Raw genomic sequence first — 550,762 nt, forward strand, 5'->3', positions numbered from 1 at the left:
AAATCAAGAATTAGTAGTATATGGATTTATTTAGATATATGCATCTAATCTGGATGAATACGTAATAGAGTTGAGACTATCGCCCCTAAAGAGTAGGCCAGGGAACAACTTTTTTCATTACAAGCCTTCTAGTATATGTATGTATTTTAAAGCTCTGTACCTGCATTATTTTAGTTCAATAAACCATGTTAAAACATAAGCATATAATTTGGGAGTAGTTTCAAATGGAAATCCATTTTGAAGGGCTGTCTGGGCCTTGATAACAAGGGCTAGTTATTTGTTCATTTTTGCATTCCCCATCCCTCCCTTTACCAAGAGCACGTAGCAGAAAGTAAATCAATACATGTAAAGAGAACTCAACTACATTTGTTCAATTCTCCTTGGGGAAAAAGACAAAACAAGACGCACAGGCATAAGACACAGACGCAGCACAAAAATGAGTTCATTTTCCACATGCTGCTGCTGCTGCTGCTGCTGCTGCTGCGTCGCTCAGTCGTGTCCGACTCTGTGCGACCCCAGAGACGGCAGCCCACCAGGCTCCGCCGTCCCTGGGATTCTCCAGGCAAGAACACTGGAGTGGGTTGCCATTTCCTTCTCCAGTGCATGAAAGTGAAAAGTGAAAGGGAAGTCACTCAGTCGTGTCCGACTCCTAGCGACCCCATGGACTGCAGCCCACCAGACTTCTCCATCCATGGGATTTTCCAGACAAGAGTACTGGAGTGGGGTGCCATTATGTCTCTGGCAGAGGTACTGGAATGAAAGGGTTTCAAAGGCAGAGAAAAACCATGTTCGGAGCACCTAGAGGCAACTCTAGGCACAGAAATGGAGGCATGACAGGAATCTAGGTGGGCTTATTCACTTCGGTGACGTCTCATTCCTTTCCTTCCTTGACCTTGTTAACAATCTGTAGTTAGATAAATAGAGAATTTGTCCGTTTCCTTCACCAGACTATAAGCTCCTCGAGGGCGGGACCTCATGTGTTTCACTGTATTCCCCGCAGAGCAAGAGCCCACTACACATTTGGTGAAATCAATGAGCGACAGTGCCGCTGGACAGCCATTGGTGTGGCACGAGGAAGGGTCACTGACAGGCTGAGAGCAAAGAAGCTGGCTGGGAGATGACACGTGCGAGCTTCTTGCAAGGTCTCTGAAATTACAAGACCGGAAGAGTGTAAGTTAACCTTTGGGGAGTACGGGACCGGACCGCCAGGTGGACCTCGGGGAACTACAGCAGGCCGGGAGACGGTAGGGATACTAGTGAAGAGGAGCTGGGACTACCGGTATCGCGCGTGCGCAAGCGCGGCACCACCACCCACTACATCTCCACCCCGCCCCCTGCCCGGCGCGATTGCGTGCGCGTGCACGAGGGGTCGAAGCGGAAATGGCGCCGCGGGGCCGCGCGTCCGGGCGGCGAGCGGAAGTGGGTGTGAGAGCGGAAGTGGCCGGCTAGAGCCGGGGGCTGGGCGGGGACCAGGCTTGTCGGTGAGGCGGCAGCGGCGGCGGCGGCGGCGGCGGCGGCTCGGCAGGCGGGTTCAGGCTTCAGGGGCCAGGTCGGTCGGGTGAGGGGTGTCTCCACAGTCAGTGCGTGCGCGGGCAGCGCGCAGGTTTTCCCCTTCTCCCACCCCGGTCCCTTTCCCCTTCTTCCCTAACCTCCTACCCCACCCAGCCCCCCTCCTCAAGGGGCAGCAGGGCCGCTCCCTCTGTCCTTTCCTCCCTTACCCACCCTCACCCGCCCTTGTTTCTCCTTCCCCTGTCCGGGGCAGCCGCCGCCATGATCCTGCTGGAGGTGAACAACCGCATCATCGAGGAGACGCTCGCGCTCAAGTTCGAGAACGCGGCCGCCGGGTGAGCGCGCGCCTGGGGCCGGTGGGTGGCGGGGGAGGCCGAGTTGACCCCTAATGGTCGTTCAGTCCTCCAGACCCAGAGGAGGGAGGTGGGAGACCTGGGCGGGTGTGGGGACTGCCCCGGCGGGGTTAGACGCGGGAGGTGATTGGGCGCGGTGGGGTGAAGGGCAGAGATGCGTGGGGAGAGGCTCAGAGGAGGGATGCGGAAGCAGTGAGTGGACAGGAGTGCGTGTGCCAAAGGTCAGGAGACCTGTGGGACGTGAGGGGAGCCGGAACTCTCCGCTGGAGGATCCCATTGCCCTCTGGAGCGAGCTGGGGACCACTTCCCTCTGTATTCCCCGTCATTGTTCAGAACCCAAAGAAAGCCTATTTGGGATTCGGTTGGAAGGAGTTTTCAGGAATTCCCAGCACTGGAGGAAGAAAGAAGGTGCCAGGCCCAGATTCACCACCCGTCTTCTCGCTCCCCACCCCCATCTTCTCGTCTAAAGGAGCAGAAGACTGAAGGCAGGTTCTGCCTTGCTGCCGGAAAACCCGTTGATCTCTCTAGTTTTACTTCCCTGAACCCTACTGATCATTTTGTTACATTTCTCGAGCAAAGTTAATAGGTCCCCCATATCCACACTCCTTTCTTACCGCTCTTCTGAGGTCCTGATTCTTTTTTCCCCACTCACTGTCCTCTGGTTATCTTTTAAATCTTTGTACCGTACCCTGGGTCTGTGATTTCTTCTGTAGTCATTCCGGCCCAGATACGCACTTAAAAGCCTCCAGAGTCTATAATAAAGTTCTCAGATAAGACCTGTTTGTTAACCATTGGCCTTTTTAAAAGTGGGCTTTAGGACATGTTTCTAAGGCAGCCTTTGGAGTCAGACACAAGAATCAATAGAAGACGACCTCCTCCCCCAAAGCTGCTTTGCTTTTCTAATATAAAATTTAATACATGAACCAAAGAATCGGTTTTAACTTCTAATTTTTGATGGCTTGTGGCTAGTCCCTTTGCCTCATTTCCCCATGTGTGAGGATGGGAACTTCACATCTTGGTTACACAGTTGAGGAAATAGTGCAAACCGTTTCTGGTGAACTGGGAACTAATAATAAAGTAAGTGCTTGGAAGGCCACCGATGGGAGAAGATTGGTAGAGGGAATTTCTAAGTGGACATAATGAACTTGTGGCTTGGAGGCATTAAAAAAAAATACTTACTACCTGCCTCTTAAACTGAATATATTGTCTCCTATCTCTTTTATAAGGCCACGGGTTTTATCTGTAGTACAAAGCACAGCTTTCCTTGAAGTAACACAGTGAGCAGTAGTGACTGTTTCCTGCCAGGGGCTGCAGTTGCTTGTATTTTAGGCTGACTTGCTTCTTGTCTTCCGCCTCACTTACCAGTTCCTTTGCATTTTAAATGTTCAAGCGAATCAGCTTAGTGGCTTATTTTGGGTGATTGCTGTGTACTTTTTTGAGCAGTGTAGCACATAGGAGGAAGTTAAATGAACTTCTGCATTTTCACAGCTTATCTCAAGTGAATTCTCAAGTTTAGACTAGCGAAAAATGAGACCTGGGTGGTTATAAGCTGATCTACAAGATAAATCCTGTGCATTTCAAGTGGAAGCCTGCCTTGTAGTGTAGGAGTACATTCACATCTGCTTGTTTATTAATAACTTGTGACTCTGAAATGTAGCCCATTATTCATAGCTTCAGCTCTTTTCCTTTTAGAACATTACTCTTAAAAAGAGCTCCTAACTATTTCAGCTGGGAGTAAGTAGTCACACAAGTCTGGAAGGCATAATTTAGAACTTCTCCACTTTTTTTTTTTTTTTTTACAAAGTATATGTTGTAACAATGTTGAATCTTAGGGCATGGCAGCAAATTTTGTTTTTTTTTTTCTGGCCTGTCTTCCAGTTGAGATGTGACTTTAAGTTAGTTGACTCAGAACATACTCTGCTGAAAATCACCTTGAAAAGAGACCATGATATTTAACCTAACAGGTAGGGTTTTCCTGGGATTGCAAATGAAACACCTAGAAGAAGCCTAGAAGTTTCTAGGCATACTAGTAAGGTGAGGCAGCAGTAAAGCATTTAAGTATTTATCAAGTAGTTAACTACTTATCAAGGTGCATGCCTAGCCAGAACTTTTAGAGAATAATAACTAGTGTGATAATCATGAACATTTACAGGGTTCTCTCAGTGCTCAGCCCCAAACAGGAACAGGAAAGGGGGACCTTTCTAAGAGTATGGCAGCATTACAGAGGACCTAAGGGGGGACACATTTTGGGGTGGAGATCAGAGAAAGATTAAAGAAAGGCAGTAGCTCTAAGGAGAAACCTTTGAGATTGGAAAGGCTTGGCCATTGTGGGAACCTGCTGGGAGAGGTCAGCTCCGCCCTGCTTTTCCCAGTTGGGGAAATGAGGTTCTGTGCAGCCTTCCCCAGAGTGAAACCTCCAGCTCCACAATGCCTGGTAATAGGCAGTTAACTACGTGTGGCTAGTCAGGTTGAAATAAAAAAGTGAATTAAAATAATAAAGCTCCCCAGTCACACTAGCCACAGTTCTGGGACTCAGTTGCCACACGTGGTTAGAAGCAGCCAAATGTGGGCAGCCAGATGTAGGACATTTCCATTATTGCAGAAAGTCCCCTTGGACAGCCCTGTTGCAGCTACTGGAAACGTGAACATGAAGTAGTCTTAAAAATAGTTTTGCGGTATATGTTTCAGAACACAGTAATTTTCCTTTTGAAGTTGATCTTATTTTAAGTGATGCCTCTTGGAGCATGGTAATGAATTTATGGCAGGTCCTCCTCTGTGGGCCTCTCATAGTGTACCCATGCCAGAGTAAATTGCAGCCTCGAACCATTGCCCAGCCTCCTTACTTGTGGGCTGTGAGCACTGAAGGGGGTTGTACAATGTGAAACAAGAAAGAAAAAAAAATGATGCCTCTCAGATTATCTTGCTGTGTCTTCTTGCCTGTGACATCCTTCGAAAAGTCTATATTTCCTTCAAGTAAAGCAGTTCTGTCATAAATTGCTTAAGAATATATTTGGTCATGAAAACCTTTTAACTTGGAGGCAGTTTTGACAAAGCCTGAGAGCCATTCCAGGCAAATTACTTCTTTTTTTTCCCACCACACTCATGGGAAGGTGGCTTATTGAAATGATTCCTGTATCCCCACAAAATGATAATTATTGGTAACTTGTTTTCTCAACAGCCTCCAAACTGAGAGACTGTCACTGATTAAGAAGCTGTGCACAACACTGCAGATAACCTCATGTGCAGGTCTTGTCAACACTTTTTTGGGTTTTTTTTTCCCAAGCATTTAGGAATTCTTACTTAGGCTCCCAATTAAAAAAGTACTCTGGCAATTTAATTTAATTCTTTTGTTACTGTATACACACCAAGAACCTTTATAGCCTCCAAAGCTAGGCTTGTCAACTTCACTCTAGTCTGGAGTGCAAAATTGAGGAAATGCTGTCAGATGCGAATTGCTGTTGATTTTAAGTGCGTACTGGCTCCTTGCCACAGCTGTGCATATTGTGGGGAGCTGTGCTTCTGTGAGGGGGAGTGAAGCTCAGTAGGCAAGCCGTGCCAGTTGGGGTGGGCGAGGACTGTGGGAGGAGAAATTTGAGCGAGGAATAAATTAAATCTTGCTGATACCTTCTCATTCCCAAATATGCTGCATATGTCCTCAGGGAGACAGACTGCTGAGAAGTGATTTGGAATTAGGACATTGTTTAAGCATTTAGAAGAAACTGGATGTAGTGGCTGACTTGCTGAGATGATCTGGTTGGTCTTTTTACCGGTCACTGTAGTCACACACTGCTACCCACTCTGGCTGCCTTGGAACTACTCTGGGCATGAGGCCCAGCACTGTGTTCCTTTTGTGTGTACCAAACCTGCGACTCTTGGTGGCAGGGTCTATGGTTCTATCATCTTTGTTTCCCCAGAATTCTTACTGTGTAGTATAGTCAGCTTAGTACACTTTTGATGAAGCCAAATAGAATGGTTCTTAGTTTTTTTAGGAGTTTATCCTTCTTCTGACATTGTGTGAATCAGCTTTTAGACCCTGTTGTTTTGAGACATGCCTTAAGAGAGTAGGACCACCTCTTACCTAATATCCATTTTTGTAGGCTTTGCTCAAAAAGGATGATGGGAGCCTTAGAGAGGACTTAAAGGAGATTAATCAAAACTTTATGATGAGATAATGAGCAGAATTCAATAATTCCTCTTAATTCAGCTCATAGAAACAGTAACTAGAAGAGGGACATAAATGCACAACAAGGAACTGGATGTGTTCAGGAGTAAAAACTCCAAAATCCTTAATGAGAAAAGAGGATTGGATAATAACAGTTGCCAGGAGTTCTTTAGTGACATTTTACAAACTTCTTTAGAAAAAGGAGAGGAAGAAATTTTTTCTGAAGGAATTTAAGAATGGCTCTTGAAACCCATCTGAATGAATTGAGTATATTTTAGTGTCTTGTGCTGTCCTGTCAGTAACCCTGAGGACTTAGCCACCTGGCTTACTGTAGGATTCCAGATATTGCAGCAGTCTGACACTAATATGGTTCTGTTTCTCCTTGTTTTGCTGACCAATTCCCGATTGTTTGACATGGTTTCCTTCCATTTCAGAATGTGCCTGGGTTACAGATAGCAGCTGTGATTTACAATTGACAAAACTGGGGCTCTTGGGAGTTACTGAGGGAGTAGATGGATTCAGCATTGTGTAGGCACCCTTCCCTGGTGATTCCTGACCTTGTTATGGTATGTCACATCTGGGTGAGTGGTCTAGCCTGGAGATCTGCCACTGGGCTGCCCTAAGGGCTGTGGGATCGTTATCTCAGCTGAGTCATAAGACCTTTGTTGGGAAACTGCCATGTATATAGCTTCTCAGTCCTCACAGCAGCTTTGTGTGGTAGAGGCTTTTAATCTCCATTTTCTAGAAAAGGAACCTTTGACTTGCCGATGAGTATCATTGCTGTGGCTACAGTAAGCGGCAGAACCTGAGGTAGAGAGTCAGCTCTGAAAGACATGCTTTTTCTGTGATTAATTTACTCTCACTGCCTGAGACAACTATTTGCCCTTTTGGCCTAGGGGCTTCTGTGGTAGCTCAGATAGTAAAGAATCTGCCTCCAATCCAGGAGACCCAGGTTCGATGCCTGGGTTGGGAAGATCCCCTGGAGAAGGGCATGGCAACCCACTCCAGTATTCTTGCCTGGAGAATTCAACAGACAGAGGAGTCTAATGGGCTACATTCCATGGGGTCCCAAAGAGTCAGACACGACTGAGTGACTAACATTCTTTTGGCCAGTTAAGAGTACACTTGCTCCCAGACCAATCTTATTCCTGTCTGTGGTTGCTTGTGGTTTAGTCGCTAAGTCATGTCTGACTCTTGCGACTCCACGGACTGTAACGTACAGGCTCTTCTGTCCATGGGATTTTCCAGGCAAGAATACTGGAGTGAGTTGCCATTTCCTACTTGAGGGGATCTTCCAGACACAGGAATCAAACACCAGTCTCCTGTGCTACATGTGGTCTCCTGCATTGCAGGCAGATGCTTTACTAGCTGAGCCACCAGGGAAGCCCTTTATTCCCCAATAGCTCCGTGATTTTTAAACCACAAAACACTTGGTCTTGGACTTGAGCCATGGCCCTGTCATGGTATATTTCCCACTCAGCGCAGTCCCCTTGTTGGGGACAGAGTTAGACAGAAGCCTAACCCCTAAGTGACTTCTCAGGAGGACTCCTTCAGCCCAGTGCTCTCCTCAACAGCCTGCCTGTCTTCTCTGCAACCTCTGTGCAGCCATAAATAGCAAACTAAAATATTAATGACAATGATTTGACAAATATTCCCAAGTCAGGCAGCAAACCACTTGGTATAGATCTTAGCAACTTCTCCCAGAGGGGATCAGTGCTCAGGGAACTTTATGACCTAGAGAAATGCAAAATTTCAGAGTCAAAATGTTGGAACCCTAAGGTTTTTTATCTACAGTTGATCTTTTTTTGGTCAGTTGATGAAGTGAGAAAGTGAGGAACTCAGTCCTTCTGTGGCCGACTTAAAGCCTAAAGGTTAAAAAAAAAACCAGCCTCCTCCTAAGTGATACAACATGGGCTTTTATAAGCCTCCACCCTGCCTCTTTGGCACAGCCAGCCTTCCTCAGGAAAGTGTGTTTCAGTGCTTCCTCCCGTTGTGCAGCCTCTTAATGTTTCGTTCAAATGAGCCATAGATTAATGTTTCTACTTCTTCCTTTGCTGTTGTTTTTTCTAGAAGTGAGAAATGGTGGTTGGTCATTCCTCGCCTTAGTCACCAAACTACAGTTACAAATGAAAAATCAGAAACAACTTTTAATTTTTATCCAGTTCTTTCCATCGTATCCTGAACTCACTGCTTGTCCATTAAATTTTTATCTAGTTCTTTTCATCATATCCTGAACTCACTGCTTGTCCATAAACGCACTTGATGCTTCGATTCTCAGACACCCAAAGTACTTTTCCTAAGTCACGTATGGATGGCTTTGAAGAAGCAGGGTGGAACTCAGTATGTGATTTGTATAGGTTGATTTTACAATGGGGCTAACATATGTTTAATAGAAGCCAGTTTCCTTGAGAGGTATGGTTTAGCTTTGCAGCAGTGTTTTAACAGTCATAAACCATGTTATTTATTCCGTTATTTCCCAGCAACTCTGGAGGGCAGCTCAGTCTTGGTTCCTTCTGCAGATGAGGGAGCGGAGATAGTAAAAGAGATACACATTTGATGGTGAGGTCTTGAGCAAGTTAGGCAAGAATAAATGTGAAAGTGTGTATATCGTGTCTGCTGGCCCATAAAACAAAGTGGAATCATTTGAGTTACAGGGTGTTAGCTAATAAAACTATGGAGTCTTCATTGGTTTCCTACCATTGGGTTTTGAGGAGAAGTGAGGAAAGCATTTGAAGTAGCTTTTCACTGGAGGTTAATTGACCATTAGTGTTTTTAACTGGATATATGTCATGCTTTCTGGGTTAATAACTCAGCAGCATTTATCAAACAGAAGTCCATGTACCAGGCTCAGCTGGGAATCACATTGAAAGTCGTAGACCGTCAGTGCCTCCCAGGAAAAGTTCTTCCGTGTCTGTTCTCTTGTTTTATCTTTAGCAGTTGTGTAAAGTAGGTAGGATCATTTGTGTTCTCGCATTTTAAAGATGAGTAGGTGAGAAAATGAAGGGATGCAGGCATTAATTTGTCTGAAAACATGATCTTGAAAAGGCTAAAGTTGGAAAACAGGTGTCTTGACTGTTCTCAGTGATTTTGCTCTGTTACTTTGTGCTATACTTTGTATGAAAGTGCAACACTGAAATTTAAAAACAACCACCTCCCCCCACCTCCCCCTCAAAAAAAAACAAAACTAGAGGAGAACCAAAGAGGGCTTCACAAAGGAGAATGGTGTGAGTACTTAGGTGATGAAAGGGAGAGGGAAACACAGTGTAGAAAGACTTACAGATTGTCTTTGAAATGGAATAGGACTGCATCATTCTGTGGCCTGAACTCATCCTTTCACTTTACGTAAATTTAAACCGTTCTGCTCTCTGTTTAGCAGTTTTCCTGCTGAGAGTGCAAGCAAAAGAGGGCATTTTGTGGGTCTATATACAAATGTGTCTATCATGGTCTTAAGGAGTTAAGAATTGAAGATGAGCACCAACCATAGCAGAGATTCGAGCTGCAAAACAAGCTTTTATCTGTCCTTCCTCAGTCTTCCACCATTAGTAAGCAGAGATTCAGGTGCATAAAAAAATGAATTGTGTACCTGGATCAAGGTTGTCTGATCTTAACTAAAGCTCAGGAGCCTTTTGCAAGTCTCCCTGAAGGCAGGCAGCAATGTCGTTACCCTTTTCTTGGCTGTGTTGCACAGCACTCAGGATCTTAGTTCCCTGACCAAGGTTTGAACCTGTGCCCCCTGCATTGGAAGCATGGAGTCTTAACCACTGGACCACCAGGGAAGTCCCAGTAATATAGTTAGCTAACTAAAGGACTTTTATTTCATTTTGCAGAAACAAACCAGAAGCTGTAGAAGTAACATTTGCAGGTAAGTATCCTTTATCTCACCTATTAAGAGAAGGCACAACATAAAAAATAGAAAAGAAAATTGTTCCTAAAATAAGCTTTTTTGACGTTTGGGCTCCTATCTTGATTGTCAGATTTTTTTTTTTTCCTGGCTTTTATTTTAGATCATTATTCATGGATTTAGTGAGCTATATAAAGTTGCCTGCTGATATCTTAGACGTTTGGGTTTAATTTTGTGGTACAAACTAAGGTTTTTTAAATTTGAAAATATTGTGTTATTATCTTTAGTCATCGTCTTAGTTTGCCTAGCATTTAGAGGAGTAGGGAATTAGAAATATAATCGAGACTTGTTCAACAAGTCAGAGAGAAAGGTTACTGCTTTCTTTTCCCTAGAAAGAATTGGGTATTGACACTACTCACTTGCTCTGTGAACTTTGAGGCCGTTGGTCACGCTGTTTATTAATAAAATGGGAATGCTTGACCAGGTGATCTTGGAAAACTTTTTGCAGCTCTGAAGAGCTCTGACTTGGAGGCCAGGCACCATCCCCTTCCCCTCCTGCTAACTAGCAGTGCCAGAGCTCCCTAAAGTAATGACACTCAGCCCCAGGTTTCAAGAACTTAAGAGCTAGCCAAAAACACTGTGTGAGCCTTGTGTGAATCCTAATTCAAATAAGACAACAATAATTTTTTTTTAATTCTTGAGATAATATTTCAGTGCTTGACTGGACATTTAATTTTTTTTTTAATTTAGGCATGACAGTGGAATTGGGGTTATGTTTTTTTTTAGACATGTATTCTGAAATATTTGTAGGTGAAGTGACGTGATGTGTAGGATTTGCTTCAGAATAAATCATTGGGAAGGGCTGTGTCTAAGTGAAAACAAGGTTGGCTATATGTTGATTAATTGTTGAAGCCATGATGAGAATAGGGGTTCGTTGTATATTATATTTTTATACATGTTTCAAATACATTGCAATAAAGGTTTGTTAAATTCTTTCAGCATAAAGTGATGATTAAAGTAAAAATAGCTTGGTAGTTTTAGAGAAAAGAGATGAGTACTCAATAATTCTGATCTCAGTGTTTCTACTGATTTTCCACATGGATTTTAAATGAACGTCATTTTACTTACATGCCTACTTGTAAGGGAGACTTCCTTGTGCCCTGCAACAGGTAGGCAGGCACTTTGAGATGTTACTCCCTATTCCCAAGTTAAGCAAGATTATTTGCCTCTCCTGGCAGATTTTGATGGAGTCCTCTATCATATTTCAAATCCTAATGGAGATAAAACAAAAGTGATGGTCAGTATTTCTTTGAAATTCTACAAGGAACTTCAGGCACATGGTGCTGATGAGGTAAGTTCCACATCACTTTTCCTTGGGAGTCTTGTTTCCTCCTCACCTTTTCCTGGCAATTTGCCACTTGTGGAAGATCCACGGCACTGAGTCATCCACGCTGGCACTGGCCACTCTGGATGGCTTGCTCACCTAACCAGGGGCTCTTGACTTCATTTCCATTAGTCGTAAAGAAGGGTGTTTCTCAGAACGGATTTTGGTTCTCTGCTTGACTGCTTTTTACACTGAAGAAATAAAGATGTTCTCTAACCAGTGAAAACAAAAACAGATTTAGTTCTCAAAAAATGTAGCAAGGAATACTTTTCCTTGACCAATACAAAAATAGCTATGGCAAGACTGAGATGGATTCAGTTCTATTTCTGTTACATTGTGAAGCAGGTATATAACCTCTAGTCTGTTTCAAGTTTACAGGCTTAATTTCTCATTCTAGAAATTTAGGAACAAATCTGCCCTTTACACTTTTTAATTTAATGCTCTTTAGAACTGGCCTCTGTATCTCTTGTTCCTTACGACTACCTTAGGGGAAATAAGAAAGGGTGTCCATGTGTTCAGAAACTCTTGGTGGCCATGCTTTATTCACTGGCTTCTTTCAATAGATTTGGTTCCTGTTGAACTGTATTTGCTCTGGGGAGAGCCATTTATGGAAGAAAGAAAATGTTATTACACCAGTGTGTGCACGTTGTGGTTGGGTCTCAAAGCAGGAAGTATGACTCAGTTCCTGAATCAGTTTTCAAGTATCTTCTAGTTTGAACAGAGTAGGTTCTCCTTAATGTGGTAAATGAAGATACAGCCATTTCTATTTTCTTTCTGATTGAGAGTAATAGTAGTTTGTTATTTTTTTTAAGTTTATGTATTTTTAATTGAATGATAATTACAGTATTGTGTTGGTTTCTGCCATACCTGAGCATGAATCAGCCGTAGGTATACATATGTCCCCTCTTGAACCTCCCTCCCACCCCCTACCCCTTCCCACCCTTCTGCGTTGTTGCAGAGCCCCATTTTGTGTTCCCTGAGTCATACAGCAAATTCCCATTGGCTGTCTATTTTATATATAGTAGTGTATATGTTTCAATGCTACTGAGAGTAGTAGCTTTTAACTTATTTAAAATTCATGTGATGAAAGAGCTGTTTAACAAAAGCATATGATCAAAATCTTGATACTAAAAACTAAAATTAATGTTAACCAAGCCAGATACCAAGAGCCATACACGGTCACTTCCCTTACTTCTTCATATGCAATTGGTTTGCCCTGGAAGTTCAAAGGAACAGCTAAAACCTCTGATTTTGCCTCAAGTTCAAGAGAAGAATGGTTTAGAGAATTTGCATTCAGGGTTATTTTACCTGAAAAGAAAGAGCCTCAGGAGAAAGACTTAAGTCTTTGAACGCATTTGAAAGATTACTAATGTAAGTGAGACCGGCTGACTCTTTACCAGATGAAGATCAAGAGGAAATAAATGGCAGTTAAGGTGGCCCTGCTTTAATGAAGTAGAAGACAACTACCTAGAAAGAATATTTCTTTGAAATGTTGAACATTTGAACAGATAACTGAAAACCTGTGCGATTATTCCCCCTAGACCTTCCCCTCTCTAAAGACGGTGCAGTAAGAACACTCCTTGGGAGGGAGAGAAAGTGTTAAGCTAGATTTCTTAAATCTCTGTTCCAGTCTGCTTTCCTTACAGTGAAACTCCAGAATACATTGCTATTCTTGTAGCTATCACAAGGGTCAGAGAACCAGCCCACTCAAGTGGGTGGAATAGGTAACATTGGCTGTGTTGCAGCAGAGTGCAGGGTAAATGGCTCCCTACGTTGGTTAAACAGTAACCAGCGTGTGATAACCACAGGAAGCTTGTTACTTTGTCACAGGCCTTTTTTCAAAGCAGAAAGCTCAGCTGCCAGGTGGGAAGGTCTGATTTCCTGGTGTCAGGTTGGAAGAGGGGGCACAAAGTGAATCAGTTAAAAGTGCAAGTGACGTGAACTAGGAAGCGTTGGCTGGTTTTGCCAAGAGGAGGGAGCAGAGGAGTTGAACCTGGTATAATTTTGGTTCTAAGAACCGCTTAGATCTCAGAATATTAACTTAGTATCTTGGGCTTAAACTGAATAACTTGGAACCTAAACTAGGAGCTATGGTTTCTCCCACATCTGATTTTCCCTTCCTCCAAGTACACATAGTACAGAATTGCAGATAGTTAAAATTACTAATGGGACATGGGTGCTACTTTTTTTGCCCTGAAATGATTTAGGAGAAGTGGTATATGGGACACCTGAAGTCAAATCTCTGTGCCACCAGTAGATTCTATGACCTTGAACCTCTCCCTTCAGCTCCTCTTCTGTAAGAGGTACCTCACAGTGGGTGTGTGTCACCACATAGGAACTACATGTGGCATTCCTTACTCTTTGCCTTTACATAAACAAGTGTGATCACTGATTCATGCTGTGAAGTCCACCCTGCTGTCCAGGTTTTACATGTTGAGACTTTCTTCCAGCTGTAGGATAATGGTTAAATAAATATGTGGAGTACTAAAAAATATTTAAGAATGAGGAGAAAGAATGTACTATATGATAATTCTTTAAAATGGGACATGAAATAAATGGTTTGCTCCTGGTTTGTATATCGTATGTGTTTAAAAACCTGGAGAGAACACTGAAAATAAGATTAGAAGAAAAGCATTGACGTTTGCTCAATCTGTTATCTGAGTCCCCAGATGCTGGAGCTGGGCTCTGAGATGACAGGAGCGGACCAGACGTGGCCCTGCTTAAATGGGCCTCCACTCTAGTACTGCCTGTGTTCTTAGTGCTTTTCTCTGGCTAGTGAGATTCTTCAAAACACACACACCACTCTTAAAATTAAAGCAAGTTTGTGCTCTTGTTCACTTTTAACTTGGTAACTTATCTTAGATTTGAGTACCTCTTTTTTTGGTATTCCAGAAAATACAAGAGGGTCGTTATTAGTATATTTGTGGTGACACCGTTAAAAATTGGATGCATAGAGACAAAATCCCACAGCCTGTTATACGACTGGGGGTTAGTATTGATATATTGGCCTCAATTCTGCCTTCCTGTGGAATAATGCTGACTCCTTCTCTCCCTAAGTTCAAGATTTTAATGAGACAAATAATAAGACCTGTCTGTGTCTTGCCTCTAAAACATAATAAAGACTATTAAATACCAAGAGGTTATTGAATTCTAGTGACTTTAATTTTTCTCTCTCTCCAAATAACTGCCTTTCTCCTGCTTAATGTGTCAATAACATTTAAGTCAGAACTGTTCCTTCCCAAATAAAAAGACTGATTCTTAAACCATGTCAGCCTCAGAGCAGTTCCTACCAGGAAGAGCAATCACGCCGGCAGAGAAAAAATAAGAAGGTGTAAAAGGGACTCTTGTTTTATCATTTACTCCAAAAAAGCTGGAAAATAGCCAGCTGTAAGGATTGGTTTTGAGAAAAAAACATTTAGAGAGTACACCCTTCTGTGGACCCCCACAGTATAAATAACTGGCTAAGATTGAATTATCCATTGCTTTTTAAAGCATTCAAGATAAGCGGGCTAACCAGAATCAGTTCCTGACAGTTCTGGTTTTACTGTTTCATTCACCTGAGTTAGTGGTTTGGCCTATATTTGGTTGATAACTAACATGATCAATTCTCACTTTAGTTCGGCATTCTTTTACTCCCTTGGAGGAAAAAAAGGGTAATTATGTGCAATATAAGATCTGGAGGAGAACAGACCATATAAAGGGGGTGACCAAGTGCTAACCTTTTGGAGTTAATCGAAGTTCTGTGAGTAATTTGTTTGATAACTCAGATAAATCTTCTTGGCTCCCTGTATCCTATTTCCCATTCGCCTTTTGAAAGTTAGGAAGAATGCTGGCTTAGGAAAAACTTGGCATGCACAGTCCTTTGAAAATAATGAAATTCTCATGGTCTTTGAATTAACATACTTGTTGATATGTATTTGTATAACATACTTGTTTTTCTATTTTCTAGTTATTAAAGAGGGTGTACGGAAGTTACTTGGTAAATCCAGAATCAGGTATGTAGTAATGTGAATGGCTGTGGAATGACTTGGAAAGAGATTCGTCCTGTTTGTGCCATGCCTTTTTTAGCCAACGGATTTTGTTTAAATGTTACTTATTTATGAGTATTTCTGCATGAGTTCAGGTCCCACTTCAGCTGTCTCCATAAACATAGCTTTTAAGGGGCTTTGCGTTGTCCAGTAATGGATACACGTTATTGGTGTAGTCACACAGAGAGTTGATGGATGCTGTTTGTAACATTTATTGGGTAAGATCTAATGACTCTTTGTTAATGTTTCAGCCAGAGGGCCACCTTTGTTTGCCCGTAGTGATTAACATGGCTTTTGAGAAGATTAAGCCAATATTGATTCTCCCTCCCAGCCCCCAGTAACAACTTTGTACACTGCACATTTGGAGAAGGAAGAGGAATATTCACAGCTATTTTCACATTTTCAAATAGAAATTTCAGCCCCTGTAATCCATTCTTCTAATCAGTGATCTGTGCCTCCTTGGTTAGAAGAGCTATGTTACACAGCTTTAAAGGAAGCTTAAAGAGGAAAAAAACTGAACAGTATTTTTATCCCTATGATTAAGTAGTAGTTTCGAATTCTGAGGCATCTATAGCCAGACCCCATAGTGAGGACCAAGTTGTAAGACTGCTTGAATGTAATATTTATTACTCAGATCCTATGACTGGTACCTTGACTTAAATCTTTCTAAAAAGGAAAGTGTATCTGTCTCTTTTTAACAGTGGTTACTTTAAAAAAAAGGCACCTCATCTGCTCATTAGAATACCTTCCCTTGACTCTTATCTGCTGTTTTGGAAACAAAGTATCTAATAAAGAAAAGTGCCTTCCAATGTAACTTGTTACTTGGAGTGTTTGTCTATGAGAACTTTGTACTCCATAAAGAATACTGAAATTTATTATTCCCCAAATTGATGGTACAAACATATCTCAGAAATAAAAGCCAAAAGATAAATAACAGTGTAGGCTCTAAGAAGAATCGGGGAATTTCAGAAAGAAAAATAACTAGAGCAGAAAAAGCATAAAGGAACCCTTGGCTGTGCTTGTCACCACTCAGATCCTAAAATCTATCAGAACAAGCAGAGTGTGACCTGGATTTTTCCTATGGGTTTATCTAGACAAGTTTGGAAAACTCGGCTGGCCATACTAGATTTTACTTTTCTTCACATCGTGTTTTCTTCATCATATTGGAAGCCATACTGAAGTCTGGCTTCAGTTATAGTTTTATTTAGTTTGTTTTATTTGGCTTCTTAAAACTAACAAACCCCAGCTTTAAATATTTTCTTCTTCTTTTTTTTTAATCTAATCTTGTGGTCCATTTGTTTATCTGGTTTTCAGGTACCCAAAATGGAAGGCTGATTGATATTATTTAATACTGGAGTGCCAAGAATGTGCTAAACCCTGTCTAGAACAGAGATTTAGATAGCCAGTTGATGCTCTCAGTGAGGATAGATCCAACAAAACAGACCTCAGGAATGCTCTTGGAAAAATACTAAATGGTAACAAAGTATAAAGGTCTAAGAAACTCAGAAATGTGTAGTCTATACAGTTCCTGGTACAATTATTCCCATCATCTGTTTAGAATATGAAATGATCCTCAGTGATGGGCAGATATTTTTGCAAAATCATTTACAGGTTTTTGGGCAGGTATAAGTCATTCAATTACATAATAAAGCATCCTAGGCACTTGGCTTCTTTGAACCTTTTTTTCCCTCTAAAGTGAGAAAAACTATATCTGGCCTATTGCATACAACTTATATGGCGATTAAATGAAGTAAAATGTTTTAAAACACTTGGAAAATTTTACAGTGTACACAAATAAATCTTTTGAGGTGTATTCAGATTTTTTTTCCGTTTTGGGTTTTTGCCATATTTCCATTCCCAGGGCTTATAGTGGCATGCAGGCAGGTATATTTTTTTATCAAAAAGCAACCAAGCTGCTCACCATGTTGGCACTTGGCATGATAAACCGTCAGAGAAAAATATGAAACTCATTAATAGGTTGTTAGCATATTCAGCCTGCTTTCACGATTGTGTCTGGAACATTAAATTTCTAAAAGTTCCAGGATTATGACTTCCTCCCATTCCTTATTTGTAATCAGTCATCTTTGATACTGATTTAGATTTTTGCATGGTATCTGTTAATTAGCTATATGTATTTACAGTAATTTTATAAGAATTAAGGTTTTTATTTCACTTCATTTGCCCTTTGAGGAAGATGGGAGTGGATTGCATTCTCCTTAGGTTAAAAGTATGGACACTGAGACAAAATAAAATGCCATTTGAACCCAAAAAGCTTTTTTTTTTTAAATATACCTACTGGGTGTTTTTTCCCCTCCTCCAGGATACAATGTCTCTTTGCTATACGACCTTGAAAATCTGCCTGCATCCAAGGATTCCATCGTGCATCAGGCTGGCATGTTGAAACGAAACTGTTTTGCCTCTGTCTTTGAGAAATACTTCCAGTTCCAAGAAGAGGGCAAGGAAGGAGAGAACAGGGCAGTTATCCATTATAGGGATGATGAGACCATGTGAGTATAGAGAGAATTTGGTCCTAAAACTTGGTTGTGGCTGTCACATGTGCTTACCAAAAGATATTCAGCTAAGTCAGACCTTAGACTATATTGTGTGAAGCCCCCCAAAGTGTCTTTCTCATAAAATTCTTTAACCCAGGATGTAGATGGTGTGGCGAAGGAGAAGGCCACTTCTCCTTATCTACAGAAAGTTGGAAAAAGATAAAAAGAGAATCTAGCACTTCTTTAAGGCACTAACATTTTGAGTCCCCTTCTGTAATTTAGCTAAGTAATCAGGAGGCAGAGGGTAACTATAGGTTCTAAGAAATATTTTTTAAAGTGGGCTTCTGAGAATCAACTAACTCTGGGCTCCATACCATATAGACAAGTTGATAACGTCCACTTTGGGTGCTTTTCATCTCTTGCCTCATGTAAAGTTTGCGTTTATTCTACTGATTTCGTGGCCATAATTATTCAGTCTCACTAGCACACCTTGTATTATGAATTAAAAGGTTTATGATGGCTTTACCCTCCTGCTTCACTTGTAGATCAAGTTCTTGGCAAAACCCTGTTCTGATTCTGTACTTACTCGTGAGTTTTGTTCCCCTCAGGTATGTTGAGTCAAAAAAAGACAGAGTCACAGTAGTCTTCAGCACAGTGTTTAAGGATGACGACGATGTGGTCATTGGAAAGGTGTTCATGCAGGTATGGAGCAGACATCTTGGGGCAGAGAGTAGGGGGACCATGGCCTAGTGACTTACACCTTGGCATCAAAGAGACTTCCCTTGTGGTGCAGTGGCTAAGATTACTCACTCTCAATGCAAGGGGGCCCAGGTTCGATCCCTGGTTAGGGAGCTAGATCCCACATGCCACAACTAAGACCCAGCACAGCTAAATAATAAATAAGTCAATATTTTTTTAAAAAGATAAGAACTGGCAGCCCTATTGATGTTGAAACTTGATTTAGTTAAACAGTCCCCCATCAAACTCACTGGTTTTTTTTTTTTCCTTAGTGGTTTTAGCCCTTTTGCAGGACTGAACTAGAGTTGGTTCAGACAGTAACGAATCTGCCTGCAGTGTGGGAGACCTGGGTTCAATCCCTGAGTTGGGAAGATCCCCTGAAAGAGGATCCCCTGGAGTGGCAGCCCACTCTAGTATTCTTGACTGGAGAATCCCCATGGACAGAGGAGCCTGGTGGGCTACAGAACAGGAGTCACAAAGAATCAGACATGACTAAGCAACTAAGCATAGCACATAGTAACAAAATGACTGAATATGAAGCATGCTTCCTGCCATGGGGTCTTTGATTTAAAGCTTGGTCCTATTTCCTGCCCGCTTAAGTTTTCTTAAAGCTTCTAGCAAGGTCTGTTGGCTTGGCTTATTAGTCCTAAAGTCTTTTCAGAATGGAGTCGAGAGAAAATTCTTAGGTGGTAGGTAATGCATTAATAGTGTAGAGTTGTCAAACTGGCAGTGAAGAGAATGGGCCTGAGTTTGGCTGAGGTCCCCACGGAGCACCCTCAGAAGCAGCTCATCCGCTAGAAGAGTAGTGGGGGTTAGCAGAACATTTTGTAATTGGATTTCTGGTGTGGTTGGACTCGGGTCTGACACAGTACAACCACTGTGGCTTTGTCATGCTGTCTGCTAACCAGTTGCTGGCTTTAGGACATGAGCTCTCACTGGTGAAGTATCCTGGCTGGTTTCTTATGAGACAGCTCAGCATTCAAAGTCTAGTACAGAAGTTAAATTTAAAAAAAAAAAACAAAACACAACTTTGTTCATTCTGTTCTTTGGCAGGGTAATGAAATTTAAGAATTCCAGGACAGAACCTCTTTTGCCAGGTTGAGTTGAAAAATAATTGTGCTTAATATAGTGAGAATACTTTATGTGTAGGCATTCTGAGTGGCTAGGGAAATCTTCAAAACGGATATTCTCCATTTGACCATCTGTAGTGGCTTTTTGTGTTAAGCTAATTTAATCAGAAACTAATTTTTTTAGTCCCCATGCAGAAAAATTGGAATATTGACACAGCATTTGAGAGTACTAAGCTTTCAAAAGTGTATGGTTGTGCACATACCTAAGACATATGTATGTCTTAGGTCCTAAATGTAAACCTCAGACAGGCATTTCATGTGTTTTTATGCAGAATTGACAGGGGAATTAAATGCAGTAGCTCAGAAATTGGGCTAAATCCAGACTGACAACCTAATTTTAAAACCTATGAAGTATATATTTAGATTTGGCTGGTTTTTTTACCAGTCTTCTTCCATTTTATTCCAGACAACATCTTAACTTATTTTTATACTTTAAACAGATCTTGTCTTGGAGAGTGTACTGGAGATTTGTTCCTTAGAAGAATTTTGAGTATTCTTTTTTGCATGTGAACTTGAACACTCTCCCTCAGAGTCCATGTGGTGGGACACTTGTCTAAAAGGGAAAAGAACATCTGCATTTTTGTACCGGCAGTGTCTCCAGTGAGTGACAGGCCTGGCCTCATGTGGAAAGGCAATGCCCAGGAAGCCGTCTGCCCTTCCTCCCGCTCTAGACTCAGAGGCAGTGGTAATTTAACTTGAAATGACCTTAGTAATGTGGACTTATTTTGCTGGTTTTCCCCTCCAAAATAAATCAAGCACTGTCCTAGGCCTAGTTATTTTAAATTTCTGGGAAAAAGGAGGATGGTGGATGCCTAGCCTAGAATGCTGTGACCGGGGAGGCTGGTCGTGGTCACTTGTCTGCCTGCTGTGGGTCCTCGTTTCCCATGCCGACATGCACCTCCAGCCTAGTCAGGATGCCATCCCTCCCTTATCATTTGGCAGGCTGACTTGGAGGGATGCTTATTGCTGTCATTTGGAAAAAGACAGGGAGGGGCCATTCCCCACTCTTATGGATATGCTAGTGCTCGGCTTTGAAGGCATATGAGCTGTGAGCATCAGAGAAAACCTGGTAGATGTTATCGTTTCACTCATTACGTGAAAAGCAATAGTTACCCTTTCGGAGATTGGTGAACTAAAATTGTTTATATTACTAGATCTTTAAGTTAGTTCAGTAGGTAAGAGAAATTAAGTGGAAGCCACTGGTTACTATATGTTCAGGGGCAAGACAAACGCAATTTTCCTCGTAGGCAGTAGTGAAGATGTCATTTTGAGGATCCTTGCTGCCTGTATACATGTGGGATTATACCTGTGGGATATTTTCCTGAACTGAGGACCCTGAGGCAAAGTGAATAATTTTAGTAGCATTGCCAACCCCTTCTCCACAGAGGTTATGCCATTTCCCTCCCACCTCCAGTGCATGAGTGTCCATTTTCCCAAAGTGGTGTTGAACTTTTGGATTTCTACCAGTCTGACAGGTTAAAAATGGTGTCTGCTTTCTCTTATGAACAAGGTCAAACTTTTTGTTTTTAATGCTGAAGGCTAATTTTTTTTTGTCTTTTCTTGTGAGATGTCTCTTGATGGCCCCTACCCATTTTTCTATTGGGTTATTGATCTTCTCAGTTTCTTCATGTACTTGGGAGACTGGCCCTTTTTCTGTGATAAGAGTTGCAGATTTTTTTTTTCCAGTTAGTCATTAGACTTCTTTTTTTCCAGTTAGTCATTAGACTTCTTGGGTTGTTTTTGTTGTTTGGTTTTCCCTCATGTAGAACTTTATTTTCATGTAGTGAAATTGATCAACCTCTATGGCTTCTAGATTTTGAGTCATAGTTAGAAACACCTTCCCTACTGAAAGGTTGTAAAGAAATCTACCTGCATTATTTTCCTTGTGTTTTTATACTTTCATATTTTATGTGTAAATCTTACTACTTATGTGTAGTTTCTCTTGGTGCATGATATGAAAAGTGGAGCCATCTTTTTTTCTAAGTGACTACTGCCTGTCCCAGTGGCAGCTACACTACTGGTTTAAGATGCTGCCTTTATCATATACTTAATTTCTGTATATATTTGGGTTTATTCTGAGCTTCTGTGGTCAGTTATGCTGTGATGGAAGAAAGAAATGATATTGTGATGCCCCAAAGAGAGAAAAAGGAAGAAAAAAGAGGCAGTATTGCTGATACATAAGTAACAAAGACTCTAAGGCAAAAAGCTGCTGGGTTGGTGGGTTTACTGGCTTTTAAGTGTTGTGTAAGAGAGAAAAACCAAGGAGAAACAAAGGCAGGAGATTGCCTGAATTACAGCCCCGAGTCAGGACATTGTTAACCAACTCCGAAATGTATCACTCTTCATGTACAAAACTGAGAAATGCTGCCAAGTCACCACGGGTTTACAGATACTCTGTCTGGTTGTGAACGCCACATGTACCAGTGAACTGGAGCGTTTAAGAAACTTAAGAAACAAGAAAGTGCTGGCAGGCAGTTTTTATCTGTTCTCCCCGCCGGGGGCTAAAAGAGAGAAACTGATAGAAGTTAGAGAAGGTCCCAACCCAGTTGCAGAATGAAAGATTTTCTAGAGGAGGGCAATTTCAGCAGCTTTGCTTTAAGGATTTTCGTTTTGAATTATCTTGAATCCTTCCCTCCCTCTTCAGATATTTTCCTTTGGGGATCAAAGTTCAGAGGGGAGCCCACCTAACCCAGTGATGTTATTTCCCACCAACCTTTGGAAGCTACACAAGGAGTTCAGGAGGCAGGGGGTGAAACAGACGAGCTCCCCGACTGGGCATTAGACCTCCTCAGGTAGTATCCTTCCTTCACACATCTGCTGCTGAGGGCTTGCCCGTCAGTGTGTATCCTCCTGCTGTGGGTGAAGTGCAGTCCCTGCTCCTTCTCATACAGTGTGCTGACACTGTCAGCTAGAGAAGTGGTACTTTCTTTCTCATTCTTGTGCTAGACAGTCTCTTTTAAGGGCAGAGGACTAGATACAGAGATGAATAAAAGAATCCTTGACTTGAGGAGCTTAAAACCTGGTAGGGAAGCCAGATGCATTCATGAATAGTGAAATATCACAGTAGAGGTTTGCAGAAAAGCCATGGGAACCCCCACAGGAGAGCAACTAGCTGTGCCCAGGCTGTTGGAGAGAGCGTTATATCTGGGCAGCAGTAGAAAGAACGTTGTAGACTAAAGGGCTGTATAACTTGCTCTCAGTACTCTCAGAAAACTCAGGGACCTTGGAAAACTTTTGATTCCATCCTTCTGTCCTTCAGAGAGTTTAAACCCTAGGTTTTACTGGCATTGCTGAAAAGTCCAGTCCTGTTATTACGGATCTGAGTTGAAACGGGGATGCCTCGTATCACTTACCTGTTTATACAGGAATGTATGGATTGGGAAAGCTTGAGACATGGGGGTTAGGACAGGGAAGAATGGCTTGGTTTTGACATCCTTAGGCATTTTTCTGTAGTTTGCTGAGGGTGGATACATTTTGTCAAGGGTGAGCTCTTACTTGAGCTCCACTTGATATCTTAATCAAATTTCCTGAAAAATACAACCTCCTTTCATATTAAATCAAAAGAAACTAATAAACTGTCATCCTTATCCTGAACGTAATCTGGTTCTCTCAGTGCTTTGCAATTTGTTGTCTATTTAGCCTCAGAAGTAATTTTATCATGCATATTTTTCCAAAACAAAAGAAGAGGATTAACAGTGCTTTTCTCTGCTCTTTGAAGATCGGACTTGTTAAGTACTTTGTGATCTCTCCTCTTTGAATCTGAAGTGCGCTGATGGCAGCCAACACTGGTAATATTTCACGTTGTGCTGTGCTGAGTCGCTCAGTCATGTCTGACCCTCTGCGACCCCATGGACTGTAGCCCACCGGGCTCCTCTGTCCATGGGGATTCTCCAGGCAAGAATACTGGAGTGGGTTGCCATGCCCTCCTCCAGGGGAATCTTCCCAACCCAGGGACTGAACCCAGGTCTCCTGCATTGCAGGTGGATTCTTTACCATCTGAGCCACCAGGGAAGCCCAAGAGTACTGGAGTGGGTAGCCTATCCCTTCTCCAGGGGATCTTCCCGAGCCTGGAATCGAATCCACCTGCATTGCAGGTGGATTCTTTACCAGCTGAGCTACCAGGGAAGACCAGTATTTCACATTAGGTGTCATTTATTTTTAGCCTCTGCCAGTCAGAGGGCTCAGAGGTCACATCCACAGGGCAAACCCCAGAGCATAGGTTGCTGTTCTTGCTGTTCGTCTCACACCAGATTCTCTTCTGGTTGCTTTTTGCTTCTTCCTGGCAGGAGTTCAAAGAAGGACGCAGAGCCAGCCACACAGCCCCACAGGTCCTCTTCAGCCACAGGGAACCTCCCTTAGAGCTGAAAGATACCGATGCCGCCGTGGGTGACAACATTGGCTACATTACCTTCGGTGAGCTGGGCAGGGTTGCTGCATTTGCATACCTTGGTGGGTTCATACTGCAGTTGAAATGGGGCTGAGTGGCAAAAGCAGGTGTGCCAGAGTGTTCCTGTTGCCGGTGCCATGACTATAGGAGGCATGTCATGGGGCACTAATATAAGTCATGTGCTATTTTTATTTTTATACAGTAGTCATTTTCCTTTTTTCCCTGTTTTATCTAAATCCTCAGGAAAAAAAAAAAAGGGTAGCCTGGTGTGAAGTAGGAGGGGTTAGGGCCACTTAAGCACTGCGTAGCAGCTGGTTGGGGTTCTCTGTCCTTTGGCGCCTGTTGGGTTTTTTTGCTCATTAGACCAGAGCTCTAGCCGAGATTCAGTTACCCACTTTCCCTCTGGAAAGATTCATATCCACCCCTCTCACAGTTTGCTTCAGCCTAGTGATCTGGTTCATTGATAACAGCTGACAGTTTAGAATCGCAGCTCATACACACACTGACCCTGACAACACTAAAATGTCCCCTTTTCTGAAGTTCTTTAAGTCACCAGAGTGCTGAAGATGCATCAGTTTATTGGAAATAAGCGGGTTGATTAACCAGGTTTCCTTAAGTCTAGTCTACATGTTTTTTTGGGGGGAGGGCACGTTACTCTCTCTGAGGTTGGGACAGCCTGTTACAGTTTAATTAGCAATGTCTCTCTTTGTGGTACATAAACTGATGGTGAACTTACAGTCATTAGCATCTCAGGACCTCTGCAGTATAGTTATCTCCTGGCCTGGCGCTCTTTTCTCTTGAGAGCAAGTTGACACACAGTGGTCCCACCCTTTCTTAGGAGGCATTTCATTTCGTTTCAACAAAACCTGATACTCAAGGACTTTGCTGATGCTGAGATCACTGAGTAGGGTAGATGCAGAAGATAGAGGGGATTCCCAGGAGCCAGAGGGAGAGGCGTGCAGGTCTGCCCAGGTGTGAAGCTGAGTGACTGACTGCTCAGGACTTCATGGGGCCAGGCAGTGGCAGGGGCTTTTCTCAGCCCCCAGCCAAAGCAACTCATCTTGCCATTCCTCCTCAGGAGTGCTCAGGTTCTTTCCCTTCCTGTTTGGTATTCACCACAGACTACATGATCCTCTCTGGATCTAGTTTCTCTGAACGCTTACTCTGCTTCAGCACCAAGGGCCTACAACAGGCAGGCTTTGTTCTCTAATCCCCATTGCTCCAGAGTCTACCCAGGTAGCCAGTTGTGTCATTTTCTAGAGGGACTTCTGAGAAGCAGGAGCTAGTAGACTTTGCAGTGCACAGCCGAAGAATCCAGACCCGGAATGAATGCCAGGACCAAGCCCTTTGCCGAGGGAGCCCTGGTTTTCGGCCATGGTCTCCTCCATTTGCACTCCCTGGCAGAAAACCCTAATGAAACAAGTGACGGTCCCAAAGCAGGGCCAGATGGGAGCTGCCGGTAGGCTGCTGGTCTTTCCACCCTTTGGCATTGGTGTAATTAGACCTTGACACCCTGTCTGTGCCCCCACCCAGTGCTGTTCCCTCGCCACACCAACGCCAGTGCTCGAGACAACACCATCAACCTGATCCACACGTTCCGGGACTACCTGCACTACCACATCAAGTGCTCGAAGGTGAGTGAGAGCAGCCACAGCACCGGTGCTCCGGGCCGTCCTCTCCGCCAGAGCTCATGGCATAAAGTCCTCTCTGGTCCAGGCTGTTGCTAGGAACTCTACAGAGATGGTTCTAGACGCTTTGAATCATGGCCTTTTTCCATCTCTCTCACTCCATAGTAGAGAGGTGAATATATGCTTCCTTGCACAGCCCTATGTCAACCCCAGGGTGGATGTTCCCAGACCTTTCTGATAATTTCCGCTACTTAGAGCAAAGCTGTCTTTCTGGAACGTGACTCTGCTTCAGTATCCATTGTGTTTGCCTCCAGGCCTATATTCACACACGTATGCGGGCAAAAACATCCGACTTCCTCAAGGTGCTGAACCGTGCACGCCCAGATGCCGAGAAAAAGGAAATGAAAACAATCACGTGAGTAGAACCATCCTGCAACAGGACTGCCTTCCTCTCCTAAGCTTACCAAGGAGGTCATGGGTGTTGGTGACCCAGGTGTCTGGGCAGTGGCTGCAGATGAGATGGGCAGTGGGGCGCCTATAGCTGCCTGGCAGACTAAAGATGGGACAAACAGGTTTTCACATCTGAATGGGCCTCCTTGTTTCCACATCTCTGTGATCGAGGAGAGTGGCTGCTAGAAAGAAACACAGACCTTTTTACCAAGATGAACTGTTTTCTTTGGGTCTGAGTTGAGAAGCCTATCTTAACTGTCTTGATGATGTCTTGTAGAAATGGAATAATCTGCTTGAGGACATTTAGTTGCATAAATAGGCCTGGAACTATTCCAAAGCATTCTTTTTCCTGGTCCGAGTCTTGGCAGGAATTTTGCCTAAAGAGGAGGTCAACTTTATCTGAGATAGAGATGATGAGGAGATCCCTAAAGGGTGCAAGACACTGTCCGCAGTAGAGCAGCATGGTCGAGGGCCTGGGGGTTTGGGTCTGTGTCAGATGCCAAACCTTGGGATCCCCTCTGGTAAGGTTTAGGCCATCCTGTTCTCCAAGTAGAGTAATGGGTGCTGGTCTCCTATCACTTGTTCCCATTGAATTAAACATCTTGAGGTGAACTAAGCCTCCCCACAACCCACACAGCCATTTCCAGCACCCCACACTCTTGGGATAACCTTCTATAGGTATGTTGTGCCTAGGCCTTCCAGCTCCTTCCCTTGGCCCCTTCTACCAAGCTAGTTTTTGCTGCCATTTAACAAGATGAGAGAGGGTCTGACTCTCGGGTGCCTGGGCAGAATGCTTTTAATCTCAGAAGCATCAGACATTTATACAGAGCAGTGTAAGTCATCCCTGCCTTCTATACTTGAGAGGCTGCCTGTCTCACTAGGAAATTGATACCAAAGACCTTTCTCTAGAATAGCTCTTCCCACTGCCCAGAGCCAGCAGAGTGTTCAGTCCACAGCTGGATCCTCTGCTTAGAGAGAAGTGCCCACGTGCCATGGCAACACAGTGGCAGCATCGTTCCTTCTACTATTCAGCTTTGTGGCACAGCCTAAAATGGGCAGAACTCGAAAGGTGGGGAGGCAGGGAAGGTGTGTCCTGGGGGGCACGTGCTCTTGCTGCCCTGCAGACTCGTACCTCCATCATGGAGTTGACAAGTTTCCCTTTCCTTTCCCTGCTTGCTTCTCTCACTCACACCATTTTGGTGACCCTGAATGTGAGGCAGCCAATTTTGTGCCACTTTCAGGGCCCCGTTCAGTAGAGGCTAGGAGGTGAGCCAGCAGCCAATACAGCAGAAGGCAGCCTGACCCGCCAGCCTGTCGCCCACCAAACGGGGGGGCTGGGCGTCATAAATAGTCAGGAACTTCTGTCGCCTTCAGCCCTGTAACTGCCTGTCCGTTGAGGAGAAGCGCCCACCAGGCAGCCACTACTCAGTGTCTCCCCACAGGGCTTCTCCCCTGGTTCCGTCACACAGCTCGGCAGCCTTGGAGTGTGGAGTTACTGCAAAGCAGGTGCAGTGGAAGGCAGGAACAACTCCCTGTCCTGATGGGGGACTAAGAAAAGATGAGTCCTTGAAACGAGCCAGTCGTCCATAAACTTCCTTCCTGGAACTTAGGGAGAGCAGCTTTTCCTTTTTCCATCCTGTGACCCCTCTTTGGCAGAGGTGAGTCCCAGAAAGGAGAAGCAGGAGGTAAAGAACCCTGAAAACCAGATTGAGTTCCCAAAGCTAAGCAGGAGAAGCCAGGACCCCTCTTCTGCTCTGGGTTCTTAGAACCTGGACCAGCATGAAGGAGGGTGGCAACCCTTCTGTGATCAGAAGCCAGCCATCAGCACCCCACAGAGCTCTGCCAGAATTGAGCTTTCTATTTGGGGAATGGATAACAAATATTTTAGCTTCATCTGTGGTAGGGTAAGACATTCCAGAGAGGAAAATCTTAGTTCCCGTAGTCCTCTGCTCTAGCTTCCAACCAGGCTTCCGTGCCAGATAGGTACCCTCCATCTTTGGGAACCATTCCCAAAGTTGGCCTTTTTAGAATGCTGGGTAGGACAGGACACACCAGCTCAGGAGCCTTAAGCGAGGCAAGTGTTTTGTGACTGAGTGTAGTCACCGTATGACAACACAAAACACGCTTAAACTTGGAAAGTTTGGAGGGTTGCTTCTGACACACTGGCCCCATGAGGAAAGATTTAAGGAACTGCTGTCTGCTAGGCTGAAAAAGTATAAGCTGTGTTAGGAGGACCCCAAATTCTTTTACTCAGAAGAGGGTTGAGACCAGTCTAAAAGGCAGGTAGATCTAGGCCATCCAGAAATTGTGGGCAAGTGATTCTCCTGTCTAACTTGGTATATTTACTGTCCTCATGGGCTTATTACTTGGTACCCTGAAGTATTCAATAGGAAGAAAGAGCTGATGGGTTGTTTCTGTGAAAGCTGGGCCTTAACCCTTGCCTGGAGTTCCCGAATACCTCTGCTTGAGAAACATTGACCCCATCTCTAGTGCAGAGCCATGGGGTGGATGGGAAGGTGAGCAGAAACTAACCTTCACACTTAATCTCTGCTTTTGAAGGGGGAAGACGTTTTCATCCCGCTAACTCTTGGGAACAGGAAGAGGAAGCGGCTGGCAACTGAAGGCTGGAACACTTGCTACTGGATAATCGTAGCTTTTAATGTTGCACCTCTTCAGGTTCTTAAGGGATTCTCCGTTTTGGTTCCATTTTGTACACGTTTGGAAAATAATCTGCAAAAACGAGCTGTGCTTGCAAGGACTTCATGGTTCCCAAGAATTAAAAGAAAAAAAAGAATTCCACTTGATCAACTTAATTCCTTTTCTTTATCTTCCCTCCCTCACTCCCCTTTCCTGCCCCTTCTTTTCCAAGCTGTTTTGCTTTGCAATATGTTACTGGTAATGAGTTGCAGGATAATGCAATCTTAACTTGTTTTCTCTAAGTATTTGAGTTCAAAACTCCTGTATCTAAAGAAATACGGTTGGGGTCATTAATAAAGAAAATCTTTCTATCTTACATGAGAATTCACTTGGTTTCTGGACTGGGAGTCCAAAAAAAAAAAGGAGGGATGAAGGATACATCAATACTGCCCTTGAACCTGCAAACATGCACTGGAGAAACTCAGGTTCAGGAACCCCACCCCCACCCCCACCCTCCCTGTAGAGGGGGGAGAGGCTCACTGGTAAGCTCTTAGTTGGCATTTCTAAGTAAACTTTATGCACTGCAAAGCTTTTTAATTTGTCTCCATCAAGTTCATTGTTTCAGACTGGTTTGAAACTGTCAATGAATTGTGAAATCTGATATTTCCTCAACAATTATGAGGTATTTGTAGATTAACTGCAGTTGTAAGAAACAGTGCTGAAATCCTGTAATACAATATAATTGCCAGGAGGAAGCTGATGTTAACACGATCACAACCTTACTCATATTTCCCCAGTTGTACATGCAGCTCATCTGTGTGTGTGTGTGTGTGGTTTCCTGTGTGTTTTTTTTTTTCACATATGTGACTTCATCTTCAGTGTTTTAAAATGGAATAGTAGATGCTGTTGTGTCATATATGCTGAGTACATCACTCCTATTATAGGTAAGTACTGATTCTGAAATATGTCTTAGTTGTGGACATACTGACTAGGTCATAGAAATGTCTTTACTGTGGGTCATGGTCAGATTTGAAGGGACAGGTCGTTTAGTCATCAAAACTTCACTTTACTCTTTGTAAATGAGATCCTGGAAAGCTCAGGATCAGTTAAGTTCCCATGCCCTCAACAAACAAGTGCCCTGGAGAGTGCTGTCCCCTTGGGGAGGCCAACCATGACCTGCAGTGGAGAGAGTTCACTGCCAAGGCTTCCCCGTGTTCTCCTGGGATGCGGCCCCTCATCACCTACTGCTGGTGGATGGAAAACTGGGCTAAGTTAGATCTGTTAGGAGACAGTGACATAGCTGTGCTCTGTACCCCTGTGTAAGGGGTTTGTGAAGGTAATTTTGCTAGAAGGTGTGTTTACCATCCCGCTGAGTTTCGAACAAATCTCCTTAGTAAGTTGGAACTCAACTGTATTTTGCCAATAATGGAGATTGGATTCCTGAAAAGTGCTGTAAATGGCAAAACCAAAATTGCTTAGAAGATACAGAGTTAGGAGGAGAAGAGGCATTAAGTACTTTTTACAGCAGTAAACCGTAAGGAATTGTCTTAATTCCAAGACTTGATCAGCATAAAAACTCATACTGATGAAAACCCCCTCCAAACTGGCTCCTTTGTGTACATCTGTTTCCAGGGCACACTTAACTCGTTCTCAAGGGCCCGCCTTCACCGTTATGGACAAAGGCCCACTGTAACTTCAGCCAGAGCCCATTGGAGGAGGACTTCAGCACACTGAGGATGTGGGCTGGGGAAAATGGGATCTAATCTCAGTGCTGATTTGCTCCTTTGCCCAAAGGTCCATGCCTGGGAGGTGTAGATGAGCTGGGGTGTAAACTGGAGAGTTTCAAAAATGTTTTTTCTCCAATGCGGGGAAACCCAGGTTCGATCCCTGGGCTGGGAAGATCCCCTGGAGAAGGAAATGGCAACCCACTCCAGTATTCTTGCCTGAAGAATCCCATGGACGGAGGAGCTTGGTAGGCTACAGTCCACGGGGTCGAAAAGAGTCGGACACGACTGAGTGACTTCACTTTCCACTTAATAGCTATGTGACTGAGTAGATTTCTTAATCTGAGCACCAGTGGCCTCATCTTTGGTTGGACATGACTCCACCTATCTCACCGGGCTCTTAAAAGGAATAAACAACAGATAAGTACCTATCACATCAGATCAGATCAGTCGCTCAGTCGTGTCCGACTTTGCAACCCCATAAATCGCAGCACGCCAGGCCTCCCTGTCCATCACCAACTCCCGGAGTTCACACAGACTCACGTCCATCGAGTCAGTGATGCCATCCAGCCATCTCATCCTCTGTTGTCCCCTTCTCCTCTTGCCCCCAATCCCTCCCAGCATCAGAGTCTTTTCCAGTGAATCAAGTAGGCATTTATAATGAGTGAAAAAGTTGGCTTAAAACTCAACATTCAGAAAACTAAAAGATCATGGCATCTGGTCCCATCACTTCATGGCAAAACAGTGACAGACTTTATTTTGGGGGGGCTCCAAAATGGTGACTGCAGCCATGAAATTAAGATGCTTGCTCCTTGGAAGAAAAGTTATGACCAACTTAGCATATTAAAAAGCAGAGACATTACTTTGCCAACAAAGGTCCATCTAGTCAAAGCTGTGGTTTTTCTAGTAGTCATGTATGGATGTGAGAGTTGGACTGAAAAGAAGGTAAGTGCTGAAGAATTGATGCTTTTGAACTGTGGTTTTGGAGAAGACTCTTGAGAGTCCCTCGGACACCAAGGAGATCCAACCAGTCCATGCTAAAGGAAATCAGTCCTGATTATTCATTGGAAAGACTGAGGCTGAAGCTGAAACTCCAATACTTTGGCCACCTAATGCGAAGAACTGACTCATTTGAAAAGACCCTGATGCTGGGAAAGATTGAAGGTGGGAAGAGAAGGGGACAACAGAGGATGAGATGGTTGGATGGTATCACCAACTCAATGGAGATAAGTTTGAGTAAACTCTAGGAGTTGGTGATGGACAGGGAGGCCTGGCATGCTGCAGTCCATGGGGTCGCAAAGAGTCGAACACTGCTGAGCAACTGAACTGAACTGACTGATAATGTCTATAATTAGAGTTGATAATGCTTTCTAATAAATCTTAGTTCCATTCTTACACTCCCAAGGGGATCAGAAGGGGCAGCATAAATCAAGGTTATTCTGCTTTGGGGTTATTCAGGTCCTCCCCCAAGATGGTGATATTTTTTGCTGGTGGCCCTCATACTGCAGTTTGAGGTGAGGAAGGTGTTGGTGGGTATCTCCCAAGTCTGGAGAAAGTAGGACCTGGGGAAGCTAAAATCCAGGAGCTTGGTGGGAAGACGACGACGTTAACAGAAAGTGGATAAGTGGACGTGTGGAACCAGAGGGCGGGAAATTGAAGCCAGGAAGAGGAAGTAACACCAGCTACTGTGTCAGCCCACATACCCAGAGCTGCTTCTCCTCTGTTACCATTTCAGTTCCTTCAGCCTCGTTCAAAGTAGGCCAGATGGACCCTCAGCCTAAGCCCAGCAGCCACACAGGCCCTAGACCCAAAGCCTGGGTCCATTCTGGGGACTCAAGAATTCTCAGTTCAAGCAATGCTGCCCCCTTCTGGGGATTGCTAAAAGCACTGTTAAATTTCTGTGAGAGATCTGTCATTTATCCGTAAGGGGAAGGACCAGTGTCCTCTGCTCATACAGCTGACTTAGGGCTTCCTCAGTCTTGGTCATAGTATTGCGCCCACAACCCTCCAGAGACCCCCAGGGGCTCGTCTGCTGTTGCATCTGGGGAGGGTTGAACAGTTCCATAGCCACTCATCACCCCTTTGCCTCTGTTCATCCAGTCAGTGAGTACTCACCACCAAGTCCCAGACACCCAGGGTCAACAGAAAAGTTAAATACCCAGGAGAACAGAGTGACAAAGGAGACCCAGGTGCATTTCCTGCCCCTGTCCATATCGGGCATCGTGATAACAGGCTGGACCTAAGGAGAGAAGGGGGACGGGTGGGGACTCTAGGGCCCGAAGAGTCAGCCGATGGGAGCATCTGAAGACTGCCTGCATCAGAGCCCTCCCGTGAGCAAAGGAGAGAAGGCTGTGGATGAGTCAGTCCCAGGGATTGATGGAACAGAGGAACCAGATGATCAAGGCAGGAGGAAACAGCTGAGTGGAAGACAGAACCCAGGCTGCCCGGCTCCTGCTCCCAGAGTTGTTCTTTACACGTCATCCCACACACTGTTTAGACAGAGCAGCGGAGAAGAAACACAGACATCCTGGAGGCTGCCGGGAGGAGGCCAGGGTTGGGAACAGAAGGTCTGTTTATTCTTGGCAGTCCAGTATCCAAGGGGCCCCACTCCCACTTCTGTCCAGACCCCAATCTGAACTCTCCCAGAGCCTCTTGACTTCTACCCAACCAGAGAGCGTGGGGCTGGGAGCCATCCCCTGGAACGCTGCGTCCTCCTAGCCCCCAGCTCCCTAGAGGACAGGTCTGAGACTGGATGCTTCTCCCACTTTTTGTCCAGAGACCCTTCTCTCCAGGACCCCTGACTGCCGTGCAGAGTTGGCAGAGCCAGACCTCTCAGGCCTCCCGCCCTTTGGGCCCAGGTCGTCCTGGGAGAGGGCAGAGGACCCCTTGCTCCATCTTCATGTGCTCTTGAACAAGAAAGCTTTTCCTAATGTCTAACCTCCAGTTTTCTTGCTGAAGTTTTAGCCTGTTTCCTCCCATTTCAGGTCTCAAGAAAATGTAACTGCTTCTCTCCCTCTCCCCAAAGTTACACTTGACACAAGGTGGAAATCAGGGCTTCCTGGCCTTGAACTTGCCCTTCCTCTCACTCAGTTTCCTGTGTTTCCTTGTGGAGTGAAAGTGTCATTACCCTCTTGCTATTCACAAGCTCTTCATCCGCTTATTTCAATGGAATTCTCAGAGGGGACGTGCAGAAAAGGCCAGAAGTTCCTCTCATTGACTGCTTCTGTGCCAACCACTGACCCAAGTCCTTATTACACTTTTTTTTTGCCCACACCACGTGGCATGTGGGATATACCCCAACTAGGGATTGAACCTGTGCCCCTGTAGTTGAAGGGTGGAATGTTAACCCCTGGACCTCCAGGGAAGTCTCCCCACATTTTCTCATTTAGTCTCACAATAGATGAAAATGGTACGAGCCCCCATTCTACAGATGAGGAAACTGAGGTAAGAAAATCTAAAAATTTGTTCAAATTTACACAGCCAGTAAAATAGGATCCAAGTAGGATTCTGAGATTTAAACCCAGGCCTTCTGATTCAAGCACTGGCTGTTTCTTAGTCTTCATGGAGGAGAAAAGAAGGATGTCATTTGTTGAGACCCCTCCCCCTGTTAGGTGTCCGGCAGTGGGGTGTATGCAGTTACGTATATTATCCCATAAGACTCCTGGCAACACTGACTGATGGTTTGCCTTGTTCCCATTTTACAGGTGAGAAAATAGAGGTCCAGAGATAGCTTGCCCAAGAGCCATTCATGCCTCAGCCCAAAACGTGACTCACAAAGTAATTGAGAAAAGTGCGGAATGAACCCAGATTCTAGGAGGCAAGGCTGGCTTTATAAGCTGAAAGTTCCCATCAGGTAATAGGAAGGGGAGATAGCAAGGATTCTCGCGTTCCAAAGGCCCCCACCACCGCCACCATCAGACTGTACTCAGCAGAGTGGCAGAATTACAGAGCTGGATGCGCTATCAGCTGGCTGGCCACTGATATATTTATAAAATGTAAATATATCAGCCGAGAGATGGGGAGGATAGACTAAATCATTGTTCACTAACTGGAATGCATTTCTCAGATTAGCTAACCAGCAGCAGGCCAGAGAGCTCCAAGCTGCCTCCTTGGAGCCAAGCTATGTCCAGTGGCTGGAGACAGGGCCACTGGTATGGGAGGAAGACGTGGAGGGCGCCCAGGGGAAAGGGGAGGAAGCCTTCCCAGCACAGCAGCTCAGGGTGTGTCGGGCCCCACCCCCAGAGGCGGGGCCAGGCTGGGTCCCACCAGCCTCAGCTCCATCCCAGGCGAGGGCAGAGCCAGGGCAGCAGAGAGCTGGGGGCCCTGCTGTCTCCACACAGTGGAGGTACCATGACCTCAACGGTCAGGACACCAGACGTCGCCAGAAGCCCTGCAGCACTGGCTGGGACAACTCCCTGACACTCGGAGGGGAGCCCAGGCTGGGCAAGCCACATCTGTCACCTACAGTCATGTGAGTAGCTACCTAACCCTAACCCTAGCCCCCACCCGGCCCCCGGGCCACACCTGGAGACCTCAGCCGCAGGGCCTGAAGAGACCTTGCACCCAGCCCAAGCCACCCGAGCCTCCATGTTGTGACTGCCAAGAAGTCCCCCCACCCCCAGGGCTGACCCTGCCTTTCTTGCTGCTCTGGTGGAGGTGGGGTGGGAGACTCACTCCCAGCGAAGAGCTGGGAGTGCCAGCCCGCGACTCCAGAGTCCAGGTTTGAAGTCTCAGGTCCCTGAGATCTCCTGGGGTTTGAACAAGTTAACAGTGTGGGGATGAAGGGGAACAGAAACCAGAGGGCCGCTGGAAGGGAAAGATGTTCCCAGCAGAGGGCACTGGGGGACACTGAGAAAGAGGAACCAGGCTGAGGGTAAAGGGGTGCAACGGCCTGGGGGAACTGGGGGAGCTGGGAATAGAAGCGGTAGCATCTCCTGTGCTCAGGGTGGCCTTGAGGCCCTTCGACCCTCTGACCCCGGGGAGGGGGCAGGTAGAAATCCTTCCCTTATTGACTTTGATCCTAGCAACAGCAGCTGCTCCCCTGTTGACAGAAGCAGGAGTTTCCCACAGGGCCCAGGCAGGATACCCCCTCCCTCATCCCCATGATGTGGCGGCAGGGCCAGGGCATGGGAGGACTGGGACAGGTCAGAGCCACGGAAAGGCCAGGCGCTGCCCAGCAGCTCCCCCTCCATCTCTGGGCTCACTTCAGCCCCCCTTGCCCTCCACACTCACTGCCAACCTTCCCCCTCACTCAGCAGCTCTTCCCCTCCTCCAGTTCCCAGGAAAGGCCGGTTGCTAGCTGCTAGCCTGGTGCGGACGTCAAGTTTATGGGCTGGAAGTCCTACCCGGAGGCTGCTCACTGAAGTGTAACCAGCCACAAGGCGGATGGAAGGGAGGTGCTGGGGACAGGGCAACCCCTTGGTGCTGCTAACTCAGTGAGCCCTGCCTCAGACTGACTTCTGCCCCACCCCACCCCCACCCCCACCCCCACCCCCAATCCTTAGTAACCTACCACTTTTTAAGACACTGATGCCAACCAGCCTGCAAGCATCTGAAGACAGGGATCACTCTCCACTCTCCCACCCCTCCCCACCCAACCCCAGCCCTAGCCCCTAGTCCAGGGCCCGCCCATGGCCCAAAGAAGGCTGTCAGCTGTTGGCTGGCCAGAGGATCACTACACACCAGCCAGACTCCATCCTATCCCTTTAGCTGATTTAGACGCCTCACCTGGTGGAGGCAGGGATGGTCCAAATGCTGTGGGGACGGGTGTGTCTAACCAGAGGCATAGACACAGCTGCCCAGAGAGGGTCAGGCAGGTAACAGAAATGGGGAAAGGGCTGGGTGGGGACTGTAGGGAGCTTTCTGAAGGCAGTGACAGCGCAACTCTAGCTGGTTGCTACTACATAGGCCCTGATTGTTTTTTTTAACCAAAAATATGAATTTTTGTGTAAATTTTAATTGGCAATTCATTGGAGGAAAAATGTGTATCAGCAAACAGGATATGGTCCACAGTGCATTGGTCTCCAACCTCTAGATAGCTTCCCTGGTGGTTTAGAGGTAAAGAAATCCGCCTGCCAATGCAGGAGACGCGGGTTCAGTCCCTGACTGGGGAATAGCTCAATAGTTCAATCGAGAAGGGACTAGCTACCCACTCCAGTATTCTGGCCTGGGAAATCCCACTGACAGAGAAGCCTGGTGACCTACAGTCCCTGGGGTCACAAAGAGTCCGACATGACTTAGCGACTAAACAACAACTTGCCGAGAGAGGACAGTGATCCGCAGCCCCATCCTAACTCCAGCCACCCCATCTTCCGTCCAGGCATGCCTGCTGCTGCTCCAGGTCTCCCCCGTCCCCAGGCCCAAGATGACATCCAACAGCACCAGGGAGGTGCCCAGCCCCGTTCCTGCAGGGGCCCTGGGGCTCTCCCTGGCCCTGGCAAGCCTCATCGTCGCTGCCAACCTGCTCCTGGCCGTGGGTATCGCCGGGGACCGCCGCCTGCGCAGCCCGCCCGCTGGCTGCTTCTTCCTGAGTCTTCTGCTGGCAGGGCTGCTCACGGGGCTGGCGCTGCCCGCGCTGCCCGTCCTATGGAGCCAGAGCCGCCGGGGCTACTGGTCCTGCCTCTTCCTCTACTTGGCTCCCAACTTCTGCTTCCTCTCCCTGCTCGCCAACCTCCTACTGGTGCACGGGGAGCGCTACATGGCCGTGCTGCGGCCCCTGCGGCCCCGTGGGAGCATGCGGCTGGCCCTGCTCCTCACCTGGGCTGCCCCCTTGCTCTTTGCCAGCCTGCCTGCCCTGGGCTGGAACCACTGGGCCCCTGGTGGCAACTGCAGCTCCCAGGCCGTCTTCCCAGCCCCCTACCTCTACCTCGAAATCTATGGGCTCCTGCTGCCGGCTGTGGGCGCGGCCGCCCTCCTCTCGGTCCGCGTGCTGGTCACTGCGCACCGCCAGCTGCAGGACATCCGCCGGCTGGAGCGGGCCGTGTGCCGCGGGGCGCCCTCGGCCCTGGCCCGAGCCCTCACCTGGCGGCAGGCCAGGGCACAGGCCGGGGCCACGTTGCTCTTCGGGCTGTGCTGGGGGCCCTACGTGGCCACCCTGCTGCTCTCTGTCCTGGCCTTTGAGCAGCGCCCGCCACTAGGGCCCGGAACTCTGCTGTCCCTCATCTCACTGGGCAGCGCCAGTGCGGCGGCCGTGCCCGTGGCCATGGGGCTGGGTGATCAGCGCTATACAGGCCCCTGGAGGGTGGCCGCCCAGAAGTGGCTCCGGATGCTGCGGGGCAGACCGCAGAGCAGTCCTGGTCCCAGCACCGCCTACCATACCAGCAGCCAAAGCAGCGTGGACCTTGACTTGAACTAGAGGGAGGGCCTCTGCTCATTCCAATTAGAAGCATCCATCCATCTTGGCTCCCAAGCCCGTCTCCACATGTCCCCACAGATCTGGATCATGGATCAGAGAGTGTCCCTGTATGACCCCACTCTGACTGAATAAAGCTCCCTTGGCCCAGGTGATGGTTATCTCATTCTGTGTCTTAGCCAAGGAGGGACAGGTGAACAGCTGGGGAAAGAACCTAGAGGATCCAGGGAGATTCCATGTCTTAGCCAGGGAGGGACAGGTGAACAGCTGGGGAAAGAACCTAGAGGATCCAGGGAGATTCCATGTCTCAGCCAGGGAGGGACAGGTGAACAGCTGGGGAAAGAACCTAGAGGATATATATCCAGGGAGATTCCTGGTAGGCAGGCAGTTGTAGGTGAGGGCGGTGAGTTGAGGAACCCTGAAATCCAGCAGAGGGGGAGGGTAGCAACACCCTGACATGCCCCTCACTGGTTCCTCCTCACGTCCAGCCACAAAATCCACACAGACACGTCTCTGGGAAGTATATTTTATTTACATTTTTAAAATCTGTTAACTAACATCTCTTCCTCCTTTCCACCCCCAGAGACTTGGGAAGGGAAAGAACGGGAACTTCAAAGACCTACTCCCCACATACAAACACACACCCCCATGGCTCACACCAGCAAAGGAAGTGAAAGAGAAAGAGGTCTGAACCTCCCTCTGAAGTATCCGCCAGGTCTGGGTGAGAGGGAGGGAGGGGGGGAAGGAGGAGCCCGAGGGGTGGGTTTCTTAAGAAAAGGAAGAGACAGAGGGAGCAAGTCAGTTTGAAGGGGTTGGAAAGTAGTCCGAGGCCCCTCCCCTCCTCTTCCCTCCTACCCGACCGCCTCTGCTGTGGGGGGTCTCCCTGCGCCCCCTCCACACCAGACACAAAGCAGACGCTGCAGCTGTTAGCGGTCAGGTCTCTGGACACAAAATACTTTTGCTTTGTGGTCTCCTGACGTGGTCACCACCAAGGAGGCATCTCTGTGGACAGAAAGCACGGTTGGAAAGGACTGGAGAACCTAAGGCCCACCCCAAGCCCACCACCCAGGGGCCCTTTGGGGGGCTCTTCCAGTGTATCCTCAACTCTAGACCGCTAGTGCCTGGCGCTGGGCTCACCAGCCCACATCCGGTGAACACTCCTGAAGCCAGCCATCAGCCTGAGGATCAGGGGAGAGCTGCCCGCATGGGGGAGGCAGTCCCAGCCCCTGAGCCCGAGAGTGAGATGAGAGGCCACACCATCAACAGAGGACGACTCCCACAGGCCCCCAGCACGGCTGCCTAGGCAGGCCCAGGCCTTGGGTCCCAGCTTCCTTTAGCAGCCCTCCCACACTTTAAGAGCCCCACATGCTGCTCTCACCTTTCAAATACGCAGAGACCCTAGCCCATGCCAAATCCACTTACTTGCTGAGGGCAAAGTCCAGGATCTCGGCCGTGTGGCCCCGGTAGTCAGTAAGCAGGCGGCCAGTCCGAGCATCCCAGAGGCGCACGATGCCATCCAGGCTGCAAGTGTAAACCACGGCGGTGCCTGCCTCCCACAGCAGCTGCACAATGCCCGACTGCAGAAGGGTACACAGGAGCGAGGTGCGTCATGGGCATCTGCTCCCAACTCTCAAGGAGGGAGGAGGGGATGATGGACCATAGGAAGGACTAGGCAGGAGCCATGTCTGCGGCAGATGCTCCCAGAGAACCTGGGCTTCCCCACAGCCTGTACCTGGTGCTGACACTGGTGCCTGAGGGTCTGTGTGGACAGGTCATAGATGGCCAAGGTCCCATCCAGGTAGCCAACAGCTGCCAGAGGCATCCTGGCAGAAGAGAGCATCATGAAGGCTCATGGGGGGACCTGCACTTGGCGCCCTCTGTCCTCCCTGGTCCCCAGCCCCCTCCCCCAAGCCCCCTGCTCATGTGTCCAGGCTGAGGCCGCGCTCACACTCACACACTGCAGAAGCCCAAGGACTCCACGGAGTTGGACTCACTCTCCTCCCCTTCTCCCAGGCTCGGCTGGGAGGCCACAGTCTCCGGTCTGAAAACGCCCACCACCTATGAGCCAGAGGAGAGGATCAGAAGAGGGCCTGGAAACATGATTCCCCAGTAAGAGAAGAAAGGTACTGGGGCAAGGAGGCTGACTGAAGAAAAAGAAGAAACGGAGATGCGGAAAGCAGAGGGCCCCACAGCCAGACTTCCAGGTCCCACTCACCTTGCCGGTGGTGGCACTGACCAGCTTGGCCTGGCAGTCCACAGAGCCAGTGAGGATCAGGCTGCCATCCTGGTTGGTGGCGACACAGGTCAGAGGGCCCTGGTGACCCTCGGTCCCTAGGATGAAGCAGGGAGGAAGTCAGGCTTCATCCTGACCCAGGTCTCGGCCCTTTCCCCACAAAAGCCTAGGTTAACACCTTCGCCACCTCCAATACCTTTTAGTACGTGGATAGAGTTTCCCTGCTTCAGGTCCCAAATCCTGATGGTGCCATCTTCATAGCCAACTACAGCTCGCTTCCCTGAAGGATCAGAGATGCAGGTGAAGAGACGACAACCAGCACAGACACACCAGCACTTCAGGCAAGAGAAGAGACAGGCAGGCAAGGAAGCGAGGGAACAGACAGTGCCCCAGGGAAGACCCAGTTCCAGGTGAGAAAGGGGAAGCTGTTTGCTCTGGTCCTGGGAGGTCACTGCTCTCAACAGCAGACCTCGGAGTTTGCTGACCATGGCCCAGGAGGGTGCCAGGCATGTGTGGAACCCAGACCCCACCTGTCTACACTCAGGAATGCCGCTCTCACCATCAGGGAGGACTCGGCCACAGGTGGCCGGGCAGTTGGGGCCCTGGAAGGTCTTGCAGTCACCAGTCGGAACCTTCCACATCCAGGTGTTGCCATCAGCCGTGCCCGCCAGGAGGACAGGTGCCCGAGGGTGCCACTCCATCCACTGGGCAGGGACAAAGGCTCAACAAGGGTTCCCCTCAGCCCATCTCACCTAGGAGTCTGCCCCCAGAACCCCACCAAGCTCTCCCTGCTTCCGAGTCAGTGGGGACATCCCAGGGGACAGGCCCAGACACTTTTGCTGTCCCCTGGGACAGCACTGGCTCAGAGCTGGCTTGATCCGTTCAAGGTGGTATGGGCCCCCGAGTTCTCCCTACTCCACCCGGCCCTCAGAGTTGAATCCCACTGTGACAATCTCACCTCTAGATCTCCTGCTTCAAAAGACCAGACCTCCTCCTTTGTGTCCACCTGCCACACTTTTAAAAGACCACTCATGTCTCCTGTGGCCACTAGGGTAGAGTCATGGCTGAAACCAGCACAAGTCACAGAGTCTTTATGGCCTGCAGAGAGTGGGCAGAAAGAGAAGAGAATGTCAGGGAACCTGGTGCTGGGGATACAGGACCCAGGTATCCGGCCCCCAGAAAGTACCAGCTGGGAAAAAAAGGATGAGTCCCCACAAAACAGGCAACCAAACTCAGAGCTGCTGCAGAAGCCCACTGCAGCAACCCCCAGCTCTCCCCAGGCAAAACACTACTGGGCCCCCACTTGACCATGTGTAGCCCAGACCTATGTCTTTCCCATTCTGTCCGCACCTCTGCCTGAAATATCCACAGCCTCCTTCCCACCCCCATTCTCCGCCACTAGTGTCGCCTCCTCCAGGTCTTTCCCTGACTCCCTCGGCCAGTCAGTGTCTCCCTCCCCCACACCCACAAAAGACTAGGATATTCTTTGGGGCTCTTGGGCCAAGCATAGAGCTGGCAAAACAGGGGTCAATAAATGGCTGCTGGATGCATAACCACTGCAGGCCACCCCCTAAGACCTCCAAAGAGGCAGGACTTCACCGAGCTCCCTCACCTGCACACTCAAAGAGCAGTTCCCCATCGCTGAGCCTCCACACAAAGGCTTTGTCGTCTTCACCTCCTGTCACTGCCAAGGTGTTGGTCTTGGGGTCCAGGCTCACACAGAACACTGATGCTGTCCCAAGAGATATTCCAAGAGTAAGGAAGTGGGGATCCCACCTAGAGTCCTGTCCTTCAGGACCTTTGGGGAGCCCACCCCCCTTCCACCTAAAGCAACATGTCTTTCTTCCTGGAAAAGAAGGGTGCATTCAAGCTCTTCTAAGTTTCAAGCATTCGGTTGTTGGAGAAGTCCCTCCCCAGGACACATCGCTCTCCTGTACTCTTTCTTCCATTCACCCCACATTTCTGTGGTGGACAAGAGGAGGGAACGAGTGTAGGGCTTACAGTTCTCAGAGTGGGATGCCACCAGGTTGGGGGCTGAGTGAGGAAAGCCTGCGTTACTGGTTCCTTATCAAGAGTTAATATTTAAGAGGATTATCCAAAAGATGATCTAAAAGGTACTATTACCCCTAATTCAGAGTAAAGGAACTTTTATCAATGACAACTTTTTAAAAGGAAACTAAAACCCAGAGACGTCAATAAAGATCATAAACAACCAAGTAGCAGAGACAGGATTTGAATCCAAGTGTGTCTCAACTGACTCCAGGAGCCAACAGCTCCTCCATCACAAAGGCAACATTTTCCCACCACTACATGGCAGATGATGTGCAAATGTCCACCTGGACTGAACTTAGGACAGCTCTCCCCAGGGACCTACCAGAATGCAATGCAAAAGTGACCTCGCTGTCGTCGGGGCCCTCCATGCTGCCGACCACCCCTTCCTGGGGTTCCAGGACCCAGCCCTCCTCGTTGCCCTCTTCTTCTTCCTCTTCCTCGAAGTCCACATCTTCCATCTCCTGGACCAGATCGTCTGCTTTGGGGAGAGGGTTAACAGACGGTGTGCAGCAGGCGGGAAGAGGGATGGCAAGTGTGGGGAGGCCCGAGGCTGGGGTGGTCATGTGGCGAGAGGGCAAGGTGAGGTCAGACAGGAGGGGTGAAGCGGGGGGTGAGAGGCGGCAGGGAGGAGGGGGCGTGCAGAACGGAGGACCGGAGAGCTCTGAGGACCTGGGGTTGGCCAGAGACCGTGTGGGAAGGGAGGGCCGAGGGAATGATGGGAAGGGGGTGTGTGAGGGGAAGGGCCAGGGGAGGCGTCAGGGGAACCCCCACCCCGGGCCAGGCCTGAAAACTAAGTGTGGGGTTGGGGGAGAGGGGAAGGGCGAAGGAGGTAGGTAGGAATGACAGGTGAGGTGGGGTGGGGTGGGGTGGGGTAAGGAGCAGAGGGGGGAAAACCCGGGGTCAAAGGCCAGGGGTAAGAGCCTCTTGTCCCATGGCCTGAGGATCCGCAGCTCTTACCCGGGTCCGGCGGACCAGGATCCAGTTCTACCACCTCGATAATCTCTTCATCACCATGGAAGCTTAGAGTCTCCAACGGGGGGGTGTCAGCAGCGGCCCCGCTCTCCGATTCGGACTCCATGCGGCGCAAGCGGCGGGCCCACTTCTCTGGGCCCAAACGCCTCCCAGAGTCAGCTCTGCGCGACGACGCGGAACTCGAGCCCCTCCTCCCGGGAGGAAGTAGGCGTAGGCGACTCCCCGGCAGGGAGAGCGACGGCCTCTTGACCAATAGCGAAAGGGGTGGACCGGCTGAGTCACCAATCACAAGGCAAAAGTGGGAGACGAGGCCGAGGCGTGGCGAGGAGAACCCAAACTCCGCCCAACCTGACTCCGCCCCCAACAGGAGGGAAACAAGCGAGCGTGCGCGCTTCCGGGGCTCTCCTGGGAAGAGTAGTTCTCCTGGGTCCGCTGCTTGGGCTTCTGGGAGTTGTAGTTTCTGATCTGTAGGCCGGACGGATACAGCGGGAGAGGCCCCTTACGCAAACTACAATTCCCAGCGGGGACTGCGGTGAAGGGGGGGTGGGATTGGGATCTGAACATGGCGGCGGTGGTAGCTGCTACGGCGCTGAAGGGCCGGGGGGCGAGAAATGCCCGCGTCCTCCGGGGTAAGGAGAGGGACCCCGGGGAGGGCAGGACTGGAGGGGATACCCTTTTTTTCACATCCCGCTAAGCTGTAGCAGGAGTTCAGGGCTGTCGATTGCTGTCCGCATCCCTCTGCAGGATTTTAAAGAGTCTGGGGGCTAAAAGGTGCTCTTTAAAAGTCAACCAGTCCATCCCTCAGCCTACGACACCTCTGGGGTCTTGCACGGAAAGGGAGCCTCAAGGAAGCCTTTTAGACTCCCGCGCTCCAGGTGTTTAACACTCACCGCAGTGCAGAGGAAAAGAGCCCTGGGCTTCTGGAGGCTTGGGTTCTAGCCCCGGATAATTAGCAGTTTGACCTTGGGCGAAGCAGTTCGTCTCTTGGGGCTTCAGTTTCCTCTTCTATAAAGTGAGGGGATGGAGTAGAATACCTTTAAGCTCCCCCTCCAGTGCTAACATTCTGCAGTTTGCAAGCCATGTCTCGGATTTTCTTTCATACGTCTCACGCGAGCCCCACTGCAGTCCCTTCACATCCTGAGGTCTGAGGAGATGAAGAACAGCGAAGCTCGCTCTCCCGGCACCAGGGTGATGAGCCCGCAGTGACGTGGAAGCGGCTTTCAAAGGTGCCACCTCGATGGCGATTTTCCCATTTCCCTCTGGACTCTCCCAGGCACCTGTTACTCCAAACTGCAGTCACTCCCCTTCCTCAGATCTCAACCACTCTTCCCTAGGCTTTCTTCTCTTCTCTTAGCTGACCTTCTTTGCCTCCATTCACAGGGATTCTCTCAGGAGCCACTGCTAACAAGGCTTCCCAGAACAGGAGTCGGGCACTGCAAAGCCACAGCTCCCCAGAGTGCAAGGAGGAGCCTGAGCCCCTCTCCCCTGAGCTGGAATACATCCCCAGAAAGAGGGGCAAGAACCCCATGAAAGCTGTGGGACTAGCCTGGTAAGTTTTAACTAACTCTTTGCCCACCAATGGGGAGTGGCACCAGGGGCGGGTGGGACCCAGAAACTTCTCCAAGTGTCAGGTGATGAACTGAATCCAGGGTTGCCGGGACAGAATGGCTGGGTGTGAGGACTGGAACCTCAGAGGACTGGAGCAGGGGAGGGAGGTGGCAAAGTCTGAACTGGAGAGAGAGTGGGTTTTCTGTGCGCTGAGCTGAGCTAATCTGATTCAGATTTCGGTCTATGGCCTCATCCTCTCTTTTGGGAGCTTGGGGCAGGACCCAATTGAGGTTTTAATTGAGATCATGCAAGATTATGTTAGTTATACAGTAGCAGCACCTGTAAGATGTTCAGTGCATTGTTATTTGGATTTGATTCTGATCTTAATACATTGTTGTTCAGTCGCTCAGTCGTGTCCGAGTCTTTGCAACCCCATGGACTGGAGCTTGCCAGGCTTGAGCAGTATTAAAAGCAGGGAGAAATTAATTTTTTTTTCCGGCACCCGAGGTGTGCCAGTCCTTTACTGTGTATTGTTTTAGTCTTTCTGAGATAAATAGGACATCCCTATTTTACAGAGGAGGGAACTGAGGCTCAGAGCTGGGTTTTCACCAGGTCTTATAACTCCACGCCCTTTCCCCACGCCAAGTGCCTCCCACATAGCAGTTGCTCATGTTAAGGAGAATCAGGGATGGGGTGTGGGGCAGTTTAGGCAGAGGGAACTTTTGCCAAGACTTGGAGAGGGAAAGAGGATGGGCTGTCCCGAGAACCCTGCACAGTTGTTAGGGCAGGCTGGCAGGGCTCATGCTAAGGAGTGTCAGACTAAAGGGAAAAAGAATGACAAGGTGGGCAGAGACCCAACCACAAGGCCTTTTGTGCTGTGCCTAGAGTTTGGTGGACTTGGCCGGGAAGTGATGGAGAGCTGTTGCGGGGTTTTGAGCAGGGCAGTGGCAGGATCCGATTCGCGCGGAGCCTTCCAGCAGCCAGCACTGAGGCTGAATAAATGCGAGTAGCATTACAGTGTTGGTGCAGTTGATGAAGCTGGAATGAGGTTCTGCCCAGCTCCTCTGGCTGAGGCTTGGCCCCTCCCCAAATCCCACGCACATCTCCCCACCCCTAGGGCCATCGGCTTCCCCTGTGGTATCCTCCTCTTCATCCTCACCAAGCGGGAAGTGGACAAGGACCGTTTGAAGCAGATGAAGGCTCGGCAGAACATGCGGGCATCCAACACGGGCGAGTATGAGAGCCAGAGGTTCAGGGCCTCCTCCCGTCATGCCCCATCTCCTGAAGCTGGGTCGGGGGTGCAGTCCTGAGGAGCACTGCAGCCCTCCCCTAAACTCTATTGACTGTGGCCTGCAGACTGTCCAGTCCTTTCTGGTCCTTGCCTCTGAGGCCCACCAGAGGGCGCACGAAGCCCAGGCTCCTGCCAGCCCCATTCCTCCTGAAAACCCAGCCAAAGGCAAATAAAGTTACCGAGTGTCTGAGTGGAAAGGAACCCTGACTGGGTTTGTGAGTCCCCTGGGATGGGAGGGGCACAGGGTGGGGTTGGTTACTCCTGTGTACTCCCTCTCACAGAAGCCTCAGTGTTCTAGGCTGAATAGTTGGGGAAACCACAGAGACTTAAGTACAAGCCTAGGCTCAGGCCCTGGGGAGTGAGCCCTCAGAGCTGCTGGCCAGGAGGGTGGGGTTCCACTCAGACTCAAAGAGGGTGTTCAGGGTGTGGAGTTTTTCAAAGACACTTAATCTCAGCTGAGTCCAAATGACTCAACCTCTCTGGGCCTCAGTTTCCTCGTTTGTAAGAGGGATTGAACTAGTGATTTCTAAGGCAGGAGTTCTAAACCTGAACACTGTGGTCCATTCCCACCCCCACCCCCACAGGCAAAACTGTGTGTACACATAGAGCTTTGAGGGGAAGACCGTTTATAGCTCTCGTGTGCTTTTGTGAAGGGTCTGTGATTCACAAAAGGTCATGTGCTATGAATCTGAGCAGTGCCTGCCAGACCTGGGGTTGAGCCATCCATCACCAGGAAGTGCTGGGACAAAGTATATTTGGTTATCGTAGAAGGTACCAAGCCAGAATGCAAGGATAGGATATGGATGTTTTGGGCAGAGCCAGACTAGTTCTCTGAGAACTGACCCCTTAAAGTGAAGAAAAACCAGAGCCAAACAGGGTTTTACCTTCTAAACATAAAACTTTATTTCTAGTTACGTCCCTTTGTGGGATATATTTAGGACCAAATACTTAATAAAGAAGTCCTAATTATATCCTTGGGCTGTTTTGGTTTCCACCCCTACCCCGTAGAGTGACCCTTGTCCCTCTTCCCCATTGCAGCTTGAGGCACTTGGTGTCATGAAGAAAGCGGTAGTTGGCTGGAGAGATGGGGCATCTTAAATCCCCTCAGCATGAGTTCACAGACTAAGAGGGGCTTCTTCCTCTCAGGGCCCTCCCCAGTTAGCAGAAGGGAAGCCCGTTGGGTACCACATAGGCTTCCATATCTCTCTGACAGGGTGGGGGACCCTGCCCACACCCTAGGCTCTCTTCACCCTAGTTACTTCCTGGCCATAGTGATCCTACACACCACCCATCTCCTGACTTCTGCCCTCACTTTCTACTCTGAGCAGCCTGAGCACAGGAAGCAAGTGGTCCCACAGACTATAGAGATCTCAAAAGTACCAGAGAGGCCCCAGGCAGTTTCAGAGAACCAGGTGACTGCCGGGGGGCCTGCTGTCTACCACACAAGCCCTGAGGAAGCCTTGAACAGATGCTGCTCTCAACTGGCCTCAGTGCTTGACTTGGCTCACTCTCCACTTCCTCCCCACCTCTGACCCAGAAGACCATCATATATATGCTATCAAAAGAAGGGGTTGAAGCAGGGGAGAGAAACCCCCTCTACCTTCCTGTGTTGAAAGGTGCCACGGGTTGCCAAAAAGTACAAGATATGAGTCCAGGAGGCAGGGGACAGCTCTCTGGGTTTGTTGGGATTGAGAGAGGAAAAATGTTGCAGCTGTCAAGCCCAGAAGCCCCTGGCGGGAGTGGGAGGGGAAACCTTATCACCAGGAAGTCCCTTCTCCTTCTCATGTTCCCTTTTAGCTACAGAACAGGCTCTTTTCACCCCACCTGACTCCAACCCCAGTTGTTAAGGCTTTGGTGCCCTGTAGTGGGGTGGAGGGAAAACACACATCTTTGGCCCAGCTCTGTCCACTAAGGGCAAGAGTTAGTCCCTAGTTCCTCCAGCCCCACCAGGTACCTATACATCCACAGCGAGAGAAGCTGCCCATCCCGGGACAGAAAGAAAAATGGGCGTATTACTTGAGAAGGAAATGGGTGTAGGCCCAGACCAGGATCATAGGGCCCAGCCCTCTAGGGAAGGGAAAGCCCTGGAGGTGCTCCTTAATCGCGACTCCCCACGAGCTGCAACACAAAGGTGAAGATGTAGACGATATCTGTGTAGATCTGCAGGGCACCGGTGATGTAGTCCTCCGGGCTGATGGTGTGCTTCCGGTTCCCCAGGACCATCTGTGTGTCATAGGCCAGGAACTGCAGGGACAAGAACCCACGCATGAGGATCCAGGGGCTCAGTGGCCCACAGACCTGTCCTGGGAGCCTCAGGGCCATGAGGTGTGCTTAGGGAACACTTTAACAAACAGCAGAAGGCATGGTCTCTGTCTTTAAGCAGTTCACAGTCCAGAAAGGGAGAGCGACACTGGAAAAGTGTCGCCTCTGGAATACGGCTTACTGAGTATTCTCAAAGCAAGCAATGTGAATTAAAGACAGGAATGCCCAGGAAATCAGTGGAACCTCTAGACAGTAGGGAAAGGCAGCCATGGCCCCACTCCCTGCTTCTCAAGCAGCCTACATTCAGCACCCACCCGGTCCCATACCTCCCACTCCCCTTCCTAGAGTGGGCAGGATCTTACCAAAGTGAAACAAATGGCCCCCAAAGCGGCATAGACCATGTGCAGCCAGTAAACCTGGGGAGAGAGGACAGGGATGGCATTAGGAAACTTGGCAAAGCCCAGACTGAGGCAGGCGCTCAGGACCATCTCCCCCCCTGGGATTCTGGCCACGTGGGAAGATCCATGAGAGAACTACCTCTCCCTTCCAGATCCTGGGAGAAATTAAGAATGCTAACATGTTTGGCAGAGAAAACAGAGGCCATCGTCCAATGGCTATATGAAATCAATCACAGCATCTTTTAGCCAAACCAATTTCCAGTTAGTCAAGGTACAGAGGTGTCCACTCTGCTTCTGGAAGAAAGTGGTTGAGCTATGGCTCTGGGAGGGCAGGCCCAGCCGTGCACTCCTTGAAGAGCCCCATCACCTTTACCCTTGGTCACGTCAGCAGTCACTAGACCATGTTCCTGCAGCCCAGCCTAAGAGGGACACTCCCTAACCACCAGGTGAACAGCAGAGTCAGGGAGCACCCCCAGGGCAGCCTTGTCAGCAGCCCTCCAGGGACCTGTCCAGGGCAGGGCCAGCCTCGGTCACATGGGCAGGCTCCTGTCACGTTCACTCTCCCTCACGTGCTTCCCCTTCCCACCGCAAAGCTCCCGTCAGCCGAGGGCCTCACATGCTGCCCCCTGCTGCCTGGAGACAAAGAGGAGATACAGCGGTCCCTAAGGGCCCTTCCAGCTGAGCCCATCTCTGCCCTCTGGATTCCTCTGCCAACCTGCCTCCGATTGGCAGCAGATCACACTGCTGCTTCTCATAGGAATCCCATGATGCTGTCTGGGGCCTCAGGTGCTATGGCTCCCAGGACCTGGGTCTCCACTGATACCCCAGTCCAAAGGATGGCGCTTCAGCACAGGTGCTTTGGCTAGCCAGTTGAGAGGTTCTGGAACCCAGAGCCGTCCAGAGGCCCATGGGGCCTGCCGCACAGAGATATACAGAAAGTCTGCCCTGAGCACTGGGTTCACCGACCCCAGCTCTGCCGGGACACTCACGTATTTGAAGACCAGCACAATGACAGTGATAATCCCAGTCACTGTCATCACTATTCCCAGGACACAGAAGAGGCCTGTGCACGAGGTGAAGTCCACCTGCCAGGAAGAGAGAGGGAGGCATGTGTCAGACGGGCCACAACTAGCAGCCCGGCCAGCCAGGCCCTGCCTCCTCCAGGAGGCTCAGTGCTGCCTCCTGGGGCACTCGGGAGTGACCATGGCATTCTAAGGACAGACAGGAAGCAGAGTTGTGGATGTAAATGTGAAGGGAAGGGGCTTCGGGTCTCTGAGGGAGACCCCTAGTATAAGGATCTGGGCCCTCCCAGGCCTGCTCAAGTGCCAGGCCCAGAAGATCAGGTCTGTATAAGAAAGGGGGATGGGGTGGCCAGGGAGGGGCCGGCCCTCCAGTGCCCTCACCTTGGTCTGGAAGCAGAAGATGGTGACTGAAATGGACACCACAGCAGTGATGATCATTGCAATGATGACAGCTTTGGTTTTATACACACTGCAGGGAAGGAATTAAGAGAAGCCAGAGGCATAAGCCATGCACAAATGACTTCAAAATACAGCTTTCTGGAGGTACCGTGCCCAGCATGCAGCCATACGGACGGCTGCCAGCCCAGGGGTGCCCCAATCCCCTATAAAACACACTACCGTGTACCGACTGCCCCTGAACGCACCTGGAGATGGTGCCAGTCATGTAGGCCATGGCAAGAGTCTGAGGGAAGAACAGAGACGAGTGAGACACTTCATGGAGCCTGTGGGACGTCCCCGGTGGCTCAGTGGTTAAGACTCCAAGCTTCCAAGGCAGGGGGCGCCGGTTTGTCCCCTAGTCAGGGAACTAAGATCCCACATGCCCCGTGGTGTGGCCAAAAATATATATTTTTTTAAAAAAAGAGGGACTTCCCAAGTGGTCTAGCGGTTGGGACTCTTTACTCCCAATGCAGGGGCCCAGATTTGATCCCTGGTCAGGGAACTAGATCCCACATGCCGCAACTGAGACTCAGTGCAGCCAAATAAATAAATCAACAACAAAATTAAAATCAATTTTAAAAAGAGGGGGCAGACAGAACCCTGGAGGCATGGTGGGGACACTACCACAGCTGGTGGTACGTGTCACCTCGCATGAAAGTGGCAGCCACAAGGAAACCGAGGGCAGAGGCAGGTCGGGGAGAGAGCCAGGGCCATCTTCCCCCACAGGGTCCCATTCCTTCCCTGGGCCCAGCCCTCCCTCACCAGCTCCACCCCCTCCCCCGACCCTCTGACTCACAAAGATGATCAGCAAGATGATGTTCCATGGGAAACGGCGTCTGAAGGGAAAGAAACCATGACTTAGTGGCGTGTGGCTGGCCAGGTCTCAGAAGGAAGTTCCTGGCTTGTGCACCTCGAGAATGAGGCCTGGACTCGAGGGAGAGGAGGCTGGCATGGCCCTGGGGACCTGCTCGTGTTCTATGCAGAGACAGCAGGGGGAACAAGACAGACCTGGGCTGTGGGGCCACAGAGACCTGGATTTGTCCGCAGCTCTTTGACTGCTTGTGTGACTGTGAGAAAGTTCCTTGGCCTCTCTGAGCCTTGGGTTCTTCCTATTTATTAAAGGGTTAAAATGCCACGTATCTTGTAGGGTAGCTATAAGAATAACAGCTAAATAGCTAAATAGATCCTGCACACACAAGGCACTTGGCACCCAGCTGAGAATAGCCAGTAGCTGCCACCACCATCTTCTTCACCTTCATCATCATCATCATCACTGTTGGTTAAGTCTCTACTCAGATGCTATAAGGGGGCTTCCCAGGTGGCGCCAGTGGTAAAGAACCCGCCTGCCAAGGCAGGTAGACATAAGAGACTCAGGTTCGATCCCTGGGTGGGGAAGATCCCTTAGAGGGGGCATGGCAACCCACTCCAGTATTCTTGCCTAGAGAATCCCATGGACAGAGGAGCCTGACAGGCTACAGTCCACAGGGTCACAAAGAGTTGGACTCGACTGAAGCGATATGGCACACGTGCATGTCCTTGCTCCCCCCGCCATCCCTTCCCATGGGCTAAGTCTCTGGGACTCACCTGGGTCCCTGGCAACAGGCGAGGGTCAGGTATGTGACCAGGAAGACAGCACTGGGAAGAAAGAGACAGGGAAGTAGTCTCAGGCCCACTGTGCCCCTCAGCCCCCTCCTGGCCCAGCCTGGTGGCACTCACCAGCCTGGCAGACTGGAGGCCCAGAGAGGCGTCTAGAAGTCTAAGGGAAAGCTGCCCAGCAGGACAGGATCACCCTGGCCACAGGCACTGAGGCCATCAGTAACAGGAGGCCAGGCCTGGGAAGCGGAGGAGGAGCCGCCAGAGAGAGAGGTGGCCGCCGCAGGAGCCACAGAGGGAGGTGGCCAGAGCAGGGGCCTGGCCTGGGAGGAGGCCGCAGGAGCCACAGAGAGAGGTGGCCAGAGCAGGGGCCTGGCCTGGGAGGAGGCCGCAGGAGCCACAGAGAGAGGTGGCCGGAGCGGGGGCCTGGCCTGGGAGGAGGCCTCAGGAGCCACAGAGAGAGGTGGCTGGAGCGGGGGCCTGGCCTGGGAGGAGGCCACAGGGAGAGGCGGCCAGAACAGAGGCCTGTCCTACAGGATGCATGCAGCCATGGGTCCCCCACCCCCGCTCTCAGGAGTCCCCTGACACTCACACTCAGTAGCACACACCACAAGGCCCAGCACAGCTGGCAACTGGGACACCCCTCCCTCCGAAAGGATTCTATCCCTACTAGTCAGTTGTTACCCCTCGTCTCCCAGCCCCCAAGCAGAGAAGAGCGCACACTCACTAGGATGCGTAGTACACGGCCATGTTTGCCCTCACAAAGTCACCGACTGGCTTCCTGTGGAGCAGAGAAGACACAAAAAGAGTCATGCCAAGGCTGTCCGCCCCCTGCCGAGGCCCTACCCCATCTTCTCTCAGCACCCGCAGCCAAGCCCCTCTTCCTGTCCATGGGTCAAGGGCCCCACCCTAGCCATGCTCCCAGCAGGGGACCCAGAGCCCAGGACGCCAGAGCCGCCTTCAGCTGTGCAGAGAGGCCCAGAGACTCACACGAAGGTGAAGACAGCGATGATGCCCACCGTGACGAGCAGCTGGATGGAGATGATGGTGTAAACCTGGAATAGAGACACCGGACAGCACCGTCACCACCCTCCGCTCCCAGCCTTCCCCCAGGAAGCAGCCAGCCCCGAGACCAAGGAGCCCAAAAGACCTTACCACTCTAGGTCTGCTCCCATCTTCCAGAGGTAGGGAGGAGGTTCCTTCTTCATTTTGAAGGATCTACTCTTCTTTTCCACCTGAGAGCCCACCCCAGCTGCACTGCAGCCTGCCAGAGAGGCCAGCCCAGTGATGAGTCTGGCTCAGATGCTGAGTGGCTCAGATGCTGTGCACACCCGCAGGGCTGGTCCCACCCCGCTGCTCCTGACATCTCCCCTTCCTGGCCCAACACCTGGCCTTCACTGACATTCACTGCCCTGCCTCTGCCCTGCCCCACCACACTCCCGGGTATGGCCTCTGCGCCTGCAGCAATTCAGCCTGAATGTTGATCAGGTATCTCTCTACCCTGAGCAGGTGCTGGGGCGAGGTGAGATGGCGGGCAGGGGCCTGTGAGTGCATGTGATCAATTCTGGCTTCAAATTGCTGCAGTGTAACAGGAGAAAGAAGTTTGCAGAGGGCAGAACACTTCAGCAGGACTGTTCAGATTGAACCTGCCCCCCAAAACAAGGGCAAGGAAGAGACAAGCAAAAGCGGGTGAACACAGCTTAGAGGAGCTAGGGTTCCCTCAGAGGAGAGCGCAAGGCTAAAGTGGACCAGAGGACCGCCATTCCTATTGAGGCAGTCCCAGCGCAGGATGGAAAAGAATTTCCAGACACAGAGTATTGCAGAAAGGAGTTCAGAACGAAGAGCACAGATAAAGTGGGCACTGCAAGCTCAGCAGCCGACAACTCCTGAAAAGCCAGGGAGAATCGACAGTTTTCATGGGTTAATAGCCAATTTTTATAGCCTCAAGACAAAGAAAATTCCTGGAAGGTTGGCGTCAGGTGACTGGTTGAAGCACTATAGAGTGTTTACTGCAGTCGGCATCTTTGCCTAATTGGGAGTCAGGAAGCTTGTTAGTAATGATTAGGGGGGCTTTTGGCATCGGGGCTCAATTAGTTTTGGAGGTAACCTTGGTTCTGGGCTCCACTTCTGTGGCCTTGGTGCAAAGCCTCCCATCTGTGGCTTAGGGCAGGACTCCACATTCACCCCTCTTCTTATCAATGGGCCAAATCACAGCCCCAGTGGCCCAGATTCACCTGCCCACCAGCCCATATCTCACCTTTCGGATGAAGGCGTGTCGGACTTTCCGGTCATCCCAGTCTCCAGATCCAAAAGTGTCACTCACTGCTCTCTCCCCGCCATCATAGCCATGGCCTGCGCCTGGGGACAGATCACACATGACCAACTGGGGAACTGGGACCTGTGGCCTCAATCCCCAAGCCTCTGGAACACTATCTCAACAGTCTCAAGGATCTCCAGCCAAAACTCAGGAATTCCTCTCCCCAGCTGGCCCTCCAGGTGCCCCCGGAGTGACCTGAGTGGATACTATAGGGAGCGATAGGTCCCTGGCCGAGAGGGCCCTGAGGTGTAAGCACTCCATCAGCATGATTCCACTGAGGGGTGTGAACACCCGCCGCCCCTGCCGGCAAGGGAACACGAAATCTTAAGGAATCCAGGCAGGTGTGGGTCAGAGGAGCTGGTAGGGTCAGAGCAGGGATTCAGGGATTGAAGGAGGGAAAGGGAGACAAAAATAGCACATGCGTGCGGAGGATAGAGGACAGAGTGTGCAGACTGTGGTCTCCATCAGGCAAGCGTTAGGATTCTGGGAAAACAGAAACGTCAGGGCTATCTGTGCACAGGACAAAGCATCGTTGTAAACGTGACTGGTGTGCCGGTATTCACACCAGAACACGAACGGCCTGATGAGAGCTGGCTGCACTCCAGGGTTCCAAAGATGCTGCAGGGGCTCAAAGCATTCCTCAAGTGCCTCCCTGGGATCTGCTTTCAAAATCCGCAGGCGAGCCACACAGGAAAATCTCACCACATTCTAATATCATTTCTCACCAGATCTACCAGCCATGACGTTTATCAAACATCCAAACGAGTTCTGGATGTTTGCAAGTCAGATGTTACCTTAAAAGATGAGGATCCGTCAGCACTGAGAATATTAAAAAAAAGAAAAAAGTGCTTCAGGTTCCAGTGAAAAGTCTTAGTTGCTCAGTCGTGTCTGACACTTTGCAACCCCATGGACTGTAGCCTGCCAGACTCCTCTATCCATGGAATTCTCCAGGCAAGAATACTGGAGTGGGTTGCCATTTCCTTCTTAGTGGCAGTTCCTAAAGAAGAGAGGGCTGTGGATGAGTGGCAACTGCCTAGCAAGGAAACAGAAATGGCCTCCTGAAGTAATTCCTTCAATAGCCACTTTCTCATCTGATGTGTAAGTTCTGGTGTGTGTCTTACAGACTCAGTCTCCTGCTGAATAAAGGGGCTGGCAGGTGGCCCGGGGGTGGGGAGGCTAGGAGCTGAAGGAAAAGGCAGAGAGGTAACAGAGATGGGGAGACAGAAGGAGAGAGCTAGAGAGAAGATGAAAAAGGAGATGAAGGAAGTTACAAAGTAAAGAAAGGAAGTGGCCTCATCAGTATTGCCTCTTCCCACCCACCCTCAGCTGCCCTGCAGGGACTTACCATAGTTCATGGGCATCGGGTGGACTGGGGGCATAGGCTGTGGGTAGCCAGCAGGGTGACCATAGCCAGGCTGTGGGTAGGCGGGATACCCCCCGGGCACGACAGACGGCTGCCCGTAGCCCCCTGGGGGCGGAGAGCCAGGGTACAGGGGGCTGCGGTCCTCATATGGAGGAGGGGCACTGGGATGGGACATGATGGCTCAAAGGCTGAGGAGAGACCCCAGCTGCTGAGACCTGAAACAGAAATGAGAAAAGCAGTCATGAGTGCATAGGCTCAGCTCACTGAGCCCCAGTCCACCCTGCCTCTGCAGAGAGGACACCTTCAGTCTCTCTCCAGCACCAAGTGTCACTTTCCTGCAGGCCACTGTCCCCACGCCCGCAGTCCCGCCCACCCCACCAGCTCAGCCCCTGCCTCTCTGCCCTCACACCAGCCCCTCCTCACTGTGCAGTTTCCTGCCATAGGAAAGCAGCAGGTGGGGATTTAGCGCAGGAGCCGGGGCAGTCACATGGGTGGTATGAGAGCAGGGGGTTCTCTTAAGTGATCACTTCCAGTGACCAGGGAAGGAGCCCGATGACCCCAGCAAAGCCACTGATGAGTCACAGAGCCAGCCAGGACCCACTGAAGGGGGCAGCCCAGCCCCCACAACAGCTGGCAGGAGCTGCAGGCCTGAAAGGCGGAGCTGGGGAGAAGCCAAGGCCTCAAATGGAAGACAACAAGCTGGTCCCAGGGCCGGAGCTGCCAGGCCCAGAGGAGGAGGGCATGAGGCTGTGGAAGGTGTCAGGCTGAGTCAGGGGCCGCCAGAGAGGCCTGAGCATGTGGGTACATGGGCTGACCCCTGGGGGCTGGGAGGCTGCACAGAAAAGCAGGCTGGAGACAGGACTTTCTGGTTCCTTCAAATTACAGCCGAGGAGGAGCTTCAGGCATGTGACAGCCTGTGGCTGCCACCAGTCGCTTCAGGGCCATGCCAGGGAGTTGAATGCCAGGGAGTTCAGGGCCCTCAAACCCCTGGGGAAGGGTCAAGACGCCAGGCCCTGGTGGCCCTGGGATTCCTGCCTGTTTGCCCCCAGGCTTGGCGGCTGAGAAAGGCTAGACCACTGAGGAGTGATGCCAGAGCCAGCCAGTGCCCTCTCTGAGGCAGGAGAGCCCCATGGCCGGGGAAGGGCAGAGGAAGGAGGGGAAGGGAACCCCAGAAACATCCCAAAGGGACCCCCAGACTGTACGGCCCCAAGTGCTCAGTTCCACAGGGGGACTCAGGCCCAGAGCAGTAAAGTGACTCCCAAGATCACAAAACTAGCTCATTTAATAGTCAAAGAGCCGAGGTCTTCCTGATCCTGGGTAAAAGTGAAAGTGTTAGCTGCTTAGTCATGTCCGACTATTTGCGACCCTACGGACTGTAACTCGCCAGGCTCCTCTGTCCGTCGGATTCTCCAGGCAAGAATACTGGAGCGGGTAGCCATTTCCTTCTCCAGGGGATCTTCCTGATCCAGGAATTGCACCAGGGTCTCCCACTTTGCAGGCAGATTCTTCACCATCTGCACCTCCAGGGAAGTCTAGGTGTCCGCTCTAGTATGCGATGTTCTCTGTGTCTCTTATGCCAGATAACTGTCCTCTGGACCTGGTATCCCCCTCTGAGGTGGCAGAGATGGGGGCTTGGGAAAAGTTGAGGAGGAGGTCCCTGGAAGGGCCGAGCCCTGACAGAGTCTGGGCCCCTTCAGAGAGCCACAGCCACCCCTAAAGCGTCTCCCAAGGGCACATCTTCCTTCAGGACGCCACAGGGAAGATACATGCCCAGGTCAAGGTCAGCAGACATGCACAGAGGATCTGCCGGAAGGGCAGAACAGACCCTTCTTTTTAGGGCCCCCTGCACAGTTCAGGGAGCAGATAAAAAACTGTCCTAACTAACTCTTCTCTCTCGACTGGGATAACATAGAGGGGAGGGGAAGGTGGCAGGGAGGGGTGGGGAGGAGGGCTCACGTAACAGGCCAAGTCTCTTAAAAGAGTTATTTTGAGGAAAGCCGTTCTCCATTTTCCAAGAATGAACAGACCAGACAGCAAGAGTGTATCAGGTCAGAAATAAGAAGGAACTTCCTGACAGGGTATGGCAGCAAACCATGGGCCATGGTGGAGGCCCCACATGCTGGGGTAGAGCGCTCTGAGGAAATGGAGCAGAGGGAAACAGGGAGACCCAACACTGAGTGGTGTGAGTTCAAGAAACAGAGCGAGCAACTGTTTTTGAAACCATTTGTGGTTTATGTCAGGGTAGCATAGACAGTTACAATATGTATATCTCCTTAACAGACCTTCTTAAAAAAGGAAGGAAGAGAAACCCGACCCTCCTCCCCTGAAGCAAGAGTCTCCTCTCCCCACCCGCCCCCTCTCCCCAAACACCCCTTTAACTCCACCAGGAAGACAGCTCCCCATTTGCAGGAAGCGGGAAGGGCAGGCCATCCGTGGAGTAGGGTTATCTGTCATTACTGCCCTGGGCCCAGCTGACAACAGGGTCAACACACCCACGAGACACTGGCAGGGAGGACCCTGTGGTCAGAGGCCCCAGCTGGCTGCCTGACCATGATGTCACCATGACCTGGTCCTGTCAGCAATTCAGGGTGCCCCTCTGTGAAATGGGGTGAGGGGCCCAGATGATCCTTGAGCTCACGTCCAGCTCTAACAGACTCCAGGCCTGGGACTTATCTGAGGAGCCCAGTTATGTGGGGCCTGCCCTTTGCCCGACCGGCCAGCTGCCCCACCCCCTCAAGCCAAGCCAGACAAACAGGTCCCTCCCCAAGGGAAGCGCAAGGCCGGCCTTGGATAGGCCCCCAGGACGCCACGGTTTAGGCCTGGCACAGAGGGCCGTTGACTCGCGGAGATGCCCTCTGCCCTCCCGCACCCCTCCCTGTGATGTTCCTGGTTTCAGAGGAGCCAGACTTTCTGCAGGGGGTGCAGCAGCTCACAGTCCAGTTCTCTGGGGGCTCGGCCACCAGCCCATGCTCACCAGAGACCAGCATTAACCAGTTTACCTCACTGTGTCTCAGTTTTTCCACCTGGAAAGTGGATTTACCACTACAATAGTACCCTCCACAGAGCTGTTACAACATTTAAAAGAAAAAATATGTGTAGAGTACTTAAAATGGTACCTGAACACTACCTGTAGTTATTTCATTAAATTCTTATGATATCCCAATAGGGTGGATACATTATTACCTCTGTTTACAAACAAAAAAATAGAAGCTTAGAAGAATTAAGTCACTTGCCCAAGATGACTTAGCTAGGGTGTGATAAAGGCAAGACTCAGCTCCCAAAGATTCCAGAGCTCTGAACCCCTCTGCTTTCCCTCCCAAAGATTCCAGAGCTCTGAACCCCTCTGCTTTCCTCCTCATCCCCCTTTCTGTCCACTCATCACTTCTCAGCTTCCCATCTCAGCCTCTCTACTGACAAAAGAGGGCTCACACAGCAAGTGCACACTGAACCATTCAGCCCCTTCCATCATCCCCATGGTTCCCAATCTCTGTGCAGCCACCAGGAGAAGAGGGTGATCAGAGATAGAGATTCTTAAAACGTCAGCACTGAAAGGAAACTCGCTATCTAAGGTAAGCTGACCCCTCCCTTTAGCAGCCAGTCCACCACGGTTGGGAGTGGGAGGGGTGTAGAGGGACCTGTCCCAGGCCATAAAGCAGGGGCTAGGGCCCAGAACTACATCCCAGCTCTCTGGTGTAGAGGCCTGTGCGCAGGAGATGGGGAGAGTGTTCAGACCAGTCAGGGGAGTGCTAGGCATAGTCACACCCCCTCTGAGCAGGACCAGATGGGCAGGAACCTCGGGCCCCAGGGCTGCCAGCATGGGCAGCTTCTGAGCCTGCTCCCTGGCCAGGGCCTGACCTACCTGTGGCCCTGACCCCTTCCTCATCATCAAGGCCTCAGCTAGGGACAAGTTTGGGGCTGGTAGGTGACCAGGAGTAGGGAAAGGCAGAAGTGGTCTGAGTCTACTTTCATGACTAAAGGTGGAAGCTGCAGGAGAAAGTGGAGTCCAAAGGAAAGGGGAAGAAGTGGGAGAAGATACAGAGACAGAGTGCAGATACTTGATGCCCAGAGACCAGAAACCAGGAATTGGTCATTTGAATTCCACCGGTAGCTAATGGAAGGGCTCGGTCTCCAGGGGCTAAAACGGACCTTCAAGGTGCCCCATCAGAAGCCTGAATTATCCTAAAACACAGTAGGCATTCAGTTTCTACTGAACACATTCCCACAACAGGAAGCGAGACTGTTTTGTGGCAAGGAGCTTGAATCATTACAACATGCTTCCTCACGATGCCTTTTATCAAGGCATTCAGGCTCCACCGCACCCTTGTCAATTTAGATCTAACCTTGCTCCCCATTTTGTGACCCCCATTTTCATGACCCATCAGGAAGGAGCCAGAACCTCTCCTTTCTCCTACACGATCCACAGACCCAGCCATCAGAAGTGGGAGGGCCCAAACACAGGACTTGTTGGCTGTCCAGGTTTTCAGAGGCAGCCTCGGGGAAGCCAGCTCCTTCCCCTGGTGCTGTCTCAGTGTGGCCAGTGTGCTCCCCGCCAGCTGGGGCCCAGGTTCAGGCTCCCTGGGAGGAGGGCATCTGAAGGGTTAAGCCTCTGGAATCTGCTGAGAGGAGGCTGGATCTACTGGGGTTACAGCAAAAGGGTGTGTGTGTATGTCTGTTTGTGTGTGCTGGAGGGAGGGGTGGAAAGGAGCAGCTGACTGGTTCCGGCAACCCGTGCTCCTCTCTGCCAGGAACGGGTGCCCAGGGCCAGAGTGGAAAGAATAGCTCAGGGTGAGTATCTCAGGAAACTCCACCCAGCAGGAAAGCCCCTGGCCCACTGTGACCAAGTCTCTCGTGACAGCCTCCTCTCCCTTTCCCTACCCCAAACCACCCCCCACCCCAGCTCTCCTCTCCCCTCCAAGAAAACACTTGGCCCTCCTAACCCAGCACAGAGCCAGGAGGGCAGAGGAGTAAAAAAGATCCACCCAGGAGTGGCTGGGCTCGCCACCATGTCTGACACACAGACCAAGGGCCCAGAATCAATTTAGCCTTCTGACTGTCTGGCCTCGGAGGTCAACAGGATGAAGCCAAGAGGATCTGAAAACTGAAAACGTCAGAGCTGGAACAAACTTTAGAAATCATCTGGTCATTTGACAGACTAGGAAATCCCAGAGCCAAGGAAGTTCCTGCCCAGCCAGTGAAAGGCCCTCTTGGTCATGGGTTTGGAACTTTCATTCCCAGCCCTGCCCACTGTCGGAGAACACAGAGTAACAGACGTCAGCGCACACACCCCTGAGGCGGAGCCACAACCAGCTCCCCTCCCCCAGTTCTCCTGGCCCTCCTGCTCAGAAACAGATAAGGCTGCCAACTCAAGACCTCCCTCCCAGCCCTGGTCTCCAGGAAACTGAGGTGGCTCTAGTCTCCTGGGAAAGGGAAGCCATGGGAAGACCCAGGCACCCAGTACTCCCATAACCCTTCAGCATCATTAGTGCGGGTGATTTCCGAGACCCCAGTCAAGCCAGAACAGCTCGGAAGTCCAGATAAGGAAAGCAGGCGGCATTAACCGGGGCTGGATGCAGCTTCAGAAACACAGCCCCATCCACCTCCTTCTTTGTGTTTCATCTTCTGCCTTTTCAGTTCAGTTCAGTTTCAACTCCCAGATAAGGCGGGGAAAAGCAGACAGATAATTAACAACCCCTAGTGGAGAAGGGAGATATACCCACCTCCTGCAGTGGGCAGGGAAGGAAGAGAACCACTTAGAGCAGCAAGTACTGTCTACTATCAGGTACCAAGGACATCTGCTCCTCACAAGGGCGCTATGAAGTGCAGTCCTTATCCCCACCCTACAGATGAGAAAACTGAAATTCAGAGAGAAGTTGATCCAAGGTCCCAGAGCAGGCAAACAGCAGAGATAGGTTTGAACCCAGATCTGAAGTCTGACTTAAGGTGCCGTTTGCTTTTACATCTGCCTGGAGGCAAAGTCCCTGAGGCCCCCATCAGTTGCCTGTGTGAACAAGCCAACAACACATGGACGGACTGAGGAAGTAAAGACCTTTCTCTCGTTGATACCAATTCCTTTCCGCTTGTCAATCCCAAAGTCAATCCTTGTCAGAGCCCTGGCTTACAACGCAGGGAGCTGAGTTCTTGTCCTGGTTCTGGTCCTAACTCCACTGTGAGAGTCAGGATGGGTCTTTTCACATCTCTGGACTCAGTTTCCTCATCCATAAAACAAGTGTCATGTCCAACTCTTTGCGACCCCATGGACTGTAGCCTGCCAGGCTCCTCTGTCCATGGGATTTTCCAGGCAAGAACACTGGGAGTGGGTTGCCATTCCCTTCTCCAGGGGATCTTCCTGACCCAGGGATCAAACCAGGGTCTCCTGCATTGCAGGAGGATTCTTTACCATCACCAAATGATCAAAGTCCATTCAGACTCTGAGAATGTCTGCTTTTGAAAGAACAGCTAACAGACCAGAGCAGAAACCTTCAGGGCAAAATGTCTTGCTTCCTAAAGAGTTTCTGCCAGATGCAGCCTCATCCTTATCCGGTCTGGAGGAGGCTGAGGCACAGGGTATGCACTGGGTGTGGGAGTGGCCACAACTCCCTCTCCTACCTCTCTGGACTCTAGAAAGCTAGAATCATCCAGCCAGGTGTTTCCCAGGCTGCTCTAAAGAACACGAGGAGATGTTCTCCTCCCCAGGAGATCTCCTGCCGCAGGACATGTTCGTGGATGAGCTCAGAAACAGAGAATCCATATCCCCTTTTGGAAATTCACAAGACACCATGGCATAGGAAGCTTCCAAGTTCTGCAGTGAGCAAAGCTATTCAACTTTGTTTCCTTCAAACTTTCTTAAGCCTGAAACACTTTTATACAGTCACACCTAGTTGCCATCCTGTGGGCTGCTGACCAGGCCACCTCTGTTTTACAGATAGCCCTGGGAATGATTCATGTCCTAACTCATCACCCTGTTAAACGCCTGTCCTTAGCCAGCCCCTCGCAACAGCCACACTCAGTACCAGCTGTGCCCCCTCACTTGTAGGGCCAACTCAATGCCCTGATCCTCCGCGAGGGTTCTTCCTCTCTGCCATCCCCACACAGCTGCTCTAAACTCCCAAGTGGAACTCTGCAAAGGGCTGGGGGCATCTCCAAGCAGCAAAGAGCCAGGAGGCTGCCATTCCTAACATCACCTTCACGCAATAGGAAAAGTACCAATCATTGTATATACAAACAAATGGGCTTCCCTGGTGGCTCAGCTGGTAAAGAATCCACCTGCAGTGCAGGAGATCTGGGTTTGATCCCTGGAGAAGGGAATGGCTGCCCTCTCCAGTATTCTGGCCTGGAGAATTCCATGGACAGAGGAGCCTGGTGGGCTAAAGTCAATGGGGTCACAAAGAGTCAGACACAACTGAGCGACCATGACCGTCACTTTCACATATATAAGAACAAGGACTTACTCTCATTCTCCTCCCTGACCAATGTACTGACTGTCCTCCAGGTACCCAGCACTGTGGCCTGTGGACTTCTAGATATCATTTCTACTTTAAAACAAGACCCAGGTTTGGGCCCAGATCCCCAGAATCTTAGGGGTGGAAGAGTCCATCAGGGCCATCCCTTCCTCTGCATTCCCATCAGAATACTCCAGAAAGCCCACATGAGGATTAGCCATATGGTTAGCAGAGACCTTCTCCCTCAGTTGCTGTATGAGCTTCCACTCTCTGGCCCTTCGGGTGCAGCTCTCTAAAGACACACAGTATGTGTCCCTTCCCTGGGGCTTCTGCTCTTTCTGAAGGGTCCAGGGTGACAAGTTTGGGGGATGTAAATGCTCTTCCAGCTGAGCCATTCCCATGGGAGGAGGCTGAGCTGAGGTGGCTATTACCCCAGCTCATGACGTGAGGTTCTCCCCACACAGGAGGTGTACCCCGTCATTACCTCTCTGACGTGCCCACTTTTACAGGTGAGGCGCTGAGGTCAGGGCACAAGAGGAGAGGAAGTCAGGGCCCCTGACCCCTTGTGTGGTCCCACCACTTTTAAATTATAAACCAGGTCTCTGGAGCCTCGTGGCTGGAGAGAGAGAGTGCGCAGGTGAGGAGGAAGTATGGCTGCCCCCTTGCCTTTGCCCCAGACAAAGCAGCCCCAAAGGCTCCTGGCTCCTCCTGCCACCACTGGCCAAACCAAAGGCGCCAGCTTTGAAACCAAAGCTCACCAGTGAGATGAATATTTCAGAGCCCCAGAGAACTGGACACCCGAGGGACCTTCCGTGACATCTGGCTCTGACCCTAGTTCCCAGGCCTACCCCCACCTCCCCCGATCCCATGACCAGGCTCCTCGGGGCAATCCCAACCCCAGAGGCCACTGTGGGATCAGAGGGGATGGAGACCCCGGGGAAGACAACAGCTAGAGCAAAATCCACAAGATCAGGGCCAAGCCTCCAAACGGCCTGCCTCCACTTCCCTCCTGGTGTCTCCACGGTTCTCCCCGCTCACATTTTCCTGCTTGGTTTTTACTCCCACCCAAAGAGGCCACAAGGAAGAGAGTACTGGCTAGTCCTTTTCAGAACCCAGCCTGAGGGCAGTGGCCAGACCACTGTGGGGTAGAGGGGACTGAGGCAAAGGCCTGGTGACAGAGGTGACAGGTTCCCCACACCAAGGATGTGAGCTGCCGGGGCTTCCCAGCGGCTCTCTCCCTCACTCAAATACCCGGTCACCTGTCTACACCCAAGCTGGCACCAGGGCGTCAGAGGCGGCCAGGCCAGGCCCGGGCCACCTCCCCTCCCCCTCCCACCAGCTGAAGGCCCGACACCCTTTATCCCAAGCACAGCTGGCCACCCTAGGGCTGGCCCTGTGGACACGCCCGGCGACAGATCCGCGATAGGAAGCAGGGGCCCGGGACACCCTCAGAGCCCCCAGCCTGATTACCCGCGCCCACAACTCCGCGGCTGGACTCCCAAAGCTAAACAGGCGCCACTCGCCCGCCGGGGCGCACAGAGAAGAACTCAAAACTGAGGGCGACAGAGCCCCATTCCGGCCCACCGCGCACTCCGAGAAAGTTTGGGGCGCCGCCCAGTCCCCGCCAGTCTGCGGTCCCCCGCGCCCGTCGGCCCCGGGGCCCCTGGCTTGCCTGGCGCTCCGGACGGTGCGTCGCCGGCTTCCTGGTGTCGCGAGTCCAGCACAGCCCGCGCTGGCCTGGGCAGGGCTGGGCCTCCGCGCCCCGCCCCGTCGCGCCGGCCCCTGCGACGCGCTGGGGTCCGCCCCGGTCCCGCCCGCATCCGCCCATTCCCGCTCCGCCCAAGTCCGCCAGGACTTACCAGGATTTTCGGATTTTAAAGCAATACGTGGTCATTGTTGAAAACACAAAACTACAGGAAGAGATCACGTCTTTCCACTCCTCCCGACTCCCAGCGGCCAGCGCTTGCTGGTGATGCTTCTTTGCCTAAATATCTACATACTTTCCTTCTTTTTTTGCGCTGTGTTTTGCATCCATTGACCATGATGGCTACTCCCATTTCTTCTGAGGGATTCCTGCCCGCAGTAGTAGATATAATGGTCATCTGAGTTAAATTCACCCATTCCAGTCCATTTGAGTTCGCTGATTCCTAGAATGTCGACATTCACTCTTGCCATCTCTTGTTTGACCACTTCCAATTTGCCTTGATTCACGGACCTGACATTCCAGGTTCCTATGCAATATTGCTCTTTACAGCATCGGACCTTGCTTCTATCACCAGTCACGCCCACAACTGGGTATTGTTTTTGCTTTGGCTCCATCCCTTCATTCTTTCTGGAGATATTTCTCCACTGATCTCCAGTAGCATATTGGGCACCTACCGACCTGGGGAGTTCCTCTTTCAGTATCCTATTATTTTGCCTTTTCATACTGTTTGTTCATGGGGTTCTCAAGGCAAGAATACTGAAGTGGTTTGCCATTCCCTTCTCCAGTGGACCACATTCTGTCAGACCTCTCCACCATGACCTGCCTGTCTTGAGTGGCCCCACGGGCATGGCTTAGTTTCATTGAGTTAGACAAGTCTGTGGTCCTAGTGTGATTAGATTGACTAGTTTTCTGTGATTATGGTTTCAGTCTGTCTGCCCTCTGACGCCCTCTTGCAACACCTGCCTTCTTACTTGGGTTTCTCTTACCTTGCACGTGGGGTATCTCTTCATGGCTGCTCCAGCAAAGTGCAGCTGCTGTTCCTTACCTTGGACAAGGGGTATCTCCCCACTGCTGCCCCTTCTGACCTTGAACGTGGAATACTTCCTCTAGGCCCGGCTCCTTGGAGGTGGGGTTGCTCCTCCTGGCCGCTGCCCCTGACCTGAGACATGGGGTAGCTCCTCTAGGCAGTTCCTGCGCCGTAGTAGCCTGGCACTCTCGGCCGCTGCCCCTGACCTCGGACGTGGGGTAACTCCTCTTGGCCGCCTCCTCTCGGGCATGGGGTCCTCCCGGCTTCTGCCCCTGACCTCAGATGTGGGGTAGCTCCTCTCGGCCACAGTAAGTGGGCAGGTCGCAGCCGCCAGCGCGGTGAATGATCAGAATGATCTCTGTTCGTTTCCAAGGCAAACCATTCAATATCACAGTAATCCAAGTCTATGCCCCGACCAGTAACGCTGAAGAAGCTGAAGTTGAACGGTTCTGTGAAGACCTACAAGACCTTTTAGAAAGTGAAAGTGAAAATGAAGTTGCTCAGTAGTGTCCGACCCTTTGCGGCCCCATGGACTGTAGCCCGCCAGGCTCCTCCGTCCATGGGATTCTCCAGGCAAGAATACTGGAGTGGGTTGCCATTTCTTTCTCCAGGGGATCTTCCCAACCCAGGGATCGAACCCAGGTCTCCCGCATTGCAGGCAGACGCTTTAACCTCTGAGCCACCAGGGAAGGCACAAGACCTTTTTAGAACTAACGCCCCCAAAAGATGTCCTTTTCATTATAGGGGACTGGAATGCAGAAGTAGGAAGTCAAGAAACACCTGGAGTAACAGGCAAATTTGGCCTTGGAGTACGGAATGAAGCAGGGCAAAGACTAATAGAGTTTTGCCAAGAAAATGCACTGGTCATAGAAAACACCCTCTTCCAACAACACAAGAGAAGATGCTACACATGGACATCAGCAGATGGTCAACAGCAAAATCAGATTGATTATATTCTTTGCAGCCAGAGATGGAGAAGCTCTATACAGTCAGCAAAAACAAGACCAGGAGCTGACTGTGGCTCCGATCATGAACTCATTGCCAAATTCAGACTGAAATTGAAGAACGTAGGGAAAACCACTAGACCATTCAGGTATGACCTAAATCAAATCCCTTATGATTATACAGTGGAAATGAGAAATAGATTTAAGGGACTAGATCTGATAGATAGAGTGCCTGATTAACTATGGACGGAGGTTCGTGACATTGTACAGGAGACAGGGATCAAGACCATCCCCATGGAAATGAAAAGCAAAAAAGCAAAATGGCTGTCTGGGGAGGCCTTACAAATAGCTGTGAAAAGAAGGGAAGCGAAAAGCAAAGGAGAAAAGGAAAGATATAAGCATCTGAATGCAGAGTTCCAAAGAAGAGCAAGAAAAAAAAAAAAAAAAGAACAAGAAGAGATAAGAAAGCCTTCCTCAGCGATCAATGCAAAGAAATAGAGGAAAACAACAGAATGGGAAAGACTAGAGATCTCTTCAAGAAAATCAGAGATACCAAGGGAACATTTCATGCAAAGATGGGCTCAATAAAGGGCAGAAATGGTATGGACCTAACAGGAGCAGAAGATATTAAGAAGAGGTGGCAAGAATACACAGAAGAACTGTACAAAAAAGAGCTTCACGACCCAGATAATCACGATGGTGTGATCACCGACCTCGAGCCAGACCTCCTGGAATGTGAAGTCAAGTGGGCCTTAGAAAGCATCACTACAAACAAAGCTAGTGGAGGTGATAGAATTCCAGTTGAGCTCTTTCAAATCCTGAAAGATGATGCTGTGAAAGTGCTGCACTCAATATGCCAGCAAATTTGGAAAACTCAGCAGTGGCCACAGGACTGGAAAAGGTCAGTTTTCATTCCAAGAAAGGCAATGCCAAAGAATGCTCAAACTACCGCACAATTGCACTCATCTCACATGCTAGTAAAGTAATGCTCAAAATTCTCCAAGCCAGGCTTCAGCAATATGTGAACCGTGAACTTCCTGATGTTCAAGCTGGTTTTAGAAAAGGCAGAGGAACCAGAGACCAAATTGCCAACATCCACTGGATCATCGAAAAAGCAAGAGAGTTCCAGAAAAACATCATTTCTGCTTTATTGACTATGCCAAAGCCTTTGACTGTGTGGACCACAATAAACTGTAGAAAATTCTGAAAGAGATGGGAATACCAGACCACCTGACCTGCCTCTTGAGAAATTTGTATGCAGGTCAGGAAGCAACAGTTAGAACAGGCCATGGAACAACAGACTGGTTCCAAATAGGAAAAGGAGTATGTCAAGGCTGTATATTGTCACCCTGCTTATTTAACTTCTATGCAGAGTACATCATGAGAAACGCTGGACTGGAAAAAGCACAAGCTGTAATCAAGATTGCCGGGAGAAATATCAATAACCTCAGATATGCAGATGACACCACCCTTATGGCAGAAAGTGAAGAACTAAAAAGCCTCTTGATGAACGTGAAAGAGGAGAGTGACAAAGTTGGCTTAAAACTCAACATTCAAAAACGAAGATCATGGCATCTGTCCCATCACTTCATGGGAAATAGATGGGGAAACAGTGGAAACAGTGTCAGACTTCATTTTTGGGGGCTCCAAAATCACTGCAGATGGTGACTGCAGCCATGAAATTAAAAGACGCTTACTCCTTGGAAGAAAAGTTATGACCAACCTGGATAGCATATTGAAAAGCAGAGATATTACTTTGCCAACAAAAGTCCATCTAGTCAAGGTTATGGTTTTTCCAGTGGTCATGTATGGATGTGAGAGTTGGACTGTGAAGAAAGCTGAGCACCAAAGAAGTGATGCTTTTGAACTGTGGTGTTGGAGAAGACTCTTGAGAGTCCCTTGGACTGCAAGGAGATCCAACCAGTCCATTCTGAAGGAGATCAGTCCTGGGTGTTCTTTGGAAGGAATGATGCTAAAGCTGAAACTCCAGTACTTTGGCCACCTCATGCGAAGAGTTGACTCATTGGAAAAGACTCTGATGCTGGGAGGGAGTGGGGGCAGGAGGAGAAAGGGACAACAGAGGATGAGATGGCTGGATGGCATCACTGACTCGATGGACATGAGTCTGAGTGAACTCCAGAAGTTGGTGATGGACAGGGAGGCCTGGTGTGCAGCGATTTATGGGGTCACAAAGAGTCGGACATGACTGAGCGACTGAACTGAACTTGCATCAGTTTCCTACTTTAAAGGACATTTTAAAAATGCTGTTTCCCATTTTTCTCATTATTAGAGAAAAATCAATGATGAACATCTTTGACAATTATATGTGTTTTTGCCAGATGTACTTTTCCAGTTTAAAACTTAAAATTTGCAAATGTAGAAAGAGTTAGTCGCTCGGTCGTGTCTCTTTTTGTGTCTTCATCTTTGACAATTATATGCTTTTAAGCCAGATGTACTTTTCCAGTTTAAAATTTGCCAGTGTAGAAAGAAAGTGAAAGTGTTAGTAGCTCAGTCGTGTCCGACTCTTTTCCACCCCATAGACTGTAACCACCAGGCTTCTCTGTCCATGGAATTCTCCAGGCAAGAATACTGGAGTGGGTAGCCATTCCCTTCTTCAGGGGTCTTCCTGAACCAGGGATGGAACCTAGGTCTCCCATATTGCAGGCAGATTCTTTACAAAGAATATAGCGATAGAAGGAACTTAGAATTTCCTGAGAATAAGACATTTCGTGCCTGAAGTTACTTCAACCAGCAAAGTAGGTGTTTTAGAGTCAGAGATCCTATAGATAACTAAGTCAACGCACAACATTGGGTTTGAGGCTTTCCACCAGTAGTCTGAACCCTTGCAGCCACTAATGGTAGAATGTGCTAGTCTTCCATTTTAGAGACAAGGAAAGAGACAAGGAAATAGATTCTGGGAAGTTTTGTAGCATTACCAGAGATTTCATAGTTCCAAAGTCCATGTTTTTGTCCCTTTTTTTTTTTCTTTAGGCCAAGACTGCTGGTAGAATGACTGTATTTAAGGTGCTTATCTCAAGCTAGTAGCTTCAGGTTGACACTGCCACTGAATGACATTCACAGCCTGTTGACACAGTTCCTTTCTGAATGGGGGTGAGATGACTTGACAAAACACAGAAATGAATGCAGTTAGACAGCCAGGACAACCTGAGCACCTACTGATTCCAAACCCAACAGGATGCACTTTGTGATCTTCAGGGCCAGTCTCCCTCTTTCACAGAGCTAGGCTTAGGAAACAAGAGCCCAAGGACTTATCTGGAAGCTCGTCTGCATACTAAGCATTAGTGAAAGCAGTGTTTTTACTACTAGAAGGGATAATAAACAAAGTTAGCACTTGGTAAACAAAAAAAGATGTTTTTTGGTTTTTTTCAAAGATGTTTTTAAAGTCACCCCCTGCACACACACACAGTATGTGTGTTTATTTGTATATAACTTAGATAGAAGGTTACTTAGGACTGGTAGACATTATGGAGGGCTAACTCCCCAGCCACCTTCAGTGTAAGTTCCATGTGAGGTCAAAGAACTCACTTGAGGAAAGTGAAAGTGTTAGTCGCTCAGTCTTGTCCAACTCTTTGCCACCCCATGGACTGCTCTGTTCATGGGATTCACCAGGTAAGAATATTGGAGTGGGTAGCCATTCCCTTCTCCAGGGAATCTTCCTGACCCAGGGATCAAACCCAGGTCTCCCACATTATGGGCAGATCCTTTACCATCTGAGCCACAGGGGAAGCCCTAAACATAAGGATAGGGCTTCCCTGATGGCTCAGTGGTAAAGAATCCATCCACCTGCCACTGCAGGAGACACTGGTTCAATCCCTGGTCCAGGAAGCTTCCACATGCCTCAGAGCAATTAACTCCATGCATCGTGACCACTGAGCCTGTGCTCTAGAGCCCGGGAACTGCAACTACTGAAGTCATGAGGAAGTCCTCTCCCAAAGCATGAGCATGGGAACAAGAATGCAATGGGGAAAGGACAGTTTTGGTCAGTATCAGTTTTCCCCTGGATCACAGAGTCCTCATGAGCTACAAAACCCTGCAGCATTTGGCTTGGTCTCCTGACATTGTTTCATGCTCTCTGCACTTGGCCCCTTTTGCCAGAAAGCACCCGTCACTTTCTGAAACAAAGGGGTTCATTTTACATCTAGCAATCACATTTGCCCCCCGAAAAAGTGGACAGTGGGGCTGCACACAGACAAGCCCCACACAAGCCTTACTGAAGGTTCTTTCTCCTGTTGACTAAAACAGATGCACAAGGTGAGAGTGGTCAGTTAAGTTTTATTTGGGGCAAAATGAGGACTGCTGCCTGGAAGAGAGCACCTCAGATAGCTCAGATAGACTGCTCCAAAGAGGCAGTGCTGTGCTTAGTCACTCAGTCATGTCCACCTCTTTGCAACATGGACTGTAGCTCACCAGGCTCCTCTGTCCATGGGATTCTTCAGGCAAGGATACTGGAGTGGATTGCCATGCCGTCCTCCAGGGCTCTTCCCAACCTAGGGATCAAACCCAGGTCTCTTGCATTGCAGGCAGATTTTTTACCTTCTGAGCCACCAGGGAAGCTCAAAGAGGCAGTGGGGGAAGGTCAATACATAAGGCTGGTGAAGGGGGAGTGCCATGCAGTCAAGCGCTTACTTTACAAAAGGTTTTCTGCTAGTCCTGAGGAGCTGATGTCACTATGAAGGGATTTAGTGATTTTCTAGATATGAGGAGATGTGAGGATTAGGATCATTAAATCAGTTCCTGAAAATGTTTAACTATTTAAAGGCCTATTTCATCAGATTCCCTGGAGCACACAGTGCTTCACTCTCCACCCTGAACTCCCTCAGCGAGTGTTGAAGCTACCGCTGCAGCGTCACAGTGTTCAGTCTCTGCAAAGGCAGGTGGCAAATGCCCTTGTTGTTCAGTCGCTGGCAAATTCTCTTTGTTGTTTAGTTGTTAAACAACTCTTTCGTTGTTAGTTGTTTTTGAGACCCATGGACTGTAGCCCACCAGGGTCCTCTGTCCATGGGATTGTCCAGGCAAGAATACTGGAGTGGGTCACAATGCCCTTCTCCAGGGGACCTTCCAAACCCAGGGATCGAACCTGTGTCTCCAGCTTGACAGGCAGATTCTTTACCACTGAACCACCTGGGAAGCTCAGCAAATTCTCTTGGCAAGTGCCAATTTGTAGTTGACACTCCTAAGCCCATTTATTTATCTTTGGCTGTGCTGGGTCTCTGTTGCTACAAGGGCCTTCTCTATTGCAGTAGCTTCTTTTGTGAAGCACAGGCTGTAGGGCGTACAGCTCAATAGATACTGTGCACAGGCTTAGTTGCCTGGAAGCATATGGAGGGATCTTTCTGTAACAGGAATGGAACCCATGTACCCTGCTTTGGCAGGTGGATTCCTAACCACTGGACCACCAGGCTTCCCAAGTGGTACAGTAGTGACGAGTCTGCTTGCCAGTGCAGGAGACTCCAGAGACTCTGGTTTGATCCCTGGGTCAGGAAGAGCCCCTGGAGTAGGAAATGGTAACCCACTCCAGTATTTTTTATTTATTTTATTATTATTTTTTTGGCTGCACTGGGTCTGTGTTGCTGTGCCTGTGCTTTCTCTAGTTGCAGCGAGTGTGAGTGGGGACTACTTTTTGTTGCAGTGCATAGACTTCTCACTGTGGTGGCTTCTCTTGTTGCAGAGCACAGGCTCTCTGCACAGGAACTAAAGGAACTTAGTTCCTCTGGGGCATGTGGAATCTTCCCAATCCAATGATCAAACCCATGTTCCCTACACTGGCAGGCAGATTCTTACCCACTCTGCCACCAGGGAAGTCCCACTCCAGTATTCTTGCCTGGAAAATCCCATGGACAGAGGAACTTAACAGGCTACAGTCTATGGGATCACAAAGAGTCGAACACAGCTGAGCGACTGAGCATGCAGGCACGCACAGACCATCAGGGAAGTCCCTCCTGAGCCTATTTTCTGATCCTGAAATTGTTAGGAGAAGCACGCTGATTGAAACCGCCCACCTTGGCCAGGTAACCATTTGCATGAGTTGTTTTATGACAGGAGGTCTTGGTAAGGAACAGGGAACTAATAAGCCTCCACCAACCAGAAGAGTTCGGGAAAGGTCAAAAGGAGACACCACCTGTCCGACCACCTCCCAGAATCCTCTCTGGTATCCATCTTGGCTGAGCAATGCGTGCGCCACCAGTAAAGACTATGAATTAGAATGATTGGCCAAACACCACCCGGAAACTAAGCCCATCACCATAAAACCCGAGACTGCAAGCCACGCGGCAGAGCAGTTCTCCTGGGTTCCCTTACCCTACTGCTCTCCACCCGGGTTCTCTTTCCCAGTAAAATCTCTTGCTTTGTCAGCACATGTGTCTCCTCTGACAATTCATTTCCTAGTGTTAGACAAGAGCCCAGTTTCAGGCCCTGGAAGAGGTCCACCTTCCTGCAACAAAATCAAGATTATGTGAACTGAAAGAAAAAACACACCTTAAAGTTGTGAGTTAAGTTTTATTTAGGGTACCTTACTGAGGACCTTAGCCTCTCAGATAGCTCTGAGGAACTGCTTCCAGAGAGATAAGGGAGGAGCCAGAATATTCAGAATCTTTGTGTGTGTGTGGGGGGGGGGGGGGCTGGAGGAAAAAAAACCCTGTGTTTAAGCAGAAAAAGATAACTGTTAATTACAAAGAACAGATATGTCAAGTTAATGACTTTAGTGCTTAAAGGGACAATGCAAGAATCTGGGGTCATTAAAATTCTTCCTTAGATAGGTATCTTAACTATCTAGGAACTCTTGTATCCAAAGCAGAGAATGCATCATTGTGGTTATTTTTTTCCCTTCATCCCCGCCTCAGGTACTGTTGGTGGGCGACTGCAGAGACCAGTGCCTCGATCCTGTAGTACCAGAATGGCAGGCATCATTTTTTTCTTTACAACTGTAGTTCTAAAAGAACATCTGCAGAACCAGGCCCAGGGTGACCATTCACACTAGGTACTCAATAAGTGATGTCTTCTCCTCTGGACCCTATCTTATGCCTGGATAAAAGAGATAAAAGGCCTTTATCTCTAAGACCCTTAGCAGATTATTAATTAAGCCTCTACTGTCTGAGAGTAACCATCTTGTCGAAGTCTGGATGCCAGTTTCTTTTGTAGAATCAGAGAGAAAGAAGCAATGAGGAACTAAAATCCAAAGGCAGAAAAGAGAGGGAGAGGCAGCAGGGAAATAAAGTGAAAGGGTCTTCAGTTTGTGTGCAACTCATTCGTGTCCAACTCTTTGCAACTCCATAGACTGCAGCACGCCAGGCTTCCCTGTCCATCACCAACTAACTAGTCTGGCGTCTTCTCTGTCAGTGGGTTTTCCAAATAAAGTCGTATTCCCTGCCTCAACACTTCATCTCTCGGATTCATTGGCCTGTTGTGCAGCGAGCAGAGGGAGCTTGGACTCTGTAACACTATCTCTCTTAGACTGTGAAAGGGTCTTCAGTCTTGCAAAACATCTACTAGGGGAATGGCCAGTCTTTGGAAGGGGGGTGTTAATCTCTTCTTTTGTTGCAGCTATTCACAGGTGGGCAGGGTCAGATTATCTCTCTAAGAGTTGAACAAAGGCCCTTTAGTTTACAATCAGGCAGAAGGGCAGGGTCTTCTGAGGCAGGCCATTATGTATGATTGTAATAACAAAAGCAACAAAAAAGCAAGTCAAAGAAATAGTTTCAACATGGAGTCAGAGTTGGCTTCTTCACCTCAACACTAGTAAAAGACCAAATAATTGCAGTCTTGCCAATTTTACCAGTGCTGGGATAGAGGAGTGCTCACTTGCATCCATGGAATCCCAGAGAAAGGAGCATGGGGAGGGAGTGAGGGGATATTTCAGGAAAGACTCCTGAGGGGGAATTCCCCGGTGGCCCAGTGGTTAAGACTGCACTGGGGTGGGAGGATCGCCAGGTTCCATATGTTTTTTGTTGTTCACTCATTAAGTTGTGTCTGACAAAATATGCCTATTCACCATTTCCATGGAGGTAAAATATATTTCTCCCACACCACTGATTTTGGACTTGGTCTTGTGACTCACTTTTACCAATGGAATGTTAGCAGACATGATACAAAAGAGGTCTTAAATGTGCTATAATGGTTAACTTGGACTCTAGCCACAACTTTCACTATGCAAACATTCCGGGTAGTCAGTTGCTAGGCTAAGGAGAGTCAAAGACACATAGAGGCGACCTGGACCCACTCACAGCTGGAAGTCAGCCCAGCCCAGTAGTTGTTCAGTCGCTCAGTCCTGTCCAACTCTTTGCGACCCCATGGACTGCAGCACTCCAGGCTTCCCTGTCCTTCACCATCTTCCTGAGTTTGCTCAAACTCAAGTCCATTGAGTTGGTGATGCCATCCAACCATCTCATCCTCTGTCACCCCCTTCTCCACCTGCCCTCAATCTTTCCCAGCATCAGGGTCTTTTCCAATGAGTCAGCTCTTCGTATCAGGTGGTCAAAGTGTTGTAGCCACGCATTCCGGGAAACAAACTCACTCAGAAGGGCAATGCAGATGGTGGAGTGCAGTTTATTACACCAGTGGGTACAAGGCAGTCTCCTCTTAGCCAAGGACCCCAACTAGTTTTTGTGAAAACCTTATATACCCTAAGTGTGTAAGGTTCCCTGAAACTAGTCTGAACAAAGGAAAAAGAAAGATACAATCAAAGTTAACACGTGATCAAGATACAATCAAAGTTAACCCGTGATCATATTCCTTAAGCCTGGGTAGTTAACAGTGGACAATTATCAATACGCCTGTGGTCATACCCCAGTAAGCATAATAGAATGTATGATTCTATTCAGTTACACAGATAGTAGGGTATTCTTTTAGACTGTGGAGAGCCCTGGGGCTCTTCCTTCCGGAGGCCTGGTTTTCCAGTTGGTATGTCGTTACCACAGATACATAGATACCATAGATACTGGGCATACAGCTCAAAGTCCACAGTCCGGCCCAAGATGGAGTCCTGCTTTCAAGATAGAGCCTGTTCTGTTTCCTCCTTCAAAAGTATTGGAGCTTCAGCTTTAGCATCAGTCCTGCTGAAATCGTTTACTTCAGACTGGGACTTGAACCTACATGGCTGGGCTCTAACCCGGCCAAAACCCACAGTACCTGCTTTCAGAACCTAATGAAGGTCAGGTTCTTAATGTCTCATCACAGAAAGAATTCAGTGAGAGACAAAGTGATAGGTAAGAAGTGGATTTATTCAGACTCAGAGAGAAGGACACTCCAGAGTGTGAGCCATTGCAGAGGGCGAGTGTGGGGGCCCCGAAATGTGGCCTGGTTAGTTTATATGGGCTGGGTAATTTCATAGGCCAATAAATGGGAAGATTATTCCAACTGTTTTTGGGAAGGTGTGGAGATTTCCAAGAATTGGGCCCCTACCCACTTTCTGGTCTTTCGATGGTGCCTTGGAGCTGTCATGGTGCCTCATTTAGCTTGCTAAGGATCAAGATCTAGTGTAAGTTGACTTGTCTGCCATCTTGGACCCATTTTATTCTTTTATTTTTTTAATATTTATTTATTTGGCCGTGCTGAGCTTTAGTTGCAGCACGTGGGATTCTTCATCTTTGCTGTGGCATGTGAACTCTCAGTTGTGGCATGTGGGATCTAGTTCCCAGAGCAGGGATCGAACCCAGGCCCCCTTCACTGGGAGCTAGGAGCACAGACGCATAGCCACTGGACCATCAGGAAACTCCTGACGGATTTGATTCTAATTGGTTTATGCTGTATCCTTGGGCTATGTCATTCTTTTAAAAGTTGTGCCCTGCCCCCTCCTTCCTGTTTCACTTCCAATGAATATTCAGGGTTGATTCCCTTTAGGATTCACTGGTTTGATCTCCCTGCTGTCCCAGGGACTCTCAAAAGTCTTCTCCAACACCACAGTTCAAAAGCATCCATTTCTTCTTCATGGTGTAACTCTCACATTCGAACATGACTACCAGAAAAACCATAGCTTTGACTATATGGATGTTTATTGGCAAAGTGATGTCTCTGCTTTTTGATATGTCTTGGTTTGTCATAGCTTTTCTTCCAAGGAGCAAGCTTCTTTTAATTTCATGGCTGCAGTCATCGTCTGAAGTGATTTTGGAAACTAAGAAAATAAAGTCACTATTTCCACTTTTTGCCCATCTATTTGCCCTGAAGTGATGGGACCAGATGCCATGATCTTAGTTTTTTGAATGTTGAGTTTTAAGCCAATTTTTTCACTCTCCTCTTTAACCTTCACCAAGAGGTTCTTTAGTTCCTCTTCACTTTATGCCATTAAAGTGGTATCATCTGCATATCTGAGGTTGTTGATATTTCTCCCAGCAATCTTGATTCCAGCTTATGAGTCATTAAGCCTAGCACTTTATATGATGTACTCTGCATATAAGTTAAATAAGCAGGGTGATAATATACAGCCTTGACATACTCCTTCCCTAGTTTTGAACCAGTCTGTTGTTCCATGTCCAGTTCTAACTATTGCTTCTTGACCTGCATACAGGTTTCCTAGCAGGCAGGTAATGTGGTCTGGTATTCCTATCTCTTTAAGAATATTCCACATTTATTGTGATCCACACAGTCAAAGTCTTTAGCATAGTCAGTGAAGCAGAAGTAGATGAGATGTTTTTTTGGAATTCCGTTGCCTTTTCTATGATCCAGCATATGTTGGCAATTTGATCTCTGATTCCTCTGTCTTTTCTAAATCCAGCTTGTACATTTGGAAGTTTTCAGTTCACATACTGCTGAAGCCTAGCTTGATGGATTTTAAGCATCATCTTGCTAGCATGTGAAATGAGCGAAATTGTACTATAATTTGAACATTCTTTGGCATTGCCTTTCTTTGGGATTGGAATGAAAACTGACCTTTTTCATTCCTGTGGCCACTTCTGAGTTTTCCAAATTTGATGGCACATTGAGTACAGCACTTTCACAGTACTTAGCACCTTCATAAAGAAATAGGAATAGATAGCTAGTTGGAAGCTGCTGTGTAGCACAGGAGCTCAGCTGGGTGGTCTGTGATGACCTAGAGGGGTGGGTGGAGGGAGGGAGGCTCAAGAAGGAGGGGATGTGTGTATACATGTATACATACAGTTGATTCACTTTGTGGTGCAGCAGAAACACAACACTGTAAAGTGATTATACTCCAATTAAAGAAGAAGAAATAGGGAGTAGAAAGAATGGCAGATTCAACATCCCAGGAGCAAGGGTGTATCCCAGCTTTGCCACTGAGGGGCTGTGAGACCTGGGCCCAGCTCTTTTCCTATAATGGGTTTAATGGGTCTAATCCTACTGCTCTTTCCTACCTCCTATGACTTACACATTGTGATGTTGTTAGTAACTCTACTAGATGAGTCTCCAAGAGTCAGACATGACTGAGCCACTGAACAATTCTTAGATGAAAGAGAACTGGAATCAGGTGTGAGAAACATGCTCACCAGCCCAAACTCAAAGATGGACTTGGAAACACAAGTTGCAGCGGGAAGCTAGGCTTTAATGACAGTCTTGCAGATGTCTGGTGGGCCGGCACACCCAGAGCTGTTACATGTGTCCTTAACACGCAGGTCCCTCCCCTCGTTCCTCACTGACTGACTACTGTGGGGTGAACAAGGTTTGTTCCCACCCTCTTTATGGGCTGGCCCTTCCCTGACATCATCTTTCCTCCTTTCCTGCGGACCTATTCCTGTTCTGATGTTTTGAATTTACCAATAGCATGAACCCGTGTGAAAATCCTAAGCATCCACCCTCCATTTGTTTGTCTGGACTTTCCAGTTTTATAACCCTTATGAAAGTGAAGCTGTTAGTCACTCAGCTGTGTCCCATTCTTTGTGACACCATGGAATGTAGCCCACCAGGCTCCTCTGTCCATGGAAGTCTCCAGGCAAGAATACTGGAGTGGGTTGCCATGCCCTTCTACAGGGGATCTTCCTGACCCAAGGACTGAACCTGAGTCTCGAGCATTGCAGGCAGATTCTTTATCGACTGAGCCACCAAGGACGCATTTGTAATCCTTACAGCTATCCGCTATTACATCATCAAAGCTGGCTGTTCTTGAAAATGGACCACTGTAACTTTTAAGCCTTCCTCAGCAGGCAACCCACTCCAGTACTCTTGCCTGGAAAATCCCATGGACGGAGGAGCGTAGTAGGGTACAGTCCATGGGGTCGCAAAGAGTCGGACATGACTGAGCGACTTCACTTCAGTGATCAATGCAAAGAAATAGAGGAAAACAACAGAATGGGAAAGACTAGAGATCTCTTCAAGAAAATTAGAGATACCAAGGGAACATTTCATGCAAAGATGGGCTCAATAAAGGGCAGAAATGGTATGGACCTAACAGGAGCAGAAGATATTAAGAAGAGGTGGCAAGAATACACAGAAGAACTGTACAAAAAAGAGCTTCATGACCCAGATAATCATGATGGTGTGCTCACTCACCTAGAGCCAGACATCCTGGAATGTGAAGTCAAGTGGGCCTTAGAAAGCATCACTACAAACAAAGCTAGTGGAGGTGATAGAATTCCACTTGAGCTCTTTCAAATCCTGGAAGATGATGCTGTGAAAGTGCTGCACTCAATATGCCAGCAAATTTGGAACACTCAGCCATGGCCACAGGACTGGAAAAGGTCAGTTTTCATTCCAATCCCAAAGAAAGGCAATGCCAAAGAATGCTCAAACTACCGCACAATTGCACTCATCTCACATGCTAGTAAAGTAATGCTCAAAATTCTCCAAGCCAGGCTTCAGCAATATGTGAACCGTGAACTTCCTGATGTTCAAGCTGGTTTTAGAAAAGGCAGAGGAACCAGAGATCAAATTGCCAACATCTGCTGGATCATCGAAAAAGCAAGAGAGTTCCAGAAAAACATCATTTCTGCTTTATTGACTAGGCCAAAGCCTTTGACTGTGTGGACCACAATAAACTGTAGAAAATTCTGAAAGAGATGGGAATACCAGACCACCTGACCTGCCTCTTGAGAAACCTATATGCAGATCAGGAGGCAACAGTTAGAACAGGCCATGGAACAACAGACTGGTTCCAAATAGGAAAAGGACTACATCAAGGCTGTATATGGTCACCCTGCTTATTTAACTTCTATGCAGAATACATCATGAGAAACACTGGACTGGAAGAAGCACAAACTGGAATCAAGATTGCCGGGAGAAATATCGATAACCTCAGATATGCAGATAACACCACCCTATGGCAAAAAGTGAAGAGGAACTAAAAAGCCTCTTGATGAAAGTGAAAGAAGAGAGTGAAAAAGTTGGCTTAAATCTCAACATTCAGAAAACTAAGATCATGGCATCTTGTCCCATCACTTCATGGGAAATAGATGGGGAAACAGTGGAAACATTGTCAGACTATTTTGGGGGGCTCCAAAATTACTGCAGATGGTGATTGCAGCCATCAAATTAAAAGACGCTTACTCCTTGGAAGAAAAGTTATGACCAACCTGGATAGCATATTGAAAAGCAGAGATATTACTTTGCCAACAAAGGTCTGTCTAGTCAAGGCTATGGTTTTTCTAGTGGTCATGTATGGATGTGAGAGTTGGACTGTGAAGAAAGCTGAGCGCCGGAGAATTGATGCTTTTGAACTGTGGTGTTGGAGAAGACTCTTGAGAGTCCCTTGGACTGCAAGGAGAGTCGGACACGACTGAGCGACTGAACCGAACTGAACTTTTATTTCTTACATCAGGTTAGATTAGAGCTTCTTCTTCCTACAAGGAAATGTTGCTATGTGAGGAAGAGCCACAGAATCAGCCTGACATCCACCTGGGGCACCACAGTGGTTAGCCAGGGCAAAATGTTTTTCAGTCTCTCCTGACTATCAGAATCCCCTGAGGAGCTTATGAATATAATATATAGATTCCCTTGGCTCTGAATCAGAATCTTTAGGGAATATAGTAATGAATGCCTGAAGGCAAATCCAATTATCAGCCAGCGTTGGTGCCAGATAGAGCTGTTGTTCTGTCACTAAGTTGTGTCTGACTTTTTATGACCCCATGGACTGCAGCACGCCAGGCTTCCCTGTCCTTCATTATTTCCTGGAGTTTGCTCGAACTCATGTCCATTGAGTCGGTGATGCCATCCAACTATCTCATCCTCTGTCTCGTCTGCTTCTTCTCTTGCCTCCAATCTTTCTCAGCATCAGAATCTTTTTCCAGTGAGTCAGCTCTTTGCATCAGGTGGCCAAAGTATTGAAGCTTCAGCATCAGTCCTTCCAATGAAGGAATATTCAGGGTTGATTCCTAGGGGCTTATGTAACATGAAGGCTCTCTGTCAGGAGTCAGTGATGAGGAACAAAGGAGTTAGGACCTTAATTTCTTCCTCTTGCATTGTTTCAAAGACCGTAGTAATTGAATTCTTTAGCCTTCTTTCTGATTTGTAACTACAAGGAGAAGGATGTTGAAGGGGTAAACACCAGATGCAGGATGTATTTAGCATAGAGTCAAAGGAAAATAGGTGTGAAATGTAGCTCCTGCAGAGTTAGGGGCAGAAAAGCAAAGATAGATACAGACATGCAGAGTTAGGAGCAGTTAAAGTAAAAAAGACTAGGAATGTTCAGGCCTGCTCACTGTTCTCTTTATATTCTTTGTTATCAGGAAAGGGAAAGAAAAGAGCCTCATTCCTCTTCTTTTTTCCTTTTCACTGCAACGCTTCCTTTGTCATTGAGCAAAAAAAAAAAAAAAAAAAAAACAGAGAGAGAAAGAGAACTGCCCTCTGTATCTCCACTTGGCTATCGAATAGGTGACTGCTTCTCAAATTTTTGGTGCAAACAAAACATGTGTTGTGTGCGTGCTAAGTCGCTTCAGTTGTGTCTGACTTCATGACCCCATGGACTGTAGCCTGCCAGGCTCCTCTGTCCGTGGGAATTCTCCAGGCAAGAATACTGGAGTGGTTTGCCATTCCCGTCTCCAGGGTATCTTCCCGACCCAGGAACTGAACCCATATCTCTTATGTCTCCTGCATTAGCAGGGGGATTCTTTACCCCTAGCACTACCTGTTGTTGCTGTTGTTCAATCACTTAGTCATGTCCGACTCTGGGACTCCATGGACTGTAGCACACCAGGCTTCCTTATTCTTCATCATCTCCAGGAACTTGCTCAAGCTAATGTCCATTGAGTCAGCGATGCCATCCAACCATATCATCATCTGCCGTCCCCTTCTCCTGCCTTCAATCTTTCCCAGCATCAGGGTCTTTTTCAATGAGTTGGCTCTTTGCATCTAGTGGCCAAAGTATTGGAGCTTCAGCATCAATCATTCCAATGAGGGTTAATTTCCTTTAGGGTTGACTGGTTTGATCTCCTTGCAGTCCAAGGGACTCTTAAGAGTCTTCCCCAACACCATAGTTCAAAAGTATCAATTCTTCGATGCTCAGCTTTCTTTATGGTTCAACTCTCACGTCCATACATGACTACCGGTAAAACCATAGCTTTGACCTCAGAAGCCCATAAATCATGTGGAGATCTTGTTAAAATGCAGATTCTGCTTTAGTAGGGGGTTGGGGCCTGAGAGTCCACATTTCTAATGTGTTCCATGTTGTGCTGGGCTGTGGGTGGGAGGCCCACACTCTTAGTGGTGAGGTCATGGGCCTCTCAACCTTAATAGGTCCACCATTTAATTCCTAATTCCTCCACCTATCCAAAGCCCAGTCTGAATGAGGATTCTTGCAACTTCCTCCATCCTTTCTCCATTAGGGATGCAAAATGCACAGGAGGGGCTGGAGGAAGGGACATGAGAAGGAGCTTAGCTTTGTGAGTGCTGTCCAACAGAAATACAGTGTGAGCCACATGAGTAATTCAAAATTTTTCATTACGCACATTTAAAAAGTGAAAGGAGGGATTTCCCAGGCAGTCCAGTGATTAAGAGTCCAAGCTTCCAGTATAGGGATACATGGGGCTCAGGTTCAATCCCTGGTTAGGGACCTGAGATCCCATATACTGTGCAGTGTGGCCAAAAAATAAAAAGTAAAAAGAAACAGATTCATTTAATTTTAGTAATATATTTGTTTAACCCAGCATATCTAAAAATATTATTTCAACACTTAATCAGTATAAAAATTATTAATGGGAATTTTTTCCATGCTAAGTCTTTGATTTTTGTGTGTGTGGGGGGGGTGGTCTGTGCAAAGCACGAAGTATCTTACTTCCTATGTCACTTCCCCTGTAGTGGAAACACAGGGTCCCAACCACTGGATCACCACGGAATTCCCTCATGCTAAGTCTCTGATGTCCAGTATGCCGTGTACACTTACAGCATATCTGGATTTGAAATTTTCATCAAAAATATGGAATCTTTAGTTTTTATAAAATGTACAGTTGAAAAAGTGAATTCACATATCAAGTTTGTTCCAAACATATTTGAGTGTTTTCCAATAACTGAAAACATTTAAAATACAATTAAATTAATAGTAAATTTGTTAGTTGCACTGCTGCTGCTGCTGCTGCTGCTGAGTCCCTTCAGTCGTGTCCGACTCTGTGCGACCCAATGGACTGCAGCCCACCGGCTCCTCTGTCCATGGGATTTTCCAGGCAAGAGTACTGGAGTGGAGTGCCATTGCTAGCCGTATTGAAATATTTAGTAGCCAAATGTAGCTGGTGGCCACATTGGACAGCACAGACCTAGAGCAATTACGACGTGGTCATCAGTTGGGAGAATATTCTTTGGGTCGAGGTCTATGCTGTGATTCTTCTCAGACCCCAAGGCTTCAGATGCATGGCCGGCACTCAGTACTTATTACTGGAAAATAATGTATTCCCCACCTTGTATTCCTCTAAGACACGAACAGTTTCCAAACGCGACCACTAGGGGGCAGGATCTGACTATCATTGGCAAGGAAAGCCGGCCCGCCCCAACAACGTTTTTCTAGGTGCAAGATGGTTATAATGCAGCGTTTTTCATACTTCGGGTAGTGACCCATTAGTAACATCAATTAAATGGATAATGCCAACATTAAAAAAAAAGGACTAGAAAAAAATGAGAATATAGGCATTGTTATTGTTTTGTGGAACTTTGATTCAGTCTTATTTCTGTATGTATTGTGTATGGGTCTTCATGTAAAATGTCTTTCTTACTGTGAGTCAAGGTCAAACAAGCCTTAAAATCACTCTAATTTCCCTTATCTACAGATAACATCCTTATAGACATGGGTGTGTTGTGAGTGTGTGTCTGTGTATGCAGTGGCAGGCATGCTGTTACTATTCTCTAAGTGACAAGCTATGTAAAGGTGGTGGAGGCTACTCAGAACTGAAAGGGCTTGGGGTATTCCAGAAACTTCCAGGAGAGCTGTGTGCCTGAAGAGCGGGGAGCACTGGGCATGGCCTAAGAGGAGGCTGACTGAGGTCATGAGCAAGGCCTGGTCTGCAGAACCTCCGGGGCCTTGTTAAGGATTTGGAGTTTCACTGTATAGGGAAGCCACTGACCGGTTTTGAGTAGGGGAAGGACATGATCTGTGCTATATTTTAAGAAAATCCCCTGGTTCTGAGCAGAGGATGGGATGAGTGGTCAGTTCAGAGCTGTCTCAGTCAGTAGATGAAAGGTAGGCCTTCACCTCTAAAGGGTCAGTACACCCCACCTACAGTCACCTGCCCGAAATCCATGTGTCTTCTCTGGCCTCGTTTGGCTAGCTCCCTTCCATCTGCCCCCCACACCCATCCACCCTCCTCCCCACTGGGCTCAGGGCTGGCCTGGGTGGACATGGCAGGGAGCCCTTTGACCTCCAACCTCAGCTAGGTTTGGCCAGTGGAGAGCCCCACAGGAGAGGGGTGGCCAGGAGCCAGTGGAGCTGGGATATTTGTTCTTCCTCCCAAAGAGTCACCAAGGACTGGCTTATTCACACCAGCAGTCAGGTGGCCCTGTCCCAGCAATTCTCTCCCTCCAAGTCCCATAACTGCTCCCTACCTCGCCTGTCAGGCCTACAGGCGGTGACAGCCCCACTGCCCCTAGCCCTGGAGAGCCGCGTGTCCCCTGCCCGTCGCCTGTAAAGTAGTCCTTCCATAAAGCTCTCCTCTGGTTACCAGTTTGAGGAAGTCATCTGTTTCCTGGCTGAATCTGACCTAACCACCCCCTACCTTACTCCCTACCCCAACTGGCAACATGGCATCAGTGGATAGAGCTTGGACTCTCTCTCTCTCTAAGTCACTTCAGTTGTGTCCGGCTCTGTGTGACCCCATAGACGGCAGCCCACCAGGCTCCCCCGTCCCTGGGACTCTCCAGGCAAGAACACTGGAGTGGGTTGCCATTTCCTTCTCCAATGCATGAAAGTGAAAAGTGAAAGTGAAGTCGCTCAGTTGTGTCCGACTTTTAGTGACCCCATGGACTGCAGCCCACCAGGCTCCTCCGTCCATGGGATTCTCCAGGCAAGAGTACTGGAGTAGGGTGCCATTGCCTTCTCCAAGTGCTTGGACTCTGGGGTCAATAAAACCAGGACCGGATCTGACTCTGTCACTTATGAGCTCTGTGATGAGGTACTCCACAGACTCTCTGAGCCAGGGCGTTCACCTTAATTGAGGATACGGCTAGGGTGATTAAATAATACATGTGAAGACTTGTATGTACATGTCTAGGGCTTAAAGGACAATCAAACTTGCTGGTTCTAGTCTTCCTTGCCCTGTACCCAAGGAAACACTTAGGCCTCTGTGATACTAGGTGCTAGGTGCTGGATGAGGGGCAGACCAGGAAGCACAGGGCATCATTTCTGCCCACAAGGAAGCCACGGTGGCACCCCGCACCACCACCCCTGAGCTGGACTCCCCATAGTTCAAAGTGGAAAGCAATAAGGCTTACATTTCAAACTATTCATTTCTTTTTGACTACCAGGTGGCAGGCAGTTTTCCAGAGTCTGGAGGAAGAGTAGTGACCAGGCACTGCAAAGAGTTATGGTGATCACAGGGGCTTCAAAGAGGATGTCGGACTTTCAAGGAACTGTTAGTCAAAGGTGGGGGCATCTCAGTCTCTCTGGGCTTGAACTCTCCTTCAGGAAGGGCCTCCTCCCTTCCTCCTCCTGGGAGAACCTGCAAAACTTCCCAGACCAAGAGAACCTGGCCCTTAATTGGTTGCAGTTATCCTGGAAAGCTTTAGATCATATCCAGTGTGCTGGGGCAGAAGGTGAGCCTTAAAGGATTTCTCCAGGTGGTGGGCAGGGGGAAGGGGGCAAAAGTATCAGAAAATGACTGCTGCAGGCTGCCTGAAAGCCAGGGACATGGAAGGGAGCGGCGTGAGCGCAGAACACTGGGAAACTGGGTTGAGACTGTATTGCTAAACCAAGTCAAGTGAATGTAATGCTGTAGATACTGGCTTTGAGCAGGAGGCAGATCTGATTCAGACCTGGGCTTTCAAAGCCTATGTCTGATAACCTATGTAAAGTCGACAGGGGCGGGAGGTAACCACAACGGACCATGTGTTGGGACTCAGGGCCCAAATTCGGGTGATGACGGAGCACTCACAGGGACCAGACCTTGATGTTGCAAGAATGATACAAGGTGCAATAACTTCAACCAACGTTTAGTGAGTACCCACAACAAGCTTGGCACTACATCCTTTACTTGGGTGATTATGCTGCTGCTGCTGCTAAGTCACTTCAGTCGTGTCCAACTCTGTGCGACCCCATAGACGGCAGCCCACCAGGCACCCCCGTCCCTGGGATTCTCCAGGCAAGAACACTGGACTGGGTTGCCATTTCCTTCTCCAACGCATGAAAGTGAAAAGTGAAAGGGAAGTCGCTCAGTCGTGTCCGACTCTAGCGACCCCATGGACTGCAGCCTACCAGGCTCCTCCGTCCATGGGATTTTCTAGGCAAAAGTACTGGAGTGGGGTGCCATTGCCTTCTCCGAGGGTAATTGTAGTTAATCATTAATAAATACTTGGTGCAAACTATCTGTTCTTTTTACAGAGGAGACTGAGCCCTTCCCATCCCCTTGCCCTGCCCCACCACACCTGGAGATGACCAGAAAGAGGATGGGCCTTTAGGTTTGGAACTAGAGGGGGAAGCTGGAGTGGAGACTTCTCTTTGGGAATGATGAGTGATAGCAAGTGATTGAAGTCAGGGGAAGCAGTAAATGTGAGGGATGACAGCAGAAGGGGAAGCTGTAGGGGGTGTGAGAAGGGAACCAGAGGACAAACACAACGTTGATAAAGGAACTGTACTCCAATTTAAAAAAAGAACAAGGCACAGTCATGACCACTGGAAATTTATTTCATTGCTTAAATACGGTTCCACACATCATGGGACACATGTTTTCGATCGGAAAGCAGAGCCTTGTTAGAATTCTTTTTTATTCATCATATTATTTATTTGGCTGCGCCTGGTCTTAGTTGTGGCGTGTGGAATCTATAGTTGTGACGTTCAAACTCTTAGTTGCAGGATGTGGGATCTAGTTCCCTGATCGGGCATCTCTGAACCTGGGCCCCTGCACTGGGAGTTCAGAGTCTTAGCCACTGGATCACTAGGGAAATCTTAGAATCCTTTTTTTTTTGATAAATAAAATATGTTTTATTTCTTCACACACACACACAAAAAGACCCAGAGGACACCGTGACATGGAAGCTGAAGGCTCTGCTCAGAGGTTAAGTGACAAGGACAGAACAGTGACAAATTTGTTGGAGGTTCCTGTGGTCAGAGTCAAATTAGGATTGAATGATGAGGGCAGAGGCTCAGGAGAGGGACCTAGGAATTGATGGGAAGTGAAAATGAGGCAGCAAGGAGGACTACTTTCTTTGTTTTAATAAAATAATACTTTTTAATTAAAGTAGTAATTCCTTCTTATCATAGAAGTTTAGAAAATATTTTTAAAGTATAAAAAAGAAAACAAGTGATACCCCATTAGTCAGTCAATTAAAGATCATCATTATAGCATTTTGAATATTTTTCCATGCATTTTTGTTTATAGCCATCATATCAATTACACAAAATTTCTACAGTTTTGTATCTTGTTTCCCCTCCCCTCCATTTTAGATTAAAATGTAAAATTTATCCATAGTGCTAGTTTGGGTGTTTTGGCTGCAAGTATCAAAAAAAAAAAAAAAAAAAATTAGAAGTGGCTTAGACAGTAACAACAATATTTATCTCACATAACAAGAAATTCAGGGGCTAATCCAGACAGGTTAATTCAGGGGCTCGGTACTGTCTTCAAGGATGCTAGTTCCATCCACACTTTTGCTCTGCCATCTTTAGCTGTTGGAATTGCCTCTTGGGCCGCTCCCTCATAGACCTAAAACGGCTGCCATAGTTCCAGGCATCATAGGCAGGCAATAGCATCCCAGAAAAAGAAAAGAGCAGAGCCCTATTATATTCTGTTTTGACAACTATGAAAGGCCTATTTGGCTCAGATGATAAAGAACCTACCTGCAATGTGGGAGACCTGGGTTCGATCCCTGGGTCGGGAAGATCCCCTGGAAAAGGAATGGCAATCCACTCCAGTGTTCTTGCCTGGAAAATCCCAGGGACAGAGAAGCCTAGGGGACTACAGTCCATGGGATCGCAAAGAGTCAGACATGACTGAGCAACTAACACCTTCACTTTCCAGCCTATTTCCCTCCCCATCTCAGCCTGGAGCAAATCACCGTGTCACCTGGAGGGACTGACTTGGTATTTCGGTGCCCATGTTTTATCTATGCTAATGGGAATTATATCCATGTTTGATTCATAGGGTTGTCACGAGAACTGACAGTTAAACTCTGTAAAGCACTTACAATAGTGCCTGGCACATGATTTGTGCTATATAAATATTTGCTATTATTATCTAATGGCAAGAACTGTCTCATATTCCTGAGTCTAACCAATCACTTGGCACGGCCACGAGAGCACCAGTTGGCTTGGACCAGTCGGGAGGAGGGGCTCACATGGGAGCCTTAGCTGTTCACAGGCTCAACAGGGGTTAACAAGGAAAGCAGGGAGGGTTGGAGAATGGGTATCAATCAAGCAGCAGGATCAACGACACCGGTACTGTTTTTTAAAAACGATGTTTATTGACATATGAACTCTGTTCTGTTTGTGTGTATTCTGTTCTTTTAAAAAAACTTTTTATTTTGAAATTATTTCAGGCTTAGAAAACATTTGCAAAAAATACAAGGTGGTCCCATACACCTGCCACCTAGCTTCCCTAAATGTCCACTTCTTACTTTTAACTACACTGTTAGAATCAAAACCAGGAAATTAACATTGATACAAATCTAAAAACCTCTCTACAGTCATTATTCAAATTTTGGCAGTTGTCCCCCAGTGTTCTTTTTCTGGCCCAGGATCCAATCCAGGATCAATCATACCTCGGGTTCTAACTATAAGCACCATTTTAGGGACTTCTTTGGTGGTCCAGTGGCTAAGAATCCACCCTCCCAGTGCAGGGGACCGGGCTTCTATCCCTAGTCAGGGAACTAGATTCCACATGCCACAACTTAAAAAAAAAAAGACCCTGCATGCCACAACTAAGACCTGGAATAGCCACATAAATAAATAAATAATAATAATAAAAGAAAAGTGATGACACGCACATCATCTTTAAACGAAACAGAATAAAAAATAAACATTTTAAAGCTGCACAGAGGTTCATAGAACCTCAACTCTTCCCTTACTGCCTGACTTCTTGGCTATTTACAGCCTCACCATTGTGTACATTGGGGGCAGATCTTTTGCAGGTTGCTAAAAAGGAATTATTGAGTCAAAGGATGTATATTTTTTAAAACCTTGATGCATATTGGAATTGTTGTCTGGAAAATTGTACAAGTTGATACCCAATCTGTATGAATCATACAATTCATACCAATGTATGAATACTCAATGTATGAAGCTTTTGATAGAGTGGATCACAACAAACTGTGGAAAATTCTGAAAGAGGTAGGAATGCCAGACCACCTTACCTGCCTCCTGAGAAACCTGAATACAGGTCAAGAAGCAACAGTTAGACCCGGACATGGAACAACAGACTCGTTCCAAATGGGAAAGGAGTATGTTAAGGCTGTATATTGTCACCCTGCTTATTTAACTTCTGTGCAGAGTACATCATGCGAAATGCCACGCTGGATGAATCCCAAGCTGGAATCAAGATTGCCAGGAGAAATATCAACAACCTCAGATATGCAGATAACACCACTTTAATGGCATAAATTGAAGAGGAACTAGAGAGCCTCTTGATGAGGGAGAAAGAGGAGACTGAAAAAGCTGGCTTAAAACTCACCATTCAAAAAACTAAGATCATGACATCCAGTTGCATCACTTCATGTCAAGTAAATGGGGGAAAAGTGGAAACAGTGACAGGTTTTATTTTCTTGGGTTCCAAAATCACTGCTGATAGTGACTGCAGCCATGAAAGACGCTTACCCCTTGGAAAGAAAGCTATGACAAACCTAGACAGCATGATAAAAAGTATCACTTTGCCGGCAAAAGTTTATCTACTCAAAGCTATGGTTTTTCCAGTAGTCATGTACAGATGGGAGACTTAGACCATAAAGATGGCTGAGTGCCAAGGAATTGATGCTTTTGAATTGTGGTGCTGGAGAAAACTCTTCATTTCTTGGACAGCAAGGAGATCAAACCAGTCCATCCTAAAGGAAATCAACCCTGAATATTCACTGGAAGGACTGATGCTGAAACTGATGCTCCAATACTTTGGCCACCTGATACGAAGAGCTGACTCATTGCAAAAGACCCCGATGCTGGGAAAGATTGAGGGCAGGAGGAGCAGGGCGTGACAGAGGATTAGATGGTTGGATGGCATCACCGACTCAATGGACTTGAGTTTGAGCAAACCCTGGGTGATTGTGAAGAACAGGGAAGCCTGGAGTGCTGCAGTCCATGGGTCCCAAAGAGTTGGACAGGACTGAGCGACTGAACAACTACTGGGCTGGGCTGACTTCCAGCTGTGAGTGGGTCCAGGTCATCTCTATGTGTCTTTGACTCTCCTTAGTCCAGCATCGGACTACCCGGAATGTTCTCACGGTGAAAGTTGTGGCTAGAGTCTAAGTTAACCGTTACAGCATATTTAAGACCTCTTTTGTATCATGTCTGCTAATATTCCATTGGCAAAAGCAAGTCACAAGACCAAGTCCAAAATCAGTGGTGTGGGAGAAGTATATTTCACCTCCATGGGAATGCTGTGTAGTCACACGGTGAAATGTATATTTTCAGGGAGAGATGAAGAATTGAGAACCAAAATGCAATCTATTAATACCACACACAAGGAGAGAGCCTTTCAGGAAACTAGGTTGTGTTAAGATAAAGGCAGAACATAAATTAGATATGGACCCAAGGTCAAGGCCAGATTTTGTTTTTTTTTTGGTTCCACTACATGGCTTGTAGGATCTTAACCAGGGATTGAACCCTGCTCTGTGCAGTAGAAGTTCAGAGTCCCAAACACTGGAAAGTGAAAGTTGCTCAGTCATGTCCAACTGTTTGCGACCCCAAGGACTATACTGTCCATGGAATTCTCTAGGCCTGAATACAGGAGTGGGTAGCCTTTCCCTTCTCCAGGGTATCTTCCCAACCCAGGGATCGAACTCAGGTCTCCCGCATTGCAGGCGGCTTCTTTACCAACTGAGCCACCAGGGAAGCCAACCACTAGACTGCTAGGGAATTCCCAAGGGAAGTTTTTAAAGCAAGGAGATACTTGAGTTTGCTTATAGAGTGAGAAAAAGTGGAGGCCAGGAGAAATACTGCTTGACGATATGAATAAGAAGAGCTAATAGCATTTCCTCTAAAAATTTCGTATGTAAGTCGCAAAATTTGTAGAAGGCTGGCTGGGCAGGGAAATTACTTCCTCTAAGAAGCATATTGGCTGAAAGCAAAGGAACTGGAGCTGGGCCTGAGGTTTTCAATAATAACTGTGGATAATGAGAGGAGATCTCAGCAAAATAAAAGCTCTGCCAAGCGCAGGCTGATCTTCATCTTAGCAGTGCCCCCCAAGCCAAATGTCTGCAAGCAGTGAGGTATTACCGGGTATAAAGTGCAGGACAGGGTGAATAATGAAGCATCGATCTGGCTAGGGCAAAAGATTCTCATGGGAGAGGTGTGTATGTGCTCAGTGGTGAGGTTGTGTCCAGCTGTTTGCAGCCCCATGGATTGTAGCTTGTCAGGCTCCTCTGTCCATGAAATACCGGAGTGGGTTCCCATTTTCTACTTCAAGGGATCTTGCTAACCCAGAGATTGAACCCATGTCTCTTTAGTCTCCTGCATTAGCAGGTGGATTCTTTACCACTAATGCCACCTGAGGTGAAACCAAAGCGGATTTGGAGTGAATATTGAACGTCTTCCAGAATAGTTCAAGAGGGGAAGGTAGTTTCCTGGCCCTGTGTGAATTCTCCAAAACACCCACTCTCACTGCTTATCCCCAGCTTTGTCCAGCTCCCTGCATTTCATAAAATGTGTGTTGGATGATTAGCTACAATCTTGTAAATGTGTGTGTAGCATGAGATAGATTTAGCCTTCAATCATTTCTGTATCTGCAATCTCATGCTTGAGCCTGCATTTCCTGTTTCAGATGTCAGGGACTGTGTTTTGATTTCTCAATATCATGCCTGGCACAGCCATACCTGCAGAAAGGTGTGTTCACAGTGACTTTTGACCAGGCTCCATAATTCTTCACTTTGCATGTATAGACACGGACTTAGAGACACACAAGTTCCCTTGGCCCAGAAGGGCCTTCTACAAACTAGCTTGTTAGTGTTCTCAGCCCTGCCTCTTTTGCAGCGTACACAGGGGTTTAATTCATTTCGATCTGATTCTTGTTTATTGGGAGCCCTTTATGTGCCAGGCACTGAGAAGAAGCTGAATTATGGGTATGGAGACAGGAAGGGAGAAGGCTATAGTTCTGACCTTTAAGATAAGAGAAACTTAACTGTCTGGAGTTACAGAATGAAACCCAGGATTGGGTGTTGGGATTATAATTCAGTTTGGGGATAATTTAACATGTATCTTGGCTTTTTCTTCAGAGGTGGGTGAGGAGTGAGGCCTCCAATTCATTGTGCTAATGAGCCTATACCTGGATGCTCTCCACACTTGGAACTCAATCTTTAGATCCAGTGATCTACTCAGAGTACATCAGAGGGAAAGAGAAAATGTGTGGTTTGGGGGTCAGGTTATTCAGCCTCTCTCAAGCCAGAGCACAGGCAGAGGCAAAGAAACAGAAGAAAACAAGAGCCCTGCCTCCCCCACTCCCTCCCCAACCATCTTCCTGCAGGAGAGATCACTGCCTTCACTGTTTGCAGATTTCCTTCCCTCCCTCTGCAGGGCTAAGGCTAGGGTTGCAGCTGGAAGAAGTCCAGCCCCAGTTCCAGTTTGCCCAAATTTATAAAGATCACCATGCCAGTCTTTACATTTTCTTCCAGCCCACTGATCATAACCTCTGGAACTCATCTGGAAGGCAGTATGGTGGGGGTGGAGGGGTCAGTGATGTGGAAATCCCACCGGTTTGGGCTATTTTGGGTCCTATTCCTGTTTCTGCCATCATTTTTGTATAATCTTGGTGGAATCACTCCCTCTCAGCCTCTGGGATGTATTATCATTCAGGGCATGGCTTACATTTCACTTGCTCAGGGAAGCCCTTCCACATCTAAATTGGCCCTCTCTGATCTCCATAAACCACAGTGTTATAATCACACAGCAGGTAGGTATGTATGTGTATATATACATACATGTGTATATGTATATGTGTGTATATATACACACGTGTATATGTAAGTATAGTAAGTGCATAGATAATTGTTTGCTTATTTGGTTTGTTTCTCCCAGAGATTCTAGGCTCCAGGAATGCCTAGAATGTGTGTCTTTGACCCTTGCATCCTCAGATCCTGGCACGGAGCCTGGCACAAAGGAGGACACAGAAAATTCGTTTAGTTAATGAATAAATGAATGAACGGCAGCTGACCTACGTTATCCCCCAGGTTCCTTCCAGCTGAAAAAGTTTATGAGGCTAAGGTTTCCTGCCAAGAAGACGTCCCCAGGACCTCTCCCAGAGCTCCCTAATGGGGCAAGGTGGGGTGTAGGGCCGAGCCCCGGGCTCTGGCAGTTGTACACCGGGATTAGCGCAGGTCGGATGCTGGCTCCCGCGCGGCCCCGCCTTCCGGCCGGCCAACCCGGGGCGGGGCCAGGCCGCCTCCAGCCGGGTGGCATTCGGGGAGTCGACAGTACCCAGGGTGGCGAGTGGGCGGGTTCGAACTGGAGTCAATGGCGGGGCGGGGCCAGAACGCCCCCAGTCTCCCCGCCGGCTGGTGCAGGGGGCGGGGCCCCAAGCCCTCAGGTTCCCCACGTGGGGGCCTGGGCCGAGCCGTCGCCTAGCAACGCCCCGCCCCGCCCCCTGGGCCGCGGGCGCCTGCCCCCAGCATGGCCTGGCGAGGCTGGCCTGCGTCGTGGTTGTGGGTCGCCAGCTGCGGGCTGCTGCTCCTAGTCTTCGTCCTGCTCTTGAGCCCCCGCAGTTGCCGAGCGCGGCGGACCCTCCGCGGCCTGTTCATGGCGCGTAGCAAGAGGCTGCTCTTCCGAATCGGGTTCGTGCGGGGCTCCGGCGGGCTGCGGGGATCGGGAAAGCTGGCGTGCTGGAAAAGGGACTAGAGGAGGGGTGCTGGGGGAGGGCTTAGGGGTTCTGACAGGGCTAGGGCTGGGGGATCCAGGGCCGGAGCTAAGAACGATCAAAGAGGCAGGCTAGAGAAGCTACTGATTTTGGCGAGGGGGCGGCGAGGGCTGACGAAGTGAAGAAACTGGGGGTGAGTGGAAAATTGGGTTGGGCTGGGGAAAGCAGTTTGCTGGGGGAAGCAAGCCGGGGTAGCCAGAGAAGGGGGCTTTGAGAGGACCTCTAGAGAAAAGAGCCAGATGAGGGGTTGGAGAAAAGGGAGCTGGAAAAAGAGAACAGGTGCAGGATCCCGGGCTCCCCCCACTCCCCAAGTTCCCTCCGGTGGGCAGGTGCTGGAGAGAAGGAATGTCAGATGACTGAGTCTCACCTGAAACCGCTAACTCTTTCCGTGTGTCCGCGGTCCTGTCCCCATCACTCAGCTTCCCACCGCCCAATGCAAGCACTTCTGTCCCAAGCGGGATTCCCCACTCCCACTCTGTAGGTCAGTCTGTCCCTTTCCTTGACATCCCTGTCTCCCCCACCGCCCTTGTCATAAGCCCCAGCCTGTGAAATCCGACCCTAATCACTCAGCCTGACTTGTTGAAGGTTCACTGACCTCCAGTGACTTGTTCCTTTCAGACCTCCACCCCTTACCCCAGTCTTCACTCTTCTCTTACCCCTGCTTCTCCTGACAGGACGGAGTAAGATGGTAACCAGCCCTGTTCTGCCTTATAGGCAGTAAGAATCAGGGTAAGAGTCACAAGAGGAAGGCTTCCTAGGGTCTCCATCCCCTTCCCAGGACCAGCAGGGCCAGGGGGCAGGCCCTCAGACCACACTTGAAGGCCAGTGATGTTGGCCTAGGAACTGTGGGAGCCCTGGCCCAAGGCCAGGTTCAGGCGAGAGCTGAAGCTGGGGAATTTCCTGAGTTTCAGAGAAGAGGTTGTACAATTCACCCCTCCTCTCGTGATCACCCCAGATAGCCCAGAAACTTTATCCCTAGGATTATCCTCACTCAGTCTAAGACACAGAGATGTAAGGGCCCAGTGGGGGAAAAACTGAAAAAACAAGGGGTGAGGAGGAATCCTGTGTGTGTGCCTTATGGGGGCATTCACATCTCTAATAACCCACACAATGATCACATTCTCAATAATGCTCCAGCTAAGTCACCATTGCTCTGCAAACAGCATTAAAATAATAAGATTCACAAATATTTAAATATTTACATATGTGAGATTAAAAAAATATATTGCTCCTCACAAAATTTCTGAAAATTTTATAGCTCTATTTGGGGAAAGATTTTTAAATCTATTTCTAGCTTTCAGCATCAGTAACATTGAAGTCATACAAAAAGCCAGAGAAAGTGAAAAAGTCTCCACAAGTGACTGGAATCAGAAGTCCTGAGGTCAAAAATTTCCAAGATTGCCAACTCAGAATCCGGAAGGTTTGGGTATTCCTAGAACATGGGATCTGGGTGTTTCCAAATCCTCAAACCTGGAATTGTCCGAGAGCTTCTCAGGAATTCAGTAATCCATGAGCTTTCCTGTGGCTGGATTTCAAGGTTGCCTTGGAATCAGCTCCCCAAATTTGCAGAGCAGGAGGGCGTGCCTGGAATCAGAGTCCCAGATCCTGCCTGTCCAGGATCTGGGAAACAATCAGTCCAGTCCCTCGGGTGGGAGGCTGCTGGCTGCTGGGAGGGACTGGGGGTGTCAGCAGGAAACTGGTCTGAGGGAAATGGGCAGGTGTTGATGCTGTGAGGGCGTCTCCAGGAAGGATGGAGAGGGAGGGGCCGGGATGGTGCATGACGTGAGGGGAGGGGCAGAGCTCATGGACACACTCCACCCTGAACTTGTGGCTGAGGACCACAAGGAGAGGGCTGTACTGGGGGGCTGGAAAGTGGACAGTGGAGATGGGAAGCTGTACTGGGAGAGGAGTCCTTGTTGATGTTATCAGTAGTAACAGTCCTCACTGGTATTTGATGTTATGAAGTGTTATATAGGGCTTTCTTCAAACATAACCACCATTGTCTTGGGATGGCAATAACTGGGCACAGCAGAGGGTCGATCTGAGCTAACCTGAGGTGGACACACGCATTCAAGACTCTGCAGGGCCTGGGAGGCAATGTACAGTAGTTAAGCACATAGCATTGGGGTCAGATAAATCTGCTTTTGAATCCCAGCTTTATTGCTCAGTAGCTGTGTGACCTTGGACAAATAACTCCGCCTCTCTGTGCCTCAGTTGTTGGCATCTGTAAAGTGGGCCTGGTGATAGTGCCTACCTCAGAGGGCTCCTATGGGGATCAAATGAAATTGTACACAGGATCTGGCTTATAGTAAGTGCTCAGGAAATGTTAGCAGTTATTCTTTCTATAGTATGGGGGATGTGGGGAGGGAAGATACATGGCATTAGGCCAGCCGTGGCTCCTTCTGGAGCTTCCTTTTTTTTTTTTTTGGCCACACCATGTGGCATATGGGATCTTAGTTCTCTGAGCAGGGCTCAAACCCATGCCCCCTGCAGTGGAGGCACAGTCTTAATCACTGGGCCACCAGGGAAGTCCCTCAACTTTTTTTTTTTTAAGCTTCCTTACGTGCTTCTTCCCAGGTGGCTCAGTAATAAAGAATCCACCTGCCAACGCAGGAGCTGCAGGTTCAATCCCTGGGTCGGGAAGATCCCCTAGAGGAGGAAATGGCAACCCACTCCAGGATTCTTCCCCAGAAAATCCCATGGAGAGAAGAGCGTGGTAGGCTACAGTCCATGGGGGTCCCAAAGAGTCAGATGCAACTGAGTGACTGAGCACACACACATTCTTCTATTGTCTTCCAAGTGTATCCTGCTCACTTACTCTCAGGAAATCCCACATCCCTTCGTTCATTCAGTGACCCCCACCCCTCCTTACTGCCCTGGGTCAGGATTGCGGGATCACTGATAGGAGCTGTTCTCAAGGAGTCAGATAGAGGAACAGGGACCCTAACTGGCCAGAGGCACAGGGCATGATAGATTCCCCAAGAGTGACAGGGTGTGCCTGGGCAGGCTAGGATTGGGAGTGTGTGCTCCCCTCTGTGTGCCCCCTGCCTCATGCCTCAATTTCCCTTTTGCCCCTTTGTCTTCTCAGTGGTAGTTGAGGAGGTTTGGTTAGAGAACAGGACCCTGAGCAGGGCCTGTCTGCAGAGGGAGCAGTGAATGGGAAATTAGGCTGAGTTCCTGCATGCAGGGATGGGAACCATCGTTCAGAGCTGAGAAAGTGGAAGGCAGCCAGCCTCTGAAATGGACAGTCCGGCAGACAAAACCCTCCCACCCTCCCTGACCAAGTCCCCTCTTCATTCCTAGGCATAGAGGATCTTTCTTGAATCTCCTGACCCAAGTGAAAAGCTGTCCCAGGACAAACATTGCTTGCTCCACTTCTGCAAGAGAAAAGCCCTTCTCTGGGGCCAGTGAGGACCAATGGTTTGATTTCAAAGAGAGGGCAGGAGTCCTGAGCTGAGGACCCGAGAGTGAATGGCCCACCTGCTTGTGGCCAAGGCCACACAGAGGCAGTGGGCTGGGCCATCCACAACACAGCCTTCAGGAGGGAAGCAGGGAGGGTCCTCTTCTGCAGGCCTTGGAGCCCAGGAGAGCCGCAGCACCAGCACCCATAGCGGCTCCTCTGCCGGATGTCCCCGTAGGTGTGCCCTTCCCCAGGCCGTGCTGCCTGCAGAATGGAGTCCACACCCCTCGCCCAGGCCTTTGGGGCCCTCCCACACCCGCTCCAGAGCTGCCCAATCCCACCTTCCCCAGGCCCTGTGCTCTTGCTGTAGTTCTCTCTGGGGTCTGCCAGACCTTCCTCCCTACATCAAATATTATTTCCTCAAAGCTCATCCTCAAACTATGCCCAAAATCTGAACACTCACCCCACTTCCACTGCTACAACCCTGAGCCAACCCCAGGTCGCCTCGCACCTGATCTCCTAAATTGATAGCTCCCTTCAGCCTTTGTACTCACAAGAGCACTCTCAGCAAGGCAACCAGAATCAAACCTTTAAGATTTAAGTCAGAAATGTGCCACTCCTCTGCTTAGAACCCTCCAGAATGGCTCCCTCTGGACCTGCCCATCCTCCACCTCACTGTTTTTGGTGGTTTTTTGTATGCCCTTCACCTTGCTCGTTGGATTTCAGCCACAGGCCACTTTGCTGTTCCTCAAGCACTCTGAGATAGTCTCACCTCCAGGCTCTTTTGTCGCTGTTCTCTCTCACTAGACCCTTCTTCCCCCAGATGGCCACGTGGCTGTGCCTGGCTTCCTTCAGGTCTCTGCTCAGATTTCACTGTGTTAAAAAGGCCTACCCTGACCACCCTGTATAAAAATCGCAGGGTCCCAATGCCTGCAGTCTTACTCCACAGCGTGCTCACGTGCGTGCTCAGTTGCTCAGTCACGTCCGACTCTGCAGCCCCATGGACTGCAGCCTGCCAGGCTCCTCTGTCCATGGAATTCTCCAGGCAAGAACACTGGAGTGGGTTGCCATTCCTCCTCCAGGATCTTCCCGACCCAGGGATTGAACCTGGGTCTCCTGCATTTCCTGCATTGGCAGGCAGGTTCTTTACCTCTGAACCACCTGGGAAGCCCCTTCTCCACAGTACATATCACCATGTGACATCCTATATATCGACTTGCCTGTTGTTTACTGGCTTTCTCCCTCAATCAGAATATGAGCCAGATGAGGGAAGAAACTTCTTTCACTACTGTATCCCAGCTTCCAGAGCAGTGGCTGACACAGAGTTGCCCTCATTAAAGGGCTTTGGAGTTAATAAAAGCTTGGCCCAAATGCTATCTCCTCCACAAAGCTTGTCCAGCCTCTCCAGTCAAAGTTCCTCACTGCCTCCAGACTGACCCCTGGCATTGTCTGTCCTCTTAGAGCTTTCATTGTGTATTCTTGCTTGTTCCTGCATCAGGTGTTCATAGGTGTGATTTCCTCACTGGACTCCCACAGGCCAAGCCCAGGGAACAGGGCTGAATCAGGAGGGCCTGGGGTTGGGGTGAGGAGGGGACGGATGGAGGCGGGAGGGAGGGCCAAGAAACAGACCCACACCAAACAAAACCCTAGGGCCTTGGCTGGGCAGGTGGCCTGGGATTTCAGGCAAGGAGACACAAATAGTCCAGGCCTCCTGCCCAGGACTGAGATCTGACTGTGCCTCTGGTCCTCCCCGGGAGCCCTCAGGAGCCACTCCTCCTCCCCTTGGGAAAGATGCTAAAGGCTGGAGAGGGCTGCAAAGTCAGCAGAGGACCGAACCGGATGAGGGGATGGGTATGAAGATGGGGCCTGTGGTCTCCCAGTCGGGCCTGTGTCTTGACCTGTTGCAGGCACTGCCCCTCTCCTGGTCATGGGGAAGTTGTCCCCCGACCCCTCAAGGCCTTGCTGGCAGCTTCAGGAAACTCTTCACCCTCTAGGGCCTTTTTCGCTGTCTCGTTATCTTCTTCAGTTTCCTCAATTTGGGGAAAGTGCAAAACATCTCGTGGCTCAGTTTGTTCCTGAGGGGCCTCCGAGCAGGCTGTGCTCCAGCAGGACTCTGTGTCCTGGGGGAGTCCAGGTCCCTAGGCCTGCAGACAGGCATTTCCTGTTTGCTTTCATAAAGATTGCCTGTCGCTGGTCAGATGAAAAGCCTGGGAAAAGCTGGGTCCCGGGTGGAGACCGGTAGGGGAGGCAGGCAGGAGAGGAGAAGCCAAAAGCACCCCCTGACCAGAGTCCTCTCAGCCTGGGCTTGTTGTCCAGCTGGTGGAGTCTGGGGCCAGGGCCCAGCTGGGACAGGCAGCCCCCAGGCTGTCTCAGGGCTGCCCGGGATGGCGAGACTGCTCACGGGAGGAGGCGGGGAGAAGAAGAGCTTCATTGTGTGCTCTCCACTGTGTGCCAAGAGAAGGGGGTGGGGGGAGGGCTGTGTGTCACTCTCCCCAGCTGTCCCATGGGGCCTCCCATGGGGCCAGAGGCTCAAACTCAGATACCAGAGAAGCCACGCTGTGGTTCAGTGAGGCGAGGAGTGAAAGGTATGCCTGTGGCCCCCAGTGGGGATGGCAGGTGCTTCATCCTGCAGCCCTGACCCCAGGCGGAGGGCCCCCTCAGGCCCCTGCAAGGCTGCCCCAGACCGGCTACCCCCACCCCAGCCCCACCCGGTAGAGTGTTTTTTCTGTCTTCCACCTGGGTCCCAGAGGACCAATTAGGAAACTTGCTTTTCTTTTTGGTGAGGTGATGGTGGGTAGTTCCGGGCCCCAGAACTGCTTTATCAGAGTCCACGAGTGGGTGGTAAACCGAAGAGGAAAAGGTCAGCATCTTCGGGTTCCACCAGCACCCCCAGATCATACTGATGCATTCTGGCACATTCTCGCGCTGCAGGGAGTTTGAATCCCACATCAGGCCCTGCAGAGGTCTATGTCATTGTGTAAGTCACCTGAACTTTCCAGGCTCAGCTGCTCATTCAGAGGGGAAGAGCACTTGGTTTTACAGAGCAGGAAACTGAGGCTTGGGGAGTGAGTTTCTGCTTCTTACCTCAGGCAACAGAAGAAAGGGAGCTGTGAGCCCCATTACAGGGGACGGCGACATCCCAGCAAGATGGGGGGCTAGGAGATGGGAGGCAGGTTCTTCCCAGGGACTCATTCACTTTTGCATTTTCCCGTCTTTTTTTCCTAAATTCTCTTGTCCATCTGGCTTGCGCTGCTCCCTTTGGAACCATCCACCCAGTCATGGTTCAGGGCAGAGAGTGGCAGAGCCTAGACTGAAAGAGGTCTCCAGGATTCTCCACTCAAGGCACCTTCTCCTGAGAGCTGCTGGGGTCTCAGACCCTCTGCGGTCCTCAGGAAAACTGCACATGTGAGGAGGTGGTCTGGGGAGAGAGTTCACAGGGTTCAAAGGCTTGTGTCTCATAGAGACTGAAACTAGTGCTCCAGGAGTTTCCAGAGGCCAGATGCCTGGCTGTGTCTGAATACTGTAATTACCCCGACAAATATGTTTTCCCAGCAAAGGCCCTCAAAGGAATTGAGTCTGACCCCAAATAGTTCAGGCCCACTCATCTCATCCTACCTGCTTATTAGGGGTTTGCAATGGTTAAAAGTGTGAATGAACTCCAGGAACTTTACTGGCCATCCAGTGATTAAAACTCTGTGCTTCCACTGCAGAGGGCGTGGGTTTGATCCCTGGTCAGGGAACCACATGCCATTAAAAAAAAAAAAAGAAGAGTGTGGGCTCCGGGATCAGGCTGCCCAACCACTCACTGCTCTGTGATCTTGAGCAAATCCCTTTCCACCTCTCTGGGCTCCGTTGGCCTTATCTGTGAAATGGAGGAAATAATGATACCTGACTCGGGGTTGCTTGGAGGATGACAGGAGATAACCAACGAGAGGCACTGAGCCCACTGGTGGGGTCTGGGAAAGCTGAGGGAAAGGTCATTCTTATTAAAGATGAGGCCAGTGGGCTCCGGAGAGATGTTCTAACCTGTGGGGCAAAGCCAGGACTGCGGACCCGTCTTCAGACCCCCTTGCCTCTGGTCCCCCATCTCCTCCACTTTAGAGGCCCTGGGTGCAGACCCTAGGCCGGGGAAGTTGAAATTTTGTGCCCCATTGACACAGCCTCACCCAGGCCCTTGGGTCTAGATGACCTGCTTATCAGAGTACCCTGCTCTACCTTGTGGGTCCCACCAGAAGAGGGGAGGGACTTGGAAGCAGGTGGGTGAGGTGGGAAGGGAAGAGCCAGGGCAGGGGTGGCTGTAATTCGGGCCTCCGATACTCTCACTGGGCATCACAGCCTGGCCTGGGGCAAGTTAGGTGGAGCCGCAGTCAGTGCTGACAGTCCGCTTTCTATGCCCGTCACGTTTATACTTACATGCCTGGCCCTGTGCTGCCTTTCCTGCTCACTTAGCCAGGGTTTTGTGAGTCCTGGTTCTGTGCTGGGCCAGTGCTAGGGGGTTGCAGAGGAGCCACGAGAAACAGGCTGGTGACCGCCCGCCCCTTGCGGGCGCTGCATGGCACTGCATGGCTCTGATTAGGGCACCAGGTAGAAGTTGATAAGGCGCAGCCACTGCCCCGGGGCTCAGCTGCTCCTGAGCGCCCCAGATGGAGCAGGGGAAGGCAGCTTTCTACCAGGATAATCAGGCCCTGGGTGCCGAGGTCCAGCCCCGGCTGATTCAGGGTATTCGAAGGAGAGACGGCCTAGGCGACTATTTATATGCTAATTAGAGATACAAAGAGTAATAGAATGAGGATAGCTCAGTAGGAAAATTCAGTGGAGAAAAGAGGCTGAGTAGCTTGGTTTACGCGGAAAATCAATATAACCCGTGACACCAGGTTAGCTCTGACCACGGAGGCCGCAGGCGCCCTCTCGAATAACGGAAGGTGCCCCACCTTAGACACCTTCTCGAGTGGGTCTTAGAAGCCCAGGCAAATAGATGGTTGCAAAGGATATCCACGCTCCAGATGGAGACTTCAGCCAGAAGTTAAAGGGAAGAATGACATGGGGAGACCAAGCGTTGGTGAGCAAGGCCCGTAGCTTTATTTTCAACAAGGGCTTTTATACCCTAAGTTACATATAGAGGCTAATAGGGGATGCAAAGTCAGCAGTTTTTGATCCTTATCAAAAACCAGGGTTTCTTTCCTGCAAATTTATCGTATACAAATGGTTTAGGTGATTTACATCATCTTCTGGCCAGAAGGCCTATTAACATTTTATGACTCTTGACAAGGACTTATCAACAAAGACTTATTTTCTTTAAGAGTAATTATTTTAAGGTTTGGCGCCATCTTCCGAAGATAAAATTGCATTCCTATAGGGCGGATGTGTAATGGGTTTACAACAAAGGAAAGAATTTATTACCTTAAGGGTCTAAAGTTACTAACACCAAGGCCACTACTTATTTTTTCTACATATCATCTATTAATTAATACACATTCAAGGATACAATTCAGGGGATGTGAAAACTTGGCAACAAACATTGGCTCATGAATGAAATCCTCTACTAGTCTTATTCTGACAGTTTCTAACTCTCTGAGAGGCTCTAAGCTATTTGAATATCTTAAGCTTCCCCTGCCTCTCCAGGCTGGGAGACTGTAAAGAATCATATGCATAGCTGTAGGAGTCCGGGTAAATTTGTCAGGCGAGTTAGAGAGCCATCTGAGGGGTTTGGATTTAAACACTCCTAATTGCCCAGGAACTTTATTAATTGGAGCTGTAAGTTAACTCTTTGACAGAGAGAGAGAGATGGTGGTAGGGGACAGCCCCCAGTAAAGTCAGAGTTGAGACCACAAAGCAATAAAGTAGGCAGACTCTGGTTTTTTGGGGGGGGTAGATGCTCGAGAATATCCGGGGGGACTCCTGAGGCTCGATCCCGCCTTTGCGTATGCCGAGCCTCCTTTCTCATGACCTTTGTCACGAGTGGAATGCCTCACCGGCTCCCGGCACCTGGGGTTGAGCCCAGCCCTAAAAAATGCTTGTATGTGTGTGTGTTAGTCGCTCAGTCGTGTCCAACTCTTGGTGACTGCGTGGACTGTATTCCCCCAGGATCCTCTGTTCATGGAATTTCCCAGGCAAGAATATTGGAGTGGGGTGTCATTCCCTTCTCCAGGGCATTTTCCCAACTCAGGGATCGAACCTGGGTCTCCTGCTTGGCAGGCAGATTCTTTACCGTATGAGCCACCAGGGAAGCCGTGAAGGATGCTTTGGGTTCCTGCATGGCGCTGATTAGTAGGGACTGGGTAGTGTTCCAGTAAGTTAGAAAGGCCTGGAGGCTATTCCAGCCTGAGACCTGTGGGAGCCAGGCAGGACTGTAGTTCTGAAATTTTAATGAGCTATTTCAGGCATTCAGAAGACAGATAAAATAATACTCTCAGCTTAAGAAAGACAATGTTACAGACCCTGTGAAGCTCGGTGCCCACCTCCCCAGCCCACCTTCCCCCTCTCCCAGAGGAAACCCTACTAACCATGCTGACCATGCCTTCCCCTCGGCTGCCTTTATTCTTTTACTATTTATGTCTGCATACCAATGATGGTTTTGCTTGCTTTGGCCTTTGTTTTTTTCTCCTAGCCACACCACGCGACATGTGGGATCTTGGTTCCCTGACCAGGGATTGACCTGCACCCACTGGACCACCAGGGAAGTCCTTCTTTGGCATTTTAGGGAAATATTGTCAGGTTATCTGTTTGCTGTGGCCCATCTGTTAGCTCAGTGTTACGTTTGAGCTCTGTGCAGGCTGAGAGCTGGTAGCCTAAATCATTCACTCCCCTGACGTGTAGTTTTCGATGGTCGGAATATGTCATTATTTATTTGTCCATTGTGCTATCGATGGACATTTGGGATGTCAACTTGTTCACTCTTGGGACACGGGGTTTCCATGGGGCCATATTGGGGAGGGGACAGAGGCTTGCCTCCTCCCGGTCCACAGAGGGCCTGCCTGGGGGTTGGACACTCTCCCACCAGCCCTGGGGAGCCGCTGAAGGCTGTTGAGCAAGAACAGGATGCAGTCGAAAGTGGTGCTTTGGGAGTATGAGCATCTGCCAGTGGTTTGCAGTTTGGTTCAGTGAGTCAGAGAGCTGACTAGAGGAGGCTTTCCTTAGGGCCTCGCCAACAGTTTCTCTTTGCAGGGGTGAGCCCATGAAGGGAAATGAGAAATGGAGAGGAATTCTGTCTGAGTCACCGGGGAAAGGGTTAAATGGATGCTTGAGTTGTGAAACTAGGAGGGTGACAGCGCCTTTCCCAGAAAGAGAGGCAGCAAGGGGAAGAGCTGACAGGCATGGTTATAGACCCTGGTGATGCAGCCAGCCCGCCAGTGGAGGTGGAACGGAGCTCAGGGACTGGAGAGAAGCACGAGGAATCCTTTGTCTGCAAAGAACCAGGCCCCATGCAACCGGGTCCTCAGGCCCCTCCCCCCTGCTCTGTGCTGCGATCCAGACCTCAGGGCCACAGGGGCCACCCTGGCCAGCACAGATCTTGGGTCTGACAGCCATCCCACCACCACCTTTCTCCATCTGCAACACCTCCTCTAGTCCAGGCCCTCGTCGTGTCCCTCACTGCGTGACTCCCCAGCCCCCTTCCCCTCCGCTCCAGTTCATTCTACCCTCCACACAGCAGCTGAGCAAGCTCTTAAAAAGGAAGTTAGAACATACGCTTCCCCTCTTTCAAACCCACCAGCAGTTTTCCACCCCCTCTCCATGGCCTGACCCCTGCGCACTTTGCTGACCCTTCCTCTGCCTACAGACTTCGAGGTCTCTTGGCAGCTCCTCGAATGTGCCCCACTAGTGCCTGTATAGGGATGTTGGTGCTGCGCCCCCCACAGTCAGTCAGCACCACTGGCTGCCCCATCTGTCTGTTCCCTGCTCAAGGATCGCCCTCAGAGAAGGAGCCTTTCCCAAGCACCCAGTCTACCGGGAAACCATCTTCCTTTCCCACCACAGTTAACCGCTTGCTTGTTGATTGTTTTGTTTTCCGGTTCAGTGTCTGTTGGCTGCTCCTCTCATTATGTTGGCAGGGAGCCATCTGCCTTGTTCTCTGCCTTCTGTACCTGGTCCAGCACGTGCAGTAAATATTTGCTGGTTAAAGCCAATGGAAGAGCAGAGCCTGGTTTACTGCAGCTTCTTACTGCATAGTCCCTGCCCTTGTACATCTTGATCTTTGTTGGAGGACAAAGTACGTGTACTAAGTATCCAACAAGGGAAGACAGGGAATGTTTACCAGTCCCTCCCAGATTGTGCACAGCCTTGTTCTAGCAGCTGTGAAGGGTGTCCGGCTGAATTTGGGAAGGAAACAGCAGTTGCTAAACACCTTCCACCCTTCAGCCCCTGGAGAAGGCTAACATTTGTCATCTTGTTTTACGTCACTTAATCCTTACACAGTCCTGCAGGGGTAAGTCATGGTATCCCTATTTTATAGATGAGAAGTCTGATCTGTGAGACCATTGACTAGCTCAAGGTCTCAGACCAAGGACGGCCCAAGCCGTGATGAGAACCCAGAGCTTCCTGTTGCCAGGGGTCCTGCGCTTCCCGTAAGCCTAAATAGGAAGAAATGAAGTCAGGAACAGGGTCTAGATGCCAGGTGGTGGCTGGGTACAGAGGCAAGGGTGATTTTCTTTTCTTCTTTATTATTTTTAAAATTTTCATTTTGAAATCATCTCAGATTTGCAAACTTTGTGCAAAGAATTCCCATATACCCCCTCACCCAGTTCTCTGAAATGTTAACATCTTCCATAACCATGGTACAGTCATCAAAACCAAGAAATTAACATCCATCCAAACCGTTACCACTCTCCAGACTCCAGTGAAATTCCGTGCATTGTCTCCCCAACGTTCCTTTTCTGGTCTACAGTCCAGTCCAGGATATGTAGGTTGATCCAGCCAGTCCCATCCGTGCTGTGCCGAGTGTTTGTTGTCCCCGTGGCACAGCAGGCGGGAAGGCAAGAACCAGCAGCTCCCGCCAGCGCTCACCTGGTCTTGGTGCGCCTTCCCCAGGTTCTCACACGTCCTGTCCCCTTTCCTTCTTGGAAATGTCACCTCCTCAAAGAGGCCTTCCGTGACTGACCATCAGATCTAGAATAGCAGCTCTTGTCCTCCTTCTCTGTCCTTTCGCCTTGTTTATTTTGTCATCTTCTCTGGACAGTGAAAGTGAAAATGAAAGTCTCTCAGTCAAGTCCAACTCTTTGCAACCCCATGGACTACACAGTCCATGGAATTCTCCAGGCCAGAATACTGGAATGGGTAGCCTTTCCCTTTTCCAGGGGATCTTCCCAACCCAGAGATCGAAACCAGGTCTGCTGCATTGCAGGCAGATTCTTTACCAGCTGAGCCACAAGGGAAGCCCAAGAGTACTGGAGCGGGTAGCCTATCCCTTCTCCAGCAGATCTTCCCGATCCAGGAATCGAACCAGGGTCTCCTGCATTGCAGGCGGATTCTTTACCAACTGAGCTATCAGGGAACAGTATGTTTGTTTATTTATTTATTTGGCTGCCTCGGGTCCTAGTTGTGTTGCACGAGGTCTTCATTGCATCTTGTGGGATCTTTCACTGTGGTGCAAGGACTCAGTTGTTGTGGTGTGAGGGCTCAGTAGTTGTGGCCTGTGGACCTAGTTGCTCCATAGCATGTGGGATCTTAGTTCCCCAACCAGGGATCAAACCAGAGTCCCCTGCTTTGCAAGGCGGATTCTTAATCACTGGTCCACAAGGAAGTCCCTTGACAGTATGTTTACTGTCCTGTCTGTCCTACTAGAGTAGAAGCTGCAAGAAAGCCAGGACTGTGCCTTACCCGCTGTGTGCCCAGAGCAGGCTAATAGCAAGGCCTCACTAAATATTGTGGAATGAGTGAAAGTGGGAAGTGGTCGAAATTAATTTTAAAATAAAACAAAAACAGGACCTATAAAAAACAGTCATGAAGACTCCTAAAGGATGGTAGAACCCCTCCACAGCGCATTCAATTTCCCAACTGAAACAAGTGCTCAGGCACACAGAGCTGGGACAGCAGTGATTCACCTTCAGCAAACTTACGGAAACATGCTTGCTGCTGCTGCTAAGTCGCTTCAGTCGTGTCCGACTCTGTGCGACCCCATAGACGGCAGCCCACCAGGCTCCCCCGTCCCTGGGATTCTCCAGGCAAGAACACTGGAGTGGGTTGCCATTTCCTGCTCCAGTGCATGAAAGTGAAAAGTGAAAGTGAAGTCGCTCAGCTGTGTCTGACTCTTAGCGACTCCATGGACCGAAGCCTACCAGGCTCCTCCGTCCATGGGATTTTCCAGGCAAGAGTACTGGAGTGGGTGCCATTGCCTTCTCCGTGGAAACTGCTTGGTTTTGATCAAATTGCTTGCAGACAGATCAGCTTGCCCTTCCCAAAGGGCCCTCCCCTTGCCCCTGCCCCCCACAGACACAATAAACCTCTGTAGGGATTTGGGGTCCTTCATCCAGCATCCCAACTTCTACTTTTCTGTCTCAGGCTTGATCAGCCAGAATCCCACCCCCATTACCGCCTTGCTGTGTAAACCTAAACACTGACCAAACCCACCCACAGCCTAGCCTGTCACTCTCCTGTGAGCCCAGGGCCCAAGATGGCTCATTCTTCACAGGGCCCAGTATAAAATGGCATTTGGACCCTCTTGCTCAAAAAGCAAGAAAGAGGTGCCACATCCGATACGAAATTATGAAGACTTTCCTTTGTTTTACAATCTCTTTCTCTTGACTTGCCATGATGTTTTTAATTTGCTACTTAATGTCATTTGAGTAGGGGAACATTTAAAATGTTAATTATTAGCATGAATTGTGCCATTCATTATATATCATGCAATGTCAATTTTAAATGCAAATATAAGAACACTTGGGGCTTCCCAGGTGGCTCAGTGGTAAATGAATCCACCTGCCAAGCAGGAGATGAGAGTTCAATCCCTGGATCAGGAAGATCCCCTGAAGGAAATGGCTACCCACTCCAGTATTCTTGCCTGGGAAATCCCATGGACAGAGGAACCTGGTGAGCTACAGTCCATGGGATTGCAAAAGAGCTGGACCCGGCTTAGCGACTAAACAGCACCAACAGCAACAATAAGAACATTTAAGTTATGCGTGGGATCACTGAAACTACGTAGCTCACACTTCTTAGCCTGCACACAGATATGTGTTATGTTCTTACCAGAACAGTGGAAGTGTGGGGCAGACCTAACTCAGCTGTTTTTGTTTCACTTCTTGATGCATAGCACATTCTCAGCTCTCTCTACTTTCAGCTTTCCGATGAATGAGGAAGAGCTGGAAGGAAAAGGACAGATCCGTCGCCTCTTTCCTTTCCTTTCTATAACAGCATCATTTGCAGCACTAATGGTAGGATTATACATAAGATAGGATGTGGTAGGGTTCCTGTGTCTCTTAGAACACCATTGCCTCTTGATGCATTTTAAGCAAATTCCTTTTTTTATATAAGATTTTTTTTTAATGTGGACCATTTTAAAAGTCTTTATTGAGTTTGTTACAATATTGCTTGTATTTTGCGATTTGGTATTTTGGCCACGAGGTGCATGGGATCTTTGCCTCCCAACCAGGAATCGAACTCACAACACCTGCATTATAAAGCAAAATTTTAACCACTGGACCACCAGGGACATCCCACAAGCAAATTCTAGTTTGAACCCAAAGTGTGGCTCACAGGTCAGCTATGCTAAGTCCCTTCAGTCGTGTCCGACTCTGTGCGACCCCATAGACGGCAGCCCACCAGGCTCCCCCGTCCCTGGGATTCTCCAGGCAAGAACACTGGAGTGGGTTGCCATTTCCTTCTCCAATCCATGAAAATGAAAAGTGAAAGTGAAGTCGCTCAGTCATGTCCGACTCTTAGCGACCCCATGGATTGCAGCCTAACAGGCTCCTCCATCCATGGGATTTTCCAAGCAAGAGTACTGGAGTGGGGTCAGCTAGTGCCCTCCAGCCCTTTACTCATAGAGGTACACTCACTTGTCTTCACCTTGGGTCTTGAATTCCCACACATAGAGGGTCCACCAGAATTCTGCGCTCATGGCCGTGGTGAACACGGTGTGTGAAGCAAGGTCAGGGCAGCAGGGACCGAGCAGACACGTGTGATGTGACGTGATGATATGTGCATCACCCCTGCCCATGTGCACGTTCCGTTGTCCCATCAGACTTCACGTTCAAGACACAAGTTCAAAGAGAAAATCATTAAGGATTTCAGGATGGTGACAGCAGAGCGTCATGCCCAGTGTGGGGCCCTCTGTGACTGCCGGGTCGCGCATCTGTAAAGCTGCCCTGTGTGCCAGAATCCTGTATTGGGGGACTCTGTCACTCACGAGTCCCCTCTGTTCCACGTGCCCCCTTTTCACTGTGTAGCCTAGAACGTGGCAGGTGGAGGGAGGGAGTGTGGTCAAACCATCCAGCCTCACTTCTGCTGGCTTCCTCCACCAAAGAGCCAAGCAGAGCTTTCTATAATTTCCCTAAGTGAACCCTGCTGTCTGCTGTCTCTGGGCCTGGGCCTATTGTTTCCTCTACCCTAGGGGTTCTCAGCCTTGTGGTCTCTGGGCCAATAGCATCAACATCACCCAGAGCTTGTTAGAAATACAGAATCCTGGGCCCCACTCAAGCTGTCTAAGACTCAAAACGCTGGGATGGGGCTGAGGAATCTGGCCTTCAGTAGGTCCCACGCGTGACTGCGACGCACCGCTGCTGTGCCTGAAATAGGGTTCCCACCTCCTTGCGGCTTCCTAACTCCTGTACTGCTTTCACTGAATAAAGCCCTCATCCTCAGATCTCTTCTGTGAATTCCTCAGTTCACATCTGGCCTGATGAGCTTTGAGCTTGGGGTCTGTCTGTTTCATTTTGCATCTTTGTCCTGAGTCCTGAGCAAGGCAGACAGTCGGCACACGACAAGTGGCGGTGGAGTTGCACTGGCGCAGGGGGTGACCGAGGCAGTGGAGACATGGGGCCTGGGCTGAGCAGACGTCCCGCCCCGCAGGTACAGCCTCTACACGCGCACCCGGCTCGGGTACCTCTTCTACCGCCAGCAGCTGCGCAGGGCTCGGAATCGCTACCCCAAAGGCCACTCCAGAACCCAGCCCCGCCTCTTCAATGGTGAGCTCTGGCCGCCCCAGGCCAGCAACCGCCCCAGGCTGTGCCCACCCACCCCATCTCTTTCCCCCAGTGGATGGGCTACCTGCCCTGCCCCCCAACCCACATCTCTGTTTCCCAGGAGTGAAGGTGCTCCCCATCCCCGTCCTCTCGGACAACTACAGCTACCTCATCATCGACACCCAGGCCCGGCTGGCTGTGGCTGTGGACCCGTCAGACCCTCAGGCTGTCCAGGTGAGGGGAGGATGAGGGCAGTGGGACCTGGGCTCACCTGGGGGGCTGGCAGCTTCTTGCTAGAGAGAGGCTGACCTTGCTCTCTGCCAGTGGGAGGTGCCCCCTCCATGTGCACTCACACAGCACACCCTGACCGCCACAAACACACGTGACCCACTGGGGAAGGGTCAGTGTGCAGGGTGTGGCCGGGGGAGGAGGAGAGGACAGCAGTGGGAGAATCAGAGCTGGAGGGAGAGTGGTGCTGACCCGGGGCTGTGGGTCTAGCCAGCTTCCTTCTGCCTCTTCCTCTCTGTGGCCCCCTCTCTGAACCTTGCTTTTCTTGCCTCTGTCTATTGTGTTTGGGTCCCTTCATCATTCTCTCCATTTCTTACGTCTCTGTGTACATGTACCTGTGTGTCCACCTGCTCTGCCAGTCTCCCTCCACCCTGTGCCCGTGCTGGGGCTCAGGTGCCCCCCTTTATCCAACCCCCTCTTCCCTACCCCCTTCCCATTCTCTGGCTCCATCGCCTTCCCCACATCTCTCCCTGCTGTCCTCTCCACCCAGCATCCCGATCCCCAGCCTGACTACCTCCTCTCTCCCCCAGGCTTCCATTGAAAAGGAAGGTGTTAACTTGGTTGCCATTCTCTGCACCCACAAACACTGGTAAGGGGCTGAGGTGGGAGGTCTGAGTGCAGATCATCTCCCCTTGGCCGGCCCTGGCTCCGCTGGGCTTTCCAGGACTGGGACCCATGAGAACAGACTGGGCTATGGGTCAGGGGTCAGGCTGGGGGGCACCATCCTCATGAAGTCACTGGGGCACCAGGGGAGGGGGGGAAGAGGGAGGGACGGGTCTCCCCCTCTTCTACTTCCCAGGCTCCTGAAGCACCAGAGAAGGGCAGGGCAGGCATTTCTCTTTCATTCCATGGGCATGTCTGCTGGGCATGGGCAAACCTTGTCATCTCTTTCATCCAGGGAGGTTTTAGTCCAACAGGGGAGACAGCCCTGTGGGAAAGTATACAAACAATAACAACTGTGCAGCCAACACAGGGTTTGGGGGGCAGGGGCACTGGGTGGGTATGATGAGATCCACGTGGAGGAATTAGAGGGCAGGACGACAGCTTGAACAAAGGTCTGAAGTGGAGCGGATGGCTTGGTTCAGTCCAGGAACCAGGAGTCGCAGGGCTCAAAGCCCTGGAGATGCTTTGTGAAGAAGGAGGCTAGGAGGCCCAGTGCAGTTGCCCTTAAAGCCCCTGTCTGTCTGTGCCATCCTACAGGGACCACAGCGGAGGGAACCGCGACCTCAGTCGGCGGCACCAGGACTGTCGGGTGTATGGGAGCCCTCAGGACAGCATTCCCTACCTCACCCAGTAAGTCCCTGACCCAGGGGTGGGATGGCCCTGTCCTTCACCCTCATCCTTCAGTTATGTGTTTCAGGGCTGTCAGCAGTTGGATCTTTGCTGATGCCCTTCTTGGCCCTTCAAGGGCAGATCACAGCCCATCTGAAGCATAACACTGTCCACCCCACAACTGATCCAGCCATAGTCCCCCAAAGAGGAAGCAGGAGGGCTTGAATCTGAAGCCCTGGGCACTGAGGGGGCCCATCTTTCCCTGGTGGGGAAGCCCTGCTCCTGCACATCACCTATCCCCTTGGGCCTGGGCGGCGCGGGGGAGGGAAGAGGAGCATGGCCCAAGTTTTAGTGCCTTCTCTCCACTGTTGCCTCCCTCCTCAGTCCCCTGTGTCATCAAGATGTGGTTAGTGTGGGACGGCTTCAGATCCGGGCTCTGGCCACCCCGGGCCACACACAAGGCCATCTGGTCTACCTGCTGGACGGGGAGCCCTATGAGGGTCCCTCCTGCCTCTTCTCAGGGGATCTTCTCTTCCTCTCTGGCTGTGGTGAGTCCCCCAAAAGGGAAGGGGAAGTGCAGGGATGAGAGGGAGGAAGAGAGGCCAGGGCAGGGGCCTGAGGACAGCCGCAGCCCCACGCAATGCACGGAAACGTTGGTTTCCGCACACGTGTTGCCTTAGCAGTTATTCCCACCTTTGTTACCTCGATTTTTCTTTCATATCCTCATGACATCCCAAAGGGGATGGATGGAATGAGGTGAAGCCTATAACTGAGTACTGACCTCAAAGAGCATTTGTTTCCATTGGGTGGAGCCGGGTTATCTGATAGAGTGACTGGCAAGACCAGTTACAAAAACCTGAGAACCCCTGAGTGACAGGGTGATCCTGTGGGTGGGGGATCACCAGTCCCAGGCAGTGCAGGCAAAGAAGGAGGTGCTGTGTGGAAAAGCACAACCTTGCCTGGAGTGGGCCTGGGGCCACAGAACTCAGCCTGGAGGCTCCACACCCCCTCTCCCCCCACGTGTCAGTCTGTGCCCTCAGACAGGCCCAGCTAGGGCTGAATGTTTGGGTCCAGCTCCCAGGGGGAGGGAGGGATCGATGCCAGACAAATGGGCATGGCAGGGGCATGGGTGAGGGCTGGTGGTCAGCCCCAGCTATACAGGGGGGTCCCCACCCCTCTCCATGGACCTTACCCTGCTGTGTGATCCTTGTTCCTCACACATACCCGCTGACCCTACCAGGACGGACCTTTGAGGGTACTGCAGAGACCATGCTGAGCTCACTGGACACCGTGCTCGGGCTGGGAGACGACACTCTTCTGTGGCCTGGTGAGGTTCCCCTCCATCTCTTCCCAGCCCCTCACACACCCAGAGTCCCAGCCGACCCAGTTCCTGACCCAGAGGTGACACAGCTCTGCCTCCAGTGGCTCCTGGGAGCCATCTCCAGCAGTGGGGGCAGACTCCCTTCTTTCTGGAGCACTGGCTGTGTAAGGCCTCTTATGTCAGCTGCCCCTGGCAGCCAGCCCACAGCCTCTGGGGAGCCCTGTAAGCCCCAGAGTGTCCCCATGGGATGGCTGATTTCTCATAGCCAGAGCCTAGAACAGAAAATAGCCTTTGCTTAATGAGGCGCCTTAAATCCACTCTGAATGGATCATTACCTGTGTCCATCACACCCACACGGCACACCCATCATCCATATGCATGTATATAGAATATCCATCCATACATACATACATGCATGGGTACATTGCGTATCTGTAGTTTCTAAAACACATCCACTAATATCTCAGTCAATCCTCAGAACATATGTTCATCCATTCATTCCATTCAACAAATACTTTGTTGAGCACCTAACGAGCACCAGGTCGTGATCCCAGCCCCACGGACACATAACATTCTAGTGGCATTATTATTTTCCCCACTTGCCAAAGGAGAAAACGTTGGCTCAGAGAGGGGCCATGACCTGACTGAGGTTGCACAGCTGGGCAGAACCAGCAGCACTAGAATGCAGGTCTTCTGGCTCCAGGTCTGTGGTTCCCCCCCCCAATTGCTTCTGCAGCGTCACTCGTGGCTGACTTGCGTTTACAGAAGCGGCTCCTTGTGGTTGGGCTTTTTCTAGAAGCACTATCCCTCCTCCTCAGTTGTTAGGTACCCATTGGCCTGGGAATGGGAGGACTTTTCCTGACCATAACCTGTCTCACTCTGCTCTGTGTCTCGACCCCCATGGCCATCCTTAGGCCACGAGTATGCAGAGGAGAACCTGGGCTTTGCAGGCGTGGTGGAGCCCGAGAACCTGGCCCGGGAGAGGAAGATGCAGTGGGTGCAGAGGCAGCGGATGGAACGCAAGAGCACGGTGCGGGGCTTGGGTCCAGGAGGGGCCGGGGGCATTCCCCAGAGGGATCCCATCTCTGCTGAGCCAGGCCCTGCAGGCCCCTCCCCAGAGCTCTGGCCTGTTTGGCACAAGGGCCTTCCAGTGAGAACTCCTGAACCCCAGGATGGGGCAGGAGGTGGGGAGGTTTCCCTGGTTGGATCTGTTTTCCAGATCCTCCCCACCAAAGCCCGTGTCTCTCCTCCCACAGTGCCCGTCCACCCTGGGGGAGGAGCGCTCCTATAACCCGTTCCTAAGGACACACTGCCTGGTGCTGCAGGAGGCTCTGGGGCCAAGCCCCGGCCCCACAGGTGATGATGGCTGCTCCCGGGCCCAGCTCCTGGAGAGGCTCCGCCAGCTGAAGGACCTGCACAAGAGCAAGTGACCCCACCCCGGCCCGGCCCAGCCCACACACCGCGGTGGGGAGACCGCCCATCATCGCCCACACCACACCATCCCTCTCTCTGCTACCACCCCACCTCCATCAGCTCGTCAGCGGGCACCACCCGGACACTGGTCAAGGGCAGAGGAGGGACAGGCGAGGAGACCCTGAGACCGAGAGGAGGCCGGCTGACGGAAGGCTTGGGGACTCCACAGGGTGAGGCTGAGTCACCAAGGGCAGAGCTGACACTGGGAGTTAGTTCCCCCTGTTCCTGCCACGGCAGTGAGGACGCAGAGCCCTTGCTCTCGCTGCAGCCTCTGAACTCAGGGCAGCAGGAGTCCCGAACAGGGTGAGTCCATCTTCCCCTTCCTCCCATCCACGGCTGGGAAAGAAACTCGCTCCCCCAGATTGGCCTGAGGTGAGGTGCTTTGGAAAAGCAGTCACTCAGAGGGGCACCTGGGCTCTGGTTTTCTGAGCCTCTGCCCCTCCTCCCCCAGGCATTTTTGCACAAGAGCAAGGCACCCACAAGAGCAAGGCCACCCCCGCCCCCACAAGGGCATTTTTTTTAAACAGAGCCATTTCTGAGAAAGAGGAAAGGGCTGGAAGCCTGGCTGTGGACAATCTGCCTCTGTGACTCCCCTGCTGCCTGGAAGGGGGAGAGTCCCGGTTGCCAAGGAGACACCAGGAGGCTGGGACTGGAGGCCCACGGTCATGTAGGTCACACATGCTCCCTGCACAGCTGGCCTGGTCCTGCCCACTGGCCTCTGCCCCTGCCCTGGGCCAGCAGGGCCCCTCCTTCCTTGGGGACCAGAGAGCCATTGTCCACCAGGTCCACTGTGGTTTTCTCATTGTGGCCCTTATTCTTAGAAACTCCTGTTTCATCCTCAACCCTTGCCCCTTTCAGTTAGTGAAGCCATTCATCTGGCCCTTTGCAATTGGCCAACAACATCGCCTTGTCATTTCTCATTTGCCCTTGGCCCCATCCTGGCAGGAGCAGGGGGTCTACACAGCAGAGAGCAGAAATCAGAAGTCCAGGAGTGGACAGCTCTCGAGTGAGTGGCAGCTTCTAGGACCCCGGGTCCGGGCCTTTCCCCTCTGCTCAGCCCTCCCTCAGCTCAGCTCCTCCTCTGGCCTTGGGTCCAGGTCCCTTTGGGGCCACAGTGAGGACAACGATGGTCCTCAAGCAGGCGTACCTGGGGTCAGCCAGGAGCCTTCTCTTCCTGGGTGGAAGCCTTCCCTCAGGCTCTGCTCCCCACTGGGGAGCCCCCGAGATGCCCCTGCCCTCAGTTTCCCTCATCATCCTGCCTCTGCCTCCCTCTCCGGCCACAGCCTCTGGTACCAACTCTAGCAATACGGCCAGAATAGTCAGAGCTCCCCGCCCCTCCAGACCTGCAGTTCCTGCCTCTGTGCCTTCGCTCCTGCTGTTCCTCAGAATGGAATGCCTTTCCCTTGCTCCTCCTGCCTTGTCTGCCTGGCAAACACCTAGTCATCTCACCAATCCCCCTCAAGGTCCCCCTCCTCCAGGAAGTCCCCCCTCGTCCTCCCATGCCCCTCCCCCTCCAGGCTACCTCTGCTCTTTGTCAATGCTTCTCTTGCGGCACTTATCACACTGTATTTTACTTGTTTACACATTTGTCTCCCCCTTCTCGACTGTGAACCCTTCAGGGCATGGACTGTATCTTATGCATCTCTGTATTTTGCGCCTAGCACGGTGCCTGGCACACAGTAGGCGCTCAATAAATGTTGAATGAATGAATGATTTAACCAAGGCTTGGTCCCTCAGTGGGCTTGTCTTTATTGCTAGCTCTGTTTCCCTCTCTGGGTTACAGTTCTTGCTTGCTCAGAAGGACTGCACTTCTAGAACTCTGGGCAAAAACAAAGCTATAAATATATCCTTCCATGGCTCATGAGGATTTGTTCAGGGTTTATGATTTGCTTACCTTGGTGTTTTCCAAAGCTTGAGAGGCACAGATGCACCGCTAGCTGCAGGGGAAGTGGTTTTACATGGTCACCACCCAGGCGTGAATATGCTTCAAGGACAAGGCCTTGGCGCTGACCCCTCTTTAAGGCCCTTTAAGGCCTCTGCAATTAACAGCCGGACTCATCTGTTAATTGTTAAACAGGTCGGCTGTCAAGCCTGGCAGCTATCTTGAGTTAAACTTTAACAACATCATTTTGTGTTCCTTGTATTTATCCTCAGGGTCAATATTTTTGACAAGTGACACCAGTTTTCAATTCATGTAGGTGATTAAAGGTACAGGCATATCTCATTTTACTGTGCTCCACTTTAGGGTGCTTTTCTGGTAATTGCATTTTTTTTTACAAATTGAAGGTTTGTGACAACCCTGCATTGTCAGATGATGGTTAGTATTTTGATCAATAAAATATTTTAAATTATACTTTTAATTAAGGTATGTACCATTTTTTAGACATGATGCTGTTGCACACTTAACAGACTACAGTATAGTGTAACATGTGTTTCCCTGGTGGCTCCGATGGTAAAGAATCCACTTGCAATGAGGGAGACCTTTGTTCAGTCCCTAGGTTGGGAAAATTCCCCTGAAGGAGGGCATGGCAAGCCACTCCAGTATTCTTTCCTGGAGAATCCCCGTGGTCAGAGGAGCCTTGTGGGCCACAGTTCATGGAGTCACAAAGAGTTGGACACGACTGAGCGACTAAGCACAGCACAGAGTGTAATAAAACTGTTGTGTGCACTGGGAAAAACATTTTTTATGTGACTCTTTGTTGCGACATTCATTTTATTTTGGTGGTCTAGAGCTGAATCTGCAGTATCTCAGAGGTGTGCTTGCGTTATTGAAACAGGAAAATATGAAATACAGGTGACACTTGGCTATAGCAGAATTCTTGAAGGTGACCTTGTTGTGGCTGAAGACTGGGAAACACTGGCTTAGCTCCACATTTCTTTGGGCCCAAGTCAGAGTTTTCCCACCCCTGGTAGTACCTCGGCCTCCCATCTTGGTGTCCCTCACCCTGAGCCAAGGACCTTGGCACTGGCTCCCGACCCCATCCTGGCTCAGGGTTGCACCGGGGTGGGATTGAGGGAAGAAGAGGTAGTCCTTACCTTCCTGAAGAAGGGCGAGTCTCTGCTCTGTAACTGTCTCTTGACGGGCCAAGCCCCAGGGCCAGGTCACTCTGGGTGTGCCCAGTTTTGAAGGACAGATGGTGACGGTTCTCTAGGGCTTAGTGAAGCATTTTCCTGCAGCCTTGGCCAATCCTCCCACTGGGGCACCCGTCCTGAATGACGGCACGTGCTTCAACTGGAACCAGCACTGACCAGCAACAACTAGGACACCTGCTCTTTGTCTGCAGAACAGCAACAGTGACAACTCGTGTTAAGAGATCTGAGTTCTAGTCCTGGCTCTACGACTCAACATCCAAGGACCTTCCTCTCAGTTTCTGCATCTTCCGATGGAGACAACTTTGAATGAGACAGAACCTTTACTGTGTATGTACTTTCAAGTGCAAGTGACACATGCTCGATAGAAAGGGGCTCAAACCAAAGGGGAAATTTATCAGCTCATGAAGTTGAGAAGTGTGGGATCACATCATGGTAACTTCAGGCATGGCTGGATCCAGGGATTCAAAAGCAGTTTCGTCATTCAGCTCTGCTTTCTTCTACATTGATACCATTCTCTGTCAGTCTTTTTCCCTGTAATGGAAAGATTTTCTCTAGAAGTTCCAGGTTTACAGGCTACTAGTTCATCAACTAGGTTTACAAGTTAATAGCAGAACCTCTAATAGTCCCAGGGACTGAGTTTCATTGGTTCAGTTTGGATCATGTGCCCAACCCTAATCTATCATAGGAGTTAGGGGAATGGGCTTCTCTGACTGGCCAGGTTCAATGACATGACCACACCTAGAAAGCCAATGTCAGACTCAGTTGAAAAACAGTGTACTGGGAGTGGGGAAAGAGTTCCTCAGAGGAATAGGGGGTCTGATATCAGAAGTGATGCAAAGCAAAATCATAAACAATCACCAACAAGTCCACTTATTTGGAGGCTATTAGAAGAGTTAGATGAGAAAGGCATATAAAGTCACTTTGGAAAATGCTACGTCTGATTTCTAGTGCTGTGATTCATTATATGAGAAGAAATAGAGGTAGACTCGTGGCCTCACAGGTATTTGAATACTGCGTAATTTAAAAAATAACCTGTAAGCACCTCCATCTTTTTCCCCCTAAATCACAGTCTCTTTCTTTCTAAATCACAGAAAAAGAAAAAGGGAGGGGTATGTTAAGTGGGCAGCCTTAGAAGTTCCAGGGAAGGACAGAGAACAGGATAAGTTGTAGATGTGAACTTGAAAAGCCCTGTGTGTACACTTGTGTGTATTGGGGGAGGGGGTCATCCTAGTCCTCCAAGGCCCTGGCCACAAATGGAGTCTTTGGAAGCAGGTGGAAAGCTAACCCTGATGGTCAGTAAACCCTAGGCTTGGGCCAAAGCAGGGACAATGTGGGAGAGAGAGGACTCGGACTGGTCTGGATTTGAATACAGACTCTGACCAACCATGGGTAGCACCAGACAGGGGACTTCTGTCTCTTAGCCTTCTTCTGGAGTGGCTGGGGAGCCAAATGAGATGCACATAGGTGTTCCATGAATGGTAGTCTCTTCTTCCTCTTACTGTTCTTAAAAAACATGCTGCTGCTGCTGCTAAGTCGCTTCAGTCATGTCCGACTCTGTGCGACCCCATAGACGGCAGCCCACCAGGCTCCCCCGTCCCTGGGATTCTCCAGGCAAGAATACTGGAGTGGGTTGCCATTTCCTTCTCCAATGCATGAAAGAGAAAGGTGAAAGTGAAGTTGCTCAGTCGTGTCTGACTCCTAGTGACCCCATGGACTGCAGCCTACTAGGCTCCTCCGTCCATGGGATTTTCCAGGCAAGAGTACTGGAGTGGGGTGCACTTAGCGCTAGTCTATCAGGAACAAGAGGACTTCCCAGGTGACGCTAGTGGTAAAGAACCCGCCTGCCAATACAGGAGACCTCAGAGACATGACATGGGTTCGATCCCTCGGTCGCCCCTGGAGGAGGGCATGGTAAGCCACTCCAGTATTCTTGCTTGGAGAATCTCATGGAAGAGTAGCCTGGCGGGGGATCACAGAGTCGGACACTACTGAAGCAACTTAGCACACACCCACAGTCTATCAGAGACAATAGGGCAAAGTGATTAAGAACATGGACTCAAGCCAGCCCATCTGGGGCGGAGTCCACACCTTCCATTTATTAACTGGGTGACCTTGGGCAAGTTACTTAACCTTTCTGTGCCTCCGCTTTTCATCTGTCCAATGGGGTTGATGCTCACACCACCTGAGAAGCTGATTGGAAGGATTAAATGAGTTACACCCTGTAGAGCTGGGCACATAGGGCACCCTCTCTGCAGCAGTGGCTGTTGTTCAGTAGATGCCCACCCCAGCCACTGGGAGGGCACTGGCCATCCATGCTACAGGCTCAGAGAGGCCAACCTGTCCAACACAGCTGCACAGCTAGTACATCAACTTCTCCAGAGCATCCTTCCACTGGTCTATCAGGCCCTAAGCAGCAGTGGTAACAAGGGTCCTTAACAGATGACTAAGAAAATAGACAAGAAACTGGATGTTGATCCTTCTGTGAGTCTACGGCCATACCACCCTGAAGGCGCCCGACCTCGCTGATCCTTCTGTGATCCACCTTGCCAACTTGCTCTTTCCCCTAAACGACTAGGAGGAAACAGCCAGAACCAAGGGGAAGAGAATTGGGGGAAGTGAGAGAGCTCCCCGCAGGAGGCGGGAGCCTGTCAGGATAGGTAACTGGGGGGGTTCTGTGCAACTGGAGAGCCTGAGCAAGGGGAGGTGAAGGAGAGCAGGAGTGACAGGAGAAAAACTCTAAGGAGTAGAGGGCTCAGGGAGCAAATTTTCCCTCAGGCCAGGAGTCCAGAACAGCAGGGATACGGGGATGCGATAAGGAGGGGGACTGTGTTCAGTTCAGTTCAGTGAGCATCCCTTAAGGAACAAAAAATAGCAGTTTGCCCTTTTTTTGACCTTGCAGCATGGCATGTGGAACCTCAGTTCCTGGACCAGAAAGTGAACCCATGCCCCTTGCAGTGGAGTCTTAACCACTGGACTGTTGTGGAAGTCCCTGCTGCTTCTTCTTCTTTTTTTTAAACTTTGCCTAATAGAAAAGATTTTGTCAAACTTTATGTAATTCACACATGAAAGCAATAGGTTTGTTTTAAATAATCTTTTTATTATTTTTATTGAGATACAATTTATATGATACAAATGACACCCTTTTAAAGTATACATATGTGCAGTTTTGCAGCTACTGCCAACAATCTAATTTTAGAACATTTTCAACACTCCCAGAAGAAACCCTGGGACCTTCTGGTGTCAGGTGTCTGCCTGCCTCCACGCCCCACCCTTCCCCCACACCAAGCAACCACTGGTTTATTTTCTGTCTCTATAGATTTGCCTGTTCTGGGCATTTAATCATATAAATGGAATCATACAATATGTGGTCTTTTGTGACTGGCTTCTTTCACTCAATACATTTTCAAGGTTCAAGCATATTATGGCATGTGTCAGTACTTCACTCTTTTTTACGGCTGGACAATATTCCATTATATCTATCTATCTATCTCACATTTTGTTTATGCATTCACCAGTTGATGAACAATTGGGTTGTTTCCACTTTTTGTGTATTCTGCATAATGATGCTATGAATATCTGTGTGTACGTTTTTATGTGGACAGATGTTTTCAGCTCTCTTGGGTATACACCTCAGAGTGGAATTGTCATATAGTAACTTCACATTTAATATTTTGAGGAACTAACAAACCACTTCCCAAAGCAGCTGTGAATTTTCTTAATGCCACTGGTGGTGGCTCACGTGCACAGTGGGCTTTTATTTATTTATTTATTTTTTCAGAGTGGGCTTTTAAAAATTAGTGCTCGATGTTTTAAAATGCAAATTTTAAAACATAAATATTTTTAAAACGTCTAAGTTCAATTTTGTCACGTCATTCTAATTATAAACCTAGCTAATGCTTTTTAAATGTATTTATCTATTTATTTTTGGCTGTGCTGGGCCTTTGTCGGTGCTCAGGCTTTCTCTAGTTGCAGTGAGCGCTGGCTATTTGTTATGTGCATGGTCTTCTCATTGCAGTGGCTTCTTCCGTCGCAGAGCACAGGCTCTAGGTGCTCAGGCGTCAGCAGTTGCAACCCGTGGGCTCTAAAGCTTGGGCTCAGTACTTCTGGTGTACGGGCTTACTTGCTCCTCAGCGTGTGGAATCTTCCTGGACCAGGGATCAAACCCATGTTCCATGCGTTGGATTCCTAGTCACTGTACCACCAAGGACGTCCTAGCTAATATTAACTTTTAAGGGGACTTCAATTAACAATATGTCCTCTTTACAAAATTAAAACTGCTTTAGGCAGTTTGTGCCTTATTTATTCATTCCATATATTCTACTACTTTTTTAAAAGCAACTGATTGTTATATGCCAATTATAAAAAGCAGAGACATCACTTTGCTAACAAAGGTCTGTATAGTCAAAGCTATGGTTTTTCCAGTAGTCATGTGTGGATGTGAGAGCTGGACCATAAGGAAGGCTGAGCATCAAAGAATTGATGCTTTCAAACCACAGTGCTGGAGAAGACTCTAGAGAATCCCTTGAACTGCAAGGAGACCAAACCAGTCAATACTTAAAGGAAAGCAACCCTGAATATTCATTGGAAGGACTGCTGCTGAAGCTGAAGCTCCAATACTTCGGCCACCTGATGCAAAGAGCTGACTCATTGGAAAAGACCCTGATGCTGGGAAAGATGGAGGGCAGGAGGAGAAGGGAGCAACAGAGGATGAGATGGTTGAGTGGCATCATCAACTCAAAGGACAGTGAAGGACAGGGAAGTCTGGCATGCTTCAGTCTGTAGGGTTGCAAAGAGTCAGGCACAACTAAGCAACTGAACAACATATCCTGGTAACACTGGAAAAAATAAAGGAAAAATAATTCTCTAATTTTTTTTTAACAAATTGATAAACCAGCTTCCCAAGTACTTTTAATGCAATCTAATAAAAGTATACATATAAATATAGTAAAATTTAAAGTTTTTTTTTAAGTATTGGTTCTATTTACAATGCCAGTAAGAACTGAACTCCAAAGTGCAGTTGTGTGTTACAGCTTCCAAGGTCATTGTAAATGCTCATGTCATCTCCTCTGCCGCCTAAGAATGTCAGATACTCCCTCTGCTGGACAGTACCTCAAATTTGGGCTTAGCCCAGAAGTCACAGTTCCAACCAGCTACTCAAAGTTCTGGGTGTTTAGTGAAATGGGTTGATGGCCCTTTAAGAGGCGGTAGGGAGCTCCCAGTTGCCATGGAGACATCTGGATACAAAGCAGGTAGCAGCAGGCAGCATGTCCTCTAAAGTTCAATCCAAAGGTGAGAAGGGGGCTGAGGAGTTTGGGGGGTGGGGGCCTGGAAAGTGAGGGGGGCATCTCTCCCTCATCATCCACCTTGGGGTGGCCTTGAAAGATTCTACTCTTGGGACTCTGGCCCCATCACTGTCCTTCTCAGGGCCCGCCATCTGCCATCTCAGCCTCTCCTCTCTCCATAGGCTCCAAAGCCAAGATCCACCAACCCTCAACCCAGGGGAATCTGCCACCCCCAGAGGCCAATGCTGAGGCCATCCACTTCCTCAACTCCCTCCGTGAGCCTGGGCGGTGAGGGTGGAGGGGGTGGGCAAAACTGTGGACCGGAGGGAAGACAGAAAGCCCAGACACGGCCACCCCTCTCTCAGCCTTGAATCTCCTGGGACTCAGAAAGGGCCTGAAGCATATTGGTTGATCGTCTTCAACTAATGGAAGACCCCAGGGACACAGTAGGGGTGGGGATCGCTGTGCATGTGTGTGTGTGAGGAGGGGTGGGGGTGTCTTCACCTCTGACCGCTGCAGAGGCCAATGGAGGGGAGGCAAGGGCTGCCTGGGAGACGTGAGATGAGGAGAGGGTGGGTGGAGACCATGGTGGCACTGCTGGCCAGGGGGTCAGAGAGTTGAGGGCTAGGAGCTGGGGCTTTAACTGTTCCCACGGGACCCTCACTCCGCAGGGCAGGAGGAGCTGCTGCTGCTGTTCTTCTCGGAGACTCTGGTCATGGTCTCGGACACAGGGGAGCCTCAGGGAGAGCTGACCATTGAGGTGCAGAGAGGGAAATACAAAGACCAATCTGGTGTCATAACGTACTTCCCCTTCGTGCATGCCTCCAGCCGAGGCTTCATGGACAAAACACTCTGCGGAAGCTCCCTTCTGGGTAGAGTTCCTGACCACCGCCCCCCCCAACCCCTACCGTCCTACCCTGCCCCCCACTCCCAGCCCCTAACTCCTAAGACGTTCACTTAATACCAACCCTTTGATTTCACCTTGGGACTAGAATGAGGCAAAGAGAAAGCATGGGTTGTGGGGTGACAGCAAGATAATCACAGTCTTAGTTTTGACCTGTGGCCACCCTACCCCTGAGTTGTCCAGCCCAGGCCACCACCCACCCTTCCCACAGTCTCCAGCCCTGTCTCCACCTCCCTCCCCCCAGCCTATCTCTCATGGAAACTGGAGGTTGTGGAACAACAGAGTCAGGAGTTCATCAAGGTACCTCCTGGGCCCCCAGCCTTGACCACAGATGGAAGGTTTTCTATCCACATCTCTCCTCGGTTTTCTCATTTATGGAGGACGGACAAGGTGGCCTCCGGGGGATCTCACTCATATACAGTCGGTGAGTCCCTGATTCTCCCTTCCTGCTCTGGCCCCTAGTTCCACATTCTCCCCATGGAACAGAAGATGAGTTTGCTGAAGCAGGATGATCAGCTGGCCATGACCAGAATGGTCAAGGAGGGTGAGGTAAGGTGAGAGCCAGGTGGGAGCCATAACTCAACATCCTCTTTGGAACCACAAACGGGACAGATGGTGTCAGGCCAGGAGCCTGCCCTGGGAACCATAGGGACTGGACCGTATGCTCAACATCTGGCTTGCCCAACCTCCCCCTACTTCCCAGCTCAAGGTCCCTGACCCAGATTTGTCCTGAACAGGAAGTGAAGACCGAAGTGACTTTCTTCCCCAGGCCCTCCATTGAGGGCTTCGTCTCCCAGGCCGCTAACCTGGTGTTGCTGAGGGTGATGGCCTGGCGGCATACGGTGCCCAGCAACGCCCGTTTCCTGGCCTTGGACACTGAAGGCAAACTCTGCTGTTCTACTTACGTGAGCCATCTCCCTGGGTGGGGACTTGGTCTGCGGGCAAACTAGAAGGGGCAGAGCTGATTTGGGAGAAAAGGCAGCTGTGGAGTGGAAGAGCAGGTGGGGTTGGGATAAACCCTGGTGTGTGGGGGTGAAACTTCCAAGGGCAGGAGAAAACAAGATTGCGTTTGTTAGAGAGAAGACCAAGGAAGTGGCGTGAGGAAGACAGGGACTAAAAAGGTGGGAGCCATGGAAGAAAGTGATGCTTTTTGCAAAAAAGTCAATTCAGGAAAAAAAACATAGTGTGGGGCAACTTTTAGAGACTTTTTTTAAACATCAGGAAATTTAAATCTCCAACTTCACTTGAATTTTATTTTATTATGTCTCAGCCCTGAAGGGTGCTTCTTTATTTTGGCTAAACTTTCATCACCAACCTACCTAGGACTTCCTGCAGTATGTGATTTTGAAGCTGTGTCTGTGGACATACACTTTGGGGGCTGATTTGACCAGCTTTGTAAATGACATGGGCGTCTCTTCTGTCACAAACATGACAAACAGCAAAGAGTTTGACACAAACAGGCACATACCATGTCCCCTCAATTTTCTCTGAAATGTTTTTATGTTAGCACTTTTCTCCTCGCAGCCATAGCTGTAATAGGGATTTAAGTTTTAATTACAACAGGTAGCTTGCATGGGCCTGAGACAGCCCCAAATCTCAGTCTCAATTCTTTCTCCTTGGAAGAAAAGCTATGACAAACCTAGACCACATATTAAAAAGCAGAGATAGCACTTTGCCAACACATCTCCGTATAGTTAAAACTGTGGTTTTTCCAGTAGTCATGTACAGATGTGAGACTTGGACCATAAAAAAGGCTGAGCACGGAAGAACTGATGCTTTTGAACTATGGTGCTAGAGAAGACTCTTCAGAGTCCCTTGGACAGCAAGGAGATCAAACCAGTCAATCCTAAAAGAAATCAATCTTGAATATTCATTGGAAGGACTGTTGCTGAAGCTGAAGCTCCAATACTTTGGCCACCTGATGTGAAGAGCTTCCAATACATTGGAAAAGACCCTGATGCTGGGAAAGATTGAAGGCAGGAGGAGAAGGGGGCAACAGAGGATGAGATGGTTGGATGGCATCACTGGTTCAATGGACATGAATTGGAGCAAACTCTGGGAGATACTGAAGGACAGGGAAGCCTGGCATGCTGCAGTCCATAAAGCTGCAAAGTGTCAGACACGACTTAGAAACTGAACAATAAAAAAGTCCCTCTCCAGAGCCTCACTACCCTCTCTCCCCCCAGTAACCCAACCCCTGTCCTCTCCCACACTCACACCTAGTTGGTTATCTATGTTACAGAATCTGCCAGCTAGAAGCAGTTGGTCATGGAGCTGGCATGGACAGGGGTTGAGGCAGGAGCAGGGTGGAGCTGGCTCTCTATGAGAGGACCTCAACTTAACCCGGGGCTGCAACCCAAATCTTGTGGAGCCTAAGGGTCTGGACAGCCAAGGGTTGCTTATCACCAGTGAACAACCAATGAAGCTACAAGATGGAGAGAAGGGCAGGGTGAGATGCAGGGGGAGGTCCTGGTGGGCATCCGCCTCACCTCCCTCCTTTCATTTCGGTTGCTGCCAGCAAGCCCTGGGCTCCCAGACGATCCAGGTGGGCCATCAGCAGGTGGAAGTGTTCATTGTGGAGCAGACGGTACACTCAGAACAAGGCATCCCCATGTCCTGCCAGTTCTACCTGCTCTCTGATGGGTGAGCTACTGTCGGTGAGGCCAAGGGGGCAGTACTGAGCACAAACATGGGAGCTCAGTCACCTGGGCGGAGATGGGCCAAGTCTTCCTTCACTACCAGGGAGACCTGTTGTTGAGATCGGAGTGCCCCCAGCGTTACCCACTCATTCACCTTTTTCCATATATTCGCTCGTGTTCCTGATCTTCACAATGCCTCCCAAATCTCACCAAAGAGCGCTGAACAGTTGAGGGAGTCAAGGTCAACTTCACAGGGGATAGCTAAAGTAGCTGCCACAGGTGTGGGTGTAATGTTGAAAAACACAAAAGTTTGAACAACTTAGCACTCGATAAGATCTTCAGGTTGGAAGAAGAGTCTTAATACACCGCCAAGCTGTCACCAGCAAAGCACAGGCACCGAAATCCTGAGAAAATTCGGAAGGGAGAAGGGCTTTGTTTCTTGAAATTTCCACAGAGGTACTGACAGAATCACCAACTGGGAAAAGCAAACAAACAAACACATTAGAACTTTGTTGGCTTTCCTTATTTTATAATTTGGCTTGTCATTTCTTTCTTTCTTTCTTTTTTTTTTTTGGCTGCACTTCATGGCTTGTGGGATCTTAGTTCCCCAACCAGGGATTGAACCCAGGCCCTTGGCAGTGAAAGCGTGGAGTCCCACTGGCGTGCCAGGGAGCTCTTTCATGGTTCTATTAGCACGCACACTATAAAGGTCTTGCACATGTGCACATATCTTCAAAGTAGACACTGTCCCCATTATCTGGGGATCTAAACATGAACAGCACCCTGGAACTCAAAGACAAGTGGGGGAGGGGGAGAGGACGGCAGTAAAGGGAGGCCCGCAGGACACCCTTCAAAGGAGCCGGCTGGTCTAGGAAGACTCACACCTTTTCCATGTTGCACTCCAGGCACCTGGCCAAGAGGATCCAGGTGGGCTCCCCGGGGTGCTGCATGATCACCAAGGTGCCTGTATTGAGGGAAGAGGGTGAGTGAAGCCACTGAGACTCCCAAGGTGCAGGGGCTGCCTTGAGTGCGCCATCTCTGGGGTGGGAGGCCAAATGAGACACAGAGGCTTTGCTTTCCAGTAAGTGCGTAGTCCCTCAGTCATGTCTGACTCTTTGCAACCCTATGGACTGTAGCCTGCCAGGCTCCTCTGTCCATGGGGATTCTCCAGGCAAGAATACTGGAGTGGGTTGCCATTTCCTTCTCCAGGGGATCTTCTCGACCCAGGGATGGAGCTCAGGTCTCCTGCATTACAGGCGGATTCTTTACCATCTGAGCCACTAGGGAAGCCCTTGATTTCCAGTCCCTTTCCCTAATTAGGAGAGGATCACTTTGCTGGGAACTCCGCCCATATGGGCAGCCAGAACCCTGAGGTTTTCCCTGAGCCTGCCTAGAACAGGTGTCCTCCAGTCATCCCTCTATATCTGAGGAAGGTTCTGGGGTCAGAATAGGCATGCAGCCTTCCTCCCACCCAGGGGCTTCCCTGGTGGTTCAGTCAGTAAAGAATCTTCCTGCAACGCAGGAGACCCAGGTTCTATCCCTGGGTCGGGATGATCCCCTGGAGAAGGGAATGGCAACCCACTCCATTATTCTTGCCTGGAGAATCCCATGGACAGAGGAGCCTGGCGGGCTACACAGTCCATGGGAGTCGGAAAGAGTCAGACAGGACTTAGCAACTAAACCACCACCACCTTCCTCCCACGGGACTCCTTCAGATGATATTGAGCCTCGCCCAGTATTTAAGAAGAAGCCCCTGGTGTGGGAGAAGGACCTGGAGCTCTACTCGCGGTTCCTGGACCGAAAGGTGAGGAGGGGCTGCAGGCAGCCTGAGGTCCCCATCCCTCCCAACCCCCTTAACCCCCTACCCCCGCCCTGGGCATATATTCCACCCTTTGTCATCACTTTTCCTGCCCGGTTGAAATACTGCACCCCGAGGGGTTGGGGACCCCAGCGTTCCTAATCCCTCCATGGGTCAAAGGAGGAGGGTGCGCCCCTGGGGAGCGGGAGTCCGGGTCCGGCTCAGGCTCGCCACGGCACCACCAGGAGGAGCTCCGTCTCAGCCACAACAGCTATCTACGGCAGCACCCCGAGGCCCAGGCGCTCATCTCCGACTTCCTGCTCTTCCTGCTGCTGCGCCAGCCGGTCGACGTGGTCACCTTCGCCGCCGAGTACTTCGGCCCCTTCGCCAAGAGACGCTCGCCCACCCCAGCCTTGCGCTCCTCCAACCGGCCCAGCCCTTTCCGCGAGCTGGAGCCGGAGCGCAGCGAGGCCTAGGCGGGCAGCACGGCGGGCCCGGGGCCTCCCTGGCGGGGACTGGACGGGAAGCGGGGGCGTCAGGGCTGGGCTGGGACGGGACGCGGGCGGGACGCACCCCGGAGGCACCATTTCCTGCCTGCGGTTTCTAATGGGAATAAACGGGGCGCTCCCCAGCCTCTGCTGTGATCCGGATCCTTCTCTGGCCAGCGTCTGGGGCTGAACATAGGAAACGTGAACAGGGTTTATCGAGCGATTTTCAGCCCTTCTTCCTAGATTTTTATTATGATCAATATCCCTATTTTGGGCTTCCCTGGGGGCTCAGTCACTAAAGAATCTGCCTGCAATGCAGGAGACCCAGGTTCAGTCCCTGGGTCGGGAAGATCCCTTGGAGAAGGAAATGTCAACCCACTTCAGTTTTCTTGCCTGGAGAATTCCATGGACAGGCGAGCCTGGAGCTACAGTCCATGGGGTTGCAAAAGTCCGACACGACTGAGCGACTACACCACCACCATCCCTATTTTACAAATAAGAAAATAGAGGCACGAAAATGTTAACAGAGTTAACACGTGGGAAATAGGATTCAAACCTGGACGTTGGATCCCCAAAACGGACATTTTAGGAATTTCTCTGGTGGCCCATTGGCTAAGATTCCAAGCTCCCATTGCAGGAGGTCTGGTTGGATCCCTGCTGAGGGAACTAGATCCCACTGTGTGTGTCTGTGTTCAATATAGCTCAGTCATGTGGGACTCTTTTCAACTGGAAATCTTGGCCATCTCATGGAGTACCAGGCTCCTCTGTCCATGGAATTTTCCAGGCAAGAATATTGGAGCGGGTTGCCATTCCCTTCACCAGGGGATCTTCCCAATCCAGGGATATAACCAGCATCTGGGGCTCCTGCATCGGTAGAGGGATATTCTTTACTGCTTAGCCTCCAGGAAAGCCCTTAAGATTCCCCTAACCCTAACCCAATTAACAATTTGCATGCTGCAAATAAAGATCCCACAGGCTGCAACTAAGACCTGATGCAATGAAATAAATAAACAAAATAAGAAAACCCCACATTTTGAGTCCCTAGGTTAGTCAGGATAGAGGGGCGGGGCTTTTGGCAAACAGAATAATTAATAGAGCCCACTCAGCATAATTGCAGGCTACCGTCAAAGAAACAAAGAAGTCAGTGTGTTCACCAGCAGCCTTGCTCAACAACACTCCGGAAGCTTTCCAACCCTCCCTCCCTCCCCATGCCACCAGCTTACCTTCTTCCTCCCAGTCTCCACTACACACAGGAACCCCTAAACTGCATGGAGGGTCCCCAGTTACAAAGAATAGGCAGGCGATCATCACCTCCTTTTGGCTCCTTGGTTAATGGCAGTTCTGGCCAGTGACTTGTTTCTGCCCAATACAACTCAGTAACAAATAGGGGGCCACCCCCAATGTGGCAGCTAGTAATCTGTACATAGACTCCATCCTTCCATCTGTTCATTCCTCCCACCAGCTAAGAGACAAGGGTCCCAGAGCTTTGCACTCCAGTGGACAAGAGGGATCAATATCTACAAGACTGTAATGATGGAAATGTTCTCTACCTGCCAATGTCCAGTAGGGTAGCCACAAGTCACATGTGGCCACTGAGTACTAGAAATGTGATTAATATGACTGAGGAACTGAAGTTCTACTTTAATTTTAATTAATTTCCATTTAAATAGCCACACATGGCTAGCAGCTATCAGCCTGGATAGCAACAGCTATAGAGGATGAGGTCTTTTCATTCAGTCAGGCAATCAGCTCAACAAATATCGGGTTCCTTCCATGCGCCAGGATTGTTCTGAACACTCGGAGATTAGCAGGGACAAGACCAAGCTTCTGTCCTCACGGCACTTGCAGATAGCATGAGGAGACAGACAGCAAACACAAAAGATCATTTATTATGTGAAATTTCAGATATTTTTATGAAAACAATTATGGCTGAGTCATGGACAGAAAGGGATTCATGGGTGGAGGCTTAAGGGAGGGTTTCTCTGATGTCTCAGCTGAGTTGGGATCTGAATGATCAGGAGTCAGACCCGTGAAGAGCTGTGGGAATAGCAAGCCAGAGGAATGGCAAGTGCAAAGGCTCTGAGCATGGCAAGTTGGTGTCAGAAGGCCAGCAAGGCTGATCCACAATGGGGGTGGGGCAGGAGGGAGAAGCTGGTGTGAAAGTGCTCAGTCATGGTGAGGTAGGGACAGCTGGGTCTTGAAGAGCCTCCTAAGCACTGCGAGTTCCCATCCATGGAGAACTGAAACCAAGGTTGACCCAGCCCAGTGCACCCAGAATGTTCCTGCAGAGACTTTGAGGGCTCCCTCAAGTGCCTGATGCTTTGCTGTGGTCGGGGGGAAGGGAGGGCAGTAACGTCCAGCCCACAGACATCCTTCCTCTGTAGAGCATCAGGTGACTTGGGAAGGGGTCTGCCACTTCCCTGCCTTCTCTCCCATTCCAACACCAGTTTGTTTTTAGATTGTATCATTTGTCCCCAGAACTTCTATGATTCCCATTTCTTACTCCATACTCCTAAACTATATATATCTCTGAACATATGGAAAACTATAATACAATATGGAACGTCCCTGGTGGTCCAGTGGTTAAGAATCTACCTGTCAATGCAGGGGACACGGGTTCAATCCCTGATCCGGGAAGACCTCACATGCAGCAACTAAGCCCACATGCCACAATTACTGAGCCTGAGCTCTAGAGAACCGTGCTCCGCAACAAGAGAAGCCCAAGCACCACAAGGAAGGGTAGCCACCAGTCACTGCACCTAGAGAAAGCCTGCATGCAGCAACAAAAACCCAGCGCAACCAAAAATAACTAATTAAAGAACTAAAGGACAATATCACAACCAGGATTTTTTCCACATTTTTTTTTTTTTGGTGGTAATATATACGTAAAGGGGCTTCCCTGTGATTCGGCTGGTAAAGAATTCGCCAGCATTGTGGGAGACCTGGGTTCAATTCCTGGGTTGGGAAGATCCCCTGGAGAAGGGAAAGGTACCCATTCCAGTATTCTGGCCTGGAGAATTCAATAAAGTGAAAGTGATAGTCACTCAGTCGTATCTGACTCTTTGTGACCCCCATGGACTGTAGCTTGCCAGGCTCCTCTGTCCATGGAGTTCTTCAGGCCAGAATACTGGAGAGGGTTGCTATTCCCTTCTCCAGGGGATCTTCCTGACCCAGGCATCGAACCTGGGTCTCCTGCACTGCAGATAAATTCTTTACTGTGTGAGCCACCAGGGAAGCCCAAAATATGCTGTACCCTTTTAACCATTTTTAGGTGTACAATTCACTGGCATTAAGTACATTCACATTGTTGTACAACCATCACCACCATCTGTTTCTGGAACATTTTTGTCATCCCAGACGAAATCTTTGTACCCATTAAATAATAACTCCCTTTTTTTCCCATCCCACAGCCTGTAGTAATCATTGTCCTATTTTCTGCCTCTGTAAATTTGCCTTGTGTAAGTGGAATCATACAATATTTGTCCTTTTGTGACTGGCTTATTTCACTTAGCATACTGTTTTCAAGGTTCATCCACATGGTAGCATATATCAGAATTTCATTTCTCTTTAAGGCTGAATAATATTCCATTGGATAGATATAGCACTTTATTCCTCTTGATAGGTATTTGAATGATTTCCTCCTTTTGGCTACTGTGAAAAACGTTGCTCTGAACACAACTGTACAAGTATCTGTTTGAATCTCTGCTTTGAATCAACCAGGATATTGACCTTGACACAACCCACAGCTCTTTTTCAGATGTCCCTATTTTTACTCTTACTTATGTACAGATGTTACATAATGAAAGAGTAAAACATGAAAACTTTACAAATTGATTTTTTTCATTTAGCATGATTTCTTGGAGATTCTTCCAAGTTACTGTGTATCAGTAGTTCGTTCCTTTCACAGCTAAATAGGAATCAATGGTTTGTACTGCACTTAGTTTAACCATTCTCCTGTTGAATGACAGCTAGGCTAATTTTAGTTTGGGGCTATTAGAGATAAAGCTGTTATCAACATTCATATACAGGTTTTAGTATGAACATAAGTTTTAACCTCTCTGGGATACATGTATACCATAGTATATTATGAATATCACAGTACAGTCTATGGTATGGATGTACTGTACTTTGGTTAACCATTTACCTGTTGAAGAATGGTATGGATTGTTTCTAGTTTGAGCTCTTATAATTAAAGCTGCTATAAAAATTTGTGTACAGATTTCTGTGTGAACATAAATGATCATTTCTCCAGTTTAAAAAAAAAAATGCCCAGGAGTGCAGTTGCTAAATCATATAGTAGTTGCATTTTTAATTTTTTGGGGGGAGTTATAATTTTATTTATTTTTGGCTGTGCTGGGTCTTCATTGTTGTGCCTGGGCCCTCTCCAGCTGTGGCAAGTGGGGGCTTCTCATTGCAGTGGCTTCTCTGTCCCTGAGCACGGGCTTCAGAAGGTGCAGTATGCAGGCTGCCAGGCTCCAGAGCACAGGCTCAACTGTTGTGGAGCTCCGGCTTAGCTGCTCCACCACACGGGGATCCTCTAAGATTAGGGATCGAACTCATGTCTCCTATATTGGCAGGCGGATTCTTTACCACTGAGTCACCAGGGAAGACCACATCTTTAATTTTTAAAGAAATTTCCAAAGTATCTCCAGAGTGGTTATACCATTTTATATTCCCACAAGCAATACATGAGTGATTGACCTAGTTTCTCCACATCCTCATCAATATTTGATATTGTGACTACTTTTTATTTTATCCACTCTGATTGGGATATAGTCATATCTCATTATGATTTCATTTGTATTTTCCTAATGGCTACTTTGGCCACCTCATGCAAAGAGTTGACTCATTGGAAAAGACTCTGATGCTGGGAGGGATTGGGGGCAGGAGGAGAAAGGGACGACAGAGGATGAGATGGTTGGATGGCGTCACTGACTCAATGGACGTGATTTTGAGACAACTCTGGGAGTTGGTGATGGACAGGGAGGCCTGGTGTGCTGCGATTCATGGGGTCGCAAAGAGTCGGACACAACTGAGCGACTGAACTGAAGTGAACTGAACTGAATGGCTAACAACACCAAACATCTTTTCATATATTTGTTTGCCATCTGTATGTCCTGTTTGGTGAGGTGTGTGTTCATGACTTCTGCCCATTTCTTTTTCATTTTTTTTTTTCGGCCACACCACGAGACTTGTGGGATCTCAGTTCCCCAACCAGGAATTGAATCCCTGGTCACAACAGTGAAAGCACTGAAGTCCAACCACTGGACCACCAGGGAACTCCCTGCCCATTTCTAATTGGGCTGTTGGTGTTTTCACTCTCGAGTTTTAAGAGAGTTCCCTATTTCTAGATACTGGTGTTTTGTCAGATATGTGGTTTGTAAATATTTTCTGTGAATTTTTAGCTTTTCTTTTAACATGGTTCTTCACAGAGGAAAAGTTTCCATTTTGATAAGGTCCAGTTCATCCTTTTCCCCTTTATCAGTCACGCTTTTGGTGTCAAGTCTAACAAGTCTTCATCTAGTCCTAGATCCTGAAGGTTTTCTCCTACTTTTTTTTCTTTTTTGTTTTGGGCCATGCTCTGCGGCTTACAGATCTTAAGTCCCTCCACCAGGGATGGAACCCGAGTCACAGCAGTGAAAATGCAGAATCCTATCCACTGGACTGCCAGGGAATTCCCTTCCTTACTTTTTTTCTAAAAATTTTATAGTTTTAAATTTACATTTAAGTCTGTGATCCATTTTGATCGAATTGGGCTTCATGCAATTTCACTCTACGCATATAGGGTTTAGTATTCAGCAACAACTCCAGATCTGAGGGGACCACTATGCAGATTTCCAGAGCTCTGGCTCATGGAGACACTGGCCAGAAAGCCCTGCTCTTAACCATTACACATACTGCCTCTTGTGTAAGGCAGAGTTTGTGCTGGATTTAATCAGTGATTTAATCAGTCATTAAGTTACACTCACCAAGTTCCTAACTATAGGGCAGGCCTCAAAAAATGCAAAGAGGACGACCTCTGTCTTAGGGTCTCCAGAGAAACAAAACCAACAGAAAATATAAATAGATAGGCAGATAGATAGATAATAAGGAACTGGCCCATGAGAGTATAGAGGCTAAGAAGTCCCAAGATCTGCAAGCTGAAAACCCTGGAGTCAAGGGCATATACAATTCCAATCTGAGTCTGAAGGTCTGAGAAACAGGAGGGCTGATGATATATAAGTTCTAGTCCAAACTAAGTCTGAAGACTGAAGAAGACTAGTGTTCAGTTCAAAGGCACTCATCGAGAGAGAGAATTCTCCCTTACTCAGCCTTTTGTTCTTGTCAAATTCATTGGATGATACCCACATTAGGGAGAGAAATCTGATTTACTTAGTCTACTGCTGCTGCTAAGTCGCTTCAGTCGTGTCCAACTCTGTGCAACCCCACAGACGGCAGCCCACCAGGCTTCTCCATCCCTGGGATTCTCCAGGCAAGATCACCTGAGTGGGTTGCCATTTCCTTCTCCAATGCATGAAAATGAAAAGTGAAAGTGAAGTTGCTCAGTCATGTCCGACTCTTAGTGACCCCATGGACTATAGCCTACTAGGCTCGAAATTCAAATATTAATGTCCTCCAAAAACACCCTTACAGACACACCTAGAATGTCTGACCAAATTACTGGGCTCCCCATGGCTCAAACTGACACACAAAAATTAAACCATCACAGCCTCCTACCCCAGCCCTATCCCCCAGCCACCCCACGTGAGTCCAAAGTAGTGATTGCAAACCTGTGTAAACCCTAGAGGTCAAGGCTGGTGACTTGAGCAACGGGATTGCACATCGACAAACCACAGTGCTGCTCTGTCATTCGTGACTCAACCATTCACCCCTCTACCCCTGCCTCTCCCGTCCCTCCAGCCTCTCTTTTCAACGAGGAGCCAGGAAATTGGCTGCCTCCCCCCATCCTGGGGTTCCAAGCTTTGGCTCAAGTTTTTGACTCAACCTGAGGAAACATCACATCCCAGATCAAGCCTGGGCTTGGGAACAAGCCCTGATTTTCTCTGTGTCTGGAGGTCCAGACTTTGGAGTTGGAAACACCATGACAATTCGAGTTTTAAATCTTCTTGGCAGAAAAGAAAGGATACAGGATAGAGGACATGAGTGGGCATGGCAGGGAGAAGACTCTGAGGGAGGTAAGTGGGGGGATAAAGGAGTTGGCAGCTGGCAAGGAGAAGAGATTGGGAGCTGGAAGGGTCTAGAGCTAACAGATTGATCATCCTAAAGTGGAATCTGGCCCATAGAAACGCTTGCTTAGGTCACCCAATATTTGCAAAACATTTGAGCCCAGTATTCAAACAGCATATGTTGCATAAATTTTCCAGCATCCTTGACAAAACAGACGACTTAGTGACAGTGGACCCACATCCTCACATGACAACTGGCTGGAACTCTGTGAGCACTGCCCTCTTCAGACAGAGTTTATGACCTTTGTCTCCATCATTCCCTCCCTCCCTCCCTCATAGCTCCATCGGTAAAGAATCTGCCTGCAATGCAGGAGACCTGGGTTCGATTTCTGGGTTGGGAAGATCCCCTGGAGAAGGAAATGGCAACCCACTCCAGTATTCTTGCCTGGAAAATCCCATGGACAGAGGAGCCTGGCGGGCTACGTCCATGAGGTCGCAAGTGTTGGACACGACTTAGTGACTAAACCACCACCACTCCCTATTACTTCCCCCTGATACTGAGGCTGAGCATCGTTTGTCATTGAGCACTGAGCCAGCACTATTCTTCTCATTCCCAACCTGTCTCATAGTTTATCTTACCTGCCTGGCCTCCTTGGGCACCTTTTGACCTTTTAGCTAGACTGAACCCTTCTTAACAGAAGGAACAAGGTCAGAGACAAGACGTGATCTGGTGACAATGTCAAGTGGATCGGTGGCAGAACCAAGACCAGAATTCCAGTGCCTCTTTCTTCTGGGGATCTCTTTGGCCTGAATCTTCAGTGTATGTCCCCGTGGCAGTAGCCGGAAGATCTTTCCCTCTAAGGCACTCAGTGGGACACTGAGACCTAGACAGCCATCAGAACTCCCTTCCTCCCCGTGGCCATGGGACCCAAGATTAAAAAGGAGAAGGACCTGACTGCTTGTACAGGGTGAGGGTGGGCTAGCGGGCAGTCACGTGATCTAGACATGCATGCCCAAGTGGCAGGAAGTTGTCCAAAATCAGAGCTAACTTGGGAGAGGTGCAGAACTCAGAGTGCCTGGAAGGGAGCCAGAGGTGTTGTGGGGCTCAGGCCAGGAGGGGAACAAATGTCCTTGCTGTGGCCACCCAGACCCTTCCTCCAGAACTGGCCACTTCTGCCTTTGGAAAGTGTTTCACAACGTGCCTGCGTGTGAGGACAGCTGAGGATGGCTAAGAGGGCGTGGACCCGCACAATCGCCACTGCCTAGAGAGGAAGCACGGGCTTGCCATGCCCGTGAGGGGCTGCCCGGCACGCCAGCCACTCGCACAGAGAGTGCCCGAGCCTGCGGTCCTCATGTCAGGTGAGCAGCCCCCTCCAGGGACAGAGCCTGAGTGGGGGTGTGATGGGGAGAGTCAGGGCGGGCAAGGGAAGTCCCTGCTGCAGTGTGGGGGTCTGGATCTCAACCACAATCCAGACACCAGCCTGGGGCTGGGCTCTTCACACCTCCAAGGGCAGAGCCTTGTCTCTGTGAACCTGGAGCCCTTGCAGCTTCCTTGGCTCCTGCAGGCGGCAGGGATACGGCACGTGGTGGTGTCAGTATCGCCTGCTCGGAACCCACGTCCCTCTCCACATCCTGCGTGGAGAGAGAAGTAGATCTGGGAATCTCTGCCCTCCCATGGAAGGAGGGAACCCTGAAGGCTCCACTTCTCACACGTCTACTGGAGTGTCTGGTCCATGGGTGGAGGTGATGGACCCAAGATGGGAATGAAAGGCTCTTATTTGGTGGGGCCTTCATTTCTCCTGTCTGCCAGGAGCAGGTGGGGAAGAGGACAGATAGCTTTAACCCTGGGCCAGCAGAAAGAGGCAGGTCACTCACCAAGGCTTGTGGGGCCCTTCACAGGTGACACGGGCCCCCCAAAGCAGGGAGGGACCAGATATGGCTCCATCTCCAGCCCACCCAGTCCAGAGCCACAGCAAGCGCCTCCCGGAGGGACCTACCTAAGTGAGAAGATCCCCATTCCGGATACAGAATCGGTGAGAACGCTGGAGACTTCCTGAGGTCTTTCAGGATGCACCGGATCATGCGGGATCTCACCAGCCTGGGGAGGGAGGGAGGTCTCCTGAAGATCAGGGCCAGTCCCTCCGGGCTCTGAACAGCTGTGACAGACGATGGGAACTGGCGCCCTCCTGCTTCTGTCCTCAAGTGCTTAGCTGGGGCGCTTAAAATTTGTCTAAAAATTACCAAGTGGCTTTTTAAATGAATCTCAGCTCTCCTAGGAAGGGGAAAGGACCTGGGATGAGTTTGCGTTGCAGCCTCAGGGATTTGTTGTAATATTTAAGGAAAGGAACCAGACAAGGGCATGGGGAGAGGTGAAGCCGGCGGGCTGGCTTCTGGGACAGTGTGTGTGTTAGTTGCTCAGTTGTGTCGGACTCTCAGTGACCCCATGGACTGTAGCCCACCGGGCTCCTCTGTCCATGGGATTCTTCGGGCAAGAATACTGGAATGGATAGCCATTCCCTTCTCCAGGGGATCTTCCTGACCCAGGCATCAAACCCAGGTCTCCTGCACTGCAGACAAATTCTTTCCAGTCTGAGCAACCAGGGAAGCCTAGGACACATCATCCTGCATTTCCAGAGTCTTCAGAGAGACTCAGGCTCCCCGGAATGGGGTGGGGAGACCCTCGGCTTGGTGGACTCCAGAGAGGAGGCCCTGTGGTCTGAGAAGGTGCTGCAGAGGGAGGAGTTGGACCAGGGAGGTCTGACCCAGGAAAGCTCCCCTTTGGGCTCTGAGGATCTGCTGAGTCAGGGCCTGCATGAGGCGGGCCAATCAGGTGCAGACTGCAGAAATGACCCATCCAGACAGCCGATCTGCCGTGACTCAGCAAACCCTAAATCCTTCCCACCCCATGTGCTCCACTAACCCTCCAGGTGATAGCTCCAGGAATGGGGAATCGAAGGCAGGGCTGGCCAGCCTGGGCCCCTGAGCCTGGGAAGGTGTCAACTGGGGGCTGGCCAAGGCCAGCTGGGCCCACCCAAGACCCCTCATTCCACTCCCCTCCACAGGGTGCATTCAGCCTGCGGAAGCTGTGGGCCTTCACGGGGCCTGGATTCCTCATGAGCATCGCATTCCTGGACCCAGGAAACATTGAGTCGGATCTTCAGGCTGGGGCTGTGGCTGGATTCAAAGTGATGGAGTCGGGGCACCATGGGGAGGGTGGTGACCAGGCTAAGTGGGTGGAGACCCCCAGCTTTGCCACAACTCCCCAGAGTGGCCTGCCTGGCCAGTGTTGCTGGGAACAGGTGTTAAGTTCAAATGGGCCAGAAAAGGGTCTCCAGGGCAGTCGGGCCAGAATGTGGGGTGTAGGGGGCATTGTCTTCCAGCTTTGTCTCCCCCGTCCTCTCCCCAGTGAGTGTCCTAGGTTAGAAGGTCCCAGCAATTCAGGGGTTATCAGAAACTAGCCCCTCTGGCTGACGGCCTCTCCCTAAATTCTCGCAGCTGCTCTGGGTGCTGCTGTGGGCCACAGTGTTGGGCTTGCTTTGCCAGCGACTGGCTGCCCGGCTGGGCGTGGTGACAGGCAAGGACTTGGGCGAGGTCTGCCATCTCTACTACCCTAAGGTGAGCTTGGTGCCCCTGGACAGGAAGCATCTGTAGCTTCGAAATCCCAAACAGCCATTGAAAGCTTCGATGATCAAATAAAAATATCATCTCAAGTGGAGCATTGCAAGTCCACGTGATAGATAAGGCTGAGGCTCAAACGAATAGAATGCAGAATGAGAGGGACGCTAGAGGTATCTTGCTCTTTTTACCGAAGAGGACATTGAAACCTGGGGAAGTGACTTGCCTAAGCGCAAAAACGGTGTGGGTGGGGGGGTGGCAAAATTGGTGTGGAATAACCATTGGCTGGGGTGGACACTGGGGACTTGGCTGTTGACAGCGTCCAGGCAAGCAAACAGAAATTATACCACTGGATCAGTCAAAGGCATCTAATACAGGATGTAGTCCCAAAGGTGTTGACAGAGCTGAAGGAGCAAGAGAAGGAGGTGTTACCCAGAGATCAGGAAGCTGCTGGACAGAAACCCGAGGACCATCATTTGCTGTCGAGCTTCTAGAAACACTGCCACCACTGCTGATTGGAGCCCAGACTACACGGTGCCCTTGCTGGGGCCAGCTCCAGAAGCAGAGGGAAAAGATCTCTACCTGTTTTTTAATTTTCCTTAAATATTTCTTACTGTTGACCTAAATCAGATATTTTAGGTTAGATACGTGTCCAGCAAAGATGGGTTTATTCAGTATCAGCAGAGAATGATAATTCAGGGTCTGTAGCCATGGGGAGCCACCTGCAAGGTCTCTACACAGCAAGGGAAGGAGAACGCTTTTATGGAGGGAAAAGGGAAGGTGGGAGGGAGGCTGATAGCAAACAAAGAGTCCATGACTTTTCAGTGCCTAAGTCCTTTCCAGGAAAGAAGAGTCTTCTGTCTCTTGGGTTCTGCTATCTTTGAAGGGTGTGGAAGCTTCCCCTTCTTATCTCCCGACTCTATTTAATTGAAGCTTCTGTAACTAATTTTACACGTGAAACCACCATGGCACCATGAAGCCAACTGGCAAAGCCAACTTGCAAATGTAGTTTGCAGGCTTCCAGGCATATAGTGCCAGCTGCAGACAGGTGAGTGCAGGACTGAGACAAGAGACAGCCTTGCTGACGGGACTACGTCCTCCCCCTAGGTGCCCCGCATTCTCCTCTGGCTGACCATCGAGCTAGCCATCGTGGGCTCAGACATGCAGGAAGTCATTGGCACAGCTATTGCATTCAGTCTGCTCTCCGCCGGACGGTACTCCAGAGGGGCCCTAGTTCTTCAGCCCAGGGCTGGGAACAACTGCTGCTTCCTCCCCAGGCCTTCTATTTCCCCCTGGCCACTTCATCCTGCAGTCATCTCTGACTCAGTTATTGACCAATCTGCCAGATGGGGAAACACAGACCCAGATATGTAAAGCGACTTGCTGCAAATCAGACAGATGTTGGTCATCTTGCAGGCTTCAATACTGCAGCCCCAAGCTCCCTACCACGCTGGTCCCCTGCCCAGCATGGAGGTGCCATTTTAGGTCTCCAGCACCCTGGCTCCCCTCTCCCTCAGCTGTCTGGGGCCCCTTGAGTGCCTGCTCCCTGGAGGCCCCATTCCACGGCTCCAGCCCTGAGGATGGGAGATCCAGACTCCTGAACTGGGCTAGGCTGACCCAGGCCACTCTGGTTTCAGAATCCCACTCTGGGGTGGTGTCCTCATCACCGTCGTGGACACTTTCTTCTTCCTCTTCCTCGATAACTACGGTGGGTGTGTGCCTCTCATCCCCAGCGGGACTCGGGCGAGGAGGGGGCTGGCAATGAATGTAATGGTACTCTGGTGAACTGGGAGAAGGGCTCTGAGCAACCTTGCTCTGCACGGCCTTGAGCAACTTAGACTAGTGTTTCTTCATCTACAACACGCAGAGACTAGCACAGAGGTCACAGGGCTGTGGGGAGGATTCATTGCGGTAACACTGGTCAAGTCCGGGGCACAGTGCCTGGAACAAAGTGCTCAGGATATCAGCCATTAATAATTGCTTAAGTTACAATTTTGGTTTTGGGTGGTTTTTGTTGTTGTTGTTCAGCCCCTTTGCTCTCACCCTAGGGTTGCGGAAGCTGGAAGCCTTTTTTGGATTTCTTATTACCATAATGGCCTTGACCTTCGGCTATGAGGTGGGAAGCCAGAGCCATAACAGGGGCCTGCACCAAAGCCACCCTACTCTGCCCCATGCAGAGCCCAACGGGACAGGGGAGAGGACCTTAGCTATGCCCTACCCCCACCCCACCTCACCCCCCCATTCCCCTACCCCACCACCCCCATTCCCGCACCCCCCCATTCCTGCACCCCACCCCACCAGTCCCTCTCCCCCACTCCAGCCTCTGGAAGTGGACTGGAGGGTAAGAACGGAGACTCAGGGGTGGAGTGGGGCCTAAGGAGGCTCCTCCCCACAGCACAGGAAGATCCTCTGGAGAAGGGAAAGGCTACCCACTCCAGTATTCTGGCCTGGAGAATTCCATGGACTACAGTCCACGGGGTCACAAAGAATGGGACATGACTGAGGGACTTTCACTCACCCCACAGTACGTGGTGGCTCAGCCTGCTCAGGGAGCATTGCTTCAGGGCCTGTTCCTGCCCTCGTGCCCAGGCTGTGGCCAGCCCGAGCTGCTGCAAGCCGTGGGCATCATTGGCGCCATCATCATGCCCCACAACATCTACCTGCATTCCTCCCTGGTCAAGGTGAGCAGACTGGAGGGGAGGGAGACATGCTCTCTCCCTTAGAGCCATGCTGGCCCCGCCCCCAAGGCTGAAGCCACGCCCCCTCGACTCCTGCCTCTGAATTGAGGAGGGAAGTGAATCACTCTTTATTCAATATATAATAATAGAGAGGGTATGCTGTGTGCTGGGAGCTGAGGATCAGTGAGGGAAAAGATAAGTCTTCTGACTTCTTAGAGCATGCATTTCTAGTAGGGGAGGCAGACGATAAGCAAGTCAACAGTAAAGGAAAGAAGTGGATTGTGAAAGATACTCTGAAGGAAACGAAACAGAGCAGCATGATGGAGGATGACTGAGGAGGGGGCTCCCCTAGAAAAGGTAGCCAGCAAAGGCCTTTCTAAGGCAGTGGCTTTTGAAACATGAAGGATGGGAAGGAAGATTAGGGGAGAAGATATTCTAAGCAGAAGGACCGGCAAGTGCAAAGGTCCTGAGACAGAAACAAAGGACTATCCCAGACTATCATGCAAGGGGGCTTTAGAAAGAGCGGGGTTTGGGGGAACGTAAGCAGACTGCGAGGGTAGAGAGTTCTGGGACAACTCTAAGGGACTTCGATGCTTCCGTCCTTTTACCTTCGTAGTCTCGAGAGGTAGACCGGTCCCGGCGGGCGGACATCCGAGAGGCCAACATGTACTTCCTGATTGAAGCCACCATCGCCCTGTCTGTCTCCTTCCTCATCAACCTGTTTGTCATGGCTGTCTTTGGGCAAGCCTTCTACAAGCAAACCAACCAGGCTGCGGTGAGGCACACCCCATATATTCATGCTCCTCAAGTTCTGCAGGGGACTCCAAAGAGTGCAGCTAAGCCCTTTGAGTCTCTGTCTTGCACTACAGGCACTGGTAGGGGAGGGAGTCTTGACACTGGCCTCTGTCTGGGAGCCCCTTTCCCACCCCACTGGGGAGACACAGCTGCCCCCTGTAGGCTTGTAGAGGGTCAACCACCACACCAGGGGCTCCAAGGCACACACATCCAGGGGAGGTGATGGCGGGGGGCGAGGAGCTGAGTCTTCGAGGACTCAGCATTCCAGCTGCACCTGAAGAGTGGGCAGGATTTGCCCAGCCAGCTGTGGGGAGAAACTTCTGGGAGGGGGTGCCTGCCTAAGGATGAGCATGGGGTTGGGAATATGCAAGCAGTTTCTTCTCCTGAATTTCTAGTGATAGTTCTTCATTACTAGCAGATAAACCATCATTCATTCAGCAAATATTTATTGAGCATTTGTTATGTATCAGCCAGTGTCTTAGACCATGGGAATACAACAGCCAATGATACAAAGACCTTGCCCTCTTGTAGATTAACTTCGAAGGCAGTGAGCAAACTGGAAAAAAATCAACCAATCAGTTGACTGATTTCAAAGGAAAATATGAACAATGTTGTAAAGAAAATAAAGGGGGTGATGAAACATAATTGGGGGTGTGGTGGGGGAGGGGCTTCTACATTAGCCCAGGTGGCCAGGAGAGGCCTCTAGGACGAGATGGCATTTGAGTGGACTCTGAAAGAGAAGGAACCAACCAGCTCCTCCCTGGCTTTCTGAGATTTGGGACCTGGGTCTGTCTCAGTTTTGGGGTGGATCTCTATCCAGAGGCACTAAAGGGGGGTGATGGGGTCAGAACAGACTAGTCAAGACTCCGAGCACATAGGCACTGTTGGGTGCCTTGCTGTGTGACCTTGTGAGGTCATACCTCTCCGTGAGTCTCTGCTCCTTAGCACAAGGAGAGAGATCTAAACAGGATGGCAAACTATAGTCACACATCGTCTTTGAGACCAACCGAGTCACAGAGCTGTGGGAAGTGGGTCCCAGGGCCTGTGGGTCTGCTTGAGTCACTGCCAGCCAATTGTGTCTCTGTAGTAATGCCAGCTCTCACCATCAAAGAGAAGCTAGAAACCAGGCTTGTTAATGCGTCTCAATTGTAAATGTTGTTAACAAATTCACATTAAAGAAAAACATGTGTTGGCCAAGCGAAATATGTCGGGCTGGATTCAGACTGTGGGCCACCAGTTTTCAACCCTTGGTCAAGGCTTGGAGGTCTGATTTTCCAGTATTGAGTGTGTGCTTCACATCTCCTTCCTACTGCCCGGTGCCCGCAGTTCAACATCTGTGCCAACAGCAGCCTCCACGACTACGCGCCGATCTTTCCCAGGAACAACCTGACCGTGGCAGTGGACATTTACCAAGGAGTAAGCAAGCCAACGGCAGGGCTGGGGCTGGGCGAGGAAGGGCTCCATCCAGCGGGACTCCCCCTCGCCACGCCCACTTCAGGGGCGGAGCCTGCGTGAGAAGGGGGTGGGTCCATGGCCTGACCACACCCCTCCTTCCAGGGCGTGATCCTGGGCTGCCTCTTTGGTCCTGCAGCCCTGTACATCTGGGCCGTGGGTCTCCTGGCTGCTGGGCAGAGCTCCACCATGACCGGCACCTACGCGGGACAGTTTGTGATGGAGGTGTGGCTGGGCCGGGCCGGTGTCTGAGCACAAGGCAGACCACTCAGGACTCGGATGTGGGCCTCCTTGATCCTTAAGGCAGCCCAACGGGTACCCTTATAAGCCCTACTATACAGATGAGAAAATTGAGATTTAGGGAGGTGAGGCCTGAGACTCACCCAGGACTAATAGGGGCCTTTTCTCCAAAACCGTTTAGGCTTCAGCAATCAGCTGTAGGGGGGAAAACCTCGCCCCCAATTTCCCTCCATCTATCCCCTCACCACCAACTATAGACAGAGCTGCCCCCATTTCAATGATGGAAAAATAGAGGGTTCCTGCAGGTATCAGATGGGCTGAGGGAGGATGGAGGATTCGTCCCCTGGAACCCCAGTCCTGCATCCCACCACCGAGTTCCCCCTGCATGGCCCAGGGCTTCCTGAAGCTGCGGTGGTCACGCTTCGCCCGAGTCCTGCTCACTCGCTCCTGCGCCATCCTGCCCACTGTGCTCCTGGCTGTCTTCAGGGACTTGCGGGACCTGTCAGGCCTCAACGACCTGCTCAATGTGCTGCAGAGCCTGCTGGTGAGCCTGCGGGCCCTATCACCTCCTCCGCCCTGTGGGGCCAAACAGGAACCACAGCAATCCCCTACCTCCCCAGACTCCCCCACCTCCCAGGCACTATTCTAAACACACTTTACCTACAAGGTTCTGGTACTACCCATAGCTGCCCCAGGGTGTAGGAACCACCATTACTCCCATTTTGCAGATGGAAAAACTGATGCACGCAATTAAGTGACCAGTAGCAGAGCTGGGGGCTTCCCTGGTGGCTCAGATAGTAAAGAATCTGCCTGCAATGTGGGAGACATGGGTTTGATCTCTGGGTTGGAAAGATCCCTTGGAGGAGGGCATGGCAACCCACTCCAGTATTCTTGCCTGGACAATCCCCATGGACAGAGGAGCCTGGTGGACTACAGTTTATGGGGTCACAAAGAGTCAGACACAACTGAGCGACTAAGCACAGCACAGCAGAGCTAGGATGCACACTCAGATAGTCTGGGGCCAAAGCCCCCAAACACTTCCTTCTGCTTTGGAGCCCCCACAACCTTGGGGCTTCTTTGGTGGCTCAGATGGTAAGGAATCTGTCTGCAGTGGGAGATCTGGCTTCGATCCCTGGGCTGGGAAGATCCCCTGGAGAAGGAAATGGCAATCCACTCCAGTATTCCTCCAAAATCACTGCAGGTGGTGACCGCAGCCATGAAATTAAAAGATGCTTGCTCCTTGGAAGAAAAGCTATGACCAACCTAGACAGCATACTAAAAAGCAGAGACGTTACTTTGCCAACAAAGGTCCGTCTAGTCAAAGCTATGGTTTTTCCAGTAGTCATATATGGATGTGAGAGCTGGACTATAAAGAAAGCTCAGCGCTAAAGAATTGATGCTTTTGAACTGCGTGGTGTTGGAGAAGACTCTTGAGAGTCCCTTGGGCTGCAAGGAGATCCAACCAGTCCATCCTAAAGGAAATCAGTCCTGAATATTCATTGGAAGGATTATTGCTGAAGCTGAAGCTCCAATACTTTGGCCACCTGATGCGAAGAATCCACTGGAAAAGACTCTGATGCTGGGAAAGGTTGAAGGCAGGAGAATGGGATGACAGGATGAGATGATTAGGATGGCATCACTGAGTCGATGGACATGAGTTTGAGTAAGCTCCGGGAGTTGGTGATAGACAGGGAAACCTGGCGTGCTGCAGTCCATGGGGTCACAAAGAGTCAGACACGACTGAGTGACTGAACTGAATTGATTTTTGCCTGGGAAATCCCATGGACAGAGAAGCCTGGTGGGCCATTGTTTGTGGGGTTCCAAAGAGTCAAACACAACTGAGCGGCTAGCACACACAGTGGAAGCAATGGATGTGGAGAAACAGGTTCAGAGTGGTTAGGGGACTTTCCCAAGGTTGCACAGTGAAGCAGAGGGTGACTGGAGCCCTGGCCTGCTCCTCCCCTCCTCACTGTTTTCTAACGGCAGGGTCCTTCAGCCCCTTCCTTCCGACTCTCCCCAGCTTCCCTTCGCTGTGCTGCCCATCCTCACCTTCACCAGCATGCCCGCCCTGATGCAGGAGTTTGCCAATGGCCTGTGAGTACTCCCCAACCTCAGCACTGGGCTTATCGCACTTGATCCTCACAACCACCAAGAGGTAGGAATTCTCACTATTCCAGATAAGGAATATCTGATAAGATCAGAGAGGTTAAGAAACCTGCCGAGGGTCACACAGCTAGCAAGGGGAGGAGCCAGGACTGGAATCCTGAGCCAGGGGCTATTTCTAGAGCTTGAGCTCCTCCCCCTCACTTCAGCCTGTACTCTTGCCAAATCCTGCCGGTGTGGTGCCTGGCCAGCCCAGGAGGCAGAAAATGGCCAGGGGTCTACACCAGACCCCACAGCCCAGGGAAGCCCTAGTTACCTCCAGGCTGACTGTGGGCCCTGAGGGAGATGCAGCCGATCCTGAATCTCCCTCTCATTCCCAAGGGTGAGCAAAGTTATCACTTCCTCCATCATGGTGCTGGTCTGCGCCGTCAACCTTTACTTCGTGATCAGCTACTTGCCCAGCCTCCCCCACCCTGCCTACTTCAGCCTTGTAGCACTGCTGGCCGCAGCCTACCTGGGCCTCACCACTTACCTGGTACTGATGGGTCGGCGGGTGCCTGGGGGATGGGGGAGGCAAGGAGAGGAGACCACAGATGGAGGGCGTAGTGGGGATGCACCCGGGGCTTCCTCGTAGGTCTTCTCCCCTCCTCATAGCCACCCCTTCCTCAGGTCTGGACCTGTCTCATCACCCAGGGAGCCACTCTTCTGGCCCACAGTTCCCACCAACGCTTCCTGTATGGGCTTCCTGAAGAGGATCAGGAGAAGGGGAGGACCTCGGGATGAGCTCCCACCAGGGCCTGGCCACGGGTGGAATGAGTGGGCACAGTGGCCTGTCAGACAAGGGTGTGTGTGTGTGTGTGTGTGTGTATGTGTGTGAAGGCAGCAAGACAGACAGGGAGTTCTGGAAGCTGGCCAACGTGAGTTCCAGAGGGACCTGTGTGTGTGTGACACACTGGCCTGCCAGACAAGGGTGTGTGTGTGTGTGTGTGTGTGTGTGCATGCACAGCAAGACGGAGAGGGAGTTCTGGAAGGCAGCCAACGTGAGTTCCATAGGGACCTGCTATTTCCTAGCTCAGATCTCAGTGTTCTTGACTATAAAATGGGGACACCTACCTTGGAGTGGTTGTAAATAAGACACTTGAACGCAGAGCCTAGCACTTCAGATTTAAAAACAAAAGAATCATAATTCCAAAAGTTACTGAGCACTATCACAGGAGTGACCTGACAGACCCACCCAGTCTAGGGTGGGACCCAGGCTCCAAACTGATTTAAAATAAGAGTCTGAAAATGCTAAATAAATGCTGTTGTGCTTAGTCCCTTCAGTCATGTCAGATTCTTTGCTTCCCCACGAACCACAGCCCACCAGGCTCCTCTGCCCATGAGATTCTCTAGACAATACTGGAGTGGGTTGTCATGCCGTCCTTCAGGGGATCTTCTCCACTCAGGGAACCGCCATATCCTGCATCTCCTGCAATGCAGGAGGATTCTTTACCGCTGAACCACTGGAGAAGCCCAAATAAATGCTAATGGTACCCCACTCCAGTACTCTTGCCTGGAAAATCCCATGGACGGAGGAGCCTAGTGCGCTGTAGTCCATGGGGTCGCTAGGAGTCGGACACGACTGAGCGACTTCACTTTCACTTTTCGCTTTCATGCATTGGAGACTGAAATGGCAACCCACTCCGGTGTTCTTGCCTGGAGAATCCCAGGAACGGGAGAGCCTGGTGGGCTGCCGTCTATGGGGTCGCACAGAGTCGTACACGACTGAAGGGACTTAGCAGCAGCAGCAGCAGCAACAACAACAACCGCTTAAACCAAAAGAGAAGGGAAATGGAGACAGGCAAGCACAAAATCACTGAACTATCAAGTGTCCCCCGTCCTCGAATGTCTGCCTCTCGCTCCTGCTCTCACTGGAGTGGCCTCAGCCTTTCGGTTCCACCCGAAACCCATTTTCCAGGCAGTAAAACGGAGGCGTGATTCTCCTCCCTTGGGGCACCAGGTCTCAAAGAACCCAAGAGTCCATGCCTCCGAGGCCCAATTCATTTGCCATCTCCCCAGGGGACCAGGCGGCCGAGACTCCCACGCCGCGCAGTAGACGCCCCCAGGGCGCTGTCTCCCAGCTCCCCCTAGGGGTAAGGGACGGTCCCGAGCGCCGGTACTCTCCGCCTCCAAAGAGGAGGCGGTCGCTCCGGCCTCGCGCCCGGGGGCCTCGGAATCCGCCCAAGCTGGAGGGTAGCGGTGAGCTTAGTGGGCGGGGAACCCCCTTGGCCGTAGGGAGCGGCCCAGCGCCCCTTCGCCCCTTCCAGGGACTGCACTTTACAGACGTTCCCTGAGCTGTTTCTAGGCTCCCCCAAGTCCCTCCTCCAGCCTCTTCAAGTCCTTGGGACCCCCCCCCCCCGCCCGCGCCTCCACCCTGCTCCCAGCCCCGGTGGCGAGCAGCGGCGTGGAGGGGCCACCAGTCTTTCCCCCTAGATTGAGCTTGGAGTGGGCGGTGTGCCTGGAAGCACCCCTGATTTCCCGGGGATGCGGCGGGGCAGGCAGTCGGGCTCCGCACTCAGGTTGAGGCGCTTGTTTATGAGAAGAATTTCCTCTTTCTTAAAAGGGCAACAAAACAAGTGGGGCCCTCTGAGAGCACCGGGATGGGACAGGTCTGGCTCACCCCACACAACCATGGAGAGGTACCCAGACTAGAAAGCTGCCCAATCCTCTTCTCCTGGCTTGGCCCTGGAGAAGCTGGGGCCCACGGGAACTGGAAGAGGGGATGAATGGGGGCCAGGTAGCCGAGAAAGGGGAGACCCTTTTTCCTACTTCCTGGAGGTGCCCCCAGCTGTACCCCCTGTCCACCTCTTTAAACGATTCTCTAGGCATTAGTTGGGCACCAGGCCTATGCTGGACATGGGGGAGGGAGGCGCAGTCTCTAAATAAAGACTACCTGGCGGAGTTGGAGCGGGGTGGGGGGAGTGGGGGGGGGGGTGGAGGATAAGTAAACCACTACACACCGGTGTGTCAGCACACCTTCAAAAAACGAGGCAAGGTCCAGAGATCAAGTACTAGACAGTATTTTGAAAACTGAATAGATGGAGGGGGAACCCTCAAGGGGAAGGTGAGCATGCCAGGAGTTGGGGTTGTGTATTGGTGTGTGCAAAAGCTAGAGACATGCAACCTTGTTGGGAGTTCCCCAGAGAAACAGGCCGTCTGGTCACATGAGTAGTCAAGCTTGGAACTTAGAACTTGGGGGGAAAAGAAGGGGGAGGGGACCAAAGGGCCAGCTAAGGGGTAGCCCTGGGCCTGGGTAAGGGGTTAGCCATGAGGTCAGGCCAAGGCCAGTCATTCCCCTGCCTGGACCCTTCCCTACCCAAAAGGCTGCCCCTTCCCCAGTAGCTCTGGTCCTCCTAGCTTTTCCCCACCCGCCCTTGCCATGTTCAGATCTAACTAGAGAATCCTCCAGCCCCTCCAGCTGGGAATGGCCTGACACCTTAACTCTCCCCCAAAACGTCCACCCACAACTCTTATTACTACACACCCCCAGACCTCCCAACTCACTCGGCATCCACCCTGCCCTGTGGGAAGGTGCACCAGGTGTGCCTCGGGGCAGGGCGTCCAGTCTTTCTCTCCACATGCTGCCTACCCACTTGCCCGGGTTGGACCCCAGCTGTCAGATGGGGGAAGCTGAATGCTGGATGATGTCCCGAGTTGCCAGACCGAGCCTGGCTGAGTCCCAGTGTTTCTTGACTCACAGTCCCCATGACTTGATTTCTCCTGGAGTGCAAACCAACGAAACATATAACTAAACTGCACGGCGAACCCCACCTGCTGTAGCAGAGAGGGTAAGGGAGACAGCAGCTGGGTGTGGGTTTTCTTTCCCGGGGAAAACCCTAAGAACCCCACCCTCCAGAACGCTTCCACCGGCAACTCACTCCCCACAGACCCCTAGAGCCCGCACTGCCCGGGTGTCAGGACTCGGTCTGCATCCACCCCGCCCGCGCGGAGGGGGCACCTCGGCGAGCCCCGATGCCGGGGGATGGAGAGGGGGTGGTGGGAGTGGTGGGCGGGGTAAGCGGGGTAGGGCAGGTTTCCTGGGAGGAGTCAACAATTTCGAAGTCTGGGAGGGGACGATGGGGGTGTGTCTTAGGGGCCAGAGGTGAAGAGAATAGCGACTGGGCGGGCAGGGGGGCGCGGTCCTGCCCGCCCTATCCCCGCTCCTCTGACCGTCGAAGGGACAGCCGGCCAGGTTCCAGCCTCCAGAGAGGGGGAGGGGAGGGGAAGGAAGGCGAGCCGGTCAGACTAGAGACGAGGCCAGGGTTTCGCTCAGCCCTCCGCCGCCCATTTCCTTTTGGGGTCAGCACCGGCTGGGCATCCGGAGATAAAGCCGAGGCGCCGCCCCGGGGCCGCACCGTAGGGGAGGGGACTCCGCCCGGCGGCCGGAATCCCACCTCTGTTCCTGCCGCAGGGCGGGCTGAATCGCTCACTAGTGGGGACTCAGTTTCTTTATCTGTAAAACGGGGTTTTAAAGGAGTCGTTAAATGAGATGAGGGGCGCAGCCACAGCCGGACCCAGAAGTAACTGCTCGCAGCACGTTGGCGATTATTGTGACTAAAAGCAGAAAGCGAGTCGTGCTGTCCAGAGGATCCACAGACCCCGACCACCTCCCCACCCCGCCCTGGACCCCAGGCCCGAAGCGAATGCGCCCTGGGGCCAGCTCTGCTCACGACCCGTCGCCCGCGCGGGGTCTCTCCCTCCCGGGCGCCCCCTCCGCCTGGCCGGGAGAAAGCGCGCCGCGCTCACACCGGGCTGCCGGATGGGACACGACGCGCCCGCCCCGCCCCGCCCGGCGGGGGAAGGAAGTGCTGGGGCGTGTTTATCAAGCCTTGGCGTTATTAATATTTAAAAAATGTGAACACAAAACAGTAACGATAAATATAAGGAACTTCAGAGACAGGAAAACAAACAAACCCCGCCCGCAAACCTCACCGCGTAGCACACGGGAGTTTTGCTCGCGAAGAATCCGCGTGGAAACGCGAGCCCCGCGCCCGGGGCGAGTCTGCACGGACCTGAGTAGAGCGGGTGTGCCAGTGGATGTCCGTGGTCCCCACGGTCATGCATCGAATCCCACTGTGTGGGGCCCCGGCCTGATTTCCCCTCCCCACAGAGGGGCCGGCGGGTGGGAAGCAGAGGAGGGGGCCTGGGAAAAAGGAGGGTTTCATTTCTTCGAGGTCTGTAGGATTTGTCTATGCGAAGCGGTAGGAAGTGCATTCAGGCAGGACGAACAGCACGTATAAAGGCCCTGAGACGTGGAGGCCCTTGGCTTCAGGCAAGAAAACCAGGTGGCTGCAGTGGGTATGGGGAGTGGAGGTGGCCGGGCGCCCGGTGAGGAGAGGTCGGCAGGGGGCACCCCGGGGCAGACAGCTGGAATTTCTACAGGTCCGGGTTTAGAGAAAAGGGGCCGAGACTGAGAGTAGGTCACGGTCTGGTTAGGGACCTCATTATGTGGATCTGCATAGTCGTTGGGAGGTGCAGCAGAGGCTTTGCACACTCACGACTTCCCCTGCGACCACCGGAGAGAAGACCCACTTTTCAGACCAGATGGTGTTATCCCCATTTCCCAGATGAGAAGACCGAGAAGCTGCCAGTCCCCGACCTTTGGAATGTTCAGAGGTGGAGTCGCGCTGCCCCGGGGCACTCCCGGCGCGGGCGCCCCGGGCGGGCCCTGGTCCCGGGCCGCTTAGCGCGGAGAACCGTGGGCCGGGGTGCCGGCCCTGCCACGCAGCCGCAGAGGCTTGGCCTGGCTGGCGGGAGGGCGGGCCCGGCGGGAAAGGAGGCGGCGCCCCCGGGAGCGCGGCAGGAACCTGGCCGGGCCCGCCTCCTTGCCCGCCGAGCAGCGCCGGCCCCTCAAGTGATGAAAGCCCCGGCCGAGTCCAGGTCACGCTGAAGCCGTTGCCCTTTTAAGGGGGAGCCTTGAAACGGCGCCCGGGTTCCATGTTTGCATCCGCCTCGCGGGGAGGAAACTCCATGTTGTAACAAAGTTTCCTCCGCGCCCCCTCCCTCCCCCTCCCCCTTAGAACCTGGCTCCCCTCCCCTCCGAAGCTCGCGGGGATCCCTCCCTCCCACCCCTCCCCTCCCCCCCGCGCCCCGATTCCGGCCCGAGCCGGGGGGGAGGCCGGGCTCCCGGGCCAGAGTCCGGCCGGAGGGGAGCGCGCCCGGCCCCATGGACAGCTCGGCCGTCATTACTCAGATCAGCAAGGAGGAAGCGCGGAGCCCGCTACGGAGCAAAGGTACTGGGGAGCGCGGAGGGGCGCTTAGACCCGGCGCCGCAAAGAGGAGGGAGCCGAGACTCTCTCGAGGGCGACAGTTGCCGCCGCCGCCCGGGGCGCCCGCCTTGGCGGGACCCGAAGCTTCCAACTGGAGGGGAAGCTGGGTGAGAGTTTGAACTTGCAGAGACTCGGAGACCCGGGGCGGGGCCTGGCGCGTTTGGGGGCGCTTCGGTCTGCTCGAGGTGGGGAAACTGAGGCAGGGGTGGAGCACGGGGCGCCCTCCAGGTTTCGCAGACTGGGTGTGCGCGAGGCCGAAGAGTCGTCTCCCCCCCCCCCCCACTCCCCCATTGGCGCCAAGGGGGCTGGGAGATGGGGGGGCTGAAGAGGGCGCCTTCAGGCCACCAGCTGAGACTCCGCCCCCTCCGGGCCGCGGTCTGGCTGGGTCGCGGGAGGGGGCGCAGAGGTGACAGCGGGCTGGGGAGGGTTGGAAAGATCTCCCACTAACACAGGGCCACGTTCCCCACAAACTTCCGCGTCCCGCGTGGAGGCGCGGAGAGAGACAACCACTTCTAAGGATCGCCCGCGCGCCCGCAGAAGACGCGGGATCGGACCGCGCACTTGGCTCCCGGAGCCGGTGGGCGCCGTGTCTGTGCATACACGCAGCGACCCGAGATGCCGCCAGCTTGGGCCGGGCACCCCGGGACTGATGGTTCTGGTCTAGGGGGTCTGCTCCTCCCTGTCCTCGTGTGGACTTAAGAGGCTAGGAAGTCCTTCCAGGTCTGTCCACTTCTGGCCGGGACCTAGGTCCTCCCGGGGTCGAGGGTGGGGGGTTGGATAGGGGGTCGGGTGGAGGGTAGGCCAGTCTATGAGCGGGATCTAGGTTGGAGGTCCTGGCGGGGGCGGAGGAGGAGGAGGAGGGGCCAGTAGGTGGCCGCAGGACGCTAGCTTCAAGCCCCCACCCCCTGTGTCTGGGCCCAGCTTCAGGGAGGACTTTGGACCTCTGGAGGTGGAGGATGGAAGGAGGGCGGGAGTGGGCCCCAGGGCCCCAAGCCCCAGCCCTCTTTGGTAGGGGCCCCACTGACCAGGGGCTGCTCGGGTCCGGCGGGTGTCAGGAGGTGCCCCTATGCACTGCTCCCCATGCAGAGATGGAAACTGTTGGGAAGAGAAAACACCTCCTGTCCCAGCCTCCAACCAGCCCACTCCCTAGTGTGGGTGACGTTGTAGCCACATTAGAAGAACTTGTGGGGAGCGGAGGGGTGGCCTGGAGCCAAGACTGTCAGGCTGCCACCTTAGTGTGTCTCCCTCAATGAAGGAACCATGGCCAGATCCTCTCAGCCCAGGGGTTGGCAGCTGGGCATATAGGCACAGCCCTGCAGGCCAGGCAGTGTGCATGCCCCACCTTGGGCCTCCCTGCTTCAGGTGACCAGAAGTCAGCAGCCTCTCAGAAGCCCCGGAGCCGGGGGATCCTCCACTCGCTTTTCTGCTGTGTCTGCCGGGATGACGGGGAGGCCCTGCCCGCCCATAGCGGGGCACCCCTGCTCGTGGAGGAGAATGGTGCCGTCCCCAAGGTGTGTGCTGGCCAAGTGGGGGCTATGGGGGCACCTGGACTCAGCCCTTCGGGGGGTGTAGGGGAAGGGGGCTCTTCATGAAGTGCTGCTAGGCCCTGTGGAGGAGGGTGAAGCCCCCCTACCCCTCACCAAGCCCTCCACCCTCCCAGGCCTTCCCAACCCTGACTGCCTCCTAAGGGCCCCCAGCCCCGAGGATTCTGAATTTCCCCTTCAGAAGTGGAGGCTTTCCTCTGCGTTGGTTTCCCAGGTCAGGAAGTGAAGCCCTGAGAGCCAGGCAGCCTACCCCCAGGCTCCAGGGTTGGCAGGGGCAAAGCTGGGAAGGGGCTGGTGTTCCCACTCTGTCCTTGGGGCTCTCCAGGAAGAGGGCTGGGGTAGGAAAAATAACTGGGGCTTGAGAGAGGTGGCAATAACCAGCTCCCCCCTTGTCCCCACAGCAGACCCCAGTCCAGTACCTGCTCCCTGAGGCCAAAGCCCAGGACTCGGACAAGATCTGCGTGGTCATCGACCTGGACGAGACCCTGGTGCACAGTTCCTTCAAGGTGGGCCCCCGCCCAGCAGCCCTCAGGCCCCGGTCTCTGAGCCCTAGATGGGATTTTGATAAATGTGGAATTGTCAGAAGTCCAGAGAGGATGTGAGACTTGGCTGAGGTCACACAGACCCTGACCTGGCCTGGGAGGGTGGTCCTGGCGGGCCTTGCCCCAGCTCCAGCAGCTCTCTTCCCTCTGCAGCCAGTGAACAATGCTGACTTCATCATTCCTGTGGAGATTGATGGGGTGGTCCACCAGGTGAGGGGCTGGGGGTGGGGGGGAGGTGGTAGGGTTGGCATCTGTCTTCCAGACCCCAGGTTCCTCCCACCAGTCCTGAGAGCCCTAGATGGGATTTTGATAAATGTGGAATGTCCGGGGCCCAGAGAGGGTGTGAGACTTGCCTGAGGTCACACAGACCCTCAGGGACTTGGCCCAGCTCCAAGGCCTGCAGGGAGTGGGGTGGGGGGTCTTCCTCGGTGCCCCCTCGCCCCCACCCTGCCCGGGACCCAGTTCAAGTAATTCAGGATAGGTTGTGTGCTGTCCAGCCTGTTCTCCATTACTTGGCTCGGGGGCCGGTGCCCTGCAGCCTTGGGGTGAGGGGGTTGCCCCAGGCCCCCACATCCGGCCGAGGCCCTGGCGGAGGAAGGGGTGGGAATTAGTGATTCCCTCTGAGGTAGGGCCCAAAGACAGGAGTCGGAGGTTATTTGATCCTCTTCGGGGACAGTGGGTGGTTTACCTGGCGGTGGTGGGGGTGGCTGGCCAAGTGGAGCCCACGGGCCCTGGGACCAGCTGCCCTCCTGTGCTCCTCTACCTCCTGCACCTAACTCCTGCACAGCCCCCTGGCTACCCCACCCTGCCCCACCCTGCCCAGGCCCATGGGCCAGCAGTCCCCTCACTGGCCCACCCCCCAGGTCTACGTGCTGAAGCGGCCCCACGTCGATGAGTTCCTGCAGCGGATGGGGGAGCTCTTCGAATGCGTGCTGTTCACCGCCAGCCTGGCCAAGGTGAGCCCTCCACCCTCCGCAGGGCTCCCTGGGCACCTCTGCTTCCTGTCTGCCTCTGACACACAACCACTGGGCAGAGGTCTCTGGGTCCGTCTTGGCGCCCTCCCTGCCCCCGATGACCCACCTCCCACCCCCCAGTACGCAGACCCGGTAGCTGACCTGTTGGACAAGTGGGGGGCCTTCCGGGCGCGGCTGTTTCGGGAGTCGTGTGTCTTCCACCGGGGGAACTATGTGAAGGACCTGAGCCGACTGGGCCGAGACCTGCGTCGGGTGCTCATCCTGGACAACTCGCCCGCCTCCTACGTCTTCCATCCAGATAACGCCGTGAGTGCCCGGCAGGATGGGGGTTGGGGCCCTTTGGGGGTCTGGTCCCTCCCGTTCCTCCCTCTTTTCTCTCCTCGGTGGCCCCTGGCTGCTGCCTGCTTACCTTGTCCATCCACAGCTGCCCCAGGTCTCTTATCAGTCACTCAGCCCGTTCTGCCTGCATGGACAGGGGGCCTGCCATGGGTTTGGGTCCCTTGCTGGGCACTGGAGCAGTTTCCACTTCATCCTAACAGTTGTGAACTGTTAGTGGATCCCAGAATTAACTTTTTTAAAAAATGAACCGAAAAAAAAAAAAAAAAAAAATGAACCGAAACTGTCCAAGTGCTTAGCACACAATAGGGTAAGGGCTTCCCAGGTGGCGCTAGTGGTAAAGAACCCGCCTGCCAAAGTGGGAGACGTAAGAGACGTGGGTTGGATCCTTGGGTCAGGAAGATCCTCTGGGAATGGCAACCCACTCCAGTATTCTTGCCTGGAGAATCCCATGGACAGAGGAGCCTGGCGGGCTACAGTCCATGGGCTCCCTAAAAGTTGGACACGACTGAAGAGACTGAACTCAAACATGCAGGGTTGAGTATGGTTCCCTAAAACTTCTGCTCTGACTTGTGTGGTCAGTGCAACTTACTGGGGAACGGTGAGTGAGGGTGCTCGGGGCTGATCTGGACGCTCTGTGCCCAGGGCCCCCTGCCCCCCTCATTGCCCCGCACCCATCTTCCAGGTACCAGTGGCCTCATGGTTCGACAACATGAGTGACACAGAGCTCCACGACCTTCTGCCCTTCTTTGAGCAGCTCAGCCGTGTGGACGACGTGTACTCAGTGCTCAGGCAGCCTCGGCCGGGCAGCTAGTTAGGCGCCACGGGGCTCGGACCTGCCCCTGACCACACCCGCACCCCTCTCACTTGGACTCTGCCTTAAGAAAACTCAGCGCCATGGGGAAGCGGGGTCTCTCCCCACCAGCCCCGCCACCAGCCTGGCCAGGCTCTGGAGGGGGCAGCAGGCTGCACGGAGGGCGATGAGCCCCTGGGTCCCTGAGTCAGTGCCTTAGAACCTCCTCCTTGGGGGACCCTTGGGGCTCTGCGTGCCACTCCCCCTTCTTTCCTCTGTCTCTCTGCACCGCCATGTTTCTCTGCTGCCAAATTGGGCCCCTCAGGCCCTTCCGGTTCTGCTTGGGGGCGGGGCAGGGTTTGAGCTGCCCTCTGCCTTGGACCCCCCTCCCCCCCCCAGCCTGGGAACAGTGGACACCAAGTGCCTTGCATAGAGCCCTCTTCCCAGCCGATTTTCCCAGGGCCACAATCCGGGTCAGCTCTGCCTGGAACAGCCTTCAGGTTGCTGCAATCTAGGCTGGTGGGGCAGGACTCCGTCTCCCCACCTCTTTCCTGGGGACTGCTGCAGGCCCCCCTCACCCCACCTCTGCCTAGGGCGGGGAGGGTTGATCTGTTTTCACTTGTGAAGGGAGCAGGGGTCTGTTGTTCAGGACCCCAGAATCCAGCTGCTCTGGGTTCACCAGCTGCTGAGGGCTACTTCCCACACTGCCCCAAGTTCCAACCTCTCACCTCTGCCTTGGCCGCCCTGGAGGCCCTGGGGCTTGGCGCCCCCAGCTCCGTGTGGGGGCCCAGGCAGTATCCTGCGGTGCCATATAAATATGTATATGTGTATATAGACTTTTAGAGGAGGGGGAGAGGGAAGGGTCCAGGTAGAGACACCCTTCCCTCTCCCTTTCCTGGGCCCATAAACAAGGGGGGGAGGAGGGAAAGGATTTTTACATTTTTTAAACTACTATTTTCTGAATGAAGCAGGCTGGCCCAAGGGGCCCCAGGCCCTGTCCTTTGTCCCTCACACCCTCTCTGCTCCATTCATTCATTCATTCAAGAAACATGTATTGAGCACCTTTTCTGTGCCCAGTGCTGTGCCAGGCCCACCAGCAGAGTTTGTGTGTGGGTCTCTCTAGACCACCTAACTGGTGCCTCCCCACCCCACCCCGTATTTCACCGGTGCCTTTAGGGGATCTGTAGGAAGTGGGACCCTTCTTGTGGGGTTTGGGGGTCTCCAGGAAACCTGGCCAAGCTGTCCCCCAGCCCCTGTGCCAACCCCACCCCTGCAGCCCCTCTGCTTTGCCCCCTGCTGGCTGGGGGCAGCTCCCAGGACGTCCTGCCTTCTAGCTCTCAGTCCTTTATCTGGAATCCCTCCCCCAAATGCTGAGTCTGGAGGCCAGAGCCTTGGGCTCTCCCAAAGGCCTAACGGTTAAGGGGACCCACATACCAGTGCCAAGGGGGATGTCAGGTGGACGTGTCATTACCCTCCACCCCAGACAGCTGAGGGTGGGAGGGAGAACAAAGTTGGTCTGACTCAGGTGACCCTCCCATCTAAGTGCCTTCTCTGTAATGGAGAACCCCACAGTTTGATAAGAACTAAAGCTAAAGCCAGACTCCCCCCCCCCCCCCCCCAATCCTGGCTGTGTGGTTATTGGTGGGAAGGGGGCTGTTGAAGTTGGGGGAATGTCCAGTGAAGCCACACCTGCTTCAGCAAACCCTGTGGAGGGAAGGGCTGCCCTCACCCTTCCAGGGGCATCAAGCCTGAAAATGCAAACTTTGAATGGGTCCGAGTGCATCTGTGCCGTTTGCTGTTTAGTCACTAACTCGTGTCCAACTCTTCTGAAGCCCTGTGGACTACAGCCCACCAGGCTCCTCTTTCCATGGGGTTTCCCAGGCAAGAATACTGGAGTGGGTTGCCATTTCCTTCTCCAGGGATCTTCCCTCCCACCCGGGGGTCGAACCGGTGTCTCTTGCATCGTGTGCGTTCGCAGGCGGACTCTTGACCGCTGAGGCACCAGGGAAGCCCGAGTTCATCTGACTGTTATTTAATTCTACCCGTTTTGGCCTCAGTTATCTGATCAGCAAAATGGAGCTAGGCCCTCTTTGCAGAAGTGATTAAATAATGCCTGCATCGGGAGGACTCCATAGAGTATTAGCTCTGAGGCGAACTGAAATGCGTCCCTAGGAGAGGCCCCTGGAAGGTATTTGGAGACTGGAGGGGTGTGGTCTCCGCCCCGGAGTGGAGGGGAGGGACCCGTGAGGCCCCAGAGGGTGGAGGGGAATGGGGCGAGCTAGAGGAAAGCCAAGTTCAGCTCCAAACGGAACTTGGAACGCAGCTGACCCAGGCCGCGCGCGGACGGCCGAGGCGTCGCTGGCAGCGCTGCGCCGCCGGACCCGGCTGCGGGCAGGCGGAGGCGTCTGGGGCCCCGCGGGGGTGGGTGGGGTCGCGGCCTCGGTCTGGTTCACCTCCGTGGCCCTCCCCCGCTCCCGGCCGCGGCCTCTCACTACCCGCCGGCCGCACCCTAGCGCGAGCCTCCGGCCCACTTCCTGCCTCCGCCCCTGCGGCCCTGGCAGAACTTCCTTTGCGAAACTGGGCCGCCCCGGGCCTTGGCAGGAAGTGCCCTCCCGGCTCGCCCTCGCCTCCTGGCCGCTAGAGGCCTCTCTGTCCTCGCGGAAGCCCGGGCTCCCCGGCGCCGGGCCTCTCCCGCCGGCCCCCTGCCTGGGCGCAGACCCTCTCCCCGGGGCTGGAAGGATGAGGGCCGGCCTAGAACGAGGCCCTTTCCCGGGGGTGGGTAGCTTTTCCTCCAACCCCCTATGCACTGGGGAGAAGGAAGATTTGCCCCTCTCAAATCTGATTCCGGGGCCCCGCTCCCCCCATCTCCACCCTCTGCCTCTCCCAGTCCTCATCCCCTCACCTTGTGACTTCAGCCTCCTGGCGCTCCAGACGCTGCCGTGTCCCCCCAGGTCTCTGCAGCGTGTGTGTGATGCTGCCCCCTCCCCCCGCCCTCTCCCCTCTACTTTTCCTGGTAGAAAAGCGTCACGAAGCCATCACCCGGGAGGAGAGCCCGCAGAACCCTGAGCTCCAGTCCCAGTCTGAGCCGAAGCCCGAGAGCCCTTGGCCGGGTCAACACCGAGCCCTCCCTGCCTCCTGCCCGGCCCTCCTCGGGGTCCTGCTCTATTTCCTGCTCTCCATGCAAACACTCGCCCCTCGCCATATTTGCATCCTGAAGGGCCTGTCACTGCAGAGAGTCACCACCGCTCCCAACTTTGAGACCTCAGCCAGCCTCCCCCCCCCCCCCCCCCATACACACACACTTCATCCACAGAATTCAACGCGACAACGTGGACTGTGGTGCCAGGCACTGGGCCAGGACCCGGGGATATGCCATGACTAGGATGCGCTTCTGCTCTCAAGGAACTCACATCCTAGTGTGGAGAACAGACATCTGAATATGCTGTCCAAACCTGAAATGCTGCAAATGCGGGGGGGGGGGGGGGGTGCAGGCAAGAGATGACATGGGGGAGGAGCACAGGGGACACCGTAACCTCCCCTGGGGGTACATGGGGAGCCTGGAAATCCTTGCCAAGGATTTGGGAAGGAGGCAAGGTTCAGGGGAAGGTGGTCTGTGCAGGGAGGTCCAACGGGAAAGGAAGCCAAAGCCTCAAGGGACACACTAGGGAGCGTGGGAAGTGACAGTTTCGAAATTGCACACAAGGGGGGAAGGAGGGGAAATGACACTGCAGAAAAGCAGGAGCGAGATAATGCAGATCTGTAGCCCGACCAAGGGGGTGGCCTTTTCCTTGCAGGGAGGGGGCGCCACAGAGGGACGCTGAGCGGGAGAGAGGCACGTGCAAGCCTGGCAGCCACCCGTTGGAAGCTGCATTGGGTGTGTGTGTGTGTGTGCTGTTCTGTCCAATTCTTTGCGACCCAATGGACTGTAGTCCGCCAGGCTCCTCTGTCCATGGAATTTTCCAGGCAAGAATACTGGAGCGGGTTGCCATTTCCTGCTCCAGGGGAATCTTCCCAACCCAGGGATCAAACCCGCATCTTTGTCTCCTATGTTGGCAAACAGATTCTTTACCACTGAGCTACCTGGTTAGGGACCTAAGACTCTCCCTAAGGGGAGACCACAGACATGGTTTCAAAGACAGAGGATGAAGACCTGAACTGCAGCCAAGACAGTGAAGAGGGAAGGACGAAGTGATGGATGTGACACAGGAGATGAACTTGGCAGGAAGCTGCGGCTGGTTGGCTCTTGGGACAGCGGTGGAGGGGAAGGAGGAAGGCAACCTGACTTCTGGCTTTGGAGACTGTGAACATGTCTCTACCTGAGGGGCTTAGTTACTTACTGTTTGCTTGTTACTCACAGAATCATGGATACACCACTGCTGACAGGAATATACATTTGCTGCAGCCTCTTTGGAGAATAATTTGACCGTTGAAAATATTTTTAAAATGCAGACACTTTTTCATCTGGCAGTTGGATTTTTAGGAGTTTATGTGGTAGATAAAATGTATATTCATGTAACTGTATGCATATGGGTATTAATTTTGTTGGTAATACCTGATGCGAAGAGCTGACTCATTTGAAAAGACCCTGATGCTGGGAAAGATTGAAGGCAGGAGGAGAAGGGGACGACAGAGGATGAGATGGTTGGATGGCATCACTGACTCAATGGACATGAGTTTCAGTAAACTCTGAGAGTTGGTGACGGACAGGGAGGTCTGGTGTGCTCCATGGGGTCCACGGGGTTGCAAAGAGTCAGACACGACTGAGCGACTGAACTGAACTGAGCAGCAAAGCACTTGAAATAACTTCAGTGTCCAAGAATAAGGAACTAGTTAAATAAATGTTGCTGTATCTATACCAGAGAATACTATATGATGATGAAAAACAACGAGGTGGAACTATCTATCTACAGATAGACATAGACCGTTCCATGTCTGTCTACAGATACAGAATGATCTCCAAGATAAACCAGTCAACAAAGCAAGCTTCCTAACAATGGTGATGGTGGTTCTCCACTAAAGAGAAATATAAAAGTAGGTACAAATACATGTATATAATTTTGTATACTCCTGTAAGGTACACAAGAAATGGAAATTGTGGCTAACTGTGGGTAGCAGAGATGGCAGACTAGATGGGAGTCATTTAAGATGGGAGCAGTTGTCTCAGCGTGAGTGATGCAAAGTTTGATCCCATATAATATAACACATTATATTATATATCTGTTTATATTGGGAATTATTTTATCAGGTCCACTTATTAATTTTTAAAAATAAAAATTGGCTTAAGTTAAAAACAGCTTTCTAAATATATTATCAAAGATAGAGATCACAAATTTCATTTCTTTTTTCAGTCATTGCATGCCTGCTCCATACCAGGCACCACAGTACAGCAGTGAGCAAAACAGACACTTCGGGGGGGAAAAAAACAGGTATTAACAAGTAATTACATAATAATATTACAAAAGGAGAAGTGCGTGTGTGCTCAGTCATGCCCAACTCTTTGTGATCCCATGGACCAACTGTAGCCCACCAGGCTCCTCTGTCCTTGGAAGTTTCTAGGCAAGAATACTGGAGTGGGTTGTCATTTCCTTCACAAAAGGAGAAGTAGAGAGTGGTAAATAATTGGAAACTTTTGTGCTGCAAGTGCCCTGAGATGACTTCAAATTGCCCCAAGATTACTCCAGTTCAGTTCAGTCACTCAGTTGTGTCTGACTCTCTGCGACCCCATGGACTGCAGCACGCCAGGCTTCCCTGTCCATTACCGACTCCCGGAGCTTGCTCAAACTCATGTCCATTGAGTCGATGATGTCATCCAACCATCTCATCCTCTGTCGTCCCCTTCTCCTCTGCCTTCAATCTTTCCCATCATCAGATTCTTTTCCAATGAGTCAGTTCTTCGCATCAGGTGGCCAAAGTATTGGCCAAAGATTACTCCAAGATGACTTCTAATTGTAAAGGGGAAGGGTGCCTTTAGGGTGGCAATATCTGGCAATAACCACCATAATCAAGGGATCAAACTTCACATCACTCATGCTGAGATGTCTTGATGCTGGGCAGAGTGAAGTGCACAGCAACACCTTTGACCATGTTGCTCACAGTGTGGTCCAAGGACTGGAACATCAGCACCACCTGGGAGCTTGTTAGTAACGCAGTTTCAGACCCCACCCCAGACCTATGGAATCAGAATCTGCACTTCAAATAGATTCCCCATTGACTCTTAAGATATTATAGCTGGAGAAACATGGCTCCTTTTTACATATTCTTGAAAAGAAATTGTTAAACCAGAACCTAACCAAACCTTCAGAGGTGCTTTCAGTTTGTGGGAAATACAGGAGGAAGAGGAACAAATTAAATAGTACACAAAGAAAGACTTAGAGAAATCCCAATGTGAACGTTCTACTACACACTGCCCTCGATGCGGGTAAGTCAGCGTCAGGAAAAAGTCGGGGCTATTCTAGATTTAAAAGATACTGAAGAGACGTAACAGTCAAAGAAAGTGCATGATTTGATCAAGAATCAATGAAACCAGATATTACAGTCCTCCTGGGAGGAACTGACTGGATTGAGTAGAAGATGATATTAGAAATAATTATTAATGTTCTCAGTTGTGAAAATCTTATTACAGTTATGAAGAAGACTGTCCTCACTCTTAGGAGATGAATGACAAATATTTTGAGCTAAAGTACAATAATATCAGCAGCTTATTTCCAAATATGTATATGTTGCAGATCTTAATTCTTGAGTCCATGGCTGTTTATTATACTATCATACTATTATTTATACTTTTCAATATGTTTGACATTTATCAAAATTAAGAAATTGGGAATAATTTTTAAAAACATATGTTCTCTGGACTTCCCTGGTGATCCAATTGTTAAGACTCCGTGTTTCCACTGCACAGGGCAGAGCTTTGATCCCTCCTTGGAGAACGAAGATCTCATACACACACACAAAACCACAAAACACATACGTTTTCACCCAAAATTCTGAGGCTAAATTAAAAGTTTAGCAACTAAATTAGAGAAATGACAGGCGGGTTACAAACCTTAATATATTAAATATATACACAACTCCAACAAATCAATTAAAAATTCACAAAAGACATAGCCTACATATATATATATATACATACACACACACATAATATAATATATATATTTATGCCATGCCCTTCCCACCTAACCACTGGACTGCCAGGGAATCCCCAATAAATATATTTTAATGGTCTATCTCGCTGGTAATCAAAGAAATATAAATTGACACAATGACAATTAACACTGACAGAAATTTTCTTAAAAGCTGGAGTTCAATGCTGCGGAAACCAGGCAGGTGCCACTAATACAGATGTGGCTATAAATTAATGTGACTTTTCTGCGGGACAACTTGACTAGTCATATCTTTGACCCGGCAATGCCACTTTTAGGGAGCTTATGCTAAATAAATGATAATAGATGCAATCTATTGGCAAAAGTTTAGTAATAATACTTACCAAGGCATTCTTAGTAATTTCAAATAATTGGATATAATTTGAGATATTGGTTACATAAACTATGCCATCTATCTAATGGATTACCACGAGACAGTTAAAAGATAGATGACAGATACTATATACATATAGTATACCTATAGTATATACATATAGTACACATATATAAATATGGTATACATATATACATAGAGTATACACCCCCAGCATATGTACTGGGCAGTACCTTGAAAGAAATACTCCAAAATACAAAAATACATTACTCAGATTTATCTCTGTAGTGGAATTAGGAGTTTTTTCTTTCCTTTTTCCTGTCTGTATAATTAAGGACTATAGGCCACCAGTCTCCTCTGTCCGTGGAATTCTCCAGGCAAGAATACTGGGAGTGGGTAGCCATTGCCTTCTCCAGGGCATCTTCCTAAGCCAGGGATCCAACTCATGTCTCCTGTGTTGCAGGCAGATTCTTCATCATCTGAGCCACCAGGGAAGCCCATATAATTAAGCGAATATATATGTTCCCTGGAGGACGAAATGGCAACCCACTTCAGTATTCTTGCCTGGAGAATCCCATGGACAGAGAGCCTGGTGGGTTACAATCCAGAGGGTCTCAAAGTCAGACGTGACTGAAGCAACTTAGCACGCACACACACATTGGTTGCACTGCTGGGCATGTGGGATCTTAGTTCCCCAGTTCAGTTCAGTTCAGTCGCTCAGTCGTGTCCAACTCTTTGCAACCCCATGGACTGCAGCGTGCCAGGCTTCCCTGTCCATCACCAACTCCTGGAGTCTACTCAAACTCATGTCCATTGTGTCGGTGATGCCATACAACCATCTCATCCTCTGTCATCCCCTTCTCCTCCCACCTTCAATCTTTCCCAGCATCAGGGTCTTTTCAAATGAATTGATTCTTTGCATCAGGTAGCCAAAGTATTGGAATTTCAGCTTTAGTATCAGTCCTTCCAATGAATGTTCAGGACTGATTTCCTTTAGCATGAACTGGTTGGATCTCCTTGCTGTCCAAGGGAATCTCAAGAGTCTTCTCCAACACCACAGGTCAAAAGCATCAATTCTTCGGCACTTGGCTTTCTTCACAGTCCAACTTTCACATCCGTACATGACCACTGGAAAAACCATAGCTTTGACTAGACAGACCTTTGTTGGCAAAGTAATGTCTCTGCTTTATAATATGCTGTCTAGGCTGGTCATAGCTTTTCTTCCAAGGAGCAAGCATCTTTTAATTTCATGGCTGCAGTCACCATCTGCAGTGATTTTGGAGCCCCTAAAAATAAAGTCTCTCACTGTTTCCATTGTTTCCCCATCTATTTGCCATGAAGTGATGGGACTGGATGCCATGATCTTAGTTTTCCGAATGTTGAGTTTTAAGCCAACTTTTTTCACCCTCCTCTTTCACTTTCATCAAGAGGCTCTTTAGTTCTTCGCTTTCTGCCATAAGGGTGAGGCAGATTTGATCCAACCAGGGATCAAACCCCCTGTAGAAGTGTGGAGTCTTAACCACTGGGCCATCAGGGAAGTCCTGAACATATACTTTTTATTCACACAAAAAAGGTGCTTTTAAAGAAACCAGATAGCACCTGAATTGCATTTACTCCTCTTACCAGACTGCATGAGCTCACACACGCACACCTGCACACACATGCACAGATGTGCACACACGTGTACATCTGGTCTTGAGAACTCTTGGGAAGGTATGGCCAGAAGTAGCAGCTGGCCTCACCCCGCCCACTTCAGCTCACCTCCCTAAGGACCACCGTGCAGAGGTGACAGGAGAATCTCTGCAGGGGTGGAGCTGGAGGGACAGCTGCCCAGGGGGCTGAGTTTGGGGGTGATGCTAACTTCTGAGTGAGACTGGTTCCTTTCCCATCTTGAGCGAGAAGCCCCCTAGGATCAGGGTTCAGAAATGCAAGACGTGGCTTCAGGGGAGAACGGCAGAGCAGAGTCCAAAGGAACCGGTTTATTGCAGCTCATAAAAGCTGGAGGAGGAGCCAGCGCCTCTGAAGGGGCAGACAAGAAAAGCTCTGTGCCCCTTGGAGCGAGCGAGCGACCTCTAGGGGTGCTAGGGTCCCGTCAGTCCTGAAGGGCCTTAAATCCTTGTTCCCTCACCCCTGGGTCACTCCCCCAAAGGAGAAAGGAGGACGGAGGAGACTGCTCCTCTGGTTTGGTAGGATGAAGGGTCCAGGCGCCCCTACCTTTCCTGGCAGGTGCTGTCCACCTGCAGCGAGCATCTGGGCCCCGGGCAGAAACGTATCCCATCCCTGGGTGCTCGCTGGGGACCCAGGGGTGGGGCCCCTCGGCTGTGGGTGTCTGGCAGTCACTGGGCTCCTGGCTCCCAGGGACACGGCGGCCACCTGCCTCCCCACCCCCTCGCCCATTCCCTCTCTCCCTGGGGCCCTATCTTCCCTTATATGGTGAAGGCAGTTCCTAGAAGGGGGGGGCGGTGGGGACAAAGGTCGCTCTCCTCCAGCCAGCTTGCCACAACTCCCTGAGATCTCCCAGGTGGCAGCTGCCTCCCCCAGACAGGTAAGGCCACCCTGCGGGGACCCAGCACTGTAGGTGGTGGGAGAGGGCAGGACCGGGTCGGCTGCTTCCGGCCGCGGGCAGCCTGGGGCCTCCTGCAGCTTCTTGGGGTGGGGGTGAGGGAGAGGCTTGGCTCTCTGGAGAGTCTGGAAAGGGCAGGGAGCACAGGGTGGCCTCCCAGGCCTCCAAAAGAAGGACAGTGGAGCTTTCACCCCAGACAACGGCCCTTTCCTACCCCACTGCCTGCCATCGGTCCCCACCCTGTGTTGGGTGCCACCTGGCCCGGATCGCCCTGGACAGAGAATAATCTGAGGACTTGTAGATGTAAAACCCGCCAGTCCTGGGCCATCGGGGAGCAGCTGGTCACCCTGACCTCCCTCTCCCCCTCCCCTGGCTCCCACCATCTTTTTGCTCATTTCTTCCTCATCTGAGATGGTTTTTTCCTCTGCATCTCCATTTCCTTGTCACTCCTGGGACCTCAGCACTCTTGTCTCCTGGATACCAAAGTGTGAGCAACAGGCATCAGGGATGGAATGGGCAAAGACAGAAGCAGGGGCAGGGGGCTGGTGGTGGCAGGGCCGGGCCCCGTCTACCCTCGGCCGCCCTTGCAGGCATGCTATCCCATCTCTCCTCCCCTGGACCCATCCCCTCAGCCTCACCAGACCCTGTAGCCCCATTCAGCTGAAAGGAGGTGGGGCAGGGGAGTGGGGGCAAGTCCAGGTTAGGATCTTGGGACATACTGACCACCCGCTTCCCAGGAAGCCTGTTCAGGTGCTCTTGGGTGGGGGTGAGGCTGAGTCTGCAGGCTGGAGGGCTGGCATATGTCACTCGCTCTGCTCTCACTGGCCTAACAAAGCAAGAGTTTGTCCTTCATTTCGAATACTGCCACATCCCTGTCCTGCTCAGAACTGCATAACTAGGGACAGAGAGCAGTGGGAGCACTCTGGAGCTCTTTGGAGCCCGAACTCCCAGGACCATGGGGCAGCACTTATAAAGGGAAGATGGGACCCAGGGGACAGCAGGAACCCTAATTCTTCCATGGCCCTAAGAAGGGCCACTCCTTTCATTCTACAGTTCAGTATTTCTGCTTCAAGAATATTTATTGAGCACCTAGTATGTGCTGGGGGGCTTCCCAAGTGGTGCTAGGGTAAAGAACCTGCCAGGCAATGCAGGAGACTTAAGAGACATGGGTTTGATCCCTGGGTTGAGAAGATCCCCTGGAGGAGGGCATGGCAACCCACTCCAGTATTCTTGCCTGGAAAATTCCATGGACAGAGAAGCCTGGTGGGCTACAGTCCATACGGTCTGCCACGACCTGAACATGACTGAAATGACTTAGCATGCACGTGTACTAGGAGCTGGGGGTTACATAGACAAACGCGTCTGGGTCCTTGACCTTGAGAACCTCATACTTACAAACAGAGCCTAGCACCATCCTGTGGTGAGAGGACCAAAAGAGGCATTTTTTGGCCAGGAGGGCTTGGGGTCCCTGAGGACGGGTCTCTCGTCTAACCTGAGGATTCTAGGAAGGCATCTTGGAATAAATGAGACCTAAGTTGAGACCAGAAGAGCTTGGGAGTGTTGGCCAAGTGAAGAATGGTGGGGAGTGCATTGGAAAGGAAAATGAAAGGAAAAAGAAGGGACATGAGGGGAGAGTGAGAAGCAGCATGGGGCGGGTGGGTGTGGCCAGGGCCAGTGAATGGTGTGCTGTTACCAGAAGCAGAGAGGGATGGGGGTGTGTTGGAGGGCAGGAGAAGGAAGGTTTCGGGGTGTGCACCAATGGCTGACTTCGGGGTCCGGGAGTGATTGTGCCCTTTGGTGAGGTGGGGACAGAGGAGCGCGGGGACCAGGAGTGAGGGGGGAGCCAGTGAATTCAAGTTGAGGGAGAAGACATCACATATTCAAACCCAGGGCAGGGCTGTGCTATGGGCAACGGGGAGTCAGCATGGGCCCCCTACTCCTCCCAGCAGTTCAGGAGATGCAAGGCTGGAGAGGGTCCATTGGAGTGGGGGCACTGTGGGACAGAGGCATCTGCTCTAACCAGCACCTACGAGGCAGGAGCAGCTGGCGAGTATCCATGGGGTACTCTTGCAGTATGAGTCCACCTCTTGGGGCGGCTCTCCCAGAATCCCCTTGCCCACCTCTTCCCTCTTCAGGCTGCTGGAGGTCCCCAGTCCTGATTTCTCTCTAGGGAGGCAGAGCGCCAACTTTTTCAAACCCCTGCTCCCCTGAGTCTCCACTGTTTTGATGGATAAGAAGGGCCTCATCTTGTCTGCCCTCTTTTGCTTTTGCTGGTCCCTCCTAGATTCAGAACATATTCCTGATGCGACTTTTTTTTTTTGTAATTTTTCATTTATTTATTTTGTGCCACACTGCATGGCATGTGGGATCTTAGTTCCCCAACCAAGGATTGAACCTGTGCCCCCTGCAGTGGAAGTTCATTCTCAACCCCTGGACCACCAGGGAATTCCCCCAGTGGGACTTTAGGGATCACCTGGTCGTCGACTGCCAACCTCATGGGTGAAGATACACACCATGTTCGCACAGCTAGTGAGGGTCGGTCTGTTTTGGCAAAAAGAGGGATATGGGCAAAAGTGGTGATTGAAATAAGAGGAAACGTTTTCTTCATTTGTACCCAAATTGGTTCAACTGAACAAGGAGTCCTGGGAACCCTGAGGTCTCCATGGATTGAGAAATATCTCATGGAGGAGGCCCTGACCCACAGGGATATCAGACAGGACCCAGGCATTAGGGGCTCCTACAGGTGCAGTGCTGGCCATCAGCAGGTGGCCCTAATTTGCTGGAGGGGGCGCTAATCAGAGACTGGGCAGGAAGATGTTGTCCCCAAATTCCACTATGCCAGGGAGAGGGTGGTCACCCTTCAGGAGTCGGAAGAGGGAGTTTATCAGCAGTAAAAGACCAGGTCATTGTTCCAAGGGGTGACTCAGAGTCCAGGTGCAAGGAGAGATTAGGTAGGTTCCAGCTGTCAGAGCACGGTGGTGGGGGCCACATGATCTTTCATTCATTATTCATCAGTTCAAGGAGCATTCATGGAGGGCAACTCCAAGCCAGGCTGGGTGGTAACTCCGTGGGGAATGCGATGGCCTCCAGACTGGGAGGGAGGGGCAGGAAACCTGGGACAAAAATTACTGGGGACAAGTGACTCTCCTCCCTAGCTCATCGGAATCACTGGGGAGTTTTGAAAGCACCTCTGGCTTGCCTCCCCAAAGGCAGAAAATAAAGTGCCAAGCCTGGGCCCCACCCTGGCCTAATTAAATCAGAATCCTTGGGGGTTTGAGATAGCTTGAGCATCAATGCACCAGTGTTGTTTAAAGCTCCCTAGGCAATTCTGATGAGCACTTGGAGTAGAGAATATAGCTAGAGGTCAAAGGAAAAGAGCCATAAAATAGAACATGAAAGAAGATAGGGGAGAGATTTCTTCAAGCTCAGTGGGTGGAGGGCGGTTCCCAGTGGGAAAGGTTCATTCATTCATTCATTCACTCATTTATTCCCTCATCCATCCACTTAATTACTTTTACCCACAAACTCAGCCAACCACCCAACCACCTGACCATCTACCCACACACCCACTCAACAAAGTTCCAGCAGAGCTGGAAGCTGGGGATTCAGCACTGAACAAACAGGGCCCTACCCCGGGGTCCACATCTTGTGGGCCACCAGAACAGTAATTGAGGGGTGTTTGAGGGTTTGGGACTTCCCTTGTGGCTCAGCTGGTAAAGAATCCACCTGCAATGCAAGAGACCTGGGTTGGGAAGATCCCCTGGAGAAGGAAAAGGCTACCCATTCCAGTATTCTGGCCTAGAGAATTCCATGGAATTTAATGTCCATGGGGTTGCAAAGAGTCGGACATGACTGAGCGACTTTCACTTTCACTTGAGAGTTGGGGGTAGCAAGAAATAGGAAACTGCTGCACACACTTTTCTATTGTGATAAAATACACAGAACATAAGACTTACCATTTTAACCACTTTAAAGCATACAATTAGGGGGCATTCAAGACATTCAAAATTCTGTGCAGCCATCACCGCTGTCTAGTTTGAGAATATTTTCATCATCCCAAATGGAAACGCCACACCCACAAGGGGTTACTTCTCATTCCTCCCTTCCCCGCAGCCCCTGGCAACCACATGCTGTCTCTATTGATTTGCCTGTTCTGGACACTTCATGTAAATGCAGTCACACAAAATGGGGCCATTGTGTCTGGCTTCTTTCACTTGGCATCTTGGTCAAGGTTCAACCACGATGCAGGGTGTATGGTGCTTAATTTCTTCTGATGGCTGAGTACTATTCCATTGTGTGGACAGACCACCGTTTGTTGATTTAGTCATCTGTTGATGAACATTTGGGTTCTTTCCACCTTTTGGCTCTTGTGAATAGAGCTGCTATGAAACTTCATGTGCAAGTTTTGTTTGAACACCTGTTTTTCTTCAATTCTTTTGAGCATGTATACTTTTCAACCCTTGTTTATTCTTTGCTTAAAAAAAAAAAAAAAAACAACTCAGTATAATATGTATTTTTTAGCCAGGCATGACTTTGATCAAAAATTTTCAGGCAGAAAAATCATTTGGGTCTGCATCAAGAAGGACCTTGTGTGCCAGGCTTAGGAGTGGGACCTTTTTTCAGTGGGTGATAGGGAGTCAGGAAAGGTGTTTGAACAAGAGTGACAAGATCAGAGCCAGGTGGGACCCCCCTGGCCAGTCAGGGCCCAGGGTGGGGACCTTCTCTCAGAGCCCTGAGCCCTGGAGAGAGAGGAGCTCTCCAGGGCTGGGCTGGAAGAGTGGCCCCTGAAAGCCAGGGTTCCCAGGTCTTCTTCTTGCCCCCACACCACTTCTCCCCTAGGCTCATCCGCCATGACCAAACTGAGCGCCCAAGTCAAAGGCTCCCTCAACATCACCACGCCTGGGGTGCAGATATGGAGGATCGAGGTGAGGATACTGCCTGGTCACAGGGCAGGCTCTGCAGGCCGGGGATGGACTGAGGCGAGGAAGGCTTGACTGTCCTCCACCCTGCCCTGCTGGCCTGCGAGCCCCTGGTGCCATCCCCGCCCTGTCCTCAGGCATCGACCCCTCCTCCTGCTCCTTCCTTTCCCGGCCCGCCCTCCTCACATCCACCCTCCTGGTCGGGTTTTCTCGTGCTCTCTTCCTGGCTCTTCCTTTCCCAACTCTCCGTTTGGTTAAAGGGAGGCAGGGAAGCTGGGGGTCCTGGGTGGTCAAACCCTCTGACTTCCCTTCTCTCCTTAGGCCATGCAGATGGTGCCTGTTCCTTCCAACTCCTTTGGCAGCTTCTTCGATGGTGACTGCTATGTAATCCTGGCTGTGAGTGGGGAATGGGCAGGGGAGGGGGCGCAGCAGAGAGCAAAGCTTAGGGCAGCAGCAGGAGGAACCAGGAAGCTGGGGGCAATGGGGACTGCTGCCCAGCTTCATCCCAAGATAGTGTTCAGTGGGCGTTCCCAGCCTAGCCGTAGCACCAGAGGGTCAGAGATCTAAGAGCCAATTGCTGCCCTTGAACCACTGAGCTCCCAGCTGGGGTGACCCTCTGTGGATTTATAGTCTTGGACGAGCTTCTGAACTGGTGGGATGTCACCCTACTTTGAGTCCATGTTCCCAAAATCCACAGTCAACTTCATTTGACTGTCTTGGTTTCTTCTGCATCCTGTATCATTAATGCATTTGTACTTTTACTGATTCACTTTTAAAATTTAAATCTATTTATTTAAAAACTTAACTCATGGAGAAGGAAATGGCAACCCACTCTAGTAATCTTGCCCGGAAAACACCATGGACAGAGGAGCCTGGCAGGCTACAGTCCGTGGGATCACAAGAGTCAGACACGACTTAGCGACTAAACCATCCACCACTACAAAGTGAATATATGCCTAAAGATAATATGTGAAAAGGATATTTGCCATATACTAGCTAGTTTTTTGGTGGGAGGGTGGGAGTCAAGGAAGACTTGGGATTATTTTTTCATCAACTTCCATTTTATACTTATTTATAATGGCCATTATTTTTACTAATACCGTAAAACTATGAAAATGAATAAAATACTAAAAGTTTCATATAAAAAAAACTTAACTCAGTGTCATTATCACAAATGGAAAGCAGTATCCCGTTTCACAAACAGAAAGTAGCTATAAAATATTTCCATAATCAGGGATTTCCTGGAAGACCGCTGGTTAAGACTCCACACTTCCACTGCAGCGGACATGGGTTCTATCCCTGGTTAGGGAACTAAGATCCCCTATGCTGAGAGGGGTGGACAAAAAAAATTTTCAAAGTCATCTCACTGTATACTACCAAGTCACCTCCTAGACCTCTGATGGTCTGTGCACATAACTTCGGAAAATGCTGCCGTAGTCCAACCAAGTTATTTCCAAGGCCCAGGGGAAGACACCTGCCCCATGTCTCAGAGGGTCTGAGGAACTACAACAACACAGGGCTCCTGACCTCTCATCCCATGAACTTCTCCATGCCAAGCTCCCCTGTGGTGCTGGCCCCACACGTTCAGGAGACCATGTAAAGCAGGGAGGCAGGGAGAGGACTGTGGGAGCCCAGGGCCTTGGGCCCACTGGACGTGTTCTCTCCCTAGATCCACAAGACAGGCAGCAACCTGTCCTATGACATTCATTACTGGATCGGCCAGGCCTCGTCCCAGGACGAGCAAGGGGCGGCTGCCATCTACACCACGCAGATGGATGACTTTCTGAAGGGCCGGGCCGTCCAGCACCGTGAGGTCCAGGGCAACGAGAGTGACACCTTCCGAGGCTACTTCAAGAAGGGCATTGTGTACGGAGGTGCACGCTACAGGCTCGGGAATGGAGCCAGGGCTGGGAGGGATACCTGAGGCTGGGGGGCAGACCTGGGGCTGGAAAGGGAGCCTGAGGCTCTGCAGGGAGCCCATGAAGGTAATTTTTGTTCACCTTTCCATTCCCCACCCCCATCTCTCCTGCTGCCCTGTCCTTGGTCTTCAGCCTTGAGTTTGGGAGGAGACACAATTCTGTCTTCAGCATTTTCCCTCTTCCCTTCGCTTCAGTCCCCCTGTCCTGTCCTTCCACATGGCCCCATTACCATGCACCCACCTTTTGCAGGCCTCTGAGCAGGGCTAGAACTAGGGTGAGGCAAGCGAGGCACCTAGGGTACAAAGTCCAAGGAGGCACTCACGGCCAGGGTCATGCAAACGGAGGCGATAGAGTGACCTTGCACTTGCATGGCCCTGAGAGTGAGTGCCTTTTTGGGGTTTGTGACCCCAAGGCCTCAGGCAGCTCTTTACTCCCAGCCCCAGCCCTCAAATGGGCCCCGTGGCAACCACATCCCCAGGATCTGGGAGGACGGGGGGTCTGTCACACCTCCCAGCCCACTCCCTTGGGTCAGTTCACATCTCTTCACAGGATCCGGAAAGGGGGCGTGGCTTCTGGCATGAAGCAAGTCGAGACAAACTCCTATGACATCCAGCGGCTGCTCCACGTAAAGGGCAAGAGGAATGTGGTGGCCGGAGAGGTGGGCATCAACCAGGGCTCAGGGGGCACAGCCTCCTCTCCTCCTATCCACTGCCCTGTCTGGGCGGAGGGCAGAGGCTGAGGAGGGGTGAGGGGCAGGGAAGGGGTGGGGGAGAGATTGATGGATGATGGACAGGGTCTGAGTGGGGTCTGTGCCTGCCCCATGGCTCCCCAGGTGGAGATGTCCTGGAAGAGTTTCAACCGTGGGGATGTTTTCCTCCTGGACCTTGGGAAGCTCATCATACAGTGGAATGGGCCGGAGAGTAACCACATGGAGAGACTCAGGGTAACCCTGCCCTGTGCCCACCCCCCAAATCGCACGCTGCTCCTCCCTGCTCCTGCCTCCAGCACCTGGCCTCCCTCCCAAACTTGCCAGACTGCTGCCACGCCTCCACCAGCCCCCATTTCCTCAGCGCTCTCTTCCCTGACTGTCCGGGGTGCTATGTTTGAAGGTGAATCTGAGTCTCCATGTGTATGCAGTGAGGTATGCGTGTAGGAGTCTGCATGCATGCACTGTGGTAGATCCACTAACGTCTGATGAGTCCCTGCTTGTGGCAGATGCTGTGCCCAGCACTGGGAGCCGGTGGTCAATGAAATGGGCAGAGCCCTGCCCTAGCTCTGGCGTCCAGTGGGCCATCCAGGAGGGGAGACAGATGTGAAGGGAATACTGGAGAAGTGAGGGGTGGGGAGTGTGGCTCTCAGGGTTCGGAGGGGTCTAAGAAGGCTTCTGGGAGGAGGGCGGGTGGGGAGGAGCGGGCCGTAAGGCAGGAGAGAGGTGTATGGCAGACAACCTTCCAGCTCAGACGAAGCCCGAGACGGGGACTTTGGGGAGTTTGGAAAGGAGGGTGGGGGTGTCTCAAAGGATGTGCTGTGTGGTCAGGAAGCCATGTGAGAGGGTTGAAGTTTGTTCTCAGTGCCTGGGATGCCGTTGAAGGGCACCCTGACTTCTGAGGGGCGAGGGGAGAGGAGGAGCTGAGGGCACATTCCTAGGTGAGGAGGGGGCTGGGAAGGTGGAATCACAGGACGTATGTCAGGTTGGGGGTGACAAGAGAGGAGAGAGACAGAAGTCAAAGGTTGTGCTTTTTGTGGGGATGGGTAGGGTCCCATTTTCTCAAATGGAAAGATCAGGGAGCAACAGAGTTGGGGAGAAAATCAAGGTTGGGTTTGGGGCATCTTAAAATGGGGCTGTCTTGGGAGCTGGATAAATAGGGCTAGGCTTGAAACAGAAATGTGGGCCTGGCGAGGGGGGCAGTGGGGTGAAGGGAGCCGTGGAGAGGGGAGGGGGCCGGAGTGGAACGGCCGGGAACTGGGTAGGAGACACTAGGCTGAAAGAGTGAGCCAGGCTGTGTGTGTGTGTGTGTGTGTGTGTGTGTGTGTGTGTGCGTGTGCACATGTGTGTGAGCCCATGTGAGGCTTTGTGTGTGTGTGAGTGTGTGAGGGTGTGTGTACACGGCTTTGGGACAAAGAGACAGGACTGTGATCTTCAGGGCTCACCTCTCATGCAAAACTTTGAAGCAAAATCACACATTTCAAACAATGTCAAAACCAAAGGCCTGGCAAGTCCCGCCCCCTCACCAGACCCCCTCTTGCTCATGAAGAAGACTGCTCTTCCTGAGGTTTTAGTTTGGCTTCCTGACACACATCTTCAAAGCCTGGTCCCCTCCTTGAAAGGGAAGCGCTGGGCAGGTGCCTCCCCTTTTGGGGCTGCTGGGCTCTCCAGGTGTGGTCTGGGGTGGCGGATGCTGCCCTGTCCACCGCCCCCGCCGCCCCGCCAGCCTTCATGCGTCCCGGGGCCTCCCTGCAGGGCATGAACCTGGCCAAGGAGATCCGCGACCAGGAGCGGGGTGGGCGAACCTACGTGGGCGTGGTGGACGGGGAGGACGAGAAGGCCTCACCACAGCTGATGGAGATCATGAACCACGTGCTGGGCCAACGGAAGGAGCTGAAGGCCGCTGTGGCCGACACGGTGGTGGAGCCGGCCCTCAAGGCTGCCCTCAAGTTGTACCAGTGAGTGCCCGGCTGCGTGGGGCTCCTCCTGGCACAGGGGGTACCTCCTGGGGGAGGAGACCCCGGGGCGAGTGTCCAGCATCCTCCTTGTCTATGCCGCATCTTTGTCCTGCAGTGTGTCTGACTCAGAGGGAAAGGTGGTGGTCAGAGAAATCGCCACGCAGCCACTCACACAAGACCTGCTCAGTCACGAGGTGAGAGGGTCCGGGGTGCCCCCAGCCCCAGCTCCCCATCACCCACCCGCCCCCTGTCCACTCTCCACCAGGGACCTGGGGTGGTTGGGGTGGGGTCGCAAGAGGCAAACTTCTGTGTCTGCAGCTCCCCCAGCCTGCGCCCTCAGGCTCTTGCCCTGTGCTTTCTCTCCCGCTCCAGGACTGTTACATCCTGGACCAGGGAGGCCTAAAGATCTATGTGTGGAAGGGGAAGAATGCCAACGCCCAGGAGAAGAAGGAAGCCATGAACCAGGCACTGGTGGGTCTGGGTGTCGAGGAGGAGAACTTGGAGGAGGGGCAGAGAAGGCCACCCAGCAGGGAGAGGGCAGTGGGGGCTAAAGGCCAGGGGTGGCTCTGGGGCTGACTTAGTTCTGGGGGGTCATCTTGAGGGTTCTCTGCACCCCAGGAAGCCAACCACCCGGCGACCTCAAGAATCGTCACAAAAAGGGAGCCTCCTCAGGGCTTGCACCTTGAGTTTGGCTCTGAAAAGGGAGAGAGAAACGGAGGCCAGCCTCCTTACAAGAAGCGGGGTGGGTCAGCATGGGGCTGAGGCCAAGTCAGAGTTTGGGGTCATTGTAGGAGCTGGAGTCAGTAACCCTGAACTGGCTGGGGGTCAACGTTGGATTGGGGGTTGGGCTCAAGTTTGGAGATGGAGACTGGGGTCAGGTTTGGGTCAGATTTGGCCTTGGAGTGAGGGGTCTGAAGTGGGTTTGGGGGTTAGAGTTAGATTCAGGGTTGAGGTCAGAGTTAGGTTTGAGGTGGAGTCTGGTGTGACCTGGGGTGGGAGTCAGCTGGGTTAGATTTGAGGCCAGCACTGGGACAGTGAATAGAGTCTGGTTTGGGCTTGGGGCCAGGGCAGGTTAGTGGTGGGTCTGATTGGGGTTACAGCCAGGCTTTAGCTCCTGTTGGGGGGTGGAGCCTGGGGGAGGGACACACCCCAGACTCTTCCTTCTCGTCCCAGAACTTTATCAAAGCGAAGCAGTACCCGCCGAGCACACAGGTGGAGCTGCAGAACGACGGGGCCGAGTCAGCTGTCTTTCAGCAGCTCTTCCAGAAGTGGACAGTACCCAACCGGACCACCGGCCTAGGCAAAACCCACACCGTGGGCTCCGTGGGTGAGGGCTGGCCTGAGGTGGGGTGGGGCCGGAAGTGGGCAGTGGGGCCAGGAGAGCGCTGGACCTGCCTCCTGCCCTCCTTGAGCACTCCTCTCGTGAACACTGCACCCTGACTCTGGGCTCCCCAGGTGGAGGGGCGTGGACACAAAGGGACTTGGATAAACTTAAGAGTTGTCACAAAAAGGGAGCTGAGAACAGCTCACCTTTCATTTGGAGTAGTGTTAGGTCTCCTCAGAACCCAAACCCAAACATCTCCAGTCTTCCAGACAATATTTGCTAAGGACAAGCTCCATGCCACGCACCCGGGGGAGGAGAAAATGTCCCTCCTGTGGCTGCTCTGGGAGGCCCGGACAAAACATGAGTCTTACAGGAAGGAGATAGGGTTCTGTGTTATAGCTCTGCCACTGGCTAGCTGTGTGACCTGGGACAAGCTACCGAATCTCTCTAGCCTCAGTTTCCTCATCTGTAAAATGGGTCTAAGAATTGCAGCTCCCATTCAGGGCTGTTGTGAGAACCTGGGGGAACTCAGCTGGTGACATTGGGTGTCATGATTTCCCCCCTCACTCCAGCCAAGGTGGAACAGGTGAAGTTTGATGCCATGTCCATGCATGTCCAGCCTCAGGTGGCTGCCCAGCAGAAGATGGTGGACGATGGGAGTGGGGAGGTGCAGGTATGACGGGGAGAGAGGCCCGGGCCAGGGGGCAGGGTTGGTGGAGTCTGTCCTGGACCTCACACTAGCCTGGTACCGGCCCCAGATGTGGCGCATCGAGAACCTAGAGCTGGTGCCTGTGAATACCAAGTGGCTTGGCCACTTCTTTGGGGGCGACTGCTACCTGCTGCTCTACACCTACTTCATCAACGAGAAGCCGCACTACTTGCTCTACATCTGGCAGGTCAGGCCCCACTCCACCCTGTTTAGAGCGCAGCTGCTCAACCCCACTTCACTATACCCCTGCCAAGCGGCCATCGCCCTTGAGTTGAATACCTCTGGTGTGGATATCTTACCCGCTTTCCATTTTGGAGCTGCTTTGGCTGGGAGATCCCCCTGGCTCTGGGTAGCCCCACTCACAACCCTTCCCCTTTGGCTCTCTGAGTCTCCTTTCCAACTTCCATGGCTTCCTGTGCCTTCTCTTCACCCGCTGTGACTGGGTTTCTATGTCCAGATGCAAGGGAGCGGGAGATGTCTGGGGGTGCTGGGGGGTGAGTGGAGGGTAGTCGTGGTGTTTCCTCAAGAAAGGTGCAGTAAGCGGGAGAGGAGGTTGGGGGTCAAGGTGGGTTGGGGTGGACTGAGGCTGGAGAAAGATTAGGTGTGGGGCTGGGATCACAGATGAGGTCTGGGTTGGGAGGGTGGATTTTGGTTTTGTTCAGGGTGGGGATTGGTGGGGAAGACAGTTGGGTTTAGGGCCAGTCAGAATTGGATATGAAGTTAGAACTGGGAGCTGGCCTCACCTCACCCCTCCCACCCTGCACATCCCCAGGGCAGCCAGGCCAGTCAGGATGAAATCACAGCCTCTGCCTATCAAGCCGTCATCTTGGACCAGGAGTACAACAATGAACCGGTCCAGATCCGGGTCCCGATGGGCAAGGAGCCACCTCACCTCATGTCCATCTTCAAGGGATGCATGGTGGTCTACCAGGTGCGGCAGTGAGGTGGGGTGGGCTCCAGGAAACAGGGGAGAGAATGCGGGGTGGGGGACAGGGCTAGGGGGCAGCCCCCTCTTCCTGGGAGGGGACTGTTTGAGGCTCCATAACTTATGTGCAATGGAAATAGAAACAACTACTCAATATTTTAAAAAATCCATTTAATAAACACTTAGCATGTATAAGACTATTACTCTCTACACCCCAACTCCTCTTTAGATGAAAAAAAGAAGTTATTTTGGATAGATGTGCGGAATGATGAACCTAAGGTGCACTGGCACCTTTTTTTTTTTAACTTTTTATTTTGTATCGGTGTGTAGCCAATTAACAATGTTGTGATAGTTTCAGGTGAACAGCAAAAGGACTCAGCCATACATATACATGTATCCATTCTTCCCCAAACTCCCCTCCCATCCAGGCTGTCAAATAACCTGGAGCAGACTTCCCTGTTGAAATAGCCATCTCTTGCGTTCCTTTAGCAATAACCTATTTATTGAACACTTACTAAGTACACAGCCCTCTGCAAAGACCGAGGGGGAGAAGAATGCCATGCTAATGCTGCTTACCATCTTGCTGAACGAGCAGTGAATCAACAGTCCAAGGCAGGGTGTGCCTCAGTTCAGTTCAGTTGCTCAGTCATGTCCGACGCTTTGCCACCCCATGGACTGCAGCATGCCAGGCCTCCCTGTCCATCACCAGATCCTGGCGTTTACTCAAACTCATGTCCATTGAGTGGGTGATGCCATACAACCATCTCATCCTCTGTCGTCCCCTTCTCCTCCTTCCTTCAATCTTTCCCAGCATCAGGGTCTTCTCAAATGAGTCAGTTCTTTGTATCAAGTAGCCGAAATATTGGAGCTTCAACTTCAGCATCAGTCCTTCCAATGAAGATTCAGGACTGATTTCCTTTAGGATTGATTGGTTTGATCTCCGTGCTGTCCAAGGGACTCTCAAGAGTCTTCTCCAACACCCCAGTTCAAAAGCATCAATTCTTCAGTGCACAGATTTCTTTATAGTCCAACTCTCACATCTATACATGACCACTGGAAAAACCATAGCTTTGACTAGACGGACCTTTGTTGGCAAAGTAATGTCTCTGCTTTATAATATGCTGTCTAGGTTGGTCATAGCTTTTCTTCCAAGGAGCAAGCATCTTTTAATTTAATGGCTGCAGTCACCATCTGCAGTGATTTTGGAGCCCCCCCCAGAAATAAAGTCTGTCATTTTTTCCACTGTTTCCCCATCTATTTGCCATGAAGTGATGGAACTGGATGCCATGATCTTAGTTTTCTGAATGTTGAGTTTTAAGCCAACTTTTTCACTCTCCTCTTTCAATTCATTAAGAGGCTCTTTAATTCTTCTTCGCTTTCTGCCATAAGGGTGGTGTCATCTGCATATCTGAGGTTATTGATATTTCTCCTGGTAATTTTCATTCCAGCTTGTGCTTCATCTAGTCCAGAATTTCTCATGATGTACTCTGCATATAAGTTAAATAAGCAGGGTGACAATATACAGACTTGACGTACTCCTTTCCCGATTTGAAACCAGTCTGTTGTTCCACGTGTGCTTAAATGCCAGAAATACGTTTCATTCATAGGGACTCGTGAATACAGTGATCAGTGAACAGGCCGAGTCCATGGTGGAAAGAGGGTTGGGAGGAGATTTTGACACTGGGGGGGGTGGGGGCGGGTCACAGCTCCGCAGGGGTCAAATGAGGGCGATGCAGAGGCATAGCCAGCACGAAGGCCCAGGGGAAAGGCCCTGTGGGGAATCATGAGAAGCTTGGCTGAGCTAAATGGAGGGTTTGGAGAGCTGAGAGTGACCCTGGAAAGGCAGGTTGCCTCCTCATGTGAGGCCTCAAATGACCCCCTGAAAGCTGGGTTCTGGTCTGTAGACCTAGAATGGTTCTAGTCTGAACCAAGCTGTCAGGCAGGGGAGTGCCCATGACCAAAGCAATGTTTTGGGAAGACTAGTTCGGTGATGGTGTATCAGAGGACCACCTTTGGTAAGTTACTCCTGCCCATCTCTCCCTGCAGGGAGGCACATCCCGGGCCAACAGCGTGGAGCCTGTGCCCTCCACCCGGCTATTCCAGGTCCGAGGAACCAGCGCCAACAACACCAAGGCCTTTGAGGTCTCACCCCGGGCCGCCTCCCTCAACTCCAACGACGTCTTCATCCTCAAGACTCAGTCCTGCTGCTACTTGTGGTGTGGGAAGGTGTGTGCAGAGTTGAGTGGCCTCCCCCTCCAACTCCCCCCGCCCCCCATAGGCCCCGCCTCCTGGTTTCCCAGCTGCCTCTGGCCCCGCCTCCCACCTCCTCAACACTGGATCTGGATCCCTACTCTCTGCCTCTGTGTCTGAGTAGGTCTTTCTCATTCTGTTTGTCTCTGGTGACTCCTGTCTGTCCCTGTGTTGGTCCGTCTTCATGTTTTTTTTTTTTAACCCTTGCCTGAGATCAACACGTGCACAATGCTGTATTTATTTATGGCTGCGCTGGATCTTCATTGCTGCATGCGGGCTGCTGTCTGGTCGTGGTGCGCAGGGTTCCCATTGCAGTGGCTTCTCTTGCACAGGCTCTAGGCGCACAGGCTTCAGCAGTTGCAACACTGGGGCTCAGCAGTTGTGATCTGCTGGCTCTAGGGCTTGAGGGCTTCAGTAGTTGTGGCACAGAGGATCATTAGTTGTGGCTCTTGGGCTCTAGAGCTCAAGCTCAGTAGTTGTGGTGCACGAGTCAATTTGCTTTGTGGCATGTGGGATCTTCCTGGACCAGGATTCGAATCCATGGTCCCTGCATTGACAGGCAGATTCTTATCCACGATGTCACCAAGGAAGTCCCTTTAAAAAAATATTTATTTACTTATTTGACTATGCTGGATCTTAGTTGCAACAGGTGGGCTCTAGGTCCCTGATCAGGGATCAAATCCAGGCCCCCTGCATTTTGAGCACAGAGTCTTAGCCACTGGACTACCAGGGAAGTCCCCTGTCTCTATGTCTTGGGCTCTCTGACTCTCCCTGTGTGTGCCTGTTGCTGCCTCCCCCTTTATCTCTATCATGAGGACTCAGTCTCTTGGAGGCCTCCGCCTATCCACTGGGAGGGTCTATCCACTTGTCTCCTCTGCCATCCTTTGGAGCATCAAGGACGCTGGGCTGTGTGCACAGGGCCTTGATCCAGGAGAGTCTCTCAGGCCCAGGAGCTCTAGGCCAGTGAATGTGGTGGAAGGAGGGGGAGGCGGGGCACCGGAGGTGGACTCCCCCAGTACAGCCACCCCCCCTTTTTCCAGGGTTGCAGTGGAGATGAGCGGGAGATGGCCAAGATGGTTGCTGACACTGTCTCCCGGACTGAGAAGCAAGTGGTGGTGGAGGGGCAGGAGCCGGCCAACTTCTGGCTGGCCCTGGGCGGGAAGGCCCCCTATGCCAGCACCAAGAGGTAACTCCCAGGTCCCTCGACCTCCAGCTTACCTTCTGAGGCTGGAGAGCCTCCCAGCACCTCTACCCACATCACCTAGACCCTGCAGCAGGCGTGGATTGAGGACTCTGTGTGTCGGGCTCACAGGGCTACCAGATGAGGAAGGGGCAGCCGAGGCTCTGGGAGCCTCTTGGCACAGGGGCTGTGTCTGTGCTACTTATTGTGGGATTCCCAGGGCCTGGGGTGGATATTTCCTGCAAAGGGAGTGCACACCCAGAGGAGGCAGCTCAAAGAGAGGGGTAGGACTCTAGGTGTGCCCTTTGGGAGGAAGATGCCAGGGTCCCATCAGCCACTGTCTTTCCATGCTGCCACAGGACCAGATGCTGAGGAACACAAGTTGTAAGCCTAGTTTTCTGAAGAAGGTCCATGATCCACCATTTCCTCAAAAGCAAAAAGACATGTACTATATTAGCAGCAGGAGCGATAGAGGAAAGATATTAGGAAGAACTTCCTAACAGGACTATAGAAGAGCCCACTGAAATGCTTGTCCTGGGAGAGTAGTGGGAATTTCTCCTTTGGAGGGCTCCTGGACTCTTGGTAGGATGGGGGACTTTTGGTGTGATCAGAAGAAAGAACATTTTTCTAGGAGATGAGCTTTCCAACACAATTTCCTTTCCGCCTTGCAGGCTGCAGGAGGAAAACTTGGTCATCACTCCCCGGCTCTTTGAATGTTCCAACCAGACTGGGCGCTTCCTGGCCACAGAGATCCCTGACTTCAATCAGGATGACTTGGAAGAGGATGATGTTTTCCTGCTAGATGTCTGGGACCAGGTAATTTTGAGGCCTGGGGACCGCCCTTCCGACCACCCTAATCCCAGGGCCAATAAATAGTGGCTTTAAGGATAGGTAAGGTTTGATGTTTTCTTGGCTTCCATATACATTTTCTCTGAGATTGGTGTTACGAACAGCAGGAGCATAAGAAAGAAGAAGGCAGGTCAGAGAGGAGGATGCCCAGTGGGGCTGCAGGGCACGACGTGTACTCCCAAAGTCCAGTTGATTTTATGAGGCAGAGGAGTGTTTCTGAGGGTCTTTGGCTCTGAAGAGGCTGGGAGTCACACATCTACAGAATATCGAAGTAGAGGGCATCTGTCCAACCCCAATTTCCAGAGGCAAAGTTAAGGCCGGATGGGGCCTGCCTAAGGTCAGGGTCCACAGCAGGATGTCTGAGCCTGGGTGAGCCGAGGGTGGGCAGGGGAGGCTGACTCTGGGATGCTCCACAGGTCTTTTTCTGGATTGGGAAGAATGCCAATGAGGACGAGAAGAAAGCCGCAGCCACCACAGTGCAGGAATATCTCAAGACCCACCCCGGCGGTCGGGACCTTGAGACCCCCATAATTGTGGTGAAGCAAGGGCACGAGCCCCCTACCTTCACAGGCTGGTTCCTGGCTTGGGATCCCTTCAAGTGGAATGTGAGTGGCCCCAGCCCGCCTGGTCCTCCCACCCCAGCACATGCTTCATAGCACATGCGAGGAAGCCAGGGTAGACTCCTGGGTTTTTCTGTTCACTGGGATAGATGACCTGTGATGTATTTGTAAAGGGGCTTCAAGAGACTGAGAGTGGACAGTAAGGCTGAAGGAAGACTATGAGGCCCCCTGGTAAGGGAGAGGGAAGGAAGTCCATCAAAAATTTAGGCTAATGACAGTGTCTTGCTTGTACACTAGATTTAGCTCAAAGCTCCTGGGACATTATTGGGAAGAGCTGTACTGATTATTTAAATGCAAATGAATTGAAATTAAGCAAAATCAAAGAATTGATTTCTCACATTTCTCACTAGTCATGTGTGGCTGGCTGGTGGTTGCCATACTGGACAGCACAGAAAAAGAACGTCCATCATCATTGTGGAAACTTCTATGAGATGGCATTGATGGGTCCTCCAAACACATCAGTTCTACAAGTCTAAATATGTGTCTTCTAGCACTAAATTCTAAGCAAAATGGGTCCTACGTGGTCCTGACCTGAGGAACAATGAAGTAGACTTCCACAGAATTTTCCTAAACAGGCCCCAGAGAGAAGCAGAGGGCAGGTCCTCAAAATGGAAAAGGAAATGGCAACCCATTCCAGTATCATTACCTGGAAAATCCCATGGACAGAGGAGCCTGGCAGGCTACAGTCCATAGGGTCGCAAAGAGTAGGATACGACTTAGTGACTAAACCACAAATCACAGTGAAGGTTTTCTGCAGGAGGAAGGAAAGCTAAGGTAGAATGAGTGTTGCCCTGGTGGCTTTGGGTACACAAAATTGGCACAACAGATGAGATTAGGGAAACTGAGAGCTTAATTTCCTCAAATGCCTTAAAAAAAATCAGTGTTTGATGAGCTAAGTGTTTGATGAGGGAGCCCAACAAATCTCAAGTCTGCACACCTAGATGTGTCCAGAACTTCTCAAACCCAGGTCAGTGTCCCACATCAACAACTCTGGCAGGTCTTCCCCCACCCAGATCTGTGCCGGCTTCTTTCTCAGACTCATTCATGTACTCACTAGTTCATGCTGTCAGCATAGCTGGAACTCATAATGTGCCATGCTTGCTGCCAAGTCCTGGGATGTGGAGATGGGGCTCCCCATGGAGCCAAGGTCCTCTCTATTCCTTTTACTCCTCTGTGACAGTGTCCCCTCCAGGCTCTGAGGGGAGCTCCCCAGTTCTCCAGGACCCCTGAGTCCCGCACAGTGTGGGTAGGGTTTCCAAGGCTGCATGCAGCTTCTTAAACTCAGAGGGTGGGGAAAGATCATACTCTCCATCTCCGTGGTGGGCTGAGCGAGGCAAATAGTCCCTTGCCCCAGCCAGTTACCTGTCAGCCCTTCATGCTCATCCTTACCATCCAACCTGATTTTTCAGGGACAGCCTCCAGCCTCCCCCTGATTCCCCCTTCCCCTTCTCATCGCCCCTCGGGCCTAGAGCAGCCTTCTTTCAACGCCTGAAGGAAAATGGTCCTGTCTCCTCTGCTGAAACCCAGGTCTAATTTGTCACTTACTTTATATGCAGAACTCCAAATCCTATGAGGACCTGAAGGCGGAGCTCGGAAACTCTGGGGACTGGAGCCAGATCACTGCTGTGAGTACCGGGCAGGTGGCAGGGGCCCCCACAGTGTCCACTGACAGTGGTTAGACCCATGAAAGCTGAGAAAGCTCCAGAGAAGGTGCCAGGGTCTTCTGCTTTCTTTCCACCATTTTCTCCTTCTTCTCCTGGAAGTTCTTCTTGTTATTTAACTTCAGTGTCTTGCGTGGGTTTGTCTCCTCCATTCCCTAGTGAAATGGTCCCCAAATTTTATCATGTGTAAGAGTCTGGGTGATGGGGAACTTGGGGGTGGGGGAAGCTTATTGAAATGAAGATTCTGGGACTTCCCTGGTGGTACAGTGGTTAGGACTCCGTGCTTCCACTGCAGGAGGCACAGGTTCGATCCCTGGTCAGGGAACTAAGATCCCACAAGCCGTGCCCCCCCATCCACAAAGAAGGAAATCCCAAAGTCCCATTTCCTGAAATTCTGGTTTGTAGAATTGGGTTGAGACCTGTTAATATGTGTTTTTCACAAAGGGCCCAGGTAATTTGATCCAGTTAGTCCTCAGACCATACTTGGAGAAGTAATGATTTCTCTACTATCATCACCCTTCTCCAGGTAGAAAAACCTTCTCCTTTGATCTTTCAGTTAGTTCATAGAGATATGTTCAGCCTGCAGGCTTAGAATGTGGAAATATGAAGTCAAAGATGTTCATAGGCTTGCAGGGGGGATAAGACCAAGTAGACTCTGCAGAATTGTGGCCAGTACATGAGAACAATTTCCCAAGCACACCGGGGTTATCAGCAGATAACATGTGAATTCCTCGGACCCACCCACAGCCTGGGAACCCCATGGCACTATTAACCCTTCTTGGTTGACTGATGGTGCAGGCAGGAAAGCGTAGGTAGTTAGGTCAAGGCTAAGAGAATTTATGGTTGACAGTTTCATATCAGATAAGAGAAAGGTCATAAATGTCCAAGGTAGACCTCGAACATTCGCGGTAGCCATAGAGAAGTTTATGTCATAGAACAAAACAGTTTTGTTTACGTGTTTTTCAAAGCTGGTCATAGAGCCAACCAGCTTTGGTTGAATATAGACCTCCAAGCTTTAGCTTGTGGATCCTGTCCAGTATGCCATATTCTTATGAAGAGTGTGTGTATACGTATGTGGACAGTGGGAGGCAGGGGTCATGGAAGGCTTATATTTTTTTGGTCACACTGCACAGCTTGAGGGATCATAGTTCCCTGACCAGGATTGAATGTGGGCCCTCAGCAGCGAACGTGCTGGGTCCTCACCCCTTGACTGCCAAGGAACTCCACGGAGGGCTTCTTGAAGGTTCCCTAGGGTCATTGATGACTTCAGAGAAAAATGCAGCCTGGGAGGCAGCCACAAACCGGCTGAAGTAACGTTTTCTGTTTCTTCCCCAGGAGCTCACAAGCTCTAAACCGGAGGCGTTCAATGCTAACAGCAACCTCAGTTCTGGACCTCTACCCATCTTTCCCCTGGAGCAGCTGGTGAACAAGCCCACAGAGGAGCTTCCTGAGGGCGTGGATCCCAGCCGAAGGGAGGTGGGTCAGGGCCTGATTTAGCCAGAGATTTTTTCTTGAAAGATGAATGGGAATTATTCAGGCAGAGTGGGATATTCTTGGAGAAGGGAACAGTATACATGGAAGCCCAGAAGTAGGATGTAAACACAGCTTGGGTGAAAGGGCAAGATGGCCAGAGCAAGGGGTGGGTGGAGCTGGGAAGGGGCAGCTGCTGGGTGGAGGGGGGCACTGGGCAGCACCTTTTTTGTCAGGCTGGGGAGGGTGGTGTCCACCCTAAAAGTCAAGGGGAACTATTATGGGTGAAGCAAGGGAATGGCCGTCAGGTTTACATTTTTCAAAGCCCACTCTAGTTGCTCAGTGAAGAATGGACTTGCTAAGTCTCCTTTAGTCGTGTCCGACTCTTTGTGACCCTATGGACTGTAGCCCGCCAGGCTCCTCTGTTCATGGGATTTTCCAGGCAAGAATACTGGAGTGGGTTGCCATGCCCTCCTCCAGGGGATCTTCCCGACCCAGGGATTGAACCTATGTCTCTTATACCTCCTGCACTGGCAGGCAGGTTTTTTTCCACTAGCCCCATCTGGGAAGCCCAAGAATGGGTGGGGATGGGTGGAGATGGTTTCGAGAAGTATTTAGGTTAAATCAGCAACACTTGGTAATGACTGGATAAATGTCATGAGAAGGGGGGTAATTGTGTCATTTTCTGAGATTGAAAAAAACCCTGGGTCAGACCCAGCTTAAGACAGGGCCAATCATGAGTTTAGTGGCACCGGGGAGACATCCAGGTTGGAATATCACTATGTGTATGGTAGGCTGGCAATTCAGAGGCGTGCCGGGGAGGAGACGAGTCAGCACAGGGTCCCTCAGGGAGAGCAGCTGCTGTCTGTGTGGTTTTGGGGGAGAGAGTTTGGCAAGAAGGGCATGTTTTAAAAAACACATTTCTAATATTCATTCTCTGTTCATGAAGATCCAAAATAGACTGCAAATCTAGCTTGAGAGGGTATTGAGAGAAAATTTCCCCAGTGTTACAATAAACCATAAAGAAGCCTCAGAAATGAATTAAGGAACCTATAGATGGGAGTTGGCTATTTCCTCCAGGAACATCTGTTATGGGTTTGGGCCCAATATACACATAAGTGTATTGTTTCTAGAACATTTGCATCCTCCTTGTCACCTTTAGACCCCTTTATGCATTACCTGTGTCTTCACTGTAATATTGGGATGATCCTAATAGCATATATTATTCTTAAAAATATTACAAATACTATTTCCCCAGCCTTGGTCCACAGGAAGTGTTCTGTATGTGTAAGCTGTGATTGTCATTGCTTGTTTTACACCTCAGAAAACTCAGATCCAGAGCAGGGAAGTGACTTTCCCAGTTAGTAGCCGAGTCAGAGCAAGAATCAGGTCTTCTGAGTCCCACTCTTCCTGTCATACCACATAACACACAGAAAGTATTTCTAAAGGGAAGGGTAGCCAGTATTATTGGGCCAGGTGATTTAAAGGAGGCTAAATAATGACCATGTACTTTGTTGGTGAGGCTGTGGAACAACATATATTATTTTGCTGTGAGGGCAGAATGTTACTACCCCTGTAGAGGGGAATTTTGCAATATCTAATAAAATATACATTAGCCTTTTTAAAAAAAAGGTAAATAGATCACCAATTTTGAATATAAGAAACAGAGTCAAGACAACTCCACCATGGTAGAAGAGGTCTGAAAGGCTTCAGTTCAGTTGCTCAGTCTTGTCCAACTCTTTGTAACCCCATGGATCACAGCACGGCAGCACGCCAGGCCTCCCTGTCCATCACCAACTCCCGGAGTTTACCCAAACTCATGTCCATCGAGTCAATGATGCCATGCAACCATCTCATCCTCTGTGGTCCCCTTCTCCTTTTGCCCCCAATCCCTCCCAGCATCAGGGTCTTTTCCAATGAGTCAACTCTTTGCATGAGGTGGCCAAAGTATTGGAGTTTCAGCTTCAGCATCAGTCCTTCCAATGAACATCCAGGACTGATCTCCTTTAGGATGGACTGAAAGGCTTAGATTCTTTTAAAAATTTTGTTGTCACCGATGATTAAATTGTGGGAGTAGTGTGCATTCTTATAGAAAAATTGAGGGTTCCAGGCTAAGTTGGGAGAGTGCACACACTCTCTGGCTGCTCCAAACTCAGAAGGGAGGGCCAGTAACAGTGAACAGTGGGCTGGTGGGTCTCGCTGCAGGCAGTAGCAAGAAGGGCAATCCGAGTACCCATGAGTAAACCACAGAGAGGCGGATGTGGGCATGGGTGAGGCTAGTAATCAGCTGGCAGGACCGCAGGGTTCAACAACAGGACCAGTGGAAAGATACAAGTCCACTGGGATGGGCAGTCCCTGCTATCTTGCCTGGGGGGTCAGAGTCCAGAAGTCTCAACCAAGCTGCAAAGCCAGCTTGGGTGGGACAGAGGGCACCTAAAGCATTTGCAGACCATGGACACAACCATAGCTGTCAGGGACCTTCTTCCAAAACAAAGTGCTCCACCACCCTGCCTGGGGGATTGGGGAGCTCAAGGCTCCAGGAGCCTTGAGCAGAAAATGCCGAGGTGGGAGGCAAAGGATAACAGGTTAGAAAACTGGAGCTTCAGATCCACCTGAGTTTGAACTTCATCTAAAGGTGTTTACTAAGAAGCTGTTCCGTGCAACCTGGGCTTGAACTCCACCTACAGGTGTTAACCGTAAAGCAGCTGTTCAATTCAGGGCTCTCTGCAGGAGTCAAAGAAACTTTCTCCAGGGCAATCCTACAGAGCAGAACAGCCCCAGATTGAAAAGAAATGCCACCTCCCCCCTCCCTGTCCCTTTCCTGACCCTCACCACATTGCCTCTTTTTGCTCGTCATCTGATTTCTATGCTACACTTCTGTGACTCATCAGAGCTAACTCTAAGCAAGGAGCTGACCCTCTGGTCCCTCTCCTCTTCCAGGAGCACCTGTCCATTGAGGATTTCACCCGGGCCTTGGGGATGACTCCTTCTGCCTTCTGGGCTCTGCCTCGATGGAAGCAACAAAACCTCAAGAAAGAAAAAGGACTGTTTTGAGAAGCAAAAGTAGCTTGTAGTTTAAAGTAGTACCCTACCCTGCTTGCAGAGCTTCATTATTAATGGTATCAGTAAATTGAAGTGAATCAACTGAAGTGAAAACCCAGTCTGGTGATGCCGCTTGTTTAGTAATCTACCTGTTCTTCCAGAAAGATGATTCCTCTATAAGGAGACTGTGGTCCCAATTTCAGCTCTCAGGAAGCTGGCTGCATTGTTTTTGTCCAGGGGTGTTGCATCACGTTCAACGCCTTCTGCTCTAGTGCTTTCCCTTCTGAGACGAGCAACCCAGCACTCCATGGAACCTCAGTTACGGAGAGCCTCCCCTAGGGCTTTATCATGGCTCATCTTTAATTATGGCAGGTGGGCCGAAGCATTTTTCAGTTTTACATCTTTCCCAGAGTAATGGCTTTTCTTTTTCACATGTATTTACGTAAATAAATTTACATGTATTTAACATAGAAGGAAGTTACTGCCTTCCTCAGGTGATAAGTTAAAGGGACTTGTTCTTTGGAAGAGCTGAATGATCCAGGTGATGGCCCTATTTAAGAGGTTCCACAACACTCACTAACCAGTACCCAGTGAGAAACACATACCCACTGGGCCTGGGCTAGGGGCCTAACAGCAAGTACGAAATGCCAACACTATTTCACCTTCTCCCTGATACTCTTAATAGTAAGGCAAAGGAAGAACACAGTTTAGGCCAATGTTGGATTTACAAACTGTTGTGCAGAACCTCTGCAGAGCTTCACAGGCTCCTCAGAGAAGGCTGGTGCTGACTCAGCCATACTAGGTGTGCGGCCCCACTCCCTTTAAGGTACAACAGTGTTGCTTCAAAGTCCAAGTCAGAAGACCAACAGAATGTGATTTTCACAACTTCAACTGGTGAGGTGTCTGCAAGAATGTGTCCTCAGAAATAAACAGCCAAACAACACAAGGTTAATAAAGGCTTTAATTTCACACACAAAAAAACTCTATGCATAATTTAAAAGGTAAACAAAAAACAAGAAAAAACCGTAAAGGGTACAGAGGAACAGTTCTGCTAAAACACAGATAAAGTGCCGCTCCATACAAAATAACGAATCAGAATCAAAAGTCACTCTGAACACAAAGAAAACCACCTCACAAATAATGTGGCCAAAGCTGCCAGGTTTGCCTGGTAGTGGCTCAACTAGGTAAAGATGAAGAAGCTTACTTCTGTTCTCTCTGTAGCATAAACAAACAACACTGAGATAGGCCAGAGAAGTTGGAGATGGAAGGAAAAGAGTGGGGGTAAACCTAAAGACAAGGTGTGTCTCTCTTCCACCCCTCTGTTCTTGAGACAGACCAGTCCAGATGACTGCTCGTTTTGGCATTGGACCCAATCAACTCCAGTCCTGATCCAGACCCTCATCTACTCTATTCAGACAGCAGTGGACATGTACTTCAAACCTCTGCACTTTTTAAGTCCAAATGACTGAAATCAACGGCTTATATCCATACTGGCACATTTTTTAAACTTGAAAACCTCAGATACATAGCACACACGGAAAGGAAAATTTTCTGTGTATAAATATATGTGATACAACAAAAGAGTCTGTCTGAAGTTTAGTAATCAAAGCATGCCATAAAGGAGTCAGTGGTCGTGGTGAGACACAGCAAAAGAAATCTGTCACAAAATTCTCAAGGCCTAACAAACTATTGTCTTCCAATAAAATATATATATATATTTTTTTCAGATGTTAATAAGAAACAGAGACAAAATTAGAATTCTGAAGTAACACATCAGAAAGATGTTAAGAGGGAAGAAATCTGTTTTTGTACACAACTTAAAGAGCATTATTTGGTGTAAAGCAAGATGGGGAGAAAGAAAAAGATGTATCTGTTTTGGGGGGGATACTTTTGTGTGACTTGCATCTAGTATTGGGTTGCTGGTGACTTTTCTGAAAATCTCCATGTATATACAGGATCCACTTGGGAGATCCAGCTCTGCTTCCCTGACTTAAAATAAAAGACCACTTCAGGGGAATCACTTAAACAGGGCAAAAAGTACTAAGAACATACACTGTAGTCACTCCAGAGGACAGAGAAGAAAGAGGAAGAAGGGTAATTTTTACTTAGTATAATCTCTTTCCAGTAGATCACAAATGAGTTTACAAAGTACCTTTTCTTTCCCTGTCTCCAACCCCCATGCTCTCTCTACACTCGTCATGCTCAATTACATATGAGAAACTGCCAAGAATCTCTTTAATTTAGGTGTTTCCAAATAGTTTTCATTATACAACTACATATTCAGCTGTACATGTGTAGAAGTGTATTTATAGAGATACATAATGGTAACTGCAGTATGGAAGAATAAGTAAATTCATGAATTCACTTGCTGAGGTCTTACAAGTTTTTCTTTTAGAAGAATTTTACACTTGACCAAGGAGAGAAATAAATATCTAGTACTTGCCTCCCAGAGTTAATGAACTGATCTTTAAGTATCACTGTATACTTCTTAAAACGTAAACATATTTACATTTGTTATTGAGCCATTAAGTTAGGTCTGAAATTAACAGACCACGGCAAGTAAACAAGTAGCTCTTGGAATCAAAATACAAATAGAAGAATAATTCATGGATTTGCTTCTTTTTCTATTCTGCTGAGACAAAACTTCAGAGTTTGTACACACATACATATTCCCAACACAACAGAATCTATCTTCCTGTAAGCCTAAATTATAGTTTGGACTTCTAAAATGATAGTAACATCTGGCCACCTGCAACTTTCCAATCCTTTGTAGTAATACTAGGTGGTAAGAATTAATGTTTGAATTTTAGTTTCATTTTCCCGTTCAAAATATTCCAATTAAGATGAACTGTGTGTAAAATTAAGTACTGTCAAGTTTCAATTCAAAGTCATTTAAAGTAATGTAACCGTATTTGGTATTTTCAATAGGAATATTAGTTATTGTGCAAGCTGCCTGGAACTGAAGCACTCTGTCCTTACCTATTTTGTCCCTTTCTGGCACTAACATGTCAAGTGCCCCATCTTCTGATTCTGAGCAAACTGCACAAAAAATATAATCTACCGGTAATTTTAAAATAAATACTGTCAGCTCAAAAAAAAAACAGAAAACAAACCCCATCAATATGGTCTGGCTGCTTTCCATCTGTAGTCATTAACCCTTCACGGAACCAAAATGAGAAATTAACTTAGTAGTGAAAGGGGTAATAGCTGAAGGAGTGAAGGGAGAAAGGAAGGCTGACCAGGCCAAAACAACAGACGTATCTACGGAACTTCAAGTCCCAAACGTGCAAGTATACGAGCAGTGAGATAACTCATCTCCTAGTTTGATCTAGTAAGTCCTGCCCGAGACATGAAGAGCAAATTAAATTAGGTTTAAGCCAAGTGTACTTCAAAACCATACACACAAGCTACGAAAAGCAAGTCAAACAAGGATACTCATGGGCAACCTGGGCTTACGGCATCACTTCTACTTGTTTAAATGCCCTAAATGCACCCACTCACGTCAAATCATTCCCATTTTTAAAAGCACCTCTCTCAAACTCTCAAGTATAGACACAGAGAAGTAATAAATAGCTAAAGAATTTGATTACCACTTCACTCATATATGAGAAAATAGTTTTTTTTCCCAAGGGGAAAAAAAAAAGCCTCCCTAGTGGAAACAAAATTTTAAAAGCTAGCTTTTTAAACAAGTATTTTCCCCTGCTCTATACTGCTCCTGCATGTCCTACCACCACACCATTCAGCAACATTCACGACATTGACAGGTAGGAGACAAAGCTTTCATCAGTAGTTAAGCAAAAGTGCTGGGGCCACTTACAATTGAAAGATTCAATATTTTAGAACAGGTTACTATGTCAGAACATATCCAAGTTTCTTTTCTTTTTTTTTTTTCATATCCAAGTTTCAAGAGTAGGGCTGGAGCTCTCTTAAGGCAATCTTCTAGAAAAGATGTTACATCTTCTGTGATGATGGACTTAAAAATGAAAGAAAATGTTGAAGGTTTCATTTTGCTATACTTAACTCTGTGTGATCCTAATGATTCCTGGCCTCACAAATTTATTTTAGGAACAGAGAATTCTACTCTCAAACTCATTCTTTATATGGTTTCACAAGCTGCTTAACCAAGCAGGTTATGTCAGCTGAGTGATATAACTCACTTAAATGTTGCACCCCCATTTGACCTCAACTCAAAGCACCTAAAAAGTAATAAATCTATTATGCACCTTTGTTATTTGTTAGCTTCTGGAATTACCTAAACCTATCACATTTTAATTCTCACCCTGTTTGAACAGCAAGGCAAATGATTAATGGTTAAGCTTTTCCCGCAGCTCGCGTGCTCAATTTCACCTTTGCAGCAGGGCTTTCAGCTTTAGTGGTCCAGAGTTTCAGCTTGAACACAAGAATACTCCTCCTGACCTCTCTATGTCTGGGAGACAGAGATGCTAGTATTCTTCATTTTCCTTAGGTATTCTTGTTGGGGAGTCCCAACTGGGACATCACTTTCCTACCTCTTACAGTTTTTGCTTCAGTCTGTTAGGGTAATGCTTGCTCCATGGAAGAATGACACAGAAGAAAAAAAAAAGATTCTATCTTCATCACAATAATACAGATGATACACAATGAACATACTGTGTGAAGATTCTTTTCAAAGAAAACAAAGTGTACAATGAATATCAAATGTGGCAACACAGCACATTCCAAAGCACCAAAAATCCATTTCTTGGGACTGCATGTAAACAGCAAAAGCATTACAAATCCATGAAATATATATATATTTTTTATAAAAGCTCCTCAAGTCAGATGGCAGAAATGCCCCTCCTTTGCCGGGAGGACAAACTGTCATTAGTGTAACATGGAGAGCTGGCTTTCCAGTGAACTTTACTAATAAGAAACACACATGAAAGATCAAACTTGAGTGAAATTACTCAAGGAACATAAAAGCTAAATGCCAAATGATATGTATATCCTCATACATTTCTCAAGTGAATGGACTCTTTGACAACTTTTCTTTTCCAAACTGCTGTGCTATTAATTTTGAGCAGGCATACTCTGGTGGCCTATTCTAACTGTTTAAGGCTCCATTCATTCCACAAATATGTGTGTATGTACATATATATATATATTTACAACATGTATTCCTAAGACAAAAGGAAGTGCCACTCCTGTAGGAGAAAAAAAAGGATAATCAGCTACAGATGTGAGACCAGTTTCCATAAAACAATTAATATGGAGCGTTCCGCATAATTGCAGTTCTCGTCTTTTGGTTTGGCCCTGAGCTGTTTGTTGCTCCCGCATCAAGTAGAGTTCCAAATTCTTCTCAGGCAGAGGAAAGAGAAGTGGGTGGCAGTAAGAGAGAATATGCAGTGCACACTGCCAACCCAGGGGTTTGTTCCTCATGAAACCTGACGAGTGGTCTTCCCCACTTCCAGGTTAAGTGCCTGAGAGTTCTTTTCTGTTTCCAGCAGCTCATCAAATATCTCCCTTAAAATAAAACAAAAAAAATTAAACAGGAAATTCAGTGAGCAAATACAAGGACAGACAGAAAAATAGACATAGATAAAGCCTGCATTATCCCATTTGATGCCTAAATTATATTAAATAAGCAGCTCATTCATTTTATTATCATCTTAACCCCATGTGCTGATTCTTGAAAATACTTAGGGGGGAATGGCAACAACTAGCTTTGATAGAAAGGCTATGTATTTCCTATCTATGGAACTCAGATCTTCTAGCTGATATAATGAAAGACAATAACAGGACAGCTTCCATCATAATAAGCTCTTAAGCTCTATATCTACATTTTACTGTGAGAAGAATAATTAATGCTGAGTTAAGAGAAACATCATTTTGGAAATATCAAGATATGAGCCCTAATAAAAATAATAAATTGTCAACCAATTTAACTGATGGGTACATTTTATCCTTAAAGGAAAAAGAAAAGAGTTTAGGAGATTTTTAGCCAAAAACTTCAGACTGGGCAACGCTTCTTACTTGTGCATATAAAAGAAGATGTAGCCACTCCGATCTCGATCACTCTGCACAGAAGCCTCTTGGATTTTAGATACCTCTAGGTCATTATATGTAAACCATGCCTGCTTCTTAATGTCGTACACATCACTAATGTAGTGACCTTAAAGAAATAAAAATTAAATTTTTAAAAATAAAATATTGAATTATTCTCAGGTGTAGGAAGTGGCAGAAACAGTCAACCCATTTCACCTTACTTCCAACAATATTTCCAAAACCCATTAAAAAATTACAGAAATTTAAGGGGGGAATACTGGAGAAGGAAATGGCAACCCACTCCAGTATTCTTGCCTGGAGAATCCTATGGACAGAGGAGTCTGACGGGCTATAGTCCATGGGGTTGCAAAGAGTCGGACACGACTGAGCGACTAAACAGAAAGGGGCAAATATGCTATGCCAGGACAACTTTTGTGATATATGTATTTTGCTTAGGAAAATCTGGGTCATTTGTGAATAGAGAAATCAGAACAGCTGCACCTATTAACACATACAATGTGATAAAAGAAAATATTTCAAAGTTTTTCTTTTTTCTCAAAAGATTGATTTATTGAGCACCTCCTGCAAGTGACACACCTTTGCTCTGGTGCCTCATGGCACCCCAGGATGACCCTGGGCTGGGGTCACTTATGTGGACTTGGGCCCAATCTCAAAGCTGGCGTTCTTTCCTCCTCAGCAGTCTGCCTCTTGGCTAAGGCTCTGAGAAGGGGCCCCCAGGGTTCAAAGTTTTCTGTGATGCATTCAACTCACACCTCACAAAGCTAGGCTCAGAGAAACTCAATAAGGAGTAAATGCTGACTGGTCCATTTATAAAATGCTGAAATCCTAATGTCCGTTTACCTGAAGACGAAGTGCTACCAATGTGACTGACAACACTGATGAGCCGATAGGAATGAGGAAGATTTCCTGTCTGGAAAACAGAAGTGGGCATGACTTTTAACTCTTAATTTGTATAAAAGCAAAACACTGAATTTATTATCAGAGCTGACATGGGGAAGTTTCAATGTGTGAGGGGTTAGACTCAATAAAAAACTCAGTGGTTGGTACTGTTCATATCCTTTGAACCAAGAATTATACTCCCAACTAAGAATTTATTCTAAGAAAATAATTAAAAAGAAGAAAATGTATATATATATAAAACTATTCACTGTAGCATTATCTATAATAATGAATAACTGGAACTAAAAATACGCCCAGTAATAAAGGTTACAGGTATTTCAACAGAGTTCAATATTATTCAGTTATTTTAAGAAAAAAAAAAAAAAAACCATGGTTTAGCAAAATGTTAACTTGTTTTTAAAACCTACATGAGCATACACATTATAACTACAGATCTCTATGAATAGATAATGTTAATGGTTAAGTACTAAAAAACAGAATGAAAATAATGAAAACAGGTGCTATATTGTTGAAGGGATTATAGATAAACTTTTATATTTTAAATATTTTAAGGAAAAGAAAATAAAACTGAAAAGTGATATTCATGCACTTTAGGCATTACTATACAACATAATTTTGGGAAGAAACTGGAAAGAAATATAGCTATAGGTAGTCAAGTATGGATGTGAGAATTGGACTGTGAAGAAAGCTGAACGCTGAAGAACTGATGCTTTTGAACTGTGGTATTGGAGAAGACTCTTGAGAGTCCCTTGGACTGCAAGGAGATCCAACCAGTCCATTCTGAAGGAGATCAGTCCTGGGTGTTCTTTGGAAGGAATGATGCTAAAGCTGAAACTCCAGTACTTTGGCCACCTCATGCGAAGAGATGACTCATTGGAAAAGACTCTGATGCTGGGAGGGACTGGGGGCAGGAGGAGAAGGGGATGACAGAGGATGAGATGGCTGGATGGCATCACCGACTCGATGCACGTGAGTTTGCGTGAACTCTGGGAGTTGGTGATGGATAGGGAGGACTGGCATGCTGCAATTCATGGGGTCGCAAAGAGTTGGACACAACTGAGCAACTGAACTGAACTGAAGACAGAAACAATTAAAATGTTCAAATACTTTGATGCAGTAATTTATTTCTGAGGATTTCCTTAAAGAAGAAAATCCTAAATATAGAAAACATTATAATCATACACAGTTCCTTGATATTATAATGAAAAAAGAAAATTTAAATGCTCAGTGTTAGCTAAAAATTAAAATAAACAGAAGTTAGAACAGTGGGATCTGGGTAATTAAAATTATAAAAAAAAATTAGAAAATGGGAAAAAAGCAATTATTTAGGGGAAAAAAGGGTTAAAAAAAGATTCCAAGTGCTCTAGTTAAAAGTTATTAATTCAACAGTTTTCACTGAGTAACAATCAACTAGTTTTAGTATTTAACCTTAAAGATAAAATAATTTTGGTAAAACTGAAGGTGATTTAACATATATGTAACTTTGAGAGCTATTACTAAGTTATTACCTAAATGGCTGGATGGCAACACCGACTCAATGGACATGAGTTTGAGTGAACTCCAGGAGTTGGTGATGGACAGGGAGGCCTGGTGTGCTGCAATTCATGGGGTAGCAAAGAGTCGGACATGACTGAGCAACTGAACTGAACGGAACATGTACATGAGGCTGTCAAGAATGTATTTCTTTTTTTTTGTTTGTTTGTTTTTCTCTTTCTGTTTTGAATATTCTGTGTAAGTAATGAGAAGTAAAGCTCAAGAGAAAAGTGAGGACCATTTGATGGCTGCCAAAGGGGCAGAAATGAACCTGCAATGGACAATGACCGAGTCCTTTGAAGATAAGGAGCAGGAGGAGGAGTAGTGATAACGTGACCAGTTGTTTTACACAAGGAATATGTCACCCACCTCAGCATTTCTTTTCAGTTCCTCAGCTTCAGCTTCTGTGTACTCCATATCTAAAACATCTTCATTTCCAGAATCCTCATCAGAACCCAATGAATCCACAAAAGAGTTGTTAAACTCTAAAGAACACAAAGACAAAGTCTTGTAAAAGCTCTCAGAATAGACACAAAGAGATATAGTTGGGAAAAGGAAATACATCTGGAAGTACATATTTTATCATCCTAAGAAACAAAAGACATATTATTATTAGGGTTCCAACTCACCCAGCCTACTCTAGGGAATAACAATTCAGACACCAGTTATCTGTAAAAGAAATGTTTCCCTTTGTTTTAAACATATGTATATCAAAGAGGACAATACTCTTAAGAAAGGAATGAAACTGAAAAAGAGAATATAATTTGTTCAGTCCAGTTCAGTCACTCAGTCATGTCTCTTTGCGACCCCATGAATCGCAGCATGCCAGGCCTCCCTGTCCATCACCAACTCCCAGAGTTCACCCAAACTCACGTGCATCGAGTCGGTGATGCCATCCAGCCATCTCATCCTCTGTCATCCCCTTCTCCTCCTGCCCCCAGTCCCTCCCAGCATCAGAGTCTTTTCCAATGAGTCATCTCTTCGCATGAGGTGGCCAAAGTACTGGAGTTTCAGCTTTAGCATCATTCCTTCCAAAGAACACCCAGGGCTGATCTCCTTTAGGATGGACTGGTTGGATCTCCTTGCAGTCCAAGGGACTCTAGAGTCTCCTCCAACACCAGAGTTCAAAAGCATCAATTCTTCGGCGCTCAGCTTTCTTCACAGTCCAACTCTCACATCCATACATAACCACAGGAAAAACCATAGCCTTGACTAGACAGACCTTTGTTGGCAAAGTAACGTCTCTGCTTTTCAATATGCTATCTAGGTTGGTCATAACTTTCCTTCCAAGAAGTAAGCATCTTTTAATTTCATGGCTGCAGTCACCATCTGCAGTGATTTTGGAGCCCCCCAAAATAATGTCTGACACTGTTTCCACTGTTTCCCCATCTATTTCCCATGAAATGATGGGACCAGATGCCATGATCTTCATTTTCTGAATGCTGAGCTTTAAGCCCACTTTTTCACTCTCCTCTTTCACTTTCATCAAGAGGCTTTTTAGTTCCTCTTCACTTTCTGCCATAAGGGTGGTGTCATCTGCATATCTCAGGTTATTGATATTTCTCCTGGCAATCTTGATTCCAGCTTGTGCTTCTTCCAGCCCAGTGTTTCTCATGATGTACTCTTCATAGAAGTTAATTAAGCAGGGTAACAATATACAGCCTTGATGTACTCCTTTTCCTATTTGGAAGCAGTCTGTTGTTCCATGTCCAGATCTAACTGTTGCTTACTGACCTGCATATAGGTTTCTTAAGAGGCAGGTCAGGTGGTCTGGTATTCCCATCTCTTTCAGAATTTTCCACAGTTTATTGTGATCCACACAGTCAAAGGCTTTGGCATAGTCAATAAAGCAGAAATAGATGTTTTTCTGGAACTCTCTTGCTTTTTCCATGATCCAGCGGATGTTGGCAATTTGATCTCTGGTTCCTCTGTCTTTTCTTTTTTTTTTTTCTTTTTTTTGAGGGTTCTGAGCACCACATCAGGATCCCCAGCCTGGGGGTCCTGCGCTTGGAGGATGAGCCACCAGAGCATTTGGATTTAAAGGCTACTGCTACTGCTAAGTCACTTCAGTCGTGTCCGACTCTGTGCGACCCCATAGACGGCAGCCCACCAATCTCCACCGTCCCTGGGATTCTCCAGGCAAGAATACTGGAGTGGGTTGCCATTTCCTTCTCCAATGCATGAAAGTGAAAAGTAAAAGCGAACTTGCTCAGTCGTGTCTGACTCTTAGCGACCCCATGGACTGCAGCCCACCAGGCTCCTCCGTCCATGGGATTTTCCAGGCAAGAGTACTGGAGTGGGGTGCCATTGCCTTCTCCTCCTCTGTCTTTTCTAAAACCAGCTTGAACATCTGGAAGTTCACGGTTCACGTATTGCTGAAGCCTGGCTTGGAGAATTTTGAGCATTACTTTACTAGCGTGTGAGATGAGTGCAATTGTGCGGTAGTTTGAGCATTCTTTGGCATTGCCTTTCTTTGGGATTGGAATGAAAACTGACCTTTTCCAGTCCTGTGGCCACTGCTGAGTTTTCCAAATGTGCTGGCATATTGAGTGCAACACTTTCACAGCATCATCTTCCAGGATTTGAAAGAGCTCAACTGGAATTCCATCACCTCCACTAGCTTTGTTCATAGTGATGCTTTCTAAGGCCCACTTGACTTCACATTCCAGGATGTCTGGCTCGAGGTCAGTGATCACACCATCATGATTATCTTGGTCATGAAGATCTTTTTTGTGGAGTTCTTCTGTGTATTATTGCCACCTTTTCTTAATATCTTCTGCTTCTGTTAGGTCCATACCATTTCTGTCCTTTATCGAGCCCATCTTTGCATGAAATGTTCCCTTGGTATCTCTAATTTTCTTGAAGAGATCTCTAGTCTTTCCCATTCTGTTGTTTTCCTCTATTTCTTTACATTGATCGCTGAGGAAAGCTTTCTTATCTCTCCTTGCTATTCTTTGGAACTCTGCATTCAGATGCTTGTATCTTTCCTTTTCTCCTTTGCTTTTCAATTCTCTTCTTTTCACAGCTATTTGTACGGCCTCCTCAAACAGCCATTTTACTTTTTTGCATTTCTTTTCCATGGGGATGGTCTTGATCCCTGTCTCCTGTACAATGTCACAAATCTCCATCCATAGTTCATCAGGCACTCTATCTATCAGATCTAGTCCCTTAAATATATTTCTCACTTCCACTGTATAATCATAAGGAATTTGATTTAGGTCATGCCTGAATGGTCTAGTGGTTTTCCCTACTTTCTTCAATTTAAGTCTGAATTTGGCAATAAGGAGTTCATGATCTGAGCCACAGTCAGCTCCTGGTCTTGTTTTTGCTGACTGTATAGAGCTTCTCCATCTTTGGCTGCAAAGAATATAATCAATCTGATTTCAGTATTGACCATCTGGTGATGTCCATGTGTAGAGTCAGACATATATAAATTATTTGTCTAGAATATAATTTGTTGCATATGTTCCAATATGTTGCTGGTGCATATTATAGGTGCCACCAGCAAACATAAAATATCTCATAGAAAAGAGACCATAAAAAGATCAACATCCTTTCATTTTCTTCAATATTAAATCATACTTTGAACAAAAATAATGGAAATTCAACATTGAACTAAGTTTTACCTAAAATACACTAAATAGATAAAAAAATCCAAGATCCATTTTTTTTTCCTCCTTAATGATGTGCTTGCACTGGAAGAATCCATCTCTACTAATGGCTTCAAATAAAAAATCCCAGGAGCATTTGTACAGAAACAAAGACTTGTTTTACGCTTGTTTAAAAGTCATGAATAAAAAAAATAAAATAAAAATAAAAGTCATGAATACTTAAGAATGGGAAGAACAGGAAGAGATTATAGCATCAAAATTCTGGAAGCTGGAATATCCAGGGGTGACAGACTTAGCAGACCTAAGATAGTCAAAGCCAAAACCTAAGTCAGTAATGCAAAAGTTGAGAACCAATCCAATTTATATCACAGGGTCTTCAAAAGATACAACCTGGAAATACCAGGTACCTCTGAAATTGGAGGCTAAGAAGAGGATAAAAATAAGGATTAGGGAAAAGCTGTTTGAGTTACAGACTCCTAGAGCCACCCCTCCGCCCTACTTTATGCTGCTAGCCAATGACCGAAGTCTAGAGCTTTGCTCTCTGGAGAGTTTGTAAAACAGTCTCTGGATTGGGGGATTCCAGACACAAGGGACTACCATACCGAAAATGGGAGGAGACCACAGTGTGCATATTCAAAGATGTAACTCCCACCCTGACCCGAAGTAGGCCCTATTCCTATACGTTGCTTCCAGAACTCTGGCAGCAACATCTTTTACCTTTAGGCAAAGGCATAAAACTAGAACACTTTCTTTAGGAATCTTACCAGCCCAAGAGGAGGCCTAAAATATTAATACCATCCCCTAAATAGCAAAATCCTATAAAACTCAAAGTTGACAAGCTCTAGCTATTCATATACTCAGAGCTTCCAATAATCTTTTTAGTCCCTTACTCTTTTTTTAATAAAAAAGATTTATTTATTTATTTTTTGGCTGTGCTGAGTCTTCACTGCTGTGCGTGGGCTTTCTCTAGCTGCGGTGAGCTGGGGCTATTCTTTGTTGTGGTGCATGGGCTTCTCACTGCAGTGGCTTCTCTTGTTCACAGCTCTCAGGCTATAGTGTGGGCTCAGTAGGTGTGGCGCACAGGCTTAGTTCCTCCATAGCAAGTGGGATCTCCCTGGACCAGGGATTGAACCTGTGTCCCGTGTATTGGCAGGCAGAATCTTAACCAATGGACCACCAGGAAGTCTTTAGTTCCCTACTCTTAATCATGAATTGACAGCCAAGGATCACTAGAGACTAAGGATTACTAGATAACTGAGGAAAGGCTCTAACATGGAATATAAAGACCAAAATAAACACACAGGACAGAGCAAAATGGAGAAAAGAGATCTACTCAGGGAGATGAAAACATCAAATACACACAAAAAATGAACTATGTTTAATATCCTCAGAGTTGAGATGGTATTGCTTTCATGAACCACCCTACCCCAAAATCTTATAAAAAGTAGCAATCACAAACCAGTTCTTAAAAATCAGAAATATAATAGACATAAAATACTAAAAAAAAGTTTGAAGTTGGTGATAATGTTGGAGAAACTTTCCAGACAGTAGAGAAAAATAATAAAAAGATGGAAAACTAAAGAGATGAGAAAATTATGTTTGAGTGTTTGGTTTCCTCCGGGAGGGAGGGAAGGGGTATACAAGTAACTTCTAAGGTTCTATTTCTTTACCTGGGAGGTGTTCAAATTTGTTATTGTTATTAAAAATGACAAAAACATTTGATATACTCCTGTGTGTGATACATTTCATCATACAAAAAAAAAATGTAATTAAAGTAATCTCCATACCTTGAAGACTTAACTCTGTAGCTCTTTTGAGGTCATCATCTTCTTTCTGTTCCCAAGCCTCCTAAAGGAACAAGGACAAAACTAAGGTATTTAAAGAAGTATTGATTAAACTTACTTAATAAGGATAAAGTCAGCTGCTCTGAAAGTATTTGCTAATAATGCTTTCTATAAAATTATGAATGTTTAGAATATGACCTCTTGAGAGAGATGGAGAAGTTCTTTACTTTTTCCAAAACTGTCTTCCTACTACGGCCAGTTTTAAGCTACCAATGTAACTCTGACTGCAGATTTGGGAAGAGCTATGTATAGTGGGCTCTCCTAGGCTGACAGGGAGCTGGCTCTACCACATCACTGAGCCTACATCTATGACAACAAGGTAAAACAAAATTTCCACAAAATACTATTAATAGATTTCTATGCTTTTCTAATATATCTGAGGTTTTCTTTAAAGAAAAAAAAAAGTACCTCTGAAAATGTCTCAACTAGATACTAATTATAAAAAGGAATAGGAAAATGTTGACTACAAATTTTCCCTTTCATCTTGAGAGAAAAGATCATTTACAAAGGATGCATGTTTTATACTTTTGTCAATTCTAGACTTGTTTTTAAAGTTAAATATATAAGAAGCTTAGAATGAGCTATTCTGCATTATAGTCCTAGGAGCAATAATACTGTGTTCAAGAAAGTCACAGAGGTGTTCTCTAAGAGGAAATATGATTACTTAAATTTATCCAAGTATATAAAGTCTACATTGAGACAAGATGGTAAAGGACTCTCTTTTAGTAATTAATAGAATTATGCAGGGCTTCCCTGGTGGCTCAGCAGTAAAGAATCTGCCTGCCAACACAGGAGACATAGGTTCAACCCCTGGGTTGGGAAGATCCCCTGGAGAAGGAAATGGCAACTCATTCCAGTGTTTTAGCCTGGGATATCCCATGGACAGAGGAGTCCAGGGAGCTACAGTCCAGGGGTTGTAGAAAGTTGTGTGCACAACTTAGCGACTAAACAAGAAGGTGTGCCAACTAAAGAAACCTTCATCTCATAATCCTCACATCTGAGAAAAAGAAGACAATTTTAACCAGGTCAGTTGACAAGAAAAGTATGTGAAAAGGAAGGTTGCTAAAATATTTTCTTTTTCCTTCTTTTCTCTTTTTCTGCAAAGGGCAACCCACCCCAGTATTCTTGCCTGGGGAATCCTATGGACATAGGAGCCTAGGGGGCTACTGTCCACAGGGTTGCAGAGCTGGACATGCCGGAGCACGCACGCATGCCCTATGAGGAACTACTGCTAAGAAATAAAATTTCTTTTCCACTGAAAGGAAGTTTTCTGAAACAGATGATTACTATAAACAATCTGTAAAACAGTTTGACATATATATATTTTTGATGACAAGGCAATTAGGGAGGTACTTTTTATAAATAAAAGGATACAGAACAGCTGGTTCTGAAACAGTTTTAAAGCAGCAGTTCTCCACACTGCCTGCACATTAGAATCATTGCTGGAAGTTTAGGAAAATAAAAAAGAAGAAAGAAATCTAGTCTCCCAGACCACATCTGAGATCAATTATATCAGAATTTCTGAGGGAAAGAACAACCCTGGCATCAGTATTCTTTTTAAAGCTCCCCAGATAAAATGCAGTTAAAATTAAGACCCGATATTCTTTGCCTTAAAATATTAATGATAAAATCATGATCGCATATTGGCTGTTTTAACTGCTTACAAAATAAAACTGGACTAGGAATGATCTCCAGTAATCCATCTTGCTTTAGCACGCAACAAGTCATGGTAATAGAAGGTAACCAACAAGACATTTTGTTGCACTTGGAGTAAAAGAAAAAAAAAAATCAGTAATTGTTTCAAACCTAAGGAAAAGGCCCAAAGCAAGTTTAGTTTGTTTAGGTGGCTCAGTGATTTACTGCATGTAAATCACCTGGAACAATGCCTGACATAAAGTGCTTAACAAACGTTTTTTACTATTATTATTGCTCTATCTCTTGGAAAAGACAGATATGGAGTTATTTCTTACTTGCTCCTGGAGGCTCTGAGCCAATGCCTGCTGAAGCTCCTGTTCCTCCCTCTCACGCTCCATATCATACTGCTGGAGCCAATCAACCTCTCCTTGAGATCCTTCTGGAGTTTTATTCTCTTTATTTTCATCACAGTCTTTAGTTATCTCAGTAAAACTGGCAGGATCTGAGGAAGCAGAACAGAACATCACCGGGAAATTCTCTTATAAACTGAAATCTCTGCACTAGAGTGATATGTATTATTCAAAGAGTAATGCATCCTAACCCCAGACATAACTTGCTTGGGACATACAATCTCCCCTTGCTACATCTAGATCAGGGCTTCCTTATCTCAGTACTACTGGCACTTTGGGTGGGATTTTTGTTTGGATGGGGAGAGGGCTCCCCTGTACACTGTATAATATTTAGCAATATCCTTGACCTCTACCTACTAGATGCCAGTAGCAACCCAACCCTCCCTAGTTGTGACAACCAAAAGTAACACTGTTAAATGTCCCCTGGGGAACAAAACTGCCCTCAGTTGAGAACCAGCGACCTACAGTAATGGTTCTGAAACTTAACCAATCATTAGAAGCACCGTGGTTAAGGATAGAGACAAAAAAATAGCCATATTCATAGGTTATGTCACATGACCAATTACTAGGAATAAAGTATTGTTTAGGATAAATAAAGTAAGAATTAGGATAGAATGATTAGGCTAATTATTGAGATTTTCCCTTACTACACTGTATATCATGAGTATTTTTACATTAACAATCGTATGAGCCTTGTGCATATTCTAAATAAAAGAGCTACATAAAATATGTAATACACATTTCATGTACCATAAAAATATATGACAACATATTATGTTTAAAACATTTACCCATGGAGATAAGAAAAAGATTAATCTTTCATTTTTTTCTGTTCATTCTCAATTTCTAGATTAGAGCCTCCTAGTGCTAATGCCCAGAGAAGGCAATGGCACCCCACTCCAGTACTATTGCCTGGAAAATCCCATGGATGGAGGAGCCTGGTGGGCTGCAGTCCATGGGGTCGTGAAGAGTTGGACACTACTGAGCGACTTCATTTTCACTTTTCACTTTCATGCACTGGAGAAAGAAATGGCAACCCACTCCAGTGTTCTTGCCTGGACAATCCCAGGGACAGGGGAGCCTGGTGGGCTGCCATCTATGGGGTCACACAGAGTCGGACAGGACTGAAGTGACTCAGCAGCAGCAGCAGCGCTAATGCCACTGCCTCATATGTCCAAACAACGAAGTATGATGTTCCGACCATTCTGTCAGTGCATGTTCTGAGTTCTAGTAGCAGAACTCCTTACACTTACATGGATTGGAGGATAGCCAGTAGAGCACCCATTCATCACCACTGGACAATTAGCATCTATTATATACTTTCTCCTTATTCTAGTGTTAGCCAGAATAAACAGTATAGGTAAAATTTTATTCTGGTTACCTGAAATTTCATTGTAATTTTTAATACAGGTAAGAGTGGGGAGAAAAGCAAGGAACCTCCTTCCCTCTTTCCCTTCTCAAACATTTTACCAAAGCAAAAACTTTCACCTCAACAAGTTAAGGAAGTTCTCATAAAAAAAAGTTTAGCCAGTCGGTAAGAATTTTGACTTTACAGGCTCATTTCATATAGACTGTTTTAAAATTAGTGTGTGCTCTTTACCTGCCCCAATACTGAATTGGAACCATTGGAAATGGTAAATACTTTTCCATAATACAGACAACTCTGAAGCTTACAGCATTTTGGTTTTAGACTAAATCAGCAACTAGTCATTTTTTAGTTGAACTGACTTACTGACTGAATTAGACAAAGAAATAGCAACCCAATCCAGCATTCTTGTCTAGAGAATCCTCTGGACAGAGGAGCCTGGTGGGCTGCTGTCTATGGGGTCGCACAGAGTCGGACACAACTGAAGTGACTTAAGCAACAGCAGCAACTGACTGAATATTTACCATTAAAACTTATTCTGAATATTCATTAAAAGAAACTCAGGATATATTAAGTGCAAAAAGCAGTATGATTCCAATTAAAAAAAATTTTTTTAACTCCTCCATTTTTGGAGAAACAATCATTTCCAAAGCCTAGAAGGGGTGGCTCTGAAGCATATAAAATCCTGCCTGTCCCTTTGGCCTTAGTTTACTGGACCAGGAATGAATATCTGAAAGAGTTAACCAGTTGGACCACTTCTGGAAATTTGGAACCGAGACATTCAAAGTTAGTTGATGTTAAGCACTTCAAGTGGAAAAAAGATTTGGGAGTTGAGGCTGCTATTTTAGGAAATAAGATGAACATTATTACTTTTATTCAAAACATACTCATAAAAATAGGCGACAGAGGCACAATTCTTAACCAATAATTTTCAGCACTCAATGTACCAATATATCTCATACAATCCTAGAATTACACTAGCAATTAATGCATGTGATAGCAAACAGGTATAAGAAACTTTGAGATGCTAAAAAGCTCAATATACATCTGTCTTCAGAACAAGATTATCAGATGGATACAAAAAACAGTTCAGATCTAGAAATAAATAAGACTATGAGATGAAAAACACACTTTAAAGGAACTGGCACAGTGGATCAGAGGGGGTGCATGTGATAAAAACTCAACATTCTTATACTAATTAGATTATCTGCTGCTTCTCCCATCCCAAATGAAAGCTGCTGCTTCTTTTCTACATTCTGTATTTCAGTCAAGGGGTAAGTGTCCACCCAGTTTTTTTTTTAAGACAGAAATCTGGGAGTCATTCTGACTTCTCATTTACCCACTCATATTAGATAAAGTGTTATTTCCCACCTCTCTCTTGAATCCATCAACTGTTTTTTTTTTTCCAATGCCAAATGTTGGCTTAGGGTACATTAACTTTTGGTTTGGGCTACTGTAGTAACTTTCTAACAGTTCTCACAGGATACTTTGGTTCTTCTTTAAATTATGCACTACACTGCAGTGAATTATCTTTTTCAAATACAAATCTTTATCAAATACCTTTTGCTTAAAATTATTCAATAACTTCCTAATGCTTTTGAAATAAAAGTCCAAACTTCTAAACATGACTTTAGGCCAGGTAAAAACTGGAGTCTGTGTAACTCTCTAGGCTCATCTTTTGCTTTTTCCCCCTCAACATTAATGTTCTAGCCATGCAGATCATTCTGAACTTTTAAGGTTCATTAACTTACCATGGCCTTTCTCACATCTGGACCTTTGCACACACACTCTTCCCCCCGTCTTTGGTTAACAGTGAAATCTTACTTAACCAGTCTTTCTTTCCCTCTTCAGTTGATTCAAGAGATGAGCAATGTGACGCACTCCAAATATTTACTGAGAATCAAGCTAGGTGCCAGGTACTGCTAAAGAAGTTGAGGATATAGTGATAATTAAGGCAAGATGACCCTTTCCCTGAAGGAGCTAAAGTGCAAAGGCTTGGAGATGAAAATGAGCTTAGCATGAGGGACACACAGAGAGAGTATCAGTATGGCTAAAACAGCAGAGTGAAAGAGGGGCAAGGTGAAGACAGGCCATAGTGAGAAGCCTGGATTAAGTGTAATGGGAAATCACAGTAAGTTCAAGGCAGAAGGGTAATGTATGATTTATGCTTCAGAAAGATTACGCTGGCAGCTTTGCTCATGAAAGAAGGTCTGTAGTGGGGTGAGAGTGAAGGAAGAGACATTAGGAATCAACTGTAGTGGCCCAAGTGAGAGTTGGAAGACTAGAGTTATAGTTATGAAGATGTTGATAAGTGATTGGATTCAGGATATATTTTGGAGGTATAATAGACTAGACCTATTGATGGACTGAATATGAGGTATAAACAAATAAACAAAAAAAACCAAGGGAGATATATTTTTGGCTTGAACCAAAAAACGGTGGATGGTGATACCACTTGCTGATATGGTACAAGGTTACTGGGGTGGGGGTGGCAGCTAAAAATCAGTCAACCAAATGGACATTTCAAGTAGGCATTTAAATATGTAAGTTTAAAGCTCAGGGGAGAGATCTAGGCAAGGATATGAATTTGATATTCCATCAGTATGTGAGGTTATGGGAACATGTAAGATCACTTAGAGAGAGAGCTTTAGAAAAAAAGACAGCTAAGGATAGTGTTCTGGGAATATTCCAACAGTTACAGTTCTGATGAGGAAAGCAAAATCAAAACCAAAAAAACCCTAGGATGAATGGTTGGTTTAGTAGGAAGAAAAAACCAGGCAAGAGTAGTTTATAGAAAAAAGTTTATAAAGCTTTACATGTTAAGGAGGGAGTGGTGGAGTTTATGAAATATTGCTACTATAAACTTGATACATTTTAGTGGAGTGGTGGAGGTAAAAGCCCATTTTGAGAGTGTAGACAAGAGAATGGGAGATGATAAGAAAAAAGAGAGAATGAGTAAAACGACTCTTTCAAAGGATTTTTCCGGGAGGGGAGCAAACAAAAGGGGCAACAGCTATAGGGAAACACAAGATCATAATACGGTTCTTTAAAAAGGGTAATATTAAGAAACAACAGAGTGATTTAGAAAAGATGCATAAGAGAAACAGTATAACATAACAGTATAATTTCAAGACAGTCTTTAGAAGGCACAAGTAGATGAGATCCTGGATATCAATGAATGAAGGGATTGACCTTAAATAAGAATAAGGACATTTCCTCCATAACAAAGATGAAGGCACAGCTTTCATCTGATTGCATCTATTTTCTTTGAAAGACCTACAGCTAAGTTGTGAGCCCAGATCATATGTGGAAGGAGAACTATAGATTTAAGACATTATGGAGACCAAGAAAAGAAATTTACTAAGGAACTATAACAGAACTGACAAGCAGAATTCAGTGCCCATGTTACACTGTGGCTGTGAATTTGAGGAAAGTATAGTCATCACAGTTTTGTGATTTTTCTCCAGCAATCTTTAGCTGCTTGGGTGAAGGTATGGAGTAAAAAGATGGTTGAGCTGCAAAATAGGATTTCATTAGGCAACAGAGGAACAAACAGAGGAAAGAGAGAAGAGAATCAGAATATGGCATATAGGCTGGGGAGGGAAGTGATAACAAAGGGGAGGTGATGAAGAGCCAAAAAGTAGAAGACAACAGACTGGAAGTCTTAATGAGATCAGGTAATTGTTGAAGTAAGTTTTTGTTGTTCAGTCACTCAGTCATGTCCTTTGTGACATGACTTGGACCTCTTTGTGACCTCATGGACTGCAGCACGCCAGGCTTCCTTGTCCTTCACCATCTCCCAGAGTCTGCTCAAACTCATGTCCATTGAGTCAGTGATGCCATCCAACCATCTGATATTCTGTTATCCCCTTCTCCTCCTGCCTTCAATCTTTCCCAGCATCAGGGTCTTTTCAAATAAGTCAGCTCTTCGCATCAGGTGGCCAAAGTATTGGAGTTGCAGCTTCAACATCAGTCCTTTCAGTAAATATTCAGGACTGATTTCCTTTCGGATGGACTGGGACTCTCAAGAGTCTTCTCCAACATTACAGTTCAAAAGCATCAAATCTTTGGCGTTTAGCCTTCCTTATGGTCCAACTCTCACATCCATACATGACTAGTAGAAAAACCATACCTTTGACTATACAGACCTTTTTGGCAAAGTAATATCTCTGCTTTTTAACATGCTATCTAGGTTTGTCATAGCTTTTCTTCCAAGGAGCAAGCATTTTTTAAACTTCATGGCTGCAGTCACCATCTGCAGTGATTCTGGAACCCAAGAAAATAAAGTCTGTCACTGTTTCCACTGTTTCCCCATCTATTTGCCATGAAGAGATGTGACTAGATGCCATGATCTTAGTTTTCTGAATGTTGAGTTTTCAGCCAACTTTTTCACTCTCCTCTTTCACTTTCAAGGGTCTTTAGCTCCTCTTTGCTTTCTGCCATAAGGGTGTTATCACCTGCATATCTGAGGTTATTGATATTTCTCTTGGCAATCTTGATTCTAGTTTGTGCTGCATCCAGTCTGGCATTTTGCATGATGTACTCTGCACAGAAGTTAAATAAGCAGGGTGACAATATACAATAAAGCCTTGATATACTCTCCTCAGTTTGGAACCAGTCTGTTGTTCCATGTCTGGTTCTAACTGTTGCTTCTTGATCTGCATACAGGTTCCCCAGGAGGCAGGTAAGGTAATCTGGTATTCTCATATCTTTAAGAATTTTCCACAGTTTGTTGTCATCCACAGTCAAAGGCTTTAGCGTAGTCAATGAAGCAGATGTTTTTTCTGGAATTCTCTTGCTTTTTCTATGATTCAACAGATGTTGGCAATTTGATCTCTGGTTCCTCTACCATTTCTAAATCCAGTTTGAACATTTGGAAGTTCTCAGTTCACGTACTGTTGAAGCCTAGCTTGGAGAATTTTGAGCATTACTTTGCTAACATGTGAAATGAGTGCAACTGTGTGGTAATTTGAACATTCTTTGGCAAGAAATAAAGAGAATAGAAGAATGACATTACTTGAGCTAGGAGGAGAAATGGGTTAGAGAAAGATACTTGAAATGAGTATTTCAAAGGTGATACAGTTACTGATGATGACAAAATCTAGGGAGATAGTTCTCAAACTTTAACATCAGAATCAACTGGAATCAAAAGACAGAATGCTGAGCCCCAACATCCAGAGTTTCTCATTCATTAGGTGAGGGGTGGGGGTCAAGAATGGCATTTCCAGCAAGTTCCTACATGATATTGATAGCCTGGAGATATACTGTGAGAACTACTGGTTTGAGTTTCGTCAGTTGTCAAGATGGGGAAAAAGAAAAGTTCTTTGGAATTCACATTAGGAACTGAGAAACCAGGTGGTTGATAGGGACATTTAGGAGGATGCTGAAAGCCCTAAGAATGCTGATGGGAGTGGAATGATTGGAAGGTAAAAGATAGCTATAGAAAGAGATAATATGGCAAAGTCAGAAGTTACATGCTTCAAACGAGCAGGAATTTTTTTTAGGATGAAAGGAGACAAGCAGTTGGAACTGGCAATGGGCAACAAGGAGAAAAATGATCCCATCTCCATGCTCTGAAGTTTCAGGGTATGAAGTGGGGGGGTGGAGGGGGGGTGCGGAGGAATCCAAAACAGCTGTTAAAGAATAGTAGGACAATTTATAATGGGAGCTTTTCAAAGAAAAATTGGCCTTGACTAGAGACTAAAGGGACCTAACAACAAAATGCAGTGGGTAAGCTTTGGATTTGAGTTTTTTTTTAAAAGTGTAAAAAATACGTTACAGATCAATGGGAAAATGTATATGTGGGATCTCTATATATGGAATTATATATGGAATCACTCTTAACATTCTTAGGTATGCTAACTGTTACATAAGAAAATTTCCATGTACTTAGGAGAGTCAGGTTGAAGTGTTTCAGGGTAAAGTGTTATGATACTTGCAATTTCAAATAGTTCTATTAAAAAGAAGAGTGTGTGCATGCTCATTCTCCAAAGATGGCATCCAATGAACCATGCATATAGGTATTCTAACTCTGTGTAGTCCAACTCACAGTGAACACTTGCAGATCCTGTGAGTGCTTTAAGAAAATGTGACAGAACTGATTCTGTCCTAATTTTGAGCCTATACATTAAGGGCTTCCCTGGTGGCTAAGAGGGTAAAGCATCTGCCTGCAATGCGGGAGACTGGGGTTCAATCCCTGGGTCAGGAAGACCCCCTGGAGAAGGAAATGGCAACTCATTCCAGTACTCTTGCCTAGAAAATCCCATGGACGGAGGAGCCTGGTAGACTATAGTCCATGGGGTAGCAAAGAGTCAGACACAACTGAGAGACTTCACTTCACTTCATACATTAAGGACCTGGCAGATGCCCCTTTTGTGTTCTGGGGAGCCCTGAGCTATCATGTAAGACATTTGGCTACCATACTGAAGAGACCACATGGAAAGGGAGAGTCCCTGAGATTATATGAAGAGATGGAAAAGATGAAGAGAAGAGGAGGAGACAGATGGCCAGGGAAAGGGGACCAGAAGAACAGAGAGGCTATCTAGGCATCCCAGCTGATCCTTCTCACCAATACCACCAAGGTGCCAAGGTGAGCCATCTTGAATGTTACTGCCCAGTCAACAATACAGGGAGCAGAAGAACTACCATCAAAGACCAGTCAATCTATAGAATTATGACATATTAAAATAGCTGTTTTAAAGCACTAATTTTGGGGTAACTATCGCACAACTACACATATACATGGGGGCGGTGTGGAAGGGAGAAGAAAAAGAAAGTTACAAAATGTTAATGAATCTAGATGAAGGGTATAAAAGTGTGTATTTTATTTTTCAACGTCTCTCTGGATTTGAAATTTTCAAAATAAAAACCTTACGGAGGGTTTGATCATATTTGATCATTCCTTAGAATTATTATTAATTTTTAACATATGATAATGATATGGAGGATATGTTATTTTGATAAGAGTTCTTATCTTTTAGTGATACTGAAATCCTGATTCACTTCCAAAGGCAGTGATTGTTAGTTTAGTAAGAGAAGGGGACTTCATAAGGATATTTACCATCAAGAGATAAAAAAATTCTATCATATACTAGTATTGTCTTCACTTCCAAAATCCTAGGCTTGACATACTGACACACATTAGCTAGCTATATAGATATAGATACTAAATCCTTAGTATTTAGTACCAGCAGAAAAAAGTCAGACATGGCTACAAGGAGAGGCAGTGAAAATTCTTTACTTAAAAATCTTAAGACACCCGTAGCGCAAGGCAAGGAGGTTCAGTTCTGTTGTTTGCAGTGATAGCTTGAGAAACAACAAAATTTGAGTAATAATTACCACAAAAATATTTGTATCTGTATAGCACTTCACATAATACGTATGTATTATTTAACATTTTACCCCAACCATCTGAAGTATGTCTCATAGCTATCAAGGGGTTAAATCACTTATTTAAAAATTTATAACTAGTAGGTGGTATAGCTAAGACTAGACACCCAAGACCTGCTCTCTTGGTTCAGTGGTCTTTCCACCATTTTAAAGGGATGAACCCAAAGAAGAACGGAGAACTTGATTTATACATTAGAACTTGATATAAGTTCAGATATGAAAAAATGAAGAATTATACATATTTATGAGAGAAGTGGTAAGAAAAAAGTGACCAAAAATTGACACAAACAATTTTTAAATGCAGGAATACCAACTTTTCTTTTGATGTACACCTACATCCGCTGGATCATGGAAAAAGCAAGAGAGTTCCAGAAAAACATCTATTTCTGCCTTATTGATTATGCCAAAGCCTTTGACTGTGTGGATCACAATCAACTGTGGAAAATTCTGAAAGAGATGGGAATACCAGGCCACCTGACCTGCCTCTTGAGAAACTTGTACGCAGGTCAGGAAGCAATAGTTAGAACTGTACATGGAACAACAGACTGGTTCCAAACAAGAAAAGGAGTACATCAAGGCTGTATATTGTCACCCTGCTTATTTAACTTATATGCAGAGTACATCATGAGAAACGCTGGGCTGAAAGAAGCACAAGCTGGAATCAAAATTGCCAGGAGAAATATCAGTAATCTCAGATAAGCAGATGACACCACCCTTATGGCAGAAAGTGAAGAACTAAAGAGCCTTTTGATGAAAGTGAAAGAGGAGAGTGAAAAAGTGGGCTTAAAGCTCAACAATCAGAAAACGAAGATCATGGCATCTGGTCCCATCACTTCATGGCAAATAGACGGGGAAACAGTGGCTGACTTTATTTTCGGGGGCTCTAAAATCACTGCAGATGGTGATCGCAGCCATGAAATTAAAAGACGTTTACTCCTTGGAAGGAAAGTTATGACCAACCTAGACAGCATATTAAAAAGCAGAGACATTACTTTGTCAACACAGGTCCATCTAGTCAAGGCTATGGTTTTTCCAGTGGTCATGTATGGATGTGAGAGTTGGACTATAAAGAAAGCTGAGCACCGAAGCATTGATGCTTTTAAACTGTGGTGTTGGAGAAGACTCTTGAAAGTCCCCTGGACTGCAAGGAGATCCAACCAGTTCATCCTAAAGGAGATCAGTCCTGGGTGTTCATTGGTAGGACTGATTTTGAAGCTGCAACTCCAATACTTTGGCCACCTGATGCGAAGAGCTGACTCATTTGAAAAGACCCTGATGCTGGGAAAGACTGAAGGCAGGAGGAGAAGGGGACGACAGAGGATGAGATAGTTGGATGGCATCACTGACTCAATGGACATGGGTTTGGGTGAACTCCGGGAGTTGGTGATGGACAGGGAGGCCTGGCGTGCTGCGGTTCATGGGGTCGCAAAGAGTCGGACACGACTGAGCGACTGAACTGAACTGACACCTAAAGGGACAAGGAATACTCTACCACTAGCCTCTGACACAAACTCACAATATTCACTTATTTCTGTTAGAAAAAGAAGACAAAGAGCACAAAAATATTATAGCTCTATTATACAGATCCATCTCATCTCCCATTATGTAGAAGTCATTTGCTATTACAAAGCTTTTAAAACAGTTATGTCTTATTTACCAGATGTTTATCTTTAAACCTACCAGGCTCTGTGATTGTCTTCGGCTTCTCAGTTTCCACAGAGTCTGGATTTTCAGGCATTTCTTGAATATCATCTTCTGCAAATCCAGTATCAGGGCTGCTAGTTGGTTTATCATCATCTTCATGACTGAGAGATGGTGAAGCTTCTCTTTTACTTATCTCTAAAACAGCTGCTAGAAGCTCCTCTTCACTCATTCCGTCAAATCCAGAGTTTTCCAATTCAGATTTATCAGGTTCTATTCTGCATGATTTTGAATCCTAAAGAATAGAACTGCTTTTAGAAGAAAACAGAATGCCTACAAATACAGCAATCTTCGAGTTTAAAGTGATATGTTCATTTCTAAGAAGTTTCCTTTCCTTTTTCTTTTTCTGGCTGTGCCACGTGGCATGTGGGATCTTAGTTCCATGCCCTCTGCAGTGGAAGCATGGAAACCTAACCACTCATCTGCCAGGGAATTGCCTAAGTTTCCTTTCTTTGATGTTTTGGGTTATTTAACAACTAATAACGAATAAATAAAGTCACTGGGAAGCCTAATTTTCTTTTAATTTTTTATGTATTAACTACATATAAAGATACATGTTTACTTGCTTGATTATAATAAATGTTAAGTATACTCTTTGTATACATTTGGAAAATACATAAAAATAATAAAATAAACTCATTCAAAAATCCACCACTCAGAGATATTTAAGTGTTTTTGGTATATTTTTTCCAGATATACATGGATCACACTGTAAATATTCTGTCACTATACCTAACATTCTTTTTAAAATGTGGGTAGCTCTCATTCCTTTTTTTTGAATAGATGAAAAAAATAAAAACTATCAAGATTTTATAAATATTTAGAAGTCATTTTCTGAATAAATTTCTCTGATTTCTGGGAGAATTTTTCACTTTGTCATTTCTCACTCAAGGTCAGCAACCACAAACTACCTCTAACTTTAAAGACAGGAAACAGTCTGAACAAAAAGTAACTACTGAAATAATTGTTATTTTACTGAAATGAGGTTTAAAATCAGTTTCATGAGATGATGCAAACTCCTAAAAAACCTTGTATCTTCAAAAATGTTAACTATCATTATTATGTGTCAAGACTGAAGATGCTGAAAGTTGTGCCTTCACACCCATCAAACGTTTAGACTACCTAGTTGGCCTGTTAATGTAAAATATTTACTATGGTTCCCTCGTATTAATAATTAGTATCAAAATAATGCAAGTAATTATCTGAGGACCTGGTGGCTCAGATGGTAAAGAATCTGCCTGTAATGTAGGAGACCTGGGTTCAATCCCTGGGTCTAAGATCCCCTGGAGAAGGGCATGGCAACCCATTCTAGTATTCTTGCCTGGAGATTCCCCATGGACAGAGGAGCCAGGCAGGCTACAAAAGGGGTCGCAAAGAGTTGCACATGACTGAGTGAATAAGCACACACAGCACATGTAAGAGTAGCTCTGAAGATTAATATTAATAGGAGGAAGCTATTTATTTACAACAACTTTCACTTCTTAACGTATCAATCTTGGAAGCAACCTAAGTTTCTACTGATGGATGAATGCATAAACAAGATGTGAAATGAGTGCGTGTTTAAGTGTGCGCACACACACATGATGGAACATTATTCAACCATGAAAAAACTATGAAAAACAATGAAATTTTGCCATTTGTGACATCACTAAAGGACCCTGAGGGAAATAAGTTACATAGAGAGAAAGATAAATACTGTATGATTTCACTTACACGTATAATCTAAAAAAACAAAAAAACTAAGCCCACAGATACAGAGAACAGACGGTGGCTGCCAGAGGTGAGGACTAGGGAGTCAATGAAATCGGTGAGGGGGCAAAAAAGTACAAATTTCCAGTTATAAAATAAGTCATGGGGATGTAATTTACAGTTAATAATATTGCATTGCATATTTGAAAGTTGCTAAGTACATCTGAAAAGTTCTCACTCACAAGAAAAAATTTTTTTGGTAACCAGGTATAGTGATAATGTTAAATAGATTTCTTGTGGTGATCATTTTGCAATAAATATACACAAATATATCATGTTATACAGTTGAAATTAATCTCATGTTTTATGTCAATTATACCTCAATTTTTAAAAAAAGCCTCAATCCACGTTTAAACACACAAGTTTTGTAGCTACAAACAGCAGACTCTTAAAATTGTTCGAACAGGTGCATTAAGTTTACGATCTATTGTATGTATTTATTAAGTTTGCCGATGTTGCTTATGAAAGGCATTGGTTTCTACAGTCAGATATTTTGGTAAGAAACCACTTACCTTTTCCAGGTCCTCCTGCTGCTGTTCACTGCCTGACATTTCACAAAGCCTATGGCTAAGGGCCACAGAGCGTTTAAGCTCATCTTCACTGTCTGAATCAAGGGATAAAGCCAAGGAGGTCTTGGATTTGAAGGTGAAATTCCTATTATTTAAGAGAAACAAACAAACAGACAACTCTATGTAAGTGATAAGTAAATATCTGTCCTTGTTATTTCTTTGAAGTATAAATATCAAAATAAAAGTTTTTCCATTATGGAGAATGATTTAACAGAGAAAAAAAAATATATCAAAAGAGGTATATTTAAGCATTACCTTTGCCCTACTCCAAAAGAGCCATGCTTTGAAAATCAGACAACTCTTATGCTATTTTATATCATCAGTAAACCAATCACTTTGTGCCTTTTTTCTTTTAATGATCAACTCCAAAGAAGTTTGTTACTGTCTTTATAAAGCAAGTACTCTACTGAATGCATGCAGACATAGCAATGAATATGTTTTTGACAACAGAGTGTATGAGGACTAATTTTTGCTCTTTAAAATTATGATCCATGTACTTTGAAATTAACAGTAACATTCCACTTATCCATTTATATGCACGTCCAACTTCTGGCAACCTCTACCTTCTAGAACACAGAGACTCAAAAGGTTAAAAAAAAAAGGCTTCTGAGGAAGGCAGTAGTTTCAAAGCTCATGAACTTTACTGTTTAGACATGGACCCTTCTTCCCCAGGAAATGGTGAGCAAAATAATGTAGCAAGTTCATCAAGAAATGAGAGCTAAGAAATGAGAGAGAATAACCACCAAAAGGACAATAAAGAGCTATGAAGTAATTTAATGTAAAGGCAAACTGTCTCATAAGAATTAAGAGCCTCTGAGGGCATTACCATATTAAAACACAGTGTAATAATGGATACTTACAATGCTGGTTCTAAGTCATTACAATATATTTAAATTATCTTCAGTGTGTTTCATTTAATAACATAAGGAATTCTGCAAGGTTACAGAGATATAACCATCTAAAATGGTTAAAACATTTTAAAGATTAAAATTAAAAAGGCAATGTTTTAAAAGGCAAGCTTCAATCATATAAAAATTCATTTATTTAGAATATGAAATATTACTTTTCAATGATACTAGATAAGTAAGGTGTTACTGTGTTGTCTTCTAAGTGAGCCAAAAATAAACTAAAGGAAAAAGTGGTAAAGGTAAAAAAGCACAAACTTTCTTTGATGAAGGTTAACATAAACTCATATGCTATACTAAAAAAAAAAGTCAAATGGAAGTTAGAAAATGCAATAATCTAAATGTGAAAACTATAAATAAACATATAGAATGATGTCATCAAGAAATAAGAGGCCACAGTGGAAACCAGGAGAATGTATAGCAATGTAGATCAAAGAAAAGAGGCAAGTCGTCAGCAATAAGCCCAACCATGGTCTTTGGCTGAGAGCAGTCAGGGTATCACTGCACTTCAGCCTGAACACTTGAATAGCCTCCCAATATGTATTTAAAAAGAGTTTTTAATATAACTTCGAAAAAGCCAATTAGCCATCTTAATTCTTCATTTCTGATTCCATGCTCACCAAGCAAAACTGAACATACCATTTATTTATTAATCTATGTAAATACTTTGCTGAAGGAGGGTGACACCTGGCTACTAATATACCAGGGTCAAATGTGACAAAGAATATTACAGAAGAACCAATGGTATTTTGGTTCATAATTCAGCCTCTTTTAAGTTTGATCGGCATGACAGGTCTTCTAGGGCCTAGTCATCTTTATTGACCAACTCTCAAATTCTCATACCAGTAAGACCCTGGAGAACAGATTGACCATGCCAAGTATAATGATGCCCAATGAAACCATCTCTTTCTTGAAACTATAGTGATTTGGTACATAAAGAGTGCATTCCATTAATAGTTACTATATTCACAGAAGGCAGCTTGCCTGTAGTAAGGAAAAATATTCATCCTGTAAAGGCATCACTTGCTCACTTTCTAAGCAGCCAAGTGGTATTGCTCATTTGTATCTTGAGAACGGGCAAGAGTATTCATATCGGTACCATTTCAGATTTCTAGTCAGTTAGTCATCTGGTTCTAATTGCACTGAAAAATAATTAACAGGAGGAAAAGAAAACAGCAGTTCCCAAATGTCATTTTATGGTTATATAAGCACCCCAAAAGCCCTTAAACAACAGAAGTGTCTCTTTTCTAAAAGTACTTTGGGACATCAAATCTTTAGAAAAATTAGTTTTAAAGTCAAATGACAACCAAGTCATTTAGAAATGTCTAATCAGGAACTGTAGTTCTAGTCAAATCACTGAGAAGGTATATTAAAAAAAATAGTATTTGTCTCCTTCTTGGACAAACTTCTGGTCTGAAGCAAAAATATATAAAATATTTGTAGAATAGCTACATTCTAGTATGTATTTGTTTTCCTGTCCCCTTTCAGAATGGCTCCAGTTCAGTGTCTAAGATAAAAAGTCCCACACTAGTTAGCTACAGGTGAAAAGATATTTTGAGATCTCCATGCGTGTATTTGAAGAATGGTGCTTTTTATACCAGTAAGGGTTACTTTAACTCTTCAATCCTAAAAATTCCTTGTCATCAGTCAATTTCTAGAGTTGTAGGATGAAAATATTACATACAAAAGATGATCTAAGAAGTTTTAAAGCAAAATTTTGAGAGGATCATCAGAACTTGCTTCAGTGTTAAAACTCGATATACCCTAATTACAGTTCAAAGCAGATTTAGGAAAATTCCAAAATACAGTAATGCAGAGCAGTTATCATGCAAAAAGAGAAACAATATGAAAAGGGAAGGGGATAATCTTGGAAATTAGGGTAAGCCAAATCCTTAAAAATACAAATTTTGGGTACACAAGAAATATAACTCACTTTGAAGGTGTAGAAGGGCTGGTGATGCAGGAATTCACCATTTGAGAGGCTTTCAATGGTCTAGAACTATCAGAAAATTAGAAAATATATAATGTATATAATTACATTACTAAAAAAAATACACTTAACTTATAAAATGAATTATCCTGTATTACAGTCCCTTATATCCTCTTGAAAAGCAAACAATTATACTTTTCAACTAATAATAGAGGCCAAAAGAGAAAACAAAATACTTTCTCTAGGCTTTGCCTTATCTCATGATCTAAATAAATAATACTGGAAATGAAGTCAAATACTGATACAACAGGAAAAGGACAACTTGGGAAATTCTCTTTGTCTCAGTTCTTTTAAGCAATAAAATAGTAACAGCTCTCATTTATTGAGGACTTACTAGATGTCAGGCACTATAATAAGAACTCATACATATTATCTCATTTAAAGTTCACAACTACTCTGTTATTTTCTCTACAGACAGGTCAAGGAATTTGTCCAAAGTCTCCAAGGTATTAAATTGTATAGTCAGAGAGCCCAGTTTCAGGCCTGTGATCGTAAAGAGCCTTGGCTACTCGTATGAAATGGTAATATTTCCACAAAGAGTACTAGCTCTACCAGTAGAGGGCAGTTTGCATCAAGCAAAAACATCCATTCTAAAGAAAGGCCATAAGAGAACATCCAGAAACACTGACTCTCTGGGAACATGTTATTGGCTCAGTGAGGCGTTCAGTGTAAACCTATATGATATTTCAAATATTAATCCAAAAGGGAAATAATTTTTACAAAACTTCATCAATTCATTTTAGCAAATGTTTATCACTTAGTGTGTAAGTATAAAATGGAACTACAACATATGGCTCAAAGTAATGCAAGTATGCAGAAACATCTGAAGAAATCTTAAGGTTTTCCCAGGATTCATGATGATAAAATAAAAAGTTACTTCTTTTCTCATGGAAAAATTGTGAGGCACCATTGAAGTTCTTTGCTCAAACTGGTAATGCTTTTATGAAGACACAATCTATTTTAAATGTCCCAGCATAATAGTTAATATACTGTTTCTCAAGTTTGCATACTTCAAAGAGTCAGCAAAGACATTCATTAAAAATACCGATTCCCCAGTCCTATATCAGATTTGCTGAAACAGAACTTCTAGGGAACAAACACAAGAATTGGTATTTTTAGTGTTCAGGGGACTCTTAAGACCATGTAAATTTGGTTTGTATTCCTCAAATGTATAAAACTGTCTTCCAGTGATCTAAAAGAGTAAGGAGTACTCCCTAAAAAGGTAATTTATTATGAAAGGCAATTAATGCACATTGAAAATTATTAAAGCATTTTTTCAATTACTTAAATCACATAGTAATTTAGCACAGAATCCTCAAATAAAGCAAAATTAAAATCTTCTTGGTATGATTTTACCTGCAGTCATGTTATCTAATTCAGTCATTCTTCTGATCAGATAGTAGAAGTCTTTCTACTTCAAAAGGGAAAGAAATTCTCAAGGACTTACACTGCCATCTGTGCACTCCAACCAAGGTTAAAGGGTGGTTTCGTATTTTCAGTGCAATGAGATGAGAGGGTCAGGTATCTTGGAATGATGACTTGCTGCCCAATCTTGTTGTTAAGTGAGAGAGCAACATTGAAGCTGTATCGTTTCAAATGAAGTATGAGGATTCTGAAAAACAAGATGATGACACTACTGGTTCGAATATAACAGAGGTAGCTCTTTTACAGCTAAGAAGAGATCACTTAACTAACCATGTTAGACAGCTTTTGATTTAAAGACTACAATAGGCCAAACTAAAGATCTGTCAAGGAACATTTACTGAATACCTGCCATGCACTAGGCATTGTGCTAGATACTAAGAACACAAATAAAAATAAAACACAGGCACTGGGTAGATATTATTAATTGAGAGGTTTGGGTAAAATAATGTTACTAGAAAAAAAACATCAGTTCAGTTCAGTCCCTCAGTTGTGTCCGACTCTTTAAGACCCCATGGACTGCAGCATGCCAGGCTTCCCTGTCTACCACCAACTCCTGGAGTTCACTCAAACTCATGTCCATTGAGTCAGTGATGCCATCCAGCCATCTCATCCTCTGTCGTCCCCTTCTCCTTCTGCGTTCAATCTTTCCCAGCATAATGGTCTTTTCAAATGAGTCAGTTCTACACATCAGGTGGCCAAAGTATTGGAGTTGCAGCTTCAGCACCAGTCCTTCTAATGAATATTCAGGACTGATTTCCTTTAGGATGTACTGCTTGGATCTGCTTGGAGTTCAAGGGGCTCTCAAGAGTCTTCTCCAACATCTCAGTTCAAAAGCATCAATTCTTTAGCGCTGAGCTTTCTTTATAGTCCAACTCTCACATCCATATATGACTACTGGAAAAACCATAGCTTTGACTAGACAGACCTTTGTTGGCAAAGTAATGTCTCTGCTTTTGAATATGCTGTCTAGGTTGGTCATAACTTTTCTTCCAAGGAGCAAGCATCTTTTAAACCAAAAGATATCAGACAAGAAAACTGAATTTTAAAATACTGTATTGATACTGGGTCAAATCCTTATTTATTTCAGTGTTATATAGTTTATAAAAAAATGGGTGTTATATAACCATAAGGGTCTACCCTGTAGCTCAAATGGTAAAGAATCTGCCTGCAACACCGGAGACCCAGGTTTGATCCCTGGGTCAAGAAGATCCCCTGGAGAAGGGAATGGCAGTCCACTTCAGTATTCTTGCCTGGAGAATCCCATGGACATAGGAGTCTGGCAGGCTACAGTCCATGGGATCGCAAACAGTCAGACACGACTGAGTGACTAATACTACTACTATATAACCATAGATGGTAATTTAAGTGTTAAACAGCCCTTATATTTGATAGTGAAAAATTTTTAAGATGACTTTTGATGAGAACTATTCTTATCTCTTCTCTAGAGAAAAGAGAGAAAACAAAAAGTTTTCTCCACATTCAAAAAAAGTTCTATAAAACGTACATGCCCAATCTGGTTTGTGGATCTGAAAAGGCTTTTAGCTCTGTAGTTTTTTAAAATTACTACTGTAGTAACCATTTTACCTCTAATAAAGAATATAATCTCTGTTTAATAGACTAAACATATTTCATAGCCCACAAGAACACTTTCAAAATTGAATTTCAGAACACCTATGGGAATAATGTTTATGGAAAACTGTTTCCTTTCTTACTGTATATACCTTCACCAAAAAACCACAAAGTCAAAAATCTGTAGAAGTTACTGACTGTATTTCTGTTAAAAAGTATGCAAGAATTCATAGCCTTCAAAATCACAACTTGAGAGAGTACAAGAATCCAACTGATGTGAAGAGACTAAGATGAATGTCAAATGTCAAATATTTTGACTAAACTTTCAAATGATCCCACCAAAATAAAGGGTAATATTAAACAGTCAAATTATCACTCATCTGTAAAGGTGAGGTGGACTACAAATGAACAGTTTTGATAAAGATATCAGGGCCTTCAAGAATAAAACAAACAGATTTAATACTGAAATGAACAAAATAGAGCAAGTCCAGTAACTAGGATTTATGACACAAAGGCTTGACTGATTTCCTTAGTTAGTGACAGCTGGTAACAATCAATCGTTTTCCTTAAGATTTATTCCCCCAACTCTCTTGCCTTCCCTGGTGGCTTGGGCTTCCCTGGTGACTCAGACAGTAAAGTTGCCTGCAATGCGGGAAACGCAGGTTCAATCCCTGGGTTGGGAAGATTCCCTGAAGAAGGGAATGGCTACCCCCTCCAGCATTCTTGCCTGGAGAATTCCATGGACAGAGGAGCCTGGCAGGCTACAGTCTACGGGGTTGCAGAGATTCAGACATGACTGAGTGACTAATGTTCTCTTGCCTTAAAACACTCACAAATAGGAAAGAATAAGTCTCTTAAGGAAAAAAAGACAGACTATGGTCAACATAATACTGCTATGATTTAGAAAGCCATTTCTTTCAAAGAAATTCATTTTCTAGAAAGGCACAGATACAGAATGTAAAAGAATTAGTCCCTAGGGGCTGGTTCCAGAAACTCCATATTCACTCATAGAAAACTGAAGCTTCTAAAAGAAAGTAAGGCAATATGAAGGCAAAGTGCCACATAAATACTTAATGTTAATAATAATCTTGTTTGTGGTTGAGATCTATTCTTGGAAAGAACTGAAAGCTGTTCTACAATCATATGATATTTTTTAAAACTAGTTTGGCTTTATGTTTGTTTATACAGATTAATACAATATAAATTAATTTCCTTCCTAATTCAGAATTCTTAGGACTACCATTCTTATGGAAGAATTCTTATGAAACTTACCAACTTACCCTCTGAAAAAAAAGAAAGCACAAATTGCAAAAAAAAATAACTTATTTTCACATGCACATGTGTATGTGTCTGTAGCATATTTTTATTGAAGCTTTGGGGTAAGAGAGGGAAATTACAGCATGACAGATTTTAACTAAGTGGTACACATTATTGAATTAAAATTTTATTTTACTATCTAGTTTCTATCATTATTCCAAAATCTCATCAGCCTCCTCCTCTTGTTGCCAACTTCTTGGGGCTCTCAGGTTCCCTCTCTTTTTCAACATTCCAAATTCTCTTCCTTTCTTATACAAGGGAATTCTAGCTTTCCATTCTCTATCCTCTTCATATCTTAGCTTCGCTAATCTTCTTTACCAATATCCATCTGATAAGCCTCATTTATTCACTAATATTTTTCAGTACTTTAAAGAAGAAAAAATGAGACAATTAATCTTACCTGGGTAGCCTGTTAAATTTGTGTCTGACAAGAGCACATTTCCCACCACATTTCTCACAGGAATACTCAAGTTCTTCTGCCTGTTAAAAAGACAAGAGGGAAAAATAAAGAAGTATGAAGATGAATTAGCACTGCCACAACTCCACCCAGTTTAAATTTTGTGTCCAGAAGCACAAGCCTTACTAAATTAAGACCTAATCCTCAAAATATAGTGTAACATATGCCTGTTTCACAATTTCTAATTTCCTTTTTTTAACCATGGAAACAGCTCAATTTATGGTAGTAACCACAGTAGCAGATTCCCCATGGATACCTTTTCCCCATGGATACACAAGAACCACTGCTAAGAGTATATCCAGATTTTAACATTTGGCCATAGCAGAGATAAGATCACCTTCAGGTTAGGCGGAGTTCCTGGTCTGTTAGGTGTAACTCTACCCCTTTCTTATAATGGAACTCAATCTTCTGGTGACAGCCCACTAAGAACAACTGCTCTAAAAGGACCAAAGTTTGGGGCAGATATCATTACCTAGAGAAAACTGAAACAAGAAATCCTTAAAAAATGGGGGTAAAGATACACAGGAAAAGCTACGAATTCTATGATAACAACAGGAATAGTAAGGAATGATTTAAAAAAAGAAAAGCAGAGTATTTATCTCTGAGTGGAGCTGAATTTTCATCATTTCAAGAACAGAGGTTTTTTTGTTTTTGAATCTTAGAGTGATAACCCTGCCTATCTACTACAACAAAACAAGAACCACTATTATATAGACTAAAGGTGATCCTGGCACATTTCCATCAATTATAAGGACTACTACACAACAGTTCAATTATCTCCCCGAAAATTTCAGAATATCTATAGCACTGAACCACATACGCAAATATTTATCTATAGCTCTACACCTCTAAAACAAACACGACTCCTCCTTTCTAACAAGGCACATATAACCTAAAGAAAAGCAGAGTATTTTTTCATTACTCAGATCTTAGTATACTAACTCTGTGCCTCCAATTCTGATTCGCATTACCCAATTTTAGCATGTGTCACTCTGTATTATTAGTTTCTAAGGTTGCCTAAAACACTTGCTGTTGAGTTAGATATATAATCCACTTGAGCAATGAATTTTCTTCTACACTCAGTTAACAACCATATCTATTAAACTTTTAAAAATAAATACTATTTATAAATATTTCTCATTTGTTTCCCCTGCAAGTATTTTGTCAAACTCAAGAAAGCAACTTCAAATACAATTATCTATGATATATAAAATTTAGTTATGTGAAAATACCAAAAAACAGTATTTACTCTAAAGAAAAGATCAAGGGAATCTTGAATTGAACGAGGAGGGAGTGGCTTTTTCCTTCGAGGAAGGTCAATAGAGAGGTCATTAAACTGTTCTCTTTTGGGAATAATCTCTCCACATCTGCAAGAATAAAAGAAGATAAATGTAAGAATTCAGAAGCCTAAGTGTGCAATACTAAATAAAAATATACTTCAGAAACACTGTTCCCCCAAAGAATTTCTCATGACTAGGCATAAGAAGGGGCTTAAAGTGTGGCGCCAGTGGTAAAGAACCTACTTGCCAATGCAGAAGACATAAGAGACTGGGTTGGGAAGATCCCCTGGAGGGCATGGCAACCCACTCCAGTATTCTTGCCTGGAGAATCCCACTGACAAAGGAGCCTGGTGGCTACAGTCCACAGCGTCACAAAGAGTTGAACATGATTAAAGTGACTGAGCAAGTGTATGGAGGCATGAGAGATAAATGCTAAATTTTAGATTTTTTTATTTCCCCAAACCCCACATGCCCCTAAGCCAGTGTGCCCCAACTATTGAGCCTGTGCTCTAGAGCCCGGGAGCCACAATGACTTGAGTTCTTATGCCCCAGCTACTGAAGCCCACGCACTCTACAGCTCATGCTCCACAACAAGAGAAGTCACTGCAATGAGAAGCCCATGCATCGCAACTGGAGAATAATCCCTACTCCCTACAATTACAAAAAAGTCTGTGTAGCAATGAAGACGAGCACAGTCAAAAATAAATAAATAAAATTATTTTTAAAATAATTAATATAAACAGAAAGAGAGAATTTGCTCTCTCTGCCTAACTACTTGAGCTGGCCATCAGTAGTCTCCTATCCTGGGATTGGTACTTACTCTGTTGGCTCTCTGGTTCAGGTCTTGGAACTGTGCATGCGTGTTCAGTTGCTTCAGTCGTGTCCGACTCTTTGTGACCCTATGGACTGTAGCCCACCAGGCTCCTCTGTCCATGGGATTTTCTAGGCAAGAATACTACAGTGGGTTGCCATGCCCTCCTCCATAGGATCTGGAGGGATTGAACCCACGTCTCTTGCATTGTAGGCGGATTCTTTACTGACTGAGCCACCAGGGAAACCCCCATATATAAAAAAGATTAAAAAGCATTGCAAAAATTAAAAATAATTTATATTTTAAAGTATTTTATAAAAAACACATTTTTAATAAAAACAATTTGGTTCAACAAAATAAACAACTAACAGGAGGGGGTCTTTTCAGGGCATGGGCACACACAAAAAGTAGAGAAAAATTAACCATTCAGTCAGCACTAAAGCATTTAACAAACTATTTAAGTTCGCTTTAGTTCTCACCCCATCACGCATTTTCATAGAAGACAGAGATAATGAACAAAGATATTTATACTCATGTTTCCCCATGACACAGGAATGAAGATAAGAATTATACCCTTTTAGAAGAGTTTGGACAGAGAAGTCTAGCGGGCTACAGTCCCAGTCCATGGGGTCGCAAAGAGTAGGACATGACTGAGCAACTAATACTCTCAGAGAAGAGTTTTAGTCACTTGCCATAAAGAATTAAAAGGAAAAAACGTGTTTTGTTTTTTTTTTAGAGATTACTTACACTTTACAGATGATGGAGTGCTGAACTTCAAACTCCAAATTAGTAATAACAGGGCAAGTGTATACTCTAGTAGCTGAAATATCTGGTGAATTTTCTTCTCCAGGAACAGGTTCAATCTTCCAAGTTTTATTTAATTTTTCCATATCTTCTTTCAGCTGGTCTAAGCACTGACTTAAAAATTCATGAGCATCCTAAGAAGGTATAATATCCTTAATCAGATCAAACCATTTCTTGCTACAATAATAGGTTAGTAACATTGTGATCTATAAAACTAAAGCACTTGGAAGTTAATAACATATGTGGAAAATGTCAGATTTACTGGAGTGCTTTAGGGTACATATTTTGTGAAAAACGACAACAAATGACAGATTTTACGCTCCTAATTATAAGTTAGAGTAGCATGACTAATAAGTGAATTGTTCCTTCATTTGTTTTTCAAAAAAGAGTGATTTTTCTAAAATAGGCTTTGTAACTAAAATAGTCTAAGGTCCTAAAATGGGGCAAATCACATCTATATTATTAAAATGATAAAATACACAGAATCATATTGAGCCTTACTGGAAGTCCTCCAACCTGTAATGAACACATGTATACAAATCTCATTTTAAAATAAAATTGCGATTTCCTTGGTGGTCCCGGGGTTAAGAATCTGCCTGCCAATGCAGGGGAGATTGGTTCAATCCCTGGCCTGGGGAACTAAGATCCCATATGCCGTGGGGCAACTTAAGTCCGTGCATCACATCTATCGAGCCCGTGACAGAGAGCCTGTGCTAGAGAGCCAGTGCTCCGCAATAAGAGAAGCCATCACAATGGGAAGCCTGCGCACTTCAACTACAGAGTAGCCCCTGTTTACCGTAACTAGAGAAAGCCCATTCTCAGCAACAAAGAACCTATGCACCATAAAAGACACCCAACATAGCCAAAAGTAGATAAATAATAAAATAATAAGATAAACTAAATTGGGTGACTAAAATCATCTCAATTTTCCTGATCTCTAAGGTGTTTAAAAACAATTAGTACTCACATTCTGCATATAACCAGAGAATCTCTCTGCTGTAGCTGAAATGGCATTTTTAACCTTCTTGAGTAAGTCTTTTTTGGTCTCTGAATTACAGATATCTTTTTTAACAAGCAAGTGTGCAAAGCGTCTGATAAAACAAAAGAGACAAGTTTAGTAGGTTTTATAGAACACTGGAAGGTATATTTTAAGGACTGCTAACAATGGCACATAAAATTTTAAGTATCTAAAACGCCATTTATTCTATAATTGATAGTTAAGAGGTAACTCAGTAAGTATATAACAATTACCTGATAAGTGCATTGAGTGGAATTTTCTTCCATGGGATACCTTGCTTGAGCAAGTCATTTGCAAATGATTGGAGTGAAAATAGAGATTGCAAAATAGCATTCATATAGCAGGTATTTCCCAAATTGGAGAAGCTGAAAATGAAAGAAATGGTACTTTTGAAGACAACAGTACTTCCTAAAGTATGTTCACTTGAGCAGGGGTCCTCCACTATAGTATGCATCAGAATCACCTGGAAGGCTTGTTAAACTACATTCTGCTGGGCCCCAACTCCAGAATTTCTGATTCTGTAGGTCTGGACAGGAAACGTGCTAAAATGTGCATGTCTAAAAGGGTCTCAGCTGATGCTGACGCTGCCGGTATGGAGACCACACTTAGAGAACCACCACAGTATAACATGATTACACTTTAGTTTCAACTCAAGGAAAATTCTGTTTTCAAATGAATGCTAAAAAGGATTGGGGACTTAGTCAGAACATATGTATGCTAAATGGGTACTGTCAAATATTATTCCAAAGTACACTGTTTTTTCCCCAAAGTTTGAAAAAAATGTTTATTTGTAAACATTCTCTAACTTTCAGAAAAGTTGCACAGAAAAATATTTTTTACCCAGACTCACTAATTTGTTAACCCTTTTGTTACTATATGCTTTATCATTTAAACACCTCTCCCTATATATTTTTCCTGACCGATTTGAGAATAAGTTGCATAGATCATAGCCATTTAGCTCTAAATACTTCAGGATATATCTCACAAGAATAAGAATATTCGCTTATATAGCTAGAGTACAGTTACAAACATTGTAAAATTTAATGCTAACATAATACCTTTATCTAATACACTAAAAAGCCTCTTGATGAAAGCGAAGAGGAGAGTGAAGAAGTTGGCTTAAAGCTCAACATTCAGAAAACTAAGATCATGGCATCCGGTCCCATCACTTCATAGGAAATAGATGCGGAAACAGTGGAAACAGTGTCAGATCTTATTTTTTGGGGCTCCAAAATCACTGCAGATGGTGACTGCAGCCATGAAATTAAAAGATGCTTACTCTTTGCAAGGAAAGTTATGACCAACCTAGAAAGCATATTAAAAAGCAGAGACATAAAAACAAAACAAAACAAAAAAAAGCAGAGACATTACTTTGCCAACAAAGGTCCATCTAGTCAAGGCTATGGTTTTTCCACTAGTCATGTATGGATGTGAAAGTTGGACTGTGAAGAAAGCCAAGTGCCGAAGAATTGATGCTTTTGAACTGTGGTGTTGGAGAAGACTCTTGAAAGTCCCTTGGACTGCAAGGAGATCCAACCAGTCCATTCTAAAGGAGATCAGTCCTGGGTTCTTTGGAAGGAATGATGCTAAAGCTGAAACTCCAGTACTTTGGCCACCTCATGTGAAGAGTTGACTCATTGGAAAAGACTCTGATGCTGGGAGGGGTTGGGGGCAGGAGGAGAAGGGGATGACAGAGGATGAGATGGCTGGATGGCATCACTGACTCGATGGATGTGAGTTTGAGTGAACTCCGGGAGTTGGTGATAGATAGGGAAGCCTGGCATGTTGCGATTCATGGGGTCGCAGAGTTGGACACGACTGAGCGACTGAACTGAACTGAATATACTTTCTTTGATCCAATTTTCTCAACTGACCCAATGTTTCTTTATGTACTGTTTCTCCCTAAGCACAAAATTCAGTCCAGGATAACATAATGCAAAATTTAGTTTTCATGTCTCTTTAGTTTTCTTTAATCTGGAATGATTCTTCAGCTTTCACTTTCAAGACACTGACAATTTGTGCAGAATGCAGCACACCCCTCTGCTCCCCACACTGTGTGCCCCATCCATCCTGGTTAATGGAATGTTCCTCATATTGGGTTTGATATTTCCTTATGATAAGGTCAGCTCAGACTGAAGTCCACATAGTGATACATAATGCTACTGTGTCCTTCAAAGGGCATCACATTCAGAGGCACATAATATTTCTGTGTTGCTCATCAGTGATGTCAACTTTAAATACCCTTAAAAACTTCCACTTAAGACTGAGAAAGTATTAGGATCTGGAATATGACACAAAGAAAAACTGGACAACAGGCAGCACAGGACTGCAATCCTTAAGAGAAAGCAAGCAAATACTATCAGCCCTACCATTTACGTAGGGTTTCAGCCTGGAGGCAATTTGTAAACTAGAGTACAGGGGAGTTCAGGGAGTGGTACCCAAACAGAGCCCAGGAATCTTGCTGAGTTGAGTTGAAAGAAACTGGAGTTTGAGATGCTGAAGTTGTTAAGGTTTCTGGGACAGAGAATCTTGGAGAAAGGAACTGTACAAAGGAGGAGCTACAGAAATCTGCACAGGGGTCTGCTGGAGCATTACACTTTCAAGCCAACTTGTGCATGCATAAGGTGAAACCCCAAGATAGCATGCAAGAAGAACTTCAAGGAAAAGAATGATTACTGGAAAGCTATTAGCCAAACACTTTCCAGAGCTCATGCAGAATCTAAGTTTTTAGGTTCCCAACAGTCAGAGTAGAGAGATGTAGATGAATTCATGGAGCATTAGTAGAGACCATAGAGGGCCCATGCTTCAAGAAAGGAATTAAATCAGCCTTAGAATAAAGACCATTTAAGATTCGACCCCAAAGAGCTTAAACACAAGTCTCAAAACAAACCCAACAGCAGACAGGGATATTAAAACAGCTATTATAAATATGCTTCAAGGATGTGAAGTATGTGATCAGGATGTATGTGATCAAGTACATCATCAAGGATGTGAAGTAAAACAAAAACACTAAGGAAAGAAATGAAGATATTAAAAACTGAATTTCAAGAAATGAAAAAAATATTTGAAATGAAATTTTATCAAATGAAACTAATAGCAAATTAAACACTGAAGAAGGAAATAGTGAATCTGAAGATACAGCAACATGAAATATCAATAAAGAAGTATCTACTTATCTTATATTTAATATACAATATATTACTTTTATAATTTAAAATAATTTCTATACTTAAAATACTGAATATATTGTATAACTATATTTTATATAGTATTTTAAATCTATATATATACATACATAAGCAAAGATACATGTCTTTTCTTATTTCCCCTTCTTTCTTACACAAAGGTAGATACTACTATATACTATTCAGCAATGTGGTTTTTTTTTAACTTACCAAAACACCCTTTGTTATTCAGGGTTTTTTTTGTTTCTTTCTAAATTACAGCCATACTAGCAGGTATAAAGTGGTACCTCACTTTGCTTTTAATTTCATACACCTACTTCTTACTTTCTTTACATTTTTTTTTCTTACAACCTCACAATTTTCCATTCCTTACAGGAATTTGACCCTTTCACCTAGTTATCAAATTTGTTGGATATTCTCTTATAATCCTTTTTATCTTAGTAATGTTGGTGCAATGTACTTTCATTTTTTATTTTAGTGATTTGAGTCTTCATTCTTTTTTCTTTGCCTGTTTATCTAAAGATCTGTCAATTTTGTGGATCTTTTCAAGGAGGTAACTTTCAGTTTCTCTATTATTTTTCTACTCTCCAGGCTGTTGATCTCTGCTCTAATTTTTATTATTCTCTTTCTTCAGCTAAATTTGGGCTTCATTTGTTATTCTTTTTCTAGTTCCTCAAAGTGTAAAGTTAGGTTATTAATTTGAGGTCATTAAAAAAAATCATAGTAAAATACATAAAACACAAAACTTACCAAAAAACCATTAAGTATACAGCTTACAAGGCATTAAGTACATTCACCACCATTCATCTCTGAATTTTTTCATCCTCCCAAACTGAAATTCTGTACCTATTAAACAATAATTCTTCATTACCCTTTCTCTGGCAACCACCATTCTACTTTCTGACCCTACAAATCTGTCTACTCTAGGTAATCCATTTAAGTGGAATCATATAGTATTTGTCCTGCGGTGACTGGTTTCATCTAGCATAATGAGTAGGTTCACGGTTCATTCACACTGTAGCAAGTGTCAGAATTTCTTTCCTTTTTAAGGATGAACAGTATTCCATTGTATGTATATATTAATAACACATTTTGTTTACCTACTCATTCATTGGTAGACACTTAGGCTGCTTCCACCTTTTGACTATTGTTTATAATGCTGTTATTAATATGGATGTACAAACATCTGTTCACATCACGGCTCTTAATTATTTCAGATATATGTGCTGGATCGCATGGTAAATCTACTCTTAATTCTTTGAAGAACTGTCATACTATTTTCAATGGAGAAGGTGATGGCACCCCACTCCAGTACTCTTGCCTGGAAAATCCCATGGATGGAGGAGCCCGGTAGGCTGCAGACCATGGGGTCACAAAGAGTCAGACACGACTGAGCGACTTGACTTTCACTTTTCACTTCCATGCATTGGAGAAGGAAATGGCAACCCACTCCAGTGTTCTTGCCTGGAGAATCCCAGGGACAAGGGAGCCTGATGGGTTGCCATCTATGGGGTCGCACAGAGTCGGACACAACTGAAGCTACTTAGCAGCAGCAATAGCAGCAAGGGTCACTTAATAGGGTTTTTAGAATTTCTAGTTGGAAGTTACATTTTTAATATTTAGTTTCATGTTTATTATCCAGTTTCATTTCACTGTGGTCAAAAGATGGTGGCTGTCCCATTTCTACATTATGGGGTCTCCTGATTTTTCCTTTGTGCCCTATGATTACTTTTTGTGAGTGCTCCATATGTGCTTGAAAAGGTCTATACTCTATGATCAGAGTATGGCATTTACTATTTTCTGCAGATCTATCTGATGATGTTTTTTATCTTTTATGTCCTTAAATATTCTATTTTATCAGCTATTAGGACTGCAACCTCTGCTTTCTTAACTGTTTCCATCAGACGGCCAAATTGCTTTCCCTCCCTTTATCTTACAACTTTAAAAATCACTGTTCTAGGTATATCTCTAGTATACAGCATAGAGTTGGTTTTGCTTTCTGAGCTAATTTGAAAATATTTTTCTATTAGATGTGTCAGCCCATTTACATTTCTTGATGTGACAAATACATTTGGACTCAACTGTGTCACATTGGTATATTTTACTTCTTTATCTGGTGTTTTAGAGATATCTTGATTTTAAAAAAGGTTTTTTTAAAAAGTGGTTATATCTGTATTTGTACTTTTTTATAGTGCTCATTAATTCTTTTTTTTTTTTTTTTTTTTTACTATCTAATCTGTCCATTTTAAATAGTACTTTTTGACTTGCACTTACTACTGATGACAGTCAATTTAGTTATTCTACTTTTCTTTCTCTCTGCTTCCATTTTTAGTTACAATCATACTCCTTTGTCATAAGAGATAATATCTATATGTCATCCTTATATACTGGTGTTTCCACTATTGTTTTAGTCTTATCTCTATAACTGAATATATGAAATATTCACCATCTATCTTTTGCCAGTATCTCCTTCATTACCTCTTGGCTGGATGAAGCTCATACCCTATAGAGACCTCAGGAAGAGCTTATGTGCACATTATTCCAAGTTCTTCCACTTTAAAACTTATTTTTTCCTAGCCCACATACCTGACACCTTAGATTGGCATATCTGTTTATCCTTTCTTTCATCAAGTTTCTTGAAAATGATGTTCTTTTTTTCATCTGCTTTTAATGCTGACTGAGAAGTCTATTCCTCTTCCCCTCACAAATTATTTCATCTTTTGACTCAAGGCACTGAGGGTTTTTCCTCATCTTTAAAGTCTTATACTTGTACTAAGATGTGTCTTATTCATTCAATATTCCAGGTACTTGGAGGGCTCTTTGAATATATAAATTCAGTAATTTTATTTCTGAAAATTTTATTTCAAAGTTTTCTTGGGTTATGGTTGTAAATACTAATTCTGTTTCACTGTCAGGATTTTTTTTTCTTCAGAGATTCTAATTATATGTGCCATGGGACCTTCCTTGTCTGTTTTCTAATTCAACCACTTCCTCACTGACCGCTTATACTTCTTTATCTTATTTTCCTCCTTGTTTTTTCCTTCAAAGTCCCTTATTAAATTTTCATTTGAACTTATTTTCCCTTGGGGAACTTTCATTTAGACTTAATTTTTGATATGATGTTGTCTTTCTTCCTCTCTCTCTTTTGTGTTCAAGCAACTGTCATTTCTTCCTGCTTGCCCATTCTGATTGTGGGTTAGAATTATTGATTTATGGTGCTTTTTTTCATATCTTCAAATGCTTATTTGAGGATATTTAATTCAGTTTTGAGTGCTATATAACAATTTTCTTGCAGTTTATATTGGTTTTTGGAGCAGAATTTTTACTGGACTAAATATTTTGATTTGTATTTCTGTTTTTCACTTCTAGTCTGTACAGAGGTGGCCTGTTTTTTAACATTTGTATTCATTTTGTGGATCTGGTGACTAATTCAAGCACATCCTCTTCTGTTAGTTTAACAAAGTGTACTTTCCTTAATGGGTCGTGGTGGTGGTAGAAGAATTACCAGATGATCCAGCAGTCTTACTCCTGGGGATATATCTAGACAAAACTATAATTAAAAAAGACACATGCAGCCCTATGTTCACAGTAGCACTATTCACAGTAGCCAAGACACGGAAACAAACCCAATGTCCACTGACAGATGAATGGATAAAGAAAATGTGCTGTGTGTGTGTATATATATATGACTACTACTCAGCCATAAAAAAGAATGAAATAATGCCATATGCAGCAACACAGATACAACTAGAGATTATCACACTAAGTGAAGTAAATCAGAAAGGGAAAGACAAATGCCATATGATATTACTCATATGTGGAATCGAAAATATGTCACAAATTAACCATGAAACAGAGTCATGGTCATAAACAACATCTGGTGGTTGCCAAGGGGAGGGATAGAGTTGGAAGTTGGGGTCAGCAGATCTAAGCTATTATATACAGAAAGGATGAACAGCAAGGTCCTACTTGCTGTTATTGAATATAGCACAGGAAGCTATATTCAATATCCTATGATAAACCATATGGAAAAGAAAATCTTAAATATGTATAACTGAATCATTATGCTGTATAGCAGAAATTAACACAACACTGTAAATCAACTATACTTCAATTAAAAATTTTCTTTTTCTTTTATATTTATGTAAGATGACTGATAGTCACTAAACTTACTGTGGTAATCATTTCATGATATACATGAGTCAAATTATTATGCTGTACAATTTAACCTTATACAGTGCTGTATGTCAATTATACTGCAATAAAGCTGGAAGGAAAAAAATGCAAGAGGGCTCCAACTGCCTAGATTCACTATTAGTGTATTACAACACCTCAAGTAAGTTAATTAATTCCTCTAAGCCTTAGTTGTGCTGTGCCGTGTGTAGGCGCTCGGTCACATCTGACTCTTTGCAACCCCATGGACTGTAGCCCGCCAGGCTCCTCTGTCCATGGGATTCTCCAGGTAAGAATACTGGAGAGGGTTGTCATGCCCTCCTCCAGGGGATCTTCCAACCAAGGGATAGAACTCAGGTCTTGAACCCAGGTCTCCTGCCCTGTAGGCAGATTCTTTACCATCTGAGTCACCAGGGAAGACCAAGAATACTGGAATGGGTCTCCTATCCCTTCTCCAGGGAATTTCCCCGACCCAGGAATTGAGCCAGGGTCTCCTGCATTGCAGGTGGATTCTTTGCCAGCTTAGCTACCAGGGAAGCACAAGCCTTACTCCATTAATCTACAAAAACAGATTTTTAAATACATCTAGCTCAGAGAGCTACTGTGAGGATTTAAAGACAAAATTCATTGAAACACAGTTTCTGGCACATAACAAACACTTTAGCTATGATTGATATTATTATTATAGCTATTATACCATGATCTCATTTTTTATGGTTAATAAAAATATAAGCATGAAGGGGCTGGGAAAGAGAAAAATAAAATTAATACTGAAGTATCTAAGGAGATGGATGAAGTATATGAGATTTAAGAATATGCATTTTCTGCTTTATGATGTTTCATATATATATACACATTTGGAGGAGCCTGGTGGGCTACAGTCCATGGGGTCGCTAAGAGTCGGACACAACTGAGCGACTTCATTTTCACTTTTCACTTTCATGCACTGGAGAAGGAAATGGCAACCCACTCCAGTGTTCTTGCCTGGAGAATCCCAAGGACAGGGAAGCCTGGTGGGCTGCCGTCTATGGGGTCGCACAGTCGGACACAACTGAAGCGACTTGGCAGCAGGAGCAGCATACATTTACACAGAAACACACACACACGTGTATTTTGTTTTCAAGTCCAAAAATCAGAGACCAGATAATGAACGGAACTTCATGGATGTGATAAATCTTTAATAAGTGAAAAAATATTTGAGAACTATAATTTATGACTCTTTTAATCATTTTTTACACCAAGTAAAAGGGCTTCCCAGGTGGTGCTAGTGGTAAAGAACTGGTCTGCCAATACAGCAGATGTAAGAGACCAATATAGCAGATGTAAGACATATGGGTTTGATCTCTGGGTCAGGAAGATCCCCTGGAGGAGGGCATGGCAACCCACTCCAGTATTCTTGCCTGGAGAATCCCCATGGACAAAGGAGCCTGGTGGGCTACAGTCCACGGGGACACAAAGAGTCGGACACAACTAGAGAGATTTAGCATGCACACATACCAAGTAAAACATACTTCCGTTGAATCACTTTATAAAAAGAAAGCAAAATAAAATAATTTACCTACCCCTGCAGTTGCTGCTGTTGGTGAGAGGAAAGGGGCACTCTTGGCTTGTTCCAGCCAGTGTAATCCTGGTTACACCTCAGTTTTTTAACAGAAAGAGGAGCTGGCTGAGGAAGAAATCCCAAACTTCTTTTGGCAGATGGAGTTTGGCTTGAAATATTAGTCCTATGAAAAAGAAAAAATAATGAAGAAACAAAACAAATTTGAATACTGCTTTCTTCCCCTACTAGATTCAGAGAAGTCAATGTCTAGGGGAAAGTAAATGTCCTAAATTTGAGGAAATATCAGTAATAATGATCACTTGGGAAAAAAATTTCACAAATGTAAATTAGCAAATCTGGTGACAGGGAGCTGAAGAGGCAAATAATATGGTAATGTACAATCAAAATAAGCCAAGTTAATGGCTTGAGAAAAAATAGTTTTACTTTTTATTCACTTGTATCCACTTGATGGCTATCATACATCAGTTTACCTAGTCTTGAAAACCTTTAGGCAGTGAACTCTTTCCACTATTATGCAACATATATTCTTACCCAATCTCCTTGAGAACTTATTCTGATTTATATGCTTAGCAGTGAAAATGTTAGGAATATTTCTAATTTTCATTTAAAATTTTCCTAGCTAATGACTGTTTCCCAAAAATGCTGTACCAATTTATATTTCCACCAATAAAGAATTTCCCCCAATGGAGAATTTCCCCTTTTCACATAGTCTCCGTTACAGTATTATCCCTCTAATGAATGGAACATGATTTCATTGTTATTTTATAATTTCCTCATTATTACCTAAGTTGAACATATCAGTCTTTCTTTATGGTTTCAATTTCTGTCTTAAGAATCATTCTATAAAGTAAGGTCAGAGAAATGGTTTCCTATATGCTTTTAACAATTTAAAATCTTGTTTTCCCTCCTATTCAGGTCTTTAATCTGCCTGGACATTTACTTTTTGCATCCTATAAAGCAGGAATATGATACACTTTTTTATAAGGAAAAACCAACTGTACTCGAACAACTTACTATGTGCCAAGGACATCTGTTAGCCACTGTTTAGTTTTTTACTTAAAAAAACAAAACAAAACTGTGAAATAGAATAGAAAAGTCCAATGTGTAGCACAGTTGTTTAAAGTGTGGAGCTTAACATATTTTTATAAAGCAAACACATAAGTAACAACTATTAATGTCAAAAACCTCCAAGTGCCCCTTCCCAATCACAACCCTGAAGTTATCATTAGCTTTCTATCAGCTTTATTCGTTACTATGTACTCCTATACACTATAGTTTGGACAAGACAAATGTATATTTTTTCATCCTTCTGTTTTCAACCTTTCTCCATCTTTATACTGCAGTTGTCTTTTAAATAGCATATAGATTATTATTCTTCCTTTAAAATCCAGTCTTTTACTGAAACATTTAGTGTATTTATACTTAGTGTCATTACTGATGTAGGTTAATAACCTAACACCCTTGGTTTACTAATTATATCATGTGTCATTTCTGAGTCAGTATTTATTAATTTTTGTCTTCCTTATGAGTTGTTTTTTCCTGTTTCTTTGTACACTTCATAATATTTTCTTGGATCCCAGACACTGTGAATTTTATCTTGTGGGGTATTGGATACTTTTTATTTCTATAAACATTCTCAAATTTTGTTCTGGGATGTGGTTAGGTTACCCAGAAACAGTACAATGTTGGATTTAAGGTCTGTTATCTGGAAGCAGAGCAGCAATTCGTCTAGGGAAAGTTTTTCCTCATTAATGAGGCAAGTCTTTTTGTAGGCATTCAAACTGCCATTAGGGAACAGGAACTATGCCTGGCTTTATGTATATTCTAAGTATCATCCACTTAGATCCTTTAGGGTGGTTCTTTCCCTGGCCTTGACCAGTCTCCTCACCTGCATATGCTGCTCAGCACTAAAAATGAATACTCAAGGGGGACTCTGCAAAAATTCCTTCTTTGTGTAGCTTTCCCTTCTGGTACTCCGCTCTGTGAATTCTAGCCACCTTGCATTCCCTAGTTTCCTAGCTCCGCTTCCTCAACTCAGGAAGAGCCCAGGACTGGCTCTGCCTGGTTCCCCCTCCCTGTGTGGCAACCTAGAAACTTTCACTAGCAAGCAAGCTAACATAGTCATAAGGCTAATTTGTTTCCCATCTCTCAGGGATCACTGTCCTTCACTGATTCATGTCCAATGTCTTGAGATGCAATGTTTCACATAGTTTGTCCAGTTCTTGGTTGTTTAAGGAAGGAGGATAATGTGGTCCTTGACAGTCCATCTTGGACAGAAGTGGAAGTCATCTTTAACTTTTTAATATGTCTAAGTTAATGCCAAAAATGTCCTTTTCATCATAGGGGACTGGAAAGCAAAAGTAAGAAGTCAAAAGATACCTAGAGTAACGTTTGGCCTTGGAGTACAAAATGAAGCAGGGCAAAGTCTAACAGAGTTTTGCCAAGAGAATGCACTGGTCATAGAAAACATCTTCTTCCAACAACACAAGAGACGACTATACACATGGACACCACCAGATGGTCAATACTGAAATCAGATTGATTATATTCTTTGCAGCAGAAGATGAAGGAGCTCTATACAGTCAGCAAAACAAGAATGGGAGGTGAGTGGTTCAGATCATGAACTTCTTATTGTCAAATTCAGACTTAAATTGATGAAAGTAGGGAAAATCACTAGATCATTCAGGTATGACCGAAATCAAATCCCTTACGATTATACAGTGGAAATCACAAATAGATTCCAGGGATTAGATTGACAAATAGATTGCAGGGATTAGATCTAATGGACAGAGTACCTGAAGAACTACAGAAGACAGAGGTTCGTGACATTGTACAAGAGGTGGTGATCAAAACCATCCCCAAGAAAAGAAATGCAAAAAGGCAAAATGGTTGTCTTAGGAGGCCTTACACATAGCTGAGAAAAAAAGAGAAGTGAAAGGCAAAGGAGAAAAGGAAAGATATAAGCATCTGAATAGAGTTCCAAAGAATAGCAAGGAGAGATAAGAAAGCCCTCCCAAGTGAACAGTGCAAAGAAATAGAGGAAAACAACAGAAAGGGAAAGACTAGAGATCTCTTCAAGAGAGTCAGAGATACCAAGGGAACATTTCATGCAAAGATGGGCATAGTAAGGGACAGAAAAGGTATGGACCTAACAGAAGCAGAATATACTAAGAAGTGGCAAGAATACACAGAAGAACTATACAAAAAAGATCTTCATGACCCAGATAACCATGATGGTGTGATCTCTCACCTAGAGCCAGACATCTTGGAATGTGAAATCAAGTGGCCTTTAGGAAGCATCACTACAAACAAAGCAAGTGGAGGTGATGGAATTCCAGTTGAGCTAATTCAAATCCTAAAAGATGATGCTGTGAAAGTGCTGCACTCAATATGTCAGCAAATTTGGAAAATTCAGCAGTAGCCACAGGACTGGAAAAGGTCAGTTTTCATTAAAATCCCAAAGAAGAGCAATGCCAAAGAATGTTCAAACTACTGCACAATTGGACTTATTTCACATGCTAGCAAAGTAATGCTCAAAATTCTCCAAGCCAGGCTTCAAGAGTACGTGAACCGAGAACTTCCAGATATTCAAGTTGGATGTAGAAAAGGTAGAAGAAACAGAGATCAAATTGCCAACATCTGTTGGATCATCAAAAAAGCAAGAGAGTTCCAGAAAAACATCTCCTTCTGTTTTACTGATGTTGCCAAAGCCTTTGACTATGTAGATCACAACAAACTGTGGAAAATTCTTCATGAGATGGGAATAACAGACCACCTTACCTACCTCCTGAGAAATCTATACGCAGGTCAAGAAGCAACAGTTAGAACTGGACATGGAACAACAGACTGGTTCAAAACTGGGAAAGGAGTACGTCAAGGCTGTATACTGTTACCCTGCTTATTTAACTTATATGCAGAGTACATCATGCGAAATGCTGGGCTGGATGAACCATAAGGTGAAATCAAGATTGCCAGGAGAAATAGCAATACACAAATGACACCACCCTTATGGCAGAAAGCAAAGAACTAAAGAGCCTCTTGATAAAGGTGAAAGAGGAGCATGAAAAAGCTGGCTTAAAACTCAGCATTCAAAGAACTAAGATAATGGTATTCAGTCCCATCACCTCACAGCAAACAGATGGGGAAACAATGGAAACTGTGACAGACTTTATTTTCTTGGACTTCAAAATCACTGCAGATGGTGAACGCAGCCATGAAATTTAAAAAGATGCTTGATCCTTGGAAGAAAAGGTACGACCAACCGAGAGAATATATTAAAAAGCAGAGCCATTACTTTGCTGTAAAGGTCTGTGTCATCAAAGCTGTGACTTTTGCAGGAAAATCAATTCTGAATATTCATCGGAAGGACTAATGCTTAAACTCCAATATTTTGGCCACCTGAGACAAAGAGCCAACTCATTAGAAAAGACCCTGATGCTGGGAAAGATTGAAGGCAGGAGAAGGGGACGATAGAGGACAAGATGGTTGGATGGCATCACGGACTCAAGGCATATGAGTTTGCACAAGCTCCAGGAAATGTTGAGGGAGGCCTGGTGTGCTGCAGTCCACAGGGGCTGCAACGAGTTGGACACAAATGAGAGACTGAACAACAACAAAGTTAACTGTGGCCTCCTCTCAAACAAAATAAGGAACTTAAAATGTTTTAATTTCCCATACTCTTCTCCACTCATTTATTGTAACCTCTTATTAGTATACTATTCTGTTAATCTTTTGTTTTCAATCCTAATCATTTTTATAAAAACTATTAAAAATATATTTAGATGCATAATAAGTCTGTAAAGATATTAGTAATAGCAGTTGCCTCCTTAAAGAAAATGAACAAGTAGGAGTTAGGAGAGATATACTTTTCACTGCATGCACTCTGTAGCTTCTGAAGTTTCTACCTTATTATGCCCTTATTACTTCTACAAAAGAATAAATTTTAAAGGTACTTAATTTTTAAATATGCTTAAAATTTTTTTTGCTCACTGATTTTTCCTACTTCTACTCCTCCCTTTGTTCACTTTTCTTCTTGCTAAATAAATTCTGTCCTTGCATTTTTGGATTAAAATTTAACTGGATGTGTAATTCTTTGATATCATCTGTCCCTACTATTGCTGATGTCAGTCTGTTTTCGTTTTATAGATGATATTTTTGTTTCTGGCAGCTTTTAAAAATTTCTTAACCCATCATCTTCCACAATGTAGATTTAAAAAATATGTATCCGCTGTTTGGCATTTGTTGAGGCTTTTCAGTGTGGACTTTCATCATTTTCATCCAGTACTTCTTTGACAAATTTCCTTCCTTTATTCTCCTTAGTCTATTTTTTTTTTGTCCAAAATGCTATTAAGACATAGTTAAGTTCAGTCGCTCAGTCATGTCTGACTCTTTGCGACCCCATGAACCACAGCATGCCAGGCCTCCCTGGCCATCACCAACTCCCCGGAGTTCACCCAAACCCACGTCCATTGAGTTGGTGATGCCATCCAACCATCTCATCCTCTGTCGTTCCCTTCTCCTCCTGCCCTCAATCTTTCCCAGCATAGACGGTTAAAAAAGAAAAAAATGGAGGGTAGACCAAGAAGCCCTACATAAATCTTTTTTATAAATTCATAGATTTTTAATGAATTTGAAATAAATTTTCCATAAATCTTTTTAAATAAAATTCATTGCATTTACAATCTCCTCTTTATCTATGCTACATCCTATGATCATGCATTTTTGCTTGTTTAGTAGCTGTCTCAGTCTGGACCTCTAATCTGCACAGGACTTTATATCAGGGGTTCAGAATTTTTGCCCCTACATAGGAAACATTAAAGCAGATACCAATTAGTGCAAACCCCATTTTTGGATATTTGCTTTCTATCAGGCTTCCCCAGTGGCTCAGTGGTAAAGAAACTGCCTGCAATGTGGGAGACATGGGTTTGATCCCTGGGTCGGGAAGAGCTCCTGAAGGAGGGAATGGCAACCCACTCCAGCATTTTTGCTGGGAAAATCCTATGGACAAACGAGCCTGGTGCACTACAGTCCATAGGGTTTGCAAAGAGTTGGACACAACTGAAGTGACTGAGCACAAGTAGAGGGAGCGTCAGGTAAGCAGCATATTTAAGGTTCCATACGTAGGCAGTTACATAGAAGTGTTTGGGCTTGGTTTACTAGCACAATGGAGAGGGAATTGGCACCCACTCCAGTATCCTTGCCTGGAGAATCTCATGGATGGGGCAGCCTGTTGGGCTGCAGTCCATGGGGTCGCAAAGAGTCGGGCATGACTGGGAGACTAACACTTACTTACCAGCACAGAGGGCAGTTTGAGATATCCAGCTTCATGTATCTTCAGATAAGAAATCAGGTTCTGATTGGGGGTCATGTTCAGTTTCCAACCTCATGTTGGTTTTGAAGACCCAGCCCTAAATACTTGACTCCAGCCTGGGTTTTATACGTGCTTTATGGCTTCAGCCTTTACTCAGCATTATTTTTCTTACCAGTCTGAAAATTTTCATCTTATCTTTGAGGGTAGTTTTGTATTAAAAGAAATTTTTATTTGTTCAATAATTCCTGTGTGCAATGAATATGCTCACTCTATTACTTTGAAAAGAAATCTGTATTGTATTTAAACAGCTGAAAACCAAATTTAGTTTTTTTTCAACTTGGATTCCTTTAAGATTCTTCTAATAAGCAGAAATATATTAAGCTTCCTCTTTTAAATTCAAAGAGTAAACCATTGCATTCATAAAGTGCTCGAAAGATTCCACCCAAGGCTGAGTATATCTAATATCAAATTCTTTAACTCACCTTAATCATTTAACACAAATAATCTAGGTGTTTTTACCACTTTGAATTAAATTCTAGCAAAAAATAAAATATGACTTAACTGGTCATTATCTATGAGTGGTCATTATGCTATATAATAGCGTATTTATACTCTCACTTTTTACAACTGCCCTTCTGTGTGGCAATCTATGAACACATCTCTTTGACAAGTGCTTAGCAGTTGTCTCATATATTCATACTCAATAAACCTCAAAAATTTAACCTACATCTCTGTGTGTCAGTAGCTCAGCTGTGTCCGACTCTGCGACTCCACGGACTGTAGCCCACTAGGCTCCTCTGTCCATGGAATTCTACAGGCAAGAACACTGGAATGGGTTGCCATTTCCTTTTCCAGGGGACCTTCCTGACCCAGGATCAAACCTGGGTCTCCTGCATTGCAGGCAGATTCTTTACCATCTGAGCTGTATTTCTAGAATCACCAAATTAAATTTCTGACTAGCCTTTTCCAGTAAAAGATACTAAGGTGAAACTTTTTGCTCTTTTAGGAAAACACCTTAAATTCTGGTAGGTAGCTTAACAAACATGCAAGCAATAAAGGCAATTTTAAAATGTCTCAGTGGGGAATTACTTTACTTGGGATAATGGAAAATACACTGGTCTAGAATCTGATCACATTGCCAGTCAAAACCTGTGGCCTCAGGACAAGTCTTCCTAGACATCAGGTTTATACACGTGTTGAAAAACATAAAAAGTAATAGTTTGAACTAAAACACTTCTAGAGTACCCTGTAACTAAAATGTCATGAATCTGTAATTTTCATCTATGTTGTTAAAAACACTGGTATTCATTTAGAGCACAACACATAGATCCTCCCATCATTTAATATTCTGAAGAAAGCTCTTTAAGTTCTCACAAGGCATATAGTCAGTGCATACCTGTCTAAGTTAGTGCTGCCAGGAGAATAGTCCTTGGCTGCAGTTCTGCTACCATAAAAAGATGACGACTGCAAAGGTAGAAGCCCTAAAAAAATGAACAGACACAGGAAAAATTTAACTCCTAAATCAACCATTCAAGTTCATTTAATAATAAAATTACGCATTGGGCTTGTTTATATTTAACTCTATTTTCCCCTTTCTTTTCATCAAAGTAATACATACATATTATGCATGTCTGAAGAGCAAACGCTGTGAAAAAGTTTATAAGAGGTTACAAAAGAATACTCTCTAGTCCTAAAGCTCCACAAATTTTTCTCCCAATTTCTAACCAGTTTTTGAAATTCAGTTTCTCTGATTTCCTCCATAACATTAGGTACAATTTGTATAACATTTGTATAATTTCTCAATTTATTAATTTTAAACAGCATCAGCTGGCTCCCTCAAGAAAAATTAGAATTTCTCATTTTTATCACCTCTACTCTTCTTCTCTTCTCTCCAACCAATTATCAGTTGTGTTATTTTATTATTTTATTTATTTTTTGTCTGTGGCTTGTGAGATCTTAGTTCCTCGACCAGGGATTGAACTCCAGCCAATGACAGTGAAATCACCAGGTCCTGACCACTGGATTACTTAGGAACTCCCCATCAGTTGTGTTACTTGAGTTCTACTGATGAACTTTGCAATGTTAACCTAACACACTTAAAACTCTCTACATTTTGTTCCATGAAACTTTTTACCACCTGACCCCTTATACTTTCCTCTCTCTCTCCTCTTCCACATCAACACTTGTAAGATGTACCATTACTTCAACAGTATTAAGTATTAATGCATCTGTTAACTATTAATACATCTTTAAGTATTCTGTTTTCTAACTATAGTGAAAGTGAAAGTGAAGTTGCTCAGTCGTGTCCGACTCTTTGCGACCCCATGGACTGTAGCCTACCACGCTCCTCTGTCCAGGGGATTTCCAGGCAAGAGTACTGGAGTGGGTTGCCATTTCCTTCTCCAGAGGATCTTCCCGACCCAGGGATTGAACCTGGGTCTCCTGCATTGTAGGCAGACGCTTTACTGTCTGAGCTACCAGGGAAGTCCTTTCTAACCATAGGTTGATTGTAAAAGCTGAAAACCAAAAAACAGAATTTATATAATGAATTATTACTTCAGAAGTGATAATTATATTAGAGCTTTCTCTTTCTGTCAGAGTCTAATTTATATATGTCTGAACCCCTAAAAGGAGACTGTTTCTAGAGTCCAGATGAAATGAATTCTCTCCAACTCCCAATTTATCAAAATCATGCCATATTTTAGCTTTCTTCAATTTCAAGTTAAATACAATATTCAAATCAATACTAGATACATGAGTCTCTAAGAAGTTCAGAGGACCAGAATGATGCTAAGTATAGGAAGCAGCAATAAAAATTCAGAGACAATCTTTTAGTTTTTGTTAAAAACAAGGTGAGCTTATACAACTGCTTTATGCGATAATTACAAGATCTTCTGGAACTTCTAATAACCAGCAACACTGATAAGTTTTAATTTCAATAACTTTAACTCCTTGGGTTCATTCCATGGTCCAGGTACTTTGACAATGAAAGAACTTAATTCTAGGTAGTTGAATAGGGAGATATAAAGCTTAAATTCCTTGTAAGCAAAATAAAAATTCCCTTATAGTTCTAATATTTTAAAAAATATTTTAGCTAAGTACTAGGATACAAATTAGGACTTCCCAGGGGGCTCAGTGGTAAAATATCCACCTGCCAAGCAGGGGACATGGATTTGATCCCTGGGTTGGGAAGATCCCCTGGAGAAGGAAACGGTAACCAACTCCAGGATTTCTGCCTGGGAAATCCCATGGACAGAGAAGCCTGGTGGGCCACAGTCCATGGGGTCACAAAGAGTTGAACACAACCGAGTGACTAAACAGCAACAACAGGATATAAATTGACACCCAATAACTAATACAAAATTTACGCAGTGTTCCTAAATATGTGAGAAATATGCCTCAGTTTACATTTCTATTTCTAGTCTAATACTATATATCATATCATAAACGAGTAAATTATGCAAAGACCAAATACTTACCTGATGTCCTATTCTCTTCTGACTGTTTCAAACTCAGTTGCTTCTCTCTACTGCTGGTTAAATACTTTCTTGAGGGATCTGTCATAGCCTTGTTGTTCCTATAGTTAAAACATATATGTATAAAGATATAATTCTTAATTTTAAATAGTTGTCATTAGAATTTACATTTCAATTGCTGAATTAATTGATGTGCTTAGAAGTTATGCTACAAGGTGTTAAAACCTTATGCAAATGAGAATCATAAAAACAAGCTTTTCATTACCTAGTCAAAAGTCAATCCAATCCAAAACCCTGGTTATTAGGCAAAAATGAAGGAGCAGTTCCTTTATAAAAAAGTCAAATCAGAGACAGCAAGAATATATAGGTTTTCTTTGCCAAAAGCAAGCCTAGCCGAAATGATTCAGCTACTAAGACCAAAAGAATCAATTAAGAACTAAAGTGAAAAAATTAAAAGTAAAAACATTGAAAATAAGTAAATAAAAAGAAGCAAACCATTCAAGCTTGATAATGAATAGCTCTAAAAAGTAAAATAAACAAAATCCAAAATGTTCTTATAGTCTATGTAATTTGAAATGTTATTTACTAAATGTCAACATTTCAGTTCATAGTGACTAAACTACTTTAAGTTCATGAACATAAAGTTAAAATTTCTTAAGCCCCTTTCCCCTGATCTATTATTCCCAAATACCTGAACCTATATTAAGTAAAGAGGGTCCATTGAGAAACATGCTCATGCTTTGATTAAAAGTGCTTATTTTAGGAGATCCATCATGAATAAAGCCTACAAGCAGACAATGTAGATGCTCCACCCAGATTCCCTCTGATCTTATTTTTGCATCTTCTCTTTCACACCAATTAAAGTTTTTTTCCTCCCTATTTTTTTTTTTTAATATTAGAGTATAGGTGATTAACAATGCTTTGTTACTTTCAGGTGTACTGCAAAGTGATTTAGTTATGCATATACATGTATTTATTCTTTTTAAAGTTCTTCTATTTGGGTTGTTTTTTAAATTTTTTTGATAGTCAGTACCTAGGGTTCCTCTTCACAAGATTGTCCTCAAGCTACTAGAGCCTTTGCCTGCACTCTCAGAGTCAAAAGCAAGGTCAGGTGCTAAAGGATAGAAGTCAAGCTCCCCTGCCTTGGATTAGAATAGTTTTAAGGTGAAATGCATGTAACAGATTTTCTCTCTGGGATTAGGATGAAGCCTGAACTCTGCATTTTTCTGGTCAGAGATCAGATTTCTGTCTGAGATCACACTCACTCATTTTCTCCTGCACTGCAGTATCTTGCTTCCCCCAGTCCCTTCCTGGTATCCCCTGGGAATAATTTCTAACTAAATCACTTGGACACTACTCTCCATTTCAGGGTTTGTTTCTGAGAAACTTGAACAACAGTTAGTGCTAGAAAAGGGTCTAGGAAGCACACTCTAAGGACAAGATTCTGGAACTGGATCAATTGTTCGGCAATGGTAGCAGAAATACCATTGGCTGGTGGTAAAATCTTTGGTATCCTAAAGTGTAATACCACCAAGATTTTTCATCTGTAGTGAACTGGGCTGGGACAAAGTAGAAGAGGATATAGTTCATGCAATCTTTCCAGCGTCTGAAAAACGTGGTAGACAGCGTCTGAAAAATGTGGTAGAACATAGAAATGTTCTAAAACTGGATTATGGTGATGGTTGCACAACTCAAAAAATTTACCAAAAATACAGAATTATACATTTAAAACAGGTGAATTTTATGGTGTATAAACTGTACCTCAATAAAGCTGTTGAAAAAAAAAATCCCAAATTATTTCCTTCCTTGTATCCAAGCCCTCTATTATGAAATGCCATCTGTTTCCCTATCCCTTAATGAGGCTGGCCTAGTGATTTCCTTTACCCAAAAGAATCTAACAGACACAACAGTACCTGAGTCCTGATTCTAAGGCTACAGGCACCTTGCAAATTTTCACTCATTCTTTTGGAACCCTACCACTGCCATGTGCTTAACTCCAGGGTAACCCTATCAGGTGAAAAAAAAAAACATGGCTAGTCTCCTGCATCGCCCCAACCACTAGACAGCCAACAGCCAGTCATACAAGGAATGCCACTGTGGACCAGCTGATCCCGAGCCAACTTACCAAATGACCATGCATGTATGAGAAAATGAGAGAATCCAGTCACAACTGGCCAAGATAGGCCTAGATAAACAGAACCACTTAAGTGACCACTGACTTATAAGCAATAGTAAACAGTTACTATTTTAAGTATATCGTTATTGCTATTGCTAAGTCATTCAGTCGTGTCCGACTGTGTGGGACCCCATGGACGACAGCCCACCAGGCTCCTCCGTCCATGGGATTTTCCAGGCAGGAGTACTGGAGTGGGGAGCCATTGCCTTCTCCAAGTATATTATTATACAGCACTAGATAACTGATATAGTGATATGGGTTAAATAATAATCATAAAGACTATGGGTCATCAAGGAACTATGCAACCAGAGCAAGCCATCATGAGCTGGGTGCTATCATACCCATGAAGTTGTAAGATCAGGAAGTTACAGCAGCAATCCATCATAAAATGCGAGTGGTATATCCAAGTAAACAAGAATAGATAATGAAAACAGATCTATGAGCATTCTGGTGACCAGACAGAAGAAAAAAACTTGTGCCTGATTCATGGATGGATCATCTCGGTACATTGATACAAGCTGAAAATGAACTGTTGCTGCATTGTAGCTCCACTAAGGGACTACCCTGGAACACAGGACTAAGACGAAATCCTCCACTGTACAGAGTTTGAGAAATGCACCTCACTGTCCATTTTGTATGGAGAGAAACGTGGGCCAGAGGAACCCTGGATGGTGGTAAATGGTCTAGATGGATGATCAGGGGCCTAGGAGTAAGCCTGGAAAATCAGGGAAAAATGATTTATGAAAGAGGTTTATGCACAGTATGTACAAACGGTGAAGATCTGTTTCACATGTTAATGCTCACCAGAGAACTTCACTGAAGAGACATTAAACAATCACCCATGGTAACTTGTCTAGTGGATGCCAGTCAATCTCTGTACTCAGCCATCCAAATACTTCCACAAAGGGCCCATGAGTAATAGGCATGGTGGTAGAGGTAAAAGCTCCAAGTGCACCCTAAAATAGGGGATCCCTTTTAATAAGTCTGGTTTAGCAACTTATGCTGCTCAATGTCCAATTGTTCAGCTACTCTAGAGGCTGATCCCTGGCCCTTGAATGAATACTATCCCCTAAGGAAACCAACCAGACATTTGGTGATAAGTTGATTACATTAGATTCCTTCCACCCCAGAAAGGGTAGCAATTAATTCTGGCTGGGACTGGCATATTATTTAAGGTTTGCTTTTGCCTTTCCTACCCACAGTGCCTTGGCTACACTGCTATCTGAGGGCTTTATAAGAGTATATGATTTATTAACATGAAATCTCACATAACATCATTGTGGAATGAGGAATCCACTTTACACAAAAGAAAAGGAGGAAAATACAGTAAAGGCATATGGACCAAAGGATCCACTGGCCCTATCACAGATCACATTTACCTCAAAGCTGACGGCCACAGTCTTTAAAGGTGTAGATTAGAGATGATCTCGTTAGGCACTGGGTGCCCTTCAAGATACAATATATAACATAAACCAACAGGCCATTACATTTATAGAGAATACATGGGTCTGGAAACCAAGAAGTAGGAACGCCTCCACTATCAGTCTTAATAACACACTTAGAGAATTTGTGCTTCTTGTTCCTTCAATTTAGATTTTGTGGATCTAGCGGTTCTGGTTTCCAGAGGAGGAAATTTTTCACAAGACAGGACAAGAAGAATCCCATTTAATCTAAAGCGATGGCTGCTACTCATTTTGGGCTTCTCATGCTGGCAGAGCAACAGGCAAGGAAAAGAGTTACCATACTGTAACTGACTTAAATTATTATAAGACAGCAGGGTAGCTGCTACATGATAAGGGCAAGAAGAATGTGTCTGGTATAAAGGAAATTCACCAGGGAATCTCTTGGTGCTTTCAAGCTCAGTTTTAACTCTGAATGGGTAATTGCAGCAACCACAGCCTGACAAGTGCACAGTGACCATGGGCTCGGATCCCTCAGGGAAGAAGATATCAGTCATACCACCAGGAAGAATTGTTAATGAAAAAAGCAGCAAATCCAGAATGGATCCTAGAAGTAGATAATATCAGTTATAGCCTCAAGGCTATTTGTAGCAGTAAGGACAAAAAGAGCTACAGCTCATCCCACTAATCCTCCTTTTTAAATATTCTCACCCAGAAATTGAAAAGCATCAATGTGAAGAACCTGTAATAAGATGGTGGGGCTTTCCTGGTGGTCTTGTAAAGAATCAGCCTGCCAATGCAGGTAACATGGGTTCGAACCCTGTTCTGGGAAGAACTAGCTCAGTAGTAAGACAGAGGGTAAAAACACAGATATTACTGACTGGAAAGCTGGTGAGCACTGTTATATCTCAGCAAAATAGTCACAGAACTGTTACCTGTAATGTCTTAGGAGGCAGAACTCAAAGGAAAAGACTGAGACAATTAAGAACACTGGTCTGTGTTAGTGCTTTTTACTGCTCTCAGCAAGGTTCTATTCAAGACAAATAAATCTGGGTTAGAACTAGCAGGTTTGCAATCAAGGTTGAAAATGAATACATCTCTCTGTGCCAATGTCCTAGAATTAAAATTGTGTGGTAAGTGGAGGTCATATGGGACTAAAAAAATCCAATTGCTTCTGATTCTCAAACTAAGGCAATGCTAAGAGGTAACTAGAGAAGTAGTTTGTGAAAAACTGATGTTAATATTCGGGAAAACTGGATGAGGGGTATACAGGCACATCTCAATATTATCTTTGCAACTTTTCTGTAAATCTAAAATTATTTCAAAATTTAAAAGAATCAAAATAATAATTAATTAAAAGAATCAAAATAATAACAAAAATACTGGCCCTAATTATTTCTCAAGCCTATAAAACCCTGAATGTTCTACCTTTAAAAAAACTTCTAAAACTTTTACATTTCTAGACTTTTCTAAACTTCCAGGACTACATCGGCATCAACTAGGCTACAAAGCTGCATGGCTCCAAAGAACAGAGTCTTCAAAACCCCCTTCAGCTATGGCCTTGAAAGATAACAGACAACGGGAATCTGTTAAAGGGCAAAGCCACGAGTCATATGAAGTACAAAGAGCAAGGGTTCCTCCCAGAGGATCGGACAGACTGTTATAGGGGTTAATTAAGAACTTATTCCACTGCTTTCACTGTCTTCACAATTTCTGCCTAACAAGATTTTATCTCTACTATAGACCAGTGACTCCTCAGTTCCCAATCCTTGTCTTTTCTAAATGGAAATTTTTGCTGTGGTTATCCTTTGCTTACTCCAGCAATGTATAATAAATGCTATGTGTGTGGAGACAGGAGTGAGGAATGCAGATTAACTTGCTTTTTAGTTTTTAGGTACAACACCACTTTGCCAACAAAGGTTCCTATAGTCAAAGCTATGGTTTTTCCAGTAGTCATGTATGGATGTAAGGGTTGGACCATAAAGAAAGCTGAGCACAGAGGAATTAATGCTTTTGAACTGTGGTGCTGGAGAAGACTCTTGAGAGACCCTTGGATGGCAAGAAGATCAAACCAGTCAATCCTAAAAGAAATCAATCCTGAATATTCATTGGAAGGACTAATGCTGAACCTGAAGTTCCAATACTTTGGCCACCTGATATGAAAGAACTAACTCATTGGAAAAGACCCTGATGATGGGAAAGATTGAAGGCAGGAGAAAGAGACAACAGAGGATGACATGGTTGGATGGCATCATCGACTTGATGGGCATGAGTCTGAGCAAGCTCCAGGAGTTGCTGATGGACAGGCAAGCCTGGTGTGCTGCAAGCAAGGGGGTTGCAAGGACTCAGATACAAATGAGCAACTGAACCAAAGTGAACAAGACCATGAGGTGTATAATCCAAGGCACAGCTGGACCTTATGGAGAGAACTACACATAACCCAGAGATCCTGGACTCTGAGCTGGATATAATGACTAAATGAGATTTAGAGGCTGTCTCCATCAGGGTGAAGGTAGGGGTACTCTGCATATGGGAAGAATGATTAACAAAGGTAAATCTTTAGCTAGAAGGGTAAACTATGGCAGACTGTTGTCCCCAAATAACCACTGTACTCCTTTGTCATAACAGTAGAATTTGGGCGAGGCATACTTCCCAGATCTCCTCGTAACTTGATATAACCACATGACCAAGTTTTGGCCAATGTAATATGCATAAAAGTTATGTATACAAATTTTCAGCCTACACAAAAGCTGTATGCCCTCCCTTTGCTCCTTTCCTCCTTCCCAGTAGGAATACAGATATGAGAATGGAGGCTGAAGCTAACTTGGTTCATCAAAGGAAAGATACTTATTAAGAATGGCAGACAGAAGACAAAGGAACCTGAGACTATGGTGATTGTAGTTTAAGAGAACACGCCAGTCTTATCAGCTACCTAGATTTTTGTATCTGTTACAGCAATAGAATCAAGAACTCAAACTATAAAAAGTTTCTTTAACTTTTTTCCCAACTTCTTTCTGGTGACCCTTTGGCCTTCAACACCAGTTAACTGACTACCAACTGACTTCTGTTAAGGTATTAACTGGCAACTGTGTAATAAGTTTTCTCTCTCAGAAGACAGAGACAAAAAAACAAAATCCACAAGTCTCCCATTATGAGGAAGAGGATTGTGAGCTAGTGACTGTCCTACTGCAGGCATGCTCTTTGTCCTATTGCAGGTGTGCTCTTTTGTTCAACCCCAAAAGTAGCTCTAAAAGACTGATGCTCCTTGCCTAGAACCTATGCTGGTTTTAATACCCTTTTACCCCTAAGTTAACTTTTCACATGAATAAGGTAAAAATTGTACTTTTTTTTTTTTTTTTTTACAGGTAAAGGGAAGAAGGAAGGAAGGGGGTTCATACTAAAAGAGCAGCAAACAAAAAACACTTATATAGAGTTCTTCAGCTCTATCCTTATTTTAAGTGTTGCAAACAAATAAAGCTAAGATGGGAGAAGTGCACTAAAATGACCAAAGCAATACTAATGGCCAAATCCTTTCTCTATTGAGCCTACAGTGTACTGTTACCAAAATACTCTAAATCCTGTTCTGTCTTTGCGATTCCCATAAACTGAAGACCATCCCAATTTTCTCTAGTGGTTGTAATTATTAATGGAAGAAATACCGATCAAATGTTATAAAAGTTCTTAAAGCAACTTACGATGATGAATCATTTTCCTTAGGGTAATCTTCATTCAACTCTGAGCCAGATGACAGCATTCTTTTTCTCTTTTCAGTCCTACAGAGAATAGAGAAAAACGGTTATTTCACATTATTAAAAAGTATAAACCAACATACTCAAGAACAAGAACTGTGACTACTGCTATCTAACTCTATACACCACATTTAAATATACTGTGTGTCTGCAAGCTCTATACATGTCACTAACATAAATCACAAAAGACAAATATTATCTCCAAAAAATGCGCTTTACAAGTTGTTCTTTTAACTAGAAGTCTCCTTCTTTTCCCCAAGTTATTGGACTTTCTAAAAGGTCTAAAAGACATTTCTAAATAGGCAGAGTTAATGACTAAGAAAGAAAAAAAAAAAATATTTCATACCTATTTTCTAATAACCCTGATCTAAGAGGTGTGGATGTAGATGTCAAAGAGGGAATTGTCCGGGCAGGAGTTACTCCATTTCCTGCTGCAGCCTTAATCGATCCTCTACTTGGATTACCAAGAACTTTTCGAAATGGAGTATCATCTTTAGTTTCCAAACTTCCTCTTTTTGAAGAGACCTATAAGAATAGAGTTTAACATAGCTAATTTTTCACATTAATTGGCATATGTTTAGACCAGTGATCCTCATATACGGAATTTTTAAAAAAAATATCCACAACTGGAGACCCATCTCCAGAGATTCTAGCCTATCCGGTCTGGGGGTAAGCTCCATTCATCAGTACTTCTTTTTTTAAAGAACATTAGGTGATTCTAATCAGTGTCAGATATTGAGCTTGACATGTATTTTCCTATAGTACTCTTGTAAGCTTAGAAATTCCACAGCATACCTAGAAGCAGAAAAGAATTTGCTCTGAATTACTGATTAAAAAAAAAGAAAATAACTTCACAGACATAAGAGCCACATGAAAGTAGATCTGTAAGAAAGAAAATCCAATTATGAGTAATTTAAAGTGAGCTTCCCTGGTGGCTCAGCTGGTAAAGAATCTGCCTGCAATATGGGAGACCTGGGTTCAATCCCTGGGTTAGGAAGACCCCTTGCAGAAGTACATGGCAACCCACTCCAGTATTCTTGCCTGGAGACTCCCCATACACAGAGGAGCCTGGAGGGCTACAGTCCATGGGGTCACAAAGAGCTGGACACGATTGAGCGACTAAGCACAGCACATTACATCAAAGTGACATAAATGTGAGAAAAAGGAGCAACAATGACATTTGGTTGCCACAATTTAAAAGCCAAGTCACATGTACAGCATATGATTTTTGAGGGGGTTCTAGTATGGAGAAATGAAACAAATACATATGATGGGGAGATTGAAGGTGAGACAGAACCTACTGGCAGAAGATGAATCAAAGAGTCTACCCCAAAACACAGCAAAAATATTCAGAGAGAATACACACTTTAACTCTATGGAAAATTTCTAATTACTTTCCACAGAATTATAATCTTAGAATAAAAAAAAAGAATCTGAGGTCATCTGGATGAATGATTTAAAAAGCTGATTTTCAAATGGATAATTGATTCTCAAGATTAAAAAAAAAATCAAAACACTATTATAAAAGCCATATACTGAGAAGTCTCTTTTATCACCCCAATGTCATTCACTCAGTTCTTCTACTTCCCATCCTCCTACACCTTGTAAGTATTCTACATTTTTAAGGAAATGAAAATCAGTATTTTATTTTTCTAGTTACACAAGTGGTAGCATGCTATATGCATACTGTTTTGCATATTTTTCAACCTTTTTTGACCATGACCCCACAGTGAGAAATATTCTACATCACAACCCATTATACATACATACAAATAAAACAGAAAATTTCGAAAACCAGTACTTATCCTTACTGTGTAGAATATGTTCTCTATTATTTTCTATTCTATTTAATGGTAGTCACAACCCACAAAATTGATTTTATAATCCCACTATTAATAGAAATCATTATTTGTGAAAGTATAAATATTTGCTTCTGCTAGATGCATTAACACTTACAGTTTAAATATTCTAACACTTTAAATTTCTACCTGTAAATGGATGAACCTCAAAGTAATTATGAGTGAAAAACCCAAACAAAAAATTATACACTGATTCCACTTATATAAAACTCTAGAAAAATGCAAAGTAATCTAGAGTGACAGAGAGCAATTCACTCATGGCTTAGGGATAGGGGCCGGACAGGGAGCTGGAGAGAAGGATTACAAAGGGGGATGAAGAAGCTTTCAAGGGCTATGGCTATGTTCACTACGTTGATTATGGTTATGATTTTGCAGGTACATACATAAATCAAAACATATCAAACCACACACTTTAAATATGTGCAATTTACTGGATATCAATCATACCTCAATTAAAATGTTAAAAAAAAACAAAAAACACTCAACTTGTAAAAAGAAACTAACAAAAAGAAACCTTATTCACTGATTGCTTAATCCAGTAAATGGTTTAAGTAATCAACCCATCTCTACACAGTTAAACAGAATTCATTACTTACAGGAGAGTTTCAAAGTTTCTCTATACACCTGGTTTACCTTTGTAAGACAAATTAAGAGAGACATAGGACTGCTAAGGTGCAATAGTGCAATGTAAGTCTCAGGACTGGCTGAATATTTATCAAAGAAAAATTATTAAAAAGCAAATAGAAGACCCAACAAATCAGTCTAATATCATATAGTATAGGTAAAGTTCATAATGTAGAACAGACTCAAAAAAGCATCAAAGAAATAGCAACGGCAAATATTTACAGGGTTTAGTGGTATTGGGGGCTAAGCATTTTTATAATACGCATTATTTCACAGCAACGCTTAAAGTATTTTTGCTGTCTCAATTTTACAGATGGGTACTAAGGCTTGAGATACTTAAGGAGGAGCTTCTCCAATGGCCTATAACTAGTAAGAGGCAGCACCAAATCTCAAACCCACATCTAACTTCAAAGCTATGTTTTCAAAAACTACACTGTGATAAATTTCAGGTATGTGGAAAGTATCCTTGTGATAATGCCAGAATTATTAGACATTACAATCTAAATTCTACTTCCTACAACTACCTTATAGAATGTCTAAGATTATCATCTTAAAAAAAAGCTAGAAAGATTCAAATGAACATACCTGATTGTCTGAATAAGAAAGCTGCCTGTTGGTTTCCTTCTGTGAGGTCCTGCTGCCCAGAATAGCTCCAAAACTACCAGAACCCTGAGAAGGTTTCATGGCTGGTAGGGGGAAAAAAAAAATCCAATCAATTACTTGAACTAAGAGATTTGTCATTATTATTATTTAATACTAAGGAAACAGAAACAGGAAAAATAAAACAAATCTAAGTGCTTATCTAACAGAAAATAATTCTGACATGTACAGTAACAATTTAGAGCTGGGATCAATCAAAAAATTAAGTAACAATGCAAAAACTTGGAAGTATGTAATGGAAGGATAAATTTTTGAACGCCAGAGATTCTCCTGTATAAACATTTGGTAATTAACACTATAGCAAAGTCAGTCAGTGAACTAACTTTGGACACTGGATGCTAAGCACATGTCAGAACCAGTGACCAACATACTTTTAATAATGCATACCCCAAAACTTTCGAAGTTCAGCAAACAGAATAAGTGGCTTTTTTTCTAAAGAAATCAATGCTAGTTTAAAGGACATGCAAGGTAATGTATAAATATGGATTTTTATATACTTAAAAAAGTATTTCAAGGGAATTTCCTGGCAATTCAGTGGTTAGGACTCCGTGCTTCCATTGCCAGTGGCCCTGGCTGGGGAACTCAAGATCTCATAAGCTGCAGGTGGCCAAAAAAAACCCCCAGTAGTCTATATTTTAATTTTGTTAATTCCCCACTGAAGATCATTTAGAATGTTTTAATTTAGAAACATTGCAAATAATGCCAAACATCTTTTTACATATCTTCTTGCACTACTGCAACAATTTTCATAGGATAAAATTCCTTAGAATAAGAATTGTTGGGAAAAAAAAAAAGAATTGTTGGGATAAAGGATGTACAATTTTAAACTAAATTGATACTACCACTATTCCTCAAAAAAAAAAAGTCTCCAAGCTCCTACCAAGTATATTAGAATATCTTGCCTCCCCTCACACTACTGCCAAGGTGATAAGAATTTGATTTGTTTAATTATTGGTGAAGCCGAGAATTTTTTCACATTTATGAAACACTTGTTTTTCTTCCTGAGTTTTCCTATATGTCTATTTCTCTACTGAACTGTCTTTTTCTTACTGATTTCGAAAGTCAGTATTATAGAGTTCGTTAATGTAAGTCACACCGATATTTGATAGGTACACAGTAAAATTTAGCAATATTAACTATCACTGTGACTAATACTTTCATCTTTTCTTCTTTCCTTGTCACAGAGATCATTTAAATTTTTTACACAGTCCAAGTTATTAATCTTTTCCTTTATTGATTCTGGTTTTATGTCATACTCAGAAAGGTCATTCCCACTCACATAATATGTTAAAATCCATTCTACTCTTCTAATAATACTTTTATCACTTTTTTTTAACACTGAAATCTTTGATCAGTGTAAAATCTATTTAGATGAAGGAGTAAGATAAGGACTCAGTTTTACTATCTTCTTAAATGGTTAGCTAGTTGTCCTATTTATAGACAACACTGTTCATCAACCATTAGTCTTTTTCCCATTGATTTCAAACACCACATATTATACTTTAAATGTTTCAAAGTGTTCTTATATTCATTAACTTACACTTTTGGGGCAGTTACGGCAACTTAAACCTAAAAGATTAGAACAACTTGCCTAAGAGTACAGAATAAGTTAAGTCTACAGCTAGTCACTCTAAAAGCCATAATGACTTACTGTGTACCTATCAAATATCGGTTGTGACTTACATTAATGAACTCTAATTTTTTATTAAGCACTGAAATTAAGGTAAGAAAACACTCATTTTAGAGATGAGGAAACTGAAACTCATTTATTAAAGGAACTGCCCAAAATTGCATAGGATATAATAAGCAGGGCTAGGATTCAAACCCAAATCTGTTTAGGTCCAAAGTGTTTTTCCATTACACCATGTTGTTCAGACTCAAATCTGGGCCCCAGTCTGCTGTGCTTTCCACTCTAATGCATTCAGAGACATACTTTCTTAAATATGTCAATTTTTAAAACAGTGGTTCAATTAATATGACGGAATAAAACAAAAATGTAAACAAAATAAAACAGAAAATAATAAACAGAAAATAAAAATAAAACAGAAATGTAGACATAATCCCTAACATATTCTAAAACTTTTAAATGGCACTCAACTCAATTCTAAAATTCAGTATTTAGAAAACTGACATGGTTCATTCAGATTTGGTAACATGAACACATGATGAATATAAACCAAATGGCAAACAACCATAAAAAAAAATTTTTAAACAATAGTTTATCAAACAGTGATTAAATTCAAGCAAAGAGGCACTGCTACATCTTTATTTTCTAAATGTTTTTAATGTGTTATATTTGTTAAAAAAAACTCAGCAGTTTTTTAACTATAAAATACCAGTAATAGCAAAGTTACTGATGATGACAGAGCTGGACAGTAATAAAAATAAGAGTGAAAAACTCATTTTGAGCAACAGATTACTCCTAAAATGATGCTTATAAATATGTGTTCTTTAAAATCAAAACATTTTACATGAAAGGGGTTGGAGGAAGTAGGGGAATCTGATCACACTACTTGAATTTCTATGGTACTTTCTGTTTTTATAGAAAAATAAAACCTCAGAAAAAGTTTCATATAAAAAAGCAACTATATAACATTTATGTAACAAGGTAAGTTTTCCCAAATGTAATTTAAATCCTACTCGTTCCTTAGACACACACTCTTTTGTGGAATCCTTAAGGTGTTCTACATAAACAATCATGTCATCTGAGAACAAAAACAAATTTACTTCTTCCTTTTCAATTTGGATTCTTTTCATTTCTTTTTCTTGCCTAAGTGCTCTGCCTAGGACTTCCAGTATTATGTTGAATAGAAGGGGTAAAAGAGGTCATCCTTCCCTTGATTCTGATTTTGGAAAACCTTTCAGTTTTCTATCACTGAGCTATTGGCTTTTCATATAAGGCACTTATTATGTTGAGGTAAGATGGATTCCTTAAATTCCAACTTTGTTGAGTGCTTCCACCATGAAACAAAGTTAAATTTTATCAAATGCTTTTAATGCATCAAGATGATCATGTGGTTTTTGTCCATCATTCTGTTAAATTTGATGTATCACACTGCCAGATTTTCCCATATCTTAAACTATTCTTGCATTCCAGAAATAAATCCCACTTGGTCATGGTGTATACTTCCTTCAGTGTGATGTTGAATTAGGTCTCCTAGTATTGTATTGTTGGGAGAAGGCAATGGCACCCCACTCCAGTACTCTTGCCTGGAAAATCCCATGGACAGAGGAGCCTGGTAGGCTGCAGTCCATGGGGTCGCTGAGGGTCGGACACGACTGAGCGACTTCACTTTCACTTTTCATTTTCATGCATTGGAGAAGGAAATGGCAACCCACTCCAGTGTTCTTGCCTGGAGAGTCCCAGGGACGTGGGAACCTGGTGGGCTGCCGACTATGGGGTCACACAGAGTCAGACACGACTGAAGTGACTTAGCAGCAGTATTGTGTTGAAATTTTTGCATCAATATTCAAGAGGGATACTGGCCTACAATCTAGTAATATTTTTTATAACTGCTAATGTTAGACCCTCGGATGATTAGTGCTTACCTGCATTAAGCCTGTTTTGATGGACTGCATCTAGAAACAACCTCATTTCCTCTGCATCCTTACTTGGTACTTTATCAATTGACAAGAAGCTGTTATCTTGTAGAGTTAACATTAAGCGGCTTTGCTTTGCTCCACTGGGTCGAAGCACCACATTTTTAATGTTATGACTTAGCTGATCAACACAAAAGGAAGAGTACCATTAAAAATGAATTATAATGAAGCATAATAAGTTGTATAATGAACACTAAAGTTTATACGTTCTAAGATACATTTCTTACTCTTTCCCATATTAGTTTTTTTTTTCTTAACCCAATCAAAAAGAGTTTCCATTTCTTGATACATTTAAATCAAAGACTTCACTTCTAGGAGAGGCAAACACTATTAAAATTTTACAGAGTAATCCTAACACTCTTGACTTTTTTGGTAGAAACTGCATATTTTCAGGTATAGTTACAAAAACAAAGAAGTTAATTTTCTAAGCCTTGATGGTAATACCATCACCAGTTTAGAAAGTCATATTGGATTAGAGGCTTTTTTTCTTTTTAAACAAAAGCTTATAAAATATCTAGGAAGTGGTTTATGTAGTTGCAATGAAAAAGGATATTCTGATCCAAACTATAATCCTGAAAAGAATTCTATTTCTCAAAAACACATCAACATAAACCTTTACCTACATTAGAACATCTTTTTTTTTTTTTTTTTTTTAAACTATCTAAGCAGGCTCACTTAACTTTCAATCACAAAGCTCATAAGTTCCCTGGAACTCTCTTAGCTTGCTTCTCCCACTCCCCAGAACTGGTTCAGTACTTCTCTTATACTCTTCCAGACTCTGGATATATGCTATTAGGTGATAACTTTTATTTTTTCTTGAATGAAATTTTTCCAAAACTAAATCAATAAATCTTGAACTTTATCTTAATAATTCTCACAACCAGTCATCCTTATTTTCTAACATTCTCCCTCAGCAGGCATATACAGAGGTTTCTAAAGTTGCCTTTTGCTGAAGACATACCCTCTGAACAGCATAAAGAAAGAAGTAAAAGCATCTCACAATTTTTAAAATTAGGGATAATTGACCTTGTGACATTACTTTGTCAACAAAGGTCCGTCTAGTCAAGGCTATAGTTTTTCTAGTGGTCATATATGGATGTGAGAGTTGGACTATAAAGAAAGCTGAGGGCAGAAGAATTGATGCTTCTGAACTGTGGTGTTGGAGAACACTCTTGAGAGTCCCTTGGACTCCAAGGAGATCCAACCAGTCCATCCTAAAGGAGATCAGTCCTGGGTGTTCACTGGAAGGACTGATGTTGAAGCTGAAACTCCAATACTTTGGCCACCTGATGCGAAGAACTGACTCATTTGAACAGACCCTGATGCTGGGAAAGATTGAAGGCAGGAGGAGAAGGGGACCACAGAGGATGAGATGGCTGGATGGCATCACCAATACAATGGACATGAATCTGGGTAAACTCCAGGAGTTGGTGATGGACAGGGAGGCCTGGCGTGCTGCGGTTCATGGGGTCACAAAGAGTCGGACACAACTGAGCGACTGAACTAAACTGAACGGATCTTACAACAATTTTTAGATAAAGATGAAAAAACAATTTACCAGACTTAATTTATATTTCAAATTTAAATGACAGGTTTTAGACTCAAGCAGGTCTTTCCCTCACCTCCCAAATCTAATGAGTTAAATCTTGAAATCTCTTGAAATCTGTATTTTCTTCCTTTTGCTTCTTTCACTGTCTTATCCTTTGCTCTATGTAGCTCTTAGCCTCTACTACTGCCATTCACTCTCCACTGTGCATTTACTTTAAAATAATTTTCTGGTTTCCTGAATGTTGATTCACACTAGCATGTGTCTGTACATTATAGAAATCATCTTCACCTTAACTTCACTGTGTCTAGCAAATTCTTATCTATCCTTTAAATCCTCAGAGCACAAAACACTTCCTTCTTTATGTTACATCAGTATCTCTGAGGTATCTTTACAGATGAGAATGCATTTGGTTACTCTTAAGTTTGAGAGGAAAAGTGCCTCACTCAGCTCTGTATTCTTAGCCCAGTACCCATCACAGTAAGCTACAGGTGGTTAACAAATGAATGGTGAATGCAAAACTGATCTAGAACTGAGATGAAAAGTTTAATCACAGGTAGACTCATCATGCTTCTCAAGATCTATGTTTGCTTAAGTATTTAAATATTTACTGAGTGCTAATTTGAGTTGAGGACTGAAAGACTGAATCTCTGTTTTAAAAAAAATCTTTCATTGAGATGGTCATATGTATATGAATGTGGTAGAAACTATTGTTTCTATTACCCATGTCACCACCTACAATCTATTTAAAAATACTTTTGATACATAAAATCATAACCAATTTATTTTCAATAGTTTAAAAGCAAAAATTAATAGAAACTTTACTTCAGCTCAAGTTCTCAAGCATAAAGTTTTATAAATTAGTCTTCAAAAGAGTACTTTAGAATATTACACTTTTACATAATCTAATTAACAAATATAGCATTTTTAAGTGTAGAAAATGTAAGGCGTTAAATTCAACTCATATCAACAGAAGTAATTCTTGGCTGTACAAGACAGAATTGAAAACAAAATTATTTTTTACAGTGATAAAATAACGAGGTCCTTCAAAAGTTAACAGAAGAGGGACTTCCCTGGTAGTCCAAAGGTTAAGAATCTGCCTTATAATGCAGGGGACTTGGGTTTGATCCCTGGTCAGGGAACTATGATCCCACATGCCGCAAAGCAAACTAAGTCTGCACACCAAAACTAAAGAATCTCTGCACTGCAACAAAAGACCCTGCATGATGCAATGAAGATCTTGTGCTGCAATTAAGACCCAATGCTGCCAAATAAACAAATAATTTTTTAAAAAAAGTTAACAGAAGCAAACGGCTATAAGAATGACCCTGAATATCATCCTTGAATGGTCCATACCACAACCTTTGGCAGGATTAATTAGGAAGACGAAATTAAAAAGACACTAATGAATCCTATTAAAAGCTAATACTAAATAGTGATGAATTTATCACATATGTTGGTTGCCGGGGGGTGGGGACATAACTACATAACTGAAGTTATCCTAATGTGGTTTTAAAAATAGCTTAGACAGTATCCAGACTCAGTTTCTCCCAGCTTCCTGTTCCCACCAGTTTCTTTTCAACAATGGTGACTACTTCCTACTCTTTATTATACACCATCAACCGTTCTGCTGAATAATTTTTAACAGTATTAGTGACCTGAAAATTAAACAAATAGTAATCTAGTAGGGGTACTATGATACTTAGTGTGGCAGAGAATAGCTGTTCACTAAAGGATGTGATTTGAAGGTCTATTCCAAATCAAAATTTGGTAATACCTGAAATATCCTTGGAATCCCTCCAGTATTGTAGTGAACTACTAGGCTGACTTTATTCTCTTTTTCCACAACTTCAAAGGATCCTTCTTTCCATTTTGTAATCCCAGTCTGCATACTTCGAATTCTGATAGGGCCATGTATCTTCAGAGGAGACATATTTTCTTTAAAAATAAATTGCTTCTAGCCAAATTAAAAAGAAAAAATACACCTTCACCTGACAGAGTCTAAGGAAGAAAAATAAAATAAAATAATAAGTTACAACTTACTAGTGATTAAAACAAGAGTTTGAAAGAGAACATTTAATGAATCATCATATGTCTTTTCCTCCATTTTCAATAAACTACCTTTTATTAAATATCCTCAAAGGCTCTGATTAGCTGGATAGCACTGGTAAGAAGAACAAATGAAGGAGTCACTCATGTTCAGTGACTGAATTTACCCACCTTATATTTTTTCTGTACATGCTCTCTCCTTAGCCATGTACCTGAGTCCATTTAGTGTCTAAATTTTGCATTTTGCAGCATTACCAACCATGACAATCAGGAATACTAAAGATCCCATTCTCAATTTGAGTGCCCATGGCAATATGGCCAACTTTTACCTTCCTTCATGATTTCAAATATAAGTAAAAAAAAAAATTCAGTCAGCTGATTCCATTCTTTAGAATTGAGTTCCTATTGAAACATCAAATTGTATCACCTAAGCATATCCACATGTATAAAACATATTATATGAATAAATAATTGTGAGAATAATCAAATTAATTTAACCTCAACAACTACATTATTTGAGAAAACCATTTATTCTCTAGGGAAAACTAACCAAAAAACCCCTCTCCCTAAGATCCACCTACCATTTATGTTTAACTCTACCATTCCTGGAAAGAATTTTTACCAATTTTATCTTCCACAAATATTCAAATTTCCCAAGTGAACTTCTGATACTTATAGATATGACAGAATGTCTATGACTCTTAAAACTAGCTTAACAGATGTCAGCAAGTAAATACAATTAAACAGCAGAAAATGATTATCAAATAGTGTGTGATACACATATACACGATCAAATAAAATTGAAGCAAAATTTACACTACAGCCTTCAATCTCTAGAAACATGGCCTCTAATACAGATTCTTGTTTATAATTTAATAAGTTAAAAACCATTAAACTTTGCCTCTGCCTAAACAACTCAACTAGAAAAGCTAAAAACAGTAATATATGTACAAAGGAAAAACATACTAGATCTAGGTATCAGGAGCCAGCTCCGTCACTTACTAACTTTTAACTTACCTTTCCTCACCACTAGTTTTCTCAGTTGTAAAATAGCAATGCTACAGTGTTGCAGAATTAAATGAAATATTGCTAAAACTCATTAGGCACTCAATAGACAGCAGCTTCAATATGAATGAAATTAGTGTCCACTTTCTGAATTTATTCCTTGTCTGCAACACGTCTTTCTCCAAAGATCGCAGACAAGTAACTTGTTAACAACGGTCACCAACTCACTGTCTATAGAGGCTAAACAGGTGACACAAACGATTTAGACAGGCAAAATATGAACACTTCTATTCAAATCTAGCCAGTTTTGCCATGAACCCAGCATTACCAGATCATCTAATTCTTCAAGAAAATGAAATCAAATTTTTATGTCAAACTGCCCATTTTAAATTCTGGACAATGAATTCAAAATTTCAAATCAAACAAAACCCACTCTAGAGGTTAAGACATAGACTGGAGAACCCTAGTTCAAGGCCCCTAGGTGCTATATATCAAACAACTAGGAATAAATTTAAAGAGAGATAATGAAAACACTTTGAATTGTTTAAGGTGTTTTACATTATAAGTCCTCTAGTATTATTCAGTGATTGAACTTTTTGAGTGCCTAATTGTGGCCAGATTTATATACTCTAATTAGCTGGGTGTATGACTCCATCAGAGTAATAGAGGCCACTATTGTTCACAGACCTGTTTTTAATGTGACATTTTGTTCCAACTAGTAACTACAAAATCAGCAATGTGTTTGTAATGCCCTTTTTTTTTTTTTACAATTAATAATTTAATGCTTTACTGCTTGGATATAGCCTTGAGATTTTTTCCACTCTGTCTCATAGCACTGCCAAGAATATGTGATCCCTCTCCTACTCCAGTTGTCCATGCCAGAAACATGAGTTATCTTTAACACCTCTCTTTATGATTATTAGTATTGGACTGAAAATGCAAGGTAAAGTTGTCAATTTAACCTCTATATACCTTCCAGACATCTTCATAATGAACTTCAGATCAACTCACATCACTATCCACAAAATCATTCAACAGCTCCCCATGAGGGATGCAGTCCATCGGGTCACAAAGAGTTGGACATGACTGAGCAACTGAGCACAACACAGTACATGCCCTCACAATAAAATCTGACATAAACACCCTTCATGATTCAAGCCCTGCTTACCTCTCTAACCCCAATAAACTCCAAATTCAGCCACCTAAACTATTTATAATTTTCCTTAAAAAGGCATATATTCTCATGCCACTATACCTTTGCACACACTGTGGTCTACATCTGGAGGATTTTTTACCTACTCTCCCCATCCTCCCCTTTTAAATTCTCCTGGCTATAAAATCAAAACTCAATTTAGATATTATCTTCTCTAAGAAGCCCTTTCTAGCTATCTTTCAATTATTCTCTCATCCCATATACACACGGAGAGCATTTAATGCTTTGCTCTTCTGCTGTACCGTGCATTTACCTCTAGTAGAGCATTCATCACATTGTATTATAAACTATCTATTTACCTCTTTGTCTCTCTCTTCTATGTGGGATAAAAGACAGGCCCAACTGTCCTAGACTTATCAGTTGGGGTATGATGGATGTTGAGAAGCTCACCCCAGTGCTCCCTACAGAGAGCCGCCAAATGAAAATGGAAAACTCTGTTATTTGAAGACAGGGAATATGTTCTTTATCTTTGCATCCCTACTAGGACAGTGTCTGGCACATAAGAAACCACGTCATTATTCAAGAATAATAAATCAGCACAATCAATTTTATCATTTTACAGTTAAAATATACAGCAGCAGATACTAGAACCATAAATCCCTTTTATATGGCCAGTATAGGATTAAATTTATTAAGCTCTTTATGGGAGCATCCTTCTGTACTGTATATCTCATTCTTTGAAAACTACTTCCAGGCTTTTTCTATGTGCATCTGAATTTCTCCTAAATGCAAAGCTGTCCACATATCAATGAGAAAAACAAGAATATGCAGTTAGAGAATGATTAAAACAAAAAACATTAGCAAACTTGTCTAAACTGGGATTCACATAATCTACTGCTCAATGAAGAAACTATACTTTAAGACACTTATCAAATTATCTCATCTTTTCTTATACATTTAGGATGTCAAATTATAAGGGAATAGTTAAAACCCCATTGTCTCAGTGTTTTCCTTACAGACCAAAAAGTAAATAAAGGACACTGACCTTGAATTCCTCCAACAAAAACATGTTTTTAAAAATTAGATTATTTAACAAGATTTGGAGATAAAGATTTCAAAGTTCAATAAAGCATGTAAGAAAAAACTTTATTGGTTACTTTTGTTTCCCTCTATAATTCTCTCTACATGTAATACATGATTTCTCTAAATGTAATTCTCAAATATTCTGATGATGAGTTTTGGTTAAGTGTATAAAATTTTACTTCAGATATTGAACATTTTCTTTTTTTTTTTTTCAGATATTGAACATTTTCTTAACCATTTCTACTAGTAATCTCTTTCTTCTAAGAGAAAAACCTAAAAGGTACAAGACATAAAATTGGCAGAATCAATACAATTTTTTCTTAACGTCTCTCTGAATCCAGTCCATTGTCTGCTCTTGCACTAAATGAGTTAACTGCATTTACTTTTGTACACTGATCATATTATCAGTTTGCCCTATTTGGTTAAGAGAAAAAAACACTAAGTTTCCCTTCAAGTATCTAGCATGATCCAGTAACAGTTCAACTTTCTATGAACCTAACAAAGACAAGGTTTCATTAAACTCTGTAATGCTAATTCACTGTCAAAGTGATATTAGGAAGACAAAGTACAAGAAAAACCAATTATTCTTTAGGTATATCCAAAGAGATTTGCTTTTCCCTAAATTTCTTCATCATTTTTGAAATCACTCTTCAATTCTGAGCCATCTGTGAAAGCTCAATAACATTGGCAAAAATGTTTTTATACCCTTTACAGTTATTTAAATGCTCTTATTTCAGGTACTGCTTTGAAAATATTCTTATGCAGAGGGTATTCTGTGGTTTAAGAAAGCATGCAAAAACACAAAAATTACTGCTACAAAATAGAAGAAAATGGTCAGTTCTTGCTAGTTAGCATACTCTTGGAAACATATATATCCAAAATAAAAACATTACTTACTTTTCAGAGACTTTTACTGAAAAACCCTATGTAATAACAGTTCACCTTTATTCTGATCCTTGTGCCAAAGGCAATGCACTCTTCTTGGGGAACTACTCATATTCTGCAGCTATGCCAGTTCTCCAGGTGCCATCAACTCAGCTAAAGGAAATATAAGTGTGCCTTTTTAAAAAAAAATCTCATTTACAAAATTACAATTTTCAAAAAGTGCTCATTTACACAACGAAGATTAACCTTCTATTTAAAACTCACAAACTACTAAAAACATTTAAAGTATAATGCTCAAGATACACTTGTACACATACCCCTCACCCCGCCCACACACACAAACTCAACAACTTTAGGAATATATCTGCTGTGCAAAATGAGGGACTCCCAGAGCCTGCACCTATTTGGTTTATGTTATTCCTGTTACATTTTGAAACTAAAAAGGCAGTATTTCTTTTGTTAACTTTACAAACATTGTTACGTATCATGGTTTTAAATCTTAAAACACCACTTCCAAAAGATGTTGATACAAATTTCAAAAGGTGGGTAAACTTGGTTTTTACTTTTCTTTTAAAACTAAATTTATGGGCTTGTTTCTCAAATTTAGGCCTCTTAAAAGCCTCAACTTTCCCTGAAGTTCTTTACCCAAACTTTTCTCACTATCTTATTAACTGTTACAACATCAACTCTAAACTCCTTTGTTCACTTGGTAAAAAAATCATTTATTGAGTTACTCCAATTTGATGGCACTATGGTAGGGACACAAATGTGAACATGACACAGTCCAAGTCCTCTTTAAGAGATTTCCCAGACTTTCCTGCATTTGTCTTTCCACTGTCATTTAGGCAAAAAAAAAAAAAAAAAATCTCTGCATCAGATTTAGCCTTGTTCTTATTTATTTCAAACAGTCATTCATCACTACCACCCTAATTCAGAAACACATCACTTTGCTAATCCTTCCCACCTAATATTTATTACGCAACATTTACTAAGCACAGTATGAAGCACCACACATGCAATATTTCATAATCCTTACAATAATCCTGAAGAACAGGGATTATTAATATCACTAATTTACAAATGAGGAAACTGAGGCTTAGATTAGGTAATTTATCCATGGTTACTTAAGAGTCAGTAAGAGACATACCAGAACTCATGTTTTTAACTGCTACCATACTACATCCTCAAAGGTTTGTAACAACCACTTTCCAGTCTTCATTCTCTCAAGATTTTTCTATCCAACAAATCCTTTATCCTATAATAACCTTTTCTAAGGACTTTTAAAAAATCTCTTACCAACTCAGGTGGTGCTAGTGGTAAAAAACCCACCTGCCAATGCAGGGGACGTGGGTTTGATCCCTGTGTTGGGAAGATCCCCTGGAGGAGGAAATGGCAACCCACTCTGGCATCCTTGCCTGGAAAATCCTATGGACAGAGGAGCCTGGCAGGCTACAGTCCATGGGGTGGCAAAGAGTCAGACACGACTGAATTGACTTAGCACACCAACTAAATCGTGCACAAGTTCTCTCAACTTTCTCTCTCAAGGGGAAGGGGGAGATGGAGGGGACCTGTCTTATTTTCTTTTTTACTCCAACAAAACAACAGGTACTTAGTAAATCCTAAAATACTTGCTACTGAGGCTAATTCCCCTCCCAAACATTAAAAAAATTTTTTAATCTTATTGTGGTAAGAATATTTAACATGAGATCTACCCTCTTAACATTTAAGTGTACAATACAGCATTGTTAACTATAGGTACAATGTTGTACAGCTTATCTTTAGAACTTATTCGTCTTGCTTAATTGAAACATTCTCCCAAACATTTTAACAGCTCATCACTACCTATCAAATCCAAATGCTTCTGTGTTTGGCACTCCTATTTTTAATTTTCTATTTTTCTACACAAATTTTGTTCTACACACTGCTGCTGCTGCTGCTGCTGCTAAGTCGCTTCAGTCGTGTCCAACTCTGTGCAACCGCATAGACGGCAGCCCACCAGGCTCCCCCGTCCCTGGGATTCTCCAGGCAAGAATACTGGAGTGGGTTGCCATTTCCTTCTCCAGTGCATGAAGGTGAAAAGTGAAAGCGAAGTTGCTCAGTCGTGTCCGACTCTTAGCGACCCCATTGACTGCAGCCCACCAGCTTCTCCGTCCATGGGATTTTCCAGGCAAGAGTACTGGAGTGGGGTGCCATTGCCTTCTCCGATTCTACACACACAACTTATTAAATTTTGGTATTCTCTTCCATAACCACCACCAGCCACTTACTTAAACATGAAATTTTCCTTTATGTATTTTTGGAAACTTCTTTACTGGTCTCGCAGTTTAACCTGTTGTTAAAATATGTAAATCACTGCTTTGATTTCTAAGGGCTTTCTTTCCTAAAATGAGCCATAAAACTAATGCACAAAGAGAGAAAATTGTGTGGTAGCTGAAAATAAAGAGAGAAGCTGACCTTAATGAAATTTTTCTTCAATTCAAAGAATCTAAAACCTGAATGATTCTATGATCTAGGAACAGGTAATATTGCCCAAAGAGGTAAACTTTGTCTTTTTGCATCTTTTGTCTGTGGAGTGAAAAAAGGTGCTTGTCATCAGATGACAAAAATATCAGTAAGCTGGTGTTTCCCAAAGACATGATGGTTCTTCTAGCAAGCTCCAATTTACTTATTCATTTCAACAAATTCTTGAGAAATAGAAATGAAATAATTTCTAAACCATATTCTAGAAGATAGACTTTAAATAATCACACAAGTAAATATATAATTAAAAGTACTGAATATGGTATAAAGTTCAGGGCATCGTGAGAAATTATCACAGGGTACCTAATTTAGGATTGGGTAGGGGGATACACAGAGAAGGCAATGGCACCCCACTCCAGTACTCTTGCCTGGAAAATCCCATGGATGGAGGAGCCTGGTAGGCTGCAGTCCATGGGGTCTCGAAGAGTCCGACACGACTGAGCAACTTCACTTTCACTTTTCACTTTCATGCACTGGAGAAGGAAATGGCAACCCACTCCAGTGTTCTTGCCTGGAGAATCCCAGGGACGGGAGAGCCTGGTGGGCTGCCGTCTATGGGGTCGCACAGAGTTGGACATGACTGAATCGACTTAGCAGCAGCAGGGGGATACAGGTTGGAAGTACCACTTCAGATGAAAATTGAGAGATAGTCATTCTGGAACAGTCCATAACCACACATGCAAAGGTTCTGTGGTGGGAAATAACTTGGTGTAACTAAGCAAATGAAAAGCATTGTGGTTGGAGTTTAGTGAGCGAGATGAAGTGGGAAAGAATCAGGTTATGCGGAATCTTACACACCGTAGTAAACATTTTGAATTTTACCCTAATGTAATAAATATTTAGTCATGGGAAATCCACTGAAGGTTTTTAAGCAGACAAATGACATGTTACTGCTAAATGGAAAAGTGATGTGTTTTGTTTGGGTTTGGGAAGGACAGTGACAGAAGCAAGAATGAAAGAAATTAGAACCAGACAGGACAGTATTGAAGTGATTCAGCTTATAACAACAATTACAATAATAGTTAATACTCACTGGCTATTTATTTTATGTAATGTGCTTACCATGGTTATTTCATTTAATCCTTTTAGCAGTCCAACAAGGTGATCATTCCCATTTTACAAATGAGAATATAAGGAACATTAAGTCCAGGTGAAAAAGTGTTGTGGCTTGAATTACAAAAGTGATAATGAAAATGTACAGAAATAGATCCAAGACACATAATGGAAATACAATAAATAGAATCTGAAGAGGGTACAGATACATGGGATGACGAGAAGTCAAGAATGGTTTTCAAGGTTCTAGACTACGTAAATGGAAATACCACTTAATAAAATGGGATACTGGAAGATAACACATTTAGGTATGGAGAGGAGACTGGTTTCAGGTTTGTTCTTTTGAAACTCCTAAGGAAAAAAAAATCAAATTAAGATGTCCAGCAGTTAGCTATTTAGACTTTGAGCTGAAAACAGAGGAAACACACTGGAAATAAAACTTCTCAAGTCATCTATTGTTGTTAAGTCACTAAGTCTGTGTCCAGCTCTTTGCGATTCCATGGACTGCAGCACACCGGGCTTCCCTGTCCTTCACCATCAACATACAGGTAGAATCTAAAGCTTAGGGTGGAAGGGAACAGTAAAAGGAGAACAAGACTGCACCCAGATATCCATTTTATTCCATCAAACATCTCTCACTATGATCATCGATTACTTTGATGTCAACAGGCTTTTCAGTCCTCATTTATCTTTCAACAGAATTCAATATTATTGACAACTTCTTTCACCTTTTCTGCAAAACTTGTACTCCTCTATCAGGTACTAAACACCAAGAATCTCTCAGCGCTCCGTCCTAGGTCCCTTTCCTTTTTAGCAATGCACTCTCCTCAAGCAATTTCATCCACATCCATGGCTTCAATTACTATCAACATGGCAGATGATGTCTATATATATATATGTATATATATATATATATACACACACACACACACATATTTATCTATGCACCCAGCTTACAACTAAGCTCCAACCCCAGTATAATCCAATTGCCTACTTGACATCCTCTGTTCAGACAGCTCTTCCAGTTAGAGGCATGTCAGACACTGCCACCCCCAAGAGGCATTTACACAGAGCCTAAATTTTGAAAGGATTACAAAACCACCCACAGACCAACTTTCTAGACAGAGGATTTTGTCATCAATTATTATTTCCTCTCACAGATCATGACCTAAAATAGGTAAACGTGACAACCTGATTTGATGGCTAGAGATGGGGAACAACCAAAGGCACGAAAAAACTATATAATCCATGCCTTAGAGTGAAAGATGACTAGGAGAGAGGTGAAGAATAGCCAAGAAAGTGAAACAGTATCATATCCCAAGGCCCGATAGACAAGCGGCAACGGAAGTCACCTGAAGAGATAGCAGGCCTCGCTAAGGTGCGAATGACGGACAACGACAGCCCCCAGCAAAGAGGGGCCAGGTTCGGGTCACGGGGGGAGCGAGTGACAGTAAAGACCCGGTCAAAGGAGAGGAAAAGCCTGGGGGAACACCCAAGTGGAGTACCTGTGCGGCGACAGACGGCGTCGAGGGAATGGGGGCGGGCTGAACCGCAGCCGGTGAACTCCAGAAGAGTGAACGCCGAGTGGGCGGACCGCACGGGGCGAGAAGTGAGGGGGGGGTGGGCAGGGTAAAACGGCTCCGTTGAGACGCTCGCCGGGCCCGCCTTACCTGTACCTGCGAGTCGGAGCTTTGGACAGGCCTGCCGGAAGCACGGAGTCCGCGTGGAGGGGGAGGAGCTGGGGGTCACGAAGGAACGGATACCGGGTACGGAGAGGGGCCGCTCACTCCCCCAGTTAGGGAGAGCGGCTGATGGCGGGAACTGTGACCACACGCAAACACGCACGCACGCACGCACACCCGACGCGACCAGGAGAAGCGCGTGCGCGCAAGCCTGGAAACTCCGCCCCCTCTACGCCCTCTCCCCGCCCCAGTACCGGGCGAAATCACGCCGAGGTAGCCCCGCCCCTGCCCTGATCATAGTACGCACGCGCACTTTCTACTTCACGCACTTTTTCGCTTTCCTACCATTTCCCTCCTACAGAGTCGAGTTGGGCATGCGCACTAGTTGTCCTCCCGGACTGCCTGGTTTTTCCCGCCCTTCACTGGCCTCCGGAGGAAGGTCAGAGTTCACGCCCCTCTCTGGAGATACCTGCTCCAAGCCGGGGATGGGGGAGACTAGCAGGAGGCGGGTGTCCTTCTGGTCCTGAAACTTATGGGACAAAACAGACCCGAGGATTGTTAACTCCAGAAGCTGGGGGGGGCGGGAAGAGGTTGTGTGGGCGGGGTCAGAGGTGAAAGGTCAGAGGGCTGCGGAGGGGGCGGAGCGAGCCGGAGGCGGATGGCGGCTGCGGCGTGTCATCATCTTCGGCGGCTGAGGTGCTGAAGCTGGGACGCGGCTTGGCGCGTCCGGCAGTGGGAGGAGAGCGGCGTCCGCTCCCAACATGCACAGTCTGGCGACGGCTGCGGTAAGTGACTGGGCCCCCGGCCTGGGCCCCAAACCTCTTCTCAGCCCCGCGTTTCGGCCTTCTGTCCTAACTCCCTGTGGCAGGCTGAGAGTCCTTCAGCCCTCAACCTGCGAGCACCCGGCCCCGCTCCTCGCTGAGCTTGGCTGTGACAGAGCCGGCCCCCACTCTCCCCGCCGGCCGGCTCTCGCGGCCTCTGGCTCCGTGTAGCGCGTACTTTTCCGGCCCCGGGGCCTGGTCGCGCCGCTGGACCGCCTCCCTTGCGGCCCAGAGGGGCCATTCATTGATTCATTGCTCTACCAACAGTTTTAGGCCGCCGTTTGCGTGCTTGGCGTTGGCGGGGGCGAGGGGACTTCCGAGGTGCATCTGACCCTCCCTGCCTAGCCACATCGCGGCGGGGAGGAAATGGCTTCTAGCTCAAACCACTTGCTTTACAAAGATACAAAATCCGAAACCTAAACAACTGACTAGTTAGGATGTCTGACTTACGGTTCTCTGCGTTTAAAACCTTTTTTCATACGTCTCGTTTTACCAGCGTGATTTTTGACCAAGAAAAACAGTGTAAACTCCTAATAACCATCCACTGTGGCTCAGAGGGTAGAGTCTGCCTGCAATGCGGGAGACCTGGGTTCGATCCCTGGGTCGGGAAGATCCCCTGGAGAAGGAGATGACAACCCACTCCAGTATTCTTGCCTGGAAAATCCCATGGACGGAGGAGCCTGGGCAGGCTACAGTCCGTGGGGTCGCACAGTGGCGGACACGACTGAGCGACAAACACGCACACAACCTAGCTAAAGTAATCCTGCGGTTTCCCGTTTTGTTGAGGTAAAACCCAAACACTTTGCATTGCCTACAAGGCCCTCCCTGAGCATTAATGTTCCTTACCCCTGTTTTCAGTCTCGTCTTGTATCACATTGCTTTGCAGGCTCCAGCTACAACTGGCCGCCGTTCCATCTTTTCTGCTTAAGCTTTTCCCAAGTTTTGATTCATTTACTTGTTTCTTATTTGTCCCCCTTTTGAGGTCAGGGACAGGGATCATGTAGATAGATCGTGTTTACATGATTACTTCAGTGCCAGGACAGTTCCTGGCACCAAGTAAGAGCTCAAATATTTTTGCTGAATGCCAGGGTATTGATGAAGGCGGTGACCACTGAGAGCAAATAGCCGTGATGGGCAGACAGTATCATGTGATTTGAGCATACTCTTCTGAATGCTCATCCAACTTTTTTCAGTTGCATCAAGGCGAAGTGGCTTAGAGAGAATAATATACTGAAGTTGCATTACCAGGTAAAATGACATAAATCCTCAATAGAGGACAAAAGTTAAATTTAAAGTTTAAAAGTGAGTTGGGTGTGGCTAGGTTACAGACAGCTTTGTCATTTCCAGGGTTAGTGGCATCTCTGCCTCCTGGCACCTTCTTTCTAAAATGTTTGAAACTTCACGGGGTGAGGTACTTTTTATATAATCTCTTTAACTAGGTGACTGCAGTTTCTCCAGCTTTTTTGTTTCTTCCACATTCTACATGTAATATGACAGTAAAGAATCTGCCTGCAGTGCAGGAGACCTGGGTTTGATCCCTGGGTCAGACCCCTTGTAGAAGGAAATGGTTACCCGTTCCAGTATTCTTGCCTGGATAATTCCATGAACAGAGGGATTACAAAGAGTTGGACAGGACCTAGTGACTAACATGAGAAGAAGCCAGTCAGAAAATGAGGTTGCTGCTGGTTGGAGGGGACAGTTTAAACAAAGAATTCTAAGGTTGGCTTGTCTATGTCTCAGAATGTCTCTACCTATTCAACTTTTCTTTGCAGTTGCTCCCTAATACATCTTTGAAACAGCCATTAGAGCTCTGGTTCATTACTTAAAATATTCAATGCATGTTTCTTCAATTAGATTTACAGTGAATTACCTTTATTAGGAAATTGAACTTTTGGTGTTTTTTTCACCCATTTTTCTGTTTGGACTACACAAAAGCTCTAAGTTCATTTGTACCATTTATTCGCTGGAATATTTGGTTAATGAAGAGACTGAAGCAAAAAAAGGTTGAGCCACCCCTTTCCCAATCCTTAGTGCCTTCCTTTAGGCTAAACTGACTGTATTGTTCTCATCTGGGTAAAGGGACACTGATGGTGTATCAGTTCAGTTCAGTCGCTCAGTCATGTCTGACTCTGCGACCCCATGGACTGCCGCACACCAGGTCTCACTGTCCATCATCAACTCCTGAGCTTACTCAAACTCATGTCCATTGAGTCGGTGATGCCATCCAGCCATCTCATCCTCTGATGGTGTATATTCCTCACTAAAAATTGTGTCAATAAGACATGCATCAGTGCCTGCAATAATCTAAACTGCTTGAGAAGATGCTTACTTTTTGTCTAATGATGATAATTTGTATTTGTGTATACCTTTATTTCTTTTTTAAATTGCAAATAAATAATGACTTCATCTAGGGAGACAGTAGTATCAAAGGAGAATGTGATCATATATGAATGCAGGTATGTTATTCACTGGAGGAATTGAGATCATTTGGGATATCTTAAATTTTGACTCTTTTTAGTATTATTATGCCAATAATTTCAAGTAGATCGGACTCTTTTCATTCTGTACAGAATACTTCGTCCTAACGTCTTCATTATTGCCATCACAGAATATAGTTACATTCTCAAATCTAACAAAAACAGAAGTACCACACAGGATTGTATTAAATAAGAATAAGAAAGTGCTAAGTGGTGGACTGGGTTCATTCACTGATTAAATGACTTACTCCCAGAATTCAGCCTTCGGACTCTAATTCTTGCATCAGCAAAGTAGCAAATTACTTACTATGGACCTTGAAGTTTTCTTCAGCTTAATAGAACCACAAATTTTCACATATACCATGGATTTTCTGTAACGAATGTTATGCTAGTGATCTAAAACAGCCAAAGGTAAGCCTTTAGGAGATGCACTGTATATGCTTTTTTAAAATTTTCCAGTGGCAGTTCTAACATCCTTAAACCCTTGTTTTTCCCTCACTATGTAACTAGCAGCTGCATCAGTTATTTCATATCTCTGTTGAAGCAGTGCTGGACTCCCAGATACCCTCCTCTTTGGCAAGTAAAAAGAACATTATGCACTCTGAAGTATCTAATTTAGACACTATCTCCTTCTTTGTCTCCGGTTGAAGTTTTAAGCAAGTTGACCAAATTTTCTTTGTTTATTCACTTCCATTTTTATTTTATTTATTTTTTTTAATAAGTATTTTTTTTTTTAATTTATTTATTTATTTGGCTGCTCTGGGTCTTAGTTGTAGCATGTGGGATCTAGCTCCCTGACCAGGGATCGAACCTGGGCCCCCTGCACTGGGAGCTCAGAGTCTTAGCCACTGGACCACCAGGGAAGTCCCATCACTTCCATTTTTAAAAAGTTATTTTGAAGAACGTTCTGGCCCTTCTTTTATGAAGATAAAAATATTAAGCTAATTTGATATTTCCCTTCGGCGCTGTTAAGAAAGTGAGTTTTCTTATTGTATCATCATTATATAAGACACTGAAAGCCATGTGTTGAGCCTTCTCCAGACTTTGGAAAATAATCTCTATTTCAGTCAGAATACAGTCTAGAATACAAAATTCTATTTTGTATTCACAATGGCACCCCACTCCAGTACTCTTGCCTGGAAAATCCCATGGATGGAGGAGCCTGGTAGGCTGCAGTCCATGGGGTCACGAAGAGTCAGACATGACTGAGCGACTTCACTTTCACTTTTCACTTTCATGCATTGGAGAAGGAAATGGCAACCCACTCCAGTGTTCTTGCCTGGAGAATCCCAGGGACGGGGGAGCCTGGTGGGCTGCCGTCTATGGGGTCGCACAGAGTCGGACACGACTGAAGCGACTTAGCAGCAGCAGCAACAGGGACTGGCACTTAGTATGTTCAGTAAATATTGCCTCCTATTAAAAGTTCCTAGAAAAGTCAAACCTAGTCTATGGAGGGTTGAATGTGGGGTTAACTGAAAGAAGTATAGAGAATTTGGGGGGATAATGGAGTGCCCAGTAATGTATCTTGATTGTAGTGGTGGTCACTCCGGTATATAGATATCTCAAAATTCATTGACATGTATACTTAAATGAGTACATGTAAAAGTTTTATTGTATGCAAATTATGGCTCAATAAAATTGTTTGGTAGCCATTTAGTCTCTCACTTTTAACTAAAGAAAGAAAGTTCTGAGATTTTAGAAGCAACTAAAACTTAATTATTTAATATAGTTCTCTCATCTAACCAGTGAATATTGAGGCTCAGAAAAGTAAATGATTTATTCTAGGTTGCACAATTGTAGAAATGGCAAAACCGTTTTGAAACCACTTCTAGCTCCCAATCTAGTGTGCATTCCAGTTAGGTACTTGTGTTGTTACTTGCTAATTGAGGTCTTTCTGATTTTTTTTTTTTTTTTTAATTTTTTTGGCCACACACAAGGCTCAATCCAACCAACAATTGAACCTGGGCCCCCTGTAGTGGAAGTGCGGAGTCCTCTAACTACTGGACCACCAGGGAAGTCCCAGGGTCTTTCCTATTCTTAAACCTGATAAACAGTTTCTTAATCTTAGGTCTATTAATGGATTACAGGTAGACTCTATGAATTCCCTGGAATTATTTGTAAATTTTAGGGTAAATGTAAATTACATGCAAGACAGTTTACAGTTGTTTATTTTTCTGAGGAAATGATCTAGAAATTTCATTTGATTCAGAAATTGCTAACCTCTGCTCATGTGGTAGTGTTCTGCTGTTAGTGTGTTTAAGTTAGGTAGTTTCCAAAAGATGAAAGTCGCTCAGTGATGTCCAACTCTTTGTGTTCCCATGGACTGTAGCCTGCCAGGCTCCCATATCCATGGAATTCTCCAGGCAAGAATACTGGAGTGGGTAACCATTCCCTTCTCCAGGGAATCTTCCCAACCCAGGGATCGAACCTGGGTCTCCTGCATTGCAGGCAGATTCTTTACCATCTGAGCCACCAGGGAAGCCTCAGTTTCCAAAAGGTAAATTAGATGAATTTGCTTCTTTGTCACTGGATGGTATGTGCAAGTAGATTGAGTTTGTATCAGCCACAGCCTCAGAGGTATATTAGTAAATTATAAATTAGAATTGTAGCAACTGAACTAAGAATCTTTAGAGGTGATCTTTAAATAGAGAACTGGAAGAGGGCAGAAATCTGCCCACTGTTTACTCATAGTTCCATCAGCTGTAAAATGAGGGTGATACCATGATGGTGATCATTCAGTGAAACCATGTTTTAAAAAGTACAATTCAGGGCTTTCCTCATGGTTCACTGGTAAAGAATCCGCCTGCCAATGCAGGAGACCCAGGTTTGATAACTGATCCAGGAGTATCTCACATGCCAAGGAGCAGCTAGGCCCACAGCTAGTGTGCCACAACTGTTGAGCCTGTGCCCTAGAGCCCAGGTACCACAAGTCCTGAGCCCACACGCTGAAACTACTGAAACCCAAGTGCCCTAGACATTGTGTTCTGAAACAGAAGCCACAGCAATGAGAAGCCCCCGCCCTATAAATAGAGAAAGCTCACGAGCAGCCAACATAGACCCGGCACAGGCTAAGTACATAAATTAATTAAAAAAATAAATAAAAGTACAATACAGTTACCCTCTCTTTCCTCATCTACCCTACCTTCTCTTTTACATCCCATTCCCTTTTAGGAAGTCATCAATTTTCAGATTCTAGTATTTTTGTGAAAGGTGTACCTAAATAGTCTTTGGACTTCAGAAGAAGAGGCAGATGCATCGGGCTTTTAGTTAATATGGCCATCAAGATCAAGTGAGGACTTCCCTGGTGGCACAGTGGATGGGAATCTGCCTGCCAGTGCAAGGGAAACTGGTTTGATCCCTGGTCCTGAAGGATTCCACATGCTGTGAAGGGACTGAGCCTGTGAGCCACAGCTACCAAGCCCGCATACTACAGCTACTGAAGCCCACACACCTAGAGCTCCATAGCAAGAGAAGCCACTGCAAAGAGAAGCCTGCCCACTGCAACAAAGAGTAGCCCCTACTCACTATAACTAGGGGAAGCCCTTCAAAGCAACAAAGACCCAGTGCAGCCAAAAATAAATAAAATTAAAGATCTAGTGAGATGCTAGAGTTGTGCCTTGGGGTTTTATTCAGGGATGATGTACAAAGTATTTTATCAATTGTCCAGTAATATAAATTAATATGGAAATCAGTGCATAGTTCAAAATGTAAAAAGTAGGGAATGCCCTGGCAGTCCAGTGATTGGAAACCAGCAGTTTCACTTCCAGGTCCTAGATTCAATCCCTGGTCAGAGAACTAAAGATCCTGCAAGCCTCAGGGTCAAAAAAAAAAAGGGTTGTAATATTTTTATTCTCCAAAAACCTAAATTTCCTTGTTTGTTACAAAATTATTTGTTGATATATTGGTAGAAGTAGGGAAGTGTGTGGGTGGGTGTTGGTGGCTAGCACTAGCTAAATTATGCCCATCTGAGCCTTGATTTGATATAGGGAATTATGTCAAACTATTTAATTGACCCTTCCCATTACAATGATGGTTATTAAGTACCTCAGATCTCATTAAGAAGAAAATTTCTCAATTTTGATATTGGGATCAATGATATTGGGTGCTGGTTGTTTATCAGATTCTGCTGAACTAACAACAGTAGTATTTTCATTTTTGTTTGCGGTTTTTATGTATTCCCTGTTTCTATTGTCACAGGGTCACAGGAAATAGTGTTTTTGGAGAGTTGTCTTTAGATTAGACCTGATCTTTAAGGAAGTAAGAAGCAGCATTCGCAAAGCAGTTAAGAGTATGGACTTTGCTGCCCGACCACCTGAATTCAAATCCTGAGCTTTGCCACTTAACCTTTAAGTAACTTCTCAGTTTCTTCATCTAAAAAAATGACTGTGATAATAAACATTTATTTAAGAAAGTGCCTAATAGAGTAAGCGCTATGTATGTGAACTCCTACTTTTAAAAAATAACTGTATTCATCCCATAACAAATAGGTATTCAGTGGGTTTAAACTAACTTCTGCTATTAAATCTGGGGCAGAATTCACCAGGGGTGATGAAAAGGAAAGTCCCTACCTCAGCTACTTTCTGGTACCAAACTGCCCTCACTGCCTCCTTCTCCTTGTTAGAGTGGGTGCAGAACTCCTCTCTAAGCTTGTACCTGAGGGCCACATTACTACCCACCTGACCTCCCAAGTCCTTCTAGAACTAACCCCCAAAAAAGATGTCCTTTTCGTCATAGGGCACTGGAATGCAAAAGTAGGAAAGCAAGAGACACCTGGAGTAACGGGCAGATTTGACCTTGGAGTACAGAATGAAGCAGGGCCAAGGCTAACAGTTTGACCAAGAGAACGCACTGGTCATAGCAAACACCCTCTTCCAACAACACAAGAGAAGACTCTACACATGGTCAATAACGAAATCAGATTGCAGCCAAAGACGAAGAAGCTCTATACAGTCAGCAAAAACAAGACCTGGAGCTGACTGTGGCATAGATCATGAATTCCTTATTGCAAAATTCAGGCTTAAATTGAAGAAAGTAGGGAAAACCACTAGACCATTCAGGTATGACCTAAATCAAATCCCTTATGATTATACAGTGGAAGTGAGAAATAGATTCAAGGGATTAGATCTGATAGAGTGCCTGAAGAACTATGGACAGAGGTTCGTAACACTGTACAGGAGGCAGTGATCAAGACCACCCTCAAGAAAAAGAAATGGAAAAAGGCAAAATGGTTGTCTGAGGAGACCTTATAAATAGCTGAGGCAAGAAGAGAAGTACAAGGAAAAGGAGAAAAGGAAAGATATAAGCATCTGAATGCAGAGTTCCAAAGAATAGCAAGGAGAGATAAGAAAGCCTTCCTTGGTGATCAGTGCAAAGAAATAAAGGAAAACAATAGAATGAGAAAGACTAGAGATTTCTTCAAGAAAAGTAGAGATACCAAGGGAACATTTCATGGAAAGTTGGGCACAATAAAGGACAGAAATGGTATGGACCTAACAGAAGCAGGGATATTAAGAGGTGGTAAGAATACACAGAAGAACTATTAAAAAAAGATCTTCATGATCCAGATAACCACAGTGGTGTGATCACTCACCTAGAGCCAGACATCCTGGAATGCAAAGTCAGGTGGGCCTTGGAAAGCATCACTACGAACAAAGCTAGTGGACGTGACAGAATTCCAGTTGAGCTATTTCAAATCCTAAATGATGATGCTGTCAAAGTGCTGCACTCAATATGCCAGCAAATTTGGAAAACTCAGCAGTGGCCACAGGACTGGAAAAGGTCAGTTTTCATATTCCAGTCCCGAAAAAGGGCAATTACAAAGAATGTTCAAACTACCCCACAATTGTACTCATCTCACATTCTAGCAAAGTAATACTCAAAATTCTCCAAGCCAGGCTTCAACAGTATGTGAACCGTGTGTGAGCTTCCAGATGTTCAAGCTGGATTTAGAAAAGACAGAGGAACCAGAGATCAAATTGCCAACATCTGCTGGATCATAGATAAAGCAGTAGAGTTCCAGAAAAACATCTACTGCTTTATTGATTACGCCAAAGCCTTTGACTGTGTGGATTACAACAAACTGGAAAATTCTTCAAGAGATGGGACTACCAGACCACCTGACCTGCCTCCTGAGAAATCTATATGCAGGCCAAGAAGCAACAGTTAGAACCAGACATGGAACAACAGACTGATTCCAAATTGGGAAAGGAGTACGTCAAGACTGCATATTGTCACCCTGCTTATCTAACTTATGTGCAGAGTACATCATGCAAAACGCCGGGCTGGATGAAGCACAAGCTGGAATGAAGATTGCTGGGAGAAATATCAATAATCTCAGATATGCATATGACCCCACCCTTATGGTAGAAAGTGAAGAGGAACTTAAAGAGCCTCTTGATGATAGTGACAAAAGAGAGTGAAAAAGCTGGCTTAAAACTCAACATTCAGAAAACGAAGTTCATGGCATCCAGTCCCATCACTTCATGGCAAATAGATGGGGAAACAATGGAAACAGTGACAGACTTTATTTCGGGGGGAGCTCCAAAATCACTGCAGATGGTGACTGCAGCCATGAAATTAAGACACTTGCTCCTCGGAAGAAAAGCTATGACCAACCTAGAGAGCATATTATAAAGCAGAGACATAACTTTGCCAACAAAGGTCCATCTAGTCAAATCTATGGTTTTTCCAGTAGTTATGTATGGATGTGAGAGCTGGCCTGTGAAGAAAGCTGAGCACTGAAGAATTGATGCTTTTGAACTGTGGTGTTGGAGGGGACTCTTGAGAGTCCCTTGGACTGCAAGGAGATCCAACCCGTCCATCCTAAAGGAAATCAATCCTGAATATTCATTGGAAGGACTGTTGCTGAAGCTGAAACTCTAATACTTTGGCCACCTGATGCGAAGAACTGACTCATTGGAAAGACTCTGATGCTGGGAGAAATTGAATGCAGGAGGAGAAGGGGATGACAGAGGATGAGATGGTTGGATGACATCACCGACTCAGTGGACATGAGTTTGAGCAAGCCCTGGGAATTGGTGATGTCCAGGGAAGCCTGGTGTGCTGCAGTCCATGGGGTCACAAAGAGTTGGACATGACTGAGCAACTGAACTGACTGACCTCCCTAGCTCTCTTAGAACCAGAGTCTCATAGAGGCTAAAATTTCCACGAGTAGTTTCAAAAGGTGGAGTATTACTGGCAGCCAGTGGTCATGGCCGTAGGGAGCACCAGACATTGGCCCTTTAGAGTGCCAATATCACTCCAGGGGCACAGTCTTCTCTGTTGGAGTCAAACCAGCTCTAGAAATGGGAATATGTGGAGACCAGGCCTACAGTCCCAAATCCATTATATGCTAGCTGGTACCTACCATTGCAGCCTGGTGGTGTTCACCTAGAGTTCCCCGGGATGGGATAGGGTATAGGAGTGCTGGATACAAGTCATAGGTTGACTCTGGAGAAGATGGTGGAGCTTACTGATGGTAGTATCTGGATGGCAGGCCTCTAAGAGTGAGTAATGACTAATCAGGATAGATGCTATATTGCTAGAACGTTGTCGTGGGGCCCTCTTTAGGATTGTAGGTCGTCCAAGGGATTCTGGGCAGGAAACCCAAAGCTACAATTTTAGCCCTTGTTTTCACTGAGCTTTTAAGGTGATGTAATACTCTAAATAAATATACCCTATCTTCTGGTGGAATTACATTTCCAAAAATAATTTTTAAAGTTGAAGGCCTGTCTGTGGCAGCATAGAAAAGGCAGATGCATGGAACATACTGTTATTGCTATTGGGAATGGGGATCAGAAAACTACCCTATTCTATATCATTTAGGAACCTCATGTTTTCTTGAGCATCACTGATGGGAATTACAAAACAGCTTTTAGCAGATTACTCTGAGACACTTAAGGAGGACTTAAGTTGCACGGTATATAGGCCATTTAGCAGAACACTTTGTGGTTCACTCTAGCACACAAGAGAAATGATAAACATTAAGCTGAAAGCTTCTAATCGAGCTTCTAATTGTAGAAGGTGATTGTTCAGCTTGAGTAGAGTAAATGTGAGTACTCCTCAAAGTCCACCTTAGACTTCATTCTGTTTTTCAGCGAAGACAGTTGTGCTTTTTGTTCCTCATCTTTATATCATGTGGGATGGGTCTATCATTATTCTATCACACTAAGGTGTTATGGGAACAAATAAATACTGTAAGAAGCTGTGTAATATGGTTCAAGAAAGATGAGAATATGCAACTTTGTACTTGGGTGAACTGAGCAAGTTGATTCCTCTGAGCATTCGTAGTCTAATCTACAAGTGTAGATCTCTTTTCTATCTACCTACTCTGTTAATCCTCATGGTTGCGGGGTGCGGGGAATGAAGTGAAACAATATTGGGCTAGGGATAGAAATAGCTATGAATTTGTTAGGACTTCAGAGCCTAAAGTAGCAATGGTAATCATTTTTCTAGTCTTTCATCTTACTTTCCAGGTAAGAATAATTAAGGAACTTAACCAAGCCTGTTTGAAAATGTGAAGAATTATAGAAGTGCTCAAATTTTTATTGGAATATTGAGATTCTTTATAGCACAGTAATGAAAGATTCTTTATATAGTTTATACATGAGTAAGAAGTGAGTAAATCTCCAAGGGATGGAGGTAGAGTCTGTATAAGAATCATTAGAGGAGGGAGCTTTTCCAAATTATGTAAGTTTTCTCCTTAATGGAGGGGGATGCTGGAGTTACTGGGGAATGAAGAGCAGTAGGGGGGTGACTTTTTTTTTCAAACACCATGATAGTCACATGGTTAAAAAAATTTAAACTGTATGTAAAAGATTTTATTGTGTACAATAAGAAAAATAAGATTTTATTGTGTACAATAAAAATAAGTCTCCCATATAGATTCTAACCTTAAAGGTAACTACTGTTAGCAGTTTTTTATGTGTCCTTCTAGAAATGTTGTATGTAAATATATAAGAATACATGTGTGTGTTAATGGAAGCATGTAAGCTATTTTACACTCTGTTTTTTTTGCTTCTTATTTAGTATCAGCACAGTATAGAGATAACTTTTTTAAAGGGCTATGTAGTATTCCAAATAAAGATGTACCCATACATATTTAACCAGTTCTTTTTTGATAGATGTTTATAGATTTCAAGTTTTCTGCTTTTAAAATAGTACAACAGTAAACATTCTGATACGTCTTCAGTACAACCCAAGTATACCTGTAGGGTAAATGTCTAAATATGGTATTATTAAGGAGTGTGTGTTTTATTGAATTAGTTTACATCAAATATATGTTTCTAGAAAAGATGCCCTGTTATTTACAAAAAATATATTCCCTCTAAAGGATACAGCAGAGTTAGACTTGGTTTGATGCTAATGAAACTCACATGTTTACTTTTACTTTTCTTATTTTCACTTGAAGCCTGTGCCTACTGCACTGGCTCAGGTGGATAGAGAAAAGATCTATCAGTGGATCAACGAGCTATCCAGTCCTGAGACGAGGGAAAATGCTTTGCTGGAATTAAGTAAGAAGCGAGAATCTGTTCCTGACCTTGCACCCATGCTGTGGCATTCATTTGGTACTATTGCAGCACTTTTACAGGTGGGTGTATATATCCATGAGTTGCATTTCATTCCTAATTATCGCAAATGTATCTCTCTGCCTTTGTACAAATGATTTTGAAAACTTTGGTAAGTTTTTTTTTTTAAAGCGTTAACATTTGTAAGAATCTTGTTTTAGAAAAATCTAAGATACTCATTAAAATGAAATTCTTGGATTCTACCCAGGAGATTTGATTTATTTAGTCTAAAATGAAAAATCTGTATTTTTAACAAGCAGCTCCTGCTCCCAGATGATTTTTATGTAGGTGATGTAAGAACTGCACTTTGAGAAACACAGCTTTAGGAGTACTGTAAAATAATACTGTATGACCAGGTGGACTGAGGATGGTGGTGGGGAGAGAGGTATAAGAACTGAAAGGTATATTCTGGGTAAAGAAAATGCTAGAGTAAAGATATAACAGCCATAGGAGTAAAGGTGGGTATTCTTGTACATTAAAGAATAAATAACTAATATTTGATTCTGACTAGAACAGTCATTTCCGGGGAATAAATTGATATGATGTAGTCCTAAGAACCAAGATGTGATCATCTTCTAAAATATTGTCCACATTCCTAATAATTAGATTAATTTTTAAAATCTGTTGAGTAAATTCATATTCTATGTATACTGCATATACCCAGGAAACTAGTCTTTCTTATGTGTAAAAATTTTACAGTTAAGATAAATGGAATTGTGTTCAGCAAATCATCACCTTTTGACAGAGAATACGTATGTTCTCTGCTGTTTGTACATATCCCCACACATATACGCACTTTCTTATCTCCCCCTTTTTGCACTTGCTGCATGACCAAACAGAAACTTTATGAGTTAAAGTGGTTGATTTACTGACATTTTCTGGCCAACTGTCTCATCACTACAACCTAAATAGGGTGTTGACAAAGATGGGGGAAGGGGAGTCCCTCAAGTGAAAGCCTCCACAGATGATACAGAATATAGGGAAAAGTATGGGTAACCACAGTTGCCTCCTTAGAAGTCTTCCTAGGGATAATATGTTTCAAATAGTCTCAGTCAGGTATATTTGTGATGAAAGGAATATTGTTTATTTCTGCCCCCTCTTTGATGGTTCTGTTCTTATTGGGTATACAGAATTAAAATTGTTGGCTTTCATACCATGGGAATTAAAGTTATTCCGTGCTCATATGGTGTTGATTTCCATTTTTTAGGAAATTGTAAATATTTATCCATCTATCAACCCACCCACCTTGACAGCACACCAGTCTAACAGAGTTTGCAATGCTCTAGCATTACTGCAGTGTGTGGCGTCACACCCAGAAACCAGGTAAATACTTTGGATGGATGTGTGGGTAGAGGTTTGTATTGAATGTGGTCCTAAAACTTCTGAATGATGAGAGGAGGGGCTTGCAGGAGGGTGCACCTGTTTTGGTATGGTTCTTTAGGATTCCTACTTTTTTTTTTCCTGAAGAATTTCTGGTTTCTAATTTCACCAAATTTTGGTGTAGTGGCAATATGGTATTGTTTAACATGTTATGTGTTTTTTTTTTTTTTACTTGAAGGATAACTGCTTTACAGTATTGTGTTGGTTTCTGCCTAACATCAACATGAATCAACCATAGTAACATGTTCTTTTACAATTGATTTTTTAAATTGTGGTAAAATATAAATAACATAAAATATATCATTTGAACCATTTTATTTTTATTTATTCATCTATTTTTGGCTGTGTTGGGTTTAGTTGCAACATGCAAGATTTTCATTGTGGCTTGCAGGCTTCTCTCTAGTTGTGGCATATAAGCTCAATGGTTGTGGTACATGAGCCCAATTGTCCTGCAGCATGTGGTATCTTACTTCCCCAACCAGGAATCAAACCCACATCCCCTGCATTGCAAGGCAGATTCTTAACCACTGGACCACTAGGGAAGTCCCGATTTTAAGTGTTCAGTTCAGTAGTTTTAAATACGTTAATAATGTGCCACTGTCCCAGCATCCATTTCTGTAGTTCTCTTCATCCTGTAAAACTGAAACTCTATACCCATTAAACAATAACTTCCCATCCCCCTGTCCCCTAGCTCCTGGCAACCACTGTCCTCCTTTCTATGATTTTGACTATTCTGAATACCTCATTATAAATGGAGTCATATAGTATTTGCCTTTTTGTGACTGGTTTATTTCACTTAACATAATGTCCTCAAGGTTCATCAGTACTGTTGAATATGTCAGAATTTCCTTCCTTTTTAAGGCTGAATAATATTCCATTGTCTCATTTACTTTTTGCCTGTTGTTAGTAAGTAACTTTAAAGGAGTGGTGATCACCTCTCAGGAAGTCAAGTACACAGCTACTACTTGCTCCTGAATCCATGGTAGGCATCACTATGCCATGCATGAGGCACAGTGCGTGGTACTTAGTAGGAATTCAGTGTCTGTACTCAGCACTTTTTCTCACATAGTAAGCCAGATTTGGCTTCAGAACCTTTTTGAACACAGGATTCTAGTCAACCTCTGTCATAAATGAGAATTGATACACAAGTTGAGAAATTTTTGCCTTGCTGCTATATATGACAAATTAAGAAAGGGGAGATTCTGTTTAGAAATCTGCTCTGTGGCTTTTATGGTCTTAAGGTGCTTAATAGTCATCTTATTAAAGCTTTTCCTTTCTTTGTCAGGTTTTCCTTATAAAATCTGAGTGCTGGATTAGCACTGACCTTTTGGAACATTAGAAACTTTGCTAAGAAAATTACTTTTAAGTACTTAAGAAAAATACAAGAGTATTTGGTTAAAATTTTGGAGTATTGACTCTCCTGTAAGCTGTAACAGTTATAAATTATATAAAGTAATAGACTGATTCCATATTAGTTGCTGAACATACTCAGTTCAGTTCAGTCGCTCAGTCGTGTCCGACTCTTCGCAACCCTGTGAATCGCAGCACGCCAGGCCTCCCTGTCCATCACCAACTCCCGGAGTTCACTCAGACTCATGTCCATCGAGTCAGTGATGCCATCCAGCCATCTCATCCTCTGTCGTCCCCTTCTCCTCCTGCCCCCAATCCCTCCCAGCATCAGAGTCTTTTCCAGTGAATCAACTCTTCGCATGAGGTGGCCAAAGTACTGGAGTTTCAGCTTCAGCATCATTCCCTCCAAAGAAATCCCAGGGCTGATCTCCTTCAGAATGGACTGGTTGGATCTCCTTGCAGTCCAGCTGCAGATATAAGTGTTTCTAGGATACTTGGTTTATCTGAGAGCTCTAACAAAGAAGTGTATTTAAGTGTAACAGATAAAACCTTGATAGTGGCTGCTTTATTTTGTTGTCTTGGTTTCTAAGGTTTTGTCAGCTTGTACCTGTGAATATTATTGTTATTCACTCAAATGAGGTGAGAGGAGACATATAGGAGAATCTCTTGTGCACTTAAGTACATTTTATGACCTATTTTTAAAATTTGCAATTGGGTATGTTATCAGTTTTTAAGTACTTGGTACTGGTTTCAGGGGAAATTTGGTGTTCTTTTAACCATTGGCCTAGGCTAGGGTTTTTCAGCCTTGACACTGTTGACATTTTGGGCTGGATTGTCTTTGTGGTAGGAGGAGGGGGAAAACGGGACTGTCCTGTGCACTGTAAAATTTTTTAGCAGCATCCCAGCCTCTGCCCAGTGGATGTCAGTCACTTCAGCTGTGACGACTAAAAATATCTCCAGATACTGCCACATGACCCAGGGGGTCAAAATTACCCCAGCTGAGAACCACTGGGCTAAACTAAAGACCAGTAATGGTCTTCCCTAGAGATTTCTCGGTCAAGCAATGTTAAAGGCCTTACAAAATTAACTACCTGGAAATTTGAATGTTCAGAATCCTTAGAAATTAGCTCTAAGCTCAGAATGCAATTCTTCTCTTCTTTCAGGTCGGCATTTCTTGCAGCACACATCCCACTTTTTTTGTACCCCTTTTTGCACACTGTCAGCAAAACACGACCCTTTGAGTATCTTCGGCTAACCAGTCTTGGAGTTATTGGTAAGTTATTAGGATCATTCTGCAAGCCTGGAATCATCATCATTCATAATAGTGGTCCTGGCTTAGGTGTTTTGTCTGGTCTTTTATAGCTTTTGTTTACCTATTGTTTATTTTTGTCTTTGGGGTTGAGTCTAATAAAACAGTTTTTACTAATGAATATCAGGAACATGGTTGTTCTTACCAAGTACCATTCTGAGTGTAAGGCTATGAGGCCCAACATTTGGGATTAAATTCAGTGTATATGTAGAAATGTTTATTAATTGTAGGAAAAGTAACATAAAAGAGCATTAATCAACAAAGAAAATTGTTACAGGAATAAGAGTTTTAGTTTGTTATTTTCATTTGATTTTTCATCTTTCTCACTTCTAGACTGTTCTCCCCTAATTCCAGGGATTTACCTTCTATTTTACCTTGTTGAATTTTTGCATGTTCAAGTTAATGTTTTCATATGCATTTATTATTAGACATGTATCTAAAATAGTTTTTACTCAAGCAAATTATATATTAGCTATTTCACATCTCAGACTCCTAGATAGTAAAATCGGTAAATTTGTGAAATGTAAATACAGTCAAGAAAATTTCTTTCTTAAATTGCCCTTCCTTTTTTCAGTGTCTTTTTCTCATAGTTTTTGCTTGACATAATAACCAAGTAATAAGAACATCAATTATAGAAGCTTTGTTTTGTTAAATTATTATTTTTATATTGAACCTGTCTTTCATCCTTATGATTGTAAACCATGAGTCAGGAGGTATAATTTGAAAGTTTGGTATTTCTCAAAAACATTTTATTCTACTTTTAAGGAGTATCTGTTATGAATGTTACGGTTTTTTACATCTTCTCCTAAGAAGTCCTCTAATTAGAAACTTTTTTCCCAGTATATTCTTTTCTGCTTTTAAGATATAAAAACTTCTCATGTAGGCTTTGAAACATCAGCATGATTCTAGCCAAAGGAAACATTTATGTTCATTATTCTAATTCAGATCATCCTACTGCTATGGTTGGATGCTGCATTTATGTTAGGATAAAGGCTGATAGTGGGGAGGTGTGGAAAAAAATAGTTGGATGGTATTAAGGTAGTTGTCTATCCTTGCATATATTTTTAGAAACTCAGTTTCTCCCAAGTCATTTGAAAGAACAAGCAGAAGGTGAATGTTTGTGCCTAGACTCTTTCCTACAGTTCAAGGCTTATCAGATGAGTTTGAATATAAATGAAGTGATAAATAGCATAAATTAGAGAATACCTGAAACTGAGTAAAAATAAAAATATAACATATCAAAATTTGTAGGATCCAGATTTAAGCAGAGCTTAGAGGAAAATTTGTATCATTAAATGCTTATACTAGAAAGAAAGAGGTCTTCAATCAGTGAGCTAAGCTTTTCTTTAAGAAATTAGAAAAAGGAGCAAATTTAACCAGAGCAAACAAAAGGAAGGAAATAATAAAGACTAGCTATCAATAAAAATGGGAACAGAAAATCAATAGATGACATCAGTGAAACCAATAGCAGGTGTTTTTTTATTGAGACATGACAAAAACACTGTATTAGTTTTTGGTATACAATATGATGATTTGGTATATGTATATATTGCAAAGTGACCACTACAGTAAGTTTGGTTAACATCCGTCATTACATAGTTACACTTTTTTTCCCCTTGTGATAAGAACTTGGAATACGGAATGAAGCAGGGCAAAGACTAACAGAGTTTTGCCAAGAAAATGCACTGGTCATAGCAAACACCCTTTTCCAACAACACAAGACTCTGTACAAGGACATCACCAGATGGTCAACACCGAAATCAGATTGATTATATTCTTTGCAGCCAAAGATGGAGAAGCTCTATACAGTCAACAAAAACAAGACCAGGAGCTGACTGTGGCTCAGATCATGAACTCCTTATTGCCAAATTCAGACTTAAATTGAAGAAAGTAGGGAAAACCACTAGACCATTCAGGTATGACCTAAATCAAATCCCTTATGATTATACAGTGGAAGTGAAAAATAGATTTAAGGGCCTAGATCCGATAGATAGAGTGCCTGATGAACTATGGAATGAGGTTTGTGACATTGTACAGGAGACAGGGATCAAGACCATCTCCATGGAAAAGAAATGCAAAAAAGCAAAATGGCTGTCTGGGGAGGCCTTACAAATAGCTGTGAAAAGAAGAGAATTGAAAAGCAAAGGAGAAAAGGAAAGATATAAGCATCTGAATGCAGAGTTCCAAAGAATAGCAAGAAGAGATAAGAAAGCCTTCTCAATGATCAATGCAAAGAAGTAGAGGAAAACAACAGAATGGGAAAGACTAGGGATCTCTTCAAAAACATTAGAGATACCAAGGGGACATTTCATGCAAAGATGGGCTCGATAAAGGACAGAAATGGTATGGACCTAACAGAAGCAGAAGATATTAAGAAGAGGTGGCAAGAATACACAGAAGAACTGTACAAAAAAGATCTTCACGACCCAGATAATCACGATGATGTGATCACTGACCTAGAGCCAGACATCCTGAAATGTGAAGTCAAGTGGGCCTTAGAAAGCATCACTACAAACAAAGCTAGTGGAGGTGATGGAATTCCAGTTGAGCTATTCCAAATCCTGAAAGATGATGCTGTGAAAGTGCTGCACTCAATGTTGCAGCAAATTTGGAAAACTCAGCAGTGGCCACAGGACTGGAAAAGGTCAGTTTTCATTTCAATCCCAAAGAAAGGCAATGCCAAAGAATGCTCAAACTACTACACAATTGCATTCATCTCACATGCTAGTATAATAATGCTCGAAATTCTCTAAGCCAGGCTTCAGCAATACGTAAACCGTGAACTTCCTGATGTTCAAGCTGGTTTTAGAAAAGGCAGAGGAACCAGAGATCAAATTGCCAACATCCGCTGGATCATGGAAAAAGCAAGAGAGTTCCAGAAAAGCATCTATTTCTGCTTTATTGACTATGCCAAAGCCTTTGACAGTGTGGATCACAATAAGCTGTGGAAAATTCTTCAAGAGATGGGAATACCAGACCACCTGACCTGCCTCTTGAGAAACCTCTATGCAGGTCAGGAAACAACAGTTAGAACTGGACATGGAACAACAGACTGGTTCCAGATAGGAAAAGGAGTCTGTCAAGGCTGTATATTGTCACCCTGTTTATTTAACTTATATGCAGAGTACATCATGAGAAACGCTGGACTGGAAGAAACACAAGCTGGAATCAAGATTGCCGGGAGAAATCTCAATAACCTCAGATATGCAGATGACACCACCCTTATGGCAGAAAGTGAAGAGGAACTCAAAAGCCTCTTGATGAAAGTGAAAGAGGAGAGTGAAAAAGTTGGCTTAAAGCTCAACATTCAGAAAGCGAAGTCATGGCATCCGGTCCCATCACTTCATGGGAAATAGATGGGGAAACAGTGGAAACAGTGGCAGACTTTATTCTTCTGGGCTCCAAAATCACTGCAGATGGTGACTGCAGCCATGAAATTAAAAGACGCTTACTCCTTGGAAGGAAAGTTATGACCAACCTAGATAGCATATTCAAAAACAGAGACGTTACTTTGCCAACAAAGGTCCATCTAGTCAAGGCTATGGTTTTTCCTGTGGTCATGTATGGATATGAGAGTTGGACTGTGAAGAAGGCTGAGCGCCGAAGAATTGATGCTTTTGAACTGTGGTGTTGGAGAAGACTCTTGAGAGTCCCTTGGACTGCAAGGAGATCCAACCAGTCCATTCTGAAGGAGATCAGCCCTGGGATTTCTTTGGAAGGAATGATGCTAAAGCTGAAACTCCAGTACTTTGGCCACCTCATGCGAAGAGATGACTCATTGGAAAAGACTCTGATGCTGGGAGGGATTGGGGGCAGGAGGAGAAGGGGACGATAGAGGATGAGATGGCTGGATGGCATCACTGACTTGATGGACGTGGGTCTGGGTGAACTCCAGGAGTTGGTGATGGACAGGGAGGCCTGGCGTGCTGCGATTCATGGGGTCGCAAAGAGTCAGACGCGACTGAGCGACTGAACTGAACTGAACTGAACTGAAGATTTCTCTTAGCCTTCAGACATACACTACAGTGTTGTTACTGTAGTCACCATGCTATACATTATATCTCTGGATCTTACTTACCCTGCAACCGAAAGTTTGTACCTTCTGACCACCTTCACCCATTTCATCCATCCCCAATTTTTTGTTGAAAAAAACGATGAAATTAATAAACCTCTAACCAGACAGACGAGGAAAAAAAAGGACACCAATTGGCAAATGTGATAAATGGAAGGGGAAATTGTGTAAGACTCCTCAGACAAAAGGAAAGTAAGATAATACTGCTAATAACTCTGTCCATAAATTTCACCACCTAGGTGAAATGACAGATTCTTTGAAAAATACAGTCTGCTAAAGTGCACTTAAAAAGAAAAAATGTTTAAGACTTTTCCAGAACGTGCAGAGGGGGCTTCTCAACTCTTGATGAAGCCAGCAATACTTTCATAATGAAAACTTCAGTTAAAATTTTTTTAAAAGAAGCAAGAATAAGATTGTCTATTCATAGACAACCTGTGTTGAAGAATCTACAGAAAAAAGCTACTAGTACTGGTGAACTTAATAAGGTTGTAGGATAGAGTTAGTACATAAAAGTCATATTTTGGTATGCTTGAGCTAAATAGAAATTGAAATTTTACCAAAATATTTGAAAAACTTGGGTGTAAATTTTACAAAATATGTGCAAAGTCTGTAGTTACAAACTATAAAGCAATGATAAAATAAATCAAAGAAAACCTAAATAAATGTAGAGATAAACCATGTTTATCAGTTGGTATATCAGTGATTCAATATTACTATGTCATTCTGCCCCCAAATGATGTATAGTTTTAGAGCAATTCTAACAAAATTCTAGTAGAAGTTTTTAATAGAAATTGGTGATCCTAGTGAAAGTCTCTCAGTCGTGTCCGACTCTATGTGAGCCATGGAATTTTCCAGGCTGAATACTGGAGTGGGTTGCCTTTCCCTTCTCCAGGGGATTTTTCCAACCCAGGGATCAAACCCAGGTCTCCCGCATTACAGGCAGATTCTTTTCAGCTGAGCCAGAAGAGAAGCCCTTGGTGATCCTAAGATTGTATCTGAAAAGGCAAATGAACTAGAATATCCATTTTTTAAAAAGAAGGATATAAACTTGGAAGATATAGTCTACCTAATTTCCAGATCTACTGGGAAACTACAAAAGTCAAGATATTGTGGTGTTGGAGAAAATAAGGACTTACAGAGCAGAGTGGAGTGTACAGAAATAAACCCACACAAATAAGGTCAATTGGATTTTTGACAAAGGCACAAAGAGAATTTAGTGAAGAAAGGATAGTCTTTTCAATAAATGGTGGTAGAACAATTGGATATTCATATGTAAAGCAATGAACCATGACCCATATCTTGTACTCTATAAAAATTAATTCAAGATGGATTTTAGACCCCCATGTAAAAAGTCTAAATGAGATAGTAATTTGACATCTGTTGTAGGCCATGTTAGTTAGTTATGGTTTGTGCTGTTTAAAGATGTAGTATTTGTAGATTGCCAGTTCTGGTTAAAGCAAATGATACCACTCTCTTCTGAAGTAACTGACTATGGTTATTACAGGTCGAGTTAACTAAGGCCTTTGATATAAAAGCTAGCGAAGCATTGGACCACTCAGGGAACAGTCATTTGTTTAATGGGACTTTGACTCCCTGTATACAGAATGAAGAGGATATCATTGAACTGTGTCTGTCATCTGGTCAATGGTGTCAGTTTCGAAACCAGCAGAGTAGTAGAATTGGGATAATTTTGGAAATTATTTGTCTAACTCTTATTTCAGAGAAAGCAATGGCACCCCACTCCAGTACTCTTGCCTGGAAAATCCATGGACAGAGAAGCCTGGTAGGCTGCAGTCCATGGGGTCACTAAGAGTCGGGAACGACTGAGCGACTTCACTTTCACTTTTCACTTTCATGCATTGGAGAAGGAAATGGCAACCCACTCCAGTGTTCTTGCCTGGAGAATCCCAGGGACGGGGAAGCCTGGTGGGCTGCCGTCTATGGGGTCGCACAGAGTTGGACACGACTGAAGCGACTTAGCAACAGCAGCAGCAGCTCTTATTTATTAAAATAGCAGAGGCTTGCAAAGTGAAGGTAACTTTATCAAACTTCGGTGGAACCAGAATTAGAATCTAGGTATGTGTTTCTTGTTTAGGTATGCCCTACAGTGTTTTGCTTTTGGGGGAAATAGGGGCAATTAAATAACCAGGAAGTCATTTATACCTATTGTGAGTAGGATTCAGAGGGCATTGTTTCTTTGTACCTGAGAGTATGCTTTAATACTGATACACAACTTCTCTCACCAGGGCTTCCCTGGTGGCTGAGACCGTAAAGAATCTGCCTGCAATGCAGGAGACCTGGGTTCTATCCCTGGGGTGGAAAGATCCCCTAGAGAAAGGAATAACAACCCACTCCAGTTTTCTTGCCTGAAGAACTCCGTGGACAGAGGAGCCTGGCAGGCTATACAGTCCACGGGGTCACAAAGGGTTGGACATGACTGAGCGACTAATACTTCACTAATTTGCCCTGGTGGCTCAGGGGCACAGAATCCACCTGCCAATGCAGGAGATGCAGATATGATCCCTGGATCAGGAAGATCCCCTGGAGAAGGAAGTGGCAACCCACTTCAGTATTCTTGCCTGGGAAATCACATGGACAGAGGAGCCTGGTGGGCTGTGGTCCACGGGGTCGCAGAGTCCAACATGATTAGGAAACTAGAACAACAATGACGACAAGAATTCTCTCTTACCTAAAGTACATGGAGAAGAGATGGTGATATTATTGTGTGATTGTCTACCAAAGTGATAGAATAATTACTTAAGTAGCTAAACTGATGCTAACTATGTGATGGACCGGACTTTGTACCTGATCTTTTAGTGTCAACAGTCAACCTGTGCTTTTCTTGCTCCTTTTTTTTTTTTTTTTTAAAGCCAGGGTTTGAATCTGATTCTCTGACATAAAAACTACAGTTTGTGTTGTATGTTACTAAGTTCCACAACTAGACGGATGAACAATTTTAGTTGGAAACCCTGACTCTGAAGTAATTTCGTTTGTCCATATTTTCTTTAGGGGCTCTGGTGAAAACAGATGAGCAGGAAGTAATCAACTTTCTATTGACAACAGAAATTATCCCTTTGTGTTTGCGAATTATGGAATCTGGAAGTGAACTTTCTAAAACGGTGTGTGTTTTTATCTTAGATTCTATGTTGTGTTGACTGTTGGACTACTTCTTCATGGTTGAGTTATCTTTTTCTGCCTCCCTTCAAAAATGAAAGTTTTTGAAACTTTCGTGAATGTTTTTTTCTCTTTTGAATAAAAATTGTTATATAATGATGATTTAAGAACCTAGAACCATCAGAAGAATATATTAAGTTAAATAATAAAATATATTAAGTTAAATAATAAATTTCTCCCTTTTATCTGAACCCCCTTCTGACTCCCACAGGTATATTTTTCCAGACATTCTTTATACATAATCAAGTATGTGTGTATATATATATATATATATATATATATATATATACACTTGAGCTTCTACCTGCTTTGTGTTTTAACCATGGATGATAATGTAACTGGTTATAGAATTCTCACCTCTGTCTTCCCTCTCAGAACTCCATTATCATAGCCATGTTGTCTTCTGGTACTGAATGTTGTAGTGAAATCTTGAGTCAGCCTGATATTTTCCTTGTCAGATTTTTTTCTGAAAGAGCCTACTCATTGTGTCTTTTTTGTTGTTAATTTTTATAGTTTCCTCTTTGTTTTGGCCTCTTGCTTAAGCAACATCAGTTATGCTGTATTGTCTATTTTTCATGTGTCTCTTCTTACCCTCTAATTACTTTCTATCTTTAATTTCATATAATGTGATTTTTCTCAAGGCTACTTTTCCATGTTGCTATTTTTAGCAATATCTAACCTCTGCTTCTAAAGTATATCTGGTCACATTGACTATTCACTTTAATTTTTAATTAGGTAAGTATTGCTGAGTTGGATATAAGCAGATGTAATGATTTAAAGTTTGTTTGTTGTGAATATGCAATACAAATAAAGTAAAAATTCATATGCTACTACAAATAGGTATACAAGCAAATAAATGTAAGTCTTCTACCTTACCTCTCAGTTCTTCTCAGTAGTAGCCAGTATTATTACTTTTTTGTAGAATCTTTCCATAAATATGTATACATGTAGCAGTTTAATTTTGTATTAATTTTTATTAATTAATTTGTATTAATTTTCTGTTAATTTTTGTATTAATACAAATTGTATTGTATTAATTTATTAATTTTTTCCTCTAGTCTGTGCTTCTCACTTCTCCTGTTGTTTCAGCTCTTCTTTGAATTTTGTATTTTCTTTTAACTTTTTAAAAATGTTTTTTTAAAGTTCATATTCGCTTCAGTTTCCTTGAAAATGCAGATAAGTATTACTTGCTACCGTTTCTTGGGTTATATCTCTATAAAAGTTTCCCTGTGGGAGTCTTTCTATCCAGGATTGCTGTTTGTTTAAAAATAATGGATGGAAAGAGAGATGTTATGAGCTGAAGTTGGCAGTTTTTAAGTCAAGTGTTTTGCCTCTGAATACTTTTCCACCCAGCCTGCCAGTCTAGGGTGTGTGTTTTAGGGAGGATTTATACCTCTGCCTTCAACTTTCTACTAAACACACAAAGGATAAGTGACATGTGATCTGTGTTCATGCTTTTCTTTTCTCATTTCTTCCTTAATTTTATTTATTTTGTTAATTTCAGTGGATTTCTGGGACAGGATTGGAATGGGTACAACTGTATTCTGTTGTTTTTAAATTCATAGTTGCCTGTGAATAGGTGTTTTTCAAGTTGGCTTCTTATGGCTGGGACAGACAAAGATTCATTTTCTTCTTTTGTGACATTTCTTCCACGAGCCCCTATCCTAACGATCCCTCCATTTTCATTTCTTGCCCATTACTAAAATTAATTCAGAGGGAGGAGGGAGGAGGGTTCGGGATGGGGAACACATGTATACCTGTGGCGGATTCATTTTGATATTTGGCAAAACTAATACAATTATGTAAAGTTTAAAAATAAAATAAAATTGGAAGAATAAAAAAAAATAAATAAATAAAAAATAAAATAAAATAAAAAAAATAAAATAAAATAAAAAAATAAAAACACACACACACAAAAAAAGTAAAATTAATTCATCCTTGATGTTTAGAAGTTCCCATCAACCTTTACACTTCAACTAGAATGCTTCTCCTGTCCTGCCTTATAACATTATTTGTAGTCAGTTCCTGGCATGTCTATCTTCTTTTGGTCCATGCAAGTAAAGACCTTGTCATGTTAACTTTTCATGTACAAATCCTTAGTCTCAGGCCTTGTCATAGTAGGCATCAGGTGAAACAGAGGTTCTCAATCAAGGCTGTGTGACATGATCACCTGTCAAGTGTTTTAAAAGCATCAGTGTCCAGGTTCCATCTCTGACTTACTGAACCGTTGTCCAGAGTGATAAAGTATGGACATTGGTGTGTTTTTTTGTTTTTTTTTAAATCCCTCTGGATAAGTGTATAGTATGTTATTTTGGAAAGCTGTTTGGTGGTACCCACTATAAACATAAGTCTACCCTGTGACTCAGCAGTCCCACTCCTGCATATATACCCAAGAAAAATGAGCTCTACAGAGTTCCCTGGCGTTTAGGACTCCATGCCTTCACTGCCAAGGGCCCAGATTCGATCCCTGGTCGAGAAACTAAAGTCCCACAAGGCACATGGCACACACACATACCCAAAAAATGAGCTCTTATGGGCATCAGAACATGTATAGGAGTGTTTATGGCACTTTTGCTCATGAAAGATAGAACTGTAGTATATTACAAAATCAATTACACAGTAGTTAAGAAGAATGAACTGCTGATATATGCAGCATAGGTGATATTACGTCAGATGAAAGAACCCAGGCACGTATGAGTTCATACTGTATGACCATGTATGTGAAAGTCGAGAGTGGTCAAAACCAGTCAGTGAGGATAAATCAGAATAGTAACTCCCTCTCAGGGAAGGATATGACTGGGGAAAGGCACACGGGAATCTTCTGGAGTGCTGAAAATGTTCTATATTTAAAATTTTTATTTTATTTTTATTATAGTTTATAGTTGACTTATACAATATTGTGTTAGTTTCAGGTGTACAGCGAAGTGATTCATAAATATATATTCTTTATATATATATAGAGAGAGAGAAAGAATATATAGATATATATTCTCTTCCACTGTAGATTATTACAAGATACTGAGTATAGTTCCCTGTGCTATACAATTGGTCCTTGTTGGTTTTCTGTTTATATTATTGTTGTTCAGTCACTCAGTTGTGTCTAACTCTTTGCAACTCCATGGACTGCAGCACACTAGGCTTCCCTGACCTTCACCATCTCCCACAGCTTGCTCAAACTCATGTCCGTTGAGTCGGTGACACCATCCAACCATCTCATCCTCTGTAGTCCCCTTTTCCTCCTGCCTTCAATCTTTCCCAGCATCAGGGTCTTTTCTAATGAGTCAGCTTATAGTATTGTGTATATGTAAATCCCAACTTCCTAATGTTCTGTATTTTAATCTGGTTGTGGTTCACAGATGTGGAATAAGTAAAAATCAAAATACACTTAAGATTAGTACACTTAACACATTTTACTGTGTATATGTTTGTTTGATTTTCTTATTCGTGCTATAAAAGATTGTCACAAGCTCAGTGGCTTAAAACACTACCAGTTTATGGAAGCCAGAAACCATAAATTCAGTTTAACCAGCTTAAGTCAGGGTGCCCGTAAGGATGGCATTGCCTCTGGAGACTCTAGGAGTGAATCTCTTCCCTTTCTTCTTTTCAGCTTTCTTTCTTTCTTTATATATATATATATATATATATATATATATATATATATATATATAAAATATATGATTTTATTTGTTTATTTTTTGCTGTGCTGGGTCTTTGTTGCTACACATGGGCTTTCTCTAATTGCGGCGAGTGGGGACTCCTTTTTAGTGTGCAGGCTTCTCATTGCAGTGGTTTCTCTCGTTGCAGAGCATGGACTCTAGGGCTTAGGCTTCCATAGTTGAGGCTCCTGGGCTTCAGAGCACAGGCTCAGTAGTTGTACATGGGCCCAGTTGCTCTGAGAAATGTGGGATCTTCCCAGATCAAGGATAAAGCCCGTGTCTCCTGCATTGGCAGGTGAATTGCCTTTTTCGGCTTTTAGAATTGCACATCTTGGCTATTCCTCCCTCTTCCATCTTGACAGCCAGCAGTGTAGCATGTTCAAATCTCTGCCTCTGTCATATCACTTTCTCTATGGTCACATCTCCCTCCACTTCCCTTTTATAAGAACCCTTGTGATAATGACCTAAGGCCCACCTGGATCATCCAAGATGGTTAATCCCCCCAAGATTCTTAACAATCACATCTGCAAAGTACCTTTTGCCTTATGAAGTAGCATCCCCAGGGTTTAGTGATTATGACCTGGATATGCTCGGGGGCCATTATTTAGCTGACCACAATGTTATACACCAGTAAAATAGTAAAATAAAGCAAATAATTCCCACAGTTGATTCTGATGATCAGCTAAGGAAGAGAATCATTATAATAATCATTTGACTTGAATTAAAACTTTTTTAACCCCATCTGTGTAAGAGTTAATGAGCTTAAATCAAGCTTAAATTGAGTGTATTCTTTATTACTGTTGGAAGTTTTTGAAGGGAGGCTTAAAAATCTTATTTTCTTAACGGTCTTTTAAGAATAGGAAAAATCTTACCTAACTCATTTGGAAGAGATGAGGCATGGCTGCGTTTCTGAAATCATCTTGGCCCATGGAAAACTGGGAAGCTCTGTGTTTAACTAGGTTTGGATCTCAACTCTGATTTAGTCACTTTGTTGCTTGGGATCTTAATCTGGCAAGTTATTGATTGATTAACAGTTATACCTGGCACATAGGTGTTCAATAACTAAGAAAACCTCTCTGTTTTTAGACTCTGATGATTACCTGCTCTTTTTAAGTAAAATAACAATGGTACCTACCTCATAGGTTTGTTGTGAAAATAAGATAAGGCATGTTACAGCTTTAGGAAAAATTCTGGCACTTAATGTTGAATATGGTAATATGTATTAATTTTTTTGTACTGTGCATAAGTTGTCATAATTAAGTTATCTAGAATGCAGGGGTATTTTCTTAGTTTTCTGCTTCATGGTTATTCCTAGGAGAGGAGTAGACAGTTGGAAGACAAGTCTGAACAATGTTTTAGACTCCTTAATTTTGTTTTACTCCAGGTTGCCACATTTATCCTCCAGAAGATCCTCTTAGATGACACTGGTTTGGCTTATATATGTCAGACATATGAGCGTTTCTCCCATGTCGCCATGATCTTGGTGAGTTCTTTCCTTTACCTTTTTTATTTATTTGGCCGTGTTGGGTCTTAGTTGTGGCATGGGGGATCCTCTGTTGCTGCGTGTAGGCTTCTTTCTAGTTGTGACACCCGGGCTTTAGAGCTCACAGGCTCAGTAGTTGTGTAGGCTTAGTTGCCCCAGGACATGTGGGATTTTAGTTCCCTAACCAGGGATTGAACCTGAGTCCCCCTGCATTGCAAGGAGGATTCTTAACCACTGGACCACCAGGGCTTCTGATCACACAACTTAGTTTCTTTGCAGTCGACATTGAGCTACTTCAGTCTCCCAACAGGAAACAACAACCATGAAACCTTGTATAACAGGTCTTGCAATATCTGGTCTCTGATACCAACTAGGATTATGTTGTGTTTTGTATGTTCTCTCCTACCCCACCTTGTTTTGGGGAAAACAGGGTAAGATGGTCCTGCAGCTATCCAAAGAACCTTCCGCCCGTTTGCTGAAGCATGTAGTAAGATGTTACCTTCGACTCTCAGATAACCCCAGGTAAACATTTATAGAATTTAGAGGACTTTGGGGAAATACTCTGATGAGCGTCTGCCCCATCTCATGTCATGGCTTCTGTATCTTTAGGACAGGGAAGGGATAAAACTATATTCAGGTCGTCTGAGACAGACCTTGATTAATTTCTTTTAAAATCTGAAATGCTAAATTTAAAAATCCATCAGAGTGTTGTCTCCCCACCAAAACTCTGTACCCTACTCTAAAATTCCCGAGAGTTCAGATAGTGAATCTCATGATCCATTACTCCTGTGGTTTGAGCTTTCTGTTCTACAAGAAAGAAAAGTATATTTTTAAAGATCTCTTAAGAAAGGAACAAGCCCAGAGGGCTCTTGAATTGTATCTCTAGTTCTCCTCTTGATTCCTGTAAAGTCCTTGAGCTAATTATTTTACCTCCCTATTTCTTTCTGCCGGAAATCATACATTGTAGATACAGTGCATTTTAGAAAAATTTGACCTTTTGCTTTGTAAATCCATAATTCATGCTGAAAGCCACTTGCTCATATTCTGCTAAACCACATAATGGGATGATTTCTGTGTTCCTAGGAATGGGGATAACTTGATTAATGTGAACTCCTGCCACTGAGGTTATTTAAGCCCTAAGTATTTCTTTGACCATTTTCTCCTGTTCTTTAGTGGTTCCTGATTTCACCAAGTTTGAAAATACATTTATTTAAAATTTTCCTTGTAAAAGAAACTAGGCTAAGTACAAAAGCCATAACTTAAAAAAAAAAAAAAAACAGCCTTATAAATAGTTAATTTACCTTAATGAGTTTTCAGATTTGACTTTTACTGGTAATATTTTAAAGAAAATGAAATATTTGAAAGTTCATCTGATAATAACTTTATGATAGCTTTACTGCTTATCTCTTAAGAGTTTTAACATAAAACTGAAGCTGTTTTTGGAAAGACACAAATTTTTATCAGTTTAGAGTTAAAAGTTCATTAACTTATCCTACTATGAATCAGGTCATATCCCCTGTTATTTTTCTGATTTTGGAATGTTTCATTTACTATCACCCATATATTTTTAACATGAGTATTTCGACAACTGTAATAAATCAGAAAGTAGTTTGAATTGAGGTAAATTGTTGCATCATTTTATTCTATTTGCTTTGTCACAAAGTTCAATGTAGGGGAAACATTCTGAAAATGTTTACAGACAACAGATCCTGGAGGTCTCTAAGCCTATGTCTAATATAAGCTTTAGATAATTTTAATGGCTTATTAAAGTACTTGACAGAGCCATAGATTCCCAGGATTCTATATATTTATATCTAAGAAAAGGGCTCTTCCCTGTCCCCCAATGTGGGTTTATTTGTTTGGTCTCCCTGGTTGGTTGGTTTGTTTTTGATGTAGGGCACGTGAAGCACTCAGGCAGTGCCTCCCTGACCAGCTGAAGGATACGACCTTCGCCCAGGTGCTAAAAGATGACACCACCACCAAACGCTGGCTTGCACAACTGGTGAAGAACCTGCAAGAGGGTCAGGTCACTGATCCCCGGGGGATTCCCCTGCCCCCTCAGTGATCCTCCCCCATCCCCTCCCACTACTCCCCCCAAGTTGGGGGAGGGAGGGGACACCTGCAAGGAAAACAGCTCAGGTTTTATCGCCGACTGGGAATAGACGACCTCAATGCTGAACTGCACTGGAGAAAAGGGGCACGGTACCCCCGCTGAGGTGTATGAGCTGCCATCTCAGGCTGCCTTGAGGACCTGGGCTCCCTCTGCTACTCCCAGGAAACGGGTTCCTGACACAGCAGTTTGCCACCATAGCCAAGGAGGGTGTCAACACCAGCAAATGCTGTATTTGCAGCAGGCCCACGATGACCCTTCTCCCTCACCTCTACCCAGCCACTGGCGGGAGGGAAGATTGGTGGCGGCAGCAGCGCTCTAGGCACGGTGAACGCCTGGGACCAACCATGTGGCGTTTTCTTATTTTGCCTTCCTGGAAGACTCAAGATGTGTCACTTCATCCTCTCTCTCAGTATTTGTTTACTTTGGTTTTTTGTTTTTAATCTTAGAGAGAGGTGTAGTGGACACAAGCTGTAATATTCAGCAAACCTTTGTCAGTTGGCACTGTTTACAAGTCTGTTAGCTGGATAAGCTCAATAAAAAGTTGGTCTGGGCATTACATCCCATTACATCTAGGAGGCCAATAGCTGCGTGAGCTGTTGGGGGGAATGGGAGGCAGGGGAAGGATATGAAGCCAAAGGACAGCAGGAACCCACCACCTATTTCCCTTCCCTTCTCCATTCTTCTACCCCCAGTTCTGGATGCCACAAGGACCTTAACCTTGCTTATGGCTTTCGCTGCTAGCTTTTCCAAATCTCAGTGCTCTTCCCTTGTTCACTTTCCTAAACTTAAAACAGGCGTCTTAATTCACCAGACTGTCCTGGAAGGATATTGTATTGAGAGGAGATGATGAATGTCACCTTCAGTTCAAGTCCTCAGAGACATTTCCTGGATGACTTTTAAAAGGAAGGTTATCTGGGCTTACGATGATAGGCTCCTTGATCCTATTCTTTGCTTTGGTGTGAATCTACAATTCCAAGTGTCTTCATGATTGTACTTGAAGCAGTATTAACTGAATGAGTTAATTTTATTCAGATTTAAGATAGAGCACTGGACTCTGCTTGCTCAGTCTTGTTGGGTTTTTTGTTTTTTTGTTTTTTTTCTTTTGTTTTGGACACATTCCCTTATGGTCTGTGGGAATTATGAGATTGTCTCTGTAATATTTTTCACTTTTTTGTACTGTGTCAGAGACTCTCCATTTCTTCTGTGGATCTTTAAATGACTCTGTTCATAATCTAGAGGTTTGAATCTGCAGTCCAATGTAAATTAAATTGCTTTGCTTTCCCCCAGTCCTTCCACCTGCCATTACCTACTGTCTCTCTAATCCCCATCTTCAATCAAAGATGGAATTTATAACCCAACTAGAGAGACCAAATGTTTTCAGTCCACATCTTACACAGTTGAAGGTGAGTCTGAACACATTTGAGGAGAGTTACAGGGGGCAGGCTCAGAAAAACCTTTGCAGGGGCAGTTTTGCCAACCCAAGGGCTCTTTCAAGCCGACTTTCACAAAGGGAGCCGGCCTTATTAGTTGGCTTCTGTCTCTCTAGAGCCAAGAAAGTAGTAATGAAGTAGCCTAGATGTAGGAAGGGTAGAATAAGCACTTACTCCGCAGCTTTCAAAAATGAAGAGGAGGACCAGACCAGCTCTCACTAAGCTCAAGCCTGAGGAGAAGAAGCCTTGGAGAAAGCAGAGAGCAGCATGGACTAGATAAACGTCTTGACTCCCTTCAGCCCACAGTTTCTGTCCTGCAGACTCCAGCTAGGTTAACCCTGGTTTTTGCCAACCGCCTTCCTGCTGAGCCAAAGTTTTCTCATTCCCTCTCCTTTGGGGAAGCAGTTGAGGCCCCAGGCCCCAGGCCATGCTCCCTGAGAAATTCTCTTCTCCATCTTTCGGTGCATTGGCCATTGTACTGTGCCAATAGTGTCTTAATTCTTGTACCATCTAATCTCAGCGGGCCTTGGACCCCACGTAGGAGTTGAGGGGAGGGGTGGAAATGGGTATTGTTCCTTGTAGTTGGTCCTGATGTCGTGTGTGAATAAAGAGACCCCCTCCCCTCACTTTGTGTGTTCTGTCCCTCTCACTCCCTCAACAGGACTGAAATAAAAATGCTTCTGTTTTTGTAACAATAGTTTTTCCTTTAAACTGTGGAGATTGGATTTTGTCAATGTGGAGGTATCTAGGCACTTTGGTCAGATGATCCTCGTCAACCTTGCCTCTCTACCTCTGTGCACCTACACACACATGCACTGTCCTACCAAGAGGGCAGTGATGGTTCCTTTGTGGATAAGTCCTTTGGAAGAGTCTTACTGATGTGTAAAAGCTGTTTGGGAGGCTGGGGTGGCATCTTTTTTCTGATAAAAGTGTCTTGCTTAAGAGAACTTCACTCCTGGCTGTAGTGGCCAGAACCTAGTACTGGTGTGGGAGAGGCTTCCATATATGAAGAGATAAAACTTGAAACATTTTACCACCAACTTTAATAGCCATTTCCTTCTGGAGTTCAAGACTTCCATCTCCAGACTTGTTTCCATCCCTGTTTCTGGCTCTCAGTGAGACAGAGCCAACCTCTGTTTCCAGCTTCTTTTTTGTGAGGCTTGAGGGACTTTGTTTCAGTGGTGGAACAGGACAAGGAGAGGTACTGGTAGCCTTCAGAGCATGCCTTCCTTACTAACAGTATGTATGATTCTCTTGCTAACTATTCCTGCTGCTCAAAGCCTGGGGAAGTGTGAGGGGGAAGAGTAGGAATATGCAAAGTTACTCTATCAAAAGTCCAAGGAAAACATTTGAAATAGAAAACAATAGAATGAAATGACATTTTTCTCCCTGAATATTGCAGAATTTCATTTTTAAAAAATACATGTGTTTCAAAAGCAGATATAATAGGTTAAGTTGAACAACACAAACCTAGCTTAACTGACATACATAAAATACTGTAACTCAACCAACAATGCACATATTTGTAATTGCACCAAAAGCTTTCACCAAAATTGATCATAGCTCAACGATCAAGCTGTAAGGAAGGAAATTTCCCCCCCAAATTAAAGTAATACAGTGTTCTCTGAACACAGAGGGATTAAGCTAGAGGGGAAAAAACTGAAAAGTCCCTAACTTATAAAACAGTATAATTCTAAACCCACTCATCACAGGAAAAAAAAAGTACAAAGGAAATTAGAAAAAAAAAAATAATGAAGACACCTCATGTCAAGAAACTGGGAAAGAGGGAAATCCCTGATAGTCTAGTGTCTAGGACTTGGCAGGGGGCCCAGGTTCCATCCCTGGTCGGGGAACTGAATCACGTGCTGCAACTAAAATACCACAACTAAAAAAAAACCTGTATGCTGCGGCTGGGGATCCCAAGTGCCAGAGCAAGGACCTGGTCCAGCCAAATAAGGAACTGAAAAAGAATAGCAAATTCAAGAAGTAGAAGAAGTGCAAAAAAAAAAAGTGAAATAAAAAACATGTAACCAAAAGTCATTCCCTTAAAAACAGTAAAACTGATAAAGCTATAGACTGATCTGGAAAAAAAGTCAATGTTAGAAATGAAATAGAGACGTCACTCATATCTTAGTCACCAATCGCATGAACTTCCAGAAACTAGAGAAAAAAACAGGTCTTAATTAAAATTTGAAGCAGTATAACTCAGCCACCAAAAACTATCAAGGATATTAAAGGAAGGAAAACTAGGTGCTAACCTTTCCTATGAATGTAAATGTAAAATTTCCAGTCAAGTCAAATCTAGCAACATATAGAAAAGATAATGTGTCAAATCTGATTTGGATTTACTGCAAAAATAGATTGACTTGATGCTTGAATTCAGTTAACAAAAAACAGGAGAAGAATCACAATCATTAAATATACGCAGGAAAGAGCACTATAAAATTCAATACTGGGACTTCCCTGTTGGTCCAGTGGCTAAAACTCCATGCTCTCACTGCAGGGGGCTAGGGTTTGATCCCTGGTAAGGAAAGTAAGATCCCATGTACCACAACTAAAGATCCTGCATGCTGCAGTGAAGATCGAGCATCCCCCATGCTGCAACTAAGACCTGATACAGCTAAATAAGTATTACAGAAAAAAAATTCAATACCTATTCATGAGTTTTAAAAACTTTGAAAAGCAGGAATAGAAGGGGGTATCCTTAATCTAATAAAAATCGTTAAATGTGTGTGTATGTAGATATACCTATGTGTATATCTGTGTATAATTACTTTGACCTAAAAATTCAAATTCATTTATAATTTTAAGATTTAAAAGAAAAAGTTTCATATTCATGAAAACACAAAATCTTAATAAAAAAACGCTATGGTTGGGACTTCCCTGGTGGTCCGGTGGTTAAGAGTCCACCTTGGAATGCAAAGGATACAAGTTCGATCCCTGATCAGAGAACTAATCCCACGTGGCTCAGAGCAATGGGGCTCACTCATCACACCTGGAGAGTTTGCACCCCAAGGAAAGGTCCTGAGTGCCGCCAACTAAGACCCAATGCAGCCAAATAGATAAAATTCTATTTTTAAAAAACCTGTAGTAAACTTCTCAATTATAAAATACTGAAATCATCCTCCACAAGATGCAGAATAAGATAAGGATGTCCACTATCACAACTCCATAAACTGGTCCCAGCCAGTGTGATGTCAAGAAAATAAAAAGATAAAGGGAAAAAACAAACATGCTGACAACATGATTGTGTATGTAAGTAATCCAAAAGAATCTACAGATTCTTAGAATTAAGTGAATTTAGCAAGGTCACAGAATACAGTCAATATGCATCTCAAAAAAGTCAATTATGTGTTTCTAAATACAATAAAAAATGAAATTCAAAAATATATTGTTTATTATAGCATAATAAATCAGATAGCTCAAAATAGGTATGCCAAAAGATATGCAGACTCTACATTGCAAACAACATCCTGGAAAGAAAGATTGACAGGCATGTCGTCAAGTCACATATGTCAATTTACCTAATATTTTTCTTCGTTGGTATAGGTTAGCTTATATCTGTTAGAAAAAAAGTGGGAACTTGCCTATGTTCTCAACTATTTAGAAATCTCACTATGTAAGTTTCACAATAACTTAATTTTATTTCTTTAAATTGTATATAAGATACCATTAGAGAAACGTTTTTAACCCTAATGAAATTTCAGGAATGACTTTACAGTCTGACAACATGAGTACATTTTGAAAATAAAAAAATTGAAACATCTTAATTGTAAAAAAAAAAAAAAAAAAAAAGACATAGATGAAGAGACATATAATCTCCATGGACTGCAAAATAATATCGGAAGGATACCTGTTCTCTCAAATTAATCTGCCAGTGAAATTCGATTCTAAGTAAAATCCCAGCAGGTTTATTTTTGTGAAGATTGACAAGCTGATTCTAAAATTTGCATGGAACTAGAGAAAAGCCCGAGCAAAGTAATGAAGACCCAGCTCAGCCAAAAATAAGTGAATAAATAAAATTAATTTTTTTTTATTTCATGGAAATGGATAGTGCCAAAACAGCCAAGACAGTCTTGAAGAAAAATGAGATTGGAGTCCTTCCACACCCAGACACCCTCCTTTAACCTTTTAGACCCACCTTCCTGAGACATGACTTATAAATAGCATACAGTTGTATTTTACTTTGTGAACTTTTCTGAAACTTTTATCTCTCACAGTGGTATATTATACCCTTTGCATTGTAGATTTTATTTTTGGCTGTGCTGGGTCTTTACTGCTGCATAGGCTTTTCTCTAGTTGTGAGTGGGGCCTACTCTCTAGTTGCAACATGCTAACTACAGGCTTAGCTGCTCTGAGGCTTGTGGGATCTCCCTGGACCAGCGATCAAACACATGTCTCTTGCATTGGTAGGCAGATTCTTTACCACTGAGCCACCACCAAAGCCCTGGCCTTTGCATTTTAAATTCTAATCTCTATCATCTGATCTCTTGTTTCTCTTATACCTCCTTGTCCCCCCTCCCACCTTAATTTTTTGGGGAAGGGGGGTTATTTTGGAGGTTTTTGTGAGTGTTTTCTCTGGAATGGAAGTGTCTATATATTCTGTTATCTTTCCAAGTTATATATCCTGGCTTTTAAGTTAACAGGTGTGCTTAGTCACTTCAATCGTGTCCGACTCTTCATGACCCCATGGACTATAGCCTGCCAGGCTCCTCTGTCCATAGGATTCTCCAGCTAAGAATACCGGAGTGGGTTGCCATGCTCTCCTCCAGGGGATCTTCCCAGCCCAGGGATTGAACCCAAGTCTCTTGTGTCTCCTGCATTGGCAGGTGAGTTCTTTACCACTAGTGCCACCTGGGAAGCCCAAATCAACAAGTTATTTTTTAGGTGAAACTTAATACTTTAAGTATTCCTTTTTGACCAATGAGAAAGGGGAGCTTTATTTCAGAAGTGTGAGAAGTTAGATTGGATGGTCTGGGAAGTGAGTCTCTGAAACCCCAGCCCTGAAGCAGAGAAGTTTAAGGCGTCTCCTCTGGGAGTCAGGAGGAGAGCCTAGGCTTGCCTGTGCAGCAGTGTCAGGGTACACTGTTGAGGTCTTCCTCTTTGCCAGCTACCCCTTCATTTCAATTTAGGGCTTCTAGGCCTTTCCTGGGCATGGTTCCCAGAAAATCCCTCTGCTGCTGCTGCTGCCCTGATCAGGTTTCTGGATCTGTTAATAATAGACAAGAGTGTGGGGATGGGACAGGATCATTATGGAAAGAGGAGCAACTAAACCAGATGGACAGCTCCTGTGCTCAGGGCCCTGTCTGTCTGCTCCTGTCCTGGATCTGAAGGAGATCCTGCAGTGGACCTGTCTTCTAAGCCATTCCTGGGAGCCACAGTAACCTTGTGAAGGTTTTCTAATGGCTTTCCCCAAAATCAGAATACATAATCTGGGGTGCTTATAAGAACACTGAAACAGAATGTTTGAGATTTGAACTCCCATCAGAAAATCCAGGAGGAGTGATAACACCTCTCACAGAACACCCAGAAGAGTATGAGGTGGTGCTGCAACTAGGTGAGGCAAATAGTGACTCAGAGAGGCAAACCATATGTATACCCCTGGAGTGTATGCACTTCCCTGGTGGTTCAGTGGATAAAAAGCCACCTGTCGATGCAGGGGACATGGGTTCAATCTCTGGTCTGGGAAGATCCCACCTGCAGCGGGGCAACTAAGCCCCTGCACCACAACTACTCAACCCACGTGCTCTAGAGCCTGTGAACTGAAACCACTGAAGCCCACCCGCCTGGAGCCTGTGCTCCACGAGAGAAGCCACCACCATGAGAAGCCCACACACCACAACCAAGAGTAGGCTCTGCTCTTTGCAACTAGAGAAAGCCCATGCACATCCACGAAGACCCAGCAGAACCAAAGATAAATAATTTTTTAAAAAAAGAAAAAGAATTTGCCTTGCAATGCAGGGTACTTGGGTTCGATCCTTAGTCAGGGAACTAAGATCCCACATGCTATGGAGCAACTAAGCCCATGTGCCACAACCAGAGAGTCCATGAGCTGATCATGAGATTATGATCATGAGAATCCATGAGATATCCCACATGATGCAGCAAAGATCCCCCAGGCTGCAACTAAGACCCAAAGAAGCCAAATTAAAAAAAAAAAAAAATCCTGGAGTGTGGAAGGGCTAGTATGGAAAAATAAGGACAGGACAACGTTGGAGGAGTGGAAACAGAAGAATAAGACAAGCATGGGAAACAGCCTCTATGAAGTAAGATATGAAATCAGCACAGTTTAAACCTTAGTGCCTCCTAATCTTCCTGTTCCCCGGGAATGGCCTTCCCTCTTCTGCCTCTACTCCCTGCATATTCCTTTTCCTTTATTAAAACCTGCTGTCAGTGCAGTAAACTCAACTTAGGTATAAATTTTGAGACTCGTAAGGCTTCAGAAATTACCAGTTACTAAAACATGAAACCCTTTTGTTGTAAAATATAACAAAGCTACAGAAAACTACATAAAACGTATAGCTTCATAAGTTATTATGAAGACCCTTATCAACAACCCAGGACCAGAAACAGAACTTCGCCAGCTATTTCAGAAGCCAGCTACGTGCCCCATCCCACTGCAATGCCTCTCTTTTCCTCAAAGTAACCACTATCCGGACATTTATGGGAATTACTCAGAAGGATTTTATTTTAATGGGACTAAAGGTTTAGCTATAAATAAGCACTAATGGTAGAATATTAGGCAGTTGAGCGATGTTTGGAGGAGCCACAAGAGGCAGCCAGGTCCCAGCACACTCAGAAATGACACCACTTTGTACAGTGAGTTCACTCTGTGCCTGTGATTAAGACATTACTCACTGGAAGATGACCCCACAGAAGTCCAAGTACAGAGCTGTGCCCCTACCCTCAGCTCCATTCTGTCATACACTGATCCAAAAAGAGCCATACCCCACAGTCTTCCCAAGGCAGAGCAAAAGTAGGTCCCAGCTCACAGTACTGGGGAGATTGTAAGGGACTGGCGGTCTCTGCTCTGACCTGTGAGTCCGGGCCATTGCTGAAACTTCCCTGGGCCTCCGTTTCTCACTGTGAAGTATGGAGCTGTAATAAAGCCCTTGACAATCCCCTATTCCTCTCCTACTTTCCTCAATCTTGGTGTTTGTTTCCGCTGCCTATTCGTACACGCTTTAAGAAGTTCATTACCTTGCTTTCCCAGCTGGATGTCTTTCCAGCCTTGTGTTCCTCTTTTTGCTTTTGATCCTTATACACTATGAGTCTGCTTCATTTCTACATGTACCTTTATAAACACACAGATATGTCCTTGCCTGTTAGAGATGCTGAACAAACGGTTGTAGGATGAATGAATCTATGAAACAAATTGTCTCCTACATTCATATATACATTCCTTCAATATTCAGCAGATATCTAATATATATAGAGACACCAACCTTTCCCTCTACACTCTAAAATCATTCTTCCTCCTTTTGTCACCTTCCCCCTTTCCCACCGTATCTTTTCTACTTTCCCTGAGCCATAAAGTTAGACTGAGTGCTCAGCAAGACAGGATGCAGAGACACAGAACCAGGCCAATGGAAACAGACACCATGGAAGGGAGCCAGATGAAATAAGGGCAAAGACAGCTGTACAACATGCAGAGAGAAACCAACCAGAATGAAAAACAGTGATTCATGGAGCACTGCTACTCGGATACTCCTTGGGTTTCGCTCTGAGAGCTGCTGCGAGATTGAGGTCAGTGAGGGCTGGCATGGAGAGGAAGGGCAGACAGGCTCCTCCTCCCTGGAGATGCACTGCTCGTCAATCCCTCCCCTTAATCCTGTGCTACCCACCCCACCCCCATGACTCCCTCATGCTGACCAGTGTCCTGGGCCTTTAAGGGATGGGCTGGACTGAGGAGAGAACTCACACCTCTCCCCACCCTACTCCTTCCATCTGGCTGTAAGTCAGCCAGCGACAGCAGCAAACTGCAGCAGAAGAGGGGAGGAAGCCAGCGAGTGCAAGAAGAGCAAAGGAGCCCCACTGGATTTCCTTGCTCCACGGCGGAGAGCATCCCAGAGCTCAGACATAGGACGGCTATCCTGCCCACGGTAAGGGCTGGAGGCTCTGACCAGCCACTGCTCCTAGCTCCTACATGCCCAAGTCCTTGCCCTTGGCCTCCACATGCTTATTCCCCCTGACTAAATCATCCCCTGGACTCCTTTGCCTAAACAGGTTTACGGGCCCCCGACCTGCTGGTTTTCTGTAGCTTATCCACTTGGACTTATAGTTTTCCTACTAGCTATATCAGTCACCTTTTTATATGAGGACCTCTTAGCTACCCAGGGCTGTCACTGTGTAGATAAGTGGTGATCTCACCCCAGGAAGGGAAGAGAGAGAACTGAAGCAATCATGCTTCAGCATGAATTCATTAACAGATTGTTGAGGATTACCACATGAGGGTTGACCAAGACCCACAGAGGGGAAGGGTTGGGGGGAGTCTTCTATTATCAGAAACCCCTGATAATAGGCAGAGAGTTGTGAGACTTCCTTGGAAAGAGCCAGGGTTTGAGTTCTATGCCTCATTCTTAGCCTGCTCAATGATCCAGGGCACTTTGTCGGTGCCCATGAAAGAGAGGCGTAATGGGAAGGATTATAGAACCAAAAAACTGATTTTCAGACAAGTTGGTGTTGAGACCAAAACAACAATTCACACTTCAGGGACTCTGTCTGACCTACTCCCAGCTGCCTCCTAGGTCTGACCAAGTGCTGTCAAATAGGAGGCACTTGAGAATTTATGGGATGAGTGGAGGCATGAACGAATCTGGTTGATTCACAGGTGTCCATGAGAACATTAAATTGATGTGCACAAGAGTACAACAGAATCTTTCTAGGCACAGGAAATATTCTTTCATTTTTACTGTGACTTCTCTTTAAATAAAGCTGCCTTTTCGGGGAAGCATTGTAAAAAAATATTGGAAGAGTACCCGCTCCTGGTCCTGTCTCTGATGTTAACTAGCTCTTTGACTTTGAACCATGGCTTCCTGATCTACTGTGGGAGGGAGTAGAGGGTTCCCTAGATTTGCTTGTGTCTCAGGAGCCCTTGTTAAAAATGAATATTCCTGGACCCCATCCTTAGAAACTCTGATCTGGTAGATTTGAGGTGGGGCTAAGGAATCTCTGTTTTAAGACACTCTACAGGAGACATTGATATAACAGGAACCACTAGATTGATGTGTTGTATGAGTCTTCAAGCTCTAACATTCTGAAGGCTATGACCTGTGACGGGAGCCATGAACCAGGTTTGTCATAATTCTCCTCCAAAGAAAGAGAGTAGACAGGATGAATCTCTTCCATCCTGCCCTCAGAGAGACTGTGCTGCTGCTAAGTCGCTTCAATCATGTCTGACTCTGTGTGACCCCATAGACAGCAGCCCACCAGGCTCCCCCGTCCCTGGGATTCTCCAGGCAAGAACACTGGAGTGGGTTGCCATTTCCTTCTCCAATGCATGAAAGTGAAAAGTGAAAGTGAAGTCGCTCAGCCATGTCCGACTCTTCTCTACCCCATGGACTACAGCCCACCAGGCCCTCCATCCATGGGATTTTCCAGGCAAGAGTACTGGAGTGGGGTGCCATTGCCTTCTCCGCAGAGAGACTGTAGACACCTCAAATTCCACTATAAGCCACAGGCAACTCTACCAAAGTCCATCTCCAGGTGATATGAAGCCACCTGTCAGCTGAGGACCAAATTTTGCTTGGCAACCCTTGGCCACTTCCTGCCCTATTTGTGTATCTATTATCTCATCTGTATTGTAGAGGTAATTATCTGTATCCTCAGGGAGCTCCACATATGTGCCTAGACGTAAAGAGTTAAGACCCAACCTCTCTCTCAGTCATTATCCTCTGATTCTTGCCTCTTTCTCTTGCTCCCACTCCCAAATCCTTTTTCCCTCCTCTCCAAACTGTACCTGCCTCAGCTGTGACCATCCTCCCCATTCCACCTTCAGGTGCCAGAGGAAACACCAAGACCTAGAACACCTAGGTTCTAAGTTGCATTCTCTGAGTAGTTTGTTTAGTCAGTCTCCTAGGATACAGGGGAAAATGAAGCTGAGCAGAAGGATCTGTTACTCAGGATCCCCACCCAAGAGTCCCCCTTCCTGAACCAAAGTCTCAAGCACCTTTCAGGGGACGAGAATCCAAGCCATTGCAAATTAGAAGAGAAACAAAAGAGCAAGGAGTAATGAGGAGAAGGGATGAGAAGGATGAGAAGTCAAGAGCAAAGAGAGGCTGACTTAGGTAAGCAAATAGGAAGGCAAAGGGAGGGTCAGGAGAGAGCAAAGTGAGCTAGGAAGAAAGGAAAAGGAAGGGGTCAGGTAGAAGAGAGGGAAGGGGAAGAAAATAGGAAGAAGGAAAAGAAAGGCTGTTGAGTGGGATATGGTAGGAACAGAAAATGATGGGGTGGCGGGGAGGGAGAACAATGTCCCTCACTGGGTCCCAGCTCTGCTTTCATCGGCTTGCTAGAGAAAGCCTTTTCTAAGGGTAGTCTCGGTGAGGTCTCTGAGTTGGTCAAATGGAGACCTCAGTTCTAGCCCCAGTTCTGCCACTTAATTCCTTAGGTGACTGGCAGTTCAGCTAGCCTTCTGTCCCTTTATTTTTTCTAACAAAAGGATTCCCATACTTATTACTGAGCTCCATAGACCGCTGGTGGGGAAACAGAAAGCACGGGGAGCTAAGCATTTCGTCTCCCCTGTGAGTTGTTCAAAGAGCGGTGATGTTCTGTGATCTGGTTGGTTAACGTACAACCTTAACACAGGATAAATGTGTGCCACTTCATACGTGAAGCTTCTGACACAGCCAGCTTGGTTCTTCTCCAGTGTCTTCTCTTGGAGTTGTATCTGATTACCTGTTTTCATTGGAATCTATTGAGGAATGGGATGATTCTGCTTTTTTTCGTGGTCAGGAGTTGCCTGATCCTGAAAGTCTTGTGAGAAGACATGGTGAGATGCAAACTCAATCACACATAGGATGGCAGAGAAAAGAGCTCCTCTGTCCCTTTTCTACAAAATGAAGTCCAGCTCTGACATCCTGTGGCTCCCTGAGTTGAACCTAGCCCTCTATCGGCCATGTGTCACCTAGATACAGTTTTAAAACAGTGACTCAAGAATGGGAGCAGGGCACGCCAAGCTCTGAGGTTGAAAGAGTTTGACAAAAGAATATAAAATCATTTTCTAAGGCTGGTTTGAGATGAGGTAGGGCTGTTCCTGTGCTTGGGACTGTTCTCAGATCTCCCATGTCTCGACATTGTGGTGAGGCTCCCAGACACAGGCATATGGAAGGTAATTCTGTCTTCTCCCAGGGCCAAAGCCCACCCACCCCAGAAGTTCAGAGGAGAGAGGAGGCAAAATGTTGGCAAAGGGGATTAGACTTCAGCCCCAGGTTGACCCCAACCCCTCTTAGAGTCTGAAACTCTAAGACATTTAATGAAGATCTATTACTTTTTAGTCTTCATAGAACTTTTGCAAACCTTGGATTCCAAGCTGTGCAGCACCACCCAGCAAAGCAGAGATGCTTTCCTGTCTTCTTTCCTTCCTTCTTCCATCCAGAGGTCTCCTCTGGTCTCACTCAGGATTCTACATGCAGCCTCAGCCAGTAAAACCTTTCCCTCTTGGGACTGAAGCTGTGTTCTTGCTCTCCTGAGAGTTGCCTTATGTCTTCTGCTTAGACTCAGATTGGTTTCCTGCACATTCCTACTCCTTTGGAAAATCTTCTCTAGGTCCTTCAGTCAGGAGAGCTATAATTTCAGTGACTTCTACATCATTCCTGAAGATCATCACCCTGGGTGGCTTTACAGGCTCTTCCTACTTAAGGGAGATGGGGCACTAATATGCTGTGTGACCTCAGACAAGTCACATCATGTTTCTGGATTTCTGCTCTAACGTAGGGAGTTGAACTACATGATGTTTAAATGGAGTACTAACTGAATAATTAGTTTAAGGATTCTTGCCCTTTTTTTTTTTTCAGATGTTCACCACTGACAAATTGTTAAACTTATTCAGGGATGTTCCTGGCAGTCCAGGGGTTAAGACTTCACACTTTCACTGTAGGAGGCACAGGTTTGATCCCTGATTGGGGAATTAAGATCCCATATGCTGCAAAGGGCAGCCAGAAAGACTTTTTTAAAGTTTAAACTTACTAATTAAAACCCACAATATTTCTCTTCAACCATGGATCCTTTGCTTATACAAAAGCATAAAGCTTTATGTTCCGTGGACTTTGCCAGTTTCAGCATGATTTGTTTTAAGCACTGAGTATATTTGTTCTAGGCACAAAGCTAGGATCAAAGTGGCCACAAATCAAATCATCCAGTTCTTTTCAAGGCAAGTTTGTTGTTAGCTCTTAGAATAACTTCAGTTCAGTTCAGTCACTCAGTCGTGTCCAACTCTTTGCAACCCCATGAATCGCAGCACGCCAGGCTTCCCTGTCCATCACCAACTCCCGGGGTTTACCCAAACTCATGTCCACCGAGTCGGTGATGCCATCCAGCCATCTCATCCTCTGTCGTCCCCTTCTCCTCTTGCCCCCAATCCCTCCCAGCATCAGAGTCTTTTCCAATGAGTCAACTCTTCGCATGAGGTGGCCAAAGTATTGGAGTTTCAGCTTCAGCATCAGTGCTTCCAATGAACACCCAGGACTGATCTCCTTTAGGATGGACTGGTTGGATCTCCTTGCAGTCCAAGGGACTCTCAAGAGTCTTCTCCAACACCACAGTTCAAAAGCATCAATTCTTCGGCATTCAGTTTTCTTTACAGTCCAACTCTCACATCCATACATGACCACCGGAATAACCAGTCCTAAATGAACAATGGCACCCCACTCCAGTACTCTTGCCTGGAAAATCCCATGGATGGAGGAGCCTGGTGGGCTGCAGTCCATGGGGTCACTAAGAGTCGGACACGACTGAGCGACTTCCCTTTCACTTTTCACTTTCATGCATTGGAGAAGGAAACGGCAACCCACTCCAGTATTCTTGCCTGAGAATCCCAGGGACGGGGGAGCCTGGTGGGCTGCCATCTGTGGAGTCGCACAGAGTCGGACATGACTGAAGTGACTCAGCAGCAGCAGATGAGCATATATTTAAAGGTAGGAACTCTCTTTCAGTAGGTAGAGAAAACTTGAACATGCTGTTCTGAGACTATGTAACTTATCTGGTTCATTAAAACTGTGAGAATTACTATTATGAATAAGAGTATGAGCTATACTTTATCATGTAAAGGTAGAAGTGGCTTATTTAGCAAGGCGCAGCACTAAGTGTGGTAGAAGAGACAAAAGAAATACTCTGGCCTAGCTTGTCCAGAGCTGGAGGATCCACACAGGAGCATGGAGAGGGCTCCTGGAAGGGAAGTTGAGATGATTCTGCTTGGAGAAGGAAAGGCTAGGATGCAGAGAGATTCCAAGTTCTGAAAGGGGGCAGCCAGCAAGTCAGTGATTCCTAATAATGGGGAACTGATAGAGGTGTGGTCAACGTGACCTCATGGATTGTAGGGTGTTGGAAAAGAAGAGGGTATTTGGCAGAAACCCCTGGGTTGGCCCTGTCGGAGATGGCTGTGGGAAACGGCAGAAACTCTGAAATCAGATATATTTGGGTTTAAATTCCAAGTCCCTGTGTGATTGAGACAAGTTTCTTAGCCTCTCTAAGCTTCAATCACTAAACTCAAATTAGAAGTGAAAAGAGCTACAAATTATGTAGATGAAGTAGCTGACACAATGCAGGCAGTCAAGGAACACTAATTTCCTTTTCTTCCTCCCTCGACCTATTACTCTAAGACCTCAAGATTAACCTGAAGCCTCTTGCTGCTCCTCGCTCCTTTAGGTGACTCTGGCATCAGCTGGTGAAGCAGTGGGTGATGGCATATCTGCTGCAAGGCCGTGAGTACCCCTGCAGAAGAGGGCTTGGGGAGACAGCCCAGAGACAGGGAGGAGGCTGGACTCCTGTTCCAAAGCTCCTCCTGGGCCCTCCACCTTCCCTACCGGCTACTCAGTCCCTGCTTCTCCTGGCTCAGGGCTGCCCATCAATCAAGATCTGCTGCTGATGCAGAAAGGCACAATGATGCGCAAGGTGAGGTCCAAAAGCTGGAAGAAGCTAAGATTCTTCAGACTTCAGGACGATGGCATGACAGTCTGGCATGCCCGGCAGGCTGGAGGCAGGGCCAAGCCCAGCTGTGAGTGATGTGGGTAGCCCGGGGTGGGCATGTGGGTGGACAGGACCTTACAGGCCCAGCAGCTTGAGGGCAGAGGAGTGACCAGTGTCTTATGATGTGCCCTGTTCTGGTCTCTTTAGTGTCTTTATCTGAGCCTGTAAAATGGAAATTATAACTGTACTAGCCTCTTCAGGGTGTTACAAGGATCAAATTGGTTATGGTGTGCAAAGATCTTCCAAGAGTCTTTGCCACATAATAAGGCTAAATAAATCATAGGTTTTATCTTATTACTATCATCATCATCATTATTATTATAGCATAATCTCGGGTAGCCAACTGTCTAGATAAAAGCCCTGGCTCTGCCAATTTCTAGCTGAGTGACTTTGGACAAGTTATTTAACTTAAGCTAATATAAGTTTCCTCATCTACAAAATGAGGATTAAACAGCCTAGTACATTACAGGAGCTCAAGAACTTAATGTATATAAACCACCTAGCATGAGGCCTGAAACCCGGATCAATTTAGTGAGTTAACCATTATAGTGAATATTTCTAAATATCGTAAATGCGTCATAACAGTGTTCCTCCTATTGGCCAAACACTTTATGATCCCTCTAAAAATGTGACCACAGGACTCACGTAAGAGAATCTACTTTAGAGACATAACCAGAGCTTACGATCCACACCAGCCCCAGCTGAAGAAGCAGGGGGAAGGATTTCTCTGGCTCCCTCCCAGACATCTGGAAAGAGGAAGCCCTCAAACCTGGAATGAGAGAACTGAATTTGGGCACGTCATGCTTTGGTGTAACTGCTTCTATCCTGCAAGTGTGCTTCCACTTGTCAGCCCCACCAGTCTTCCTGTAATTGATCACCATTGGATTGGCCATGGAAGGGACCATCCCTTATTTAAGATTAGGACGCTGAGGGGCTACATCATTTTCGTCCCTGTCACACTGCCAGTTGGTGGTTGGAAGCCAGGTCTTGCCATTTCCAGCACAGGCCCCTTGTCATGCTGCTATGAAAACAACGACTCATGTGGCAATCTGAATTCCAAGAATCTGCATCTCCCTGTACTAAGGCTTTGGGGGTTTTAGTCTATGGAGGCTGGGGTCCCTCCTCCTGTGGTCTCAGAGAGAAGAAGGGGGAGTACTGGTCCTTGGCTCTCAGCTGCTGTGATTTGTCGGACCCTTTGCTTAGGGCCCCCCACTCACTTCTTCCCTGGCAGTCTCAATCTCCGACGTGGACACAGTACGTGAGGGCCACGAGTCTGAGTTGCTGCGCAACCTGGCAGAGGAGTTCCCCCTGGAGCAAGGCTTCACCATCGTCTTCCATGGCCGCCGCTCCAACCTGGACCTGGTGGCCAACAGTGTCCAGGAAGCCCAGACCTGGATGCAGGGGCTCCAGCTGTTGGTGGGCTTTGTCACCAACATGGACCAACAGGAGAGGCTGGATCAGTATCAGCAGGATGGAGTCAGATTGGGATCCAGGGGTCACTGAAGGAGCCAGATGCTGAAGGGCTAGGGACAAGTAGGAGGGGGCACAGGGCTAGAGGGGCCTGAGAGTCCAGATGGGGTGGCCAGGGACAGCTTGGGCTGATGTGAGGCTGAGATACTGAGGGAAGAATGGAGGCCTGTGATGGCACAGACAGAGTCACACAGAGTTTGGAGAGGAATCAGGGCCCCCAGGATTGGGTAAAGGGACCGTGAGAGGCAAACTAGGAGCTGATCCTGAGAGCTGAACAGAAGATCCCAGTGGCATTAACTCCCATAGGGATGGGGAGCAACTCCTTAGGGGGCTTAGTGGAATCAACTCACTTCAAGTTTCCTAGAATGTATTCATCTTCTATGCTGGTCCATTCATTTATTCACCATCTATTAAGCAGAATGTAAGAGGCACTATGCCAGGCTTTAGGGATACAAAGATTAATGAGGCTCAGATATTATTTTAGTCAGCAGAGAAAATAGAATTGTGTGAATAATTTAATTTACCAGCATTACAGTACTTAGCTGATATGTGGGTGTTCAAAGGAAGGAGAAATACTTATTTCTAGCTGAGATGGTCATGAGAAAGCTTCAGGAGAAAGTAGCGTTTGAGCTGAGCCTTGAAAATGAGTAGAATTTGAACTGAAGGGAAGAGGAGGGGAAGGCACTCGTGTCTGAGGAAACATCATGAATAAAGACCCAGAGGTAGGAAGCTGAAGAGCTGGGACATCACCAAGCAGGGGCTTGCTGAATCTGTCTGAGGTACAAGGTAGTCATTTCTGTGTTGAGAAGGCTGGTTTGGGGCCAGATCACTGGGGTGAAGGAGATCTTAATTTCTATGTTAGGGAAGTTGGGCTTCTTTTTGCAGGCAACAGGGATGTCCCCAAAGGCACCTGAGCCATGCAGGGGCAAGATAGATTGGTGCTCTGGGGAGATTATTCCAGAAGCTAATGTGGAAAATGAATTGGCTCTGGGGAGGGGACTGGCAACAAAGACAGGGGAGCAGTCAATGGATGAATGTGCACACACATCTGCACACACAAACACACACTCAGTGCTTTTGCCTTGACTCAGACCTGGATGGCTGAGTGATTGGTTCCAGCGTGGAGACAAAAACCAGGATGGTCGGATGAGTTTCGGAGAGGTCCAACGGTTATTGCACCTGATGAATGTGGAAATGGACCAGGAATATGCCTTTCAGCTTTTCCAGGTGAGTCTTCTGGGGAAAGGTTAGCAGAAGCCAATCAAGGCCACATTCTCCCTTAGCCAGAAGTCCTCCAACCCTCTCCAGCAACACACAGCTGTTGAATCTCTCCTACTACGCCAGGTTCATTGGGAAGTGTGGGTAGGACATGGTTCTTACCCTTCAGTCTTGTTGGAAAGATGACTCATAATCTTATGAAAGGTAAATAACAACATGTTATTACATCAGACCTCAGGGACCTCTCTGTCCTTGGCCAGGATTTCACAAGTGCCTAGTACAGTGGAAAACTCCAACTGGCATGTGAGTAAATAGAAAAAGGGATCTTCTGATCTTTTAGGGACATGTTGGGGGCATTTAATTCTTTCTAGTTGAAATTTTTCTCCAGTAGCAAATGGTATGGCCGAAATTTTGCTTTTTACTTCCTGTCGTGGCTTTTCCTATGAACACTAAATGTCAGGAGTTCTGTGGAAGCCAGCCTGGCTCCATCAATAATAACGCCCTTACAAGGAAAGTCAAAACTGCAACATCTGCCGTTAAAGGGTTTTTTACTCTCCTCTAAACCCTCTTCTGCAGACAGCAGACACATCCCAGTCTGGGACTCTGGAGGGAGAAGAATTTGTAGAGTTCTATAAGTCATTGACTCAGCGTCCAGAAGTGCAGGAACTGTTTGAAAAGTTTTCATCTGATGGGCAGAAACTGACCCTGTTGGAATTTGTGGATTTCCTCCAAGAGGAACAGAAGGAAGGAGAACGGGCTTCTGACCTTGCTCTGGAACTCATCGACCGCTATGAGCCTTCAGAAAGTGGTAAGAGGACTAGGGTGGTGAGGCAACACACATGGGGGCCAGATGGGGGACCAAGAGACAACTAGCCTTCTGCCTAACTAAGGGAAAATTCAGTCCCCCAGACCCCGTTCCCAATCATCTTCATCTCATTCAATCACTCCTCCAGAAGGAGAAAGCCATTTCCTGCCCACATAAGACAGGAGTCTCCTCTGTAGTGCTGTATCTCTTAGGAGGAAGAACATTCCGTAAGTCCCCTTTCCTCTACCACGCTCATATTTCTCATTCTTCACTTTCACACTGTTCTTCCTGATATCAACCTTTGTCCTCAGTGGAAACATAAAATCCTTCTCCTCTTACTTTTGGCTTCTTCTCTAGGGCATGTGATTCCTTTCCCTTTAGTTCCCTTCATGGTTCCTGTTTGCTGTCTCTTTAAGTGCTGGCTCTCTGCCCTTTCCTGGACTTTCTCCAAGTTCCCCAGGTGGTTTTTGAGTCCTAAGTCCCTGAGCTGGGCACCTAGTCAGCCCCTGGCTGAGGTGGATGATGAGGTAGACAATCATTTGGCTCTTAACAAGCAGTTAAAATATGCCCTCTCTGCCCTCAAACCTTCTCCTTGCCCCTTTAGTAGACACCTTCCTGCCCTTCATTCCTTGCAGAGCATGAAAAACTTACATTATTAACAAAAAGAGGGCTTCCCTGATAGCTCAGTTGGTAAAGAATCCACCTGCAATGCAGGAGACCCCAGTTTGATTCCTGGGTTGGGAAGATCCGCCGGAGAAAGGATAGGCTATCCAGTCCAATGTTCTTGGGCTTCCCTTGTGGCTCAGCTGGTAAAGAATCCTCCTGCAATGCGGGAGACTTAGGTTCAATCCCTGGGTTGGGAAGATCCCCTGGAGAAGGCAAAGGCTACCCACTCCAGTATTCTGGCCTGGAGAATTATATGGACTATATATATAGTCCATGGGGTCGCAAAGAGTCTGACACAACTGAGTGACTTCCACTTTACTTCACTTTATAGCTCTTACATTATTTAGTCCTTTGTGTGTGTGTGTGTGTGTGTGAGTGTGTGAGTGTGTTAGACGCTCAGTAGTGTCCAACTCTTTGCGAACCCATGGACTATAGCCCACCAGGCTCCTCTGTCCATGGGATTTCCCAGGCAAGAATACAGGAGTGGGTAGGCATTCCCTTCTCCAGGGGATCTTCCCAACTCAGGGATAAAACCCCAGGTCTCCTGCACTGCAGGCAGATTCTTTACCATCTGAGCCACCAGGGAAGCCCTTAGTACTCACTGCTGCTACTGCTGCTGCTAAGTCGCTTCAGTCGTGTCCGACTCTGTGAGACCCCGTAGACGGCAGCCCACCAGGCTCCGCCATCCCTGGGATTCTCCAGGCAAGAACACCGGAGTGGGTTTAGTACTCACTACATCCTTGTAAATCAAAAGCAATAATCTTTATTGGGCCTTTGCTAAGCATCCCATAATGTGCTGATATCTCTACATGCCTTTTCTCTTCTAATCCTTCCAACAACCCATGGAAGTAGATTTCTATTATCAACTCAGTTATACAGAAGAGGAAAACTGAGATTCAGAAAAATTAAATGACTTGCTCAAAGTCAACAGCTAATGAAAGGAGGAATTGTAATTCAAAGCCAGATCATTGACTCTTACCTGGTGCCTCTCTTGAGAATGAGAATAAGACATGAGAGGAATGTGAGCTGGACAGGTGACCCAGGTTTCTTAGGTCTCAATTCCCATTCCCTTTCATTCATTCATTCATTCATTCACTCGCTACTTCAGCAAATGCTCACTGAGTACCTGTAATGTGCCAGGGCCAATGATAGGCAACAGAGATACAGTAGTAGGTCAGACAAGGACACTACCCTCATGGACCGTGGAGCCAAACAAAGTGTTGCAATCACTGATTCCAGATTTATGTGGGTGCTTAGAGAAGAAAGGGGCTGTGACGCAATCTTTTCAGAAAACTAAACAGAAGAGGAAGTTGAAGGGTTAAGACAGGATCCTCTGTTTCCAGTGAAGAATCCAGCATACATCATTACATTTATTCTGCCTGTGTGCATGCTCAGTCACTCAGTCGTGTCCAATTCTTTGTAGCCCATGGACTGTAAGCCCACCAGGCTCCTTTGTCCATGGAATTTTCCAGGCAAGAATACTGGAGTAGGTTGTCATTTCTTACTCCAGGGGACCTTCCCAACCCAGGGACTGGATCCTTGTCTCTTGGGTTTCCTGCACTGGCAGGCAGATTCTTTACCATTGAGCCACCTGGGAAGCCCCACATTTTTTCTATCCACCCTTTTTGGAGTTCTTTCCCTTTTCACTTGATTATCAGATACAACAACACTGTGGCTGCAAAGTGTGGTATCAGTCAGGAGACAGAGGCTCAAGTCCCCACTCTGCTTCTTATAGAGTACTGAGTTGCTTAACCTATCGGAGGCTCAGTTTTCTCATTTGTAAAATAACTGGTGATCAAATGAAATAAAGCACATGAAAAGTACCTGGTAGCTATGGACTTTATCAATTTGCAATTTGAGTCATTACAGTCAAGAATGAAACTTTGTGGGATTTCTCTGGCAGTCCAGTGGTTAAGACTTTGAACTTCCACTGAAGGGGGCATGGATTTGATCTCTGATCGGGAAACTAGCACCCTGCACGCCTCAAGTCTGGAGAAGGCAATGGCACCCCACTCCAGTACTCTTGCTTGGAAAATCCCATGGACGGAGGAGCCTGGTAGGCTGCAGCCCATGGGGTCGCTAAGAGTCAGACACGACTGAGCGACTTCACTTTCACTTTTCACTTTCATGCATTGGAGAAGGAAATGGCAACCCACTCCAGTGTTCTTGCCTGGAGAATCCCAGGGACGGGGGAGCCTGGTGGGCTGCCGTCTATGGGGTCGCACAGAGTCGGACACGACTGAAGCGACTTAGCAGCAGCAGCAGCATGCCTCATGTCATGGCCAAAATATAGAAAGAATGAAACTTTGAGCCCAACTTCTTGCCATTTTCCACCATCGCCAGGCCTTGTCACACCTGGAATGAGGAAGCTAGGCTTGAGAGTAAAGCTGTTCTGCCTCCCCTGTAGCAAAGTCATCCTCAGTGAGACTTCACAGTCCAGCAGTGTAGGGCAGATTCTGACATCTGACTCCCTGGGTTCAAATCCCAGCTCCTTCACTTATTAGTTATGTGACATAATATTATACAGGAGGCGGTGACCAGAACCATCCCAAAGAAAAAGAAGTGCAAGAAGGCAAAGTTGTTGTCTGAGGAGGCTTTACAAATAGCTGAGAAAAGAAGAGAAGCAAAAGGCAAGGGAGAAAGGGAAAGATACCCAACTGAATGCAGAGTTTCAGAGAATAGCAAGAAGAGATATGAAAACCTTAAGAGAACAGTGCAAAGAAGTAGAGGAAAACAACAGAAAAAGAAAGACTAGAGACCTCTTTAAGAAAAGTGGAGATATCAAGGGAACATTTCATGCAAGAATGGGCACAATAAAGGACAGAAACAGTGAAGACCTAACAGAAGCAGAGGAGATTAAGAAGAGGTGGCAAGAATACACAAAAGAACTGTACAAAAGGTCTTAGTGATCTCGATTTCCACGATGGTGTGGTCGCTCACCTAGAACAAGACATCCTGGAGAGTGAAGTCAGGTGGACCTTAGGAAGCATTACTATGAATAAAGATAGTGGAGGTGATGGAATTCCAGCTGAGCTATTTAAAATCCCAAAAGATGATGCTGTTAAAGTGCTGCACTCAATATATCAGCAAATTTGGAAAACTCAGCAGTGGCCATAGGACTGGAAAAGGTCGGTTTTCATTCCAATCCCAAAGAAGGGCAAAGCCAAAGAATGTTCAAACTACCACACAATTGCACTCATTTCACATGTTAGCAAGTTTTTAATGCTCAAAATCCTTCAAACTAGGCTTCAGTAGTACACAAACTGAGAACTTCCAGATATACAAGCTGGGTTTAAAAAAGGCAGAGGAACCAGAGATCAAATTGTTAACATTCTTTGGATCATAGAAAAAGCAGTAAAGGAATTCCAGAAAAACATCTACTTCTGCTTCATTGATTATGCCAAAGTCTTTGACTGTGTGGATCACAATAAACTGTGGAAAATTCTTCAAGAGATGGGAATACCAGACCACCTTACCTGTCTCCTAAGAAACCTGTATGCAGGACAAGGAGCAACAGTTAGAACTGTACATGGAACAAGGACTGCTTCAGAATTGGGAAAGGAGTATGTCAAGGCTGTATGTTGTCATCCTGCTTATTTACCTTATATGCAGAGTATCTTATGTGAAATGCGAGGCTGGATGAATCACAAGCTGGAATCAAGATTGCCAGGAGAAATATTAGCAACCTCAAATATACAAATGATACCACTCTAATGGCAGAAAGTGATGAGGAACAAAACAGCCTCTTGGTGAGGGTGAAAGAGGAGAGTGAAAAAGCTGGCTTAAAACTCAACATTCAAAAAACGAAGATCATGGCATCCAGTCCCATCACTTTGTGCAAATAGAGGGGGAAAAGTGGAAACAACGACAAATTTTATTTCCTTGGGCTCCAAAATCACTGCAGACAGTGACTGTGTGCGTGCTAAATCACTTCGGTCGTGTACGATTCTGTGCAACCCTAGGGACTGTAGCCTGCCAGGCTCCTCTGTGCATGGAACTCTCCAGGCAAGAATACTGGAGAGGGTTGCCATTTCCTTCTCCAGGGGATCATCTTGACCCAGGGATCAAACCAGGGTCTCTTATGTCTCCTACAGTGGCAGGCAGGATCTTTACCACTAGCGCCACCTGACAGTGACTGCAGCCATGAAATTAAAAGACCCTTGCTCCTTGGAAGGAAAGCTGTGACAAACCTAGACAGCATATTAAAGAACAGAGACATCACTTTGCTGACAAAGGTCCGTATAGTCAAACCTATGGTTTGTCCAGTAGTCCTGTATGGCTGTGAGAGTTGGACCATAAAGAAGGCCGAATGCCTAGAAATTGATGCTTTCGAGTTGTGCTGGAGAAGCCTCTTGAGAGTCCCTTGGACAGCAAGAAGATCTAACCAGTCAATCCTAAAGGAAATCAACCCTGAATATTTACTGAAAGGACTAATGCTGAAGTTTCAATACTTTGACCACCTGACATGAAAAGCCGACTCATTAGAAAAGACCCTGATGCTGGGAAAGATTAAAGGCAGGAGGAGAAGGGGATGACAGAGGTTGAGATGGTTGGATGGCATCACTGACTCAATGGACATGAGTTAGAGCAAACTCTGGCGGACAGTGAAGGACAGGGAAGCCTGGCATGCCCTAGGGCTGCAAAGAGTCAGACATGACTGAGCGACTGAACAACAACCACAAATGTGACCCAGGGTATGTTACCTAACCTCTCAGGGCAGATTATGTTATATCCACCTGATTGTGTTGGTGAGAGGATTAAGGGAGATGCTGCATGTTATGTCCTTGGCAATGCTCAAGAAACCCTCAGGCCATAGTAAGCAGTAGCTACACAGCCCAGGGCATAACACACAGGTACCTTGGTCTTGGGGCTTCCCAGGTGGTGTTAGAGCTGAAGAACGCCTGTGCCAACATAGGAAATGTAAGACATGTAGGTTCGATCCCTGGGTTGGGAAGATCTCCTGGAGGAGGCGTGGCAACCCTCTCCAGTATTCTTGCCTGAAGAATCTCGAGGACAGAGGAGCCTGGCAGGCTACAGCCCATAGGGTAACAAAGAGTCTTCAGACGTAAAGCAACTTGGCATTCATGCACGCACCTTGGTCTTGTCACTAACAAGTCTTTGACTTTGATCCTCTCTGAGCCTCGGGTGCCCCATCTATGAAATTAGTCCTTTGGACTAAATACTGTGCTGTCCTTCATGGTAACCCTGAGCCCCATGTGACTATTTAAATTTAAATTACAGTCGGCTCTCTGTATCTACAGGTGCCACATCGCGGATACAGAGGGTCGACTGTACCATGAGATTCTGTGTAAGGCACTTGAGCGTCCATGGATTTTGGTATCTGCTATGGGGAAGGGGCCGGAGAAGGCAATGGCACCCCACTCCAGTACTCTTGCCTGGAGAATCCCAGGGACAGGGGAGCCTGGTAGGCTGCAGTCCATGGGGTTGCTAAGAGTCAGACATGACTGAATGACTTCACTTTAACTTTTTACTTTCATGCATTGGAGAAGGAAATGGCAACCCACTCCCGTGTTCTTGCCTGGAGAATCCCAGGGACGGGGGAGCCTGGTTGGCTGCCGTCCATGGGGTCGCACAGAGTCGGACATGACTGCAGTGACTTAGCAGCAGCAGCAGCATGGGGAAGGGGGAAGTCCTGGAGCCAATCTCCTGTGAATACAAAACAGTAATTCAGTTCCACAGTCACACAGCAACATTTCAAATGCTCAGTAGCTTTATTTATTTAGAGGTTATCATACTGGGCTGTGCAGACCAGAGAACACTTCCATCACTGTAGAAAGTTCTGTTGGGCAGCACTGGACTAGCATGATCTTAATAATTCCCTTTGTATTTTTATGGTTCTCTGAGGATGGGGATGCTTGAAATGACAGGCTGGATAGGGCAGTGGGGTCTGGAGGCTGGGAGTGGACACCATTTGAAAGGCTGGGCCCTGGAGAGGGGTGGGGTGCTCTGAGCAGAGAGCTTCTCACTCTAGCCACTCCACACCCCAGGAAAACTGCGGCATGTGCTGAGCATGGATGGCTTCCTCGGCTACCTCTGCTCGAAGGACGGAGACATCTTCAATCCAACCTGCCACCCTCTCTACCAGGACATGACTCAACCCCTGAACCACTACTACATCAACTCCTCCCACAACACCTACCTGGTGGGGGACCAGCTTTGTGGCCAGAGCAGCGTGGAGGGATACATACGGTGCTGTGGGGCTGGGGGGTGAAGGGGTCCAGCTCATGAGATGGGAAGGTCTGTGGGAAGTTGGAGGGGAATTGTTAGTTGACTGCAGGAATTGAAATGCTGTTGTGGGGGGATTTGAGCTGAGGATTCCTTGGTCCCTGAGAGACTTGGAGGAGATATTGAAGACTGGCAGGAGAGTGCTGTGGAAACCCTGCGGGTAAACACAGCTTCTCTTTCATAGGACATGAAATTACCTTGGCACCAGGGGTCCTGACAAATTTATTTTGAACAAATAAATAAACTCAATGTTAAATGGGAGGCAGTAGGGAAGAGGATTTAAAAACATAGGTTCTGGAGTCAGACCATTTAAGATCAACCACTAGCTCCCTCACTTGGTACTCTGAGGTCAAATACTTAACCTCTCTCTGCCTCAGCTTCCCTATCTGAGACACAGAGAGGATTACTATTCTGTCTATTCTGTCTAGCTTGTTGTGAGGATTCAATAAGGTAATTTATGTGTCAATAGGTAATAAATGGTACCTGACTTTATTGTGATTAACCATGCAATAGGTCAAATAGTCAAGGCATCTTTGTAATGTCAGCAGCTGAACTAGTCGCTTCATGTGCAACTTCCCTAGGAAGCCTAGCAAGGAAGTAAAATGTAAATTTACCGAGAGTTTGAGTAACTCAGGTGTCATATAAAGATATACAAGCAGAACACCAGAAGGCAGTATGTGATGGCTCCCTAAGGGAGGATTGTTGAGTAGGGCCTGGTGGAGATCAGTGTGAGCTGCAGGTGTGTCCCGGCAGACAGACAGGGGTCCACGGAGATGTAAATTGACAGTCTTGATGTGTGAGTGCCAGTGAGCACTGTTCTCTCCAGAGAGGGAAGAGGGTCCCTATGTGAAAGATCACACCTTGACCCCTCCCGTCCCTGGGGGGTGGGGTTCTTGCAGGGCCCTGAAGCGGGGGTGCCGCTGTGTGGAGGTGGATATATGGGATGGACCAAGCGGGGAACCTATTGTTTACCACGGACACACCCTGACCTCCCGCATCCCATTCAAAGATGTTGTGGCCGCTATAGGACAGTATGCCTTCCAGGTGGGAGCCTCAGGATGGAAATACTGGTGATTAGCAAGAGGATCTGAAGGAAGAGACTCTGGGTCTGGGGTTGGGGAGGGATGCAGGGGAAAGTAAAAGTATTAGTCACTCAGTTGTATCCAACTCTTTGTGACCCCATGGACTATAGCCCAACAGGCTCCTTTATCCATAGAATTCTCCAGGCAAGAACACTGGAGTGGGTATCCATTCCCTTCGCCAGGGGATCTTCCCGACCTAGGTGATGTCAAATGACATATACGTAAAAGAGATTTTAATTGTGAAGCATCAGGCAAACATTAAGGGATTATTATGAATAAGTGTTGGATGTGTTACTAGTTAAGTAGTCATAGAAGTAATTGCTAACTGTAATGATTACTTCTAAAAACTTCTGTCACCCACCTGGGAGAGGGCGGAGGAAGAAACAAACTGGTGGGTAGAGCTGGGAGGCAATAGCTATCTGGGGATGAAAGTCTGAAAGTATAACGTGAACATGTCTGGGGCACTGGCCTGGCTTTCCCACTCTAAGCCTGAAAACTCAAAGGTCCCATAAGGACCTGGGTCAGACCTGGCACAGATCTGAGATTTGGGGTCCCAAGAATGACTTTTAGATGTGGGGTGCCTAGACCCAGGCAGATCTCCTGGAGGCCTGGCATGGGGTCAGAGGACTTTTGGCAATCAGGGTACTCAGTTGAATAATTGGCAGGGGGTGGGTGGTGGGGTGGTGGGTGGGGGTGGAGCTGGAGAATCAAGAAGGTTATAGGCCTCAGAACTCTGGCTCCAGCATGCCTTCCCCTCCTGACCAGACGTCAGACTATCCAGTCATCTTGTCGCTGGAGAACCACTGCAGCTGGGAGCAGCAGGAGATCATCGTGCGCCATCTGACGGAGATCCTGGGGGACCAGCTACTGACGACAGCCTTGGATGGGCAGCCTCCCACTCAGCTGCCCTCCCCCGAGGTAGGGACCCTGCCTTCTAGCCCAGGCTTCCCTACCGGGCTTGGCTCTTCCTCCCAGGCCCATCTGTTCCCTTCTTCTCACCCTCAGATGGACCGTCTTGCTCTTTAATATTCTCAGAGACAACTTTAATTTTTAAAAAATCGAATTCAGGGTGTTCCAGTGTGGCCTAGTGGTTATGATTCCAAGCTTTCACTGCCAATCCCTGCTCCAGGAACTGAGATCCTGCAAGCCGAGTGGCATGGCCAAAAGAAGTAAAAAAAAATCTAATTCAACATAAAACTCCAGATATAGCTTTCTAAATTTAAAACCATTTGTTTACTTTATATTTCTTTTTTCAATGGAAGATCTTCATTTTTTTTCCTGATAGTTCATTATTATAGGCTCTACAAATATAAAGGGAGATTACCCCACCATAATCTCAACCTCTCCAATAACAGCTGCCAACATTATAGATTTTTTACACACTTATATAGACATATATATGTATATATGGTTACATTTTTAAAAAATGTGAATGGGATAATCCTTTCTATCCCTTTTATATATATCACAAATATTTTTTCATATGTATTTTCTTTTTTAACAGTTCTATAGTATTAAACTTTATGTTACTGACCATAATTTACTCAACCAGTAGGTGGTAAAAATAACCAGTAAATTGTAAACATTTAGGTTGTTTATAATTTTTCATTTGTACATAGAGCTTTGCTCATTTACTCTTTCTTTGAAATGGATTCCTAGGAAAAAAATTGCTGGGTTGAAAACTGCATGTTGACATTTTTGGTTATTATTGTCAAGTTGCCCTCGTGGCGGGGGGGGGTGGGGGGGGTGGGCAGGGTGCAGAAAAAAACCAAATTTCACTCCAACTGAACAGTGTAAGGGGATGACTACAAACAACTCCAGTAGTGAGATGATTCGTAATGGCAAACATGAAAAAAAAGTTTTTAAAAAACAAAGGTCTGTTTTATTCTTTCAAATTAACTGATATTATTTACAAACTTTTTTATATTAGTTTATAATTTTTCTTGATATATAACTTTAAAAAATGTTAAAGATATTAATGCTTTAAAAATACTTTTTTGCAGTCTATTTGGGCAGGGGTGGCCACGCTGTACGACTTGCATGACCCAGTTCAAAACCAGGGACTGAACCCAGGACACAGCCGTGTGGAGTCCTAACCACTGGACCGCCAGGAAACTCCCCTTGCAGTCTATTTTTTCTTTTTGTCTTCATAGCCTCTTCTGTTTTACAGGTTTTTAACCTTTATGTAGTCACCTCTGCCAATCATTCTTTATGTCTTCTGAGTTTTCAAAGGCTTTCCTACCTTGAGGCTTTTCAGAAAGAGTCTCTATCTTCCTCTAATACTCTAATGTTCTTTACATGTAAATCTTGAATCTATGAGGAATCTTTACGTCTCAAATGTGAGGTAGGGGTTCGCATGTATTTTTTACCTTAGAGATGTTACAGGTCAGCTTAACCATAAGAAATCCCTGCTCTATGTATCAAGTAGCCTTCCTGTGGGAACTTCCGACCACTTACTTGCTTCCTTTGCCTTTGAGATGGTCCTGTGAGAGCTGCATAGGAGCTGCACGACCCACAGGAGGGGCCCAGAGCAGACAGGTAGACAGGCCCCTCTGTTTTTGTCCCCTAGGACCTTCGGGGGAAGATCCTTGTGAAGGGGAAGAAGCTAATGCTTGAGGAAGAGGAGGAAGAACCAGAGGCTGAATTGGAAGCAGAGCAGGAGGCTAGGCTGGACTTGGAGGCCCAGCTGGAGTCTGAGCCCCAGGACCTGAGCCCTCGCAGTGAGGACAAAAAGAAGGTAGGCCAGAAGGGTGGTCTTTCTGCTCTGGCGTTTGATTAGTCAGTACTACAAGCTGAGACCCCATTTGTGAAGAGACTGGAGCCAGGCAGGGTGGAGAACCAAGGAGCAAAATGCTCCTTGCCTCCAATGACAAGAGGCATGAGAATCCATACACAGCATCATCATATAGATTGCCATATACAGACATATGGCAGTGGCTTTCCAACTTCTTTGTTCTGTGAGATCTTTTTTTTTTTTTTTTAATGAAATTCTATATGGAAGCTCAGGTCACAAAATAGATATATGCAGAGTCATTCTGGTTGAAGTACTTCTTTGGCTTTCTCCTGGGTCTCCCAGGTGACTTCTGAGACATCTTTGTACTACTTCCCAGTCTCTTTAAATGATACTTCAAAAACCACTGATGTGTGCATGTGTGTTGTTATATTAGGTAAGTAGGGCTTACTAGAGTGACTGCTATGACCTCAACTAAAGTGGGTTTATTGCTAGAAAGTTTCTTGGAAAAGGTGAGTCTGAAAAGGGACCAGAAATAGCCAAAGAGGAGGAGCATGAAAGGTTGGGGAAGGGCTGCCAACAGTGGGATCACCAAGATCTTGCTTTGAAGTCTGCATTTCTCTCTCTTATGCACTTGCTTGGCTCAGCTGAATGACTTCTAGCTAATTATCCTGTTCTCTCTGGAGCTGTGTTGTCTCACCTGCTGCCATGCCCAGGGATGGAAATGGGAATTCAGAAAAATCTATAGATGTTACTCTGGGACTCTGACATCCTTCCAGGTGTGAGTTCCATGACCATTTGCATAACTTGATGTATCTGGATTCATATACATTTTGATAAAAAATTAATTTGTTTTAAAAGATGAGAGGTAGTGAGGATGACATCTCTGTTTAGCAGTGATAAGTTAAAGACCTGTTACTTGCACAGTAACCCTTCAAGCCCAGAGGCTGAAACTGATCCCTTTAGTATACGTAGACTGCTTTTATTCCCATTCCCATCCTCAGGTTGTGATGTGCCCGCTGTTGTGTCGGCCTTTGTGTTGTCAGATTATGGCCCAGGCTCCTATTTCCAAGCCTGGGCTTCTTCTCTTTCCCAAGCAGGTGAGGCAGGAGGGAGGCAGCGGGCAGAGCCTTAGGTTGGGTGGGGAAGTTCAGATCTTGGCCACTGGCTTCTTCCCTCTCGGATTGCTAATGGCTCAACTCTGTCATCCTCTCTCTCCTTTTCCAGAAACCCAAGGCCATCTTGTGTCCAGCCCTCTCTGCCCTGGTTGTCTACTTGAAGGCTGTCACATTCTATAGCTTCACTCACTCGAGGGAGCACTACCACTTCTATGAAACATCATCTTTCTCTGAAACCAAGGCCAAGAGCCTCATCAAGGAGGCTGGTCAGGACCAAGAGGGAGGGATGGAAATGGGATGGGTAAAGTCAGGTCTGACGGGTAGGAGGATGAGTTCCAAGAAAGAGGATGAGGGAGCAGAGGGACGCGGAAGTTAAGGAACTCCCCGGACCAGGTATGGGGATAGGAGGTGAACAGTGGACTCAAGGCTCTAGTGGAAAGACAGCTGGGGGAGGTGGTCTGCATGGAGCAGAGACAGTCACAGCCTTAGGAGATGCTGGAGAGAAGAGTGAAGTAGGTGGGCGGGGGCTCTTGGGACCAAGGAAGTAGGAGGGTCCACTCCACCCACTACCATCTCAGGACCCACACCCTCTTTACAGGTGATGAGTTTGTGCAGCACAATGCCTGGCAGTTAAGCAGAGTGTATCCCAGTGGCCTGAGGACGGATTCATCCAACTACAACCCCCAGGAATTCTGGAATGCAGGCTGCCAGATGGGTGAGGGAGTGGTAGGGACAGGGAAGACGGAGTGCAAGGGCAATGGATGGGAAGTTGGTCCCTGGGTGGCAGCGGGGCCAGAGAGTGCTTCAAGGGGAGTGCCGGGCTGAGAAAGACATTCTCCAGTGTTGCCAGCAGCCCTTTTACACCCAAAAAGTTCTCAGTCTGGTTTCCCTGGAAGATGGCTGCCTAGTCCCCAAGGTGACTCTTTCCTTTTTTTCTCCTGGGGTCCTCAGTGGCTATGAACATGCAGACAGCCGGGCTGGAGATGGACCTGTGTGATGGGCTCTTCCGCCAGAACGCTGGCTGTGGCTATGTGCTGAAGCCAGACTTCCTGCGCGATGCCCAGAGTTCCTTCCACCCTGAGAGGCCCATCAGCCCTTTCAAAGCCCAGACCCTCATCATCCAGGTATAATGGAAAGAAAAACCACTGGGAAGAAACTGGGATAGCTGAAATAGAGCCTGGGGCAGGGGGGAGGGGGGCAGGGGCGGCTAGGTCTGACAGGAGTGTAATAGAGGGAAAGTTCCTCATGGGGCAGCATGGACTTTGGAGTCAATCGCCTAGGTCCAAACCCATTTACTAGTCATGTAATGTTTGGCAAACTTAACCTTATTCTCCTCACCTGCAAAATTGGGGTAATACTGCCTACTGTACAGAACTGTTGAGATTAATCTGTGTGTGTGTATGTGTGTGTGTGCTCAGTCCTGTCTGACTCTTTGTGACCCCATGGACTGTGGCCCACCAGGCTCCTCTGTCCATGTAATTTCCCAGGCAAGAATACTGGAGTGGTTGCCATTTCCTACTCCAGGGGATCTTCCCAGGGATTGAACCCGAGTCTCCTGCACTGGCAGGCAGATTCTTGACCACTGAGCCACCTGGGGAGCCCCTCATTAATCTGAAGTGCTGACAACAGTGCCTAGGGCACAGAAGTGCTATAGAAGGGTTGCTGTCATAACTTTCCCACTTTCAGGCCTTATTAAATTTCTACTTGGATGAATTTTAAATTGCAGGTGAGGTACTAGAAGAAAATATATTACCCATGAGAATTAGTTTTGTAAACCATAAGCATATAGTGCAAGGTCCTATGTCTCCCCCTCCCCTCAGCCTTCCTCCTCCCCCCAGGGTGTGAGAGCTGGAGGGGGGCTGGGCTGAGCAGGAACTAGTGAGGTTCCAGAGCCCTGGTTGCAGGTAATCAGTGGTCAGCAACTCCCCAAAGTGGACAACACCAAAGAACAGTCCATTGTGGACCCCTTGGTGAGAGTGGAGATCTTTGGCGTCCGCCCAGACACAACCCGGCAAGAGACCAGCTACGTGGAGAACAATGGTGAGACGCTCGGCAGTGCTGGGGAAGTGGGAGGAGCATGGCTGTGGTTTCCCCACTGTCCAGGTCTCCGTTAAGCACAGTCCGTCACCCTTCCTGCCCCTCTAGGGGAAGCAGTGCAGACAGGACAAAGGAGGAGGACTTGGTCTGAAGCCAGGTCTCTCACTTACGGTGACCTAAGCAGACTGCTTATCCACTCGGTTTCCTCACCTGTAAAGTGCTGACTGCTCTGAAAATGAAGCAAGAGAACACAGGGCAAGCAACTCACCAGCGCCGTCAATAATGTCTGTTCCTTCATCCTTTCCCTCACTCACCCTCCCTGGCTCAGGTTTTAATCCATACTGGGGGCAGACACTGTGCTTCCGGATCCTGGTACCTGAACTGGCCCTGCTGCGTTTTGTGGTCAAAGACTATGACTGGAAATCCCGAAACGACTTCATTGGTCAGTACACCCTGCCGTGGAGCTGCATGCAGCAAGGTGAGATGGTCCTCCCTCTCCCGGCCCACACCCCAGCTCTGGCCGTCTTCCTGATGCTGTCCTCTCCACCCCTCCAACCACCCCCAGGTTACCGCCACATACACCTGCTCTCCAAGGATGGCCTCAGCCTTCACCCAGCTTCCATCTTTGTGCACATCTGCACACAGGAAGTGTCAGAGGAGGCTGAATCTTAAGGCAGCCACTTCACAGGCGGAGTGGATTCACTGGCTGTAGATGGTGAGAAAAATGAAAAAAACCTGGAAGGATGCTCCAGAAAGCAAACAGTGGTAAAAACCCGAGCTTTGGACTGTGCCTTCTCAGGCACAAAATGACTTGGTCCTTCCTGACAAGCAAATGTAGGACCCGATTTTTCACCTTCTTTCTCTTCCCTTTCTTCGTTTTCACAAGCTTCTGGCATCATTCCTGTCCTTTCCCTCTGCAGACTCTACACTGGAATTCCTTCCTTCCTCTGGCTATAGGCTCAACACCATACCCAGATCTAGGACAGTGCTTTCCCACCAACTCTGGCTCAAAGGCACATTGCAGCTAGAAATCCAGAGAGGGGCTTGGGGGCAGAGAAACCCAAAACCTAAACCTCCACCCCTAACTTCCTCAAAGTCCAGAGCCAAGGGAAAGACAAATCAAGCCTCAAGTCTCCCCAGGCAAAGGCTGGGGAAGGAGATCTGATCCCCTGTATTATGACTCTCAAGAGAACACTGCATGGCTCTGAGAGTCCCCACTGGACTCCTGCTCACTTGTGCCACCAGTATAAATAGAGCTTCTCTCTCAAATTGGCATGAGTGTGGTCTCTTATTGTTGGGCAAGGAGATATGAGGGTTGGGGGACATTTGGGTAAGACAGGTGGGGTAGAAAAAAGTGGGAAAACAGGGTTCCCCAGGCCCCTCAGGATTCACTACACAGAAAGAGTTAAGAAGTATGACTTCTACATGGCAGGGTAAAAGGAGAAGACAGAGAGTTACGTGATCCCAGGCTTCCTAAAGAGTTGGCCTGGAATAGTCTTGCTTTATGTCTGGTGTCTCAGCATAATTATTAATAGTACCCTCTTCGATTTTCCTAGTGTCCCAGTTTAGATGATTTATGATACAGTCACTGTGAAGCACCGACAGAATTCTGGGTGAGAGATTTACCTCCCCAAGTGTCTGTCTTCCACTATCCTGTGCTTCAACTCCAGTCCAGCAGCTGAGCTGGTCTGAGGATGCTGCTGAATTAAAGCTGCTTCTATGAGAAGGCTGAATGGGTAGCAATCCTCCATCTACTGGAAGACAAAGGGACTTGGAAATAAGGAGAAGGCAAGGGCTAACTCAGGCTCTAGGACAGACAGAAGGCAGACCTGGTCCTGTTTCAGAACCAATCACTCAGTGAAGATGAAGGAGACAAAGGAGTGAAGGAGGCCTGAGAGGGGACAGGGCGCACTGAGAGACAGCCTGGCAGTATTAAAGTCGGGGACATGGAAGAGTCTATATAAGCTACGAATCATTTAACCATGCTTTATGGAGCAGGGGGCACAATGGCACATGCGGTTAGATACAACTGTTTTGAGGATGCTGAGGAAATAGGAACTTGACACAGTTAAGAAGGAAAGAGATGAAGTGGGTAATCCACGATCTTATAGCCAGGGACTTTGGTGGGGCGATGGTGAACAAATTAAGAACACACAGGTCAAAAACACAGTGTGCCTCAACAGAAATCAATTTGTGGTCCAGGTCTCTCTTTTATATCAACTTCCAAGTACTACGGGCCAGATTCCCAGGAGGGTTCCAGCCTCATTTATGCCCTGAAGCCAGGCCCTCCCACAGCCCTGAGCTCCTCGGGCTAGCTCTGGGTCCAGTCGGGTCCACACCCTCCTCGTGTCTGGGAGGTGTCGGGGCTCAGCGTTTGGGTCCAGTCTGCACATGGGTCCACACCCTCCTCGTGTCTGGGAGGTGGGGGTGCTCAGCCCTCAGGTCCAGTGGGCGGAGCAGCAGGAGCGGGCGGGCCAGGGTCTTCCAGTTGCACGTCGTGCAGATGCACCGTGGGAGTGGTGGGGTCTTTGCCCACGCCTTGGTTGGGGTCAGCCTGGTCAGGGTGGTGCCTGCGCACATGCTTGACCACCTGGAACTTCTGCTTGGCCTTGTAGCTGCAGAGGCGGCAGAAGAAGGGGTGGCGGTCGGTGTGGGTGAGGGCGTGATGGCGCAGGCCGGCGGCCCAGCGGAAAGCCCGGTGGCACACGTTGCACACGTAGGGCTTGGCCTCGCTGTGCTTGCGCAGGTGGGTGCGCAGCAGGAAACGCGTCTTGAAGGCTTTGCCACACTGCTCGCACATGAAGGCCCGAGCTTCCCGGTGCCGTGTCTCCTGGTGCACGCGCAGTGCGTCGGCCCGGTTGGTGCAGTACTCACACTCGGGACACTGGTACGGCTTCAGTCCTGTGGGACAGGGGAAGGACAGGGAACGGGTTGCCACTGAAAGAGGTGGAACAAGGATCCATGGACCAGAAGTGCCACTGTGATCCTGGCACATAAGGAACGCAGCCAGCCAGCTGACAAAGGACCATGTCTCTGACATGTTCCGATCCTGTCTGATGTGCTCCCGTTCTTCCACACAATCCCTTGTAGACAGTGGGTGCTCAATGGATGCTGGTAACTAACTGGACCCCTAAGTAGCCAGCTGACAGCAATAAAGACTCAAATATACTAAGTTTTCTACATGGGGAATTCCAACCCCCTTTTGGTCCTGGGTCTTCCTCCCAGACCCCCCCATCAAGGCCACCACGAGAAAACCACCAGAGAAATCCCAGCTGAGGGACCTTCCACAGAATCCCTGAGCAATCCTTAGAATTGTCAAGGTCATCAAAGTACAGGAAGTCTGAGAAACTGTGCGTCCCAGAGGAGCCCAAGGAGACATGACAACTCAAGGTCGGGTGGGGTCCTGGGTCAGACGAGGATGTCGTGGGGAAAAGCAAGACAAGTGAAATCAACTCTGGGCTTCCCTGGTGGCTCAGATGGTAGAGACTCTGCCTAGAGTGCGGAAGACCTGGGTTCGATCCCTGAGTCATGAAGATCCCCTGGAGGAGGAAATGGCAACCCACTCCAGTGTTCTTGCCTGGAGAATCCCATGGACAGAGGAGCCTGCTGGGCTACGGTCCATGGGGTCACGGAGAGTCGGACACAACTGAGCGACTTTCACTTTGGTCCTGGAGTACTCATGGAACTGGGAATCTATTTAAATACAATTCCTTGTTCAACTCAGGAAGTAAAAGAAAATACTTAAGAGGGGAGAGGTAGAGGTAAAAAGTAGTGGCATCCATAGAGGCAGAGGGTCTTTTTTTTTTTTTTTTTTTTTTACTGCGGACCCGGCCTCACTGAGGCGTTGAGAGGCGCGGGGACCGGACCGGACCGGGTCTGGCTACATCAGGCCAGGCGGGAAACTGATCGGCAGAGGGTCTTGAAATGCACCTGGTTAATTCCCTTACAGGGTGGGCCATATGCAGCAATCAAGACATACCATCATTAACCCATCTCTGAGAACATGTGGTCCGTGAACTCTACTCAGGAGGGAAAAAAAGGACAAGTTAAGACAGGCAAGCCCTCTACTTTCTCCTCCTCACTCACAATAGTTCCATCCTGTTTCGACAGGAACCAGGTAGATCTGGTTCCTCATGCTCAAGTTGGGGGTTCTCAACAGGAAGGGGGTGACCGTGTGCCACAATCCCCTGGGAAGGTTTTGCAAAGCACACATGCCCAGACCCCCAGGTTCACCTCTCCTGATTCTGATAGGCTTTCAGTGGGTTGGGAAGTTATTCTGGCTTTTTAATTGACCCACTACCCTGATGTGAAAACTGATATGCACCCCAAATCTGCATAAGGACATACACCACCTCTGGGAGGCTGGGTGTGCCAGGGCACAGGGGAGCCCCTCGGGCCCGTGGAAACCACGCAGACTCACCTGTGTGCTTAGTCATGTGGTACTTAAGCTGGTTGACCCACTTGCACTTGTAGCCACAGTCAGGGCACAGATACTTCCGTTCCTCCTTGTGGATCCGCATATGGTACTGGAGGAGAGAAGAGCAGAGAGCACCCAGAGAACATGTGCCTAATGGGTACTCACTGGATGTGGAAATAGGGCTAACAGGCAGAGAAACTCCTGGCAGATAATCCTGTTCCCTGCACCAAGCCGACCCATCCCCCCCACTGCCAATCGGGTCCCCTAGGCCAGTCACTCGGACACCACCTTGATCCATTTGGCCAGTCTCAGGTATACCCAATCTCAGCTCTGCCACTCATTTAGCTGTGTCTTTGGGCAACCTAACCCCTAATTCTCAGTTTATTAATCTGTAAAATGGGAAACAGTGAAAGCAACTATATTTCATATTTACATAAGGATTAAAATTAATGCCCAACATACAGTATAAGTGATCAAAAAATGTTAGCTATTATTATCTAGATTATCTACAACCTATTACATGCCTTTATCATATGCCAAGCATATATTACGGAATTCTTTTTTTTTTGGTTACGTGGCATGGGGGATCTTAGTTCCCTGACCAGGGATTGAGCCTACGCCCCCTGCACTGGGAGCACAGAGTCTTAACCACTGGACCACCAGGAAGTCCTGGAATTCTACCTTTGTAACAACGCTATGCAATATTATCCCCTTTTCTCACAGATGAGGAACCTGAGGCTTGGAGAAGTTAAGGGACTTGACCCAAGGCACAGAGCTAGTACTTGGAAGAATCAGGATTAGAGAGCCTAGGTGGTTTTAACTCTGCAGCCTGCCTTCCTTCCGCTTCTGGACCCCATGGCCCCTGACCTTACCTTGAGGCGAGAGGGGTCCGCACAGGCATAGGGACAGAGGTGACAGCGGTAGGGCTTTTCCCCGGTGTGGATACGGCTGTGCCAGGTGATCTTCTGCCGGTTCTTGGTGCTGTAAGCACAGTCCGTGCACTTGTAGAGCCGGGTGCCCCCATGCCCTTTCACGTGGTGATCGAGCACCAGCTGGTGGCGGCAGGCAAAGTCACAGAAGGGGCAGCGCAGAAGGGCCTGGCCAGAGTCCCCCTCCCCGGCTGAGGCTGCCGCTGCCTCGGAAGTCTCCTCGTGCTGCTCCAAGTAGTGCTTCACCAGGCCCACCCGCTCCCGGGCAGCAAAGTCACAGAGCTGGCAGCGGTGGCTGAAATGCTGCTGCCTCCGGTGCTCGTCCAGTGCCGGCCGGCTGGGGAAGGCCTCCTGGCAGGCCCCACACTCGAGCCGGGGGTGCTGCTTCCGGGTGTGCCCCCGTAGGCTGGCGGGGCTGGCGCACAGCAGCCCGCAGCGGGTGCAGTGCAGGGGGCCCTCGGTGGCCTCTGCCGGAGAGCCGGGGGTGGGCAGCGTGGGCTCTGGATGCCGGCGCAGTGCGTGCTGCTTGAGTGCGGTCTCGGAGCTGAACTGGGCCTCGCACTGAGGGCAGGCAAAGGCTGGGGTGCCCTGGTGGCAGCTGTTGACGTGGCGGGTGATGTCATGGCGGAGGTAGCCGCTGTAGTCACAGAGGGGACAGAAGTGGGTAGGCGTTTTGTCGTGCACCCTCAGCCGGTGCAGGCGCAGTTTGGAGTTGGTTCCGAACGTCTGAGGACAGGAGTTGCAGCGGATGCGGCCAACCCCTGTGTGTCGGGACTGGTGGGCCTCGAGCCGGTACCGTCGGGTGGTGGAGAAGTCACAGAAGGGGCACTGATGCGGCTTCACCCCCTCGTGCTTCAGCCGTCGGTGCTGCTGCAGGCACCGGCTCTGCTTACAGGTGAAGCCGCAGTCCCCGCACTGCAGAGGGGGCCGGGGGCCTCGGGCCGGGGTGGCGGCGGGGTGCCGGCGTTTCTGGTGGAGCTTCAGGGCAGCAGGAGCGGGAGCAGTGAAGGGGCAGAGGCCACAGCGCAGCTCTCCAGAGGGCTCCAGGGGGCAGCCCCGGGTCTGGTGAGTCCGCAGAGCCCGCTCCTGCTGACAGCTAAAGGGACACGTGGGGCAGGAGAAGCGGGCTGCTTTCTGCTTTGGCAGCAGAGCCAGCTCCCCATCCCCTGGGCTGCGCTCTGTACTCCCACCACTCAGGGGTGCAGAATCCCCGCTGCTCAGTGGAGACAGGGCAGGCTGGGTCTGGACAGCCCCTCGCTTTCCTCCCCAGCCACGTCCACCCCGGCAGCCCTCAGCCACGTGAGAGGTGATGGAGGAGAGGCGAGAGCAGAGGAACGCGCATGAGTTGCAATGAAACTTGCCCTGCTCGAAGTGGAACTTCTCAGGGGCCTCTGAGGGCAAGGAGTCTCCCACAGGAGGGACTGTAGAGCCAGAGAGCAAGGCAAGAGGCTCCCCTATCTTCTCTGGCTCTCTAGAAGGCTCAGGAGCATCTCTTGGGAGCACGATCTCTTCTCCTAATGGTGCAGCTGGGGGCTTCCCACCTTCTGCATCCTCTGAGGCCGCGGTGCTTGGGGGCAAAGGCTGCAGAGTGATGGGTGAATCTGGTCTGGGCAAGCCCTTGTTCTTTCTGAGCAGAACTGGGCACTTCTTCAGCAGGTGTGTGCTGAGGCCACGCTGCTGCTTAAAGCTAGCGCCGCACTCGGGGCAGAGCAGGGGCTCTCGGCGGCCCTGGCACCCAGTCCTGGAGTGCAGACTCAGGGCTTTCTCCCGGCGGGTGATGAATGGGCAGTGTGGGCAGCGGAAAGCTCTCCCCTCTGCCTGAATCACGACCATCTGGACTCGCCCTTCCAGTACCAGTGCCTCTGCCTGCTCTTTGTCCTGCCTCCTTAGGGCCTTGAGTAATGACTCGGATTCAGGGAGCTGGGGCAGGGGTGCTGTCTCGGTGGCTGTAGTTGCCTTGAAGGTTCCCACCCAGCCATCTAGGGGCTCCTCTGAGGAAGGAGGATTGGTTGGGGGCTGAGAGCCTGATTTTTCCAGAATGGGTTCTTCAGCACCCAAGTCAGAAGTTCCAGCACCCTCAAAGGTAGACAGGTCTGTCAAAGTTCCCTCTGGCCCTTCCAGGCTCAGGGGCCCTGGGGGGTCCAGGGGCCTGAACTCCACAGGAGCTGTTTCGGTGACTTCCTCAAGGGGCGGGTCAGCCACAGGTCCCAGCTCAACTCCCAGGGCCTCGAGGTGTAGTGTGCAGCTGCCCTCGTCTACCTCCGCTGGACTGGGGCTGCCAACGAGGTCATCCCCCTGGGGAACCTCGCTGCTGTCCTGTTTCCCAGCACTGCCCTCCTCGCTGGTCTCTGGCAGGGCCTGGATCAGGGTGGGGTCTATCACTGCCCCGGGATCATGGTCCGGCCCCTCAGGCTGGGCAGACGGTTGACTTGCAGGCTCTGAGTCTGGTGAGGATGTTGGGCACTGCCTGGCCCCTTCTGGCTCCTGGCTGGCACCACGGAGCTGCCAGACCTGGTCGCCGGGCACGTAGCCATGGGCCTTGCGCTTGTGGAAGAAGAGCGTGGTGTTGCTGAAGGTGCGGTAGTCACAGAGGGCACAGCGGAACTCGCGGAGGCGGGTATGCTTGCAGTTCTCGTGGCTCAGCAGCGCCTGCTTGTGGCGGCTCTGGTAGCTGCAGTAGCGGCAGGGGTAAAGCGGCACTGGAGTCCCGGGGTGGTGCTGGGAAGCCATGTGCTTCTGCAGCTCGTACTTCCGCTTACAGGCGAAGGCACACACCTCACACATCAGGGACTTGCCCTGGTGCCGCAGTTTGTGGCTGCTCAGCTGATCAGCCCGGTGGCAGCGATAGGAGCACTGGTTGCACTGGTATCTGCCAAAGAGGGAAAGATCACAATTATTAAGTTAATCATACCCACTACCAGTCACTCATAAATTCATACCACGGGCCAGGTTCCACATTTACTTGTACATGTGTCATCTGATTTAAAACATTTTCTTAAAAGTCTTTATTAAATTTGTTACAATATTGCTTCTGTTTTGTTTTGTTTTTTTGGCCGCGAGGCATGTGGGATCTTGGTTCCCCAACAAGGGATCAAACCCTTACCTGGTGCATTGGAAGACAAAGTCTTGACCACTGCACTGCCAGGGAAGTCCCTTGTCATCTAACTGAATCATCTTTTCTGCTACCCTATGAACTAGGTATCTCCATTTTATCAGTAAGGAGACTAAGGCATATAAGTTAATAACTTGCCTCAAGTTACAAAGGAAGTGAAGGGCAGTGACAGTCTAGCTTCAGGGCTTGTATTCTAACTCTTAATCTATGTTTCTTCCTAAAGGGAAGATATGAATCAGCAAACTTCTGCAGACTTCCAGGGTGCTGACATGGCTACAGCCCCTCGGGCAGGTTTCTGCACCGAGTTCCCACTCTCCACAGAGGTGTGAAAGCTAAGGAGAGACTCCCTAGCCAGCTGAACCCACTGGTCAGAGGGGAACTTGCCGGGATGTGGAAGTGCCAAGGTCGGGGTCACAAGCATAGCCCATCTATGTCACCAGGACTGGGCTCAGAGCTCAAATGACACCTCAGTCTCGGGGCCTCTCCTCTGGGTCTGCACTCCCTTCCCTGAGCCCAGAGAGGTCTCACTGGGCTCAGATCTCAGCCTGGCCCACAGGCAGAGGTCAGTTGGAGGCAGTGGAACAGAGATGACAGGAGCAGAGGGGTGTGAGGAGTCTCTTGGAGCCGGAAGAGAGACGGGGCTGGGAGCCGACTTCAGCCAGCTTAACCCCCGGTCACTGGGGGAGGGAGGGAGGGAGGGAGGCACACGTGCGCGCATGCCTGAGGTCGCCTGCGTGCTTGCGCATGTGCACGCTGAGGTAGTGCTTCCACTTGGTGACGTAGCCGCACTCGGTGCACATGTAATCCTTGGTGCTGGAGTGGGTCAGCATGTGCTTGGACAGGTAGCTCACGTCTCGGCAAGTGAAGTCGCACAGTTCACACTTGTGGGGCTTCTCACCTGTGGGGGTGGGGTGAATGGGGAGAGGACACAGGTCAGACACGGACTGACTGAGGTGCCCTGATGCCTGGCAGGAGTGGAAGCTGAGGTGCTGATGGCAGAGTCAACGCTGCCTCATGGCCCTCTCGGATGATCACGCCTCCACCCCGAAACCAGGGAAGAGGGGCGGAAACAAAGACCCAGCTTTTTTCAAAGTTGGTTCTAGATTTGTTATACAGCTTACTGGCACTGGTGGCCAACTGCTCCACTTAGCCCAATCCACTTAGTTTTGTGGAAGAGGAGGAGGAAAAAATTAGGTAATATGACATAGTGGTTAACTCTGGAGTCCAACACAGTCATAAAGATATTAATAGCTGACATTTACACAGTGCTCACTACGTGCCAGGCGCCTTTCTGAGCACTTTATAAAAATGCCTCCCCTTACTGAATCCTCACAACAGCCCCACGAGGCAGGTGTTCTGATTCCCCCATGTTACAGAGGAAGAAGCTGAGGCACAGAGAAACCATAGAGCTATTCGGCAGTGGCTGAAATTCCAGTTTACTACTGTGTGGCCTTGGGCAGGTCATTTATCCCCTCTAAGTCTCAGTTTCCTGGTTTTCAAAAAGGTGGGGGGAGGGAAGGGACACAAAAATACTGACCTCACACAGTAGACATAAAGTTTAAATAAGATGCCCCAGAGGACTCCAGGACGAGCTGTCCGTGTAAGCTGGTCAAGACCTGGCACTGACTGGTGAGGCTGGGGCCATATTCCTTTCAACACCTTTCCCTGAGGCCCCTGCTACCCACTCAGCTTCTCCCCTGATGGTGAAAGAAAAGCAACCAGCTGGCTCTGGTTCTAATACCAGCTGTGGGATCCTGAAACAGGCCATTTAAATGTTCAGGGTCTCTCATCTTCACCTGCCTCTGTCACAAGATTGTTATGAATAATAAATATGGAAGAACTCTGTAAACTGTAAAGGGAAAGTGAAGTCGCTCAGTCGTGTCCGACTCTTAGCGACCCCATGGACTACAGCCTACCAGGCTCCTCCATCCATGGGATTTTCCAGGCAAGAGTACTGGAGTGGGGTGCCATTGCCTTCACAAACATCTCAGAGACATTATGGGCTCAGTTCCAGACCATTGCAGTAAAGCATATACTGCAACAAGGCAAATCACACAAATTTTATGGCTTCCCAGTACACATAAAAATGTTTTGTTCATATACTGCACTGAAGTCTATCAACTGTGTAACAGCATTCTAACAAAACAATGTGCATGCCTTGATTAAAAAATACTGCTAAAAAATGCTAACCATCACCTGGCAATGCAAGGTTGCCACAAACCTTCAATTTATAAAAAACATAGTATCTGCTAAGAATAATAAAGTGAAGTACAATAAAAGAAAACACGCCTGTATTGATGTGAGGTTTTAGGAAAGGCCCCCCAAAATGAGATTTTGTGACTAAAGCCTATATAGTAATGAACTGTTTAATGGGAACAACAATGGCTTTGCCACAAGCTGCCTAAAAACCGTCCTCCCAAACTAAAGAATCTTTGATGAGATTTTTTTTAAATGTCTGGTCAATCCACCGATACTTACATAGAGATCACAAATGGGCAGATGCTATATAGCCAGGGAGCCTGATTTGGTTTTTACTCAAAGTACCAGTAATGCTGATAACCAATTAAAAAGTCTGAGTTGAAAAACCTGCAACTTTCAGGTCATGAGACGTGATCATCTTTCAGTGTCATGGCTGCCACGACTATAACATATAAGGATGGCTCAGTCCCCTCAGCCCCATCTCTCACAGCACATCACAGAACTTGAGGTACAAAGGCAGGCATCTGTCCTGGTTTGGGCTTCTTTGCTTTAACAGGCTAGGTAAACATGCCTGACTAGGGGTGGGCAGAACCCACCAGGGCATTAAAGGTGAGGCACAAGAGCACAGGGTCTGAGGAAAGTGAAAGTGAAGTTGCTCAGACGTGTCCGACTCTTTGTGACCCCATGGATTGTAGCCTACCAGGCTCCTCTGGCCATGGAATTTTCCATGCAAGAGTACTGGAGTGGGTTGCCATTTCCTTCCCCAGGGGATCTTCCTGACCCAGGGATTGAACCCAGGTCTCCCGCATTGCAGGTAGATGCTTTACCGTCTGAGCCACCGGGGAAGCCCCTGGGTCAGAGGGCCTGGATTCAAACCCCAGCCTGACCACTTTCTGAGTTGATGGACTTTCAGCTTAAGGCTCATTTGTGAACTTCAGATGCTAGATTTACCTCATGAGTCCTATGCAATGTATGCAAAGCCCCACCATGTGCCTGGCACACACGGAAAGCTCCCATTTGCCGCCATCATCACCGTCATCGCCCCCACTACACGGAGTGAGGGAAGCCACCTCACCGGTGTGCAGCAGCATGTGGCGGATGAGCACCCTCTTGTGGGCGGTGGCAAAGCTGCACTCGGGGCACTGGTGGATCTTCTCGTGAGCGTGCATCTTGCCCACATGGTCCTGGTAGGCCACCGGGTTGAAGGTGGCAAAAGGACAGAAGGTGCAGCGCAGCTCTTCACTGCCGGGGTGGCCCTGCTTCTTGTGTTTGCGGAACAGGTGCTTGTTGGAGCAGGCGAAGTCACAGTGGGGGCAGTGGAAGGCATAGTGGCTCTTATGGTGGGCTTCCATGGCTTCCACCGTGGCGAAGAGCATGGGGCACGAGTGGTGGCGGCACTCCACAGCCCGCACCCCGTGGGTCTCCTTCAGGTGCTTCACGAAGGCCTTGCGGTCGGGTGCCGTGTGGCCGCAGCCCTCCTGGAAGCAGCGGAGGGGCTGTGGCTCGGCCGCGGCGGCCACGGTGTGGCTCTTAAGGTGCTCCTTCAGGGCCTGGCTGAGGCGGAACTCCTCCCGGCAGACAGGACAGGCGTAGGTGTCTGAGTAGAAGTTGGAGATGTCCTCGTGCATGCTGGCCATGTGACGGTTGAGGGCATTCCTCTCCACGGCGCTGTAGTGGCACAGCGGGCAGCGGTGGGCCTTCTGGCCCAGCTCCCGCAGCAGGTGGGTCTTAAGCTTGCTCTTACTGGTGAAGAACTTCTGGCAGTTGGGGCACTGGAGACTGGGGTCTGGGAAGTGGAGGTGTAGGTGCTCCACCAGATGAGTTCGCTTCTTGAAGCAGCGCTTGCATTCTGGACACATGTGGGTCTTGAAGAGGGACTCGGTGCCAGAAGCTACAGTGCCTGGGAGAGGGAAAAAGGAGGGGAGGGTTGACAGTGAGATTCTTCAATAGGCCAGGGACTGACCATATAATGGGAGAACCACAGTCTGCCCAGACAAAACATGCACGCCTGCATGGCCTTGCTCCTTTCTCTCCGGGAAACCAAACAGTAGCATCTCAAACTCCGCAGGCTCGAAGAAGAGACAAGACATTCAAGTATTTAGAGAAAGAAAATCACAACGACTTCTCCGACCATGCTGTGGCCTGTAAGAAGTGCTTCACCCAGCCACCCTCTATTCCTAAGACTCTATCCAGAAAAGCTCAAAAGAACAATCTTGATGGAACATTCTTGTTCCTCCTGCCCTCCATGGGGGCAGTTGGAAGAATCAGGAGGGCTGGTTGGAAGGAGAAGGACCTCACAGGGAGTGAGCAGAGGGAAGACAAGGCAAAGTACTCTTACTTCTGAATACTCTGGTCAGAGAGCTGGTAATAAATATAATCAGATCCTTCCTGGTCATCTGTTGGTAAATATGCTCCCTGTGGGAATGGGCTTCAAATGCTGTTCTACTCAGATGGGAGTAGATGGGAATTCAAGGGTTCAGAAATGCAGTCTTAGGGGGCTCAATGTCAGACAAGACAGGCTGCCAGTTGCTAACCTCTGGCATCTTCGTACTATGAATATCATCCTCTCTCTCCTCACAGAAGAGCCTTCTGCCTGAGGAAAACCAACTCCGAGAGCAAACACTATTTACCTTTCCCTGCATCACCAGGGGCTTCCCAGGTGGTACCAGTGATCAAAAACCCGCCTGTCAATGCAGGTAGATGTAAGAAGCACAGGTTCAATCCCTGGGTTGGGAAGATCCCCTGGAGGAGTGCACAGCAACCCACTCCAGTATTCATGTCTGGAAAATCCCATGGACAGAGAAGCCTAGCAGGCTAGGAGGTCGCACAGAGTCAGACTGAAGCGACTTAACCCGCATGCACTGTGTCACCAGGGACTGTGCCCATCTATCACTTCCCCAGTAGCTGTGTCGAAGAAGAATGTTAGGAACGCAAGGATGTGAACCAAAACTCAGAAAACCAAACCCCAGAGCCTCGATGCCAGGCCCTCCAAGTCTGTTCCTCCCCACCAAGAGGTTCAAGCCCATCAGGCATTACCTTCCAGCTCCAGGGCTTTCTGGGAGCTCTTCTGGCTACCACGCTCCTCTTCCTCCTCTTCCACTGACTCCTGCCCAGGTGAGGGTGCTCCTGTCTCCTCTGAAGGCTCTCCCGTTCCTGGAGGCACTTTGGGAGCTGCAAGTGCAAAGAACTTGATGACTAGAGAAGCCAGCGCAGCACTGAGTGCTTGAATTTCCCTCTTACTGGCTGGGAAGAATCACCTCTCACTGTGAAGCATAAGAAAATCCTGGGTTCTAAGCACATACGTTTATTCCCACGGGGACAGAAAGATCAGGAGCTAAGCTGTTAGTAATGCTCCAATCTAAAGTAAATCAAGGGCTTCACTAGCGGCTCAGACAGTAAAGAATCCGTCTGCAATGCGGGAGACCTGGTTTCGATCCCTGGGGTGGGAAGATCCGCTGGAGAAGGGAACAGCTACCCACTCTAGTATACTGGCCTGGAGAATCCCATGGACAGAGTAGCCTGCCAGGCTATAGTTCATGGGGTCACAAAGAGTTGGACATGACTGAGAGACTTTCACTTTCACAAAGTAAATCAAACCTCAGATAACACCAAACTCAGACCCCTTGAAGGTAAGAGCTTTGAGGTCACTGGAGTGGGGAGAGGGACACAGAGTAGAGGAGGACAGACTAGACTGTACTTCCTTGACTCAGGTCCCCAGGGCTAACAGCTGGTGGCTCAGTGCGGGCAAATATCCCTGACGTCTAAACGTCTACTGAAAAATCCAACTCAGCAATTCAGGGACATAGCCTGCGCTCCAAACCCATTCCTTCTATCCCTCAATAGAGGCAGCTGCCACTGTAAGGCAAAGATGTATGACTTTTTCATTCCAGGAAAGAAGAATCTTCTGTTTGCACCAGAGCACAAATCAGTGGTAGCAAGCCAAATTCTCTCATCAGAACCCTGGCCCCGCTGGTCTGATTTCTCTATTTCCTCCTGCTCCTCTACTCACCTCACGCTCTCTTTTTGAGACCAAGAGGAATAAGAATCATTGAAGCACCACCTCCATTGAAGGTTTCTTTTTAAAATAACCCCAGCTTCTCCTGCCCAATTCCACTTGCTCTAACAGGAGTCCACAGGCATTCCACCAGTGGCTATAGCCACTGACGGGCAGGGCAATTTAGCTTCTGCCCTCAGAAAGTTCTAAGATGGATCAGAAGAGATGTTGGTTAAATCACTTCAGTGCAGCCTAAGCCAATCTTCAGTCATTGCCTGCCTGGTCCAGGATGTCTAGATGCCCTCCCACATCAGTCAGTAATCCTGACCTCCTGAGCTACTACTCTGGATTCTCTTAAATTCATGCATACATTCATGGCATCTGTAACAACTGCCTCTTCTACAGACCAACTGCAGCTGTGTTCCAGGCAGGAGACTGCTGGGCCCTTGACCTCATACCTGGCAGCAACTCCTGGGAAGGAAGACCCATTACAGCAGACAGTTCTTGCTGCGTCCCAGCCCCATGACTCCGCTGATGCTGCCGGAAGAGTTTGACGTTGGAGCCCACAAAGCTGCAGCGGTTGCAGTGGAAAGGGTAATGGGTCTGCCGATGCAGCTCCATGCCCTGCTGGCTCCCAAAGAGCAGGGGGCAGCCCCGGAAGGAACAGGGCACCGGAAGCGCTCTGTGGGTCAGCCTCAGGTGCTGGTGGAGCTCCTTGCGATCTTCAGTGGAGAACACACAGCCAGACTCTGGGCAGGAGAAGGTGTCGGGGGTGCCCCAGTGCATCTTGAAGTGGCTCTTCAGGGCCTGGGGTTGGGCAAACTCTTGTCTACACACAGGGCATGGCAGGGGGCTATCTGGTGGGCTCTGGCCCTGCAGAGGGCTGGGGAGAGTGAGGTTGCTGGGGGGCAGCTCTACAGAGCAGGGTGGGGTAGGGAGGCCCTGCACGGGCTGCATAAGGGTCTCAGTGCACTGGTGCAGGGCCAGCAGAGTGGGCTCTGCGAAGCTCTGCTCACAGCGCTCACAGAAGTACACCTCCATCACCTTTACCAGGACACCTGTAGGCAGAGGACCGACAGAGAAAGGCACAGAATCAGACAGAATGAGACTCAGAGGAGTTAGTTACCAGCAGAAAATATAAGTGGATCTTTTCATGTCTGCGGAATGGAGATGGACTTAAGTCTGATTCTACACCTGACTGTAAGCCCCTAAGGTCAAGGACAGTCTATCTTACATGATACTCAGCACAAAGTAGGCATTTCATAAATATTTGTGAAGTGAAAGTAACAAGCATTAACCAAATCCAAAAAGCATTAAGAAAAGGTGATATATTTTGCCCAAATGAAAAATTAGAAATTCTCACAAGAAGAAAATGACAATCTGGGGGTAATGTCTGTGACATACATGACAATATATATGTTTACTTTTATATTCTGTGAAAAGACTTTCAAATGCACAGTGACTCATAAAATGGAGGACAGCCTTTCTGAAATGAGCCAAATCACATTCATAGTAATTGCTGCCATTTCTTAAGTAATGGCAGGACCTTGACAAAGAAAGGCTTAGGAAACACTTTTACTTGGTCCTCCAAATGCCCTATGAGAAGAGGGACCTGGGATTCTGCAAGGTTAAGGCCACCATGCTTGTTAACGGTGGAGTCCAGGTTTGTCCTGCATTCTGGTAGTCTTTTTTCTCTTTATATTTTTCTTTGTTTAAATAAAAATTCAGTGCAACAGCACATCTATATAAGAATATCCACCTCCCAGCCTCACACACACAATTTGGTCTATATTTTTTCAGGCCTCATGGGGTCACATTTTCATAATTTTTTTTTTCTACTTGCTATATATCAAAGATATTTTTATCTAAAAGTAGTACATTTAGATCTATCTCATATTTTTTTTTGTCCAGTTCACGATACTTCAGAGCATGGATAGAGCAAAATGAAATTAACCTTACTGATGGATATCTGGGTTGTTTCCAAATACTGTAAAGAAAGCTGCCCTACACATCCTTATTCCTGTATCTTTGTGTGTGTATGTGACACATTCTATAGAACAGATCCCTAGAAGTAGAATTACTGGGTCAGAATACACTCATTTAAATTTTGTTATGTGGATAAATTGACCTTCAAAAGATCACACTAATTTATACTCTCCATAAACTATAAGATAGGGTCTGCTTCCCATAGCCTCACCAACACTAGTTTTATTTAAAAAAAAAAAAAAAAGCTTAATTTTTGCCCAAGTGTTGCAAAACAGAAGTGGCATCTCATAGGTACTTTTAACTAGAATTTGTCTGTTAGTGAGATTATGGTTAGAGACTTTTTTTTAGTGAATTGCATGTAGGTTTCTTCCCCTCCCCTTTAAAAAAAAAAACAAAACTGTTTCTTTTTCTTACTGTGCAGCTCTTTGAATTTTAAAGATATTAACTCTTCTTATATATTGCAAATGTCTTTCTAGGTTCCTTCTCAATTTATTTACTATTTCTTTCACCACATTAAAGTTTAGAAATGTTATACGATCAAACCAGCTAATCTTTCCCAGTATTCTTTGCACACTGACAAGGAAAATTGGTACAACTGTAGCTGGAAGATGACAGTTAAAAAATAGGGAAGCTACCCAAAAATAAGAAGTTGTAGATGTAGGAAGAATAACAGGGAGAATCTTTCTTCTAACATAAATTGTTCAACTCCCAGTCATAACGCATGCCTTGGGAGTTAAATATGTTATCCACAAGAAATCAGAGCAGGGAAATAGCAGATTACCTCTAGGAAGCCCTGCCAAGCCCTGGGTGGTAGAGGGAGGCTGGGCCTTTTGTTTAAACCCTGGCTGCAGTCCCTGGGTGGGAGGGTCAACATGGAGAAAAGAATCCCTGAGGACAATAGCAGTAAGAATTGGGCAGAGGTGTCAGAAAGGTCTTCCCTCCTGGATTACTGCCTAGCAGACATAAAGCCCTTTCAGGGAGACTGCCAAGAGCTTGGTACAAGTTGTGCACCACCTTGCCAGCCTCCAATCAACATTCACCAACTGCAAATCAAATTACAACATCTCTAAGTATAAAAATAGGATGCTACCTTGTGTCTTCATCTTGTTTATAGGCAAGGATCAAAAATAGCACAGACAAAAAACTCAGGCTTGCTTATCCTACTGCCCTGCTAGCAACTGTGTTTATACCTGGAGTCTCTCCAGGAGCACCTGGGGACAGATTTCCAGCTACTGCTTCCACAATGATCTCCATGTTCCCTGTGTCCTCTTCAGTGGCTGTGGCTTCTACCAACAGGCAGCCTGGGTCAGGAGGCAAAGGTGGAGGGTTCCCAGGACAGGGGCTATGGACAGGCTCTAGGATTCCATGGTTAGAGAGAGGTGGGGGGATCAGCAGTAGCTCAGGACACAGTCCATCCATCTCCCCAGTGCTGTTGGCTGGCTGTGAGTCCAACACGGTGTCCGTCATCATCACCAATTTCTGTGCTGTGGCCTCTTATATGCTGATAAACCAACCAGAAGAAAAATCAAACAACATATAATTAGATCTCTCACTTTCTTCCCAGTTGGGGTGGGTGCACAGCCCAATGCCTGCCCCAATTAGGCATGTCCTTGCATGGCAGCATGCCATACCTAGTTAACATGGACATTTTCTTTTTAAGACAATGTTTACCTGGAGAAGGAAATGGCAACCCACTCCAGTATTCTTGCCTGGAAAATCTCATGGACAGAGGAGCTTGGGGGGCTACAGTCCAGGGCATCGCAAGAGTTGGACACAACTTAGCAACTGAACAACAACAGTAACACACAATCAGACAGATTGTGATTTTTTTACTTTACAAAACTGTATTGGTTTTGCCATACATTGACATGAATCCGCCATGGGTGTACATGTGTTCCCCATCCTGAACGCCCCTCCCACCTCCCTCCCAGTCCCCATCCCACCAGCACCGAGGACCCTGTATCATGCATCGAACCTGGACTGGCGATTCATTTCACATGTGATAATTTACATGTTTCAATGCCATTCTCCCATATCATCTCGCCCTCGCCCTCTCCCACAGAGTCCAAAAGACTGTTCGATACATCTGTGTCTCTTTCGCTGTCTCGCATACAGGGTTATCATTACCATCTTTCTAACACATATATACGTGTTAGTATACTGTATCGTTACCATCTTACTAACACATATATATGTGTTAGTATACTGTATTGGTGTTTTTCTTTCTGGCTTATTTCATCTGTATAACAGGCTCCAGTTTCAGGAAATATCTCTTGACAGAAATGTGGCATAAAATGGAAAGTGAAGTGACCTAGCAATATGGAATATAGAGTTTTGTAAGAAATTAAAATTTGTGTATAGACTAATAGTTGCAAATATTCAAACAATAAAGTCTATGGCTAAAGGAGAAAAAAAAGAAGACAATGTTTAGAACAAAGGCATTAAAATGATAATAGTGGTCAATATAGCAACGAGACAAGAAATTGTGACCCATATACTAAACATTGTTTCTTGGAGCTAAGTGACCTTTGTCATATCAGTAAGCAATCTGGGTCTCAGTTTTCTTATCTGCAACAAAATTGGGTAGGGCCAAGCTATCAGGGATTCCCTGACAGCTCAGCTGGTAAAGACTCCACCTGCAATGCAGGACACCCCGGTTCAATTCTTGGGTTGGGAAGATTCACCAGAGAAGGGATAGGCTATCCACTCCAGTATTCTTGGGCTTCCCTTGTGGCTCAGTTGGTAAATAATCTGCCTGCAATGTGGGAGACCTGGTTTCGATCCCTGGGTAGGGATGATCCCCTGGAGAAGGGAAAGGCTACCCACTCCAGTATTCTGGCCTGGAGAATTCCATGGACTGTATAGTCCATGGGGTTGCAAACAGTCAGACACAACTGAGAGACTTTCACTTTCACTTTCAAGGGATCTCAGAGGTCCCTTCCCCTCTTAACATCTTAGGATCTCACTATTCCTTAGTTCACAGCCCTTCCTTCATGATCTGGCCCTGCTGCCCTCTCTAGATTCATCTCCCACCTCTCTCTGCAGAAGATCTCTGAGCCAGTGATTCAACTTTTCATTGATTTGCCCTTTCCCAGACTCACCACATTCTCTTCTGCTTCTATATACTATACATCTCTCAACTTGCTGGGCCTTCTCCCCTTTGTCATCTCTCTTGTCTGGCTAACCAACTCCTAACTATCTTTTAAGAATCTGTACAGGGACTTCCCTGGTAGTCCAGTAGCTAAGACTCGTGCTCCCAATGCAGGGGACCTTGGTCAGGGAACTAGATGCCACATACCACAACTAGGAGTTTGCATGCCACAAGTAAGATCAAAGATAACTCAGACCTGGAGCAGCCAAATAAATAAATGTCACTTTACTATGATGGCATCCTGACACGGTTCATCTAAGTTTCTGTCTCTAGGGTCCTCATGGCACTTCGTACATAGTTCTATCAGAAACATGTCAGACTGCACTATTGTTTACTTGTCAGTCTCCCTCCCTAGACTTGGAGCTTTCTGAGTGGATTTTACGGGAAGTTATCACTTCACTGAACATAAATCACAACAGCCTATGCAAGTCAGACAAGGGATTCTAATGAAAAACTGTGATGCAGTGGTAAAGAATCTGCCTGCCAATGCAGGAGACGCAAGAGACATAGGTTTGATCCCTGCATCGGGAAGATCCCCCGGGGTAGGAAATGGCAACCTATTCCAGTATGCTTGCCTGGGAAATTTCAAGGACAGAGGAGCCTGATGGGCCACAGTCCATGTGGTCACAAAGAGTTGGACACGACTGAGCACACACTTACACACAGTTAAGAACTGAAGACAGAGATGCAAGGCTAGGCTTCTACTAAGATAACAAACCAGAGGCGCCTTATGTATAAAGTAACACACCTGGAGAAATTTCTCATTCATTGATTATGGACCTAATATTGAACACTGGAACTCTACTCAGAAGTGAATGTCAACTAAATTGCATATCCTGTTATGCTGCTGCTGCTGCTGCTGCTAAGTCGCTTCAGTCGTGTCCGACTCTGTGCGACCCCATAGACTGCAGCCCACCAGGCTCCCCTGTCCCTGGGATTCTCCAGGCAAGAGTACTGGAGTGGGGTGCCATTGCCTTCTCCATTGCTAAAATTAGTTTGCGCTAATTAATTAGGAATTAAGGATGATAGTATAATCACTCCATGAAACTGAGGCATGAAGGTCAGGTAAGGGGCGCCTAGGGCTAGAAAATCATTTTGTGGGTAAGAATTCTGCAACTCAAAGACTCAGATTAGGGAAATTCAGAAGGTGGTAGAGCAGCGCACTTCCGCCCTCAGAGGGTTCTCTGGAAACCACAGACTCCACGTATCGCTGCTCTAAGGAATCTTCCAGCTCCAGTAATAATTGCCTTAACGGGGAGCCAAGGAGGAGGGGGTGTCGTCTAGACTGAGAACCGTCAGCCGCTGGAAGGCCGAGTGAGGTGGGACACAGATGGGCACAAGAGAAGAAATGAGGTTACCTTCGGGGCAGCGGTACCGAGGAAAAGAAAGGACACATTAAGGCAGAGAGAAGGCCTGGGGAAAGGGTGAGATCGGGTCTGGGGACCAAGGCACCCCATTTCCACTTGCCTGTGGGCTCTACTCACCGCGTGGCCTTGGGCAGACTGTAGTCCCCTCGCTTCCCGGGCGGTCAGCTTTCCTGTTTGTAAAGTGGAGGTGAAGACAGCCTCCACATCGTTGGGCGGGAGCGGGAATCACTATTGCCGGCAAACGGGAAAATCGTTTTGTAACCTGCAAGGCTAAGGAGGGAGCATCGTCATGCTTACTGTCCTAAGGAGAGGCAGCGTGTAACCGGGTGGGGTCCACAGCAATGACGCCGGGGTTGCTGATCTGATGCGCCGGGGCCTCGCTCGTCGCCGCGCTCCCTTCTGCACTTCTCCCGAGCGTTCCCATGGCCCAGGCCTACCCCTCATTCTGCGGTTTGAGAAACTTTTGCCTCCGGCCTGCTCCGCCCGCACTCCCTATTAGTTCCCGCCCCGCAGCCTCCAGCTTACCTCCGGCCCTAAGGCGGGCAGGAGCCTCATCTCTATGGTCGTCCAGCGGCTGGAGTGGCCTCCCGGGACGCTCTTTGTGCGACCGCCTCCGGCCCAGAAGCCTCTAGGACCGCGGCATATGGAGGCCGCTCTCTCTTTCCTTGTGAGGCTGGTGGAATACTCTCTCTATGGTTCTTCCTATCGTTTCCCCCCGCCCCCACCTCCTCTCGCCCTGAAGCCCGAAGAGTACCATCGAGAGTTGTGGAGCAGAGTGGTGTGGCCGTCTCGGTGGGTGTGACGGGAAGTAGATGAAAGAATTCAGGGGCGAAGCCAAGTGGAGAGTGCCCAAAGAGCCGAGGGGTGAAACCATCGAGAGGAAGGGCCAGAGAGTCATGGCGGTAAGGGGGAGGAGTGACTGATTGCTGCAAACCACGCTGCTGGAGGCACGAGCTGGGGTGTGGAGGGGGTTCGGGAGGAGGCTTCTGGGCGTCCGACAAGGACCAGGAGCTGAAAGGGCTTTGTCTGTGGCCTTCCACGCATAGGAATTTTGGAATTCTGGATCCTGTTCTGAGCTTCAGCAGAGTTCACTGCTGTCAGTTCACCGCACTGCGTGCCGGCATAAAGCAAACCGGCGGGGGGTCGGGTGAAGTGTGCTAGAAACGATTTGACCTCCTACCCCTTTTGGGATCTTACAGCCTAGAATCAGGCCCAGTCACATTTTATTGCGGGGCGGGGAGTGAAATTCGGGGGAATCTCCGTGGAAAAGGTAGCAGATGGGCGGGATTTGAACTCTATAGAGATTGAGGGAAATAAAATGGGCATTCCGAGTCAAGGAGGAAGGAGGCTTGTATATTTGTTCAACAGAGAATATTGGGAACTAAGCCATTAAAGGTACGTGGGCCCCGTGTTGTGGTGGCAGAAGAGTTTTCACCTAATTCAGGGACCTGTTGAGAGCCAGTCATTGGAGGTGTTGGAATAGGGAAACTAATGGCATTGAAGCAGAGCCTTATGAAGAACACTCTCGACACCTGTAGAGCAGTTTGGTGAAGCATGACCAAAGTGGAGATCCACTAAGATGCCACTTCAAGAATTAAAATTAATTTCGAAGAGACAGTTTAGATGGGAGGTAATAAAAGGGCTAACAGGACATTAGAATGTAAAGTAGATGAAAGGATACCTGAAAGACATGATACGTGATAGCAAGGCATGAGGATATTGACAGATTGACAGAAGAGAGTAACTTCCCTGCTCATTCTGGCCAGTGGGCCCCTGTCTCAACTGATCCCAGGGACCACAAAAATGCTGTCCATCTATTATCCTGAAGTCGGTTATATCATTCAGTCAGGTTTAAGGAATTCCAGAATAGTGTCTGGCAGGACACAGGTATGAAACAGGATAATGAAAGGCAAAATGGGCCAAGTGGCTCAGTCTCACCCCTTGGGTCCAACACCAGCCCCACCTCATGAAGGGAGGGTATTGAAGGACGTTGTAATACTGACCTGTCATTCCTCTCCCAGCTTCTGTGGGGCGCGAGAGGAATTTGAGTCCTTTTTTAAAACTAATTAGTGCTTTATCCCATCTCTACTGCTCCCCATCTCCAGGTCTTGAAAATGCCTCGAGGCCCGTGAGGTTCAGTGTTTTCCTTTCAAGATGCCCCTCTCAGACTTTGTTCTGGCCCTGAAGGACAATCCCTACTTTGGGGCTGGATTTGGGCTGGTGGGTGTGGGCACTGCCCTGGCCCTGGCCCGGAAGGGCGCCCAACTGGGCTTGGTGGCATTCCGGCGCCATTACATGATCACACTGGAAGTCCCAGCTCGAGACCGGAGCTACGCCTGGTTGCTTAGCTGGCTCACCCGCCACAGTACCCGAACTCAGCACCTCAGCGTTGAGACGACGTACCTTCAGCATGAGAGTGGCCGCATCTCCACTAAGTTTGAATTTGTCCCCAGCCCTGGAAACCACTTTATCTGGTAAGGCTGGAAGCCAGAGAGGGCTCTGAGAGTGGAAAAGAATGAGAGGAGGTGGACTTGACCTGTTTGTTCACCTCATTTTGCTCATTCTTATTCAGGTATCAGGGGAAATGGATCCGGGTGGAACGGAGCCGAGAGATGCAGATGATAGACCTGCAGACGGGGACTCCTTGGGAATCTGTCACCTTCACGGCTCTGGGCACCGATCGAAAAGTTTTCTTCAATATCCTGGAGGAAGGTGTGGGATGGCACAGACGGCATTTTTGGGGGTGGGGTGGGGGTGGCAGTTGCAGGGATGGAGTATTTGACATCAAAGGAAGAGAAGCTTGGAGAGGCGTAATAGGAGGATCTGGGCCCATGGAGCAGGGCCTGGGGACTGTTTGGGCACAGCTCTGCCTAGTAGCATGGCAAAGGGTAGTTATGAGTTTTGTCTCATCTTCCCCCTCCCAGCTCGAGAGCTAGCCCTGCAGCAGGAAGAAGGGAAGACAGTGATGTACACTGCTGTGGGCTCTGAATGGCGCCCCTTTGGCTATCCACGCCGCCGCCGGCCACTGAATTCTGTGGTTCTCGAACAGGGTGTGACTGAACGAATTGTCAGAGACATCCGGGAATTCATTGATAACCCCAAGTGGTACATTGACAGAGGTGAGAAGCAGCTGAGGTCTTGGTGGCCAGGTGGGGCAAATATAAAGCTCTATCCTCATTCCCATAGATGAAAGGGAAAGAAAGGTTGCCTGAAAGGAATGATTGCTTCCAATGCCAAGGCCATCAGGCCTCCAGGGAGCAGGGTTGGGGATCAATGTGGACATCTAGGGCAGAGTACATGATTCATTTGCCTTGACGATCATCCTGGCTGTATTCCTAGGCATTCCCTACAGACGTGGCTACCTACTCTATGGGCCCCCTGGTTGTGGAAAGAGCAGTTTTATGTGAGTAGAGTCAAACTTATCTTAACCCTCAAATTAGAGAGAAATTGGGCTGGTGGGGTTGGAAAGGGAAATAAATGTGGGGAACAGGAAAACATGAGACACATGGAGCACTACTGTGAGGTGGTGGAAGGATTAGGCCTCAGATTCAAAGCTAGTACTGGGAGGAACAAGCAGTTGGACCCAAGGACCAGTTCCCAGCTTGCCAATTACCTGTCACCCCTCCATAGCACAGCCCTGGCTGGGGAACTGCAACACAGCATCTGCCTGCTGAGTCTCACGGACTCCAGCCTCTCAGATGACCGGCTCAACCACCTGCTGAGCGTGGCCCCACAGCAGAGCCTGGTGCTCTTGGAGGACGTGGATGCTGCCTTTCTCAGTCGAGACCTGGCCGCCGAGAGTAAGTGAGGGGGTGTTCACGGCACGGGGCGGGGGGAGAGAGGGTATTTCTCAATGAGGAACAGTGGAATAAAGGAGAAATCCAGAGAGCAGGTGGAGGATACCTGGGTTAGCAATCAGAGTCCACTGGAGACATGGATAAGTAGGGGGCACGGTAAGCAGGGAGCAGAGAGGGGTGCTAATTTGAAGTAGGGCTGTGATCACTCATGCTTCCTCTATGCCTTCCTCCAGACCCAATAAAGTACCAGGGTCTAGGCCGGCTCACCTTCAGTGGCCTGCTCAACGCCCTGGACGGTGTGGCTTCCACCGAAGCTCGCATAGTATTCATGACCACCAACCACATCGACAGGTAAGGAGTGAGGTACTCAGATCTGGAGGCGAGACTCCATCCCCCTCAGCCTCTCTGGAGGATCAGGAGGTTCGGAGGAACCATTTTGGGGGTGCCAGTGGCACTGCTGCTCACGACTGCTTTCGCTGCCTCTCTTTTTAGGCTCGACCCTGCCCTGATACGCCCCGGGCGAGTAGACATGAAGGAGTACGTGGGCCACTGCTCACGCTGGCAGCTGACCCAGATGTTCCAGAGGTTCTACCCGGGGCAAGCAACTTCCCTGGCTGAGAACTTTGCAGACCGTGTCCTTCAAGCTACAACACAGATCAGTCCTGCCCAGGTGCAGGGCTACTTCATGCTGTATAAAAATGACCCTGCAGGGGCCATTCAGAATGCAGAATCTCTGAGGAGGTGACAACTGGGCTGTGCCCAGCTTTCTTCTCCAGGAGATCAATAAACACCTGCCAAGCTACTTTAGTGTCTGACTTCCCTCCTACCCCGCCATATTGGCACTTGAATAAAATCCTGGGGCTGTAAACATAGATGCCTCCAGAGACCCTCAGGTATCCACGTATACAAATGCTAGGGACGTAGCCTGCCTAAGACAAGGTGGGAAGAAGAGAGACTGTAGTAAACAGGAAAGTACTATCCTCTACCTAAAGGTATTCAGATACATATAGACAGAGAAATGTGGCTGCATGCACAGTGGCTTATGTAGCAGGGTGGGGCCTGCATATTCTTAAATGTTGGCCTCTTCTGGTTTTCCTTGGAACCCACTATTCTAGCTGAGATGTCAGACTCTTCCTTTATCCAGACCTCAATCTCTTGGGAGAAGAGATTTCAGAACAAAATTGGGGCTACTCGGGCATGCTCGTCTTCCTGGAAATTTAGAAAGAGCCACACTTCACGGTTAGGCACTGGTGAGTAAGGAAAGCCAAACAAGGCCAATCTCTTTATTACCCATTCCCGACCCAATTCCCTGTCCCCCCACAGTACTGCTAGGAACCATCCTCTGACTCGAGGCTCACAGGTTCTCTTCGAGGACCAGGCCGGTAGGCTCCCCGACCCCGAGGCAGGCGGGGATAGGAAGAAGCTGGTGTCCGATTCTTGGCGCGTTCCCAGTGGGCACAGTCCCGAGTCCTGCGGGGTGGGGGACCCTGCCATTCGCCGGGCCCCTTATCTTGGGGAGGACCTTTACCCCCTTGGTTATGAGACTCTGGCTTTAGGTCCATGGACTCCTTGAGGGGCCCCTCAGGAGACTGCAGTTTCTGGGTGTCACTGGTACCTTTGAGGGTATTGCACTCCCCTCCTTTCAGGTGCCTCCGTTCAGGCTGTCTCCATGGGCCTCGACTGGCCCGGCGGGGATCGAGCACAGCTTTCTGGGTCTCGCCCAGCTTTGGCAGATGTGGCCCAGCCCCTGGAGTCTTCTCACATGTGTACTGGGAGGCCAGAGGCAGAGAAACTGACAGGGCAGTGTGAGTAGCTGATGTGGTGGATGGTTTGGTGGCAAGGGTGCTGGGCTGGTGGGATCCTCTGGAGACATCTATAGCTGACTCGGGTTCCAAAGGGGCAGGAGGCTAGGAGGAAGTAAGTAGAGACAGTGATGGAGATATAGTTCCTTAGAGCAGGGAACTGCAGGACCCTTGCCCAGAGTCCAAGCTGACCGCCATCAGCCTAGACCTCCCAGGGTAGAGCAAAGCTCACCCATGGGCCATGGCAGGGGGTTGCTGGTTAGGAAGGTAGCTGTCATCAAGGGAGGAGAGGGAAACTCTTCTCTCACCTGCTGAAGGCTGATGAAATACCGGTTACGCTCAGCCTCAAGGTCGATGATGCCCCCCCTCTCCTGCTGTCTCTGGTACAGCCTCTTGCGCTCTTCTTGCTGGCGCAAGCTCTCTGCATCAGGCTGGTACAGCTCCTGGAGGAAAAGGAGGAGAGTGGAACAAAGGGAAGAATAAACAGAAAGCAGACCTGAAATCCCTGCTCTTCCAAGACTGCCTCAGGAGATGGGCTCAGGGTTCTTGGTTTTAACCCTTGGATTAGGCTCATTAGAGGGCTTCCCTCATAGCTCAGTTGGTAAAGAATCAGCCTGCAACGCAGGAGACCCCAGTTCAATTCATGGGTCGGGAAGATCTGCTGGAGAAGGGATAGGCTACCCACTCCAGTATTCTGGGTTGGAGAATTCCATGGACTGTATAGTCCATGGGGTCGCAAAGAGTCAGACATGACTGAGAAGTTGTGATGGAGAAGACTTAGAGTAGTGCAGCCATGAAATTAAAAGACGCTTACTCCTTGGAAGAAAAATGACCAACCTAGAGAGCATATTAAAAAGCAGAGACATTACTTTGCCAACAAAGGTCCATCTAGTCAAGGTGATGGTTTTTTCAGTAGTCATGTATGGATGTGAGAGTTGGACTATAAAGAAAGCTCAGTGCTAAAGAACTGATGCTTTTGAACTGTGGTGTTGGAGGACTCTTGAGAGTCCCTTGGACTGCAAGAAGATCGAACCAGTCCATCCTAAAGCTCAGTCCTGAGTGTTCATTGGAAGGACTGATGCTGAAACTGAAACTCCAATACTTTGGCCACCTGATGCGAACAGCTGACTCATTTGAAAAGACCCTGATTCTGGGAAAGATTGAAGGTGGGAGGAGAAAGGGACGACATAGGATGAGATGATTGGATGGCGTCACCAACTCAATGGACATGAATTTGGGTAAACTCCAGGAGTTGGTGATGGACAGGGAGGCCTGGCGTGCTGCAGTCCATGGGGTCACAAAGAGTCAGACATGACTGAGCGACTGAACTGATTAGGCTCATTTGGAATAAACTTTAGATTTCTGCTGGGGGCCACGGCTTTGCAGAGGGGGCCCAGGCAGCTTAAGCCCAATTCCTGAAGTCCCATTCGAAGCAGACAAGATGCCATTGATCTTGATTTAGACTACAAGAGAGTTCTCTTACCATGGGCTGCTGGGGTTCAGGGGCTGCTTTCAGGGAGGCAAGATCGTACACGAGTGGCTCTCTGCACACTGGGCACTGCACACCAACGGCCTTCTGAAAAGAGAGGTGAAATCACACCCCAGCTTCCCAGCCCAAAGCACTCGCTAGCTGGCCAGCCTCAACTGCAGAGAGTTGGGACAAAGGGGCATGGGCCCACCCACGCAGCAGTGAGAGGGCACAGAGCGGGGGCTGCCAAGCTAGAGGTCTGAGAACCTTCTGAAACCACATGCAATATGATTACACAGATATAATGATGCCCTTTTTCCTGGACAGAGGTGAACTTTCATTCATCTCAAAGGTACCTATGACCCTGAAAAGGCTAAGGCGGCCCTGGAATGGAGGGATAGAAAGGCTGTGAGTCATGTAAACGGGTGAGGAGTCGACCTGTTCGGGTGCAGCATGCTGCCGTTCCTGCTCTCGCTCCCGTCCCTGGGCCTGCAGCTCATGCTCCATGTGCTGGATGTACCGAGCCAGGCAGTGGCAGTGGAAGTAGTGGTAACAGGGTGTTTTGGTAAAGGCCTCCTTCTCCTGGAAGGAGGGTGGAGGGGGGACACTGTCAGCACTCTCCCCCCTGAGCCCCTGTGTCTGTCACCTGCAGACCCCCAGGTCCCAAGAGAGTAACCCACCTGGAAACCATAGAGGCAGATGACGCACTGGCCATGGGGGATGTTGTTATCTGTGAGAATTTCCTTCCCTTTCTGAGAGGAGAGAAAAAGCTGTTCAAATAGGGAGGCAGGGGCCGTAACTGTGAACGAAGCTTGTCAAGCTATTCCCAGGAGTGACTGGCAGGGCTGTCTCTCATGGGGCCAGTTTATCTCGTGGTCATGCATTTCAGTCTTGGTGATCATTTCTGCTTAGAATCAATCCTTCCCTATGTGCCACTCCTCCCCTGCAAATCTACCTAGCTCCAAAATCCAATTTAATTGTTTTTCCACTAAGTCACTTGAAATATTGGGGATGAAAATAAAAACTTAGAAAAAAAAAGTGTTCAGTTAAAACTCACATCTTCTGGGAAGCCTTTCTTTAAGTATCTCTCCCTCAATGGGCCTGTTGTGGAGTCAGCTTTCAGAAAGAAAGTGAAGGCATGGACACCCCAAACGGACAGAGAACTGGAAAGGCAGCAAGCTATGAAATACACATGCGCACTGTCACTTGGATAGCGACTACTCTGGAATTCCACAAAGTTCAAAGCTGCATCGTGGAGGCTGATTCAGAAATGCTACAGTGCTCCATGCCCATTCTGACTCTAGGCCACCCACCTTCATTCTTTTATGAACATTTTCCTTAAAAATTGAAAGCAGAGGAAAATAAGGCTGCATTTGTGTTTCTGATCTCAAACAAAAGTTAGCTGTGTATATTAACTTGTAGCTCGAGGCATAATTTCATCTGGGTTGTTTCCTTCATTAGGGTAGAAACTCTGAGGAAAAGAACCAAGACTCTTTCTATTCAGCTCCACTGGCAGACTACCAGAGATCTCTTCAAGAAAAGTAGAGATATCAAGGGAACATTTCATGGAAAGATGGGCACAATAAAGGACAGAAATGGTATGGACCTAACAGCAGCAGAAGATATTCAGAAGAGGTGGCAAAAATACACAGAATTATACAAAAAAGATCTTCATGACCCAGATAATCACAATGGTGTGATCACTCACCTAGAGCCAGATATCCTGGAATGCAAAGTCAAGTGGGCCTTAGGAAGCATCACCACGAACAAAGCTAGTGGAGGTGATGGAATTCCAGTTAAGCTATTTCAAATCCTAAAAGATGATGCTGTCAAAGTGCTGCACTCAATATGCCAGCAAATTTGGAAAACTCAGCAGTGGCAACACGACTGGAAAAGGTCAGTTTTCATTCCAATCCCTAAGAAAGGCAATGTCAAAGAACACTCAAACTACCGCACAATTGCACTCATCTCATGCACTAGAAAAGTAATGCTCAAAATCCTCCAAGCCAGGCTTCAACAGTACATGAACTGTGAACTTCCAGATGTTCAAGCTGGTTTTAGAAAAGGCAGAGGAACCAGAGATCAAATTGCCAACATCTGTTGGATCATCAAAAAAGCAAGAGTTCCAGAAAAACACCTACTGCTCTGTTGACTATGCCAAAGCCTTTGACTGTGTGGATCACAATAAACTGTGGAAAATTCTTCAAGAGATGGGAATACCAGACCACCTGACCTACCTCCTGAGAAATCTGTATGCAGGTCAGGAAGCAACAGTTAGAACTGGACATGGAACAACAGACTGGTTCCAAATTGGGAAAGGAGTACGTCAAGGCTGTGTATTATCACCCTGCTTATTTAACTTTATGCAGAGTACATCATGAGAAACGCTGGGCTGGATGAAGCACAAGCTGGAATCAAGATTGCTGGGAGAAATATCAATAACCTCAGATATGCAGATGACACCACCCTTATGGCAGAAAGTGAAAAGGAACTAAAGAGCTTCTTGATGAAAGTGAAAGAGGAGAGTGAAAAAGTTAGCTTAAAACTCAACATTCAGAAAACTAAAATCAGGGCATCTGGTCCCATCACTTCATGGCAAATAGATGGGGAAGCAATGGAAACAGAGACAGACTTAATTTTTTGGGGGTCCAAAATCACTGCAGATGGTGACCATAGCCATGAAATTAAAAGATGCTTGCTCCTTGGAAGAAAAGTTATGACTAACCTATATAGCATATTAAAACGTAGAGATATTACTTTGCCAACAAAGGTCCATCTAGCCAAAGCTATGGTTTTTCCAGTAGTCATGGATGGATGTGAGAGTTGGACTGTGAAGAAAGCTGAGCACCGAAGAATTGATGCTTTTGAACTGTGGTGTTAGAGAAGACTCTTGAGAGTCCCTTGGACTGCAAGGAGATCCAACCAGTCCATCCTAAAGGAAATCAGTCCTGAATATTCATTCGAAGGACTGATACTGAAGATTAGCTCCAATACTTTGGCCACCTGATGCGAAGAACTGACTCAGTGGAAAAGACCCTCATGCTGGGAAAGATTGAAGGCAGGAGGAGAAGGGGATGATAGAGGAGGAAATGGTTGGATGGCATCACTGATTCAATGGACATGAGTTTGAGTAAGATCCGGGAGTTGGTGATGGACAGGGAGGCCTGGTGTGCTGCAGTCCATGGGGTTGCAAAGAGTCAGATGTGACTAAGCAACTGAACTGAACTGAAATGGCAGACTACTCTTCAAATGTTCATTTATGGCTAGACCCTCCAGGCAAGATCTCTAGCTACTATCAGTTGCCAATGCCAGGAGAACAAGAAACACACTCTTGGTGAAGCATGAAAAATACAAGTTAAAGAGAAAAAATAATTTTGTCAAGATGCTGGTACACCCGTGGTGGATTCATGTCAATGTATGGCAAAACCAATACAATATTGTAAAGTAAAAAAAAAAGATGCTGGAATAGGCAACTTGGGGAAGCTACAATGCTGTCTTTTGGGGAGATTTTTTGAAACAGAAGACAGTCTCATCTTTCTGGATCAGTTTTGGCCTTACCCAAACAAGAACTAAATGAATGTCTCCAAACATATTTAAGATTCTAGGCTCAAAACCTCTGTTGAGAGACACTGCTGTAGCTGGAAGGGAAGGACATTTCCGCAGGCTAGCACATCTCTTACCTCGATGAGTTCATAGAGCATGGCAGTACCCAGTCCAGCCTCAGCCACGTGACTTAGCGCCTGTGAGATCCTGGCGGGAGAGGGCAAAGCAAACATAAGGCTGCCCTTTCCACTCCAGACTGAGTTGTTTCCCACATTTTCCCTGCTCTGACTAGCCCGACTCACTTGTGGATCTGTTCATCTGAGAGTCCTCGGGGGTTACGGATAGAGATCTGTGGCACCTCATGGGGATACTAGAGGGAGAAAATAACATGTTACTGCTAAAGCCCTCTACCCCAAGGCCTCTCCCTTCCTCCCGTTGCTGCCATAGAGGCCTCACCTGTGTTGGAACCTGAAGCACCAAAGTGAAGCAGACATACTGGGAATCCTGGTCCTCTGCAGTGGCAGGGTGCAGGGTGATGTAGATTTCCCATGGTGATGACCTGCAGGTGGATGAAGTGGAGACCTGGGATGTGACTGTGCAGGGGCTTGATGAGAAGAGAGTGAAGTGGGCAGAAGAAGTGAGCTTCAGGCTCTTTCTTTTGGGGTGATTAAAGGAACAGTGTTTGTCTATATGACAGAAATATTTTTGAATCAAGGCTCACAGATACTGCATGGAATCCTCTTATTACCAAGGGGACTCCTGCCCATCTCCAGTTGAACACGTACCTGCCATTTCCTTTAACCACCTGTAGTTCGTCCAAGTAGATAGACTCTAACACTTCAACTTCAGAGGGAAGGACCCTAGAGAGACCAGGGGAGATTGACTTACTGTTACAACTCTTCATATTAAGTCCTACTAAGGTCAAAAAAGGCTGGCTTTGTAGAAAAATGGCCATCTGTCTGAGTGTATTCTCTTGCTGACCTCCATAAAAATTCAGGAAATGTTTGTCAAGTGGCCAGGTAGAAGCATGGGAATCAGTGTTTTAGAGATCATTTCTGCCAACAGATGAGCAAACAGATTCCCAAAAAGATGAAAAGGCTAGCCCAAATCTCAAGACTTAATGGAGGCAGAATTGGGACCAGAGCGGTTTCCAGCTGCCTGTTTTAAGTTTCATTGCACTGTTGGCTGTTTGTTAGTGGCCATCTCCCTGACCCAGAAATATGACATTCATTGATTAGCATTAAAGTTACCAATACCACTTCTGGCTTTCCTTACACCAGTGTTCATCATGGATCCCAGCATCTACACACACTGCCAATACCAGTCATTGCAAACCTCCTCAAAGGAGATACCAACTTGAACAAAACAGATCTATGTGCTGTAAAGGCTGTGCTGCAATGGAAGAGCCATCAGCCTTGGAATGAGGAACAGGTCCCAATCACTTACCAGCTATGTGATCTGAGTAGGCTCTTTTATCTGTCAGCCTGAATTACCCCGTCTACCACATATAGATACCATCACCCACTCCAGGGTTATCATAAGGATGAAAGGTGATTTGTTTATGTGAAGTGCCTAACAGTATTCTGACTATACTAGTTAGTCTATGTCCCCTTTTTTTCCTGTTTGTGTATAACCTTTTCCCATAAAAGGAAAGACAGAGGGATGTAGTTAATATATTTATGGTCCCTGTTGTCTGACTGATCTAGCTCAACCTGCCCAGGTCAGGATCCTGTGGTCCTGATGTAAATCAGAAGACACACGTTTCCTTAAAAGAAACAGGAGATGTAATGCCACTGAAGATGAGTGGCTGGCTAGAGGGCACAGCTTTACCCAGATAATATGTGGAAAGATACATGTTTGGTTTGCTTTCTCATACTTATATCTTATCCCTTCTTCACTAAGAACAGAGTTGCCCTAGCTTGATATATGTGTGTGTGTGTGTGTCTGTGTGTATACAGAGAAAGATTGATTCTCAAAACTTTAAAAGTCTTTTTAAGTCTTAAGCAGACAATATATAAAATAGATAATGTAGGTAACAGTTGAGTAGTTCCAGCTGGCAAGAGAGTCAGAATGTTAGAGCACCACAGACTAGCTGTACAGTCAGTACTGCCCTTGTCATGGCACAAAGTGTCCCCTTAGAATCTTAAAGTCCCCCTGAATAAGTTGTAAACTACATCTAGGAGGTCTCAAAAAAGGCTAGCACTGGCTGGGCTCCCTGAACCAACGAAACACTGAGGTACAGCCTCCATCAAGAGGTCCTTCAATACTTCACACACCCTACCTGTGACTTGGGTTCTGGATGTGAGATACGGGATGGGACGGTGGTAAGATGGTGACAGATAAAAAGGGAAAGGGGAACTGTAAAATGCCCTAGAACTAAGAACTAAGTTTTGGAATCAGATAACCTGGATTCCTAGTGATTACTATGTACCTTTTGGCAAATCATTTAATCTCTTCAGGTCAAGTCGTCTCAGGTGCTATACCACAGAGTTGCTAATGAAAAAGAGGCTTCTGTATGTTACAAACCAATCTTGATTCTCTCAGCTATTCTGAGGTGGATGACACACCCACTTTTTTAACATTTAAGGACACTGACTCACAGAAGCTAGGTGGCCTGGTCAGCATCACATAGCTAATAAAATGTGAAGTGAATCCATATTTATTTCCAAACCCCAGAGTCCTCCCAGGTTCTGGTCCCCTTGTTAAGAATGTTTAAGAGAAGGACTAGGAGAGCTTTTGTGAGGTGTAAAGCTTTATTCAGACAACAGTCCTCATTAATGCTATCGGTAAGGGAGACGGCTGAGGCTGAGGAAAGCCTCAGCGAAATAGACTGATTCAAGGGGAATGAGGAACGGGGGGGCTGACTGGAGGATATCGGTTCCGGGGATAAGGGATGGGGGAGAGATTTGATAAACTGGCATTCCCCCGCACCGGGACCCTGAGCAAATCCACTTCAGATAAAGAAAATGGGACGGGGTGAAGTCGGATGATCGAACCAGATAAGGCGCGGCCTGAACTGGCCAGGCCGGCGCTGATGCGGTCTCCCGGTCAGACAAGCGCCCCTCCACCACCCGCCCGCTCCTCAGCCCAGAACTCTCTTAAGTAGAAATGTCAGCGTCTCTAACATCCCTCATCCCTCGCCCCGCCACACACGCCCGCCGTACGGACCATCCGCGGCTGCCGCTAGTCCCCTGGACCGGATTCAGGCGGTCAGCCAAAGCCCATGCCCCCAAAGTTACCAGTCCTCATCCCCTGCAGCTACCGACGCAGACACCGCCATGTCTTCTGCAGCCCGCAGCCGGAACCGGAAATACTCTTCGCGCAGTCGGAGGCGGCGAGTTAAACAGGGGAGGGAGGGTGGCTAGCGGCCGTTTCTAGGCAACCGCCGAGTCCGGGTCCTTAGACGGTCCTGATGGCCAAGGGACGGTTCGGAAGTGCCCTTAGGAAGTGCCTATGGGCGGCCCACTGTCTCGCCCACACCCCTGAACCTCTTTGTTCTCCGAACCTCTGACCAGTTCTACCGAGTAAAATTGGTAACAGTGTGAGTCTAAAGAGACCGGCAGTGGGGGTGGAGAAGAACGCTAACTCAGGCAAAGTACGAAGGCAGCCAGAAGGGGCGGAGCTGAAGGCCAAGGCCGGCGTCCCTCGGCCTGAGGAGCTTGAAGCTCCTAGGCTGGGGGTAAGAGAGGGGCTCCTGTCCGCTGAGCGCGCGGGGTGAGGGTGCTGAAGAGGGTGGCAGTGGCAGGAACTTTGGGGTGGCTGGAAGGGGCGGGGTCCGTGGGCGAGGCTGGACGGAGGGGGCGGGGTCGGGGGGGGCGTGAGGCTGAGTAAGGGGGCGGGGCCGAGGGGAGAGGCCGAGTGAAGGGGGCTAGGGTCGGGCGGGCTAGGCTGGGTGGACGGGGAATGGGTCTCGGGGTTGGGTGGGAACGAGGTTTGGTTGGGGGGCAGCAGGAGAAAAGGAAAAACTACAGGAGGCGGTCTGCTTCAAGATAACATCTTTTCATCCACTACACCCTACCTTGTTTATGAGACCTGGATTGTTACGAAAAAAAAAAAGAAAAGGCAAGCCGGCTAACGTTAACCTTTCTTCCGTGCCCGAGCCAGGCCTCCCAGATGTGTGGAACTGTCCCTGGAGCTGACCATCTCTACTTCCTTCCTTCAGAGTGATCCTGAAATCTCTGTCATGGAAAAGTACCACGTATTGGAGATGATTGGAGAAGGCTCTTTTGGGAGGGTGTACAAGGGTCGAAGAAAATACAGTGCTCAGGTGGTGAACAAGGAGGGACATCTCTTGGGTGGGATTCCACACTCTGAACCCCAGTGGAGTATGGGACCAGAGCAGTGACCTGTGTTCCTAAGACACTGACTCCTTCATACTTATGGAATATGAGCTCTGAAATTGGCTTACTTGGGTTCAGATCATAGCTCCACCACTTTGTAGTTTTAGAACTATAGACAAGTTACTCAACCTTTCTTCTGTCTCAGTTTTCTCATCTATAGAATGAAATTAAGAACAGTGTCTGAGTGATGGGGTTTGAGGATTAAGTGTGATGTCACACTGAATCACTTGACACAATGTTTGGTACCTAGCAAACAACAAATTATTGTTATGAGTAGTAGTAGTATCTGGGGCTTCCTGGGTGGCTCAGACTGTAAAGAATCTGTCTGCAGTGTGGGGACCCAGGTTCAATCCCTGGTTTGAGATCTGGAGAAGGGAATGGCAGCCCACTCCAGTATTCCTGCCTGGGAAATCCCATGGACAGAGGAGCCTTGTGGGCCACAGTCCATGGGGTCTCAAAGAGTCAGACATGACAGAGCAACTAACACTTCCACTTACCATATAGGAAGGGATAAACCACTTGAGCTCTATTCTACCCTCTTAATTTTTCCTTTCTTCCCTTTCTCCTAAATCCCTTAAACTTTGAGTTCTTTATCCAGATCAGAACACCTCTCCCAGAATCCACCAAAAGGATCTAACTGACAAAGGCAGTTTCCTCCTAGGGCAAGAGGCAGGGGAAGCCTGGGTAAGGTCAGTTGGAGGCTACCCATGGAGGGTACCATGGGTAAGGTGGATTGGGAGACTAGCAAAGTACAGGGAGAATTGTTCTCAGACAATCTAAAGCCAGCTCCAGAGCCCTGGTGCTAATGTTTCAATAGTGCAATTAGGCCTTGACTCTTGACTTTACCACTGACAGGTGGTGGCCCTGAAGTTCATTCCAAAACTGGGACGCTCAGAGAAGGAGCTGAGGAATCTGCAACGGGAGATTGAAATCATGCGGGGTTTGCGGCACCCCAACATTGTGCATATGCTTGATAGCTTTGAGACTGACAAAGAGGTGTGCTTTGGTTTGGGGGGTCACTTCTCCCCAAGAGGAAGGGTCCCAGGAATTTCCCAGCCTCAAAATGCATACATTTGGAGCCATCAGCAGCACTGCCTATTCCCCGCAGGTGGTGGTGGTGACAGACTATGCTGAAGGAGAGCTCTTTCAGATCCTCGAAGATGACGGAAAACTTCCAGAAGACCAGGTATTCCCGGCTCAAACTTCTCCCGCCCCTGACCTCTCCTCAGGTTAAGAACTGTAGGGAGAGCTGAGGGTGCAGAGAGTCTCTATTCTGAAATCTCCTGAGTAAAATATAAGAGTCTGTGTGTATATGGAGGCAATGTGGTATGACAGTAAGGTATGTGAAAACTGGAACCCAAGTTCTCTGAATACAGAGATTAGGTCTGACACTTTCTAGCTGGGTCTTCTTTGGCAAATTAGTTTAGCCTCTCTTTACTCAGTTTCCTCATTTTAAAATGGAAATAATAATAATGTCTACCTCGTAAGGCATTAATGGGAAGATCAATGAGTTGATTCATGTAAAGTGTTTGAAAGAGTACCTGACACACACTATTCAATAGTTAGCTATTATTTTAAGGAGCTAATATTCCTGTTGTTAGGCACCTTTAGGAAAGAAGTCCAGGTGTGGTGGTACCAGAGAGACAGGAAGGGATAAGAGTTGTGGTTAAGGCAGGATTCACCACCAAGACACAGTAGTTAGCAGTAGGTTGAACACATTCTCCAGCCATATTCATTCCAGGGATTTTTGTGTACTCTGGCAAGTAGGCCCCCATCAGGACTTCCTGTCACAGCATCCTGCTTCCTTCCAAACAACCATCATTATTTGTAAGTCATCACCTTGTTTATTTTGTCTGTCTTATTTGTTTGGCTACAGCTCTTGGGAACAGGGACTTTGTTTTATGTAATAACAGTTAATATATATGAATATATAATTCATATAATATATGTGAATGCTTACTAAGTTCCAGGCACCATTCTGAGTGTTCCATCACTTTACATGCTTGAACTCATTTGAATCCTCACAATGATCCTATGAGACAAGTAAAATCATTATTGTTGCCTTATCAATAGATGATGAATCTGTGAGGCACAAGAAAACAAATGAATAAACAAATGAAATACAAGAACTAAGAAAGATATGGTGTGATGCTCTGGAAGAAAGGGAGGGAAGAGAAGGTCATGTCTACAGAACTATTAGGGTGGAGTCCTTGGGCTCCTTCCTTTGACCTTTCCTTTCTTCCTCCCACCTGACTGTTTGACCTGTAGGTTCAGGCCATTGCTGCCCAGTTGGTGTCAGCCCTGTACTACCTGCATTCCCACCGTATCCTCCACCGAGACATGAAGCCTCAGAACATCCTTCTTGCCAAGGGTGGTGGTATCAAGCTCTGTGACTTTGGGTGAGGAGCCTGACCTTGTGTCGCCACTTCTGGTTTTGCAGGGAGCCGTGTACTGTATGCTTGACTTCCCTGGGCCTCCTTTTAGAACCTGGGCTGGAGAATGGGATTCCTGCTGGGTCTTTTAGAAGGCATTCTCTCTGTTCAGGTTGGGGCGATCTCACACAGTAATAGCTAGCAGTGAGCAGCTCTAGTTTTGACTGAATATCTTCTCTCCATTTCCATTCGATCATCTCCTGCAGGTTTGCCCGGGCTATGAGCACTAACACAATGGTGCTAACATCCATCAAAGGCACACCACTCTACATGTCCCCAGAGCTGGTGGAGGAACGACCTTACGACCACACTGCGGACCTCTGGTCGGTGGGCTGCATATTGTATGAGCTGGCAGTAGGCACCCCTCCCTTCTATACCACGAGCATCTTTCAGCTGGTCAGCCTTATTCTCAAGGACCCTGTGCGCTGGCCCCCCACCATTAGTCCTTGCTTCAAGGTAATGGATATTGACAGATTGCTTTTGCATCAGAAACCTGTCTCTGTCCTATTCCCTTTTCCACAGTTTTTTTTCCAGAGCTGGGGTTGCACTTTGAAGTTACTGAATTAATGCAGGAGCTGGGGCAAGCTGCCTTGCTTTTGTACTACAGGGGCTTATTCTGGGAGGGTGACCTAAGGTCTGCCAAGCCTGCGAGTCTTCCAGATGGTCCTATATCAAAATGAAGAAGAAATTTCAAGATCCCAGAAACAGTTACTGCTCCCTTTCAGTTCAGTTCAGTTCAGTTCAGTCACTCAGTCATGTCTGACTCTTTGCAACCCCATGAATTGCAGCACACCAGGTCTCCCTGTCCATCACCAACTCCCGGAGTTCACTCAAACTCATGTCCATCAAGTTGGTAATGCCATCCAGCCATCTCATCCTCTGTCGTCCCCTTCTCTTCCTGCCCCCAATCCCTCCCAGCATCAGAGTCTTTTCCAATGAGTCAAGTCTTCGCATGAGGTGGCCAAAGTATTGGAGTTTCAGCTTTAGCATCAGTCCTTCCAGTGAACACCCAGGACTGATTTCCTTTAGAATGGACTGGTTGGATCTCCTTGTAGTCCAAGGGACTCTCAAGAGTCTTCTCCAACACCACAGTTCAAAAGCGTCAATTCTTCGGCGCTCAGCTTTCTTCACAGTCCAACTCTCACATCCATACATGACTACTGGAAAAACCATAGCCTTGACTAGACAGACCTTTGTTGGCAAAGTTATATCTCTGCTTTTTAATATGCTATCTAGGTTGGTCATAACTTTCCTTCCAAGGAGTAAGCATCTTTTAATTTCATAGCTGCAGTGACCATCTGCAGTGATTTTGGAGCCCAAAAAGTAAAGTCTGACACTATTTCCACTGTTTCCCCATCTATTTCCCATGAAGTGATGGGACCAGATGCCATGATCTTAGTTTTCAGAATGTTGAGCTTTAAGCCAACTTTTCTACTCTTCTCTTTCACTTTCATCAAGAGGCTTTTTAGTTCCTCTTCACTTTCTGCCATAAGGGTGGTGTCATCTGCATATCTGAGGTTATTGATATTTCTCCCAGCAATCTTGATTCCAGCTTGTGCTTCTTCCAGCCCAGCATTTCTCATGATGTACTCCGCATAGAAGTTAAATAAGCAGGGTGACAATATACAGCCTTGACGTACTCCTTTTCCTGTTTGGAACCAGTCTGTTGTTCCATGTCCAGTTCTAACTGTTGCTTCCTGACCTCCATATAGGTTTCGCAAGAGGCAGGTCAGGTGATCTGGTATTCCCATCTCTTTCAGAATTTTCCACAGTTTGTTGTGATCCACACAATGGCTTTGGCATAGTCAATAAAGCAGAAATAGATGTTTTTCTGGAACTCTCTTGCTTTTTCCATGATCCAGCGGATGTTGGCAATTTGATCTCTGGTTCCTCTGCCTTTTCTAAAACCAGCTTGAACATCAGGAAGTTCACGGTTCACATATTGCTGAAGCCTGGCTTAGAGAATTTTGAGCATTACTTTACTAACGTATGAGATGAGTGCAATTGTGCAGTAGTTTGAGCATCCTTTGGCATTGCCTTTCTTTGGGATTGGAATGAAAACTGACCTTTTCCAGTCGTGTTGCCACTGCTGAGTTTTCCAAATTTGCTGGCATATTGAGTGCAGCACTTTCACAGCATCATCTTTCAGGATTTGAAAGAGCTCAACTGGAATTCCATCACCTCCACTAGCTTTGTTCGTAGTGATGCTTTCTAAGGCTTGACCACATTCCAGGATATCTGGCTCTAGGTGAGTGATCACACCATCATGATTATCTGGGTTATGAAGCTTTTTTTGTACAGTTCTTCTGTGTATTCTTGCCACCTCTTCTTAATATCTAATGCTTCTATTAGGTCCATACCATTTCTGTCCTTTATCGAGCCTATCTTTGCATGAAATTTTCCCTTGGTATCTCTAATGTTTTTGAAGAGATCCCTAGTCTTTCCCATTCTGTTGTTTTCCTCTATTTCTTTGCACTGATCGCTGAGGAAGGCTTTCTTATCTCTCCTTGCTATTCTTTGGAACTCTGCATTCAGATGCTTATATCTTTCCTTTTCTCCTTTACATAGTCTCTATTCTCCTAATTGCCTATCAGATGCAATGTCCGAATGATTTCTAGATTTGCCAACAGAGCCATCAGTCCTCTTCCTGAAAGGAACAATCTTCAGATATCCAAATGGCCAGAGCTAGTGGAGCTAGCTCACTTATTAGGAGCAGAGTATAGAGATGGTGCCTGTTCATTGCAGTTAAATCTCAGTAGGCCAGGGAGGGAGGAAAAAGAGTTGACCCTTTTTATTTCAAGGGCCTGATTTGAGCCTTCAATAAAGTCTAAATGCAGCCTTCTCCCAGAGTAAAATCTCATTATAACTTTCCTTTATTTTAGCTACGATGAAAAGAGAGAAGTTTCTCCCAAACCTATTTAGTTAAGGAGGCCCAAACAATGACCAAAAAGAATCTGAACAAAGGAGGGACTTCTTTGGTGGTCCAGTGGTTAAGACTCGGGCTTCCACTATAGGGGGCATGGGTTTGATCCCTGCATGGCGAGCACACAGTAAATAAATGTGCGTGTGCTCAGCTTTTAAGACATGTCTGCTGGAAGAATGCACTCTGGGGACTTCCCTGGTGGTCCATTGGTTAAGAAACTGCTTTGCAATGTAGGGGACGTGGGTTGGATCCTTGGTCGGGGAACCGAGATCCCACATGGCATGGAGCAACTAAGCCCATGTGCCATAGCTAGAGAGTCTGTGCTCTGCAACAACAGCTCCCAAGTGTTGCAACTAAGATCCAACACAGCCAAATAAATAAATAAGTATTTTTTTAAAAAAAAGTCTTGGTTGACCAGTTCTGATGAGTTTGAGAGCCCATGGGGAAGTGCAGACTGATGAGGTATCCTTTCTTTCCACAGAACTTCCTTCAGGGACTGCTCACCAAGGACCCCCGGCAGCGTCTGTCCTGGCCAGACCTCTTACATCACCCCTTTATTGCTGGTCGAGTCACCAGTGAGTCCTTAGGGTTCCCAGCGCTCTCGGCCCTGGCCCCAACATCTGGATCCAATGTATATTCTTTACCCCTCCAGCTTGAATTTTCTTTTTAGCCTTTTGCATGACCCTTGCACTTCCCTTGTAACCCCCTTCCCTCTTTGTCACTTTGTCTGAAGGGCCTCTTTGCACAGAAGCCTGAAGATGCTGCCATTGTCTCTGGCCAGGTGGAAACAGTGGCATAGCTCCAGCATGATCATGTGTTCCCTCTTCTCTTTCTGCAGTACTAACCGAGCCAGCAGGCCCAGATTTTGGTACCCCATTCACCAGTCGCTTACCCCCAGAACTTCAGGTCCTAAAGGACCAACAGGCTCATCGGCTGGCCCCCAAGGGCAATCGATCTCACATATTGCGGCAAGCCTGTAAACGCATGGCTGAGGAGGCCAAGCAGAAGGTGAGTGGGGGCAGAGGGGTATGTGTGACCTAGCCAGACTAGTGACTGGGGAAGCTAGAGCAGGAGGGTGACTTTCTAGGTTTGGGAAAGGGCTTCGAATGAAATTCATAGTGTCTTATGGCAACCAGATAGTTCTGACTCAGTGTCTCCTGCCCATTTCCTGCAGAAACACCAGAACACAGAACCTCCCCTTGAGCAAGAGGATAGGACCAGCAAGGTGGCTCCTGGCACAGCCCCTCTGCCCAAACTCAAGGACACTCCTCAGGAACCAGGCCTCTTAACTGGGGTTGTAGCATCAGAAATGAAGAGCAGCTGGGCTGAGTGGGGTGCTGGAGAGGCGCCCCCTGCACCTCGGTGAGGAGGGTAGAGCGCAGGATCTATAGGATAACATGATTTGCAGAGCTTTGGCTCCAGTCAAAGCAAATGCAGCATGGTTCTTGTCACTCATCACTGCCTAAATGTGGACAGGGCTCTGGAAGTCTAAGTTTTGGGTTCTTGAATTCTGATTCCAGATGCTTTCCTGATTTCATCAGGAAACATGGTAACTTTCTTTTCTCTATATCTCAGTTGTACATTAACCAAAAAGAAAAAAAAATCATCTCCAGACACACGGAAAGATTATTTGAGTTGAGAGCTACAGGGGAAAACCACCAAGGTAGATTTGAAAATAAGATTCACAGTGGGAGGCAGTCAAGGATATGTGTGTAGTGAACATATGCTGTCCTGGCCAGATCCTAGAAGATCTCCTCTAGCCAGTCCTCTATGGCTTTCCATTCCTACACTGGACCTAGAGGGAGGGACAAGTTAACCCTAAGCCTCACAGGTCTGGAACTCATCCTACTCCCTGCTTCCTCTGGCAGGGAAAACTGGATCACTCAGGACTGTGAGCAAGTGTTCCCAGAGCTGAGGCCAGAGGTGAAGGGCCAGCAGAGCCTTGATGCAGTGGATCTGGAAAATGAGGTGAGTCCCTGCCATGGGTGTTAGGTCTTGGTAGCGGTTTTCTGTAACAGTGATTCCCAACCATCTAAGGATGAGTCCCCTCGTGTTAAAAATTGCTTCCTTCTTATTCATAGATTTTAATTGCATAGTATGTGAACATTTAATTATAAAAAATCGGAGTACATTAGTAAAAAGGAAAGTCCCCCTTAGCCTTATCTCAGTCCCGAGGTATCTGTCTGCTTCCAGACTTTCTGTGGTTTTATACGTATGTATGTAGCTACATAGAATATATCGTTTGGCTGTTTTTACATTACTGAGTCCAGACTGTAGGTATTGTTTTGCCTCATGCATCTATTACCGTATAATCTGTTGTTAAGATTTTTCTACGTCAACTTTAATCTTTTGTTTTTTTAGGGTTTTAACTTTTTATTTTGAAAAGGTTTCAAATTTAAAGAATAATTGTGAAAATAGCACCAAGAATTCCTATATACCCTTTTACTCAGATTCACCAGTTGTTAAAATTCATTTTAGGGTGAGTTTCAGATATGCCCCTTCATTGCCAAAGACCTTAGTGCATATTTGCTAAGAGCTAGGTGATGCACTTGCACTACCTCAGTACAATTTATAGAAGTCAGAAATCTGACATTGCTATGGTTCTGTTCCTTAATCTACAATCTATATTTTGATTTTCCCAATTGCTCCAGTAATGTTTATAGCAAAAACACATTTCCCCCCCAGTCCACAATCCAGTCCAGTGTCATTCATTGCATTTAGTTGTTATACTTCTTTCCTTGTTTTTCATGATTGACAGTTTTTAGGTGCCCAGGTCAGTTATTTTGTAGAATGTTCCTCAGATTGATACTTCCACATGGTTAGACTCAAGTCATGCATTTTCGGTAAAAACGGTACATGAGTGATGCACTGTCAGTACTATGATCTTTTTTTTTTTTTTTTAAGATTTGCTTGTTTGTTTATTTTTGGCTGGGCTGGGTCTTTGTTGCTGCATGCAGGCTTTCTCTAGTTTCGGCAAGAGAGGGCTACTCTCTAGTTGCAGGGAGCAGTCTTCTCATAGCGTGCTGGCTTCTCTTGTGGTGGTGCACAGGATCTAGGACACCTGGGCTTCAGTAGTTGTGGCGTGTAGGCTTAGTTGCCACACGGCATGTGGGATCCAACCTGTGTCCCCTGCTCTGGCAGGCGGATTCTTAACCACTGGACCACCAGGGAAATCCTAGTCTTTTTAATAACTTCTTAGTGTTTCCTAACATGGATGTGCCATGATTTATTATTCCTTTACTGACTAGCTTTATGATGTTGTTATTATAAACCACGCAGTGGACATTTTCCTAGGTATCTCTTTATGTACACATGCTAGTGTTCTCCAAGAGACTTTTCAAGACCTCTCACATACTGCCAGTTGCATCTTTTTAAATTGGTGGCTGAAAAAAATACAGCTGTGCCAAAGGAGTCACTGGCTTTTTGCAGTTACTTCATGATTCCCTGGGCTTCCCAGGTAAAGAATCTGCCTGCAATGCGGGAGACCTGGCTTCGATCCCTGGTTTGGGAAGATCCTCTGGAGAAGGGAATGGGAACCCACGCCAGTATTCTTGCCTGGAGAATCCCATGGACAGAGGAGCCTGGGGGGCTACAGTCCATGGGGTTGCAAAGAGTCCATCATGACTGAGCAACTAACACTTTCATTTTACTTTCATGATTCCCCAGGGTGGGAGCTATTGCCTCAAACCTAACACATGCCTCCTGACCTCTTTCTCTCTCCGATACCTCAGGAGCAAGACAGCGATGATGAGTGGCAATACCTGCTAGAGACTACCGAGCCTGTGCCCATCCAGCTGAAGGCCCCTCTCACCCTGCTGTGCAATCCTGACTTTTGCCAGCGCATCCAGAGTCAGCTGCATGAGGCTGGAGAGCAGGTAACTGGCAGAAGGATACCATGGATGGGACTGGAGACTGTTTGCACAGATGAGGTGTTAAAAAACATTAATTAGCATAAGGAGAAAGTCCCTTTCCAATGTTCTTTCACTACTGTCTGTTTAATTTAGGGAGGTTTGGTAATTTCTTTTAGTAATACAGAAAGAGCAGACCTTGGGTTTCTCTTTCTAAAGGGAAAAAGTATTCTTCAGAGCAAGGATAAGCAAGCTTTCAGCTGTAACCTTTTTAGGCGTTGACTGCCAAGAGGGAAAAAAATGGAGGATATCATTTAATTGCTTCTTTTTTTTTTAAAGATTTTTTAGATGTGGACCATTTTTAAAGTCTTTATCGAATTTGTTATAGTATCGCTTCTGTTGTTTTATATTCTGGTTTTTTGGCCAGAGGCATGTGGGAGCTTAGCTCCCTGACCAGGGATTGAACTCACACTCCCTACACTGGAAAGTAAAGTCTTAACCATTGAACTGCTAGGGTAGTCCCATAACTACTTCTCTAATGAGAGAAAACACGTTTCTACAAAATTTTTGACAAAATTAAAAATACAGATGTAACAATTTATTTTATTTTCTAATACAGATATACTAATGATCACCATAATTCAGCTTTAGAATATTTTCATTACCCTAAAAAGGTAATTCCTAGCTATTTACAGTTAATCATCATTCCTACTCATAGCACTTACAAGGAGATTGCTTTCTGTCTCATAGATTTGCCTTTTCTGAACATTTCACGTAAATGTGATCATACAATGGATAGTCTTTGGTTTCTTTCTCTTAGCATGTTTTTTGAGGTTTCATTCATGTTGTACCCTGTTTCAGTACTTAGTTCCTTTTTATTGCTAATTAGTATTCTATTGTATGTATATATCACATTTTGTTTATTTGTTCCACCAATTGATGGAAATTTGGGTTATTTCCACTTTTTGGCTTTTATAAGCAATGCTACTTTGAACATCCATGAGGAAATCTTTGTGTGAACATATGTTTTCCGTTTCATTTCTGGAAAAGGTCAGTTTTCATTCCCATCCCAAAGAAAGGCAATATTCAAACTACCACACAATTGCACTCATCTCACAGGCTAACAAAGTAATGCTCAAAATTCTCCAAGCCAGGCTTCAACAGTATGTGAACTGAGAACTTCCGGATGTTCAAGCTGAATTTAGAAAAGGTAAAGTAACCAGAGATCAAATTGCCAACATCCATTGGATCATAGAAAAAGTAAGAGAGTTCCAGAAAAACATCTACTTCTGCTTTATTGACTATGCCAAAGCTTTTGACTGTATGGATCACAACAAACTGTGGAAAATTCTTCAAGAGATAGAAATACCAGACCACCTGACCTGCCTCTTGAGAAATTTGTATGCAGGTCAGGAAGCAACAGTTAGAACTGGACATGGAACAACAGACTGGTTCCAAATTGAGAAAGGAGTATGTCAAGGCTGTATGTTGTCACTCTGTTTATTTAACTTCTGTGCAGAGAACATCATGTGAAATGGCAGGCTGGATGAAGCACAAGCTAGAACCAAGATTGCTGGAAGAAATATCAATAACCTCAGATATGTATATGACACCACCCTTATAGCAGATAGCAAAGAGGAATTGAAGAGCCTCTTGATGAAAGTGAAAGAGGAGAGTGAAAAAGTTGGCTTAAAACTCAACATTCAGAAAACTAAGATCATGGCATCTGATCCCATCACTTCATGGCATGTGGAAGGGGAAACAATGGAAACAGTGACAGACTTAATTTTCTTGGGCTCCAAAATCACTGTAGATGGTGACTACAGCCATGAAATTAAAAGACTCTTGCTCCTTGGAAAAAAGCTGTGACCAACCTAGATAGCATATTAAAAAGCAGAGACATTACTTTGCCAACAAAGGTCCGTCTAGTCAAAGATATGATTTTTCCAGTCATCATGTATGGATGTGAGAGTTGGACCATAAGGAAAGCTGAGTGCCAAAGAACTGGTGTTTTTGAACTGTGGTCTCAGAGAATACTCTTGAGAGTCCCTTGGACAGCAAGGAGATCCAACCAGTCCATCCTAAAGGAAATCCGTCCTGAATATTTATTGGAAGGACTGATGCTGAAGCTGAAGCTACTGTACTTTGGCCACCTGATGCGAAGACCTGACTCATTGGAAAAGACCCTGATGCTGGGAAAGATAGAAGGCAGGAGGAAAAGGGGACAACAGAGGATGAGATGGTTGGATAACATAATCGACTCAATGGTCATGAGTTTGAGTAAGATCTGGGAGCTGGTGATGGACAGGGAAGTCTGGTGTGCTGCAGTCTATGGGATTGCAAAGAGTTGGACACTATTGAACAACTGAACATTTAGTTTTGAAATGAAATGATTTTTTTCATTTCTCTTGGCCCTATGCATAGGAGTGGAATTGCTGAGTCAGATAGTAAATTTATGTTTAAGAAACTGCTAATCTGTTTTCCAAAGTGGCTATACCATTTTGCCTTCCCAGCAATGTATAAGGGTCCTCATTTTTCTACATCTTTGCCAACACGTATTCAGTTCAGTTCAGTTTAGTTCAGTAGCTCAGTCGTGTCCAACTCTTTGTGACCTCATGAACCACAGCACACCAGGCCTCCCTGTCCATCACCAAATCCCGGAGTTTACCCAGACTCATGTCCATTGAGTTGGTGATGCCATCTAACCATCTCATCCTCTGTCGTCCCCTTCTTCTCCTGCCTTCAATCTTTCCCAATATCCCATCCCTCCCAACTTCTATCTTTTCAAATGAGTCAGCTCTTCACATCAGGTGGCCAAAATATTAGAGTTTCAGCTTCAACATCAGTCCTTCCAATGAATACCCAGGACTGATTTCCTTTAGGATGGACTGGTTTGATCTCCTTGCAGTCCAAGGGACTCAAGAGTCTTTTCCAACACCACAGTTCAAAAGCATCAATTCTTCGGTGCTCAGCTTTCTTTATAGTCCAATTCTCACATCTATATATGACTACTGGAAAAACCATAGCCTTGACTAGACAGACCTTTGTTGGCAAAGTAATGTCTCTGCTTTTTAATATGCTGTCTAGGTTGGTCATAACTTTCCTTCCAAGGAGTAAGTGTCTTTTGATTTCATGGCTGCAATCACCATCTGCAGTGATTTTGGAACCCCCAAAAATAAAGTCAGCCAACATGTATTATTATCTGTCTTTTTGAATATAGTCATCCTAGTGAGTGTAAAATAGTATTTCATTGCTATTTTAATTTGCATTTTGCTAATGACTAATGTGAGCATCTTTTCGTGTGCTTACCAGCCATTTGTAGATCTTCTTTGGTGAAATATCTAATCATTTGCTTTGCTTATTTTAAAGTTGTCTTCTTATTGAGTTGTAAGAGTTCTTTATATATTCTGGATATAAGACCTTTATCAGATATGCGATTTGCAAATTTTTTCTCCCAGCCTTAATCTGTCCTTTTATTCTTAGAAGAATGTCTTTTAAAGCACAAAGGTTTTGGATTTTGAAGTCCAGTTACCATTTTTTCCCTTTGTGGATTTTGCTTCTGATATTATATTAAGAATTCTTTTTTTAAACCCAAAGTCTTAAAGATTTTCTCCTATATTAAAAAAAATCTTTCCAGAATTTTAGCTCTGGCGTTTAGGTCTCTGACTCACTTTGAGTTGATTTTTATGTGTATTTTGAGGTAGGGATCTAAATTCATCTTTTTGCATGTGGATATATAATCATCCCAGCACCACTGGCTGAAAAGACTCTCCTTTTACCATTGCATTGTCTTGGCACCCTGCACCTCTCATTTGGCCCCTACATGGCCTCCTTGTGTCAGATAATTTTTCAGTGGGAAAGGAGGTTAACAACTCTGCCTCCAGGGTAAGACTTTCTGAGTTGGAATTCCAGCTGAACTACTGTGTGTGTTTATTTATTTACGGCTGTGCCGGGTCTCTGGCTGCCAGGCTTTCTCTAGTTGTGGTGAGTGGACAAGGGCTTCTCATCGAGGTGGCTTCTCTTGTTGTGGAGCACAGGCTCTAGGGTGCATGGGCTTCAGTACTTGCGGCTCCTGGGCTCTAGAGCAAGGGCTCAGTCGTTGTGGCGCGTGGACATAGTTGCTCCTCCTGGGATGTGGGATCTTCCAGGACCAGGGATCAAACCCACGTCTCCTGCATTGGCAGGAGGATTCTTTACCACTGAGCCACCAGGGAAGCCCCCTGTATGTGATTATTGACTGTTTACTTAACCTGTCTGGAAGCTTCGGTCTGCTTCTCTATAAAGTTGGTAATTGTATTTACTCCACAGTAACTGAGGTTATTGTAAAGATTTGAGTAAATAAATGAGCAGATTTAGAACGGTGAGTGGCATATTGTAAAGTACTTGATGTAAATGTTGGTCTTCTTTTGAAAAATAACCTTTTAAAAAATAACCATTTAAATATAGTACTGTCCTTAGCTTATAAGCTGTATGAAAATAAGTAGTAGGCTGGATCTGGCCTGCAGGTCGCAATTTGTTAACCCCAGAGGCAGAGCTGAATAATACTGTTTTGTCTATCTGGAGTTGAACAGCACTGTTTTGTGCCCATTGTTTTTAATTTTCAGAAATGTGTGTGTGGTTTCATTTCATTTTATTCTAAGGTGAAGGACTGGAGAAGGAAGGGAGCAGATAGGAATGGTCACTAGGTCTGTCACTGACTGAGGGGGAGATCCCGCTCCCCCTTAGTCACCTCTAAGTCAGGGACCCTGGCCACCTATAGTTCCCTTTCCTGGTGCACTTTCCCTGTTTCTCTGTTCTCCTTCTCTGGGTTTTAGATTTCCAAAAAAGGAGTAAGAACACTGGGTCTTCTTTGTCAGCTTCTTGGGGACACTTGGTATCTGTGACTCTCTTTTATCTCTCACAACATGGATTACTGTCTCTTTCCCTCGTGTCACCCAGATCCTAAAAGGCGCCCTGGAGGGTGCTCCCCGCATCCTTCCTGCACTCCGGGTACTGAGCAGTCTCCTGTCCAGCTGCAGTGACTCTGTTCCCTTGTATTCCTTCTGCCGTGAGGCTGGGCTCCCCGGGCTGCTGCTTAGTCTCCTCAAACACAGCCAGGAGAGCAACAGTATCCAGCAGGTAAGTGCTGCCTCTCAGGACTGACCGGCATTTCTTCTCTTTGGATTTCTTTTCTTCAAACTGCCATCTCTATCGGCCCCTCTGCCTTTTCTTTCTCTTCTTCCTATCTGCTTAGTAGATTATGAGTTGCAAATTCTCACGCCTTCCAAGGCCAGGCAGATAACGTTATCAGGGGAGTAGACCATGTGTGACTATATGAATAGCAGGAATATGAAGAACTGAGGTCCCGTACCCAGGCTCATCCAGCTCACTGTTGCTCGGTGGGAAAATGGGCTTATGGTGCCACATCTTCCAGTTTTCTGAGAGAAGCTAGAAATCCAGATTTTTCTGTGTAATTTCTCAATATTCATAGATTAACTCACCCACGGGCACTACCCTGTAAATGGTCATGGAGACGACCAGCGGGAGAGCTCAGGTTGAGACTCAACATCCGTGTGCCCATGCTGTGTCCTGTCACAGCTGAACCGAGAGGCTGGAATGCAGAAGTGTTTACTGGGCTAAGGCTCAGGTGGCTGGAAGTGCACTCTGCTGATGAGTGTTAGTCTTGAGTGTTTTTAAGGCATTTAGAAGAGAATTTGTGCTATTTTGAAAAATATAACCTGCTATACTCCAAAATGCTGTCCAGACCAAACAGGACACATTTTGGGCTGTTCATAGCCTGTTGGCCACCACTTGTGACCTTGAGATCTCCTCTCTCTGTCTAAAGGTTCTCTTCACTCTGTCCCTTTCTGTTTGGTCAGCCTAATTGGATCTCTGACCCATTTTTCCCTTGGTCTTTGTTTCTGTCCCCTGAGTTTCGCTAACTCTCTGTCCTCTTCCCTGGCAGCAATGTTGGTATGGGGCCTTCGTACAGGACCTGGTGGCTGTGATTCAGGCCTACTTTGCCTGCACCTTCAATCTGGAGAGGAGCCAGACAGGTGACAGGTGGGATGAGAGGCAGTCTTGCGCTGCTGGCCAGTTTGACTTCAGTTTCTACCCCCATTTCTTCCCCTCCCCATTATGAAGAGCCTAAGTAAGGAGAAGCCATGATTTGTGACAGGTTTAAGGGTCAGCTGAGTGACCTCTCAGAGTACAGCAAGTTCTTTTTTTTTCAGCAAGTCCTTTTAAGGACCTTGAGTCACCTCCAAATTTGCCCACAGAATTTCAAGTTCTAAGGGTCAGCGGTAGTCACCATACACTGAATGGAAGGCTCAGGGTGGGAATAAACTAGAGAAAATGGCAGAGAAGAGGCCTGGAGGTGTGTATGTGAGACCCTGTGTGTATGTGTGAGGAGAGAGAGGGAGAGCGTTCTGATGTGTTCCTTTGCAGAGATTTTCCTACCCGCCGTGAACTGACCCATTCACCACATGTGGGCATTTAGTAGAGAGATGAGAAGAAACCAGGACTCATTTTTTCCCAGCCTACAGGTATTTCAGGAGGCCGCCAGCCTCTTTCTGGACCTGTTGGGGAAACTGCTGGCCCAACCAGATGACTCCGAGCAGGCTTTGCGGAGGGACATCCTTATGGTAATCTGCTCTCCCTTCCAGATTTCTATCTCTGTTTTTCCCCATATTCCTCCCATTCTGTTTCTCATGACTGTATAGAGTTAGATCAAGTAATACAACAAATGTCTGTTGCCTGCCAACTATGTGCTGTATACCATCTGAGTTAGAGAAAGTCTGTATCTTCAAGGGTCAGGGCTAGTCTAGTAGGATAAATGTGATAAAGGACAACAGTGTGAAAAGTACAGTAGAAGGACTTCCCTTGTGGTCCAGTGGCTAAGACTCCAGGAAACTAGATCCCACATGCTGCAATCAAGATGGTACAGCCAAATAAATATTAAAATAAAATGTATAAAAGTAATAAAGTAAATTAAAAACACTAGAACTTCATATAAAACACAGAAGCACCACTGAGGAAGACTCACACTACCTGGAGCGTCATAGGAAAAGTCTTTTTTTTTTTGTTTTTGGCTGCACCATACAGTATGCAGGATCTTAGTTCCCTAGCCAGGGATCAAGTCGGGACCCCCCTATAGGGGAAGTGTGGAGTCCTAACCAGTGGATCATCGGGGAAGTATGTAGGATCATAGAAGAAATCTTGAAGAAGGAAATCATCTCTGCTAGGATTTGAAGGACACCCAGAAGTTTGCCAGGTGGATGAGACAAGGAAGCAGGGAGGACATTCCAGGCAGAAACAGTAATGTATATTAAGGTGCAGAAGCAGTATGCAGTGTAACCTATTTTAGGGAACCACAAATAGAAGTAATTTCTTCTTGAATAGACTTACAGATCAGCTAGTATTCCCAACCTTGTTTGTCCTACAGACTAGCAACCTAGATGGGTCAACTCTGCATGTGAGGGACAGGAAGGGAGGATTGAAAGAGAAAATAGCTGAGTTCTGACTGGTCTCAGAAGAGACAGTTAAGAGAGGAACGTGTGCAAGGAAGGAAACAATTGTCTGTTTAGTTTCAGACTGGCAACTGGGAGCACAGATGTGGGCTGCAGTCCTACCTCCAGCTAGCAGTCCATTCAATCTCTTCTAGTCTGGGAGCCTGTCTTAACATCACTCATCCTTTCTGGTCAGGAAGCTGTTAATGTCTAACCTAAATTTTGGCCAGTAGTGACTCACATTATTGGTCAGCACTTTTCATATGTCACTGTGCAGTGAGTAGCATGGGGAGTTTGGAATAAATTCTGAAGACTGGGTTGGGAAGGACTCACGAATCCCCAGGAATTCTTATATTCGGGGTCCACGATATTACTTCGAGAAATATCATTTAGGAAGCAGCTGATCAAAATAGGATTGACACCTAAAAATCCTGTTCCCAAACATGAAGGCAATTTACTCTGCACTTTCTCTGTGAGGAATACTTAGAATTCAACAACTGGTCCCCCTGGGTTTTCCTCCTCCTTTCTCAGGTTCTCCGGGAATGCTTGCTCCTTACCCTGATTCCAGTCTGGTTTCTGATGTGCTAATGTGAACCCTGCCTGTCTCCCCTAGTGCTTTACTGTTCTGTGTGAAGCCATGGACGGGAATAGCTGGACCGTCTCCAAAGCCTTCTACTCCAGCCTGCTGACTACACATCGGGCTGTGTTGGACGGGCTCCTTTATGGCTTGACAGCTCCACAGCTCCCTTTCCATAGCCCCCCAGGTAACGGGAATGGGGAGGGGAGGTTCTCTTGACTGACTTGTCAGCAGGACCAGCACTGCTCTTTTTCCTGCCGGTTGCCTAGAATAATGTCTGGCATTTAGCGAGTGTTAAGTAACTATGATGGAGAAGGCGATGGCACCCCACTCTAGTACTCTTGCCTGGAAAATCCCAGGGACAGAGGAGCCTGGTAGGCTGCAGTCCATGGGATCGCAGAGTCGGACACGACTGAGCGACTTCACTTTCATTTTCATGCATTGTAGAAGGAAATGGCAACCCACTCCAGTGTTCTTGCCTGGACAATCCCAGGGATGGGGGAGCCTGGTGGGCTGCCATCTATGGGCTTGCACAGAGTCAGACACGACTGAAGCGACTTAGCAGCAGCAGCAAGTAACTATGAACTGAGAGAAAGAAGGGAGAATTTGAAACAACCCATGCCTTTCTGCATTCTTTGCCTTTTGCACAGGAGCCCCCCAGGTGAGCCAGCCGCTTCGGGAGCAGAGTGAGGATCTGCCTGGAGCCATTTCTTCAGTGCTGGCGGCCATGTGCACGGCTCCCGTGGGGCTGCCAGGCTGCTGGGAAGCCAAGGAGCAGGTCTAAGCTACAAATTTTTTTTCAATTTTTATTTTAAATTTTATTTATTTATTTATGGCTGCGCTGGGTCTTGGTTGCTGCATTCAAGCTTTCTCTAGTTTCAGAGAGTAGGGGCTACTCTCTAGTTGCAGCGAGTGGGCTTCTCATTATGGTAGCCTCTCTCGTTGCAGAGTAGAGGCTCTAGAGCGGAGGTTCAGTGATTGTGGTGCATGGGATTAGTTGCCCGGCTGCATGTGGGATCTTCCTGAGCCAGGGATCAAACCCGTGTCCCTTGCACTGGCAGGCAGATTTTCGACTACTGGATCACCTGGGAAGTCCTGAACTACAGTTATTTGTTCTTGTTGTCGCTGTTGCCAGAGTTGGGGAGGTTGGCCCCAGTGTCTCAGAAAAGCAGAAAAACAAGCTTCTCTGTCTGCCTTTACTCAGTACTTCCAGAAGCAGGTGCTAACGACTAGGTTTGGGCTACTTGTTGAACATGATGTAGCCAGAATCCCAGGGCCCTTGGCCAGCTGATTGAAGAGCTCCATGACAAACTGCCCATGTGGTGGGGTGGCTGATCCGAAGCCACCAGTGATGCTTGCTCAAGGGTTCAGGGTTCAGATTTCCCACTCCTTTTGGCCAGCAACACTTTCCTCTGTACCTGCCTGCAGTGGGACTTACCTAGGCCTTGTCTTTTGCTTTTCCAATGAGCATGAAGACTGGGGATAGAATGAGGTCTGAGGTTCCTGGTGAATCTGGGGAAGAGTGGCAAGCAAGGGGTTGAGAGTCCTGATTAGTTGGAGGTACGAGAGGAATAGGATTGGAATAAAGGGAATGGGATTGAGTCTTCAGGTATGTCTCCACAGATCGCTCAGCATCTGGCTGATCAGCTCACCAAAGACAGCAACCACCTGAGGTCATCCCTCATCTCTGCCCTGCAGCATCCCATCTTGTGCCTACCCCTTCTCAAGGTACTGCCTGCCCAGAACTCTTGGCCCCTCAGATTTCTTTTTCATTTCCAGGAATGAGAAAGAGAGAGAACGAGACACTGAGAGAAACAGAGAGAGATGAGAGACATCCCCCCCTGTTGCCCTCCCATAGAGGAGGACCCCTTTCTGCTTTTAAATCAGTTCAGCTGAGATAGCCCAGCTGTCAGCCAGTCCTCACTAGAACTGAGACATGTCTGCATCTCAGTCTCTCAGCAAGAGGTGGACATGGCCTGAATTTCTCTGACACCCCTAGATCTGTCAAGAGGCTAGCCTGCTTTCAGCTGAGCCTTCCAGTCTAGGACCTGCCTCCCTGACCAACTGCTTCCCACACCCCTTAGGTTCTCTACTCCTGCTGCCATGTTAGTGAGCGCTTATGCCATCTTCTTGGGCAAGAACCCCTGGCCTTGGAGTCACTGTTGAACTTGGCCCAGGGCAAGGTAGGCCAGTGGCACAAGTGGGCATCTCTTAGGGGGTCCCACCATCTCAATCAGAGGACACTCTGATGCCTTGGGTTTCCTTTATAGGTAAAGGTAGTAGATAGGGAAGAGTCTACTGAAGTGACTCTCTACCTCCTCTCCCTTCTTGTCCTGCGCCTCCAAGATCTGCCTTGTGGGTGAGTCATAAAGTAGGGTCACCCTGACATGGATTATGGGGAGTGACACCATACAGCCTGTCCTTGGGAGGGACTAGGACAGAGTGAAGGTTTCTCTGCAAAGAAGAGACCTAGATTCCCATGAACTCTGTGCCCTGGAGGTGGACATGCAGCTTTGGTGGAAAGCGCCATCCAAGGGAGAGGGCAGGTCACTCAGCAGCCTCCTTTCACACGGCTGCATCCCTGATGTATCTCCTTATTCCAGAATGGAGAAGCTAGGCAGTGAGATTGCTACCATCTTTACGCATTCGCACGTCGTCTCTCTTGTGGTGAGTTCTCAGCGTTCATCTTCCTCGCCTTTTCACCCTATCATCCCACCTTCTGGGAGCGGGAGAGTTGTTTCCTAATGTGCAGCTGTTTGTGAGGCATTCTTCTGGAGACAGACACCCTCTCCACCTGTCCTGAGTACCATTCAGATTGGGACATTCCTCCTCCTCATCTGACTCTCCACAGAGTGCGGCGGCCTGTCTGTTGGGGCAGCTTGGTCAGCAAGGGGTGACTTTTGACCTGCAGCCTGGGGAGTGGATCGCTGCAGCCACACATGCCCTGTCTGCCCCTGCAGAGGTGAGTCCTCCCAGCGCTGAATGCAGAGATGTGCTTTCTCTGAGTCAGATAAGGTCTGTGTTCAGGGAGAAAAGTCTGAAGTTCCAGTAAGCCTGGAGGGAATCCAGGAGTCTTTCCTGTCCTGTCCTTCTGCCCTCGGATAATATAGGTCCCTCTGAGCCCCAACTGTCAGGGCTTTAGATTTATTGTTAACACACAGGACCTCTGAAGGGGGAGGAAGAGGCATCGTCTTTCTCCTTCCTTCCCTCCCTCTTGCTCTCTCTCTCAGGCTCTGGCCCTTGCCTCCTGAAGGATCTCTACTCTCTAGTGTTCTTCCCTGATGCCAAAGTGAGCTTTCTTAAAGGAAAACCTGCCTATTGCTCAACCAGTCATTATTTCACACATAAATATGTGCTGAGTACCAGGCACTAGTCTTACCTATATGGATGGAGCTTGTGTAGGTCCTCAGTAGCTTCCCACGGAGTTTCTGGGTTAATGTCCACATTTGCTAGCAGGCCACACAGAGCTCATCCGTTACCCCTGGGCTCTCTAATCCTCCTCTACCCAAGAGTTCACATTTCAAAAATTCACTGTGGCCTTTCATGACCTGTCTTTTATATAAGCTGTGCCTTCTTCCTTCCTTGTCTGCCTTTGAATCCCATCCGTTTCCTACCTCTAAGGGCAAAGTTAGCATCTCAGCTATCCCTCCTCCCTCTCCACAGCCCCTACCTCACAGCCTCTTATTCAGTAAGTGTCTTCCTAAACTGTAGTTGTTTGTGTGGCTGGTTACCCTACCAAACTGCGTGTCTTTAGGACAGAGATAGTTGTTGAATGAATAGGCAGGAACCAAGACACACAGTGATAAAGAATCTGCCTGCCATTGCAGGAGCTGCAGGAGATGTGGGTTTGATCCCTGGGTCAGGAAGATCCCCTGGAGGAGGAAATGGCAACCCACTCCAGTATTCTTGCCTGGAAAATTCTATGGACAGAGGAGTCTGGCAGACTGCAGTCTATGGGGTCACAAAGAGTCGGACACAATTGAGCACGCTGTGCATCCATCCATCCATCCAAGACTCCTAAGTCCAGAAGAACTCTCCCCACTACTCTGGGCCGAAGAAGAGCTCCTTCTGCCTGACTTGGAGTGGGCTGTGCAGGTCTGTGCGGTCAGCTCGCCCCTCTCAGGGATCTGCTGTCTTCCTGACTCTCTCTACCAGGTCCGGCTGACTCCACCTGGTGGCTGTGGATTCTATGATGGCCTCCTCATCCTTCTGCTGCAGCTCCTTACCCAGGTACAGCTGCATCCCAGGATGCGTGGGAACTAAGGAGAGAGAAACTGGGCGCTTTGGGGGGCCGCTGGCCAAGAGGAAGGAAGAAACCACACAGTCACCTCCCCTCTCAGAGTACCAGTGATGGCCTTAGATTGGGCCCATGTGCACCAGTACAGACCCTTTAAGGGGAACCATTCAGCTGCATCCCTTAGGATTCAGTGGAAAGAAAGCTGTAATTGCCTGGTTTCCAGTAAGCGTACACATGGGTTGAGAGGTCAGGGAGGTTAAGATGTGATAAGAGAGGAAACTGAGACAACAGGGAAATCTTAGGTGGAAAAACAGGAAGAATTGTTTCTGGGACTCCCCTTCCTCATAGATCAGGAAGAAGAGTGAAAAAAAGGCATTTTTGACTCCTGACTTGGACCTCCCCCTTCTCCCCTTCTCAATTTTGGCTTTAGCAGGGGAAGGGTAATCCGATAAGGGACATGGCCAGCTCAGAAATGTGGACCGTCCTGTGGCACCGCTTCTTCATGGCTCTGAGGCTCCCCGAGGAGGCATCTACACAGGAAGAGGAGGTGTCGCTGTCCAGCCCACAAAGCCCAGAGCCAGACTGGACGCTGATCTCACCCCAAGGTATCTCACTTCCGACAGCGTGGCTCCTTTTGTCGGGCCAGTGTACTGATCCGTCTTCAAGAGGAAACAGCCTGGAACTGGGTTGGCCCATGGAGAGGGCTACTAGTGCTGCTGTCTTGGGAGGGGATGGCAGAGTCTGTGTGGGAGCTGCTGTAGGATGGGGACGGGATCAGGGAACAGGTGGTGCCCCTGAGAACCATGGGGATGCATCTAGGCCTCTTGCCTGCTCCACTGGGTCTCTACTGTTGGTGTTTCCAGGCATGGCAGCCCTGTTGAGCTTGGCCATGGCCACCTTTACCCAGGAGCCCCAGTTATGCCTGAGTCACCTGTCTCAGCGTGGAAGTATCCTCATGTCCACCCTGAAGCATCTGCTTTCGCCCAGCTTCCTGCATCACCTGGGCCAGGCGTGAGTTGAAAATTTCAATTCTATTATGGATGGGATGGACGGGGGGCAGGCAGGAGAGAAAGAGCTGACAGCTTGAGCTGTGAGGCAAGAAATGTGATTACTGAGGTTAGGGAAGGAGGGTTGGGGGAAGAATATGGAAGGCTGGGTGAGCCAGACCGAGTCCATCCTTCCACGCTGCCCTCCTTAGGCCACAAGGGTCTGAGTTTCTCCCCGTCGTGGTGCTCTCTGTCTGCCAGCTCCTCTGCTTCCCTTTTGCCCTGGATGTGGATGCTGACCTCCTTGAAGGTGTCTTGGCTGACCTCACAGACTCAGAAGTCACCGCCCACCTACTGCAGGTACCAGGGAAGCCACCCAGGCAGGAAGGTGGTCAACCTTGTGTCACATTCACTTCTTGACAGCTGTAGGGCTCTCCCAGGTCCCTGGAGGCATATAGCATCTGAGACTGGAGTGGAGGAAGCATGCAAGCCTGAACAGAGGCCTGTGGTGGGAGCTTGGGCTGGTGACTCCTCTCTCCATCAGTCCCTTGTCTGGATTCTCTTGATTCTCTCATCCTGGTCTGGGCCCTGAAGACGCTGCTCCTAAGCCAGGAATCGCTTCTCTGGCGATTGTTGGCACTAAACAGTGAGTGAGTCTCTGAAGGCAGAGAGACCAAGGCCTTGCAGACCGCGGCCTGGCCTTGGGAAGGACACGTTCTCCCAGGCGCCAGGTTGTGTGTGTCTCGCGTGCGGTGCTGTGGTCAGGTCTTCCAGGCCCCTGTGGTGTTCTCTGCAGAACTTGGCTTCTTTCCCAGGTTTTGGGCTCCTTGTTATTTCTCAGCAGTGCATTCTCCCTCTCCCTGAACTGTTTTGCCCGCACCCCTCCCCCTTCTTCAGGTCTGCTGCCACCATCTCCCACTGACACAAGTCGAGCTGCCCATCAGTCTCCTCACACGCCTGGCTCTCTCGGATCCCGCTTTTCTCAACCAGTTTGTGAACACAGTGGTTGCCTCCCCTAGAACCACTGTCTCATTCCTGTCCACTGCCCTCCTGGGTGACCAGCCTCTGCTGACATCTGACCTTCTCTCCCTCCTGGCCCACACTGCCCGGTTACTGTCTCCTAGCCATTTGTCTTTTATCCATGAACTCCTGGCTGGCTCCGATGAATCCTATCGGCCCCTGCGCAGCCTCCTGAGCCACCCAGAGACTTCTGTGCGAGCCCGTACTTACGGGCTCCTGGGACACTTGCTCCAACACAGCATGGCCCTGCGTGGGGCCCTGCAGAGCCAGGCAGGACTGCTCAACCTTCTGCTGCTGGGGCTCGGAGACAAGGACCCTGCTGTGCGCCGTGGAGCCAGCTTCGCTGTAGGCAACGCAGCCTACCAAGCTGGTCCCCTGGGACCTGCCCTGGCAGCCGCAGTACCTGGTATGACCCAGTTGCTTGAAGATCCTCAGGCTGGTATCCGGCGCAATGCCGTATCAGCTCTGGGCAACCTGGGGCCTGAGGGTCTGGGGGAGGAGCTGCTACAGTGCCAAGTGCCCCAGCGGCTCCTGGAGATGGCGTGTGGAGACCCCCAGCCAAATGTGAAGGAAGCCGCCCTCGTTGCTCTCCGCAGCCTCCGACAGGAGCCCTGCATCCATCAGGTACATCCCAGGGGACGTGTGAATCATCATGACAGGGCTGTTTTCAACATTTTTTCTGAGATAGTCTAAGGAATTGGGACATCTGGAAACCCAAGCTGCCTCCTTCTCTGGGAGCAGGAAACTCAGGGGGCATGACTTGGACATGAGTTTTTCACCTAATATCTCCCACCTGGAGATGGGAAGGGGCCTGAAGAGGGCTCCACTGGGCTTGGAAATGCCTGGGTTGTCAAGGAGCAGTGTTACTTTCTTCTGGAGGCTGTGCAGGAGAGGGGGAGGGAAGACTAGAGGTGCTGAGGCAGAGAGTCATTTTTTTCTGAGGGCCATGAAGATGCTACCTTTTCTAGCGCTTACCATATGAAAAGTACCATGCTTAGCATTTTAGCTGCATTATCTGGTTTAAGCTATGCTTCTCACTTGGCAGGCAATGAAACTGAGGCACAAAGAATTTAATCACTTGTCCCAGTCACACAGCTAACATGTGGGATTGGACTTTTGAACTCGAGAGTCTGAGTCAGAGCCCATGTTCTTTTTGGTCATGCCATTTGGGATACCAGATCTTAGTTCCCTTCCTGATTGAACTCGTGGCTCCTGAAGTAGAAGCTTGAACTCTTAACCAGGAGCCCATGTCCCTAGAGCCCATGCTCTTAAGCACTGCTTTATTCTGTTGTTGTTGTTTTTTTTGCTCAATTTTCAGTATATAAACAGCCCAATTGAAAAGCACACATCTACCTAGGATAAAGTTGTGTGCTGTGAGTGCTTAGTCGCTCAGTCGTGTCCGACTCTTGAGACCCCATGGATTGTTGCCCTCCAGGCTCCTCTATCCATGTAGATTCTCCAGGCAAGAATACTGGAGTGGGTTGCCATGCCCTTCTCCAGGGGATTTTCCCAACCCAGAGATTGAACCCAGGTCTTCCACATTGTAGGCAGATTCTTTACTGTCTGAACCACCAGGGAAGCCCATGATAAAGCTAAACCCCCAAATTATAATAGCTCCATGTGGTGGCATTGGGCAGTTCTTGCAGAAGAGAAGTTTTGATAGGATGGTGATGATATACACTACAGAATTTTCTGTAGTCTGTGTGGGGAAATAATAAAAGGGATTTTTGGTGGTAATTCACACTGGTCTAGATCCACGGTAGGGAGTCTCACCTTCTGGCTGCTGCATTTATTATCTCTTCCTGGGGACAAGTTCATGGGTCCTTTGGTGCCTTGGTTTCATGGTCTGTGACCAAAGAGAACGGAAGTAGTCTGGTCCTAGTGGTTCCTGTCTCCAAAATCTTTCTTTTCCCACATAATCTGAGTCCCCGAGAGCTCATATTCTTTTGCTTTCTTTTCTAGACTGGGAATTGCTTGGCCAAACGAGAGTACTCTGCATGTCGTGTTTTGTCATCTCTCTCTGTCCCACAGGTGCTGGTGTCCCTGGGCGCCAGTGAGAAATTAGCCTTGCTCTCTCTGGGGAATCAGTTACTGCCACACAGCAGTCCCAGGCCTGCCTCTGCCAAACACTGCAGGAAACTCATCCACCTCCTGAGGCCAACACACAGCACATGACCCCAGCTTCCTGGGGTCCAACCTTTGTTGCCCTGCTGTTGCCAACACTTCCTTCTACTCAACAAGCCACCTACTAAAGAGACTGAAACAGATAAGCCGCCAATCTGCTGATTTGAGAACGAGAACCTAGAAGAGATTTATGTATAAAGCTCCTCCTTTCCCCCAGATTCAGGATGATTTTAACCAGTAAACTTCATGATTGTTGGTGCCAGAGGAGATGTGTTTCTTCTCTACATCAAAGAGTCTTTTCTCCAATAATGTGCCTTTAAACCCCAGGGGCATGCTTCCAGGACATCTTCTGCCTGAGAGGTTTTCTTCCTTTCTGGAGCTCCTGAAATTTTCCCAGCAGGTTCTTTTATTTAGACCTTATTTTCATTGCCCATTGTCTATATTTATATTTTGGCAAAAATAACATATTTTCTAGAGACCACCATAATTTCTTCCTATCCAGATTATTTCATTTCAATTCAACATATTTATTTGTTTTTTAATTTATGTTTAATATTTATTTATTTTTAATTTATTTATTTGGTTGTGTCGGGTCTTGGTTGTGGCACACAGGATCTTTTTTGGGGGATGCGCAGGTTTCTCTAGTTGTGGGGCGTGTGGGCTCAGTAGTTGGAGTGAGCCAGCTCAGTTGCCCCAATGCATGTGGGGTCCCAGTTCCCCAACCAGGGACTGAATTCATGTTCTTTGCATTGGAAGGTGGATTCTTAACCACTGGACCACCAGGGAAGTCCCTAAATTTATTTTTTTATTGAAATATAGTTGAATTACCATGCTGTGTTAATTACTGCTGTATAGCAAAGTGACTCAGTTATATATATATATATATATTCTTTTGCTGGGAAAGATTGAGGGCAGGGGGAGAAGGGGGCAACTGAGTATGAGATGGTTGGATGGCATCACTGACTCAATGGATACGAGTTTGAGCAAACTCCAGGAGATAGTGAAGGACCAGGAAGTTTGGCATGCTGCAGTCCATGGGGTCACAAAGAGTTGGAGACGACTGAACAACAGTTCTTTTTCATATTCTTTTCCATTATGGTTTATCACAGGATATTGAAGATAGTTGACTGTGCTATATAGTGAGACCTTTTTGTTTATCCATTCTGTATATACAGTTTGCATCTGTTAAACCCAAACTCCCAATCCAACCCTGTCTCATGCCCCTCCCCACTTGGCGACCACCAGTCTGTTTTCTACAACATATATTTATTGAGTCCTTTCTATATGCCAGATACTACTCTTGGCATTGGAGGTAAAGCAGTGCTTGTTTGTCAGAGACTTTCTATTCTGGTCAGGGAGATTGAGAGCTTATTAAAATAAATGAATTGTTTAGTATGTAGGAATGTGATAAAAGCTCCAGAGAAAAGTAAAGCAGGAAGAAGGGGATGAGGAGAGCTGAGTTGGATAGCCGGGGTAGGCCTTTCTTAGAAGGTGACGTTTGAATAAAAACATTTGAACGAAGCAATACAGCTCTCTCAGGGGAACGACTATGCAGGGAGAATGGTCTTCAAAGGCCCTGAGATGGAAGCATGCCTGGAGTGCTGGAGGAGCTGCGAGGAAGCCATGTTGGATGAAAGACGTGTAGGAGGGGGAGAATCGTAGGAGATGAGGACAGGAAGGTAATGGGGACCAGATGGAGGCCTTGCAGACCTACTTTACACAGAGCAGGGATCTATTAGAGAGTTTGATCAGAGGAGTTCTAAGATCTACCTTATGTTCTAGAAGATTGCCCTTCATTCTGGTGTTGTGAATGGACAGGGGAATGGGGAGGATGGGAAGTAGGGGGAGTATTTAGGAGGCTTTGTAATACTCCTCATGCGAGATAATGGTGTCCTGGACTGGGGTGGTGCCAATGGAATGGTAAAAAGTAGCCAGATTTTGAATATATTATGAACATGGAGAAAATAAGTTTTCTGGACTGATTGGATGTGAGAACGTAACAAAAGAAAGCAGTCAAGAATGACTTTTTGGCCTGAAAAGTTGGAAGGATGGAATTCCTGTTAAATGGGGAAGGCCATTAGTGGAGTGGTAATGGGTAGGGAAACTCGAGTTTAATTTTGAACATATTATGTCTATTAGTTGGAAACTTTCAAAGGTACACACAAAAAGATTAGTTCAGTGAATGCCATCAACACTTCACTAGCTACCTTATCCTTGTATTACTTGAGTATTTTAAAACAAATCCTGGACAACATATAATGCTATCCATGAGTACTTTGAGTACTTTTATCTCTAACAAATTAAAACTTCTGGGTTTTTGGTTTTATCAAAACCATAGTACTTCCCTAAGACCTGTCTACATTAAGACAAATATGTAAACAATATTGTGTCTTTAAATCTGGATATTTTTTTCCTAAAAGATAAACAAAGGGGAAATTACCTTGTAAAAGAATTGTCTTTTCCAAATAATTTGTTAAATACTAGCTTGAAATATCTTGCTTATCTGATACATAAACAATTTAATGTAGAGAAATCACATTTACATCAAAACTTTCTAGGCTATGTATTGCATCAAACAACAATCAGTTTAGAGGAAGCATAATAAGAAAATATGTTCCCATCCCTGTGAGTTTATAGTCTAGAGGATTAGAAATATGTAAACAGTTTTACACCCAGCAGTTATCACAGTGCTGAGGGGATTTGGGGTGAAGTCCGAGTGGTGCCTGGGATTTAGAGAATGTCTGGAAGGCTTGAGGATTTGTGCTTCTTTTACATGCATACATGAAGGAAATGGCAACCCACTCCAGTATTCTTACCTGGAGAATCCCATGGACAGAGGAGCCTTGTGGGCTATGTCCATAGGGTCACAAAGAGTCTGACATGACTGAAGCAACTGAGCATACATGCATACAAGGGTGTATGTATTTAAACTTTTGGGGAGGGGAGAAGTAGACTAAAGTTTTCAAACACAAAAAAGTAGAATGGCAGATGAAACACCCATGTCCTGATCTCACAAATTCAGTCACCATCAACATTTTGTCACACTGGTTCTACCTGTTCCATTTTAAATTTTGTTACTGCTATCTGTTGTCATTGGGTCGCTGAGTCGTGTCTGATTCTTTGTGACCCCACGAAGCACACCAGGCTTACCTGTCCTTCACTATCTCCCAGAGTTTGCTCAAATTCATGTCCATTGAGTTGGTGATACCATCTGACCATCTCATCCTTTGTCACCCCCTTCCTCTCCTGCCTTCAATCTTTCCCAGCATCAGGACCTTTTCCAGTGAGTCAGCTCGTCACATCAGGTAGCCAAAGTATTGGAGTTTCACCTTCAACATCAGTCCTTCCAGGGAATATTCAGAGTTGATTTCCTTTAGGATTGACTGGTTTGATCTCTTTGCTGTCCAAGGGACTCTCAAGAGTCTTCTCCAGCACCACAATTCAAAAACATCAATTCTTTGGTGCTCAGCCTTCTTTATTGTTATTGCTATAGTTTTAAATTATTTTTTGGAAATAATAAGGACAGTGTGAAGAATTCCCATACACCCTTCACCCAGATTCACGAATTCTTAACATTTTGCCACAATTGGTTTTATCATATTTTTCTGAACCATATGAGGCTAAGCTGTAAATACCATGCTCTTTTACTGTTAGAAAACTTGCATTTCGGGGACTTCCCTGGCAGCCCAGGGGTTAAGACTCTGCAGTTCCAGTGCAGGGAGCACAGGCTTGATCCCTGGTTGGGGAACTTCCCTGCATGCCATGCAGTGCAGCCCCCCAAGACTTGTATTTCTTAAGATCAAGGATATTTACTTATATAATCACAGTATAAGAAATTCAACATTGATATAATGCTATTTAACCTACAGCCATCATATCCCAGTTGTTCCAATAATGTTCTTTTTTTAATTTTATTATTATTTTTTTTTACATGTGTTCCCCATCCTGAACCCTCCTCCCTCCTCCCTCCCCATACCATCCCTCTGGGTCGTCTCAGTGCACCAGTCCCAAGCATCCAGCATCGTGCATTGAACCTGGACTGGCATCTCATTTCATACATGACATTTCACATGTTTCAATGCCATTTTCCCAAATCTTCCCACCCTCTCCCTCTCCCACAGAGTCCATAAGACTGTTCTATACATCAGTGTCTCTTTTGCTGTCTCGTATACAGGGTTATCGTTACCATCTTTCTAAATTCCATATATATGCGTTAGTATACTGTATTGGTGTTTTTCCTTCTGGCTTACTTCACTCTGTATAATAGGCTCCAGTTTTATCCACCTCATTAGAACTGATTCAAATGTATTCTTTTTAATGGCTGAGTAATACTCCATTGTGTATATGTACCACAGCTTTCTTATCCATTCATCTGCGGATGGACATCTAGGTTGCTTCCATGTCCTGGCTATTATAAACAGTGCTGTGATGAACATTGGGGTACACGTGTCTCTTTCCCTTCTGGTTTCCTCAGTGTGTATGCCCAGCAGTGGGATTGCTGGATCATAAGGCAGTTCTATTTCCAGTTTTTTAAGGAATCTCCACACTGTTCTCCATAGTGGCTGTACTAGTTTGCATTCCCACCAACAGTGTAAGAGGGTTCCCTTTTCTCCACACCCTCTCCAGCATTTATTATTTGTAGACTTTTGGATCGCAGCCATTCTGACTGGTGTGAAATGGTACCTCATAGTGGTTTTGATTTGCATTTCTCTGATAATGAGTGATGTTGAGCATCTTTTCATGTGTTTGTTAGCCATCTGTATGTCTTCTTTGGAGAAATGTCTATTTAGATCTTTGGCCCATTTTTTGATTGGGTCATTTATTTTTCTGGAGTTGAGCTGTAGGAGTTGCTTGTATATTTTTGAGATTAGTTGTTTGTCGGTTGCTTCATTTGCTATTATTTTCTCCCATTCTGAAGGCTGTCTTTTCACCTTGCTAATAGTTTCCTTTGATGTGCAGAAGCTTTTAAGTTTAATTAGGTCCCATTTGTTTATTTTTGCTTTTATTTCCAATATTCTGGGAGGTGGATCATAGAGGATCCTGCTGTGATGTATGTCAGAGAGTGTTTTGCCTATGTTCTCCTCTAGGAGTTTTATAGTTTCTGGTCTTACGTTGAGATCTTTAATCCATTTTGAGTTTATTTTTGTATATGGTGTTAGCAAGTGTTCTAGTTTCATTCTTTTACAAGTGGTTGACCAGATTTCCCAGCACCACTTGTTAAAGAGATTGTCTTTAATCCATTGTATATTCTTGCCTCCTTTGTCAAAGATAAGGTGTCCATATGAGCGTGGATTTATCTCTCGGCTTTCTATTTTGTTCCATTGATCTATATTTCTGTCTTTGTGCCAGTACCATACTGTCTTGATAACTGTGGCTTTGTAGTAGAGCCTGAAGTCAGGTAGGTTGATTCCTCCAGTTCCATTTTTCTTTCTCAAGATCGCTTTGGCTATTCGAGGTTTTTTGTACTTCCATACAAATTGTGAAATTATTTGTTCTAGCTCTGTGAAGAATACTGTTGGTAGCTTGATAGGGATTGCATTGAATCTATAAATTGCTTTGGGTAGTATACTCATTTTCACTATATTGATTCTTCCAATCCATGAACATGGTATATTTCCCCATCTATTAGTGTCCTCTTTGATTTCTTTCACCAGTGTTTTATAGTTTTCTATATATAGGTCTTTAGTTTCTTTAGGTAGATATATTCCTAAGTATTTTATTCTTTTCGTTGCAATGGTGAATGGAATTGTTTCCTTAATTTCTCTTTCTGTTTTCTCATTATTAGTGTATAGAAATGCAAGATATTTCTGTGTGTTGATTTTATATCCTGCAACTTTACTATAATCATTGATTAGTTCTAGTAATTTTCTGGTGGAGTCTTTAGGGTTTTCTATGTAGAGGATCATGTCATCTGCAAATAGTGAGAGTTTTACTTCTTCTTTTCCAATTTGGATTCCTTTTATTTCTTTTTCTGCTCTGATTGCTGTGGCCAAAACTTCCAAAACTATGTTGAATAGTAATGGTGAAAGTGGGCACCCTTGTCTTGTTCCTGACTTTAGAGGAAATGCTTTCAATTTTTCACCATTGAGGATAATGTTTGCTGTGGGTTTGTCATATATAGCTTTTATTATGTTGAGGTATGTTCCTTCTATTCCTGCTTTCTGGAGAGTTTTTATCATAAATGGGTGTTGAATTTTGTCAAAGGCTTTCTCTGCATCTATTGAGATAATCATATGGTTTTTGTTTTTCAATTTGTTAATGTGGTGTATTACATTGATTGATTTGCGGATATTGAAGAATCCTTGCATCCCTGGGATAAAGCCCACTTGGTCATGGTGTATGATCTTTTTAATGTGTTGTTGGATTCTGATTGCTAGAATTTTGTTTAGGATTTTTGCATCTATGTTCATCAGTGATATTGGCCTGTAGTTTTCTTTATACCTGTTTTTCTCCTGGTCTAGGTTCTAACCCAAGATCATGCTTTGTGTTTGGTTATGAGATCTCTTTTGCCTCAAATCTAGAACCATTCCTCATTCCTTCCTTAATTTTATGATCGTGATTGATATTTTGAGTGTGTCTGATATTTCTTTGTAGTTTGTGTAAATCTGATGTTTGGGTGTATCTGATTTTCTGTATGTGTGATTTGATGCTGGTTATACATTTTTGGTAGAAACACTATGTAAGTGATGGTGTGTCCTCATAGTACAATGTATCCGGAGGCTGATGATATAACTTATTCCCATTATTGGTGAAGTTACATCTATGATTTGGTTAAGGTGGATGAGGCAAATTTCTATTGCTAGGTTTTTGGGGTTTTTTTTAGAATTATATATAAAGACTTTATATTTTAGAACAGTTTTAGATTTACAGAAAAATTGAGCAGATAGTACAAAGAGTTCATATATTATGCCTTGCCTCTATTATACACAATTTCCCCTATTATTAGCATCTTACATTATTTTGATATATTTGTTACAATTAGTGGAATCAACATTGATACACAGTCGACTCTTGAAAAACTTAGGGCTTGGGGGGCCATTACCCCCACACAGTTGAAAATCTGAGTATAATTTTATAGTCAGCCCTCCATACCTGAGGGTTCAACCAACTGTGTATTATCTAGTACTGTAGTATGTATTTACTGAAAAAGATTCACGAATAAGTGAATTCATGTGGTTCAAACATTGTTTAAGGGTGAACTGTATTATCAACTAAAAACCTGCATTTTATTCAGAGTTCCTTAATTGTTACTTAGTGTCCTTTTTCTGTTCCAGGATCTCATTACACATCATTTAGTTGTTTCCTTGAGCTCCTCTGGCTATAAGAGTTTCTTTAGAAATATCTCATTTTTGATAACCTTGACAATTTTGAGAAGTACTGGTCAGGCATTTTGCAGGATGCTCTTCTATTGGAATTTGCCTGATGTTTCTCACGACTAGATTGGAGTTACGAGTTTTGGGGAGGAAAATCAAAAGCAAAATGCCATTTTCATCATCTATCAAGGGCATATACTATCTACATGATGTTGACCTTGATCACCTGGCTGAAGTGATGTTTGTCAGATTTTTCTACTGTTACTACTTTTGCCTTACGCTACCCCCCTTTTCATACTGTACTCTGAAAATAAGTCACTCTGCACAGCCCAAACTCAAGGAATGTGGGTTATTCTTCCCCACCTTTAGGGCTGAATATCTACATTTTTTCTTTTAATTTTTCTGCATAGGAGATTTGGCTCTTTATCACATTTGTGAATACATTCAACCATTTATTTACTTTAAAATTTTATTTATTTTTGGCTTCACTGGTTCTTCACTGCTGCATGCAGACGTTCTCTAGTTGCATTGAGTGGGTTTCCCATTGCGGTGGCTTCTCGTTGCAGGGCATGGGCTCTAGAGCACACGGGCTCAGCAGTTGTGGCACAAGGCCTTAGTTGCTCTGCGGCATGTGTGATCTTCCTGGACCAAGGATCAAACCCATGTCTCCTGCATTGGTAGGCAGATTCTTTACCATTGAGCCACCAGGGGAGTCCTCAACCATTTATTTATACCAGTGACTCATGGATATTTGTTTTATACTTTGGGTTATAAAAGCACTGTTACTTTAATTTTATTGCTCAAATTGTTCCAACTTTGGGCATTGGGAGTTCTTTCAGTTAGCTCCTGTTACATCTTCCCACCAGTCTGTTGTTTTGCTTTGTTCTGGTAATACTTTCTTTCTGGCACTGCCAGGTGCTTCCAGCTCATTTTGTGTATTTCCTGCCCTAGTCCTAGAATCAGCCATTTCTCGGAGGAGGCCTGGTTCCTGGTGTGCTTAACCGCTCAGTCATGTCCAACTCATTGAGACCCTATGGACTGTAGCCTGCCAGGCTCCTCTGTCAGTGGGATTTTCCAGGCCGTAATACTGGAGTAGGTTGCCATTATCTTCTCCAGGGAATCTTTCCAACCCAGGGATTGAACCCAGGTCTCCCATATTGCAGATGGATTCTTTACCACCAGGGAAGCCCTGGTTCCTGGTAATGGAGTGATATTAGAAACTAAGACCTGGGTGTTAGGTGTGCTCATTGCTACTCCAGTGTTTGCTGTAGTATTTTAAAGCACACACACACACACACACAAAAGCAACTCGTTGGCATCATGTCATTTAATACCTTAAAGTATCTGGTAAAAAATAAGGATATCTTCTTAAATAATGTCACAATATCCATCCTGTGGCTGCCAACACATTACCACAAATTTGGTGACTTAAAAGAACAAATTCTCTCGTGGTTCTAGAAGCCAGAATTTTGAAATCAGCCTGTCTGAAGAACCTCATTTCCTCAGAAGATTCTAAGGGAGAATCCATTCTTGTCTCTTCCACTTTATGGTGCCCCCAGACATTCTACTTTGCTCTGATCTCTACCTTCTTGGTCACAAGTCGCCTCTTCCTTTTTTCTGTGTCTTCTCTGTGTCTCTCCCATCTCTTTCTGCCTTACTAGGGATTCTTCTTATTGGATTTAGGGCCCACTCAGGTAATCCAGGAAAATTCCTTAATCCTTTCAAGACCATCTCAAAATCATTAATCACATATTTTGCCAAATAAGGTAATATTTACAGGTTCCTGGAAGTAAGGCAAGGATATATTGGGGGGAGGGGAGGTTGTCACCATTCAGTAAACTAACTTAAAAAACTTAATAATGATTTCTTAACGTTATCTATGTTCTTAATGTCCCCTGTTTATATTCAGATTTCTCTATTGTCTCAAAAGACAATTGCAGTTGGCTTATTTGAATCAGTATCTAAACAAGGTCCACTCATTGATGTGATTATGTCTCTTAAGTATCTTACAACATAGGAAACCTCACTCTTTTTTTATACTCTGAATTTGTTGAAGAAATAAGGTCATTCCTCTATACATTGGCCTACATTCTGGATTTGTCAGATGGCCTTCTTGTGACAGTTTCTCTTTATTTCCTGTAAACTGGAAGTTGGAGCCAAAAGCTTGATTAGATTCAGATTCAACTGATTTTTAGACAAAAATATACTACTTTCTAATGTTACTGTGTAATTCAAATTGCATCGCATCATGAGATATAATTTATAGCTAATCAGTGACTGTTGCCTGAATCAATTATTTATTAAGCATCTTTGCTGTGGCCCAGATTGTTTTCCTTAAATTAGTTTCATCTCTTATTGTTCCTATTATTTCTGTAGCAGACTATTTAGAAAAGCTCTTTTCGCCCTCCAGTTCTTCTGAGATCTCTGAATTCAGAAGAACCAGGGACGTCTGAGTCTGAGGGGGCACTATCTATCCTGCCTGGGGAGATAATTAATTGAGTCAGTGTTTGCTAATGTTCACACTTGAAGCTCAGAAAGCAGGTGACTGTAATTGGAGCCTGCTGCTTGGGTTGGGGTTAGGAGAAGGTAGGAAGAGCGAAGCATAGCGGATCTGGCGCTCTCTTCTTTCCTGGGGTCAAACGCAAAGGCTTTTAATTGGAAAGTACTACAAGAAAATTATTTAATGAACTCTGAGTTCTTTGGTTTTAGAGGAGCGAATTAAGGCACGGCCAAAGAAAGAGTCCATACGGGTTAGGTAGAATCAAAGTATAGAGGGTCCTGGCGTGCCGGAACGTAGCCTTTCAGGGCTTTAACCTCGAGACTACATCTCCCAGAATTCCGCTCTGCGAGTCCCACCCGCGTTAAAGTGGCTGCGCGTGCGCGAGCCCTGTGACCGCCGCCTTTCCAAGCTCCATTAGCCCCGAGATTCCGCGCGCCTGCCTCCCTCCCGCTGGGATCGCCCCTTCAGGCCCTCCGTGCGTCCGCTGGGGGCGCGCGCAGTGCGTGTCTGGTGGCAGCCGCGCTGGCGGCTGAGAGCGCGGGTCGCGTGGCCGTGCGTGGTTGCTAGGGGAGCCTGAGGCCGCCAGCTCGCCCGCAGGCCGAGGGAGGAAGCAGCGCGGAGCCGGCGCCCAGCCGCGGCGAAGCTGAGTCCGCTGGGTGAGTGTGGCCGCGGAGCTGGGGCAACGACCCTCTGCCGGCTCGACTCTCTCTCCCCTTCTTCTGCCCCGGGCCTTTTGACGCGGCCTCCAGCCCTCTGGCTGCTCCTGCCCAGCCCTGCTTCCTGCCAGCCACCTCTCCATCACCTGGGAAGAGAGGGATCCGCGGCCTCCTACCCTGCCAGGTCTTCGCGCCTCCTCGGAACCCCTCTGCACCCTTTCTTGACCCCCTTTCCCGCCGCACCCAGTGAACTTAGTCGCCCCTCCTCTGGTTCCCCGAATCCTGCAGCATCTTTTCACCCTAGGCCTCGAGCTTCCTTTCCCGCCCCGCTGTAGTTTAAATTCCCCTCTCTTTAGTGTGAGCCCAAGGTCCTCTCAGGCCTCACGGCTGAATTTAACATGAATACCCCGCTTTTAACTTCCCCATCTTCACTGTCTGTAGAGAAATACTTTCCTTAACTGTGTAGAATTTAACTCTTCATGTGTTCATCAATCCATTACTTCCTTTAATCATTCAACAATTTTTAATAAGCATCGACAAATACTTAGTGAGCCAGGGCATTATGGAAGGCACTGGGGGATACAGGGGTGCACAGGGCAGGCATGTTTGCACAGAGTTTAGGGGAAATTTTAAGCATGTAAACAGCATTTGTCATATTGTGTGGTGTGTGTTCTAATAGAACATTAGAAAAATATTTAACCCAAATTTATTTGGAAAACTCTGTTATCTTCACATTTCCATTCTACATCTAGGAAATGTTTTAATCCTTCCTTCCTTGGGGAGTTACTCCTATCTACTCAGATACTCCAGATTCCATCTTCCTTAACTTAATTACCTGTTGATTTAGGCAGTCAACAAGTAGCAGGGGGGCCCTTTGGGAAGGTGTTCTATCCTTAGTTATTTGCAATAAATACCGAGGTACTGTTTGTATGAAAACCACCCCCTCTTAGTTCCCAAAAGTTAGGAGCTCTTTATTGATTGGACTGAATGTAGCACTGAAAAATCATCAAATGTTTTCTGGGAATAAAGAGGTGAGAGGACCTTCCAGATACAAAGTATCTTTAGTAAAGATACAGCAAGGCCTGAAAAGAGAACTGGAAACAGTCTGACAGACCTGAGCTGGGTTTGCAGGGAACTTTCCTGCTCAGTTCTATCCTACTCTTTGCTGCCCGATGGACTGTAGCCTGCCAGGCAGGCTCCTCTGTCCATGGGATTTCCCAGGCAAGAATACCAGAGTGGGTTGCCATTTCTTTCTTCAGGGAATCTTTCTGATCAGAAATCAAACTTGAGCCCCGCTGCAGTGGAAGCTCAGTCTTCAGCACTGGAAAACAAGGGAAGCCCCACATGCAGTTTTAGAAGAATCAATTTCCAGATCCTTAGCTTCCAAATGAACTCTTCTGAAACCGACCTTACAAGAAAAGGGGTAGAGAGTGTCATATCTCTTATGCTTCCAAATTTTGCTGTAGTGTGTTATTCTGTGTATAAAAACCAGGTTGGGGGTGGTCCCAAGATGGCAGAGGAATAGGACAGGGAGACCACTTTCTCTCCCACAAATTCATGGAAAGATCATTTGAATGCTGAGCAACTTCCACAAAACAACTTCTGAATGCTGGCGGAGGACACCAGGCACCCAGAAAGGCAGCCCATTCTCTTCGAAAGGAGGTAGGACAAAATATAAAACACAAAAAGAGAGAACAGAGTTAGGGATGGAGACCTGTCCTGGGAAGGGAGTCCTGAAGGAAGAGAAGTTTCCAAACAGCAGAAAACCCTCTCATTTGCGGGTCTGTGGGCAGTTTTGGAATCTCAGAGGGCTACATAACCAGGAGGAAAAAAAAAAAAAAACCCACAGAATACACGCCTAACCTCAACTTACAGCGGAGAAGTAGCCTAGTTGCAGGCACGCATCCGACACCAGCGATCGGGGGGCTGGACAGGGAGGCGTGGGCTGCATGCTTTAGGGTAAGGACTGGACCAGAATGCCCTGAGGACAATCTGAGGGAGCTAACGTGAAATAGCAACCCAAACCATCGGATAGCCAGAGAGGGAAAAAAAAAAAACTTTCCCGCGAAAGGCTCTAACCTAACCCAACCTGCAGCCTGGCCGACTCATAGAACAAAGAATTGAGCAAAAACCAAAGGAGAGCTAGCTGGCTGCACACAGGCTCCTCCCCCCACCAGAGGCAGAGAGGCAGATGTCTGACAGCCAGAGCCAGAAGGCAAGGGGCAATCTTGGCCCCAGAGACTGGGATCCTCCACCAAACTGTGAGCAGGCTCCCAGTTGCTAACCACGTCTTCCTGGGATCCTGGATGGTTGACATCTGCCAGGAGGGTCGCAGCCTGAGATCATCTCCCCAGAGGAGACATGGCACACCTGAGACGGTGCTCTTGCTACGCACCTGGGAAACAGAGTGGCTGGACCAGGGAGGTGATTAAGACACACGGCCCACCTGGGACAGTGTGCTCGCCAATCACCTGGTCACCTGAGCTGCTCTGACCTGGGAAGGGCACAAAATGCACGCCCAACTGAGTCTGTGCCCTTGTGGAGTAGCCGAGAACCTGAACCTGAGCATCTTAGACCTGGGAAGTGCACGAAACTCAGGGCCCACTTTGGACAGTACCCCTGCAGAGCAACCTGTTGCCTGAGCATTGTAGACCTGGAAAGCACGCGCTGCCGTGAGCTGGGGCAAACCCAGTGTGGTCCATACATTGCAAGCACTCCCCACACATGCCAGTGATATTTGTTTGCAGTGTTCCTCCCTCCCCACAATACAACTGAACAAGTGAGCCTAAATAAGTGACCACCTTCGCCCCTTTGTGTCAGAATGGAAATTAGACACTGAAGAGACTTGCAAAAAGAGGAAGCCAAAATAAACGAAGAGGAAACCACTCTGGAAGTGACAGGTGCAACAGATTAAAACCCTGTAGTTAACATTGACTAAGCATTGGAAGGGGCCTATTAGACCTCGAGAACAAGTACAAGCTGGAACAAGAAACTATCTGAAACTGAACTGACCCCACACAGCCCACAACAGCTCTAGAGAAATTCCTAGATATATTTTTACTATTATCATTTTTTGATTTTTAAGTTCTCTATTACTCCTTTAATTTTCATTTTAATAACTTACTATTACCTTGCAAAAAAAAAAGTGCATTTTTAAAGCAAATTTCATATATATATTTTATAATTTTTGTGATTGATTTTGTTTTGTATTTTTAACGTATTTTTGAGAGTCTAACCTCTACTCTAGATTGTTAATCTTTGCTTTTTGGTATTTGTTATCAATTTTGTACCTTTAAGAATCTAATCTTCAGTATCTTTTTTTCACTTAGGGGTGTGATTACTGGCTTGATTGCTCTCTCCCCTTTTGACTCTCCCTTTTCTCCCCCAGGTCACCTCTTTCTCCTCCCTCCCCCTTCTCTTCTCTGCTTAACTCTGTGAATCTCTCTGGGTGTTCCGGGCTGTGGAGAATGCATAGGGAACTGATTACTGGCTAGATTGGTCTTTCCCCTTTTGACTCCCCCCTCTTTTCCTCCTGGTAACCTCTGTCTCCCTCCTCCCTCTTCTCTTCTCCATGTAACTTTGTGAACCTCTCTGGGTGTCCCTCACTGTGGAGAATCTTTTCACCATTAACCTAGATGTTTTATCATCTGTGCTGTCTTGAAGCTACTGTAAGAATAAGACTGGAAGCTAGAGGCAGGAGGCTTAAATCCAAAACTTGAGAACACCAGAGAACTCCTGATTCCAGGGAACATTAATAGACAAGAGCTCATCCAAAAGCCTCCATACCTACACTGAAACCAAGCTCTACCCAAGAGCCAACAAGTTCCAGAGCAAGACATATCATGCTAATTCTCCAGCAATGCAGGAACACAGCCCTGAGCATTAAAATACAGGTTGCCCAAAGCCATGCCAAACCCATAGACACCCCAAAATTTACTACTGGACACTTCATTGCACTCCAGAGAGAAGAGATCCAGTTCACCCACCAGAACACAGGCGCAAGCTCCCCTAATCAGGCAGGAAACCTTGACGAGCCACTAGACCAACCCTACCCACAGGGAGCAAGCTCCACAATAAAGAGGAATCACAGACTTACAGCCTACAGAAAGGCCACCCCAAACAGCAATCTAAACAAAATATAAAGGCAGAGAAATATTCAGCAGGTAAAGGAACACGATAAATGCCCACCAAACCAAACAAAAGAGGAGGAGATAGGGAGTCTACCTGAAAAAGAATTCAGAATAATGATAATAAAGATGATCTTAAATCTTGAAAACAAAATGGAGTTACAGATAAATAGACTAGAGACAAGGATTAAGAACATGTAAGAAATGTTTAACAAGGACCTATAAGAAATTAAAAAGAGTCAATCAGTTATGAGTAATGCAATAACTGAGATCAAAAGCACTCTGCAGGGAGCCAACAGTAGAATAACTGAGGCAGAAGACAGGATAAGTGAGGTGGAAGATAGAATGGTGGAAATAAGTGAAGCAGAGAGGAAAAAAAAAAAAGGACAACCTCAGAGACCTTTGGGACAGTGTTAAACACCCTAACGTTCGAATCATAGGCATCCCAGAAGAAGAAGACAAAAAGAAAGGGCATGAGAAAATACTTGAGAAGATAATAATTGAAAACTTTCCTAAAATGGGGAAGGAAATAGCCACTCAAGTCCAAGAAACCCAGAGAGTCCCAATCAGGATAAACCCAAGGTGAAACACCCCAAGACACATATTAATCAAATTAACAAAGTTCAAACACAAAGAACAAATATTAAAGCAGCAAGGGAAAAGCAACAAATAACACACAAGGGGATCCCTATGAGGATTACAGCTTATCTTTCAACAGAAACTCTTCAGGCCAGAAGGGAATGGCAGGATATACTTAAAGTGATGAAAGAGAAAAGCCTACAACCTAGATTACTGTACCCAACAAGGATCTCATTCAAATATGAAGGAGAAATCAAAAGCTTTACAGACAAGCAAAAGCTGAGAGAATTCAGCACCACCAAACCAGCTCTTCAACAAATGCTAAAGGATCTTCTCTAGACAGAAAACACAGAAAAGGTTTATGAACTTGAACCCAAAACAACAAAGTAAGTGGCAGCAGGATCATACTTATCAACAATTGCCTTAAATTTAAATGGGTTGAATGTCCCAACCAAAAGACAAAGACTGGCTGAATGGATCAAAAACAAGACCCCTATATATGCCGTCTACAAGAGATCCACCTCAAAACAAGGGACACATACAGACTGAAAGTGAAGGGCTGGAAAAAGATATTTCATGCAAATGGAGACCAAAAGAAAGCAGGAGTAGCAATACTCAAATCAGATAAAATAGACCTTGAAATAAAGGCTGTGAAAAGAGACAAAGAAGGACACTACATAATGATCAAAGGATCAATCCAAGAAGAAGATATAACAATTATAAATATGTATGCACCCAACATAGAACCACAATATGTAAGACATATTCTGACAAGTATGAAAGGGGAAATTAACAATAACACAATAATAGTGGGAGACTTTAATCCCGACTCACACCTATGGCTAGATCAGCCAAACAGAAAATTAGCAAAGAAACACAAACTTTAAATGATACAATGGACCAGTTAGATCTAATAGATATCTGTAGGACATTTCACCCCAAAACAATTAATTTCACCTTTTTCTCAGGTGCACACACAACATTCTCTAGAATAGATCACATCCTGGGCCATAAATCTGGCCTTGGTAAATACAAAAAAATTGAAATCATTTCAAGCATCTTTTCTGATCACACTGTGGTAAGATTAGATGTCAACTACAGGAAAAAAAAAACTATTAAAAATGCGAACATATGGAGGCTGAACAACATGCTTCTGAATAAACAACAATCTCCGAAATACAAAAAAATCAAAATATGCATAGAAACAAATGAAAACATGACAACCCAAAACCTATGGGATTCAGTAAAAGCAGTGCTCAGGGGAACATTCATAGCAATACAAGCTTACCTCAAGAAACAAGAGAAAAATAAAATAAATAACCTAATATTACACCTAAAACAACTAGAAAAAGAAGATATGAAGAACCCCAGGGTTAGTAGAAGGAAATAAATCATTAAAATTAGGGCAGAAATAAATGAAAAATAAGCGAAGGAGACTGTAGCAAAAGTCAACAAAGCTAAAAGCTGGTTCTTTGAGAAGATAAAATAGACAAACCATTAGCTAGGGAGAAGAATCAAATCAACAGAGTTAGAAATGAAAATGCAGAAATCACAACAGACAACACAGAAATACAAAGGATCATAAGAGACTACTGTCACCAACTGTATGACAACAAAACGGACAACTTGGAAGAAATGGACGAATTCTTAGAAAAGTGTAACCTTCCAAAACTGTACCAGGAAGAAACAGAAAAATCTTAACAAACCCAACACAAGCATGGAAATCAAAACTGTAATAAAAAATCTTCAAACAAAAGCCCAGGACCAGATGGCTTCATAGGTGAATTCTACCAAAATTTAGAGAAGAGCTAACACCTATACTACTCAAACTCTTCCAGAAGAAGGTAAACTGCCAAACTCATTCTATGAGGCCACCGTCACCCTAATACCAAAACCAGACAAAGATGCCACAAAAAAAACTACAGACCAGTATTACCAATGAGCATAGATGCAAAAGTTCTCAACAAAATTCTAGCAAACAAAATCCAACAACATATTAAAAAGATGATACATCATGACCAAATGGGTTTTATCCCAGGGATGCAAGGATTCTTCAATATTTGCAAATCAATGTGATATACCACATTAACAAATTGAAAGATAAAGACCATATGATTATCTCAATAGATGCAAAGAAAGTCTTTGACAGAATTCAACATATTCAAACCCTCCAGAAAGCAGGCATAGAAGGAACATACCTCAACATAATAAAAGCCATATATGATAAACCCACAGCAAACATTATTCTCAATGGTGAAAAATTGAAAGCATTTCCCCTAAAGTCAGGAACAAGACAATGGTGCCCACTCTCACCACTACTATTCAACATAGTTTTGGAAGGTTTAGTCACAGCAATCAGAGAAGAAAAAGAAATAAAAGGAATCCAGACTGGAAAAGAAGAAGTAAAACTCTTACTGTTTGCAGATGACATGATCCTCTACATAGAAAACCCTAAAGACATCACCAGAAGATTACTAGAGCTAATCAATGAATATAGTAAAGTTGCAGGATATAAAACTAATACATAGAAATCCCTTGCATTCCTATACACTAACAATGAGAAAACAGAAAGAGTAAGTAAGGAAACAGTTTCATTCACCATTGCTATGAAAAGAATAAAATACTTAGGGATAAATCTTCCTAAAGAAACAAAAGACCTATGTATAGAAAACTATAAAACACTGATGAAAGAAATCAAAGAAGACACAAATAGATGGAGAAATATACCATGTTCATGGATCAGAAGAATCAATATAGTCAAAATGGGTATACTACCCAAGGCAATCTATAGATTCAGTGCAGTCCCTATCAAGGTACCAACAGTATTTTTCACAGAACTAGAACAAATAATCTCACAATTTCTATGGAAATACAAAAAACCTCGAATAACCAAAGAAGAATGGAACTGGAGGAATCAATCTGCCTGACTTCAGGCTCTACTACAAAGCCACAGTTATCAAGACAGTATGGTACTGGCACAAAGACAGAAATATAGATCAATGGAACAAAATAGAAAGCCCAGAGGTAAATCCACACACCTTTGGACACCTTATCTTTGACAAAGGAGGCAAGAATATACAACGGAGAAAAGACAATGTCTTTAACAAGTGGTGCTGGGAAAACTGATCAACCGTCTGTAAAAGAATGAAACTAGAACACTTTCTAACACTATACACAAAAATAAACTCAAAATGGATTAAAGATCTAAACGTAAGATCAGAAACTATAAAACTCCTAGAGGAAAACATAGGCAAAACACTCTCTTGACATAAATCACAGCAGGATCCTCTATGAGCCACCTCCCAGAGTAATGGAAATAAAAGCAAAAATAAATAGGACCTAATTAAACTTAAAAGCTTTTCCACAACAAAGGAAACTATAAGCAAGGTGAAAAGATAGTTTTCAGAATGGGAGAAAATAATAGCAAATGAAACAACTGACACAGAATTAATCTCAAAAATATACAAGCAGCTCCTGCAGCTCAGTACCAGAAAAATAAATGACCCAATCAAAAAAGGGGCCAAAGAACTAAGCCGACATTTCTCCAAAGAAGACATACAGATGGCTAACAAACACATGAAAAGATGCCCAACAGCACTTATTATCAGATCAGATCAGATCAGTCGCTCAGTCGTGTCCAACTCTTTGCGACCCCATGAATCGCAGCATGCCAGGCCTCCCTGTCCATCACCAGCTCCCGGAGTTCACTGAGATTCACGTCCATAGAGTCAGTGATGCCATCCAGCCATCTCATCCTCTGTCGTCCCCTTCTCCTCCTGCCCCCAATCCCTCCCAGCATCAGAGTCTTTTCCAGTGAGTCAACTCTTCGCATGAGGTGGCCAAAGTACTGGAGTTTCAGCTTTAGCATCATTCCTTCCAAAGAAATCCCAGGGCTGATCTCCTTGCAGTCCAAGGGACTCTCAAGAGTCTTCTCCAACACCACAGTTCAAAAGCATCAATTCTTCGGCGCTCAGCCTTCTTCACAGTCCAACTCTCACATCCATACATGACCACAGGAAAAACCATAGCCTTGACTAGACAAACCTTTGTTGGCAAAGTTATGTCTCTGCTTTTGAATATGCTATCTAGGTTGGTCATAACCTTCCTTCCAAGGAGTAAGCGTCTTTTAATTTCATGGCTGCAATCACCATCTGTAGTGATTTTGGAGCCCAGAAAAATAAAGTCTGACACTGTTTTCACTGTTTCCCCATCTATTTCCCATGAAATGGTGGGACCGGATGCCATGATCTTCATTTTCTGAATGTTGAGCTTTAAGCCAACTTTTTCACTCTCCACTTTTACTTTCATCAAGAGGTCTTGAGTTCCTCTTCACTTTCTGCCATAAGGGTGGTGTCATCTGCATATCTGAGGTTATTGAGATTTCTCCCGGCAATCTTGATTCCAGCTTGTGTTTCTTCCAGTCCAGCGTTTCTCATGATGTACTCTGCATATAAGTTAAATAAACAGGGTGACAATATGTAGCCTTGACGAACTCCTTTTCCTATTTGGAACCAGTCTGTTGTTCCATGTCCAGTTCTAACTGTTGCTTTCTGACCTGCATACAAATTTCTCAAGAGGCAGATCAGGTGGTCTGGTATTCCCATCTCTTTCAGAATTTTCCACAGTTTCTTGTGATCCACACAGTCAAAGGCTTTGGCATAGTCAATAAAGCAGAAATAGATGCTTTTCTGGAATTCTCTTGATTTTTCTATGATCCAGCAGATGTTGGCAATTTGATCTCTGGTTCCTCTGCTTTTTCTAAAACCAGCTTGAACATCAGGAAGTTCACGGTTCACATATTGCTGAAGCCTGGCTTGGAGAATTTTGAGCATTACTTTACTAGCGTGTGAGATGAGGGCAATTGTGCAGTAGTTTGAGCATCCTTTGGCATTGCCTTTCTTTGGGATTGGAATGAAAACTGACCTTTTCCAGTCCTGTGGCCACTGCTGAGTTTTCCAAATTTGCTGGCATATCGAGTGCAGCACTTTCACAGCATCATCTTTCAGGATTTGGAATAGCTCAACTGGAATTCCATCACCTCCACTAGCTTTGTTCGTAGTGATGCTTTCTAAGGCCCACTTGACTTCACATTCCAGGATGTCTGGCTCTAGGTCAGTGATCACACCATCGTGATTATCTGGGTCGTGAAGATCTTTTTTGTACAGTTCTGTGTATTCTTACCATCTCTTCTTAATATCTTCTGCTTCTGTTAGGTCCATACCATTTCTGTCCTTTATCGAGCCCATCTTTGCATGAAATGTTCCTTTGGTATCTCTGATTTTCTTGAAGAGATCCCTAGTCTTTCCCATTCTGTTGTTTTCCTCTATTTCTTTATATTGATCACTGAAGAGGGCTTTCTTATTTCTTCTTGCTATTCTTTGGAACTCTGCATTCAGATGTTTATATCTTTCCTTTTCTCCTTTGCTTTTCACTTCTCTTCTTTTCACAGCTATTTGTAAGGCCTCCCCAGACAGCCATTTTGCTTTTTTTGCGTTTCTTTTCCATGGGGATGGTCTTGATCCCTGTCTCCTGTACAATGTCACGAACCTCATTCCATAGTTCATCAGGCACTCTATCTATCAGATCTAGGCCCTTAAATCTATTTCTCACTTCCACTGTATAATCATAAGGGATTTGATTTAGGTCATACCTGAATGGTCTAGTGGTTTTCCCTACTTTCTTCAATTTAAGTCTGAATTTGGCAATAAGGAGTTCATGATCTGAGCCACAGTCAGCTCCTGGTCTTGTTTTTGTTGACTGTATAGAGCTTCTCCATCTTTGGCTGCAAAGAATATAATCAGTCTGATTTCAGTGTTGACCATCTGGTGATGTCCTTGTATAGAGTCTTGTGTTGTTGGAAGAGGGTGTTTGTTATGACCAGTGCATTTTCTTGGCAAAACTCTATTAGTCTTTGCCCTGCTTCATTCCGTATTCCAAGGCCAAATTTGCCTGTTACTCCAGGTGTTTCTTGACTTCCTACTTTTGCATTCCAGTCTCCTATAATGAAAAGGACATCTTTTTTGGGTGTTAGTTCTAAAAGGTCTTCTAGGTCTTCCTAGAACCGTTCAACTTCAGCTTCTTCAGTGTTACTGGTTGGGGCATAGACTTGGATTACTGTGATATTGAATGGTTTGCCTTGGAAACGAATAGAGATCATTCTGTCATTTTTGAGATTGCATCCAAGTACTGCATTTTGGACTCTTTTGTTGACCATGATGGCCACTCCATTTCTTCTGAGGGATTCCTGCCCGCAGTAGTAGATATAATGGTCATCTGAGTTAAATTCACCCATTCCAGTCCATTTTAGTTCGCTGATTCCTAGAATGTCGACATTCACTCTTGCCATCTCTTATTTGACCACTTCCAATTTGCCTTGATTCATGGACCTGACATTCCAGGTTCCTATGCAATATTGCTCTTTACAGCATCGGACCTTGCTTCTATCACCAGTCACATCCACGGCTGGGTATTGTTTTTGCTTCGGCTCCATCCCCTCATTCTTTCTGGAGTTATTTCTCCACTGATCTCCAGTAGCATATTGGGCACCTACTGACCTGGGGAGTTTCTCTTTCAGTATCCTATCATTTTGCCTTTTCATACTGTTCATGGGATTCTCAAGGCAAGAATACTGAAGTGGTTTGCCATTCCCTTCTCCAGTGGACCACATTCTGTCAGATGTCTCCACCATGACCCGCCCATCATGGGTTGCCCCACGGGCATGGCTTAGTTTCATTGAGTTAGACAAGGCTGTGGTCCTAGTGTGATTAAATTGACTAGTTTTCTGTGAGTATGGTTTCAGTGTGTTTGCCCTCTGATGCCCTCTTGCAACACCTACCATTTTACTTGGGTTTCTCTTACCTTGGGCGTGGGGTATCTCTTCACGGCCACTCCAGCAAAGCACAGCCATTGCTCCTTACCTTGCATGAGGGATATCTCCTCACCGCTGCCCTTCCTGACCTTCAACGTGGGATGTGTGTTATTCAATCAGATAGTTAAAACTCACTAAATCATCATGAAATATTTGTTTCAATTACAGTTAACCCTTACCTTAGTTCTTTCTATAAATTGTTTAGTATTTTCTACCTTCTCTTAATAAAAGGATAAACTTGTGATGAAAAATTTTAGAGTTCAACTTTAAGATGTACAAGGAATACATGGGTTTAATTTTTTTTTTTTTTGGCCTGTACTCTCTGGCTTGTGGGATCTCAGTTCTCTGACCAAGGATTGGAACCTGGGCCATGGCAGCGAAAGCCCAAATCCTAACCACTAGTCCACCAGGGAACTCCCTAAGGAATATATGGTTTTAAACATTCCTTGGGGAATTCTTGGATAAAATCTGAAAAAGTATATTGCGGGAAAACTGTGGAAAGGTAATTAGCAGGAAGGTAACATCAGATCTGTCTTTAAGGTTACCGTAGTGTCAGTGTGCAGTTTGAATAAGTAAGATTTTAGACTGAAATCTGGAAGTCAGTGAGAAAACTAGAGACCAGGCCAGAGACCATGAGGGCTTTATGGTGGTTGTAATGGGGGAGAGGGTTTAGATTAACAGTGGTAGGGGCTTCCCTGGTGGGTCAGCTGGTAAAGAATCTGCCTGCAATGTCGGAGACCTGGGTTCGATCCCGGGGTTGGGAAGATCCTCTGGAGAAGGGAATGGCTACACACTCCAGTATTCTGGCCTGGAGAATTCCATGGACTGTATAGTCCACGGGGTTGCAGAGTCAGACACAACTGAGCGACTTTCACTTTAACAGTGGTAGAGTGGACAAAATCTGGTGGCAAAGTAAATGTCAGGAGAGTGGGACCAGGAGCAGTCTAGAATGATCCTAGGTTTCTGAATTTAGTGATCAAATAGGTGGTGCTGCAGGATGAGGCAGGAGGAGGAGGGGCAGCTTTGAGGACAAAGGTAAAGAAGTTACACTTTGGACATGGTGAGTTGAGGCTCCTTCAGCTTGAGAGGTTGTTCTGTAGGCCTGAGAGATGGAAGAAAATTGGAGAATGTAGGATGTGGTTGAGATCATGGGATAAAAGAGGCTGCTCTGAGAGAGTCTGTGTTAATAGTTGGATCTGCCATTTATTGAGCACTTATTGTGTGCCTCCTTTGGGGGAAGGGGGAGAAGGGAGAAGACTGCATGTGGAGGACACTGACTTTGAGGGAGTAGGTAGGGGAAAAGGGATGGAAGAAGGGAGGCAGAATATTTAAAGTCAAATCCAAAAATGAGTATGTAAATGAAAAGTAACTTTTTCATTGACAAAAGTTTTTCACTGAAAGACTAAGTGTTAGTTGCTCAGACGTGTCCAACTCTTTGTAACACCATGGTCTGCAGCCTGCCAGGCTCCTCTGGCCATGGAATTCACCAGGCAAGAATACTGGAGTAGGTAGCCATTCTCTTCTCCAGAGGGTCTTCCCCATCCAGGGATCGAACAGGATCTGGTACTTATTATGTGGAGTTGAGTTTAGCTTTCCTGTTAGATTCCTTCATCCTATGATAACCTTGGAATTGTCTAGTCATAGGCGTTCTGGACTTGAGCGTGAAATCAGATGCTTTGATCTGTCACTGAAATGTGAGAAAACTTTTCTTTAATGCTCTTAACTTCTCACTGTCTCTTCTGGCAGAACTGGGAAGCCAGACCTGGTGTTTTGGAATAAATACTGAGAATGCTAATTTCTGTTAGGACCTGAAATGAAAAAGACCTCATCCTTAGGAGCCTCTTGGATATTCTGGACAGGCAATGCCATTGTAGACCAGAGCTTTCAAGCTTTTTGGTCTCTTATGTGCACTTTTTTATTAAAGATTTTTGGAATCTTCAGTATATTCTTTTTAATGTGGAATATATATCTACTCCACATTAGAAATTGAAGTATTTATTAATTCAGTTAGAAATAATAAACTCATTACAAATAAACAAGTCACATTTTTAAAAATGAAAAATGGTATTGTTTCAAAAATGTTAGAAGAGTAGCGTTATTTTTGAGAATCTTAATGTCTGGTTTAATTGGAGACAGCTGGATTTTCCTACTTTTTTTCTGTTGTTTCAGTTGGTTCAGTGTACTGTTTCGTTGAATTATGTGGATTATCTAGCCTCATATAGAGGATTAGTTGCAAGAGGGAGGAATGTTTGTGTAGCCTTTTCAGATAGTGGGTATTCTTTGGTGCTGCTGCTGCTGCTAAGTCGCTTCAGTCATGTCCGACTCTGTGCGACCCCATAGACGGAAGCCCACCAGGGTCCCCTGTCCCTGGGATTCTCCAGGCAAGAACAGTGAAGTGGGCTGCCAATGCCTTCTCCGATTCTTTGGTACTACACAGACGTTAACAAGGGGTGGTGTTATGAAGGTTAGCTGCTATGGAATCTGAAATGTTATCAGGGAGGTTTTCATACTTCGTTACATTAGAATCCATTGGTCTATCTCTGACCAGATCTTTTACCCATGTCTGATTTTTTGACATTGTGTGATAGATAATTTAGAAAATACTGGTTCATTGAGTTGTTGCCACATTCTATATGACAGTATAAAAAATAATATTACCACAGTCATCAGAAAAATGGCTAAGTTTTGGGAAGCTGTCAAACTCATGGTGGCAGATACAATTTTGCCCAAATTCTCATTTTCTCTTGGAAGCTCAAATTTTATCATTGGCAACAAACACTGTCAGTTGTTTCCCTTGAAGTGACAGGCGTCCTCTGTTTCATTTTCTAGAGAACGCCTGCCAAGTGTCAAAGTCTGAATAACCATCATTTGTGTATCCTTCATTCTTTCAAGTAAACATGATGTTCCACAAAAATTTTGCAATTCAAATAAGTGCTTTACTTACAGATAACCGTTGTCTTCTGTTTTATATGTACTTCTTATTTTATCACACAGAATGTTAAAAAGATATACTTGAGGATTGGGATTTCATTTTTCACTGTGTCATCAAGGACATTCTTAAGTAAACCTGGCACTTCTTCCTTTGCTGTGCAGTGTAGAAGTGTGTGGTGGTGAAAAATCTCACGTGGTACCTTTGGCTTGAATCCTACTGGGGAAACAGCAGTTTGACCCACCGTTGCTCTTGCACCATCAGTGGAAAGGCTGGCACAGTTAAAAAGGCAAATCACATCTTAGTTTTGTTATGGAAATAGTTTCACCTAGTGGAACCCCTGAAAGGGCCCACACTTTAAGGACCATTGCCTTCAAGTTCACCCAAGGTTTCTTTCTGAAGCTGCTGAAGATCAGGGCTTCAGGAGAGCTAGTCACTTAATTATGTTAGAATGTACTTAATTGCTCAGTCATGTCCAACTCTTTGCGACCCCATGGACTGTAGCCCGCCAGGCTCCTCTGTCCATGGGATTCTCCAGGCAAGAATACTGGAGTGGCTTGCTATTCCCTTCTCCAGAGGATCTTCCCAATCCAGGGATTGAATGCGGGTCTCCTCCATTGCAGGCAGATTTTTTACTGTCTGAGCCACCAGGGAAGCCCCTAATTACGTTAAGCCTTCAACTGTTTCCACTTTTCAGTAATTTGCAGATAGACCTCCTTTAGCTTTAGCTGCTATAAGCTGTTTTTTTTTCCCTGAGGTTAGCTAACTTCTTTTGCAGTAACTGTGTTCTACAAGAGCTGCCCCCTCAACTTCTATTGGCCCTCCCTTCTCATTAGGTTGGCGTGTGGACCTTTCTTTCTCAATAGGGCTTTACAGAAGTTCCATGCTCCTCCAACTTTCTTTAGGGAGACAGTTTGGGATTTATCTCTTAAGAGAAAATGTGTCTGATTCCTACACTCCTCATTCTGTTTGATTCCAGCCAAGTCACTTCTATCTTCTTATATAACTATTGGGCAACTAAAGTGATCTCATCAGAGATCTTGTGACTCTAGACTCTGAACTGTTTCTGATGTTCTGAGTTCCTCTGGTGACTGAGTGAAACTCTCAGATGGAAGAGGAAAAGGAAACTGCAGATCCCAAGAGCCACACACTCCTGTAATATAGGAGAGTGACACAGTCAATGTGTAATTAATAATTACTTTCTGTAGAAATAGATACCTTGTCCAAGTTGGTTTGGTCTGGCCTGGCCTCTGGAGACCTGGTGGTTTGAGACAACAGTCATAGTTTTTCTAGCATAGGCTGCTCATCATTCACTCTCACTTAAGGAAGAAACTTGAGGCAAAACGCCCCATAAAGAGTGGAAGGCAGAATGAGATAGACAGCTTCTGAATGTTGTTTAAAGATGGCGGGGCAGGACGTTGAGATTCCTGAGACTGGTTGCTTTAGAAGAAGAGAGGTTGGATCCAGGGAAGGCAGGCAGGATGCTACTACAAATGCAGGCCTGCATTTGGTGAGGCAGGTGAGGGACTAGGAATTGGACAGAGCTAGCCACACAAATAGAGATGTTTGAGGCCATTTTGTTTATCTTCAGAATGCTCTGCAGTTCTTTACTTTTCTTATCCCCTCAGGGGAAAAAAAAATTGTTTCATTTTTAACAGCTTTGTGGAGGTATAACTGACCTAGAAAATATTCATTACCCTCAAGTCAATTATTTTTTAAACTTTATTCTAGGAACCCTTAACATCTTATGATATTTTAGGGGGAGGAGACTTGGGCAGCGTTGCTGAGAAGAAGGCCAGACTAGGGCAGTGATCTTCCAACTTCTACTAACATAGCTGTGCATTTATCTTTTACAGATACCCAAGATTTCCCTATAAAAATCATCAGGGGCTTATGAAGTATATTCATATGAAAAGAGAACAGTGGTAAAAGATAGCCTTTGCAAAACATTAAATTAGAGGAATAAATACACAGCAGATCTTCATGGGTGGGATGGGGCTTGAGTTGGGCCTGGAAAAGGTAAATGCCGGGCCACTTGCGTCCAGTGTTCTGGCACTGAGGATTCATGCGGAGGGATGCAGAGCAGTGTGTGCGGGAGGTGAGTGGAACAGTTGTCTTCACCCAGCCCTGAGGGGGTGTGCAGTGGGGGCCCGTGGCTATGAGGGAAAGCAGGCTTGGCTATGGTGCAGATGAGGACACAGTGGTGGGCTCTTGGGTGCTTCCCCACAAAGGGGTTCAGCATAGTGTTTCCAACCCGCCTTTTATCTTCCACCTGAAGGTTAGGGATAAGTTTGGAAACAGGGCCTAGGTGTGTGTTTCATTTCTATTTAAGAGGAAGCGTGGAGCCAGACAAACTCAAGTTTTAATCTGGCCACTCCTTGTTGGTTGTTTGATTATGGTGAAGTTACTTAGCTTTACTGAGACTCGGGTTCATCATCAGCAAATTGAGCATAGCGTTTTTGTGAGGATTAAATGAGCATAGTACCTGGTATTTGCTAGGTACCCAAACTAGCCTTCATCAGTGCTAGTGTTCAGTTCAGTTGTTCAGTTGTGTCTTTGCAACCCCATGGACTTCAGCACGCCAGGCTTCCCTGTCTATCACCAACTCCTGGAGCTTACTCAAACTTATGTCCATCGAGTCGGTAATGCCATCCAATCATCTCATCCTCTGTCATCCTCTTCTCCTCCCACCTTCAATCTTTCCTAGCACCACGGTCTTTTTTCAGTGAGTTAGTTCTTCCCATCAGGTGGCCAAAGAACTGGAGTTTCAGCTTCAGGATTAGTCCTTCCAGTGAATATTCAGGACTGATTTCCTTTAGGATAGACTGGTTGGATCTCCTTGCTATCCAGGAGACTCTCAAAAGAGTCTTCTCTTAGAGAAGTGCTAGTGTATTTCCCCTTTATTTACTTTTTTTTCCCAGTTTATCCAGTCAACAGAATATTGAGCACTTACTGTGGGTGCGACCTGGTACTGGGAACAACATGCTCGTTGCTCCTAGTTAGATGAGTAGTCCTTGTTAAAGTTCAGTGTCATAGAGACAGCAATGGTGGCCAGCACAGAGATGAGGCATCCTATTTGAACTGGGGAGTCCAGAAAGGCTACCTGGAGACGGTGACACAGCCTTTGAGCTGTGTATTTTTAAGTCTAGTAGACAAGAAGGAAAGGGCTCTAGGGCACCCAGGAGCCCACCACCACGTCCTCAGGTGCACGGTAGCCAAGCCTGCTTTCCCTCATAGCCACGGGCCCGCACTGCACACCACCTCAGGGCTGGGTGAAGACAACTGTCCCCTTTACCCGCTGCACACACACTAGGGAGTGACACTTGTAGAGACCTGAAGGTCTGAGATGGCAGGATGCACACGAGAAGCTACACGTCGGGTGACATTCAGGGGGCAGCAGCATGAAATCTCGTTTCCTTATCCCTTTCTGCCATCACTTTGGTGAACCTGTTGTGCCTCATTGGTGGGGAGAGATGTGGATTCCCATAAGATGACTACGTAAGTTGGAACGTGAGCCCATTGTGTGTACATGACACACACTCAGGTGTGTGGTCTTATAAAATCACTGGCAGGGTCTGACCCCTCCCTTTGTGCTTGTTTCCCATAAGTGCGCAGAGTGTAGCTGTGCCCTGCACAGTATTTCCATAGTTTGGACTTGGTGGAGGTCCATTTTCTGTTACCTTGAGTTTGCATTTACTTGCATCAAATCTGGTTTTAGCTGTGATGCTGTTTTTCACCCACTATCATTTTGAATAGTGGCAGTGATTTTTTGGTACTCTTCTTGAGAAGGACTCCCACACAGGTCAGTCTTTGCAGGAAAAGAGGGCTATATCACGTGGCTTTTGCAGGCTTTTTGTTGGTGGAAAACAGCAGCAGTTCCTGTAACTATAGGCAGGAATGAGAATCTTCCTTGGCCATTGTTCTCCTATCAAAATACAAAGCCCTCTCCCCATTGTCATTTGTGTCTTAAATAAAACTTGAGCAAGAAAATTCTCTGCTATTTCCTTCCCTTTAGCCACTGTGAAAATACTTGATTAAGATGCCAGTATTTCATTCAGAATTATCCCAGATGTATGACTTCTTATAGAAGAGTCTTGTGTTTCTCCCCTGGATGCTGTCATAAAAAGCAGGCTCACCCTTCCCTGCAGGTGTAAAAAACTGCAGAATATTTTTCATTTAGAAATCAAATGACCATGCAAAACTGACTATTTGGAACCCAGAGCTACGGACTGATTCAGAGGTTTTGCTTTAGAGGAAAGATTGAATGAGGGAATGCAAGAGACAGGCTCTCTCTCCCCAAGATGAGCCCAGACTGAAGCCTGGGATTTGGAATAAAGAAAATTTCTCTCTTCTTCTTGCCTGTATATTCTACTCCCGGACCTCTCCTGTCCCAGTGCGGCTGCTGGAAATAAAATCGCTTTAAGTAAAAAGAATGTTGATATCTAATTCCATTTTGTTTCTTCTCTTTTCCACCAACACATTGGTTGGAATTTAAGCCTGTATAGTTGGCTAGACTCTTGAAGAGATGAAATTACCGTCTCAGCCACAGAACGCACCCCAGAGGTCAACAGGAGAGATCCCTGCTCTTGTCTGAACTTGTCTCACTTAGTCCGTGGAAAGCAGAACACATCAGGGGCAGCTTGAGAACTGGTGAGGGAGCAGTACATGTAAAATCTGCTTCTCACATGATCTTTGAGCATTCAGAATTGGTTGATGAGGAGGAAGGTGTTGGCTGGCTTCTCTGCCACACCCAGGCTTGCCTTATTCCTAGGCACATGGGTGTCAGGTGATGGAAGGAAGCCACTCATGTAAACTTGTGGACGATGAGGCAGAAAGGTGTGAATTTTTCTTTGGAGAAGGAGGAAAGAGCTCTCTGAGTGAGAGAAAGGGAGCATGTGAACAGATTTCACCTGGTGGCACCTTAACGTCCCAGTCCTTGATGAAGCCAGCTCATCAAGGCATGAGGGCAGCAGGAAGTCCACGGAGATCACCCTCAAAATCTAGTGTTCTTCTCCCAGGGCCCCAAATGATGACTGAGACTGGTTGCCCAAGAAGTGCTAAAGCAGGGCTCTTGCTTGCCGGGGTACCACTGTAGCCTTGTGTCTGTCCTGGGACTGGAACATTCCCAGCTGTCTCTCTCCCCTTCAGGCTGACGGACTTCAAGGATGCAGCTGCTACTGCTGGAGGCATCTCGCACCTCACCTGAGCCAGGCCATGAGGCCATGTGGCCGTGATGTGGGCTCCTCATGGCCTCAGCAAGAACAGAGCACTACGATATCAGCCTCCGCCGGGGACACAGCTTGAAGCAGAGTGGGCCCACGGGCACAGCACCTACCCCGTCACCCGAGAAACCCTCCGAGGGCAAAGTCTGGGCTCAGGCTCATCAGCAGGTGAAGCCAATCTGGCGGCTGGAGAAGAAACACGTGGGGACACTTTCAGCAGGGCTGGGCCCAGGCCTCTTGGGTGCACCCCCGCAGCCAGCGTACTTCTTTTGCCCCAGCACTCTATGTAGCTCCGGGACCACAGTTGTCACTGCAGGCCACAGCAACTGCTGTTACCTGCACTCCCTCCCAGACCTGTTCAGCAGTACCCTGCTATACCGCCGCTCCAACTACAGGCACAAAGCATACCAGCAGCTGGAGTCTTTCTGCTTGCGTTCAAGCCCATCAGAAAAAAGACCTTTCTCTCTCCCTCAAAAGAGGCTCCCTGTCAGACTCCCTGCCAACAAGGCCACGTCTTCCAAGCTCATCCCCATGGCATCCTCATCCACGGAACCATACTCCTCATTGGGAGCAGCCGGGGAAAGTCTTTCAGGGAGGAGCCTGGCCTCTGCCATCTCAGGGAAGACCCCATCTCCACTCCCCTCTTCTTCCTCTTCCTACAAACCCATGCTGAACAACAACTCCTTCATGCGGCCAAATAGCACTAAAGTGCCTTTATCACAGGCCACAGAGGGCCTGAAGCCAGTATCCTCACCCAAGGTCCAGCTCATCTCCTGGCAACACTCAGGGGGCACCGGAGACTGTGCGTTCCAGTCTGTTGAGCACAAGGCGCCCAAGAGCAGTGGCCCTGCCCTAGACGACGCCCCTCCCCACAACATGCTGTCTACCCCCAGCTCCTTGGACACCTCTGCCACCAGTGTTGCCTCTTCCCTCTACAGCCAGAGTAACTTAGTCACCAGGACTCAGTCGTATCCCTATGGCCTGAAGGGTGACCCTGTTTCCCAGACTCTGACTAAGGAGGTTCGGTTCACTGAGGCTGTGAGGAAGCTGACTGCAAGAGGCCTTGAGAAGAAACCAAGGCAAGGCTACCATTTTGAACAGACTTACTTCATGAACCCCAGCTTGCAGTGGGATCTCCTCAACCAGAACAGGAGGTGGAAACCTCCTGTGGCCAGCCAGCAGGTCCCTCAGGAGGACGCTGGAGCAGACAACAGGGCCCTCCCTGCAGTCTCGGACCCCGGGGGCTTGGACAGTGCAGTCTTCTGTACCAAACGCATCAGCATTCACCTCCTTGCCTCACATACCAATGGGCTCAGCTATAGCCCTGCCTGTGGATCTACGATCGACTCCCCACTTCTTGGAGAAGACAAGACTCCAGTTCCGCCTTCTCCATCTCAGCCCCTTGGTGTAGCCGAGGTGGCCACCCGCCTCTCTTCCATCCATCTGGGCAAACTTGGGAGAGAAGGGCCTAAGGAAGCCAGGGAGCTGAACTCACCTCCTAGGACTGTTGGGTGAGTTGAAGAAAGTGTTTGGTTCATTTCAAGTAGTAGGATGTACACACACCTGGTGACACTGACCCTGTGTCTCTGAAGGTTGGGTTTTATTTTCTAAGTGCTCTGGAATGTTGGTTTTCACTTTAGGGCAGAGATTGGCAGGCTACACCTTTCAGGCCAAATCCTGCCCTCAGCCTGCTTTTGTAAATAAGGCTTTATTGAAATGCAGCCTTATTCGTTTACTACTGTCTATGGCTGCTTTCTTGTTTTAATGATAGTGTTACATAGTTGCAACAGACTGAATGACCCACAAAACTGAAAATATTTACTCTCTGGTCCTTTAGAGGAAGAGTTTGCTAAGACCTGCTTTAGGTTATAACCAGGGAAAAATAAGAATTTCAAACATCATGTGTTGGGGACTGTGATTTCGCTACTTAATTCCAAACCAAATCAGGTTCTCAGTCACTCCTGGTATAACAGCTGTTTCAGAGTTAGGACACACACTTAACTGGCTTCTTGTGCCTTGTTATTTCTCTGGAACCATGGCCCACCAAGGCCTTTTCTGAGTTTCTAGAGAGAGGTCCAGGGACCTTTGATGTCTGTTACCACACATTGACTGATGGTGTTTTATATTCAGAACTTTGTATTTATATACTATGAGGGACTTCAAGGAAAATGGAAGGCAGAGTACCTGTCTGTGGAGTCAGAGACGTGGGGTTGAGGAACTGTGGCCAGGCTGAAGCTCTGAGAGCAAGAGGAGTGGGCTGTAAGGCCCAGGCAAGGGCCAGCAGACTAGTGACTAAGGAAGAGATGAACACTGGGAAATGATGAAGGAAGGAGAATCCAGCGTGACCTCTCTTACGGAGCTGGCTGGGCTGGGGCATGATTCTTTCTTACAGTTCAGCTACTGACCTCCAGCTAGACCCGGTTGAAACTGAAGATCTGGAGGAAGAACTACTAGATGGTTTGGAAGACTGCTGCAGCCAGGTTGAGAACGAAGAGGAGGAGGGTGAGTAGAGAACTCTCTCGCCTCCAACTGGGAATTGGTCACCACTGCTAGGGAAGGGGGGCTAATGATTATATACCAGCTCCTCAACTCACTTTGTCACCTGCATTTATCATTTACTTTGGGGGTCTGAGGGCGGGAGTGGCTTTGGGGGGGCTTGTTCTCTAGTCCCCTGTCCCCCGAGTCTTGCCTTCTCCTTGCAGCTTTTGAGCTCAGGGGAGGCAGTGCAAGGCAGCAATGGGTGCTTGTGGCTTTTCGAGAAAGCTAAGCCAGGATGTCCGAGGAAGAGCCGCCTGGGCGTGGTGACTGAGTAGCAGCCTCTCCCACCTGGGCCTTCTCTGTTCTTCCCCCAGGAGACTCAGAGTGCTCCTCGTGCAGTGCCGTCTCCCCCAGCGAGTCGGTAGCAGTGATCTCTCGGTGAGTCCTGACTGTGTAGGTTGTTGGCAGACGCTCATTTACCTTCTCTTGAGGATTATAAAGGGAGGAATCACCCAAGTTATTAATTAATGGCCCTGTTAACCCTAACTCACTTTGGCCGAATTTTTATAGTTAGGACTTTAGTTTTCAAACAGGAATCAGTGGGAGGGAACAGAAGTGTATTTTATCAGCTGAGCTTAAAATCAGTAGTGTGTTTCTTGTGCTGCGATTCAGTCTTTAGGCTCCAAGAAATTGTTCAAGTAAAAAGCAAATAATCTCAAGAGGTAGTTAGAAAATTAATAACTAATTTCACAAAGAGACAATGTTTGAGGTAGATTCTTAGTTAGGCTGCACACATGAGGATATTTGCCACCTTGCCTTTTAAATGTGTCCCAAAGTCAGAAACAGTTCTGAGATAGATAATATCACTAATTGGAGCTTTTTTTCAGTGCTCTTTTGCTCCCTTTGGAAGTTGGTTTTATAAGACTAAAGTTGACCTTAGTAATAAATTTAATTTAAAATTCTGTAGCTATAATCTAGAGTATTTTATTGACTGCCCTTCATGGAATCTGAGGGATACCCATCTCTACCTAGGAAACCAAGAAGTCCATCTCTTAATGTAGACCCTCCTTTTGTAGAACAGATAATTGTAGAATGGTGCATAACCGAGATGTGGAATCAGGGGGAGGAAGGAACACAGGACACTGTAAATGAGGACATGTCTTTATGCTAAAGAGTTTTAGAACTTGCTTACAGATCATATAGACCACCTCTCTGGGTAGAAAGTTAACATTCTTCAGTATAATCTTCCTTGTTTCCTTCATCACTTCCAACTTTGTCTCAATATGAGGCTCTTATCTTCATTAATTATTTTTAGATATTTAAAAAAACCTCACAAAGTACCAACCATTAAAGTTTTTTTTCCTTTAAAAAATAACTTCTAAAAAAAAAAAAAAACTTCTACTGAAAGTGTAAAAAAACCAAAGTTCCTATTCTAATTTTAATTCTACTCTGGCCATACATGTCAAGGCTTGCCTAGCATGTGGAGCAGCCAAACTCTGGTTGCTTTCCTTTGTGTTGGCTCTGCCTTAGATGAAGCTGAGAGGAAGAGTTAGTCTCATCTAAGATTAGTATGGATGAGGCAGGCTGCATCTCTGAATGTGATGGTGGCTGCAGCTGTCCCAGTTTTAGAGTTCCAAACCAGCAAGGTGGAGAGAGTTGTTTAGAAAATGGAGAGACAGAATAGGGACTTTCTGTGAAGGTTGGTAGAAATCCTGTCATAGGTATCCTGTATCTGATGCATAAATTCTGTTACTTTAAGCCTAACCCATTGCTCTTTCAGATAAGCAAATCTACTTCTGGCCGTATATATTAGATGTTGACCAAGGACTTCCACTCGCTCAAAGAGAAACACATTTAACGTTTAATTGACTTGGAGCCTCTTTTCCACACTTCAGGGTTATCTAGGTTTGTCTTCAGGCCTAGTTCAAGACAGCTGCACAGCCCTTTGTTTAACCTTTCTGATTTTTAAGATAAAATTCACAAAAGGTGTTTGTTAATTCTATGTTCATTAATTAATTTCTACAAAATGCACAGTCTATATGAGGCTTAAAACATGAGGTCAAGCAAATGGAGGTTAAAGAATTCTAAACCACTTTGCATTTTGACTAAAATCAGGCATCTTTTTGGATTGCTGAAATCTTATTTTTTCCCAATTATGAAAGATTTATTTATTATAGAAAAATTTGCACAGAAAAATCATTGAAAATACTACCTGTTTCCTCTGTCCAGCAATAGTATATTACATTTCCTGTTGAATATTCTTTTTCTAAGAATCATGTGAAATTAGAAATGGCATTGGTCAAGTTCAGCCTCTGTTTTTTCGGATATGAAAATTGAGGAACAGGGAAATTAAGTAACTATTTGCAAGGTCAGGGTTTTTAGTACCGCTAGACCAAAAGTCATGCCTTTTGAGGTTAATTTCAGTACTCTTGAGAGGCAGCTAACAAAGATTTTCTTTTCTTTTTTTTTTTAATTAAACTTTTGATTTTGAGACATTTATAGATTTTCATGCAGTTTTAAGAAATAATAGAGAGAGTCCCTTAGTTCTTTACCCAGTTTCCCCTGTGGTAACATCTTACACAGCGATAGTACAATATAATGTGACCAAGAATTAACGTTAATGAAGATGTGAACGTTTCTGTCACTGTAAGAATGCCTCCTGTTGCCCCGAGAGCCACGCCCACTTCCCTCCTACTCTCATCCCCTTCTTAACCCTTCATAACCAATAGTTTTGTTGTTCCAGGAATGTTATTCAATGGAATGATAGCCATATGTAGCCTTTTGGGATTGGCTTTTTTCACTCAGCATATTCTCTACAGATTCATCCAAGTTGTTACACGTACGCATAGTTCATTCCTTTTTATTGCTCAGTAGTGGCCCGTGATACGGATGGACCACTTTGTTTAACCAGCCACCTGCTGAAGGATATTTTGTTTCCAGTTTTTGACTATACAGATAAAGCTGCTCATTGTGTACATATTTTTGAATGAACCTTTAAGTCTTCATGTCTCTGAGATAAATGCTGGGTTCTATGATAATTGCATGTTTAATTTTTTTGAGAAACTTCCAAAGCTATTTTCCAGAGTGGCTGTACCATTTTACATTCCTGTCTTGTCTTTGTTTTTAAATATGAACTCATTGTTTTTGATTTTCAACAATCTTAAATTCTAATATTCAGTAAATGGAAAGTCTTTAAAGTAAAAAAATTTGGAAATGAGGAATAGAGTTGAATTAATTGGATTTATTTAATTAATTGGAATTAATATTTAACTCAACCCAATAAAATTCATTAAAATTTTCTCAGGTTTGAAACACTGAGGTGTTTTATGTACAGTGCCTATTTCTGTTGTGCTGAAAAATAACAGGTAGAGTATTTCTTTATAAACTGAAAATTAATCTTAAATAATAAATATTTGTGGATCACATCAGCCTGATATAGAGGGTCATAACTATCCTCTCCATTTTCAATGTTATCTGAAGAAATTATCTGGGTCTGTCAGCTTGTGTCCAATAGATAGTCTAGGTCTTCCTATTTGAGACTCCTTGAGCTAGCCTTGATCAAGACGTTATTGGAATAACAGTAGTTCCTTTGAAACTCTGACCTGGAATAATACTTACTGACTTGCCTACAGGGAACGTTGAGCAACAGTGCCACCTCTTTCTTGTACTCACCATGGCCACTGCTCCAGATTCCCAGACCGTCTTACTGCCACACTGTTACGTAAAAGTCTGATGTCTGATGTCTCTGTTTTCAAAACAGAGAAGAGCATTCATCCATATTTCTTCAGATAAATATAAAATGAGTTAGAAGTAGCACTGCTTCTTTTCTTTCTGTTGCTTTTTCCCCTTTTTCTTTTTAAAAACCTCTTTACCTCTTCTTAGTTCTTTCTGTCTTTTCTGCTTTTCCTCCTCTTTTTTTATCCATATCATTCTTTTTCTCTCCTCATCTATTTCTCTTTGTCTAAGCATAGCATATTCCTCTACTGCTGCTGCTGCTGCTGCTGCTAAGTGCTCCACCCACTTAAACTCCTTACTTACTCTCAGAGCCACTCTTTTCAGGGACCTCCCCAGCCTATAGCTCATCACAGGAAATTTTAGTTGTATCATAGAATGCAATATTGGAAAACTTTGTCTTTAGGTGACATTTATGGTGTGATTGTGTATAGGTTAGCCTTAGCATGGATTAATATTTGCAGAGTAATTATTGAGCACTTGTCTCTGTAGAATCGCAGTGTAGAAGATAGCACCCTGAAAGAAACGATGTGTAACGGTAACAGCACTCAAAGTTGTGGCTTTGCCTTTCTCTACCGCATGGCTGTTTTTCATTGTAGGAACTGCATGGAGTTTCTGACCAAACCCCTTTCCAATGAGAAAGTTGTTCGACCAGCCCTCATCTACAGTCTCTTTCCCAACGTGCCCCCCACCATCTATTTTGGCACTCCAGATGAGAGAGGTAAACCTGGCCGAGTGTCTACCTGGAACAGCCCCAGGAGAAGAATGCTAGTGAAGCTGGCGATAGGGTGGAAGGGGTTTCCAGAATGGCTCTGTTGGTGCTTGGTTACCCCCCTGGTCCACCAGTCTGATGAGGGGATCTTTATCTGGTCCATCCTTTAGCTAACCCTCTCAGCCCCATAACCTCATGCTTCACTCTTGACCTTTAACCTTGTGTCTCTCCCCTTTTCATCCTCTTCTTCTCTCTGTGTTCCTCATTCCTGTGCAGTCCCCTTTCTTCCCCAAAGTGTGCTCCTTTGAAACTCTGACCTGGAATAATACTTCCTGACTTGCCTACAGGGAATGTTGAGCAACAGTGCCACCTCTTACTTCTACTCACCATGACTCTCCTGCTCTTCTCCACACCCTCCCTGCCCCCCACCCCCCGCCCCCTGTTTTCCCCAGTGGAGAAACTTCCCTGGGAGCAGAGGAAGCTGCTCCGGTGGAAGATGAGCACAGTGACCCCCAACATTGTCAAGCAGACCATTGGACGTTCCCACTTCAAGATCAGCAAGAGTGAGTCACTTGCCTTACTTCAAGCCTGTCCTCTGCCCCAGCAGATGGGCCCTGGGCAGGAGGGAACCCCTAGATTAGCTCCTGCTGTGTGAGGATCCTGTCCTGAAGTTTCCAACTTCATAAGAGGACATAGGTCTGAAATCCCTCTGCCTGGAGCCTGTTCCTCAAAATTGGAAGACAGAGGGCCATTGTTCTAGTCCTGACCCCAGGGCCTCATGTAGGACAGCTCCATGGCAACTCCTAGAAAACTGGGGCTGGGAGCCATGCCCAGGCTCTGGTGGTATTTCTGGGGCCTCTGAGCCACTCTCTGTCCCAGGGACCGAGCTGCTAGTAAGACTGACTTCCTGATGTGCCTTCTGTAGGGAATGATGACTGGCTGGGCTGCTGGGGTCACCACATGAAGTCTCCTAGTTTCCGATCCATTCAGGAGCATCAGAAGGTAGGGGCCTTTTCTGAGCTGCTCTTCCCCTGGACTTGGGCAGAGGAAGGTTGGTAGTAGAAGTAGGGAAGAGGAGGATGACCATAGTGAAGTCAGGAGGGCTCAGAGGGTGGAGAAAGTATGGGAGGTGGGTGCTGTGTGAGCCCCCAGTGGATCATGCTCACCTAGTAGGTCAGCTACAGTGTCTTGGACAGATAAAGCATCTAAGACACTTTTTCCCTGGTGTATCTTGAGACGCAATGCCTGTTTTCAGTTTATCATGTTTTTCCTCTAACCACTGCACATTGCCTCTGTTCCTCCAAGCTGAATATGTGTAAAGAGGTCTCATTTGAAGTGAATAGTCCCTTTTCCCCAGGAAAGCCAGGTGCTTTTCTTTGTCCTAGAGGCATGGAAAAAGACTTAACAGGTTTTTCTTTACTTTTACGGTGAATGTTATGTCTGTCTTAGTTACTCTTTTACGTCATAAACTATTGACTCCTAAAGGGCACTACATTGTGTTGTGTTGTGTTTGTGTTTTAATCGTTTTTTGGTGGATGCTCAGCGCGGGATACTTAAGGACCTTTAGACAGTGACAGTCAGATGGAACAGGAGCTTAGAATGTTGGAATGGTGTAGTGAGTCTTGCTGTCTTCTCGTGGTCTCACATGGCCCTGTCTCTCCCTGCTCCCACCCTCTGTCCCCTCTGCAGCTAAACCACTTCCCAGGTTCATTCCAGATTGGGCGCAAGGACCGACTGTGGCGGAACCTGTCCCGCATGCAGAGCCGCTTTGGCAAGAAGGAGTTCAGTTTCTTCCCCCAGTCCTTCATCCTACCCCAGGACGCCAAGCTCCTGCGCAAAGCCTGGGAGAGCGGCAGCCGCCAGAAGTGGATTGTTAAACCAGTGAGTGGTCCTGGTGGGCAGCAGGCAGGGCCCAAGAGTGGGAGTGCCAGAGTATTGGGCCAGGTAGACAAATCCTCTCCTCTCCTCTCCACTCAACCTCTAGCCAGCGTCCGCTCGAGGCATCGGCATCCAGGTCATTCACAAGTGGAGTCAGCTCCCCAAGCGGAGGCCCCTTCTGGTACAGAGGTGAGCCTGTCTCCAGCTGTGACCCCGCTCCCTGCTTCCCACCTCTTCAGCCTCAGAGGGCCCCTTTTCACCACGTTCTTTTGTCCTTTGTCCTCCCAGCCAAAGACCTTCCTCAGCCCACTCTTTAAAGGTCTTTATCCTGGAAACCCAGAGAAGGCAATTGCACCCCACTCCAATACTCTTGCCTGGAAAATCCCATGGATGGAGGAGCCTGGTAGGCTGCAGTCCATGGGGTCTCGAAGAGTCGGACACGGCTGAGTGACTTCACTTTCACTTTTCACTTTCATGCACTGGAGAAGGAAATGGCAACCCACTCCAGTGTTCTTGCCTGGAGAATCCCAGGGACGGGGGAGCCTGGTGGGCTGCCATCTGTGGGGTCGTGCAGTCAGACACGACTGAAGTGACTTAGCAGCAGCAGCAGCAGCAGATACTGGGAACCATTAGCTGGCTTTTGCTGTGGCTCAGTTACCTGCCAAGCCCTGTCTCATCTCTCCTGTCCCTGAAGCTGGCCTTCTGTCTTGTCCCTGAAGCTGGCCTTTCTCTTTGTAGGTATCTCCACAAACCCTACCTCATCAGTGGCAGCAAGTTCGATCTGCGGATCTATGTTTACGTCACCTCCTACGATCCTCTACGGATTTACCTCTTTTCAGATGGACTCGTCCGCTTTGCCAGTTGCAAGTATGTGGTGGTGGTGGCGGCTCACCCTGACAGCCTTGGGGATTTGCTTTTCCTCCAGGGAGGGAAGCTGGAGAACACCAAAGAGGAAAATAACCTATGTTTTGGTAGTTTTTATTAGCAAAGGAGAAGGTGGAGTGCCTTTGGGAAAACCTTGTCTTCCTTTTCTTCCATGTGACAGCTTTACTTGTACATCAAACACTTCTGACACCACCTATAACCAGATGGTGGGTTTTTTTCTCCCCACACAAAGCATTTCTATACAACACCAACTGGCTCTCCTACAGTTGAACTCAATTCTGACATGTCTGTCTGGGGACATCATCAGATCCCATGGGTCAAGGGCTGAGTCTCACCAGGCTGCCCCTCCCTCCACCACCTGTGATGCCAGTCACGAGTGCAGGTGGCTCCCTGTGCGTCTCACCAGTGGGCTGTAATCAGAGGTTCCCATGAACCCCTCCTCGGGGCTGTGGGTATAAGTTTGGTTAATTTTCTAGAGCAGCTCACAGAACTTAAGAAAACACTGCTTATATTTATTGATTTATGAAAAATGGATGTGATAAAGGATACAGAACAGGGGGATGGAAGAGATGCACAGAGCAAGGCGTGTAAGGAGAGGCACCAAGCTTCCATGCCCTCTCTGGGCGGGCCGCTCTCCCAGCATCTCAACAGGTTCACCCACCTGGAAGCTCTCATATTTGCAGAATTTTTACAGAGGCTTCAGCACTTAGGCTTGATTGATCATTAGCTCCATTTTCAGCCCTCCTCCCTTTTTTAAGATAATGGGAGTTGGGGGGGGAGGAGCTGAAAATTCCAAACATCTAATCATGTCTTGGCCTTTCCAGTGACTGGCTGTCATCCAGGAGCCATCAGGAGCTCACCCAGTGTCGCCTCGTTAGAACAAAAGATGCTCCTATTACCCAGGAAATTATAAGGGTTTCAGCAGCTCCGTGTCAGGAACTGGGGTCAAAACACCAAATCTGAGAACAAAGTTGCTCCTTATACTTGTACCACTTAGGAATCTACAAAGGTTTCAGGAGCTCTGTGTCCGGGAGTGGGGCAGGGTCCAATATATACATATTTATTATTATAAATCACAGTATTACATGCAGAATGGGAGATAAGGGGGTTCTCTACTTCACTAAACAGGGAGGGTCTGTCTACAGAACTGAGGTAGGATAAAATAGGAGATAAGTTTAGCTGTAGTGTTCTAGAAACCTTACCAGAAGATGTGCTTCTCAGACTCTTGCATCCGCAAAGATCTGTCCACTTACCTGCTCAGGATCTGGAGACATGTTTGGACCATTATCCATCTGCTGTATCACCATCTCCCCTCTGCCTTTCCTCTCACTTGCAGGTATTCCCCTTCCATGAAGAGCCTTGGCAACAAATTCATGCACCTGACCAACTACAGTGTCAATAAAAAGAATGCCGAGTACCAGGCCAATGAAGATGAAACAGCCTGCCAGGGCCACAAATGGTACCCAGACAGTGTCCCCATCAAGTGGAGGCCTGCAAGAATACAGGGTTCTAGGGTTTGAGGAGGTTTCAGGGGAGTGGTGAATGGGAGGAGTAATATAAGACCCAGAGATTATATCATATAGATACTTGGCAATTCAGAATTGGTCTCTTTGTATCCAAACTCCTCTCTGTCCTAATTCAAAACATCAAAAGAAGACATATGAAGAAGATACCTTTGGGCCTCTTACTCCTTTTTCTTCCTCTTCACTGATCATTCTTAGATTCTAACCCTAAATACTCCCTTCTTCTCCCCCACCTCACAGGGCACTGAAGGCTTTATGGAGCTACCTGAGCCAGAAGGGAGTCAACAGTGATGCCATCTGGGAGAAGATAAAGGATGTCGTTGTCAAAACCATCATCTCGTGAGTCACACTGCTACCCTGGGTGGGGCCTGCCACCAGATCCTCTTTTTCTCGTGGGCCTCCACACTGCTGTTCTCTAAACTCTAGCCCATGCTGTGTTTCCGTTTCTGAGATCAGGGTTTAGGAAGGAATAGAGAAGACTTAAATCCTGCTGTACTGAACTGCATCCCTAGAAGCTGGCTCCAGGTCACAGGCATTTCTAGAGTTGCTTTTCTTGGGTGGCTTCCTTTTTCCCATCTCTGAGCCACTCCATGGGCCTAGGCAGCTCTAGGCAGGGTCTTTGGGAGGAGCTGAACTGAATACTTTATCCTCCCTGGGACCAGGTCAGAACCCTATGTGACCAGCCTGCTGAAGATGTATGTGCGGCGGCCTTACAGCTGCCACGAGCTCTTTGGTTTCGATGTCATGCTGGATGAGAAACTCAAGCCCTGGGTTCTAGAAGTGAACATTTCCCCCAGGTAGGTGTTCTCAGGGTGCACAATAGGAGCCTTTCCCTGGCCTCCTGATCCTATTTCTGCTCCAGTCCTGCTGACTTTGGGAAGACCTTTCCTTCCTTAAATCCCTTCATAATTAGTTTACTGTTTACTGTTTGTTTGTTCTTGCCATCATCTCAAGGTTTTCTGATATTGGAGACAGGCTGTTAAAAGTTGCTCTTTTAAACTTGATACCTACTGCATGCTTTTCCTCTAGCAAAGCAAAGTCACAGGCAGGAACCACCCCGATCGAGGTTATTCACTACCTGTGGGGCAGGAAGAACCCCACGATGATCATGAATTTGGGTGTAAATGCAGCTGGTGTTGACTTGGACATGTCAGTTTTAGTGTCTGGAAACAGTTGGACTGGAAACAGTTTTAGTGTCTGCTTGTAGCACTCTTTGTATGCTTTCCCCAAAGCCTCCACTCCAACTCTCCGCTGGACATCAGCATCAAAGGCCAGATGATCCGTGACCTTCTGAACCTGGCAGGCTTTGTTCTGCCCAATGCAGATGATATCGCTTCCAGCTCCAGCAGCTCCAGCAGCTCCACCACCAGGTCAGCCCCCTTGCTTGTCTGACTCTGGGAAGGGATGGTATCTGGGTGTTCCTTCCTACTTGGTCTCCCTTGCTGCTCCATCTCCCACTGCAATATATCCACACACCACTGCCATGTCAGTGTTCCTAGAGGCATGTTTGGTTAATTGCTCCCCTGCCAAGGAATCCCTACAGGGCCTAGGAACCAGCTTTAAATTTCTCAAGCAGACAGTCAAGGCCCTAGCCGGTTTTTCCCAGGCACCCCATCCTTTACTCCTCTTCCCAGCTCATGTGCTCTGACAAACTGGATCACTCTTAGAACCTCAGGGTTGGAAGGATCCTTAAGGATTAGTTAGTCCGGTCTCCTCTCTGAATCGTGTGCTGCCTCTCATTGTTCCCCTATGGTATCCCTTCCTCTGCTCATGGGGTTCCTTCCTTCTGAAATTCCACTCAGCAAGACCTCCCTGTTTTGACCTCACCCATCCATCCAAGCCTAGCTGAAGGCAACCTCTTCATGAAACCTGCTCAATGTGTGGTCTCTCCTCCACACCTTCAAAGTGCTCAGAACCACACTTGAGGAAAGGGAGCTAATATTTAGTTGGTATGTCCTCTGTGTACAGAAAAGCCTAAAGTTCATCTCCAAAGTAGCCCATGAAGTTGGTATTAGTATCCTCAGTTTACAGATGAGGAAACTGAAAAATCACTGGGATTTAAGTGACCCATCCAAGGTCATTCATCTGCAGAGCTATAGAGCTGGGCTTCAAATCCTATGGGCTTCAAATCCTAATTTGTAGCAACAAGACTTGCTTTCCACATTGTACCTTATAGTTTTAGACTTGGCTCTGTGCTGTAGTTGTTACTTGATCCGTGCCATCCTGTGAGCTCCTTGGAGACCGTCTTTGTGTCTGTCAGTAGTAATTGTAGTAATGTGAAGTAAGGGGTAGGGCGTCAGGGAACCTGTCCAGGATCACACAGCCAGTAGGGCCAACCTGGGTATTTAGTAAGTGTTCACTCAGTTAAACTACACTGAAGTATACAGTGATTATTCCATGGTCTTTTTTTTTTTTTTTTTCCATTTAAATACAACTTAAAGAGGATGCTTTGTACCCTTTTAGTTCTTTTCTGGTGCTGGATCTTTGACTCTCGGGCTATTTGAGTGTAGTGCATTGCAGTCTGATCTACTCCAGTAACAAACTTCTGTCCATCTTTCTTTGTTTTCTCCTGAGGGAGGGTGTCTTTCTGGGCTGAACCTTCTCTCTACATGTACTCAGGATGTGAAGCTGCTGACCTTACCCCTTGCCCCCTTCCCACCCCCTGTCTTAGCTTGCCCAGCTCACCCAGGGACAGATGTCGAGTGGCCCCAGAGTACTTCACTGCACAGAAGATGAAGAAAGCCTATTACCTGACCCAGAAAATTCCTGATCAGGTAGGAGACTGCCTTTACCCCAGTGCCAGCAGAAAGCTTCCCTGGTCAAACCTGTGGGGCCCCGAGGCAAACAGCTCTTCATCCCTCTCAGGCAGGATTTCTTACATACCCACATGCAAGGATTTGCTGGCATGTATGTCACTAGAGAGGACTTCCGTGGTGGCTCAGATGGTAAAGCGTCTGCCTACAACGCAGGAGACCCGGGTTCGATCCTTAGGTCAGGAAGATCCCCTGGAGAAGGAAATGGCAATTAGAGGAGAGAGCTGATGGCCTTTAGTATGTGTTAAGCAACCACTGTTCTTAGCAAAATACTGTGCCAGTCCACTCTTCTTGTAGACCTGTTGACACTATGGGTTTATTTCCCAGAGGGGCACTGAGCTCCTGCAAGGCTTAACTTTCTCAGCAGATAAGGGAGTCAGACGGAAGGATGGCAGACATAAGGCTGTGGCCACATTTGAGTTGCTGGATTCTGATCTTGACTTCATCAAACAAATCATTTAACATCTATGCCCCCTGGCTCTCCTCACCACTGCCAAGAATCTCTTCATCCTCTGAATAAGCTCAGTAGATTTGGGAATAGATGAGGTCCAAAGCTAGCCATCCCAGCCTGCCCTAGTGGTCTTTGGAAAGTCCTGGAGCCTTAGGACCCTGAAGCCATGCTTCCTACCCCCAGTGTCTTCATTCTCTGCCTCTGCCTTACATGCCTTGCCACCCTTTTTCCCCCCTGGTCTTCGGGCCGTAGGACTTCTACGCATCTGTGCTGGATGTCCTGACACCAGATGATGTTCGGGTTCTAGTTGAGATGGAGGATGAGTTTTCTCGCCGTGGTCAATTCGAACGCATTTTTCCATCTCGAATCTCTTCTCGCTATCTCCGCTTTTTTGAGCAGCCACGATATTTCAACATTCTCACCACCCAATGGGAACAGAAGTACCATGGCAACAAGCTCAAAGGTGATATGTCTTCCCTGTCCCCAGGAGGCCATGTTTAATGAGAGGTTAAATCCCAGTAGACCAAGAAACAGGCCTCCGTAGCAAGAAGAATAGGCCAGTTGATTCCACCTTCTTCTTCTTTTTTTTAAGATGACTCTTTTATTAATTAATTATTTTGGCTACACTGGGTCTTCACTGCTGTGGATGGAGTTTCTCTAGTTTTGCAACAAGCAGGCTCTAGGGCCTAGGCTCAGTAGTTGTGATGCATGGGCTTAGTTGTCTCACAGTATGTGGGATCTTCCCAAACTGGGGTTCAAACCTGTGCCCCTGCATCAACAGGCAGATTCTTAGTCACTGGACCACCAGGGGAGTCCGATTCGGATTCCATCCTCTTGAGTCCCACCCTTGTTAATCTCATCCTAGGAGTAGATCTGCTTCGGAGTTGGTGCTACAAAGGGTTCCACACAGGAGCCATCTCTGATTCTGCTCCAGTGGTGAGTGATGCTGCCAGGATACAGGGGACGGCCCTGCCTCAGCCCCTCCCTCTCCCACCCTAACAGTTCAGCCTGGGTTGGGTGCGGGTCCAGACCCTCTCACTTCTTCCTAGGGTTCTGCAGGCCTCTGTGTCTCAGGACCCTTCCCTTTCAAGGGATACTTGCCTCTGGGATTCCCTGGATGCCTTTCTTTCAAGGATCAAAAGTGCTTTGTACCCTCACCTTCTTGTCTGGATCAGGAGGGGGCCAAGACTTACTCTCCCCAACATGGGCCCATTCCGGCAGGGTCACCCTTTAGTCACTCCAAGGTAGAGCTGGAAAAGAGGCCTAAGACCCAGACACTCTCCCCTGATCTTGACCTAGCCCTTTTGGCCTCATTGCTTCCTTTGCTTCCAGTGGACTCTCCCGGCCTCAGTTCTGACTGTCCCAAAGGCTGATGCGACACTCAGTGATTTCTCTAAGCCAGAGACTGTCAAGCTGAGGTGAGTGCTGCCTGGACAAGGGAAGGGTGTTGGGGGTGAATTCAGGGAGTTTCCTTCCTTCCTCTCTTGCCATATTCTGATGAGATCAGTATTCTCCAGCTGGGGGTTGGTGGGACTATCAGAATACTCTGTCACAGCCTCCTCTTCCAGGCGGCTCTTGATATGCTCGGTAAAGCTGAGCTGGAGCACAGAAGCAGCCACTTTCAGCCATACTGCAATGAATACTGTGAATGCCTGCTCTAGACTCCAAAGGGAGCAGACTGTGGGTTAAAGTCTCAGTTACACAGAGTCTCAGCCATTTCTTTCCTCCTGTTCCCTTCAGAAAACATGGCTCCACTGAGCGAAATATACCACTGTCTGAAGATGGGACCATGCCCAAGCTGAAGAAGACCCAAGCTGGCCTTTCCTCTCCTCCCAGGAAACTCAGTTCCTCAGAGGACAGTGAGGACACCAGCAAAGAGCCCAGTCTCTCCACCCAGTTGTTACCTGTGATCAAGTTCTCTGGGCAGACTTCGAGACTCTCCGCTTCCACCAGCTCCCAGTCAGCTGGTGGCTCCCTCCTGGCTGCTGTGAGCCTGTGACAGGCCTCTCTCCACTTGCCTGCCCAGGCATACCAGCGTCAGCTACCTCACGGGAACCGGCCGGCCGGGCAGCCTGAGCCCCCACCCCCTCCACTCTGCCCCTCCTCAGAGTATTTTTTGAAGTGGTTGAATTGTAGAGATGGGTATTCGGCGGGCTGAAGGGGTGGTTGGGAGGGGGAGAAGGTGAGACAGGTTCACTGGCTGGCACCTCATATCTCAGCAGAGAAGCTAATGATGGCTACTCAGCCTTATAAAGCAGGGTTTGGTTTCTACCTTCAGAGAGCCACGTGTGGTTTGTTTTGGTGCAGTGGTGTTGAGTTATAACTCAAGAGGAGAAAGCATATTGAACATATTTGGGCCTGAAGTCCCTTGCTCTCTATATAATTGAAGAGATTGCTCTGAGGGTCCTTATTTCCTCAGGTCTCACCCTCTCCCCTTCCCAACCCCCATCCTGAGGAGTCACTTTCAGAAACCTCCAGGCTTCCTCAGTACTTGGGCAAACAGAGACCATGACATGCAGAATCAGTTTCCTGTCGTCCTTGTCTTAAGGACATCACCACCTCCAGACTGTTTTTCCTTTCATGTACCCACCCATCCAGTAGCCCTTGGTCTTCCTGCTCTGACCTCACATCACTACTTGTTCAGCCTTCTAGACTTCCCTCTCACGGATGTTACCTCTTCAGCTCTTAGCTTTCTGTGAGGTGAGAGCTTCTGTGAACTTTGTGAATTTCTCATGGCTGCAGTAAAGGAGCCCAGATAATCCTAAGAGAAGGGTGGAGGAGCTGATGTTCCCCCTTCACTCTCTCTGGTGATCGGGGTCTGGCTCACAGGTCTCTGGAGCATGCAGACTCTGGTGGCCTGGCGGGCAGGTTTCAGAAACAGCCAACATTGTAGCATGAGCTACCAGTCAGGGCTCCTGGCTAAACTCTTACACACTGAACTGGATCTACCTCCTGCCCCAAGACTCAGCCAGCAGTGAGTGTTCAATAAATGTTGTTCACGTGAACTAGAGATCTCACAGGATGTGAACACCTAAACCAGGTTTCCTCCTGCCTGGGCTGAAGTGCCACCCAGGGGGAAGCCAAGGTGGGAGAGTTTGGACCAGAAAGTTTGTTTTCACTTGAACTATGCGCCTCCTTAACTTGACACCTCCTGGTTGCCTCTCGGCCCCCTCCCCAGCCCTACAGTCCTTTCTTTCTTCAGTTTATTTTTCTCCCAGCAGGGCCCAACAAGAAGCCAATTGGTCCCTTGATTCTGACACCCAGGTTTTCCCTTTAGTGCATCAGGCAGGAAGCTCTGCTCACGGTCTGACCCCAGACCGTGAACAAGGCTTTCTCTGCCTTTGTTCTTGAGCTTTGGAAAGATAGCCTGCTCCATTCCCTGCTATGGGAGTTCTGTGGTGAGTTGGAAGGGAACCCTGGAAAAAGCCCTGAGAGGCCTGACTGGGTTCAAGGCCATACCGCTGATATGTGAAGGCCATGTTGACAGCTGTGAAGAAAGCTGGATAGCGAAGTCCTGGGGCATCACTGCTTGATGGCAAGGACTTCAAAGTCAGGGCCACAGGAGAGGTGCTTGACAGTCCTGTTCATTCTCTTCTGATAGCCTGGAAGCCAGCTCCCTCTTGTCCTCTGTGGGTGCCATGTCCTAGTGCAGATGTCAAAACAAACCTTGTGACGAGGACAGGAAGCAGCCTTCCTATGAGACCAGCCACCCACTTAAGCTGTTTGGCTGTGGCTGGTCTTCTGGTGCAAGGGCTTAGGTGCGGAGGCCTGACTGAGCTGTGCTACTCCCTGGAAACCAACTTCAATACCATGCCTCCGAGAATCCCCAGAGAGCACAACTACCTCCGTTCCCATAACTGGAGAAGGGACCGGCCTTGCAGTATGATGAGAGGCAAGGGAGTAAGTGGTGGGGAAATAAAAGGAGTGGTGGGCATAGACTGTTTTCAGTAGTTTAAAGGGCTTCCCTGGTGGCTCACACAGTAAAGAATCCACCTGCAATGTGGGAGACCTGGGTTTGATCCCTGGGTTGGGAAGATCCCCTGGAGGAAGGCATGGCAACCCACTCCAGTATTCTTGCCTAGAGAATCCCCATGGACAGAGGAGCCTGGTGGGCTACAGTCCATGGGATTGCAAGGAATTGGACATGACTGAGCACCTAAGCACAGCAATAGTTTAAAACATGTTTGTACTTTTTAAAGTTTTCATCACCTTTGAGTGTCTGATAGATGTGAGTGTGTTGCTGGATGGGAGAAAGGAATGAGGTTTATGTATCATACTTCCCTTTCAGCCTTGAGAGAAAATGATCTTGCTTATTGACCATTCAGCATACATACTTAGCAGTGCATACCCACAGTATAAGGTATTTGGCTAAACAAGCCATTAGGGGGAAGTACTGAGATTTGGGGGAAAGTTTAAATTTGAGAATGTTGTTGTTCAGTCGCTTAGTCATGTTCCACTCTTTACAACCTCATGACTTAGAACACACTAGACTTCCCTGTCCTTCACTATCTCCCCAAGTTTGCTCAAACTCATGTCCACTGAATCAGTGATGGCATCCAACCATCTTGTCCTTTTTCACCCCCTTCTCTTGCCTCAATCTTTCCCAGCATCAGGGTCTTTTCCAAGGAGTCAATTCTTCACATCAGGTGGCCAAAGTATAGGAGCTTTAGCTTCAGCATCAGTTCTTCCAATGAATATTCAGGTTTGATTTCCTTTAGGACTGACTGCCTTGATCTCCTTGCTGTCCAAGGGACTCTCAAGAATCTTCTCCAGCACCACAGTTCAAAAGCATCAATTTTTTTGGCACTCAGCCTTCTTTATGGTCCAACTCGCACATCCATACATACTAGTATGTCCATCCATACTACTGGACAAACTATGGTTTTGACTGTATGAATCTTTGTCAGCAAAGTGATGTCTCTGCTGTCTAGGTAGGTCATAGCTTTTCTTCCAAGGAGCAAGTGTCTTTTAATTTCGTGGCTGCAGTCACCATCTGCAGTGATTTTGGAGCCCAAGAAAATAAAGTCTGTCACTGTTTCCATTGTTTCCCCATGTATTTGCCATGAATTGATGGGACCAGATCCCATGATCTTTGTTTTTTGAATGTTGAATGTCAGTTTTTTTCTAAATTGATAATGTACCTAGTCCTTGTTTGGAGAAAGGGGAGCAAGTGCCCTTGAGGCAAGAAATGCCATGTACCGGGTATTTCTGAAGCACTGGAGCAAGGATTTGAGGGCAGGGGCAGCAGCAAGGAGGGTGATCACTATTTGTTTACTTCCGATTTACTCAAGCTTGATCAGACACTAAGGAACTTAGAATGAATACTTAATAGAAAGGTGACATGGGGCTAAGAAAAGAGCGTGGATCTTGGGAGTCTAACATCGGGTTCAAATCTCTGTTCCTCAGTGCAGCCTTGGGCATGTCATCTAGCTTTTTAAAGTTTTACAATAATACGAATTTAATACCTGCATTGCAAGGTTATGGAAATTATGGGTAGGGAAAGGCAGGCTAGAGATGTAAAACCCTTTCCATGGGGGAATGAAGGCACTCTAGAGACATTTTAGAAGTGAAGAGGCCGGGACAGGGTTTAGATACCTTATCACGCCTACTTCCACCCCGGTGCACAAAGAAACCCCATCACCGTTATTCATTCTACTATTTCACTCTTTGTTGGGGATTTATTTCTTTGGTTAAATATTTCACAGACAGAATGCAAATTAAAAGTATGTGAATTGGGCTTATTCAGTTCTATTCAGAGAGAAGCTTTGAAATAAAAAGGGAATGCAACCTAGATGTCCATTGGCAGACGAATAGATAAGAAAGCTGTGGTACATATACACAATGGAGTATTACTCAGCTATTAAAAAATGGATTTGAATCAGTTCTAATGAGGTGGATGAAAGTGGAGCCTATTGTACAGGTGAAGTAAGTCAGAAAGAAAAACACCAATACAGTATATTAACACATAAATACGGAATTTAGAAATATGGTAACGATGACCCTATATGTGAATTAGCAAAAGAGACACAAATGTAAAGAACAGACTTTTGGACTCTGTGGGAGAAGGCAAGGGTGAGATGATTTGAGAGAATAGCATTGAAACATGTATATTACCATATTTGAACTAGATCACCAGTCCAGGTTCGATGCATGAGACAGGGCACTCAGGGCTACCCTGAGGGATGAAATGGGGAGGGATGTGGGAGGGGGGTTCAGGAAGGGGGACACACACACACCTACAGCTGATTTATGTCAATGTATGGCAAAAACCACTACAATATTGTAAAGTAATTAGCCTCCAATTAAATTAATTTTTTAAAAAGTCTTTTTCCTCTCAAAAAAAAGGGGGGGTGGTACTGCAAGGGAGCAGCGGATGCCTAGAGGCTGGAGAAGGGAGGAGCAGGGCACAGAAAATAGAGACCTTGAACTGGAGTCAAAGAACATGCATCAACGCAACAGCTGTGCCAAGGGACGCTTGTGGTTATAGGTCCATTCTTGTGATTTCAGGCTATTTATTAATAGGTGAGGGTGATTGTGTCTCCTGTCACCCTCTTGAGAGGACACACCTGATTGTGCTCAGGGACCATCCAGTACCAAGCCAGTGAAGGAGGCTGATAATCCAGGGACACAGCTGAATCAGTTACCCAAATAACATAGTCACTGAAGGCAGCTGGGGGACCTCCCCTCCTGGCTTCATCTGGGTTTGTCCTAAGGCTCAGCTCTGTTTACGGCTCAAATCCTCGACTGCTTTGGAACACTGATGGTTTTCAGAGGTGTGTAGTTGAGGGAGCTCCATTTCATGCCACTTGACATTCTAATCCAGCCTCTTGAACAACACTCGGCCTTTGATCCCCGTGTAGCAGTTTGCACCCTTGATAATGTCAGGCTCATTTGACTTGACTCTTCGTCAGCTTTGGAGTCTTGAGAACTGCGAGCAACCTTAGGTTGTCCTTGGCAGATTTCTCATAGGTGAAAGAATTCAAGAAGCATCAATAGCAGGGCGGGTGTTTTCTAAAGCTTATTTGTGCCTTAATTATAATGGACTGAGATGCATGAAATTCTGCAGACTGTCATGGGGGAAATCTAACACAATTTTGTAAAGATAATGATCTAAATTGTAACTAATATAGTGGGGAGACCAAAGCCTACCTCCATGGGTAGTTATGAGGGTTGGGAAGGGAGGGGGTATACATAAAGCACCTAGCAAAGTACCTGATACATATATAGTGCAGATTTAAAATCGATTCTAAACAAAAAAGCATTAACACTACCAAAGCCATTTTCATAGAGGAGCAGTAACTATGTAACAGCATGTTACTATTACAGTGGTTTTATGATACCAGTATAGTAGCATTTTGCGGTTATAAAACTGTGATAAACATGGAACAGCAAACAGGTGATTTAATCAAGATAATTTGTTTAGAAGGATTGAAGTCCTTCAGTTCAGTTCAGTTCAGTCTCTCAGTCGTGTCCAACTCTTTGCCACCCCATGAGTCGCAGCACGCCAGGCCTCCCTGTCCATCACCAACTCCCGGAGTTCACTCAGACTCATGTCCATCGAGTCAGGGATGCCATCCAGCCATCTCATCCTCTGTCATCCCCTTCTCCTCCTGCCCCCAATCCCTCCCAGCATCAGAGTCTTTTCCAATGAGTCAACTCTTCGCATGAGGTGGCCAAAGTACTGGAGTTTCAGCTTTAGCATCATTCCTTCCAAAGAAATCCCAGGGCTGATCTCCTTCAGAATGGACTGGCTGAAGTCCTTAACATTAGTTAAGTCAGAGAAGTGCAATTAAACCTGTACTGATGCAGGCTGAGGAGCCAATAGGGAAAAGCTACCACCTATGGGATTACGACTGCACCTGTAAATAAGAATTGCACCAAGGCAGAATCACAGGGCAGGCCTGGCTGAACTTCCCTTGGCCGGTCCCTCAGTCCCTGATGCAGGCAGGTGGCTAAGCTCTCCTCTCCCTTCCCTGTGAGGCCCACAGCACACTCAGGACCATGGCCTGAGCCAAGAGCCTGTAGTTCAGAGAAAGGAGGTCTTCCTCCTCGCATGTCACTCAAGGCACATTCCTGGGGAACCTGGTGCTGAAACATATGTAGACAGCCTGCTTCTGGGTCAGGGTTTCTGTGTAGCCGAACAGCTCACTGTGATCTATTGAAAGTCAGCCCTCAACTTAAGGGTTTGGTGGGTGGCGGGGAGGGGGGGGGGGCTGTTGGGGGTGGGGCATGGGGAGTCTTAAGAAAAAAAAAAACTACAAGGAGACACCACTTACACAAAACAGCTCAAATGAAAAAAGACTGAAAATACCAAGTGTCTGTGAACATGGAGCAGCTGAAACAGATACATTGTTGGTGGGGATGCAAAATGGTACATTGAAAAATAGCTCAGTAGGTTCTTACTAAGTGAAGCACACTCAACATATGACCCTGCAGGGCATATGTTCACAGATGTTTTATTCATAATAGCAAAACCTTGGACACAACCCAAATATCCAGCAACTAGTGAGTGAATAAATTGTGAATGTATGAACAAACTCAATATGACTTAGGTATAAAAAATGAATAAATCGACACATGTAACAACATGGATGAATCTCAAGATTATTATGGTGAGTGGAAGAAGCTGGAAACAAAAGACTACCTACTTTATGATTCCATTTATGTAACATTCTAGAAAAGGCTCACTCATGATAGCAAGCTTATGTGTGGTTGCCAAGGACTAGATGACAGAAGTGACTGTTGTTGGAAATAAAATTCTGTGCCTTGATTGTGATGCTGGTTTACAACTGTTATGTTTGTTGAAGTGCATCAACTTACAGACTTAAAATGGATGAATTATAAGTAAGTAAATCTGACTTTAAAAAGGCCAAGGAGATTCCATTGCATGATGCACATTCAAAATAGAAGCACAATGAGAGAACACTAAAAGAGTTAAAATTTAAAAGACAGCCAAGACCAACTGTTGGAGAAGGTGTAAAGCAATTGGGGCTTTCACATATGACTGGGTGCAGGTGCAATCGCTGTGAAAGCTGGAAGTTTCTTATAAGTTCATATACATCTCTACCTATGATATGACTTGGCAATTAACTACCTACCTACCTATGACTCAGCAATTCCACTCCTCGGTGTTCTCTCCCCACCTTAATCAAATCATATGTCCACCAAAAATGCTTACTGTGGCTTTTTAATAATAACAAAAATTTGAAAGCAATTCAAATGTCTCTCAGCAGGAGATTAGATAAACTGGTTTGGAGTACTGCTTAGCAATAAATCTCTGATTAATGCAACATGATTCTCAAAAACATCCTGGGTGAGAGAAGTCAGACACAAAAGAATACATACTGAATAATTCTATTTATATGGAGTTCAAGAGCAGAGGACACTAACCTATATGGATTAAAATCAGAACAATGGTTCCCTCTGGGAATTAATGGTATAGTAAGAAAAGGAGTACAAGGGAAATTTCTGGAGTGATGGCAGTGTCCTATTCTTGACTTAGATGTAGGTAATGCACTAGTTAAAACCCATCAGACAGTATAGTTACCTGTGCCTTAATTAAGATAGCAATTGTTTTAGAAATAAAAGTGAAATTAATGTAACATAAAATTAACTGTTTTAGAGTAAATGATTCAGTGGCGTTTAGTACATTCAAAATGCTGTGCAACCATGACGTTTATTTCAGAACATTTTCATCAACCTAAAAGGAAACCAAGGCTCTTGGACCCCTAACCCCTGCTTTCTGTTTTCTGTTTCTGTGGCTTTACTTATTGTGGATATTTCATATTAATATAGACAGAATCACACAATATGTGATCTTCTGCCGCTGACTTCTTTCACTTAGCATGTTTTCAAGGTTCCTCTACTTTGTAATGTCTGTCAGCATTTCACTCCTTTTTGCGACTGAATAATGTTACATCATATATATTTACTACCGTTTATCTGTTGATCTTGGAGAAGGCAATGGCAACCCACTCCAGTACTCTTGCCTGGAAAGTCCCATGGACGGGGGAGCCTGGTGGGCTGTAGTCTATGGAGTTGCTAAGAGTCAGACACGACTGAGCGACTTCACTTTTACTTTTCACTTTCATGCATTGGAGAAGGAAATGGCAACCCACTCCAATGTTCTTGCCTGGAGAATCTCAGGGATGGGGAAGCCTGGTAAATTGCCATCTATGGGGTCGCACAGAGTCGGACACGATTGAAGCAACTTAGCAGCAGCAGCAGCAGCATCTGTTGATCTACTGTTGAGTATTTCAGTTCAGTTCAGTTCAGTTCAGTCTCTCAGTCATGTCTGACTCTTTGCGACCCCATGAATCGCAGCACACCAGGCCTCCCTGTCCATCACCAACTCCTGGAGTTCACTCAGAATCAGGTCCATTGAGTCAGTGATGCCATCCAGCCATCTCATCCTCTGTCGTCCCCTTCTCCTCCTGCCCCCAATCCCTCCCAGCATCAGAGTCTTTTCCAATGAGTCAACTCTTCGCATGAGGTGGCCAAAGTACTGGAGTTTCAGCTTTAGCATCAGTCCTTCCAAAGAAATCCCAGGGCTGATCTCCTTCAGAACGGACTGGTTGGATCTCTTTGGAGCCATATTGTCGGGGTCCAGCCCCGGCTGATCCAGGGTATTCGAAGGGGAGACGGCTTCAGCGAGGATCAGGATACAATAGCTTCAATTAGACATTAATTAGAGATGTAAAGAGTAATAGAATGAGGATAGCTCAGTAGGAAAATTCAGTGGAGAAAAGAGGCTGAGTAGCTTGGTTTATGCGGGAGACCAATAAAACTTCAAGACAAGAAGCTTGCACCACTTACGTAGGCCGCAGGCGTCCTTCCGTTCTCCCGAAGGAGAGGAGACACTGAGGCCTCCCTGGTCGGATCTTAGAAGCCCAGGCATAATTAGTAAGCATGGCGGGTTCCGCGCTCCAGATGGAGACTCAGCCAGAGTGAGAGAGTGACATGGGGAGACCAGTCTTTCGAAGAACTGATCCCAATTCTTTATTTTCCAGAGTCTGTTTTTATACACTGAGATGTTATACAAAAGTCACGTGGGGACAGCAGTCCTGACTTTTATTAAAGTCAGGTGCTTCACACAAATGTATACAGAGGTCTTAGGGGTGTTACATCATCTTCTGGCCAGGGGGGCCTGCTGACAATTTATGACCCTCTCCTTGTGACAGTGGTCAGTCAACCAGAACACTTTTTTTTCCAAGGGTGATTATTCTTAAAACAGACACCACCCAAATAAAATTACATTCCTATAGGGTGAGGGTGTAGTGGGTTTTAGTTAAGGAAAGAATACTTAGCCTAAGGTCTAATGTGATTTATATCAAAGGTTAATACTTATTTCTTCTATATATTCATTAATGTGTGTAAGGGCAGGGGATGTGGAGTCTTAGCAACAAACATTGGCTCAACAAATGAAAAACCCTTCACCAATACAATTTCTAATCAGCCCACTATACTTATACTAATGGTTTTCTAACTTTTCTAAGGAACCTGTTTTTAGAAGGTTTAAAGCATCTCGTGCCTCTCACGGTTGGGAGGCTGTGAGCAATTACATGTGGCCGGACAAGCCTGTCAGGCAGGCTAGAGAAACTTGAGAGGAGTTTGTAGGTTAAAACACTCTTGTCACGCCCAGGAGTTTTTATTAACTAGAGCTCTAGGTTAACTCCTTCTCCGAAAGAGGTGGTGGGGGACAGCCCCCTGTAAAGTCAGAGGTGTAGGTGGGAGCACAAAGTAGTAAAGCAGGCAGGCTCTGGTTATGGGGGTAGATGCTCGAGGATTTCCAGGGCGACTCCTGAGGCTCGATCCCACCTTTGCGTATGTTGAGCCTCCTTCCTCATGACCTTTGCTATGGGTGGAGTGCCTCACGCTGGCCCCCAACACCATATCTTTTTACTGTTGTGGATAGTGCTGTTGTGAACATGTGTCTGAGTATACGTTCATGTTATGTATATGTTCACGTTGTATGTATGTTCATGTTGTGTATATGTTCAGGTTGTGCATATGTTCTTGAGGACCTCTTTTCTGTTCTTTTGAATGTTCTATTAGTTTGCTAGGGTGCTGTAACAAAGCACCACAAGTTGGGTGACTTATAATAATAGTGAAATAATAGTCATTTATTGTCTCACAGTTCCAGGGGCTAGAAACCCGAGCTCAAGGTGTCAGCAGGGTCTTTCTTCTGAGGGCTGTGAGGGAGGATGTGTCCTGGGCCTCCCTCCTAGTTTCTGGTGGCACGGTGGCAGTCTTTGGCATCCCTTGGCTTGTAGACACATCATGCCAATCTCTGCCCTCACATTCACATGGTGTCTTCCCTGTGTGCGTATCTATCTCCAGATTTCCCCTTTTCATCAGGATACCAGTCATGTTGGAAGAGGGGCCCACCCTACTCCAGGATGGGCTTCCCAGGTGGCACTTGTGGTAAAGAACCTGCCTCCCAATGCAGGAGACATAAGAGACACAGATTCGATCCCTGGGTCGGGAAGATTCCCCTGGAGGAGGGCAAGGCAACCCACTCCAGTATTCTTGCCTGGAGAATCCTGTGGAGAGAGGAGCCTCCTGGAGGGCTACAGTCCATGGGGTTGCAAAGAGTCAGACATGACTGAAGTGACTTAGCATGCACGCACATTACTCCAGTATGACCTCATCTTAACTTGTTACATCCGCAATGACCCTGTTCCCTAATATGGTCACAGCGTGATCAGAACATCAGCACATGTATTTGGAGGCACACAATTCCCTTCATCACAAATGTATACATCAGAGTGGAGTTTTCCATGTCAGGTCAGCTGGAAACCAATCATGAGATCAGCAGATAAGGCTGTAGTAATGACATTATCAGTCTTAGTACACAGATCTCTGGAGTAATTTATGCTATACATGGTATATGTAGAATTTGCATTTCCATGATGCCTAACATGAGAGATTGTTTTTTTCCAAAGGTAGCTGCAACAATTTCAACACACCTGCAGATCTACAACTGAGCTTGCCACTCTTTCATTAGGAAATGGAGTCTAATATCCTCCCCCTTGAATTGGGGAGAACACCTGACTGCTTTGACTAAAGAGTGTAGCAGAAGTGATGCTGTGTCACCTTTGAAGCTGGGTCATAAAGTATCATGCAGCTTCTGCCTTTTTCTTTGGAGCATTCACGTTTGCAGCACTGAGCTGCCATGTAGTAAATCCTATACTCTGTGGCTGCCATGCTATGAGGAAGCCAAGCCACATGAAGGGGCCATGTGAGGACACATTTGGGACAGCAGTCCTTGCCTCTGAGTCATCAGTTGTTTCCAGATTCTTCCAACCCACGGTCTTTAAGTCTCCCTAGCTGAACTCTCAGACATTACGGAACAGAAACAAGTCATTCCCACTGTTCCCATTCTAAATTCCTTATTGTCAGCCTCTGTGCCTATAATAAAATGACTGTTGTTTTAGTTGCTAAGTACTTGCGCAGTTTGTTAGGCAGCAATAACAAAAGTTTAACATGAATTATTGGTTTTATTGCATAATGCTAGAATGTTCAGATCCTCTAGCTCCATTTACCCTTTCCTGCCTTTTACATTATTATCATGATTAATAAGAAATACGTATGTTGTTTTTCAGAGAACCAAAATATATTTCTCATATATACTTGGTCTTCATCCATGGTTCCTGGCTCATACATCCCAAGACTCTTGGAATGTACTAAGTGATAAGAGCAATGGGAGAATCTTCTGTTATATTTGGTTTCTTGTTCACAGTTCCTGAAAATGTTTCGGAACTGGAAAAGTGAAATGGTTATCTTGTATAACGAGCCCCTTTGCTCCACAACTGTTTGTTAATGAGATGACTTTTGGAAAAGCCCTAAGGACAGGGACTGGTTGCCAGAGAAACCAACCTTGAGAGATGGAACTTTCAGTTCCACCCCCTGAATTTCAGGGAGAGGATGAGGCACTGAAGTTTAAATCAGGCACCAATGGCCAGTGATTTCCTTAACCATGCCTATGTAATAAAGTCTCCATAAAACCCAAAGAAAGGTTTTGGAGAGCTTCCAGTTAGGGAAACAATGCTTCCACATGCTACTGTGCCAGGTCCAAACTATATGGGGACAAAAGTTCCTTTGTTCCAGACCTTGTTCCAACTAGTCCTTTCATCTGTTGATTTGTATCCTTTCATATTTTTTGTAATAAACCAGTAATCTAAAGAGTAAATGGGTTTCCAGTGCTCTAGCAAATAAATAAAATCCAAGAAGGGAGTCGTGGGAACCTCTGATTTATAGCTAGTTGATCAGAAGTTGAAGGGCTTCCCTTGTGGCTCAGATGATAATGCGTCTGTCTACAATGCGGGAGACCCAGGTTTGATCTCTGGGTCAGGATGATACTCTGGAGAAGGAAATGGCAACCCACTCCAGTACTCTTGCCTGGAAAATCCCATGGACGGAGGAGCCCAGTTGGCTACAGTCCATGGGGTCACAAGAGTCAGACATGACTGAGTGACTTCCAGATACAGCCTTGAGTTGTGACTGATGTCTGAAGAAAAGGAGAACTTCCAATCTGTAGCTGGTTAGTTAGAAGCACAGGTAACAATCTGGACTTGTGACTGGCATCTGAAGTGAGGTTTAGTCTTGTGGGACTGAGCCTCTAACTCATGGAATCTGATCCTCTCTCCAGAGTAGCTAGTGTCAGAATTGAGTAGTTATGGGACACCCAGCTGGTATGGGAGCATTGTTTGGTGGTGTGGAAACAACTTCTACTCCACTGGACTTGGGAACAGAACCTCTTAACTCCTGAAACATTGGTTGGCCAAGAAGTTCACTGGGGGTTTTCCACATGGAAAAACTCAAACAAACTTTTTGGCCAAGCCAGTACATTGTAATGCTACATATATCTCAAGATTGATGAAAGCAACATTCGGCTTTGTGGAGGGTTTTCTCCTTGGATTTCAATCTCCCATTCTGTACATCCCCAGAGTTTGGTAAAGGTCTTTAAGGGAAAAGTGGTTGAGTGCTTGAGGGTGCCTCTCCTTCTTAGTAAAACCTGAACTTCAACCTCCTGCCCGTTCCAGGAATTTACAAATGCTCCCAGTATGAAAACGTCAATAAGTAATCAGCTATAAGTTCATCCTCACTGGTGTCTTCATCCCTGTGGACCCTGCTGCTTAGCACGTGGTTTTGGGCCAGATGTCCTGTCATTACCTGGGTGTGCTCAGTTGCTCAATTGTGTCCAACTCTTTGCAGCCTCATGGACAGTAGCTCTCCAGGCTCTTCTGCCCATGGACTTTCCCTGGCAAGAATACTGAAGTTGGGTGTCATTTCCTCCTCCAGGGATCTTCCTGACCCAGGGATCAAACCTCAGTCTTTTGCATCTCCTGCATTGGCAGGCGGATTCTTTACCACTAGCACCACCCAGAAAGTCCCATACATTATGATAATGACCATTTGTTAACTGATGGGCTTTGCTGATATTATCTTTCATTCTCACAACAGCCATGTAAATTTGGTATGTATTATTCATTTTAATTTAATTGTTGGGAACTGAGGCTTGTTCAAAGGTTACGTAACTTGCCCCAAATCTTATAGCCAATAAGCAACAAGGCCAGGATCAGAACCTGTGTCTGTATGTTCATACAACTTATGTTCTTTATTTTCTTTGGTTCTTACCAGCTTTATTTATAATATCCCCAAACAAGAATGAACCCAAATGTACCACAGGAAAATAGATAATCAGTTTTGATATTTCTTACAATGGAATATTACTCAGCAATAAAGAAGGTATGGATTACTGATATATACAACAACATGGATAAATCTCCAAAATATTATATTGTATAAAAGAAACCATACAATCCATGATACCAAACCATGCTATCCAAGTCCTTTTATACAGTTTTTTTTTAAATAATTTTAAAATGTTATTTATGTATTTATTTTTGGCTGTGCTGGGTCTTCATTGCTGTGCTCAGGCTTCCTTTAGTTGTGGTGAGAGGGGGCTACTCTTCATTGCGGAGCACGGGCTTCAGTAGTTGCAGCACACAGCCTCAGTAGTTGTGGTGCACGCGCTTACTTGCTCCGCAGCATGTAGAGTCTTCCCAGACCAGGGACTGAACCCACGTCCCCTGCACTGGCAGGTGGGTTTCTATCCACTGTGCCACCAGGGAAGTCCTTATATTCGTTTTTTTAGTAATATAAATCGGAACAGTGATCACTTTGGCATAAGGAGATTGCTGGAAAAAGGAATAAAAGTGCTTTACGGGTGATAGAAACATTCATTGATTTTGATGGTTGATTACATGGGTGTATATATTTTTCAAAACTAGTCAATTGTACACTTGAGATCTGAGCATTTTACTGTACATAAACATACATCAAAAAAGTATTTTAAAAAGTAAAATAATAAAATATGTATTTGAACAAGCAAAGGATCAAGGAGAACACAAGGACTCTTAAAGCAGATGTCCACTGGCCACTGGGGATGACTGCTTTACAACCTATGTTCTTTGCTGTTATGAGCAAGTATTTTTCTAACTGTAAAGAAATTCATTTAAATAATTAAGAAAACGTACAGAAAAGTATAAAGAATAAAATAGAATTATCATATAATTTAAATTATAAAGTTGAATCATTATTATATTTGGTGTGTGTATTTCCAGTGAGGTGTGTGTGTGAGAGAGACAGAGAATCAACTGTTGAAAAGGTTTTGTAACTTGCTTTTGTTTCTTAATGAAACAGTGTAAGCATTTTAATAAAACTCATGCTCTTTTCACTGAATCATGCTGTTTCTTTTTCAATAAATTCTTTTGTTTCAGGATAGGGAGCCCCATTCAAGTGTCCAAGTGCAGCACCACCTCCAGATGCCCCCATGTAGTCCAGGGGCCCTCCCACATTAAGGAAACAGTGGTTGGAGGGTTTCATCTCATTCCCTTTAGGGAAAGATTGACACAGGCAGAGAAAAAATAGTCAATTATTTGCTTTGCAAAAGTTGAAGTTCAGAAAAGTGTTGGAATATTTCAAACAAAATATTTGATTACTGGGGGCCAGGATTTTCTGCTCTGAGAGCAAAAGAGTTACCTTAGCTGGTAGAGAGAAGGCAGCGAGGCTGAGGGCTACTGGAAAAGAAGCCAGTACAGAGCATTCATCATCACTGGGACCCTGGTCTCTGAATTCTGGCTCTGACTTTACTAGCTGTATGACTTGAGAAAATTATTTTTAATCTCTGCCCCACTGTTTTGTGAAATATTAGGGTAGTAACATTATTAACTCTTAGAGTTGATGAGGGAATCAAATGAACTCGTATTAGAAATGGTCAAAACAGTGCCTGGCACATAACAAGTCCTCAAATGTTAAATCTTCTTCCTCCTCCCTCCCTCCCTCCTCCTCCTCTTCCTCCCCACCTCCTCCTCCTTCTCTCCTTCCTTCTCCTCCCCCACTCCTCCTCCTAGGCTGATGTGTGTCCCTGATATAGCAACCGTGTCCTGAACTTCCTCTGCCAATGACTAAGAACTTGAGAACAAAACACACCTGTACCTCCTTCCTGGAAGGGAAGTCCCAGAGATTCCCTCATGCCAAGGATGAGGACATCTTACCTCCATGTTTGGGCATATAGGTAGATAAGCCTGAGATTACCTCACAGTTTTTCAGAAAGAGTCAGATGCTCCCTGCTGCTGCTGCTGCTAAGTCACTTCAGTCGTGTCCAACTCTGTGCGATCACATAGATGGCAGCCCACCAGGCTCCACTGTCCCTGGGATTCTCCAGGCAAGAACACTGGAGTGTTACCATTTCCTTCTCCAATGAGTGAAAGTGAAAAGTGAAAATGAAGTCACGGTCCCAGGAACCCATAAAAGATGTGGAAGTGGAAAAGAGGGAGAGAGAAAGTGAGAGAGGAGGGAGAGGAGAGAGAGAGATGGTTGTGAGAGCTTTTGGGTCATGAATAGGGGTAGAAAGTGAAGCCAGGTAGAAATGAAGATGTTTCAGTTAATGGCAGCATAGGCCATAGTAGCTGAGGACAAGCTTGGGCACCTCACACGTGATGGACACAACATAATCCCTCAAAATTAGAACCAACCACAAGGAAGGGAAAGGGCAGGTACAATACTGCAATTCTGACACTAACTATCTGGAGTCAGTACAGACTCTACAGGTCAAAGGCATCATCCCCAACTAGACTGCTCTCACTTCAGATGCCAGCCACAAGTTTGGGGCTTCCCTGGTGGTTCAGTGATAAATAATCTGCCTGCCAATGCAGGAGACACGGGTTCAACCCCTGGGTCAAGAAGATCCCTTGGAGAAGTAAATGGCAACCCACTCCAGTATTCTTGCCTGGAGAATCCAATGGACAGAAGAGCCTGACAGGCTACGGTTCATATGGTTGCAAAGAGTCAGACACGACTTAGCAACTAAACAAGAAGGCTACCTGTAGTTTTCACCAACTGACTACAAATTCAGTTTCCCACAACCCCTCCAGGTTTGACAATTCACTAGAATGACTCATAGAACTTAAGAAAGCTCTATACTTACAGTTTTATTATAAACCATATGAATAGGTCCAGCCAAAAGAAGAGACCTATAGGATTGGCTCTGTAAAGGTTTTGGGTTGCTTTTTTTTTTTTTTTGCCACACCACACAGCTTGTGGGATTTTAGTTCCCTGACTAGGGGTTGAACCCAGGTCCTCCAGCAGTGAGAACACAGAGCCCTAACCACTGAACTGCCAAGGAATTCCCTAGGATGAACTCTAGAAGGGTCTTGAACATGGAACTTCCATGTTTTCTCCCATGGAATCAGGATGTGTCACCCTTCTAGCACCAATCAGGAGGCTCAACTGAGCTTTGGTGTCCAGAGTTTTTATTGGGATTTCATTACATAGGCAGAGGTCACTGACCATGAACCCAGTCTCTAGCCTCCCTCCCCTTCCCAGAAGTTGACCTGGTATCCCCTGTCTTGAAGCTTCAACCATCTAATTATGTGACCAGTTTTTCCAGCATGGCCAATTTCCATCCTGAAACTATCTAGGGATCCACCATGAATAACAAAGACACTCCTATCACTGACAAAATTCCAACAATTAGAAGCTCTATCTCAGGAACCTGGGACAAAGACCCAAAAGATTGCTTATTATACAGTGGTTGCTGCTGCTGCTAAGTCGCTTAAGTCATGTCTGACTCTGTGCGACCCCATAGACAGCAGCCCACCAGGCTCCACTGTCCCTGGAATTCTCCAGGCAAGAACACTGGAGTGGGTTGCCATTTCCTTCTCCAATTCATGAAAGTGAAAAGTGAAAGTGAAGTCGCTCAGTCGTGTCCAACTCTTCGTGATCCCATGGACTGCAGCCCATCAGGCTCCTCCGTCCATGGGACTTTCCAGGCAAGAGTACTGGAGTGGGTTGCCATTGCCTTCTCCTATACAGTGGCAGGTATTCCTAAATTTACTGAAGATAACTTTATGATACAAAATGGAATTTCAAATAAAAGTGTGCAGACTCAGAAGGCCAGCGCATACCCTTGATGTTTTTAGAGACTTCAGCATGGACGCCCTGGATGGGATAACAGTGAGCTACCCACCCCTGAAGTCACTAGGGCTGAGGAGTACTGTTTGCTTCAGAAATCTGTCATCACGCAGGACCAGGTAAGTGGTTCTACCTTCTTACTTACCATCACCCAGCCTCTGGTAACCAGGGTGATAGTAGGTTCCTCTTGACTTCCCATTTCTGCAGTAGAAATATTCATATTACCTAGTCCTTCCCCCTTCATTCAAATCTCATGGAAAGAGCATTAAACTTAGTACCCAAAGCCTTGGGTTTGATGTTTGCTCTGCCACTTATTATTCTTTTTTTTTCCCCCACATATGATAATATACATGTTTCAATGTCATTCTCCCAAATCATCCCACCCTTGCCCTCTCCCACAGAGTCCAAAAGACTGTTCTATATATCTGTGTCTCTTTTGCTGTCTCGCATACAGGGTTATCATTACCATCTTTCTAAATTCCATATATATGCGTTAGTATACTGTATTGGTGTTTTTCTTTCTGGCTTACTTCACTCTGTATAATAGGTTCCAGTTTCATCCACCTCATTAGAACTGATTCAAATATATTCTTTTTAATGGCTGAGTAATACTCCATTGTGTATATGTACCACAGCTTTCTTATCCATTCGTCTGCTGATGGACATGTAGGTTGCTTCCATGTCCTGGCTATTGTAAACAGTGCTGCGATTAACACTGGGGTAGACGTGTCTCTTTCAATTCTAGTTTCCTTGGTGTGTTTGTCCAGAAGTGGGATTGCTGGGTCATATGGCAGTTCTATTTCCAGTTTTTTAAGGAATCTCCACACTGTTCTCCATAGTGGCTGTACTAGTTTGCATTCCCACCAACAGTGTAATAAGAGGGTTGCCTTTTCTCCACACCCTCTCCAGCATTTATTGCTTGTAGAATTTTGGATAGCAGCCATTCTGACTGGTGTGAAATGGTACCTCATTGTGGTTTGGATTTGCATTTCTCTGATAATGAGTGATGTTGAGCATCTTTTCATGTGTTTGTTAGCCATCTGTATGTCTTCTTTGGAGAAATGTCTGTTTAGTTCTTTGGCCCGTTTTTTGATTGGGTCGTTTATTTTTATGGAATTGAGCTGCAGGTGTTGCTTGTATATTTTTGAGATTAATTCTTTGTCAGCTGCTTCATTTGCTCTTATTTTCTCCCAGTCTGAAGGCTGTCTTTTCACCTTGCTTATAGTTTTCTTTGTTGTGCAGAGGCTTTTAATTTTAATTAGGTCCCATTTGTTTATTTTTGCTTTTATTTCCAATATTCTGGGAGATGGATCATAGAGGATCCTGCTGTGATTTATGTCAGAGAGTGTTTTGCCTATGTTCTCCTCTAGGAGTTTTATAGTTTCTGATCTTACGTTTAGATCTTTAATCCATTCTGAGTTTATTTTTGCGTATGGTGTTAGCAAGTGTTCTAGTTTCATTCTTTTACAAGTGGTTGACCAGTTTTCCCAGCACCACTTATTAAAGAGATTGTCTTTTCTCCATTGTATATTCTTGCCTCCTTTGTCAAAGATAAGGTGTCCATAGGTGCATGGACTTATCTCTGGGCTTTCTATTTTGTTCCGTTGATCTATATTTCTGTCTTTGTGCCAGTACCATACTATCTTGATGACTGTGGCTTTGTAGTAGAGCCTGAAGTCAGGCAGGTTGATTCCTCCAGTTCCATTCTTCTTTCTCAAGGTTGCTTTGGCTATTCGAGGTTTTTTTGTATTTCCATACAAATTGTGAAATTATTTGTTCTAGCTCTGTGAAAATACTGTTGGTAGCTTGATAGGGATTGCATTGAATTTAGTATACTAGATTCAATAGTATACTCATTTTCACTATATTGATTCTTCCGAACCATGAACATGGTATATTTCTCCATATATTAGTGTCCTCTTTGATTTCTTTCACCAGTGTTTTATAGTTTTCTAAATATAGGTCTTTTGTTTCTTTAGGTAGATATATTCCTAAGTATTTTATTCTTTTCATCGCAATGGTGAGTGGAACTGTTTCCTTAATTTCTCTTTCTATTTTCTCATTATTAGTGTATAGGAATGCAAGGGATTTCTGTGTATTGATTTTATATCCTGCAACTTTACTATCTTCATTGATTAGCTCTAGTAATTTTTCTGGTGGAGTCTTTGGGGTTTTCTATGTAGAGGATCATGTCATCTGCAAACAGTGAGATTTTTACTTCTTCTTTTCCAATCTGGATTCCCTTTATTTCTTTTTCTGCTCTGATTGCTGTGGCCAAAACTTCAAAAACTATGTTGACTAGTAGTGGTGAGAGTGGGCACCCTTGTCTTGTTCCTGACTTCAGGGGAAATGCTTTCAACTTTTCACCATTAAGGATAATGTTTGCTGTGGGTTTGTCATGCTGCTGCTAAGTCGCTTCAGTTGTGTCCAACTCTGTGCGACCCCACAGATGGTAACCCACTGGGCTCCCCCATCCCTGGGATTCTCCAGGCAAGAATACTGGAGTGGGTTGCCATTTCCTTCTCAGCTTTTATTATGTTGGGGTATGTTTCTTCTATGCCTGCTTCTGGAGGGTTTTTATCATAAATGGATGTTGAATTTTGTCAAAGGCTTTCTCTGCATCTATTGAGATAATCATATGGCTTTTATTTTTCAATTTGTTAATGTGGTGTATTACATTGATTGATTTGCAGATATTGAAGAATCCTTGTATCCCTGGGATAAAGCCCACTTGGTCATGATGTATGATCTTTTTAATGTGTTGTTGGATTCTGTTTGCTAGAATTTTGTTAAGGATTTTTGCATCTATGTTCATCAGTGATATTAGCCTGTAGTTTTCTCTATTTGTGGCATCTTTGTCAGGTTTTGGTATTAGGGTGATGGTGACCTCATAGAATGAGTTTGGAAGTTTACCTTCCTCTGCAATTTTCTGGAAGAGTTTGAGTAGGATAAGTGTTAGTTCTTCTCTAAATTTTTGGTAGAATTCAGCTGTGAAGCCATCTGGTCCTGGGCTTTTGTTTGCTGGAAGATTTCTGATTACAGTTTCAATTTCTGTGCTTGTGATGGGTCTGCTAAGATTTTCTATTTCTTCCCGGTTCAGTTTTGGAAAGTTGTACTTTTCTAAGAATTTGTCCATTTCTTCCAAGTTGTCCATTTTATTGGCATATAATTGCTGATAGTAGTCTCTTATGATTCTGTGTTGTCTGTTGTGATCTCTACATTTTCATTTCTAATTTTATTGATTTGATTTTTCTCCCTTTGTTTCTTGATGAGTCTGGCTAGTGGTCTGTCAATTTTATTTATCCTCTCAAAGAACCAGCTTTTGGCTTTGTTGATTTTTGCTATGCTGTCTTTTGTTTCTTTTGCATTTATTTCTGCCCTAATTTTTAAGATTTCTTTCCTTCTACTAACCCTGGGGTTCTTCATTTCTTCCTTTTCTAGTTGCTTTAGGTGTAGAGTTAGGTTATTTATTTGACTTTTTTCTTATTTCTTGAGGTATGCCTGTATTGCTATGAACCTTCCCCTTAGCACTGCTTTTACAGTGTCCCACAGGTTTTGGATTGTTGTGTTTTCATTTTCATTCATTTCTATGCATATTTTGATTTCTTTTTTGAATTCTTCTGTGATTTGTTGCTTATTCAGCAGCGTGTTGTTCAGCCTCCATATGTTGGAATTTTCAATAGTTTTTCTCCCGTAATTGAGATCTAATCTTACTGCATTGTGGTCAGAGAAGATGCTTGGAATGATTTCAATTTTTTGAATTTACCAAGGCTAGATTTATGGCCCAGGATGTGATCTATCCTGGAGAAGGTTCCATGTGTGCTTGAGAAAAAGGTGAAATTCATGTGTTTTGGGGTGAAATGTCCTATAGATATCAATTAGGTCTAACTGGTCTATTGTATTATTTAAAGTTTGTGTTTCCTTGTTAATTTTCTGTTTAGTTGATCTATCCATAGGTGTGAGTGGGGTATTAAAGTCTCCCACTATTATTGTGTTATTGTTAATTTCCCCTTTCATACTTGTTAGCATTTGTCTTACATATTGCAGTGCTCCTATTGGGTGCATATATATTTATAATTGTTATATCTTCTTCTTGGATTGATCCTTTGATCATTATGTAGTGTCCTTCTTTGTCTCTTTTCACAGCCTTTGTTTTAAAGTCTATTTTATCTGATATGAGTATTGCTACTCCTGCTTTCTTTTGGTCTCTATTTACATAGAATATCTTTTTTCAGCCCTTCACTTTCAGTCTGTACGGGTCCCTTGTTTTGAGGTGGGTTTCTTGCAGACAACACTTATAGGGGTCTTGTTTTTGTATCCATTCAGCCAGTCTTTGTCTTTTGGTTGGGGCATTCAACCCATTTACATTTTAGGTAATTATTGATAAGTATGAGCCTGTTGCCATTTACTTTATTGTTTTGGGTTCAAGTTTATACACCCTTTCCGTGTTTCCTGTCTAGATAAGATCCTTTAGCATTTGTTGAAGAACTGGTTTGGTGGTGCTGAATTCTCTCAGCTTTTGCTTGTCTATAAAGCTTTTGATTTCTCCTTCATATTTGAATGAGATCCTTGCTGGGTACAATAATCTGGGCTGTAGGTTATTTTCTTTCATCACTTTAAGTATGTCCTGCCATTCCCTCCTGGCCTGAAGAGTTTCTATTGAAAGATCAGCTGTTATCCTTATGGGAATCCCCTTGTGTGTTATTTGTTATTTTTCCCTTGCTGCTTTTAATATTTGTTCTTTTTGTTTGATCTTTGTTAATTTGATTAATGTGTGTCTTGGGGTGTTTCGCCTTGGGTTTATCCTGTTTGGGACTCTCTGGGTTTCTTGGACTTGGGTGATTATTTCTTTCCCCATTTTAGGAAAGTTTTCAACTATTATCTCCTCAAGTATTTTCTCATGGTCTTTCTTTTTGTCTTCTTCTTCTGGGACTCCTATGATTCAAATGTTGGGGCATTTAACATTGTCCCAGAGGTCTCTGAGATTGTCCTCATTTCTTTTAATTCATTTTTCTTCTTTCCTCTCTGTTCCATGTATTTCTACCATTCTATCTTCTACCTCACTTATCCTATCCTCTGCCTCCGTTATTCTACTGTTGGTTCCCTGCAGAGTGTTTTTGATATCATTTATTGCACTATTCATTATATGTTGAGTCTTTTTTATTTCTTTTAGGTCCTTGTTAAACCTTTCTTGCATCTTCTCAATCCTTGTCTCTAGTCTATTTATCTGTAACTCCATTTTGTTTTCAAGATTTTGAATCATTTTCACTATCATTATTTGGAATTCTTTATCAGGTAGATTCCCTATCTTTTCCTCTTTTGTTTGGTTTGGTGGGCATTTATCCTGTTCCTTTAGCTGCTGGGTATTTCTCTGCCTCTTCACCTTGTTTATATTGCTGTGTTTGGGGTGGCCTTTCCGTATTCTGGCAGTTTGTGGAGTTCTCTTTATTGTGGAGTTCCCTTGCTGTGGGTGGGGTTGGACGGGTGGCTTGTCAAGGTTTCCTGGTTAGGGAAGCTTGTGTCAGTGTTCTGGTGGATGGAGCTGGATTTCTTCTCTCTGGAGTACAATGAAGTGTCCAGTACTGAGTTATGAGATGTCACTGGGTTTGGAGTGACTTTGGGCAGCCTGTATATTGAAGCTCAGGGCTATGTTCCTGTGTTGCTGGAGAATTTGCGTAGTATGTCTTACTCTGGAACTTGTTGGCCCTTGGGTGGTGCTTGGTTTCAGTGTAGGTATGGAGGCGTTTGATGAGCTCCTGTCGATTAATGTTCCCTGGAGTCAGGAGTGCTCTGGTATTCTCAGGATTTGGACTTAAGCCTCCTGCCTCTGGTTTTCAGTCTTATTCTTATAGTAGCCTCAAGATTTCTCCATCTGTCACTTCCAAGGCAATTCCCTCTGTTTGTTTTAGCTTCTTCTGTTTGCTGGTCTCTTCAGTGTCTACACTTTTTTAGGCTCATGTGTTCAGTCGTGCTGTAGGGAGGGAGGAACACTGCAGACAAATAACACTGGCATGTGTTTGCAGTGTCCTGGCCACACGGGTTTGCCCCCGCTCATGGCCTGTGTGCTTTCCCTGTCTACACTGCTTAGGTTCTAGGTTGCTCTGCCGGGAACTGAGGCTGGCCCTGGGTTGTATGCACTTCCCAGGTCTAAGCCACTCAGGTTCAGGCACTAGGGTAGTCCTCAGAGGTGCAGACTCAGTTGGGCCTGCGTTTTGTGCCCTTCCCAGGTCCGAGCAGCTCAGGTGACCAGGTGTGTGGTGAGCACGGTCGCTGCAACCTACCACCTCCCCTGTCCCTGCCGCTTGGTTTTCTGGGTGTACAACCAGCGCACCTTCTCAGGTGGATGTCAACCATCCAGAATCCCAAGAAGTCTTGGTTAGCAATGAAGCCTGCTTGCAGTTTGGTAAATGATGCCTCTCTGGGGCCATGATTGCCCCTTCTGGCTCTGGCTGCCCTTGCCTGCCTGTCTCCGGTGGGGGATGGGCTGGTCTGCAGCAGGCTAGCTCTAGTCAGTCCTTTGTTCTGTGAGCGGGCCTGGTGGTGTCTTAGGTTAGGGCTTTTCACGTGGTAGCTATCCCACAGTCTGGTTTGCTATCCCAAGTTAGTTCCCTCAGATTGCCCTCGGGGCATTCAGGCCCAGTCTTTAAGCAATGCAGCCTGCGCCTCCATGCCCAGCTCCCACTTGCTAGTGGCGGATGTGGTCGTCTGTGCTGTTTCTCTGCTGGGAGTTACTGTTGGGCACATAATCTATGGGTTTTAATTATTTATTTATTTTTCCTCCCAGTTATGTTGCCCTCTGAGGTTCCAAGGCTCACCACAGACTTGCCAGTGAGAGTGTTTCCTGGTATTTGGAAACTTCTCTTTTTTTTAAGACTCCCTTCCCAGGACGGATCTCCGTCCCTACCTCTTTTGTCTCTCTTTATCGTTTATATTTTTTCCTACCTCCTTTCGAAGACAATGGGCTGCTTTTCTGGGTGCCTGATGTCCTCAGCCAGCATTCAGAAGTTGTTTTGTGGAATTTACTCAGCATTCAAATGTTCTTTTGATGAATTTGTGGGGGAGAAAGTAGTCTCCCTGTCCTATTCCTCTGCCATCTTAGGACAGCCCCACTTATTGTTCTTTACCTCTCTGAACTTTATTTACCTTATCGGGAAGAGAAGAAGAATAACCTCTAACTACTCAGGGAGACTGTTATATTCAAATAAGTTGCTATAAGCAGGAGGTCTTTTTATAAAGAGGTGATGTATTAATTTATTAGGGCTGCCAGAGACTCAGGAAAGGCAGACCAAGTGCCACAGACTGAGTGACTTAGCAGAAATTTATTTTCTCACAGTTTTAGAGGCTAGAAGGCTGAGATCAAGGTTTCAGCGGGGCTGGTTTCTTCTAAGATTTGATGAAGAGAATGCAAGTGGAACAATGAACAAACCAAAGGACACAATTAGACAATTGCTTGAGAAGCATCTGAAGCACAGGGTCTGGATGGTCTGGGCCACCAGCTGCCCACTTTTGTACAACTTAAAGGAGAAGTGAAATTTAACATGTTCAATTCTCTTATGCAGGGATTTACCTCTGGAAGTGTCCTAACTTTTTCCTAAAGGAACAAGTGTTGTCTGGTCTTATGAACACTGAGGAGGCAGAGTGTAGGTAGAAAGGCCTGTTCTTCCCATCTCCTCCTAGCCTCCAGTGAAGATGGAGGGTCACACTTTAGTGGACTAGAACTCTGAACTCCAGATAGTCACCACAGTAGCAGGGGATGTATGCATGCATGCTAAGTCGCTTCAGTTGTGTCCGATTCTTGTTGACCCTGTAGACTTTAGCCCACTAGGTTCCTCTGCCCACCGGATTCACCAGACAAGAATACCAGAGTGGGTTGCCATGCCCTCCTCCAGAGGATCTTCCTGACCCAGGGATCAAACCCCACGTCTCTCATGTCTCCTGCATTGGCAGGTGGGTTCTTTAATACTAGAGCCACCTGAGAAGCCCAGCAGGGGATGATCCAGAGGCAATTCTTGAGAGCTACTTGGCACCAAAGGAACGTTCTGGAGTGGAATGGAAGATCAAATTTCCAACTAAGTCCTGTAATGTAAAGAATGTTGCTCCCAAATAGGAGATGGGGTATCCATCAAACTCCTGAGCTATCATTTAATAAATGTTGGAACAATTTACTATTTAAATTGTTATTATTTATTTAATTAATAAATTATTTATGGATATTAATTAAGTGATGTGGAAATAATTAGATAATAAGATCCTAGATCACACCAAAGCCAAAAATTAATTCCAGATGGATTGAATTGCTAATTGTGAAAAAAAAAGTAGCAGGTAAAAAAATGAAATTGTCACATATAAGGTACAACATAGGAGGATTTTTCCCCCCTAATAATCTTGCGGCTGTCCCAAGCAAGATATGAAACCCAGAAGTCATAAAAGGAAAAAAATGCTAGATTGAACCACACAGAAATTAACAAAGTTACCCTAAATAATAGCCAAGATACAAACAACAGACAACCTGGAGGAAATACTTGCAATACATGTAACAGATCTCCCTAAGTAGAAAAAGAACACCAACAAACTAATAAGAAAAGGCAAAACAATCCAATAGGAAAAGATCAAAGGATATGACTAAGGACTTCATGGAAGAAATCAGATCAGATCAGATCAGTCGCTCAGTCGTGTCCGACTCTTTGCGACCCCATGAATCGCAGCACGCCAGGCCTCCCTGTCCATCATCAACTCCCGGAGTTCACTCAGACTCACGTCCATCGAGTCAGTGATGCCATCCAGCCATCTCATTCTGTCGTCCCCTTCTCCTCTTGCCCCCAATCCCTCCCAGCATCAGAGTCTTTTCCAATGAGTCAACTCTTTGCATAAGGTGGCCAAAGTACTGGAGTTTCAGCTTTAGTATCATTCCTTCCAAAGAAATCCCAGGGCTGATCTCCTTCAGAATGGACTGGTTGGATCTCCTTGCAGTCCAAGGGACTCTCAAGAGTCTTCTCCAACACCACAGTTCAAAAGCATCAATTCTTCAGCACTCAGCCTTCTTCACAGTCCAACTCTCACATCCATACATGACCACAGGAAAAACCATAGCCTTGACTAGACGAACCTTTGTTGGCAAAGTAATGTCTCTGCTTTTGAATACGCTATCTAGGTTGGTCATAATTTTCCTTCCAAGGAGTAAGCGTCTTTTAATTTCATGGCTGCAGTCACCATCTGCAGTGACTTTGGAGCCCAGAAAAATAAAGTCTGACACTGTTTCCACTGTTTCCTCATCTATTTGCCATGAAGTGATGGGACTGGATGCCATGATCTTCATTTTCTGAATGTTGAGCTTTAAGCCAACTTTAAATAGAAATAGTCAAAAGGCGTATTTAAAAAAAAAAAAAAGCCCTGAGACTTTATAATATTTAAAGGAATTTGCATTAAAGTATCAACATGATTTTTTCACCGACAGGTAAAAAACGGGTTTATATAAATATAGAACAGGGTCTGGAAGAATACGCAGTAAATTATGAACAGGAATTCATTTTAAAGGAATGTAATTGGGGAAGCAGAGCAGAAGTCTTTCAATTTGTTACTTTATATACTTTTTCAAGTGGTGGTTTATTGGTGATTTTTACTTTGGGGATGTTTTGCTGTATAATTTAATTCCTTTGGAAGCAATGTAAACATAAATTGTCTATGCTCAGGAGGCTTAGAAAGCTTTTGTTTGTTTATTTTCATTTGCAAAATCACAAAAATGTATGAGTTAATTAAAAGAATCAGACTAGTTTTTACCTACTCTCATGTCTCAAACCATTATTTATGCATACTATTTGTCCTTGTACTTAATTCCTGGATATCTTCAAATATATGTTTTTCCCCAAACACTTCTTTCTAGATACCTCCTTCCCCTGAAATAGGAAAGAAAGAGGAAAAAAAAAGTAAAGAAAGAAAAAAATAAGGTACTATGTGTATGTAAGGATTTAATTGTTTTAATACATTATTAAAAGACATTTGCTCCTTGGAAGAAAAGCTATGACAAACCTAGACAGTGTATTAAAAACCAGAATTGGTGCTTTTGAACTGTGGTGTTGGAGAGGACTCTTGAGAGTTCCTTGGACAGCAAGGAGATCAAACTAGTCAGTCCTAAAGGAAATCAATCCTGAATATTCATTGGAAGGACTGATGCTGAAGTTGAAGTTCCAATAATCTGGCCACCTGATGTGAAGAGCCAATTCATTAGAAAAGACCCTGATGCTGGGAGAGATTGAAGGCAGGAGGAGAAGGAAATGACAGAGGACGAGATGGTTGGATGGCATCACTGACTCAATGGACATGAGTTTGAGCAAGCTCTGCGAGATGGTGAAGGACAGGGAAGCCTGGCGTGCTACAGTCCATGAGATCGAAAACAGCTGGACATGACTGAGTGACTGAACAACAATTACTTTTAGGTGAGGACCCAAGTGACCAAGTTAACAGTCAGATGTCACAATGGGAAACAAATTTCCAGAAATGTCAAAAGAAAATGGTTTACTATGTGGCTTGCTATGTGGCTTCTCTTGTTAGTGGCTTTTGAATAAGCCATTTGAAAAAAAATGGCATATTACAAGACATATTACACAATTCCAAGAGCCAAAAAGCGTCCTGTGAAGTTATGTCCTTGTCACCTTCGTCCTAAAGGCCATTACTAATAAAAATTTCATGTGTATCCTTCCAGAGATATTTCATGCATATGCAAACATTATGTGGTAGACTACCATACCATTACATCTTGCTTTTTATTTTTAAAAATATATCTTGGAAGTTGTTGTGTATCAGTACATCTAGAGCTGTACACTGTTTCTTTTTTTAAAAAGCTCCAAATGATTCTAATGCATGGATTTATTAGAACTTATTTCATTAGTCCCTTATTGATATGTTCAGGTTGTTTCCATTATTTTCTTTATCTGTACAAACAACACTGTAATAAGTATCCGTGTATACTTGTGATTTTGAGAATGTGCAAGTATATTTGTAGGAAAAAATATCCCTACAAGTAGGACTTCTGGCTCAAAAGTAAGTACAACTTAAAATTTGAAAACTCTGCAGCAATTGTACTCCCTTAAACCATGATGGGGAGTTTGTTTCCCTACACCCTCAACTACATACTGGTATCAAACTTTTGATCTTTGTAAGTCTTATAGGTGAAAAATGGTTTCTAATGTAATTCTGATTTGTCTTTCTTGCAAGTAATGTGGAACATTTTTGCATGTGCTAAACAGCAATATTCCTTCCTCTATGCATATTTCCTCTTCTATGAATTATCCATTAATTATGCTTTTTCTTTCATTTATTTACTTTTAAATTTTCATTCAAGTTATAAAAATAATGTTTGCTACTTAAAGATTCTCTTGTTAGGTAAGAAAAAATCTAGCTACATGGTATTTATAAGACATACTTCTAAATCAAAATAATCTAGAATGACTGAAAAATAGGAGAGACTAATAAAAGATATATCAAACAAATGCATAAAAATAAAGTAGGAGTACGAACAAAACTAGTGGAGGTGATGGAATTCCAGTTCAGCTATTTCAAATCCTGAAAGATGATGCTGTGGAAGTTCTGCACTCAATATGCCGGCAAATCTGGAAAACTCAGCAGTGGCCACAGGACTGGAAAAGGTCAGTTTTCATTCCAATCCCAAAGAAAGGCAATGCCAAAGAATGTTCAAACTACTGCACAATTGCACTCATCTCACACACTAGTAAAGTGATGCTCAAAACTCTCCAAGCCAGGCTTCAGCAATATGTGAACCGTGAACTTCCAGATGTTCACGTTGGTTTTAGAAAAGGCATAGGAACCAGAGATCAAATTGCCAACATCCGCTGGATCATGGAAAAAGCAAGAGAATTCCAGAAAAACATCTATTTCTGCTTTATTGATTATGCCAAAGCCTTTGACTGTGTGGATCACAATAAACTGAGGAAAATTCTTCGAGAGATGGGAATACCAGACCACCTGACCTGCCTCTTGAGAAACCTATATGCAGGTCAGGAAGTAACAGTTAGAACTGGACATGGAACAACAGACTGGTTCCAAATAGGAAAAGGAGTACGTCACCCTGCTTATTTAACTTATATGCAGAGTACATCATGAGAAACACTGGACTGGAAGAAGCACAAGCTGGAATCAAGATTGCCGGGAGAAATATCAATAACCTCAGATATGCAGATGACACCACCCTTATGGCAGAAAGTGAAGAGGAACTAAAAAGCCTTTTGATGAAAGTGAAAGAGGAGAGTGAAAAAGTTGGCTTAAAGCTCAACATTCAGAAAACTAAGATCATGGCATCTTGTCCCATCACTTCGTGGCAAATAGATGGGAAAACAGTGAAAACAGTGTCAGACTTTATTTTGGGGGCTCAAAAATCACTGCAGATGGTGATTGCAGCCGTGAATTAAAAGACGCTTACTCCTTGGAAGGAAAGTTATGACCAACCTAGATAGCATATTAAAAAGCAGAGACATTACTTTGCCAACAAAAGTCTGTCTAGTCAAGGCTATGGTTTTTCCAGTAGTCATGTATGGATGTGAGAGTTGGACTGTGAAGAAAGCTGAGTGCCGAAGAGTTGATGCTTTAGAACTGTGGTGTTGGAGAAGACTCTTGAGAGTCCCTTGGACTGCAAGGAGATCCAACCAGTCCATTCTAAAGGAGATCAGTCCTGGGTGTTCATTGGAAGGACTGATGCTGAGGCTGAAACTCCAATACTTTGGCCACCTCATATGAAGAGTTGACTCATTGGAAAAGACTCTGATGCTGGGAGGGATTGGGGGCAGGAGGAGAAGGGGACGACAGAGGATGAGATGGCTGGATGGCATCACCAACTCGATGCACATGAGTTTGGGTGAACTCTGGGAGTTGGCGATGGACAGGGAGGCCTGGCGTGCTACGATTCATGGGGTTGCAAAGAGTCAGACACGACTGAGCGACTGAACTGAACTGAACAATATTAAAGTCAAACAAACTAAATTCAAAGCAATTTAATATTTCAAATTTATAAAAGATGCTATCCATCAAGAATATACAATAGTCATGAGTTTTTATGAAACTAAAAATGGATTTTCAAAATATAAAACAAAAGATGTTGGAAATATAAGAAAAATAGATATTCACAAATTCATAAAATTGGGGGAATACCTGAATGGGCTTCTCTCATAAATTAACATAAGTAAAGCTACAGAGGATTTAAATAACAAAATTGATAAGTTAATAAACAGAAAATACATATATTTCAAACATGCATGTGAAACATTCAGAAAAATAAAGTGCTAGACCATCAAAGACACGTTAATAATTCTAAAAAACAGATCATATACACTCTGACCACAAAGTAATAATATTATAAATTAATAATAAATGAATGGTCCTTTTCAAAGCAAAAGGAAAACTACAACCATTTACAAGTAAATAAAGAACTTTCTTTATGACTGTTAGATTAAAAAGAAAATCAAAGTGGAAATTACAAACTATTGGGAAATGAAGGACAGTGAAAGAAATTGCATATTGATCTCACTGGATATGGCCAAAATAGTATCATGAAAATATGGGGACTTTGCTGGTTGTCCAGTGGCTAAGATTCTGCATTCCCAATGCAGGGGGCTTGGGTTTGATTCTTGGTTGAGGAACTAGATCCCATGCGATACAACTAAGCACTGCTGCTACTGCTAAGTCACTTCAGTCGTGTCCGACTCTTGTGTGACCCCATAGACGGTAGCCCACCAGGCTCCCCCATCCCTAGGATTCTCCAGACAAGAACACTGGAGTGGGTTGCCATTTCCTTCTCCAATGTATGAAAGTGAAAAGTGAAAGTGAAGTCGCTCAGTCATGTCCGACTCTAGCGACCCCATGGACTGCAGCCTGCCAGGCTCCTCCATCCATGGGATTTTCCAGGCAAGAGTACTGGAGTGGGATGCCATTGCCTTCACCGACAACTAAGCACAGCCAAATACATAAAATATATTTTTTAAAAAAGAAAATATGCAGCATTAAGTCCATTCATTAGGAAACAAAATTGTATTAAACAATGATTTTTTTTAAAGGTTAAAAATATAATCGGATTTCCTGGTAGGAATCAAACAGTAGAGTCTGCCTGCAGTGTGGGAGACCTGGGTTTGATCCTTGGGTTGGGAAGATCCCTGGAGAAGGAAATGGCAACCCACTCCAGTATTCTTGCCTGGAAAATCCCATGGACAAAGGAGCCTGGCAGGCTATCATCCATGGGGTTGGCAAAGAGATGAACATGACTGAGTGACTTCACATCAACAAAAATAAAATATATCAAGAAAATGAACCCAGAAGGCAGGAAATGAATAAAGATAAAAGCGTAAGTTGGATTTCCACTTCTGTTAGTACTGGACTCAACTCTCTTTCAAAGGATAATTTGAAAAGCTGAATCAAATATGACCAGCATTCTCTTAAAGGCATCAGCATCAGAGAACAAACAAGGCAATAAAGGGTTATCAGATAGAACTCCCAAGGTAAGTTAGGTGTTACGTACCACTGTCCTCTTAGTGCATGCTGCTCAGAAGCTCAGGCATGTCCAGCTCTTTGCGACCCCATGGACTGTAGCCCACCAAGTTCCTATGTCCATGGGATTATCCAGGCAAAAATACTGGAGTGGGTTGCCATGCCCTCCTCCAGGGGATCTTCCTGACCCAGGGATGGAACCCACATCTCCTGCTTGAATTCAAGTTGGCAGGCAGATTCTTTACCACTGAGCAACCTGGGAAGCCGGTTCCTCGAAGTAGTATTTCCCATTTTCAGAAAAAGAAGCTAAGAAGCTGAGTGGTTTAGATTCGTGGGGCTATGTGAAGTATAACTGAAGTCCATAACCCAAAAGGATTAAGGACTGGAAATCCACTAGCCTTCTAAAGGATGGCAGTACAGCTTCAAAGCATCTCATTCCTTGAAACTGGAATTCTGGTGATTCTGGATTGTGGGTGCCTTTAGGCAACTGTCAATAAATAAAAGTAAATCTTTTGCGAGGAAAATGAAATCATCCTACACTTCAAATTTGTTCCACCAGAAACTTAAAGAATACATTTTCTGAATGAGCACACAATCAAAAGAAACCAGGCCCAGGAAGAAACCTGACAATATACACAAAACCACCAGAAATAATGGACAATAGAAATTGTTCCACATAGCTTCCATATATTGGAGATATTGGTCATAATCCTTAGAACTTTTGTAACGATGCTTACAAAAGTAAAGGGGATAAGAAAAAATAAAATTAAGAATTTGGTACAAAATTAGAAATATTTAAAAAATAGATTTAAGAAAACTAATCAAAATTGAAAACTGAAAAATACAATAATAGAAATTTAAAATTCAATGGATAGATTTAACATAGACACAGCTGAAGAGAGAATTAATGAGCTAGAAGAGACTAAATGATAGAACAGTACAGAAGAGAGGGTAAGATACGGGGAAGATACATTTAGAAAGTCTAACATATAATTTGAAGTCCTAGAAGGAGAGGAGAAAAGTAAATGGGGTAGAAGGAAAGTTTGAAAGTCTGAAAACTTCCAGAACTAATGAAAGATATTCAGTCACAGAGTCAAGAAACTCTATGACCCGCTAAGGGGATAAATAAAAAGAAACCCACAATTAGCTACATGAGCCATCAATCTAATTTTTGCCCTCTTGATCTTAACAGGCCTTTACTGCCTCTGCCTGCCTATAAATAACCAGTTCTTCAAATACTCTTAGAACAAACTTTATCCTCCTGCTGGTTCCACCTTTAATGGGTTGAGTAAACTTTGGCTCCTTATTTATCTTATATGTGTATGAGTCATGTTTTTAACATTTTGAAACTTGTACTTCGAATATACATATATGAAACGAAGATTTCATGAAATAATTCTTCTCCTTCTTGAAATATTTTCTGTTCTATTTTATTCTTTTCCATCTTATTAAAAGTTCATTTTGGTCACATTCACTAAATGTAATCTCAACCCGGTAATCTCAACCTGCCTTTTGAAAAATCCTGCCTCAGCTGACAAGGGAGTGAGTGGGTGATGGGGTGGGAGAGGGGTAGAATTGCATTAAAAAAACCCAAAAAACAAAAAAAAACCCCTAATATTTAAATTAGTTACTTTGGCTTCCTCCCTCCAAAGAATCAGACGACTCTGGATACAGAATCAGGTTTTCTGGGATTTTGTTTTTCCTTTGGAGGATTTTTTTTTTTTTTTTTTTTTTTTGCTTTCTTGCTCAGCGCTCGGACTCCGGGATTAATCCTGGGGACTATTTGGAAAAAGCCAGCGGCCGGCTCCATCTGGCCCCTGGGAAGAGAGGAGGCCAGGCCGCAGGGCAAGCGAAGGCCGGTCTCCCTGGGTGGGGCCTCGCGGCCTCGGAGGGCTCCGGGGTTGTGCAGAACTTCGCTGCACTCCTCGCCGGAGTTGAGACCAAGCGAACTTCGAGTTCACCTCGAGAGCTCGCGGAAGTGCGAGGTGGGCAGTCGCGGAAGGGGCGGCCATCGTCAGAGCTCCGTCGGGCTCCCCTAAGTCCCCCGTGCATCTTCTGCCTTGGGGTTGTCCGGCCCCTTCCCGAGCCAGGAGGCTTCCAGTTGGAAAGGGTGACTTCTGTGAGTCCCTTAGGTCATATCTGGAGGGACTGAAGACCGCGAGGAAAAGGGAACAATAAGGGCCCGCCTTAGTCCGGCACGCCCTGGGCCACCGGTACCCTTGAACCCGCCCCTGCTGTTCTGTCTCTGGGCAAATCCCAGGCGCTCTGGCTCGAGAGCCAAAGGCGCGGCGGGGCGAGCCATGAACCGAATGGGCGCTCTGGGCTCCGCTAGGCTGCGATGGGCGCTGCTGGGGAGGCGGGCGGCACTCCCTGGCCTCGGCTCGTTCGGGGCCAGAGCCAAGGCGGCGATCCCCTCCGCCCTCCCTGCGGCCCAGGCGGCTGAGGCTCCCGGAACCGGGCCTGGCGATCGGAGGCTGCGGAGCCTGGACGAGCTTTCAGGGCCAGGGCAGCTACGCCTCTTATTCCAGCTGTTGGTGCAAGGCTACGTTCTGCATTTGCACCAGCTCCAGGTAACCGAGCGAGGGTGGTGGCGGTGGTGGTGGGGCTCGGGCCAAAGGGATGCGGTGAGCACCGGGACAGAGAGGCTGGGGATGAGGAGACAATGAACAAAAAGTGGAGGACATCAGGAGAACGTAGCCCGGGACCGACTGGGGCTGTGGTCATAACCCTGGACGTGTGTAGCGGTTCTGAGTTGAAATGAACAAACAAGTCAAGGAAGGGCATGAAGCCGGAGGGCACAGGTAGGAGATAAGTCGGGAGGCTAGGATTAAATTGGATAGAGGTTGGGAGAGAAGGGAACTGTCTTGGTAATAGAATAGCAGTTGCAAGTGTGCAAGCTGCGGGATGTTATAGAACCACTTTTTCTGTGGTGATATCCCTACCAGACTTCTTTCAAAGGAAGTGGTTTCTGGAGGATTGCAGAGGTTTGGCAGTTTGCAGGGTAAATTTGCCCTTAGTGGAAAGAAAGATGTCATTGCTTAAAAGAGTGAAAGCAAAATCATAGACATTAATGAAAAGGCACATTTTTGTTATTAAGAAATCAATATCCAGTGAGAGGTTTATCCAGTGGAACACTGTTATGAGGCAGGGATGGATAGCCCACTGTCAATGGACAGAGACTGGAAAACCCAATGCTGGTTAAGTTGGAGAGGTTTTAGGAAGTGAACCGAAGAGATTCACGTGGGATCTGTCTCCCTGAGAACTATTAAATATTAATGCACCCACTCTGCCCCGGGAACTTTTCTAAGAACTGAGCTTCAATAAATTATGGCCAATACCCGTATGGGGGTTAAATGCTCCTTTTGGGGAAGAGGGGGATTGTTGTTGTTCAGTCACTAAGTGGTGTCTGACTCTGCCACCCCATGAACTGCAACACGCCAAGCTTCCCTGTCATTCACCAGCTCCTGGAGTTTGCTCAAACTCATGATGTCCATTGAGTCAGTGATGCCATCCAACCATCTCATCGTCTGTCATCCCCTTCTCTTGCCTTCAGTCTTTCCCAGCATCAGGGTCTTTTCCAATGAGTCAGAGTAAACAAATCAGTAATCAACTAATTTCAGAAAGACCTGAGTGCCCTGGGAGGAGAAGCCAGTCTGGGGATGGGGGAGAAGTGGGACCTTTGATTAGACTGTGCCATCCAGGCACATGTGAGGTTATCAGTGATTGACAGGAAGCATAGACAGCCCTTGGGCTGGGCTGATGAACTGACTGGTCACCTAGTGGCTGTGCTGGGCAGTAGTAAAAAATGAGGAGGAACTGTGGGGACTTGGGATATGACAGGCCTTTGAGGAGGGCCTTGAAGGCCAGACTGCGGGTCCTGGGGGTTCCTCTGAGGGGTCATGGTGGGCTCTTGAGCAGGCATGGGGAGAAGATGGCTTCCAAGGGACACTGCCCTGTTATGTGCCATGGGATGGATTGGGCAAGAGAATCAGAGAGAGCCTCCGATAGCAATAGAAATGGCAGTATTTGAGCAACCACCTCCCCTCCCCCTCCGGAAACTGGACTGAGTTAACAATGAGAGAGAAAATGACTGTGAGGCTTTGAAAGTCCAAACTGAACAATTTCTCTGCACCTGGCTGGGCCACTGCCATCTCCCCTGGGGTCTTCTCTGTTGGGTTCATGTTTTTGAGATATGGTGGGCAGGTCACAATGCACTCAGAGATGGTTAAAAAAAATCATTTGCTGTGTGCTCTGCTCCAAGAAACTAAGTAAGCCAAGAAACCAAAGTCCTGAGAGCTTCTCCTGCTTGATTTAACCTCTAGAAATGTGAGCAACCCAGTGGATGCCCCAAGGGTGGGTACTAGGACTTCTTACCATTTCTTAGGGAAAGTTTACTGGGAAGCTTTCCTCAGGATTATCTCTATAGCAGTAACTACCAAAGAAATTCTCGACTGCCCTAGAAAGTGGAAGAGGAAGCAGGAGAAAGCCAGAAATGCGTGGCCTTTTAAAGGAGAGATCAGGACTCGAATTTTGCAGAGCCTCCTGGCTCTAGCCTTTGTATTTCAAAGATCTGGAGTCACGTGAACCTGGGCTGCTCCATGGGCAATATATTAACTCCTCCGCTGTGTGGCTGGTGTGAGTTAGTATAGAGTGGAGGGCTGCACATCCTTAAAAGCCCATTAATACCCTTTTTTTGGGGAAGAGGATGCTTCCAGTGACTCACTTTTTATCAGTTCAGATCTGTTTGGTTGCCATTCTCACAGGTTTAAACTATAAACCAGCTTTATTGGTTCCTATTAGAAAAGTCTAATAATTGTGTTAGATTATTGTGTCTAATAATATACCTGTGTGCCCATCAGGTATATTTTGCTCCAGGTATTCATGAGACCATCCAACCCACCATTTTGTTCTTCTGAAGTTCTCTTGGCTCTGCTGTCTCACAGAACTTAGTTGATTGGCCTGGGTTAATTGCCTGTTCCTGAACCCATCATAGTGGCCAAAGGTGTGCTATAGCTTAGACTCATGCAGGCTCACTCCTAGAGCTGGGGCTGGGATCCCTGCCACCTAAATAGGTGTCGACTGCATAGGAGGAGGAGTGGAACTGAGATAAGGGTAGCCGACCATAATGTCCTCTGCACCATCAGTTGTCCAAAACTGCATATTACACATAAAATTAATAAAATCAGCTTAGGGAAGCATTGTAGGACTTAAGGGGTCGGACTGGGAATTGAGACATGTGAGAACCATGCAAGTGCATAAAAGCCAGTTCCCTTCTCTTTTCTAACTAAAATAATGACAAGAGTGCTGAAAAAGTGAAATGTGAACATATCTTAAATTTATATGTAAATTTACAACAAATTGATATCTTTCAAAGGTGTGGACCCTGAGAATGGTAAGATCAACTGTCTATTCTGTAGCTCTGATTGTGGACTGCCTGGGTTGGTGACCCCTCTTCTGTCTCCCTAATGCTTCCTGTACATATTTGTCATTTCATGCATCATTTTTTTTATATATGTATATACTTAAGAAAATTTTTTTTCCTGTGAGAAGCACTTTGAGATTTACTCTTTCAGCAACTTTCAAATATACCATATGGTATTGTCATAGTCACCATCCTGTGTATTACACCTTGGGAGGTAGTCCTGTAATCCCCACTTACTTATTTTATAACTGAAAGTTTGTACTTTTTGACCACCTTTATCCATCTTGCCCTCCTCCCATCCCTCACCTCTGGCAACCTATGGTGATGGGTTTTCTGTATGTTTGAGTTTTGTTTTAGTTTGTTTCGATTTTAGATTCCACATATACATGAGATCATTCAGTATTTGCTTTTCTCTGTCTGACATTTCATTTAGCATAATTCCTTCAAGTATATCCATGTTGTAAATGGCAAGATTTCCTTGTTTTTTATGGCTGAATAATATTCCTGTGTGTGTGTGTATGTAACATTTTATTTAGTCATTTATCCACTGATCAACACTTAGGATGCTTCTATGCTTCTATGTCTTGCCTATTGTAAATACTGCTGCAGTGAACATTGAAGTAAATAGTGTTTTCATTTTCTTTGGATAAATACCGAGAAGTAGAACCACTGGATCATATCATAGTTCTATTTCTAATTTTTTGAGAAACCTCCATACTGTTTTCCATAGTAGCTGCACCAATTTACATTCTTACCAACAGTGCACAAGAGTTCCCTTTTCTCCACATCCTTCCCAACGCTTATTTTTTTTTTTTGTCTTTGAGCCATTCTGACAGGTACAAGGTGATATCTCATTAAAGTTTTAATTTGCATTTCCCTGATGATTAGTGATGATGACTACCTTTTCTTTTACCTGTTGGCCATCTGTATGTCTTTTAAAGAAAAATGTCAATTCAGATCCTCTGCCCATATTTTAATTGGATTTTATTTGTTTGTTTTACTATTGAATTGTTTGAGTTCTTCATGTATTTGGATATTAACTCCTATCAGATATATGATCTGCAAATATTTTATCCCATTTGGTAGGTTGTCTTTTCATTTTATTGATGGTCTCCTTTGCTGTGCAGAAGTTATTTGGTTTAATGTAGTCCAACTTGTTTATTTTTGTTTTCATTACCTTTGCTTTTGCTGTCAAATCAAAAAAAAATCATCATCAAGGCTAACGTCAAGTAGCTTACCACCTATGTTTTCTTCTGGGATATTTATGGTTTCAGATTTTATGTTCAGATCTTTAACCATTTTGGGTTAAGTTTTGTGTATAGTGTAGGATAGTAATATTTTGCATGTGGATATCCAGTTTTCCCAAAACCATTTATTTTGGAGGCTGTCCTATTATATATTCTTTACTCCCTTGTCATAAATAATTTATAATATATATATGGGCTTATTTCTAGGCTCTCTGTTCTTCCACTAATCTGTGTATATGTGTGTATGCCAATACCTATTGGCATAATAGTTTTGTAATATACTTTGAAATCAGGACACAAACCCTCCAGCTTTGTTCTTCTTTCTCAAGATTGCTTTGAATATTCAGGGTCATTTTTAATTACATGTAAACTTTAGGACTGTTCGTTCTATTTCTGTGAAAAATGTCATTGGAATTTTAGTAGGAATTGCAATGAATCTGTAGATTGCTTTGGATAGTATGGACACTTTAATAATACTAGTTTTTCCAATCCATGAGCATGGAATATCTTCCCACTTGTCTTCTTTAATCTCTTTCTTCAATGTCATAATTTTCAGTGAACAGGTTTCCGGGATATTTTATTTTTCTTGATACAATTGCAAATGAGAGTATTTTCTTAATTTCTCTTTCTGATTGTTTGTTATTAGCTTATAGAAATTCAACTGATTTTTGTATTTTGATTTTTTATCCTGAAGCTTTACTGGATTCAGTTATTGCTTCTATTAGTTGTTTTGGTAGAGTCTTTGGGGTTTTCTGTATATCAGGTCATCTTCAAATAGTGATAGTTTTACTTCTTTTCTGATTTGGATACCTTCTTTTTTTCTTGCCTAATTGCTCTGTCTAGGACTTCCAATACTATTTTGAATAAAAGTGGCAAGAGTGGGCATCTGTCTTGTTCCTGGTCTTACAGGGAAAGCTTTCAGCTTTTTAGTTGACTATGATATTAGCCATGGGCTTGTTACATATAAGCTTTATTATGTTAACAGTTAGTTCAGTCACTCAGTCGTATCCAACTCTGTGACCCCATGGACTGCAGCTTGCCAGGCTTCCCTGTCCATCACCAACTCCCAGAGCTTACTCAAACTCATGTCCATTGAGTCAGTGATGCCATCCAACCATCTCATCCTCTGTTGTTCCCTTCTCCTCCTGCCTTCAATCTTTCCCAGCATCAGGGTCTTTTCCAATGAGTCAGTTCTTCATATCAGTGGCGAAAGTATTGGAGCTTCAGCTTCAGCATCAGTCCTCCTAATGAATATTCAGGACTGATTTCCTTTAGGATTGACTGGTTTGATATCCTTGCTGTTCAAGGGACTCTCAAGAGAACTCCTATGTTAAGAGTACATTCTCTCTGTACCCACTTTTGTTAGCATTTTTATCATAAACAAATGTGGAATTTTGTCAAATTTTTTTTCTGTATCTGTTGAGATGACCCTATGATTTTTATCCTTCATTTTGTTAATGTGTTGTTACATTCATTGATTTGCAGTTCAACCATCCTTGCATCCCTGAAATAAATCCATCTTGATCATGGAGAATGTTTTTTGTTTTTTTTTTAATATGTTGTTGAATTTGGTTTGCTAATATTTTGGTGAAGATTTTTTCATTTATAATCATCAAGAATACTAGCCTGTACTTTTCTTTTCTTGTAGTGTCCTTGTCTGGTTTTAGTATTAGGCAAATTTCAGCATCATAAAATGAGTTTGAAAGTGTTCCTTCCTCCCCTCCCCCACTTTTGGGGAAAAGTTTGGTATTAATTCTTCCTTAAATGCTTGGTAGAATTCCCCAGTGAAGCCTCCTGATCTTTGACTTTTGTTTGTTAAGAATTTTGGTGACTGATTCAATCTTTTTACTGATCTGCTCAGATTTTCTATTTTTCCTGTTTCAATTTTGGTATGATGTGTGTTTCTAGGAATTTATCCATCCCTTCTAGGTTATTCAATTTGTTGGCATTTAATTGTTCACAATAGTCTCTTGTGATCCTTTGTATTTCTGTAGTATCAGTTGTAATGCCTCCTCTTTCATTTCTGATTTTATTTATCTGAGTTCTCTTCTCTTTTTTCCTTTGTGAGTCTAGCTAAAGGTTTGTCTATTTTGTTTGGCTTTTTAAAAAGCCAGCTGTTAGTTTCACTGATCTTTTCTATTGTCTTTTTAGTCTCTATTTCTTTCTCTTAGACCTTTGTTTTTTTCTTCTATAACTTTGAGGTTAGTTTGTCCTTTTTTCTAGTTCCATGAGGTGTAACATTATGTTGTGTGAGACCTTCCTTGTTGTTTTTTTCTTCTTCTTCTTTTTTTACATCCTTCTTATTTCTTAATGTAGGCATTTATTGCTGTGAACTTCCTTTTTGAAACTGTTTTTGCTGCCTGCCATCAATTTTGGCTTTTACCGCTCTTTGCATCCTTTCCGCAAAGCTTGTTCCCACCTTCTACTGGACATTAACATCAAAGGCCAGATGATCTGTGACCTTTTGAACCCAGTAGGCTTTGTTCTGCCCAACACAGAGGATATCATTCCCATGTTCAGCAGCTTCATCACCATGTCAACCTCCTTGCTTGTCTGCATCTTGGCTGGCAGCATGGGCAGCCCCATAGTGACTCTGGAAAGGGATGATGTCTGGGTGTTCCCTCCTGCTTGGTCTCCATTGTTGCTTGATCTGCCCCAACAATCTACCCACACACCACTGCCACGTCAGTGCCCCTAAAAGCATGTTTGATAAGTTGTTCACTTGCTCAGGAATCCCCACAGGACCTGGGGAATCATCCTTAAATATCTCAAGCAAACATTTGCATCCCCGGCCTCCTTTACCTAGGCACCCCTTCTTTAAGTTTTGGTATGTTGTATTTTCCATTTTCACTCATCTTCAGTTATTTTAACTTCTCTTTTGATTTCTTCTTTGACTTAGTAGTTTCTGTAGCATGTTGTTTAATCTCCACAATCTCCATGTTGTTTTATCTCTTTAACCAGTATTTGTGAATTGTCCAGATTTCTTCTTGCAGTTGATTTCTAGTCATACCATTATGTGGGAAAAGATGCCTGATCAGATTTCAGTCTTCTTAAATTTATTAAGACTTCTTTTGTGGCCTAACATTTGATCTATACCGGAGAACGTTCCATATTTGCTTGAAAAGAATGTGTATGTTGTCGCTTTGGGGTGAAATGTTCTGTGTAAATCTGTTAAGTTCATCTGACCTAATGTGTCATTTAAAGTCAATGTTTCTGTATTGATTTTCTGTCTGGATGATGAAGTGGATTTTCTGTCTCCTGATGTATTGCTATCTTTTTCTCCTTTTAGGTTTGCTATACATTTAAGTGCGTGTATTTCTTTCTTTTCTTTTTAATGCTCATTTATTTATTTGACTGTGCTGGGTCTTAGTTGCAGCTCATGGGATCTTTGATCTTCATTGCAGCATGTGGGATCTTTAGTTGTGGCATGCAGGTCTTTAGTTGCAGCATTCTAATTCTTTGTTGTGGCATGTGGGATCTAGTTCCATGACCAGGGATTAAACCCAGGCTCCCTGCATTATGAGCACAAAGTCATAGCCACTGGACCACCAGGCAGGTCCCCTAAATGCATTTGTTTCTTGTCATTGCCTATTTATGTGGCTTAGAGACTGGGGTGTGAAGTTCCAAGGGATGGGCCTATGTTTTTCCCAGCTCTGTGTCCCCCCAGCACCAGGCACAGTTTTGGGTACAGGGGAGGTTCTTGGTAATGTTTGATAAATAAATACATTTCGTGTACCAGTCAAAAGGCTGTGAGTGGTACTGAGCTGTAGCTACATCTGGTGGTAAACTTTGTGAGACTCTTCTCAGCTCCCTAATCTGAGTTGTTTGACATAAGATAGAGTGAAAAACAGACGATAATGGAGATGGGCATATTGATCAAGACTGGCACTTCAGGTTTTAGCTTTGCAGGTTCAGAAACTAAATTTTGTCAGTTCATTAAGCATGGGTAGACTATTGGGGACTGACCCCCATTGGCCAAACCCATAGAAACAAATTGTGGATTGGAGTATTTATTTACAAAACTTAGCCCTCCCAGGGATCTTATACTTCATCACACAGAAGCCCCCTATTCTAGTTGCTCCTACCCGTCAAACTATCCCCAAACTTAGTAGCTTAAAGCAACAGTTTGTTATTTTCCTCATGATTTTGTGGGTCAGGAATTTGGGTAGTTCATATCAGAAATGGCATATGTCTGCTTCACAGAGGAATGGAGCTTTAGTTTGAATGGGTGAAGATGTCTGAGATGGATCAGGTAGGGCCATATATTTGGGCCTCAGGTCTGACTTTTAGCTGGTTTCCTTAACTTTTCTCCATGTCACATATGCTGGGGCTGGAATTTCCAAGATGGCGTCTTCAGTTGCATGTTGGGTGCCTGGACTGGTTTGACCAAAATGGCTGAGTATCTCTTTCTCCACATAGCTAGCCTGGGACTTCCTCACAGCATGGTGGGTCTCTGGATAGTCAAGACTTCTTCCAGGGTGCTGGTTTCCCCCAGAGTGGATATTCCAAGAGATGAAAGTGGAAACTGGCCTAGCATCATTTTTGCTGTATTCTACCCATCAGAGCAGTTACAGAGCACACCCAGAACCTAGAGAAGAGGATGGAGACCTGACCTATTAATGGCAGAGGTATCAAAAAGTATGTGGCCCTCTTTAATAGGCTTAACCTCTTCCTAGAATCCAGGTACCTAGGGAGAGAAATTAGTAACTGCTTTAATGGATTGCCTGGTGTACAGAACTAAAGCATAGAATTGCATGGAAAAACATTTCATCTAGGCCTTGGATAAACCTGTTTGAACGTGCTTCTCTGGTGCCTGTTCATTAGATTAAGTATCTCTCTCTTCAGAGATAAACACTGCCTATTTTTGCTGTTTGGCTCCTCCTTCTGGGTTTTGTAATGACCTCTCTCATCCTGTTAACACATTCTTTCTTCAGTTTGGATAATACCGTTGATTAGATGGATTTTCTTTCCCAGTGCTCAGGTTACCATCAAGCCTTCCCGAGATTATCCTCCAGTTACCTTGACTTGGCTCAAATATTCCTCAGTCTCATCTGGCAGACATTTACAAATTGTCCCTGAGACTCTGGTGGAGTCTAATGTATCGCTTTAAAGACTCAGGGATGGGAAATTTGAAACTAGGTATTAGGGTATAGGTGGCTCAGTGGTAAACAATTTGCCTGCCAATGCAAGAGCCGTAGGAGACTCGAGTTCGATCCCTGGGTCAGGAAGATCCCCTGGAGAAGGAAATGGCAACCTACTCTAGTATTCTTGCTGGGATAATCCCATGGACAGAAGAACCTGGTGGGCTACAGTCCGTGGGATCGCAGAGTCGGACGTGATTACCGTTACCATTAGGGTATAAAGTGTCACTTATACCAACTTAGCAAATGCACTGCCAGAATTTTTATCTTACAGATAAAATTTGTGGTCATTGAAATATTCCAGACTATTCAATATAGCAGTATTTCTGATTGGGAAATGTTAGAATGACCTACATGTCGCAGTAGGGAACTAATTAAGTTATAGTACATTCATACAATGAAATTTTATGCAGCCATTAAAAAGAATAGAGGCAGGAAGGCTTTCCTAGTGGTCTAGTGGTTAAGAATCCGCCTGCCAATTCAGGAGACATAGGTTCAATCCCTGGTCCAGGAAGATTCCACATCCTGTAGGACAACTAAGCCTGTGCACCGTAGCTACTGAGTCATCACCTGAGAGCCGAAACTTCTAAACCTACGTGCTGCAGCTGCTGAAGCCTGCATGCCCTAGAGCCTGTGCTCCATAACAAGAGAAGCCATCGCAATGAGAAGCACGTGCACTGCATCTAGGGAATAGTTCCTTCTTGCTGCCACTAGAGAAAGCCTGCATGCAGCTACAAAGACCCAGCAGAATCAAAATAAAAATACACAAATAAATTAAAAACATCTTAAAATGTTAAATCTTTTAAATCTATGTGTATTAATATGAATTTCTTGCTATGATATGGAAGGAAAGTAAGGTCCAAAACCATATAATATGCCATCGTGCTTAGTTGTGTCCAATTCTTTGTGACCCCACGGACTGTAGCCCGCTAGGCTCCTCTGTCCATGGAATTCTTCAGGCAAAAATACTAGAGTGAGTAGCCATTCCCTTCTCCAAGGGATCTTCCTGACCCGGGGACTGAACCAGGGTCTCCTGCATTGCAGGCAAAAGTTTTTTACTGTTTGAAATTTTTTTACTGAGAGAGAGAGAATGTGTATAAAATATCCCTGGGAGGACACACAAGAAATTGGTAATTTCAGCTGCTTCTCTGTAAGAGTCTTGAGTCTGGACATGAGACTTAGGAGAAAGACTTAACTTTTTACTGCAGGACTGCTATGAACCTCCATCAGAGTTTCCTCTGGCTTCATCCTGCCCAGGCATAATTCACCAACTTTTGAGTCTTTTTGTACCCTTTTTGTACTGTTTACATTTTAACAGTGTGCATATACATATTCCCTTTAAAATTTTTAAGAACAACAACAAAAGAATGGAGAGCAAGAGATAAAAGGATGGCTGACCTAGCTTCCTGGTCCAGCATAATATTTTGAAGTCTTTAATAGGTCTTCCTCTTGTACTCCTGTTTGGCTCTGTGTCCTTACTTTTGATGTCCACTTCTGTGTCTGCACCCTCTTTTTAGTTCTGTGTCCATTGCTCGTCACCCTTGTCCTTGTTCTTGGAATACTCTCATTGTTCCACTCCAGACCAGCCCAACTGGCAGGTGTACACAGTGTACAGAGGTTTGCCTCTGGGTGTGTCAGGAGCGTGGCTTTGGGCTGGGAAATACTTCCGTTTTCCTAATAGCCTCTCTGAAGATGTCACAGGCAATGCCTTTTCTTGGATCACCTTTAGATCTTCCTCTACTCTCAGCCCATTGTTTCTCTACAGTAAACAGTCAGAGGGAAATTCTTACTGTTCACCTATCCTGTGCATGTCTTTGTAACCTTATGACAGTGTTTCTGTCTTGCATAAAAGCAGACATTTTTATGATTGTCAAAGTAATGGCTGCACACATGCACAAAAGTGTTTTTTTTTTGTAGCTTTGTTTGTAAAATAAAAAATTCAGAAGCATATTAAATGCCCATCAACAGGGTAGATAGATTGTGATATAGTCATATAGTGGAACACTATGCAATAGTTGTAATGCATGCACAAGCTTTTATATATCAATATAGAACTTAGCAGGGAGAGGGATAAATTAGGAGTTTGGGATTAACAGATACACACTACTATATATAAAATAGATAAACAGCAAGGAGCTACTATATAGCACAGGGAATTATATTCAATATCTTGTAATAACCTATAATGTAAAACAATATGAAAAAGAAAAATATATATACATATGTGTATATATATATGTCAAATGGAATTACTTTTTGTACACTAGAAACTAATACAATATTGTAAATCAACTATCTTCCATTAAAGAAATAGAACTCAGAACCAAAGTTGAGTATAAAATGATATGTGTTGTTGTTCAGTTGCTCAGTTGTATCCTACTCTTTGTAACTCCATGGACTGCAGCATGCCAGGCTTCCCTGTCCTTCTCTATCTCCTGGAGTTTGCTCAAACTCATGTCCATTAAGTGGATGATGCCATCCAACCATCTCATCCTCTATAACCCTCTTCTCCTCCTGCTTTGCCTTCAATCTTTCCTGACATCAGGATCTTTTTCAATGAGTTGGCTCTTCGTATCAACTAACCAGAGTATTGGAGTTTCAGCTTCAGCATCAGTCCTTCCAATGAATATTCAGGTTGATTTCCTTTAGGATTGACTGCTTTGATCTCTTTGCTGTCCAAGGGACTCTCAGGAGTCTTCTCCAGCACCATGGTTTGAAAGCATCAATTCTTTGGCACTCAGACTTCGTTATGGTCCAGTTCTCACATTAGTACATGACTACTGGAAAAAACCATAGCTTTGACTATATGGACCTTTGTTGGCAAAGTGATGTCTCTGGTTTTTAATATGCTTTCTAGGTTTGTCATAGCTTTCCTTCCAAAGAGCAAATGTCTTTTAATTTCATGGCTGCAGTCACCATCTGCAGTGATTTTGGAGCCCCCAAAAATAAAGTCTGTCATTGTTTCCATTGTTTCCCCATCTATTTGTCATGAAGTGATGGGACCAGATGACATGATCTTAGTTTTCTGAATGTTGAGTTTTAAGCCAGCTTTTTCACTCTCCTCTTTCACTTTCATCAAGAGGCTCTTTAGTTCCTCTTCACTTTCTGCCATAAGGGTGGTGTCATCTGCATATCTGAAGTTATTGATATTTCTCTCAGCAATCTTAATTTCAGAGTGATTCATCCAGCCTGGCATTTTGCATGATGTACTCTGCATATAATTTAAATAAGCATGATATGTAAGATACTGTCAATATTTCTAGAAATTAAAAGCCACATGAAGATGATATGAGCTATCATTGTGTGTGTATATAATATTACATATTATATTACATATAATATGTAATAAAATTACATAAATATTGACAGAACAAACACTTTTCAAATTCAAGATAGTGGCTGCTCTGGGGCCAGGGCAAAGGGAAAGATAAAAAGGGGACTTTGAAATGCTTTCATGTTTAAAAAATATTTAAAACAAATATGACAAATATTAAAAGTTCTTGATTCTGGAGGGACAGTATATAGTGTTACTTTTTAAATCACACACATTAAAATATTCATAATAAAAAATACAAGTAATCATGCTCATCATGAGTCCATATGGACACCTGGCTTGGTCTGATCTTCGAGAAGAGCGCTCAAGGCAAGATTCAGAGCAAGGAGAACCTGGGAATGCTGTTAAATATTTAGCACCTTCTGTCACTTGGAAATGTGAATTCCACTTGTGTGAGGGGGTTGAGGCTAAACTCTTGATGACACTTGGACAGCACTGACTCATGACTGTCCCAGCTGGACTCCTCTTCACCTTTGACCCTAAATGATGCCTCTTGCTGGCATCTGTCAGGGGAGGCAAAAGGGTGCCCTGTGCCTGAAGTTACATCTCTCTGTCTGTTTATCTACTAGATGGTTGCCAGCTTTTCGGGCCAGGTTTGTTGACACTGGCCAAAAAGCACTTGGTGTTTATGAGTTCACTTTTGTCCTCCGACTGTTTACTTGCTGTTTCAGTGTTGTTTTTCCTGTGCTGAGAGCCTCCCTAAAGAACCATCATCAGTAAACCAAACAGGCCCCTGAGTAGGAGAATAGAACATCACAAGGCAATATTCCGTTTTTTTTTATTTGAAGGGAGATTTTAGATTGTAAAGAATCTGCCTGTAATGCAGGAGACCTGGATTCGATTCCTGGTTTAAGAAGATCCCCTGGAGAAGGGAATGGCAACGCACTCCAGTATTCTTGCCAGGAGAATCTCATGGACAAAGGAGCCTTGAGGGCTACCTACAGTCCATGGCGTCGCAAAAAGTCGAACACGACTGAGTGACTATCACTTTCACTTTTACGTGATTTTAATGTGTTTTTTTTTTTCCTTCTGACAGCTTTCTTGAGATATAATGACATACCGTACAGTCCTTCAGTCTCTCATGTTCCAGGAGGATCACAAAGTCTGCCAAAACTCATGTTTTGAGCTCTTAAGCTGTAGCTCAGGTCTTTGAATGTGTGGATATGTGTGTGAGTTTGCCCCATGGCTCCAACCCTGACCTTTCACTGATCCAGCTAAGGATTCTCAGAGGCAGAGATCACCCCATCAGACAGACATTCTAAATATTTACTTTTATATATTTATTTAGCTGCATCGGGTATTAGTCTCAGCATGTGGGATCTTAGATCTTCATTGCGGCACATGGGATCTAGTTCCCGGACCAGGGATCAAACCCTGGCCTCCTGTATTGGGAGCACGGCGTCTTAGCCACTGGATCACTGGGGAAGTCCCCAGATAGATATTCTAATTTTACTGTTAGGAGCTCATACCAAATCTGTTCTGTTTGTCTTAGGCACCATCAGGTGGAAGTCACTACAACCATGACTCTCTCTAGTTTGACTAGGCGATTCATAGGGTCGCAAAGAGTCGGACACGACTGAGTGACTGATCTGATCTGATCTGACCTGATTTGGACTGCAGCAGACTACCGGAGAAGGCAATGGCAACCCACTCCAGTATTCTTTCCTGGAGAATCCCAGGGACGGGGGAGCCTGGTGGGCTGCCATCTCTGGGGTCGCACAGAGTCGGACACGACTGAAGCGACTTAGCAGCAGCAGCAGCAGCAGCAGCAGCAGCAGACTGCACCCAGGCTCCCTGTTCAGGGGACAACTAGAGTTGTCAGCAACCACACCTCCCCCACCTCAGCTGGGCCACACAAGTTCTGGGCAGTGTGATTGTCTATTGCCACCCATGCTGAAGCATGTAGAACAACCCGTGACTGATGAATAAACAAAAGAGGCCAACGGTAGCAGGATGAGGCCGAACAGGCCAAATCAATGTCCAGAAAGTTAATCTTGCTCTGTCATCTTTAGTGGAGACTAGTTTTCTGATGTCACTGGATCTTGGGACATTTCTGAGAGTTTTCAGATCAGATTCTCTCTGGCCAGTGGTCAAGTTGAGGGTGGTGACAGCAGTCTGGATTAAACTGGTGAGATGTCTGTAGACAAGAACTGAAAGAGAGAGATTAATAGTCCCTCCCTCCACCCCCAGCCTCCCAGGGTTGATCTCCGATGTCCCACACGCTACAGGTGCGCCTGTCATTTTCACAGCCACATGATCAGTTTGAGCAGTCTCTCTAGCAGTCACTCTATTCTTTGTCCCCATCCTCCTGTGTCTTACCCTCACATGATCCCTGGTTTCTCCTGAGGTGCCTCAGTTGTTTCTTTCTTGTATACCTGGTACCACCCTAGAACATCTCCCACCTCCTGACATGGGGGCCACATCAAGACCACCTTAGGAGTTGTCACCTCATATCATGGTCATTAGCATCAACATCTATGATTGTGCAACAGTGGCAAGCAGAGATGGTGACTGAAGAAGCATCAAGTTTGAGTAGTTCACTCCCTGACTCATCTTTCTACTTGCAAATTCCGGTGGCCTGGTTTCCCAAGGGGGTAGGTGTGGGAAGAAAAATGGAAGAATGAGAAGAAGGAATTATGTAGTTCGGGTGTCTTACAGCCTATCTGGACCTCTTGCCACCTTCCCCACATCATAATGAAAAATTGCTTAAACAGGAGGTACTCTTCTGGTGAATTGCCACATTTATAGTCCAAACTGATTTTCTTAAGTGTCCACTGGGAACTGAGCCTTGGTTGTCCAGTTATCTTTTTCAGTTTCTCCTTTAAGTGTCTATTTCTTCTTTCAATGGCACCTGCTCCCTGGGAGTGATATGAGGCATGAAAGATCCAGTGAATACCCCCAAGTAGCTGCCCACTGGTAGGCAGTTGTTACTATAAAAGTGGTGCCACTGTCTGATTGGCTGCTCTTGGGAATCCAAATATGTAGTACAGTCCATCTAAGAGTCTTTCACTAGTGCTCCACCCCCATCTGCTGTGTGGATGAAGATGGCAGTGCCATGCCTTGGAAAGGTATCTATGCAGCCAGTGTCCAATGCCATCCTTACGAGAATGATAAGGGACCTACACAGTCTATTTGCCAGGACAGGCCAGATCCAGTACCTCTTTGCTATGTGCCCCAAAGTGTCCTTTGCCACTGGCCTTTGTAGCTGGCAGTCTGCCAGGCTTTCTTGACTTTGTGTGCTCAAACAACTTGTTTTGGGGCTCAGTCTTGGATTGTGAACCATTTACCCTGCCTTGTGCAATGCGCATCCCAGATCTTATGAGTTTGCTGATTCCACTGATGTTCATCCAAGAACACCTTTTCCATAGACATCACCTGGGTCACACACAGGGAATTTGGATCTTGTGTAATCTGCTGCCATAATGGTATCTTCAAAAAGGCGGAGACTTGACCATCTAGGCATCCTGCAGCCAGGTAACAGCCCAAACTGCCCTGAATCAGTGAAAATGTAACAGGATATTTATGCATAGGTCTTCTCAAGGCAAGTACCATAGCTCGTAACTCTGCCCAGTGAGCGGCGTTTCTGTGCATAGTTTTTTTGTTTCTTTGTCTGCACCTTGCAGCATATAGGATCATAGTTCCCTGACCAGGGATTGAACCTGTGCCCCTGCATTGGGGACACAGAGTCTTAACCACTGGATTGCCAGGGACGCCCCTTCCATGCATATCATGCATAGTTTTAAACATTTTTCTTCGTGTTGCACAACAGTAGCTGCTCAGTACACCCCACGGCCTTCAACTTAGCTGATCCATCCATGAAACAGGCCAAGGCTTTGTCAGGAACCTCAGTGTGTTGAAGCCCCCAAGAAACCCAACGTTTAAGTATATACCCTGCATTTGAATCAGCACATCTAGAGAGTGACTAACCACTTAACGCTAGGTTTACTTCTTTCCTGGACATTGTTCTCATTTCTTTCTCCCCCACCCCCTCCTTTTTTTTTTTTGCCTTGCCGTACAGCTTGTAGTATCTTAGTTCACTAACCAGGGATTGAACTTGGGCCACAGTAGTGAAAGTACAGAGTCCTAACCACTGGAGCACTAGGGAATTCCCCTGGTGTTCTCCTTTCTGACTCACCTCCTGAGAGGCACATCAGGGTGCAGCAACACTTTGCTTTGTCTATCTCTCAGTGTCCACCAGAACTCAAAAACAAGCAAGACAGTATCTTTCAAATGGAGTGTTCTAAGTGGTGACGTCAGGCAAGCACCATATCCAAACCCCTAGAGAGCCAGTGCCTAGTAGCCACATAACTTTGCCACAGCTCCTGTCTGCATAATTGTTAGTCACTGGCACAGGCCTTGGATGTGGGGAGCGAGCTCCGCCAGTGGCAAAGGTCATGAGGAAGGAGGCTTGACATACGCAAAGGCGGTATCAAGCCTCAGGAGTCTCCCTGGAAATTCTCAAGCAATCTACCCCCAAAAACCAGAGTCTGCCTACTTTCTGCTTTGTGCTGTCACCTACACCTCTGACTTTATGGGGGGCTGTCCCCCACTACCTCTCTCTGAAAAAAGAGTTAGCTTACAGCTCCAGTTAATAATTCCTGGGTGTGACAGTGTTTAACCTACAAACTCCTTTGGAAATCCTCTAGCCTGCCTGAATAGGTTTTTCCGGCCACATGTGATTGTTCAGAGCCTCCCAACTGTGAGAGGCAGGAGATGTTCTAAACTGTCTAAACACAGATTCTTTTGAGTAGTTAAAAGATTGATTAGAAATTGTATTGGTGAAGGGATTTTCACTTGTTGGGCCAATGTTTGCTGCTAAGTTTCCATATCCCTTACCTGCTGTGTCCCTGGCAGTGTATTGATTAATATAATTGGTGTAAGTAGTAGCTTTAATGTTTGTAACCTGGGACCCTTGAGTTAATTCTTTTTCTTGTTATAGCCCACCACACCTTTGCTCTGTAGGAATGCAACTTTATCTAATGCTTTTGGAGGGTGGCTCCTGACCAATCACCTTTAGAGAAAAATAAGTTTTCTGAAGAAAAGGTCTTAAAATGTTAACAGGCCTCCGGGCCAGAAGATGATGCAAATCACCTAAGCTTTTGCATATGATAAGTTTGCAGGAAGAAAGCCTGGTTTGCTGCAAGACTCTACCCCTTCCCCCATTATCCTCTATGCATAACTTAAGGTATAAAAACTACTTTGGAAAATAAAGTGCGGGCCTTGTTCACCGAAACTTGGTCTCACCATGTCGTTCTTTCTCTTACCTTCTGGCTGAATTATTCAGCCTCTTTTCTCCACTGAATTTCCTCACTGAGCTATCCTTATTTCAGCCTCTTTTCTTCACTGAATTTTACTGAGCTATCCTCATTCTATTACTCTTTATATCCTTAATTAACGTTTAATTAAGCAATTGTTTCCTGATCTTCGCCTACGCCGTCTCTCCTTCGAATACCCTGGATCAGCCGGGGCTGGTCCCCGGCACTTGTAGATGACGATCATCATGTTCACATGGCATTCTCCCTTGAACTTATGTGCGTCTATGTCCAAATTTCCCCTTTTTATGGGGGCCCCAGTCATACTTATGACTTCATTTTAACTGGATTACTTCTATAAAGACATCATCTTAAAATAAGGTCACATTCTGAGGTACTAGGCTTAGGACTTCAACAGATAAATTTGCCAGTGGGACCCAGTTCAAGCCATTAACACCCTCTCTTAGCCTGAAGGGCACTTATCTCGATCTGTGTCTAGGCTTCCATTCTGGAAAATCGGTTGCCTAGAACCAAATAGTTTTCCAGCGTCTCTCTTTGGGGCACAAGAGAAGATCTAACTGTCCCTCAAAGATTGATGGTACCCATTGAATAAATTGCTCCACCTAACCATCATCTGGGCATTCGTGATTTCCACTATAAATCCAGGCCTGAGTTACAGTGGCCCTCCAGGAAGTTATAGTTTCCCCTCTGTGGGAAATTGTGAGTGATTGTGGGTGATTGTGAGATGATGGCTTCATTGTGGATATAAAGACTCACTGCAACAAGCCCTAATTAGTCTTTGCCTATTCTTCGTCCACCCTCATGTCATCAATAATGTATTCATGGCCAGAGTGGGTAGGAGCTTCAGTTCAGTTGCTCAGTTGTGTCCAACTCTTGGCAACCCCATGGACTGCAGCACGCCAAGCCTCCCTGTCCATCACCAATTCCCAAAGCTTACTCAAACTCATGTCCATTGAGTCGGTGATGTTATCCAACCATCTCATCCTCTGTTGTCCCCTTGTCCTCCTGCCTTCAATCTTTCCCAGCATCAGGGTCTCTTCAAATGAATTAGTTCTTCGCATCAGGTGGCAAAGTATTGGAGTTTCAGCTTCAGCGTCATCCCTTCCAATGAATATTCAGGACTGATTTCCTTTAGGATGGACTGGTTGGATCTCCTTGCTGTCCAAGGAACTCTCAAGAGTCTTCTGCAACACCACAGTTCAAAAGCATCAATTCTTTGGCGCTCAGCTTTCTTTATAGTCCATCTCTCACATCCATACATGAAAACTGGAAAAAGCATAGCTTTGACTAGAGGGACCTTTGTTGATAAAGTAATGTCTCTGCTTTTTAATATGCTATCTAGGTTGGTCATAACTTTTCTTCCAAGGAGCAAGCATCTTTTAATTTCATGACTGCAGTCACCATCTGCAGTGATTTTGGAGCCCCCCAAAATAAAGCCTGTCACTGTTTCCACTGTTTCCCCATCTATTTGCCATAAAGTGGTGGGACCAGATGCCATGATCTTAGTTTTCTGAATGTTGAGCTTTAAATCAACTTTTTCCACTCTCCTCTTTCACTTTCATCAAGAGGCTCTTAAGTTCGTCTTTGCTTTCTGCCATAAGGGTGGTGTCATCTGCATATCGGAGGTTATTGATATTTCTCCCAGCAATCTTGATTCTAGCTTGTGCTTCATCCAGTCCAGCGTTTCTCATGATGTACTCTGCGTATAAGTTAAATAAGCAGGGTGACAATATACAGCCTTAACGTACTCCTTTTCCTATTTGGAGCCAGTCTGTTGTTCCATGTCCAGTTCTAACTGTTGCTTCTTGACGTGCATACAGATTTCTCAGGAGGTAGGTCAAGTGGTCTGGTATTCCCATCTCTTTAAGAATTTTCCACAGTTTTTTGTGATCCACACAGTCAAAGGCTTTGGCGTAGTCAATAAAGCAAAAATTTCTGGAACTCTCTTGTTTTTTTGATGATTCAGTGGATGTTGGCAATTTGATCTCTGGTTCCTCTGCTTTTTTTAAATCCAGTTTGAACATCTGGAAGTTCACGGTTCATGTACTATTGAAGCCTGGCTTGGAGAATTTTGAGCATCACTTTGCTAGCATGTGAGATGAGTGCAATTGTGCAGTAGTTTGAGCATTCTTTGGCATTGCCTTTCTTTGGGATTGGAATGAAAACTGACCGTTTGCAGTCCTGTGGCCACTGCTGAGTTTTCCAAATTTGCTAGCATATTGAGTGCAGCACTTTTACAGCATCATCTTTTAGGATTTGAAATAGCTCAACTGGAATTCTAGGAGCTTGAAGTCAGTCATTAGGTGATGAATTGATTTCCATCTGCCTTCTCAACAAGCAGAACTGGTGTGGCTTTTGCATCTGCTACTGGGAACAACCAAACTTCTAGAGTCTCATTAGATTTTTAGCCAAATCTATCTCCAGTTTCTCCTTTCCTGCTCCTTATAAGAAGGGGTCTCAGTCTATCTCTGAGGAGCTGATTACCCTGGATGAATAAAGATATTTTATGTATAGTCACAACCTCCTGTCCTAGCCAGGCAATTTCACTTTCCTGGTAATACAGAAGGGAAAGGAATAATCATGGAATGCTTCTAAAAAATTGTGTGGGGTCCTTTCCCCTTTAAAAGGACTTACCTGGTGGCTCAGATGGTAAAGAATCTGCCTGCAATGCCGGAAACCTGGGCTCAATCCCTGGGTTGAGAAGATCCCCTTGGGAATGGCTACCCACTCCAGTATTCTTGCCTGGAGAATTCCATGGACAGAGGAGCCTGGCAAGCTAGTCCATGGGATCTCAAAGTCAGACACGACTGAGCAACTAACACTTTTCTCTTTAACTCTAACCACCAGTAGAATTCATTAGTCTCTCAGGACAATGGTTAAGGACTTCTGTCCCCTTGTCGCTAAGTCCACCAGCAATCAGGTCCTGCCACTGCCCACTGGGATCCCATTCCATACCTTGTGAGTTGGCCTGCTGGGGTCCCACTTTCATTTTTAAAAGGATGTTGTGACTTTATCAGCTTTGGGGAGGTTGTTGTTTTTCAGTCCCTAAGTTGTGTCTGAGTCTTTACAACTTCATCAACTGCAGCATGCCAGGCTCCTGCGTCCTCCACTGTCTCCCAGAGCTTGCTCTGATTCATGTCTGTTGAGTTGGTGATGCTATCTAATCGTTTCATCTTCTGCTGCCCTTTCTCTCTTTGCCTTCAATCTTTCCCAGCATCAGGGTCTTTTCAAATGAGTCAGCTCTTCGCATCAGGTGGCCAAACTATTGGAGCTTCAGCTTCAACATCAATCCTTTCAATGAATATTCAGGGTTGATTTCCTTTAGGATTGACTGGTTTGATATCCTTGCAGTCCAAAGGACTCTCAAGAGTCTTCTCCAGCACCACAATTCAAAAGCATCAGTTCTTTGGTGCTCAGCCTTCTTTATGGTCCAGTTCTCACATCTAATACCTGACTACTGGAAAAACCATAGCTTTGACTATGTGGACCTTTGTTGACAAAGTAGTGTCTCTGCTTTTTTATACTCTGCCTAGGTTTGTCATAGCTTTCCTTCCAAAGAGCAAGTGTCTTTTAATTTCATGGCTGCAGTCACCATCAGCAGTGATTTTGGGGCCAAAGAAAATAAAATCTGTTACTCCTTCCTCTTTTCCCCTTCTATTTGCCATGAAGTGAAGGGACCAGATGCATGATCTTAGTTTTTTGAATGTTGAGTTTTAAACCAGCTTTTTCACTTTCCTCTTTCACTCTCATCAAGAGGCTCTTTAGTTCCTCTTTATTTTTTGCCAGTGGTTATCATCTGCATATCAGAGGTTGTTGATATTTCTCCCAGCAATATTTGTGGGGAGAGGGTTCAAAATCCCATATAGTCTGTCTGTCAGGAGCAGGTGGGCAACACCCCTGGAGTATGGTTCCTTTTGCAAGTACAGTATTTATATCAGGAACATACTGCTTTTTAGTTGGTAAAAGATAGCAGTTTTTCTTCGACGGCTAGAGGGATTCTGTGTTATCACTCCAACATTGTTTTCAGAAACCATTTGACAAGCTCTCTCCAAACCTTGTTGGGGCTTAGCAGTCAGCCCTGCTGAGATCTTTATCTTGCTAATCAAGATTTCCTTTGGGGCTTCCCTGGTGGCTCAGTGGTAGACAATGCAGGAGACACGGGTTTAGGTTTGATCCCTGGTCCAGGAAGATCCTGTGTGCTGCGGAGCAACTAAGCCCTCGAGCCACAAGTATTGAGCCTGTGCACTGAGAAACCTGCCCACTTCAACTAAAGAGTAGCCCCCCACTCCCCGCAACTAGAGCAAGTCCATGCAGCAACAGAGACCCAGCACAGCCAACAATAAATAGATAAATAAAATTATCTTTTTAAAAAGATATTACACATTTAAAACTTTGGACATTAGAGGAAGTTTCCTAACATTTTGGAAAGTCACATAATTAAACATTGTATTACTGGTTTCACATTTTTGCCAAAGTAGTAGAAGGAATGGCCTCAGACTCCTCACTTGCAGGATCACTTCCCCTTTTGTTCTCTCTTCACTGTAGTTCTTGCCCCAAACTATTATAGTTGCTTTTTTTTTTTTTACAGAAACCCAGACACAGGAATGTAGAACAGGCACCTCAGGAATTCCACAGTGGCTGGAAGCCCAGGGGTCCAGCTCAGGCAGCCAACCCCACCCACTACCAGAAAGGACAAATTTGCACTTACTTTCACTTTTCAGTGGCCAGTTATGGACAAAATAGATAGGACTGTGAGAAGATGCAGGATGGGTCTACTCTCTCCTAACCTGGCCGCCCAACCCCTCCACCCACCACCACTTTCCTCCTCCCCTCACACGCTAAAGAAGAGCCCTAAACAAAAGGGGTCAGATGACTGCGATGCTGAGTTGTGGAGTACCAGGTTGTTGGGGAGCCCCTGCTAGCCTTCAGGAAGAGATTTTATTATCTGTAGCTCTTTTCTAAGAGGGGAGAACAGCACAGCCACATTGGTCAGAACTCAGAGGCGATGGGAAACTCTTCAGGATACCGGGACTTAATGCCTGTCAGGAGATATAGGGGACATAGGGAGGGAGATAGCTGGGTGACAGCTACATGTAGGTCTCCAGTTCTGTTATGGGAGGAAAGGGCATTCAGCCTCAGGGAAGGCTGGTGTGGACAAAAAATGTTGCCTGCCGTATCAGTCAACACAGGATACTGTGGTCATTAAGTCACTGGCCACTGGACCTGCCCCCAGCAATCGGCTGAGAGGGGATCCAGGGTAGAAAAGAGCAGGATACTGGCCCTAGGTAGCTAAAGTGCATATCAAAGGAATGATTTCAATGAGCCCAGACTCTTGCATATATGTGACAGGGACAGAATAAAGGGACAAAGTAGATAATTAAATACTTAATCCTACTAGGGGATTATAAGTAGATAAAATATGGGATACCCTTGTTAAGTTAATGATTACTTAAGAAAGCAGGTTTACTTAACCACAAGACCGAGCAAGCTTGCTTAATGAGCAACACAATCATGCAATAGGAACATGAGACAGGCCCCAAAACAATAAAACAACGGTGGCATGAGGCCCACAGCCTGCCCAGTGAGCTCAGTAAGTTAGGACACGCTCTCTACACACATAAAAAGCAATAATTTGTGGACCTAGCTTGACCATGTAAGGACATGAAAACTCCCCTGCTCAACCTGGAGGAGGAACTAATGATGGAAGCATGACATCTACTCAAGAAAAACAAAAAGGTCTTCTCCCACCACCCTGCTTTTCCTTTTATTATAAAACTGTAGCCAAGTAAGTTCTTGGGGTATAGCATCCTCACCCGGCTGCTTGTAAGCCTCACAAACATCCTATTCTAATAAACCACTTCTTGTCATTACTTTGCTTCTTGTGGAATTCTTTCTGCACCGAGACATAAAGAACCACACAGAGCTCTTCAGAGGACCCTCAAAATGCCACCCAACAGTTTCACATAGAAAAGCACTAAGTTCATTAATTGCAGATGTCTGGTTTTCTTTAAGTAACAGTAATCTTGTGATGTTCCAACTACCTGGGTTTTGTTGCAAAAGCTGTTACATGTACTGTTTCCTCACTTACCTCTTTGGAGCAGTCCCTCAGAGCTATCTGAGAGGCTGCCTTCTGGGCTTAAGGCTTCAGAAATTTCACTGAATAAAACATAATTCTCAACTTTTAGGTTGTGCATTTTTCTCGGTTGACACAGGGTTCAAGCCTTTGTGTCTGCAGACACATGCAAGATCAGGAGGGTGCCACCGCCAGTCTATTACCCAACACAGTGACAGAGCCCCTGTGCTGGAACTGAAACCAGGGCAAAAATCTCCTTCCAGGCAATCTTGACCCCTCAGCTGAAACGAGCAGGACAGCTGTGGATGACTGACTTGAAATCAGAACCCATGACAATGAGACAGGCACATTTTTTTTCCTATAAGATGACCCTTGTTCTAAAAAAAGGCAAATAAAAATGAGTTGCCTGCTATTATTTGTGATTACATAACACATTTAAGAGAATGTCATTTTGACTTAGTTGAAGTAATTTGCAGAGGTAATACCTGGTAAATTTCTCTATTTATCGTAGAGAAATCAGAAAATATAAAGACACAAAACAAAGAAAATCCAAATCTTCCATCTCAGCACCCTGTACATATTAAGTGTCTGGCACACATAGGTGTTAATAAGCTTTTGTGGGCTTTCCTGGTGACTCAGTGGAAAAGAATCCACCTGTCGATGCAGGAGACATGGATTCGGTCCCTGGTTCGGGAAGATCTCACATGCTGTGGAGCAACTAAGCCCACGTGCCACTACTCTTGAGCCTGTGCCCAAGAGCCTTCCTGTGCACTGCAAGAGAAGCCACCGCAATGAGAAGCCTGCGTACCGCAACTAGAGACTAGCCCCTGCTTGCTGCAACTAGAGAAAAGCCCTCACAGCAATGAAGACCAGCACAGCCAAAAAGAAATAAATAGAATTTTTTAAAAAAGCATTTGTGAAATGAATGCATAAATATACACATAGTCTTCAGGGTATTAATCCTGCTTGTTTGTCTTTGGTGAATAGACTTCCACATTTCCCCCATGCATCATCCACATATTTACTTTTTGAATGAATGCATACCATATACTCTCTTTTATAACCTGCCCTTTACTAAAATATGAATATCTTTTACTATCACTTGAGTAACAATTTTTAATGGGTATTGCATTGTGGCTACATGAGAATATACTGAAGCTTGTTATATTGTTATATGTTTAGATTTTTTAATGTATAAAGGTTTGGTAAATATATCTATCACTAAATATCCTGCACATCATGAATTAGCTCCTTAAAATAAATTTTCCTAGAGATGGGAATACCAGACCACCTGACCTGCCTCTTGAGAAATTTGTATGCAGGTCAGGAAGCAACAGTTAGAACTGGACATGGAACAACAGACTGGTTCCAAATAGGAAAAGGAGTACGTCAAGGCTGTATATTGTCACCCTGCTTATTTAACTTCTATGCAGAGTACATCATGAGAAACGCTGGGCTGAAAGAAGCACAAGCTGGAATTCAAGACTGCTGGGAGAAATATCAATAACCTCCGATATGCAGATGACACCACCCTTATGGCAGAAAGTGAAGAGGAACTAAAAAGCCTCTTGATGAAGGTGAAAGAGGAGAGTGAAAAAGTTGACTTAAAACTCAACATTCAGAAAGCAAAGATCATGGCATCCTGTCCCATCACTTCATGGGAAATAGATGGGGAAACAGTGGAAACAGTGTCAGACTTTATATTTTGGGGCTCCAAGATCACTGCAAATGGTGACTGCAGCCATGAAATTAAAAGACGTTTACTCCTTGGAAGAAAAGTTATGACCACCCTAGATAGCATATTGAAAGACAGAGACATTACTTTGCCAACAAAGGTCCATCTAGTCAAGGCTATGGTTTTTCCAGTGGTCATGTATAGATGTGAAAGTTGGACTGTGAGGAAAGCTGAGTGCCGAAGAATTGATGCTTTTGAGCTGTGGTGTTGGAGAAGACTCTTGAGAGTCCTTTGGACTGCAAGGAGATCCAACTGGGATTTCTTTGGAAGGAATGATGCTGAAGCTGAAACTCCAGTACTTTGGCCACCTCATGCTAAGAGTTGACTCATTGGAAAAGACTCTGATGCTGGGAGGGATTGGGGGCAGGAGAGAAGGGCACAACAGAGGATGAGATGGCTGGATGGCATCACTGACTCGATGGACATGAATCTGGGTGAACTCCAGGAGATGGTGATGGACAGGGAGGCCTGGAGTACTGCGATTCATCGGGTCGAAAAAAGTCAGACGTGACTGAGCGACTGAACTGAACTGAACTGAAAGTGGAATTGGTGCAGTAAAAGATTTCATCCAGTGCCGGGAGCCAGCACGGGAGTTCCCACCCATGGCAAAGGTCGTGCAGAGAGCTCTGGTGGGCAAGGCGAGCCAGAACTTGAGGGGTGCCTCTCTGGGCCTGCCTGAGCGTCTACCCAAAAACCAAAATCTGTTTTACTATTTCACGACTTTCACCAACTCCTCTGACAGTCACGGGGGGTGGGGGCGGGGGGGCTATCCCTAACCACCTTTTCTCTGAAGGAAATCAACTTAGAGCTCAAGCTAATTAATTAGCCTCCTGGGCATAATAGGAGTGTTTAAATACAAACCCCTCAGATGGCTCTCTAACTTGCCTGACAGGTTTACCCGGACTTCTACAGCTACACATACGATTGTTTACAGTCTCCCAACCGCGGAGAGGCACGGGAAGCTTAAGATATTCAAATAGTATAGAGCTTCTAGGAGAGTTAGAAATTGTCAGAATAGAACTAGTAGATTTCATTGTTGAGCCAATGCTTGCTGCCAAGTTTCCACATCCCCTGTATTGTATCCTTGGAAGTGTATTAATTAATATAGTTGGGATGTAGAAAAAATAAGTAGTGGCCTTGGTGTTAACAACTTTAGACCCTTAAGGTAATAAATTCTTTCCTTTGTTGTAAACCCACTGCACCTTTGCCCTATAGGAATGCAACTGTATCTAACACCTTCGGAGGATGGCGCCAAACTTTAAAATAATTACTCCTAGAGAAAATAAGTCTTATGGTTGACAAACCTTTATCAGAGTCATAAAATGTTAACAGGCCTTCTGGCCAGAAGATGATGTAAATCACCTAAACCATTTGTATATGATAAATTTGCAGAAAAGAAAGCCTGGTCTCAATAAGGATCAAAGACTGCTGACTTTGCATGATTTCACACCCCCTATTATCCTCTATGTGCAACTTAGGGTATATAAGCTCCCTTTGAAAATAAAGCTACGGGCCTTGTTCACCAAAGCTTGGTCTCCCTGTGTCGTTCTTTCTTGTTTCCTTTTCTTCCTTTTCTCTTCTGTTCTTCCTTCATGCCAAAACAATTGGAGCGCGGGGGTCCTCTGCGACTACTTATTTACCTGGGCTTCTAAGACCCACTCGAGAAGGTGCCTAAGGTGGGGCACCTTCCACTATTTGAGAGGGCGCCTGCGGCCTCTGTGGTCAGAGCTAACCTGGTGTCACAGGTTATATTGATTTTCCGTGTAAACCAGTTATTATTGAGCATCTAATAAATCTCTGCTTTGCTATTCTAATCACCAACGCCATCCTCCTGAGGGAATCCCTGGATCCAACCGGGGCTGCTGCTGCTGCTAAGTCACTTCAGTCGTGTCCGACTCTGTGCGACCCCATAGACGGCAGCCCAACACTGGAGTGGGTTGCCATTTCCTTCTCCAATGCATGAAAGTGAAAAGTGAAAGTGAAGTTGCTCAGTCGTGTCCGACTCTAGCGACCCCATGGACTGCAGCCCACCAAGCTCCCCCATCCATGGGATTTTCCAGGCAAAAGTACTGGAGTGGGGTGCCATTGCCTTCTCCGCCAACCTGGGCTGGACCCCAGTAATCCTGGCCCTTGATATATATTGGCTGCCAAATCATCCTCCAGAAGTTATAAGGGCAACAACTTTGTGCAATAGGGGGAATTCCCATTTCTAAAAAAAAGACTCTGCTGGTGTCTTCTTCCCAGAGCAAATAAACAAATGAGCAAACACCCCTTAAAACCTGATCTTTAATCCTATATAAGTAGCTGGCAAGGCAAAGGAAAGGTTGGTCTGGTCCTCTCTTCTTCTCGATTCACAAGAGAGGAAGTCTTGGAACCACAGAAGAGCCAACTCAGGGGAAGCCCCCTCACTCCCTTTCTGTTCTCTCTTTGCTGAGGGGAAATCTCAGCAGGGCCCTTTCTGAGCCTCTGGAGGTTTTAAGTTATCACAAACTTCTAGACTTTTTCTTAGGGGAAATTCATGAAGTATAAAACAATGAACCATTTTAAAGTGCACAATTCAGCAGCATTTAGTGTATTATTAATGTTATAAAACTACTGCCTCTCTCTAGTTTCATAACTTTTTCAAATTTTGATACCCTAGAAAGAGACCCTGTTATTAGTCACTCCTCATTCCCCTTCATGCCACCCTTTGGTATAAACATTAATCTGTTTTCCATCTTTCTGGATTTGCCTTTTCAAATATGTCATATAAATGGAATCATACAGTATGAGACCTTTTGTCTCAGCTTCTTTCAGTTAGCATATGTTTTCAAATTTCATCCAAATTTTAGCTTGTATTGTATTCCCGTACTTTGTTCCTTTTTATGGCGGAATACTATTCCATTGTATGTATATCCCTCAATTTGCTTTCCCATTCATCAGTTGATGACTTTCAGGTTGTTTCCACCTTTTGACGACTCTAAGTAATCCTGCTATAATCATTGCTGTATAAGTTTCTGTGTGGTATATGTTTTCATTTCTGTTAAGTATATACCTAGGAATGGAATTGCTGGATCATATGGTAATTCTTAATGTTTAACTTTTTGGGAACTTGCCAAATGGTTTTCTACAGCAGCTGCACTATTTTTACTTTCCCATCAGCAATGTACAAGGGCTTCAATTTCTCCACCTGCTTGCCAACAACTTGTTGTATTCAGTTTTTTGGATTTAAGTCATTCTAGTGGATATAACCCCAGGAGAAAGAAATGGCAACCCACTCCAGTATTCTTGCCTGGTAAATCCCTTGGATGGAGGAACCTGGTGGGCTACAGTCCACGGGGTCACAAAAGAGTCAGATACAACTTAGTGACTAAACAACAAGTGGATATAAAATGCTTCCTTTTTATGGGTTTGATTTTCATTCCTTAATGATCAGTGATGTCGAACATCTCTGTGTGTTTATTGGTTATTTGTATATCTTTGGAGAAATGTCAAGTGCTTTCATCCTTTGAAAATTGGATTGTCTTCTTCTTGTTGAGTTTTAAAGAGTTGTCTGTATATTCTGGATATTAAACCCTCATCAGATATATGATATGCCAATATTTTCTCTCATTATGTAAATTGTTATTCACATTCTTGATAAAGTCCTTTGATATGCAAAAGTTTTAAATTTTTATGAAGTCCAATTTTCTATTTTTTTCCTTTTATTGCTCATATGTTACTATTCAAATCTAAGAATCCATTGCTAAATCCAAGATCATGATGATTTTCCACTGTGTTTTATTCTGAGAGTTTTATAGTTTTAGCTCTTTTATTTAGAGTTTTGGTCCATTTTGAGTTAATTTTTGTATATGAAGTGAGGTAGGGGTCCAACTTTGCTCTTTTGCACTTGGTTATCCATTTGTCCTAACACCATTTATTGATGAGATTGTTCTTTTCCCCCTGAATGATCTGGGCACTCTTGTCAAAAATCAATTGACCATAGATATTTAGGTTTATTTCTGGATACCTTTGATTCTAGTCCATGGGTCTATACGTGTATCATTATGCTATTAGCAAACTGTTTTAATTACTGTAGCTTTGTAATAAGTTTTAAAATCAGAAAGTATGAGTCTTCCATCTTTGTTTTTCTTTTTAAACATTGTTTCAGCTATTTAGGGCTCTTGCAATTTCATATGAATTTGAGGATTGGTTTCTGAGAAAAGCCCATGAAAAGTTTAATGGAGATTGCATTGAATCTGTAGGTCACTTGGGGGAGCAGTGCCATTTTAACAGTATTAAGTTACCCAATCTGTGAACATAGGATATCTTTCCATTTATTTAGGCCTTTAATTTCTTTCAGCAGTGTTTTGTAGTTTTCAGTGTACAAGTGTTTTACCTCCTTGGTTAAATTTATTATTAGTAATTTTATTCTTTTGGATGTTATATATTAGTTTACTTTGGCTGCTCTAACAAAATACCACAAACTGGGTGTCTTAAACAACAAAATTTTTTTCACAGTTCTGAAGGCTGAAAGTAGAAGATAAGGTACCAGCATAGTTGATTTCTGGTGAGAGTCTTTTTCTAACGGGTAGAGCAGGCACATGCCCATTAGCTGGAGACTGTTGGTGTTACAGCCTTAGCACAGTAGTTTGAGGTCCCACTATACCAACAGTGGACCTCACTGTGGTCCTTGTGGTAAAGGGTACAGTAAGAGGTGGATCGTGGTCTTCTCCCCAGGGCACTCCAGGCCCTCAGGCCTTGGGGCTGGTGGGGTAATCTAGAGAGGCCCAGGGACGGGCTGAAGGCTGGGGCTATGTCCTGAAGAGCTCCTGAGTCCTTGCAAGGGCCACCCACTAGCTGGCCCCAGGCTTCAAGGCAGCAGTGAACTTCTCCCCTATCCCCACCTCTGCAACCTAATGGCAGTGGCAATATTCATGGGTCACAGTCCATGTAGGCCTCAGAAACTGGACACTGCCATGGAAGTAACCTTCATCCAACTTCAGGCTTTCCATTCAAATAGTTTCAAAAATAGGTACAGTTTAGATTGGTTATCTACTCCTAGGAGGTGACCAGAGGTCAGGGTTAAGTTGAAAGGACATTTCATGTCACTACTTCAGGTCCAGCTCTGTGGTTGGGGCTATTTTCAAAGAAGGGTGATTCTTGTGAGCTGGTTGGTATGTGCTACAACAAGTATTCCTATTGGTCCTATACAAATGATTGTCTCAAGTGAAAAGCCTGAGAGCCAGCTCGGTCCTGGGTACCTGGCTCCCTCAGTGATGACAGCTGGGCTGAGCCTGGAAACCTGGCCCTGAAGGTGCCAGCAGCTGAGAACCGCCTCTTCAGCCAGGCGTGGGCACTGGCGGGAGGACCCAGACTGGGTACTAGATGAATGCTGCTGAACAGGGTCATGAGCCCACACAGGGACCCCTTCCTGTTAGCCAGGGCCTGGATCTGAGAGGGTGAAAGTTGAGCCATGGGCCCTTGCCCATTTTTGTCAGAATAGAGAATAACATTTGTCTTGGTGGAGGTTTATAGGTACATGGTGACCTGACTGTGATCTGACCTCAAGAACAAAGGATCTGACACCAAGAAATTTTTTTTTTTTTGGACATCAAGAAATTTGCAACAACTAAACCATGCCCCGGGCTTCCCAGGTGGCGCTAATGGTAAAGAATTGGCCTACCAATGCAGGAGATACAAGAAATGTGTAGTTTGAGTCCTGGGTCGGGGAGACCCCCTGGAGGAGGACATGGGAAACTACTCCAGTATTCTTGCCTGGAGAATTCCATGGACACAGGAGCCTGGCAGGCTGCGGTCCATAGGGTTGCAAAGAGTCAGACACGACTGAGCAACTAAGCACGCAGGCACAACCATGCCCCTCCTTCTCCTTCATCTTTCTTATAAAAGGGCTTTGCTGAAAGCTTTCAGGAAGTTCAGGGATTTTAAGGCATGAGCCACTCACTTATCTCATCACATGGCCCTGCAGTAAGCCTTTCTCTGCTGCAAATTCTGATGTTTTGGTATTGTTTGGCCTCATTGTGCACTGGGCACACAGACTTGTATTTTGTAACAGTTTTTCTGGCTTGCAGACAACTACCTTCTCCCTGTGTACTTAAATGATCTTTGCTTGGTGGGTGTGTGTGTATGTGCACACACACAGAGAACTCTCTGATGTCTCTTCTTAGGAGGATACTTACTGATCCTACTGGATCAGGGCCCCACTCTTATTTAATCTTACTTTCTTAGATGTCTCTTCTCTAAATATACACTGAGGGTTGGGGCTTCAACCCATGAGTTTTGGAGAGATGCAAACATTCAGTCCATAAAAGATGCTATTATAATTATCTATTAGAATTATTCTCTTAATTTCCTTTTCACATTATCCTGCCAGGCTTTTTAAAATTAATGCCTGCCCCAGTGGAGCCGTTGTTATCAGTGTCCTATGTATCCTCTCCCCTGCTTCCTTTCTGACTCTGTCTCATAAGCTCTGTTTTATCTGCAGCTTGTTATTCTTCCACTTGATTCATTGGCAACTGCTAAATATTTACTGAGTGCCTGTAATGTGTTTATCAGTGTGTCTAGCAGTAGGGGAGGTATAAAGAAGTACAACATGGTTCCTGTCCTTGAAGACTTTCACTTTAGTTAAAGAAACAGACATCTACATCTACAAAATAATTTGGGAAATGAACTTCCTTGGTGGTCCAGTGATTAAGACTTCACCTTCCAATGCAGGGGGTATGAGTTTGGTCCCTGTTCAGGGAACCAAGATCCTGCAAGCATCTCGGGCGAAAAACCAAAACATAAAATACAAGCGGTATTGTAACAAATTCAATAGAGACTTTTTAAATGGTCCACATTAAAAAAAATCTTTAAAAAAATTAAGGAACCATTTATAAGCATAAGTAATCCAATTCTTAACTACGTGGCTCACACCTTAGGATGTAAATAAACTGTAAAAGGGTAGGTCACAGCAGTGTCCCCAGCCCCTAGATCAGTATAGGAGGAACAGGATATGAGCTCAATAAATGAGTATTGGATGAATTTAATACTGTCCATCTTTGGAATTTCATCTGGCAGAGGCTAGCCCTCCCATTCATCCTGGAAGATGATCCCCAGGGGACTCTGGTCTGCAAAGGGGCATTTAGATAGGACGTATCTGAGAACGCTAGGGCTCTCTAACTGGTTCAGGTTACGGCTTAATGGTAGGCTCACAGACATAGCACACATCTCTCAGCAGGTGTTCTGGTGTCTTTCTAAAATAAGTTCTTACATAAATAGATCCTTGTTAAGTTCCACCGAGTAAACTAACTGAGAAGAGGAGTATGAAGGAAGAGGGAAGAAAGCAATGTCTAGGCATGGGGGAAAATGTCCCAGAAAATTCCAAACCAATAGCCAGGAAGTGGTGCCAGGAGCTTTGGATTCCAGGCAAGAAGAGGTGCCCAAGCTTATTAATCTGGTCCTTTAAAATACGATTTTTTTCTGATTCCAAGATGAAGGTAGAATACTTGAAAAACAAATCACAGTATAAAGAAGAAAGTAAACTATCTATAAACCATGACCTAGAGATAAGTATTGTTTGCATCATTATATAAAAACATTACATGTCATTTTACTTGAACTTAACAGAAGGAAAAGAAATCAAACTTCAGATAAGAAACTAGTATTTAATGTCAACAGTAAGACCCAGTAAAATTGATGATTCTATGGACTATGAGTTCTATAATTTGCATAAAAATCTCTTCTCTATAATTAAAAAAAGTTTATTTATTTTATTTTTGGCTGTGTCAGGTCCCAGCTGTGGCATGAAGGATCTTTGTGGTATCTTTCAGTACAGTGCGCGGGCTTCTCTCTAGTTGTGGCACACACCTTGGAAGTGGCAGCAAGTGGGCTCAATTGCCCTGTGGAATGTGGATCTTAGTTGCCAACCAGGGATCAAACCCGTGTCCTCTTTATTGAAAGGCAGACTCTTAACCACTGGACCACCAGGGACGTCCCTTGTGTCCATAATTACAATGTTTCTTTTATAAAAACCCTTTGGACTAATTTTGATATTGGAACACATCCGATCCTCTTAAAACATATTCAGTAACAGATTATGAAAGATGAAGTACTTGGGAAAGCACTATGTTTCATTTTATTTCAGGGTAATTTAGCTAATAAATTTAATCTTAGTAGTTCTGGATTTTTTAAAGTTTTACCTCCCCCTGCCAAAACATATTGTTTTCTCCCTTATTTTCAACAACTATAAAAACATCATTCATTTGCAATGTCAGTTTCATAGATGTTATGTGTCTCAACTGTCAAGTGCTGTAGAAATTCTAAGATAAAATATTGAGAATTACTTTCCTTAACACAGCTAATAAGATTTTTTATTAAAAAAATTCATGCCACATAGTTTACTTCATACTTACATCTTGATTTTCTCATTCAGCTTCTTATTTTTCCTGGCATTTCTAGTTGTGTTTCTTTTTTCTTATTGGTTACACGAGATGCTTATCTTCTCATGTTTGGAAGCAAACTGCAGGAAATTTAAATGCCTTCTATGACAGGAGGTACAAGAGATTCAGGTTGGATCCCTGGGTTGGGGAGATCTCCTGGAATAGGAAATGGCAACCAGCTCCACTATTCTTGCCTGGGAAATCCCCTGGACACAGAAGCCTGGCAGGCTACAGTCCATGGGGTTGCTAAGAGTCAGATATGACTGAGCAGCTGAGCACACACACATGAAGGGGCCATAGACATTCTACTATACTTCACTAAGGGCTCAGTTTCCCTAAAACCCTGGGCCCCCAATACCCATACCTCAGCCTACTCCAGTTTACCAGGTATCTCATTTTTCCAAAATTTCATTCCTCTAAGACCTTAGTTCCCCCAGTTCTGCCAGCTACTCATTGCTCTCAATACTTTAACTCCTGTGTCACCATTTTGTCCAGTGTTCTCCTTTTAAGACTACAGGCCATCCCAGCACCTACCTCCTACAGTGAGTTATGCCCAGCCCACCTGCTCTGGTGTGGCCATCGGACATTTCCTCTATCCTGTTTCTCCTCTCCAGGAAGTGCCTGCTTGCCTAGGCCATGATGATTCAGCTTTGGTTGAACCCCACAGGTGCTGAACAAGGCCAAGTACGGCCCAATATGGATAAACCGAGTAGGGCCTCAGATGCACGTGCACCTGGCCAGTGCCCCACTCCTGGAGCAAGTGATGCGCCAAGAGGGCAAGTACCCGGTACGGGACGACATGAAACTATGGAAGGAGCACCGGGACCAGCAAGGCCTGTCCTATGGGCCCTTCACCACGTGAGCTGGGGCTGGAGGGACTGGAAGAGGGCCCCAGAGGCCAGGCCCAGGAAGTGGCACTGGGCAGCCAGAGGATAATGGGCAGAGTAGGATCTCCCTGTGTCCTCCGAGCCTGAGTCTAGAAAAAAGCCTCTGTGTCTAGAAAGCGGTGGTTGGGTTGGACTGAAGCCCGTGGACCATTCATTGGCTTTTCCACTAATATATCCTATGACTATAAACGGATGAATAATATACCCTCCTTGGGCTTATGTTTCTTATGTATAAAATGGGAAGCTTGAATTACAGGATCTCCAAGGTATCTTTCAGACCTTTCAAGCTCCATGATTCTGTATTATGGTTGAAAACATATTAACTCAAATCCTACTGGGACATATTTACTTATAGTTGAAAAAAAAAAACAAAACACAGCAGCATCATATTAGTTGGGAGGGCTCAATTTAATTTTAAGAATATTTTCCAAATTATGTATTATATGCTTGTTGTTGGTTATAACTTTCATGGATGCTCTCAACACAGAGAGATACGTGTAGGTTTTAGCCTCAAAGTCATACCTAGAAAAGTTAAGATTATTTTGGCAGTGACACATTGAAAGATAAGCTGAGTATATTATATATTCAAATACCAATTAAGGTAAATAATTGAGAATCATTGGTGATAAACCATTCCCAGTGCCACAACTTGTAATTGGGTATATTACCAGGCTTCTTTTTGCTATAGTATGTTAAAAGAGCTTCCAGAACAATGAATGGCTTTTTATTTTCCCTAGTTGTCTGACATTCACGTTTCTAAAGTTATTTTTTTAAGGGATTAAAGTTAATCCAGGTGGTTGAAGTAATAGCAACAACACTGATAATAACTGAGTGTTTATGACACGCCAGACATCAGGCGAGTCTCTTTACATTTATTATTTCATTCTAACCTCACAACAAGGGCGGGAAGTAGATAGTATTATTAATCCCCATTTCACAAGTAAAGAAACTGAGGCCTAGAAGGGTTTGGTTTTTGCACGACTTGCCAGAAGTGACGCAGTGAGTAGTGACATAGATCTCTCTGATCCTGGAAGGCAAGGACTTACTGCCTTGACGTGTTTGGAAAGGAACAGACTGGTTGGAAGGTTCATTTTCTATGTCTTTGATGCCTGTATGTTCATTCTGTCATTTCATAGCTTTCTCTTTTCCTGGTTCCTTCAGAGGTGGGTGGTTTCAGAACTTAATTCCTTGGTCCTTTTTTCTAAGTTTTGAGAAGAGAATAGAGAATGTTCTTTAAGAGCTGTTTAGCCTGATATCTGACCTTGAGGGCAAGATTTGGGTCTCAAGGATGCTGTACAATATTTGAGACCCAAATCTTGCCAAGAGAGTAAATCCTTAAAGTTTATATTTTTATGGTGACAGATGGTCAGGTCAGTTCAGTTCAGTCGCTCAGTTGTGTCCGACTCTGCGACCCCACGGACTGCAGCACACCAGGCTTTCCTGTCCATCACCAACTCCCAGAGCTTACTCAAAACTCATGTCCATCAAGTCGGTGATGCCATCCAACCGTCTCATCCTCTGTTGTCTCCTCCTCCCACATTCTAGTCTTGTTATGGTGATCATTTTGCAATGTATTCAGATGTCAAATCATTATATTGAAACCAATATAATGTTGTATGTCAATTATAAATCAATAATAATAATAATAATAATAAAAGATTTGGGTTTCAGTTTTTCACCAGGTCAGGCCATCACTGGACTTGATGGTTCAGATTTAGAGCTGGAGCTAAACATATATATATATATATATATATATACCCCTTTGTGATCTATTATACCCATTTCCTCTAAAGCCAGTTTCCTAAATATGTTATATAATATATGTATTTAAAATCTATTTTGCTAACCTATGAGACTTTTTTGTTTTAACATATATATATATTTAAAATCTCATTTTCTGAAGCATTGTTTCCCAAGAAATATTTTAAAAACCACAGAAGGTTCTCATTTAAGTTCTGCAAATCTATTCCTATTGTTGGGAGAGTTTTACTCTTGGAGAAGCACCCAAAACCTGAAGTTCCAATAAATACGGCTGTTCTGGTTTTCATTTTTTTTCTAGCAACACTTTTATTGCAGTTTCCCCCAACATAAGATGTCTCTAGTGTAAAGAACCTACCTCCAAATGCAGGAGACCTAAAAGATGCGTGTTCAATCCCTGGGTCGGGACGATTCCTGGAGGAGGGCATGGCAACCCACTCCAGTATTCTTGCCTGGAGAATCCCATGGACAGAGGAGCCTGGTGGGCTCAGTCCATAGGGCCATAAAGAGCTGGACATGATGGAAGCAACTTAGCACACACACCAATATAAGAAAGAAAACTCCTAGGGTTTGAAGTTCATTTATTTATTTATTTACTTTGTTTTTTAAGGTTCATTTAAGTAAAATATATTTTTCAAATTTATTGAAGTATAGTTGGCTTACAGTGCTGTGCTGTACTTAGTCACTCAGTCGCATCCAACTGTTTGTAACTCCATGTTTTGTAGCCCACCAGGCACTTCTGTTCATGGGGATTCTCCAAGCAAGAACACTGGAGCATGCCCTTCTCCAGGGGATCTTCCCAAACCAGGGATCGGACCCAGGTCTCCCACATTGCAGGCAGATTCTTTACTGTCTGAGCCACCAGGGAGCCCAATAGTTCAAAATAAAAAACCTGATTCTTGCCTTAATACTTGTGAATGTTTTTCTTTTTTAAAGACCGTATGAATTTTTAAAATTCGAAAGTAATATTTATTGTAAAAATTCCAGTAATAAAATATTATCTCCCTACCCCTTGGTCCCATCCCATCCTCCTAAGTAATCCTGACAATTTGGTGTATATTCTTATCTTGTTGTTGTTTAGTCGCTAAGTTGTATCCAACTCTTTGTGACCCCTGGGCTGTAGCCCTCCAGGTTCCTCCATCCAAGGAATTCTCCAGGCAAGAATACTGTAGTGGGTTGCTATGCCGTGCTCCAGGGGATATTCCCAACCCAGGGATCGAACCTGCCTCTCTTACATCTACCTGCATTGGCAGGTGGGTTCTTTACCCCTACTGCCACCTGGGAAGCCCTATATTCTTCTCTGTGAACATACAGATATGCATGTAGATATATATAGGGTTCCCTCTCTTCCTCTTAAAATTTTACCATGTTATACTTATTACTCTACATCTAGCTTTTTAAAAAATTGACCCATACCCAGCTTGCTTAGGAAAGGTAATGGGTTTGGGGGACTGCTGAAGATGGGAGTAGCTCCTGCACATTAAGCCCCTGAATGGGAAGTGTGTGTCCATCCCCATGAGAATCCCTGTCTAACCAGGGTGAGGACCCAAATACCTACTGCATGGTTATGGCAAGACAAACTGGAGCATCAGCCAGATAATGCTCTCTGTCTCCTTGTCGCCTTGAGCCTAGCAGAGCACAAAGGTCCTCTGAGCACCTCAAGAACCCTCAGTTGCTCTCTTTTATCCCTCATCATCAACACAGAGGCACCAGAGCCACTGTAGCTGCCTAGCTCATTTCACATACAGAAGATTATAGAGTTGTGTCATCCTAAGATAATCACAGTCAACATTCATTAAGTATTCACCCATTTGCCAGGCACCAATCTAAACACATTAATTATCCTACTAAGATAGGTGCTCTTATTATTCCTATTTTACAGAAAGGAAACTGAGGCACAGAGAAGTTGAGTCACCTGCCTAACGTCACTCAGCTGACATCATCTGACCTATGATTTGACCCTAGGCAGATTGGTTCAGAGGGCTTCCCAGGAGGCGCTAGTGGTAAAGAACCCGCCTGCCAATGCAGGAGACGTAAGAGATGGGAGTCAACCCCTGGGTCTGGAAGATCCCCTGGAGGAGGACATGGCAACCCACTCCAGTATTCTTGTCTGGAGAATCCCTTGGACTGGAGGAGCCTGGCTGGCTACAGTACATAGGGTCGCAAAGAGTCAGATACAACTGAAGCGACTTAGCACAGCACAGGTTGGCTGAGATGCCCACCTTAACTACTTCCTTTATGCTGTTAGTGAAATTCTGAAGTTTTGTGATTTGAAGATTCTGTCATTTGAGAGTTTGTGATTCCATAATTCTAGGTCTAGGGTCTGAGATTTTCCTCAACTCTGTAAGGGTCTCAGTGGGAAGACACCACCTGACCCAGTCCCCACCAGATACTGACACTGGTGCCACTCTTCCATCGTCGGCAGGATGGGAGAGCAATGGTACCGGTTGCGCCAGACTCTGAACCAGCGGATGCTGAAGCCAGCCGAGGCTGCGCTCTACACGGATGCTCTGAACGAGGTGATCAATGACTTCATGGATCAACTGAAACAGCTGCGGGCAGAGAGTGCCTCGGGGGACCACGTGCCTGACATCGCTCACCAATTCTATTTCTTTGCCTTGGAAGGTACTCTGGTGGGGAGAAGGGCCGGGTGGGCGTGTGTCAGGGGTAGGTGTGGGTTAGGGGTAGGCTGTACTCCCCTCTGATGACGGCCACCATGTACCTCCAGCTATTTCCTACATCCTGTTTGAGAAACGTATTGGCTGCCTGGAGCGCTCCATTCCCAAGGACACCGAGACTTTCGTCAGATCTGTCGGGCTCATGTTCCATAACTCGCTCTTTGTCACCTTCCTCCCCACGTGGACTCGTCCCCTGCTGCCCTTCTGGAAGCGGTACCTGGATGGCTGGAACACCATATTCTCTTTTGGTGAGGAGTCCAGGGGAAGAAGTGGGGGCATGGGTCCCAGGCTCAGTGCAGTAACAGCCCCCAGTACTCTCTCTCAGGACTTTCTCCCTCGGTCCTTGGAGAGCATGGCTTTTGGCCGCATCCTCCCGGTTCCCCATTGTCCCTGTAGGAAAAAAGCTGATTGATCAGAAATTGGAGGAGATAGAGGCCCAGCTGAAGACAGAGAATCCAGAGAAGACCCAGATATCTGGTTATCTGCATTTCCTGCTGACCAGCGGACAACTCAGTCCTCGTGAGGCTGAGGGCAGCCTGCCCGAGCTGCTCTTGGCTGGAGTAGACACGGTGCGTGAGAGGGGCGGGCGCGGAGGCCAGGGCCTCCCAGCTCTCATCCTGGGCCAGTTTCCCACTATCCTCCACCTGAGCCTGACCTTCGTCCCTCCAGGTACCTGCTTCTCTTTCTGTAATGTGGATTTAGAGCTGGAAGGAAAATGGGGGTCATTCAGCCTTGTGGAGGTGGGCCAGGAGTGGTTCCAGTGTGAGGGATTCGCTCACTCCCTGGAGCCTCTCTGACAGCTGGGAAGTTTCATCTCATACCAAATCTACTCCTTCATGCTTTCATCTAAGCAGAAAGTTGAAGAGCTTGCCCATAGCACCTTCTTAGTAGGGCCTCTTTCGTGTGCTTTTGTCCTGTTGGGTTTCTCCGTTAGTCTCCTTTGCTGTTACGGTGTGATTCTCTATCATATCGGTCCTTATCCTGCATGAAGCCACGTTGAGCATTGGAGAGAGGGTCCTATAAACCCTGGAGTCTAATCCTGCTGTGTAAAAGTGTTAGTCGCTCAGTCATCTCTGACTGTTTGAGACCCCGTGGACTATAGCCCACCAGGCTCCTCTGTCTATGGGATTCTCCAGGCAAGAATACTGGAATGGGGTGCCATTCCCTTCTCCGGGGGGTCTTCCTGACCCAGGGATTGAGCCCGGGTCTCCTGCATTGCCGGCAGATTTTTTACCATCTGAGCCCTCTGGGAAGCCCTGCCATACTCGAAGCAATTTAATTTCTCTCCCACATTTTGCAAACATGCAAACACCTTCCCACCATCTAACTGGGCCTCTTTCCTAGAAATCCCTGCTCACTTCATCTCTTTACCTCCCAGACATCCAACACGCTGACATGGGCCCTGTACCATCTTTCAAAGAACCCAGAGATCCAGGCGGCCTTGCATAAGGAAGTGGTGGGTGTGGTGCCCGCTGGGCAGGTGCCCCAGCACAAGGACTTAGCCCGCATGCCCCTGCTCAAAGCTGTGCTTAAGGAGACCCTGCGGTAGGATACTGTCCCTGGGAACAAGGGTCTGTGTGTGGAGGGGAGCTCAGAGACAGGAGTGGGAAGTGGGGGCTGAGGGACTGTGGCCAGGGTCAGAGATGAGATGGGAAGAGGGGACTGGGGGACCAGAGGGGTGTGGCCGAGTGGGTGGGCACTCTGACCCTCCTTGGATCCAGAGACAGGTCTGCACTTTCTTTTCCCTGCAGTCTCTATCCTGTGGTCCCTGTGAACTCCCGGGTTGTCGTGGACAAGGAAATTGAAGTTGGTGGCTTCCTCTTTCCCAAGAATGTGAGTAGGGCTGGAGAGCCAGGGTTCCTGGGGGCACCTCACAGACCTACACTGATGTGCCACCCAACCTGTGTGTGCAGACCCAGTTTGTGCTCTGCCACTACGTGATTTCCCGGGACCCTGACATCTACCCCGAGCCTGACAGCTTCCAGCCCCAGCGTTGGCTGAGGAAGAACCAGCCTGATGCCCTCAAAACCCAGCACCCATTTGGCTCTGTGCCCTTTGGCTATGGGGTTCGGGCTTGCCTGGGCCGCAGGATTGCAGAGCTGGAGATGCAGCTGCTGCTGACAAGGGTGAGTGGGGAGAGACTGGAGGGGTATGTGGGCCAGGGGAGCTGACAGGGGAGTGAGGCACAGGTGGGGGTATGCTAAGGAGGGCTGTGGATGGAGGTCACAGACTCTAAGCGCCCCTGTGCCTTTTACCTCCCAGCTGATCCAGCACTATGAGGTGGTCCTGGCCCCTGAGACGGGGGAGGTGACGAGTGTGGCTCGCATCGTTCTGGTTCCCAACAAGAAGGTGGGCCTGCGTTTCCTGCAGAGACAGAGCTGAGCTGGGCCCTTGTTTCCCCACTTTCCCAGCACAGGGAGATGAACCTCAGTGTGCTTCCTGCAGAACCTGAGCTTTTGCTACTTTGTATCATGTTGAGCATCTCCCTCTCAGACAGAAGGCTGCTGCCATGGCACATTGCTAACCTTGAGGGAAAATACTGAATAAAGGGTTTTTTATTCATAACTAGAGATCTTTGTCATTCTTGTTGACAACCCAGCACCTGAAGCTCATTCTGTGGTTGGGGAACAGGCTCTCCCACTTAGGAAACTTGGTGGGAGGCAGAGCCACCTCCCTCCATGGAAACTGAGCACATCCTATGCTTTCCCAGACCTCACAGAGAAATCTTGGCCTTACCTAGCATTGGCTGAGGCCCTATCCAGGCGGAAGCTGCCAGTCCACTCCCCAGGCACAGAGAGGACACCATATTTTGAACAGAAAGTGCTTAGATACAGGCAGTGAGGTCACAAACATGGTCGGAAGAGCCCTAGGATAGGCCTACAGGAATGATTCTAGGGGCACCCCTGGGGAGGCTCATCAGTCCAGGAAGCCACACTCAGGAGGATGGGGTTTGGGAAACTCACTACGACTGTTGGCCCCAAAGCTACTCCATGTCTCCCAGATCTGTGCTGACTAAACAGAAAAAGAAAAGATGCCCCCTCCTCCCAACCGCCCTGACAGCAAAAGGAACAGGAGCTGTAGAGGGTGGTCTCTGCCTCATGAACACCTTTCAGATCTCTTGCATACAGTTAAGAGGCAGAGCCTAGGTCCTACCTGGGACTCCAGCTTTGAGACAGTCTGGGGATTGTAGTATTTAATTTTCCAGCCCCTTCAGTACAGGAAGCCAACTAGAAGGAAAGTGGGTTGGCATGGAGATCCAGTGCTCAGTAACACAAGCCTAAAAAATCAACTAATCCCAGCCTCGAGGAGACACAGCCCCAGTGGGAAATTTCTGCTGAGTCACAGAAAGCTGGACTTTCTTATGTCTGTGGGGATTTGAGTTTGAGCCTACTAAAAAAAAAAAAACAAAAACACGTCATTGCCGTGATTAACATCCTTCCACGGCTCCTCAGTCCTGAGTCAAGGTCTAAAGTCCTTACGGTGGCTTAGATGGCTGGTGTTCCAGCGGCCTGCTCTGTGCACTCGCCCACCGCCTCCACCCTTTCCACAGTGGTGCCCCAATTCCTTGTATCTCCCCCGAGCACGTTCTGCTCTTTCCAGCCTCAATACTTGGTACTTCATGTCCCGTCTCCTTGGAACACCCTCTTCACCAACTGGTGTATCGTCTCAGAGAACTTGCTTTTCCTCAGGACTCAGCTCAAATGTCACCGCCTCTGCAAAGCCTTCCCTGACCTCTCTGGGCAAGCGCGAACACTCCCTCTTGTGCTATCCCCTGTCCACCCATAAAACCAAGCACTCAGCATGTTCACTGCATTCTAGACCCGACTGTCTCCCCAGCCAGCTGGGAACCCCACGGAGGGCACAATCCCAGTGTCTGACTCTGTGTCTAGCACAGAGTTAATCAAGGTAATGAATAAATGTTGAATGAGAAGAGACTGGACTAGAAGGAAGGAAAGGAGAGTGGAGGCTACAGAGCTTTCCATATTAAAAAGAGAAACCTGGAGAGAACTGAGCGGGGATGCTTGATTACAAGCCCATGACTCTCAAATCCACCAATGTAGGGCTTCACCAGTGAGAGCTCTTTGTAAATGTACAGGATGGGGCTGGGCACTGAGGGGGCCAGGATCTCTGCACAGTCGACCGGAGAAGACTGCTGCCTTTCCCAGTGGGCTGCTCCTCCAGACCACCAAGGGTCAGCTGCCCAAACCACGGGGACCCCTCAGTGCTCGCATTTTGGGTCGAGGGTGGAGGGGAGGAGGAAGTCATGTGATGTGGCTGGGATTGAGGTTTTTAGCAGCTGCAGAAGAGTGTCAGGGTTCATGGTCTGTGGCTCAGTTAATGAATTTATAGGCTAATCTCACATCAAAATCTGTGAAGATCTGGTATATCTGTAGGTTAGAATAGTATTCAGCCATAAAAAAGGAATGAGGTACTGATTCATGCTACATCATGGATGAACTTTGAAAACATTATGTTCATGAAGGAAACTAGACACAAAAGACCACATCCTGTATGATTCCATTGACATAAAAACTTCTAGAATAAGCAAATCCATAGAGACAGAAAGTGAGCTAGTGGTTGCCGGGAGAAGTGTGTGGGGAGTGACTGCTAACAGATACAGAGTTTCTTTGGGGTGATAAGTATGTTCTGAAATTGGATAGTGGTGATGTTTGTATGACTAGGTGAATATACTAAGTACTGCTGAATTGTACACATTGAAACAGTGAATTTAACAGTATGTGAATTACATCTCAATTTTTAAAAATCTATAAAGACCAATTTGGTGAGATTATTGTAGAAATAGCTGCCACTGGAAGTTATACCTCCAAAGATACCACAGAAAACTGAGGCAGCAGTGCCCTGCTGTACATCTGAAGGGCCTAAAATCCAGTCTCTAATCAGAAATCAGAGATGCAGAACCAAGACAAGAGCTCAGAGGATGGGTGATGTAATGATGTCCTCGTGAGGCTGAATCAAGAGCCAGCTGTATCCCCTTACATTTTGGTGAAGTGTAGGCACAGCCTCAGAGGCTTCCCCCTGCAAGTGACAAGTGACAGGTTGTGTTCTAAAAGACGAGCTGAAGGGCTATTAACGTAGCTGTGAAATCTTGCCCAGAGTTTGCTACTGTAGAGTCCACAGACACAGCTCTGGGAAGAAAAGTGTCAAAGACTCCTACTCAAAACAGGAAAAGACAAAATTCAGTATGGGCATGGTCAGAAGCTGTCTCTTTATACTTGAATTCTTTCAAGTATAATGAAAGTATAATGAAAAATTCTTTACATTTTTAAAAATTTATTTTAATTGAAGGATAATTGCTTTACAGTATTGGGTTGGTTTCTGCCATACATCAACATGAATCAGCCATAGGTATACATATATCCTTCCCTCTTGAATCTTCTCCCACCTCCCTCTCCATCCCACCCCTCTAGGTTGTCACAGAGCCCTGGCTTGAGTTCCCTGAGTCATAAAGCAAATTCTCACTGGCTATTTATTGAAATATAGAAAAACAAATATGGCAGTTAGCATACATGAAGTTCTTTGGCTTTTCTTGGGAATTAAAAATGGCATCTCTCAGTTTATATTCCATCTCATTGCCTAGACAAGTCACTTAGCATAAATGGAAAAAAATTACTTTCTTTGTCAATGATTCATTCAAATATATAAAATACCTTTTGGAGACAATGTTGTAAACAAACTCGGCTTCAATTAAAAAAAAAAAAAACCCATAAGGCTTAGAAAACATTCACGGGGATTTCCCTGGTGGTCCAATGGTTAAGATTCCATGGATTTGATCCATATCAGGGAACTAGAGCCCGAAACCTACAAGTAAGAGTGAGCACAGTCAAACAAATTTGAAAAAGAAAAACACACACCACAGGATAGATGTGATATAATATGTGGGCTCTTTCCCATGAAACTTTCTCTCTGGAGAGTGAAAAACCAGGCCATCAGCCCTGGTTTGAGCCCTGTGGGGCATTGCCTCGAAGACAGACCCTGCTACACTCATCCTAGAGCTGGGCAAGACAGCTCTCCCCAGGTCCCCAAGGACACTCACTTGAGACAGCACTGAGGGCACCCCCATCCCATCCTCCCACTTGAACCCAAGACCCAGGACCTTTCTAGGTGGGGCCAGAGCAGAATCGGCGCTGATGCACTGGTTATAGCAAAACCGGAAACGGAAGTTGAGTGTCTATGAGAAAATGCCTTCACTTACTGCCTGACTCATCAGCACAGATGGCCCCACTCTGTTGCTCTGTGAGGTAAACAGGGTAGGATCATATTCTAGAAACACTAACCTCCCCATCCCGACCCCCCCACCGCAACAGCAGACCTGCAGTGTCTGTTATCACAGGGGAGGGGGTGACACAGCAAAGCCCAGCCTGACTCAGTGGGGCAGATGGCAAGAACTCAAGATGCTTACGGTGCATTTGGAAGAGTGTATGACGGGCCAGAGCAAAAGGCCCCTTCTTTCCCCAACTGCGTGAAGATTCCACAGGCTGGTGGGAGTTGAGGAAGCAAAGAGACTATAGACCGACATTTGGCAGGAGGGATAAGAAAAGGAAGCAGTGTCTGAAGTGAGAGGGGAGTATGACAAACACCTCAGAGAAGTTCAGAGATGAGAAGGGTAGGAAAGCCCTGGGCCCCATGTTTCCCGGATAGAGGCTAGGAGAACAGGAAAAGTCAGGGTAGACCAGACCACTTGCTGCCTGTCTCAGCAGGTGGGCTTAGGATGGCCCCACAGAGCTTCCTGAAGTCTAAAGGGGTGTGGGACCAGGAGCTAGAGTGTCCTCACACCCCAGCAGGCAGACCCAAAGAAGCTTCATGGTGGGAAGAGAGGGGGCACCTAGCAGGGGCCACGCCCACTGGTGACCAACCAAGGGACAGTCACATGGAAATGGGGATGTTTCAGCAGGTGCTGGCATGGGTGGATGATTGATGGCTGAGGAGCAAAGTCTTACATCCCAAGACTCCCCCATCACTGAACTTAACCCCGAGAAAAGGTGGGAGGGGAACCCCAAATTGACTGAGATTAATTTCTACCACCTGGTGAAATGGAGTTCATAAAAGAAGTTACATTCAGTGTTAGAAAAATTATATGTTTCTTACAGGTTAGAGTTTGGGGTCTGAATTGTACCCAGTACATAAGTAACTAACATTTTCTTTATAATTTTGTTATAAACAAACGATGAAAAAGACATTTCAGTAGAATAACACTCCATAAGCAACAGAAACGCCACTTGCAGAGTTTGTCAATTACAGATTTTCCTTCGTGTCTTTGAATTCAGAAAGGATGGCGCGGGGTGGGAGTGGGGGGTTCTTGCCACGAGTTCAGATCAGATGACCATAGCATTTTCTGACTGAAAATGATAAAATTTGAGTTCATGGGCTGTTCGTTTCCTTTTTGTTGTCTCAATGGTTCATCCTCAGTGATCCAAATGCAGGCCCTCGCTGGAGACTGAGAACACTGCTCGATGGTGAGAGCTAAGGCTGAGAATGGAGCGGGAACCCTACTCAAACCGGCAGCTGTACGAAACTGCTGCTCTGTGAGGCCCTGCAGGCAGCCCTGAAATGCAGTGCTCGGGGAGCAGGAGGGCAGTGACAAAGTCGGGAGGAACCGCTAGGGCAGCGTCCATGGGGGAAGCACAACTGGGACTCCAGGAGCTGGGGGCTTGATGCCAGGTAATCCAGAAGTGGAGGAATCCAGAGCCCCTGCCTGAACTCCAGAGCCCCTGACTGAGGGCTCCCCACCCCACTGGGGCCAGGTGGAGGAGAGCAGCGTGGGTGGCACAGAGCAGGCAGCCCAGGGGAAATCCTAGTGCCTCTGATTCCAAGAGCTCCGGGCTTGACTCAGCTGTTCTCTTTACTTTCATCATTCACGGTAGACCGGGCATTCCTAAGGGCTTCTGGGAGCACAAGCAGGGCAGGGGGCAATTGGGGAGGGCTAGAGAAGCCTGTGAGGGAAAGAGGAAGACTAAATAAGGAGGGGAGGTTGCCTTTCCGATAGGAGAACCTCAGTCTTGCCATCCTTTGCCAAGCAGGTGGAACCTGTGCCCCCACCCTCTGCACCCCCCTGGCAAATGTGCTGCCAGGAAAGAGTGTGAGATCATGTCCAGTGGACTGCGATGATTACTTAGAGAGACAAGCTCTCTCCTTTCAGCCTTAGTTCTTACTGGGTGTGGAAATTCCATTCAGCCCAGGTTTAGTAACTGGCTCTCTCCCAGTAGAAGCCCAAACAGGCGGAAATTGAACGGTGAGAGGGCAGGTCAATCTTCCCAGGGGCCCCTGAAGTCACATCGCTGCCCTTGCCTTTACTGTGGCCCCTGTCCACCCCTCTTGTGAGGGCCTCCTTCACCTCAGCTGAGAACGGGACAAAGCAGTGGCCCGCAATGAGTCCTGATACTTGAAGTTTTCATGGGGCTGCTCAGCTCCAAGCTGGGCCCCTCCCCTCCTCAGCGGGCCCCAATCTGAGATGTGGGTTCCCCAGGGAGTCTGAGGGGCTGGGAATGAGGTCAGTAGTACAGAGCAGAGCCTACCTGAACAAGAGCGGAACCTACAAAAGGGGGTGGGGGAGGGGAAGGCCGAGTCCCCGGCTCCCTTCACTGGCTTCCAGGTGTGGAAGGTGGCCTGAGAGTGAGGACTCCGATGTTCTCAGGCCCCGAGGGCGTCGATGCCAGCAGGGCTGAGCACTAGAGCTTGAAGGATGTCGGAGAGGGACACCACGCCCAGGAGGTGCTGGGTTTCATCCACAAGCACCAGCCGGTGCACCTGTGGGTCCACAGAGGCTCAGTGAGGGGGCAGCGCCATGTGGCTACAGCAGCTGATGAGGTTGATACCAAGAATCAGGGACAACAATTTGACATAACTGGAAGCGCAAGAGTCTGTCTCCTAGTAAACTAGTGTCTCCCAGTTAGCAGGAGCTCTGCCTGCCCTGGGGTGGTCACCGGCTGGGGCCCTTGGCCCGAGGGCCCCAGGGACAGGACCCGTCGCCGGTCAGTGTGGACACCGAGAGCTTGGCCATGTGATGGGAGGATGGGGCAGGTGCCTGATGGATAGAGCAAGCTGGAGCTGCTCATGAGAAGGCTGGCCCCACGTGTTGGGAGCGTGTCTGAAGGGGTGTGGGGTACCTGCTCCCGGGCAATCCGGTCGATGACTTCCCCCAAGGTCTCGTGGGGCTGGCAGGAAAGGACTCCCTCCAGACACAGCGTCCTCCGCCTCAGTGCTTCTCCCACACTTATATCCAGGTGGTTGTACGTTTGTTGGGCTGCCAGGTGCTGGGCAGGGAGGGAGCAGAGCTCTTCATCAGCCCTCAGCCAGACTCCAGCCCCTCAAAGCTCAAGGACCCCCTGGTCATCCCTATCCTCACACCACAGCCTCCCTGTGGCACCCCCAGCGCTTACAATCCATCCCCCCATGCACTTACAATCACATCAAAGCGGGAGTAGAGGCCCACGACCTGTCCTGCAGGAGTTGGAGGGGAAGGGGGAAAGGTGAGAAAAAGACAGGGGAAAGATTCAGGTCAGAACCAGGATGCTGTGCAAGGGCCTAGCGTGGGCTTTCGGAACGAACTCCTCAACATCCTCCCCACCCCTCCAGGTTGCTGGCTTTATAACAAGGCATCAGGCTGCCACCACCCTGAATCCAGGGATAAAACAGTGTCTCAGAGACGGATACCCGACACCATGCCTCCCGATGTGACGAGATATGAGTATGTGGCATCACTTCTGAGATAGTCTAGCCTCAAATATATAGCCTGAATCTGCGTGAGCCTTTAGATCTAATTTTCAGTTTATAGGAAACACAGGAACAGAGGACCAATGTAAAGGCCACCTGCAGAAAGCGAGCAGGCAGATCTGTGGAAACGGGACATGCTGCAGAACCCAGGCTTCCCATTATCAACGCCATGAAAATTAAGCAGGGAAGGAACTGTTCTAGAATAAAAGACACTTAAGGGATAAAAGAAGCAAATTCAAAGCATAGACCTTAATTGGATCCTGATTTGAACAAATCAACTGTAAAAAAATTATTATTGGGAAAAACGGGGAAATGAGAGTTAGGATAGGATTTTAGGTAACATTAATACATTATTTGTAATTTTGTCAGGTGATGTAGGAAATATACTTATTTAAGAGATGCAGATGAAGTGTTGAGGTGAAATGACATGATTCTATACTTTACTTCAGCATAAAAAAAAGAGGAAGAACTGGTTATGGCAATGTGTTAATAGTTAATCCAAGTGGATCCATGAGGTTCATTACACAGTGTTCTCTACCATTTTTATACATTTGAAATTTTTCATAATCAAAAATAAAGTAAAACATTTCTTGATAGCCAACTTCATTATGCTATTTTTAACTCTGAAGCAGTTTACAGCTGATTCTCAGAGCAAGAACCTGATGTCTGGCTTAGAGAGGCTAAATAATTGATCCAAGGCTCAAAGCAGGCAGAGACTTCCAGCCCTGACTCCATCCTGGATCTCGAGCTAATGTCACATAGACCCCGGCTCCCCACAGCCCCACCCCAGCCAGAATCCCCATCCTGGGTGCAGGTACCAGCTTCGTTGATCACCGGCAGCGCAGACACGCGCCGGTCCACAAATATGTCCAGCGCGGTGAGGATGGGTGCCGTTTCCAGCACCACGGCCAAGTCTCGGAATGTGCCGATGCCCAGATCTTGGATGGTGCGGTAGAGGAAGGAGGGCCGGGGCAGCAGGGTGCGCTGCTTGGGTTGGAGACAGGTAGGGTTCAGGGTGGAATAGCCCACAGGGGGCTCCCAGCTGCTCCCTCCCAACCCCTAGGGCAGAAGCCTTCTCTGCTCCTCTGGTCGTCCCCTGAAGCTGTGCCCGGGCTCACAAAGATGTGCAGGAACTTGAGAAGCCGTTTGTGTGTGAGGATGTGCAGCACGGCGCCTGAGACTGGGTCCAGGACCGGCAGGCGGTGGATACGGTTCTTGATGAGGGTGTAGACAGCTTCAAACAGGCTGCAGAAGTGGGAGCGATGAGGCTGGGGCTGCCTGGGGAGAGATGCCTTTACCCCAGCCCCGGGGAAGGAGGACAGGGAGCCGAGGCTGCCTTATCTGCAGTCCACCAAGAATGAGCCCATGACTTCAGAACTGAGGAGCTGGCGAGGGGGGTCTGTGCAGGGCAAGGAGGCTCAAGTGATTGTCTGGGGACGCTTACCTGTCACTGGGAGAGATGGAGACCAGAGGCTTAAAGCAGCCTTGAAGGTAGATCTCTGCAGAAAAGCAGAGTCAGGGCAAGGGAGCTGGCCACCCTGTCTCACCCAGCAGCCCCCAGACTATCTCCCCTCCTTTGGGCCCTCTGAGTTCTCTATTACCCTTCCCCTCCCACCTCAAGGAATTGCCCCCTGCCCATCCTCTAACCCGGGTCCTTGGCCCCACACACCCTCTACACAGCCCCTTTGCAGGACCCTTTACCCACTCACCCCTCCAGGTCTCAATCTTGTGTTCTTCAATCTCATAGATCTGGACCTAGAACATCAACAGAACTCCCCAAGTCAGACGTGGGCTTCCTGAACTCCTTCCGCCCCAGTCCAGATGGGTGCCCCTAGGACCCTGAGCCCACTCCTCACCAGGGGGGACCGGTAATAGCGATGCAGAACCAAGATGAAGTCTGTGATAGTCAGCATCCCTGCGGGGGGTGGGGGAGGGCAGAGAGAGGAGTGGGGTTCACCCTGGACCCTGTGGCAGGAGGCAGGTGAAGGGCTCAGCCCCTTCTCCATCAGCTGGTCACAGCTGCCCCACAGATGGGGGTCTCCCAGCCAGCCTGTTCCCCCCAAGCCAGGGCCCTGCCCCAGAGCCCAGCCCCAGAATCGCCCCACAAGGTCCCCTTTTTCCCCTCCTCACCCACAAAGCTCTGCTTCTTGCTGTCCCATAGAGGTGCGGCCCGGACACCATTGGCCACCAGGGCAAAGAAGGCCTTCTTGATCTGAGCCACAGGGAGAACAGTTGAGGGTGAGTTGCTCACCACCCCTCAGAGTCCCCTGTCCTGACCAGGGGCCTCCCAAGGGGCCTTCTCACAGGCCCTCTGCTCCAGGAGCCTGCCTGACACTCGACACAACCCTCGTGGGCACATTTGCTAGAGATAAGGCTGCAGGTGGCCAGGGGCACTAGGTGACCCCTTAACAGGCACACCAGGCTGAAAATGTAGGAGACAAATCCAGTATTTCTACACCAAAGTCCTAAGTGTACATACGCACACAGGATAATTTGTGCCAATCTAAATACTAGAGGTGTAATTCTCTGATATTTACAAAATATTTTTCTCTAAATATATTTTACATTGACTCATTTTGGCCTCATCTGAGGCGATACTATCCATACGTGCTGGTTGTAGCTTTGTAACACACATCAAAATAAATACAAAGCTACTAAATTAAATATTTTTGCTCATATACCGCTAGAATCAAAATGATATACCTTGTTTCTACCCTACACTACATCCTGCTCTTCAATACACAGCAAGAAGAAAACGCTTTCTATACAATTCGGGGTGTGAAAAATGCTCCCAGTCATCCTGGATTGGCCCAGGAGTCCTCTGAAACTTGTAGGGTAAAGCAGGCATTCCTGTCCCCATTTTAGAGATGAGTGAAGTAAAAAGACCTACCCCAAACCCTATAGATACTGAGTTGTAGAGCTGAGATGACAATTAGGGGGTGCACACAGAGAGCAAAAGCTCCCCTCCCCCAGTCTCCGTGGTGCTAAGGAGTTCTGGAAGGGATGTGTAGCCGGGCGGGGCTGGCAGGGGATCCTGGGGGCTGTGAGTATGCAGGTGGGGCAGAGCGGCGGCCTTACCTGTAGCGTGGTGTCGAAGATGACCAGCTTGGAGCTGGTTGCCATGGCATCGTAGCAGGTGTGCTCCTGCATGAAGTGCATGTAGACCTGAGCCCCTGGCTTCCGCAGCTCATTGTCCCAGCCGAGCCTGAGCACCGGCACCTGCGGGGACGGGCACTGGGCCGGCCTCTCTTCCACCAGGCCGAGCTCATCCCCCACGCTGCTGGGGCTGAGAACTCTATGCCCTGATCCAGATCGTCTGTGCTGGAGCTGGAAGCGGAGGCTGTACAGTCAGCGGGGAGGCTGTCTCGTTCTGTTGTGGGGGTGCCCACCGCGGACAAGGGAGTGGCTTGGGCCAAGGGTGTGGCCTTGGGGAATGTGGCCTCCAGCCCGGTGGACTCAGCAGCTGCCCTGGACTGGGGACCTGTTCAAGGGGAGAGGACAGTAACTCCATCTTCCAAAGCATGTTCCCATCTGTTGTCTCCCTTCATCCTCAGAGCAGTGTGGGAAGCCTGGATGCTGAGGTCCCCATTTTGCGAGTGAGAGAGCTGAGAAAGTCACACCAGAGGGTGGCTATGTCCTGAGCTGGCCTTGCTGGGCCCCTGGATCAGCATTGCAGTTGCCCTCTCTCATGTGGGGAAACTGAGGCCACAGAATGTCATGCGTTGTGTTATGGAGGGATCCAGGGCAAGGCCAGCTTCAGTCTCGGGGACTTCCCACTGCCCCCAGTCCCATTTCCCCAGAACTGGCCGTGGCCTCACCTCCCTCCAGGCCTGGCAGCTCCCTTTCCTCTACATCCTCCTGGCTTTTCCATCTTGAGACCTTGGTCCTCTGTTCCCCAAGGCTTATTTCTGCGCTGGTGGTCATGGCTGGTGATGGCCATGAAGTGCTGTCTCCTTGCTCTAGGAAGCTCATCTCTGGAAGGGGGAATGGGGCCTGTTTGGTTAATGGGGAGTAACATAGTAATACAACTGAAATGTTATTAACAATAATATTCAATATTTGCAAGCATCCAAAGGTCTTTTCCTCCAATGTATTTCTCATTCAAACCTCATAGCAAGCAACTTATAGTATCATCCCTATTTTCCTAACAAGGGACCTGAGATCAGAGAGGTTAAGCAATTTGCCACAGATCACACAGCTAACATGTGATCAAGTCAGGAGGCTCCAAATCTTCAGACTCTAGATCCACCCCCCTCCTTTCTTCTTCTGAAAGAGGAAGGAGGCGAGAGGGCAAAGGAGGAAGAAAAAGCAAGTATGAACAAAGAAGGAAAAGGAGAAGCCAGGCTAGTGGGGTGGGGGAGATTGGGAGCCTAGAGATGTGGGAGGAAAGGAAGTGGAAGAAGAGGCTGGGCCCATGAGGAGGGGCAGCCCCACCTACCTTGATGCTCGGGTCCCCCAAAGCTGCTCCAGGAGGGGGTCTGTGTGGAGAAGAGTGACTGAAGAGGTGGGGAGAACATCCTACACTCAGAACCACAGGAGCTGCCCTTCCCACCACACACACCCCCACAGACACACATAAACACATTCAACCCACCCAGACACTTACATACACTCAGAAACTCGCATATTCAACCCTCCCCAGACACACGCACGAGCACACAGACTCACACCAGGAATGTACACATGCAGACAGCCTCCTGCTCCTATACACAGAGAAAATCGTGGTCAAACACACCCAAATGCACGCACACATGCACATAGCCATGCGGCAGGGTGCTCTCAGCCCTATGGCCTCAGCTGCCCCAGCTCCCGGCCCCCCGGGACCCCAGTACCCCACACAGTGCGTGCTCCAGCTCCGCGGGCTCCATGAGCGAGTGCGCAACACTGTATCTGGGCAGCACTATTCTGGGCCCGGCCCCTGGCACCCTGCCCTCCCGGATCGGGTTCTCTCTGATTGGGTGTCAGGCACTGGGGAGGAAGGGGTCCACCCCACTGCTGCTCCAGCCCTGAAGCCGGGGGGGGGGCTGCTGGGGAGGTGAGGGGAGGGGCGCACATGGAATCCTGATGCCTGGTTCTGTCTGCCTCCTGGGTGTCCGATGATGGGAGAGAAGGACCCTGCTGTGGGGGGAGGGTGGGCGCTGGGGTGGGAGGAGGGGGTCTCTCAGAGCCCTGGGGTTTCTTCTCTGAGAGCCCTTCTCATCTTTGTCAGGTGCCAAAGGAGGGAAAACAGAGGCAGTTGAGCTGAACTCTCTTCCTTGTACAAACCTGGGTCATTGGTGGTGCTGGAATTAGAAAGGGCAGGTTGCAGCCGGCTGGCAGGTTGGGGCTAAGAGGTTTGTGGGTGGTACTGGGAGAATGGCCAGTGTGTGTCCAGATGTCACTATTCGAGCCCCAGGGGCCCGTTCTTCTCTAGGTGGAGGAGCTGGAACTGGACGGTTCAGGCAGGTGGGGAGTCCTGAGAATCACCTTGACGGCATGTGGTGGGCTTGCACTTGTCTCCAGTGTGACAGACACCTGTTTGTGCCTGTGGAGGTAGGTCCAGGTGTGCAGGAGCCACTGTCCCCTCATGCCACTGTGTGTGTTGTTCCTGCGTCTCCTAGAGCCAACAGGATCCCAGCTGGCTCTGGTGGCTGCCCACCCCCCACCTTCCTTAGCATTCCTGGGGCCTGAGTCAGTGTCCAAATTGGGAATGCTGACCCAGCTGCTCCAGCTCTCCTCTCTGCCCCCCTCCCCTTCCTCTTCTCTTTCCAGACTCTTCCATCCCCGTCTCACCATGGAGTGAATGGATGCTCCATAATGGGTTATTGGATTTCTTGCTGAGTTAGTGAGTGTATTTCCCATCACCCCTCAAAGCCCCTGTACTGCCTACAGGGATGGTGGAGGAGAACAAAGCCAGGAAGAGGCCGGCCTGCCATGTGTGTCTTGGTCAGTACTGGGGCTGGGTGCAGTTCCCCTTCTGCAGGGCCCCTGAGGCTTGTTCCTGTCTGGTCCCAGATGATGGAATAGCAAAGGCACAGCCAATGGGACATTTCAAATGGGGGAAAGGTCATGTAGACCATCCCTGGAGATAGATAGTGCCTAGGTCCTGTAAAGCCCCGTCCCCTTATTCTCTGGACACCTTCACAGCCAAGCCACATATAGAACATGTGCAGCTCACACCACTGCCTTCTCCCTCAATACCTCATTCTCCCCTTTACCTCAGACATATTTCACCTGCAAGACCAGAAGCAGGGGCTCCTCTTCCAATAAAGTCTCCCTTGATTGCATCACCCTCATTGTGGTTGTTCAGTCGCTCAGTCGCTCAGTCACTTAGTCGTGTCCTACTCTTTGCGACTCCATGGACTGCAGCACACCTGGCTTCCCTGTCCTTCACCATCTCCAGGAGTGGTAGTTTGCTCAATCACCCTCATTGCACTGATGCTATAGCCATGCCCTGTGTGCACATCTCAGTGTACACTGGGCTGGCACTCACATAATTATTCACGTGTGAATGTCTTTTATCTCTTAGTAAACACTGGGTACCTTGATGACCATACTATGTTGGTTGGATGTGAGGGAAAATCTGTTTTGGGGTCAGATTGACCTTGTTAAAATTCTTGTTCTGCCATTTGACCTTGGAAAGCATTGCTTGTTCTCTCTGAGCGTGTTTCCGCGAATGTAAAATGAGGATAAAAACATTCGGTGCCAGACACTGCCAGTTGCCTCCTAATAACTCTTTCTCTCTTCTTGCTTTTGTAATAGAATCACTTGAATTTTAACTGGAATGACTCCCTATAACAAAGACCTAAATTCCCAGCTCTTGCAGTTAAATCTGGCCTTGAGACTTAATTTGACCAATGTGAGTGGTAGTGATGGGAGCAACTTCTGGATCCGGACTTAAAAGAACGAGCACGAGTTCCTTTCCTCCTCTGATGGCTGGAATGCTAATGTGATGGCAGGAGCTAGAGCAGCTATCTCACAGCCAAGATGGAAAATGCTTGTTCAAGGTTTCAGAGTCACCCTTCCAGGTTTAGACTGTCTGGAGACTACAACACTAGAGAAGTAAACTCCTTTGTTTAAATCATCCTTAAATTGACTGTTTGTTATAGCAACCAAACATGTATCCTAACTAATGCAAAATCTGATATCTGGAAGTGACACTGCTTTAAAAGTCTAAAATAAGTGGCATTGGTTTGGAAATTGGACTTCAGGTAGCAAAGAAAACTATTGCATGCTGGTAAGCTGGTGACCATTGTTATGTTACAGCAACACATATGATCTGTCATCTATGATGCCTTGAAAGGTCATCATATGCTAACAGAGCCTGTAGCTCATGGAAACTGGTATGTATTGGCTTCTGCTGGCTGCTACAGGCAAGGTCTTATAAGAGAAATGCACTCAGGCAGTGAGTTGTAAGTGGTGGCTTGAAAGAGGCAACCTTAGCAAGGGTTACAAACCTTTCTTGAGTGCACCCAATTCTGTAGATAATGGAAACCAGTCCCATGGGCAAAACAGGAAAGTTCCCTGGTGGCTCAGACAGTAAAGAATCTGCCTGCAATGCAGGAGACCCAGGTTCACTCTCTGGGTTGGGAACCCCATCCCCTGGAGAAGGGAATGGCAAACTCACTCCAGTATTCTTACCTGGAGAATTCCATGGACAGAGGAGCCTGGTGGGCTACAGTCCACGGGGTTACAAAGAGTAGGACATGACTGAGTGACTAACACTTTACAACCGAGCATATTTTTTTGACAACCTCAAGGTAGCCACCAGCAGTTCAAGAGAGAATGGGAAGAATGCCAAGTCCAGAATAATCAAGCAGGAAAATGAGAACTTTGGCTCTGGTTACACAAATATGAAGTCAATCAGAAGCCTTGGGAGATTTTAAGGGTGTAACATTGGCAGAGAAACTATAAGCCTGGTCAGCAAAGACTGGTTTGCTCCTCCACCCACCCAGTTGTCCCTAGCCCTCAAAATCTGCACCAGCAGAAAGAGTGCTGTGTAAGGTCCGCAAGGACGGCCACGTTCACCAGCAGCCTAGGGGATGTCGCGTGAGAAATAACTTCCAAGAGGCAATGGCAGAAGCCACTGGGAGAGTAGAAAGCTTCGCTCCCGGAGATCAGGACCAGCAGTGGCTGGATGAGCCGCCCTGGAACCGACTCCTCTGTGGGGAAGCCATGCTGCAATTCCTGTCCAGCTGGATTTAGTTATCACTAAAGATCAGGTGACTGCTGGCTGTTTGCCATTCTTCGTGTTCTGGAGTTTATTGTTCCTCCTCTACTGTTACCCTGGGGAGGGGGAGGGCCAGATTACCTGCCTTTTGGTTCACAGGGCTCTAGACTCTGAGGATCCCATCCATACCCAGGGCCCTCACATATTCTGAGTTCTGAGCTGGAGCTGAGTCTAGATGGAACTCTGCCTTGCCTCTCTTCATTGTTATTATTGTTCAGCCTCTCAGTCATGTCCAATTCTTTGCAACTCCATGGACTGCAGCACACCAGGCCTCCCTGTCCCTCACCATCTTCCGGAGTTTGCCCAAGTTCATGCTCATTGCATTGGTAATGGCCTCGACTCTGGTGGCTCGGATGGTAAAGAATCTGGCTCTCTTCAGAAGGTGCTAAATGCAAGGTAGGGTGAGGGGTGGCCCAGTATAGGCTCTGGCAAAGCAATAGTTATTTTCCCCTTCTTCTTCCTCTACTGCTAATTCCCCACAATTTTAATGAAGTGCAGGATTATATTTCCCAGCTTTTTTTGCAGATAGCATGGCCATGTGACTAAGTTTGACCAATGGGATCCACACAGCAACGTTATCTGCAACCTCTAAGGATGCCCTCAGGAGGAAGGAGCAGATTTTCCTCCTCCTACTGACTGGAATTATGATATGATGGTGGGAGCTGGATTGGTCATTTCAACTCGTCGGTGGGAGGTTGAAAATAATAGAATTGAGATTGAAAATAATAGAATCTCATCCACTCCCCATCTCTGAACTGTTATGTTATAAAAAGAAATAAACATCTATCTTGTTTAAGACACTAATCAATAGAAACTTTGCTACAGCAGCCAAGCCTCTGTATGACTAATGTATTTACATGGCAGGATCGGGGTAGGGTGAGAAATTACAAGTGTATATAATGATGCTTCATATGTATGCAGTGCTAAAGATCTGCCAGACACTGCAAAACACGTTGTGGACAGTATCCCAGGCAGTCCCTCACAACCCTATGTGGTGAATGCTTCACTGCTATGATTCTACAGATCACACGATCAAGGCACAAGGGATTAAGTAACTTGATCAAAATCTCAGAGCTAGAGAGATGAAAGTAAAAGTTGCTCAGTCATGTCCGACTCATTGAGACTCCATGAACTATACAGTCTATGAAATTCTCCAGGCCAGAATACTGGAGTGGGTAGCACTTCCCTTCTCCAGGAGATCTTCCCAAACCAGGGGTGGTCTCCCACATTCCAGGTAGATTCTTTGCCAGCTGAGGGAAGCCCAAGACTTTGCCCAGGGTCAAACCCAGTGTTTCTGAACTAGCACCACACTCTCAGCCACTAAGCGTAATATAAACGAAGCACAGGCCTGGCATGTAATATATGCTCAGTAAGTGGTTACTATAATTACTACCTCACTACTTGCTTCCAGTCCCCCTAACTCTCTAGCTACAGGGTTCTGAAAGCAGGTAGGCTGGGGGTGGGAGAGGGTGGGGGGGTCTCTGACTCTCCAATAGTCATCTCATGGTGGCACCGAGGTTGGGATGGAAGAGGGCCAGGCTGGGGCACACACTAGCACTGCCCAACACTAAAATCATAGTGATTTTCCAGTTGTGAAAAAGGAGCTCCCACACCTGCTCTTGCAGCCAGCCCAGCCCCACCCATCCTCTTCGGCTGGGCGAATCAGCAGAAGGTACTGGCTTTGGTTGGGAAATAAATACTCCTTGGGTGTTAGAGTTTAGTCTCTGGTAATGGTATCATATTTCTTGAAACCCTCCTTCTCGGCTCCATCTCAAAACTGGGGGTAATAAGGACACTGCCCTCTGACCCTATGGGGAAATTGGCCACCATCTCTGAATCACTGATTTGTCTGGGACATGAGGTTGGGATCCTGTTTAAGTGTTATTTTTATATCAGAAGGAGTAAAGCAGCTGGAGGGGGTCAAGAGAATAGCCTGGATGAGACCATTACTGATAAATCACAGATGGGGTCCCCTGTGCCAGAGTGGTTGGGAGGCTGTGAGAGCAACCTTTATGCCAGTCACCCAGACCCCAGCTCCTGTCCTGTCTGTGTGTAGCTGAAACCAGGCAGCGTCTGTGCCAGTGTCCCAGGGACCTGGACTGAACCAGCACCTTGCTACTACAATTTAGTCAGCCCCGCAGGCCCCATTACTGGGCCTTTTTCTGTCAACTGTTGGAGATTGAAAGGGACAGATGGTGCTTTTGTCTACCCAGGATCCATTTCACCCTTCTTTTGGCAACCCCCCAAGTTTTCCTTCAGGGGACCACATTTCCTCCAATCTCAGAGCATCTGAATCTCAGAGGAGCTCACCCATCAGTTCCAGGAAGTATACAGCTGACTCAGACTTAGCCAATGAGCACATCAGATTCCCCTGACCACAGTGAAGGGATATGGACCGAATTAGCCCAATAGAAGTGAACCCTGGGACTTCTGCTACAGGTAATGGGGACTTTTTCCCACTGGGTTTGGAGCTATGAGGATGTATGTGTGGAAATTCTGCTACCACACAGAGCAGAGCTGCTTGAAAATGAAGACAAAAAAGAGAGTAAAAGAACCACGATATAATAAGAAAGATCAGGTCCTCTTGACATCCATTGAGCCCCTGGATCAAACTGTACCTGAAGACTTTATACTGTTTTTTTTTTTTTTTCTGTTACATTAACCAATGGAATCTTTTTGCTGTTTTTTTTTTTTAATGCAGTTTGAACTGAGTCTTCTGCCACCTGCAGCTGAAACAGCCCCGATACCAGATTTAACAAAGAAACAACCCCGAGACACTTGCAAAAGCTTCTGGGCGTGATGTTCATTCACTACACTTTCCCAAGAAAAGAGCACATTTGAAAACACAATTAGAATGATCAACAAGATGTCAGGGGATAGCAGGCTAAAAGTTACTTTGATAAAATGCAGTAAAAGAAGAATTGGAATGGGACAAAGTTAGAGAAGGAAGGCCTCATAGAGAATATGAGTTTGAACATAGCAATAATAATCATGACAACAGCAACTGTTTGCTGAACCCTAACTATGGACTAGGCACCAAGTTAAGCAGTTGACATATGTGAAGGGATAATATTTTGAAATAATATCCAAATTGAGGGGTACTTCTTTCTCCCCAATAGTCATTTGCCCATTTGAGTTTCTCTGCTTACAGTCTCAAGGAAGAAATGATTGCTTTTGAGTTTCCAAAGTGATTTAGTCTTCTGGGAATACCTTTGGCTTAAACAAAAGATTTGAGAGCTTTGACAGGCTAGGTTATTGAGAAAACATATTCCACTAAAAACACCTAGTGAATAAAGAGCATCTTCTTAAAAGCACGGAAAAAATAAGATAGTAAAGATTAGGCCCAACTGAAAGGAAAACAGGCACACAGAGAAGTTAGTGAGAAAAGAGGTGGCTTTGCTCTAGGGCAGAGGTCCGAAAACTCTGGGATCTAATACCTGATAATCAAAGTGGAGCTGATGTAATAATAACAGAAATAAAGTGCACAATACATGTAAAGTGCTTGAATCAGCCCCAAACCATCCCTTACCAACCCGGGTCCATGGAAGAACTGTCTTCTATGAAACTGGTCCCCGGTGCCAAAAAGGTTGGGAACCGCTGCTCTAGAGCATCTGCCAATTCTAGCAAGAGCCATATGGGGTTATGGAGGCCAAGGACTCATACAAGTTGGGAGTATGTAGGAGATACCATCTATTAAAAAACTGGGGTCTCAAAAAACCACATCTTCTACGTGAATTCCAGAAGCAAGCTAACTCGTACACAGGTTGGCAGTCATTGTCTTCCCCGTCTGAGTGGTTCAGGGAGTGTCAAGGTTCAAATTTGCTTTAAAGTACGGTAAGGTCAGTAATGACCGCAAGGCCTGGCAGAAGCAAACAACAAATGTTCTCTGGAAAAAGTTATCTCTTCCAAAGCCACAAATAATTTCAACAACATCCAGCACATAGTTGAAAATAATTAGATATACAAGGAAACTAGGAATTATGAACAAGGGCCAGCATAAAATACACATAGCAGGAATAAACCCAGAAGAATTTCAGAAACTGGAATTACAGACACTTTATTTATAACAAATGTTTCTTTAATAAAATAGGAGACAAGTTTGAAAAAGCCTGGAGCAAATGCAAACCTATAAAAAGCAGAAGACTTTTTTTTTTTTTTTTTAAGCAGGGCCTTTCCTGGTGGTCCAGTGGTTAAGAATCTACCTACCAATGCAGGAGACACAGGTTCGATCCTTGGTCCAGGAAGAGTCCTCATGCTGCAGGTCAACTAGGCTTGCACCACAACTACTGAGCTTGGGCCTTAGAGCCCATGCTTCTCAACAGGAGAAGCCACCGTAATGAGAAGCTCATGCACTGTAACTAGAGAGTAGCCCCTGCTCACCGCAACTAGAGAAAGCCTGCCCGCAGCCATAAAGATTAAATAAATAAGATAAAAATGTAGAAAGTTATTAAAAAAAAATTTTTTAAGCAAATAGGAACTTCCCTGGTGGCTGAGTGGCTAAGACTCTGAATTCCCAGTGCAGGGGGCCCAGGTTTGATCCCTGGTCAAGGAACTGGATCCCACGTGCCACAACTAAAGATTCGATGTGCTGCAATTAAGACCTGGAGCAGCCAAATAAATAAATAATTTTTTTAAAAAAGCACATAGAACTAGAAATGAATGAGAAATACACAAATGAAAGCAAAAACTTAATAAATAAAAGCAGCTTGAAGAGAAAACTGAATTTTGGGTCAGGATTTACCCACAGTGTAATACAGAAAGCTTAAAATTTTGTAAAAATACATATGAAAGAGAGTGAGAGGCATGAGGTTAAGTTGAAAAGCCTACAATATACTTAATAGAATCTCAGAAGGTGAGTAGAGAAAGAAAGGGGTAAAAGTGCTTTTTGAAGAGATTAGTTGATATTTTCTGGAACTGATAAATGATAATCATCACTAGATTGGAAAAGCCTATGAATCCCAAAGAGGATAAATGAAAGAAACCCACATGTAGAAACATCATAATGAGAACTGCAGAAAATCAAAGACAAAGAAAAAAAATGTGAAAAAAATTACAGTCTAATAGTTGACTTCTTGGTAGAAAATGGAAACCCAGAACTGAGTACAGTACCTTCAGAGTGCTGAAAGAAAGTAACTTCCAACTTACAATTTTATACAAAGAGAAAATTTATAAGGAAGAGAAAAAAAAAATTTATGACAAGCAAAAACAGAGAGTTCATCTCAGGAAAGGAAATTTCTAAAGAATGTGCTTCAGAAAGAAAGTGATCCCATATGTTAGATATGAGAAATAACAAGGAAAATGGTTTTTAAAAAATAGATAAATCTAAATGAATCATAACTGTAGAAAACCACATTAAGCTTAAGAATTATAATGTCCTGTGAGATTAGAATTAAAATACTGCCAACCATAGCATACAAATCAGAGGTGGTGAAAATGGAGTATATGAAGTATTTGAAAATCTCTGTGTTATCTGGGAAGAGGAAAAAGTTTTGATTAACTTTCAATTTTTATTTATTAATCATGCACACTGTAATGTCTAGGAAAAGCCCTAAAAGAACAGAAACAGAGCTAGCAAATAAAAGAAGGAAGAAAGGGGAGAGAAAGAAACAACAGAACAAATGGAACAAATAGTACCTCTGAAGGATTTCAGAAGATAAATATGAAACAGAGTGACTTCTGTAGCCCCAAGAGGAGGTAAAGATCTCGTGGTTTGGCAGGAAGAGAAGAGTTAGATGGGAAGCAAGGGTGAGCAGCTGTGGGTCCCTGAAGAGGGACAGCCTATCTTTTGCCTCCTACCCGTACCCCCTAACCCCTCACCCTGGCTAGTGTGTTAGGTATTTGAGAGCAGAGGTGGCCTATGCTCAATTCCGAGATAAAATCCAAAGTAGGAAGTGTCACATGGTGTTATGTGGGGAGAGGGGCCCTTAGGTCACTTTACAGAGTTTCCCCAAAGCCAGCATGGTAAGAGGAGCATTCCTTGGATTCTAGCACCCAAAAGCACTGCAGGAGGCCAAGCTGTTGAAAGTCACATGACTTTGATCCAGTCTAACATCCGCATGGCAAGAGTGTTTACTGTGAGACCAAGAGTGGGACAGAAACGGAGAGAGAGAGAGAGACAGAGACAGAAGATGGGAAGGAGGAACAGCATGACAGCAACCTATATGGTCCATCAGCTAAGGACCATGTGGTGTGATGGATGCCTCTGTGGGTGCCCAGGTGGACAGCTGATGACTGAGAGCCCGAATACCTACTCTGGCATTCCAACCTCAGCTTCATGTAAGTACTCAGAAACTTAGACGCAAACACAGGAGAGTTGAGGAGACCCTGATTTCATTGAGATTAAATTTCTCAGACGGCAGGCTGTATCAGTATCAGGCACAAATCATGGAAAACTCCATTCAAATTGGTTTAAACCAGATGGAGATTTTCTGGTTCACTTAACAGGGCGTCCAGGGGCAAACTGGGCTTCCAGGGATCTTGACCCAGTGGCTTGGATATACTTGGATATACTTCCCCTTGATCGTCTTAGTCGTGGTTTCCTCTGGCGCCAGCTTCAACTACTGAGGTGGTAGCAGCAGTTTTGAACTCCTTATCAATGCCCAACCACACCCAGAAGAAAAGAGACCATCTTTTCCTGTACTTTCTTTTAAGAGAAGGAAATACCTTCCAAAAAACCTCCGCAAACTTCTGTTTGTATCCTATTGGCCCAAAGTGAGCCATGTACTTATTCTAGAACCAATCCCTATCACCAGAAGAACACAACTGACGTAAGACTCAGTTCAGTTCAGTTCAGTCACTCAGTCATGTCTGACTCTTTGTGACCCCATGGACTGCAGCATGCCAGGCTTCCCTGTCCATCATGAACCCCCAGAGCTTGCTCAAACTCATGTCCTTTGAGTCAGTGATGCCATCCAACCATCTCACCCTCTATTGTCCCCTTCTCCTCCTGCCTTCAATCTTTCCCAGCATCAGGGCCTTTTCCAGTGAGTCAGTCCTTTGCATCAGGTAGCCAAAGTATTAGAGCTCCAGCTTCAGTCCTTCCAGTGAATATTCAGGACTGATTTCCTTTAGGATAGACTAGTTGGATCTCCTTGCAGTCCAAGGGGCTTGCAAGAGTCTTCTCCAACACCACAGTTCAAAAGCATCAATTCTTTGGCGCTCAGCTTTCTTTATAGTCCAACTCTCATATCCATACATGACTACTGGAAAAACCATACCTTTGACTAGACGGACCTTTGTCGGCAAAGTAATGTAAGACTAGTCGAGATTCATCCTTGACTGAGGTCAATCCTCCTAGTGGCATGGCTGCTACAAAAGAAGGAGGAATAGAATGGATTCACAGGAAGACCACAACTACGGTCCTCCCCTTTAGCTGCCCAGTATTCACACTCATCCTCCATTCTTCATTACACACACTTCAGAAACGCCCATACCTAATGAAATGTGCTCCGGCCTTACTGAAAAAAGCACCATCCAAACTTCATCTCACTATGTATCCAGGTGCAAACCCAGCATTCTGGGAGATGTGCAGGTCTCTCCATCGAGTCAGCTGCATGCACCTGATTTAAGAGAAACTGGCTGGGGATGAAGTGATTGTTTCTTGTTACCTGTGTTTAGAGAACTCTGAGCCTAAGCCTCCTCGGATTAAAAATGTCTGCTATGGAGGCCGCGAAACTGATTTAAACTAAAAAGCGACAAAAAGAAACCAATATGAGTTGTGTGTACTCATTTCTCACCTGCTGATTATAATAACCGTACTGCTTTTGCATCTGATATGCCAAAATCCCTGAGCTCAAAGTGATGTCCTTTGATTAGCAAAAGACCTATTATTTTCCTCTGGGATTAGCCCTTCCCCCAACTCCTTCTCTGAGCTTGAGTCTGTTCCGCACACAGTCAGTTCTTTCATGTTGGCTGGGGTCCCGTGGCCCTGCTGCCCTTTGCACTAGCCACCCTCTCCACTGGCTGAGGTTGCCCCACTGCCCACACCACTTCCTATGCCATTTCCTTACTCCTCTGACCACAGACCTCTGGGGCTTCTGTCTCTCTCTTTGGCCAACAGAAACTTTCCACCTACTTCAGATCAGCTATTTCAAAATGGGTTCTCATAGTCAAACTTCTGACCCCTAGAAATATCCTTCGTTCCCTTGTACAAGAGCCTTCTTCTTCCGAGTCTCAGGGTGTGGAGTGCAGACTGGATTATGGTCAAGTACAGTCTCACTTCCTTGCCTCCCGGGTGGTGGTGGTAGTGTAGAACCTGCTGCCAATGCAGGCAGACATACGAGACTCGCTGGGTCAGGAAGATCCCCTGGAGAAGGGCATGGCAACCCACTCCAGTATTCTTGCCTGGAGAATCCCGTGGAGAGAGGAGCCTGGAGGGCTACAGTCCATGGTGTCACAAAGAGTCAGACACGACTGAATGACTTAGCATACATGCACACACACAGCCTCACTTCCCACCTGGCTTCGCAGCATCCTCCAGCATCCCAGCCCTGCTGCCCAATACAGATTTCTTTCACAGACTGTGATTTTGCCTCTGGGCTCGTTAGCTGGCTCGCTTTCCCCTGGGGGAAAGCTTCTTCAGTCTACCTTCTTCAGGAAAGCCTACCAGTCTACCTTCTTCAGGAAAGCCCAGCCCACCAGCTGCACATGTTTAAAGGCCAATGACAGGTCAAGTTTTCTCCTGCAGAGCCCCTTGGTGGCATGCAAACTCAAGGGACTTCGGTCCTGAGAGGTCCGATTAGTCTACCTAGAAGCACAAAGAGAGGTCTTTTGAGAAGTCTGGGCCTCAGCAGAGCTTCTGCTCTGCCCAGCCAGCAGTATCCCCCTGCCTATGTAATTTTCAGCAAACCACTTATGTTCTTTGAACCTTGATTTCTACA

General features: G+C 45.7%; 19 protein-coding genes, 2 long non-coding RNA genes, 1 other non-coding gene and 1 pseudogene across 48 annotated transcripts; 15 read left to right on the plus strand and 8 right to left on the minus strand.

The window, feature by feature from the left end:
• The first annotated feature begins 1,440 nt into the window (after positions 1–1,440).
• ARPC2 (actin related protein 2/3 complex subunit 2) lies at positions 1,441–29,115 on the plus strand. The gene is made up of 11 exons (XM_027567322.1): positions 1,441–1,549; positions 1,763–1,844; positions 9,852–9,886; positions 11,104–11,216; positions 15,199–15,244; positions 17,598–17,784; positions 18,378–18,471; positions 23,924–24,050; positions 25,558–25,658; positions 25,967–26,067; positions 28,662–29,115. Exons 2-11 carry the CDS (start codon positions 1,771–1,773, stop codon positions 28,684–28,686), a joined length of 903 nt encoding a protein of 300 aa, XP_027423123.1. The 5' UTR covers positions 1,441–1,549; positions 1,763–1,770; the 3' UTR covers positions 28,687–29,115.
• On the plus strand, positions 4,605–4,741 carry LOC113881695. Its single transcript, XR_003508122.1, has one exon. It is a non-coding gene; the product is annotated as a small nucleolar RNA SNORA42/SNORA80 family (small nucleolar RNA).
• Positions 29,116–34,586: 5,471 nt separating the features above from the next.
• On the plus strand, positions 34,587–37,967 carry GPBAR1 (G protein-coupled bile acid receptor 1). 2 transcript variants are annotated; one of them, XM_027567340.1, is made up of 3 exons: positions 34,587–34,934; positions 35,739–35,898; positions 36,783–37,967. In XM_027567340.1, the coding sequence occupies exon 3, from the start codon at positions 36,828–36,830 to the stop codon at positions 37,815–37,817; it is 990 nt and encodes a 329-aa protein (XP_027423141.1). In that variant the 5' UTR covers positions 34,587–34,934; positions 35,739–35,898; positions 36,783–36,827; the 3' UTR covers positions 37,818–37,967. The 2 variants fall into 2 exon arrangements, with proteins under 2 accessions (XP_027423141.1, XP_027423135.1); XM_027567334.1 differs by lacking the exon at positions 35,739–35,898 and having other exon boundaries at positions 34,590–34,934.
• Positions 37,968–38,324: 357 nt separating this feature from the next.
• Positions 38,325–43,256, minus strand: AAMP (angio associated migratory cell protein). Of its 2 annotated transcripts, none has more exons than XM_027567347.1 (11): positions 43,057–43,256; positions 42,422–42,574; positions 41,660–41,779; positions 41,006–41,145; positions 40,607–40,751; positions 40,244–40,327; positions 40,030–40,145; positions 39,769–39,872; positions 39,547–39,637; positions 39,237–39,391; positions 38,325–38,816 (listed from the first exon to the last, which is right to left on the minus strand). In XM_027567347.1, exons 1-11 carry the CDS (start codon positions 43,175–43,177, stop codon positions 38,741–38,743), a joined length of 1,305 nt encoding a protein of 434 aa, XP_027423148.1. In that variant the 5' UTR covers positions 43,178–43,256; the 3' UTR covers positions 38,325–38,740. The 2 variants fall into 2 exon arrangements, with proteins under 2 accessions (XP_027423148.1, XP_027423152.1); XM_027567351.1 differs by having other exon boundaries at positions 42,422–42,577; positions 43,057–43,255.
• Positions 43,257–43,496: 240 nt separating this feature from the next.
• Positions 43,497–116,580, plus strand: PNKD (PNKD, MBL domain containing). Of its 3 annotated transcripts, XM_027567356.1 has the most exons (10): positions 43,497–43,700; positions 44,452–44,620; positions 110,396–110,511; positions 110,630–110,742; positions 111,327–111,385; positions 111,997–112,089; positions 112,453–112,616; positions 113,309–113,395; positions 114,304–114,419; positions 114,646–116,580. In XM_027567356.1, the coding sequence occupies exons 1-10, from the start codon at positions 43,634–43,636 to the stop codon at positions 114,817–114,819; spliced, it is 1,158 nt and encodes a 385-aa protein (XP_027423157.1). In that variant the 5' UTR covers positions 43,497–43,633; the 3' UTR covers positions 114,820–116,580. The 3 variants fall into 3 exon arrangements, with proteins under 3 accessions (XP_027423157.1, XP_027423164.1, XP_027423161.1); XM_027567360.1 differs by lacking the exons at positions 43,497–43,700; positions 44,452–44,620 and adding an exon at positions 93,711–93,910; XM_027567363.1 differs by lacking the exons at positions 110,396–110,511; positions 110,630–110,742; positions 111,327–111,385; ... (3 more) ...; positions 114,304–114,419; positions 114,646–116,580 and adding an exon at positions 45,737–46,111 and having other exon boundaries at positions 43,593–43,700.
• Positions 46,789–64,516, minus strand: TMBIM1 (transmembrane BAX inhibitor motif containing 1). The gene is made up of 12 exons (XM_027567368.1): positions 64,415–64,516; positions 55,286–55,518; positions 53,881–53,981; positions 52,614–52,678; positions 52,351–52,404; positions 51,615–51,665; positions 50,827–50,866; positions 50,237–50,274; positions 49,974–50,061; positions 49,560–49,655; positions 48,535–48,588; positions 46,789–48,154 (listed from the first exon to the last, which is right to left on the minus strand). Exons 2-12 carry the CDS (start codon positions 55,476–55,478, stop codon positions 48,008–48,010), a joined length of 927 nt encoding a protein of 308 aa, XP_027423169.1. The 5' UTR covers positions 55,479–55,518; positions 64,415–64,516; the 3' UTR covers positions 46,789–48,007.
• Positions 116,581–122,931: 6,351 nt separating the features above from the next.
• CATIP (ciliogenesis associated TTC17 interacting protein) lies at positions 122,932–129,222 on the plus strand. 2 transcript variants are annotated; one of them, XM_027567399.1, is made up of 10 exons: positions 122,932–123,244; positions 123,420–123,512; positions 123,914–124,109; positions 124,386–124,441; positions 124,604–124,690; positions 124,879–125,046; positions 126,660–126,784; positions 127,686–127,762; positions 128,496–128,584; positions 128,824–129,222. In XM_027567399.1, exons 2-10 carry the CDS (start codon positions 123,480–123,482, stop codon positions 129,052–129,054), a joined length of 1,062 nt encoding a protein of 353 aa, XP_027423200.1. In that variant the 5' UTR covers positions 122,932–123,244; positions 123,420–123,479; the 3' UTR covers positions 129,055–129,222. The 2 variants fall into 2 exon arrangements, with proteins under 2 accessions (XP_027423200.1, XP_027423193.1); XM_027567392.1 differs by having other exon boundaries at positions 122,934–123,244; positions 123,909–124,109.
• Positions 126,779–142,403, minus strand: LOC113907792. 2 transcript variants are annotated; one of them, XR_003515283.1, is made up of 3 exons: positions 142,366–142,403; positions 138,230–138,330; positions 126,779–127,255 (listed from the first exon to the last, which is right to left on the minus strand). It is a non-coding gene; the product is annotated as an uncharacterized LOC113907792 (long non-coding RNA). The 2 variants fall into 2 exon arrangements; XR_003515280.1 differs by lacking the exons at positions 138,230–138,330; positions 142,366–142,403 and adding exons at positions 127,665–127,744; positions 128,710–128,817.
• On the plus strand, positions 137,218–148,437 carry SLC11A1 (solute carrier family 11 member 1). Its single transcript, XM_027567381.1, has 15 exons — positions 137,218–137,591; positions 138,132–138,265; positions 139,295–139,417; positions 139,728–139,847; positions 140,955–141,061; positions 141,485–141,555; positions 141,896–141,963; positions 142,373–142,528; positions 143,142–143,300; positions 144,647–144,736; positions 144,878–144,997; positions 145,407–145,556; positions 147,033–147,106; positions 147,497–147,650; positions 147,785–148,437. The coding sequence occupies exons 1-15, from the start codon at positions 137,519–137,521 to the stop codon at positions 147,896–147,898; spliced, it is 1,713 nt and encodes a 570-aa protein (XP_027423182.1). The 5' UTR covers positions 137,218–137,518; the 3' UTR covers positions 147,899–148,437.
• A 4,571-nt stretch (positions 148,438–153,008) lies between these two features.
• Positions 153,009–162,133, plus strand: CTDSP1 (CTD small phosphatase 1). 4 transcript variants are annotated; one of them, XM_027567416.1, is made up of 7 exons: positions 153,009–153,387; positions 154,786–154,934; positions 155,369–155,473; positions 155,663–155,719; positions 156,373–156,465; positions 156,604–156,789; positions 160,630–162,133. In XM_027567416.1, the coding sequence occupies exons 1-7, from the start codon at positions 153,321–153,323 to the stop codon at positions 160,825–160,827; spliced, it is 855 nt and encodes a 284-aa protein (XP_027423217.1). In that variant the 5' UTR covers positions 153,009–153,320; the 3' UTR covers positions 160,828–162,133. The 4 variants fall into 4 exon arrangements, with proteins under 4 accessions (XP_027423217.1, XP_027423226.1, XP_027423233.1 ...); XM_027567425.1 differs by having other exon boundaries at positions 155,372–155,473; XM_027567432.1 differs by lacking the exon at positions 160,630–162,133 and adding an exon at positions 157,505–159,394.
• Positions 162,134–167,533: 5,400 nt separating this feature from the next.
• Positions 167,534–192,556, plus strand: VIL1 (villin 1). The gene is made up of 20 exons (XM_027513424.1): positions 167,534–167,633; positions 172,491–172,576; positions 172,892–172,966; positions 174,240–174,436; positions 175,039–175,147; positions 175,322–175,432; positions 176,951–177,153; positions 177,269–177,347; positions 177,526–177,624; positions 178,327–178,480; positions 179,050–179,150; positions 179,236–179,373; positions 179,959–180,117; positions 182,158–182,337; positions 183,402–183,547; positions 184,213–184,357; positions 184,807–184,995; positions 186,567–186,635; positions 188,007–188,147; positions 191,082–192,556. Exons 2-20 carry the CDS (start codon positions 172,502–172,504, stop codon positions 191,193–191,195), a joined length of 2,484 nt encoding a protein of 827 aa, XP_027369225.1. The 5' UTR covers positions 167,534–167,633; positions 172,491–172,501; the 3' UTR covers positions 191,196–192,556.
• Positions 192,127–277,447, minus strand: USP37 (ubiquitin specific peptidase 37). 5 transcript variants are annotated; one of them, XM_027513402.1, is made up of 25 exons: positions 277,228–277,447; positions 271,997–272,137; positions 267,587–267,810; positions 264,213–264,384; positions 260,589–260,689; positions 257,867–258,045; positions 257,467–257,544; positions 250,199–250,296; positions 248,116–248,200; positions 240,411–240,572; positions 231,724–231,855; positions 231,440–231,563; positions 230,416–230,606; positions 228,827–228,944; positions 227,521–227,600; positions 224,257–224,421; positions 222,753–222,818; positions 219,858–219,999; positions 217,576–217,831; positions 207,066–207,232; positions 205,039–205,099; positions 200,010–200,125; positions 198,048–198,117; positions 197,175–197,313; positions 192,127–196,664 (listed from the first exon to the last, which is right to left on the minus strand). In XM_027513402.1, the coding sequence occupies exons 3-25, from the start codon at positions 267,740–267,742 to the stop codon at positions 196,577–196,579; spliced, it is 2,946 nt and encodes a 981-aa protein (XP_027369203.1). In that variant the 5' UTR covers positions 267,743–267,810; positions 271,997–272,137; positions 277,228–277,447; the 3' UTR covers positions 192,127–196,576. The 5 variants fall into 5 exon arrangements, with proteins under 5 accessions (XP_027369203.1, XP_027423254.1, XP_027423263.1 ...); XM_027567453.1 differs by having other exon boundaries at positions 277,234–277,423; XM_027567462.1 differs by lacking the exon at positions 277,228–277,447 and adding an exon at positions 277,063–277,179.
• A 413-nt stretch (positions 277,448–277,860) lies between these two features.
• Positions 277,861–310,762, plus strand: CNOT9 (CCR4-NOT transcription complex subunit 9). Of its 2 annotated transcripts, none has more exons than XM_027513436.1 (8): positions 277,861–278,024; positions 289,947–290,126; positions 291,311–291,426; positions 293,997–294,106; positions 301,224–301,333; positions 306,429–306,527; positions 306,958–307,049; positions 308,424–310,762. In XM_027513436.1, the coding sequence occupies exons 1-8, from the start codon at positions 278,001–278,003 to the stop codon at positions 308,590–308,592; spliced, it is 900 nt and encodes a 299-aa protein (XP_027369237.1). In that variant the 5' UTR covers positions 277,861–278,000; the 3' UTR covers positions 308,593–310,762. The 2 variants fall into 2 exon arrangements, with proteins under 2 accessions (XP_027369237.1, XP_027369246.1); XM_027513445.1 differs by lacking the exon at positions 277,861–278,024 and adding an exon at positions 278,647–278,846.
• Positions 310,763–316,069: 5,307 nt separating this feature from the next.
• On the plus strand, positions 316,070–342,897 carry PLCD4 (phospholipase C delta 4). 4 transcript variants are annotated; one of them, XR_003506155.1, is made up of 16 exons: positions 316,070–318,172; positions 323,931–323,986; positions 324,121–324,279; positions 325,483–325,711; positions 326,819–326,948; positions 327,516–327,747; positions 334,419–334,620; positions 335,556–335,700; positions 336,504–336,656; positions 338,308–338,475; positions 339,697–339,853; positions 340,186–340,302; positions 340,539–340,711; positions 341,426–341,627; positions 341,953–342,102; positions 342,190–342,897. XR_003506155.1 is itself a non-coding variant. In XM_027513513.1 (16 exons), exons 2-16 carry the CDS (start codon positions 323,965–323,967, stop codon positions 342,294–342,296), a joined length of 2,280 nt encoding a protein of 759 aa, XP_027369314.1. In that variant the 5' UTR covers positions 316,073–318,172; positions 323,931–323,964; the 3' UTR covers positions 342,297–342,897. The 4 variants fall into 4 exon arrangements, 3 of the variants coding, with proteins under 3 accessions (XP_027369314.1, XP_027369323.1, XP_027369332.1); XM_027513513.1 differs by having other exon boundaries at positions 316,073–318,172; positions 341,492–341,627; XM_027513522.1 differs by lacking the exon at positions 316,070–318,172 and having other exon boundaries at positions 323,961–323,986; positions 324,121–324,176; positions 341,492–341,627.
• On the minus strand, positions 320,687–321,470 carry LOC113875171 (annotated as a pseudogene).
• Positions 342,898–343,595: 698 nt separating the features above from the next.
• Positions 343,596–363,392, minus strand: ZNF142 (zinc finger protein 142). 2 transcript variants are annotated; one of them, XM_027513459.1, is made up of 10 exons: positions 363,305–363,392; positions 362,897–363,049; positions 359,452–359,762; positions 356,734–357,333; positions 355,318–355,452; positions 353,357–354,181; positions 350,803–350,980; positions 346,914–349,839; positions 346,045–346,150; positions 343,597–344,525 (listed from the first exon to the last, which is right to left on the minus strand). In XM_027513459.1, exons 3-10 carry the CDS (start codon positions 359,729–359,731, stop codon positions 344,056–344,058), a joined length of 5,520 nt encoding a protein of 1,839 aa, XP_027369260.1. In that variant the 5' UTR covers positions 359,732–359,762; positions 362,897–363,049; positions 363,305–363,392; the 3' UTR covers positions 343,597–344,055. The 2 variants fall into 2 exon arrangements, with proteins under 2 accessions (XP_027369270.1, XP_027369260.1); XM_027513469.1 differs by having other exon boundaries at positions 343,596–344,525; positions 362,897–363,315.
• A 30-nt stretch (positions 363,393–363,422) lies between these two features.
• LOC113875138 (mitochondrial chaperone BCS1) lies at positions 363,423–367,378 on the plus strand. 4 transcript variants are annotated; one of them, XM_027513546.1, is made up of 8 exons: positions 363,423–363,681; positions 364,885–365,253; positions 365,352–365,491; positions 365,704–365,898; positions 366,119–366,182; positions 366,410–366,579; positions 366,810–366,927; positions 367,069–367,378. In XM_027513546.1, the coding sequence occupies exons 2-8, from the start codon at positions 364,934–364,936 to the stop codon at positions 367,319–367,321; spliced, it is 1,260 nt and encodes a 419-aa protein (XP_027369347.1). In that variant the 5' UTR covers positions 363,423–363,681; positions 364,885–364,933; the 3' UTR covers positions 367,322–367,378. The 4 variants fall into 4 exon arrangements, with proteins under 4 accessions (XP_027369347.1, XP_027369359.1, XP_027369349.1 ...); XM_027513558.1 differs by having other exon boundaries at positions 363,470–363,571; XM_027513548.1 differs by having other exon boundaries at positions 363,497–363,726.
• A 446-nt stretch (positions 367,379–367,824) lies between these two features.
• Positions 367,825–377,107, minus strand: RNF25 (ring finger protein 25). 3 transcript variants are annotated; one of them, XM_027513538.1, is made up of 10 exons: positions 376,629–377,107; positions 374,175–374,249; positions 373,846–373,948; positions 373,692–373,759; positions 373,527–373,596; positions 370,527–370,598; positions 370,285–370,428; positions 369,862–369,951; positions 368,687–368,821; positions 367,825–368,483 (listed from the first exon to the last, which is right to left on the minus strand). In XM_027513538.1, the coding sequence occupies exons 1-10, from the start codon at positions 376,667–376,669 to the stop codon at positions 367,905–367,907; spliced, it is 1,377 nt and encodes a 458-aa protein (XP_027369339.1). In that variant the 5' UTR covers positions 376,670–377,107; the 3' UTR covers positions 367,825–367,904. The 3 variants fall into 3 exon arrangements, with proteins under 3 accessions (XP_027369339.1, XP_027369335.1, XP_027369344.1); XM_027513534.1 differs by having other exon boundaries at positions 367,828–368,483; positions 369,862–369,954; positions 376,629–376,702; XM_027513543.1 differs by lacking the exons at positions 370,285–370,428; positions 370,527–370,598 and having other exon boundaries at positions 367,828–368,483; positions 369,862–369,954; positions 376,629–376,700.
• STK36 (serine/threonine kinase 36) lies at positions 376,851–403,627 on the plus strand. 4 transcript variants are annotated; one of them, XM_027513498.1, is made up of 27 exons: positions 376,851–376,930; positions 377,494–377,656; positions 378,585–378,725; positions 378,838–378,915; positions 379,998–380,128; positions 380,368–380,617; positions 383,566–383,659; positions 383,923–384,092; positions 384,259–384,446; positions 384,953–385,052; positions 386,816–386,959; positions 391,871–392,050; positions 392,877–392,974; positions 393,450–393,555; positions 395,033–395,183; positions 395,647–395,774; positions 396,620–396,724; positions 397,081–397,179; positions 397,267–397,355; positions 397,600–397,663; positions 397,848–397,958; positions 399,152–399,226; positions 399,664–399,838; positions 400,097–400,244; positions 400,432–400,579; positions 401,117–401,863; positions 403,271–403,627. In XM_027513498.1, exons 2-27 carry the CDS (start codon positions 377,573–377,575, stop codon positions 403,412–403,414), a joined length of 3,948 nt encoding a protein of 1,315 aa, XP_027369299.1. In that variant the 5' UTR covers positions 376,851–376,930; positions 377,494–377,572; the 3' UTR covers positions 403,415–403,627. The 4 variants fall into 4 exon arrangements, 3 of the variants coding, with proteins under 3 accessions (XP_027369299.1, XP_027369284.1, XP_027369294.1); XM_027513483.1 differs by lacking the exon at positions 376,851–376,930 and adding an exon at positions 376,984–377,068; XM_027513493.1 differs by lacking the exon at positions 376,851–376,930 and adding an exon at positions 377,020–377,103.
• A 9,951-nt stretch (positions 403,628–413,578) lies between these two features.
• On the plus strand, positions 413,579–450,306 carry TTLL4 (tubulin tyrosine ligase like 4). Its single transcript, XM_027513559.1, has 19 exons — positions 413,579–413,832; positions 433,484–435,068; positions 435,950–436,059; positions 436,410–436,473; positions 440,367–440,488; positions 440,932–441,042; positions 441,405–441,481; positions 442,169–442,360; positions 442,464–442,546; positions 443,096–443,224; positions 444,579–444,701; positions 445,006–445,104; positions 445,428–445,562; positions 445,998–446,135; positions 447,437–447,539; positions 448,282–448,492; positions 448,895–448,965; positions 449,362–449,447; positions 449,770–450,306. Exons 2-19 carry the CDS (start codon positions 433,582–433,584, stop codon positions 450,026–450,028), a joined length of 3,600 nt encoding a protein of 1,199 aa, XP_027369360.1. The 5' UTR covers positions 413,579–413,832; positions 433,484–433,581; the 3' UTR covers positions 450,029–450,306.
• Positions 450,307–483,781: 33,475 nt separating this feature from the next.
• Positions 483,782–526,512, plus strand: LOC113875203 (sterol 26-hydroxylase, mitochondrial). The gene is made up of 9 exons (XM_027513560.1): positions 483,782–484,565; positions 519,287–519,477; positions 523,690–523,889; positions 523,993–524,190; positions 524,339–524,511; positions 525,321–525,487; positions 525,694–525,775; positions 525,856–526,068; positions 526,205–526,512. The coding sequence occupies exons 1-9, from the start codon at positions 484,296–484,298 to the stop codon at positions 526,322–526,324; spliced, it is 1,614 nt and encodes a 537-aa protein (XP_027369361.1). The 5' UTR covers positions 483,782–484,295; the 3' UTR covers positions 526,325–526,512.
• Positions 526,513–529,411: 2,899 nt separating this feature from the next.
• PRKAG3 (protein kinase AMP-activated non-catalytic subunit gamma 3) lies at positions 529,412–538,653 on the minus strand. The gene is given in 15 exon segments (XM_027513562.1): positions 529,412–531,894; positions 532,477–532,708; positions 533,068–533,214; positions 533,364–533,401; positions 534,493–534,658; positions 534,793–534,919; positions 535,119–535,173; positions 535,384–535,429; positions 535,531–535,589; positions 535,805–535,886; positions 536,753–536,946; positions 536,949–537,155; positions 537,493–537,648; positions 538,113–538,152; positions 538,507–538,653. Coding segments are annotated over 14 exon segments (1,470 nt in total). The 5' UTR covers positions 538,543–538,653; the 3' UTR covers positions 529,412–531,894; positions 532,477–532,591.
• Positions 538,654–538,902: 249 nt separating this feature from the next.
• Positions 538,903–539,517, plus strand: LOC113875235. Its single transcript, XR_003506216.1, has 3 exons — positions 538,903–538,993; positions 539,088–539,206; positions 539,426–539,517. It is a non-coding gene; the product is annotated as an uncharacterized LOC113875235 (long non-coding RNA).
• Positions 539,518–550,762: the final 11,245 nt, after the last annotated feature.

Source organism: Bos indicus x Bos taurus, chromosome 2 (genome assembly GCF_003369695.1).
Source record: "Bos indicus x Bos taurus breed Angus x Brahman F1 hybrid chromosome 2, Bos_hybrid_MaternalHap_v2.0, whole genome shotgun sequence".
Classification (NCBI taxonomy): Eukaryota; Metazoa; Chordata; class Mammalia; order Artiodactyla; family Bovidae; genus Bos; species Bos indicus x Bos taurus.

Coding starts and splice junctions, on each gene's coding strand:
- ARPC2 (XM_027567322.1), top strand. CDS start 1,771: ATGATCCTGCTGGAGGTGAACAACCGCATCATCGAGGAGACGCTCGCG. Junction 1,845..9,851: donor TTCGAGAACGCGGCCGCCGG/GTGAGCGCGCGC, acceptor TTCATTTTGCAG/AAACAAACCAGAAGCTGTAG. Junction 26,068..28,661: donor AAGGAAATGAAAACAATCAC/GTGAGTAGAACC, acceptor CTGCTTTTGAAG/GGGGAAGACGTTTTCATCCC.
- GPBAR1 (XM_027567340.1), top strand. CDS start 36,828: ATGACATCCAACAGCACCAGGGAGGTGCCCAGCCCCGTTCCTGCAGGG.
- AAMP (XM_027567351.1), bottom strand. CDS start 43,177: ATGGAGTCCGAATCGGAGAGCGGGGCCGCTGCTGACACCCCCCCGTTG. Junction 42,578..43,056: donor TCCTGGTCCGCCGGACCCGG/GTAAGAGCTGCG, acceptor CTCTCCCCAAAG/CAGACGATCTGGTCCAGGAG. Junction 39,638..39,768: donor TCCTTGGGCTTCTGCAGTGT/GTGAGTGTGAGC, acceptor CTCTTCTGCCAG/GATGCCTCTGGCAGCTGTTG.
- PNKD (XM_027567356.1), top strand. CDS start 43,634: ATGGCGGCGGTGGTAGCTGCTACGGCGCTGAAGGGCCGGGGGGCGAGA. Junction 44,621..110,395: donor AAAGCTGTGGGACTAGCCTG/GTAAGTTTTAAC, acceptor CCCGCCCCGCAG/GTACAGCCTCTACACGCGCA. Junction 110,743..111,326: donor CAGACCCTCAGGCTGTCCAG/GTGAGGGGAGGA, acceptor TCTCTCCCCCAG/GCTTCCATTGAAAAGGAAGG.
- TMBIM1 (XM_027567368.1), bottom strand. CDS start 55,478: ATGTCCCATCCCAGTGCCCCTCCTCCATATGAGGACCGCAGCCCCCTG. Junction 53,982..55,285: donor CCCGATGCCCATGAACTATG/GTAAGTCCCTGC, acceptor ATCTGTCCCCAG/GCGCAGGCCATGGCTATGAT. Junction 48,155..48,534: donor GGGCCATTTGTTTCACTTTG/GTAAGATCCTGC, acceptor TTGTCCCTGCAG/TTCCTGGCCTATGACACACA.
- CATIP (XM_027567392.1), top strand. CDS start 123,220: ATGTCCTCTAAAGTTCAATCCAAAG. Junction 124,691..124,878: donor GAATGGTCAAGGAGGGTGAG/GTAAGGTGAGAG, acceptor TGTCCTGAACAG/GAAGTGAAGACCGAAGTGAC. Junction 125,047..126,659: donor AACTCTGCTGTTCTACTTAC/GTGAGCCATCTC, acceptor GGTTGCTGCCAG/CAAGCCCTGGGCTCCCAGAC.
- SLC11A1 (XM_027567381.1), top strand. CDS start 137,519: ATGCCCGTGAGGGGCTGCCCGGCACGCCAGCCACTCGCACAGAGAGTG. Junction 141,964..142,372: donor CCTTGACCTTCGGCTATGAG/GTGGGAAGCCAG, acceptor CTCACCCCACAG/TACGTGGTGGCTCAGCCTGC. Junction 144,737..144,877: donor CAGTGGACATTTACCAAGGA/GTAAGCAAGCCA, acceptor CCCTCCTTCCAG/GGCGTGATCCTGGGCTGCCT.
- CTDSP1 (XM_027567416.1), top strand. CDS start 153,321: ATGGACAGCTCGGCCGTCATTACTCAGATCAGCAAGGAGGAAGCGCGG. Junction 153,388..154,785: donor GAGCCCGCTACGGAGCAAAG/GTACTGGGGAGC, acceptor TCCCTGCTTCAG/GTGACCAGAAGTCAGCAGCC. Junction 155,474..155,662: donor TGGTGCACAGTTCCTTCAAG/GTGGGCCCCCGC, acceptor TTCCCTCTGCAG/CCAGTGAACAATGCTGACTT.
- VIL1 (XM_027513424.1), top strand. CDS start 172,502: ATGACCAAACTGAGCGCCCAAGTCAAAGGCTCCCTCAACATCACCACG. Junction 177,154..177,268: donor GCTGCCCTCAAGTTGTACCA/GTGAGTGCCCGG, acceptor TTTGTCCTGCAG/TGTGTCTGACTCAGAGGGAA. Junction 180,118..182,157: donor GATGCATGGTGGTCTACCAG/GTGCGGCAGTGA, acceptor CTCTCCCTGCAG/GGAGGCACATCCCGGGCCAA.
- USP37 (XM_027513402.1), bottom strand. CDS start 267,742: ATGTCTCCTCTGAAGATACATGGCCCTATCAGAATTCGAAGTATGCAG. Junction 231,564..231,723: donor CCACTCAATGCACTTATCAG/GTAATTGTTATA, acceptor TTGTTTTATCAG/ACGCTTTGCACACTTGCTTG. Junction 222,819..224,256: donor TGGAGTGCACAGATGGCAGT/GTAAGTCCTTGA, acceptor ATTTTCTGATAG/TTCTAGACCATTGAAAGCCT.
- CNOT9 (XM_027513436.1), top strand. CDS start 278,001: ATGCACAGTCTGGCGACGGCTGCG. Junction 291,427..293,996: donor GCGTCACACCCAGAAACCAG/GTAAATACTTTG, acceptor CTCTTCTTTCAG/GTCGGCATTTCTTGCAGCAC. Junction 306,528..306,957: donor CCCATGTCGCCATGATCTTG/GTGAGTTCTTTC, acceptor TGGGGAAAACAG/GGTAAGATGGTCCTGCAGCT.
- PLCD4 (XM_027513513.1), top strand. CDS start 323,965: ATGGCATATCTGCTGCAAGGCC. Junction 327,748..334,418: donor CTATGAGCCTTCAGAAAGTG/GTAAGAGGACTA, acceptor TCCACACCCCAG/GAAAACTGCGGCATGTGCTG. Junction 340,712..341,491: donor CCCAGACCCTCATCATCCAG/GTATAATGGAAA, acceptor CCCTGGTTGCAG/GTAATCAGTGGTCAGCAACT.
- ZNF142 (XM_027513469.1), bottom strand. CDS start 359,731: ATGATGACGGACACCGTGTTGGACTCACAGCCAGCCAACAGCACTGGG. Junction 355,453..356,733: donor TTCCCAGGAGTTGCTGCCAG/GTATGAGGTCAA, acceptor TTGCACTTGCAG/CTCCCAAAGTGCCTCCAGGA. Junction 344,526..346,044: donor CCACATGACTAAGCACACAG/GTGAGTCTGCGT, acceptor CCTGTCCCACAG/GACTGAAGCCGTACCAGTGT.
- LOC113875138 (XM_027513546.1), top strand. CDS start 364,934: ATGCCCCTCTCAGACTTTGTTCTGGCCCTGAAGGACAATCCCTACTTT. Junction 365,492..365,703: donor CTTCAATATCCTGGAGGAAG/GTGTGGGATGGC, acceptor TCCCCCTCCCAG/CTCGAGAGCTAGCCCTGCAG. Junction 365,899..366,118: donor CAAGTGGTACATTGACAGAG/GTGAGAAGCAGC, acceptor CTGTATTCCTAG/GCATTCCCTACAGACGTGGC.
- RNF25 (XM_027513534.1), bottom strand. CDS start 376,669: ATGGCGGTGTCTGCGTCGGTAGCTGCAGGGGATGAGGACTG. Junction 373,760..373,845: donor TGCTTCAGGTTCCAACACAG/GTGAGGCCTCTA, acceptor TTCTCCCTCTAG/TATCCCCATGAGGTGCCACA. Junction 370,599..373,526: donor TGCTCTATGAACTCATCGAG/GTAAGAGATGTG, acceptor CTCTCCTCTCAG/AAAGGGAAGGAAATTCTCAC.
- STK36 (XM_027513498.1), top strand. CDS start 377,573: ATGGAAAAGTACCACGTATTGGAGATGATTGGAGAAGGCTCTTTTGGG. Junction 395,184..395,646: donor CCCTTTCCATAGCCCCCCAG/GTAACGGGAATG, acceptor CCTTTTGCACAG/GAGCCCCCCAGGTGAGCCAG. Junction 397,356..397,599: donor CTCCAAGATCTGCCTTGTGG/GTGAGTCATAAA, acceptor TCCTTATTCCAG/AATGGAGAAGCTAGGCAGTG.
- TTLL4 (XM_027513559.1), top strand. CDS start 433,582: ATGGCCTCAGCAAGAACAGAGCACTACGATATCAGCCTCCGCCGGGGA. Junction 442,361..442,463: donor AGAAGTGGATTGTTAAACCA/GTGAGTGGTCCT, acceptor CTCAACCTCTAG/CCAGCGTCCGCTCGAGGCAT. Junction 443,225..444,578: donor GTCCGCTTTGCCAGTTGCAA/GTATGTGGTGGT, acceptor TCTCACTTGCAG/GTATTCCCCTTCCATGAAGA.
- LOC113875203 (XM_027513560.1), top strand. CDS start 484,296: ATGAACCGAATGGGCGCTCTGGGCTCCGCTAGGCTGCGATGGGCGCTG. Junction 523,890..523,992: donor CTATTTCTTTGCCTTGGAAG/GTACTCTGGTGG, acceptor ATGTACCTCCAG/CTATTTCCTACATCCTGTTT. Junction 524,191..524,338: donor GAACACCATATTCTCTTTTG/GTGAGGAGTCCA, acceptor TTGTCCCTGTAG/GAAAAAAGCTGATTGATCAG.